The sequence below is a fragment of the Mesoplodon bidens genome (genome assembly GCF_964165515.1).
Source record: "Mesoplodon bidens genome assembly, chromosome: 19".
NCBI lineage: Eukaryota > Metazoa > Chordata > Mammalia > Artiodactyla > Ziphiidae > Mesoplodon > Mesoplodon bidens.
In genome coordinates, this window is record NC_138179.1 from 3,310,092 (window position 1) to 3,886,807 (window position 576,716).

Below are 576,716 nucleotides of genomic sequence, written 5' to 3' on the forward strand. Positions count from 1 at the left end.
TTCCCCATCTCTCTAAGTGATGGTATCACCCACCCAGTCCCCCAGAAATCACCTAATCTTTTATGTCCCAATCACCCCTCATCCAGTTGGCCACCTGGCCCTGCAGACTCTCCTTAGCCCCTTATCTATATATCTGTGTATCTGTCTATCCACTTACCTACCTATCTATTGTCTATGTATCTAATCCATCTATTTGATCCCTCTAACCTTTCTATCTATCCACCCATCTTTCTCCTCCAGTTCAGTCCCTCGATACTGACATCTGGGTTAATTCAATAACTCCTTCTGACTATGCTTCCCTTCTCCAGGCTGACCTAGCTGCAATCCATAGCTATGCTGCAACCAGGGTGATATTTTTGACAAAGCAAATCCGTTCATACCTCTCCTCTGTTTTAGAAAACTTCAAATATGCTTCTTGGCTTTCAGGGTGAAGTGCAACTCTTTACCTGGATGGAATGATCTGACTAACTCTTCCTTATCTCTGCCCTCCTCCCCCGCCCCGCCCCCAGTCACTTCTTCCTGTGGAATTCTTTGGTCTAGCTCCTTTGCGCTACGTAGCATTACCTCGGTGCCTGTCCTGTCTCTGGGCCTTTGCACATGCTGTTCTGCTGAGACTGCCCCTCCTTACCCCTTTTGCTCATGCCTGCTCATTTTGAAATCTCAGCTCTGCCATTATCCCTCCGGAGAGCTCCCCTGCATCACTTCGGCCATTGCTCCCCCCATGTGTCCTTCAAAATGCATGGCAGAAGGGTTCTTTGGTCACATAAATTTGGGGTGTTACCTCTCTCTGGAATTTATAATAAATATTAGAATATTAAAAGGTCTGAAAAAGATTACAGTAGAAAGACCTATTTCACTATCTTTAACCCAACATTCCCCAAAGTTACTTGAACATTTAACTTTTTTTCACAAACCCATTATCACCTTCTTTGGAAAAATCTGGCTTAATCTGATTTAGGAAGAACCTCCTTTGCTCCTGTAGTATCCCAGACGTTGCTGTATCATAGTACTTACCACATATGTCACTAAAATTGTAGAGTCATTTTCTAGAAGTTCTCTCATGTAAATGCCTTAGTGTGAAAAATCATCCCCGCGCTTTTGCCAGTGTTATATGTTCAACACCTGGGATACATTTTAAATATGTGGTATATGTTGATAAATACATTATTGGGCAAAATGGACCATCTATTTTATTGCTGTCAATAATTAACATATACTATTTGGATAGAGTGTGTAATAAAATTGTTTTACCAAGAGTCCCATATCCAACATAGAATATAATTCATAATATTATTGATATGCTTTCTGAGAGTGCCATGCTTATGCAAATTTCTTAATGCCCTTATCCTGAAGGTGAGAGACTATCTACCCTTGGACTGACATGTCAACTTGGCTTCAACCCAGACGTTTCTTTATTGTTTTGGGACTCGTATTTAGATCTGTTGCTGTTGCTTTGTGTTTTGTTGTTGAGAAGACCATGACTGTAGAATACATCAAGTGTATTTAACATGAAGAGAATGCTTATACTCCACATTTACCAGGAGGGTCCTGAGAACGTGGAGGTCTCCCCCATACCACTCAGTTGAGGGGTCCTTGCCTACCAGCCCATCCCCCAGGGAAAGATTCTTCCTTCACCTCTCACCACTGGCAGACACCCCTACTACTTAGGAGACCCCAACAGCCTCCATGCATATGGGCTGAGGACCCCTCCTATCTTAGGGTTCAGGAGATCTGGATGTGTGCAGACAAGTTAACAGTAGGGAGAGAACATGTACAAAGCGTTAAAGGTGACTCGCCAGTTTGAAGGTGGAAAAAACAACATAATCAGAAAAGGTAGCTCTCCCTGAGGGACACCTAAAAAAAGAAATCAAAAGAACTCTAAAAGAAAATAATATAAATTCCTAGGGAGACTAGAGAAGCTTTGCAAAGGAGCAATCTGTGAAAAAGAAAGAGTTCCTGGAACACAAAAACATTGCTGAAAACTGAATTTAGTATCTTGCAGCTCAGATGGAAGAATTATCACACAGAGGAAAAAAATCTCAAAGAAATAGAAATTATGAGTGGATAGTGAAAGCTCCACATGGAGGTTACATCCTATTGTTGGTAGAGGGTAAATAGGTTCAACCTTCTTGTAGAGTAATTTGGACTCTCCATTTAATATTAAGTGGCATATGCCCTATTATAAAGTACTGACAATTCTAAGAACTACCTTACAGTATAAGGGCACAAGGCAAAAACAAGAAGTTCAAAATGCTTTCTCATTGCAAGCTTATTGTAATAGCAAAAAATCACATGCAACCAAAGTGTTCATCAATATGGGATTGGTTAAATAAAGTAGGGCATGCACAGAAATAAATTTCTATTTAGCCACTAAAAAGATGAGGAGATATATGTATACTGACTCGGAATATATGTCCACAAAAATACTATGAAAAGAATAAAAGCATATTATACAGCATTATATAGCATGATCTTGTTTTCTTAAAAAATTGTAATGGTATTAGTGTGTATTAGTGTATATGTCTAAAGGTTTATGTATATATATTTGCTTTCATAAGCATAAAAAACAATTTGGAATGATACCCTCACATACTATAGACAGCATTACCTCTAGGAAATGAGGCTGGAGTGTTGGACAAGACATTCACTTCTTTATATACTTCAGAATAAATCTGTGAGGTTCTGAGCTCTTTTATTTAATTTTGGGGCTCTTTTGTATTTCCAAATTTTCTGAAATGAAAATTGCTTATTTAATTAAATTTTTTACTGTTTAAAAGCTAGAAAGAACTCAAAACACAAGAAGCCATGTATAACTAAACAAGGCAAGGCAATGAAAGGGTTTGCTGAGTTCTCAACAAAGGCACGGAGTCAAAACTTGGAAAAAAACAGCAGTGAAATTCCAATAGCATAAGAGAAACTATTGGAAATGTTTATAAAATTCTTAAAAAACTAGCAGCAAAAAAAAAAAAAATTAAAGCTACTGTTAGCAAAATTATCAACAATCATGGAAAGCCAATCAACTATGACTTTTTTTTTTGGGGGGGGCGGGCTGTGTTGGGTCTTCATTTCTGTGTGAGGGCTTTCTCCAGTTGTGGCAAGCGGGGGCCACTCCTCATTGCGGTGCGTGGGCCTCTCACCACTGCAAACTCTGCCGTTGTGGAGCACAGGCTCCAGACGCGCAGGCCTAGCAGTTGTGGCCCACGGGCCCAGCCGCTCCGCGGCACGTGGGATCCTCCCAGACCAGGGCTCGAACCCGCGTCCCCTGCATCGGCAGGCGAACTCTCAACCACTGCGCCACCAGGGAAGCCCCCAACTTTTAAAGAAGAGCATACTTTGGGTCAAATCAAGACCCAGAGTCAGAGACAAAAGAGTTTGAAGATGGCATGTTTTGTGACCATTTAAGGAACATTTTGATCCAAATGGAAAGTGCAATTCTTTGTAAGGTAATTTTTCAGTTTGGACGCAATAAAGACAATCATAACTATCGCATGTTAAGCACTTAGAATGGGCAAGGTCTCTGCCAAGTCCTTTGTATGCATTACTCCTCTGAAAAACACAGAAATCTTAGGAGAGCTGCAGGTGCTACTGTTATTCCTATGTTATAAACAAAGGCATTGAGCCACATAAAGGTTGATGTATATATGTGTGCTCTCATAAACCTAAAAAACATAAGGTTAAATAATTGGCTAGAGGTCACCCTGGAGGTCAGTGGAAGATCTGAGGCTGGACTCCTGGCCTCTGATACCATTGCCTTTACCTTCCGTGTGGCAGCCGTGGGCAGAGGTCCTGAAACTCTCAACAACAGCAACACATAAAGGACAAGTGATCAAAGTGAAAAGGATTCACTGTTCACCAATTATTATTATTATTATTATTATTATTATGCAGTAATTGTCATATTCTATCTTATATAAAACCTGCATTGGTTTTCTTAAATTAATTTCTCAGGTAATATTTTTGGAGGGAGAACTGTTTTTGGTTTTTTTTTAATTTTTATTGGAGTATAGTTGACTTACAATGTTGTGTTAGTTTCTGCTGTACAGCAAAGTGAATCAGCTATACATATACATATATCCGCTCTTTTTTAGATTATTTTCCCATATAGGTCATTACAGAATATTGAGTAGAGTTCCCTGTGCTATACATAGGTCTTTTTATTTATTTATTTTATATATAGTAGCATGTATATGTCAATCCTAATCTCCCAATTTATCTCTGCCCCCATTTCCCCCCTTCCCAGGTAATTTAAAAGATTATTAGTTCCCAGCACTCCTGGGACTGAGATAAAGAATAAGTATCCTACCATAGCAATAAGCACATAATTAAAATTAACATAAGATAGAATTAATTCAATATTTGGAATAAGAAAGCAGCATCCACTTCATCTCAAAACTTATAACTTGGACATGTGAGCAGTAGCTTACTGTGTATTATAGAGAGGAATAGCTATATAGGAGATTTGACTCCATGTGTTACATTATTCAAACAATTACAGTTGTACTGATGCAATTTTTTTACATGTCATAAAAGTTTTAAACAGCAGACAACTCAAGCTAAATATTTCAATCAGCAGAGAACATTCCAAAATTACTAAGTTGTCTATTTTTTAGTGAGTGTCAATTGTAGGTTACAGGTTGTAACCAGATGGTATCAGCCACAGGAACCAGGGTGAGAAATTGAGAGAGATGTGTGGTGCAGAGAAAATCCTTTGGTGGGACATTTTGGCCTAGAGATCAGTTGCTCCAGGACTGTCAGTTGACAGATTTCAGTGATCATCAGAGCACAGGAGATTGGATTTCTAACAAGGAGACCAGAGTTGATATCCAAAGGCTTTGGACAACGTCCATTCCTATGGACCTGGCAACTGAATCAGGGCCAAGTGCTACCATGACTTGAGGATGGTGACTTGCCAGCCTTGTATGCCCTCTGAGTGTGACTTGGGGTGCTGCGTGAGTGTGGTACAGGCAGAGGGCCAAGATGTGTCTCTTATCTCCCCAAGGTGGGAGCAGAGGCTAGGCTTCCATAGCTAAAGTAATCCAGGATTGGTATCAGAAGAACCCCATCCATGACCCCCTGAAGACTCCCACGAGGTGGAAGAATGGACTCTGTTGAAATGTGCAAATAAGGCAAATGGTGGTTTGGTCTCTCAGTTCTCAAAGGATCCAATTCCTCTTGCTCAGAGCCTGTGCCTTTGATGATGTCCCTTTGCCTGGTGTGTTCCACTCTCCCCATTTGCCTTCTTAACTCCTATCCTGGGGTCAGAATAACACCTCTCGAGGCATTCTGAGTAATAAGTGAATCAGTGCATGTGAAATCACTTAGGACAGTTTCTGATGCTTGAAGCACTCAGCAATCTTAGCTGTTATCATTAGTATGAATTTTTCTTCAGACATTATCCTAACACTTCCCCAATTAGACTTCCCTGATTTCTCTTTCTAGGTTGGATCCTCAAAGACCACCTTCCCTCCTCACTGAGCACCTTGTAAGGTTGCATTATATCATCACACAGTACTTCCAAGTGTATAGTTGTCTCTCCAGTCAGACAGACATTATCATGAGGGCAGGGGATGTATTAGGGCCTAGCACGGGGGCCTTCACATACCAGGCACTCAAGAAACATTTAACAAATGAGTTAATTATTAATTTTAAGGGCTCTCTTTCTCCTTTAAGAACTCAGGTTTTCTTTTTCTAATGTGGAAGAAAGCTTAGAAAAGCAAAGGTGAGTTTTTATGGTTTTTAATGATGTGTAAAACCTCACCGCCACAATGTTCTTAACGGCTTTATTTATTTTGTACCCGAAGAAAAATGATTGGTACCACCGCATTAGGTAGCTACATAAGGTAGTCTCAAGGGTGGCTCTGAATAGTTTTCAAAGTAGTCAATGATATTGCTGTGAAATTGTTGCCCAAATGAGGAGCTCTTATTCAGTGAATTCTTGAAGTGACGGACAGTCTTCTTTGTTCATACTTGTGTAGTTAAAGAAGCTGTTATATGCGGCAGTAGTACACACTTTTCTCAGTAGGTGAGAACGTTCTAAATTTGTTTCCCAGCAATAATTTGCTTAAAGGAGCTGAAGGGGTCGCAATTTCAGGGGAATTTTCGATACGCTTTTTGTTTGAGGGGCAAGAGCGGGGTGGGGGTGGGGTGGGGGAGTGTATGTCAGGGGGAGGTCAGAGGAGTGGTCCTAATTCCGTAGACTCAGTGACACATATGACATCTTGCTGAATCACACCATAGGATCCATCTAAAAGATTCAGCTCTATAAAAATGCACAGTGCGCCTACCTTGTGTAAAAACTCGAAGAATTATCTTTGTTCTTCCTGGGCCGAGCCGTTCAATAATTTAGCACTTTATCAATCTAGGAAGCCCATTCCCAACCATCTCCATGACTGTCAATGAGGAATTAGGTGGCTTACTAAAATATTGAGGGATTTTCCAATAGGGATTTGGATCTAATTCAAATTGCACTCAGCAGTTGGAGGAATGAAAATTTGAGGAAGGCCATCTGGGAGAGAAATTTGGGAAAATGGTACAATTTTGACTGCCAAGAATGGAGACACCTTACCTAAGCAAAACTCTCTCTGTAGCTACTTTCCTAGTTCCTATTCCATGGATTTATCATATCTTCTTAATTTGGTTTTCCAAATTGGCCTACTGATAATAATAATACCAGTAACAATACCAGGTAGCATTCACTGAGTCCTCACTATAGGCCAGCCTTACACTACTATTTTACATGTATTATCTTATTTAACCCCTACAACAATTCTTTAAACTAGCCATTATTGTTATTTCTCTCCATCCCAGAGCACTGAATCCATTTGTAAAAGTCACTATTACTAAAAATGGCAGAGTTTGGAAAAATATTGCTCACTGAAGTGACTAATCTGCCTCATCCAGATCCATGTGGGTGGTGTGACAAGATCATTTTGTCAGGCTGAGGACACCATGACTTTAGTGTTCAGTCTGGGAGATGACCGGGAACCATTTGAACTTCACAATGCAAATAGTTCATGTCAATCATGGGGACTTACCTGCCATCCCCAATTAAACCTACTACCCTGAAAAATACCCTTTTGGATATAACAACAATAGATTTACAAAATGGATTTGGAAGTGAATTGTCTGGTGGGATACCACACTGAAAAAATTGTCTGCACAATTCGCAAACTCCTTCCAAGCACGGGCACAGTCTAATTGTTCCTTTTTTCACTGCCATCTTGAATAAAGAGAAACTTGGCATTGATTTCAACACCCTCCCACCCCATACTCACCAGAAAACTTGGAAAATTTTTCTTGGAAAATAAAATTTGTCCACTTATCCCAATAAGCATGAATTGAGAAAATCATAATTTTTAGGAGAAGTTTCAGTTCATGGAACAGTGTCGGAACTGGGCCTTCAAGAACAAGGTGCAATGTCAGTATGAACCAGAAGCAAGAGGATGATGAGTCTGAGCCATTGGCCTATGCAACTAGACTCCATATCTCCTCTTGCCAGGAACAGACCTGGGAGACAAGGTGAACATCAAGTGATCTTGAAATTCAGGGATGTTCAGGGCAGGGAGCTGAGTGTGCAAGGAGATACCACAGTTGACTTACATGCTTTCTTTGTGGGTTACATCTCCCTGTTCCTCTGAGAAGAGTTCCCAATCAAAATGTTTTCATCTCTAAGCTTCTCATTATTTCAATCAGTGGCAGCACCTCTGAAGGCGATTCAATGACTTTTCACTTGTAATTGGTTACTGTACATTTTTTTTAACACACTTTTTTCTCTCTTTGTTTCAGAGGCTACCCTTTAAAGACAGGCATTTCTCTTGCAGCAAAATGTAAGTACATGTCCTCCTTGAAATGGTGTCTCTTTCTCAGCTCTAGTTCCTAAAACCTCCTAATCTTTAAGGCTCCCATCTCACATTGCTGCATTTTTCAAGTCTGGCTCAACAAATGCAGTTTGAATCTAATATTTCACACTCTTGATTTGTATGACATCATGGAACATTCTATAAACTGTTTGGGAAAGAGGTTGAACCTGATTGTGGTTGTGACTAGGTTGCCTCTAAAAAGCTAGAAAAAAGTAATGAGGAAAAATTTAGGCAATATTCTTTTAGACATTATGACAATGTGACAGCAAACCTTTGAATGTTCAGATTCTCTCAAAAAATGGCTGACTACTTTATTACTCTTTGCCCAGTCCATCCTTGGAATCACAGACTGTTTTACGTTTAACAATATGATAGTTATCTTAATAATTCCTTCCTGTGTGTACTGCATTATGGCCACTCTGTAAACCAGTGTTCTTTCTAGAATGAATCTCCTGAGTATTATGTTTCTTTACTCTTGGTACTCCCAGTGTCCCTACACAAATTACAAACCCCCTCTCTTCTAAAAGACCAAATAAAATTACACAAGATCCGAACTGGGAGTTCTGAGTATTTTAGAGTTTTGCCTCTGGGAATTAGGATGTGATTTTTTTTCTTTTTTAATAAAATGGGTATAAAGGGTTTAACCAGAAAATATGAACATTCCATCTGTCTCTGGAATAATTTGATTATGAAAATCTAAGAGCCAAGACATCTAATATTCCTTATCTTGCAACATATATCACAAATTCTTAAAACCAAACCCCACCACCACTCACATTAGATTCTATTACCCAAGTTCAAAAAACAGAGAATAAATGTGGGTTCAATATAAAGACTCTAGCTATTCAATAGTAGTTTAAATGGTAGTGAGTTTCTTGTCACCACAGATAAGTAAGTAGGAGATCAACAACCATAAGGTAGAAGGTTGATTCAGGTAAACCAAGGAGTGTCCATCAACTCCCAGCTCCTGATTCACACAGAATTTCTAGTGGAGGATGCATCTCAGCACTCACTGAAGCATTAATTAGACACTCTTGGACCTGAGAGAATCCAGAGGTCTCTCTTGAATTATACATATTATATGTGTTCTAATAAATTCTCTTTTGAATCATTCAGTCCCTGAGAAAATGATGTGTTCAGCTGAACTGTAAGAAAAACTTAGTCTTCACTGACTTGCCTGGATGATGTTTTTTGTTTGTTCTCTAGAATAAATTGATCCCACTGCTATTCCCCAAATATTCAAACATCAGCACAAGAAACATCACCCTTAAAATCATTTAAATTTTATGTCTAAGTATTATGCATTCACTGGAATTTGTAAAATGTCAAGCTCTGTATTATATTGCTGTGCTTTTTATTGCAGTATCAAGACACCTGCATGTTATGAATGACTTAAGCAACTTTTACCAATAAAGTCATGTTAGATTTTATGAGCAGTCTCCCTTTTCATGTGCTATCATGAGTATTTTATTTGTACAAACGTGAACTTTTGACTATATTCTCGCTTTTGAACATAGAATGCTGTTCAGGGGAGACCACTTGTGTTTCCTTCCCCACATATTCATATTTGGTAGCTCTTTGTCATATTGTGTCTGCCTATTTAGGTTTACAGTGCTTTTATTTTTTTTATTTTTTTTATTTTTTTGCGGTACGCGGGCCTCCCACTGCTGTGGCCTCTCCTGTTGCAGAGCACAGGCTCTGGACGCGCAGGCTCAGTGGCCATGGCTCACGGGCCCAGCCGCTCCGCGGCATGTGGGATCTTCCCGGACCGGGGCACGAACCCGAGTCCCCTGCATTGGCAGGCGGACTCTCAACCACTGCGCCACCAGGGAAGCCCCTACAGTGCTTTTAAATGATTTGATGTTAAATACTAAAAAATGGTTGGTATATGTTCATGGTGAAAATTAGATGAAGGGCAATTTAAGGCAGGATTTTAAGTAATTATATGCAAATACACAACTATGAACACATATATGACCATTAGCTCAAGATCTCTTGATCAAAATTTCAGTTGAAAACACCTTTTACCTCCCAGATTGGTGGTGGGTGGGGGGGAAGTCTAGTTATTCCACCTTAGGTCAATTTGTGATCATTTTATTTTTACATTTTTTTCTCAAGGACATACAAAGTGCTTGGTGACCTATTTTATTAGTAAATATCCTTAGTAAACTTGCACTAGAATTTTACACCATCCAGACAAGATACATCTACATACCTCTCCATGTCATCTCTGAGCAACTGGCACAAAGTTGGTCTGACCTGTGGAGTCATGGAAACGCATTCAAATCATCAGGCAACTGTGACTGGGGTTCATTTTGACAGCGAGACTCAATGGGCCCCTCTGGAGTTGGCCTTGTGTCCTAATGATGATTGTATTATACAATCAGTACAAACGGAGAACCACCCAATCAGCACCCTATTCAAACAAGGCTTCCATCCACAGTAGGTGGCAGGAGGCTTTGCAAGTAAAGGTCCTGGAAATGTGTACGTGCCAAGTAAAACGCCAGCCCCACTGATGGAGGACAGCCTTACCCAAGTCAGGAAGATGTGCCCCCTTGGAGAAAAAGGGCAGATGAGGGAAGGAACTCAGGTGTAAAAATCAGAAGGTGCCTGTCTGAGTCCCAGATCACTCCCGCAGAAGTGGTAGGATTTTGAGAATTTTAGTTAACCCCTCAGTTTCTAAGTATCTGTATTATGGGGGGTGGAGGGTGGAGTGGGAAGAAAAACACTTTCCTGCCTCCACCAATGGGTGGTTGTGATAAGAATATAATGTTTCAGAAAGATTTTGTCATCTAAAAATGCTTTCTATCTTCAAGAGATTCTTATTAGATTATTGGAGGCTTTCGCTGTTTTTGTGGGAGTCCCTGGGGACTCTGGAAGCAAACTTTGGGCCTTAAAATTGACACTACACAATAAAACAAAAAGAACCATATCCAAATATATCATGCCCCTGAAGAGACTTGCACCCACATTTTTTGTTTCTTTTCAATTACACATACTCTTTGGGACCACTGCCTCTGGTAGAAGAGAATTGTCTTCTGGGTGGTATGGGTGAAAAAGTTGCCAAACAAACCTGAATTATCCAAAGGCCTGTAAAATGCGCAATTGCTTTTTAAGAGGTCTGCTGATATTGTGTGTTCCTTTCGATTTTTGGCAGTAACGATTTTCTGCAATTTGTGGTTTTGCAATTTCTCTTTACGCAGACAACACTCTGGCTCTCATTCAATGCCCCACTGGTTGGGGGCAAGGAACGAGGAGAGAGAGAGATTCCCTGGGGCTCTGACCACTCCAGAAAAAGGAGGAAATGTTAATGAAATAAGTCAGAAAGAATGCTTGAGACTCGTGGAAGCTGGTTGGTTAGTGGAGAAGAAACAACTTTTAATAAATTGAATGGTGTGGTTGGGATTTTATCGAGGGTTTTCATCAGCTAAGCAAAGGTCTGTTCCCCTTAACTCTTCTTGACTCTCCACTGAGCTTTGTCTGGATTGCAATCTCAGTCTTTGTCTTTTTTTTCCCTGTATTCAACAAGCCTAGAACATTCCCTTCTACCGGATCCCTTTGGCCTCTTCTGGCCTTGATGGGATTCTCTTTAAATACTCTGTGTTTAGGTGTCCACTTGCCAATTACATTAACTTGGTTTGTGTAAATTACCTGAAGACCCGTGTGCCAGAATTTTTGCCCTTGTCTCTTTGCAGAGGCAGTGCATGCATATAGCATTTATCTAGGTGAGAGTAATTTGTTCTGTTTCTATTCATCACCTCTGAAAAGGCTTTGCTGACTTCTGTTTGCTTTTTTATGACTGCTAGGCACTGTGCTGAAGGATTTAAAGTTGCATCCAGCGTGAACCTTGCATTCCTTCTCTGTTCACTTCTGTATATCAAAAGAGCCCCTGTTCTCCATGGAGTAGATATCTTGGGGCTTATGCCCACAGTTCCTGGACTTTCTATGCCCAAAGGCAACTGCACAGGCCACTTATTTCTTCTCTTTTCATGACCTAAATGTCACTGTTTCTTTTGCTTATAGGAAGAATATAAAGATAATTGCTACTCTAAGTTCATTGTATAATTTTCATGTATTTGAGGAATATACGATCTTCCTGTGTGTGTCTTACAGGTTTAGGGAATTGTTTGTGTTATGTCATTATAAATCATGGGTTTTTAATTTTGGAAGATGCTTTCAACATGATGCTGTTCAACAGCAGCCCCCAAGTCATCCTCCTCACAACACCCTCTCTAGAGCCCTTTCTCTAGCCCATGGAAGCCCAATCCATTTTTTAATAGCTCAACACTGCCAGCTTTCTTTTGCTAACCTGAGATAACCTTCAGGTGGTTTGTGCTGGTTTTACTTTTGGAGCTGCTCAAGAGTTCACTCCTTCTTCCACATGACAACCCTCCAAATATTTTGGAATCTGATCCCCTATACTTTCTGAGTCTTCCTTGTCCAGGCTAAACATCCTCAGTTTCTTCAGTCATTCTTCATATGACTTGATTTAGTTACCCTTTTCCATGTGTCTCAGTCACATTTTTCAATGTTCCTCTTAAAATATTACAGCCTGAACTGAAAAGAATATTGCCAAGATGGTTGACCACTGCAGAGCTCCAAGGAATTAAAAAAACAAAAACAAAAAGCTCTCATTCTGGACATATTATTTCTATTACTATAACCTAAGAGCACATCACAAATTTCAATAGCACTTTAGTCCTGAGGTTAATCCTAAAACCTCTAGCTATGTTTTACAGAAGCTGCCATGAAAGCAGGTTTTTTTCTGCTGTATCTATGTATTTGATTTTGAATAAGCAAAGCTTTACATTATGGTGATGCTGATTAGTTTCAGAATATTAGTGGAAACTGTTAGGAGCTTTTTGAATTTGACTTTTTTTTATTCCTGTCCCAGTTTTGGGACATACTTGATTTGCTTCTTGAATTCATTCAAGAGATTGATTTGAAAAAAAAAAAAAAAAAAACAGTGAATATCTGGATTTTAAGCTCCTCAAACGAGGAATCATGTTTTATTCATCTTTGTCTCTCCTGTGACATTCTGTTCAACAACCAGAGGCTCAAGAAATGCTTTTATGAAATCAGTCAATAAAATCAGATACAGGCAGCTTTCCAACACCCTGACAGACAGCCATCTTTTGATTGATATCAGTGCCCTTAACAAGCCAAAGACAAGATGAATTTTACACTATTTTGCTCATGCTTGGTGATTTTGTAGCATTATAGTGTGACCCTCAGGACTAGGTTGCCTGGATTCTAATCTACATGCTTTGGAGCAAGTTTCTCCCCCTCTCTAGTTCTATTCCCTGATTCATAAAAATTATTTGTACCTGCCTCATTTGGTTGTTGTGATGATTAAGTGAATTAATCCATGTAAAGAATGTAGAACAGCTGCCAATAGTATAAAAATAATAATTAATATAGTAATAAATGTATTGTTTCTTTTGTTGTTCTCAAGATATGCTAGTGTAACTGCCCTATCCTAAGGTGAAAGAAAGCAAGTTTGGCCTAATTTGTTCATGGTGGACCCATACTAGCTCCAAATAATAATTATGGTATGAAAATGCCACGTGACCGAAATACAACTCAACTGCTGTGCTGTCACACAGCACGTTCACTGATGTTTGCTGAGCTCTTGTGCCTATAGCAAACCTATGGCTGTAACTGATGTATAAATGTAGTGTACAAATAAACTGTGGTTAATATCATTGCTGTTAGTGAGTAAGACAAAAGTGAAACAACAAAGATGTATGTCACAGACCCACCCATTCATCAATACTGTGAGCAACTTCTTTACTAAATTGGATAATAGTCTTTGAATACTATAGAATATTTCCCCGAGTTTCTGTATTATTCACAGTATGAGTTATAAACACAACACTTATGTTTGCTTTATCTGTGTTACTAACATTTTCTACATCACTTTCTTAAATCGAGACAACAAACAACACAATAAATCAAGCCTTGATTTGAGTATTTGTTGATTTCTTTGGTGTTGATACTTCTACCATGGCCAATTTTAACCAACCAACATGATGATTACTGAATTTGGAATTAAGAAAGGATGTGCAACACCATTATATGGTGTTTCTGTCATAAAGATACAATAGATGCAAATAACCACAGAAGTATAGGTAATAATAAAATGTCATAAAACAAATAGGAAGTGATGAGTTTTGAGTATTTGTTTCCCTTGTTTTTAATACAAGTTATTTCATTGCAAGTTTATATAATTCAATTTTTAAGAATGGCTGTGTTTAAAAATCAGCACATAGGGCTTCCCTGGTGATGCAGTGGTTGAGAGTCCGCCTGCCGATGCAGAGGACGCGGGTTCGTGCCCCGGTCTGGGAATATCCCACATGCCGTGGAGCAGCTGGGCCCGTGAGCCATGGCTACTGAGCCTGTGCGTCCCGAGCCTGTGCTCTGCAATGGGAGAGACCACAACAGGGAGAGGCCCGCGTACCACAAAAAAAAAAAAAAAAGAAAGAAAAAATCAGCTCACAAATTCCTGAAAAATCTAACTACTGCCCCTTGCAAACTGTCACAAGCCATCTCTAGTACAACTGGTCCTTCATGTTTAGATAGCAGTATGGGGGGTGGGGAGGAAATGGAAACATAGAGTTTTCAATAAAAGCAACTATCTTTTATTATTGATAGTACTAAAGGTTGGAAAACTATGGTACAAGGCCAAATGGCCATCATCAGAAAATCTACAAACAACAAATGCTGGAGAGGGTGTGGGGAAAAGGGAACCCTCTTGCACTGTTGGTGGGAATGTAAATTGATACAGCCACTATGGAGAACAGTATGGAGGTTCCTTAAAAAACTAAAAATAGAATTACCATATGACTCAGAAATCCCACTACTGGGCATATACCCAGAGGAAACCATAATTCAAAAAGACACATGCACACCAGTGTTCATTGCAGCACTATTTACAATAGCCAGGTCATGGAAGCAACCTAAATGCCCATCGACAGACAAATGGATAAAGAAGCTATGGTACATATATACAATGGAATATTACTCAGCCATAAAAAGGAACGAAATTGGTTCCTTTGTAGACACGTGGATGCATCTAGAGACTGCCATACAAAGTGAAGTAAGTCAGAAAGAGAAAAACAAATATTATATATTAATGCATATATCTGGAACCTAGAAAATGGTACAGATGAACCGGTTTGCAGAGCAGAAATTGAGACACAGAAGTAGAGAAAAAAACGTATGGACACCAAGGGGGGAAAGCAGAAGGGGTGGGGGTGGGGGTGTGATGAATTGGGAGATTGGGATTGACATGTATACACTGATGTGTACAAATGGATGACTAATAAGAACCTGCTGTATAAAAAAATAAATAAAATTAAATATAAAAAATAAAAAAGAAGAAAGAAAAAAAGAGAACCAGGGATGGTCTCTGCTTTCTTGGGCTTTGTGGTGTCTCCTACTTCTGTAGACCAGGTCCATCTTATTTTTCAGATGCATGTGGCCCAAAATGGCAGGCACAGATATCAAGGAGAGGACATTTTAGCTCTGTTTCCCACTTGGGAAATCCACATATAATCCAAACACCAAGATAGGAAACCCACATCCTTCAGGTCTTTGGTCCGTGTTATGCCACTGGCCAGCAAATGAATAGGATGCCTCGGTTGGAAACATCTCTGGTTCCATTAGCTGTGGATAATGGACTTTTTAAAAAATCAAGAATGTGTGTTGAAATTTATCAAGTATTTTTCTGAATCTAATGATACTATTTTATGGGTTTTTTCCCTTTAATCTATTTGTGTGATAGACTGTATTCATAGATTTTCTGATGTTGAATCTCACTGCATTCCTGGCACACCCTACTCAATAGTATCTTTGAAAATACATTGATAAGCAATTTGCAAATGTCTATTTAATTTTTTTCATTTAGGTTCACTTATGAGAATGCCCTACATATACAGTGACCCTTGAACTGCACAGGTTTGAACTGTGCAAGTCCACTTATAGGTGGATTTTTTTTCAATAAACATATTGAAAAATTCTTGGACATTTGCAACAACTTGAAAAAACTCGCAAACTCTGTAGCCTAGAAATTGCGAAAAAATTAAGAAAAAGTTAAGTATGTCCTGAATGCATAAAATATATGTAGATGTACATATGATATACAAAATATGTGTTAATCAACTGTTTATGTTATTGGTAAGGCTTCTTGTCAACAGTAGGCTATTAGTAGTTAAGTCTAGGGGAAGCCAAAAGTTATATGCGAGTTTTCTACTATGCAGGGGGTTGGCACCCCTAACCCCACATTGTTCAAGAATCAACTGTAGTTTTCTTTTTATGGAATTATATTCTCCTTTATGTTTGCCTAGCATTGAGTTTCTTTGTACTTTGAAAATTTTATGTATATCTTACTTTTTTTGAGACTTTCCTTCTATCCCTCCTTCCAACCCACTCTCCTCACACTTTATCTAAAAGCTTTGCTGTTGCCTCTACTCAGCCCCCCACCCAGGACTCCTGGTCCAACCAAATATTTAATAGGGGCTTATGTTCCTGCTCCATGGTGATATTGGGGATATCCAAGATCCAAGCCCCCAAGCTCAGTCACTTTATAAAGTTGAGTGTATATTCATCTACTTCCCTAGGTCACAACTGTATCCCAAGCAACAGTGGACAACAACCATTTTTTCCTCCTTTGTCAAGTTGAGAAAACTCACATTACCTCCTGGTATCATCAGTGAGCCCAGCTTTAGCTCCCCCACATGCAATTCCCAGTAAACTACAGGTACAGAGCTCCTAGCCCTTCCTGAGTTTAGTCCTTCTTTGTCCTGATTCCAGAGTGAAGCTCAGCTAGAGGGCTTCACCCCTCCACTTATTTCTTCATTTTCCTGTTTTATTTGTTATCTACAGAGTTATTGATTTTGTTTGTGAACAAGACTATATCTTTTTAATACTTTATTTACTTCATTGAGTCCCATAAACTTATATGGTTTTCTGGGGGAATGAATTGGGATAATTATGTGAAATTTTTTAAATACAAAGGATTATAGCAATAAAAGGAAACACTAGTATAAACCTGGTATGTGTTCTCTGCCTAGAAAACTCCCCTTTTCCTTTCTGCCTACCTAAATCTTAATCATTTTTCTCTGGATACTTATTCTAACTCATGTTTTGTCTTCCTTCAGTTTAACCTCATAAATATGCATTAAGTGCTGTAATATATCAAGCACTGTACTAGCACTGAGAATAGAGAAAGGAAGATAGGTGTGGTCCTTTTCTTCATGGAACTGTGTCTAGTGTGGGAAACTACTAAACAAAAATTTACAATACAGTATAATAATGACATTAAAGGTTTTGCATTTATCATTAGAGCATCCTATTTAACAATTGACTACATACTCATTTTTTACTATTCTATAATTTATACATGTGGAGTAATCATGTCTTCTGAGTTCTGAAAGACCCATGAAGATAGTGAATATATATCCTGTAGTGCTCTTATTTAAGTCCTTGATTTCACACACGGAACCAGGAATCATTGTGCACACAGGATTAAGTAGTCTTTATCCTGCAGTAGGGTTAAAGGCACCAAAGCACACAAAGAGGTGGTTTTAAGGTCAGCTATTATTGCTTTTTGTCAATGGCCATTACAGAAGTTATAGAACAATCTGTTGACACAGAGTGATCTTTAAAGTCTCAGCGTATGGCTTAGAATAAGACTATTTATTATTTTAGAGTTAATTTTAAAAAGAAACAGCAGATTATTGTGTCTCCATGTTAATTAAATTTTAAGGCTAAAATAAAGTAACTTTAAAGTGGATAAAGTAACTTTATTCCTGATTTATGAAGCATCTTGTCTTTTAAAAGGACAGAGACAGACCAAGAGAGAGGCTCAGCACTACATAAAAGACACTGTAAAAGCTAACTGCTCAGATCATGAATAGATACCAGTTTAAAGTACCTCTAAGAAACCCCTAGCATATACTCCAATATTTGGATCAAAATAAAAGATAATAAAATGACATCCACCAAATGACCATAACAAGGGACAGATAATACCAAGTACTGATGAGAATGCAGAACAACTGGCATTCTCATATACTGCTGGTAGATGAGACATTCGGTACAACCACTTTGGAAAACTGGCATTATCTCCTAAAGATAAACATAGGCATACCCTATAAATTAGTGATTCCATTCTGATGTATATACCCAACAGAAATGCATTGTGGTATATTCACACAGTGAAATACTATACCGCAATGAGAATTACAGTCTACAACTACATGCACCCACATGAATAAATCTCACAAACAATTCTGAATGAAAAAAGCCAAACAGTGGAAAGTACTCATGCAATTGATAAGCATTATGGACCCATTTGGGGAGTTTTTGCAACCAGACCTAATCCAAATTTGGTGGATGGTAACCAGTTGAACCTTTTCCATTTTATCTTTTTTCTACCAAATGCTTTCATTTCATCATCAGATGGGGCAGATTAAAGCTATTGGAAAGACTATAAGAGAGCAGAGTTTCTAACGTAAGAGGTCAGTGAGCTAGGATAAGACAGGAATGCCAGATATCCAGTGAATGAGGCCAAGTTCTTAGCCAGACACTTTGCAACAATGGGAATGAGGCAAACAAGAAGCAAAGCTTGAAAAAGGAGGCTGAAGGCCAATAAGAAAATCCAAATCAACTGGAATGGATCATACAGTGAATTAATGTCACCATTTGGACACTCAACCACACAAAGACAGGAATGAAAGAAGATCTCATTCTTGTGAGAAGGACCACACAGCGGCAAAATAGGAACACACCCTGACCTGAGACCAATATCAATATCATATACTGTAATTAAAATTACACTTTTAATCTCCAGTTACATTAAAGAGTATTGAATGTTATGTTTTTTATTAAAATTTAAAACCTATATAAGTAAAAGCAAAAATAAACAAATGGAACCTAATTAAATTTAAAAGCTTTTGCAAAGTAAAAGAAACCATCAATAAAATAAAAAGACAACCTATGGAATAAGAGAAAATAGTTGCAAATGATGCAACTGACAAGGGGTCAATATGGAAAAAACAAAAACTCTAAATCAAAAGCTACATGTACCCCAATGTTCATAGCAGCACTATTTACAATAGCCAAGGCATGGAAACAACCCAAGTGCCCATCAACAGATGACAGGCTTAGGAAGAAGTTATATATATATATATATGCACAAATATATATACAATGGAATATGACTCAGCCATAAAAAAGAATGGGATATTGTAATTTGCAACAACATGGATGGACCTAGACAACATTATACTTTGTGAAGTAAGTCAGACAAAGACAAATACTATATATTACAAATACTATGCAATATCACTATATGGAATCTAAAAAATAATACAAATGAATCTATATATAGAACAGAAAACAGATTCACAGACATAGAAAACAAACTTATGGTTATCAAAGGGGAAAGAGGGGGAGGGGGAGGGATAAATTAGGAGTGATTTAAAAGATAACAAACTACTATACATAAAATAGATAAGCAACAGGATTTACTGTATAGCACAGGGAATTATATTCAATATCTTGTAATAACTTATAATGGAATATAATCTGAAAAGAAACTGAATCTTTATGCTGTGCTTAGTATTGCAAATTAACTATACTTCAATTTTTTTTAAAACCCTATATAATTATTATTATTTTTTACATCTTTATTGGAGTATAATTGCTTTACAATGTTTAGTTTCTGTTATACAACAAAGTGAATCAGTTGTATGTATACATATATCCCCATATCGCCTCCCTCTTGAGCCTCCCTCCCACCCTCCCTATCCCACCCCTCTAGATGGTACAAAGCACCGAGCTGATCTCCCTGAGCTATGCAGCTGCTTCCCCCTAGCCATCCATTTTACATTTGATAGTGTATGTATGTCAGTGCTACTCTCTCATTTTGCCCCAGCTTCCCCTTCCCCTGCTGTATCCTCAAGTCCATTCTCTACATCTGCGTCTTTATTCCTGTCCTGCCACTAGGTTCATCCGTAATGTTTTATTAGATTCCATATACACACATTAGCATACTGTATTTGTTTTTCTCTCTGACTTACTCCACTCTGTATGACAGACTCTAGGTCCATCCACCTCACTACGAATATCTCAATTTCGCTTCTTTTTATGGCTGAGTAATATTCCATTGCCTATATGTGCCACATCTTCTTTATCCAGTCATCTGTCAGTGGGCATTTAGGTTGCTTCCATGTCCTGGCTATTGTAAACAGAGCTGCAATGAACATTGTGGTACATGTATCTTTTTGAATTATAGTTTTCTCAGGGTATATGCCGAGTAGTGGGATTGCTGGGTCATATGGTAGTTTTATTTTTAGTTTTTTAGGGAACCTCCATACTGTTCTCCATAGTGGCTGTATCAATCTACATTTCCACCAACAGTGCAGGAGAAAACCCTATATAATTATGTTTTATAATTCTGTGCTTTTGAATACATTTTCAGTTCAGTGAAACTTCACTGCACTGTGGTGAAGCCAGTTGGCCACAGAGTTCAGCCATAGACCATTATGAAATATCAGGGATGGGGTGGGCACTGTAGCTAAGAAAGCAGGACGAAGGACAAGATGCTGTTTGGAAGGAAGTTCTAAGTGGCACACAGGATCAGGTTGTGTGGCAGGAAGGGAGTGGTGACTTAAAATACTGTGTACACGATTGGCTTTCCTTCTCTACTTATAACCTATAAACTTCAACATATTAATTTTAAAATGTGTGTCAAGCATGTGCTAATTGTCAGGCACTGTGCTAGGTATGATAGGTGAAGATACGTGAGTAAAGACAGACTACCTGTGCTCCTGTTCATTCCAGTGGAGGCATCAAGGTGAAGATAGGGCAGAGTAACTCTAAGGGAACACCTTCTTATGCAACATTTTCCCCCAAACGAGGAGAAACTACCTTTAATCATTTTTCCTGGGTTGGTGTCTTTCTCAAAATTTCTCAGCCTCCTTCTCTGTGTGCATGGTACCCAAAGTCACATGCCCAGAGTAAACACTCTCAGTGACTCCAAGTTATGGCAACATGACAGTCCCCAAGCATTGGTCTTCAGGGCCCAGCAGCCTAAATGAAAAATGGAATTACTTAGCTCTGAGAGGCCTTCTCAAGAGAAAGCTGAATGAATGAGTGATGCTACCGCTCATTTTTACGTTTTTTGGATTCTAATACCTGAACTTAGATGCCCAGTCATTTCATAAATCCAGGCAACCCGCATGCAGCCATCAGGGAAGGGCTGAACGTCACTGGATCCAGAGACCCTAAGTGGAAGGGTTAGATCTGCAGTTCTAACAAGAGAGCTGACAGGGAGTGGAGAGCAAAGAGAGCAGGCTTCCTTGGAGTCCCAGCTTGGCCCGCTGAAGCTTGCCTCAACTCACCTCTCAGTAAAAGAGACAATTTAAGCCACTACTTTGCTTTGGGGAAGGTTTTATTTAGTGAAGGATCAGTCATATGGCCAACTTTTTGTTCCATCAAAACTTCAGTGTACTTCCTATAGTCTTAGTAATTAAGATTTTTCTAATTTCAATATGTGTTTTTCAAAAAAGGCTCTCAATAATATTGAGTATTTGAATTATCAAACATTTGCTGACTGCTTACTTATCTGTAGTCTTTTGAAATTTGCTAGGAATAGCTCCTAAAAACACTGTGTTTTAATTTCTAATATTCAGTGGTCCTTTCTTTTTTTGCCATCTGCAAATTTAACTGTATAAAATTCATCAAAAAGCAAAAGAAAGTAACCGTTAAATCATGTGAGAAATGTTGCCCACCTTCTTGCCCAAGGATCCTTTTCCAGTCACAAGAGTCACTGGGGTCCCAAGGCTGCCTGTTCCTCAGGTCTTTCACTTTATCCACTTTAATGACTCTCACAGAGTGAAGGTCTCACCGGGTGGAGAGCAATTCTAGTATTCAAAGATTTTTTTAAAACATCATGGCACCTGAACCCGAAAGAACCCTTTACTTGTTGCTCAACAGTGATCTTTCCTGCCACACTAGATGTTTGGATTTATTAAAAGATGGTTCCATAGTGTGTTATGGGTAATTTAATGCATTTTCACTGGTAATTTTGACAATTGGCAATTTTTACCTTACACGTCAACTTTAAAACCTAAATCCCACATCGTCTGTGACTCTAGTTTGATTCTTAAATTTTGTCTGTAACATTTTTAAGCTGATAGAAAACACTTAAAGTAACACTATTTTATCTGTAGACAAGAGAGATGATTTTATGTACAATGTTTTAAAGGAGGACACTATCAAGAGAAATGCAATTCTCTAAGGAAACTGGAGAATCCTACCTTTATTCTGAAATTTCAACACAGACTTGCAGGAGCTGTGCTAGTAATTGGTTTGTATAGTTTTGCTACAGCACTAAGTCATATTTTATGGATTGTTTTATAGGAGAGCTGTGTTGCAATTCATTAAAAGAGAAGACAGGCAGCATCAACCTACTAAAAGGTCAGAGAGAATAAAGCAGATGGGTCTCTTCCCCTGAATCAGGTTAAAATGGTCCTGCCTGTCAAGATAGCATTGCTTTGAAGAATATTCACCGCAAAAGAGGCATCTGTAATCAGTGTTGCTCCTTTCTCTTTCCCACACCACCACCACCACCACCTCTAATCAGATGAGGGAGAAAATCAGTAGTAGTTGAAAGGTGATTCCAAACTGCATTGGAAATATAACTTGGGATATAGGCTACCCAGACAGGCGTCCACTTCCTACCTCATTCATGGAATCATGGGCAGAGGCTTCAGTGAGGACTGAACTGAGAGACCTTTTATCTGCTCTGTCTTCAAGAAACGAACCTCAAAGAGACCTCAAAGTCCCTACAGAGACATAATAACACCAGTCAGTCCCTGATCCATCTCTGCAGTTCCAGTTAATGGCTGCAGCTCAAGTTACAAAGTTGCCTAGCTACATTTGTTGGACCCATTTGGTTTCCAACCTTTTCTCATTCTTTTCTTCACAAACCCTGTTTGTATTTTTTCCTTTGTGGGACTCATGCTTTGAAGAATTTGGCGTATTAAACAAAGAGTTAATTAATAATAAATGTTACAATTTTTATGAAACAAAATGGGAAATTGCCATTGATTTTACTGACATGTTCAACGTTACCACGTGAGTTATTATAATCCCCTAAAGAAACAAAGAAACTTTGCATTTTCAGTTTGACTTTTTAGAAATGTAGGCAGTTTTCTATTGACATATACATCACTAAAATGCTAAAGTCTAATAATACATGAAGGTCAAAGGGTAGTTATACACATTATAAGGGAGCATCTATTCAGAGACCTTAAGAAAGTCATAAAGTCCCTACTTACTTCTTGCCTTTTAGACACAAGCTTCAAGCATCAATTACTCATCCCACAGTACTGTTTAATTTTTTTCACTTGAGAACACACAGTTAACCACCTTGAGTCAATAGAACCAGGATAAAAGATCTATAGCTTTCTGTAGGTAGAACAGTTGCCTTCTTAAATCTATGCTTACCACTAGAATCATATCTATCACTTTTCCATTTTCCATTCATGTTTATAAAATAATAAGAGAGAATTCATAAACTACTCAGATAATCGAAAAATAAATGCTGCTTTGCAGTCAGTGATGGCACTGCTGCTAAAACTGTTTGGCAAGCAGCACCCTGTAAAGAAAACTTGACGTGGCTGTTTGGTAACGTGCAAGTCTGAATTTGGTAGAGGAAAGGAGATTTAGGGATTTTAATATATAATATACAAGAATTCATGTCATTTGAAAGTTAAACTTATAAAAGTTGAGAACCATAGGTATTGGAAGTAAGACATGGATTTCCCACTTTAATTTCATACCTTAGACTAACAACCCTAGATTAAAAAAAAAAAAAAACCTTTGAAGTAAATATTTCACCTTATATACTAGCTACATAATATCAATTATTATCATTTATTGAATTTTGATTATGTGCCATACAGTAAACTGGGCCTTTTATACACATGCTTTTTTCCTGATTACCTGACTTAATCTTATTAATAACACTGCAAAATGAGATTGTGTTAGCATTTTACTGAAGAAACTGAAGGTCAGCTATGAAGCATTCTGCCCAAGACCACATGTGCCTACAAAATGGCAGTCCTGGAATTAAAATCAAGTTATCTGGCTTTAAAAATCATGTTCTCTCTTCCTCACTTAATTGTCCTCTTCTTAAGATTGCTTATTAAGACTGAATAGAATTGTTCTATCCTCCTGCTTTTGAACGTGGCCTTGGTATGTTTTCTCTAAAGCTACATCTAGAAAACTTCTTAGAGAGTAGGTAGCAGGGTCCTGTTTGTTGCCTTTATCAAGAGTATAAAAAGCAGTATTCTGTTTTGACCACTGTCAATTCTGAAGAATTGGACAGAACAGGGCCCACCAATAGGATTTGTCTAAATGCCTTTGGATGTGACACGTTATGTCAGGAGAAAGTGATGTAATGTACCCAGTAGGCAGCAATCAGGAGAACTTCAGAAAGGGCAATTTAAAAGGCAACATTGCTGAAGGCCTGGGCTTTACGTCCCTTATCTCCTTAGCTCCTCCCCACACAGCCCCTGCAGAAGGCATCACGATCATCATCCCACAGATGGTCTCAGAGAAGTTGACAGGGTCATTCACTGGGTATTTGAACCAAGGTCTGTTTACCTTCAAAGGCTCACCACCCCCCCCACCCCCCCCGCAATGCAGAGCACAAGGCGCCCTGGTACACAACACCTATGACAGATGTATGTCCCTACTACCAAACATCTATTGTCATAAGTTCTCCAAGATTTGCTCAGCCACCCATTCATCAGTGTACAGCAACAGCCATTGTTTCCATTTATTGTTCACCTCTCTGTGCCAGCTACTTAACTAAGTTCCTTATATAAGTTACGTCTGGAGAAAAAAATGTTTGTTGAATGAATGTAAAATTTAACATGTCATTCAATAATCAGAACAATATTATTCTTAAGGCTTAGGTTACTATTTTCATGTAGGTGGAAGACAGAGATTTATCGAGACGATACAGTGAAAACAATCAGGAAGCTGGAATCCAGGCATCCATCAGGCCCCAAAGACCATGCTCTTCCCCTGAAAGACCCTACCTGAAGGTTATCACAGGTGGAGTGTCTTTAATTTTAGGTTCTGAGAATTAGACTTTATTACATTTGGCATGGAAATCTATGTAATACTTGTCAAGGTTTCCCCAGAAGCAGAGCCTGAGGCAAGGATAAAAGTACACGTGGTTTATTAGGAGGTGATCACAGGAAATATGGGTAAGAGAGAGGAAATGGGGCATAGAAGGGAAAGCTAAAAGGTGCATTATCAAGCAAGTTAATATGTGGACAGTTGGAACTTGATCTCACTGGGATACTAGGACTAAGGGAGACAGGGATGAGGAGCACACTGCCATTGGGAACAGCATGGAATGGAGCTGAAAACTCCACAGTCGTGACCAGTCTAGCCAGAACAACTCCAGTATCATTAGGCAAGTAAATCTCACCTGTAGCTAAGATCAACCTAACCTTTGAGATTTTCACAAGAAAAGGTTGTTGACAGACATAAGAATAGATTTGATGAATGGCCAGAATTTTCATGTTCATGCACAGAAAGTCTCAACACTGTAAAAATGTAAGTGATCTCCTAATCTGTAAAGGAAAAAGAAATTCAATCAGAATAGCAACAGGTTTATTAACAGAACTTGACAGATTGATTCTAAACTTCATATGGAAGCACAAAAGTGCTAGCATAGTCAAGACAATTCTGAAAAGGGACAAATGTTGGGCAAATCTGTCATGAACAGATAGCTAGACTTATAAAGTTGCAGTCATTCAGATAGTAAATACTGTCACAGTGTTAGACAAATAAATATTGCAGTAGGATAGAGATCCCAAAAATGGTAAGTAAAGGAGGAGGTTGTGAGCCTTCGGTGGGGAAGGTGGACTATTCAGTAAGGGCTGTGGGTCTGTTGGCTTTTCATGGGGAGATAAATTAGAATAGGGGTTTCACTCTTTTCCATATGAAAAGCCAATAGTCCCACAGCACTTACTGAGATTTAATCACCAGGGCAGCTTCCAGTGTTTCTGGATTTTTCTGCTGTACCATTGTTGGCATTTTTTTCCATGGGAAAAAAAAAGCTTCTGTGAAATAGTTTTACTATATGCATTTATTACAGTGGTTGAAACAAGGGTTAGGACATTGGACATCCCCTCAACAACCTTCTCTCTCCCCCAGTACCTCCATAGGCATAGAAGGCCTGTTTTCTCATAAAAAAATGGAGCAGAAAGGACAACATAACCTAAGGATCCTCCATCCTCTTTTTCCTTTGAAATTTTAAGGTTCAAAAAACTCAGTTTTGCTCTTGGTTTAGAATCCAAGCAGTGGTCTACAAGCCCTCTGCTATATTTTGCCTGCTTCAAAATGCAAGGCAAATAAGTCTCATCTTACATGTGAACTACAATCCACTGAAACAGTAGTTCAAATGCTCTTGAAGCCAAGTCCCAACTCATGAAAAAGAATGTCAGAGTTGATTAGTAATGTCTGCCTTGAGCACAATATTGGAAAGTGACAGTACGTTGGCCAAGAATTTACCATTCTTTCATTTAACATGTTTCTATCCAGAAATATAAACATAATTTTATGTCATTAATCTAAGGAGCTTGATATTATTTTTCAAATAAATCAATACCAATTTCTGCCCAAAGAGTATTTTTTCATAAAGCATCTGGTTGGAATATGCCACACAAATCAGATCTATACGTCATGTTACAGCTCTTCTAGAAGGAAAGGGGAAAGCATACCCTCAAGAGTTAAGTTATTTGGCTTCAGCAAACCAACATTTGATTAGAGAATATGATATGCAGCCCAGGGTTTCCCTTCTAAATACAATTATGTATGATCATGTATCTAAAATGGTATAGGCATCATCAATAATCACTTGAAACTTTATTACTTTTAAACAATTTGAACAATTTTTCCCATGCAGGAAAGTTGGAGGGCAAGCTAAACCTGACACATCATTTTATTTGTTGAAAGTATTTATATTTCACCTCTTTTCAAAAAAAAAAAATTGGAGCCACTTACAACAAGAGCCATATACAATCTTGTCAATAAAAAAAGACAGTCTTTTTAATGAAAAAAGATTGGTTATTTTTCTCCAAATAAAGCCAAACTGTGTTTACTCAATATTTTTAATTGGTCTCCTTTGATATGGGAGCCTTGCATAGCTTTGCAATGGTGTAAAATGATGTTTCAACTGTAATTTATAAGAGGTGCTCCTAAAAGCATTATCTGTGACTCAGGGAATAAAGTAATAAATGAAATCTTATGAAAGAATAGGTAGGTGATTTTTTTTTAATGAAGTCTCTGTTTCTAGGGTAGTTTTCATTCTAGTTAAGCCAGCATTTGACTTAGTTGCATTTATATTAGCACAGACTTTTGTTTGCAATTAGTAGAGAGTATATCTCTTGCTGCCCAAAAGGTTTTCTCTCTGATGTCCGAATTTTCAGATTAGGCAACCATCTCACAACTGCACAGTTTTCATTTTCACTTATTGTTCTGATGCTAAGGACCACCCACTTAACCTCATCTCATTTGTTGTAACTCCCACTCCAGATGAAGCGTGAAGGCTAACATGGAAATGCATGTTCTATCAGGAGAATTAAAAGAAAAAATAGCAACAATACTCCTAATTTCTGTATGAAGAGATCATGTGAGTCCATAGAAAAGTTTCCTGGTATATGAGCATTAAGAATCTAAATGTAGAAAAATAAAGCAAGGGGTGAGGAGAGCTCAAAACATGAATGCCAAGACACCCTATTCAGATGCTGGATTTGAGTTACAAATCTGTCTCTAAATCAGTGGTTTATATCTTTTTGTATTGAGTTATGGGTCCCTTTGAGGGACCCATAAAGGATGTGAAGCATTCCCTCAGAAACAAACAAACAAGAAAGAACCATTTATCAAAAAGTTACCAATAAAAATAACAGGTTTTTTAACACCATAAAGTTTTCCTAACAAGGTAATTTTAATTGTAATAACACTTATAAATAGATAGATGTTTAAATGCTAATTAGGAAAAATAACTGGAAATATATTTTTTACAAGTATCATCATAAATCTTTAGAACTAGTTCCCTACTTCTGGGGTTGGGGAGTGAGAGGATCAATGTACCACGAAGTTATAAGGGGACTAGGAATCCATATCCACATCAAGAATTATTTGTCTACTGAATAACTCTTGTATGGATGTAGCAATCTTTATGTATATAGGTGCTATTTTAATAAATGAAATAAAAATTACTCAAAAAGAAAAAAATCCAAAACTTGAGAAGCCTTTGGAGAATATATCCATTCATTCATCCCTCCATTTATTTACTCAAAAAATAATTAAATGTTTACCAATGCACCCAGGGATATTGAGAATGAATTTCAGGGATTTCCATTAGATCATAAACTCCTTGAGGGAAGGTACCAAGTTGGCTCAAGGCAATTAGCTGTCAGGTATTTCGCTGTGAATTTCATGCTCTGCATGGCTCCCAAGCTGGCTTCCACCTGTCATTCAGTACCTTTCTGGACTGATGATATATGCTCAGAGAATGTGAATTCCTTTATATATCCAGGGTTGTCACCACTGAGGGGGAATTTTATAATCATATATTTCCACTTCTTCACCTACAGATAGAGAAACAGAAGGCCCATGGGATAAAGTGGCTTCTCTAAAGTTACACAACTCACCAGTGATGGAACCAAGGCTGGAACTCTTGTTATTATGTTCTTTTCACTAAAGAAAAAATTAGGGCAGTAAATTTGCAAAATAATTATTTAAATGCATTCCTAGGCCAATTGCATGTATTTTTTTTCCTTGTTTACTTTCCTTCCACTTCTTGAAAGGTTTTATTTTTTTTTTATTTGAAATACATACAGTGTTAATAAGATAAAAATAACAACTGAGGGAATCTGGAGAAAGAGGAGGTGAGATAAATTAAGCGAAGTGAGAGGTTACTTTAGTAGGTGAAACGCACCCAATAAGGTTCCACACAGTTACTAAAAATGGGTCACCAATGAATGCTGTACTTCCTAGCAGCCAAGGAAGGAAGGAAACAAAATTCATTGTAGGTATCCGATAAAAACAACCAAAAATGATTCTGAAGAACCTAGGGGCGGGGCAGGAATAAAGACGCAGATGTTGAGAATGAACTTGAGGACACGGGGAGAGGGAAGGGTAAGCTGGGACGAAGTGAGAGAGTGGCATGGACTTATATATACTACCAACTGTAAAATAGATAGCTAGTGAGAAGCAGCCGCATAGCACAGGGAGGTCAGCTTGGTGCTTTGTGACCACCTAGAGGGGTGTGATAGGGAGGGTGGGAGGGAGATACGAGAGGGAGGAGATATGGGGATATATGTATACATATAGCTGATTCACTCTGTGATACAGCAGAAATTAACACACCATTGTAAAGCAATTATACTCCAATAAAGATGTTAAAAAAAACCCACTAAAATCTGAAAAGGCTACATACTCTGTTATTCCAACTATATGACATTCTGAAAAAGGCAAAACTACGGAGACAGTCAAAAGATCAAAAGTTGTCAGGAGTTGGGGAGGGGAAAAGGAATGAATAGTTGAAAAAGGAATGAATAGTTGGGGAGGGGAAAAGGGGATCTTTAGGGTGATGAAATGCTCTATGAGATTATAGTGATGGATATATGTGACTGTACATTTGTCCAAACCCATAGAATATGCAACACCAAGAATGAACCCTAATGTAAACCATGGACTTTGGGTGACTCTGATGTGTCAATGTAGGTTCACTGATGGTAACAAATGTACCCCTCTGGTGGAGGATGTTGGTAATGGGGGAGGCAATTCATGTAGGGCGGCAAGGAAGTGAATGGGATATCTCTGTGCCTTCCTCTCAATTTGTCTATAAACCTAAAATTGCTCTTAAAAAAGTAAAGTCTTTATGGAAAAAAACAAATATCGATTCTCAGGAGAAATACAATGGCTCCTGGCCTTGAAGCCTCAATTAAATTTCTCCTGTGGGTCCTCAGAAAATGCATTGCTGCTATGAATTCAATAGTAAATTTCAACAGGCTGGTTCCTAAGCAATTATTCACAGAGGCCAGGGGGATTGCAATGCCCAAGAGAGAGAAAGCATCTGGACAAGAGGCCGGAACACTGTGGTCCAGGCACACGGCTCACTGAGGGTCTGGCTTCATCCAGGAATAGCATTTAGACTACCTAGAGGAATAACAAACAGTTCACCTTCATTGAGCCCTTGCCATGTGCCCAGACTGTTCTGAGCATTTACATGTTATCTTCACATCTTCTGGGCAGGCCCTAGTGAATATTGTTGCTTAAATATTGTTGCTTAAGGACTGAGCAATGGAACTTTCAAGATTATAAAGGTCATATATTCTGTCAAGAACTTGGAGAATACATATTCAGTATTGCTCTAATTTTTTCTAATGCTGAATCAGTAGTCTTCTATGAAAATTAAAACATTTCACCAGAACATGTGCCAGAAAATGTTCAGAGGAATAAAGACAAATAAAATAAGTCTTTAGCATATTAGGATCCCTGAACCTTTGTCTTGTCCCCACCAGGAGAGCAGGTAATTGGGAATATATAGTATTTGAGGCACTCCAGTATATATGAGAGTGCAAGGTGTGAATGTTTTCACTATTTTTTTTTTCACGGTATGCAGGCCTCTCACTGTTGTGGCCTCTCCCGTTGCGGAGCACAGGCTCCAGACGCGCAGGCTCAGCGGCCATGGCTCACAGGCCCAGCCACTCCGCGGCATGTGGGATCCTCCCAGACCGGGGCACGAACCCGCGTCCCCTGCATCGGCAGGTGGACTCTCAACCACTGCGCCACCAGGGAAGTCCCTGTTTTCGCTAGTTTTAAGGTTATGGCTATGAGACCTTGTTACATGGCCAACAGGAGCCTGAGTGTCAAATTAGCAATTCCACTTTGGGGTATTCACCCGAATTAAAAAACACTAATTCAAAAGGTTATATGTACCCCTACTTTCACTGCCACATTATTTACAATAGCCAAGATATGGAAGTAACCTAAACATCCAGTGATAGATGAATGGATAAAGATATGGTATATATATACAATGGAATATTACTCAGCCATAAAAAAAGAAATCTTGCCATTTGCAATAACATGGATGGATCTAGAGGGTATTACGCTAAGTGAAATAAGTCAGACAGACAAAGACAAGTACCATATTATTTCACTTATATGTGGAATCTAAATTAAAAAAAGAAACAAAATGAAACAAAAACAGACTCACAGATGCAGAGAACAAACAGGTGGTTGCCATAGGGAAGGGAGGTGGAGGGACGGGTGAAATTGGTAAAGGGGATTAAAAGGTACAAACCTCCAGTTATATGATAAGTAAGTCACAGCAATGTAATATACAGCATAAGGAATACGGTCGATCATATTGTAACACTTTGCAAGGGGACAGATGGTGATAATCATTTCATAATGCATGCAAATGTCAAATCACTATATAGTAGAGCTGAAACTAATATAATAGTGTACATCAACTACATTTCAATTAAAAAAACACAGTTAGTGTTTTTATCCAATAACAGTTACAGCAAATCTGCTCTTACTACGTCGTCTGTGTGTACCCCGTTACGCACACAGGATGGTTAGTCGAGCTGTAACCAGCTCACACTGCCTCTCCACAGCCAGAACTTCCAGGTAATGCCTTTCCCATGGTTACATCTCCAGTATCTATTTTCCTCTGGACTGCATGAGGTCTGATGTCCCTAACACCCATGTGGGTCCTCATAAAGAAGATGACTCCTCCACAGCAGAGCTTCTCAGCATCCCCTGCACATCAGAATCATCAGAGGAGCTTTGAAAAAAACCCAACACCCAGGCTGGACCCCAGCACAGCTATCTCAGAGCCTCTAGGGGTAGAACCCTCCCAAGACAAAGATGGATATAAAAAGAGGACACACTAGGGCTTCCCTGGTGGCACAGTGGTTAAGAATCCACCTGCCAATGCAAGGGACACGCGTTCAAGCCCTGGTCAGGGAAGGTCCCACATGCTGCGGAACAACTAAGCCTGTGTGCCACAACTACTGAGCCTGTGCTCTATAGCCCGCGGGCCACAACTACCGAGTCCACGTGCCACAGCTACTGAAGCCTGTGTGCCTAGAGCCTGTGCTCTGCAACAAGAGAAGCCACTGTAGTGAGAAGCCCGCACACCATAATGAAGAGTAGCCCCCGCCCGCCACAACTAGAGAAATCCTGCGCACAGCAACAAAGACCCAACAGAGCCAAAAATAAATAAATTAAATTAAATTAATTTTAAAAAGAAGAGGACACAGAACTCGAGTCCCAGGTCCCTGGCATCCCGGAAGCGGGGAGAAGAGATGGTGAGGAAAGAGAGCAATCAAAGGGCTTGAGCCTCTGGCAGAAAGGAATCGACCCTGTGGCTCTGGCTGCAAATGTAAAGCAACTCCCAGACACAAAGGACCCTGCTCCTTCCCCACTTGCTGTGCACCCTGCCTCCTGACACCAGACCAGTCCTGCCTCTAATCCATGAGCACTAAGGCTTAAATGACTACAGTCCAGGAGGGCCAGGGAGAGGAAGAATGAACAGTGAAAGGCCATGAACAGGAAGGAATGAGGGTGGGGAAGAAAGGCGGCAGGGGAAGTAAGTCCTGGGTTCTAGCCTACCCTTGACCATGGCCATTTGATTCAGTGATTCTCTTTTGTGCCAGCCCTGCATTGATGGTGTTTTGGTGGAGACATCTGGTCACAACTGGTGGTTACGTTTGCACAATCCTTGAGCTTGGAACTATAGAATATACTGGAAAGAGCACTGGTGCCTTTGGGTACAGAGAGGGTGGAGGAGGTGGGAAGTAAGTCCAGCTTTTTTCAGGCTTCCTGCTTTTGAGTCACAGCACAGCTCCAAATGCCTGGAATGTAGGATTTAGCTCTCTCTGCCAATTCAATCCACCAAGTACAGACATTTGTCCCAGAAGAGGACATTCACCCCTTTAAGCTCCCTTTAAGCTCAGGCTGTGTGGAAGGGGATACTCCTTGTGAGAAACACACTTGTAAAAAGAAAAGTGCATTTCCATCCTTTCCTTGGTACCCCCAGAGAAGTCCAAATTAATTGTATAAATTTAGAAGTGGCTAATTTTTAATGGAAATTTAATCTGTATGTTACCCCAGTGAAAAAGTAGCCTGTTTACAAAGCAAGAAGGTCAGTGTGGTAACTGTAACCCAATCATGCTTTGTAAATGGTCAACTTTTCCCTGGACTATTGTATATCACACAGCTTTTACACAAGCTTGTTAAATTTTAGATATTCAAGACAATCGAGTCTAAGACGTTTGAGTGCCTTGGTTACATTTTGTCATTACTGGTTAAGGCTCCATCTTCTAATAACAGGAATTTATATAAGAACTGCAAATTTACTGTGGAGAAGAATTAGTAGATAATGACTCTGCCTAAAGAAAGAATGTGTCATGAGCTAAGACCTACCCAAAGAGTGGCTGTTTCCATTCTGAATCCCTTCATTGTCCAGCAGTGTAAACCACCAGTGCTAGCCTTATTCTGAGAATAGCCTGCTAGGAGTTAGAAAAGATTAATGAAAACATTTTCAAAAACTCAAGTCAAGCCATTTTACTGGGGAGTAGAGAAGTGTTGATATTAATCCATTATCCGTGAGCTTGGAAGGAAATCATTATTTGCAAACTACAAAATAAGGAAGATGTGATATTTCTCTTAGTCTCTCAAAATTTGAGTATTTTCCTCTTGGCAGACACAAGCCTTCCCTCCTCTAGTTCTCTCACCTTATGAAAGGAAGCTGGAATTCATCAGGTTTGTTTTTTCATTATTTGAGGCTGAGAACTTGGAGTAAAGAATGGGGGGGGGGTGTCATATTCTGAAGGTTTAAGGATGGTAGGCAGAAAATGAGCCCAGCTTCCCTTGACTGCTACCTGTCTAGTTTTCTTAAAAGGTAGTTTTAGGTCACTTGTAATAAGCAATTAATATAAACATTCAAGGTATTTAAGAATAATATGTAACACATATTAGTGACCAACTATGAACCAGACACACTATATATTGTATTTTAAAACTTTAATAACAACTCTACAGAGTGGTTACTTTTATCCCTATTTTACAGGTACAAAATTAAGCTCAGAGGCATAATTACCTGCCTAAGGCTACACATCTACAAAGTGATAAATTTGGAATTCAACCCTAATTCTAGCTCTTTTGCCAAATAATATTATCTTCCAAGATTATCAACAGTCACTGAAGTGAGTTCAGTCAGAAAGGGCCTTTGTAGTTATTTGTTTACTCATTTATTCATTCATTCATTCAAGTTAGGTCTGGATTACCTAACTGCATACTGACCAATGCCATAAGCTTTGAGGTCAAGTCCTAGGTCTGTCACTTGCTATCTTGGTGGCCTGGTCAACTCACTTAACCTTGGGTTCCTGATTTATGAATAGGAAATTGTGTTGGCACCAACTTCAAAGGGTTACTAGTAGATTAAATTAAATGATATCTTAAAGCCTTGGTTTGGTACCGGAAATAGTAAGCTCTCACTTAGCTTTGTGTTGATGGTGGTGGTGATGACGAGGAGGAGGATGCAGTGGTCCTGGGGGTAGAGATGTCATTTCTCTACTAGGAAAAGCTGGTACTTGAATCCTGGAGCCGATAAGGACCTTCAAGATTCATCTGTTCATTTGCCCTTGGTTGTAGATGGAGCTGTAAACAACAGGGCTGCATTACTGTCATGTGCTACACGACTGATTTTATTCAATGGCCCTTAAACATTAACAATCTCTCTCTTGCTCATGACTCTGGAAGAAGAGGGTCAATCCCACAGGCTCTGGGCCTGCAGACACCCCAGTGACACAGTGGGGAGCATTTTCCAACAATGTGTAAAACCCTCCACTTGGACTCTCAGCTTCTTTCCCAGAATGACGTGCTCTTCAGTTTACTCAGAGTCACCGACCCTCCAGGCCACAGCAAATGAGGACAAATCCCCTATTCAGGGGATTCCCTCCCCCCAACCTTCATTCAGATGTTTGGCACCATGGAAAGAGGCATAGCCATGGTTTCCTTTGGACAATTTAAGAAATTAATGTTAAAGGATGCGTCACCCTGGATCTAGAAAACAGGTCACCATCGGTTTTCTCCAGCAGCATTTGAAGCTCCAGGAGGGGATTTTGGAACCAAAGGGGAAACGTGCACTGGTTAGCTTACCTGTCTTGCCTCCCAGCACCCCTGCCTTCCAAGAGCACTTGTCAGCCTCTTGCCCTGTCCTTATTCAAATGTTACCCTGGAAACCTCGCTATAATTCCTCAACCTAAGATAAACGAAAATCTGAAACTACCCCCAGCTTCTGTAGCAGACTGTTAATGTTGTTACTAAAAGTCTCTGCTGGAAGTGTAGCATTTTAGCCAGAATAAGAAGTGTGGAGTAAAGGTTTACAGATTTAACCCTTCCTTGCCTCCACGTTCACTTGCACATGATGATTTTATTAAAATGATACAGTGTTTTTATTTGCCATGAAATCCCCATCTCACAGTTCTAATGGGATTCAGATGTCTTTACCTGATAGGTGAACTTTTAGGATCTTTCATGACCCACGGTGCAAACTAGAAATCATAATGCCCTACTATGGCTTAAAAATTGTATTTGAAATATCATACTAGGCTATAGATGTGAAAATAGTAAGAACATTAATAAATGATGGCTGTAGTGCTTTTTCTTCCCCCTCTAAATAGTCTCCATTTTGCTTTCACATTCATTGCCCCAGGATATGAGAGTTTTGTTCAGAGCTCCATGTCGGGAAGGTGCTGACCCCATCCAGGTGCTTTCTGTTGCAGAGCTGGGTGTGCACGGATCCTGCCCATCGCTGGGCAGGATTTGGAATAAAGAGTGGGTAGAGAAAGGACTTTAGAACGTATGCAAATTATCCAGTTCACTGCAGCTACCCTGGTCTCTTTATTCATAAAATTCCTTTGCCCTGATGAAATCCCCAAATTATTAGTGATATAGATTAACTGTACAGAGGAGTAGAAAGAACGTCAGCCATGATTTCTTGAGTGTCTATTACATCTAGACATCATTGCGTGGAGTGGCTTATGTAATCTTCACAACAGCTCTGTAGTTTAGGTACTATTATTATGCCTATTTTTGAGGGAAAGAAGATGTAGCAAGGTTAAGTAACAGACCTAAAATCACCAACCATTGAGTGGGGAAGTCAGTATTCAAACACATTTCACAAGTCCTCATTTTTAACCACTGTGTCGCAATTGGACTTCAGGAGTCAAAGCTTCTATGTCCTAGTTTTGTTACTAACTCTTGGACTTCTGTTTCCGCTTCTGTAAAATGAAACGGTTGGAGTAGGGGAGTGTTCCCAGTATAATTTATACCCTGAGATTCAGGGGAGGAAGACAAAAAGCGTTTAGAAAGACAATAAAGTCCATTGGCATACACTGTCATAGGGGAGAGAGAACAAGGGGACGGTAACAATTTGCCCCTCTAGTTTGTCAGTGAGCTTGATGACAAAGCTTCAATGACCTTAACTAGTCTTCAACTAGGACTAAAGAAGACTATATCCCGTGTGTTTCCCATTAATGTTCATGGAAACACATAAACCGTATCACGTTGATTCTCTCCTCTTTCTCAGCGTGCAATTCCATTTTCAGTCCCCTCTTACCAGGTATATTTAGCATCCAAAGGATTTGTTATCACACGCACGCACACACACTCCATTCAAATTACTTAAAGGAAGTAACTTACTCACGGATGCAATTTGGTTCATTACGCGCAATTATGATCATGCATCTGCCATTCAAGCAGAGCGCTGCCCTGGGTTTCATGTGAGGATAGCCAAAAATAGGTTTATCAAAACCACGGTGGCTTAAAAATTATCATACTAGGTTTAAACTTTGGGACAGTCAACTTTCCCAGTGTGACTTCCTGTTTTGCAGAAAAGGGCTTGATGAAATAATAATAAAAGAGTCTCGTACTCCTTTCTGTTTACCAAGTGGCTGCTCCAAACAACATTTTAATGATTTAAGTGTAAATGAATCAGAAGCATATGGATTAGATTTCCCTTAAAATGCACACGGATTTTTAAATGAGCGAGAGTGGAATGAAGAATTTCCCCAAGTTTAGTGCTCCTTGGAAATGGCTTTTCTAGTGTTATTAAAAATTGGTGGTGCGGGGGTGGTGGCTCACTTTGAACTACATTTGGCAAACAGGGCTGAGGCGGGGAAAAGCTTCCTAACATCTTTAAAAGGGGACCAGCCTTCTCCTTGGGCATTGACTAATTCATCCCAACCAGCATTCTTGATGAGTTAAGTGTAAATGAATCAGTAACATACGGATTGCATTTGAAATACACGTGGGATTAAAAAGTGAGGGAAAAAAGCACTTGGTAAAGTATGCCTGGGGTTTTGCCAAACCCATAATGCTTAAAAAAAAAAAAAAAAAAAGAAAGGTTTGAAACAATTGATGAATTCCTCCCAGGCCCTGCCATTCTCTCCAGGCGGAACGGATGCACGGCTGTTTGTGTGACTATTCCAGGCCCCTCCCTCTTAAACAACACTGAGGAACAGCCAGGGCCCAGCCTCACCTGCCTGGTGCCCAGGTTGCTCCCTAATTTTAAGCTTCCATCTTAAAGAGGATCACTTCCTAAGTGAGAGAGAAAGCTAACATACTCATAACCCTCTTGTGAGAGTAAGCAAATACACTACATTTGGCTATTCAGCCATTTGTTTTCCTAGATAAACATAAGAGGCAACTGAACAGAGGTGGGACTCTGTCCCTGATTGGGACCTGATCTTGTGTTTACTTTTCAGTTTCCTCACTTGGCATCCGAATAAAAAAAAGGGGTGATTTGGTGCTCCGTAGCTCACACGGAGCACCCCCTAGACCAGTGGCCCCTCACTTTTCACCTCCACGGACCTTGTTATCTTCCTTTCCTCTCCGAGTCCATATTTTCGAAGGATATACACCAGATGCAATTATTGAAAAACAATTTCCTCATTTTGTTATTAATCAGAAAGTGCTACCGTAAGAGAACCAACATAAACACATTGAGTTGATAGGATTTGAGTTAAAAAGGTTTTAGCTCTCCTTCTCAGTCGGCACCCAGTCAGTTCTATGACTCCAGTGGGTGTCTCTGACATATTGGGAATATCTCTGAGAAGCCCGTCTCTTCCTGCATGGGTCCCCGAAGGGCCAAAATCCTAGGGACTGAATCATTAGCCTAACAGGTGTGACAGGCATTTTAAGGTAGAGAGATTTCCAGAACAGCTCCAGTGGAATTCTGTAGGTAAGCCCTCTCAAGCATCCTGATATCCTTCCCAAATACAGAGCAGGTCCAAAGACTTGGTAGCTCTGAGAATCATCTCAGAGAAGAGGACTGGAGAGGTCACTCTCCCCAACACAGAGTTCCTGATTCCTCAGAGCCTCTCGCGTTCACTCTGGGGCATCCTGCTCCTCATTTGGAGCCCGAAGCCATCTGGCCGGCTCCATTTAGGACCTCTGCAGAGACTTCAATGGTTTCAATCCATCCGCAGTCACCCAAACCCCTATTTTATTTTCGAGAAAATTAAGAGTGTGTCGTCAGGGCTCGTTAGAGGGCTTAAAGGAAAATTGACTTTATTATTTCCCTGCTCTGTTTTTGAGGGTGGGGTGGGGGAGTGGACTGAGTGGGAGGGAGTGATTATGTGAAGAGCTATGTAAAAATTCAAAAGTTCATCTTGTCACGTCAGAGCTTTGGCAAACATATTCCTGCGTGTTTTTAGTGGAGTAAGTGGGAAGGCAGCTCCTTTCTAACACTTGAAAAGAAGCTTGCTCTCTGAATTGCTTCGACAGGCACAGTTCTGGCAAATGCCTCGGGAGACCCATCATCTTGAGACAGCTGTGGAAACAGTTTGACATTAATGAAAATGTGCAAATGAGGTAATAAACTAGGATGGAAGAACCATTTCAAAACAACCTGTGACCCTTTTTCTTTTCTTCCTGCCGCACCCACTCACGGAACACAGATGTTCAGACAAGTGTGCCACAATAGGCTTTTCGACGATGGAAAAAGGAGAGTGTCCGTCCCCTTTTGCCTGATGTCCTTTCCCGTGTCAAGCACTGGAGTTAAGGTGCTATTGTCACACGAGGCTGCTCTTTGTAATGAATTATGTCTGTGGCTCAAATGACTGAACCTCAGCAGAAGGAGAGTCCTGGGAGCACGCATATATGCTTAATTTTATTTCAGGAAAGCAAGCAAACCAGGGGCACTTAGGCCTTGCAGTGGGGCCCACTCAGAAACAAGACGGACAAGTTCACAGGCCATTGCCCAGGAGCCTCCGAAGGGCTGACATAAGATCGATTGGCCATCCTGGGCCATTTAGCAAACAGTTTACATAGGCAGCCTGGGTCCTGGATTTAAACTAAATGAAAACTATCGGGAGAATTCCCTATAAAGTGGACTTGATCTATATTAGGGAACAGGCTAATTATAGGGATTGGCATATATGGAATCAAAGCGAAACACTATATGGGACTAGAGAGTGGTGGTCTTTTATACCAGGGTGGTCTGAAACCGGGGTTTAATGTATGTACAATATACAAACATTTTTGACAGACCATTAACACCTATAATCTTGTAAATATTTGCAATTTTCTAGATCATAAATATAGCTGCATAAGCAGTTCTTTCAGAACATCATTTATACACCATTAAAGGTTAATTTACAAGTTAGTACCTTATAGAAAGAAGATATGCAGGCTTTATGCTAACTTTCTATAAAGGGAGACTGGTGTCTCCAAAAGCGATTTGTAACTCTCCTGTGGGTCTGACTGGGGGCCTATTCAAAGCACTATTTGAATTCTTTTCATCAGCTCATGTTCACAGCAAACTTAATCTTCTGTTTTGGGGGAAAAAAGAAACAGAGGGGAGAGAAAGATCTGAGGTCTTCAGGCTGTACTTCCAAGCATCCAACTGTTTATTTGAACAGTCTCTCTTGACACCATTCTCATTTGTCATTGTCCCTCTGATACCGGCTGTTGTACCTTAGCCTCCAGCCCAAAGGGCTTCCAACAGTTCTCAACTTAAAGACCCCTCAGAGGGACCAACCAACAGTGAAAGTCTGATCTCTGAGGCTACCATCATGTGACATTACATTCTGTGAAAGATCAAAAGGGCGTGGATAAGAGGAGGGAAAGTGTTTTGTGGGGGACTCTTTTCTCCCTCCAGTCGGGCAATACTGGAGTCTCACTGCAGGTGGTGATAGGGACCCAGGTTCCTATGGGAGCTGTCCACAGATTAGGGTGACGGGAAGACACTGGGGCTCACTGGGAAAAGAGCATCTTCTCTGTGAGAGGGTTGGTAAAAGTGGGTCAAATCCGTGAGGAGGAAGCCACAGAGTGAGGTCAAGTGACCACATCGGATTTGCGCTGTCTGTAAAGAAGCCGAACTGTGAAACGTATTCAGTATGTGGAGCCTCTTTTCCTCTGCAGAAGGATTCCATCAATATCATTGCCCTTTTCCTGAAATATGAACAGCTGCCTGCCTGCATGGCCCTGGCATTTTTCATGCATCGTCTGCCTCTTAGACCTCCCGCATGGAGAGACCTTCCTGGTGTTCAGGAGCTCGTTAGGACACCGGAAGCAAATTTCAAAAAGTTTGCAGTCTACATACACACGCCTCCCTTCTCTTTCTACTGATTTGGGGAAATTTCCCAAGTGTAACCAATCTCCCCTGTGCTCTTCTGACCCCTCAAAGTCAGCCCAGATCTCAGGACAGCAAAACAGCTCTCTCCACACTCGCCGTCCGTCCAAGTCATGTGGCAAATACAATACTGAACTGGGAGTCCAGAGGTGGGTTTTGTTTGTTTTTTGGCCACGCTGTGCAGCATATGGGATCTTAGTTCTCCCCAACCAGGGATCGAACCCACGCCCCCTGCACTGGAAGAGCAGAGTCTTAACCACTGGACTGCCAGGGAAGTCCCCAGAGGTTTAGATTCTAATATTGGCCTTGCCACTATCTGATCTTAGAGAAATGACAGTCTTCTGGCCTTCAGTTTTCTCATTTGTAAGTGACTCATCCATGACTCACAGTCTATCTTACATATTTCCTCTGGTTTGGAACCCATAAAACCTATTAATACTCTCCTCTCCCCTCTACAATGCCTTCGTATGGGGGAGTAAACAGCATTACCCTCTCCAAGCCCTCCCCCTACCCCTCTGGCCCCATCCTCACATCCTTTCTAGCATTTTCCTACAGGAGCCCATCTAAATCACAGCCACTGAGCAGCTTCCGTTGCTTCTTTCTCTGCCCACGTTTCCCTGTTTGTGCTAGTTTCGTATTATTAAAACTAAATAAACAAATGTTGATAAAGCTAGAGCTCATAGGTTTTGTGGGAATTAAAGATTCCCTGAAATTCTGAGAAGAAACCCAATATTTGAACAAGTGGTGCAATGTTTAATAAAATAAGAGTTTAGGGATTTGGGGAGCCTGAATAGGACCATCACAACCTGGAGGCCAAGTGTTGGACAAAGTGACCAAAGGGTACAGTATTTGATGGGAGGGACATACAAAAATGGATGCTGTAACTGTTAGGATCGTCAAGTTATTAGCTTTTCCCTGAAACAACCAGAGTGTAGAACGTTTACATCGGTGAACAGTGAAATTTGGTTTTCTTGACATTTTTCAACTGTGCTTTGAGTCATTTGTAAATTACACTTAATCTGAATGTTGGGGGGTCTCTTCCATTTGGAAATACAATCAATCATTTTGAACCCTGGGTTGTATACGGTTCCTTCAATTTTTGATTTGGGGCTTCAGAGCTAGGCTTCATTGTACCAGCACTATGTTAGGCCATTTACTATCTGAGAATTTTACCCACTTTTGAATCTAATTCTGTGGCCTCCAAGACACATCCTTGCTGAATCACCATGAGTCTGTATGCTGCTTCCACCTGAGCCCTTCTCTCTACTGTTCCTCCCCCTACGTTCAAAATGTTCCCGCCGTACACACCTTTCACTCAGAACCCTGTTCTCAGCTTTCTCCAGTAGCACTTCACTAAGGTAATAACCTACTCCATGCACATCGGTGATCTCCACCTGGTTAACTTGTTAACTCCTCCTCTTGTGAGAGTCCCTGAGCTGCCTACTCCCCGTGTGACTTGAGATCACTAAGTAACGAGTGAGGCTACAAGACCCTAGTTCACTGCAGATATTCCCACGAAGAGCTGTGACTTCACACTAAGTCTTTGGGTTTTGTTATATGTTAATAGAGGAAACAGCCATACGAAGGATGTTTCTGTGCCTTCTGTAAATTCGCTGTTGAAGACCTTCTAATATGTTATTCAGTGTCTCTTATATAAGAAGCCATATGATCAAGGATTTCTTAGGATTAAGTGTTAAAATGAAAAAGAATTCTTTGTCTCTCTCAAGTACCTATTTTACTTGCTTTTAGGAGGTAATTAGAGCCACAAAACTCAATTCGGGAAGGAGAGTCATCCCGGTTTCCCCTCCTGTCTGCCGTGGTTACCAAGAGGTTCAGGGCCTGGTCTTTCCCTCTGTTGTCACCACTTCCCTTATCCTACTTTCTGAATGAGCCCCACACGCTCCCTCCCCCCTCCTCTCCTCCATACTCCATCCTTGGTCTCTTAGCCATTTGTTCCATTCTTCTCTCCTCTGCATCTCCAGGGGTTTGTGGAAAGCAGAGAGGATAAAGTAATGTTACTTTGCCCTGGCAGTATGTTACTTTGCAGGGGTCTTCCGGGGAACACTGCCTTAATCCAAGACCCATCAAAGGATGTTCTTATGAGCAGCTCCTCCAGCCAAAGGAAAACAAAACAAAGAGTTCTCTGAACAAAAAAGTAGGAAATATATGCTCCAGCTGCCTCTTGGAGATTCCCAAAGAATATTAGGAGAGTTAAATCTAAAAAAGTCCTGAAGTAAAGAAAATAAATGTGTTTGAACACGCAGACTTTTTATATGTGGTATTCAGAAGAATATACTTTGAGAATGTCTGACTTGATCCAAATAGTGGATTCCAGTGTGGCTCTTTCAGGTATTGGGTCAGTATGAAGTGGAGGGGTGGCCTTTCCTGCTCCCCAGTTTGGACCAGAGGTAACTGCTCTCTCCTTCATGACTCATCACTCAACCCTAAATTACTTCTCCAGATGCTAACGCCATTCAAATATTCCTGGCTTCCACAAATGATCTGCTTATCTTCATCAACTCACACAGCTTCCCCAGCCAGTACTAACAGGCCTACAGAGCACCTTACCAATCATATTCGACGGTTTTTTGGTTTTTTCTTTCTTTTTTTAACATCTTTATTGGAGTATAATTGCTTTACAATAGTGTGTCAGTTTCTGCTTTATAACAAAGTGAATCAGTTATACATATACATATGTCCCCATATCTCCTCCCTGTTGCATCTCCCTCCCTCCCACCCTCCCTATCCCACCCCTCTAGGTGGTCACTAACCACCTAGCTGATCTCCCTGTGCTCTGTGGCTACTTCCCACTAGCTATCTAGTTTACATTAGGTAGTGTATATATGTCCATGCCTCTCTCTCACTTTGTCACAGCTTACCCTTCCCCCTCCCCATATCCTCAACTCCGTGCTCTAGTAGGTCTGTGTCTATTCCCGTCTTACCCCGAGGTACTTCATGACCTTTTTTTTTTCTTAGATTCCATATATATGTGTTAGCATACGGTATTTGTTTTTCTCTTTCTGACTTACTTCACTCTGTATCACATACTCTAGGTCCATCCACCTCACTACAAATAACTCAGTTTCGTCTCTTTTTATGGCTGAGTAATATTCCATTGCATATATGTGCCACATCTTCTTTATCCATTCATCTCTTGATGGCCACTTAGGTTGCTTCCATGTCTTGGCTATTGTAAATAGAGATGCAATGAACATTTTGGTACATGACTCTTTTTGAATTATGCTTTTCTCAGGGTATATGCCCAGTAGTGGGATTGCTGGGTCATATGGTAGTTCTATTTGTAGTTTTTTAAGGAACCTCCATACTGTTCTCCGTAGTGGCTGTATCAATTTACATTCCCACCAATAGTGCCAGAGTGTTCCCTTTTCTCCACACCCTCTCCAGCATTTATTGCTTCTACATTTTTTGTTTTTGTTTTTTTTTTTGTGTGCTATGCGGGCTTCTCACTGCTGTGGCCTCTCCCGTTGCAGAGCACAGGCTCCGGACGTGCAGGCTCAGCGGACATGGCTCACAGGCCTAGCCGCTCTGTGGCATGTGGGATCTTCCCAGACTGGGGCACGAACCCGTGTCCCCTGCATCGGCAGGCAGACTCTCAACCCCTGCGCCACCTGGGAAGCCCTGTTTCTACATTTTTTGATGATGGCCATTCTGACTGGTGTGAGATGATATCTCATTGTAGTTTTGATTTGCATTTCCCTAATGATTAATGATGTTGAGCATTCTTTCATCTGTTTGTTGGCAATCTGTATATCTTCTTTGGAGAAATGTCTATTTAGGTCTTCTGCCCAATTTTGGATTGCATTGTTTGTATTTTTGATATTGAGCTGCATGAGCTGCTTGTAAATTTTGGAGATTAATCCTTTAACAGTTGCTTCATTTGCAAATATTTTCTCCCATTCTGAGGGTTGTCTTTTCATTTTGTTTATACTTTCCTTTGCTGTGCAAAAGCTTTTAAGTTTCATTAGGTCCCATTTGTTTAGTTTTGTTTTGATTTCCATTCCTCTAGGAGGTGGGTCAAAAAGGATCTTGCTGTGATTTATGTCATAGAGTGTTCTGCCTATGATTTCCTCTGAGAGTTTGACAGTGTCTGGCCTTACATTTAGGTCTTTAATCCATTTTGAGTTGTATATGGTGTTAGGGAGTGTTCTAATTTCATTCTTTTACATGCAGCTGTCCATTTTACCCAGCACCACTTATTGAAGAGGCTGTCTTTTCTCCACTGTATATTCTTGCCTCCTTTATCAAAGATAAGGTGACCATATGTGTGTGGGTTTATCTCTGGATTTTCTATCCTGTTCCATTGGTCTATATTTCTGTTTTTGTGCCAGGACCACACTGTCTTGATTACTGTAGCTTTGTAGTATAGTCTGAAATCAGGGAGCCTGATTCCTCCAGCTCCGTTTTACTTTCTCAAGATTGCTTTGGCTATTCGGGATCTTTTGTGTTTCCATACAAATTGTAAAATTTTTTGTTCTAGTTCTGTGAAAAATGCCATTGGTAGTTTGATAGGCATTGTATTGAATCTGTAGATTGCTTTGGGTAGTAGAGTTGTTTTCACAATGTTGATTCTTCCAATCCAAGATCATGGTATATCTCTCCATCTGTTTGTATCATCTTTACTTTCTTTCATCAGTGTCTTATAATTTTCTGCATACAGGTGTTTTGTCTCTGTTGGTAGGTTTATTCCTAGATATTTTATTCTTTTTGTTGCAATGGTAAACGGGAGTGTTTTCTTAATTTCACTTTCAGATTTTTCATCATAAGTGTATAGGAGTGCTGGAGATTTCTGTGCGTTAATTTTGTATCCTGCTACTTTATCAACTCCATTGATTAGCTCTAGTAGTTTTCTGTTAGCATCTTTAGGATTCTGCTAGCAGCTTTAGTATATACATAGTATCATGTCATCTGCAAACAGTGACAGCTTTACTTCTTGTTTGCCCATTTGGATTCCTTTTATTTCTTTTTCTTCTCTGATTGCTGTGGCTAAAACTTCCAAAACTATGTTGAATAAGAGTGGTGAGAGTGGGCAACCTTGTCTTCTTCCTGATCTTAGTGGAAATGGTTTCAGTTTTTCACCATTGGGGACGATGTTGGCTGTGGGTTTGTCATATACGGCCTTTATTATGTTGAGGAAAGTTCCCTCTATGCCTACTTTCTGGAGGGTCTTTTTCACAAATCAGTGTTGAATTTTGTCAAAAGCTTTCTCTGCATCTATTGAGATGATCACATGGTTTTTTCTCCTTCAATTTGTTAATATGGTGTATCACATTGATTGATTTGCTTATATTGAAGAATCCTTGCATTCCTGGAATAAACCCCACTTGATCATGGTGTATGATCCTTTTAATGTGCTGTTGGATTCCGTTTGCTAGTATTTTGTTGAGGATTTTTGCATCTATGTTCATCAGTGATATTGGCCTGTAGTTTTCTTTCTTTGTGACATCTTTGTCTGGTTATGGTATCAGGGTGATGGTGGCCTCGTAGAATGAGTTTGGGAGTGTTCCTCCCTCTGCTATATTTTGGAAGAGTTTGAGAAGGATAGGTGTTACCTCTTCCCTAAATGTTTGATAGAATTCGCCTGTGAAGCCATCTGGTCCTGGGCTTTTGTTTGTTGGAAGACTTTTAATCACAGTTTCAATTACAGTGCTTGTGATTGGTCTGTTCATATTTTCTATTTCTTCCTGGTTCAGTCTCGGAAAGTTGTGCATTTCTAAGAATTTGTCCATTTTTTGCAGGTTGTCCATTTTATTGGCATATTGTTGCTTGTAGTAATCTTGCATGATCCTTTGTATTTCTGCAATGTCAGTTGTTACTTCTCCTTTTTCATTTCTAATTCTATTGATTTGAGTCTTCTCCCTTTTTTTCTTGATGAGTCTGCCTAATGGTTTATCAATTTTCTTTATTTTCTCAAAGAACCAGCTTTTAGTTTTATTGATCTTTGCTATCATTTCCTTCATTTCTTTTTCATTTATTTCTGATCTAATCTTTATGATTTCTTTCCTTCTGCTAACTTTGGGCTTTGTTTGTTCTTCTTTCTCAAGTTCTCTTAGGTGTAAGGTTAGGTTGTTTATTTGAGATGTTTCTTATTTCTTAAGGTAGGATTATATTGCTATAAACTTCTCACTTATAACTGCTTTTGCTGAATCCCATAGGTTTTGGGTCATGGTGTTTTCATTGTCATTTGTTTCTAGTACTTTCTGATTTCCTCTTTGATTTCTTCAGTGATCTCTTGGTTATTAAGTAGTGCATTGTTTAGCCTCCATATGTTTGTATTTTTTAAAGACGTTTTTCCTGTAATTGATATCTAGTCTCATAGTGTTGTGGTTGGAAAAGATACTTGATACGATTTCAATTTTCTTAAATTTACCAAGGCTTGCTTTGTGACCCAAGATATTATCTATTCTGGAGAATATTCCATGAGCACTTGAGAAGAATGTGTATTCTGTTGTTTTTGGATGGAATGTCCTATAAATATCAATTAAGTCCATCTTGTTTAATGTATCATTTAAAGCTTGTGTTTCCTTATTTATTTTCATTTTGGATGATCTATCCATTGGTGAAAGTAGGGTTTTAAAGTCCCCTACTATGATTGTGTTACTGTCGATTTCCTCTTTTATGGCTGTTAGTATTTGCCTTATGTATTGAGGTGCTCCTATGTTGGGTGCATGAATATTTACAATTGTTATATCTTCTTCTTGGATCGATCCCTTGATCACTATGTAGTGTTCTTCTTTGTCTCTTGTAATAGTCTTTATTTTGAAGTCTATTTTGTCTGATATGAGAATTGCTATTCCAGCTTTCTTTATTTTATTTTTGTGTGTGTGTGGTATGCGGGCCTCTCACTGTTGTGGCCTCTCCCGTTGCGGAGCACAGGCTACAGACGTGCAGGCTCAGCAGCCATGTCTCATGGGCCCAGCCTCTTCCAGACTGGGGCACGAACCCATGTCCCCTGCATCGGCAGGCAGACTCCTAACCACTGCGCCCCAAGGGAAGCCCTCCAGCTTTCTTTTGATTTCCATTTGCATGGAATATCGTTTTCCATCCCTTCACTTTCAGTCTGTATGTGTCCCTAGGTCTGAAGTGGGTGTCTTGTAGACAGCATATATACGGGTCTTGTTTTTGTATCCATTCAGCCAGTCTATGTCTTTTGGCTGGAGCCTTTAATCCAGTTACATTTAAGGTAATTATCGATATGTATGTTCCTATTACCATTTTCTTAATTGTTTTGGGTTTGTTATTATAGGTCTTTTCCTTCTCTTGTGTTTCCTGCCTAGAGAAGGTCCTTTAGGATTTGTTGTAAAGCTGGTTTGGTGGTGCTGAATTCTCTTAGTTTCTGCTTGTCTGTAAAGGTTTAAATTTCTCCATCAAATCTGAATGAGATCCTTGCTGGGTAGAGTAATCTTGGTGGTAGGTTTTTCTCCTTTATCACTTTAACTATGTCCTGCCAGTCCCTTCTGGCTTGCAGAGTTTCTGCTGAAAGGTTAGCTGTTAACCTTATGGGGATTCCCTTGTGTGTTTTTTGTTGTTTTTCCCTTGCTGCTTTTAATATTTTTTCTTCATATTTTTCTTTGATAGTTTGATTAATATATGTCTTGGCATGTTTCTTCTTGGATTTATCCTGTATGGGACTCTCTGTGCTTCCTGGACTTGATTAACTAGTTTCTTTCCCATATTAGGGAAGTTTTCAACTATAATCTTTTCAAATATTTTCTCAGTCCCTTTCTTTTTCTCTTCTTCTTCTGGAACCCCTATAATTCGAATGTTGGTGCGTTTAATGTTGTCCCAGAGGTCTCTGAGATTGTCCTCAGTTCTTTTCTTTCTTTTTTCTTTATTCTGCCTCTGCAGTATTTATTTCCACCATTTTATCTTCCAGGTCACTTATCTGTTTTTCTGCCTCAGTTATTCTGCTATTGATCCCTTGTAGAGAATTTTTAATTTAATTTATTGTGTTGTTCATCACTGTCTGTTTGCTCTTTATTTCTTTTAGGTCCTTTTTAAAAGTTTCTTGTATTTTCTCTATTCTATTTCCAAGATTTTGAATCTTTACTACAATTATTCTGAATTCTTTTTCAGGTAGACTGCCTCTTTCCTCTTCATTTTTTAGGTCTGGTAGGTTTTTGCCTTGTTCCTTCATCTGCTGTGTGTGTTTTTTGTTTGTTTGTTTGTTTGTTTTTGTCTTCTCATTTTGCTTAACTTACTGTGTTTGGGGTCTCCTTTTCACAGGCTGCATGTTAATAATTCCCATTGTTTTTGGTGTCTGCCTCCAGTGGCTAAGGTTGGTTCAGTGTGTTGTGTAGGCCTCCTGGTGGTGGAGACTAGTGCCTGTGTTCTGGTGGATGAGGCTGGATATTGTCTTTCTGGTAGGCAGGTCCACGTCTGTTAGTGTGTTTTGGGGTGTCTGTGGCCTTATTATGATTTTAGTCAGCGTCTTTGCTAATGGATGGGGTTGTGTTCCTGTCTTGCTAGTTGTTTATCATAGGGTGGCCAGCACTGTAGCTTGCTGGTCATTGAGTGAAGCTGGGTCTTGGTGTTGAGATGGAGATCTCTGGGAGGTTTTTGCCATTTGATATTACATGGAGCTGGGAGGTCTCTTGTGGACCAGTGTCCTGAACTTGGCTTTCTCACCTCAGAGGCACAGCCCTGATGCCTGGCTGGAGCACCAAGAGCCTTTCATCCACACGGCTCAGACTTTTGGGAGGTCCGAGGTCTTCTGCCAGCATTCAGTAGGTGTTCTGTAGGAACTGTTCCACATGTAGCTGTATTTCTGATGTATTTGTGGAGAGGAAGGTGATCTCCATGTATTACTCTTCCACCACCTTGAAGCTCTAAATTCTCAACTATTTCTAATAAAGGTGACAGAAACCCTTTTGCAGAAAAAGAGTGTTATTGGCTTAAGTAACTTGACTTAAGGCATGGCCGAGTCCAGGGACTTGAATTCAGTCATCATATCTTCTCCTTTCTCCTTCTCTTGGCTCCATTTCTGACTGTTCGTTGACATCACTTAAGTATCTCTCTCATGATGGGAAAAAAGGACGCTGACTACTCTCAGCATACATGCTATGAGCTAACAATGCAGAAGGAAGACAGACTCTCTCTGTCTGCTGTTCATATACCAAATAACGTGGAAGCCCTGTGGTTGGCCTTGTTGACAAAGTCACATGCCCATCCCTGTACCAAGAGATGAAATCAGAGTGTTGCCCTAGAGTGATTGCTCAGCATGGGTCATAGGCCCGCTTACTCAGGGAGGACTTAATGACAGAGAAAAATTGCAGGTTTACCACCTGAATACTGGCATATGTTTTGCTTGTTTTGGAGGCATGAATTATCGTATTTTGTTTTAAAATCTGTCTTTCTTAAGGAAAAAAAAACCCTTATTTCATTTTACTTACAATTACATCACTTTGCTCTCACTTGCAGTGCTTCAGTTTTTTTGGGTTTTTTTTTTTTATTATTATTACATCTTGTCTCCACAGCTCTTCCAGGACAAGAATCATGCTTCCTTTTTATTTTCTATTCCCCCCTCGTCTACCTGGTACTCTTCATTCTTTGACTCATTCTGTAAAATTGTATTGAATATCTTTTGCATTCCTAGGACTATGCTAAGCTCTGGAGATTTTTTTAGTTAAAAATATAGGATGTTCATAAAATGCTTTACAAATAACTGAACCTCATTCCTTACAACCTTCCCACTACTAAGAGTGGACCTTATTCTCTCAGCATAGGCATCATACCACTTTTAGTGAGATAACTATATGACCTTGGGTCAGTAATTTTCTCCTTTGGGCCTCAGATTCTTCAAGTGTGAAACAAAGAGATTAAGAAGATGCTCTCCGACCTCTAAAATTCTAGGTTTCTAATTCGTGGACATCCAGATACTATGGGTCAGAAGAGATGCTGTTCTTGAACTCGTCCCTAATTATCTCATTCCAACTTTGCTTACATCCTCGCCCCTCTCAGCGTAAGAGGTAAGAAGAAAACAAATTCACTTCACTGCTCCCTCTACCACATATCCCTTCCAGGTACGGTGACTGTACCATCTTAAAGCCATTCACAACCTTCTGGCACATTCTTTATAATTAGTCATTTTAAAGTGCTCTGCAAGTTTACCTGGCCCTCACCAACAACCTTGGAAGCACAGTAGATAAGGAGTTGTCCCGTTTTACAGATGAGAAAGCTAAGGTTGAAATATTTAACTACTGTCTTGCTCAAGGTCAAGGAGCTGGTAAGGGTTTCTGAATGGTGCCAAGACAGTGCCCTCTCTCAAGCCCATAAGTCTGCAGCACAGCCTAAAAGATAGAGTCAGTTCTTGCCATCAAAAGCCTGAATCTCATGAGAACAAAGTCTGTGAACTTCTTAGGATGTTTAAGTCAAAAGGGCTTTGGTGAAGCATGTTTTAACCCACAGCATAATAAGGCCTTTGGCAAGGAAACAAGGAATACCAGGAACATAGTGTCTGCAAGGAAAACGCAGCAGAATACCATATATATCAAGCAGCTCTCACGGTCTGGGGATGAAAGAAATTAGAGCAGGGGAAAACTTCACCATGTTTGGGGCCCTCCATTCTGTGAAGTTCTCATTCAGGTCCTTGCAAACTCAGCCATGCTTTCCCTCATTCTCCTAACCCCTTTCATTTTTAAACCAAAGTGCCTGCAAAAAGAAATCCAGTGCACATGTTTCTGATTCATTTACACTTAACTCATCAAGCTCTGTTTAGGAAGAGTATCTTGTGTCCCAAAATCTTTTGGAGTCTCTCCCTCACCCTCTTTTTAATAAGCCATTGAAAGTTTTTTTTACCAGCATGGCCATGCTTGAGTTGAGCACATGTAAACAAAGTAGGACACCGAAGAGCCTAGTGGGCATGCAGGTCCCAGTCTGCTTTGAGACCAAGAGAGACAACACTGGTTAGCAGAGTCTCCTGGGCTCCATAGCAATGGGACTCCACTAGGGGAGCCAGAAGAAGCTTGAGACATTGCAGTTTGCCCAGAGCCAAGCCCACGTAGTTGTCACCAGAACCAAAAAGAAGCAGACAGTGCTGCAGACTTGAGGTAAAGGGTTTACCCTGTCCTGCCCAGCTCCAGAGATCTGGAAGGGTAGAAAAACTCCAGAATATCCCAGAAGGAGATGGTTATCCCAAAGAAAGAGGGTTCTGCTCACAAGGCAGGCATCCCTCACCACCATCATCCCCTGCTAGGACCCCTGCAACAGTCCCCTGGCTAGGGCCTCTGTTTTCACTCTTGACCCCTTACAGACCAGATTCCACTCTGGCAGAATCCAGAATAATCATTTAAAACAGAAATCAGAGTTTGTCCCTCCTTGCTTTAGAAATTTCCAGTGGCTTCCTGGGGTACTTTGAATAAAATCCAAATTCCCTGCTGTGGCCAAAATATTCATCAGAAACACGCCCCAGCTGCCCCTCCAACCTCAGCCCCTTCTGCTCAACCCCACTCATTCCACTCCAGCCAAACAGCTTCTGTTCTCTGACTTGAATGTCTCAAACTCATTTGAACCTCAGGGGCTTTGCATTTGCATTTGCCTCAGCCGGAACTGCCCTTCCTTCAGATCATCATATGGCTGGCTCCACCGCATATTTGTTTCTTCATTTAGACATCTCCTTAATTCTGGCTCCAGTGGCACTTTCACCTTAACTTGCTCTTTAATGTTTAATTTTTTTTTTAGCACTTACCACCACCTGAAATTGCCTTAATTGGGTCTTTGTTTATATGATTATTTCTGTTGACTACCTCCAGAGTGGAAGCTCCAGGAGGTCGGGGACTACTCTTCCTTACTCACCTCTAAATCTCCATGCCTAGAATAGTACATGGAATGGGGTAGTATCTCAATAAATATTTATTGAGTGGATGAATGAATGAATTAATGTCCTTGACAACTACTTTAACTCAGAATCACATATAACCTCAAGAAGGAAGGGAGATGCCTTCCAGTCCTGAGCAGCAGGAGCAAGCAGATCTAGCAGAGCAGAGCCTCTGTCTTAGATGAGGTGGCATCAACCCATTGCCCCCAAGCATCTGTCCCTTAAGGCAAATTCTTAAAAGATGCAGCTAGAGCCAGGTAAACCACAGCCCACATCCCACCAGTGACATTCACTGGCCATGTGCTTTTGTGCAAGTCATTTACCCTCCCTGAGCCTGTTTCCTCTTTTGTAAAATAAGGATAAAAATATCTAACTCACAGAATGTTGTATTACATAAAATGAATAAAGTACCAAACACTGAATCTGCTATAAAAAGATTATTTAATAAATGGGAACTATCGTTACTGGAAAGAGTAGAGGTTCAAAAATCCTAATGATGAAGCAGAGAAACATGGCTTTGTTACAATATTAGGACATGTACTTGTCCACACTGGAGTGACCTGGGGAATGTCTCCACCCACCAGTTATATTTTTAACAAGCAGTTCAAGGAGGGAAATGCAAAAGGTGACTGGAATACCATGTAGAAGGGATCCTAATTCCACACTTCACCCCAACTGTGTGGGAAAATGTTCTTCAGTTTGTTTTCTTTAAATCCCTGCCAGGGAAAACTGATAGATGATGCCTGGATTGGGCCCCTGGTTCAAAAGCCCAAATATTTTTTCTAGAAATAGTTGTTAATGCACCTTAAGAGACTAAGTCATCACTTTGACACAAAAGACAGCAAATTCTAACTCCTACAGGACACGTTGCACGTGTCTGGAACTCTGAACTGCTCTGACAAGTACTTTGGGGTTTTCCTTCATTTTTTCTGTGTATATATGATCAATATAGATAAAATATTTTACATGACTAAATTCTTAGTATGTGTAATTTTCAGTATCCCTTGGTCATTTAACATAATAGCATGTTCATTTTTCCTTGTAATAAACAACTGTTTGTAAATATCTTTATTTAATGCAAATACAACATTCAGTTCTATGACTGGCTCATAATTTCTTAGCCATCCCCCTGGCTAAGAAACAACAGTTCAAAAACAGTTCAAGAGTTAGGCTTTTCAGGGGGACCTTAAAGATGGCGGAGGAGTAAGACCTGAAGATCACTTTCTTCACCACAAATACGTCAAAAATACATCTACATGTGGAATGCCTCCTACAGAACACCTAATGAACGCTGGCAGAAAACCTCAGACTTCCCAAAGTTTCAACCCTTCAACCCTTTACTCTGTGGTAAACTGCAAAAAGGTTTTGGCAAGGTGAGATTTCTGATGTGTGAACTGCTGATTTTCGACAGTGAACTCTATGCTGGAAATGAAGTGATACATTACTCTCTTTTTAATATTTCCAAGGAGGATTAAGAATAGGATATATAAGATCAAGATCCATGCCATATAGAAATAGAGTCAAGGATGGACACTCAAATTAAATAAATAAATCAAGCCTAAAGTTTGGCCGTGTGGCTAACAGGGTCTTGGTGCTCTGGCCAGGTAACAGGCTTGAGCCTCTGAGGTGGGAGAGCTGAGTTCAGGACATTGGACCAGCAGATAACTCCCAGCCTCACATAATATCAATCATCGAGAGCTCTCCCAGAGATCTGCATCTCAACGCTAAGACCCAGCTCCATCCACTCAACGACCAGCAAGCTCCAGTGCTGGACAACACCACGTGCCAGACAACTAGCAAGTCAGGAACACAACCCCACCCATTAGCAGAGAGGCTCCTAAAATCATACTAAGTTCACAGACACCCCAAAACACACCACCAGATGCAGTCCTGCCCACCAGAAAGGCAAGATCCAGCCTCATCCACCAGAACACAGGCACCAGTCCTCTCCACCAGGCAGCCTACACAACCCATTGAACCAACCTCGCCCACCGGGGGCCAACACCAAAAACAATGCAAACTACAAACATGCAACCTGTGCAAAGGAGACCCCAAACACAGTAAGTTAAGCAAAATGAGAAGACAGAGAAATACGCAGCAGATGAAGGAGAAAGGTAAAAACCCACCAGGCCAAACAAATGAAGAGGAATAGGCAGTCTACCTGAAAAAGAATTCAGAGTAATGATAGTAAAGATGATCCAAAATCTTGGAAATGGAAATACCACAAACGTTTAACAAGGACCTAGAAGCACTAAAGAGCAAATAAACAGTGATGAACAGCACAATAAATGAAATTAAGAATTCTCTGGAAGGAATCAATAGCAGAATAACTGAGGCAGAAGAATGGATAAGTGACCTGGAAGATAAAATACTGGAAATAATTCCTGCAGAGCAGAATAAAGAAAAAAGAATGAAAAGAATTAAGGACAGTCTCAGAGACTTCTGGGACAACATTAAAGGCACCAATATTTGAATTATAGGGGTCCCAGAAGAAGAAGAGAAAAAGAAAGGGACTGAGAAAATATTTGAAGAGATTATAGTTGAAAAATTCCCTAACATGGGAAAAGAAATAGTCAATCAAGTCCAGGAAGTGCAGAGAGTCCCATACAGGATAAATCCAAGGAGAAACAGGCCAAAACACATATTAATCAAACTATCAAAAACTAAATACAAAGAAAAAATATTAAAAGCAGCAAGGAAAGGCAACAATAACATACAAGGGAATCCCCATAAGGTTAACAGCTAACCTTTCAGCAGAAACTCTGTAAGCCAGAAGGGACTGGCAGGACATATTTAAACTGATGAAAGGGAAAAACCCATAACCAAGATTACTCTTCCCAGCAAGGATCTCATTCAGATTCAACGGAGAAATTACAACCTTTACAGACAAGCAAAAGCTAAGAGAATTCAGCACCACCAAATCAGCTTTACAACAAATGCTAAAGGACCTTCTCTAGGCAGGAAACACAAGAGAAGGAAAAGACCTACAATAACAAACCCAAAACAATTAAGAAAGTGGTAATAGGAACATACATATCGATAATTACCTTAAATGTAACTGGATTAAATGCTCCAACCAAAAGACATAGACTGGCTGAATGGATACAAAAACAAGACCCGTATATATGCTGTCTACAAGAGACCCACTTGAGACCTAGGGACACATACGGACTGAAAGTGAGGGCATGGAAAAACATATTCCATGCAAATGGAAATCAAAAGAAAGCTGGAGTAGCAATTCTCATACCAAACAAAATAGACATTAAAATAAAGACTATTAAAAGAGACAAAGAAGGACACTACATAATGATCAAGGGATCCGTTCAAGAAGAAGATATAACAATTGTAAATATTTAAGTACCCAACATGGGGACACCTCAGTACATAAGGCAAATGCTAACAGACATAAAAGGGGAAATCGACAGTAACACAATCATACTAGGGCACTTTAACACCCCATTTTCACCAATGCACAGATCATCTAAAATGAAAATAAATAAAGAAACACAAGCTTTAAGTGACACATTAAACAAAATGGACTTAACTGATATTTATAGGACATTCCATCCACAAACAAAAAAATACACTTTCTTCTCAAGTGCTCATGGAACATTCTCCTAGATAGATCATATCTGGGTCACAAATCAAGCCTTCATAATTTAAGAAACTTGAAAATATATCAATTATCTTTTCCGACCACAACATTATGAGACGCAATATCAATTACAGGGAAAAAACCTGTAAGAAATACAAACACATGGAGGCTAAACAATATGCTACTTAATAACCAGGAGATCACTGAGGAAATAAAAAAATACCTAGAAACAAATGACAATGAAAACACAACGACCCAAAACCTATGGGATGCAGCAAAAGCAGTTCTAAGAAGGAAGTTTAAGGCAATACAATCCTACCTCAAGAAACAAGAAAAATCTCAAATAAACACCCTAACCTTGCACCTAAAGCAATTAGAGAAAGAAGAACAAGAAAATCAAAAGAATAAGAAGAACGAAAGAAATCATAAAGATTAGATCAGAAATAAATGAAAAAGAAATGAAGGAAATGAGAGTAAAGATCAATAAAACTAAAAGTGGGTTCTTTGAGAAGATAAACAAAATTGATAAACCATTAGCCGGACTCATCAAGAAAAAACGGGAGAAGACTCAAATCAACAGACGTAGAAATGAAAAAGGAGAAGTAACAACTGACACTGTAGAAATACAAAGGACCATGAAAGATTACTACAAGCAACTATATGCCAATATAATGGACAACCTGCAAGAAATGCACAAATTCTTAGAAAAGCATAACCTTTTGACACTGAACCAGGAAGAAATAGAAAATAAACACAGACCAATCACAAGCACTGAAAATGAAACTATGATTTAAAAGAATATAGCAGAGGGAGGAACACTCCCAAACTCATTCTACGAGGCCACCATCACCCTAATACCAAAACCAGACAAAGATGTCACAAAGAAAGAAAACTACAGGCCAATATCACTGATGAACATAAATGCAAAAATCTGCAACAAAATACTAGCAAACAGAATCCAACAGCACATTAAAAGGATCATACACCATGATCAAGTGGGGTTTATTCCAGGAATGCAAGAATTCTTCAATATATGCAAATCAATCAACGCGAAACACCATATTAACAAATTGAAGGAGAAAAACCATATGATCTTCTCAATAGATGCAGAGAAAGCTTTTGACAAATTCAACACCGATTTACGATAAAAACCCTCCAGAAAGTAGGCATAGAGGGAACTTTCCTAAACATAATAAAGGCCATATATGACAAACACACAGCCAACATCATTCTCAGTAGTGAAAAACTGAAATCATTTCCACTAAGATCAGGAAGAAGACAAGGTTGCCCACTCTCACCACTATAATTCAACATAGTTTTGGAAGTGTTAGCCACAGCAAATCAGAGACGAAAAAGAAATAAAAGGAATCCAAATTGGAAAAGAAGAAGTAAAACTGTCACTGTTTTCAGATGACATGATACTATACATGGAGAATCCTAAAGATGCTACCCAGAAAACTAGTAGAGCTAATCAATGAATTTGGTAAAGTTGCAGGATACAAAATTAATGCACAGAAATCTCTTGCATTCCTATATACTAATGATGAAAAATCTGAAAGAGAAATTAAGGAAACACTCCCATTTACTGCTGCAACAAAAAGAATAAAATATCTAGGAATAAACCCACCTAAGGAGGCAAAAGACCGGTATGCAGAAACTATAAGACACTGATGAAAGAAAGTAAGGCTGATACAAACAGATAGAGAGATATACCATGTTCTTGGGTTGGAAGAATCAGCATTGTGAAAATGACTATACTACCCAAAGCAATCTACAGGTTCAATGCAATCCCTGTCAAACTACCAATGGCATTTTTCACAAAACTAGAACAAAAAATTTCACAATTTGTATGGAAACACAAAAGACCCTGAATAGCCAAAGCAATATTGAGAAAGAAAAACAGATCTAGAGGAATCAGGCTCTCTGACTTCAGACTATACTGCAAAGCTACAGTAATCAAGATAGTATGGTACAGGCACAAAAACAATATAGATCAATGGAATAGGATAGAAAGCCGAGAAATAAACCCATGCACATATGGTCACCTTATCTTTGATAAAGGAGGCATGAATATACAGTGGAGAAAAGACAGCCTCTTCAATAAGTGGTGCTAGGAAAACTGGACAGCTACATGTAAAAGTTTGAAATTATAACACACCCTAACACCATACACAAAAATAAACTCAAAATGGATTAAAGACCCAAAGGCCAAACACTATCAAACTCTTAGAGGAAAACATAGGCAGAACACTCTATGAGGTAAATCACAGCAATTTCCTTTTTGACCCACCTCCTATGGAAATGGAAATAAAAACAAAAATAAACAAATGGCACCTAGTGAAACTTAAAAGCTTTTGCGCAGCAAAGGAAACCATAAACAAAATGAAAAGACAACACTCAGAATGGGAGAAAATATTTGCAAATGAAGCAACTGACAAAGGATTAATTCCCAAAATATACAAGCAGCTCATGCAGCTCAATATCAAAAAAACAAAAAACCCAGTCCAAAAATGGGCAGAAGACCTAAATAGACATTTCTGCAAAGAAGATATACAGATTGCCAACAAACACATGAAAGGATGTTCAACATCACTAATCATTAGAGAAATGTAAATCAAAACTACAATTAGATATCATCTCACACCAGTCAGAATGGCCATCATCAAAAAATCTACAAGTAATGAATGCTGGAGAGGGTGTGGAGAAAAGGGAACCCTCTTGCACTGTTGGTGGGGATGTAAATTGATACAGCTACTATGGAGAACAGTATGCAGTTTCCTTAAAGAACTAAAAATTGAACTACCATATGACCCAGCAATCCCACTACTGGGCATATACCCTGAGAAAACCATAATTCAAAAAGAGACATGTACCACATTGTTCATTGCAGCACTATTTACAATAGCCAGGACATGGAAGCAACCTAAGTGTCCATCGACAGATGAATGGATAAAGAAGATGTGGCACAATATACAATGGAATATTACTCAGCCATAAAAAGAAATGAAACTGAGTTATTTGTAGTGAGGTGGATGGACCTAGGGTCTGTCATACAGAGTGAAGTAAGTCAGAAAGAGAAAAACAAATACCATATGATAACACATATATATGGACTCTAAAAAAAACAAAAACAAAAAAAAACCAAGTTCTGAAGAACCTAGGGGCAGGACAGGAATAAAGATACAGATGTAGAGAATGGACTTGAGGACACGGGGAGGGGTAAGGGTAAGCTGTGACGAAGTGAGAGAGTGGCATTGACATATATACACTACCTAATGTAAACTAGATAGCTAGTGGGAAGCAGCTGCACAGCACAGGGAGATCAGCTTGGTGCTTTGTGACCACCTAGAGGGGTGGGATAGGGAGGGTCAGAGGGAGACACAAGAAGGAGGGGATATAGGGATATATGTATGCGTTTAGCTGATTCACTTTGTTATACAGGAGCAACTAACACAACATTGTAATGCAATTATACTCCAATAATGATGTTAAAAATAAATAAATTAATTAATTAATTAATTTTAATTTAATAAAAAGAGACGTTTCCTTCCAATTTTTCACTATTTTTCGTAACGTGATACATAACTCTTGCCAGAATTTTATGTATCTTCCATAAGAGTGAGTGTGTCAGAAGTGAATTTCTGGATCAAAAACAACAGACATTTTAATGGATTTTTATAGTATTGTTAAATTGATTTCAAGAATATAATACAATTATATATTATAATCAGATCATCTCATTTTTGTTTACATATGTGATTAGTAGTTAGGCTGAATTTTTTCATGTTTGTGAGCTACAACACTAGATTGGTAAATGAAGAATATTACTAAGACCTAAAGAAATAAAAATGTATAGAAAAGAAAAAATAGAAGCATAAAAATAATTAAATTCCCAAAGTATAGCTTAGAATCTGAGAAAAATTAAAATAGGTAATTCTATGGTATAGTTAATATACATCAGAAACTTTGTTAATTGTTTACATTGAACTATGTTTTACCCTCATAACAAGTAAATAGTATGGTTAGGACATTTTCAACTATAAAGTATTATGTATAGTATTATGTATAAGGTACGAAGCAACTAAGTCATTTAACTGAAAGATCTGGAATACGTTTGCCTTCAGGTACAGCTTGATTCGAGGTCCCAGGTGGTATTTTTTTCTGTTTCTTGACTCTGACTTCCTCTATGTCTGCTTCATTCTCAGCAATGAATGGTTGCCCAAGAGCCTGGGGCAAAGTCTCATCCCATCTCACTGACTCTCACCAGACCACATTTCTATGGCTGTGTAATACAGTACCTTTATTGGCTAGATCTTTGTCTCATACAAGAGCATCCAAAGCACATGAACTGAGAATAGGGTAGAGGACAGAGCTGTAAAGGAAATTTGGGATCCTTTGACCAGGATAAGAGTAAAGGATGCTGAGCAGCAAGAGTAACTCTACTGTAGGCAGGTGCTCTTACTAACTACATTTTCACAGATAAGAAACAGGCTCAGAGAGCTTATTTGACTGCTCCAAGATCACACAGCTAATATGCTGCAGAGAGTGATCCAAATGCAGTCTCCATCTGTCTGACCCTAGCAGAAGCACTGAAGAGCTTGACGGGACCCCCAAATCTCTTATCCAAAGGTAACCTCACTGTAATCCCTTTTGAGGCTGACCGTTTGCTTGGGTTCTTCCCTCAGCTCTGGGTGTCTACATAAATGTATTCATTCAGGATGAAAGCATCCATTCATTCAGCTTGAGGAGGAGGCTTCCTCTCATTCTGTCTTCCAATTCAATGGATTCATGGTTAAGAACAGGGGAGTTGGAAGACAGGCAGACTTGGGTTCATATCTCATCTCTGAACAATGTACCTTGAGGATATCTAAGGTATCCTCACTTGCTAAGCTTCAGTTTCCTCATCTATAGGTGCAATAACTAATAGTCCCTACTTCAGAAGGTTGTTGTGAGAATTCAGTGAGCTAATACATGAAAGCTATTGAGATCCACATTTGCTCCTCATTGGTATCCAGTGATGATCAGTCATTAGGGGCCATGAAAGAGCATTGTCCCCACCTCCTCATGGGCTATAACCACCATGCCTACTCATCCTCAGGAATGGTTGCTTACAATTTCTAATCTAATATCAAATAGTAAGACAACTAAAGTAAGAATGATCATTCTTTCATAGCAGAGGATTTAACCCATTCCAAATTGGAATTTCTGCTGATTATTAAGGAGGTGAATGTTATGAGAGTTTATTCTTAACTCACAAAATTTTCACTCTCTTTATTCTTAATAGCTTATCTCTCCCCCTGAATTCTTTTTTATTCATTATTATATTTTGACATCTCATAGGCTATGTTTACATGCCTCAGATGAGGCAGGGGTTTTTTTGTTTGTTTGTTTTGTTTTTTGGCTGAGAGCCCCAGCTTCACTCCATTTTCCTTGATTTGTGGCAAGTTCACTTTCAAGGTTTATTTGAGGAAAAGGAGGCTTCTCAAAAAGAGTGCACTCTATGCACGTGGCAGTAATGTTTGTGGGTTACCCTTTGTCAGAGTTCTCCAGAGAAATATAACCAAAAGGATATAGTATATAGATATATAAAAATAGATATATTATGAAGGATTGGCTCACAGGATTATGGAGAATGAGAAGTCTCACAGTCTGCTGTCTGCAAGCTGGGGGCCAGGCAAGCTAGTGGTGTACTTCTTTCTAATCCAAACCCGAACGTCTGAAAACCATGGGAACCAGTGTCCTAGGTCGGGAGCAGACATACGTTCCAGCTAAAGCAAAGAGGAAGTCCACCCTTCCCCCTCCTTTTTGCTCTATTAGGGCCCTCCACAAATTGTATGATGCCCACCCACACTGGAGAGGGTGATCTTCTTTACTTGTTCTACTGATTCAAATGCTAATCTCTTCCAGAAACACCCTGACAGACACACTCAGAAATAATGTTTTACCCCCATCTGGGCATTCCTTAGCCCAGTCATGTTGACACATAAAATTAACAATCACACCTAAACTCCTAAAATCCCAAGTCTAGAAATGATATAGAATGTAGGAGCGATACAGTGCTCCAAACCACCAATTGGTGACTGCCTGGTAGGTCTGGTTTTTGTTTAAAGATTTATTTATAAATAATTGATTCTCTTCTTGAAATTCTCCAGGAACAAATCTAAATTCAGGAGTCAATTCCAAGATTTTTTATTCCTAAGATTCAAATGTTATATTTTTTACCTAATCCTGATTGTCATATACAATATTCAGTTGAGTATCATCATAAAATATTCAGTAAGAAAATAACTATTTGACTGAATATTAATAATTAAAGTAACTTTCATCTCATTCTTAAGCGATAACTAAACAAATCGTAGACAACTTTAATAATGAGAAGTATAGGAATTTACAGTTCCAAATTCTGCAAGTTTCACTTGCAAGATATCGATGTGCTTTTTTATTTAAGACCATTTCTTGTTCATTTACTGACCTACAGAATTATCCTGTAGTAGTGGAATAATGATGATGATGATAATGATATAATAATAATAGTAGTAGCTCTCATGTCTTGAGTGCCTACTATGTGCCAAGCACTGTCCTGGGTGCTGTATGTATATACATCTTCTCATGTAATCTTCACAGTAACTCTGAGAACTAAGTACTCATATCTCCATTTTAAAGAGAATGACATTAAAGTTAAAAAATTGTGTCCAAAGTCTCACGATAATAAGAACAGGACCAGAACCAAACCCAAATATGGCTAACTCCAAAGCCTATACTGCTTTAGAACTGAGATTGCAGTCCTTCAGAGTCTGAGGTTTAAAAAGTTGGCTCACCATCACAGAATCATATTTTAAGTCCAAATGGTCAATCCAAAGAAGTAACAGTGATTTGACTAAAGCCTGAAAGCTAGTGGTGTAGGTAAGTGTTTATGGAAGAGAATACTGAGTCATGTGATCTGTAGTGCATCTAATAACACGGGACAGTGGTGTCACTGTCAGTGGCATCCTCACACTTTTCAATATACCACTCTACCAATAAGAGCAAGGGATGATACCCACTCTGTGTCAGCATATCTGAAACGGGGCGGTTGAAAAACCCTTGCTCCCTTAAGGAAGTAACCATTGATCAAGCAGATATCAACTGGCTCTTTATTACCAACCAATGACTTTTTAAATTTTAATTTAATTTTTACTTTATATTGGAATATAGTTGATTTACTATAGTTGTGTTAGTTAGATGTACAGCAAAGTGGTTCAGTCATACATATACATATATCCATTCTTTTTTAGATTTTCTCACATAGGTTATTACAGAATATTGAGTAGAGTTCCCTGTGTTATACAGTGGGTCCTTGTTGTTTATCTATTTTATATATAGTAGTATGTATATGTTAATCCCAAACTCCTAATGTATCCCTCCCCCCTACCTTTCCCCTTTGGTAACCACAAATTTGTTTTCAAAGTCTGTGGGTCTGTTTCTGTTTTGTAAATAGTTCATTTGTGTCATATATTTAGATTCCACATATAAGTGATATCATATGATATTTGTCTTTCTCTGACTTACTTCAGTTTGTATGATCATCTCTAGGTCCATCCATGTTGCTGCCAATGGCATTATTTCATTCCTTTTTTATGGCTGGGTAGTATTCAATTGTATAAATGTACCACATCTTCTTTATTCATTCATCGTCAATGGACATTTAGGTTGCTTCCACGTCCTGACTATTGTAACTAGTGCTATAATGAACATGGGGGTGCATGTACCTTTTCGGATAAGGGAGCAAGGGTTTTTCAACTAAAAGCCACTGTGAATTACCCTCCACAGCAATATCGAAATGATCAAAGTAGCTTATATCTCATGCTGAAGCCTATCTCCTCTAAATGGTTCTTGGCCAGCTTCTCTAGCATTCTTAAATATAACGGCGGTGAAGTACAGTTCAGGTTCTGGCAGGACGGCTCCCAAGGAACCTTCCATTCCCTGCTGCCCTCCTCCCCCTCCCATAGTCACTCCCTCCCTCAATCGTCCCCTTGGATCTAAGTTTTCCAAAATCCCCAAATTAGGTATTAAATACAAGTTTACTCCATCATGATTTTCTCCTCTAATCTGGGAGATAAAAATAACAGAAAGACATGTCTGTAGTCTCATTTTATCCTCTACCGTCCCTAAAGTAAACTCGGAATGTCGCCCATCTCCTGCCTCCTCTTTCTTCTTTTGGCCCAGTCCAAACAGGATCGCTCTAAGGGTGGACCCCACATACAGCTCTAGCTTAGAAAAATTACTGTTGCTTTAGGAACATGCAGACTGGCTTTGAATAAGTTTCTGGCACATCACCCATATTTTTTTTTTAAAAAACTGATTCTATTTCAAAAACTAGAGAATAGGTTATTTATTGACAACAATAATTCTGAGAATTGATGACCAATAGGCAGCTTGAAGGACAGCTTGAAAGATGCCTTATGACAAAACACAAATAATGGTAAACAATTTAGATAAGCCCAATGTAGTTAGAAATTTTCCTAACTAAATAGGTACATTGGGGGACTTCCCTGGTGGCTCAGTGGTTAAGAATCCACCTGCCAATGCAGGGGACATTGGTTCGAGAGCTGGTCCGGGAAGATCCCACATGCCGCAGAGCAACTAAACCCATGCACCATAACTACTGAGCCTGTGCTGTAGAGCCCACGAGCCACAACTACTGAGCCCACACGCTACAGTTGCTGAAGCCTGTGCACCTAGAGCCCGTGCTCCGCAACAAGAGAAGCCACCACAATGAGACACCCACGCACCCCAAGGAAGAATAGCTCCCCACCCTCCCCATCCCGGCTCCCTGCAACTAGAGAAAGCCCTCGTGCAGCAACAAAGACCCAAAGCAGCTATAATAATAATAATAATAATAATAATAATAATAATAAAAGGTACATTGGAACAGTCTTCTTTTTCTCGAAACACCTTGAAATGAGAAAATTTGTGAAACTATGACATTTATTCTGAAAGATGTTCAACGTGAAGCTTAAAGGTGAAAGATCCACTTAGCATGCATTGTTTTAAAGCTTTGAAATGAAGAGTGTCTGATTGTTAAAATAAGAACTGTGGGACTTTTGTTAGAGACGATCTAATGTGGCCCTTAGTTTTTCTTCTTCCATAGGATAGTTCTGTTTAACACTCATTGACAGCCCTTTATGTGCTATACACTGTGCTAATGAGAGTTTACCAAGTAAGAAAAACGTTTCCTGCCCTCAAAGACCTTAAAAACCTTAAGTTGGAAAAAGCGGCACTATAAATTCGAATATACTCAATTAAAGAAGTAATAATTGTATAACACCAGTTTTTCTATTTATTGTCCTAAATTTCTATTTTCTGAACAGAAAGATATTGAATCCCACAGAGAGAGAAAATAAATGTGCATGCTGAGCAATGTTCTTTTTCTTATGATGTTTAAAAGCAATTTTCTTTAAATGAAATTTAAATAGAAATTGTTCATCTTGAAATTAGTAATATTATCAGATATTCTGTGTTTTTACCCAAGGAAGCATAAGACTTCAGCCTTCATCATGTTTCTCCAAATAGTCTTTTGTTTTTAGAGCTTGAAAATTGACAACACAAAGATAGCTATTGACTTGGCATCCAGGGGAAGAATAACACACCTGGTCCTAATGCCTGTGTTATTTCTTTCAATCTTCCCCCCTCGCCATTCCTTTTCTTTGTTACTTCCCTGAGGAAATAAATTCACATTTAGAATTTTGCTCAGTATGACACAAAGAGCTAGATAAGATTCTCTGCTGGCAAGAAAGTGGCAGCTATTTAGTCTTGTTCGGGAGCTGCGGTGTTGGTTGTTTTGTAAGGTTTACATAATTTTTTTTAAACAGCCATATGACATTGCGTGAAGAGCAGTGGGTTTAGAGTGAGTCAATTTGTAACTTTTTTGTAAATTTAGGCAACTCGCTTATAACTTCTGGACCTCAATTTCCACATCTATAACTTTGAGCACTAAACCAGTGGTCCCCGAAGTTTGCTACATATTAGAGTCACCAGGAGAGCTTTTAAAAATCCTGATGCCCAGTTTGCAAGTAGGACCAATTAAATCAGAATATCTCAGGGTGGGAGTCACATATATGTGGTTTAAAGATCCCCGGGTGATTCCAGTGTGCAACAAGGTTAAAGAACTACTGCAGAAAACTGCAATTTATCCAATGTCTTTCCCAGCTGTAGTATTCTAAATTCCATGGCTCTCTGAGCTTCAGTTTGCTCATCTCTATTATGAGGCTCAATCTATCAACAACTTTTCTATAGCTTCAATGCAACAACAATCAAAATCCCAGTGGGCTTTTTTGTGGAAGTTGACAAACTAATTCTAAAATTGTTATGGAAAAGCAAAGGATCTAGAATAGTCAAAGCAATTTTGCAAAAAAAAAGAACAAAGTTGAAGTTCTCAACATTATCAAAGTACGGCAATCCAGATATACAGTATTAGTATAAGGACAGACAAAGAGATCAATGGATGGTCCAACAATTTACCTTCACTTATACAATCAACTGATTTTCAACAAAGGTGCCAAAACCATTCAATCAGGAAAAGAAAATCTTTTCAATGAATAATACTGCAACAACCAGATAATAATTTGGGAAAAAATGAACCTCAATCCCTGCCTCATATCAAATACAAAAATTAATTTTACATGGATCACAGACATAATTGTACAAGCTAAAACTATAAAGCTTCTAAAAGAAAATATAAGATACAATATTTGTAAATTCCTAAACAGGACACTGAAAATACTAACCATAAAAAAAGATAAATTAAAAATTCAGAAGGCTGCATTAAAAAATATTAATAAGCAAGCCACAGCCTGGGAAAAAAATATTCACATTACATAGGACTTGTATTCAGAATATATAAAGAGCTCCTAAAACTCAATAGCAAAAAGAGACAATCCAATTTAAAAACGGCAAATTATGCAAATGAACACTTCACAAAAGATAGAAAAATAACCAGTAAGCACATAACAAAATGCTCAAACTCATTAGACACCAAGGAAATGCAAATAAAACTCACAATGAAGCTGAAATGAAAACTCCACACACACATTAGAGTGGCTAAAAAGACTGACAATGCCAAATGTTGGCAAGGATGTAGAGCAATTGGAACTCACATACATGGCATGTGGGAGAATAAAATGGTACAGCTACACTGGAAAACTGTTTGGCAATTGCTTGTAAGGTTAATCATATATGTCTCCTATGACCCAACAATTCCATTCCTAACTCTTTACCCAAGAGAAATGGAAACGCTTAGCCATACAAAAACTAGCACAAAAAATGTTCATAGAAGCCTTGTTCATAATAGCCCCAAACTGGAAATAACACAAATGTCCATCAATAGATGCATGAATAAATAAATTGTGGTATACTCATACTCAGCAATAAAAAGGAGGGAACTACTAATACAAACAACAGCATTGATGAATCTCAAAAACATGTGGAGTAAAAGAAGCCAGACACAAAAAAATACATACAATAAGACAAAAATGTATATAATGATAAAATCAGAACAATGATTGCCTCTGTGTGTGACGTGGGGAGGGTATGCAATAGACTAGAACTCTCTAGGGTGCTGGAAATGGTCTATCTTGATTGCAGTGTGGTAGTTACATGGGTGCATATGTTTGTCGAAACACTTGCTGAAACTATATACTTAAGATTGCATACTTAAGATCTGTATGTAAATTATACCTCACAAATTAACATTAAAAAAACACTTTTGTAAATTACAAAGTGTTATACAAGTGCTAGAAAGTGTTTTAGTTTTTAAAGTTCTCCAAGATGAGTCTGTGATGGTTAGAGTGTTGAACTGATGCTAAACAATCATATGGCAACGAGTATCCCATTTTCATTGGGATATTTGATGTGATTGGCTCAAATATGATGAGTTTGTTTCATAACTTAGAAAATGAATACAGTGTCTTCAAACCACCCTAGCTAACAATTTTGTAAAAAAGCTTGGTACCAAGAGTGATCTATGTATAAATATATAGAACCTTGAGCCTTGACAAAGTGTTGGCACATTCACTTTATGTATTGCAATTGCTGGTAATTTTAGAGAAGTGCCTTGAATTGAAACAGAAAAAAATAGAAGTTTAAGACAGAACACTAGAAATCTCATTCTGTAAACCAAATTCTATTAATAACTGCACAATATAAAAGTATGTGCATGAAGCTAAAAAGGTGAAAACTGATTTAATTATATTATTTTACAACAAAATCTCAACTAAATTTTTCAGATGGTCTCACACACAACACAAGGAGCCTCTCCTTAAGCACTTATGTAGGCTTAAAGGGGTATCTCCTGGTAGAGGGCAAGCTCTTTGTGGGCTTTGCTCACTATTAGTCCTGATATCTAAAGCATAGTAGGGGCCGAGTGCATTTTGTAGGCTGTGACTCAGTGAATGGATGCTGACCCCATGGTAATGGTTCATCTGAACCATTAAATGAAGGAACATGTTCCAAGTGTTAGCAGAGTACCTAGCACCTAGGTTGAACTTCAGCTCCTTTTCTCTTTCTCTTTACCCAGATTTTTCCCCCCTTCGGGGAGCTACTTCCTCTTATTAGATGACTAGATCTTATTCCTTTTAACCACCACAACCCAATTCCTTTCAAAAAGAGGAAATAATCTCATATTGTTTACAGCTGTCAAAAGACTGATGACGCTTTGACGATGTACCTATATTATGGTTTATATGTTTCCTCACCCAGCAATGGACTTTTAGACACTTCTGATTGAGGAACAAAATACCCTATACCCTGATATTTGATGAGTTCCCAGAGATATCTGGAAATTGTGTGTGTGTGTGTGTGTGTAATGGGCTCGAATGCATGTGCACGTGTTTGTGTATGAGGAAGATTGATTTGTAAAATTCCAGCAATGGATTTAACTGTTATAAATTCCATTCCTAGAAAACTAAAAAGTATTTAAAAATTTCCAATTATAGTCCACCTTTTAAAGTTGTCTTAGAAGGTACACCATCAAAAATACTCATAAGATCTTTCATTTTCCGTCTTTTTCTTCACAAATGAACACAGTCAATCTTCTTAAGTCTAAAAAGTATCTAATCAAGCTAATGATTTCCAATTTATCTTGATTGAATTTTGCTTGATCTAATAGAACAGGCCAGCATAGGGAAGCACATCTTAGAACGGAATGGGATGGATGCTGTTAGAGTACAAAGCCAGGTGCTTTGTGAGCAGTAATACCATCTTATGAAATTTTTGTTTCAGTTTTATATATGTGATGTGTATGTTTACTGGGTCACAATGTAAAAAGTGTCCCTTAATGTAAGTCATGGTCAAAGAGATTGAAAGCCACTACTCTATACAACAGCATAAAATGCCCAGGCAACAGTGGTGGTGAGAAAGTCCAAATGTGGTAAAAGAACAGGGGTTTAGGTACGTCAGTGTATGGAAGGGCAAGAGGGAATCTCCAGGCAAACTAAAGAGAGGCTTCATTTAGTACACTGAGACAAGCTTAGTGAGATGAGGAGAGGGGCAAGCAAACTCTCCTCTATTTCCCAGAAGAGGGACAACTGCCATAACTGTCAGAAAGAACCCAAGTTACCTGGAATGAGCTATGTAAAATATAAAGCACAGGTCAGGATTCTATTTATTCTGTGACTATATAAATATTACACTATTTTTTGATAGAAAGGAATCTTTCACTCCTTCAGTAAATCATCTCATGGAGAAATCTACAACTACGATGTCCTTATAATCTGTTCCCTTCTCACAAAATTTTAATTAAGCCATGCCAGTGTCATTTAGGGTGACAGCAGGGGTGTGGTTGGGGACTGTGTGTGGTCTTTCCCTTGCAGACAAATTCCTATTCTTTAAAGAGTATGAGGCAGAGACTGGACAGGCTGCTAAAGGCTTATGCCCTCAAGCTGCTGCACTGGAGGTGGCCTCCCACCCTCACTGCCATCCTGAGGGTCTTTAGGTCAGGAGCTACCAGCTCCGGAACCCAGTTCTGCTCCAAAACAGCCTCCCTCCAGAACTTCATTCTATCCCCTTTCTTATTTCCGTCTTTTCTACACATGTCCACCCCCACAAACACGTGCACACGCGCACACACACACACACACACACACACACTCCAGATGACTCATGCCTCTCTCCATCTTTATTCCACTTCTAGATAAAGAGTTTCTCAAAACAAAATAGTTGAAGTTCACACTCTTGGTTAAGAGAGGTCTCAGGGGGCTTCCCTGATGGTGCAGTGGTTGGGAGTCCGCCTGCCGATGCAGGGGACACGGGTTCCGGCCCTGGTCCGGGAGGATCCCATATGCCGCGGAGCAGCTGGGCCCGTGAGCCATGGCTGCTGAGCCTGTGCTCCGGAGCCCTGGAGCCGCGACTGCTGGGCCCGCGTGCCTAGAGCCCATGCTCCGCAATGGGAGAGGCCACGGCAGTGAGAGGCCCGTATGCCACAGTGAAGAGTAGCCCCTGCTTGCTGCAACTGGAGAGGGCCTGTGTGCAGCAATGAAGACCTAAAGCATCCAAAAATAAATAAATAAAATAAATTTTTTAAAAAAAAGAGAGAAAGGTCTCAGAGCTGGAGCAGTATAATGCTGATGTTTTTTCCTTCTTGTCTTTCTGTCATTAAGAACAAGCCTCCCTCTCCCTACCCAGGACTTGGATCCTGCCTCTACACCTGTCTTTGTGACGTCATGTCCTACGGCTACAAGCACAGACTTGCCTCTCCAGATCTCCAAACTTTTCTTCCTAAATTCCACCCCACCAGCCCAGCTAGTCAGCAAGCCGTTCAGGACTCTCACCATCTGCTTGGTGTCAGCCCAGTGTCTAAATCCCAGTTTACCTAGAACACCCTCATCTACATCTGTTGCCCCAGAGTAACACTTAGTAACACGTCCTTTCATTTTCAAAAGCATCCTAGTGTGAAAAGTCACCTGACACCGGCTTGGCCTGCTTGGTTAGCTCTCTTCCTGTGGGCTGCAGTGGCCCATCCCTTAGGTCTATGGTTCCAGGTTGGCCCAGACTCAACATCTCCTGTCTCCCAGCATCTTCTTGAATTCCAGAATGGAAAGCTCCCCTAGCAAAATGAACCTTAGATGTGATGTTATCTTGGAGTCTTTGTGACCCTGTTTCAATGTTTTCTTATATTAGGTATCTTTTACTGCTTAACAACCCACCCCAAATTAGTGACTTAAAACAATAATAATCATTTATTATCTCTTATGGTTTCTGTGGTTCAGGAATTCAGATGGGGCATACTGGGGCCAGCTTGTCTCTGCTCCAAGATGTCTGGGGCCTCAGCTGGAAGATTCTAAAGGTTGAGGCCTGCAATTATCTGAAGGCATATTCACTCACACACGGATGCTGCTCTCAGTCAAGGCCTGGTTGTGTTTGGTGCTGGGAACACTCAGACTTGGCCTTTCCACGTGACTAGGGCTTCCTCACTACACGGTGGCAGGTTTCCAAGGACAAGTACCTGAGCCAGGTGGAAGCTGATCTTCTTTATTGCCTTAGGCTCACTTCACATCAAGTCCCATAGCATCCCTCCACCATACTCCATTGACCAAGGAAGATATTAACCACTGCCAAGATTCAAGGGCAAAGGACATTCAACTCCCATGTCCTTCAGCAGGAGAAATGTAGTCACCTTGTAAAAAGATCATGTGGGATGAGATATATATACCCATGTTTGGAGAATAACAAGTCACTTCTTCCAAGCCCCCTACCAACCACAGGCAAAACATCATCATCCTTGTTAATGCCTTCTATCAAAATTTTCCAAGGATAAGTCCCTTGATATAATGACACGGAGTGAAAATTTTCTAATCAGAAATGCTGCTACAATCCCTCATAGTTGTGAGGTTTGTTACAGTTTCACAGATCTTTGCATCTGATCCTCACAACCCTGTGAGGACGATAAGACAGACCTCACCCTCCCCATTTTTTTAAGCAAGAAGGGAAACACAGCCAGGTGAATAGTTTACCCACAGTCACCGAGCTGAGACTGAGTGCAATCAGTCTGATATGGAATCAGGTTTCTTTCTGCCACCAACGGACCTCTGCCAATGGGAAAGCAGCGCAGCACTGGGGTCTGAGCCTAGGCTTTGGACCAAACAAGCCTGAATTTGAGTTCTGGTTCTACAGCTTGGTGGCTTTGGATAAAAAGCTTAACCTCCCTGAGTTTCCATTTCTCACCCTTAGAATGAAATCAATAAAACAGACCTTGTGTTTCATTCCTGCCATGGAATTCAATGATGTTCATAAAATGCCTAGTGCAGTGCCTAAGGCATCTTGGGCACCTAGACAGTAGCTAAGAGGTGCATTTTAATGATGATGTGTGATATAACAGGGGACACTACCTATTTAGAAGCTGCTCTTTAAGAAGTAAATGCTAATCCTGGCCAAACCAACAAAAAAAGGGAGATGCTCTACATCTGAGTATAGATGGGGAACCATCCTCACATCACCTCTGCAAGCTGGTCATCTTAGATCTTTCTCATAGAGAGATGCTGTTTGGTAGTTCGAAGAAGAAACCTCACAAAGGGCAGCCATTTCTCAAGCTCATCTAGGCAAACATTATTAAATGGGATACAGGCGGATAATTAGCTCTCCAGCTCAAAAGGCTGCTGGCAATATGGAGGATTCCTTGGTATGCAGAGCAGGCATCAGTGTTGCTCGTAGATGATCTTGGAGGTTGCCAACCCTGGATGTCTGGGGCGGAGTGCAAGGTCAGCACTACTGAGAGGCTCTCAGCAAGGTGCTCTCCTGTGTGATTTAAATGTCACTGTGCTGCATCCATTCCTGTGAAGGTGGATCCCCAGCCATTTAAAAGCCCTGCATTTTGCTCTTAGTGTTTCAAGAGAACAGACTGCTCTATTGGCGAAGACTACCATTGAATTTGTCATCAGTGAGTGGCAAGTGAAGAGGCTAAATTAGTCTGTGTTTACAGCATCTGAGACATACGTCATGAGGGGCGGGGAGTCTCACGTTAACGTCCCAGAAGATGCCTTGTTAGACCCGGAGAAAAAGGCATTTTGCTTCGAGTTCAGAAATAGTTCTTCTCTTTCTTCTGTCGTATTACCTGGGCCTGGCTCTGAGGACTTAATTCTGCTCCCAGGGCCAAAAGGACAGCAGCTTCACTCATAAGAAAGCCCACGGGATACTTAAAGTGTGCGAGCCAGTCCTCATCTCCTTACCGGGGTACAGTTCTCATTCATGTCAGCAGGAAGGCTGCCTACAGGGCAGGGCACCTCAACTGAGCTCTTTCTCTGCTTTGCTGGTTCTCAATCAAACTCGCCCTGTGGCTGCTTTAAGGGTTGATATCTTGGCATCAAAAAGCAGGGGGACAACTCCGTGTCTCCTGGCGCCTAGAGCCAGTTCTTTGGAGCAGCTCATCCCCTCCCTTGGGGATTGCTTTGGCATTCTCACTGCTTATAAGCGAAGCCCACACTGGCCCTGTTGTAACCTGTGGCACTCCTCACTCAGTAGCAAGAGGGAGTTCAAATGTCTTAAGTAACCCTCCAGGGTAACCAAAATGCTGAATTCCCCAAAGGAGTAACGGACCGTCTGCCATCATGCTGCTTAGAGTTGAACAGCACTCTGTGTTTTCCAAAGCTTCTTCTTACACTTAAAGGACCTGTGGTCTCCTGTGGTCTGGCAAACCCTGCAAGGGAGGCACAGCAGATGTAACTAGTCCATTTCACAGATGAGAAGACTGAGATTCAGGCAGTTGAATCATGCAGCTGGTGAGTTGTGGAACTGGGTCCTAACCTCCCAGCTGTTGCATCTTCCCCACAGTGGCTGAAGGTTTACTTCTCTTCCTTTCCCTCTTCTCTACTGCTTTCCCCCTTCCCGTTACCTCTCCCATCCCTCTCCCCCCACCTTTCCTCCTCCCTTTTTTCCTCCTTCCTCTCCCTCAATCTCTTTCTCTACGCTCTTTCCTCAACTCTCTTATTCCAACAAGGATTTCAGGCAGGATTGTGAACACTACAAAATTATAGCACCAACTTCACCATTAATCCAGCAATTTTAATAGGAACTTAAACAGCTCTCAAGGGAAATCTCTTTGCCGCTCTGTGACTCATTTTCTCCATCTATGAAATAAGGATGCTATGTGGATAATTATAAGATAACAGAATTAAAAGCCAGAGACGTGCCCAAAGAAATACTGCTGTAGGAGATACATACAACCTGTATCTCTTTAGGTAAAATTCATGTGGGCCTTGGTGTAGAAATTTCACTTTCTTTTCTAGAATATGGAATTATGTTTGATTAGAGCACTTGAGTTGCAGCCAAACCTGGAGCATTTTCACCACACCCCCCTTTCTACTTGAAGAGACACACAAACTAAATATTCCAAAGGTCCAGTGAAGAGTTGAGTCTACCTGGTGCTCTAAATAAGGATATCTTAGCGATTCAAAACAAAAGCATGCAATTTTTTATTCACAGTCTAACTTAGGCAGATGGTAACTTGTCTCATTAGTCACTGCACCGATGCCTCCTAATAGCCCCTCTCACCTCAATTTCTACTGATTTGCAGATGTTTGGAGGACTATCTGATATTGAAATGATTCTGAACAATGTCTTATCTCATTTCCTCCCCTCCTGTGAAAACTAATGACATGAAGACAAGCTTTCATGAGGGCCTGTCTCCAGCCTCTAGGCTGTGATGGCTGTAATTCTTGGAGAACATTGACTCACTCTGAGGATTTAAATACCTCCAATCTAATCTAGAGAGTCAAAGAAAGGTAATATCTCAAAACCATGCCCCTTGACTCTTAAAAGCAGTAGGTCCAGTTTGTAAACAAGAGTCTGGATCATTCCACCCTGACAAATGACCACAGCCTGGAGAACCCTGTTGAGACTGCAAATAATTCCTTAGGGGCAAAATGTCTGTAAGAGAATATCACTGGATCATTGAAAGTGTCTGTGTGTATTTTGGTCCTATTCCCATATCTCTTCAAAATCTGTTCTACATCTCCCTTAAATTGTTCATCTGATTTCCTTTCTGTAAAGGCCCTGGATGTGTTTTAACTCATTAATTGACTGAACATATGGGGTTTTCTATTTTGAATAGATTCACTCATAACATCAGAAGATTGGAAGGTACCTGCTGAAAGTGATGGGTGTTGTCCAGGTAGGGCAAATCAATCCAGGTCAAGACCATGTCAATGGACATGGGGTATCCTACTACATAGAACTGACCTTCTGATGCCCAGATGTATAATAGCCCAAAGCACATTTAGGGGCCTAATTGTACTGTTCCTGATTTTAGTCCAGCTAATTTAACCTTGGCTTCATTTAACTGGACTGACCAGAACACTGGACAGATGCCTATAACAGTGGCCTTGGGTAGTCTTCACTTCTTGCCCAATTTGGCCTATAGCCCTTTGCTGCAGGGCTTAGAACCTAATAACAGGACCAGCAGAAGACCTGGCCACCCAGCATGCTACTTGCTTTTCCCATGGGCCATCCAGAAATTCTCCAGGGCTCCTCTGAAACAAGGAAGGGCTGTGGCTTCTGACACTTGGTCCAGAGGCATCTGTTGAACTTCCATAGTCTGATCACCTATTTCTCTAAAGTATCTTCTTAGAGCCAGATACTTGCCTTGAAAAGTAATTAAGTGACCCCAATTTAACGCTCAATTTAATAAAGAATCAGGAGCTAATTAGCTTAAGAGATGGGTACTTAATTCACTAAGCTACATGAAATTTCCTTACAGTTTGTGACAAATTCTTTATCTTCTTTAGAGCTGCTGCCAGTATTTTGTTCTTCATTTCAGTAGAAGGCAAGAGAGCCAATCAGGTGGCATCTTAGAAGGAGTATGTTGCTGAGAATGTACGTTGCTACATAGTGGGCATCATTTGTACCTCCCTGGTTTTCTTTTTCATCACTGGCATGGAAATCATGCTACCTTCCAAAGAGGCAGAGGCTGAGTCAGATTCCTACTATAACAAAATAAGACTTGGCTTCCTGAGGAGTACAGTCGAACTGACTCACAGGCTGATCATCTAACAATCAGAAAAGGAAAAACAAACCAAATTTCAGTACTCTTGGTCCTGTACCATCTTAGGGCTGCCTTCCAGGGAACAGAGGTGATGTGATCAAAAGTAACCTGTGGTCTCCTCTTCATAGAGTGTGGCTCTGAGAACCTAAGGCCCATGTTTGGGGGAACAGACCTGCTCTAGCACAGCGTACCACATCCAGAAGACCTCTTGGGAGAAATGGAGTGTCCACTCTTCTTCTCTGTCTGCAGGGGTTCTCCAGGTGGTCTCAGGAGGATAAGGGTGCAGACAGCAGTATATGTTGTTCATCTTCTCTAGACCTTTCTTTTCTCTGTTACCAAATCAGACAGTTTCTCTGTTAGCATCTGTAACCATTTCTAGTTAACATCCATATTCCCTTAAGCAACTGGAAAGCCAACCAAATAAATGTAGAATGTCTAAGCAAAGCAGGGTTTGATTTAAAAATGAAACAAGACAAAACACTGCCATCTCACCTAGCTAACCCTAACATGTGAGAAAAGACCGCAGGATGAAGGCAGACTGCCTGGGCTGCTGAGTCAACAGTAAGAAAGAGCTTCTCATGCTGAAAAAGGCAACCAACAGCCCTATTAAAGTCATGCTTTTCTCACCTACCCACTATAACTTCCTTACTGCTGAAGCAGAATAACTATTCCCAGTGAAGCCTCACTCTTTGGCTTGAACATTCATTCATTTGTTCTGATAACAATTATTTATTTAGCATCCACTTATATTCCAGTGGTTTTCAATATCATGCATGCATCCATTCATTCAGAAATTACTTATTGTTGAACCCCTACTTATGGACCAAGTACTGTCTTTGGTACTAAATGTATGAGACAAGTTCATAATATGAAAAGTTTATAGTCTAGTTAGTAATTCATACTCTAGTCACTCGTCTAGTCACTCATCCATTTACTCATTCCTTTGATGGATATTTGCTGGAGACCGACTGTGTGCCAGGTACTGCATTAGGAACTGGGACAAACACATTCATCCTCATCTTATTCTCGACCTTCTTTTTAATGCATTGTATCACACATATGCCACCACCACCACCACTGCTAAGCACAGAAGCAAAAACATACCCAACGTTTTTGGGGGTTTTACATGTGCGTATTTGTGTGTGTGGTTATTTTAGGGGGAGAGGTGAGAGGGTTTCAGGTGGGTGGGCAGTGGTATCAAGTTACACAGGGCTTATGCAAGGAGACATTGGTTCCATTCAGGGTGGAATCTAAGAAGGCAGATAACGGATTCAGTACAGTACAAAGTGAACCTTTGAGCCGTGATTGCTGTGGAGCAATGGGATAAGCTGCCTCACAACGTGGCGAGCTTCCCACCCCAGTATGTGGTCAGAGGTCAGGTGATGATCTGCCAAGGACAGCACAGAAGAGATGCTGCTACCCAGGAGACTTCTGATCTCTGATCTAGAGTCTCTTTCCACTCTGAGATCTCAGTACCAAAACAATCTCCTGGGCACATTCTAAGTATTCAGTAAATACTTGTCAAATGAATGATTAAATAAGCGTTCAGCCACTTATCGGACCTTGAGTTCCCTGAAAATAAGAGCTGGGCCTTATTCATCCCTTGCAGTCCCAGGGCTCCAGCCCTCTCCAGGGCTCCACGGAACAGACTGCAGGCCTTTGTACTGGAGGACACCCAAGCTCCCTTTTCAAAATTCTAGGCAGAAACGTCGTCTGCTTGTGGTTTAGCTACCTGGCAGATTCTCTCACCAAGGGGAGCATCCTTTATAGGCATACTCAGTCATCTTTTCCTTAAACCCCAAGCTTTGTTTTCTTCCCAATTAGCAAATTGCTGGTCCACCTCCCCCACCATGAGGCCTTATGTACTCAGGGAACAAAAATTTGTTTTGCTATCAGCTAGAAAGGCAAAATAGCTATATAAAGAAACTGAATAACGCCTTCCCAAAGCAAACAGTAGAACTGGCTTCTGGGTTAGCTCTCTTTGGGGTTATCTGTGGCTGTTTCCCTCCCTCCGGTGGCACCCGTAATCATAAAGAGAATACATGATTGCCACTGGAAACCGAGTGATTGATCTACAGCACTGTGGCCAGACACCACTGCCTGAAGAGAGGCAAGAAGCAGGGGAAGCCAGAGCTGACTTCAAGATTCTTGGGCCACAGGCCACACCGTAATTCAGGTCATCTCACTTTGCCAAGGAAGTTTATCAAAGAAGAAAACAGACCGACATTTTCTGGCCCTCTGGTTTGCTCTCAGAATTTGAGGTTGGAAGTCAGCCTGGTTTCTCCATCCTGGGGAGAGATAGCAGAAATTTGAGAATTTTATTCTTTGATAGCACTGAATGTGTGGCCTGGTACAGCACTGTATATGCTGTTTTACTTTAGCAAAACAGCTCAAGACACAAAGAATTTCAAACTGGAGCAAGGACCTGACCTGCTTGTTCATGGCTGTGTCATTCAGGGACACCCAAATCTGGCAGAAATAGCTGAAGTTTTCTGCCACAGAACTCAACCCGTTAATTTAGATGAAAATATTACTGAGTGAACACTGATTCTAAACTCCCTCTACTCCAATATGCCAAGAAACTTCCGGAAGCAATGTACACAGGACAAGACCTGAGCTATCAGGAAGCTGGGGAACATTTCACAGGGCATTTTGACAGGCAAATCTGAGAAATCAATCACACTTTTAGCAAGGGAGCATGATCTTTCCAGCAGCAGGAGGAACATTCAGTTCCTAGGACAGCTACAGAAAATGAATAAGCTTGTTTGCAAACATCTCTAAAATTACATCAAGTAACAAAGGAGTCGATATCTTTTCCCATTATTGATGTAGAGGAGACAATCAAAAAACACTGGCCTTCTCTGGCTTTTATCTGTTAACGACCACCCTTGGGACTTCAAGTGTCACAGCTGTTCCTTGGGAAACCCCCTGTGTCATGACATGGAAGACTCAGTATGAAGTGGAGCCAATTCTCCAGGTGATCATGCTCCCCGGTCGAATACACCAATCCATCATTTCAGCAGACAGACAACGTGGCTTGGAATTCAAGAAAGAAAGGTAGTTTCCTTTAAAATATTGTGACACTAAAGCTATGGTGTGGATAAAGGGTGGCCCAATGCCCCCACAGACCACAGACCAAGGCATCGCCTCCAGGTCCCCCTGCCCATAAAAAAAAAATACAATAAACAGGCTTCCCTGGTAGCACAGTGGTTGAGAATCTGCCTGCCGATGCAGGGGACACGGGTTCGAGCCCTGGTCCGGGAAGATCCCACATGCCGCGGAGCAACTAGGCCCATGAGCCACAACTACTGAGCCTGCGCATCTGGAGCCTGTGCTCCGCAACAAGAGAGGCCACGATAGTGACAAGCCCGCGCACCATGATGAAGAGTGGCCCCCGCTTGCCACAACTAGAGAAAGCCCTCGCACGGAAATGAAGACCCAACTCAGCAAAAATAAATTAATTAATTAATAAACTCCTACCCCCAACATCTTCTTAAAAATAAATAAATAAATAAATAACACAATAAAATAAAATATTGTGGCAAACAATTCTTTCCCTGTAGGGTAAAGCTTTGGCACATCTTCTGCCCCTCTACTCAGATCAGCAATATCAGCATCACCGGGAACTTGTCAGAAAGGCAGATTCTTGGGTCCTTCCCAGATATCCTGACTCAGAAACTCTGGGGGAGGGGTCCAACAGTCTGTGGTTTCACAACCCTCCAGGTGATTCCAGCGCATGCTGATGTTTGAAAACCACCACTCTACATATTTATGTAACTGAGTATGTATAGGACTAAGTGTGTATATGTATGTGTGTATGTATACTTAGGGCCGCCATATATATACACACATATAATCATACATATATGTAAGTACCAAAATTATGGATTTTTTTAAAAATCAGTTTATTTTAATACAATAGTAACTTTTATTCACACCTCAGGCTAATTGATGTGGTTACTGAGTCCTTTGTAGACTGTCTTCACATGCTTCCTGTGGTCTGAGTGCCACAGAGAGTAAACCAATAACCCAGGAAATCAGAAGACTTTCTTTTGGCTGATTTAAAATAGGCTATTAGGAATCTGATCTACCATTTAAGGTTCTCTAAAAAAGCAAAACACTTGGCCTTCTTTGGCACTTAGATGAGTCTGGTGAACAGAAAATTAAACAAATATTAGATATCTTCTTAAAAGAAGCTGATCAGAACAGTGGTAAAGAACATGGGCTTTGGAGTCATATAGATTTGGGTTTAAGTCCACCTCCATCCCTGGCCAGCTGAGTGAAACTGGGCAAGTGGTTTAACCTCTCTGGTCCTCCATTTATTTCTTCATGGGTAAAATGGGAAGAATAATAATACTGAGCTCTTAGGGCTAATGTGAGAATTAAGTAGGATAATACACATCTGTAGCATGCTTGATAAATAACACCATTCAAACAACATTTGGTCTCATTGGTACTATTTTACTGAGTTCACCCACAGCAAGTAGTATCAAAGTGTCCAGAGATTCCTCACTGTGAAATGCAGCTTCATTGGATCTCCTTGGAATTCTTCGGGGACAGTGTGAGACCATCCGATGAACGCGGAAGAGAACGCTAGATTTTTGTGAAAGTCTGGGGAAAGGTAGGGTATGAGAAGCAAGGCGCAGGCATGGGGTGAGGGGAATTCGTTGGTAGGGTGGAGGCTACTGTGTGTCTTTGGCCTCTGAAGCTCTGTGGTGGCCACAGTTTTCCTTTCTCATTGTTAATGGCGTCTGGGCAGAGAGGAGCTTTGGAGCCAGACCTCTGAGGCTGTGTGTGGTGAGCCTGCATGGGCTGGCAGTCGCTAAGGGCGGAAACCACTGTTTGGGAGGTGCTGGCAGTGTGACTGTTTCTGGTGCTCATGGCTGAGGATGAGAAAAAGGCAGAAGGGCCAAAGTATTCCACACGGTGATTCTGTTCGTGGCGAGAGCCTGCTCACCAAGAGCGCCAAAGGTTTATTTGGAGCCATAAGCTTATCAAGAAACTTCTGGAACAAGATTTTTAGGTGGGTGCATGTCATAACATCGGCCTCCTAGACTTTTGTCTTGATTCTCTTTTTCTACATATTTCCAAAGAACCACTTGGCCCCCTTCAGAAGTCAGTGATAACTGCTTTGTGAGAGATGCAGCTTCTGGAGGCTTACAAAGTCCTTGCTACACAGCTAAAATGATTTATCAGAACCATGCCTATCGGGGATGTGATCATTACGATCCTCTAAAATGCAAAGTAACCGTTAAGTGTAAATGTTTCCTCTTATCTCACAGCCTTAGGTGTGTGTGCTTCTTTCTTAAGGCTTGAGGTACATCTTAGTGTTGTTTTCTTAAGTAGGACATCCTCCAATTAATGGGTATGGAAAAACAATAGGAGCAGGGTTAACAAATCATGTAATACTATGAAGGCATGAGAAAAGATATTTTCAAATAATTTTAATACTCGATGCAATGTGAAGTGAAAATAGCAAGAATGAAAGCCTTATAGAACAGTGGATCTCAGGGTATGGTCCCTGGACCAGAAGCAGCAGCAGTGCCTATAAACTTGACAAAAATGCACATTCCCAGGTCCCACCCACACCTGCTGAATCAGAGACTCAGGGAGTGAGCCCACAGCAGTGTGTTATCATAGCCAGGTGAATCTGATGTATGTTACAGTTTGAGAACCACCCATAGAGAGCATGAATCAATGTAACTATGTAAAATATATGCATATGGAAGAATACACACAAAAAAGATAAAGTGGTTCTCTCTGTCTGTGATAGGATTATGGATGATTTTTGCTTTTCTCTGTTTATCTTTTGTGGGTTTTATATATCCTACTTTTTCTAAAATGAGCACATATAGCTTTTATATTTAGAGAAAAAGTAGGAGTAAAGTTATCAGATATTTCTTTTACATGTATATGATGTCAACTCATACCATATTAACATTTTCTTGAAGACTTAACTATTCATGCACCTTCAGTGTTCTTCCATTTCTTATTCTTACAATTCAACCTCCTTATATTTTCTTTAATACATTTTCTCAGCCCTGCTGCCTTTTTACTGATTTTTCTCATCCTCAAGTCTTGAAGTCCCTGCTATTAATAAAATATAGCATTTTGGAGACTGTCAAAAGTCTGTATGCTTGGTTTATCACAAACAAATGAATAGTTGGTTTTTTTTAAGCATGATATTTCCTTTTGTATATATTTAGAGGTTAATATATTTTCATGCATTAGTAACAATTTTTAGCTTCTGCATATATTTTCATACACAATTTACATTTTGTTTGGATTGATTTTTTTTCTACTATATCAACTCAAAGCATTTTTAACAACTTGACCTTCTAATTTCAAGAGTTCATTTACAAGGTAAGTGGCTATTGTGGATTTGCACTTATAAAAGGGGGGTTAAGCTCTAAAATGAGCAAATAAGGTAAATATCACATACAGTCAAAAGTATTCCATCTCAGTAATAGACTGGTATTCCTCAAGCCCTGGAACAGACTTCACCTGAGTACTAGCTAACACGATTAGGGACCATGTTATGCAAAAATGTACACCTTTCATCTCTAGAATCACTGAGCACTGTGAGATGCTCACATCATGAGAGGTTCTCAGAGTTGGACCCAAATGAGAAAATAACAGACTGCTCCTCCTATCTTACACTCATTTTCTAGGAAATGGCAGATGAAATTGCCTGAGCTATTTAAATTATTTTGGAGAGTTTGTTTTCTTTTGTTTTGGCTGATGATACATAATTGCATTTGCCTAAGTAAAATGTACATTCAGTGTGATTTCCCTGCATTTCTGCAGTATCTCCTGTTGCGCCCTAGGCTTCCTCCTCTCATCCCCCTCGTGGATGTTCTTCAGGCAGAAATGACTCTGACCTCTCCCCTGGTATTCTGATGTTCCTCATCCTTCAAAATCTTTTGCAGAAACTTCTTCCTACACAAAGCCTTCCTAATCTCAGTAGAAGGTGATCCCTCCAGGCTCTGAACGTCTCTGGGGCATTCATCACTCTTTATTGTATTTGCACTTGAGTGTGGCTTAGCTTGGCCAGGAGACTCTAGGGTTCTTGAAGGCAGCATCCAAGTGTCTTTAACACCAATCTTGGTTTTGAATCCTCGATCTTCCCTTTCTAGTCAATCTTAAGTAAATTACTAAATCCCTCTCTACCTCCCTCCTCCTCTATAAAATGGAGATAGTCAACAATACCAACCTCTGAACGTTCAAGCGGGCATTAAATGAGATACTGCACAGTAATGGGCTGGCACAGTATCCAGAATATAGTAAACCCCAATAAATGTTAGCTGCTTTTATTTCTATTCTCCATTGTGATATCAATAGTACATTTTTGCTCCATAAGCATTTGCTTATTGGATATATGAATGAATGAATACTATCGTTAAGTTCATACTCCTCTGAATTCTCAATGCTCAATGGGGAGTTTATACTTGCCATTTGTCTATGAATCCATTATAGAGCTTAATGAACCAAAGATTCTCTTTTATTCTCAAGGCAGGTGTGGGGTACATATGGGTAAATTTTCTGTCTTGAAGAAGCTGCCCCCAAACATCTAGCTTATACCTCATCAAGCTCTGTGTTTTCATCCATGAAATGGGAATTAGAACGCTGGTCTGTGATTCTGCCTAGACACAAGAAGAACCCGAGGAGGACTAGGCCTTTAGGGAGAAATTTTATAAACAGAGACTGTTTGAGGTAATCTGAAGAATCAGAGCATGAGTGTGTAAATTAGCATATTTCAGTTAGAGAGCTTCCAATCACATGGGACTCTAAATGTCGCTCAATGAGGGCACAGGGCAAAACCAGCTGCTTTTTGGGTTTGTCAAGCATCTCAAGTTATTTCTCAGGAGCTGGGGTTTGGCAAAGCCTGAAACCCACATTGCCAAGTCCTTCTTTCCCCCTTAATTTTTAAGCCCATGTGTATTTTAAGGGAAATTTAATCCGTATGTTTCTGTTTCCTTTACACTTAACTCATAAAAATGGTTTGTCAGAGCAATTTGATGTCCCAAAAATCTTTGGAGCCTTTATAATGATATTTTTTAACCTTTCCTCCCTCCCTTAGACACAGGAAATTGCGTTTTTTAAAAGAAAATGAATCAAACTGCAAGTCTCAAGGTCAGTATTGATGGGTCAGACACACAAGCTCAAGGAACTGAGCATTTGCAAATATGGCATCTTCCACTGCTGCTCCTGCAGGGCTCTGGGGGTGAGAGAAAGATCAATTTCACATGCAGGCAGATGGCAGTCATTGGTGGTGTGTTGTGATAGGGTACTCAAATATTTGATTGTTTGCCCATCAAGCTGAGAGTCCCTCTCCCATCTGTACTTCTGTATTGAGAGATCTGCTCCTTAGAATTTGGGTCCCTCCACCTTTGTCAAACCCTGAAGTTCAGTATCAGAAGTTCACGCACAGAAGTAGTCTAAGAGAAGTGCGACCACTAATTCTAAAACACGGTAACTGTCTTCTAATCTAGTTTTCCACATCATCATCCCTAGAGAAAGAAAACAGGAGTCAGCATGCTTGTATTAATAGCCAGAGGAAGTGTTCCACAAAGTTTTGTAAAGATACCACTCCCCTAGAGTTAGTGAGTCTGCTGTCACAGGAAAGATTCACATAATCCCCAGACATCCATAGGCCAGGCAGAAATACGCCATGTATTGCTACATCTCAGCCATATGAGGGATTATCTGGGGTTGTTTGACCTGCATCAGATCCAGGTTCGTAACGATGCCACAACTTCTACCATCAGCTGGAGTTAAACTCCAGTCAGGCTTCTTTCTGGCAGCGTGTTCACTGCTGGATTGGATCAGGTCCTTCTGGAGGCTAAGGATCACAGAGTCTCACAGTGCATGGCATGTAATAGCTTAGGACAGATCAACCACAGTGGCTCAGTTTTTTGTTTTTGTTTTTTGACTTCTTTATTTTATTTATTTATTTTTGGCTGTGTTGGGTCTTCATTGCAGTGTGTGGGCTTTCTCTACTTGTGGCAAGTGGGGGCTAATCTTCGTTGCGGTACACGGGCTTCTCATTGCAGTGACTTCTCTTGTTATGGAGCACGGGGCTCTAGGTGCACGGGCTTCAGTAGTTGTGGCACGTGGGTTCAGTAGTTGTGGCTCGTGGGCTCTAGAACGCAGGCTCAGTAGCTGTAGCGCACAGGCTTACTTGCTCCACGGCATGTGGGATCTTCCTGGACCAGGGCTTGAACCCATGTCCCCTGCATTGGCAGGCGGATTCTTAACCACTGTGCCATCAGGGAAGCCCATGGTGGCTCAGTTTAATCCAAAATGCCCTAAAATCATATGGCTGGCTTATCCTATCCCACTTTCACTATATAGTATTAGAACTCTGTAACACAGTGGCCCAAGCTGAGACTCTGTTCCCTGTGGACCAAAAAGCCACATGGACATTCAACTCCCAAAACAAAGTTGCAAACAGGAAGTCCAATCAAAGAATGTCCTGGTGGCTCTGTCATTTTCAAATGTGGTTAAGCACAGAAGAGTTCAACTCATTGAATGATAAAGATTCTGAGCTTAGAGGTATTTCTCTCTATCACTAAGTTAGCTTCTGATACAGATGGAACAGTGAAATTCTGGACCTGGATGGCTGACTGAAGGGTAAAAGATGGGCAAGTCCAAGGAACATGAACACCAAACTAGTGTACTGACACTGCATGTTGCTTTTATTTTGGATCTTGGATAAGAACTGACATAAAGTGGCCAGTTTTGGAAATTCAATGAGTCCACGGGGCCTGGTGGGTATCAAGGTTTTACATGATTGATAAGGCTTAGGCAAGTGAGCTAGTCAGAAATCTACCATTCTTCAATAGTATAGGGAGTGGCAAACATATACAAATGTTCTTTATAAATTAACTACTTTGAGCAAGACTCTGGATCAAATGTTTATTTTACTTCACTGAATTCACATAACTTTATAAGCTAAGTATCATTATCCCCATTTTACAGATGAGGAAACTTGGGATCCTAAATTTACTTATTGGGGATATTAACTAACTTGTGCAAATTAGAAAATGAAAGTGCTGAAACTTAAAAACAAGTCAGTCAAACTCCAAAGCCCATGCTCCTTCTTTAAAACACCTTTGACTGAATACAAAAGTTAATAAATACACTAACAGCAAAAGATCTGAAAGAGAAATTGAAACAATCCCATTTACCAGCACATCAAAAAGAATAAAATACCTAGGAATAAACCTACCTAAGGAGGTAAAAGACCTGCACTCCAAAAACTGTAAGGTGCTGATGAAAGAAACCAAATGTTACACAAACAGGTGGGAAAATATACTGTGTTGTTGGACTGGAAGAATTGATATTGTCAAAATGACTATACTACCTAAGGCAGTCTACAGATTCAATGCAATCCCTATCAAATTACCAATGGTTTTTCACAGAACTACAACAAAAACCTTTTTAATTTATATGGAAACACAATAGACCTCACCCACATAGCCAAAACAATCTTGAGAGAGAAAAACAGAGCCGGAGGAATCAGGCTCTCTGACTTCAGACTATACTACAAAGCTACAGAAATCAAAACAGTATGGCACTGGCACAAAAGCAGAAATATAAATCAATGGAACAGGATAGAAAGCCCAGAAATAAACCCACTCACCTATGGTCAATCTACAACAAAGGAGGAAAGAATATACAATGGAGAAAAGACAGTCTCTTCAATAAGTGCTGCTGGGAAAACTGGACAGCTACATGTAAAAGAATGAAATTAGAACATTCTCTAACACCATAGATAAAAATAAACTCAAAATGAATTAAAGACCTGAATGAAAAACTGGATACTATAAAACTCCTAGAGGAAAACATAGGCAGAACACTCTTAGACATAAATCGCAGCAATATCTTTTTGGATGCATCTCCTAGAGTAATGGGATTAAAGCCAAAAATAAATAAGTGGGACCTACTTAACCTTAAAAGCTTTTGCACAGCAAAGGAAACCATAAACAAAACAAAAAGACAACCTACAGGATGAGAGAAAATATTTGCAAACAATGCAACCAACAAGGAATTAATATCCAAAATATAAAAAGAGCTCATACAACTCAATATCACAAAAAAAAACAATCAAAAAATGGGCAGAAGATCTAAATAGACATTTCTCGAAAGAAGACATACAGATGGCCAAAAGGCACATGAAAAGATGTTCAACATCACTAATTATTAGAGAAATGCAAATCAAAACTGCAATGAGTTATTACCTCACACCAGTCAGAATGGCCATCATCAAAATGTCTACAGATAATAAATACTGGAGAGAGTGTGGAGAAAAAGGAACCGTGCTATACTGTTGGTGGGAACGTAAATTAGTACAGCCACTATGGAGAACAGTGTGGAGGTTCCTTAAAAGACTAAAAATAGAGCTACCATATGATCCTGCAATCCCACTCCTGGGCATATATCCAAAGAAAACCATAATTCACAAAGATACATGCACCCCAATGTTCACTGCAGCACTATTTATAATAGCCAAGTCATAGAAGCAACATAAATGATGTCCATCAACAAATGAGTAAAGAAGATGTGGTATGTGTATGTGTGTGTGTGTGTGTGTGTGTGTGTGTGTATATATATATATATATATATATATATATATAATGGAATATTACTCAACCATAAAAAAGAATGAAATAATGCCATTTGCAGCAACACAGAGGGACCTAGGAATTATCATACTAAGGGAAGTAAGCCAGACAGAGAAAGACAAATATCATGATATTTCTTTTTTTTTTTTTTTTTTTTTTGCGGTATGTGGGCCTCTCACTGTTGTGGCCTCTCCCATTGCGGAGCACAGGCTCCGGACGCACAGGCCCAGCGGCCATGGCTCACGGGCCCAGCCGCTCCGCGGCATGTGGGATCTTCCCAGACCGGGGCACGAACCCGTTTCCCCTGCATCGGCAGGCGGACTCTCAACCACTGCGCCACCAGGGAAGCCCTCATGATATTTCTTATATGTGGGATCTAACAAAAATGATACAAATGAACTTATATACAAAACAGAAATAGACCCACAGACATAGAAAACAAACTTATGGTTACCAAAGGGGAAAGTTGGGGGATAAATTAGGAGTTTGGGATTAACATATACACACTACTATACTACTATAGATAACCATCAGGGGCCTACTTTATAGCACAGAGAACTATACTCAGTGTTTTGTAACAACCTATGAGGGAAAAGAATCTGAAAAAGTATGTACGTATATATTGATATGTATAACTGAATCACTTTGCTATACACCTGAAACTAACACAATATTGTAAATCAACTATAGTTGATTTTTTTAAGTTAATGATATTAATAGAAACCTATTTGAACATACAGAAATAGAGTACTGAGTTAGAGTCCCTCATAATTCTACCCCCTCCCAAGATAACCTTAATAGCATAGAGTATATATTTCTAGTTTTTCTATGTATATACTACCAAACCTAAAGACATACATATCCATTTTTTACACAAAAATTAGAACAATAATACATATCTACTAGGTTTTTTTTTTTTTTTTTTTTCAGTATGCGGGCCTCTCACTATTTTGGCCTCTCCCGTTGCGGAGCACAGGCTCTGGACACTCAGGCTCAGCGGCCATGGCTCACGGGCCCAGCCGCTCTGTGGCATGTGGTATCTTCCCGGACCGGGGCACGAACCCGTGTCCTCTGCATTGGCAGGCGGACTCTCAACCACTGCGCCACCAGGGAAGCCCTCTACCAGGTCTTTTTAAGAGCTACATGGTACTCCATTATAAATATGGTTTATTTAAATCTATCAAGTATTTTGATTCCAGTTTTTGGCAACTAGAAGCACTACTGCAATGAAATGTGCATTGTTTGTTTATATGTTATTGCACATTTATGGAATTGTAACTACAGAGTAATTTCCTAGAAATGAATTTGTTGGGTGAAATAATATACAACCTACTGTATATAGGTTGTGTTGTATACCTATTGTATACTCTGTCTACTATACAAGGCCACTTCCTTTGGCTTTCTTTGGCTTTATAATTCCTTTGATCTCTGAGTAAGTTGTTTTCCAGAGTGACTGTACCATTTTACATTCCTACAAGCAATATATGTGATCCATGTTCTTTGTATCCTTACCAGCATTTGGTTTTGTCAACTATTTTTTAATTTCAACCATTTTGATAAGTTTGTAATGATATCTCATTGTTGTTTTAATCTGCATTCCCCTAATGGCTAGTGATGTTGTATATAATTTCACGTGTTTATTGCTTATTGGAGATCTGTATATACTCTTTGTTGGCATGTCTCTTCATATCTTTTGCTCATTTTCTAATTGAAATGTTTGGTTTTTTAATCATTGAGTTTTGAGAATTCTTTATATATTCCAGAGATCAGGTCTATTATCAGACATGTGGTTTGAAAATATTTTTTCCCACCCTGCAGCTTGTCTTTTCATCCTCTTAACAGGATCTTTCACAAAGTAAAAGTTCATGTTGATGAAGTCCAGTTTATCAATTTTTCCTTTTATGGATTGTGCTTTTGGCATCAAGTCTAAGAACTCTTTGTCTAGTCCTAGATCCTGAAGACCTTCCCCTATATTTTTCTAGAAGTGGTATATTTTTTCATTTAAGTTCATGATCCATTTGGAGTTAATTTTTGCATAAGGTGTGAGGCTTAGCTTGAGTAAAATTGACATCTTTACTATGTTGAATCTTCTAACCTATGAACACATTATGTCTCTCCATTTATCAAGAGGTTTGATTTTCTTAAATCAATGTTCTGTAGTTATCAGCATAGAAATCTTGTACCTCTTTTGTTAGATTTACACCTAAGATTTCTTTTTTGGAGCAACTGTAAATGGTATTGTATTTTTTAATTCATGTCATATATTCATTGCTAATATACAGAAATACAATTGAGTTTTGCATGTTCATTTTGTATCCTGTGACCCTGTTGAATTTGCGTATTAGTTCTAGGAATCTTTTTGAAGATTCTTTGGGATTTTCTGTGCAATCATTTTGTCCACAAATAAGGACAGTTTTAGTTCTTTCTCATCTGTATGCCTCTCATTTCCTTTTCTTGCTTTACTACACTGCAAAATCTCCCATTACTATGATGACTAAAAGGAGTGAGAGTTGACTTACTTGGCTTACTCCTGATCATAGGGGGAAAGCATTCAGTCTTTCAGCGTTTGCTATAATGTTAGCAATAGATTCCTTGGGAGATGTTTTTAATCAAGCTGAGGATGCCTCCTCTATATCTATATTTTTCTAAGAAGTGTCATCATGAATGAGTGTTGAATTTTGTCTAATACATTTTCTGCATCAATTTATGTGATCATATGAATTTCCTTCTTTAGTCTCTTAATATGATGAATTACACTGATTGATTTTCAAATATTGAATCAGCCTTGCATGCCTTGAATAAATGCCAGTTGGTCATGGTGTTTAATTCTTTTTATACATTGCTTGATTCAAATGCTAATATTTGGTTAATGATTTTTGCATCAGCATTTATGAGGAATATTGTTATATGATTTTATTTTTTGGTACTGTCTTTGGTTTTATCAGGGTAATATTAGGTTCATAAAGTGAATTGGAGTGTGTTCTCTCCTTTTCTGTGTTCTGAAAGAGATTGTGTCAAATTGGCATTAATTCTTCTTTAATTATTTGGTAAAATTCTCCAGTGAAACTAGCTGGGACTGGAGATTTCAATTTGTGGTGTTTTTAAAATATGAACTTAACTTCCTTAGTAGGTAAAAGACTATTCAGATGATTTATATCAAATTGGCTGAACTGTGGTAGTCATTGTTTTTTAAGAAAGCAATCTATTTCATCTAAGGTGTCAAATTTATGTTTGTAGAATATTCATTGTATTTCCTTATTATCCTCTTAATATAAATAATGTTCCCCATTTAATTCTGATATTGATAATTTGTGTCTTCTCTTTTTCTATTTCAGTCTTAATAGAGGTATCAATTTATTTATATTATCAAAGAAGCATCTCTTTGTTTTATTGATTTTTCTCTAATGTTTTTCAATTTCACAGACTTATGCTTTTATCATTATTATCTCCTCACTTCTGCTTAGTTTATTTTGCTCTTCTTTCTCTAGAAATAGAAATTAAATTCAAAGATCATTGCACTGAACATGAGAACATTATTTTCATATGAAAAATGAACCACTTGTTAATGAGGAACCTAAGTTTAAAATTTTTTTCATAATTAAAAATACACTGATAGATGAATCATGAAGCCACTTTTAGTTTCTTATATGACCTCCATAAGTTGCAGGAAATACTAGAGGAAACATTACAATGTCATTGTATACAATTATGTACATTTAAAATTGAATTCAGACAAAATCAATTTGTATAAAGAATACATCTTTTCAGAAAATTTTTTCTGCAAGAATCATCACCTGTATATATACTAATATGTGTACTTCAAAATGAGTTATCAAAAATTTATCCAAGAGGGCACACAGCAGAAGCAAGAAGAATTACAATCCTGCAACCTGTGGAACGAAAACCACATTCACAGGAAGACAGACACAATGAAAATGCAGAGGACTATGTACCAGATAAAGGAACAAGAAAAAACCCCAGAGAAACAACTAAATGAAGTGGAGATAGGCAACCTTCCAGAAAAGTAATTCAGAATAATGTTAGTGAAGATGATCCAGGACCTCAGAAAAAGAATGCAGGCAAAGATTGAGAAGATGCAAGAAATGTTTAACAAAGACCTAGAAGAGGGGCTTCCCTGGTGGTGCAGTGGTTGGGGGTCCGCCTGCCGATGTGGGGGCAGTGGGTTCGTGCCCCAGTCTGGGAGGGTCCCGCATGCTGTGGAGCGGCTGGGCCCGTGAGCTGTGGCCGCTGGGGCTGCGGGTCCAGGGCCTGTGCTCCACGGTGGGAGAGGCTGCAGTAGTGAGAGGCCCACATGCCGGGAAAAAAAAAGAATTAAAAAAAAAAAAAGACCTAGAAGAATTAAAGAACAAACACCTAGAAGAATTAAAGAACAACAAACAGACATGAAAAATAAAATAACTAAAATGAACAATACACTAGAAGGAATCAATAGCAGAATAACTGAGGCAGGAAAAACAGATAAGTGACCTGGAGGACAGAATGGTGGAATTCACTGCCATGGAACATAATAAAGAAAAAAGAATGAAAAGAAATGAAGACAGCCTAAGAGACCTCTGGGATGACACTGAACACATCAAACATTCACATTATAGGGGTCCCAGAAGGAGAAGACAGAGACAAAGGACCTGAGAAAATATGAGAAAATATTATAGTCAAAAACTTTCCTCACATGGGAAAGGGAATAGCCACCCAAGTCCAAGAAGCTCAGAGAGCCCCAGGCAGGAGAAACACACTGAGACACATAGTAATCAAACTGACAAAATTAAAGACAAAGAAAAAGTATTAAAAGCAACAAGGGAAAAATGACAAATAACATACAAGGGAACTCCCATAAGGTTAACAGCTGACTTCTCAGCAGAAACTCTACAAGCCAGAAGGGAGTGGCACAATATATTTAAAGTGATGAAAGGGAATAACACATAACCAAGATTGCTCTATGCAACAAGGATCTCATTCAGATTTGATAGAGAAATCAAAAGCTTTACAGATGAGCAAAAGCTAAGAGAATCAGCACCACCAAATCAGCTCTACAACAAGTGCTAAAGGAACTTCTCTAAGTGGGAAACACAAGAGAAGAAACAGACTTACAAAAACAAGCCCAAAACAATTAAGAAAATGGTAACAGGAACATACATATCAATACTTACCATAAATGTGAATGGATTAAATGCTCCAACCAAAACACACAGGCTTGCTGAATGGATATAAAAACAAGACCAATATATATACTATCTACAAGAGACCCACTTCAGACCGAGGGACACATACAGACTGAAAGTGAGCGGATGGAAAAAGATATTCCATGTAAATAGAAATCAAAAGAAAGCTGGAGTATCAATACTCATATCAGATAAAATACACTTTAAAATAAAGAATGGTACAGGAGACAAGAAAGGACACTACATAATGATCAAGGGATCAATCCAAGAAAAAGATATAACAATTATAAATATATATGCGTCCAACATAGGAGAACCTCAAGACATAAGACAAATGCTAAGAGCTATAAAAGAAGAGACTGACAATAACACAAAAATGGTGGGGGACCTTAAAGCTCACTTAACACCAATGGACAGATCATCCAAACAGAAAATTAATAAGGAAACACAAGCTTTAAATGACACAATAGACCAGATAGAATTAATTGATATTTATAGGACATTCCATCCGAAAACAGCAGATTACACTTTCTTCTCAAGTGCACATGGAACATTATCCAGGATAGATCACATCTTGGTTCACAAATCAAGCCTTGGTAAATTTAAGAAAATTGAAATCATATCAAGCATCTTTTCTGACCACACTATGAGATTAGAAATAAATTACAGGGAAAATAATGTAAAAAACACAAACACATGGAGTCTAAACAATATTTTACTAAATAACCAAGAGATCACTAAAGAAATCAAAGAGGAAATCAAAAAATACCTAGAGACAGATGACAATGAAAACACGATGATCCAAAACATATGGGCTGCAGCAAAAGCAGTTCTAAGAGGTAAGTTTATAGCAATAAAATCCTACCTCAAGAAACAAGAAAAATCTCAAATAAACAATCTAACCTTACATCTAAAGGAACTACAGAAATAAGAAAAAACAAAACCCAAAGTTAGTAGAAGGAGAGAAATCATAAAGATCAGAGCAGAAATAAATGAAATAGAAACAAAGAAAACAATAGCAAAGATCAATAAAACTAAAAGCTAGTTCTTTGAGAAGATAAACAAAATTGATAAAGCTTTAGCCAGATTCATCCAGAAAAAGAGGGAGAGGACTCAAATCAATAAAATTAGAAATAATAAAGGAGAACTTACAATGGGCATCGCAGAAATACAAAACATCGTAAGAGACTACTACAAGCAACTCTATGCCAATAAAATGGACAACCTGAAAGAAATGGACAAATTCTTAGAAAGGTATAACCTTCCAAGACTAAAGAAAGAAATGGAAGAAATACAAAATATGAACAGACTAATCACAAGTAATAAAATTGAAACTTTGATTAAAAATCTTCCAACAAACAAAAGTCCAGGACCAGATGGCTTCACAGGTGAATTCTATCAAACATTTAGAGAAGAGCTAACACCCATCCTTCTCAAAATCTTCCAAAGAATTGCAGAGGAAGGACCACTCCCAACCTCATTCTACAAGGCCACCATCACCCTGATACCGAAACCAGACAAAGATACTATAAAAAAAAAATTACAGACCAATATCACTGATGAATATAGCTTAAAAAATCCTCAACAAAATACTAGCAAACACAATCCAACAACATGTTAAAAGGATCATACACCATGATCAAGTGGGATTTATCCCATGGATGCAAGGATTCTTCAATATATGCAAATCAATCAATGTGATACACCATATTAACAAACTGAAGATGAAAAACTATGTGATCAACTCAATAGATGCAGAAAAAGCTTTTGACAAAATTCAACATCGATTTATGATAAAAAAAAAAAACTCTCCAGAAAGTGGGCATAGAGGGAACCTAACTCATCATAATAAAGGCCGTATATGAAAAACCCACAGCAAACATCATTCTCAATGGTGAAAAACTGAAAATCTTTCTTCTAAGATCAGGAACAAGACAAGGATGTCCACTCTCACCACTCTTATTCAACATAGTTTTGGAAATCCTACCCATGGCAATCAGAGAAGAAAAAGAAATAAAAGGAATACAAATTGGAAAAGAAGAAGTAAAACCTTCACTGTTTGCAGATGACATGATACTATACATAGAGAATCCTAAAAATGCCACAAGAAAACTACTAGAGCTAATCAATGAATTTGGTAAAATTGCAGGATACAAAATTAATGAACAGAAATCTCTTGCATTCCTATATGCTAACAGTGAAAGATCAGAAAGAGAAATTAAGGAAACAATCCCATTCACCATTGCAACAAAAAGAATAAAATACCTAGGAATAAACCTACCTAAGGAGGTAAAAGACCTGTACTCAGAAATCTATAAGACACAGATGAAAGAAATCAAAGATGACACAAACAGACAGAGAGATGTACCATGTTCTTGGATGGGAAGAATCAATATTATGAAAATGACTATACTACCCAAAGCAATCTACAAATTCAATGCAATCCCTATGAAACTGCCAATGGCATTTTTTACAGAACTAGAACAAAAAAAAATCTTAAAGTGTGTATGGCAACACAAAAGACCCCAAATAGCCAAAGCATTCTTCATAGGAAAAAACGGATCTGGAGGAATCAGACACCTTGACTTCAGGCTATACTGCAAAGCTACAGTAATCAAGACAACATGGTACTGGCACAAATACAGAAATATAAATCAATGGACCAGGATAGAAAGCCCAGAGATAAACCCACACACCTATGGGCAACTAATCTATGACAAAGGAGGCAAGAATATATAATGGAGAAAAGACAGTCTCTTCAATAAGTGGTGCTAGGAAAACTGGGCAGCTACATGTAAAAGAATGAAATTAGAACACTCCCGAACACCATACACAAAAATAAACTCAAAATGGCTTAAAGACCTAAATGTAAGACTGGACACTATAAAACTCTTAGAAGAAAACATAGGAAGAACACTCTTTGACATAAATCACAGCAAGATCTTTTTTGATCCACGTTCTAGAGTAATGGAAATAAAAACAAAAATAAACAAATGGGACCGAATGAAACTTCAAAGCTTTTGCACCATAAAGGAAACCATAAACAAGACGAAAAGACAACCCTCAGAATGGGAGAAAATATTTGCAAATGAATCAATGGACAAAGGATTAATCTCCAAAATATATAAACAGCTCATGCAGCTCAATATTAAAAAAACAAACAACTCAATCCAAAAACGGGCAGAAGACCTAAATAGACATTTCTCCATCGAAGACATACAGATGGCCAAGAGGCACATGAAAAGCTGCTCAACATCACTAATTATTAGAGAAATGCAAATCAAAACTACTATGAGGTATCACCTCACACCAGTTAGAATGGGCATCATCAGAAAATCTACAAACAAGAAATGCTGGAGAGGGTTTGGAGTAAAGGGAACACTTTTGCACTGTTGGTGGGAATGTAAAGTGATACAGCCCTATGGAGAACAGTACGGAGGTTCCTTAAAAAACTAAAAATAGAATTACCATATGACCCAGCAATCCCACTACTGGGCATATACTCAGAGAAAACTGTAATTCAAGAAGACCCATGCACCCCAATGTTCATTGCAGCACTATTTACAACAGCCCGGTCATGGAAGCATCCTAAACGCTCAATGACAGACAAATGGATAAAGAAGTTGTGGTACATATATACAATGGAATATTACTCAGCCATAATATTACTCAGGAACGGAATTGGGTCATTTGTAGAGACGTGGATGGACGTAGAGACTGTCATACAGAGTGAAGTAAGTCAGAAAGAGAAAAACAAATATCATATATTAACGCATATAGGTGGAATCTAGAAAAATGGTACAGATGAACCAATTTATAAGGTAGAAATAGAGACACAGATGTAGAGAACAAACATATGGACACCAAGGGGGGAAAGTGGGGTGGGGTGGTGGTGGGATGAATTGGGAGAATGGGATTGATGTATATACACTAATATGTATAAAATAGATAACTAATAAGAACCTGCTGTATAAAAAAATAAAATTCCAAAAAAAATTCTAAACATAAAAAAATTATCCAAATATTATAACTTGTAAAATACTTTTAACGGGTCAGTAATAATTGCATCAGCAATAGATCCTCTCAAAATTAAAAAATATTTTTGAGATTCACTTATATTTTCAAGTAATATTCCTCAGAATGACTAAACAATTTGTTGATCTATTATCCTATTGATGACATTTGGTCTGTTTCCAGATTGGCTATTTTGACCAAAGCTACTATAAGTACTCTCATACAATTTTTTTTTGTAGATATTTATTTTCCTCTCTTTTGGGTAAAACCCAAGGTAGAATTGCAGTCATAAGGTATATTATATTTAACTTTATAAGAAACTGCCAAACAGTTCTCCAAAGTTATTATACCCTTTCATACTCCCTTTAACAATCTATGTGCATTCAGCCAGTTCTCACCATCCTCACTAACGTTTGATGTTAGCCATTGTAGTAGGTGTAAACTGGTATCTCATTGCGGTTTTATTTTGCAATTCTCTGTTGACTAATCAAGTTGAGAGCCCTTCCATGTGCTTAGTGGCCATTTGTATATCTTCTGCTGTGATGTGTCTATTCAAGCATTTTGCAGGGTAACTACTGTTAATTCCAGTTTATAGATAAGAAAATTGAGTCTCCCAAAGTCAAGTGGCTTGCCAAAGATTCACAGCTAAAAAGTAGCAAACTCAAAATCCTTTAGTCACATTTCCTTACTCTAGCTGGTATTTCATTTCCCAAGTACTGTACTTTTCAGCGGATCCCTGACCTCAGTTTCCCTCATCTGCAACAGTCTACAGTGCCTGAGGGTCTGTTAGACAAGGGTGTGGTAGAAGAAGGTATAGATGTGGGGAAAGGAAAGCAGTAATGATGTTACGTTAAATGAAAGCAACTGTGGTCCTTTTTCAAACAAAACTCTAAACCATTTCATTCTACCTCTGGGGTCCTTGTGTGATGCCTGATGCCATCTCAGAAAGGAATCTACTCTCAGTCTCAACTGCTCAGTGCTACCAAGCTCAAAATAAACTCTTCTTGTTCAAGGGCAAGTGCATTTCACTGGGCTACATGTAACTCTCTTCAGCCTATGTAGTCTTAATTTAATCAGTTAGAATATAGCCACAATTTCTCCCACCCATATGTTGCATTGCACTAAATTAATATTTGGTTGATGAAGTATAAATGCTCCTAAGTGCTTGATTTTCTCACTTATATATCTAGAGGAGATGGTGAATCTGTAGTGTGGTGTGTGTTAGTGTTTGTATGTGCATATGTGTTTTAATTTAAGAAGTAAATGCATTTTGGAGGTGGACTCTAAGGAAAATCCCTACTTTTCTTTGATGCTGAAGGTAAATTACTGAACGAGCAGTGAGAATGAATAACTAGCTTTGGTTGTGTTTGACATGCTGAGTTTAAGTGTTGAGGATCTGAGAAATAAGTGGAACTTTGTGACCTCCTTTTCAAACCAAGCAGAGACTATCCTAGCTAGATTGGCAGCGCAGATGGAAGATGCCTGTTGCAGTCCTTTTAATCCTCTCTGAGCAAAGTCTTGGATTTTCCCCCCAAATAATGAATGAAGTGAATAAGCCATTGAGCCTCTAATTCCATTCAGTGCCTTTGCTCTCTTGCGAGGTGCATCCGGTAGGTCTGACAATGCCATAGAAGAATTACATTGAGTATTTGGCGTATGTCGTCCTTGAAAAAGCTCTGCTGAGCAAACTTACAAAGTGGCCAGGGCACCCCATTTGGCCCCTCCTGTGTCTGCTCTCATGGGATTTCAGAGTCTGGGACAGAGTAAAGAAAGGGACGTGGGACAGAAGTCTGAAGAGAGAACTAGGCCAGGAATAAAAGGGCTGTGCCAACATCTGTAAAGGGAAGATGGGAATAATAGCAATGAAGCTAAGTTTTAACAGGATGAATCTATAAAGCCTTCTTTTAAAGTATTATGACAACTTCTTTAACTTTATTTTTATTTCTTCCTGCTTTTCTTTCTTCTTCAATTCGTTAAGTACTTCTTTGGTGCTGTGTGCTTTAGGTCAGATGCTACTGACATTTGCACAACAAACTTGATCTGGCATTTTTAGGAGAAAGGGAAAGAAGTTTTTCTCTTCTGCTGAGAGAAATTTTAATGGGTAAAGTGACATTTACGGTCCAGTGTTTAAGTGACAGTGTAGACTACCTTTATAATTGCTGGGTCCTGTCCCACAGCTATAGGCCTTCATTATTATGTTTGAATGAGCAAATACAATTAACGTCTTCACTTTTCCTTTACCTTCGTATTTTGAATCCTCAGCTCTTTGTGATTATTTACAAAGACTTATGTCTTCTCTACTAAGATTCTGATGTCGTGAAATTATGGAAATAAACCATTTGTCAAACTGGTGAGGTATTCCTTGTGGGGATAGGCAGGTAAGCCATCTGGTGAGGACTGGATCCCAGGCCATCCACACAGCTATCATCTAAGAAACTCTTGGGCTGCAAAGTAAGTGGAGAAAGCAACCTGGAAAAGATGGCAGGCCTCTTCAGAGATTTACTTATTTATCAGTTAACCGAGGATAAGAGGACCTGTTGTGAAATTTGGTCTTAGGCACTGAGAATTCAACTTAAATCTGGACATAAACTCTAAACAGAAATATTCCTGGAAGAGTTTATGAAAATCCATTTTTGGCTGGCACTCAGGAGAAAAAAATAAATGAGGGTGGGAGGAGGAGAGTTTTCTCTATGGCTTGACTGACCACCAAAACTACCCAGAGTATTACTCATGCAAATCACTCTTCACTGAGTGAAGACCTAAGGTAATCAAAGGATCAAATGCTCCCATGCAATATGGTAAGTGTATACAAAAGCATCAGTCCTACCAATAGAAGCATCTTGTTGACTTTATCCAAAGAAAACATGAATAGATATAGGGTTCTATTAATGAGGGAGGCACATCTGCATTATTTATTTTTTAAAAAAGAAAACATTCCTGATAAATAACACATGTGTTATAAGCAGATTTCAATGCACTCTAGGGAAAGAAAGCTCACCTATATTGGTTCTGAAGTATCAGATCATACAGTGGACCCTCCATACCTGTGGGTTCCACATCTGTGGATTCAACCAACCACCAATGAAAAATATTCAGGAAAAAAATTCCCAAAAGTTCCAAAAAAGCAAACAAATTTGTCATGAACCAGCAACTATTTACATAGCATTTACATTGTATTAGATATTATTAAATATCTAGAGATGATATAAGATATACAGGAGGATGTGCATAGGTTATATGCAAATAGTACACCATTTTTTATAAGGGACTGGAGCATGGAGGGGGCAGGAGGTTCCTGGAACCAATGCCCTGTGAACACAGAGAGACAACTGTATTTCCAGTACAAACCAAGAACAGCTGTTTAGAAATAAAGCAATTTGTCTTTGAGGCAGAGATACTCTTTTATGTGCTAAGTGCTCTTAGTAGCCTTTTAATATCATCGCATGCTAGAGCCAGAAGTGCCCTTCAAGATCTTCTAGTTTGACCCCTTCAACTAATAGAGGAGAAAGCTAAAAGTGTTCTTTTTTCAAAAAAAAAAAAAAGGTGGGGGGGCGAGAAAATCTTTCAGAAGATTCTAGTTGATGTCAAGACACTACATATCAACCTGCTCAGACACTTCTGCAGAAAGGGACAACTCAACATGCCTTCATCTTTGACTCATAAGAAAGGTGTAAATTCCAACCATGTCGTTGGCTTTCCTGCTGGACTGTGGCTGATTTTGAAGTTAACAGAGTTAAAGAAGCCCATTGTGAAGTGTTTGTTTGGAAGGTTAGAATCTAAACTTACACTCCCTTGTCATGGTTATTTTTTTTTTAAGAAGATGACAGATTGGAGTTGCAGGAGGAGAGAGAATCCACCCATACTAGGAATAAAAGGATGCTCTTTCTGGTTTGTTATTGTTACTGTTGTTTTCCATGTGCTTCTGGGGATATCAGGTCGAGTCTGGGAATGTGGTGGATAATATGACAACAATTTCCTTCCTGGGATGTCCCTGAATGGCCCGCACAGTCAACATGTAATCAGACAATCTACAGCTGCACTGTTGCTGCTGACAACTTCATTATGCCTGTGTTATTCAGCTGGGTAATTCATTTCCCAAGCATGGCTATATCTCCTGATATGCCTAATGAGTTGAATGTAATTTTGTAAGCTGTTGAAGATGAATGTCTACTCGTGTTTAGCTTTGTCCTAATATGGGAAACAATGATAGCCACCATTAGGAAACAGCATTGTAGCATTCTGCTTTTTAGTGCAGGTTGGGTCTCCAAACCACAAAGGCAGGAAACATTAGTGATTGGAATGATACACTAGATGTGGGTCACTTAATGTCCTTTGTAATGGCTTTTTTGCCTGCCTCTGCATTTAACCTTCCTATGGCCAGGGCATTCTACAAAATACAGTGGCCTTGCCAAGGATATAAAATTAGCTAATTAATGGTTCCAGGGATGTGGTGGGCTTTGGCAGTCGCTTACCAATGCTGTCCTGAAATGGAAGAACTAGAGGAGAAATAAGAAATGTGACCGATGTGTAGTATCCAACACCCAAGCTGCAATTTTTCTTTAAACTAGGAACAAAGTATAAAATGCATTCCTCTGAGTTCTCTTTAATTCAGTTGAATTAAACATATATGCATTGAATAACATCAATGATCATCAATGATGATGCACAGGGGCCCCATCCTTGAGCTGAGAGGCAAATCCAATGGTCAGTGAGGTCTGAGTCCTGCCCTCCTAGAGATCTCAATCCAGTAAAGAAAGGAGAGCCCCAAGTAACTCTAACAACGTTAGACTGTGCTGAGAGCACTAAAGCAGTTACAAATACCACAGTGAAACAAGAGAAAGACACTCCATTTGGGGAACATAAAAGAGAAAGTTAACATGCAGTCTCCAAAGCCTTCTACCTTCCAATCTGAATTCTTTTGAGAGATGCCGCTCTCCTGAGAATCTTACTTAAGTCAACTTCTTAGCTCTGAGAGTTAGGACTCTTCCTCTTATCTGATTTCTAAGTGCTTTTCAGTTGTCACTGATGATGATCAGTTCCAAGTATCCCAAAAGAAAATGGAGAAGTCAACATAAAGATAGTTCTAAGCATCTTTCAGCTTGCCCTTTTTTCTACCACCACACCTGTTTTCTTGACTTTATAAAAGTAAATCCTACTAGGCAGACTCTTATTGGCAGCTAGAAAATAGAGATAGATTCTGTGCTAATACTTTTAACTACATATTTTTTATATTAAGATTTTCTTTCCAAAAAAAAAAAAAAGGAGGAGGAGGAGAAAGAGAATACATAGGAGTAGGAAGAAGTGGAGGAAGAGTACTCCTAAAATTCAGAAGTCATTTATCCTTCAGTATTCTGGCTCATCAGCTTGACTACTTTGACATGCATATTGAACCCTTATAAAAGTCCTTATGGACTCCAGTTTCCATGCTTCCTGGTGAAGATTCATATGATTTGATGGGTAGGTGTATATGTACGTAAGGTTTTGAAACCATGTAGTCTGCCAGTTGCTTTATTGTCCTGATCTAAGCACACTCTTTCTCTGAATTATAAACACATCAACTATCAAACTCTAGGGCATTAACAGTTTCATTTTTTAATTATTTTAGGATTCTACACAACATTCTTAAAGTAAGTAAAGACACAAAAGTCTCTTTGATTTTGAGTTGCAAACAAAAGACCTCCCCAGAGAAATAGCCAGAATGAATGTTGTGAATGGAGAGGAGTCCCAGTGTCTCTGGGAGGGTTCATTGTCCTCCCCTACAGCCTCAGTACAGTCCAAATTTCACTCTACAGAGGCATGATCACGATCCGCTTAGCCACCCATGTACTGTAAATGCTCTTCTTTATGATAGAATGTAGATGGCCTTGGGGGTGGCTGCGAGGAGAAGTAACCTGTGCTAATTCCTCTTGGAGAGATTTAGGTGAATGCTGCCACCTATTGATAGGTGAAATATATGCCACAAATTCCTACTCTGACATGGTATTGTGCTAATTAATGTTTATCAGAGCAAATCTCATTACTCAGTTGGCCAAAACATTTTAACAGCCCTAAGTTCATAATTCTTCATGTATTTGTCATTAAAAAATAAGTACGTTATACTAATTTCAGACAACCCACAAACTCTATTTCTGGGAAGAGGCAAAGGAGTGAGGTAAAAATGTCATGAGTTTTGCAATCAGAGATCTGGGTTTGAGTCCCAGCTCAGCCCCTTAGTGCACACAAACACGTTAACTAATCTCTCTGAACCTTAGTTTCCTCATCAGTAAAAAGTGGATAATCCTCTTTGTGTGAGGATTCAGTGGTACTGCTGCATGACACACAGGAGGTATTTGATAAATGGCAGCATTTATTATTTTTTCACTGAGTTATTAAAAGTAACTATTTCTGATGCAATGATTGGTAATATGACAAACCACATCATGTTTCAGACTCTGGTGAACTCTTCTGCGTGGTTCAGTTATCCTTCGGCAATGCTACTTGTCTAGCATAGTATCTTTGACATTCAAAATTAGGACAGTGTGAACATAAATATTAGAACTTTAAGTGTGCCAATTGAGAAAATGAGGATAAATGAGCTTCATTACCAAACGTCTCCGGGCTGCCCTAGAGGATATATGGGGTTGAGCAGATAAAGAATTATGATAAAACTTTAGAGCTGCGTATAAATGGGGCTTTGTGACCTGCTGGATAAGGTTGAGACTTAGAGCCAGACCTAGGAGGTTCACATTCCTTCCTCTGCATGGTGTGGGGATCCCGGGCTCACACAGACAATAGGGGATTCATAGCTTGAGAATTCTAATGATGACTGAAAGGAGGGTGGCAGCCAGAACAAGAAGACTTTTCAGAAGCAGGACCCTGATTATCACATCGGTGCTACAGCCCAGCGAGAGGCTGCTGAGAGGCCGAATGAAGCCGTTCTTGGAAAGCTTTCAGTGAAGTGTTTGTAACCTCCTTAAGAGAATCCCATTTCTCAAAAATGCAACTCTGGAAAATCTCACATGATTAGTTCAGATAAACACCCTGTCATCAAATCATACTAGAAGTCATACGGACCATCTCTTTTTGAAGAGTCTTTTTGAATGTCATGAGTCTAAGTTTCCAAGACTTAGAGAAAAAAATCCAAAAGAGGGTTTCTCAGGATATTTGAGGACCTTTACTTTTAGTCTGAAAGGTCAACTGGCGCTTAAAACAAAATAATCAAGAAATACCATGCCTATGAACAGTCTGCACCTTTTGAAAAGGTCTGCTTGGGACTGAATAGCCAATGCCCTCCCCCACCCCTTTTTCTTTTTTCTTTGGGGCTTAGAAATTGAGAGGGAGGAGGAGGAAGAGTTTCACATTCATTACTAACAACTTCACACATAATAAGCATGTTCAGATACACCCTGGGGTGTTAGTTTTCTTTTCCTATTTTTTTGTCTCCTTTTTGGCAGCTTTTCCTATTTTTTTGTCTCCTTTTTAGCAGCTTTCGATAAGTAGCACATTTTAATTTTGAAAAAAGAATCAGAGCCGTTACTGAGCAGCCTCGCCCTAAGGAAGGTCAAGAGATTAGGGAGCGGAAGTAGGCTGGCCAAACTCTTTACCGACCACAGTAAGGGACTGCCGCTTTCTTCCCATAATTTAATTTTGGGACTCTGATGAAAAGGCACCCCCTTAAAAAAATCTTCGCTGAAAAAAAAGGAGTGAAAAATTGTTAGAAAATGGTCATCAGAAAGTGATCAATTTAAATGTGTCTTACAAACAAACCACATGGAACTAACCGCAGGGCAGACATGCGTTTGCAATGGACATTCTCAAAATATGGGCATGCTCTTGCAGGAGACAGTGGACATTAGTAGCTTCTGACGTTGGTGGATTTTGGCCTAATTTCACAAGTGTCCTGAAATTCTAAACGTTGCACTTCACAAATCAGAGAACAGTACAGTACTAAAAGGAATCTTTGAACTTAACTGGCCCAACTCCCAGTTTTCAAGTGGGAAAACTGAGACCTCGTGATAGAAAGTAACTTGCCCAAGGTCACACAGCTGGTGAGGAGAGCTCAAGGTCTCAAGCTCAAAGTCCCCATCCCAAACCAGGGTTCTTTCCACTGAGCTAAACAGCCCCAAGATGGGAAACTGCAAACCCTCACATTTAATCGGGAAATCTTCTTTCAAGGGAAATTCTACACCCTTCCCCTTGCAAATGGCCCTATGTGTTGCCAGAGGTAGTTCATCTGCCACAGCCTCTACTGACTTTTTCAGTTGCTGCTGAATGGCTTCTTCGAAGCAGTCTAGGCACATTCACCTGGCTCCAAGGATTCGGTCTCCAGCTCTCTTCTCTGTCTTCAAAAGGTGCTCACAGCACTACGTGAATGCCTAAATTATCTCTATGTTTGTGTACGGGGATCGATATCACTGTCATCTGCCATCATGCAAGTTGAAACTCAACTTCTTTCTCCATTTCACTTCCTCCACCTGACCTGCTGACAAATCCTTTAAGTTCTGCCTCCAAAGAGTGTCCCATGTTCATTTCCTAATCTACACACTCACAGACCCTCACTATCAATGTCCTCCTGCTTCCAGGTTCTTACCACTTCAGTTCATGGTCCATGATGGCTAAACTTAGAGGGATCTTTAATCAGCTGCACTGACATTCTCCTGCTCAAATCTCTGTCACCTATACGATAAAGCCCAAACTCTTTAATGCAGTGTTTGAGTGTTCTCCATTCTAGCCCCTGTCTACTTTTGGAACCTAAATTCCATTAGGTCCTCCCATCACCATTTACTCCAGCCCAACAGGACTACTTGTCAATCGCCAAATATTCTAGGAATTCTGTGCATTGTCTCCATTCCCTTCTCTTCTTTTCAACCTCCAGAGGTCTTCGTTCCTCCAGATCCAGTTTAAATGCAACCTTCTCTGTAAATCTTTCCTAAGCATCTCAGAAGGAAGTGATAATTCTTTTGTGCGCCCTTAGCACATTGCTCATACTTTTTTATGACACATTTACTTCTGCCCTGTATTATAATAAGTTTTACCTCTCTCACTAAATAGATCTCTTTTATCTTTCAAAAGATGTCTCATTCAACTTTGTACCCCTCCTCACCGTACTGTTTCATCCAATGCTTTGCATATAATAAGTGCTTTTCTCTTAATATTTATTGAGCATATACTATCTGCAAGACACTAGGCCAGGCGGTGTAAAGGCTGGAGGAAGAAAATTTGAAAAATAAGTAAAATGCAATCCCTCTCTTCAAAGGAACTTTAATCAGTGAGACATGTTCACGAATAACCTAAGCAAGTGAACTAACCGCGGGGGTGGAGCTGGGTGGAGGGGAAGTGCTGAGCATGGAACAAACATTCTCAATGTTCCAAATGAGAACACTGATATTATGATGTGGAGGGTGGGGTGATGGGGGAGGCCCAGAGGGAAAGAAAGGGCAAGCCTGCTTTTAAACGCCATCTCTGAGCTGTGGTCATTATTAGAGTCGTGTCTAGGTCTGGCTGATCCAACCCATCCTTCCCCCAATATCAAAGTAATCTTCCTAAAGCAAGACTCTGATCATTTAATTCCCTGTTCAGATGTCTGTTGTTGAATGAATCAGCATCAAATAATTGCAGGTTTATGTTAAGTGTTATGGAGAATACCAGTTTGTAGAAATGAGACAAACTCCAGGAAACAGCTGGAAAACAAAAAGCAAGAACATGCTGTGAAAGTGCTGAGGGGTATGGGACAAAGTAAATGTGTGATCAGTATGGGCTGAGATTAATCGAGAAGGAATAATCAGAGGAGACAAGCATCTAACAAGAAAAGTTAGATGTACTAAGTGAACTTTAGGGTTCCTTTCAATTCTCAGACCCCTGTTATTCTTTGAGATGGTTTATTCATCATTCAATAAATTCATGCTAAGCCCTTCAACAAAACACTCACTGAATATTTTTTGATCACCTTCTGTGTGCCAGGAACTCTGCTAGACACTGGAGATAAAGCAGTGAATAAAAGACTTTGCACTTAAACTCTTACAGTAAAATGGGGATGATTGATGTTAAACAAGTAAATGCAAGAAAACGTGATGGATATAATGATGGGAGGGTAAAAGGTCCTAGAGGACCACAGGGTGGGGACCCTAATAGCCCAGGGACTAGGAAAATATCCCTGAGAGATGATGTTTGAGTCAAGACTCTAAGGCCGTACATGCGTTAGCCAGACAAAAGGGACTGAGCATTCAGACAGAAGAAAATCATATGCAGAATTCTGGAGTTAAGAGACAGTATGGCATGTCCAAGGAACTGAAAGACATTCAAAAAGGCTACAGCATGGAAGGCAAGTAGGAAGGTGGTAAGAAATTAGGCTAGAGGGATAGGCAGAGCCAGATTATGGAGAATTTTGCTAAAGTATGTTTGGGAGTTTCTACTTATTGGCAGGCTTTTCATAACATTGAAGTATTTGGCCCAGTGTATCTAGCCTACTAAGTAATAATAAATGTCTGTTGAGGGGTGGATTAATAAATGAACGGATGAATGAATGGATCTCCTTTGCAATAGACACGGGCTCGTGAAATGACTCAGTCTTGAGCATTTGCTCCAGAAAGCAATGCCACTATTACAGGCGGCATCATCCCCTTAGGTTTGCATAGCAGATTAAACTAATGACCCCTGTGAGGCAGCCCCTAACCTTAGTAGAATTACTCAGAGTCACCTGGCTTACCCTAGCAGATGGAATTTAAGTCAATCTGCATTAAAGTCAAAGCTTTCCTAGAGATAAGGGTAAAGTTTTACCTGGCAATCATTTAGGCTTAAGCTGTGAAAGGGTAGCCTGACTCTTTCTTAATCCTTGATGAAAAAATAGCCTTCTCAACCTCAAGGGCATGCATATTCCCAAATTAGACTATTTCTAGCAATGCTTCCATGGACGAATAAATTCAATGAGAGAAAGAGAGAAAAAATGTTCCAGAGAGAGAATTTCCCTTTCGAATGAGAAAAGAAAAAGTAAAACAATTGTGGAAAACTTAACGGAACTCCCCCTTTGGACACCCAGGTTTTATGTCACTGAGCCTTACCTTGGATCCCGCCTCTAGAGGAGCCACTTGTTAGGGATGGGTAAGATGCTGTCTCTAGAAAGGGGGAGATTTTCAGGAATACAAGATACCATTCCAGGGATTCTAATGAATTACCAGGCCAAATATTAACACTCCACCCTCTGGTTTATAACCAAGAGACTTTCTCCTGATTTGCTACAGGGTCACATTCAACATAGGGGAGTTGATTCAGCTCCAGGTGTAAATCAGAGACCAGCATCCGTGCCTAGTAAAAGGGTCCAAAATTATTTCTGAAGCCATCACAGAAGCTAAGCTTTCATTTGGCAGAAAGAGAATCTGAATAGAGCTTTAGAAAGATTCTCAATGCTGTTGCTAGGGACGTGTGTGTATCTATGTGCGTATGTGTGTGCGTGCATGTGTGGTATTCCTATGTGCTCTCAATCAGCAATGCCTCCCTAAATTTAATAAGCAGCCTGTGAAGGTCATTTGCCATTGTATTTCAGAGAGAAACATGAAAAGTGCCTACATAAGTGGCTTTCTAGGAAATCCATTCTGTGTGTCTTATTAGTCATATAAAGCATAACGATGTGAAAGGAACCAGGTGCATCCAGATGAGGCTGGAATGGAAGCACTGGAATCTTTTTTCCTAAGACTGAGCTTTTTGGTGTCCTAAGTCCCAAGTCTACTGACTACTTTTTCTCAGAACCTGCTCAGGCAAAAACTCTAGCATTGGCTGAGCAGCCCCGACTGGATTGGGAGCTTTCTAAAGATGCCCCTAATTCCTGCTGGGAGCTTGTAAAGGATTGCACATGTGCCACAAGGTGAGAGGATGTGGCTGCCACCTGTGTGCTTCTGGTCCCAAGCAGCTGTGGGAGTAAGGGAGTGCCTGGCCCCAGGAGAGCCGTGGACCATTTGCAGTTACAGACTGCTGGATGGGCTCCTGGACGCCAGACGATATTTCTTCCCTGGCAGTTAACATAGTACAAAGCTAACTGGCTGCCTCGTTGCCCCTTTGCTCATCCATGAGTAACAATCCATTTCGATTCAGTCTTGTTTGCCATGTAGCTTGTTGTCCAGGCCAGCCTTTCCTGATGGACCTCACAGTTACAATAGGCTAAAGACGTAAGGAAGTCATGGCATCATTTTACTACATGCACAAGGGCTTGAGAAATCAAGCCTTCCCAGGGCTGCAGTCCTGAGAGTACACCTAGATTCTGAGCCAGGCTGTTTCCTTCCCCTATTGTCTCCCCGTGCATCATTTGCTCTTTTGTTTTGCATTAAGAGTAGCTTAGTGATCATGGACTTCAGCTCTTGCCTGTAGTGATCCTCCTCGCATTTTGTTCTTTACACAGAATAGGAAGGAGGTTTGCTTGCTTTGCACAGAGGCTGAGCCACAGGAGAAAGCAAAGCCAATGTGATTTATTGAATGAAATTACTGGACAATTACCAACAACTTGTTCCTCTGCTGCCTCAGACAACCTAAACTCGTAAGTCCAATTTATTGTTGTCTTTCTTCGTGTGAATGTGGGGCTTTCTTAGTTACCGATTATTTTTTAAATGTGTATGTGTTGCTGTGGTTTAAATGATTTTAAAAATCTGCATCTTCCAAAGTTGGCTGCAGGCAGTCCATGAAGAATGCACACAAGACATACTGAGTGGTTCCGCAATAGCACATACACGTTTATGTGGATAGGTAAGGATGGGGGTAGAGAAGCCCCATTTCTTTTTTTTTCTATTTTTATTTTTTTTTATTAGTTTCTGCTTTATAACAAAGTGAATCAGTCATACCCCATTTCTGATAATTGGTCATTTTGTTTGCAGCAAGCTTAAGGACATTTTGTGCTTGCATAACTGATTAGCATTAGCTATGAAAAATATATTATTCTTTTGTTGTGTAAGATCATTTTCCACTCGGGTTCCTGAGTGCCTACAAAATACTTGTTGGATCAGGTAAAGATGGATCCCATCATGCTAATAATCCTGAATACAAATCCAGTCATATTGCGGTCTTTAATCCAGTCTGCAGGGTGGACATCCAGAGAGGAATGCCAGCATTCCGTCCATCCTGGGTGGGCATGCTCATAAATAACATCATGATAGTGAGGTTAAGGATACCTGCCAAGGGGACACAATAGACATGCGTGCAAACCCTTGCTTGATCCACTGCCACTTTTACCCCCATGTTTCTTAAGTCCTTTACTCCATGAAGATATATGTTTGGGAGGATGCCCTAGGTTTGAAAGTGGGATATTTTGAGTTCCCTGTTACCCATGCTGGTTGTTGGCCCATCCAAGGCTGCTGGAAATACCATTGATAATCAAGGCTAAGTTTGCTTCTATGCTGGGCCCCCCAAATCCCTGTACTCTCATTTAATTTTCTCATTTCCTAAATAAGACGTAAGCCAGTTTCTGCAGAGGGGGAAAGTGAATGGAGAAAGCTGTTGCTTTTCTTACCGCCACCGCCACGTCTCCTTAGTCTTTTGTTTGCCTGGCTACTGCAAGACTTTATGGCAGCATCAATCCATCTCTGGTGGGCTCAGAGTCCACATAAATGTTATATAGAATTTAATGTCTTTGGTGCACTCTATCTGCAGTATATCATTGGCTATTCAGATGAAGTTGTGGCCTTGGGTGCTGACAAGGATGGATGATGTTGGAAGAGTGAGCAGCATGCTTCTTTAAATAAAAACCAAAGTTAAGAAATCTGAGAGATGGGTGGCGTTTTGCCTAGTAGAAAGTATCCCCAGGCCACTCAATCACAAGAGCAGGGTCATTCTCCCACATGATTTGGCTATTTCACAAATGATGGCATCCTAACAGAAAGGAGACAGCATTGCTTAGTGGTTAGAGATGTCAGGAAAGCAAGTCCCTTTTGCTGGTTCTGAGACTAAGTGTGTGTCTTTGAGAAATTCACTTAGTCTCCCTGAATCTCCATTCCTCCACTCCTTCCATTCCTGATTGTTTCAAAGAAGATATGCTAAGCTCGATGAATGTATCCATGAGATATTACTTAAATCTTTCTTGTTAAAGGATGTAATAGGTAATTAAGATCATTATTCATACACTTTAATGCAGAGATCATGCATCAGAAACACACAAATGAGATTTTATGTGGGGATGAGGTGATGCCTGCCCCCTCCCCCCATCTAATGGATATGGAGTAGTCTGAAGGAACCATGACTACCCTTCGGGAATTAGAAGGGGAGATTAGAGATGAAAATGTCATTTTTAAAAAAACTTAAAATTCTGGGCTTCCCTGGTGGCACAGTGGTTGAGAGTCCGCCTGCCGATGCAGGGGACACAGGTTCGTGCCCCAGTCCGGGAGGATCCCACATGCCGTGAAGCAGCTGGGCCCGTGAGCCATGGCTGCTGAGCCTGCGTGTCCGGAGCCTGTGCTCCGCAACACAAGAGGCCACAGTGGTGAGAGGCCCGCATACCGAAAAAAAAAAAAAAAAAAAAAACACTTAAAATTCAAATAAATAGGTCATGTAAATAATTTTTTTCATTATTGGTCAATAATAACTGATTTTCTATACCTAGGATGACAAGATACTGAAGGTCTTAAATGTTTGAAATAAACAAACGTGGAAATATTTGGGCGGAGTTAACTCAGGGATGAGAGAAACCCATGTATTGAATTTATGACAACTTTCAGATGTTCAAATTACCTCCATACCCATGTACATGGAATTAGCAGCTGTAAATATACTGTGATTTCGTTCTAGAAGGCTCATTTACAAAAAATATCACACACACAAAAAGTTCCATCTCTAGGATTGAGGTACCTGAAATTCTTTTATCAGGAATTCAGTTAAGTATTGCTGTCTTTTATTAAATACAGATATTTCTTAGGAGGAGTAATAAATTAAGCCACCAATACTTTATCATAAATGAATGTATTAAATGTTTTCCACCTCAGGGGAAACCCAAAGAATGCTGCACTAATATTATATTAATTATCCTGCTTTCTTTTGATGTCATACGTGTCTCCAAGAACTTCCCTCATAATTGTTATTTCACTCTTGATCAGAAAACTAAGTAGTCTTTAGGACAAGCCAAGTCCTTTTTGTGTGGAATGCTTGGCTTAGACAATATCATCTAGGTTTCTTCTAGGCCCTTGAGAGTCACACTGTGGAAAGCTGAACTTACCATCTTTCTCCTTTAAATCCACTCTTCTTCCTGTGTTCTTTTGTTTTGTTTTGTTTTTTAAATTATTGGTGGAACCATTATTTGGCTAGTTAGCCAAGCAAAGCTCATAGAAGTTACCTTATATTTCCTGATTCCTTTAGCCCTTCCACCCAATCACTAACAAAGCTTGGTCCATTGTACTTTCTTCATCTTTTTAATCTGTCCAGCCCTCTCCATCCCTATTGCCATATACTGTAGTTGAAGTCACCAGCTCTCACAGGGACTTCTTCAAGACCTTCAGACTTGGTTGTCACTTGTCACTGGTCCCACCAAAACCCTCTCCCTTTCAAATCACCCTCTGGATGCCTCCAGAGTAATTCTATACAAATGCAAATATCAGCTTTTTCTTGAAGTTCTCTAGCGATTCCCCGTTGTGAACAGGTTGAACTCTATGCTTCTTGGAATGGCAATGCCAAGTCCTTGAGAGCCTGGCCCTGCTACCTCTCCAGGCTCCTTTCCGAAGTTCCTGGCGTGGTGGATGAAATGTACCAGTGAACGTGTCAGAGCCCAGAAAAATACCATTAGGGCTCCTGTGGACGTTGACTTACCAGCAGCACCATGACAGTTCACATTTCCATGTCCCAATCTGAGCTATTCTACCTAGAGTGACTTTTTATTCCTCCTAAATTCCTGCTCGGGCATCACCTTCTCTAATCCATTTCCCTACACCCCGTTCTCCCATGACCACCTCCTCTTACCCACGAAGTTAATCAATTATCCCTTTTGCTACTTCTTTGCCTTAGGCATTTGAGAGCAGTGTCTAGAGGTTAATTTATCAGATATAGACCCATATTACCTGGGCTTGAATCCCAGATCTGCGCCTTAGAAGTGTCCCAATTTCTTCCTGTGTAAAGTGGGGATGATAATAGTCCTTACTTCACAGGGCTGTTGTGGGGTTCTGTGAACTGATATATATAAAGGCATTATTTTGAATAGTGCCTGGCTCACAGAAGGTGCCATAGAAGTAAAAGGTATTATTATTCCATAATTTCACATATCACACTATTTCATAGCCACATGCACTTGCATAACTGCCCTCCTTTTTAGCCTATGAGCCCCTTGGGATACAGGTAGGGTAATCGGCTTGTTTCAATTTGCCTAGGATTTTCCCAGTTTTAGAACTGTAAGTCCTGCAACCAGGGAAACCCCTCAGTCCCAGGCAAACCAGGAGAGCTGGTCACCCTATGAGGACCCTATCTTATTCACCTTTGAATCACCAGGGTCTATCACAGGATACATAGGTTACAGAGTAGACTATCCATAAGGGTTTACTGAACTATAGAACCAATATTAATTGCCTTTTCACTCTACCTCATAAAGATGCTGTTAAACTTCAAAAATCAGTCGTCTTCTTGCTGTGAAGTCACAGCTGACTTTTCAAAACTTGTCACTGAATAACTGAATATATTATCTTTTTAAATGCACAGGAACTAGAACGGGTGATTCCATCCTGTTATATATCATCAGTGTAATAGAATCGGCCACCCTTTAGCAATCGGAGACATAACTGTCATCTTAACAGCAGGGGAGAATGGGAGTGTCATACTTTCTTTTCTATCTGGTGACAGGCAGGTTGAAGTCTGAAGGTCCCTAGTTCACATCACAGCCTGAAGAACAACCTTGTCCCAGTCAGAAATGTTCCCTTCACTGAATGTATCTGTCTACCCAGTTGTCAAGAATGGCTAGAGCTCCTGTTTCTAATATGCTTTGTCTTACAACCACTCCTAATTCAAATTGGCTCAGATCATTTTTCACAGTAAAAATACAGTAAGAAAGCCCCACAACCAAGATCCTGTGAGACAGGGACTCTGGACATGCCAGAACTCATAATGAGGACAAGATCATGTCTTCAGAATCAAGGTCTAGGAAGAAGCTGACAGGCAGCCAGACCAAGACCCCTCAGGCAGAATAACAGCAGAGTTGCTAAGAGCATGAGCTTTGGAGTCAGAGTTCAAATGCTACCTCCTCCATTTACTGACTGTAGAATCTTGTACAAATTAATCACCTCTCTGGGCCTCAGTTTCCTTGTTTGTAAAATGAGGATGTAATAACAGTACTGGCTTTCTCATAGGATTGTTATTACATTTTGTCTCAGCCTGTGAAAACAAAGCCTGAGGCACAGTCAGTTGCAAATATTCTATTAGGTATTGGGAGATATAACCTCGGGGCATCAAGAGTGAAGGGAAAAAGGGAAATGAGTCAAGGAAGGAGGGAAAACAAATACAGATGGTTTGTAACTGAACTAGCCAAGGCATCCTAAGAGAACACATATGGCTGTTTGTTTGCCTGTGACTGCTTCCAAGAAGCCTTCAAAACAGTCCACAGGGAAGGAATGGAGAGGAAATTATCTGCTGGCTACTTCCAGCCTCCTGTCTCTCATTGGTCCAGCTTTTTCCATTTCCAGATAGTATGACCCAGTCCTTCAAGTTAGACATGAGTGAAGCTGAAGCCTCCTTCCATGGGTCTGGTTGGGTCAGAGCTGTTGCAGCTCTGTCACAGTAAGCATGATGGACCCACCCTTCACTTGAGACAGCTGGTGGCATTTAGAGACAGGGTGATGGCAACAGCCAAAGCTCTCTGTTTGAGCAAGAGGCCAAAGCCCAGGGAACAGGTAGTTTTGAAAGAAATCTGAAGAGACTCCACTCTCCACAGGTTATTCCCGCCATTCTGTACCTGGATTGATTAGGCTACGGTCACTCTTTCCTTACAGCTTGGCTCCAGGTATATTCACAGGGCCTCCAAAAGTGTAACTGAGATCAGTGTAACTGATATGTCAAAGAACAGAAGTCTTTAATTTTCATGAAGTTCAACTTATCAATTTATTTTATGGTTTGTGCTTTTTGTGCCTCCTCTAAGAAATCATTGTCTTATTCAAGTTCACAAAGACTTTCTCCTATGTTTTCTTCTAGAAGTTTTACAGTTTTAGCTTTTGCAGTTATTTCTACAATCTACTTCATTTTAAGTTAATTTTTACATATGATATGAAGTAGGAGTTGAGGTTCTTTTTTTTTTTTTCTGGCATATGTATATCCCATTGTTCCAGCACTATTTGTTGAAAAAATTCTTTTTCTCTATTGAATTACCTTGACACTTTTGTCAAAGATCAATTGATAATACATGTGCAGGCTATTTCTAGGCTCTCTACTCTGTTTCATTCACCTATATGTCTATCGTTATGCCACTGTCTTTATCTATATAGCTATCCTTACACCAGTACCGTGTCTTGATTATTGTAGCCTTATAAGTCTTGAAATCAGGTCATGTAAGCAACTTTGTTCTTTTTCAAAGTTGTTTTGACTATTTTAGATTCTTTCCATTTTCACACAGCTTGTCAACCAATTTCAAGAAAGAAAGAAAGAAAGAAAGAAAAGAAAGAAAGAAAGAAAGAAAGAAAGAAAGAAAGAAAGAAAGGAAGGAAGGAAGGAAGGAAGGAGGGAGGGAGGAAGAAAGGAAAGGGAGGGAGGGAGGGAGGGAGAGGAAGGGAAGGAGAAAGAGAGAGAGAAATAGAGAAAGAGAGAAAAAGAAAGAGAGAAAGAGAGAGAGAAAAAGAAAGAGAAAGAAAGAAAGGCTGCTAGAATTTTGATTGAGACTGAATTGAATCTACAGCTCAATTTGGAAGAATTGGCACCTTAACAATACTAATACTTCTGATCTGATCATGAAGAAGGTCTATCTATATTTATTTAGGTCTTCTTTAATTCACTCATTAATGTCATGTAGTTTTAAGTGTATAGGTCTTGCATATATTTTGCTGCATTTAGTTCTAAGTAGATTTTTGAGGATTTATTAGATTATTCTACAAAACTTTCATGTCATCTGCAAATGAAGACTGCCTTGCTTCTTTCTTTCCAATCTATATGCCTCTATCCTTCCTGTCTTACTTCACGGCAAGAACGCCTAGAACCCTAGAAAAGGTAGGATTGGACATTCTTGCATTGTTTCTGATCCTAGGAGGAAGCATTTTGTCTTTAATCACTAAATATAATGTTGACTACAGGTTTTTGCAGATTCTCTTTATCAGACTGAAGAAGTTCCCTATATTCCTGAAACAACTTTTAATCATAAATGGATATTGAATATTGTCAAATGCTACTTTATCTGCATTTATTAAGAGGACCATATGGTTTTTCCCCTTTATTCTGTTAATGTAATAAATTATGCTTGATTACACTAACTTGCTTTCCTGCAATAAACCATGCTTGATCATGATGTATTATCCTTTTTGTATATTGCTGAAGTTTATATGCTAACATTTTGTTGACATTTTTTGCCTCTATGTTCATGAGAGACATCGGGCAATAGCTTTCTTTTCTTGTAATGCCTTTTTTCTGGTTTCGGTGTCAGGGCTTCAAAAATGAACCCAAATTTTACAGAGGTTTATGTAGGATTGGTATAATTTCTTTCCTAAAGGTTTGACAGACCATAACATTTAACATGACTTTTATTAAAGATTTGGGGATAAAATAATTATTAGGATGCAAAAAAAAAATCATAAAACCAGAAATTAGCTTTCCCATAGAAAATCTCTGCCTGGTTAACTATCTCCTAAAGTCTAGTCCTGTATCCAAGTTGCAGAGATCAGCACACCTTCAATCTGTGTCCCCTTCTCTTTGTAACTCAGGTCTCCTAATCCTCTTTCATGGAAGAAGAATATATATATTTTCTTTCTTTAGAGCAAATCCCGAGTCTTATTAAAGTCTTATTATTACTAAAATAATACCTTAAACTTGATTAATAGTGGTACACCCATACAATGGAATACTCTTCAGCAATAAAAAGTGAAGAACTACTAATAGACATTACAATATGGATGACTCTCAAAATAATAAAACTGAGTTAAAGAAGCCAGGTAAAAATATAGATGGACAACAGGCACATGAAGAGATGCTCAGCATCGCTAATTATTAGAGAAATGCAAATCTAAACTACAGTAAAGTATCACCTCACACCAGTCAGAATGGCCATCATCAAAAAGTCTACAAATAATAAATGCTGGATAGGGTGTGGAGAAAAAGGAACCCTCCTACACTGTTGGTGGGAATGTAAACTGGTACACCCACTATGGAGAACAGTATGGAGGCTCCTTAAAAAACTAAAACTAGAGTTCACATATAATCCCACTCCTGGGCATATATCCAGAGAAAACCATAATCCAAAAAGATATACGCACCCCAATGTTCACAGCAGCATTATTTACAATAGCCAAGACATGGAAGCAACCTAAATGCCCATCAAAAGATGAATGGATAAAGATGTGATTTTTATATATATGTTTATACACACACACACACACACACACACACACACACACACACACACAGTGGAATATTACTCAACCATAAAAAAGAGTAAAATAATGCCATTTGCAGCAACATGGATGGACCCAGACATTATCATATTAAGTGAAGTAAGTCAGAGAAAGACAAATATCATATGATATCACTTATGGGGAATATTAAACAATCAGACAAATGAACTTATTTACAAAACAGAAATAGACTCACAGACATAGAAAACAAACTTATGGTTACCAAAGGGAAAAGGAGGGGGAGGGATAAATTAGGAGTTTGGGATTAACACATACACACTACTGTACAGTAAGTCCCCTACATGCAAACCTTCAAGTTGCAAACTTTCAAAGATGCAAACGTGCGTTAGTATGTCCAACCACGTAAGTTAGTTCATGTGTCTGGCGTACATTGTCATGTTCATGCATCCTCTACAAGCGGTTGTGCTTTTGTGTACTTTACTGTACAGTACTGTATAGAATACAGTAGTACAGTATATTTATTCCAAGCTAGATCTGCAAGAGGATCTTTGCTGTGCAACACAAGGAGCTTATTAATGAAGGCCTGATGGAGTTGGAGGCCCAGAGAAAGGACAAAGAGAGACAAGAGAAAGAAGAAATAACTGAAGAACCAAAGAGATTCACAATGCAGGAAATGGCAAGGGGATTTTCTTTACTTAAGAAGGCACTGTTCGGGCTTCCCTGGTGGCGCAGTGGTTGAGAGTCCGCCTGCCGATGCAGGGGACACGGGTTCGTGCCCCGGTCCGGGAAGATCCCACATGCTGGGGTGCAGCTGGGCCCATGAGCCATGGCTGCTGAGCCTGCGTGTCCAGAGCCTGTGCTCCACAACGGAAGAGGCCACAACAGTGAGAGGCCTGCATACCACCAAAAAAAAAAAAAGGCACTGTTAGTTTTTGAGGCACAGGACCCAAACGTAGAATGGTATACACAAAGGTTGCAGCAGCCGGTCAGAATGCAATCCAGTGCTACCGTATTATCTATGATGAGAAAAAAAGAGCTACTACCCAGACATCACTGGATCGTTTTTTCAAGAGGATAGATAGAATTGAATCCAGCAAGGAACCAGAACCTATGCCATCAACGTCAGGCGTAAGTGAAACTGCAGCTTACCCTCCATTCCCTATTGCTGATGATCCTTCAGCTCTACCACCTCCCACCTCCTCTCCCTCCTCCAGTCAGTAACTCTTCTTACCTGTTCACTCAATGCCAGCCACTGTATGCCAGCTCTTGAACGGTACTACTGTACCTTTCAAGGTACTGTACTGTAAGATCAAAAATGTTTTGTTTTTTGTGTTTCTTTTTTTATGTATTATTTGTGTGATAAGTATTATAAACCTACTACAGTACAGTACTATATAGCCGATTGTGTTAGTTGGGTATCTAGGCTAACCTTTTTGGACTTACAAACAAATTGGACTTATGAACGTGCTCTTGGAATGGAACTTGTTCGTATGTAGGGGACTTACTTGTATATAAAATAGATAAACAACGAGGACCTACTGTATAGCACAGGGAACTATATTCAATACCTTGTAATAACCTGTAACAGAAAAGAATCTGAAAAAAATATACATATTCTTATATATAACTGAATCACTTTGCTGTGCACCTGAAACTAACACAACATTGTAAATCAACTATACTTCAATTTAAAAAAAATTAAAACTAAAAACAAGAAATGCTACCATTAAAAAAAAAGTTGACCCTCGGGACTCCCCTAGTGGCACAGTGCTTAAGAATCCACCTGCCAGTGCAGGGGACATGGGTTCAATCCCTGGTCCAGGAAGATCCCACATGCTGTGGAGAAACTAAGCCTCTGCACCACAACTATTGAGCCTGTGCTCTAGAGCCCACAAGCCACAACTACTGAGCCCATGAGCCACAATTACTGAGCTGGCGCACCACAACTACTGAAGCCCAGGTGCCTAGAGCCCATGCTCCACAGCAAGAGAATCCACTGAAATGAGAAGCCCATGCACCGAAATGAAAGGTAGCCCCCACTTGCCCCAACTAGAGAAAGCCCATGCATGGCAACAAAGACCCAATGCAGCCCAAAATAAATGAGTTTATTTTTTAAAATTGACCCTCAAATAAAGAAGAAGAATCCAGGTTAAAAAAAAAAGTGAATGATGATGATTCCACTTGTATGAAATTCCATAAAATGAAACCTAATCTATAGTATCAAAAAGCAGACCAGTAGTTGCCTGGAAACAGCAGGCTTAAAATAAATAGATGTTCAAAAAATATTTATTGAACATCTGTTTATTTCAGGCACTCTGTTAAACAATTGGTATGTATTATCTCATTTAAAATTTTAATATCCCTTTAGACATGACTATTAACATTGAGATGGGACCACTGTTAAGATGAGGAAATTGAAACTAATATTTTGCTAAATATCATACAGCTAATTATATCTAATAAACTTATTTGAATAATTTTCTAATAAGTAGAAAAACCAAAACCTAAAAGTAGATAAGCCTTGTATCAAAGTCCTTACTTTTGATACGGTGCTTAAAACCACTTCCTTCTGGCCTCTATCATTTTCTGGTGAAAAACCAGCTGTAAATCATTTTCAGAATTCCTTGTACATAATGAGTTATTTCTTGCTTGTTGTTTTCAAGATTTTCTCTTTGTCTTTAGCTTTCGACAGTTTAATTATGATGTATCTAGGTGTGAATCTCTTTGACTTTATCCAACTAGGTGTTCACTGAGATTCTAGGATGTGTAGGTTAATGTTTTTCATCAATTTAGGGACGTTACTGGCCATTAGTTTTTCAATATGCTTTTTCCTCCTCCTTCTCCTTCTGGGATGCCTATTATATATATGTTGGTACATTTGATGGTGTCACACAGATCTCTAAGACTCTGGTTCTCTTCATTTTTTTTTTCCGTTTTGCTCCTAAAACTGATTTCAATTGACCTATCTTCAAGTCTGCTGATTCTTTCTTCTGCCTGCTCAAATCTGATGTTTAGCTCCTCCAGTCAATTTTTCATTTCAGTTATTGTACTTTTCAACTCCAGAATTTCTACTTGATTCTGGCTTTTTTTTAAAATAAATTCTACCTTTGTGTTGATATTCTCTATTTGGTGAGACATCATTCTCATAATTTCCTTTATTTCTTTGGACATGAATTCCTTTAGTTCTTTGAACATATTTAAGATATCCAATTTAAAGTCTTTGTCTAAGTGGAATATTACTCGGCCATAAAAAGGAACAAAAGTGGGTCATCTGTAGAGATATGGATGGACATAGAGACTGTCACACACAGTGAAGTAAGTCAGAAAGAGAAAAACAATTACCATATCTTAACACATATATGAGGAATCTAGAAAAATGGTACAGATGAACTGGTTTGCAAGGTAGAAATAGAGACACAGATGTAGAGAACAAATGTATGGACACCAAGGGGGTAAAGGGGGGAAATGGGATGAATTGGGAGATTGGGATTGATGTATATACACTAATCTGTATAAAATAACTAATGAGAACCTGCTGTACAGCACAGGGAACTCTACTTCACTTAGCTGTACAGTAGAAAGTAACTGAACATTGTAAAACAACTGTACCATAAATAAATAGATAGATAGATAGATATTAAAAAAAATAAAGTCTTTGTCTAATAAGCCCAACATTTGGACTTCTTCAAGGGCAATGTTAATATACTGCATTACTTCCCGTGAATGGAAAATACTTTTTTTTTTGTTTCTTTGCATGTCTCATATTTTTTTTCTCTTGAAAGCTAGGCATCTTAAATAATGTAATATGGCAACTCTAGAAATCAGATTATCCTCTAACTGAATTTGTAAAGTACAGAACTGTATCTGTAAAGTCTGTATTCTTGTCATATGTGGCCACTGAAGTCTTTGCTTGGTTAGCTTAGTGGTCTGCTAATGACTGAACACAAATCTCCTTAAGGCCTAGAAGTGATCTTGGCAAAGGGGTTCTGTGTATATGTTGGGGCACACCTTCAATACTCGTCAGGCAGTTGACAGCTCTGCCTTAGCCTGCACATCCTGCTTGCACAGAGCCTCAAAGTCAGACAGAGTTGAGAGCTTAGGACCTTCTCAGGCACTTTATGAGAATGCTCTCAGCCCTGGGCATGCCTGTGATCTGTTAGATCCCCAGGAATGTGTCACAACTTTTCAAAGTCCTCTACGGACATCTGATTTCTCAACTTCTCCTTTTAAGCCTTTTGGTTATCTACCGTTTGCTACCATTCTTATCCACCACCTCAGGCAGCTGTGATATTAAGCCATTGCTGATGTTTGTGTTCAACAGATGCCCCAGAGGAAAAGGTTATTTGCACTTGGTGAGCTCAGAGTCAAATAAATTAAAAAAAAAAAAAAAAAAAAAAAAGCCTTGTGAGTGAGTTCTTCCAGGGAACCACCAGAAGTGTCAAATAATGATGATTCTCTCAAAATGGGGTTTTAAAGATGCTCCATTACTATTCTGCACCATCCAGTGGCTGCCAGGCTACTGGTTTTTTACTATGAATGTAGGCTGTTTAGTCTTCAAGGCTACCACAGAGCTGAGGAATATGGGAATGAAGCAAGTTAAAAATGCCACAAAGCTTACTATTCTTACCAAATTCAGTTACTTTTCTTGAATAAACACTTCCTGGATTGCTTCAAACCTTTGGTTAATTTCCAGGACTCTGAAAAATTAATTCTGACAATTTTTGCTGATGTTCTCATTGCTTTTATGTAGAAGAGGATTTTCAGAGGTCCTTATTTTGCCATTCCCACTGTCATACTTTTCTTTTGTTTTTAATATTTCTGTGAAATGTTTAATGAGGTGTACCACTTGTAAATGGCAATGTAAAAATCTCAGTTGGAGAGTCTTATCTTTTATTAGGAAAAGTAAACCATCTGAATGTATTCTGCTCACATATTCAGTCTTAACCCTACTCTTTCATTTTACATTTCTATTTATTATGTTTCTCAATTTTGTTTCTTTTTATTTTTCAAGTATTTTTAGACATTTTTATTCCTCTCTTCCCTCTAACAGTCTGAGGCTCTACTTGATACTTCTGTTTTACGATAACTTACTGTAAACATACACACTAAAATATCTAAACAAATTTTTATCAAAATAAAAATGAAGTATAATAAATACATAAAATCAGATTCAAAACAATGTTTACAACAAGCAAAACTATTTAAATCATTACAGTGTACTTTGGTGTTTCTGGTTTGGGAAGAAGACTTGAAGTAACCTTACTAATTGCTGCTATGTACTGAGTGGCTACTATGCACCAAACAGGATGCATACCTTTTGTTAATTCATTTAATGTTCACAACTCTGTAATAAACATTTTTATATATTACACAGACTCAGGGAATTTTATTAAAGTGCCCAAAGTTATCCAGATTACAGATAACAATATCATGGCTCAAGCTTGGGTCTGCCAAGTTCCAGAGCCAAAGCTCCTCTGCTTTTCAAATGCTTTCCCCTTTCCATGGTAAAGATTTAAGGGCACAGTTAGCTGGGAGGGGTGTGCATGTTTATGAGAACAGATAATAGAAAGTTGTCTTGCTCAGTATCTCTCATCAGACAAAAGTTTAAATATAGAGAAGGAAAAGAAAATATAATGATAGATGAAATCTAGAAAAACAGAAACGTGCTGAAGGATGGCCTGGAAGAAAGGGACAGCTGGGGTAGTATGAGAAGGAACTCAAAGAGACAGAGAAAGTCAACCTATTTTGAGTGAAGGGAACAGATGGGAGATGAGCAAAGACAAAAGAGACCGTGTGGGTAGGTGTCATCAGTTGGAGGGCAAGTCACTGGAATTTGATCAATCGACAAGAATTTATTTACTGGACTCCGGGGCCCTGTGGGAGATACTAAAGAATGTAGAGTTATTTGGGGAACGATAATGACGTAGACAAGACAGATGGCTTAATGCTGAAGGAAGAGGCCAGAGACAGGAGGCAGAAGTAAATAAGTAAAGGCAATCCCCATGTAAGCTAGCTTGCATATCAATCTGGAATTTCTGTGGGAATGGTTAAGATATAGAGGAAGTGCTATGGCTGCTACTGAATTATAGGTAAAAGATTTGTAGGCAGAAAGAGGAAGATGCCAAATCACCTACTGCTTTTGTGTAAATTAAAAGATGATTAAAAATTAATGAGAATATACCCACATGTACATACACACTACAGACAGTGCTTTACATCCTCCTTCCAAATGTAAATGTGGCCGTTTAGCTAAGAATGGGTAGGGCCTGATGAACATGACTAATATTGAATAGGTCTGACCTCCTCAGAAGGCACCAGGAAGTCTGTGTTGGAGAAAATTACAAGCAAGACTTAAAAGGTGCCTAAAGACATTCAACAATGTAATGAAGATGGATCTCCATTTGTTAAAGTGCAAGTAAGTCAAGGTTAGTTGGTGCTAGTGGACATGGAACCCAGTTCAGAAGCATGAGAGGAAATGACCTTTCTGGGTAGACCCTTACTATATTATATGTAATAGACTCTCAAATGTGCGCTCATTTACCCTGAAGTATCTGCTGAGTATCTTCTATAATAAATATGATAGCTGCCAGAAGTCTGCCTACATTCTAAGCTATTTACATTCATTATCTCATCAAATCCTCACAACCATAGTATGTGGTTGTTGTTATTTTCTCTATTTTAAAAATTAGAAAAATGAGATGCAGACATGTTAAGTAACTTGCCCAAGATCCCATATTCAGTAGGTGGAAGAGGAGATTCATATCTTAATCTCTGTTATATTTCTTTTACCCTGCGACAGGCACATTTTAGGTACTGGAGATATAAAAAGTAATATTTAGCAGTCCTTGTTCTTGTGAAGCATATAGACTAGCTGGGAGACAGACAGCCAAACAAACAGTTGTAACGTGATAAAGCATTTACTGTAACAAGCATATACTGAGTGAATGAGTAAAGAAATACCCAAATTTGCCCGGGGGTGTCAGAAACGACTTGAGCATAGACTTTAAGGATCAACAATTGTTTCCTAGGGGATGAAGGCACAGATGGCATTTTAATACATACAGAGCAGTGTATACAAAGACCCAGAGGTAGCAAAGAGTTTGAACCACTTAGGAAACTCTAAGGAGATCAGAAAGACTGAAACCTAAAATGTAGAAGTGCAGTATCAGATGAAGCTGGAGAGGCAAGCACTTGTATGTAAAGCTAAAGAATATGGTTATATCCTGTAGGAGTTGGAGAATCACTCAGTCAGTCCTGTGAAGAGTTTGGCCAATAAAAGAGATTCTACATGATGTTATATCAGAGTCCATACAGCTATAAAAATTCAAGGACTGAAGATGTCCTAAGGGACATGGCTAAGTGGCAATGGCAGCATTACAAATGGAAGAGTCCACTGGAAATTGGAGGGCAGGTGGTGGGAAGGCAGCCGCATGCTCCAGAGACCTGGGCCCAATGCACCAGAGGCTGCACCAGGGGTGGAGACACCTTGCACAAAACTGCCTTAGCCAGTTATTTCATTCATACATTTGTTCCTCCCATACACACACCGCGAGGCAGCAATAGCCTTGGTAGCATCAATATTTCAATAGCAATACCCCACATAATGGTGGACAGCTTTTGAAATCCATAGCCAACCTCCTGGAAATTGACTTCAGGTATGACGTTGGTGAGGACCTGTTTATAGAGATTTGTGGAACAGCAGTCAAGTACTACTTGGAGAATGCCAGTAGTAAGTGTCCTGGAGGACGCTATCTGAAGTATCTGGGGTGAGCAAGGATGAGCCTATCGGTACAAGTTCCCCAAAGCTCTGGGCACTGCGGTAGTCCAACCAATCTCAGACAACAGGCACAGTTTAACACCTCTGAGAGAAGGGGGATCTTCAGGAAACAACCACACTCCTTTATACACCCAACAGAAGACAGCATCTAGAGTATACGTAGCAGAATTCCAATTATATGTAGCCAAGAATAATTGAGCAGACTCCTTGGGTTACAGAATTGAGATACTTCCTCCCAGTGGGACAGAGCTCGAACGATCTTTCGTAGAGGCTCAAGTCATGCATGTCGGTATGTGAGTGCCTATGTGTATGTAGTGACTGGGCGTTGTCATGTCACTCTCGCCGCCGATTAGCTACGTGGCCACGAACAAGCTGCTTGCCTTCCCTGGGTTTCAGCTTTCTCCTCTCTAGCATGAAAAAGCTGGATCTGGTGATCTCTAAGGTCCTTTCCAGCTATAATGTTTTATTAGGGTTCCAGATGGTTACCGGGGATGATAAAAACTTTTTTGTCAACTTATAATTATGTTGTGTAAATTATCACAACATTAGCTTTTTCTCCACTTAGGAATTGCCGTGTGAAAATGACCCAACAAATGCAGAATGTACATCTTTCTCAGTCAAAAAAACATAGCGCCCCATCATCTCCCAGTGCTGCCAAACGCCTGTACCGGAACCTCTCTGAGAAACTGAAAGGGAGCCACTCTTCGTTTGATGAAGCCTATTTCAGAACAAGAACTGACCGGCTGAGTCTCAGAAAGACCTCGGTGGTAATAAAACTCTTTATGCTCATCTCGGTTTGATTAGCGCAGTTGTGTTTGGATTGAAGGAGATACTACGATGATCCACGGTTACTTCAGAACCTGATGTTTGCAAGTTTATAGATGTTGAAAGTCGGGTAAGGTAGGAACTGCACATATATATGTTAGCCGAAGTTTAGGTGACTGTGAGATTTTCCCTTTCTTTTTCTTGACTTCTTTTCCTTTATTTTCCCTTAGTTTTACTTTCTCTAATAGACCAAAGAACCCACAAAATAGCAGCTTGACAAATATGGAGTTTGAGATTAAATAGGCTTTCTGAGAGATCCAGTGTTCATTCAAATCCAGTGTTCATTCAAATATTGAATGAACAATGAACAATATTTTATTTACTTATTTCTAATGTATACCCCATATGCTTTCCAAAGGCATTCAAGACAGAATCCAGGCAAAAAAAAAAAAAAAAAAAGCAAACGTATTATACAATGGTAAATAAATCAATAGCGATGGTGATTGTGGGGGACAGCAAGGGAGCAAGAAAAGGAAAAAGAAAGAAAGAAGGAAGGAGACGAGGGTGGGAGGGAGGAAGGAAGGAAAAAAACCAGAAAAAGAAAATAGTGGGGATGGAAAGAGAAATAGATATACCAAAAACCTAGGCAAATACAGTACCTAAAATTTGTCATTACATTTACCTCTGAGTTCCTAGTCAGAGCAGAAGGGGAAGGACAATTGGTAATAGCATTCCATTAGCTAATAACTGAAAGTATACCAAATGAATATCTTCCTGTTGCTAAGTCCTCTGGCCTCTATAAGATGTCATAGTGAATTATGTAATGGAGAATAAAGAGTAGTACTGGGGATGTTATAAACATTCTCACATAGCAGCTTCTTATACTGCCCCTCAGTAAAAGCTGAGGGCATAATATTAACATGCTCAGCAAGGGTATTTCTGCAGGGGGTAATGGCACCATTTGTTTGAGCTTAAAACAGAAATGAGCCCTAGCCTTTCCAGATAGAAGCATACTAGAGTTTGCCAACAAAAGCATGGCGAAGGAAATGACTTAAGAGTGAGAGCAAGCAGGGCACGTGAGAAATTAGACATACTAAGAATCACAAACAAATATACAACTGTGCTGTTTGGACAGGGCAGCATTTTAACTTTGCACTCATTTGTTTTCTAATTTGTTTTCTCATTTCAAACTTATCTTCTGGGAGGGCTTGGTTGTGGCTGAGTTACGGCCTAAGCATCGGAGGCTGTTCAGCTTAGCAGATTGTCCACAAAACACTTTTCAGTTCAGCAGACTGCCATGTAGCAAAGAGAGCTGCATATCAAACAGTTCTATCCCCTGGGTCCCCATTGTCAAAACAAGCATTTGCATAATAGCTTTGTGTTTTCCTCGAATTTCATTCATGTGTTACGCACTCAGCTAAGTCGACCTGTAGCCTTTGATACGGAGAATCGATTTTTGATGAGACTAATAATAAAACCCGCCAACCTAAATATGTGGTTACTGAAGACCTTCCACATTTTAATCAGGCAACCCCTATGCTAGCTCAGGACCATTGGTATTTCAATGTGTTTAAACACCTGGCAACTCTTGGAGAAGATACCAGCTAAATGTATGAATAGTATATGTGTTGCTCTTATCCCATGAGCTACAGAAATATGTATTTGAGAGAATTCTAAAGCTTTTCTCCTTTGCTTACTATTAATCCCCTGAAAGAGCTTTTCAAAGGAAAGATACTGTCTTTAGCTATTCTCTTCTATAGGCGATTTGTATCCTATGAATATGCAACTTTTGGCCCTCTCAGGCCCCAAAGCAATTGCCACCCATCCACTGAAACCCTCCCTGGACACCAACTCTTGAGACCCTCACCTGAGGTCTCAGAAATGCCAGGTATTCAGTGGCTGGGGCTCAGGGTTGAGAAAGTGTAGAGGTTAGTATAAAGGAGTCTAGGAGTTAGGAGTCAGCCTGCAGGAAGTGTGGACCTACTAGAGATTTGTAAATAAGGAAGGGACATGTAGCAGTGTAAATTTTAGAAAGACTACTCTTGTATCAATATGGAGTAGGGACGAAGGAGACTAAGACTAGCAACAGGTAGGTCACTGCCATGATCTGGTAACAGTCTGAGAAACAGTCAAAACACGGGGATGGAACGGGAGGGGATGAATTTGAGAAACAGAGAAAGTGTATTCCAAGCTAGTCATAATTTAAATTACCTGTGCTATGTTATCTATGCCAGTGTTTTCCAAACTACGTTCCGTAGAACCTTATTCCAGGACGGTTAAAACAAATATAATGAAAAATATGTTCTGTGAAAAAATATTTGAAACAGGTCATATTTCTCACCTATTAGAGAGTCGTAATTGCATGTTAAAATTACTAAAGGGCTTGAGAGGTCTTACAATAAAATAATGCAGTAACTTGGTTTAATCTAATGTTTACCAAATTCATTTGACCACATGCTACTTTCTTCATAGAACACCTTATAATGGCCTACTGAACAGTATCCCACAGAAGACTGGTTTGAGAAAAACTGATGTTTGCTCTTATCTGTAGACTGTATACTATATTGTCTCCATGCATCTAAATGTACAGATCTTTTCAGTGTTCATTAAAAAAGATGGAGGGAGGGTCCAATAGTGTTTACTTTGGAGACCATGGAATAAATAGCAGTTATACCACTTATAAGTGGGAATGCAGTCACTGAAGCAGTCCCTAAAATTCAAAACAGCTAGGCCATGAAGACAAGCTGGTCTATGAAATTGTGCTAACCTGCTTCATTCTTTTCCAGAACTTCCAGGGCAATGAAGCCATGTTTGAAGCAGTTGAACAGCAAGACATAGATGCTGTGCAGATCCTCCTGTATCAGTACAGCTCGGAAGAACTAGATCTCAACACACCTAACAGTGAGGGATTGACACCTCTGGATATTGCCATCATGACCAACAATGTGCCCATTGCTAGGATTCTTCTGAGAACAGGAGCCCAAGAAAGTCCACACTGTAAGTAAAGTCAAGAATAAAACATGTACTATTAAGGCCAGACCACAGCTTTATGCCACCGAAATAGCCATTGCTGGCCCTTAGAATGAATGGCTGACTAAGCATAGGCTCTGAAATCCTTTACATGTTTTCATGAACTTTCATGCAAACATTGTTTATCAGTCTAAGCATCAAGTTATGTTTTTAATAGAATACACAGAATGTTATTGAAAAGGAACCTCAAAGGAACTTCCTCTTAAGAATTGAATGCAAGTTTTAAGACATGTGAAATACCCCAAGTAAGGCTACAGCACAGGACATGCACATGGAAAAAAGAATGAGATAGAAAAGAGAATGAGTATGTATGTGTTAATGTCTTTCTGTCCACAGTCAATATGGTGGTTCCATTCACTCATTCACTCATTCAACAAACAATGAGGAAAGGGCATGTTCTAAGTACTAGGAATGCAGTGGTGAGCAAGATAAAAATCTCTATGCTCAAAGAGCTTACATACTAGGGGAGGAGATTTCCAACAATCAAGTAAATAGAGAAATTAATATATAAATTCAAATAGTAATAAATACTATGAAGAAAATAAAGTGAATGAATGGGTGGGGATTAATGGAGTGGGGACTGTTTTAATAGGGTTGGGCAAGAAAAGCCTCTCTAATGCAGTGACGTTTGAGCCTAGTCCTAGGCAATATCAAGGAATGAGCTATGAGAAGATATGGGGTCAAATTTTAGGCAGAGTGAATGGCAAACAGAAAGGTTCTGAGGCAGGTAGGAATGAGACTGCCATATCTGCAGAACAAGAAGGTCAGTGTGGCTAAAGCAAAATGAACATAGGGGAGAGTGATGGCTGAGGGAGAAGTCACAGGGACCAGATCGTACAGGAGCAGATGAACCGAGGTGAGAAGTTTCACTTTGATTTTAAGTGCGATGGGGAGACAGTGAAACCGTTTAAGCAGATGCAAGACATATTCTGGGGACTCCCCTGGCAGTCCAGTGGTTAGGACTCGGTGCTGTCACTGCTGGGGCCCAGGTTCCATCCTTGGTCAGGGAACGAAGACCCTGCAAGATGCGTGGCGTGGGAAAGAAAGAAGGAGGGAAGGAGGGAGGGCGGAAGACATATTCTGCTTTACATTTTAAAAGATCACTACAGCCGTCTGTGGAGAATACACAGTGGTTAGGGCAACTGTGAAATTGTGAAAAACAATTAGGAGGCTATTCTAATGGTCCAGGAGACAGATGCCAGTTGCTTGGACGAGCACCGTAGTGACATTGATGGTGAGCGGGGGTGGAATTCTGAATGTATTTTTTAACAGCTTTATTGAGATATAATTCACATGCCATACAATTCACTCACATATCGTGTACAATTCAATGGTTTTTAGTATATGCACAGACTTGTGCAACCATCACCACAGTCAATTTTAGACCATTTTCATCACCCCAAAAGAAACCCCATACCCTTCGGCTATCTCACCCCAACCTCCCCACTCCTCCCAGCCTTGGGCAACCACTAATCTTTCTGTTTCTACAGATTTGCCTCTTCTGGACATTTCATATAAACGGAATCACATCGCATGTGGTCTTTTGTGAATGGCTTCTTTCTGGACGTATTTTGGAGTAGAGCTGATAGTGCTTAGCTGCTCTAAGGTCACAGACCCTGCCCAGGAGTGGATGGGATAAAATCGTATAGCCCTTGCCCTGTGCCAGGCACTATTCTGAGCACTTTACATGTATTGACTCCTTTAATCCTCACACAACATTCTGAGGGAGGCACTCATATTCCCTTAGGTGCAAACTCTCTGACCCAATGACCACAATGGCTCTGAGCCACAGTTTTTATGTTTCCTAAAAGAAAAAAGTAAACTCATCAAATTGTTAGTTTCACTAACACTGATTCACTCACTTCCAAGTGGTGAGACCCAGAAGGCTGAAAGAGAAGCAAGCAAATATATAATTAGAGGTCACATCTCTGCTCCTAAATTTCATAAACCCCTGCCACCCAAAAACTAGGTACAGAGGCAGAACCTTGTATCATAAAACTCTTTATTTTAAAAATGCTAAACCCACCACAGCCATGTCAAAAAGAATGAGGACGTGGGTTCAGGAGCATTGGGGCTCTTCCATAAGAGCTCCATCATCAAAGTGCTGCTTCTTTTTAGTGGAATTGGAGGATTTGGAGGGATGGGCAAATAAGGATGGAAGAAATCAAAAAGGTTTATTTGCTGCCTTCCAATTTATGTTGCAATAATGTCTGTCCTAAAGATGCAGTGAGAGAGCGGTGGAGAGAGAATCAAGGGGTCTGAACATAGAGAATGCAGACTGAGCCCCATTCTATAGGAACAAGGAGACCATTCATCCAGATGTTGCCTGCACTGAGCTGGATGAAACATTAGTCTTACTTACCTGAGACGCTGCAAAGAATTTCTGCATTTTCCATGAAACCAGTAATACTCCCAATCTCCCCAATCCCCCTTGTACATAATTAAATCTCCATAAAATAACCCAAGTACTAAATATTTAGTTAAACCGAAAGCAAATTCATTCAAAAGATCCCTGGTTTTTCTCATTCCCTGTGGAATGATAACCCATTATCATCACAAACTTGTAAAGGACAGTGAGAGAAACCCAGGTTTTAGCTTCTAGGAAATATGACACCTAAGTCACCTTGGCCACCCAAAAAGTTAAAGAGATACGATCATGTATAGACTCCCACATGTGTAAAAACAGCAAAGGACTGTTGACTGAGAACCTATGAAATCTCCACATACATTATCTCCAGTTTTCACATTAGCCCTTCAGGATGATGTTATGAACTCCATCTTGAAGAAGAGGAATTCGTGATTCTGAGAGGTTAAGTGACTGACCAAAGGTCACACATCTAGCAAATGAATAGGGATGTCAAGGATTCAAGTCCAAGTGTGTGAGATACCATGCCTGGAATCCTGCTGTGCAAACTCACTGTCTTTCCAAATAACTAATAAAGAAGGCTGTGGCCACTGGGCCCCTGTACCTTTCCCTTTGTGCCTTTGCTAAAATCCTATGGTGTATTTCTTTGTGTTGTTCTGTGAGCTGAGATGCCATTCCTGTTGAAAAAAGGCAGGATAGAAGAACACAGTCTGTTTTCAGGGATTTTTAATTCACTTTATGTATCAAGTACCAGAGAAATCAAATTGCTTCTGTGCATGAGTATGAGCCAGCCCATGAGAGAAACCAGAGTCTCCCAGCTAGAACCAGATAAGCAAGCACCCACTGCCAACTGATCCCCAGAAGCTGCAGAGGCAGGTTAGAAGAATGAGGTCTTGAGTTCGTAGAGTATTTTACACATTTTGCAAAAATGCTTTTGCTTGCATCATCTCACTTGATCCTGACCACTGGCTTGTGAGGTGAGAGTTAGCTTCCTCGCTTTGATCAATGAGGAAACTGAAATATAGACAAATAATTCATCCAGTGCTCCAAAGCTCATAAGTGGTGGACCCATGATTTGAACCCAGATCCTCTGTGTTAAGTGTTTTGGTATTTGTGGAGAAGCATTAGCACACTCACTGTCACACTGTGGATGTTCACTTCCTTCCTTCCCTGACTCTCCATCTCTCCTCTTCTAATGCCTGTTAAATATCTCAGGATTTCTAATAGGGTAAATTTCCTGTCTTCCCTTCCCCTGTGTGTTCCCTTCTGAAAACAGCCCAATACTCCTTTCACTATGCCAACCAAAGATCCTGACATAACTCAGAAGAAAGTCCTCTGCAATTCTCTGCCTTTCCCAACAGGGATCACAAAGACACAGATACGTTTAGGGATTTACCTCCTAAACCACTGGTCAGGCATGTCTTCTGGGCTTTAGCCCCTGAAATCATAGAGCTATAGGAAGGTGTTCTGAATAAACATGGCTTGAAGTTCAACCATGTACATTTCCTTATTCATAAGGAAAGTTCCAGAAGTGGCCACCCAAATTTGCACACTGCCCCAAGTTTAAAGATACACAGAACCTCAGCCTGCTCATTACATGAATCTACTATCTTTATTCGGCAACTTTTTTCTGTTCCTCCCACCTTTACGTAAGCAGCACAAAGTAATATTCATTCCTTCTAGGAGAAAACATCAGCCATTGTTGAAGTAGAATCCCACATACATGGGCCGAGCTCAGGAAACAGGCCCAGAATCTGAAAGGACTAGCGCTAGGAAAGCTAATGTAAAAAGGTACTACAGGATACCTGGGGGCTATACTTTTGATTTTTTCATCCATTCAGTATCCCACTTCCCATAACTCATACTCAGTTGAACAACGGCTGAGAAAGACTTGCTCCATAAAAACCCCTCCCTTATTCTAACTCATATCCTGCCTCCACCCTCGAATCACACACTTCAACAGTCTCCAGGAAGAATATACCGAATCATCAGTGAGGTCCTTGTCTTTCTGAGGCTGCTATCTACTTGGCATCATTTTGGCTCTATAAACAGTAACCATAAAGAAACTAGTTCCTTTTGGATACCTACCATGTGCAAATCTGGTCACTCACATGGATGTTATCTCATCTTTTGACCCCAATACCTGGCACATATGTAGGTGCTGATAAATTTTCAGTTGAAATTTCAGTTGAATTTTAAGCCCTGCCTTATACTGCTGGGAACTGCAGGTATCGAATTTTAGCACACACACACACACACATACACATACACTATGTGTATAGTGCATGTGCACACATACATACGTGCACTTGCACACACAATTTATGAAGAAAACTTTGTCTTCAAGTAATTTACACTGTGGGGAACCTGTTGTTGTTGCCATTATTGTGTTTTCCAGGCACTGTTTTGAAATTTGGTTGCAGACATAGCCTGTTTTTATTTTTACACGGATTAATAATATGGCAGAACACTCATTTTTAGTTTTTCTGACCTTTCCTATAGCTGCAGTCTCCCTTCTCTCTAGACCCTCTCCTCTCTCTCTCTGCAATCCTTTGTGAACCCCTCTCTCTCACTTTCCCTTGGATACTGTGGAACTAGGAAATGTCTCCCAGAATTAGTTATGTTCAGTTACTTCATAAAATATGATCGCAGAGTAGCTGTCATTTGAGTGTGGTGCAGACACCAATGTTAACATTTTGGCAGACTGGTCAGGATGCACCACTATTTCTGCAGGAGTCAAGGGTCCGTGTTGGTGCTGGGACTGGTTCAGGGCACGTCTAAGAGGTGTGACTATAAACTAATGAGGCTGGCTTTATGTAAACAAACACGCCAGAAAGTCTACAATCCACTCGAATGTTATCCTTTAAGAGGGTCCACATGGGAGACCCCACACTTGCTCCAACAGTGCTGCCATTGCTCTAAACGCTTTTGGATTTGTCCTCAGAGCCAGTTTATGAGAAAATCTGACTCATTGCTTAGAGTCACATCTGATTTTTGTTCCAAAACAGCATTGCTTAGCGTCATCACCCTCCATGTTCACCAGTCGTGGTTTCCAATGATTTAGAGAGGTTTACTGAAATCAAATCCACCCTCAAAAGACAAAGATTTGCAACCATTAAGACTACGTAAAGAAAAAGCCTTAGGCGGGTTGCTAGAATGCGTCCCCAGATACTTTTATCTGCTTCATTAAAATAGGTGTAAAAATCCTCACCCTGACTTACAAACTTGCTCCTCCTCAAACCTCATCTCATACTGCTCCCCCCTCACCCGTGATACACCAGCCTCCATTCCAACACTCCTCACTATCTTATTAGAAGGCCTTTGGACTGCTATTCCCTATGCTGGAAATGATCAAGTGCTTTTAATCTTGATCATTACTGGGTCTAACTCCTTCTTAACATTTCACCTTAAATGTCACATCTTCAAGAGAGGCTTTCTTTGGCCAACAAATCCAAAGTCTAAAGTCACTTTCTAATCACATCACTTTATTTTAGTTTTCTGCATAGCGCTGAAATCACTGTATGATATTCTTCTCCGGGTTTTGATTTCCTTATGTTCTGTCTCCCCTGCGTTAGAATGTAAACTCCACAAGAGCAAAATTTGTCTCATTTGTCCCTGTATCCCCAGCACACAGAAGGCACTCAAAAAATGTGTGTTTAATTGAACTGAATAAATCCGAAGGTTACTTTCACTTGTTTTGAAGGGTGTGAATATATTACTAATTTTGAAGGGAATGATTTTACTAAATATCAAGTCAATTTATCTCTTTTTGTTTGTTTCCAAATAATTGTTTAGACATCAGGTGGCCATAGCCTAAGTTCCAGTCACTTGCTCTTCAAGAGCTGATAACTGTCCTTTCATTCTTTTATTTTTAATTTTTAAATATACGTGCAACACAGAATATATTCTCCTTGCCAAAAATTAAAACATATAAAGTTTAAAGATACCTTTGTTGGCCCACCCAACACATACATGTGCACATGCACACATGCACACACTCACTATCGAGGTTCCTGTCCCTCAATTCTGCCAACATAACCATTGCTATCCTCTAAAGGCATGATTGAGCCAGAGGATCCACTGCCAAGCTTACTCAGAGTGACTGCTGGTGAGACCTGTGTCCCTTCCTGCATGGGCCTCTCCATAGTGCTGTTCCTTAACATGGCAGTTGGCTTCCCCCAGAGCAAATGATTTAAGAAAGACAAAGAGACCAACCAAGATGGAAGCAACAGTCTCTTTTATAACCTAATATCAGAGGTGATACATTATCATTTTTGCTGCATCTTGTTATCTCGATGACCAACAAGGATCAGCCCTGCTACAGGGTGTGAAAAGTAGAAGACAGAGATCACTAGGGGCCCTCTTGAAGGCTGGCTACTCCACTACCTATCTAAGATTGTTGAGAATTAAATGTAATAGGTTTAAAACATTTCCCTGGCACATTGTAAATGGTCAAAAAATTGTTAGCCAATATAACTCGCAGAAACGATAGAAAACAAACCCAAGATTTGCTGGTAGAGAATTTAAATATTTTACCCATCTGTTGTATAGTGTTGTGAAAACACTGTCCAATATAGGCACTTTTTAAAGTTTGTAGGATTTTATGTTCTAAAACTATACTAACATAGACATATGACTGTTGGTACTTGAAATGTGTCCAGTCCAAATTAAAATGTGTTTTAATGTAAAACTTACACTGAATTTTAAAGACCTAAGTACCAAAAAATATATAAAATATCTAATTAATAATTTTATACTGATTGCATGTTGAAATGATAATGTTTGGATCTGTTAACTAAAATATATTATGCAAATTAATTTCACCTATTTCTTTTTGCTTTCTTAATGTCACTACTAGCCAATTTTAAGTGATGTGACTCACACTGTATTTCTATAGGACAGCATCGAAAAATCAGCAGAAGATACAGCTATCTTATTTCATATTTAAACTCCCTATGATGTCATTGGGTAATCTGCTTTGGATTTTCTAAATAATTTCTTCAAGTGTTTTGTGTGTTCGTTTCAGAGAAAATGTCCATTCGCCCCCCTGGAGTTGGGGAGACCTGGGCAGGAAGTCCCTTTCTATGTCAATGGCTCTGGCTTCTTAAAGAGCAACAATTACAACTTAAACTATATAATATGGACTTCGTGAATCCACATTCTGCTGAAAATAGCAGAGAAAAACATTCCAGAGCCCCATGTCCAGGGTGTAATGAGTTCTAGGAGAAGAAAGTTCACAGTAATTAAAATGAAACACTTAATCTCCAAATCACTAAAACCTTTTGGAAACCACACTCTCAAAGTCCTTGGGAAAACCTGAAAATAAGACAACAGGTTGAGGCCCAGATGAAACCAAAGTGAATTTTGAGCCCTGAACCTTATCAAGACAGGTAAACTGCAACTTATGCTTTGAGTTTTTGAATTAAAAAACATTCAATTATTAAAATACCTCCATATTATTTCTTTTGACATTCCTAGCTGAAAACAAGTCAGTTGTGAGGTTGTTAGGCGGTTGTCATTTATGATCAGCAAAGATAAATATTATTAACTGCTATTCTTGGTTGCCCAGAGGATATTGGCTTATAATCAAGGGTTATACCTAAGTGACCTTGTTTTCTCCTTTGAAATAACAGGGTTGAAATTGACATGACTTAATATATAATATATTTCTTGATGGTACCTAGAACAGAAAATTTTTATCTGGGGCAAGAGATTTTTTTTTTTTTTTTTGGATGGAAGAACACAGAGCTATTTTATAAAAACAAGTATTTGATTTATTTTTGTGTGCCTCTTAAAAATATAACACAGACTAATAGGTTTAATAATAATAATACAAACCTCTACTAATTGATAGTCTTCTATGTAAGATTATCACAGGGCCGCCTTGGTGAGCAGTGACTTCCCCTCATGAAGGAAATCATACAGGGCCAAAGGTACTATAGGAAGAGGCACTTAAGGCTGATTGTAAGGATCCTTCTAACACTGAGGTTAAATGATTGTCTTGGTGCCCCATATTTCTCATCAATGAAAACAAGGAAAATGCCAATAACAATAGAAAACTTGTTGCTACATTGCAAAATGTCATATCATTAGTAATGGGCAAAGGTATTTCTTTAAGCAAGTCAAATGAATTGCTCCCTAAAAGCCTCAGTTAAAAATTAAAATTAGTTTACATTTTACCCTCATTATATTTTTCAAGCTTTAAGCAATTATCAACTAGGCCCAAATTCACCAAGTGCAGGGCAAAGGCAAAATTAAGAAATGTAAGGATAGTAAGTAGTTGGCAATCAGTAGGTTAGATTCTTTTTTTTTTTAAGTTTTTTTTTTATGTGGACCATTTTTTAAAGTCTACTGAATTTGTTACAATATTGCTTCTGTTTTATGTTTTTGGTTTTTTGGCCATGAGGCATGTGGGATCTTAGCTCTCTGTCCAGGGATTGAACCCGCACCCCCTGCCTTGTAAGGCGAAGTCAACCACTGGACCGCCAGGGAAGTCCAACAGGTTAGATTCTGATGGTGAAGAAAATCCACTTGGTCTGATTATTATTTATCTGAGGATTTAAACAGTAGCCATAATTGTATTCTTTGAACACCAAGTTGCTGCCCCTCCCCCCACTCCCACCCTGTAGTTAATTAGCTGGGCAGGTCTTATAACAAATGCCCGCTCAGAAACACTGGGTGGTAGAAATGCTGTTGATAATTAAACACCACAATAGCACGGAGCCTATTTCAGGAGCCGCCAAGTGGTCTTGCCCCAGCCGGACAGCTCACCACACACTCACAGACCCTCTATTGTGCTGGCTATGGCTGTACAGAAGGATAGCTGCTTCACTGGAGAAGGGATCAACTGCAGTAAGAGTGAAAAGACCAAACCTTGCAAACAGATACAGGAGTTCTGGACTCAAAACATCCAGAGGGTAGAAGTGAAAAGAGAATGGACCCAAGAAAAAGGGAAGTGGATGGGCAGGAAAATTAATCATAAAATTGACATTAACCTTTCCCGTTTCTATATCCAAACAGCCAACCAAAATGAGTTCACCAATCGTGTGCCAAATAGATAGCAATTAGAAAACTGCAATACATAAAGAAAAGGTTAATTTGCGTTCCATTTAGGTTTAGAGGAAGTTCACTAAATTTAAGGTTTTTAAGGAAACCTTGGATCATCATCCCACCTCCCTGGGTATGTTTCTTTATCTTTAAAAATAAGGGGGTTGGGCTTCCCTGGTGGTGCAGTGGTTGGGAGTCCTCCTGCCGATGCAGGGGGCACGGGTTCGTGCCCCGGTCCAGGAGGATCCCACGTGCCGCAGAGCGGCTGGGCCCGTGAGCCATGGCCACTGGGCCTGCGCGTCCGGAGCCTGTGCTCCGCGGCGGGAGAGGCCACAACAGTGAGAGGCCCGCGTACTACAAAAAAATAATAATAATAATAAGGGGATTGAAAAGGTTCTCATTCTGGGGAAAAAATAAGAATGGGGCTCCCCAGACAATTTCCAAGGTGCCAAAAACTTAACCAACACATCATTAGTCAAGATAAAACTACAAATTCTAATATGATTATCATAGTTACTTGATTTTCCTTAAAACATTAACCCAGTTTGTTAGGTTTGATTATCTAATACTGAAGAGATGCTTCTATTGGCAGTTATATAGGTCATTGTTAATAGGGAGAAAAATGATTACATTAAGTCAGCTGATTTGGCAGTCAATAAAGAAAATCCTTCAAAAGAGAGTGTTTTATTAAACTATTTAAAAATCCATAGGATAAAAATAATAAAAGGTTTGCTTGGTGAAATGGTTTGAAACCATTGGCTCAGTTAGTGCCTCTCCAACTCGTGCATGGAATTACTTCTAACAGAAGCAATTGAGTAGGTATACTCCCAGGGGCATCTGGGAACTTAGCCTGGGGAAAAAAAGAGAGAGAGAGAGATCTATAAACTTTCTTTTTTTATCTTCATTTTTTAGCAAAATGTTCCATTCTTCTCCATAATAGAAGTGTTTGTTTTAACTTCCAAATAATTTGCTTTCATCAAAATCTGCATTGAAAATTTGATGCTCCAGAAAGACACACATATTTATTCTGAGGCTTCAGAGATGCCCACTGCACCCCATCAACACCACCACCATGCTATGCTGCATGTTAGGTATCTCACTTTGAGAAGCACAGGGATCTAAATGATCTTGGAAAACTTACTTGGCTATAAAATTCTGTATATCTTCCTTGTTATTCTACGAAGAGGTGAATGCTTTATCTTAAAGATACAGAATCCCTTTACCACTACAACTCAAATAGCATCAAGTCTACAGTCTAGAAGTAAAGGCAAAGTCTAGAAACAAAATGTTTTGTGCTAGGAAAAGCAGGAAAAATTTCCAGGGGGAGCCAAGCATAGCTCAAGAGAAGCTGTCCATCTGAAATGCCACCTGGAATTCACACCAGTAATAACTGTTGTGGATATAAAAATTAATAGGGGGGATTTCATAGTATTAGAAAAATTTATTTTTATAAATCATGTGTCTATCACCCAAGTGTTGACACATGCATGCAATTCAAACATCAGGCTTTCAATAAAAAGCTCACTGAATGACTTAGCAAAGACAATTCCCCCATTTTCTCCATAATTTGGAGTGGAAGCAGGAGGGGGCGAGAGTGTAGAGCGTGCAGTTACTGGGTCAATTAATCAACCTGAAAACTGTGACACAAACTCTGACGCCTAACCTATGTCTAAAAATACACAAATGTATACGAATTTGTTTTCAACTGTCAATGCCTATATTTAGGACCTTCCCAGCAAGGCTATAATGAGACTGTGTTTGAGGGCTTCAGTCACAGCAGACTCTAGCATTAATCTGAAGTTAGTTAAATTAACAGCATTTAGTACTGACTTGTCAATCTCACTGCTCCAGGAAATTGCACCTTGAGGCTGCTAATATTGCCAGTTTTTCCACAGGAGTATGCGCCCACGTGTGTGTATGTGTATTTCTTTTCTCCAGAACCTCTGTGTTCATACACCCTCATTGCTTCCCTACATCCACAGCACTTATATTATCATTTATTCTGGCCTCCTTTAGCCTTCCCAAGGGGTTCTGCGTAGTGTAGCTGCTCAGTGAAAGAGTTTTTTAGCTTTATATTTGTTTGTTTATTTTTCTGTCATGGCTCATGACTGAGGCTTTAAAAAAAAAGTGTGACAATATTTAGAGTACATGATTGACTGCTATAGCAACATGCATTAACCATGACAAATCTGCAGCAAAACACAGTCCTGAGTGTTCTAAACAGCAACTTTAAAAAGAAAGAAGAAAGAAAGAAAAAGAAAAAGACTCCACTAATTTTTCACTGACCTCATCTATAAATAAATTTAGACTGATGGTGAGCAGGGGCAATAATAAATTAGTATTCGTTTCCTATAATTAATGCAAACACGCCTATATAACCACCTAATTTCCATTTCAAAATACACCTAACAAATTTTCACTTGCATTATCTTCATCATATTTTCTCTCTGGATTAGAAGAATGAAATGGTTGGATTTCTTTCCCACCCACCAGGGGGAAATATTGTTTTGGTCGTACAGAATGTCAACCACATGTTGGTGACAGATCCGCAGAACTTGACTCTGATCTGTTTCAGTATTTGTATGATCCTCTACCACATGCCCACGCTAAGGCTGTCTTCTTTCTCTGTCACCAACCAGGAAGGGCTCCACTGAAGTGACCAAGTGACCACCTAGGCAGGCCCTCACATGCACGAGTGCCACGAGTAAACAGCCAGAAGCAGACTCCCAACCTGACATAAGAATTTGAAATGTTCTATCATTGACATGAACGTTCACTCACACAAGGGAAGGTTGGGTAAACAAGATGATGTGAATCAAATAAAGATTATCACACACTGAATAAAACCGAAATATCAAGCCTGGCAACCTATCTCTGCAACAGGAGCTAAGTATAACTTGCTCTCTTGGGCATGGGCATCTCCAGAAACCGTTCCTCCAATCAGACCACAAAGATCAAACTGATCAAAGATCAATGTCTGATCACACCCAAGTCACCCAACCATCAGGACTCACTAGCTCTACTGGGGCAGCGATAGTGGAACACTTTGTTAGCAATAAGTAAATTGATTAACAAGAACAAAATTACCACTAAGACACACATACAAAAATCTCTATGAGCTGGGAAGAATATATGAACAGAAGATTTGAATCAGGTTCTACAAAAACAAACAAACAAACACAAAACACCAAAAACGGGCTTCCCTGGTGGCGCAGTGGTTGAGAGTCCGCCTGCCGATGCAGGGGACACGGGTTCGTGCCCCGGTCCAGGAAGATCCCACATGCCGCGGAGCGCCTGGGCCCGTGAGCCATGGCCGCTGAGCCTGCGCGTCCGGAGCCTGTGCTCCACAACGGGAGAGGCCACAGCAGTGAGAGGCCCGCCTACTGCAAAAAACAAAACAAAACAAAACACCAAAAACAAAAAAAACCAAACATATTCTTCAGCAGAATGCAACTTGCCTCATGGACAACTTTTCTTAAGGCCTTCCTAGTCCTATAAAGCTTTTGCCCCTTAGTGTTTGTCCCTCTGAAGATCACGGAAACAAACGTGTGCAATGTGAAACAGAAGTGGGCCTCATACTAGTGGAATTGTAATTAACTCTGCTAGGCAGCTATTTGGGCCAGAGGGCAATGGGAATATCTTAAGCTGATAGGTGTACTATCAACTAGTTGTGTCACCAATTAGACCTTATCATAGTAAGATAGTTAATAATGAACATAGATTCCACTTTCCTGAGGCATTTTTTAAAACCCATAGTAGACTCTCAGATAACCTGCCAACGAAGTAGCATTTCCCCAGAAAGAAAAGGGAGTCACCCCATTTTTTTCCCTTCAGTTGTCAGCCTGGAAAGCCGAGCAATGCACCTCAACACGCTGGTGCAGGAAGCCCAGGAGAGAGTGAGTGAACTGTCTACTCAGGTGGAGAATGAAAGATTCAGCCTGGACAACACAGAGAAAGAGAAACAACTGAAAGCTTGGGAGTGGAGGTACCAACTCTACAGACGCATGAAAACAGGCTTTGAACATGCCAGTGAGTATAAGCAGAGGACTTGTACATTTAACTAGACTGAACCCTGGTTTGAGACAACCAGGCCTTCTTTTACTGATTTTTTGCAGCTCTACTGGGTCATGGATGGCCGTTGTCAGCCTATGTGGAGCAAGGGCTCTGGGAGGCTGTAAAAGGATCTTTTGTCTTGCTTGACTTTCGGGCTCCTGATAGGTTCTCTGACAACAGCCATGAGGCTTTAGTGCTGCTGGCTTCCCTCCACCATGTCACGCTCATCTAGCACTTTCCACCCGCTACACCCTAATGAGTAATGACTTGGATGGTCGGATGCCCTAAGTGCCTATATTTGGGGATGTGGAGGTGGAAAACCATTTGTTTGCCTATTTGTCCAGTTTCTGCTTCAAGCTCCAGTTTAAGTTGTTTTCAACTCTCTACTGTATACAGCTTATATAAACTGACCTTCGGTTAATACAGGCAACAGAGAAGGACAATCAACCCATGAATCACGCTTTTGTCTGCACTTCTGTTCTCTTTACCAGTTCTTCTTGTTAGTTTAAGAAAAGCCTCGTTTCTGGATAATACTCATTAGCACTGGAAGGTACTGCTTAGTGTCGCCCTTGATATAAAAATTCATATAAGATCTGAACACTTGTGAAACATTAAACTCTTATTCCAACAGGTGATCTTATTTATGCAACAAAAACTAAAAATTAGGCTTGAAAATTTAAACATAAGGGTAAGACAGGTTCATTAGGTTGGGAATTATCCGCCTCTGCTTTGTGATATAAATAAACACCAAAGGCAGGGAAATTCTTGTTTTCTGTAGTATTGTATACTAAATACCAAATCTAGGCCTAATCCTTTCTCTTGAAGCAAATAGCTTAGGTAACATTAATGAAAGGTTGCTTTTAACATTAACAATCTCTTTAGCAATGCTGATACACATTTTTTAAAAAAAGATATTCAGCAATTGTTTCAATAAATGTATTTACTATGGTACCTCATTCAGGACAGATTAATACTAGAATCAGTCACATTTTTAGGCTTGATGCCATTTTTAAAATTTTTTCTGAATTATAAAACATCTTCTGGGTGTTAAAAAGTACCTAGAGTGATCAGAAGTCCTTTAAAACCTGAGGTTAGTGGACATGACATTTGCCCATGAAGTCTTTCTTAGAAAAATAGTACCTGATGTAATTGGAAGCGGCCTGAGAGCAAGGCAAGTTAGCATTCCATACTGGCAAGGGCCCAGAACTGGGCATCTGAAGCCATAGGCTTCCATCCTAGCTATGGCTTCACTGTGTCCTTGAACCAGTAATTTGGCCTCTTTGGGCAGCAGTTTCCTCATCCTAAACGTGGGGATGCTGTTATTCGTTCTTTCTACCCAACAGGCTTGCAAAAAGCCTCCAACGAAGTGATTTACATGAAAGTACTTTATGAAATGTAACAGTCTCTATCTACAATGTCGGTTCCTGCTAACACCTTCTGGCCTCCTCTCCACTGGTCCAGGCCAATCTCCTATTGTGTTTCTGAGATAATTTGAGAAGGCTTAACTGGCATTATTTACCCCTTCAGAAGATGTTCTAACACTCAAATAAGACCACAATGGCAACGAATAAAGGCCATTGAGACTTCTAGTGAAAACGTTCAAAAGCAAAATCTATTAGGCTCTACAAACCAATGTTTCCATAGTGTGTGTTTCGGGTACCCTTTGAAGAGGCAGGAACATTGTTTGAACAGGATTTGCTACATTAAGATCCTTGTGCTTCTCCTTCTGTCCCAGGAGCCCCTGAGGTGCCAACCAATGCTTGTCTCATGGTAACCAGCAGCACATCGCTCACTGTCAGCTTTCATGAGCCTCTTAGTGTCAACGCAGCTGTAGTAACCAGATATAAAGGTACTGGATTCCAAATATTTCTGTGACTGCTCCTTCTTAAAAAACAATCCATTGTTTGGGGGTCAATTGTGCATTTTGTATGTTTGTTTTTCCTGCTGATGGTGTTTTTTCATCCTATTTACTTTTTGGAGTTGAAATATTTCCACAGGCAGTCAAACACAGAGCAATAAAGTGACTAAGAATAAGTCACAGACCCAATTAATATTAGTATTAATATTTCATTCTTGTTTGCAGGGGGCCTGCTCTGTGCATAGCATATGGTTCAGGACAGGACTGGGTAGGACACACTAAAGAATCAGCCTTGATTACAGGGCTTAGAGGCTGAGATATGGAACCTACTAAATAGGGGGCATCTAAATTAATAGCTGTAATAGCAGGTAACTAGGGTTGAGAACGAAAACAACAACAACATTGGAGGTCAGAAAAGAAAGAGGGGTGGTGAAATGACAGAATCAGAAAGGCCCCAGGGTAGCAGTGGCAATTGGGGCTGGTTTTCAAGGACAGCTGGGATGTGAAGCAGAAGATATTGAGAAGAAAGTGAACGCCAAGTGGAGAGAACAGTGAGCTCAGGTATAAAAGCAAAAACATGCCAGAACAAGTAGAAGAGAGTAAGGGAGCTTGCAGTGGCTCCAGGGGAGGGTTCGTGAGAAGAAGCAGTGAAATGTAATTAGAAAGTGAAACTGGGGTTAGGAAGAAGGAGTAGAATGAGGCTTGAAATCCAGATTAAGGAATTTAGACTTTATGTGAAGAGCTCTGCAGACCACTGAATAAGACAGGGACAAGATCAGAAGTCGACTTTTCAAAGATTTAAGTGCAAACACTGTGTAGGATGTATTGGAAGAGATATGGATTTAGAATAAGGAAATGAATTAGGAAGCTATTCAGGAGAGAGGTCACAACAGCCTGACGTGACTGCTATAGCAGCACTGGGAAAGGAGAGAGCCCACAGGAGAAAGATTTTATGGAGATGCTCTGATGATAACAGCCAAGGCTTACATAGTGCCTACTATGCACCAGGCACTCTTTAAAGCCTATATATGTATTAACTCTCTTTATTCTTCACAACAACCCTATAAGGTAGGTACTGTATGGTTCCCATTTTGCAGATGAGAAAACTGAAGCAATGAAATTAAGGACTTGCCTAAAGACTGGCAGCAGAGCCAGAAGTATCACATTATGCTGACTCTACATATGGAAATACCCTGAACGGTCCTAAAACCTGATAAGACTCTCCACACATATTCTAAGATGCCAGGCCATATTCCAAGAATTTCTGTGTTCAGGTCCCTACAACTCCCTTGGGCCACAAAAATGTCCAAGTAGTGTATGTGCTTCCTTCCTCCTTCTAGGGCCTGTTCCCAGGAGACACTCCTATGTCTACAAACATTAGTCTACCCACAACCTGTAGCTTTCTGAGTTACCTGGAATTTTCCAGATAACTCCACTCTGTTTGTAATGTCTTAGGTAAAACAGCACTGAATTGGTTATCACTTTGGGTTTTCTGTATTAAGGTAAGAGACGGCAGCCTGAGGCTACTAGCAACAGCAAATAAATGAAGCCACCAAGAATGGCTGCCCACAGCCATCCTTCAATACAATTCTGATACTTTCTCTTGGTTGCCAAGACTTTCTGAAATTCCGAGCAAGTGTTTGCAGGCAATATTAGACATGGGCATTTTCCTTTCTTTCTACCTCTCTCCAGGGCTTTGATAAAGGGTTTCATCCATGCTGCCCAACTTGACATTTTCTTACATTTGAGTAGTGGGCTATCAGGAGCTACGTTATCCAGACCATCAGGTATATAATACCTGACCATAATGCCAGCAAATTCTATCAACATTCACATATTACCACATATCATCTCAGGAGACTTGCATTTGGGGGAGGTTGAAATGAAAGGTCACAAATGGGTTTTGTTAGTGACTGGAGGGGCTTAATTAAGCATTATAAATAGAATTGTCTGTTGCATTATGGAGTCGGTTTCCCTCTGTTAATTTATAAGGTTATAAATTGAGTCCTTAACCTGACTGCTCTCAAGGGTTATTTAAATTTAAAACAGCAGCCAGACTACTGTACCTAGAGATAGCAGGACAGTTTTTAATTCAGGGTTGAAGTAATTATTTAATTATGAAAATATTAGCAAAATTACCCTGAGACAAGGCTATTTTGTTTGCATTAAAAGAGAAGAAGCAATTAAGAAATCCACAGAATGAAATGGCAGTTACCTAATCGGTTAGAGGGAAGGTTTAACCCTGCAGTATTTAGGGTTTGGCAAATACATCTCATACCGTTCTCCAGAACTTCCGGGTTCAGCAAAACCTCGAGCCTATTTTGACACCTGGATGTCTTCCCCCTTCACGCTTAAGCCAGTTTTTGAAAGAAAATCTGAATCCTTCTGGTTCTTCTTATTTACACTCAACTCATCAACATGTCGGGTTTTGTTTTGGTTTGGTTTGGGTTTTCTTTTTTCAAAAACAAGTTTGTTGATATCCAGAAATATTTTAAAGAGCATCTCTATACACACCGTCTTCAGGCCCCAAGGGCAATGCACCAGGCCAACTGCCATCACACTTTGGAGATTAAAGGTCTAAATTTCAGCTTAAAACCCAGAAAAGAGTTTTGAGTGAGACCCCCTGGACTTTTCTGCCTGCATCTTCCCGGAAAACAGAAAAATGAAGCTGAGAGAGCTACAGTCTGTTTCTAGGTGTTTCCTCCTTGGACTCAAAGAGTGCTTGCATCTCTTGGTCCCACCTCACCAGGTTTCATGGCTTACAGAGCAAAACTAGACTTATTTCAGATATATTGATGCTTTGGACAACTGTCAGAACTTCATTCCGCATTTTCTCCTCGCCGCCTTGGGTGACCTACCTGGAGCTCTCACTGGCAGAGGATATGTCATTTCCCAGTAGTCCCAAAGCAGAAAACATTTTCAAAAGTGATTTTACTGCTCTTTGCAGGGTTAGGGGTGGATAAGAAGGTATCCTTTAAACAGGTGCAGTGCAGCATCTATTTTCCATCTACAGGATGAATTATTTTCTAGCTTTTTGTCAAAAGCAGGCCTTGAAGTGGTCACACTTTGGAGTCTGCCTCTGACGTGATACTGCTGTAGTTGTTCCAGTGCACGTGGGCAGCACCCTGGTTTGGATGATGCCCTTTCCCACCTCTCTTCTCGTCTTGTTCCCTCACAGATTAGAAACTGCCCCCCTAATTCCTCCCTACAAAGGCTTTAATAGCAAATTATTAAAGCCTTTGTAGGTAAAAGTGGTGGGGAGGGATACATTAGGAGTTTGGGATTAACATACACATACTACTATTTATAAAACAGATAATCATACAAGGACCTACTGCATAGCAGAGGGAACTCAATATTCTGTAATAATCTAAATGGAAAAAGAATCTGAAAAAGAATAGATATAGGTATATGTATAACTGAATCAGTTTGCTGTACACCTGAAACCAATGCAACACTGTAAATCAGCTATACTCCGATGAAAAATAAAAATTTCAAACAAAAAGTCGCGATTTACCCTTCCCCCAAGGTCACATCCCTATCACCAAGTTAATCTCTCTTACGAGTTTAATGTATACCCTTACAAATCCTTTCTTGATGCACGTACACATACATGTATACACACACAGATGTATAGTTTGTGCGCTCTAATATAAATATCATACTACTTGTCTAGTTACATAGCTAGATTTTTTTTCAGTTCAACAATATACAAATGTCAGTGTGTTTGGATCTTCATTCTTTTAAATAGCTGTATAGTACTGCTATTCCATAGACAGAGATGCCATAATGTACTTAATCATTCTCCCACAGATGAACATAGGTGGTTTCAATTTTTTTCCTACTATATAATGTTACAATCCTAGTATGTGTCTCTTCCCTGTGAGAATATTTTTTTTCTGGGATTGTAAACTGGAAGTGGAAATGTTTATGTATTCACACTGTCTCACTGACCTGCCTATACTTATGCTAATGCCATATAATAACTTCATAGTATATTTTAACATCTGGTAGAGCAAGTCCCTCCCTGTGGTAATATGTTCCCTTCAAGATGAATTTTAGATTTGGCTTGTCAAGTTTAATTTTTTAAGTCTTATTGAGATACCATCATATTCCTAAATTAATTTGGAAAGACTTCCCATCCATGACATGTCTTCCTAATAAAGCTGAATTTTACATATTCAGGAAAGTTTAATAATTTTATTTATTTATTGGTCTTCTTTCCTGTAAAGTTTCATGCTGGATATATTTTACAGTTTTTGTGGCTAAATAACTCTCTTTTCAAGATATTCTCTAATGGGCTATTGTGGGACAGTAGAAGAGCTATTGTAATTTTAAAACAATCTTTAGTTGACTTCTTTACTGAGCTCTCTTAGTAACAGCCTTTTTCTTCCCAGTAGATTGTCCTGCACCTCATGAATATTTTTTGTCATTTCATCTTCAAGAAAGGATCATTTTGTCCCTTCCTATCTAATACTTTGCATTCTTTTTCAGATCTCACTTCATTAACCAGAATCAATGTGAATTCTAGTTCCCATTATATTATGTATAGTAACTGGGATAGTAGGTGTTCTCTCTTACCTGCTTTTGTCAACATGCATCTAATATTTTACTATTAAGTATGATGTCTACTGTAAAATTCTGGTAGATATCTTTTACCAAATTACAGAAGCTTCATTTGGATTATGATTATTGATAGAGTGTTGAACACAATTTTTAAATCTCCCCTGTGGTTAGAGACCCTTTAGAACCTCAAAAGTCATGTATTTGTGCCCTTTTTTTAGAATTGTTGATCATTTGTCTATTTTATTGGTTTGTTTGAAGAATTAACTTTTTTGATTCATAAAATGTGTTTCTTGCTTATTTTCCATTTTATTAATTTTTGGCTTTAGCTTTGCCAATTCCTATCGCTTTCCGTGGGTTTACTTTATTACTTCTTTCCTAATTTTAATTTTCTTTTGAAAACTTAATTTACTTCTTTATTTATTTTTGTTTCTAATTCATGGATTTTAAGGCTATAATTTTTCCCTTGATTACTGTTTTGTCCATACCCAAAAAGTTTAAAATGCATTGCTATAATGATCACTTATTTATAAATAATTTATAATTTGTTTCATTTCCACTTTAACCAAAGTTTTTATATGTTATCTTAAACTTCTAACTGACCATATTTTTTGCCATAGTTTTATTGTTAATTTCTAATTGTATTATATTACAATTTTTTAAAATTCTTAGCTGTGGCTAACCAATGAATCGTGGATATGTACATTACTTGGTGTTTGAAAAGAATGTGTAAACCCTATTGGGTATAAAGCGGGAATGTGTGTGTGTGTTATTGAAATCCCTGTTTTTTTCTGAAGTACTTGTCCCATTAATCTTTGATCTCTGAGAAGCTGCTTTATTTGTCTTGCTTAATGCTGTTTGCCTCCGTTTCTGTTTGTAATTAACATTGCTTTCTGTGCTTCCATTTGCCTCCTGTCTTTTCTATCTTTTTATTTTCATCCTTTCCATAACATTTGAAATACATTTGTCTCTGGTAAAAAGTATAGAGTTAAATTTATTTACTCTGAGAGTCTCTTTCTATACACTTTTAATTTTTTTGTCCAAAGTGATATATCCTTATAAGAATAGTATTAAAAAGAAAATTTGCACTGAAAGGCTTATTTGTCATGAAAAAGCAACCCTTATTTGCTCCATTATTACCATCCTTCTTCCCCTCAGAGCCAGCCGCTTTTTAACTCCTCTACTTCTCATAGTTACTTGTCTACTTTAATCAATAAGCTTCTATGGCTATGTTTTGATTTAGCAATTGCAGGTCTTATGTATGCAATTAGAATTATAACAGAAAATCATTTAACTCTCTCACAATACCACACACATCTACACTTTCTTATTCTCTCAGTGTAATTATATTTCTATTTTTAGTTAAGGCAACAATGCTTATCCTGAGTGTACGTTTTTGACATTGCAAACTCAAGTAGTATACTTTGATTATATTTCCTTTCCTATGCATTTTCCTCAAATTTCTAATTATAGTTTTTTCTTTCTTACCCTACTTACCATTATCTTATTCAAAGTTCATTTCAAGTTATCCTTTCAGGGTGGTACCTATTTTCCCAAGAGTAGTTTTTACTTTCCCTCTCAGAATACTCTCTGCTCATGTTCCACTGTATAATAATAATTCATTAGGCTTCCATTAGGGAAAGACTCATTAAAACCACAAAGAAATATTACTACATGCGTATCACAGTACCAAAAACTTTAGAATAGTGACAGCACCAAATGGCCAGAATGCAGAGATATCGGATCACCCCATACATTGCTGGTGGGAATGTAAACTAATACAGGCACTCTGAAAAACAGTGTGGCAATTTCTTAAAATACTAAACATGAAAATACCATACATCTTACCAATTGCACTACTGGGCATTTATTCTAGAAAAATGAAAATTTTGTGTTCATATAAAAACCTGTACACAAATGTTTACAGCAGCTTTATTTGTAATAGCCCCAAACTGGTAACAATTCCGATGTTCTTCAACAGGTGAATGGTTAAACAAACTGTGGCACCCTCATGCCATTGAATACTACTCAGCAATAAAGAGGAACAAAGTTATTGATATACTCAACATCCTGGATGAGTCTCCAGAGAATTATGCTGAGTAAAAAAGCCAATCCTCAAAAGCTACACAGTGTATTATTCCATTTATATAACACTTGAAATAACAAAATTATAAAAGTAAAGGACAGATTAGTGGTTGCTAGAAATTAAGGAGGAAATGAGGAGGAGAGAAATGGGTATGTATAGCTCACTTTTTTGTTTTCTAAATAATTGATATACTTTTATATACCTTGTTTATCTTTTAAGAGATTTGGAGAGAAAAAGGGTAGGCAGGCATGTGTCAGTTTGGCATCCTGATTCAATCTCCAAGTCAGTTCTCTTTCTTAGCCAGGCTGTATGTTCAGTAAACATGACCTAATACTAGCATTAGCCTAAGCCAACAACTTATGAAAGCATATCTGCTATTTCAAAAAATTATGTAAGCTAGGTAAGGACAAACATGAAACTGGGTTTTTATATCAGCTAGTGAAGGGTTATTCCTGACACTGATGTCTTCTTCCTGATGTATTTGGAAAAGCATAGATCCATAGAGTAATAAGGAGTTTTTGGAATGTTTTTCTCTAAGGTATGAGGAGTTCCTTGAAGGCAGAAATTTTGTCTTTTTCATTTTTCCCTTCACCTCCTACATTCCAGTGGCATTGGCCTTCTTTCTGATCTTAAACCATTTCCCCTGCTGCATGTTCTTTGCACGATGATCCCTTTGCCAAATACAATAATAGTAGGAGACTTAAACACCCCACGCATATCAATGGACAGATCTTCCAGACGGAAAATCAATCAGGCAACAGATATCTTAAGTGATGTAACAGAACAGTTAGACTTATGATATTTTCAGAACATTACACCCCAAAAAAACAGAATATACATTCTTTTCAAGTGCACACGGAATGTTCTCTAGGATTGACCACGTACTAGGACACAAAACACCTCCTCAACAAATTTAAGACGGTAGAAATGATTTCAAGGGTCTTTTCTGATCATAACAGCATGAAACTATAAATCAACCACAAAAAGAGAAATGAGAAACAAAGATTACATGGAGACTAAACAACATGCTACTAAAAAACCAATAGGTCAGTGATGAAATCAAAGGCAAATTAAAAATACCTTGAGACAAATGACAATGAAAACACAACCATACAAAATCTATGGGATGAAGCAAAAACAGTTCTTAGAGGAAAGTTCATAGTGATTCAGACCTTCCTCAACAAAACAAGAAAAATCTCAAACAAACAACCCAACCTACCACCTAAAAGAATTAGAAAAAGCAAAACTTAAAGTCAGCAGAAGGAAGGAAATCATAAAGATCAGAGAGGAAATAAATAAAATAGAGATTTAAAAAAATAGAAAAACAATCAATAAAATTAAGAGCTGGTTCTTTGAAAGGGTAAACATGATCAACAAACCTCTGGCCAGGTTCATCAAGAAAAGAGAGAGAACCCAAATAAGCAAAAAAAAAAGAAATGAAAGACGATAAATAACAACTGATACTGCAGAAATACAAAAAAACATAAGAGAATACTATGAACAATTATATGCCTACTAATTGAACAATCTAGAAGAAATGGACAAGCTTCTAGAAACATACAGTCCACCAAAACTGAATCAAGATGAAACAGAAAATTTGAACAGACCAATCACTAGAAGTGAAATAGAGTCTGTTTAAAAAAAAAAAAAAAAAAAAAACAACTCCCTGCAAACAAGTCTAGGACCAGATGGCTTCACTGGGGAATTCTACTAAACATACAAAGAACTTATACTGATCCTTCTCAAAGTCTTCCAAAAGATTGAAAAGGGGGGAACACCCCCAAAGTCATTCTATGAAGCCACTATCACCCTGATACCAAAACCAGAAAAAGGAAATACCAAAAAAGAAAATCACAGTCAATATCTTTGATGAATATAGATGCAAAAATCCTCAACAAAATATTAGCAAACTGAATCCAACAACACAATTAAAGATCATACACCACAGTCAAGTTGGATTCATCCCAGGGTTACAAGGATGGTTCCAAATACGCAAATCAATGTGATAAACCACACCAACAAAAGAAAAGACAAAAACCACATGATCATCTCAATAGATGCAGAAAAAGCATTTGATAAAATTCGACATTCATTCATGATAATAACTCTTCTCAAAGTGGGTAAAGAGGGAACACATCTCAACATAATAAAAGTTAATCATGACAAACCCACAGCCAACATAATACTCAATGGTGAAAAGCTGAAAGCTTTCCCACGAAAATCTGGAACAAGACAAGGATGCCCACTCTCACCACTTTTATTCAACATAATATTGGAAGTTCTAGCCACAGCAATCAGACAAGAAAAAGAAATAAAGGTTTCCAAATTGGAAGAGAAGAGGTAAAACTGTCATTATATGAAGATGATATGATATTATATAGAGAAAACCCTAAAGATTCCACACAAAAGCTACTAGAACTGATAAACGAATTCAGCAAGGTAGCAGGATACAAGATTAACATACAGAACTCTGTTGCATTTCTTTACATTAACAATGAAATAACAAAAGAGGGAGTAACATCACATAAAAATCACATTAAAAATACTTAGAAATAAACCTTACCAAGGTGAAAGACTTATATGCTGAGAAATATAAAACATTGGTAAAGCAATCTACAGACTTAATGCAATCCCTATCAAATTACCCATGACATTTTGCACAGAACTAGAACAAATAATCCTAAAATTTATATGGAACCATAAAGATCCAGAATTGCCAAAGCAATTCTGAGGAAGAAGAACAAAGCTGGAGGCGTAACCCTCCCAGACTTCAGATAATACTACAAAGCTATGGTATTCAAAACAGGATAGTACTGGCACAAGAACAGACATATGGATCAATGGAACTGAATAGAGAGCCCAGAAATAAACCCACACACTTAAGGTTAATTAATCTTTGACAAAGGAGGCAAAAATATACAATGGAGAAAACACAGTCTCTTCAGCAAGTGGTGTTGGGAAAGCTGGACAGCCACATGTAAATTAATGAAGTTAGAATACACCCACACACCATACACCTAAAAAAACTCAAAATGGCTTACAGACTTAAATATAAGACATGACACCATAAAACTCTGAGAAAACACAGGCAGAACATTCTCTGACATAAATCGTACCGATGTTTCCTTAGGTCAGTCTCCCAAGGCAATAGAAATAAAAGCAAAATAAACAAATGGGAACTAATCCAACTTATAATATTTTGCATGGCAAAGGAAACCCAAAACAAAATGAACGGACACCAAGAAGGGACACATAAACAGAGGAATGCAACAGCCTCTAGAAGCTGGAGAAACCAAGGAATGAACTCTCTCCTCCAGCCTCCAGTAGGCTCATAAAGATTAACAGCATAGAAGAAGAGGCCAGAGGAGATTGGTTCAAGATGGCGGAGCAGAAGGATGTGCACTCACTCCCTCTTGCGAGAGCACCAGAATCACAACTAAGTGCTGAACAATCATCGACAGGAAGACACTGGAATTCACCAAAAAAGATACCCCATGTGCAAAGACAAAGGAGAAGCCACAATGAGATGGTAGGAGGGGTGCAATCACTGTAAAATCAAATCCCATAACCGCTGGGTGGGCTACTCACAAACTGGAAAACAATTATGCCACAAAAGTGCACCCACTGGAGTGAAGGTTCTGAGCCCTACATCAGGCTTCCCAACCTGGGGGTCTGGCAACAGGAAGAGGAATTCCCAGAGAATCAGACTTTGAAGACTAGCAGGATTTCACTGTAGGATTTGACAGGACTGGGGGAAAGAGAGACTCCACTCTTGGAGGGCATACACAAAGTAGTGCACATACCAGGTACCGGAAAGGAGCAGTGACCCTGTAGGAGATGGAACCAACCTACCTGCTAGTGTGGGAGGGTCTCCTGCAGAGGTGGGGGTGGATGTGGCTCACTACGGGTACAAGGACACTGGGAGCAGAAGTTCTGGGAAGTACTCCTTGGCATGAGCCCTCCCAGAGTCCACCATTAGCCCCACCAAAGAGCCTGTAGGCTCCACTGCTGGGTCGCCTCAGGCCAAACAATCAACAGGGAAGGAACTCAGCCCCACCCATCAGCAGACAAGCAGATTAAAGTTTTACTCAGCTCTGTCCACCAGAGCAAAACACAGCTCTACCCACCACCAGTCCCTCCCATTAGGAAGCTTGCACAAGCCTCTCAGATGAGCCTCATCCACCAGAGGGCAGACAGCAGAAGCAAGAAGAACTACAACCCTGCAGCCTGTGGAACGAAAACCACATTCACAGAAAGATAGACAAGATGAAAAGGCAGAGGACTATGTTCCAAATGAAGGAACAAGATAAAACCCCAGAAAAAAAGCTAAATGAAGTGGAGATAGGCAACCTTCCAGAAAAAGAACTCAGACTAATGATAGTGAAGATGATCCAGGGCCTTGGAGAAAGAATGGAGGCAAAGATTGAGAAGATGCAAGAAATGTTTAACAAAGACCTAGAAGAATTAAAGACCAAACACCTAGAAGAATTAAAGAACAAACAAACAGAGATGAACAATACAAAAACTGAAATGAAAAATACCTTAGAAGGAATCAATAGCAGAATACTTGAGGCAGAAGAACGGATAAGTGACCTGGAAGACAGAATGGTGGAATTTACTGCCCCAGAACAGAATAAAGAAAAAAGAATGAAAAGAAATGAAGACAGCCTAAGAGACCTCTGGGACATTAAATGCACCAACATTTGCATTATAGGTATCCCAGAAGGAGAAGAGAGAGAGAAAGGACCTGAGAAAATATCTGAAAAGATTTTTGTCAAAAATTTCCCTCACATGGGAAAGGAAATAGCCACCCAAGTACAGGAAGTGCAGAGAGTCTCAAGAAGGATAAGCCCAAGGGGAAACACACCAAGACATTTAGTAATCAAACTGACAAAAATTAAAGATAAATTATTAAAAGCAACAGGGAAAAATGACAAATAACATACAAGGGAACTCACATAAGGTTAACAGCTGACTTCTCAGCAGAAACTCTACAAGCCAGAGGGAGTGGCATGATATATTTAAAGTGATGAAAGGGAAGAACCTACAACCAATATTGCTCTACCCAGCAAGGATCTCATTCAGATTCGATGGAAAAATCAAAAGCTTTACAGACAAGCAAAAGCTAAGAGAATTCAGCACCACCAAAACCACACAACAAATGCTAAATGAACTTCTCTAAGTGGGAAACACAAGAGAAGAAAAGGACCTACAAAAACAAACCCAAAACAATCAAGAAAATGGTAACAGGAACATACATATCAATAATTACCTTAAATGTGAATGGATTAAATGCTCCAAGCAAAAGACACAGACTCGCTGAATGGATAAAAAAAACAAGACCAATATATATGCTATCTACAAGAGACCCACTTCAGACCTAGGGACAATACAGACTGAAAGTGTGGGGATGGTAAAAGATATTCCATGCGAATGGAAATCAAAAGAAAGCTGGAGTAGCTATACTCATATCAGATAAAATGACTTTAAAATAAAGAATGTTACAAGAGACAAGGAAGGACAGTACATAATGATCAAGGGATCAATCCAAGAAGAAGGTATAACAATTATAAATATATATGCATCCAACATAGTAGCACCTCAATACATAAGGCAAAAGCTAACAGCTATAAAAGAGGAAATCGACAGTAACACAGTAATAGTGGGGGACTTTAACACCTCACTTACACCAATGTGCAGATCATCCAGACAGAAAATTAATAAGGAAACACAAGCCTTAAATGCCACAATAGACCAGATAGATTTAATTGATATTTGTAGGACATTCCATCCAAAAACAGCAGATTACACTTTCTTCTCAAGTGCACATGGAACGTTCTCCAGGACAGATCACATCTTGGGTCACAAATCAAGCCTCGGTAAATTTAAGAAAATTGAAATCATATCAAGCACTTTTTCCGACCACAATGCTTTGAGATTAGAAGTAAATTATAGGGAAAAAAACATTAAAAATACAAACACAGGGAGTCTAAACAATACTTTACAAAATAACCAAGAAATCAATGAAGAAATCAAAGAGGAAAACAAAAAATACCTAGAGACAAATGACAATGAAAACACGACGATCCAAAATGTATGGGATGCAGCAAAAGCTGTTCTAATAGGGAAGTTTACAGCAATACAATCCTATCTCAAGAAACAAGAAAAATCTCAAATAAACAATCTAACCTTACACCTAAAGGAACTAGAGAAAGAAGAACAAACAAAACCCAAAGTTAGTAGAAGGAAAGAAATCATCAAGATCAGAGCAGAAATAAATGAAATAGAAACAAAGAAAACAATAGCAAACATCAATAGCAAAGAACAATTGCATGGAATATCTTTTACCATCCACACACTCTCCGTCTGTATGTGTCCCTAGTTCTCTGAGAAGATAAATAAAATTGATTAACCTTTAGCCAGACTCATCAAGAAAAAGAGGGAGAGGACTCAAATCAATAAAATTAGAAATGAAAAAGGAAAAGTTACAATGGACACCACAGAAGTACAAAGCATCATAAGAGACTGCTACAAGCAACTCTATGCCAATAAAATGGACAACCTGGGGAAAAGGACAAATTCTTAGTAAGGTATAACCTTCCAAGACTGAACCAGGAATAGAAAATATGAACAGACCAATCACAAGTAATGAAATTGAAACTGTGATTTAAAATCTTCCAACAAACAAAATCCGGGACCAGATGGCTTCACAGGTGAATTATATCAAATATTTAGAGAAAAGCTAACACCCATCCTTCTCAAACTCTTCCAAAGAATTGCAGAGGAAGGAACACTCCCAACTTCATTCTTCAAGGCCATCATCACCCTGATACCAAAATCAGACAAAGATATTACAAAAAAAAGAAAATTACACACCAAAATCACTGATGAACATATATGCAAAAATCCTCAATGAAATACTAGCAAACAGAATCCAACAACACATTAAAAGGATCATACACCATTATCAAGTGGGCTTTACCTCAAGGATGCAAGGATTCTTCAATATATGCAAATCAATCAATGTGATACACCATATTAACAAACTGAAGAATAAAAACCATATGATCATCTCAATAGATGCAGAAAAGGCTTTTGACAAAATTCAATGCCCATTTATGATAAGAACTCTCCAGAAAGTGGGCATAGAGAGAACCTACCTCAACATAATAAACGCCACATATGACAAACCCACAGCAAACATCATTCTCAATGGTGAAAAACTGAAAGCATTTCCTCTAAGATCAGGAACAAAACAAGGATGTCCACTCTTACCACTATGATTCAACATAGTTTTGGAAGTCCGAGGCATGGCAATCAGAGAAGCAAAAGAAATAAAAGGAATACAAATTGGAAAAGAAGAAGTAAAACTGTCACTGTTTGCAGATGATATGATACTATACATAGATAATCCCAAAGATGACACCAGAAAACTGCTGGAGCTAATCAATGAACTTGGTAAAGTTGCAGGATACAAAATTAATGAACAGAAATCTCTTGCATTCCTATACACTAACAACGAAAGGTCAGAAAGAGAAATTAAGGAAACAATCCCCTTCACCACTGCAACAAAAAGGATAAAATACCTAGGAATAAACCAACCTAAGGAGGTAAAAGACCTGTACTCAGAAAACTTTAAGATGCTGATGAAAGAAATCAAAGATGACACAAACAGATGGAGAGATATACCATGTCCTTGGATTGGAAGAATCAATACTGTGAAAATGAGTAAACTACCTGAAGCAATCTACAGATGCAATGCAATCCCTATCAAATTGCTAATGGCATTTTTTACAGAACTAGAACAAAAAAAAATCTTATAATTTGTATGGACACAAAAGTCTCCGAATAGCCAAAGCAATCTTGAGGGAAAAAAACAGAGCTGGCGGAATCAGACTCCCTGACTTCAGACTATACTACAAAGCTATAATAATCAAGACAATATGGTACTGGCATAAAAACAGAAATATAGATCAATGGAACAGGATAGAAAGCCCAGAGATAAACCCATGCACCTATGGTCGACTAATCTATGACAAAGGAGGCAAGGAGATACAATGGAGAAAAGACAGTCTCTTCAATAATTGGTGCTGGAAAACTGGGCAGCTACATGCAAAAGAATGAAATTAGACAAGTCCCTAACACTATCCACAAAAATAAACTCAAAATGGCTTAAAGACCTAAATGTTAAGACTGGACATTATAAAACTCTTAGAGGAAAACACAGGAAGAACACTCTTTGACATAAATCAGAGCAAGATATTTTTTGACCCACCTTCTAGAGTAATGGAGATAAAAACAAAAATAAACAAATGGGACCTAATGAAACTTCACAGCAAAGGAAACTATAAACAAGACGAAAAGACAACCCTCAGACTGGGAGAAAATATTTGCAAATGAGTCAATGGACAAAGGATTAATCTCCAAAATATATAAATATTTATATATTTACATATATAAATATGTATATATTGTGCTCATGCAGCTCAATATTAAAAAAAAAAGCCAATCAAAAAATGGGCAGGGGCTTCCCTGGTGGCGCAGTGGTTGAGAGTCCGCCTGCCGATGCAGCGGACACGGGTTCGTGCCCCTATCCCGGAAGATCCCACATGCCGCGCAGCGGCTGGGCCCGCGAGCCATGGCCGCGGAGCCTGTGTGTCCGGAGCCTGTGCTCCGCAACGGGAGAGGCCACAGTAGTGAGAGGCCCGCGTACAGCAAAATAAAAAAAAAAAAAAAAAAAAAAAAAAAAAAAAAAAAAAATGGGCAGAGGGCTTCCCTGGTGGCGCAGTGGTTGAGAGTCCGCCTGCCGATGCAGGGGACACGGGTTCGTGCCCCGGTCTGGGAAGATCCCACATGCCGCGGAGCAGCTGGGCCCGTGAGCCATGGCTGTTGAGCCTGCGCATCCGGAGCCTGTGCTCCGCAACGGGAGAGGCCACAACAGTGAGAGGCCCATGTAACGCAAAAAAAAAAAAAAAAAAAAAATGGGCAGAAGACCTAAATAGACATTTCTCCATCGAAGGCATACAGATGGCTAAGAGGCACATGAAAAGCTGCTCAACATCACTAATTATTAGAGAAATGCAAATCAAAACTACAAGGAGGTATCATATCACACCTGTTAGAATGGGCAACATCAGAAAATCTACAAACAACAAATGCTGGAGAGGGTGTGGAGAAAAGGGAACCCTCTTGCACTGCTGGTGGGAATGTACATTGATACAGCCACTATGGAGAACAGTATGGAGGTTTCTTAAAAAACTAAAAACAGAAATACCATATGACACAGCAATCCCACTACTGGGCATATATATACCCAGAGAAAACCATAATTCAAAAAGACACATGCACCCCAATGTTCACTGCAGCACTATTTACAACAGCCCGGTCATGGAAGCAACCTAAATGCCCATCAATAGACAAATGGATAAAGAAGATGTGGTACATATATGCAATGGAATATTACTTAGCCATAAAAAGGAATGAAACTGGGTCATTTGTAGAGACATGGATGGACCTAGGGACTGTCACACAGAGTGAAGTAAATCATAAAGAGAAAAACCAATAATATTAACGCATATATGTGGAATCTAGAAAAATCGTACAGAGGAACCAGTTTGCAAGGCAGAAATAGAGACACAGATGCAGAGGACAAACGTATGGACACCAAGGGGGGAAAGCGGGGTAGGTGGGGTGTGCGATGAATTGAGAAATTGGGATTGACATATATACACTTATATGTATTAAATAGGTAGCTAATACTAACCTGCTGTATAAACAATAAAATAAAATTCAAAAAAAAAATGAACAGATAACCTATGGACTGGGAGAAAATACTTGCAAATGATGCAACCAACAAGGGATTAATATCCAAAATATACAAACAGCTCATACAACTCAATAACAAGCAAACAACCAAAAACTACCCAATCAAATAATGGGCAGAAGACCTAAATAGACATTTATCCAAAGAAGACATACAGATGGCCAACAGGCACATGAAAAGATGTTAAACATCACTAGTTATTACAGAAATGCAAATCTCATTGGTGTGAGCCCTCTCAGAGGCCGCCATTTTCTTAAGACCTGGCCCCACCCCTATTTGCACACTTTTTAATGATGGTCATTCTGATTGGTGTGAGACATACAAATAGGGGTGGGACCAGGTCTTAAGAAAATGGCGGCCTCTGAGAGGGCTCACACCAATGAGAACTTCCCAGGGCTGCCACTACCTGTGTCTCTGTCCATGCAATGGGCCACAGCTGCCCCCTGCCTCTGCAGGAGACCCTCCAATATTAGCAGATCATTTCCTCTCTGCTTTCTATGCTGCTGTCTTCCTTTGTGACTTGGGGAGTTTTTGTAGTGGTTTTAATTCTAGAAGGAAGAATGTTCCCACCAGGTAATATAACCATGATTCCACTGAACTGGAAGTTAAAGTTGCCACTCAAGAACGTCAAATTCCTCATGCCTCTGGAACAACAGGCAAAGGAGGGAATTATGGTGTTAGCTGGCATAATTGATCCTGACTGCCAAGTGGAAATTGGTCTACTATTCCAAAATGGAGAAGGATTATCTGGCATATGAACACTTCTGCTACTTGAAATAAGTCAAAAATTAAGTGAATGGCAGGACTCCACTTCCCATTAAAAAAAAAAAAAAACTAAAAAGAGGATGTCTTCTCTTTCCTTCTCCCTGGCTGTGGGAATGTTTTAAGTTTAGTCAACTGGATGCCCCCACCTAGGACTTGAAGCTTGACCTGGTGACACAAAGAACCTGAAACAGTTGGAGATTTTTATGGTGGTAGCAACAGAGCCAAGTGGTTTCCCATTCATACTGCTCCTGGGGCCTGACCTCGGCTGTGCTTTCAGCTGCCTGACCTCTTCACTCTTGCACATTTTTCATGTCTGGTGCTTCAGCTTTCTTGTCAATTTTGTGAGGTCCCAGAAATCCTTCCAATTAATTTCTTTTCTGCTTAAAAAAAAAGTGTACAAAAAACAAATGCTGGAGTGTGTGCAGAAAAGGGAACCCTCCTACACTGTTGGTGGGAATGTAAATTGGTGCAGCCACTATGGAAAACAGTATGGAGGTTCCTTAAAAAACTAAAAATCGAGTTGCCATATGATCCAGCAATCCCACTCCTGGGCATAAATCTGGAGAAAACTAATTCGAAAGTATACATACACCCCAATGTTCACAGGAGCACTATTTACAATAACCAAGACATGGAAGCAATCTAAATGTCCATCGACCCATCGACAGATGAATGGATAAAGAAGATGTTATATATACATACACACACACGTATATACATACAATGGAATATTACTCAACCATAAAAAAGAAATAATGCCATTTGCAGCAATACGGATGGTCCTAAAAATTATCATACGAAGTGAACTAAGTCAGAAAGAGAATGACAAATACCATATGATATCACTTACATGTGGAATCTAAAATATGACACAATGAACTTATTTATGAAACAGAAACAGACTCACAGACACAGAGATCAGACTTGTGGTTGCCAAGGGAGAGGGGCGTGGGGGAGGGATGGACTGGGAGTTTGGGTTTAGTAGATGCAAACTATTACGTTTAGAATAGGTCTAAATGTAGCAAGGTCCTACTGTACAGCACAGGGAACTCTATCCAATCTCCTGGGATAAACCATAATGGAAAAGAATATGAAAAAGAATATATATGTACATATATATATATAACTAAAACTGAATCACTTTGCTGTACACCAGAAACTAACAAAACATTGTAAATCAACTATACTTCAATTAAAAAAACAATGGGGCTTCCCTGGTGGCGCAGTGGTTCAGAGTCCGCCTGCTGATGCAGGGGACACGGGTTCGCGCCCCGGTCCGGGAAGATCCCACATGCCATGGAGTGGCCAGGCCCGTCATCCATGGCCGCTGAGCCTGCACGTCCGGAGCCTGTGCTCCGCAACGGGAGAGGCCACAACAGTGAAAGGCCCGCGTGCCGCAAAAAAAATTTTATAAATAAATAAATAAATAAATAAATAAACAATGATCCCTCTGCCTAGAACATTGCTCTCCCATTGTCTGCCTACTGATTGTTCATGGCTCTATTATAAGTAATTTCTTCAGGGAAGCATTTTCAAGTATTTAATATAAATCATGCCTATTATAAGTTCTACCATATCTTTCACCTTTTCTCCAAAGTAGTGGTCTCGGCTTGCAAATATCTTTACTTCTGTTATATATTTTTAAGCTTAAATAGGTTTCTTTACTATAGAACTTACTGGAGTCTTTAATATCTGATACATATGATAAATTGTTTCCCAAATTTAACTTGAGCATCATTGGATGTTTCATGGGAATAATGTTTCATGAAACCCTGAGAGTACTTAGAAGAGGAATTCTCAGACTAAGCCAAACAGTAGAGTCATTTAGGATCCATACCAGGGTCGATTCCAAGACCAATCAAGTCTGAGTCTTTGCAGGGTAGGAACCGAAGCATAGATATTTTTCAAGAGCTATGAGATGGCTCTAATATGCAGCTAGGTTGTTAATGCATGGTCATGTTTTTGATACCTATCCCTCCCTTCAGACTGTAAGCCTCATGTGAACAGGGACTTTTGTTTATCTCTGTGTTCCTAGAACTTGGCACAGGGCTCAACATTTTTATGGTGGGTAGTCAATTAATTCACTGTCGCAATGAACACAATAAACACAGTCCCCTTGATAATGGGGCTTAGAAGTTAGTGTAGAAAATTAAGCTCACTCACCTAAGAATTCAGTTCGCAGTATAAGGAAAATAGGGCCTCTCACTGACCAAAGTGTTGAGACTGGAGTTTTTAACTGGCTTTGTCCAACACCCTCTTGTATTGAGCCTCCCCCTCCATCCCTGTCCTTTATCAGCAGTTTACAGTTCTCTTCTCAGACCCCCTCCCCTTGCCTTCAGTTTCAGTCTTCTGTACCATGCTGGCTCCCCTAAGCTCGCTGTCTTCAACCCACTTGCCACTGGAAACTTTCTGCAAAGGTGATCACACTCTTGAGTACAGCAGCTTATTCCTCCCTCCTCCCCATCGCACACCCCTCTGGAACTCTGGAGCCACGAAGCCTCTTGGCGGAGAGGGAGGCCCACCGGGCAGCTCTTTATTGCCCTGCAACTGTGAATTTCTTCCCCACACTTCCTCCTGAGGAAAAGTCAGCCTGTCAGTCGAGATGTAACAGCGGAGCAGTGCGCTGTAACGTGCCAAGCCCCGCTTTCCCCGTCAGCCAGCCCCACCACCGCCTCATACCACCATACCCACCCCCCGGACTGAACAAACTGTATCACTTACCCCCTGGGAGCCTGGCAGTTGCTGAGCCCAGACGCCACAGGGGCTGGTGAGTTTCCAGTGGCCACAGAGGCAGGTCTCCACTCAAGGCACAGCTCTGTCCGTGACTGCCCAACTGGGCACACAGCTGGCACTACAGATGATGAGCCACTTTCCGAGCCACCTTCTCCCCACGGAGATTTTCTCTTGATTCCTTTTTGGCCAGAACCCTTTACAGCATTATAGTTTGTCAATAGCCCGCGACTGCTTTCTAGAATTTCTCTCCAGGAGAAAGTGTGTTTTTCTAAGAAATAGGTGTTCTAGCCTAAAGCCTAATTTCATGTGAGGGCTCAAAAATGAAACAAAAATAATCACCCTGAAGTCTGGAAACTGAGAGCCCTCTCCAGGTCGTGAAGAGTGCTTCCTTTTGGGAGGTGGGAGGCGGGGGTGGTCCTTTGTACAAATTTTCCAATTATAAAAATTATGTATGCTCCTTGTACCATCCAGGGTCCCAGCAGAAAACACACTCAGCTTGAATTTTGGAGAAAGGGATTATTTACAGAGGATTGATCAGGGCTCACAAATGAACAAGAGATAGCAAAGCATGCAGGACCAGCAACATTGGGAAGCTGTTATCACCCCTACTCCTGAAGGGGTAAGGGGAAAAGCTGGAGTGGGGACACCAGTCAGGAGTTGCTGTGAGAAAGGACACACCTACCACCAGATTGAGGCACTGGATGAGCCCAACTAGAAGCTGGGGGGCAAAAGGCCCTGGGGCATCTATCCACAAAGTTCAGCCCCCAGAGGAACACAGAGCAGCACAGTAAAGGTAAAAAGAAACTTCTGGGGTGAAAAGACGGTGGAAGGACAAAAGGAAAATCAAGCATAATAATTACAAAACATTGCAAAGGACAGAAATTTTAAACAAAAAAACAAACCACTCACCCTTAATCCTACATCCCAAAGAAATCTGCTCCTTGAAGGAATGTCCAGCATTTTTGACATATCCATTAAAACTGATATAACATATTTAATAATAATGGTGAACATTTGTCAAGCCACGTACCAGGCATTGGGTCAAGGCTCTACAAGCATTGCTTCTTCTAAACCTCATACAGCCCTACGGAATAGGTATAATTATCATCCTCTCCTCATGAATGGGGAACCTAAGGCAAAGAGAGGAACTTGGTGAAGGTCCTATGGCCACGCCAGAGTTCAACTGAACCTCAGTCATCGAGCCCAGAGCCTCTACTTTTTTTTTTTTTTTTTGCGGTACGCAGGCCTCTCACTATTGTGGCCTCTCCCGTTGCGGAGCACAGGCTCCGGACGCACAGGCTCAGCGGCCATGGCTCACGGGCCCAGCCGCTCCGCGGCATGTGGGATCTTCCCAGACCGGGGCACGAACCCGTGTCCCCTGCATTGGCAGGCGGACTCTCAACCACTGCGCCGCCAGGGAAGCCCTAGAGACTCTACTCTTAATGACTATACTGCACTGCCTTTTCCTCTTCACATCCCCATGTTACAACTTCTGCTTTGAAGCACTGTTTTAATCCATATTTACCATTATATGGAATATATCTCTATTTTCTTGATTGTTGGCTATTCAAGTTGCTTCCAACTATTTCACTATTATAAATGCTGCTTTCATGAACATCTCTGTATTTAGAGTCTTTCCTGCACTTTGGAATATTTCTTAAAAGGAGAGTTCTACTAATTTTTCCTCCATTTTTTTTTAAATTAAGCACTACAATTATTGGATGTATTTAAGACAAGGGTTTGCATATGTATAAAAATTCTCAAAACATCAAGTTATGTTCAAGTGCAGCCATGAAAGTTAGCAAACAAAAACACATCTACAAAAGAAATTTTGATTTTTCGAGATTAAAATCTAAGACAGTAATCATTCTTTAACCCTTTATACAAAGGGTAATTTTTCTCCATGTTAAAATCAGTCTTGATTTTTCTGTCACTTCTGCGTCACACAGTTGTAAATAGCTCAATGTGGATGTGGGAAATAATATTAAAACTCTCCTATTCTACCACTCTACCCCATCCCCAAAGAAAAGGAAAATAAAATTAAGAAAAGGGGGGAGGCATAATGAGTGAAGGAGCTCTCATTTACAAGAAAGAGCATCTAAATAAGTTGAGAATCCATCACCCCTGCCTAATCCCCCTGTCCCAGGTGGTAAATGGAAACACATCCATGAATGATGAGCACAGGGCACACAGGAAGTGCTGCACACACATGAACCAAATCTAAATAAATGGAGTTAAATCTCTTCTATTCTGATCAACCATTTCTACTTCTGATTAAGTCTGTGCTGAGGACTACACTGATGGAGTGAAACAATTGGTCAGGAGAACTTAGGTCAAAGTGTTGATTGCCAAAAAAGAGTTGTCCATTGACAAAGGAAGGGTTTAAGATATTCTACAAAGTGGTTTAAATTCTAAAAATGTGCCTTTGGCTTAGGGACATTCATCCGACCCTTAAGTACAATAATTGATATCCCACTCAAGGAAAATGAGATAAACTACATTCTAAAAACCACCTAGCCAGGAATTGCCTGGCAGTCCAGTGGTTAGGACTCTGCACTCTCACTGCTGAGGGCCTGGGTTTGATCCCTGGTTGGGGAACTAAAATCCCACAAGCCGTGTGACACAGCCAAAAAATAAATAAATAAAATAAAAACTACCTAGCCTTATTGGCAAGTGTTTGTCAAATCTTGATTTGCCTGTTCTCTACAGTGTGCTGATTACGGCATGGTATAACTTAAGTCAAAGTAACACAGTCTCCTGGGAGTCCATGATCCGTGAAGGATGGTGTCACTGCAAATTTTGGTAGCAGAGCACGAGTCTGCACTAAGAGGTCATTCATTATACAGTAGGAGGGGTACTAACCAAAAAGTCAGGAGGCTGCTGTTCTAGTCCTGGTTCTACTCCAACTAGCTAAGTGACATCCCTCGCTAAGTCATGTCTCCTCTTTCAGCCACAGTCCTCTCCTCTGAAGAAATGAGGGAATAAGATTAGCTCAGTGGTTTTCAAACCGATCCATGGAATCTTAGGTCTCCAGAGAGATGCCTCAGGACAACGTGGCAAGGCAGTTTTGGGGGTGGGGGGAACAGCAGGATGTTTTCCAGACTCTACAGTCTAAATAATTAAGTCTTCTTGTTATATTCTTTCCGAGCACCATGTAAGTTTCCCTTATAGTCTTTTCCCAGTTTGTAGTTACACCTTTATCCGTTTATTATTTGCTTGATAGCTGTTTCTATTACTAGACTATATTCTCCATGAAGGCAAGGACTATGCCTATTTTTAGTTCACCATTATCAACCCAATGACAAGCACAGTGCTTGGCAGGTGGTACATGATTATTTGTTGAATGAATGAATGAATTCACACCTATCATTTCTGGTCCTGGAGGCGCTTAAAAACATGGAGGTGATTCGTTTCAGTAAAGTACATACAATATTTTTGTCCTTCTCTTCATTAGTAAACCAAGAGAAAACGACTATCTCTGAGTTCTGACTTGACCCTGACTTCTTAGAAACTGTATGGCCTTGGGCACAGAGATCACAGCTTCTCTGAGCTTCAGTTTCCTCTTTTTATAAAATGACCAGGATAGTCTATGATCTCTCAGGTCTCCTGCTCTAACATTCTATGATTTTCATGATTTTGTCCCTTTTTCAATCCAAAGAAGTTTAGATAAAGCTGATGATCTTCCAGACTTAGAACTCTATAGCATAGAGTTAATCTATGGGAATGAACAACCTCTCTGGTGTAGAGAAATATTTAGGGAATATCTGAAATATTCTGAGAGGTGTACTATGAATTGGCAAAGACAGCACTAAGAGAAAAGTCATCACCCTTCCACCTACTAGCTTTGCTTGTGATCTTGGGAAAACAGTTCATCTCCTCTGGGCTTCAGTTTCTTCAGGTACAAAATAAGGACAGAGGTACCTGTCTCAGCTGCCCTGTGTGATGTTATAAGAATCAAAACAAACGAAATAATATAAGCAAAAACGCTTTGTAAATGATAGCATGCTATATATATGTAAGATGACGCTGTCATTATTCTTATTAGGTTAACATAAACGTCACGATATTAACCCATTATAAAGCCAAAATGATTGAACAATGAAATAGTGGAGCATAATAAGTCAATAGGTTAGAAGGGAAAATCCATTAGTAGTCCTAAATGCAGGAATTTAAAATAAGATAAAAGTGGTATCGCAAATCAGTGGGGAAAAGATGTACAATTCAATAAGAGGGCTATTGAATAGAAAAATAAAATGTAGTTGAATTAATGTCTCACAGTTTATTCCAGGATAAATTATAAAGAGATCAGAGAGTTCAATGTAAATAAAATATAATCATAAAAGTTTTAGAAGAAAACATGAGAGAAATCCTTTACAACTAAAATAGGAACAGCCTTTATAACCATGACTCAAAATCTAGAATAAATTCAACCTCATTAAAAAAATATCTTCAGCAGGAAGAACTTTGGCAACATAAAAAAGACAAAACTCCATACAATAGGCACAGGCTCATCTTTCTAACATATAGACAGCTTTTAAAGTCTATAAGAAAAAATGAGGGAAGGATAGTTCATAGAGAAACACAGATGGCTCCTAAGCATATAAAAAGAAGTTCAAGTTCTCTCATTATTAAAGAAATGGAATTTAAAACTGACCTGAGCTGTCACTTTTCACCTTTCCAAATGGCAAAAATCCAAAAGTTTTCATATAAACTGTTGATTAGGCTCTAATCTAATAGTCACTCTCATATAATGATGATGGAAGAAAAATTTTTATGACTCTTATAGAGGGCAGTTTGGCAATATCTATCAAAATTACAAATGCAAATAATTTTTAACCTAGCAATCTTTATTAGGGGTATTTATCCTACGATGCACTTAGAGATGTATAATATAAAATATGCACAAGATTATTCATATCATTGTTTGAAAGAGTAAATTACATCACATACAGTTGATAAGAGTAAAACACAGAATATCTATCAACAGAGAACTAGTTAAATAAATTACCATACAAACTAACTATAAAAAAAGCATGTGGAAATCATTATGTATTGTACGGAAAAATCTCTAAGAAAACTTAAGTTTACAAAAAGTTTAGAAGAATACATATAATATGCTATCTTTTGTGTAAAATGGGGGAGGGGGTGGGGATCTATATTCCTATTTGCTTGAGTATGCATGAAGAAACTCTGGAAGGATACATAAGACACTAAGAACAGTGTATACATATGAAGGGCAAGTCTGGAAACCGACAAGATGGCAGACCAGGAATTGAGGGAGACTTATCCCTGTATCACTGTTTATACCTTTTGGGTTTTGAACCACGTGGATCTATTCAAAACATTAAACTTAATTTAAAAAGTTAAAAGAAAACATAAAGTTCATGGGACACAGAGGAAAAAAGGTGAGGCAATGGAAAAAGACATAACAGACAAAAGATACCATGAAGTGGTAGCCTGTATGGAAAAAGTGAGGCGAGCTAGAGAGACACTTTTCTTCCCAGGTCCAGGAGTAGAAAATGCTCAAGAGTACACCTAGAGAAAGAGAACAAAAGTTTTCTATAGATTTCCAGTGTTTTTCCTGTATTTACAGTCATGAGAGAATAATACAGTAAGCCAGAGAAGGAAAATGATTTCAAATCTTTTAAGGGGAAAGAAAAAAATATCTGTTGCTATCATTTCTGTGACCATAGGCGGTGAAATCCATGGAGCAGGTTTCCATGTTATAAAATAACAAATTCTCCAAAGGAGTCTTTTGTAGTACTTATTTAAGCTACCAGGAAAGTGAAGAGTCTTAAATGACAAGAGTGCTTACATATTTAATTTTTGTGTAACATTAGAACCATAACAGTCTCTCTACTTAAGATGGGGAATATGTGACACATGCAGTTAATTTCCACATTAAATTACTGAATGAAAAATACACACATTATCCATTGTGACTCCAGGATTAGGTCAGGTCAAATTTTATTGCTTTTGGCCAAGGGCTTTTGTAAGACTTATAAGGCTAAGGGCAGGTACAGTGTTACCTTTGGTGTAAGTTATAGAGTTAGAATGAGGTTCTGAGTGGGCAAATACTTAGCATTTCAGAGGTAATTTCATGAAAGTCATCATGAGAGTAGCCCATCACTGTGTTGATTTAACGGGACCTTTGTAAGATCACGTGAGCTATGGTTTCTGAAACTGCCAAGGTTCATGTATCCACCTGATAATAAGTAATCAACCTCTTCTAGATTAATCTGTAATGGATGCTAATTTGAACTACCTCCAAGAAGTTTCTGGCATGAGACCAAATAAATATGGCAAGAGAAAAAAAGGGAAGGAAATGTGGACGATCCTCCAGCTCAGAGTTTCAAAAGTAAACATTTGATGGGCTCAAGGTGTCTAACAGTATCTACCTTCAAACCTGAATATGAACATGGAGTCTGGAAAGGGTTTAATTTTTCTATCCGAGTAAAGAAAATCTGTATATGATAAAAACAGTCTACCAAACAAGGCATACTGAACCAAGTGCTATCCCTTAGATTGGCTTATGAAGAAATGTAGTAGAAGTAGTAAGCACTAATAGTCGGAAATATGTATTGAGTTTTCAGTATGTGCCAAGCTAAATGTTTTCTATGTATTATCTCATTTAATCCTTTCAACAGTCTTAAGAGGTAGGATCTATTCTTCTCTTCAGTTTGTAGATGAGGGAAATTAAGAAGTTGCCCAAGTTGTACAGGTAGCAAGTGATAAAGTCAGGATATACATATTTCTCCAAAAGGCATATGCATAACATCACACTGGACCTCCATTTATGTTAAAACATATACAGGCTTTTATTGCTCTGTAGTGGGTCAGAGCTTACTGATGATCAATAGATTCTTTGTATCTGATTATGGCTTCTGAAACATAGGCTTGAAATAAGGGGATCTCAACCACTCCTAGCACAAACTGCCCAAGCATCAGAGGACTACAAGTAAGATAGAAAATAATTTAGAACACTTTGACAAATAATTTTAGGCTGTATTTTCTGTAGATCATTTCAACTCCATACATCCATATCAGAAATAAGTTAGACTGGAATAAGCTCAGAACCGTATTTTAACAAAATGTCTGGATGCTTTCTTCAGTGACTGCAATTACTACAACTATTTTCAATATGAACTTTCTAGAAAAGTATTTTACTAAGCTTAAATAGCTACATACTTAAATGCCTTGTATTGGTCAATTAGTTGGCCCATCATAATATTCTGGGTGTCTGTCTGAAAATTACCATAGGTGTTTACAGGAGTTTTATCTCCCTATGTACATTTGTTAACTATGTTTCCTCCATTTGTTTTCTTTGAGACATTCTGTTTAAACCTGGATTCCTATTATGAAGTAGCAGAGGTATAAATTGCTAGTGGATTAGGATAAAGACACCTGTGGCAATGATGGGCGCTTTTATGTGGACCTGCCAGGTATACTCTCTTGTATTATCTTAGTGGTGGAGGAAGACAGCAATCAGATTGTATTTGTCTCAATGTTAGTTCCTTATTTTAAAGATAAATATTTTCTTCAAATCTATAGAAAAAGTTAATGAATGCTATGACTTCCATAAGTAAAGATTATAAAACTCTTTTGAGAATGCCTAAAATTTTAGGTTTCTATGGGAAGAATTCATTTTACAGTCTCATTTACTTAAAAGCCTGTTCATAGTAGCATGTGAATAAATCCCTATAGCTAACAGTTCCATGAAGAGGAAAACTCTACAGAAGTTCATCAGCATCTCTTTCAAAGAGACTCAAATAGTCTTCATGACCTTGTTCGTCCTCCTTACAGCAAGTTATCCCCAGATAACTAAATCATGGCCTTAATACTCTTGTTATGCCTATTTTTTCCCTAAAACATGAGTTTAATAAAGGAAGAACAGGTACTATTTTTTAAACATAAGCAATCACAATTCCCTTCCTCATTCTTCTGAATTTGTTCCCAGTTCTTCTACTTGTTAGCTGTGTGACCTTGAGCAAGTACTTAACCCCTCTGGCCTCAGTTCCTTCCTAAAATAGGAAGGCAATGTTTCTGCCTTCCTATTTTAGGAAGTCATAAAGATGGATCCACAGTTATTTCAATAATATACAATTTAAAATAACTGAGAGCACAATAACTATTAAACAGAAGAAAAGCCGAGCCAGTTTTGAGAGTTGAAGCCCCAAAGGACATTTTCTTTGCCCTGAGGCATCTCCTTGTTATAACCAGGAACCTATTAGAATTCTCCAAAGTCCATGTTCTTTTCTTTCTCCAACAAGTTAGGTCTTAAGATAGTTTTGTCCACAAGGAGAAAGAATACTTCCTGTAGGCTTTACCTTTCCTACATGACTGTTTTCTTGAATCAGAATATACTTTGCTTTGTTAGTCAGGGAGAGGGAATATAATTTCTTGCAAATTCTACTTGAGTGGTTTTCACTTGAATAGTTTTAACTACCCAATAGAAATAGTTTGCCAAAGCTTCCCCATGATTTCCAAATAAAGGTATCATTTTAAATCATACCTACTTTTTTTTCTGATAATTTTATTCTTCCATATTTAAACAGTCCAATCTACCTAACATTGGGGTGGTATATTCTTTGTTATCTGGTAAGGAATTCATAAAGCTAAGGAATGTGTTTTTGTTGGTTGGATATTCTTTGAGATCAGCGGATAAAGGTTTGGACTTATGGATCTTTTGCTAAAATGGTCTGATCTAATTCTGGAAAATCAAAACCCAGTAAAAGTTAACAAAAGAATTGGGATTTTTTAAATGGTCTTAAGAGATGACCCTTTGTTTTAAAACATGAAGAGTAAAACAGAGTGGTAAAAAGGTATAAAATAAAAAATAAAAAGGTATAACTATAAAAACATATAAAAATCAATTTTAGAAAAGAGTTTTACTTAAAATGGTGGTGAGCTCCAAAACGCAAGAACAAAATAGTAAAATACTAAGAGCCACATAAGATATGTATGATAAATAATAAAAGAGAACCCCAGGATCCTGGAATTTAACAACCAAAGAAAAGCAGAGATCATTTGGTTCAACCTATTCTTTTTAAACTAAGGAAACTGAGACCCAGAGAGGTGAAGAGACTTGCTCAAGGTCACAAAAATATCTGGCAAAGCCAAAATAAGAATCCTAGATTCCTGCTCCCAATTCACTATTATTTCCCCTATAGCGTATCATTTCCCTAGTAAAAATCTCACCAGAAACCACAGAGAGGCCTGAAGCCTAGGCTTGGAACTTCAGGGGTTAATGCACCTAGCCCATAATCTGAGCAATTTGTAGAACTGAGGTGAGATTTCTTGAGTTTGCAGAAGTTGAGAATTCTCAACAAAGGGAGCTTGTTCAATTCTGATCTCCCTGGGATTAGAGCAACATGCTGAGAGTTCTTAGACACTTGCTACTTCTGCTGGCATCAGAGGTTCACAACTTAAGCCTCAGATTCTTGCATTTCTAACCAGGGTGGGATCATGGTAACCAAGACATCAGGTCAGAATCTCCAGAATCTCCAGTCGGTGCATGGGAGTAGCCCACTGGCCCTCCCTCTCCAGGACTATGAAAAAGAAACAAATTTAAGAGACTGACTTTGCTCTTCATGTGGTTTCTAAATATAACCAGCTTCAAATGGTGATGACATGGGTCCATACTCCTTAACCTGTAGACAATCTTTTCACAACCTGGCCCCAACAATCCCTTCCAGCTGCATCTCCCACCTCTTTCCATCTTGCATTCTACAGCTGAAACCACGGAGAAGCTCACCTTACCTTGGGCTCATCATACAATCTCATGCCTTCATGCCCTTGCACATGCTGTTCCCCCTGCATGGAATGCCCTTCCACCTTCTCTCAACATCTTGACTGAACAAATAGATAGCTGGATGGATGAATGAATGGATGGCAAATAAATGAGGGAAAGAATAAATATAATTTGAGAAGCACCAGAAAAACCTGCCATCTTAAAGCAGCTCCAGGTCCCATTCAAAAAATTAAAATAAGCCCCCACTATTTGAGTAGTCTCAGCTTCCCTACTGGATCACAACAGGGTTGTGATTTTCAGCTGTGAGGCATTTAGAAAATAGTTTAAATAATGATTATGATACTGAAGTTGGAGTCTTGAGTACAAAAGATGAGAAATTATACCTAAGGTGCATGTAATTGGGCACAACCCTGTATATATCAATGGGAGTGTAGCGTATATGGGAACCCGTGACCCATTATGTTTGCAGTAGAGGAAACAAGTTTGGAAACTCTGTAGTAGAAATAATGCCCTATGTTTTATCTTCTTATTCTTTCTTTTTTTTTTTTTTGGCTAGCTAATATTTTATTTTTTATTTTTATTTATTTTTTGGCCGTGCCACGCAGCATGTGGGATCTTAGTTCCCCAACCAGGTATCGAACCTGTGCCCCTTGCAGTGGAAGCGTGGAGTCTTAACCCCTGGACCACCAGGGAAGTCCCTGTTTTATCTTCTGATTTCCTATTTTAAAATAAAAACATTTGGGGGGAAAAAACAAATAATTAATCAAAATACATAAGTGAAAATAGTCTCAGGGCATGTCTTTATGCTATTAGCCACCATTCATACTTTGATGTAAAGTAATTTATTATTAGACGTGTCTTTTATTTTTTATTAGAAGTTTAACTTTCTTCTGGGACAGCTGGGTTCAGAATTTTGATAATGGGAGAAGGCAGGGTGGTAATTTGGAAGCTTGGCACAGTGGTGCAAGAGACTGGGCTTATTTAGAGGAACAGGATAACTCAGTGAGGAACATATAGACATTGTTCTGGATGAACAGGAGAGACCCAGAGAATGCAAGTTAGAAGGTCCCAAGGACAACTGTGAACTGTTCACAGTCTTCATCCTCTCCTTCCTTTGATGCACATTCAATGAATAGGGCACAATCCCAAGAAAACAGAACTCAGGCTCTAGAATACTGGTTCTAAACAACTTTGGTACCATTCTCCCTTAGAAAAGCTCATGGACACAATGGCTTTGCCTACCCAGGAAAAACACAGAACAAAACAAAACAAAAAACGCACTTATGTATATATACCCAGTATATTCTATCTACAATTTCTGGGCTTTCATAGACACTCTGAAGCCAAGACTTAGATTTCGTAGTGGTCCATTAACTTCAGGTTAAGGACCCCATGACTGGTTAATATTTGCAGACCGTTCCAAAGTTTGTCAAGTATTTTTCATATCATTATGTCATTTAACAACCCAATTCGCCAGGCACCCTGTCATCTTACTCATGAGAAAATAGAACATAAGCCTGGTTTTTCAGAGTATATCTTCTATTTCTATCTATATGGAACAACATTCAGAAGGAAAGTCAAGAACTGGTATCAGTGCTTGCCTCTGGGAATCAAGTTAAGGGAGAATTTAACTTTCTGTAGTGTTTGTATTATTTTCCATGTGTGATGTCACTTTTTTAAAAAAAGAAAGATATCAGATCTCCTACTTTCAAACCTGCATTTTATATCCCTTTCAATAGGTGAAATAATGGGTACACTTAGAAAAATCAGATATTTTCAATGTCTTCTGAAAATGAAACCTTTTAATACAATTTATATATCATTTTAAAATCACTTATCCCCTAACACTAGTCAGATAATTTACAGGTAAATAATACATTTTATTTATTTTTTTAACATCTTTATTGGAGTATAATTGCTTTACAGTGGTGTGTTAGTTTCTGCTGTATAACAAAGTGAATCAGCTATACGTATACATATATCCCCATATCCCTTCCCTCTTGCGTCTCCCTCCCTCCCACCCTCCCTATTCCACCCCTCTAGGTGGTCACAAACCACCGAGCTGATCTCCCTGCGCTATGAGGCTGCCTCCCACTAGCTATCTATTTCACGTTTGGTACTGAACCTAGGGGTAAGACGGGAATAAAGACACAGACCTACTAGAGAATGGACTTGAGGATATGCGGAGGGGGAAGGGTAAGCTGTGACAAAGTGAGAGAGTGGCATGGACATATATACAATAATACATTTTAAAAGTAGATTTCTTTGCAGCATGATGAGATTGTATCTTGCTAATATACGGCACTTATATTTGTAACAGTTAAATGTTTTCTTGGGTGTCCTTGGCTTTTTACTTGCAAATTAGTTTTCAGTAGAATTACTGGACTGTGGAATTTTATGCCAGATTTTTTTATACATATTTTACTTATTTTGGGGGCTAAAATAAGTAAAATTTCTCTTCTTCATTCTCCAGTTCCAGGCAGCGTTTAGCCACACCTCCCCCACTCCCACACACACACACATTTTTAAGTATTTCTTCTCTTTGTGTGCTACTAAAATTTTTAGGTAACTAAATAATCAATATCTAGAGTTTGTACATGTTTTTTAAAAATCAAAACCCTGAATCGTGAAATTCTTATTACTTTTCTATTTTGAGGCTTAAAGAAATAAAAAATGGTGGGACATTTGTAAACAAATAAGGATGATGAACACCTTGATGTGAGGCCTTACCATTCAAAATGATTCAAAATAAATTATTGAGTGGTGAGCCGGACACACTTAAATTCAGCTGTGATCCAACTCCAGTAGGTTTTTTAGTTTCTATTAAAAATGAAAGAATCTATTCCATAAAGCAGAAAGCCAAAGCAGTGTAATTATTTTTGGTTTCTGCCTGGACTTTCATTTACTGCTGAAGTTCAATGGCAGATCTGGTGATGCAAAGGTGAACTTCAAGAAGAGCCTTCCACCAGCTTTTCCACAATGAGAGAGACCATGTTTCAGGTCTAGAACTGCAGTTGTCCAGGTTCCCAAAGTCCTGCATTGCCTAGGAGGGTGAAAGCCACAGCGCATTTGTGCAGCAGCAGGCAGATGATGTGATTCCAGCATTTGTCAACACCATCCAACAATTACTCTGAGTAGATTCATCTTAGTGACTGAGTTGAAGTGAGGAAAAAAAAAATTGTGTAGAAAGGTCACTGTTCTCAGGCATGCCAGACCTTCGTGGGAAATCTAAGTTATCTGTGCACAATGTTGGTAGTGAATGAGCTGGGAAGACACCCCAAACATTATAAACCGTAAGCTCTACAGAAAACAAAGAGTTTGGGAGCCATATGTCACACAGACAAGTGGTTTGGTTTGTATAAGAACTGAAGTCAGATATTGTACAGCTGAGTTGTAATACCTGCACCTACTAGTTATCTGAAAGTGAATGAAACACACTTAAGAATTAACTCTCTTACTTGAAATGTAAGAATAAGAATTAACCCAGCAGAGCTGGTGAGATTTAAATGTCTCCCATTACCCTCCTTACACCAACACTGGTCATCAAGTTAAAATATGAACTGATCATGTCATTCCCCTGCTCATTAGCCTTCACTGGCTCCCATGAGGTAAAAAAAAAACCAACCCTCAGCATTGCAATCAAGGAATTTCACATATCAGCCCACCCCTCAGCCCCCACCTCCTGCTTTCCTCTGCTGCGAAGCATCCCTCCTCTACCTTATCATGCTCAACTCTTTCAACCCTCAGTTTCTCCCCCTGCAATGCCCTTCTCTGGGCAGTAAACTCCTACTCAATCTTCAAAACCAGACCAAACATTGCCTTTCTTTATTCCAGCCCCTCTTCCAACGTTGATGGTCCTTGGAACTTCAACAACACTTTATTCACCTGCAAGATCACATCTTACTATAATTGCCTATATCTTTATCCATCTGCCCATTGGTCTGTGAGTCCTAGGGCAAGGATGATGCCTCATTTTGTGTTTATATCCCCATCACCCAGCTCAGTGCCTTCCAATCTTAAAGATGCTCCAAAAAATTATGTACTCATATGTGGAAATGTGAACACACGAAGGTGTTTTTAAACTGGAAAGTGTCATTTAAATGTAGTAATTAGCATGATTAAAGGTGAAGAACCTGAGCAATAAGGAGAATTTGGTCCCAGAGTTTTGTACTTGAAAAAAATTTGTATCACAACCCTTCTTAATCTAGATGCCACATGTTTTTCCACGGTCCTGCAGAGGAATGGGTGGGTGCACCAGCAGGTAAACCCCTTGGAGTTACAAGGCATAACACACCCTACCCTTCATTGTGGGACACAGCTGGTCTATGGAACTGTACCTTCATCTGACAGCTAATTGAAGATTCAGAAGGAACATTTCTCAGACTTTCTCCAAATCAAAACTCACGAACCTGTGTAGCTCTATGATTTCCTCTCTACAGCTACTGTTTTCCTCACCTCTCAGTACATGCTGAAGTGTCACTTAACTATGAGGGAAAGAGGCACTGGATTTTGAGACCAGACACAGGTTCAAAATCTAACCCTCCCATTCATTCCCAGTGTGTGGCCTTGGACCGTGTACTCAGTCTTGCCGAGCCTGTGACCTCACTTCTAAAATGAGAAAAATGCGTAACAGGGTGGTTGTGAAAATCAAATGAGAAAAATGTGGAAGAAGGTATTGCAATCTAAACATGTTCTAGAACTGTGAATTGTTATTCCCATGGCGAGAAGTAGACTTAGCAGCCACAGTTTCCCCTTCTTTTGATACTTCTTCCCCCAGTTCTCCCTCCTGGATTCTTTGCAGAGGACCCACAGTACAGATATACATCTCACTGGGCTTGGGTCTGCTTTTGCAGAGAGGAGTATTTTCTCGAGCCCCTAGTAAGTCTGATCTACTTTCTTCTCCGCAAAGGAGAACTTCTGCAGGGGAAGTAACAGTTTCAGCAGCCCCTGTGGTAACAAAGCATTTCTTTGATCTCTTGCCACTATCTGAGTGTTGTTTTGAAAGCTACTTAAGGATGAAAGTATCCTCCCAAAAACCCACTGTCAAAGGAGATTTCAGCTCACCTCAAATTCAACCAACTCTTGAGGTTTTGCATGTGTAAAAATGAGATGGGGACCGCTACATAAGTACTGAACGAGCAAAGAGATGTCAATGTTTTTATTGCTGTTTGCAATTGAACTTTGAGTAAAGCTGAGACCAGTTACATACACCTGGAGAGACGGCATGGTTTCTGATATGACCACGATATTTGATTTGGGAATTTTTAAGTATACAGCATTGCTAATAGCTCTTAGTTTAAAAAAAAAAAAAAAAGGAGTTGAACTCCAGTATTCACTGTTTCCTATGAGAGCTTGAAATGCCAAATATTTGAGTTTACATAAAAACTTGGCTCACAAATGCCTCAGTGAATAGGAAAAGGTATCTCATGGTGGCTAACAAGAAGTCAGGCAATTTCCTCCTCCTCACAAAGGGCAAAGATCATGCCAGCCCTGAGCGGGTACCCCATCGCACATGGATCACAGCACTAGTAGTATCTTTCTGGTCTCCCTGACTAGAGCCTTGCCTCTCTCCAGTTTTTCTCCCACAAGCTATAACAGTGATCTTTCTAAAATGCAAATCTGATCATACGATGGCTTAATCTTTCAACAGCTCCAAAATGCCTTCAAAATAACGTTGACATTACTTTGTGGAATCCCGTCTCTGACTAAGGCCACACCCCCATCCCATTCACCTCCTCTGTTCCCCATAATCGCCCTGCCACTCCCTGACCACAGCACAGTTCTGTGCCTTTGCACACCCACAGACTTCTGCCTGGAGAGCCTTTAACCATTCTCTTCCCTTGGCAGACTTACACATCCTTCAAGAGTCTGCCAAGATCCAGCTTGTCCAGAAGGTTCTCCTTAATCACCCTCTCCCCCGACTGTTGACGGTGCCCCCACTCTAAGCCCGCCTCTATCACGGCACTTGTCTTATTGCATTATAACCTCATACTGACTTGTCTGTGTCCCCCATTGTCTTGAGGGCTGGGGTCAGGCTTGTTCATATTCACATCCTGAGCACTTTACATCATCTGGTGCCTAACAGGGCAACACTGAAAGTCTGATAAGTCAGTCAGCCACACAGCACTAAACTGAAAATTGAATTTGATTTCTTATCCCAAACATGCCAGCAATTAACTTGGTGTTGGACAAATAGATACAAAATTCAATAAACTCAACTATGTTTATTTATTGAAATCCGATTATGTATATATCCCTCCAGTAAGTCCACATAATTCTTTCTCTCACTGTCGATGGGTCAAGTACCTTACTATCAAGATTTAAATATCGCCACTGACTTTCCTGCCCTGCCTTGTTATCTTAGAATAGATAAAAGACTTTTCAAAATCTGGAGAGCTTCATCTTCCCACAAGTGAGTGACCTCTTTTTTTTTTTTTTTTTTTTTTGCGGTACACGGGCCTCTCACTGTTGTGGCCTCTCCTGTTGCGGAGCACAGGCTCCGGACGCGCAGGCCCAGCGGCCATGGCTCACGGGCCCAGCCGCTCCGTGGCATGTGGGATCTTCCCGGACTGGGGCACGAACCCGTGTCCCCTGCATCGGCAGGCAGACTCTCAACCACTGCGCCACCAGGGAAGCCCGAGTAACCTCTTTTGAATGCGCAAAATAGCAGTCTTGTTCTTCATTTTTAACTGTGAATGTGACAAAGTCTTCTTTATTAAATAAATTATTGCAATCATTCATTTAAGACATCTGTATTGGAAACCTACTAAGTGCCATTTGCTCCCATGGACCCAGATAAAAGGCATGGGTGGATCTGCCAGTTAAACAAATGAGCTGTAAAACACTCAACAAACATTTTAGGTCCAAGCTACTGATTCAAATATGTTTTGTGGGTGTTGAAGATATAGAGACTTCACATATAAGTAGAAATGTTGAAACCAAAGGCAACAAACAAAATAGAGATAACTACAGCATTACCTCCAAGAAGAGTAATTAGGCCCTTCAAATAGCTCCAGCTAGGATACACATCGTGCGCTGTGAAGTGTAACCTTTCAGAGGGATCTGAGGGAAAAAAATACATGTATGTTGCTTACAATATGAAGGGTTTTCTTTAATACCCCGAAGCCCATATGGGATTTCTGGACCCCAAGTAAAGAACCCCCATATCACCATATTGAGGTTTGTGCCCTCAACATCAGCTAGTCTGATCATCCACATAGAAGCAGCATCTGAGTCTGGGATTGGAGGACAGGGCTCTCTGTCTCCCTGAGAAGCTCTGAAAGGTTTATTCTTCCCTTGATGGGAAAATCTAAAGACTGAATTTTTCAGGATCAATAAGGGCACCTTGTTGAGTAATTTACAGTAGAACGTGAAGACAAATACCGAAGGGAAGAGCCCTAAATAGCACATTCCCCTTGGTGAGACACAGAGGGAAGAGGACTATGGTTAGCCACACCCAAGGTGGTCTCGCTCTTCCTTTGCTTTGCTTTCTTCCTTCTTCCTTCCCTTCCTTCCTTCCTTCCTCCCTTCCTGATCATCTCTCTCTTCCTTCCTTCCCTCCTTTCGTTCTTTTCCCTTCCTGTCTTCCTTTCCTTCTTTATTTCTATTCTCCCACAAATTCCTCTGGATCCTGGGGGACCGCTCCTGCTTTGGAGTTGGTTTGTTCCCAGGCCGTTCATCCTACCTCTGACCTCAGCTTAAGCATCTCTAGCCAGAGGAGAGAGAAACGGGTGAAGAAAGATATGGGCCTCATTCAGGACTGGGGAGGGACAGAGTTGGCTACTGGAGGAGGGTGAAGGGAGAATACCTGGCACTGGCGAGGTTACATACATAACACGGAACAGCCTTAAAATGTACGCCAGCAATTTACGAGTCTTCTGTGACTGTTCACACTTCTGCTGTTTTGTTTTCTTTAATCAGTACTTATCTTGGCCACCACAGCTACACGTAGCTGACACAAAATACAGAACACCTTCATGAGGCTCACAGTCCCTCAGCCTCAGTGCGGTCCCCTGCTCTGCTCAGTGGCCACCACTCACTGTCCTCGGTCCCCCCTGAAACCACAACAAGGAAACCACAGTACTGGAGACAACTCTGGCCCTTGGGGAAAGGAGGCAGAGGTGCCAACCAGGAGCCCCTGCCGCAGGTTCACTCAGTAGAAGTCAAATATTATGAATTCTGCAGACTCTTCACAGCTGGGGCTTTCTCTAGCTTAAAAGACCTCAACATGGCTGTTAGTCCATTTATCACTTTCTCCTCATATGGGCTTGAGAGGAAGACTAAAGAGACAGGGGTTCAAATCCAGACTCTGCACTGATAAGCTGTGTGGCCTTAAGCTAGTTATTTAAAAGCTTTGAATCTCAGTTTTCTCATTTGTAAAATGAGACAAGTATTATCTATGATATAGGATTGTTAAGAGGATTAAGTAAAATATTTAGAAGTAGATCAAAGTACCCCAATAAATATTAATAGATGTTTTCCCAGTATCCTCCAAAGATCACTAAGCACTAGCTTCATATAAACCATTATCTGGTTTTTTTTCGGGGGGGGGTTCGGTTTTTTTGCGATACGCGGGCCTCTCACTGTTGTGGCCTCTCCCGTTGCAGAGCACAGGCTCCACACGCGCAGGCTCAGAGACTATGGCTCACGGGCCCAGCCGCTCCGCGGCATGCGGGATCTTCCCGGACCGGGGCACGAACCCGTGTCCCCTGCATCGGCAGGCGGACTCAACCACTGTGCCACCAGGGAAGCCCCCCATTATCTGTTTCTAACTAATTCAGGATTTTCTTTTTACCTTTTATTTTTTGTAACATTTTACACATGCCGTATTTTAAAAGGCAATCTATATAACCTTTTGAAAACTAATTGGAGCTATTTTCATAGGAAAAACTGCCAACCACACCTTTTACCAATAGTTCTTTCCCATTATCAGAAAACACTGAGCCTAACTCAGCATCAACTAGAAATACCCTTTGTTGGGGCACTTGAGGCACCCATAGCTAACGTTCTGTGAGGAATATGCTGGGATTCATGGCCCCTCACTAAAATGTGCCCTCAAACAAAGCAGTATAGATATAAGGTGGAAAAGATGCTGTACACATTTTACTGTTTCTTGGGGTCCAGCTGACAACAAGTGTTTTCTCACTTTGACTCAGGAGGAAGAGGAAGTAAATGTCTGGCATTTTATTCAGTTAACAGCTATTTTTGGAACTATTATTACTCCACACAGGACACAATGTTGGCCACTGTAGGGGATGCAAAAATGAGTCAGACCCAGTGTCTTCCCTGAAGAAAACTAAGGGGAAGAAAAAAATTCTCATTTAACACAGATTTTTTGAATGCACATCCTCTTCGAGGCCTGGGGATACAGTGGGGGATAAAACAGACAAACTCATGAAGCTCATATTCCTTGAATAAACAAGTAAATTTAAATCAACAAGACAATTTCAGATAATGATAAGTACCAAAAATAAAGAAGGATGATGTATTAGACTGAGATGCAGATGAGCTTGGGAGAAATAACTCAGTAAGTTAGAGAAAAAGAAAGTGCAGATGAAGCAAAATGGGTAGAACAGTAGGATAGGGGATTCCAAAGAAGTAGGCAGGCGCCAGATCACGACTCCTTGTAGACTAGGGGTCTACATATAAAGGATCAGATAGTAAATATTTTAGGCTTTGCAGGCCATATGGTCTCTATTGCAACTGTTCAAATCTGCCATTGAGACAATATATAAAAGAATGACTGGGGTTGTGTTCCAATAAAATCTATTTATGGACACTGAAATATGAATTTCATATAATTTTCACAACTTACAATATATTTTGATGTTTTTTCAGTATAAAAACCATTCTTAGCTCATAGGCTATACAAAAACAGGTGGTAGGCTGGATCTGGCCCACAGGGTCTCAGGTTGCCAACCCCTGTTGTAGACTATGTTAAGGTGTTTGGATTTTATTGGAAGTGCACTTACAAGGTTCCAATGAAGGAAGGTATTGTGATATTATTTATGTTTTGAAGAGCCTGTTCTGGCTTCAGTAGACTGGGGGCAGGGGAAGTGGGTATGCACAGAGACAGAGAGACCTTCTAGTTCAGCTCTGAAACTGCCCTAGGAGTTCCAGTATGCAATGATGGTAGCTTGGATGAGGGTGATAATGATGGAGTTTAAAAAAATTAAAAGGAAACAGACTTGAAATATCCTGTGCAGGTAGAGTTGAAAATACATTGCATGAATCATTATAATACAAAATAGAGAGTATTAATGTCAGAAAAAATGACAGATGCAATTACTCTGGGGACTCAGGGAGAATGACTGGGGTTGGAGGAGCATGAGCCTTTCCTTCAAGTAGGTTTTGACAAGAGGAGATGGGAGAGGCATCAGGCTGGAAAGACCGCTTGTTTCCTAAGAGTTTGCATGGTGATGAGGGAAGAACTCTGGTCTGAGATGGACTTGACCTCTCGGAACCTCCTGTCCTCATCTGTAAAAATGGGCCATAATATTAAAGTGTAAGCTTCTTAAGGCCAGGGACCATGTCACTTGCCTCTCCATATCCCCACAACCTAGCTGGACAATAATCTAATATCAATTCAATAAATATTTATTGGCCTACTATATGCTATGGCATATGCTAGCTATCAGGAAATATATCTTCATAGGAATTGTCCTCAAAGAGTTTGTAAGATTGAAGCGATAACTGCACTAATAGGTAGTTACTGGGCTATAAAGGGACAGTGTTATATCTCTGAGATACATAACAGGGATGTTAATTTTATCTTCGGATCAGAGAAGGCTTATGTGCAGAAGTGACATTTATACTGATTCCTGAGGGAAAACGAGGGATAATTATGAAAGTCAGAAAGGAGAAAACATTTCCCGCAAAATAAACAGTGTGTGTGGAGAGGAAGCCTGACATGTTTGAGGATCTGAAAATCAGAGAGAGAAAGAGAACTTGTGGGTGCAATCAGTCTGAAGCTAGAAGGTGGAGAAGGCCCCTGTCACCCAGGGCCTTGCAGGTCAGGATACAGATTGAGGATTTTATCCCAGGCTCAATAAGAAGTTATAAGTGAGTTTGGGGTTCACAGAGACCTGGCTTTAATTCCCAGTTCTGCCACTTGTTAAATTGGTAGAATTGCTGAATGAATGACTTAGCCTATATTGCAGGAATAGTGTGAGAAAAAAATGACAAAATTATCTGTGAAAGAACCTGGTCGATTTTCATTAAGTGTTAGTTTTCTTTTCCTGGAACACAGGGCAAATGCAGGGAGTAGTGCAAAACAAGCCTCAGAAATTAGGTTAAATGCCCAGCAAAGAAGTCCTTATTTTGTAGATCAAGGGAGCAAAATAGAACTCTGAGCACTGTCCCTCACTCATCAATGTCCACATATAAGCCCATTCAATTTGACTCAAGTCAAACCCACTCTATTTGAGACTATACTCCATACTTCTACAAGAGAGTGGGGTGGGTGTCCAAAAATCAATATGGCATGAGTCCTTTCCTTAAGGAGTTTAATTAGTTAAGGTTATAAGGAGGAAAATGGGATGTTAAAAGTGGGTGTAGTAAATTTACAACAGCTAAGATTTGGAAACAAGCGTAAGTGCCCACGTAAGTCCTTCATGGATGAATGAATGAAGATGTGGTATACACACACACACACACACACACACACAATGGAATACTACTCAGCCATAAGAAAAGATGAAATCTTGCCATTTGCGACAACATGGATGGACTTTGAGGGTGTTATGCTAAGTGAAATAAGTCAGATGGAGAAAGACAAATATTGTATGATTTCACTCATATGTGGACTATAAAAAAATTTTAAATAAATGAACAAGACAAACTAAATAAAAACAAATGCATAGATATGGAGAAGAGAATAGTGGTTACCCAAAAGGAAGCGGGGGAAGTGGGGGGGAGTGGGGGAGAGTGAAACAGGTAAAGGAGTCAACTGTATGATGACAGATGGAAACTAAATTTTTGGTGGTGAGCACACTGTAGTGTGTACAGAGGTAGAAATATAATGTTATACACATGAAACCTATATCATGTTGTAAACCAATGTCACCTCAATATTTTTTTTAAATGGGTAGGAACATGACCCCCATCCCCAAAGCCAAGTGGAGTCACTTTCTCTGAATGAAAGTTGTCATCTGGCAAAAAAGTTGGAATGTTTTTGCTTTTGCCCCTGTGGCTGGTTATTTTAATTCCACGAGGATTCAACAGGATTCAGAAAGCTGCGAATTGATCACATATCTTGGACCTTGTGCGTGTAAATCAGACAGATCCTGCACTTCCCTACTTTGTATCCTTTAGAAAGTAAAATAGCTCGTCAGAGTTCTCTCCCTGCAGACAAAAGGGCATCACGCTGCTGGAAACAAAACAAAAACAAAAAATCTCAGCATCCCAGAAGCTTCCCAGAGCAGCTCTTACCCCATGGAACAGATTTCAGATGCTGCCTATTCTCAGAGAAGGAGTGTGGGGCGGCAGTCCCAGCCTCCAGATCGCTAATTGTCACTTGGTTTTGAGTCCCTGCAATCGTTCCACTTTATCCACTGCAGCCTTTTAAAAGCTTATACTTCTTTAATGAACAAAAATTATCTGGACAGTTTCTCTTAAAAAGTAATCTAAAACAAGTGAAAATTTACCTGGACATCTTATAACCCAAAGATATGGCAGTGTTCCAAAGAAAAAGGAAAAGTGAGTGGTTTGTCTGAATTAATAACCGATGTTCATATTTTCAGTCCACAGTGTCTTAAAAGTGCCCATTCATAAAACCCAGATAATCATGAAATAAAATATAATAATAATGTGTAATAATAAAATCTAATAAAGAATAAAATAATAAGGAAGCCCAGACAGTTCTGTTTAGGCATGGCGCTCTTTCGGGCCACCAGAAGCAGTGGACTGGGATGTTTGCCAAGCCTACTGGATGTTAGGTTTCTGTTGGCCAGCCCCCGACTCTGCCATCCTTGTTACAGTCAAGTCCACAGATGCCTGCCCTACAGGCTGTATGCTGTGCCAATTTCAAGGCCAGCCCTGGCTTGGGCAAGAAGAACTGATGCAGGGAGTCTGAGCACCTGTACTGCCCAGTGCCTGGCTCTTGGCCACTGAACAGACCTCTCAGATGGTGACTGCTTAGTAAATGAACTTTTGCCCCAGATTCCCTCACTGTGCCACTCCTGCCTCCTAAAGGGGCTTATGCACCTCATGTTCATCTCCTGGTAACAGAATGTTACCTAAGTTATACCTGAGAAATCTGCTCCCCTTGGACACTATAACCTGCTAGTCAGGATACATCCACCCTGAGTCTATATGAGCAACCACCTAGCATTTATCCAATGGCATGCTGGTAAATGTTGAACAACTGGATCTCTGGGGGAAAAAAGTACACACACATACACACACACACACACGTCTTCTATAAATTCTACTAACAGAAAGGATATGTAGCACACAATTTACAAATAATAATAACATATACCATACACTTTTTTATAAATTCCTCATAGCCTATCAATTCTCCCAAAATGCTTTTGTTTATTTTCATGCAATGAGTGTAGTTACCATGTAAATGTTTGTTGATATTTTCATTTACTTTAAGGAATTAAAACAAAAATGAAACAATACAGACTTATAACTTGACTCATCAATGACATTCTTTGTGGAATCAAGTTACAGTTTTCGAGTACTGGAAGAATATCTCCTCAGCTGTGTTGTGCTACTCGCAATGTAACGGCCACAGAAACTTCTAACTTTAATCTGAATTATTAACATTTTCTCCATCACTTTCTTAAGTCTAGACCAGTGGTCAACAAATTTCTCCTGCAAAGGGCCAGAGAGTAAATACATTAGGCTTTGTGGAATACATATGGTCTCTGTCACATATTCTTCGTGTGCGTGTGTGCATGTGCACACGCTTTTACAATCCTTTAAAAATGTAAAAGCCAGACCTCGGGTCAGAATTGGCTTTTGGAATTACAGTTTGCCAATACCTGGTTTAGATAGTCCACAAAATAAAAAATCAAGCCTTGGTTTTATAGCATTTGCTCACTGCTATGCTGCAAATATTCCCACCATGGCCAATTTCAAGCTACCAATGTGATGTCACTAAACAGATTGGGAAGATAAGTGCAGTAGTACAACATTATATGCTATTTCCACCCTACAGATAAAATAGGTATCAATAATCTCAAGAGCATAATTACTAGTAAAATTAAGTAAATTAGGGAGTCATGAGTTTTGAGTATTTACTGTCTTTTTCTTTAACATAACTTATTTAACTTTAAGTTTATACAATCTGATTTTTAATGATGGCTGTGTTTAACAACCAGCTGGCAAAATTCCTAAAATTTTAACAATCAGCTCTTGCGAGCCATATGGGTCAACTCCAGCACCCGCTAGGATTTATCCCATCTAAATGTGGATGGAGCCAATCTCTGGCTTTCTCCTTCTCCCACTTTGTGCTGCCTCTAAAAGCTGCCCTATTATGCCACCTAATCTTAGATGTGACATGATGAGGGGATTTTGCACTTTGTACTTTGTGATAAATCTGAGACCTTCCCAACTCCTAATTTAATGTTCTAGGAAAACCAGTAGGTGATAAACGCAAAGAAAAAAGTGATTTCTATATGATCTGGGGCTTGGGGATTACTTACACTTCCGATAACTCCACTAGTGCAGATCATTCAGACTTTCTCATCCCCAAATTGCAGAAATTACTGAAGGAATTTTTGTTTAAAGTCACCCCTGGTTAAGAGACCAAAAAAGTACAAAGATGAAGCTCCGTGAATCTCAATGAAGACATTAGGCTGGCAGCAGCTGGGTCTCTAGAAGACTGGTATTCTTTCAACAAACACTTCATGCCAAGCTTGGAAAAAGAGAAAGAACTCTCAGCAGTAGTAAGAATCACAAAAATTATAGTATCGTTTATTTAGAAAGCAAAGACGATCAAGAGAAAGAATAAATTCAGCCATAACAGGAGAGCCATTAGGAGATAAATAAAGAAGCAAATAGATCAGACTGTGAAGCTGACTTTTTTGTTGTTACTTGTAGTATTATGTACTTTTCAAAAACCTGAACATTTAGAATCTCTGCATCATGTCTGTATCTGTAGGTAGCTCTGTAATATGGCAGGCAAAACTAAGACAATACACAATGTACATAGGTAGGGGCATATTACTTTTGTAGATGGCAGAATCTGACAATAAATAAATGAATATAGCCTTCCAATTCCAACTGTGCTTTTAATCTTCTAGAAGTAGTAGGTGCAGGAAGGATTTACTAGTGTCCAAAAAAAAAAAAAAAAGCCTTTTGCCCTTAATTTAAATCATTGTTTTTCTAGGGAAATTTAATTTGGGAAAAAAAATGTTTTTCTAATTAACTGGAAGACTGTGTGCTATGCAAACAATAAAGATTCTTGTTTGAAAGTAATGCATGCCCCTACTCCTAGAACTACCAAGGGAATTTAAAATAAAAAATGCAAGCGGCTCCAACCTCGTATTTTGCCAGAGCTAAACAGAATTCCCAGATCCAGAGTTTTCACACGTCATTTCCCAATTTAAAACCCACAAGTGTTGAGTGGGTTCGTGCTTCAGCAAGACACATCTTCTCATCTCTAGGAATGACTGTATTTGATCTTTTTCTGGGTTTCTCGGCACATCCCTCTCTCCCTTTTTCTTCTTCTTGTGCTATGGTTGGCCTGAAAGGTTAGAAACTGCACAATTAAGATGGATCAGGGGAAGATTTCATAATGCTCTGGTGCTGGGCTGGGCAGTCGAGCCAAATTCCATTCATTAGCTAAGGCGCCGGGGTGAGTGTGGCCAGTAAAAATGCTGTTTTGGTTCCATAGAAGTGCTGATAGGGAACAGGAAATAAACTTTTATTTTTGGGGTCCTTAGAGGCAGTATGGACAAGTGAGGAGTCTGGGATGCTGGGAATCTGGAAGCCAGGAATTAATCTCCATCTTAACTACTTACTGGGCAGCTCAAGCAGCTTCCGTTCTCTTCTGACTGTATTTTTTCTAACACTGTTTTCTTATTCTTTGAGTACCAGCATCAGATTTCTGTCTACCTTAGTCTTCAAGCATTCCAAAGTCATGAATCAAGTATTCAATTCACGCAACATAAACTGAGCCACCTACACTGTGCTAGGTGCTGTGATGGATGCTTTGGAAATGGGTATTAATACAATTTGGTTCATGCTCTCAAAGAGCTTATAGACTAAAGAGGAGACAGATCTCTTACATACAAAACAATAAAGCAAGTGCAACGTAAGAGACATATTAAAATTACTACGGGAAAGCTGGCAAAGGAGCTTCCCTTGGAAAGCCAAGAAAAGCTATGGAAAGGAAGGATCCTTGAATCAGGGGTTTGAAAGAAGCGGGGGACGATTTTGAGGAAGGAGAGCATATGAAAAGAGAAAACAGCATAAGCAACAGGTCTGAGGTCGAGTGACCAGTGAGGCTCAAGCGAAAAGCTTGGGTAGGGCCTGGGCAGGAGGCAAGAGGATAACTTTTACAGTCTGTCCTCCTGGTGTGTGAAGACGATAAAACAACTCTAGACTCTGAGGCATTTGAGATTCGAGGGAGAACCTGGACAATAGCAGGTTTTAGATTTTTTTTTTAATCAACTGAATAGAAATTAGACATTGCTGCAATGTTATCCCTTTATGCCTCTCCTTTTGCATAGTCTTCACCTCTCAAAAAGCTGGCCTGAAGAGTGTTATAACTCTTCAGGGTTTGTGAATCACACAGTCCACACCATGAGGCTTGAAATTTACCTGCACTTTGACTAAGCTCTCTGCTTGTGCACCCTAACACTTCCAGTTATGAATTTTCTACTCTTCTCACTGATTCTGGGACATTCCTCCTCACATTATACACTTCAAATGACGAGGGGAAACCTTCTGGAGCTCTTTTTCTTCTTAAGCTTGGTCTGTGGTTTATATAGCTGCCATTGGGAAAATGGTGATGGTTCAGGGAGAAACTCTCTTGCCCAACTGCTCTACATTTCTAAAGCTTAGATAAAAATGAAATATTGGTGAAAATAACAGAACTTCACATTTAAAATATTCATAGCTATTTCATACAAATATAGTGAATCACAGTTTGAGCCAGAGCCAAAGTTTAAGAAATACTAACACCTAGGTTTTGTCTGGTACCTTTCTTACTAATGTGCAACTGCTATGAGCCACTGCATGATTGAACCCTGCTTCTATTTCCCAGACCTAAGTAGAAACAGTTGCCCTGATCTTCATCTTAAAACTGTAAGTCTTATATAGTTTTAAACTTCATATACATGGCTCCAACCCTTCAGGGATTTAGAGCAGACTTATAAGTGATTTTTCTCATGGCTTTAATATTAAGTCTTTAAACTACCTACACATAACTTTCCAGAGAGACCATGCTAAGTTACCTTCTTAGAATTCCCGGTTGGCTCTCAAAGTGATTCCGGCTCATTCTATTTCCAGAAGTGAGCAGAAGCTCCTTTCTTTATGTCAAGAGTCCATCGACCCAAGGAAGTACACAGAGGGGAAAAAACTATATAGGTTGCCCCAGAATAGACTGGCCATTCCAACATGGAGAATTTTTTTCCTTCCATGTAGATCTTCTCTTTCTCTAGACCCTTCCCCCTTTGAAACCTCGACATATTATAAGATCTAATTAGACTTAAATGCTTAAAACTTTCTATTAACTCCTAAAGAAGAACACACCTCCCTACAAACCTGCTTCTATTTGTTTTTTTTTTTATTGTTGTTGTTTTTCAAGAAGCCAGGCCCTCTTTTCCACCTGAAACATGCTTTATAGAACTATTCCAATAGAACATGACAGGGGCTTCCCTGGTGGCGCAGTGGTGGAGAGTCCGCCTGCCGATGCAGGGAACACAGGTTCGTGCCCCGGTCTGAGAGGATCCCGCATGCCACGGAGCGGCTGGGCCCGTGAGCCATGGCCGCTGAGCCTGCACGTCCGGAGCCTGTGCTCCGCAACGGGAGAGGCCACAGCAGTGAGAGGCCCACGTACCGCAAAAAAAAAAAAAAATAGAACATGACAGCTTTCATTCGAAAATAAATTGTTGTTTCTTCAGAAATTTTAAAGATTGCATTTTTGAGCAACTTTTCTTTAATCATTTCTCAAATAATCTGGTCTTGTTCCCACTAATCCCTAGCTCTTCTTTTGGGATGTTACCCTGAATCCTTAGCCTGAAATCAGAAGCTCTTGATCCTCAGTCTTGGGCTTGGGGCTTCACCACATCAGTGAACCATGCATGTCTCAATGGCAACCAAAGATATTTTTGTTTCTAGAATTTTCCTATATGCTTTGTTCTTTCTAGATGTCCTTGCACATGTGCTACTAATTTTCATTTTGTTTGTGATAATTCCCTCAATGACAGCTCTTTTTTCTTTAGCTTAAAATAATATGCAACACTATTCTCTGATTACAAACCCTCTCTAATTTGACCTTAAGAAACTTGGCTTTTTCAAAAGCTAGTAGCTCATAGGCATAATTAAACATCTGGGGAAAAAATTATACATACATACCTATATATATATAAAACACATATATTAAAATACATACATATATATGTTTTAGAATATGTATTTATAATAAGGTATAGGCTTGATTTGAGAGTAAACATACAACCTTAATCATTTGATTCTGATTAGATTTTACAATATGCCTAAGAGCTTCAAAGGACAAGAGTCTGGAGAAGGAGAAGATTCACATGGAAGAAAAATATCTCCATGTTGGAAAAGCAGTCTGTTCTGGATGTGTGTGTGTACATATGTATATGCATAGAATAAAACAAATATGTAGGTCTTTATTTGTACAATATTTAGTAAGCATTTTCTATGCACCAAGCATACAGATCCAAGTGTGGATCTAGAGAGGGAAAAAATGACTAACACTTTTCTTATTCTCAAATTTCTCACAATCTAACAAGAAAAAGAAGCATCATATATGTGTAATAAATCTTGTTTTTATATAAACTAAGGACTTTGGGAACACAGAAAAGATGTATTTAATCAATTATTCCTGAGGAATTTAGAGCATTAGTAGGGCTTTGACAAGCAAAGGTTGGAAGATGAACACAAGACAGAGGCATAAAAATGCACAGAATAATAAATAGATAACAAGGACTCTGCTTTGGGAAATGGCAGGACATACGGATAGTAGAGTAAGGCTGGGACTGGATTATGAAGGTCTTTGAATGCCTTGTTAGGGTTTCATTTTACTTTGGAAATCAACTGGACACTATGAAAAGATTTTATGAGGAGAAACTAAACAATTAGATCTGCATTTTAAAACTATAATTCGGGCTATAGTTAGAAGATTGTATATAAGGATAAGGAGAGAAACAGAAAAATCAATTAGAGTTTAGCAGTTAGGCCTACAAAAAATCAATTGCAGAGTTGATGCTCATGATTATAAGGGTCTGCTCTAGAATAGCTCCAGTGTGAGGGGGAGAGGGAAATTTATGGGAGACATTTAAAAATAGAACCTACCGGGTTTAGTAATCGACTGGTTGTGAGGAATTGGGGAAAAAGAAGAGGCAGGATGAACTGAGTTTTGGGGTTGGTTGACTGGATGTGTGGCAGTGCTAAATGAGCTAAAATTAAGAAAAACAGAGGAGAAACATATTTCGGTAAGGAAAAGTACTTAAGGGAGTACTTGCACTCAAGTGGAGTGGGGACACTCAGGTGGAAATTTACAGAAAGAAGTCAGAGCTCCAGAGAGAAGCTAAACCTAGAATTACAGTTTCAAGAGTCATTGTTGGAGCCATAAAAGTGGATAAGGTCACTACCTGGGACAAGCATGTGGAATGAAAAAGGAGCCAAACCCTCAAGGAACAACACATCAAAGGACAAAGAAAGGGAGGAACCAAGGAGAGCCTGAAAAGAGGGAATCAGGAGGTAGGAGCAGCAGAGGACAGGGTGCAACCGAAACCAAGGGGAAAGAAGGTTGCAAAAAACGGGGGAGGCCAAAGGGGCAGGATTTCCCAAGAAGCGGCTGTTGTGGATGATCAAAGCACTAGGAATTTTAGGAGAGCAATTTCAAGAGAGTGAGGATGGCAAGCTAGATTCCCAGGAGCATAATGAAGAGAAGCAGAGGATGCAGGGCCAGCAACTCTGAACAGAGGGATTGTGTGACTCTAGGGGAACAGCGGGATTTAGAGATGGTTTGGCTTAATTTTGAAGTATTTAAGTGTCATAGAGAATATAATTTAAATCTTAAGGCCTATAGCTTGTCATCATGAGGTTTAGAAATATGCAGGCCTTGTCTTCCATGTGACTGAAGCTCCTGCTTCGTTTAGGATTGCCTCAAATCCTGCCGTGTGTAAACGGTCACTTAAGACACTTTTTACTGATGATGTACAATTTCTCTCTCCTGACCACGGTTTTTACAACCAGTGGAAAATGTTATGAAAGACCATGTCTCACAGTAAAATGGGGTGTGACAATTTGGGTGTTAAGATTTAACTGTGAATGAACACCCACTTTGGGGACGTCAGGTGTGTGGGGAGCACCAAAGAGATCAGCCACAAATCCCAAATTCTCCCGCTGAAAAGAAGCCTAATGAAAAAGCCTGGAAGACAAAATCAGGGAGGAGAATGAAAGCCAGGGGAGCAGCATACGACACACTAAAGGAAGAGGGTGATTCCAGAAGGAAAAGGAGTCAAATTATGTGGAGGGAAATGAAAGGAGGCTTCTTCACTTGGGATAAGAATGCCCCTGGGAGCTTGAAGGAGCACTCTCGGCAAAATGGTGAAACAGAAACCAGATGTGGGGAACAAACAGAAGGTAATATCCTAATGAGCCCTTCACTTCTCACATGAAGTAAATAACTTATCTTCTACATACAAAGAACTTTTATATATAAGGTGCCTGCGCATGTGTGTCTATATACATATATACATACATACACATTAAGGTATATTATTCGCTGTTGAATGATTACTTTTTTCCCCGCCTTTGTTTTAAAAAACAATGGTGAACTTGGAAATTGACTTATGCCGAGGAGAATTGCTAGATGTGCCAATATAGGGAAAAGAGGGTAAACTTACTGTTTTTGAGAGAGACTATATGCTAGAGTTTCTATGATGCTTCTTGGTAGATGACTATTCTCTCTCTCTCTTTCTTTTTCTCTTTCCCTCCCTCCCTCCCCCTCTTCCCCCCTCCCCTTTCCATCCAGTGGAATGGAGCATGTCTAAAGACTTTTGTCCTTTGGCTGGAGAAATCATCATGGAAAACCTGCAGACCCTGAGATGCACAATCCCAGGACTTACAACGGTACCTACCAAATCCTCCTGTTAGACTTCCCGTTCCCCTACCCCTGATGTTTGTGCTGGGATATTCACAGCCAATGCCTACTTTGGAAGCAACAGCCAACGCCCAGTCCCCTGGCAACAACTGCCACTCGTTAGGCGTGATATGTCTGGTATCCATAATCTGAACCCCACAAAGGCGTGAGCAGACAGCATGAACCACTTTGTAAGCTGCCATGTTCTACGAGATCAGAAGAAGACTGGCCTCAGGCAAGCCTTGAAAGCTGCTGCTTTCTGGATCGCAGTCTAATCTTTGGGGAGGGATCAAAGGCTCTATGAGATCCAATTTTGACTCCCTGTCTGATGGTAAAAATAATAGCTTCATCTAACCCTCATCCCCACAGCCTCAGTTGAGCTCAGTCATCAATTGGAGTCACACAATTTCCTGAGAGAAACCCTTTCCCCTTGATTAAAAAAAAAAAAAAAATCTGCCCAAATGTGCTTTCACAAAAAAGAAACTGTATATGGTGGCACTACATTTCTCAGTAACCTGAACCAATTTAAACTGTGAATGAAAAACTGGAACAGACTGCGCTTCTCTGTTGAACCAGTCTAAACTTAAATGTTAATTATTTATAGAACTATAAACCATATAAGCATATGAAATGCAGAAAATAAAAACACCTAACCAATCAGTCCAGACTGGAACAAACCCTATATTTCCTCCAACAATTAAATGCAACAAAACTGGATCATCAAAATCTTTTTAACGGCAAAAGATTTTAAGTAAACTTAAGTTAAACCTGTACTTTTTTATCCTATTCAAATAATTAATATCTTAGGACCTTCATATGTGAGAGGTAGAAGGAGAATTTTCTTGTTGTTTTTCTAAAAGGTTAGTCAATTAAAACAGTTATCTGTAAAGCATAATCCTGAAGCCCAGAATTAAAAATCTGTGTTAGGTTGCACCTCTTCAAGTTTGAACCAGCTTATTCTAACAGAATTCTTGGTGGTTGGGTCACCATCACAGAATCTTACATTTTAGTCTTACTTACACGTCTACACCAGGGGCCAAAACAGTGGATTAGCAGAGCAAACAAACCCCTGAATGGGTGGCCCCTAGAGCTGCTACTGTTGTCATGTGATTCCCAACCCTATAGCTCACATGACGGAAGAGGGGCAGAGAGAACCCGAGGGAATTTCCGCTGCTTAGAAGAAAAAGTGATATGGTGATAAAAATGGAAAACTCTCCATAGAGAGTTCCTCTAATATTTGAACTAATGTTTTACAGGGATTAAGCTTTTCCAGTTCGTCATCCAATGAGAGCAACACAGATACTATCCTAATCACATAAAAGCCTAGAAGTAGATTTACACTTTACAGAATCTCCATATCCTTGAGGTACCTAGAAACCCATGTTTAATGTTATAAAAATCAAGTTGATAATATGGTAAGGCCATGACTATTAAATCCCTAGCAAAGGCTCTACAACGACTGCTATATTTTTTTAACTTCAAACACCACTTTACAAATTTTGCAAGCAATGCTTTAACAAGTGCTGACTTCTAAAATAACCCTTTGGGTTCATCAGAAAAAAAAATTCCTCAAAGCAAAAATATAAAAGCATAAAACATTTAAAAATATTATAAGCAAACAAAAAACAACTCCTTAATTTTTTTTTAATTGAAGTATAGTTTATTTATAATGTTAGATTAGTCTCAGGTGTAGAATGTAGTAATCCAATATTTTTATAGATTATACTCCATTTAAAGTTATTAGAAAATATTGGCTATATTCCCTGTATTATACATTATATCCTTGTATCTTATTTATTTTTTACCTGGTGGTTTGTACCTCTTAATTCTCTTCTACCATCTTGCCCCTCCCCTCTGGTAACCACTACTTTGTTCTCTACATCCGTGAGTCTGTTTCTTTTTTGTTACATTCCCTAGTTTGTTTTCCTTTTCAGACTCCACATATAAGCGATATCATACAGTATTTGTCTTTGTCTGACTTATTTCACTAAGCATAATAACCCTCCAGGCCCACCTATGTTGTTGCAAGTGGCAAAATTTCACCCTTTTTTATGGCTGAGTAATAATCCATTGTGTGTGTGTGTGTGTGTGTGTGTGTGTGTATAATCACATCTTCTTTATCCATTCATCTGTTAATGGACACTTAGTTTGCTTCCATACCTTGGTTATTGTAAATTATGCTGCTATGAACATTGGGGTGCATATATCTTTTCAAATTGGTGTTTTGTTTTCTTTGGATAAATACCCAGAAGTGGAATTGCTGGATCATATGGCAGTTCTATTCTTATGTTTTTGAGGAGCCTCCATACAGCCACAAATCCTTAATTCTTAATGTCATAAAACATTAAAGCATATAAACCATTGTTTTAATAATGGTTTTAAAACTGAAGTAGCATCAAAGAATTAATTTTTTAAATGTCTGAATAACTGAGAAAAGGATATCTATTGCAGCATTATTTATTTAGCATAAAATGTGGAAACAATCTAAATGTCCACTAATGAGGGATTGGTTAAATGAATGACTGTGTTTACCCAAAGTGAAGTACTATACAACTACTAAAAGAATGAAGCAGATCTTTAATTATTAATCTGAAAAGATGTTCATTACAACTTGTCGATCTTGTAAAGCAAGTTGATCAGCTAGAAAAAGGTGATAGTAGTTGCCGCTGGGGAGGAGAAAATAAGGAAAAAGAGGTGAGAGGGAGAAATGGCAGGTTTTGGTAAACCTTACAGAACTGTGACTTAAAAATTGGCGTATAATGGTTTGGGGAAGGTCAGGAAAAGCAACCATGATATTCCAATTTTGAAAAAAGAAAGCACAAAGAAACTAAGAGGGCACCCCAAATATGTTTAGTATCATGTAAAAACATAATAGTCAAGAAAAGCTAGAAGGCTAAAGTATGGGTAGTGGGATGAACAAGTTCATCAGACACAGAATAAAGCTTCTAGGGTAAAACTGACTAAATAAAATTCCCAATGCATCATTCTCTCTATTTCGATACTTTGCAGGGCCAACAGTATTTTGTTCAAGTCTCGGCTTATAACATGAAAGGATGGGGACCCGCTCAGACCACGACACCAGCATGTGCCTCTCCTTCTAGTAGGTGGTGGCTGTGAACTCTCTCAAGCCTGGCCAGACTCCAACTCCAATTCCATCCTCAGGATGCCATTGCCATTCCCTCTCCCCACTGCTTGGGACTAATAAGACCTCCTCAGAGTAGCATCTGGCCACATAATGAATGATTCCTCTGCAGAAATGTTCCCCTGGGAGGCAACTCAGTGGAATGAAAGAAGAGGGAATTTGGAACCAGCAAGACTGAATTTGATACCCATTATACCTTTTATTAGCTGTGTGGCTTTCAAAATTTACTGAAAGTCTCTGAGTCTCAATTCAACATCTGTAGAATGGGTCCGATCATACCCTTCACAGGGCTTTTGTGGAGATGTACTGAAATGGCACAGTAGGACTGGCTGGCCCAGAGTACATGCAGTCCATTTTAGACCTCACCTCCCCTTCCTCACCAAAAGTCTGGCAAATCTTACTTACATTCTGTCAGAAGAAAAGCTTTCTTATTAACAGGCACTCTGATACACTCTGCCACAAACAGAAATCTATAATATTTATAATGGTGGCTGAAAAACCCAGCAAAGCCCCTTCTAATTATTTTAAACTTAATAATTTATGTCTGGTGTATTTGGTAATTCTCTATTAACCAGAAAATTTAATTAACAAGAAGAACATCTCCAGACATACTACATGATAGATTTTTCTGCATAATGAACCTATTGTTCTGAATTATATTTTATTTTAGAAATCTTCACTAATGGGATCATTTAAAATGGTATCATACACTTCTTGTGAAAGTGCAAACTGCTCCATCCTTTGTGGAACACAATGTACCATATTATATCAGCTGCTATAAGAGCATTCATTTCTTTTTACCCTACAATTATACATCTAAGAATCTAACCTAAAGAAACAGATGCAGACACACAATCATGAACAAATATGTGCACTGCAGCAATATATTGGTATAGTGAAATATCATGTGTGGTGGGGAGAACAAATATCCAATATTAACTCTGTGGTTAAATAAAGTATGATATATATAGATCCATACTATAGAATAAAGTGCAACCCCTAAAAATGGTGTTTTAAGAAACGATTCATTGTATAGAAGAAATTCTTATAAGTTTTATGTAAACAAACATCATAATTTTTTTCACATAACATTTAAACTGTGAGTTTGACTTATAATTAGGTAGGTGTGTCTGCATATAACTATTAAAATTTAACAGCAGATATTTGGGTTATGAGATTATGGGCTCTTTAGTTTCCTACTTTATATATTTTTGTATTTTTCAAGTATTGCAATAACCCTTTGCCCAGGAAAAACCACGAATCAGGTGGTATATTATGGGCTTTCACATTCAGTGTCTCACTTAAACCTGACAACAGTCATTGTTCCCATCTTGTGGATAAGCATCATCATTATCATCTGTAACACTATCAACATCAGAGCTAACATTTATAAAACTCATTATATGCTGCATGTTAATCTAAGAACTTTACACAGATTAACTCAATCTTCATAACAAACCTATTGAGGTGATTTTTATTATTTTACTGATGAGGGAGCTATTAATGCTGAGGTACATACACATATACATACAGCCCAACAACAGAAAACTAGCAAGCACTGAAGCCAGGTCCAAACCCCATGTTCCTTGCTCCTAACCACTATGCTGTCCTCCTCCTCTATTAATAAGGAAATTAGGATTCAGAGAGCGTGTTGCCTTGCCTGGGGTCAACTTTGGTAACATGGCTGAGCCAGGATTCAAGTCTGAACTAGTGAAGACTCTGCGGTGGTAGCCAGTGCCCTGCTATCAGTCAGACAATCAGACCAAAAGCCAGCCAACCATTCCTGACCACTGCCTCTGGTGGATTCAGCTAGCTAAACCAGGCCATACAGAGCCTTGGACCACAAATCCCAGGGATCTCTAAGACGCCTAAGTCCCCTAGCATTTGATGATTTAACTATTCCAGTCTTACTTGGATATCTTTCTTACTGAAGACTTACCAGAAACACATACGGGGAATATTGGAAGATCAAGATACTTTGGGAACCCATCTCATTCTACGGGGGTAAAAAGAGTATGCATTTTTGGAGGTGGAGGGACAGAAGGGATAGAAAAGCAGAAAAAAAAAAAAAATTAGACCTGAAGGTGGGTCAGAGGGAAACCCACTCCAAACGCAGACCCCATGCAAATTCTGATCTGCATGATGAATTTACTTATAAACACCAGATGTCCCGGTTCTATAAACTTCAAATTCTATTCAGACACTCTCCCTCAGAGCCCCATTTGAAGAGCTCTCTCCAGAATGAAAAGAACAGTTGTCCAGGTCTGGGAAGAGTTACTTATTACTTGGTAATTAACGTAGCAAATGGCAACACTTTCTAAAAGAGCACATTTGATTAGTAGGGGTATCTGGCAAAGAACTGAAATCCAAACACGTCATTACAGTCACTGCAGACATGCCATGTCACTTGGAAAGAACAATATAAAAACACTCTGGTTCTATTTATAAACAGAGTATGACATTGTGATGTAACGTGTATCAGTATTCAGATATTTACTAGAAGACAATGTATTCTAACATGAGAGAATAATTGGAAATTTGGTAATATGTTCCAGTAAGCTATAAAACTTTTAAAAATATTTTTACAAAAGGCCTGAATGTGTTTTTATAGACTTATGTTATATGGTATGGTACATAATAAGAGAAAAGGACCCAGACAGGCTTGTCTGAGTTACGATCAGGAAAGCCCTGATATCACCAGTGAATGTAAGCTCTGAATTGCATTGCATTGCAGCTGAAGTGTCTCATTACCAGAACAGTGAACAGTATTATGTGGCATGATCTGCTCTTTTCCTACCACACTAAGTTTATTCCTGTCAGGCTCCTGATTTCTTAATATATTTTCAATTTTCTCCCTCATCCCTAAAGTCTCCTATTTTACGTAGTCATCAGAACCTTCCAAACATCTATGAGAAAGACTCATTCTTTCCAAAAACCTTGGCATCATGTCCAGTGCTCACTCGGGCTGCAATTTAGCATTAGCAATTTTCTAATGTATCATAAAGTCATCAGCTCAAGCTCACCTCTGATGTAATAGGCCTCAGCTGAAAGAGCCAGGTCCACCTCATCTCCCCCTGCATTGATGGCAGTATTAGCACTCATTAGAATGTATTAGCATGTTCAGGGCCATATAGTAATTCAGTCCCCCAGGAGTCTTACTCAAGCCAACAACATTGCTCATCTTATCTGAGTACTTCAGATACATTCATCCAACTAAGGAAATAAACTCATAATGGCCTTTGGGAATACATGAGAGCAATGTTTATTCTCACTGTGTCCAGATACCAGGGAAACTATAGATAGTCCAAGGGCCACTTGGAGTTCGTTCCCTCAAACATTTCCAAATTTCCCAGTAAAAGATCTTTCCTAGCCCATCCTACGTGAACACCATCATGCTTCTAGTCACAATGCCTCACCAACATTTAATGAGCATCTCCAATGTGCCCAGAATGGTGCTTTACTTACAGTATTTCTTTGAAACCACAAATAACCTAAAAAGAGACTCAAAAGCTCACTTTACAGAGAAAAAACCTGAAGCAAAGAGAAATTAAGTCACAGTTTCTGCCAACAAAGAACACAGTCCACAGAAAGCACCTATGCCAATTCCCTGTCTCCAGAGTTGACCACAACTAAGCCACACCACACAGACTCCAACCAAACTCTGACCCTCCTTCTCAAAAGAAAACAAAAACAAAAACATGTCCATGGTATAAAGAAGTGAGCACTATACGGAGGGTCATGAGACTATGTTATAGTCCTGGCTATGCCACCATCACCACCAAGCTGAAAATTTTAGAACTGGAATGGTTATCTCTGGGCCTCAGTCTTCTAAGAGGTAAAATGAAGACGGGTGCATGGGGGAAGGTGGGAAGGAGGAGGAATTAGAAAATCTCTGAGGCCTTCCTCTTCGAGGGGAATTACCTGCTAAGGTAAGAAATGATGTTTCCATACCCACCACTCAGGAAGCTAACTTTCCAACAATGAGTTCCCTTCTTTTTAAGTTATTATTTACATAAGGCTTTCCACGTAACACTGCACTGGAGAGCTAATACACCTCTCATCTAACCCTCACAAAAATCCTGCGAGATAGATACTATACTCCTTTTTCATGCTACAGAGTAGAGGCCCTGTCAGTGTAAGTAATTTGTTTTACAGACACTGAGCTAGGAATCAGAAGAACCAGGGCTCAGACCCAGGTTTATCTGACTCCAGAACCTGCATTCTTTCTAACTATGTTGAACTACTCGGCCTTGGATGGACCAATGTGGAATGCTTTTACCTAACTTTAACTGTCATGGCATCTGCTTAAGTTTCTAAACAAGGGAGACTCCATATTTTAAAATAACTCTAGGTGGAGGGAATTTGAAACTTGTTCAATTAGAATTTAAGCCTCAAATATACTTGTGAACTAACTGGCTTTTCTCGAGAAGAATGTCTAGCAATTTTAGAGAAAGCATTCCAACCAAGAAGCACTTAAAGTTGTTGCTTTTGAAAGATCCAGAAAGTAAAACCAGGGGAAAGAGAATAGGGATGGACTATGAAATGACTGACCTGCCGAAAAAAGTATCTAGAGTTGGAGACAGCAGAATTATAATCTTGACATTAGTCCCATACGGGTTATTACTCTTGATATCATTATAGCCAAATGGAATGAAAATAGAAGGGGGAGAAAAATCTCAGTGGGTATTGCAATTTAAATTTGCCATGTAAGCTAATACTGTATATTTAGAGACTGAGCAGACAGGGTGGTTGGTGGCTCCGAGTATGTGCAGGAGTTGCTGTGCCAGCTAACCAAAGCAGACATTCATTAGAGCAAAATGTAGATTTCCATTTCTTGGCATCTGACATGGGCTCTTTCCTTGGAAAGAAATGTCAATTTGGCCAAAAGTGTCAAACCTACAATAAAAGCATTGGGACCGTGGATTTCATCTAGTCTGCACATTCCCACCCCTTTCTTTCCTACTGTGGAAATCCAGTGGCGACTTGGGGTGCTGAGTGGAGAGGTGACAGGGGAACTGATTAGGACACAGACGCTGAAAAGGAGGGTAAGGAGCTGGGGGAGGGGAAATTGGACTCCCAAATTCTCTATTTTCTTTGGGCTTTCAATTACCATTTTCTCTTGCCTTAAAACTGCCCAACACAAGAAACCAACCGCAATTACTGTTTTGCACAGGGCCTGAAAAATGGCAGCTTCCAAACCCTTGGTAATGCCTGCTAGTCGTGCAAGTACTGGGTGCTCATCCACACAGTCTGTGGGTAGTAGGAGCAAAATTCAGCTCCCGAGGCAGTGCAGGGAAGAGACCTCCCCTACTTGAAAATTTTACTCTGTTTGTTTCTTTTGTTCAATAGACTGGAAAGACTATGACGACAGAGCGCCTAGACACAGGGGACAGCGTGAAGTTTTGGAAGGTCTGCTGCAGCAGGTCCGAGCCCTTCATCAGCATTATAGTTGCCGGGGTAAGGATAAAAATCTGTGCTGGGCCATCGGCTGAGGTCTCGGTGGCGCCGGTAATTTTAGCAGTTTCCTAACTGGGTCATACCTTCTCATTCATCAGGGAGGGAGAGAGATATTAATATTTGTACATCTGGAATCACTTTACAGCACTATCTTACTTTAACCCTTCAGAAGAGCCTTCCCTCTCCCTTCCTTCCCGTCCTCTGTCTTTTGCACCCTCACTCCACAGGAACAGTCTGAAAACAAGCACAGGAAAAACTGCAGCTGCCATTAGTTCCCTTCCCTTTATATCGTACCCTCACAAAACTTCTCAGTGTGCTGAGTCTTCGGGATATTCACCCTCAAACTTTTCACCTGCAACAAAAATTCTGTGAACATCCCTGAGGAAGCACAACCAATTGTAACAGCAACAATAATATTAAACTTTTGTGTACATTGATTATAAAATTTACATACAATTCACATCCAATATCTCTTCTTCATCCTCGTTTTTGGCAATTATCACTGAGGCTAAGTGACTTGACCAAGGTCACAATGCCAAGGAGAACAGAATCAAGACACCAACGTAGGTTTTCTGTCTCCAAGCCAGTCTTCCTGCCACACCTCGTTTTTGTCTCCCGCCCTTACATCAGGACAGGGCACTGGATTTTAATCTCCCCCTGAATTTTAATCTTCCCCTATACTACTGCTCAAGAGAAAGTAGAGCATAAGTTCTCTAGACCTAGCCAACAACACCCAGAAAATCTCTGAGAAGCTTTAAAAAGATTACTTTCTACTTGGGCTGTTCAAATGGGACAGGGTCAGGTTTCTGATCTGTGTAATGATTCGTGGAGCAGGCACTTAGTTTTATTTGGAGAATTAAAGTTCCATAAAGTTTTCATTTTCCATGCTCCTTCACCCATCACATCTCTAACTGCATTGTACTCTCTAGATTCAGGGCACTGCAGGACCAGCTAGGTTAATAATCTATGGTTGAAACTAAGAAATGCTAAATGAGTTTTGACTAGGTATAAAGAAATCATACTTAGCATTAGCAAAAAGTTGTTCCCAATTGCTGTATAGCTATGACAACAGAGCCCTTCAGAAATGCTGGCTATAGCTAGAAATGAGGGCAACTGTTTGCAAGAAAATAATGTTCTAATGAGTGGGTGGTTCATTAGGAGATGTAAATATGCATGGAAGAGGCTTAAGAAGGAAACCCAAGTGGGATTTCACTCCCAGATCTCTAGGAAAACTTTACCCAGACCAGGGACTTCAACATTCCACACCGACCAAAGTACACTCAGTCTTCAGTTATCCAGGGCCCATTTAACCAGGACAGGCATTATCTAGGCTCCTTTCTCTTCTGCCTCTCCATCATTTCCCTGCCCATTGGTTCCTGCATGGCAGGCAAAAATAATGACGCAATTGGACAGATTATTCTCTGCAATTCATAAGCCACTTTGTGTTTGGTCTTTATCAGAGGGGGAAAGCTAAAACTACTCATGAGAATGAGGGATTGTTTTTTATATTATCTGAGGATTTAGATGTTCTCCCCAATACTACTGGATTACATTCCAATAATCAAGAAATGATTGTCTAGACAGCCCAATTATTTCTATGGTTTCCATCCAAGTTTTATCATGTACCTATTTTCACCCCACAGGGATGTAAATATACACACAGTATCAAGAAAGATTTAAGTAAGGCATAAAGTAGAACTTCCCAAAAGGGAGGAATATTTTTATATTGAAATGTACTTTGGACATTTAAACAGTACCCAAAGTGTGTTCCACATAAGAGTGGTTCTATAAGATGCTCATCTGAAAAAGGGTCTCTAGTCAAGTATATTTGGAAATTGTTACATTATATATCCCTCTCTTGGAAATGTAAAATAGACATTAAAATATTATAGACTCTAATAAAAAGAAATTTTGAATTTGGTTAAGCAGGCATTTTCCAAACTTATCTGGCCACTGTAAAACATTTTTTACAGAATTAGTGTTCCAAGCCGCAAACTTTGGGGAACACTGACCTATAATATGCCAGGATAAAAGAAATGACCTTCCGAGATGATACAACATAAATCTCTCTAAATCTAAAAGGATAAATTAAGGATAATTAGGTACTACATACAGAAAACTACAAAATTGTTATTTAAAGTAAACTATATTGATACTACGTGGCTTACAAATTTTATAATTAGAAAAAACAATTATTTCAAACCCCAGTTCACCCACTTACTGTGTGTACTTAAGAAGAGCATTTAACTTCTCTGAGCTATAGCTTCCCTATCAGAAAAAAACCAGCATAATAATATATATCTTTCAGGACCGTTACAAGAATTAAATTAGATAATGTATTAAACTCATCTGGCATGAGTAGGCACTCTGCAAACTCTAGCTTATTGTTTTCATTGTTCTTCCAAATGAACAATGAGGTGCTCTCCAGCCTCAGCACTTTATATGTCCTAGAATTAAAGTATAATCATTGACTCCATTGTAATGAGCCTGGAGTACTCAATAAATACACAGCATATTCTAAATGCAGAACTAATAATAAAACATCCCTTCTCCTACCAAAGCCCTGCATGGGGGATACCAAAACCCACACTAATTTCTCTATTTTTGGCTAAAGAACTGGCCATAGCTAATTCGCATCTTTAGTACTGGGATGGAAATTCAATGGAGCTGTTGAGTGGCCTTTATTGTCCACAGGGTTGATGCCCTGACATACATAATGAATTATAAAGAAGTCAACTGTGTCCACTAAAGCAGTCCCCTACAGGAGTGAATTTCAATTATCATCCAATTTTTCAACTGGCAAACATTAATTGAAACACTGTCTCCTATGTGTTAGGTGCTAGACATACCAGTATGAATAACATAAGCTCTCTATGCTCCAAGCACTTAAAAGCTAAAGATCTGCTGCATTCAGAGTCCAGAAATCTAACCATTGCTCCAGAGCCCTGAACTAAGCAGAGACAGAATAGAAGCCACAGTGGTTCTTAGGAGAAAAGTGAGTTTAGACCTTGTATCAGTCAAGATAGGCTATATCATGCTGTAGTATCCAAATGACCCCCAAAATATTTATTTCTCCCACATGCTATAGGTCTACCACTGGTTGGCTGAGGGCTGCCTGTCTTTCTGTCTTGTCATGATCCTCTTTCTGGAAATATATTTCAGCACCCATGGGAGAAGGAAAAGAGACTCTTGAAGGTGTCATATGGACAAGACTTTATAATTACACTCAAAATTCATTGGTAAAACTGGTCACATGGCCCCAACCCAACCACAAGAGCTCCAAAGGTACAAGTGTATTGTACCATGTGCCCAAACTGGAGACCTGGAGTACTTGACATTTTCATGGGCCCCTTTCCCAACTGGTAGTAGCATTTCTCAGTTTTCTCTTCTTTTAGTCTAATTTTTTTAGTTTAGTTTTCATTTTTATTTAAGTTATATGTGACTATACTCTGAAGCCAGACTATGTGGGTTCAAATACAGGCTAGACATTTACAAATCTGCATGACCTTAAGCAAGTTGCCAGCTTCTCTATACCTCACTTTGCTCACTTGTAAAATGCAGATAAGAATTATATAAACCTGTCAGCCATCTGAGGACTGAATTACTTAAAATAAGTAAAGAACTACGAAGAACCTTATTATGAACGAAAAAACAATTTCTCCCATCCTCCATTTTCTATTCCCTAGAGGCTCAATTATTTTGATATTTTCTCCCTATCTCTAAATAACAGGCTTATATTGCTAATTCTTGATTTTTAAAAAAAATATACAAAGTAGAATTGGTCCTTCATTAAAATGATTTGTATGTTAAAAATATACATATATATATAGTTATTATCTCACTAAGGAAGACGATTATTTCTCTTTTTTATCCCTCCACCCTCTTATACGCACATGTAATTCCTACTCCCTCATCCTCCTAATATAGTCATTTTAATAAGATCAATATTTACTGTTAACATTATAATGACCATATAAATTTTATGATTATTTTCCTTTCCTGGATAACTTGTTCCCTCTGTAGATAATAATCAACTTTTATTATGTGCTTTTTTATTTTTCCATGTGGTTATAACAAATTAATCCCCAAGCTATTCTCCAGTTCTATCAATTTTCTCTCAATACAATCAGATACATAAGTATTGTTTCAAATGGCATCTTCTTAAAGAAACCTCTCATAGAGCCCTCTGACCTGCTCCAGTCTAGCCTGGTTACTGGCTGCCTCTATGTCTGTTACTTACTGGCACCCTAGGATCTCCTTTCACCACCACATTGAGGACTCTTCTTGCCACTCTCCAATACTGGATTTCTTCTTTTTTGTTTACCATCTCTTCCTTTTTCTGGGGTTTGTCTGCCATTGGTGGAGCCTTTCCTCTAGTAGCTTCCTGTCAGGATACTTGGGAGCTAATTTTTGGATACATTAAGTGTCTTAAGATGTATTTATTCTATTTAATATTTATCTAGGATAAATAAGAATAAGTATAGAAGTGGATAAGTATAGTATTCCCAATTGAAATAATTTTCCTTCATATTTTGAAGGTGTTGCTTCATTGCCTTCAAGCTTTCAGTGCTGAAAAGTCTGATACCATTCTGATTCCAGAAGTTTTATATGAAATCTACTTTTTCCTACCCTGGAAGGTTTTAGGTTTTCTTTTTACCTTCAGTATTCTAAAATTTCACTGTTATGTACCTTCATGTGGCTCTATTTTTGTCTGTTGTGCTGCACACTTGGCAAGCTCTTTCAATACAGAAACTTATAGCCTTCAAGTATGGGGTATTTTCTTTAATTATTTCTTTAATTATTTCTTCCCCTCCTTTTGCTCCGCTCTCTCCTATGAGAACTCTTCTTCAGATACTGAACCTCATGGACCAGCCCTTTAGGTATTTTTCCCCCCCTCCTACTTTCCATCCTCATGTCTCTTTGCTCCACTTTCTTGCAGATTTCCCCAACTTTATTTTCTATTTTGTTTTTCAGACTTTGATAACATACTTTTAATTTCCAATGTTCTCTATTGTTCTCTGAATATTTCTCTTACAGACCTTTATCTTTTTTACAAGGATGCAATGTCTTTGCTTGTCTCTCAGGCTATTAATGATAGGCTTTGTTGTGTTTTATGTTTTCTTTTCTCAACATGGTCTCCCCTCTAAATTGCTTGTGTTTGTTTTTGGCCTGTGTTTTTTCTGTTACATGCTTTTCAAACTGCCTAGTGATCCTTGGATGTGTACTCAGATTTAAGAGAAGAGAACTCAATTGCTGTTGGGAAGCTCTGAGCACATGGATAGGGCTCCTTGCTTATACAGATCACTGTAGGGTGATCTAGCATGGCCTTATCTTTAGGAAAGCAGTAAAGCCAATGTCAGAATCTTTAGGTGTACTCTTACACTAATCAGAGTCTCCAGAGATGCTTCTTCCAGTGTTCTGCCTGGAGAATATAAATTTGAGTACCACTGTTCCAAGAGTCCAGTGGGGATATATTCTGTATGGAAACTTTCATTTAATCCACCTGTTTTCAGTACATACCACTCCCTCCCTCCATTTTCAAACCATACACCGTATCTTTCACTCTAAAGATCTCTGTTTTTCTGCTTTCCAGAGAATATGCTACTAGCTTTCTTCTAGAGTGGGGAAAGGGTAGGAGAGGATATTTAGAAGTCTAGCTACTTTTTAAACAGATTTCAACAAAACTCCCTGATTTTAGCTCCACATTCACCACTCTTCCAGCAGTATATGGTGCCCATGGGTGAGTCAGGTTACTTCTCAGCTTTCTCAGGTCTGCTAAATCCATCTGTCCATCTGCTTTCTAGCTAGCAAAATTCACTTGCTTTTGTCTCCTTTGCCATCTCTTTGTCTTTACAGATTTATGTCACTTCCTCTTTTTTAAATCTCTTTACTCTGCTTTTAGTAAGATTTTGGGAGAGAGCAGTATGTGATAAATAAGTTCAATATGCTGCCTTTAATCAGAAGTCCCAGCAGCATTATTTTCAAGTAGACTATAACCAGTAAAATACATGTTCAAGTTAGAAAAAAATGCTTTTGCTTTGTTCTGCCAGGAATAACCATTACCAACACAAGCTTGAAACTGGCATGAATGCTTGTGTCAATCAGCTCATTCCCAACTGCTCCTATAGGATCATAGGCAGAGCCACACTGGGCCTCAGCCATGGGCCATTCGCCCATGATATGGACCATATTCTCATCCCCAGTAACATGTCTGTCAGGAGTTTGGTGATGACCCCAATAACCTCAGCTTCCCTTCATTAATTACATTTAAGATGAGAATTAAATCAGTGATCATCTAGTTCAGCTCTAGGGAGCACAGTATGCAAAGACTGCTACAGGAAATCTACTACTTTTATCAGTGAGAGCTCCAGTTGTAAATAAAAGAGCTAAACAGAAGCAACGGATGATGTGTTCATCACTGTAACCATAGAACCTAGCATATAGTAGCGTACCAATAAATATTTCAGTGAACAAATGTTTGTTTTTCTGGGTACTGCCTTTTTTATCTTGGACAATCCACTTAACCTCTCTGTCTCAGTTTCTTCTTCCGAATAACGAGGATAATCATACCTATGCCTACAACTATTTTTGTAAGCCAACATACACACTGGAAAAAAACTACCCCAGAATGCTAGCAGTGGTTCTACTAACATGGCAGGATGATATGTGTGGGATTTTGTTCTTTTTTTCTATGCTCCAGACTTCCTGCAATGTGCCTATATTAATTTTATAATGAAACAAAAATTTTAATGGAATATGCAGACTAACAAGAAGAGCTTTGCCAACATTGAGAAGTATGTGACTATTAAAAGGCAATAGGAGCTGGGGACAAAAGTTGATCGTGTTTCTTCATATCCCACCTCATAATGAATAAGGAGAATATAAACAAAACACCTAAGTGACTTCACCTGGAGTTATAAGTGTTACTCATTTCCAACATTTTTGAGGAGCTGTTCATTAATTAACTACTGGCATCTCAAGATACAAAAGCATCTTGATGGAATGAATGAGCTGAATCCCTACATGAAACTAAGTATAAGTGACACTGAGGGGACAGGAGACAGAAAGGCAAAAAGGTGGGAAGAAGGCACTGAGAGTGTTGTTCTTCCAGTGGAATTTACACTGTATTTTTTTTTCTGTGTTCCAGAAAGTTCAAAATTACAAACCACGGGCCGCAAGCAGTCAGTCTCTAGGAGCCTGAAACACCTATTCCATTCCTCAAACAAGTTTGTGAAGACCTTGAAACGGTGGGTCCTATGTAGTTTTTCCAGGAAGCCTGAGCTTCTCAGGAATCTGCTGTTTTTGGTTCTGAGAGGAAACTTGGTAGAAATTTCCTTTTTTTATGATTAAGAGAATACACAATTCACTTTTCTTCTGAAAATTTGGACAAGATAGCCAATAAATTTGTGGTATTTAAGAATATGCTCATAGGTATATTTTAAATTATCTTTTATCATGTCCAAAAATATTTTTTCCATGATCCAGGCTTGGAGGAGAAGATGATTGAGGACAATTTTTCTTTTTCTTTTTCTTTTTAGGGGACTCTACATAGCTGTTATATTTTATTACAAAGACAATATGTTAGTCACCAGTGAAGATCAAATACCGATTGCTGAAATAGATGACTCTCACACCAGTTCCATTACACAAGATTTTCTGTGGTTCACAAAGGTATCCTGAGTTCTAATTTTATTCTTCCCCACTTTGCACCAAGTCTGTGCATAAATCTCTGAAACTTTAGTTGAGGGGTTGAGGGGTCTCCAGTGATCAAAATATTGGGGTGGGAGTAAATTATCTCAAAGGTCTCTTTCAGCCCTGATTTGCCCTATGTCGTTAAAAATGCCAAAATAGTATCTACGCTACATTTTCAAAGCAAAGAAGCTTCCATCCTGTCAGACTGTGTCTCCACTATTCTGAGTTATGGGATCATTTGGCAGAGACTAAAATGTGAATCTGATTGTTTCATTAACATTCAGATCTTTTTCCAATTGGACAGAGATCAAAAAGTTGTTTTGCATGCATCTGAAAATGGACTGGAGAACAAACATGAAGGGTCAGGTTTCCTTCTCCCTACATTGCTTTGATGCCACAACCTAAATCATGTACTGGCTTGGGCAATGATATGACTTCGTGACTTCTTTTGCAGCTGTCTTGTATGTGGGAAGATATAAGGTGGTTGAGGAAAAGCACACCTATCTCCATGTCCTCATCCACAGTACTACAAACTCGGCAGAAGATGCTTGCAGCAACAGCCCAGTTACAGGTGAGGGGCCAGGTTTCAATCCAGACCTCCAAGGAAATTTTAGAAAAACATGTCAGTTCAGTTACCAATCCTACCTGGAAAGGATATATGAAGTCTTCTTGGACAGTTTGAGCTGCACACCTGCCTTTGTAGGGAACCTGTGCTTTTGGCAGTCTCCTGGAAGAGGAACAGGGGTCTAACCTGAAGAGTCTAAGTGTGAACAAGGAGTAAAGAGACTTGAATTCTGGATTTGATGTTAATAGGTCAACTCATTTCTCCTTTCTGGGTCTGAGTTTCATTACTTGCAAAATAAGAGTCTGACTAGCTCTCTTGAAGACCTCTTGATGCTCTGGCGTCCTGCGCATCTATGAGTATATGGAGATAAAGAAAGAGACCCCCAGATATTTTAAGGAGTTTCTTGGCTTGATGCTTATGGCATCAATGATGCAAGGCATTTGCATACATTTTTGATAATTAAAAAAAAAAAACTTCTTAAAAGCTTACCTTTAATTCTGAATTTAATCCTTCTGTACTATTAACCCAATCAGATCAGGTCCCCAAGCCCTGCAAGAATCTTTGTAGGTTACAGAGCCCCTCTTAGAAATGATATTGAATTCTAATCAGTCTCTTCTGGGTTTCCCTTTCACTGTTTTTTGTTTTTTTGTTTTGTTTTGTTTTGATATTATCTGAATTTGTGCTTCTTAGCACAGAAGAACATCTGCAACATAGAACTGGGGCCTTTAAGATATCGATGAGCCTTGATCAGTGATGGGTATCTACCTACAAAGCTGTCAGTTACATCAACCCCAGAAATACACATAACAGGAATCTACATAAGATGTGTTCAGCCAGGCCATACCAGCCGAAGCATAAAAATAGAGTCATAGGGCTTCCCTGGTGGCGCAGTGGTTGAGAATCTGCCTGCCAATGCAGGGGACACGGGTTCGAGCCCTGGTCTGGGAAGATCCCACATGCCGCGGAGCAGCTGGCCCCGTGAGCCACAATTACTGAGCCTGCGCGTCTGGAGCCTGTGCTCCGCAACAAGAGAGGATTTGATAGTGAGAGGCCCGCGCACCGCGATGAGGAGTGGCCCCCACTTGCCGCAACTAGAGAAAGCCCTCGCACAGAAATGAAGACCCAACACAGCCAAAAATAAATAAATAAATAAATAAAAATTAAAAAAAAAAAAAAATAGAGTCATAATAGCAAAAAAGATTTTCTGCAGTTCCATCCCCACCTGCAAGTACAAGAATTTCATTTCTTGACCCATGCAATAATTTGACTCCTTGCAATAATAATAATTATTGTCTTGCTATTATAATAAATTCTGAAAGGTAACCCTTAAACCTCCTGTTCTATACTCCACTGCATGGGCGGTATATTGCCTTTTGTCCTCAGTAAGATTTTAAAAAACCGTGCTCTCCATTTCAACCCACTCTTGATTACAGAATCTTCTCCTCAACTCAAGAAGTTCTTGGAGCTGGGCCATGATGACTGTGCTGAACTCCAAGGGCCTCTTCCTTTCATCACTGACCAGCTTGAGCTGGATCAAGCCACTATACCTCAAAAACACCTCTTTCTTTAGGATAAACTTCATTTCCAGTAGGCTCCTTGGTCCCTTAGTAAAGTTCTTTCCCAGGAGTCCGTAATGGACCCTCCCATTAGCCCACCATACAGCCCAGACGTGCTTAGATCACAGACTGAACAACTTTAGAATTTCAAACGGGGCTCTTTATTTTACGTTTATTAGAGGCTTCCTAGAACACCTTCATCTGATATCAGTAACATGAGAAGGGTTAGGCTGTCACAAGCCATTGCAGTTAAACACTGAGGGCCTAGAGGGAAGCCATGATGGTCAGTGTGCCCTACTCAACTATTACTTCCATTGCAACAGCTCTTGGATTTGGCGCCCCAAGGCACTGACACCCATCACTTTTCATAATGCATCAGCTCCCTTCTGAGGTCATTTTCCTCCTTGTCTAGCTTAGATTACTTAGCCCATCATGATCACTCCCTTGAAAATCCTCTAAATTTCTGGCCACTGTCTCCCTCCATATTATCTATTTGGAAAAAAATCCAAGCCTGGATGAATCCAACATGTCTACACTAGAGTAGCTGCACGCTGCTGCCGAAAAAGCATCACTGAAAAGGGGGGGTGAGGTATGACTGGTTTTATGTTAAATTCATGACTACAATTCTCACATGTAAGGTTACCTTGTGATCACATTCCATTTCTCTACTAAATTCACTTGCCCAAAGTACGAGGCAACTATTTAACACCTTCTCCATTCTACCACGTCTCTTCCCCTTCCCCACATTCTCCATGCCCACATCAGGTGACACGTTACTATATAACTCACTAAGAAAGGAAATGGGAAATAATTCTCTTCCCACTGCCAAATTGAAAAGCCTCCTTGCACCGATGCTACTCTCTCTTCCTCCACCCCCCATTCCAACAGATAAAGCCCCACTCCTCCTACCAAAGGCTCATCCCTCACATGTGCTCTGGATCTCAGTTCTTCACGCCCTCCTTCAACTACCAATCTCTCTTCTCTTCTTTAGAACCAAACTTCTTGAAAGAGTGGCCAACATTCTCCTTTTCCACTTACTTCCTCACTTCCCATTTAGTTCTAAGCTCTTTCCCTGACTTTTGCGACCACCATGCCTACCAGAATGCTCTCTCAGGCCACCAATAATCAGAGGCAGATGATGCTCATAAAGCTTGAGCTTTGGGGCCCCTCACCTGCATGATCCCCTGTGAGTGTGGGAGTCGTGGAGTGCTTAGGGAGGGGAAGTTGGGTTACAATCTTTGTGATAAACTGCCTAAAGAAACCCAGGAGGGAAAGGGGATCAGAAATTCCAAATGCTCCAGTATTTGGGGAGATTTTCTTTCTCAGTCTAAATATTCACTTTTATTTTTTTAAAAATTCACTTTTACACCTAACTTTCATTTTTGTAATTTTGTATTCTTTGTCTTAAAGAGGACCCCGAAACTGTGTGGTACAGGCCCCTACAAAACCTGGATCCATCCCTGCCAATGACTTCAGTTTCACTATATCCAACTGACACTTTAAAATCCTCTTTGCAACTGACATCTCAGCAGCATTTGATACACTTGGTCCTGCTCTCCTTTTCTAAACTGCCACGTCCCTTGGCTTCCATGACTCCACACTTTCCAGAGTTTTCCAACCTCCTGGCCTGTCTTTCTCAGTCTCCTCTGCTAGCCTAAATGCTGTTTCCTCTGCTTAGAATCCTCTTCTACTTCTTTGTCTCACTAATTCCTACATATCCTTCAGATCTCAGCTTCATTTTTATACTTCCTCAGGGAGCCTTTCTCTGATCTCCCAATTAAGTGAATCACTCACATAGCACCTTGCATTCTTCATTCAGAATGGTGATCATAATACCATTAGTTAATTATTTGTATCATTATCTGGTCACTGACCAACTTGGACTGTGAGTCCCTGAGCTCAGGGAATGTATCTGCCTTGGTTACCACTATATCCCCCATGTGTGGCGTGTGGCAGACCATCCATAAGTACTGGCTAGATAAATAAATGTATTTATCAGTCCAACCCCTGTACCCCTAAGATCACACTTGAGGGTACTTTATCTAACCAAAGGGAAAAGGGATCACAGCAGCGTACCTCATGCCACAGTTACCACCTGGAGAGCTCTCCAGCCCTGCACAGTGACCAGTGCCTTGTAGTACTTAACAGTTACCCCTTTCAGTGCCCATCAGAGGTCAGAGCACCACCTGCCTAAACAATAGGAGTCACTTTCATCTTTTTTTGTAATACCTATCGCCCAAACTCCTTGCTGACCTTTAAAATGAAAATGTCTAGAAATACTGAAGCCACTCTTTTCTTGGGGGGTGGGGGGGAAGGGTGGGGGGTGACAAGGCACAGAAAAAATTTTTCAGAAGAGGAAGAAACATAAATTTGGGGAGATTTATACTTAATATTTTAGGTCTCTTTACTAATCTAACATGTCTTACAATGTCCTGAGAAAAGTTAAAAGGCATTCTTAAATAGCTTGATTGGCATCAGCCATACATAAGTCCTATTGCTTTACCTATGGTATATCTCATTTTACTCTCCCCCCCTTTCCAGCATCACTACCACTGCTTCATTACTCCAGTTATGTCAAAAGCCTCCAAAGTCATCCTCCTGCTTCCAGTCTTAACACCCTCCAACCTATTCTCCACACTCCTGCTAGAGTAGCCAATAAAAGATGCTGACCATGTCATTCCCTGACTCATACTCTTTCAAGAGTGGCGCAGACATTTTATCATGGCACACAAAGGCCTTCCTTGCCATCTTTCTCCCTCTCCTCTGTTTCCATGGCACCCTGACTTACCTTCATCAAGTGCATACAAACCACTGTGCATCCTGCACCTTATTTTCCAGTTTCTGCTCTATAGGGAGGTTTTTTTTAATTAATTTTTATTAGAGTATAGCTGCTTTACCATGTTGTGTTAGTTTCTACTGTACAGCAAAGTGAACCAGCTATATGTATACATATACACCCTCTTATTTGGATTTCCTTCCCATTTAGGTCACCACAGAGCACTGAGTAGAGTTCCCTGAGCTATACAGTAGGATCTGATTAGTTATCTCTTTTATACATACGAAGGTTCTTTAATACATGATAATAAATAATAATCGTGAAACAACTTTCATTTATCTAACAGAGTAAGTGCCAGGCACTTTGCTAAGTACTTTCCAAACTATATCTCATTTTATCTTCACCACACCATAATGAGAAAGTACTATTATTGATATTCATTTAACACAGGATAAAACTGAGGCCTGGAAAGGGAAAATAACTTGCCCAAGGTTGCACAAATAGGAAGTAGCAGAGTCTGGATACAAACCCTGATCTATATAACTCCAAAGCCTGTATACTTTCCAATATTTCATCATCTTAGTGTGCATTCATTTGACAAAAAGCAGACAAAAATTTTAAATAGAACAAATTATATACATTATAGTTAAAAAAGAAAAGGTAAAAGTCTATTCTGTATCATTTGGAGCCTATCTAGGAGAAGTGGTCTTAAATTTTATTTGGAAGAAGGTAAAGTATGAATCACTATTACCCAGGCAGGAGAGAGAAGTATCTGCCAGCATTAGGATTAAAAAATAATAATAATAATAATAATAATAGAAAGCCTACAAGTGGCCAAGACCCCACATTGTTTTTCCTACTTTTAGGAAAATGGCAGAGGCCCCAAGAGGCAGAAGGGTATATTCCTCTTACACTGAGAGATGCCCCAACTACTTATCCTCAAAATACAGGAAGAACCTGAAACTAGATTCGGTTCTATTCAACTTTCCTCCTCCACAGACTTTATTTTTTTTCTGCAAACTCTTATTTTATTTTATTTTTATTGGAATATAGTTGATTTACAATGTTGTGTTAGTTTCAGATGTACAGCAAAGTGAATCAGTTATACATAGAGATATGTCCCTTCTTTTTTAGATTCTTCTCCCATATAGGTCATTAGAGAGTACTGAGTAGAGTTCCCTGTGCTATACAGTAGGTCCTTATTAGTTATCTGTTTTATAGATAGTAGTGTGTCTATGTCAATCCCAATCTCCCAATTCATCTCTCCTCCCCTTTCCCCCCTGGTAACCATAAGTTTGTTTTCTACATCTGTGACTCTATTTCTGTTTTGTAAATAAGTTCATTTGTACCATTTTTTTAGATTCCTCCTCTACTGCTTTTAGAAATGAGTGTTAGTGAGCTAAAGCCAGGTAACAACTCATGAATACTATGTTTCTTTCATTTTTCAAGGCAGGGGGAAAGGTTTCCCCAAAATTTTACTCTTCTTTTCCAGGCCTTCATATCTCTACACCAGACCTCCTTCGACTTCCCATGTCACCCCAAACTGAATAAAAGTCTCTAAGTATTGTGCATCTGTCTAGGGCGCTTATTGACAGCCCTGTGATTTGTTGTGGTTATAACCTAGAGGCATTCCTGTGAGCCATCAGATGGCTTTTATTTCTTTTTACCTTGTAGAATCCTCAGGGTTCCCAGATCTCCTAATCTTGATTGCATAGCATGACAGGTATTAACATGGTGTGATTTTCCTTTAGGCACTAAAGAACCCCAAATTTGCCCCCTTAGAACGTGGTTGCAACTTATTTTCACAAAGATATTCCTCTTTTAAATTGGGCTCTTCCCAGAGCTAGCTATCCAACCCAATTTGCTATCAATAAAGAATTTCAGGAAGACTTTTAGTGCTTCTTGTTTAGAGCATTAGTCAACATATCCAAAACTAACAGTGAATCACTGATAATAAACTCTGCCTAAATGAAATGACCATCTCATTCAATGTCCACTCACCCACTTTGATCCAAAGCAAATCAAATTTTCCAGTGTCCTAATGATGTTACTTCAGTCAACAAAAATTTCTTGAGCTATTACTATGTACCAGGCACTGTGCAAGGAACCCAGAGAAAGAGAGATAAAAAAAAAACATGATTTCATGACAAGTACATCAATACACAGGAAAGTCAGAGTCATGCTAAGATATAAGTTGGTACACGAAGCAGTAGGGGACAAAAAAGGAGATGATAAATTCTACCTATGAGAGTTGAGCAAGTCCTCCCAGAGAAGGTGAAACCTGGGCTGAGTGTTGAAAATGAGTAAGAATAAACCAGGGTGGAATTCCAGTTGGAGCACTAAAGAAAGCCCATACCCTGCCTACTTGTATCAAGCTTGAAAGTTTACAAAACACTTTCTCATACACTGCTTGACTTAATCCACCAATCATTCTATAAGGTAAGGATTAGCATAAGGGATGTCTGAGCTGTAAGGACTCTTAATTTTAGATGATGAAACTCAGGGCCAGAAAGAGTAAGTCATTTTTCAGAGGTCTAAGTGTTAATGAACAGCAGCCAGCCCTGAAACTCAACACCAGAATAACTAAAGGCTTAACAGCAGTAATGTGCTGGAGCCAACTTGTACTCACTTAGGAGAGCCAACAGTTAAGTATTCAGAGATTTTCAAAGCCTGTTGTCACAACCTTTGGTAGCTTAAAATAGGGTACTGTGGGAGTATTTACACCACAGAAATTGGCATATTATATATCAAGGCTTTTTTTTTTTTTTTGATGGCCAGTTTACCAGCATGCCATTGCTGATTGGCCAGTACTACTTTGCAGCAAACTGCTTTATATAAGACTGTAGTACTACACAGGGCTGGATTAAAAGCCTTACCCAATTACTTCTCTATGATTTAGAAGTTAATTGTTGGAAACGGATAATCTGACTGAGTAGTTAGGCCATTTTTAAAAACAGTAATCCTGCCAAATGAATTTTTATAATATGTCAAAAATTATTTATGAAATTTCTTATTTATGTGTTCTGTCCTTGAAAATTAAGAAAAAAAAAGACATAGTCCCTACCTATGAGGAACATTCCACTGTTTTTGTAAATGTGAATACTGATCAGCTGGCTCATTCATTTTTAGGTCATCCTTATCACTTTCACAAATTCCAGTTCTATTTTTGCACTCCTGCTAACAGGTTATCTTGTCAGCATTTATGTGAGCTCACAAAAATAACAGCCAGGAGCTCTGAGATGATTAATTATTTCAAAAAGCTATAGATATTCCAAGTAAAAGGGTATTTTTATCCTATTCATCCAGTGCTCTAAGTTAGAAATCTTCAAACCTTGCCTATTTGTAAAACTGCTTATTTTAATAACATCTACCTGGGCCCCTTCACACTTAACGTGGCATCCTTCTCTTCTCACCTTTCTAAAAGTATTGTCTACCTTGTTGACCTAGCTCACAAACAATTTTAACAAAATTTTAAATAAACAGAACTCTCTGAAATGCAGATAAGTCAAACCAGGCCAATCTCCCAATTAAAGTATCTTGAAGGGAATGTGCAGTTATTTGGGGACCTGTACAATGTGCTACATTGTCAATTCACTTCTTCCTTTTAAACAACCCCACTTCATACCAGCTTACTGTAGATCTCTTGAAAACTCCACAAGCAGCATAGCTGAAATATCAGGCATTTTTCTTTAAAACATCTGGGATTCTCTTCAAGTGCTGGTAACTGAGGTTTATGTGCTGGTGTGTCTATGTGGGTAAGAGATATTTACAGATATTAAATTTGCTTTAAAAAAACATAATTTTTGTGCCTCTTGCTATAATCTTTGCAGGCTTATGGTGAAGACATTTTCTTTGAGCTTCTGTTAAGTACACTTGTATGATACTACATATTCTATTATAGGTTTAAGTCTGCACAACAACAACCACCAAACAACAGCTTCTCAGAAATATCAGATAATTATTCAGTGACTTTTGTTGCAGTTATGTTGCTTTGTTTGCACATCATCTAAGCTACCAGAAATCTGTTTGTTTCTAGAGTTTACTTGGGACACACAATTTGGGAAGAGTTTACTATGAACCCATTAAAGACCGGCATGGAAACATCCTCATAGTCACCATCAGAGAGGTGGAGATGCTCTATTCATTTTTTAATGGCAAGTGGATGCAGATCTCAAAGCTGCAAAGCCAGAGGAAGTCTCTCTCAACACCTGAGGAGCCAACAGCCTTAGACATTTTACTGATAACCATCCAGGTATGTAGTCTTTTCAATTTTCCTAATAAAAGTTCCAAACACACTTATTGAGGCTCTAGTGAAATGTATCAAGAGCCATTTGCATATGCAGTAATGGAATGAAGAGGTCCAGAGACATGTCATTGTTTGTATTCCACCCATAGGAAAGATTCAAAAGCGTCAATCAGCTCGTCACTTCTACAACCCCCTTCCAAGGCCCTAAAAACTTCACATTCATAATTTTGTATTCTTTTCCTTAAGAAAAGCACAAAAAATTATATCAGCTTAAGGCCCGACCAAACTTGGATTTGCCCCTAGACACACAGCTAGAAAATGGCAGAGTTGAACTCACATCTTCTGATTGGAAGCAGGCTTCTTTCTGCTATATTATATCACATTTGGAAGCAGGAGTTAGGATTTTAATGAGTGAGGGATGGGAGGTGAAATAAAAGATGAGTCACCTGAGAACTAAATAGCCACCAAAATTCAAAAATAAGGCAGCTGAGGTCCAGTCTCTTAACCTGGATGGCGGAGCTAGGATACAAACCTGTATCTTGTGCTCCTGAGTCCAGCACTCTCTCCACGCCACCACACTGCCTCACATGTTCTTATGTGAACATGGGCTTCAGGGGCTTCTCTGGTGGCGCAGTGGTTGAGAGTCCGCCTGCAGATGCAGGGGACACGGGTTCGTGCCCCGGTCCGGGAAGATCCCACATGCCGCGGAGCGGCTGGGCCCGTGAGCCATGGCCGCTGAGCCTGCGCGTCCGGAGCCTGTGCTCCGCCACGGGAGAGGCCACAACAGTGAGAGGCCCATGTACCGCAAAAAAAAAAAAAAAAAAAAAAAAAAAAACATGGGCTTCAAGCTGTTTCTTTTTCCTTCTTTTAAACCCAGTGATGGGGATGAGTTCTATAGAGCTCTCCAGTTAGGTGGCAAAGCTAGGAGAAACAACTACCTTGAGGCCTACACAACCAATGGCATATATCGACAAGACAGCCAATCTGGAGTAATGGGGAAGAAAGGGCTCAATCTCAGACAAAGAAGCCAAACTCAAGTCTTGGCCCGGTAACCCCTCAGATCACCCTAAACAGCTAAGTAACCAGCCTGCTGACTTACTTTCGTTCTCCACTGAGCGGTGGCTAGTACAGTAATCTCACCTTTCTATTACTTGCTCTGGCCCAGACCAGGATAAAGTCCAGTGTAGCAAAGGCAAGCTAATTGGTCAAAGCCAATACCTCTGGATTTGATTTCATGGAATTTGGGTTCATATGAAATTTATAGAGGGTGAGGGTGTGTGTGTGTGTGTGTGTGTGTGTGTGTGTGTGTATGCGTGTGTGTAGGTGGGAGCAGGGAACACAGACACATTTGTGGTTCTCCTCTTCACCTTTTATAAGTAAGTGCTAAAAGAAACATTTTTAAAAATCATAATAAATTGAGCTTTTACAGGGTGACTAATACACTAATCCCCTATAGGGATAAATTGGAGTCTGGGCTACCTTTGCTCCTAGAAACACAGCACAGGCCCCAGCATGATATAATACCTGGTTTCTCCTAGACTTATTACATTAAAAATGTGTTACAGGTGCAGAAAAATTCCAATCTGGCAAAAAGTTGTTAGAGAAGGGAGACCAAAAATAGAGGCAAGATCAGGTTTCCACCCGGATCCCAGTGGAAAATGCACCCCCGCTGACTGGCACATTCCTGCCTGATGTCATTCCCACCCACCCCCGACTCTCCTTGTTTCTCCTTCTACTTTTTCTCTCTCCCCTCCTTTCCATACAGGTCTTACACTGGAGAGGAAATGGGGGAATAAAACTATTAGGGCGGTATTCAGTTACTACTAGACTTAACATTTAATTATGCCAGGAGGTAGCCCCACCAATTCAACATAGAGATAGGTCTTGGTGGTTGACCAAAGCAGGCTGGGTAATTCCCACAATTCCAGGCCACAAACCACTCTTTTTTCTCAGGGTCATAAGAGTGATGACCACCAGGCCTTCTGACTGGAAGCCTGAGCTTCTTTCTGCTACATCACACCACATTCTGAGGCACCACTTAGGACTCAGGCTGACTGGGTATGATTCCTGACTCCACCTTTTCTGGTTATGTGACTAGAACAAGTTACTTAATTTCTTACCTCCTGTATTTCTTTCTCTGCAAAACAACCTACTTCACTGGGTTCTAATGAAGAGTAAATGAGTTAAGTACATAAAGCATTAGAAGAGTAGCACAAAGTGAGTGCTCAATAAATGTTAGTTATTTTTATTATTTCTCTACTCAGAAAAATCCAACCAATGCTAGGCTCTCCCTCAGGGCACACCCAGTCCATCTCCTCCTCATCTGTACTCTCCCAGGAGACCCTAGGTACTGGCTCAGTCATTTCACTACTTCTACCTTTTCGTAAGGACTAAGGAAAAATTGTATAAAGACTAAATGATCCACAATGCAGTTTTCAAAACAGATAAGGGCTTTAACAAAATCTGGGCCCATAACTAATGTACTAATCCTTTAGGGCCCCAGGGAACCTCCAGGGTCTAACCCGCTCAAATTCCTGACCCTCTCAAGTCCCAGACCTTCATAACAGGCCTCTCTCATATATCTGGAAGGGAAAGAGAAATCCTTCCCACACTTGCCTGGGAAGGAAAAGAGAGTTATTACAGACAAGTTAGAATCCCCCTGAGCAAACTAACTGGCAATCAGAGTACAGTTGACCCTTGAACAAACAACATGGGGGTTAGGGGTGCTGACACCACCCCCCCAGTAGTAAATCCACATATAACTTTTGATCCCCCCAAAATTATAATGTGAAAAAGAAATTCATATTTATTTAGAGGTATAACAATTCATGCATTGATAATAAAGAAGCAGCACTATGACTGCTTTATGCAGTATGACTGCATAGTGCATTTTAGCAGTATGACTGCCTAGTGTAACTGATACAACTGCTTCACGGTAGCCTAGCCTATATATGCTTATGAATGGTCATAAAATTTTTACGGCATACAGTATTATAGTCACATTCATAATACAGTATTGGAAACATTGTTACTTTTTTTAAAAAACCACTTACCTGTGATGATAGGCTGATAGGCAGTTTCTCCAATTACAAGAGACAGGCATACTGTATGGTAATGTAATTCTTTGAAAGAAAAGGTATAAAACAGTAAGAAAACTAAAACATTATTAATTTTACATTAACTATTACTCACCTTTTGCCTATGTAAGGATAGGTTATCCACTTCAATACAAGTCTAGCACAATACAAGTGTGCACAATGTTCCACACATATATTTTTGTATATTTATTGAAATCCAGGTATAAGTGGACTCACACAGTACAAACCCATGTTGTTCAAAGGTCAACTGTGTTTCCAACAGAAAGGCCCTTCTCAGGTGCTGAGTTTCTCTGACCATAATCTTCAGGGGTCACTTCAATAACTGGAAACCTCCAGGTAAAGTTTTCTCTGAAGATTAATCTCTCACATTTGTACTACACTTTCAAGTTTATAACACTTTGTCACACCTATATCATTTGATCCTCATGAAAACCCAGTGAGGTTGAGTGGGAAATTTCTGTCCAATTCATAAATGAAGCTATGGATTTCAGGGAAGTAACCCACCAAGGTCCTATCAGCCAAAAAAGCAGCCTGTGGGACTAAGACACAAGTCTTCGGACTCCCAGCCTGGTGCCCTTCCCATTCTGCCATGCTGCTTTACACACCTTCCCTGTCCTTTTCTCTAGATCCTTTTTAAAAGTGTGATCCTAGGGCTTCCCTGGTGGCGCAGTGGTTGAGAGTCTGCCTGCCGATGCAGGGGACGCGGGTTCGTGCCCCAGTCCGGGAGGATCCCACATGCCGCGGAGCAGCTGGGCCCATGAGCCATGGCCGCTGAGCCTGCGTGTCCGGAGCCTGTGCTCCGCAATGGGAGAGGCCGCAACAGTGAGAGGCCCGCGTACCGCAAAAAAAAAAAAAAAAAAAAAGTGTGATCCTAGAGAAGTTGTGGTGAAGCTTGCTCTCCATCTCCCTCCCATCCCTGCTTTCCTTCCCTTGATCTCCTTAGGCATTTCTTGTTACCTACAAGGACCCAGCATCTTCTCACACCTGAGGTGCCCAGGACCTACTATCTCTTCTGCCCTTTTCTGCTTTTTCCCTGCACATGCCTGCTCTCTCTACCTCCAAGGAACCCCTAACGTGGGGATCAAAAACTACTGGAATCAGGAAGATTAATGGAAATGAGTCAACTGGGCTGGATATAAGAAGCAATTGGGGTCACACAAAAACTTGTTCACCAATGTTCATGGCAGAAGTATTCACAGTAGCCAAAGAGTAGACACAACCTACATGTCCAATAACTGATGAATGGATAAACAAAAGTGATGTATTCATATAATGGAATATTATTCAGCCATAAATGAAGTACTGATCCATGCTAATATGGATGAAAATATTATGCTAAGTGAAAAAAGCCAGACACAAAATGCTACACAATTAAATATCCAGTACAGGCAAAGCCATAGAGACAGAAAGTAGATGAGTGGTTCCAGGGGCAGGAAGAGGAGGGACTGGGGAATGACAGCTAACGAATGGGAGTTTTCTTTTTGGAATGTTGAAAATAATCTGAAATTAGATAGCGGTGATAGTTGCACAACCTTGTGACTATAGTAAAAACCACTGAATTTCACACCTTAAAAGAGTGAATGTTATGGCATGTGAGTTAAATGTCAATATAAAAAAAAGTGGAAGTAACAAAGACTATAGTAATCTGAAGAGCCCTTGTCTCATCTAAAGAACAGCCCTATTCAGCCTCAGCTAATTGCAGTGGAAGAAAGTGGTCCCAATGTTGAAATACTTTTCGATTTTTAAAGAGAAGTTGAAAGTCCAGAGTTTTGGATAAAATCTCTTTATTTTTAAAAGTTAGAAAATGATTCAGAAAATTTACATTCTTGGCAGCCTATATAATCTTGGGCCACAGGCCACCATTTTATGACCTCTGCTAACCCTGGACAATTCAGCTTCCATACCCTATCCAACAAAACAAAAGCCCTGTAGTTATTGGAAAAGCAACGACATATGGTTCCTCTAACAAGCTCTTAGGGTATCTGATCAATGAAGAGAAGAAGGGTATACCCTTCCTGGTCACTGCACCAACACAACATATTCTCTCCCAAAGGTTCAGCCCCAGACCCCCACTACCTCTGGGCCTCTCACTTCATAGTTAATAAACATTTTTTCAGCACCAGCTAGGTGCCAGGAACTCTTCTAGGTGCTATAGGAAAAACAAATGAATAACTCAAGGTCCTTTCTTTCAAGTTTAGTCAAGGGAGGGAGGCAGACTTGTACACAAATCAAGGTAATACAAGGCAGAATTAAACCAGAACCTGCTAGCGGCACAAACAGTGTACTATGAAAATACAGACAAAGCAAGTATTAATTCTACCTGGAAATATCAGGGAAGGCGCTGTAGAAGAGGTGACATTTGGCTGAGCCATGAAGGGTAAGTTAAGTTTACCAGGTGGAGAAAAAAAGAAAAAGAGAGAGAAAGACAGGGGGGAGGGAGAAGAAAGGAAGAGAGGAAAGAGGGGAGGAAGGAAGGAATTAATTAAATAGAGAATTAAATTAAATAGAGGGCATGGTACAAAAAATAAGGTAAAAGCTGGAAAAGTAGATCCCACTCTCCCTTGGGTCCACAATGGACCTTACACAACCTTTATCATACTGGGTGAAGAAAAACTTGCTCACATGTCTCTCTCACAAACTGAAATACAAGTTCCATGAAAAGAAGGATCATGTCCTATTCATCTTAATGTCACTAACATCCTAGCATAATGCCTGATACATAGTAAGTGCTCGATAAAAGTTGGTAGAATGAGTGAATTCATGAACCAACAAAGAATCAAAGAAGAGAGATTAGGCTATGTATGAGGAAGGAAAAAGCAATCCATTTTGGCTGGAGATAAGAGACACAAGAGGACTGCAGTGGAAGTAGAGACTAGAAATGCAGGTTAGAGGTCAAATCAGGCAATATATAAACCCACAGGCATTTGATTTGGCTTAGGAGGCCTTTCTAATGTACCTCAGATTATGTGAATAGGACAGCTTCTTTCTCTTCCCATGCATTTCTCAGGCTCCAAAAACATTCTGACTAATGAAGGGTAAATGACTATGTAAAGGCAGGAAAACACATAGTAGATGCTCAGTAATGGTCTTTAAAAAAATTGAATGAAAGAGTGAATGACTCCATCCCAGGATGGTGTTGTTTTTTACATAACCACAGTATGTTCCTAACTCACATTCTATTTGTGGTCAGTTCTGACCCCCACATGTTTTTTCTTATACTCATACCCATTCTATATTTGTACCCTTGGGTTTGGGTCTTTACAAGCACATTTTCTTATTACGTTTCAACCCTAATTATGACAGGCTTATTTTTCCAATGCATAAGGTCATTCAGAGCTTTATTACTATTTTCCAGAAAATCAAAACCACACCAAATTTGGGACCCACAAATTTGATACACACATTCTTCATTTCTTTGTCTGGAACATCAATAAACATGATGAACCGACTGGCTCTCAGGACCAGTCTCTACTGGGCCATCACTCAGTATGTCCTACTATTCCCAGACTATCCCCATCATCCACAAATCTTCAACCCTGATATTCAGCTTATTAAAGTCATGCGGTCAAGATTCTACTGATACTTTTCCCAGATTATCTAGTGAAACAGATTATACTGGAGACAACTCCCTGGTCTATGGATCTTGTTCTTTTGCTATTAGAAATTAAAGCTGTCTGTATGATTTGCCCATCACAAAACCATGCTGACTCCTTTTTAGTGTCTCAGGGTTTCCTAGGTGACTGCAAATTGATTGACTGATGGTTTGTTCTCATTTTTCCCAAAGATCTATAAGTTGGTGGTCTTTAATTACTAGCGTCATTCTGTGTTTCTCCCCTTCCTGTTTCAAAGATAGGCATATTTGCCCTTTTCCAGTCTTTAGGGACCTTTCCAGTTCTCCATCACTTCTCAGAAATAATGATCTGTGGGTTTGTGGCCACATCTGCTTGTACAGCAAGCACCCCTAGGGTGCATATCGTCAAATTCTGCTGATTAAATACTTGCATTTTTCCTTCTCTCATTAACTGTTTCTCTCTCTTTGATTACCTGCTCATTTCTCAAAACTTCACCTTGACTGAACTTCCTCTAGTCAACTAATTATCTGCGATCTGTTCTGAAGAGACAAGATGAAAAACTTCAGCCTTATCAATCTCCTTATACTAATAAGAATCCCCTCCTTCTTAACTGTGAAGTCAAATTTTTCTAGTCTATTTCTTTGCCAAATATCTTAAAAGTTATTTAGTCTTTGCTTTTCTATACATGCTAGTTATGTCTTCCTTCCAATTGTGACCATTCTTATTTTGTCCCTCTTCTGCTATTCTCATACATTCTGTTTTAGGGACAAGGCCTGATTTCCACATGTTGCAAACCTATTACATACAGAAACGGTACTGGACACTAAGGAGACAAAGCAATTAAAAAAAAAAAAAAAGCCCTGCCATTAATTTCATAGTCTAGTTCAAGAGAAGAACATAAAAGAAGAAAAATATAAGTTAAGTACTCCTTCCTCTGTATGCCTACATTGCCTCTATTATAAACTGGTTTTGGTATATTGTGATCATTCCTTTACTCATCTGTCTTTCTTGACCTCTTCAAAAGCAGGGATCATATAAGGTTCACCTGAAACCCCAATGTCTCCTATAGTACCTGGAACTCAATGTGTTTGATAAGGACAGGACAAAGGAGACAATACACAATAGCATATGTTAGATGTTAACGATGGTTAATTCTACAGAGGAGGGGTCATTTCTTCAGAGTATGCTGTCAAGGAAGACCTCATACCTTTCTGTTCCATACTGAATTCTATGTAAGTTGAAACTTTTTTTTTTCCTCTTCTCTTTTGCCTTCCCTACATTTAGTGGTAGAGTTGATTCCCTCTTTTTTACCCCCTTTGAAAACTAGGCTAAACTCTGGCCTATAGAAATCCTTCCCCTGTAATCAGTTCCCTGAGTCATCACTCCTACTCTGTTTCACCCCCTACATTGCCCAAATGTATAAAAAGTCTTACCTACTGATACACGGGAGAGGGAGTGTCTGTATTACCAAGTATTTATTACCTGAGTTCCTGCAGTCATAGAGAGAAGCAAAAGTCACAACCTTAAAAGTTCACTAGAAAACTGACCACCTAGAAAACAAAACTCCATTCAAACACCCCTCTGTGCTTAACTAGGTTGGCACTTCCTATTGCACCAACGTCATTCAGTCTCTGCTGCCTATGGAATATTGTGATGTGACAATAAGTGCAAATTCAGTGCAAATCTATTACAAGGTAAATTTTTAAATCTTGTGAAAGATACAGAATTTTGTGAAGCTGATGAAGATGACACGGAGACTAATCAAATCACATGCAAAGTTACTGACAATTGAGAATCTAGCAATGGTAGGCCAGTTAACAACTGAAGACCACACAATGAACAAGGATTTTATGAGAATGACCTGAATATCAAATTTTTGAATGCAAGAGAAAAAAATAGATGGAGCCTTCAAATACTCTTGCAAAAATTATTCTCTTCATGATCACATTGTGAAAGTCAAACATTAGGAACAGCATTTCAGCTATCATACAATTTAGTCTAAAATGTTAACCCAGGAATCAATACTTGATTCTCTCTTCATTCTCAGAATTAGTGATTATAACTCGTATGTTAATAAGATAAATAAATCTATTGCTATTGCTTGTTTGATTTTTCAAGATAACAGATCAATCAAATCCTTTTTTTTCTACTTACTATAAAAGTTTGATGCTTTTCCGGACACCAATTATCCTGAAATAATGAGGCTTCCTATACTGCTTTGTCCGTTTTTACACTTGCAATTTGGTTTCCCCCAGCTAAACAATAAACCTTTCAAGGACAGAAATTATGAATTCTATTTTTCTTTAGTATCTATCTGCCTCCACCACCACCAGACCATTCCCAATCACAACCCACACACCTATTCGTGGAACAGAAATCTGAGGAAAATAAGCATGCAGAATATATTAAAGGCTGAATGCCTGACTTGGGGGCGAATTCTCCTGAAGGTAAGACTGGCTGTACCACCAACACATTCTCAACATTCATGGTGGTATCCAAGGTTTCTCACTAATTACTTAGCTACAGCTCCTTTAATTCATGACATGGTGTACCTAAGAAATGAAAAGAGATTGCCTTTTAATGTGTTTTTTGTTTTGTTTTTCATCCTACAGGATATTCTCTCCTATCACAAAAGGAGTCATCAGCGTCTCTCTCCTGGATTATATCTGGGTTACCTAAAGCTATGTAGCTCTGTGGATCAAATTAAAGTTCTTGTTACCCAAAAGTGGCCTAACATTCTCTGCCATGTGAAGATCCGTGAGAACAATAACGTTTCCAAGTAAGTTGTGAGGAGTTTAGATTTTCCTCATGATGAAACAGTGGCTAAGTGATGGGTTTGATGTGCCAGAAGGAAACTGAAATGTTACTTTCAGTAACATTTGAAGTGAAGTTTCTGAGTGAAGAAACTGAGTGAAGTTTCTACGATGAGATGTCCTCAGGGCCAGCACATTGGGGCAAAGGCATAGCTCGGTTTTAACATTAGGATAAGGAGGGCTTGTAGTATAGACTGGTGGAAGGAGTGGGCCCATTTAAAGGGGACACTATCCTTTCACTTTCCTCTATGCAACCACTGACATTCAGGTTAATGAACAGATGCCCTTTTCTTTCAGCACTGCTATTTCCAATATCTTTTCTCCACAACCTAAAAAGTCACATTTAAAAAAATCACTTGTGTAAATGGGTTCTAGTAGAGTAACTGGTCTCCCCTTAACCTTAAAGGACCCTCCCTACCCTCACTCCCCCCACCCCAACCCCCTGGCCTAAGGACTTTGTATGTTTCCTACACTCTTTATGGTTCTCTAGGGAAGAAAAGAAGTAACAAGGCCTGACCTTCTGGAAATTGCTCTATGACTTGGCATTATGGTGAATTACTGTTAACTTTGGAAAAGTTGCCCAGTCTTGGTAATCTGACTCAGCTTTACCGCTGGCCCTCTAGTACACCTCTGAAGGTCTACTAAAATGAACTGAACTGTGTTCAACACAAAAAGAAAAGGGAAAGAACAGACAAGAAAAGAAAAAGAACTTGAAAAAGAGTTTGTCAAGCTTCAGTGTACAATTTAGATCCTTAGGCTCTAGCTGCACCTACAGATTTGCTTAACCAAAGGAGACTCTAATTTGGTCATTTAAAATTTGGTCCCTAAAGTGAGAAGAGCTTTTTAACAATGTTTATTAAATACTACTTGATGACAGTGAAGGAGATGATGATGATGATGGTCTCTTCAGAGAACTCACTAGCTGCCATATTCTCTTCCACTTACCAACTACACCTAGACTTAAGTCTGCCATCTGGTGGCCACTTCTACAATCAGCATTAGTTATCTCAGTCCTTCCCAAGAGGCTCATTTGTGGGTTGATTTTGCAATGGTTACTTTCATCCATTTTCTAGATTTGTGTCTTAAAGGTTTAGACTCTATCTTTTAGTGATTGTACCAACTAATTTCCATTTGCCAAGGATCCAAGTTTCATTTTTACAAAAGACTCCAGTAGCCTTCCCTCTTCCAGTTCCATCTCCCTCATCCTTAAAGACTAAACTGATTAGTGGTAGATGTTTCATGGTATTCTTCCTGGTAATTTATCTTCTAATTTGATTAAAGATAATATTTTAGCAATGTGGTCCTTTAGATTTTGTGCATACTCGCGCTAGTCAGAACCCCTCATTTAGTTCGGTATCAGTGACGGAAGAAAAGATATAGTTCCCAAGCAGGTTCGCAAAGATTTCAATTATTTGTGAGGCCAACAGTATGCCCAGATTGAAGCAGGATTTAATTTTCTTTTTTTTTTCCTCTTATTGAGACAAAGGGTAGATTTTTCCATAGTCTTTTCCAGTGTGGGAATTGAAATGAAACTGATATCATGAAAACAGAAACTTTTCTAAGAGGGTAGCTGGTTAAAAGAGAGTGTATTCTGATGAAAAGCTCATGTCACAATCAATTTCATTTTCTGGCTCCTAGCTTGGAGCCCCAGTGAGTATAACCCATCAGGGAGAGCCCTCAGAGGATTTTCACAAGGGTGGGAACATATGTTAGCACCTCCTCTCTTTCCATCCCAAAACAGGAGGGCTTTCCTTTCCTCTCTAGCCTGCTCCTGAGAGCACATTGCTGCTCCCTGCAGAGTTAGAAAATGTGCCAACTGAATGTTTAGAGATTTGTGCTAAAATACCTGTGGAAACAATGTTGCCCAAGAGGCATTTACCTTGATCTTTTCAAGATCCTTTTGAAGAGCAGCTTTTGGGAGACAAACCAGATGTGCCTTCCTCCCACCACCATTCTCTTCCCTTCCCTTCTGCAGGACATTTGGAAAAGTTCACTAGGAAGGATTGTAGAGCATGCAGAATAAAGACACAGATGACTGGTTTGAAAGGAGGATGGAAGCAGTGATGTGTGTCCCCTGGTTCCTTTTATTGGAATTGTCTGCTGTTCCTGTTTGTGATTCTCAAGCTTTTGGAAGGGGAAGGAAACCAAAATAGTACCCACGATCACAACAGGCCAGGGTTGAAACGTGCCATGCGGTTTCTTGCCTGAGTTGGACCAGAGTCCTGTGGTTACCCAACTGCTGAATTAACCAGCAGATGCCCCTGTGGTAAAATGTAGGGTCTTAGAACTTACAGGGGATCTTCAGGAAAAGAAAAATGAAGACAGGAAATTATTACAAAATATTTCAAAGCTCCAATCTCAAAAACTGATTCATTACAAATCAGACCTGCTGTTCTGAGGTGTATGTGGTTTGATAGGTGAAATAAGCTCAAATTAGAAAGAGTTCATTTTAAACTCCATTTGGGTGGCAAAAAAGTTCAAATTTCAAGAATTGCATCAAGTTTTAACCACCAAAACTTGGTTATTCAGGTTCTGGACATATGCAGTAAAAATGTTCTGAGCTGTGTTCTGAACTTTTGTTATATTTCTAATTTTAACTTGACTCAACATACAGAGAGGAGTGGGAATTGGTCCAAAAGCTTTCTGGCTCTGAATCTATGGAAAGTGTGGATCATACTTCTGACTGCCCCATGCAATTGTTCTTCTACGAGCTCCAGATGGCAGTGAAAGCTCTCCTTAAGCAGATCAATATACCTCTACACCAGGTACTACTCTTTACCGTTTTTATCTTCTTTTTATAGCTCATGGAAACTGCATTATGGGGTAAAACTCAAGAGGTAAAAAAATATATGTATACATATTTTGTTCATTTATTTACATTCCACTTTGCACATACATGCACATTTTCAATTTGATGCCTATAAGTGGACACAGACCGCACTTCTCTACCTTTTCTCTAGCTCCTCCATGTTGACGTCTTCCAAAGTTCCCAGAGCCCACTTCACTGTGGTTTGGTCAGACAAGGAAAAATAACTGGCTAACCCACCTTGAAAGACATCAAGTCTCAGCTTCAGGATAGCATGAAGCAAGGGGAATAAATAAATAAACAAATAAGTAAATAAATAAGGGTATGGTTAGATTTCCAAATAATTTACTTAAGAACAGAAGACTATTGGTAGTCTAAGTCTAGAGCAGTGGCCAAGGTTATGCCATGCTATCTTTCCACAAACAGAAAATTCAAAATCACTGTCAAAATCACTTGTCACACTGTCAAAATCACTTGTCTTGTCTAAATCAAGATGTGCAAATCTTACCTTCACCAATAAGCAACTTAAAAAAAAAAAAAACCCTGTAGGCACAGAAGAGTAAAAGTTTATTAGGTTCTGTCTAGTAAGCTAACATCATGTAGCATTAGGTTGGATTTTTTTTTTTTGGACCTACATTTACCATCTCTCCCCACTCAATACACACACACACACACACACACACACACACTACTATTCCTATACACACAGAAAATAAACCAAGTTTAGCCTGCAAACAGGAAGACTGTTAGTAGGAGTGACTGGCTCTCTTTAAATAACAGAAAGACAACTATGAATTGGCCTCTGACCCTTGGAGGCAAGAGTCTCTCCGAGAGTGTTCTTCCATTGGGGTACTGCTCTGATTACAAGTCAATATTGCAAGCCTAGTCCAAAACAGCCAACACTGATGAAGAATAAATTGCACAAGATGCTATAAAGACACTAGAGGAGCAACTGGATTATTCTGGGGGTGGCCATGTACTCAGGAGGAGGAAAAAAAACACCAGCTCAACTTGCAACAGTAGATACCATTAAAGGGTTTCTTGGGCTTAGAAAGTTTGAAGCAGCTCATATTTCACTGGTGACTCTTGGGCTACGTATACATATTGGGAGAAGGCTGCCTAACTGCCTAAGAGTACATACTTTTTTTTTTTTTTTTTGGATACTTGTAAAATTTTCTCAGTCCTTGGCCAGAAACTACATTTTCCCCCCTTAACCAACTTAAATTGAAACTAGTGGATTTTTAATTCAATCCATTTTTGTTGCTTCATGTAATTATATTCATCATTTTGAAAAGCCCACAGAATGCAATCATTTTCTGCTTTTATAAGAAGCATAAATGTTGTTTTCAGAGTTTATGTGGAACATTACTGCCTTAAATCTTGATTTTATATAGCATTATTAAATGGACTGAACCCTAATATTTATGTTGTATAAAAATTCCAAGCTTGAAGTTGTGTAATTTTGTTAGATGTTTTACGCCAGTTTGGTGTTGTTTATGTAAGTGCCATGTTGTAACTCTCCTATTTTTCCTCCGCGCGTGTCCCTCTGCAGGCAAGGAACTTCCGCCTCTACACACAGGAGGTGTTGGAAATGGGTCACAATGTGTCCTTTCTTCTCCTGCTCCCTGCCTCAGACGACGTCTGTACAGCCCCAGGACAGAATAATCCTTACACCCCACACTCAGGGTTTCTTAACCTCCCTCTTCAGATGTTTGAACTTGGTATAGTAGCTTGTTTCACCTAGAAATATTAACCCAGCCTCCTTATAATAAAATCACAAAGTTATATCTGTTCCCCCTTGTCCCAGTGGAGGGTCAATAAATCACATGACGGCTTTGGCAACAACCCTTCCTAGAACTGTGTACAAGTCTGAGAGAAAGCAAAGCTCCAAAACTATGTGCCTGAGCAATAATTACTGAAACCTAGCTAAGGCCCAATGGAGAGGAGGGACTTCTCAACAGAAAGTTCAGTTATCAGGCTGCAGTTCTTGCCTCCCCTTTGCTTTCCTAAAACATAAATACAAGAACTGATGTTCTCATGAAAAGCACTGTCCCTTCTCTTTCTTCCTCCCTTCTTTTTTCTTTTCTTTCTTTCTTCTCTCTTCCCCCCCTTCCCACCCCCTCTTTCCTCCAAAGGGGAAAAAAAATACTGAAATTAAAATGTAAAGTGTGTATCACTTTAAAGGGGAAAAAAGTCTATAAGTAGTGCTAATTTATGAAATAGACTCAATTTCTAGCAGACCGTTTGAGAAGTTGACAGGGTCTCCCAGGATGCAATATTGTGATTATAATGTGGGATTCTGAATGGTGGAAGATCTTGTCCTAACTTTCAAAAATGAATAGCCTGGGCCCCAGGTCCTCTATTTTTGCAGAGACCCCTGCTGCCCACTGAAAATGTGAACAGGGAAGCTTTGTCTCTTCCCCATGCTTCATTTTGTAACAGGCCAATAAGAGGCAATTAACAGGAGTTCCATCAGTTCAAATGGATTGCAGGATTTGTGGGAGGGTGACTGACTGGGTGGGTGGAATGGAGGCAGACTCTCTTTGGATTGCTCCCCAGCCACCAGATTTAGAAACAGACAAGGCAACTGCCTGATGTCTCATTCTGAGACCTGGGCATCTGAATCTGAATTTATCTCTTGAGGATAAATGGATAAAGTCTCCCAGTTTCCCTTGTTCCAAGCAGTTTACATGCCCAAAAGCTGATGAAGAGCAATTGCTATTTCCAGAGGAGGGAGAGTTATAAAGAGAAGTCTGAATCAGACTTGCAGACTGGGACTTGAGAGTACTGGGTCCTCTATTGTGTGGCACTGGCAACCATTTAACCTTCTTGTACCTTTTCTGTGTCAAATCATTAATAATATTGGCCGTATCACTCCCAAAATGCCTGAATGTGAATGTGACCATTTAATGAGTTCCCCATCCAGTGAACATTTTTAGTCTATGATATAACTGATCTATGATATATATGATATAGCTATTACAAAACACAGTTTGAGTCAAGGTATTTCAATTCAAGTCGCTACATGCACATTAGGTACGTACTGTGGAGATTAAGAGATGAGTTAGGACAAAGGCTCTGCCCTCAGGGGGCTTTTTAGTACAGTGGTAGGAGTAAAATAAGAACAAGAGTTAATTTCTAAATGATATATAATGTGCCAAAATCTTATGCATTAAGTGATATTGAAAGAAGAAATGAAAGTACATTTTCTCAAAGAAGGTATCAAAAAGCTGTCTTGGAGAAGGGATATTTGATACGGGTGTTAAAGAATGGACAGGATGCTAATAAACATGGATAATGAAAGCTTTTTTGTCAGAGGGAGCAGAATGAGCAAAGACGTAAGAATAGAAGAACTCAGAAAGAATCAGAAAAAGAACAAGTGGTCCAGTTTGGCTAGATCTGAGAAATGAACTGAGGAAATAGTAGACATAAAGCTGTATGGACAAGCCGTAGCCATACTGGGCAGTACTGTGAAGAGTCAGGCTGAGGAATCTGTTTAAGATGGATTGAAAGCAGGGTTGGGAAGATAGTTCAGAGGTTATTATAATAGTCCAGTGTTAAGGTAGACACAAAACAAAAAAAGGAAACAAACACAGATGTAAGAAACACCGGAAGTAATCGACAAGACTGGACAACTGTTTGAATGAGAAAAGGCAAAGTTTAGAGACTTCTAGAATAGCCCCATGGCTTTTAGTTTCAAAGACTGTGAGGATACTGCTGCCATTAATTAACCAGACATAAGGAAATCAGAGAAGAAAATGCTTTGGGGAAGAATATGATACTTTTAGCTCTGAATATCTTGAGTCTGTAGGTGCTAATTCAGCATCCAAGTAGACATATACAACTGGCAGTAAAAATGCAGGAGACAAAGTTGGGTACTAAACACAGAAATTTGGCCAATGTCTACTGATAACAGCTGAAGCCATGAAAATGAATGATTTCCCAGGGATAGATAAATGACAGAGAAAAGAACTAAAGAAAATACTTCATTGGAGAGCCAACTGGGAGTCCATTCTGTGTGAAATGGTCATTACTGTTCCACGATTACAGGCAAAAATACAGGAGATTCATTTCCCCATGCCTCAGTGGGGAATGGGAATGATCAATGATTTAGTCTCAGTCATAATAGTGACTTGACTTGACTCTCAAGACCCTGGAGGACCAAGCCCTGCAAGTATCCTCTCTATCTTGCTTTCTGGGAGGCTCACACACTATTCTTGGGCAACCACACTTTATCCTACTGCTGTTACTCTCTATTCTACAATTTCCTCTCTTCACTCATTTGTTCACTAACTCATCAATAAATATTTAAGTAACCTACTATGTGCCAGGCACCATTCCAGGTATTGAAGTATCAGCAATGAACAAACTCCTCATGGAGCTAATAACAGTCCAGTGGGGGAAACAAATGGTAAACTAATCAACAAACATTAATATTGTAAATGTCAGACAGTAGTGAGAGCTATGAAGAAAAATAAACCAGGATAAAGGACTGGAGTGAAGTGACAGGAACTACAGTTTTGTATAGGACGACCTGGGAAGCCCTCTCTGAAGAAGATACATTTGAGCAGAGATGCAAGATTTCCACGCAATGAAAACAGCAAGTGCAAAGGCCTTACAGTAAGAGTGTGCCTGGCTAAGAGATCAGTGTAGGTGGAATGCAGTAAGCAAGAGCAACAAAGATAGGAAATGACATCAGAAGGTCAGCAGTGGCCAGATCATGCACGGCTTCACAGATCATGATAAGGACTTTGGATTTTACTTAAAGTGTGTTGGAAATACAATGGAGATTTTTGAGTAGTAGAGTAACATACTAAAAGCTCTGCAGAATCTGGTAGTCCTCCCCACAAAAAAGTTAAAAGCTTAACTTTGCTTAACCCAACATTTTCCAAATTCATATGACAACGACTAGAACCATTTTTGGCATGGCACCTATTAAAAACCCACAGAAAACATACTTCAGGATATGATGCCCTAGAACAGTGCTTCTCAAACTTTAATGTACATAAGAAACACTTAGAGAGCTTGTTAAAATAGATTCTTGGAGTCCCACTCCAGAAAAGCTGAGTCAGTAGGGGCTGGAGAATTTGCATTTCTAGCAAGCTTTCAGCTGATACTGAAGCTGCCAATCCATGGACCACGCTTGAAGTAGTACTGCCTAGAACACAGAGAAAAAGACGTTTTAGGAATTTAGAAAACTAGGGTTGTAGTTAGCAAAGTAATAGAATCCAACAGTGTCTATCTCTTTGACCCGTATTACCTCTTCTTAATACTAAAAGCAGTATAAGACCATCAGGTACTATCCTTCACCTGTGAAAACCAGGCTGTAGATCAAAGCCTGGATTTCAACAGTTTGACTTTAAGATGTTTTTTCCTAGAGTAAAACATAACTTCTTACCCTACCAGTTCTCCGCTGTTACCATATCGTTGGTGACCCACTTGATTAATGAGGGCCATTGTAAGTTTCCATAAAAGACCACTTGATTGGGCTTCTTTCCACGGGCATACACAATCCTATTAGTCTCTTCTAGGGATCAGGAGGAAATATTGCCAGTATCAGGAAATTAACATACTCTAGTACTATGCTTATTGTACTTTAGCACCACCAGCAACAATTTTTTAAATACTACTGGGCCTGAGTAAGAACCACGATAAACCCTCTCTTATTTCCAAGCAATCAGAGCTTCCAAAGAGGCAGATTATCAGTTACTTCCTCCATCAGACATCAGCCTGCAAGCACTTAATAATACTGTCTATAGGAACTCCTAAGAGCTTGCTACAGTGGGCCTAGGCCCCTCAAAGAAAGACCTAAGCAATTTTTGCTTGTTTTTGTATAGGCAGGGACTTCTATATTCCATGACAGGTCCATAGTAAAAGGTCAATAGATACACTAAGCATTCCTGAGAAAGAGAATGTTGTTGAAAATTCAATCAGAACTCAGAAAATTGTAATAACAACATAAAAGTTCTAAGAAAACTTGAAAAGTGCAGATTATGGGAATATGCACCCTATAACAGAATAAAGTGTTATACTATATTTCAGTCTGACTTGTATAAATCATCCCTTATGCAACGAAAAGATTTGAGATTTGGCACACTGACCATGTTCCAGCCAGTGGCCCGAGTGAATCATAAATAACTTGCTAACCAGCTATGGAAAACTGTATCTGTGCCTATTCCAGCACAAACTAGATCTAGCAAGGACAAAATGATAAAGGAGCTTAGCCCTCTGTCTCCTGGAGCAAAGACTAGGCTGAGGAAGACCCATAGGATGTTCCTTCATAGGATTACTTGTTGGGGAAAGAGAGAGACCATCATACAGGAGGATGCTGTGAGACCTCTATGAGCAGGGTTGAGCTGAGGCAAAGTGGTACAATTGCAGACCCACTCCCCCTCCACAGCGTGAGAGCTGATACTCCCCGACCCTTTGGATAGGAGCAGGATAGCAATCCTCTGCAGTAATAAAGTATGTGCCTAGGGAACAACAAGGGTCACTATTTATGCTGTTCCCAGAAATGAAAGGAAAAGCCCTTAGAAACTCTGTCCAGTGATATGGTCTCTTGAGGATTTGCCTAGCCTACACTGAGGAGGTCACCCTGCCCTCACCCTGTGGGCAGTCACAATTGAGAGCAGGCCTATGAAGAAGAAAGTTGACTTTTATCAATTTCCTTGGCTCTATAATTCCAACTGACTTGACTAGCAAGATTAAGAAACTGGGGAATTTTTTAGAAACAGTTTGAAGCCTGGCATATATTTCATACTTCAGTGCTTGGCTGCATCCTTCATTCAGCAAATATTTACTGAGTTTCCACTGTATGCAAAGTACTGCGCTGGGGCTGGACATATAGACATTAATAGGACACAATCTGCCCACCAGAAGTCTAGAATCCAGTGGAGGACACAGACATCTACACCAATAGTCCCAATGCAATGAAACTCCTGCTGTAAAATGTAGGTTGTTGAATTTCAGAGGAAAGACACCTAATCCTTTCTTACAGAGATAATATTTGAGATAGACCCTGAAGTATAAATAAACATTCAGAAAAGGAAAGGAAAGGTAGAAAAGGAAAATCATTTTAAGCAGAAGGAATAGCATGCACGAAGGCTTGGAGACGTGGGAAAATGCAGCTCAATTTAAGTATTCTCTTAGTAGTTCACTGTGAAAGATGCTTAAGGCATCGGAGGAAGAGTGACAGAAGATACAACTAAAATTTAAAAAAGTAAAAATCACAAAGGGCTAGGCCATCCTAAAGCGGTTAGATTTTATCCTATAGGCAAAGAGGAGTCATTAAAAGATTTTAAGGAAAGGAATAATATGGTCTTACTAAGTTTTAGCAACGCTATGGATTGCAGGAAAACAAAAAAAGGACTGAGACTAGAGGCAATGAGACAGTTAAGAGACTGGCCCAGGTGGGCAATGATCAGAACTCAAACCAAGACTGCCACAGCCGGGGTACAGAAGAGAAGGCAGACGCAAGAGGAATTCAGAAAGCTAAAATCAATAGGACTTTGTGACTGATTTAATGTGGTTGAAGAGCAAGATGGAGGAGCCAGAGAGTCTGAATAGGGCGCTGAGATGGATAATGCCGCCATCTACCAGCACAGGAAATAAGAGGGGAGGAGCGGGCTTGGGGGGAGGGGAGAGATGATGAGTTAGTTCAGTCTGACAAATGATGAGTTTTGTTTGAGGTGCCTGTGGGATATCCAGGCATTGAGCCTAATGGAATCCAGGCCACAGGCTTATAAGCCATGGCACGGTCTCAACCCTCATTCCTAATGCCCATTTTTCATGAGTTAGGACACCGCTCCTGAATTCCAACAGCAACTCACTCACTACCAGGAATCTTTAGAGAGGCATCTTATGCCCAGGTTCCTTCTGACACCTTGGCAAAGAATCACGGAACTAAACTGACCCTAGGAGGTAATCTTGTTGGTTCCTTAGCTTCCAAACTAGGCGACGTGGCCCAGATTGATTAGGATTTTATTGAGTTGGAGATCTTTAGGAAGAATATTCTAATCTCAATCCCATTCTAATATCCTACCTACTAAATGCCTCATTCTTCCCAGGGGGACGTGGTAGGGATGTGAACGAAAATTTATTTTATATCTGATATGTGCCACATGCTATGCTGGGCACTTCACTGTTTATTATTATGTTGTTTTATCCTAGGTAGACATTATTACCCCTGTCTTAGATATGAGGAAACGGAGGCTCCCGCAGGTTATATGCCGATTATTATGAAGGTAGTAAGTAGCAGAACTATGACTCAAATCGTTTCATCTGATACCTAACCCTGAGTACTTTCCACTATACTCCTAATCTGACTTCCAGTGTTGGTGCCAACAGTTTTATACAGAAAAAAAGAGAGAGAAAACACCACAGAAAATCAGTCTTAGTTTGTAAATTAATAACAAATCATGTGGTCTGGGATAATGCATTTTTGTATCCTTATACCATTTTGCCTGTAAAATGCATGTGATTCACATTAGAAAAAAATTAGAAGCTTCCAGTCTATCCTCCCCTTCTCAGTGATGGCTACCAAATGTATCATTGCTAAACCACAAAAGACTATGTTAAAGTAACATTTGTTAAAGTAACATTAAAGGCTCTGGATAAAAACCACTAGAGCGGGAAAGTGAAGCCCTGTCCTTGTCGTTGAAAGGTCCTCATAGCTCACTGTGGTGAGTGGCACGGGTGGTGTGGGCACTGTGAGACCACCCACTGATCCAAGGCTCCGACCACAAGGAGACACAACAAGAGAAAGTTGTGGACACCCTGGCGTTCTAGAATTCAGATGGGACCGATAGTATTTCCTTTAAAGAAACTCTTCAGTGCCTCTCACTATCTTCCCAGTCATATTTTAGAAAGAAGGAAAAAAGCTGATTTTTTTTTTTTTACAACTTGGTTTGGAAAGGCAGACTGTGAGACACTTCACTCTCTTCACCCTCCAGCCAAGAGAGGACATCTGTCAAGTGCAAACAGGATATAATTCCTCCTTGAAAGGCATAAAGACACATTCAGGGAGCTACAAGGGTCAAGAGTAAGCTAAAAAGTAATGGTGACTCTTTCCTGCAGAGAGGCCAGTAAATATCACAGACCTGAAGTACACCTTTTGAAACAGGAAAAGCAAAAGCACCTTGAGAAAAGAGAATGGAGGGAAAGAGGAGACTTTGGAGGAAGGGTTTGCTCTCCTCAGATCAGGGTACACATTTTGTTGCTGTTGTTCATTCAGTCAATAAACATTAACTGAGCAGTTATAATGTTCCAGGTTTTGAGGAAATAAAGATTAACAGGAGACACGGTTCTTGCCCTCAAAGAAATCACAGTCTAATACCAAGGCAGTCAAGTAAACACATTATTACAGTAAAGCAGGATCAGTGTCCTGATACAGTTAGAAACAAGTGGTCTAGGGGCACAAAAGAGAGAAACTAACTCTGCCTGGAGGGAAAGAGGTGTCCATGAAGATTTCACTGAGGAGAAGATATTTAAACTAAATTTTCAAGTATCAGAAGAATCTGACCTGAAGGTATTGGTAAAAAAAAGGGTATTGGAGGAGAAGGAAATGGCATGTTCACAAGCATGGCAGCACAAAAGGGCCTGTAGTAGGTTCAGCCTGACCAAAGTGTAGGGTCAATGCAGGCAGAGGGTAGAGGGTGGTTGCATGACAAAAGATATGACTGAAGATAAATTAAAATCCTAGATCTCAAGGACCTTGCTTTATAGTGATGTTTGGATTTTATCCTGGGTCAAGACGGAGCTCTACAGAGGTCTGTAACCAGGGAAAAGCATGAAAAGTAGATCATCTGGGAAGAGGTCAATAGTTTGTCATTTAATGAGATCAGTTCTTCTGTCAGACAAGGAAGTGTGAGAGCAGAGAAGGTGAGAAGGAAGGATCTGACACCAGAGAGAAAAAAAAAAACCCAGAACCAAAGCTACTGGAATTCAGAAACACTGCCTTGAGATGGTGCACAGCTGGAATAAGGATGGGCCACTGGAGCCCTCACTCCATTCTTCTCTACCACTTCAATAGGAGGAAACACAAACAGAGCAGGTTACCCTTACACTCAACTGAGTTTCATCCTGAGAGAAAAATCAAGTAAGGAAGCAGGCAGTGGTAAGATGGGAATTGTAGGGTACGCAAAATCTCTCAATGTGCATTAAAGTAGGGCTCCCTCAGTAAGGTGTATAGATGACCAGATGCCCCATTTTGAGGTATGTGGTTTTAGTTTCCCTAAATGTCCAGGTCTAGGTCTCAGGAATCAGCAGCAAAGAGGCCCAAGGACAGTAGTTAGATGTTCTTCCTAGAATTCCTCACCAAAGAAGCCAAAATAAAAATGTTTCCATTCCACAGATTTGCTGAGTTATTACAGCCCTATTTCCAAAGCACAAAACACACTGATACAGGTCAGAGGCACACAGAGTAAGTGAGGTTCCTGGCGAGTGAGTCTCCAAACTCAGCAATGGCCAGGAAGAGACTGGTACTACACTAGTCTGAATTGGGATGCTTTCCTCATCTTACTGGAATCTGAAGTTATGGTATATGATCACAGCCAGTCAGAGAAGTATGAAAAATCGCATCACCTCAGGTTGCCTGCACCAGGCTGAGTCCCACACTCCTCTCTCCCTCCTCCATGATAGAGATGAAGATTAGACTGTTTCCTTTGGCCTCTGGCCCATTATCTTTTAAGAGAGGAAGGTGAAGACAAAAATGATCTATCGAGCATTAGCTCCATCATCCTTCCAGAGGAGCTGAGGAGTGGAGAGGCAGGAGAAGAAGCAAAACTCATCATACTAGGTCTTTACAGACATTTTCCAGCCAGACAAAAGACAAAACATACCCTGAGAAAAGCATGCCTTGTATCTTCTGGGACTTCTGGCCTTGGAAAGGAACATGCAAGATACATACTGGAAATCAGACATGGCAGTCAAAACTAGGTTTCAAATTGCTACTTGCTTTTTTTTTTTTCTTTCCTTTAAAGTGATAAGCAAACTTATTCTCCCAATAGTAGCCCAAGTTTAGGGGCTGAACATAAACTACAGCTTTAGCCGACTCCACTTCCCCATACCTTAACAGGACTTGGTAAACCTTAAAAGGGAATACTGTATGACTAAAGCCAGACAACTGGCCCCTTAAGAGCACATTTATAATTTATTTATGGCCTAATATTTTCCACTGATAGGATTAATAAATCATGTTTTCATTCAACTTGTTTCCTCTGAGGTATGAAATTCTCTATTTTGATACCAGATCTTAACATGTTTTATTTTGCTTGTCCATTTTCCAGTTCATTTTTGCAGCTACAGGGAGAAATTTATTAGTCTGTATTGCCGCCTTTCTGCTGTTGTGGAGCTGGATTCTCTGAATACCCAACAGTCCCTGAGGGAAGCAATCTCAGACAGTGAGGTTGCAGCTGCCAAACAAAGACACCAGCAAGTTTTAGATTTCATTCAGGTAACAGTTTGTTTCTTCTGAGGTAAGAGGGAGAAAGAAGGGACATGGTGGAGGGGATGAGAACCAAGCATAAGAAAGAACAGCAATCTGGGCTAATTTAAAGACAACCATGTGCAAACAGCCTGTTGATTTGGTTAAAATGCAGAGCTCAGGGAAATGTGAGTTTTTATACAAAGGCTTAAGAAAAAGCTACACATAAAACACTGCGTTAATAAGAGCTGTATCAGCCACTGTGGTAGGTAGCAGTAGTCTCCCATACTGGAGAGAAAAATCACTGCCAGAAGTGGAGATCAGAATATTATCCTTACCCAGTAGCCCACTGATAATTCCAACACAGAGAAAGACTGTATTAATTAATTCAATATCCCAGAGAAAAAGAGAAGAGAATGACCCACCAGTTTATGTTAACCCAAATTCAGCTGGACCTAAGATTTCTCATTCTTTGAACTTCTTTCTGGCAGAACTGACACTTTAATGTGTAGCTTACAGAGGTTAAAAAATGTGTTCCCTGTCCATGGTCTTTTCTGGAAAAGCCCTATGGTGACATCTTAGGGTCTTGAGAAAGGGGTACTGACTAGTCAACAAGAGAATTTGGATCTAGTCTGAAATTGCCCCTGAATCCCTTGGACAAATCTTACGATCTTTATGCCTGTAGTAACCCAATTCACAAAATGAATATACAGTAGTCCCCTCTTAACCTCAGGGGATACATCCCAAGACCCTCAGTGGATGCCTGAAACCGCAGATAGTATCTAACCCTATATATACTATTTTTTTCCTATACGTACATACCTATGCTAAAGTTTAATTTACACATTAGGCACTGTAAGAGATTAACAATAATAAAATAGAACAATTATACCAACCATATACCGTAATAAAAACTACGTGAATGTTCTCTCTCTCTCTCAAAATATCTTATTGTACAAATTTAATGCCTCTTCCGCCTTAACTAAGCACTTATCATGCACTGTGCCCATAACTTTTGCAGTTTGAGGTGCAACAGCAAAACTACGAAGAATTTCTTTTCCTTCAGTTTCACGGAATGAAGAGTCATTCTTACCACAGATCTTAGCAACTTCACCATATATATTTTTTTCTTTCCTTATTAAGTCAAGAACTTTCACCTTTTCACTTAAAGGAAGCACTTTGTGGCTTCTCTTTGTCATAACCAAATTGCCAGCATCACTACGTCTTGTGCTTTGGGGCCATTATTAAGTAAAATAAGGGTTACCTGAACACAAGAACTGCAATATGGCAACAATCTGATAACCAAGGTGGCTACTAAGTGACTAATGGGAGGGATACACTGGACAAAGGGGTGATTCACGTCCTGGGCAGGACGGCGCAGAATGACAGGAGATTTCATCACACTTCTCAGAACAGTGGCAAGTTAAAACATATGAATTATCTATTTCTGGAATTTTCCATTTAATATTCTCAGATCTTAGTTGACCAGTGGTTACCGAAACTGCAGAAAGCAAAACCATGGATAAGTGTGGACTTCTGTAATAGCAATAGCCCCATCATAAATATCACTTTGACATATAGTCAGGTCAATCTAATAAATATTTGTTGGACACCCAGGTGTCAGGCACTGTAAGGGAGATACAAAGTTGAATTACACATGGTCCCTGAACTTAAAGCGCTTAAAATCCATTAGGGTAGACAAGAAATGTGTATAAATACTATTTGTAAAATGAGTTAGGTGCCAAAAGAGTGGTACAAAAAAAAAAAAAAAAAAAGTTTTGTGCCAGCACAAAGAAGTAAAAATTTGCCTACATTTGTGGGTATAAAAAAGTTGCCATAGAGGATGTAACTGGTACCTGAGCTAGGCCTACAGGGATGGGTTAGTCTGTAGTGAGGAGAAACAGACTAAGAGGCAAAGAAAAAGAATAAACAGATAAGGCAGAGAGAGCAGAAAAATCCTATCTGGGGAATGATGAGTAGTCAAGATTAGCTGGGACATAGTGTGAGTAAAGGGCAGTAGTGAGAAATTAGGTAAAAATGAAAGTAGCAATGAGATCAGATCACACAAGGGCTTTATTAAAGGCCATGGTAAGATATTTGTACTTGATTCTGCAGGCAATAGGGAGCTGGCCAAAGTTTTGGAGAAAGTCAGTTATAGGTTCTCACAGATGTTTAGGATAGATTCAAGCAGGGGAGGATATTCCTCCCATTCTCATTGGTATGGCCACACTGGTTGTTTATAGTAAGTACTCATTCTCATTGGCTACTAAATAATTTACATATCATTCCCAGATTTAAGGAGAAGTAGACTAAAGGCAGGGAAACCAGATACGAAGCTATTGCAACCCTCCAGGCAAGTAGTGAGGACCTAAGATGAGGAAATGCTGTGAGCTTTGGGCAAATAAAGTTCTCTAAATCTCAATCTCCTCATCTGTAAAACAGGGATGGTGATAATAATAGTACTAGCTCTCAGTGTCACTGAGAGAATTCAACAAGGTAATGCATGTAAAGCATTCACTAAAGTGCCTGCACATAATAAGTATGCAATAAATTATACATTCATTCATTTATTAATTAATAAGAAGGGAAAATGCTTTAAAACATGATATGCAAGATTGTGGGTTTATTAAGTACTCAGGAAGAAGATATTGTAATATGCTTGCAAAGTGTGAGCAGACAAATCCTATCCTACTTCTCTCATCCCAAATGAGATATTTTAGGTGACCTCTTAGACTAAAAAAAACAAACCTTTCAAGAACTTACTTGCTTTCTTGACCTGAGAGTGTAGTATTTAAAAATTCAAAACATTTACATCACTTACTTTATTGCCAGTAAAAGTAGAACGTGGACAGGGGGAAGGGGGTGGGAAAAGGAAGAATGAAGCATGAGGAGAATATGAAAGACTGGCTTATCTTTTGAACCCAATGTAAGGAGTAGTGGAACAGAGTAAGAAGAATAATGACTAGAAGACAATTAGCATACATTTTTAGTCCTGAATCTTCTACTGATAAACCTTGGAGCACTGGACAATTCATTTGATCCAGGGGCCTCTATTTCCTCATATATAAAATAAAAGAATTGGACTAGATGCCTTCTTAAGCACCTAGTTGGCGCTAACATTTCATGACTTCTTTAACAACCATACATATTTTTAGAGAAGCACTTCTCTAATCATACATTAAGTTCTGTTTCTGCTTTATTCCACTTAAGGCTCCCCTGAATCCACTAGGTTCAAACACAAGAAAGCTGACTTTCTTCAGTCTGTCACAGTCTCAAGCTACTCCAAGAGTTTCCAGCTCCATTCTTACTTCCGGATGACTATCCTCACTCCTCCTTTTCACCTAGTCTAGGGCTCCACTGCCTTTTTCTCTTTCCCTTTCATCACACCATTAAGTGGAATGGATGAAGGCAGGCCAGGCCAGGAATTCTTTAAAGTTCTAGCCTGCTCTGGTCTCCCAAAGCGACCTCTACAGACTCTCCAGCCAGCCGGGTAAATGTAGACTTGGATAAAAGCCAATTCCCAAAGTGTTCAAAAAAGCACTTCTTGGCCAGGCTAAAACCAGACCCATCTCCTTGCACCCACAGCCTTCAGTGGACTGCCTTGCTCCATCCAACAGGGAAAACTTCACTGACCAGAGTTAATGCAATATCATCTCTCCCCTTATCTATACTGGGCTTCTCAATCTCTCTTGCTCAGAATGAAAACCAGCTGCAGCCATTCACCCACTGGCATTCACAGCTCAGCTCACCACACACCATAATCTGCAGAGGCAAGTGCCAGCTGTGAGAGCATTTGTATGATTCCAGATCTAAGACAGTGTTGAAGGCACTACACAAACCAAACATTGTAAACAGCAAGGGAGTCTATGTAAATACAGTAAGAAAAAGAAGCCAAGGAGTGCAGCCAGAAAGGGGAAGGGCTAAGCCAGGGGAGGTGTAGAAAATCACAGATAAGGTATACAGCCTTTATAGACAGCACATGCAGCAGAAATGTCAAAGTGTTGAGACTCGGCACTTGGCATATTCTGAGCTGCTAAAGCCTAAAGGGCAATTAGGCTATAATTTATATACTGTAATGCTTCAAATGCTCCTAAGCTGTAATAGAAACACAGCTCATTAAATATAGCCAATCTATCATCCCCTCAAGCACCTTGTAACTGTGCTGTGAGAAAACCAATCACCTTCACATTTAAATAAAAATATTATCTTGCCTGAGTACAGAGAAAGGGGTGTAATTTTGGGGATGAAAACCAACATTTTTAAAGGGCAGGGTGAGAAATGGATGCAAAACTTTTAACCAACAGACCTAGTAAGTTCATGGTCTTTCTTTTTAAAAAATGTGTCAGCAAGTCTTTAGAAGCTGAATTTGGACATTAAAATCAGGGGGATTATGTTGGCAGTTATTTTTAGATCAACGGTATAAGGTAAAAATGGGTGAAAATGGTACTTCTTTTAGAGCTACTTAGCTAAGCCCGTTAAACTCAGTCCATAGGCTTCCCTGTACCTATGTTTTTGATTTTTCTTCAGTTAATACCTCTTCACTTCATCACTGAGAAAAATTAAGAAATAACCATTGTTTCTACACATAATTTTTTAAATTTCTACACTAACTCTCACTATCCATCCTCAGCAATAAGGCTAAAGCAATCTATCCAAAGAGAACAAGTAGATTGTTAATAATTGTATTCATTTCCTAGGGCTGCTGTAATAAATTACCACAAACGGGGTAGCTTAAAACAACAGAAATTTATTCTCCCACAGTTCTGAAGCCCAGAAATCTAAAATCAAGCTGTTGGCAGGGTCACACTCTCTTTGGAGAGTGGGAGAATCTGTTCTCTGCTTCCTCCAGCTTCTGGTGGCTGTTGGCATTCCTTGACTTGTGGCCACCTCACTTCAATCTCTGCTTCTGTGGTTACACTGCCTCCTTCTCTTCTGTCTGCCACATCTCCCTCTGTCTCAGTCTCATAAGAATGTCTTTATGAGGACATTTGTCATTGGAATTAAGGCCCACCCAGATAATCCAGGATAAATTCCTCCTGTCAAAATCCTTAACTTAATCACATCTTTTGCCAACAAGGTAATATTTACCCTTTTATCATTTAAGGTAATACAAATTCCAGGGATTAGGACGTGGACATGTATTTCGGGAGGCCACATTCCGCCCACTACAATAACCATGACTGTCATTGTAACAACTGAAAACTTTGTAACAATGTACAGCTTACAAGGTGCACTCATCTACATCATCTTACTTAATCCTCATAATAACTCTGTTCGAGGGCAGAGACCTAAAGAATTAGATAACCATTCATTCATACCTTCATTCGCTGAATAATCATTTATTGAGTACCTATTCTTTGCACAGCCAAAAGTTAAAGGTACAAAAGCACAGTACCTGCCCTTGGCAGGACGTCTAAAAGTTGTCCATAGTCATGCAGTGCCTTAAACTTTGAGATGAGAGTATGCTGCATGAGGTAGGATCAATAAAAGCTAGCTAAGAAAGCAACAATCCCATTAAGAAAAATCTGTCCAAGTCTTCACTTGGACTTCCATTTTAGCTTTACCCCCTGAACTTCAGATTTCTCTCTTTGCATTGTTCAGAGCCTCCTCACCGGCCTGCTACTGCTGAACCTTCAGCCCAACTCACTGCCTTAACAAAGCCTGAAGCTCAGTTTCAGGCTTTCATTACAGAACATTACTAGAAAGCAAGGGAAAATGGCTGCCAGCGATGCAGCGCCGTTCACTGGCTCACTCAAGCTTGCCTGTCACTCCGAACACCACAGACTATCACGATTCCAGACTCTGTGTTTCTTGGGAGCACCAGGCTTGTGGATTCTTTAAAGACTATTCTTTAACTACACATTAAGGCCCTAAAAAGGAATTTTGAAAATAAAATAGAACATTGGATACTCCCTTCTACAATCAGAGAGACCTTAACCTTGTAGTATTCATACAATGAACGCCTTCTACCTGGAAACTGAGTGACACCAACTTTCCAAAGGTTCTTCAAAAATAAATCATAAAGTGTCAGAGCTGGAAGGGAACTTAGACATCATTCGGTACAACCTCTTCTTTTTACAGTTGAGTAAATGGGTCAGAAGTTAACGGCTTGCTCAAAGCACCCAGTGAAATTAGATGCAAAGCCTATCACAAGCTCCAGGGTCCCATGAAAAAAATGTCATTAACAACCTCCTTGGAGAGAGTCAGAGTAACTAGAAAGTTTATGGACAGTGTCTATTAAGATTTGCTTTGTGACCGACTGGAGGGGTGGGACAGGGAGGGTGGGAGGGAGGGAGACGCAAGAGGGAAGGGATATGGGAACAGATGTATATGTATAACTGATTCACTTTGATATAAAGCAGAAACTAATAAAACAAAGATTTGGAAGAATATCTGTCATCTACAGAGATAGACACAAAAATATGAATGACTTTTACAACTGAGTAACAACTATTATACTTTATAATGAAAATGTTAAAATCACTTTGGTAACCCAGAAATCAAACGGGCTACTGTAAAATTACAAGGATGTTTAAATTACTTAGGAAGAATATGCTGTTTAAGCTGTTTTGTACTTTAGAAGCACTTATATGTAAGAAAGTAAATTTAATATATGAAAGTTATTTCTATTAAAATAGGTCCAAGAATCTCTGCTTATTCCAGTAATGCTTTGTTCTTCTAGTTCACATAGAACTAAAACTACATTCCTTTCTTCACCTGTTCTGAAATTCAGACTTCATCATATACCTTCCCCATAATGTGCTAATGAGGAATATTTCATTACATGCTGAGAATTAATAACACTTCATATGTATGAGAAATGTACCCTGCAGTTTTACAAAGGACCTTCAAATGTATCATTTCACCCAGTCATCACAGCAGTCCTGTGGGGTATAAAAGGGGAGATGTCTTGTCCACATTTCACGAATAAGGCACCTGAGGCTGGAAAAGGTCAAGTGATTTGCCAAAGGTTGTTACAGAACCAGTAAGTTGTGGATCCCAGCTGGAATCCAGGTCTTCCACTATTTGCACTAAATGAAATAGTCTCTCAGGTAAAAACATGCAAGACACAAGAGATTATAAAGAAGAGGCGTTTTCTGGTTTAGCAAACCTATGTTGAAAATATTTTACCCTTGCTCAAAACCAATACTGTGGAAAATGTATCATCTTGGACTCTCAGGGAAACTTAAACCTTTTTTTTTTTAACCTGTTTGATAATTAACGTCTTTTACCATTTTATCCCAAAGCAAACAGATGAAGTTTGGCGTGAAATGAGGTGGATCATGGATGCTCTACATTACGCAAGATACAAACAACCAGTTTCTGGCTTATCCATCACTAAGCTGATAGACCCCTCAGAAGAGCAGAACCTAAAGAAGATCAATTCTACATCATCACATATAGACTGTCTTCCATCACCACCCCCATCCCCAGAGATGCACAGAAGAAAGGCAGTGAGTGGTAAGCAATAAGATCTAAAGTTCTATATTTCAGTCACCAGACTCTTGGTCCTGTCTCCACTGATGAGGTTCTTTTGTGCTAAGTCATTAGTTCCAGCAAGCAGTAGGAAATACTGCTCAGTGGTAATAGTCTAGAAGCACAGAGGAAACAAAATCAGAATGGGGAGGGGTAGGAAGCTAGGGCAATGACCTGAGATCACCTCCATTTAGGGGTGGGGAAGATTCAGTCCAGTTCTAGTCCAAGCTTCCAAGATAAAAAAGGAATGTAACCAAAACCAGGTAATAAAGAGAACTGGCCCAGCCTCCAGTAAGTAGGGAGGGACTGACAGGAATGAGGCAGGAAGTAGGTCCTAGCCTGGGTAAAGTTCATGGCAAACTTCCCACCCACATGGCACCAATATCCTGGGGTGAGAATTGGGAAAGAGAGAAACTGTGGATACACTAGAATCCTGAGCCTGAGGCCAAACAAGTAGACTGGTCTCATCATGGATACAACAATCAGTAGATAACTTACAGACAAGCTGGAGGAGAGGCCTAGCAAGTCACCTCCACTCTCGCGAATTAAGTTGGAGTTTACATAGCAAATACTAACTGAAAAAACATAGCTGAGTTAATACAAACTTCTACAAAACACCCTTATACTTATAAACAGAGAAAAAGTGTACTAGTCACAGACAATATAATGCTCTTACCTAGAACATGTTAAAATTAATGCCATTTTTCTAGTTGATTAAAATAATGGTACTCAAAGCATCTTTCCTGATTCTGTAGCTTATAAAAGCTCAAATTTTATAAGCTTTACAATGATAATAATTGATATTTTTAATAAACAGTTCTGAAATGTGAACTTGTCCCATAGGGGGCAGCATGGCGTAGCAGAAAGAGCTTGGGCTTAGAAATCAAAGAACTGGATTCAAATTCCAGCTTTTTTTTGCTAGCTATATGCGCTTGAACAGATTACTACATGGAAGGCTCAGTTTCTGCATATGTAAAATGAGAATAATAATATATATACCTTGAAAAGTTATTTGTGAATAAGATAATCTATGTCAAAGGTTCATGGCACATAGTAGACAATAAATTGTAAGTATAGTATTTAATATTATTCTTATTACAGAAAACTTCAGTGGGGACATGAACCTTTCCTATAAGTAAGGTTATGTACATTTTTAAAACATCAGTGTCTGAAAATCAAAACTTGGCTAGTGCAAGAACTTGGGGGACAGCTAATTTACATTACCAAAGGATTCTATGATTTAACAAATAATTCAACAAAATAATTAAGTAGATTTTTATAGATTCCCAGTGGGCTGGGGATACAAATAAAATACCATCCCTGCCAGAAGCTAATCTAACAGGGGAGACAGATACATTAACAAACAATTTCATACTAATTGCATATGTGCTATAATGAGGACACGCATAGGGTGCTACAGACTCTAATGAAGGTGTTAACCAGGAAATCATAAGATCAAAGAGAGCTTCCTGGAAGAGGTGACAAAGTCAAGTACTGAAAGATAAGTAGGAGTTGAGCTGAAAAAGAGGAAAGAGGAAAGCATTATAGGAAGAGGAAGCAGAATGTGCAACTGCGTTGTAGTTCAGGGAACAGCAAGCAGTCTGGCTGCACTCAGGATCTAAGGATATTGTCTTTTTTTTTTTCATTTAAAAAACATTTATTGGTTATCCACTATGTTCCAGGCACTCTTCAAGGTAACAGGGATATAATGATAAACAAAGCAAAGTCTGTGCTCCCACAGAGCTGACATGAAAATATAAACAAGATCATTTCAAATAGTGAATATTCCAATGCATAATACAAAACAGCAATCAAGGTGGGTAGGGAGAGTGCTGAATCCACTTGGATGATCAGCAGAGACCTATCTGTGAAGGTTACATTTGAACCAGCCACAAAAAAAAGGATCCAGTTATACAAAGATCTGGAGTTGGACTATTCCAAGCAACAGAACAGCAAAAGGCCCTGAGGTGGGTGAGGGGTGGAAAGAAAGCCAAAGTATTGTAGCAGAGTGAACAAAGGGGCTAATGGTAAGAGAGGGGGTACAGAGAAAGGCAAGGGCCGGATCAGGCAGGGCATGGTAAGAAGTTGGAATTTTATTCTACTTGTGATGGAAAGCCACTGAAAACTTTTAAGCAAGGATTGATATAATCTGAATTTTCTTTAGAATCCAATCCGTGTGTTGCTTGAAGAGACCAATGTTGGAAGCAGGAGATCAATTAGGAAGCTTATTAACAGAGGAGACAGTGCCTCGGGACATTATGATGCTATTTACCAAAAACAGGTTAGACAGGAGAAGAAACAAGCTTGAGCAAATGGGCATGTTGAATTTAGGTTAGCTTTGGTACATCCCATGCAAAAAGAAACATTCAAAAAAAAAAAAAAAAACCAGGATGTATGGGGTCTGAAGCTCAGAAAAGAGAACTGGACTTATAATATAGATTTAATAATTGTTGACATATGAATGATGAAGCTATGAAAATGCTTGCTATTTCCTAAAGAGAGCAGGTAGAGTAAGAGAGGAGACTATGGAAGGATCCCTGTGGAACAGAACAGCGAGCCTTCTTAAGCTAAGAAGTAACAACCAGAGGAAGAAGATAAAATCAAGAGAGTAGTGTCCCAGAAATTAAAACATATCAAATGATGGTAAAAGGTTAAATAAAACTGAAAAGCTTCTCTTTTTTTGGTTTTGTATGTTGTTTTCAACAAGGAAGTCATCAGTAACCTTGATGACAGCGGTTTATGAAGGAAAGGAGATAGAAACCAAATAGAAGTAGATCGGGGAGTACATGGGACCAGCAAGGATACACTCTGCAAAATCTTGGCTGTGAAAGAGAAGGGGGAGGGAGGGCAGTAGCTGCAGAGGTACAGGCTTGAAAGGGCATTTGTTAAAGGCAGGATAGATATACCCTCTGTTGTTCCCCAATTCACAGAATTCTACAAACAACTCTTCAATTCTACTTCCACTTCACAGCCCTTGTCCGCCCTCTCTACTCACAGAACTTCCCCAGTGTTTAATCTTCTCTTGGCCACAGGGTCCTAAGTGGGTCCCCCCTGGCTGTATGAGGGTGGCCTCTCCCGTGCCACATAAGTGCCAAATTCTCACGTTGGCCAGATGACGGGTTACACACACTCCCTGCTGGGAAGATCTGGCCAATTACACTCGGATTTTATTATTAACTTAAAATGTGAGCGATCATCATTCTGTTTCTTAAAATATAACTCTCTCTTGGGTCCATTTATTTCTCTGAAGCCAAGATTCCATGGGCTGTGAAACACGACGACGTGGAGGGCAAAAAATGAAAAATGGAACCCAGTGACAGGGGCACTTGATAACTGGGAGACACATTTAGCACTGCGTCCCCTCACAAAAGCAAAAGCATTTCAGAGCAATGAGGTCTGCTCCTGCACACTCTGTTCTCTCCACTAGTATGACGATTTTGAATTGTTTGGAAACCATTTATGAAGAGGGAAAAATCCAATTTAGAGGTATATCCCCATTGGCTGCTCACAGGGCAAAGTCTGCAACACAATTCCATTCTGTGTGAGTAGGGGTCACTTAACTTCTGAGAAGCCTGCTGGAAATACAAAGCCTATCACAAGCCTAGACTCTGGTACCAGCCCAAGATTCTGTTTTAAGGCTGTTGAGTACCTTGGATTTGTTTGTGTGTGTATGTGGCTGGACAAACAGGGTGGGAGAGCAGTGGAACTCTTTAACTTACTTCCCATTTCTGTGTGGTTTTCAAACACAAAGTAGAACTCCTCTGAGTCAATTAAAATTAAGCATCTCCCAAGGACCCAAGGAGGAAAGTTGGCTCCTAGAAAAGGCAGCGTAGGGCAGGGGTGGAATGATTGGTCCATCATGTGGGTATTTTCTCTCCCACTCCTTTTCTGTGGGTCTAGTAGTCACAGGCAGCAGCAATTTTTCTTTTCCGTTACCGCTATTTCTCCTAGTGACTGCATGGGTGAGGCAACAGGGGGGAGGGGGGCATTGTTTCCTTCAGATGCATGTGAAGATTATCCTGATCTTCCACATGTAAATCTTCCTGGTAAGCTTTTCCCAGGTGATGTTAAGGTTAAGAACACTATGGCATAAACTAAACGGATCAAAGAAAAAAAATATCAACAGGAATCTGAAGATTGGAAATTAGAAGGTGAACAAGCCCCTGAGGTCTACCCAAGGCCTGATGAGACGTTTATTAAAATTCTTTGTTTCTAAATTATTTAAATTCTATTCAAACACAGTAGAAACAGATTCAATGAAGCACACACACAAAAAGTAGCAATTTGGACAGTGATATATTAAAAATGTGAAGATAGATTTTTAGGGCACATACTACTCCTTATTCCTTTCTTTCCATCCTGCCATGCCCCCTGCCTTTAAGAGAAAAGCAATAGCTTTAAATCAATTATTCTTTCCTGCAATGTCATCTCCCCATAAAGCCCTCAAAATCCACATCAATTCTACACTGCTGTTGTTGGCCTGATCTACAGAGACCAGGAGTTGCAACACGCATTACAATGGCAAGAAAGCCAAACTTCCTAAGCCAGCACTAATACTATGGGCAGAACTTCCATCAAACAGCTCTTGGGTCAACCAGAGGGGAAATGCAAGGCTCTACCAGTGCTGGCCTGCCCAGTGGGCCCTCTAAGGGAAACTGAGGAGCACAACCAGGTTTATTAAAATAACAACTGGGCAAGGTGCCTACAGTGCTTAATGGAGCATATGGCCTGGATCTGGGGATGGAAGCTGCACTTTGCATTCTTTTCCAGGAAGGGAGGGAGTGGCAGTGGCCTAAATCCCTGGAAACTCTCCTCAGTGCCCTGGCTGGCATCCTGGAGATTTTCCCAGCTTGTTCTGGGAGGGGTATCCCACTCTAAGCAATTGGTTCCACTAAGTCCTATAATAAATAATACAACCACCATGGAAGTCAAATATTTAGATTCCCACTAGAGCAGTGTTTCCAAAGTGTAGGTCTTTGAACCTACAAGATAATATTTACCACTCCATACTCAAGCCCTTTTCCATCTCTTTCCTGAGTTACTACAGTTATAACTAGCTCTTCTCTTGATTTATCTCCTATCTCCCTTGCTCCTGGGAACTACAGTAAAGAATTCACATCATTTACAAATTCAGTGCTAAACCTAGGATGAGAAATACAATACTGGACTAACACAAGACACCCTTCAAGAAATTACTGTTCTCCTTTATTACCAACACCATTCTCACAGCAAAATCTTGAAGTTTTTCTGATTACTGGTTTGTACTTTAATGAATCACCTCTTGATATGCTTTCTAGTTATTCTCAATTTAAAAGTGGAAAGAGTACTTCCCTGGTGGTGCAGTGGTTAAGAACCCGCCTGCCAATGCAGGGGACACAGGTTCGAGCCCTGGTCCGGGAAGATCCCACATGCCACGGAGCAACTAAGCCCGTGCGCCACAACTACTGAGCCTGCGCTGTAGAGCCCACGTGCCACAACTACTGAAGCCCACGCGCCTAGAGCCCATGCTCCGCAACAAAGTGTAGCCCCCACTCGCCGCAACTAAAGAAAGCCCGCGCACAGCAACGAAGACCCAATGCAGCCAATAAATAAATAAATAAATAAATAAAGTTTTAAAAACTTGTTTAATAAAAAAAATAAATAAAAGTGGAAAGGATTTCAATAATATTAACACCTTCTGTTTGTAAGGCACTTAAAGTATTTTTAACAAATTTAATTCTCATAGCACCAATGGAAGATAGGTAACATAATTACCTACATGCTACAGATGAAGGGGCTAAGTTCAGAGGGGCTAAGTGATGTGCTCAAGATCATATACACAGTAAGGAACAAGACAGGACTTCAGCCCAGGTTTGTCTAGGTTTAAGATAATTGTTCTTTCTGCTACAACTGGGCTGACTCAAGTCAAGTACCACCAAATATAAAGCAAAATGAAAAAAATAAAGCAAAATGACTTAGGTGATTGTTTTCAGACATTTCTATGGCAGATTAAGTAAATTAGATCTTTTCAGGCTGCTTTCAGTATTGTTTTTAAGAGGCAATCTTTGCTCTGTAAACTCTCAGATTTCAACATTCATTTCAGTTTCAGTTCAACCCAGCATTCTTTACTGAGAGCCTTGTATGTACCAGATACAGCACAAGAGGCTAATAATACAGTGATGATTAATTCACACTCTAGTCCTCATGGTCTGTTCATATGTCCATGCTCAGATCAGATGATCTGGGAAATAGAGGATTTGCATGTCCCTTTGCTTGACTCCTTCCTTAGCCCATTCCTTCACTGACTGGCTTCTTCAACATTTACTAAGCAGAGATGAACAAGACATAGTGCATGCCCTCTAGAGTTCACAGTTAATGAGGGAGATAAAAATACAAGTGAATAATTTATAATAAACCTTGATAAAGGCAGTAACAGAGATATAAATAAAATGCTTTATGAGCCAAGAGGACTAAGCAACTAACTCCACCTGGGGAAATCAGCACAGGCTCTTCCTGAGAGACTGAGTCTTAAAATATGATGCTCCACTGAAATATTAGAATGCCAGCCCTTTAAAGCATACCTTCATATACTCCTTATTCCCCTACAACCAACAAATGCTCACTATTTGTACGCTGAGAGGTCAAAGTGCAAACCGTTCTTAGAGAGCATTTGACCTGATATGGGCTGGAAAGAGGGAAAAAGTGACACAAACTCCTCAGCAGTTGCTTCTAGATATATCATTTTTACTATCAGACTTCTAGTGGGTTAAATGGTGGCCACTAAAAAGACACGTTCATGTCCTAACCCTCAGAACCTGCAAATGTGACCTTAGGTGGAAAAAGAGTCTTCACAGATGTAATCCAGGGTCCTGAAATAAGATCATCCTGGATTACCCAGGTGAGCCCTAAACCCGACAACAAGTGTCCTTATAAGACACAGACGAGAGTTCATGTGAAGACAGAAGCCGAGATTGGTTGGAGTGATGCAGCCCAAGGAATGCCAACAGCCACCAGAAGCTGTAAGAGGCAAGAAAGTGTTCTCCCCTAGAGCCTCCAGAGGGAGTGCAACCCTGCTGACACCTTAATTTCAGACTTTCTCCGCTTCCAAAGCTGTGAGAGAATAAATTTCTGTTGTTTTAAGCCATGAGTGTGTGGTAATTTGTTACAATAGCCACAGGAAACTAATACAAGACCTAACGTGTTTCTCTAAGAGCTTAATATAGCTATGTGTGGGCGCCACGCAAAGTGAATCAGATGAACCAGGTCCCAGCCCTCAGAAGGCTTCCACAGAAAGCCACGGGAACTCTAAGGTAAATGGCAGTAGAGCAGGTCTTTGGAGTGAGACAAATCTGCGTGTAGGTTCCTATTCTGCCACTTATCAGCTTATATGAATTGGAAATTTTAATAAGCCTAGACTTCAGTATTCTTACCTGCAGAATGGGAACTGGTGTAAAAATTAAGTAAGATAAAGCACCTAGAGCACTTAGCATGATGGCTGGCCCACAGTAAGTACTAAGTAAATAGCTAGAATTGTTATTACCATCATGGATGCAAATGAATAGTACATATGGATATAGCTGAATAGACAACAGTGATCAGATAGAGAGGAAAGTTCAGCTAAAGTCAACTTTCAATTAATTGCATGGATCTTATTTCCAGCCCAGTTTCAAATCTTCAGTTAACCTCTCTTTTTTATGACCCCTATGGCACCTACCACTGCCATCATCAAAAACAGCCAACAGTTCTGACACCCTATTACTTGCAGTTCCCAATTTTTCCCACTAAAGATAGGGAAAAGTACTGTCTAAAATTTGTTTTAAGAATTTCAAAGTCATTCAGCCCAAGCCTTTATCCAGTTCTCTTTTTTTGTTTGTTTAAAGGATCTTTTTTTTTTTAGATGTTGGGGATAGGAGTTTATTAATTAATTTATTTATTTTTGCTGTGTTGGGTCTTCGTTTCTGTGCGAGGGCCTTCTCTAGTTGTGGCAAGCGGGGGCCGCTCTTCACCGCGGTACGCGGGCCTCTCACTATCGCGGCCTCTCTTGTTGCGGAGCACAGGCTCCAGACGCGCAGGCTCAGTAGCTGTAGCTCACGGGCCTAGTTGCTCCGCAGCATGTGGGATGTTCCCAGACCAGGGCTCGAACCTGTGTCCCCTGCATTAGCAGGCAGATTCTCAACCACCGCGCCACCAGGGAAGCCCCAGTTCTCTCCTTTTAACTTGAAAAGCTATGTCTGTCTTCTTCCCTAACCAGGAGTCCTTACATCTTTTTCACTGAAGACCAATGACAGCACTTGTGCTCCCAAGGGATCACCCCGCCTTGTTATTTCCATCAACGTACTACTCGTATCTTCAACAGTTCCCTTTCCAACAGTTCCTTCTTCTCTACCCACAAACATCTTCCCTCAACTTTGCTACCCTACCACATTCCCATTCCATCCCTCCAGGATGCTTTGGCCAACTGCTTAAGTTCAACCTGTCCCAAATTAAATGTACCATCTCTTCCACTGCCCAACCCTGTTGCAATTAAACTCCTCCAGTTTAATGCTACTCCTATCTCCCAGGCACCAAGGCCTGAAACCTATTAGTCATTTCAGGGCCTTTGCACTTCCTTCTCCAAGTTGTCTGGAAGACTGCTCTCTAAAATGTTCACATAGCTGGTTCCTTCTGATCATTGAGGTCTCATCTAGACTCCAGAGACTCCTCCCCTGGCTACCTTATTAAAAGAACCTCCCTTCCAAGTCACTCTCTAGCTGAAGTCCAGTTTCATTTTATTCATAGAACTTTACACTCTTTGAAATTAATCTTATGTATATTCTTATTGTCTAATCCTCCCTCTGTGAGCTGCTTGAAAGCAGAGACCATGTCTGTCTATCACAAAATAGGTGCTCAGTAAACATCTTCGAATAAATGACCTTCCTGGACTTCTCTTTTCTTCCACGTAACCACCACTCTTGCTCAGCCCCACAACCTAAAAAAGGTAAATATTTAAAGGAAACATAGCTTGGACAACAGCCTCCCAGCTGGCCTCCTTGCTGTTTCCTCCTGATCCAGTTCTTCTTACATCCTACCTGCTACATAATTATCCTAAATCACAGCTCTCATCTTGTCAATTACTTCTTCAAAATTCTCTGATAATTACCCACTGGTGACAAAATTAGGTACAAACTCCTTATCTAGGCATTCACTGCTCTCCTCTGGCTCCACCCTACCTTTTAAAAAAATTAAATAACCTCTTTTAACCATTTATTTAAAATAATTATAAGAACAGCAGGTTGCAAAGAAATGTACAGGAATTCCCATGTTCTCTTCCCCCAGCCTCTCCCCAGTGTTCACATCTTACACAGTTCTTATATCAATACAGTACCAAAACCAAGAACCTGGTATAATGCACAGTTTATCCAGATTTCACCAGTTATACACACACTTGTGCATGTGTGTATGTATGTGTGGGTGTGCACATGCACATAAGCACGCAGGCTCACTTGTATGTAATTTGTCAAGCTCTATGTAATTTGTCACATGTGCAGCCTTGGGTAATCACCACCATAGTCAAGATACTCAATTGTACCGTCACCACAAGACTTCCTCTGCCACCCCTTTATAGCCTTACCCACCACCCCTCCCCACATCCTTGCCCCTGGCTAGTACAAATCTGTACTCCATCTCTATAATTATTTCATGAATGTCACATAAATGGAATTCTTTATTTGTACTGATGAGTATTATTCCATTGTATGGATGTATCATGCATCCACTGAAGGATATTTGGGTAGTTTCCAGTTTGGAGCTAATACCAATAAAACTGCTATGAACATTCATATACAAGTTCCTGCATGAAAATAAACTTTATTTTTCTAGGATAAATTCCCAAGAGTGAAACTGCTGGCATCTTACTTTTGTAGCCTCATTTTCCCAAAATTCCATTCCTGTTCCCATATTATAGTCAAACAGAACTACTTGTATTGTTTCATTTTCCTCTCTGGTTTCTAAGCCTCTCATCAACATTTGCATATTTATTATTAAAAGCTGCCTCAAAACACTTTTTGAAAGTGAAGAAATAAATTAATATAGATAGAAATAGAGATGAATGAATGGAGAGAAAAAATAGAGATGATGGAGTACTTTATCAATCCTGTCCCAATAAAATGTGATCTCCTTCCTATAAACCTGCATCTTATTTGCTAAACTTCGTTTATAAAAGGTATGTTCTTCCACAGTCTCATAGATGCATATATGCCCCTGCCTCCATTAAAACAGTAAAATCCCTGAAGCAGATCCTTTGTTATTAATTTTATATTCAGTCAGCCACCAAACACAGTGTTTCTGTTAGAGCAGCAGCTGAAGCAAAACAAAATCTTCATTGTTGAATAAATGGATGAATTAAATATCTTTGCCCTAAGAGGGCTCTGGTCCAACCAGGAAACCAGGGTGTTATATTTGCATTTTAAAAGATAACTAATAATACAAGTCTATACAGGCTATGTGCCAAGGGATAATTGAAGGAAAAACTACTTCAGCAGTGCAGACAAGTGGGCAATCCTTTCTGGGACAGTTGGGGGATGCTTCCTAAGAAGGCTTTGTTTGAGGGGACCCTTGAACAGATGAGTAGAAACCCCCAAAATAAAAAAGGGAGTCCTTTTTGATAGCCATTATTTAAAGAACAACATAAGGGTTGATCTCATTCTTTGTAGCTGCTGGATAACATTCCATAGTATGGATGTGCCCAAATTTTTAAACCATTCTCCTAATAATAAACATTTAGGCTTGTATCAGTTAGGATTAAGTCTGGATCCTTGTTACAGAAAACCCAAATAAGGGTGTCATTAACACGAGATATTTTATTTCGCTCTTATGTGAAAGAAGCCCAGGGATAGACAATTCAGTGACAGTATGTGGACTCCATGGTCTTCAGATACCATGCCCCCTTTTTCAGCTCCACCATCCTAGCACATGGCTTCCTTTCCCAAGGTTGCCTTGTGAGCTCAGCCAACACATCTTGTTACAGGCATTTGGAAGGAAAGAGGAAAAACAAAATGCCCTATCTCCCAGCTAAGCCAGCTCCTCTAATGCAGCCTTCCAAAAGTTTCATACCATACTCTCAGTTCTATCTCACTGGCCAGAATTTAGTTATGTGACCGTGCCTAGCTGCAAAGGAAGCTGAAAAAAACGTGGTCTTTTACATGAATGCACTGCCGTCTCAGACAAAATTTAAGATTTTGTAACTAAAAAAGGATAATGGATATTGGGTAGCAGCCAGCAGCGAGAGAACAAAACTGAAATCTTGCCCTGCCAATGAGTAAGCAATGTCATCTTCTACAGTCAGGAAAAAGAAGAAAGGAAAAGAAACACTTCATACCCTGATCCTGAAATAAACAAACAAGCAAAAAATATATATATTACATCTGGTTCTAGTCCCTAAAATAGAAGAAACCTTAATCCCATTTGTGTAAATTACTGACTCCCTAACAAAATTTTTTTCCCTTAAGTTTACAGTATTCTTATGATAATCATACTGATTTTCCACCATGCACGACTAACTATAACCTTGTAACCCTGTGGGTTTTTACTTTAAATACCTGTTGTATTTTTTCATCAGCAAGCCAGCACTGAATTTGGTCTCCCTTGCAGAACTTTGCCAAGTAAAGTATTTTTCTTTTCTTAAACTATTTTTCTTTTCTTAATGCTTCTGTGTCTCTAAGTCTTCCTTTCACAGTAGTCTCAGCCACAAGATTATTTCTAGTTTTATAAATCATGTTACAGTGAACAATTTGTAAATGCCTCCATGTACACACAGTGACAATTTCTCAAACACAGATATCTGAAAAAGGACTTGCTGGGACAAATGATATGCACATTTTTAATATATTCTACCAAGCTGCTATCCAAAGAGCCAGACCAGTTTCTATTCCCACCACCATTATATGAGGGTTCCTGATTTCCCACACACCACCAATACAAGAGATTATCATTTTTATTTTCAGCAGATCTGATGGGCAAAAAAATGCCTTGGTTTTGCTTCAACTTGCATTTCCCAAATTACTACCTAATTCGTAATTATAGTCTACCTAGGTTGAATATCTTTATTATGCTTATTGGCCATTTGTATTAATTATTCTTTGAATTGTTGGTTATCTTCTACCTGTTTGGATTGTCTTCTTACTGATTTACAGGAGATCTATATATATCCTATATATTAATCTTTTGTTAAGCATATTATTACTATTTTCTTCCAATCTACCACTTACCTTTTTACTTTGTTTATGTGATCATTTGTTTTACAAAGTATTAAACTTTAATGTAGTCAAATTTATCAGTCACTTCTTTTCTGACTTCTGGGGTTTTGTCTTGCTAGAAAGACCTTCCTACCCAAAATTACAAACATACTGTCTTCTAATACTTGTAGAGTTTGCTTGTTATATTTAAACTACATGGAATTTATTTTTATATTTGAGATGAGGCAGGACTTTCTCTAATATTTTACTAAAGGGATAACCAATTGTTCTAACACTATATACTGAATAATCTATTCGCTCCCCTACTTTGAAATGCAAGCTTTACCACATGTTCAATTATCACACTGAATTAAGACTGTTCCTGGACTTTATATTTCTGTTCTACAGATCCATCTGTCCATCTGTACACCAATACTACAAAGTTTTAATTATCAAAGCTCTATAATATGTTTTGATACCTCATAAATCAGGCTCCTCCCTACTGTACCTTAAAAAAAAAGTTAGCTATTCTCACAAATTTTCTTTTCCAGATAAATTTAAAAATCAATTTTCTAAATTCCATTTAAAAACCCTATGGAGGGGACTTCCCTGGTGGCACAGTAGATAACACTCCGTGTTCCCAATGCAGGAGGCCCGGGTTCGATTCCTAGTCAGGGAACTAGATCCCACATGTATGCCACAACTAAGAGTTTGCATGCCACAACTAAGGATCCCACCTGCCACAACTAAGACCCCGTGCAACCAAATAAATACTAAAAAAAAAAAAAAAAAAAAAACACCTCCTATGGAGATTTTTGAATGGGATTGCCTCAAATTTAGAGATTTCTTGTTCTTTTTAAGAGAACGCTCATGTTTTCAAAATGAGCATATATTTACCAAGTACCTATTATGGACTGAGTTCTGTGGGAAATTCAAAGGATTTTAAGGCAGTCTTTGCCCTACAGAAATGTGCAAGCTGATTGGGAAAAAGATATAAACAACTAGTGCATTAAATGACAAATATACACAGAACTAACTTGTGGCTCAGTATGATTAGTGTAGATGCCCTTTGAGGCTGATTATCACCTCTGATTTTACTTATGTTTTCTTTTCTTTGGCCTTAATTTTTTTTCTTTTTAAACACCTGACAACGTGGTAAGTATTTATACATATAAACCTTTTTTTTTTTACAGTCACCCTAAGTAAGAAGTTCTACTGTCATCCCCATTTTGCAGATAAAAAAAAAAAAAAGAAAAAAACTGAAGCTCAAAGAAGTTAAGTAACTTTCCCAAGATCACAGAGCAATCTGGAGGACAATTAGGATTTGAAACCAGGTTTCCCTGACTTCCGCCACCATAGTGCCTCCTCTCCTTCCTTCCCCCTTTTAAGTTCCTGCTACTTTATCGAATGTAAAAATCATCTCTGAAATAAAACTAGGGAACAAACAAATGAATGACATCCAGCTTTGTTTCCTGTTTCATCCTCTCTCCACAAGCCCAGTGAACAGTAAAATCGGATGTGGGGAGGGAGGGCGTGTTCCCCTCCGCTGCTGCAAAGGGTGGTTGGTCCTGTCCGAGTTCCTCTCCTTCCTTTCCCTTTTAGCTAAGAACTTACAGGGCCCTACGCCGAATGAAAAAGCGCGGCCCCTTGTTCAAAACTTATTAAAATGTCAAGAAATGAGAGCAGACCACTAAACGAAGCGCCAGCCCTTCTAGGCACGGAGGAGGGATGGGGGAGGGCCTCAACCACAGGTCCCTCCTTGAGCCCCGGCTAGGAGTTTCTCTTGTTTCTAACAGCAGTCTCTGGCTTTGCAGATTCACAGCCCTGCTCTGACGAAGAAGGCTGCTCCGAAGTCTTCCTCCCCACTGACAGCGACTACGACTCCAGTGACGCCCTGAGCCCCCGAGACCTGGACCTGGTCTACCTGTCATCGCACGACATCGCCCAGCAGGCCCGAAGCGGCCTGAGCGGAAGCGCCCCCGACGTCCTGCAGGTGCACGACACGAAGCCTCCGTCGGGGCCGCGCCAGGACGCCCAGGGCCGCAGCCCGGGGCCCGAGGCCGACCTCTCGTGCACCGAGCTCCTGCACAGCCTGACCCTCACAGGCCCCGCGCCCAAGAACCACGCCGAAGTAGCACCGGGCGCGCGGCCGCCGCTAGGCTTCCTGGGAAAGCGGAAGCTGGCCAAGCCCCCGCACTACGGCGGCTTCAGCCGCCACTACCGTTGGCTGCGCATGCACGGCGAGACGCAGTCGCTGTCGCTGTCCGAGGGCGTGTACACGCAGCAGCTGTCCCGGGCCTGTGGCCTGGGCCAGGAGCCCGGGGAAGCTGAGAGGCTGGCACCTGCCCAAGAAGGGCCACGGGGCCTGGCTCTGGCCCACGCCGCCAGCTTCCCGGAGGAGCAGAAGGACAGCCTCCATGATCCACGGCCTGCGGTGCGCCGCATCTACGTGGAGCCCTACCCCGCGGCCCTGGTGGACGCCAAGCCTTGGGAAGCCTTGAGCCCGCCCGCCGGAGGCCCCTCGGGTCTGCCCAGCCTCACGGGCCCGGAGATGAGCCCAGGGGGCCCGACCCCCTCCCCTGTGTCGGAAATACTCAGCAGCATGCTTTAGGGAGGCCCACGACTGGCTGTCCACAGTTCCACTGTGCATCCCTGCATTTTCCATCACGCTACCCCCAGCCTGCCCCCACCCCACCGTGTCCCCACCCATTTTAAAATGGATTGAATGTTAAAAACCCAAAGGTTACAGGTTCAAGGTCCTCTTTTTTAGAGTTGGAGTGGAGGCGAGAGTTGCCAGTGTCATTCCCAGTTCAGCCTATAAAGGGCATAGAAAAGCTTTTGTGTCAACGTGGAGTCCTGGACACAACGGTTCAAACATGCCATCCTATTGGTGGCACCTGTGGCGGAGGTAGGGCAACCCAAAGAGCCACCCTCAATTCTGCAGCTGGCTATGTAATCTGACTCCTGAGCTTAGGCTCTTTCATGCATTTGTGATTGACAGGGAGGAGTTCTATAGATGAAAATAAGATTAGCATTGTTTTTCCCTCCATCCCAGACCTTTAGAAGAGTTTGGGGAAAGAAGCCCAGTTTGTGTCTCTAGGGAATAGGGTCAGTGAACTTGTCCTGGGTCCCCCATCAGCTAAACCAAGTCGTTCCAAAGTGCAGCGTTCTCAGCAGCTCACCAAATCCAATTTATCGGTCAGCACTGATCTAGTTAAGTAGGCCTTGGACAGGCCTTTTCTTCACTTAGTGTTGTGTTGAAACCTCCAGAAACAAACGTAGAGGAGGCTTCTCTTCTAGCTCTGTCTTGCAAAGATAGAATAGGGCGGGAAGCAGCCCTTCCTGTACACTCAGCTCCCATTCAAGCATGAAAATGGGCCGTGTATTATTCCAGGGTGCAAGGAGATGGCTGAGTTAAGTGAAAGCCTGGATTATACACAAGATAAGGGGAGGGAGAGAGACATGTGCAAAATTGTGTTTCCTTTCCAATCCTAAAATAAGTAAAGCCGTGGTGGGGGCTGTGTCTCTGAGAATGATAATGGATCTGCTGCAGATTCTTAGGTGACAGATTTGTAATCGAGCAAGAAAGTTCCTTTCAGAGGTGGCCAGGCAGGGATGGAGTTTTCTCAGGGACACAGGCACAGCTACTCTCCCCCACGTAACAGGTCATGGGACAGACCGTCCAGAGCTTCAGTTGCTGCCTTCCCCTTTTCAATCCACCCTTCCAAAGTCAGTTTTGCCCCTAGATCACTTGGCCCACTGGGCTCAGGGAAAATCTTTCCTTAGAAGGCCTTGCCAGTGGTTCCAAGGCTATGCTCAAAGACACCTGAAAATCTTGCTCCGGTCTCACTGCGTCCCACCTGGCTTTCTCACAAAGGAGAAACCAAATCAAAGAGCAACCACACTGCATATTCAGAGCAGGCATGAGCCTTCTCTCCTTTCCTGGAGCCAAGACCCATTCAGTTCACTGATATTCTAAATGGTCCTTTTCTGCTTCACAGGCATTTTGGTTAAATATTGCACTTTATGACCCTACCTCTGTCTTCACAGCTCTACCAGTCCTCCTCATGGGAGTTCACACAAAGTCCCCTGTTCACAATGTTATTCCGATTCCTTCCATTTTTAAAACATTTGATTTAAACATAAATAATTACCCGGGCGGAAAGGTACAGATTTGGCCCATGGCCTATGGTCATTAGAAAACTAAAGCCCAGAGCTCAGTCTTTATTTTTTTAAGAGATTTTATACTCGGTAACCGACCACCCTCCCCACCCCCCCGCCGCCCGCTGCCACTCCGGCCGAAGAATCTTGATCAGAATCACTGCAGCTCCTTTTCCGTGCCTGGGAGGATTTTAAAATGCAATTTTCTTCTGTTCTGAGTGAATTCTGTATGTATGGAGTGTTAGAACTAGAAGAGAACCTAAAATTAGTCTAAGTCCTTGCATTCACAGATGAAGCAGTTAAGGCCCAGAGAGATTAAGTGACTTACTCAAGGTCACAGAAGCTGGTTTAGTCTCAGAGTTTGGGTCAGAATCCAGAACCATTCCCTTTATAGCAGACTGTCCCAGTGGGAATTGGTACACATCTAGTCAACTTTTGATTTTCTATAGGCTGCTTACCTAGTTTACAGGTAATTCCAAATTCAAATCCTTCTCTCAACCTTTACCTAACAGATTTCCAATATCACAGAGCTCTCTGTTGCCAGAAATTACAAATTTCATGCACTAGATATCTAAGCTAATTAATTAATTATAATTAATTTAAAACCTAATCAGGAGAAATGCATTTAAAATTGCTTACCATACGACTCCCATTTTAAGATGAAAATAACAGAGTCATCTCCACTCAGTTTCTTACTTACTTCTAATTATAAGACAGGTTATATATATTGAATGAGTTTGTGAGATGAGCTGCTGAAATTGTCAAGGACTCAGAAACCAAGTGATTCCCTGATCATGACCTTTCTGGTGGCAAGGAAAGAAGTCTGTGACTAAATTAGATGGAAGACATTTGACAGGCTGCAAAAGCAAAGACTGACCCATCCTTCTGACCCTGCGTTTGGTCAGCACGTTTTGACACATTGGACCAAATAATAACCCATTAAGTAAAATGGTGTTAAATTCAAGCCCACTAATGTATATTAGGCACATGGGGTTATTTTTTCACCTTCTATGAGGAAAAGAGATGCGTGCCCATGAAATGAATAATGAACGTTAGATTTCAGTGGGCATACTTAATCAACTGGAAAATGCATTTTCCTAGCGATATTCCTATAGAAAGGTGGAATTGAGGAAAGCTATATCCTCAATAGTTCGCTATTTGTTCGAGAAGTTTCCCTCTACCCATACCTCCACTTTGCAACTTCTTGTGAGCATAGTTTAAATTAAAACATTCTTGTGAGAGAGGATTGTTTTCTCTAGATCACAGTCCTTTATTCATTTGTCCAGTCTTCTCATTATAGAGACTTTACACCATCTGAGGATTTTTTGTTTGTTTGTTTTGCTTTGTCTTATCGGCTTTGCTTTGTTTGTTTGGGATATGATGGACTTTCATTCTTTTTGAGTCCAACTGGGGAGCCTCTGGAGGAAACTTTCCTGTTTCAGGTCTTCTTTTCCACCGTGTTTCTGACATGCTTAATTCTCACCTGTATGAGCTCGTCATTTGTGAAACCCTCAAATATCATTGACTGAGGTCCTCCCGTATGTCCGTCTCTATTCCAAGTCCCACAGAGAACAAAAGAATCAAGTATGAAACAGATTCCGGGCCACAAGGAGCTCACATTCGGCTATGAGTGTAGCCGTCATCACCACACATTTTCTTGCCAATGTCGTAGAAGAGGCAGGAGCCTGTCGCCTCAGCCAGGCCAACATAGCGCATGTTGGGCTAGGCATCTTTGATTTTGCTCTTGCTATCTATTCATAAAAGAGGATAGCCTGGAAAATGCAATCCATCAATGTATATGCTCGGCCACCATTTACAAGGCCATCGCATCCTCTTCCTTCGCAAGGGTACTTGGGAGACCGTCATCAAAAACATTCACTCCAGGGAGTGGGTATTTTAAGAAGTGGTTACTTAAGGTAAGAACCATTCCATTTTAAGAACATTCACTAATGTTCAAAGCAATAATTCCACTGGAGAAAATGGTTGCATTTGATTTGAAAGTTGAATCCAGTTAGTAATAATATTCCTCCAGCCCCCATTCCTGAAGGATCCCAAAGCACTTTATGAAAAGCGCTGACTGAAGCCTGGTTGTGCTCCCCTAAAAAGACCTTGTCCGGGAGCCACCTGGCAAACACCTACCCCATCCTTGCCAGGAGATCATGCCAGACAAGTGGGAAAGACGACTGGCCTCTCACGCATTGTTATCCTGCCACATGAACGTGCACCCTGAGGAATGCTGAGTTCTTCCCTCAAAGACAACGATTTTAGACAAGTAGGCACACCAGAAAAGCCCAAGTCCCTGGCCCTCTTTTGTTCATCACGCTCCACCCATGATGCACTCCCTTTCTCTTGGAGAACCGTCAACTCAAGCTGTTAAGGGGTCTGCAGTGCACTTCAGTTCCCTAGTTATGTCAACAGCACACAGAATTCACTGGCTCTTTAAAATTGATACTTGTTGGAAACATGATGCCATTCTTCTATGGCTCTCTCAACTTTGCATGTAGCAGAGCTACAGCAGAGAATGTGCATCTCTTAATATTGTTTATTGAACTCTAACATACGAATTAGAGAGGGTAGTTATAGATTAACAAGAGAGCACTCTCAGCGAATTGAAACTGCTACATTGTCACTTTATAAAGTCTAAATATTTTTCCAGATGATTCAATTAAGCAAATATGAACTTTTTTCTTTTTTTACCTGTAAGGAAATTTGTAAAGGAGCTATTTGGAAAGCAATGATACCTCTTCACGGGTAGTAGAGTGAATAAGGAAAAAACCTGTTTCTTTGCTGGTCACCTTTCATAAGATGTTCAAACACATGGCTTATGACTGTTAAGCTAAACTTCAATGCGGCCTTACAAACAACAAGGGTAGTGTATTTGAAACTATGTTGTACAGCTTGGAAACTTATTCTAAGATCTTAATTCAGAGTTTTTCTGAAGTGTTGAACTTTGCCATTAGCAAAAAGTATTTTTAGAAAAATCCATTGACTGTTTTTGAAGCACTGATTATGCCATATTTCGGGTCTCTGGTTTTTCCACCACATCCGCACACAGTAGTTATATATTTTTTTAAATTATTTCTTCCATTTCCATTACTAATGAGTGTGTAAAATTGTTATTCAAAAGGACAGCTGGTTTTGCTTAAACAATCAGACAGGTGGACTGTGACAATATTCTGTTTGGATAAAGGAAGTAGGAGGTTGTTGTTGTTTGTTTTAAATGTTATCCTAGGGCCTTTCCTCTCCAGATATATACATTCTTTATTTTAGCAAAGCCAGTATGTAACTTAGTGGTAAATGTTAAGAAGGTATTAGTTAATACTCTTTGCTCCTCTTCCTTCATTCCATGACATGAAAGTCTGACTATGCTTTCACAGTAACCACCATCTAGTAGCTGATTTATAAAAGCCAAGACTGGCAAATTGTTGTGTTCAGTCACTCTGAGTTGCTGGTTGCTTCTTGCCCTGTGACAAAGCTGACATTTGGGGATTCTCACGTATATGGTCACAGCATCAGTTTAATGTTTGTGATGGAAAAAGAATTTAAAGAAGTGTGGGGTGGGGGAGTAGGGGTGTTTTATAGGAAAAGTAATTTCACTGACATTCTATCAGGCAGTGTTTAATTGCTTCCTGCCTAATGTGTACATAGTAATTTGGCTGATTATTGGTTGTTATTTGTTCAGAATTTATTGTATCTCATTGGTATGTATGCAACTGAGTGCATGTAAAAGTTTAGACTTCGGTATGTTATCTGCACAATTTTGTGTGCTTTAAACCTCTGTAAATGTACAGATGAATCATGTATGGTGTGTTAAATGTAACCTCCAATCTTGAAATGATAATATTTTGTAGTATGTACTTTTGCAGACTCTTTGAACATTTTAAACAGACATTGTAAATGACCAGTACCCTCAATCAAAAACAGCACTGGTAAAATGCATGCCTCTTGAGCCTACAAATTTATAAGAGGTCAGGGGTTAACAAGAATTTAGATAATTTTTCTAACAGCAAGTATTTTTGATAATTTCCTACATGCCTAATTGTATTTGAAAGAAAAATTGTCAACAGAAGAAATCTTACCTGTCAGAGGGAATGACTTTATTTCGTAGGCATTAAATGGTACTAATATATTTTACTTTATATCTAACCTGATGTTGTTGAAATCTAGTTCAAGGGTGAAGAAGTCAAACATTTTTTTGATTCTTCATAAGATCTTTTGTTGTTTAAAGGACAGTTTCCAAGCCCTCGCCTTCAGTGTGGAGAAATGTCAATTAAATAATAAACTAATAGAATTGTCAGTATTTGGCTTACCTGATGCTTTTTCTAAGTCTCAATGAAGACAATAATTTTTCAGTCTGAGTTTTTAAAATCTTCTCACTGAAACATTGAAAGAGTTACTATTGAAAGAGTTATCGGGCATTGTTTTGACAACTATTGGAAAGGTCTGACCAGTTGGCCCTCAACTGATCAATAGCATTTGAGTTATTTCTCTTGCATAATTGGTTAATGCCAAGTATTGAAAATACAGCAGCAGACTACCATGGCAAATACTCTCCCAAATTGCGCCCAGGAGTTCAGACGTCTTACCCTCTGCCCTTCTCCACTGCGTGCATGTTTAAAGGTCTTCAGTGCATTTCTGCATGTACTGTCCTTTCTCTATTTCTCTATGCCTTTATTTCCACACCCACAAAGCTCCTCCCTTAGCGCTACTCCCTCTGGCTGAGATTTGAGATTTCTTCTGTGTTTGAGAGTACTACAAAGAGATTACTTCAATCCCAGGAACTTGCACAAAGGTTCTCCTGAATTCCCAAGAAAAGGACATATGCTGCTTTGGACCATGTATTTGTCTTATGCTGTTTTACAGAATTCTTTTAAATACACACACACACAAACACACACACAAATTCAACTCTTTATTGGCATGTTTGTGGTGGGCTTTCCTGACAGCCTCAGAAGGCCGTTTTGTTGTCCTGACCAAATGTGCTGTTTTCCCTACGTAAATTGTCATCTTTCTAAGCAAACCATTACTTTCTTTTCCTAATTCTGTCTTTAAATAAAAGTTTACCTTCTTTTTCAAACCAAACAGATGGCATGGCTCTTTAATATCCCCTTTCTTCTATGAACACTCCTGGGGAGGTGTTGGGGGAGGGACAGATGGAATAAAAGCAGGCCTTTCAGATTCAAGGTCAGAAGTGTGCCTCCACTGGCTGGGGAGCCCTTTTGATAAGGTATGCCAAGCAATATGCAGTATTTCCATCTGCCAGCAAGAAATCATTCCTTCTTCCCTATAAAAGTTTTTGAAAATCATGTTAGGGAATTAGGTAAGCTTAAACCAGGAGTTTCTTATTGATTTACAGTGACTATCAGGCAGGGAAAAACACTCAGAAGGAAATTCTTTGGCCCGATATTATCTATCAAGTAAGTTAGATCTTTACAATGATGCCTTGGCTGTGAAAATGCCTTTCTTCTTCAGGTAGCATATGGCGTGCTCACCTTTGCATAAGTCTCCTTGTTTTGTCAATACTACTACGACTAACAATAGTAATAATAATCATAATCCTTGTTCTGTCATAATCCCTGCTCTGTCAATCATTGCATTGTTATTTTGCCACAGAAGGGACTGGCATTAGATACAGACTAAAGGAAGTTAGGCCCCAGCTGTACACTAGGCTAGATCAGATGCTCTAAGTCAAAAACAACTGCCTGTTTGTTTGTTTTTTTTCTATTATGGTTTATCACAGGATATTGAAAATAATTCCCTGTGCTATACAACAGAACCTGTTGTTTATCCATTCTATATATAATAGTTTGCATCTGCTAGTCCCAAACTCCCAGTCCATCCCTCCCCCACCACCCTCCCCCTTGGCAATTGCCTGTTTTTTGGTCAGCATCTCCCCAACACATTTCATAGCTCCTGTCAAAGACCTGTTAAATGGGTGATAAGCTGATGAAGAGATCACCAAAAATCAGCTTAATTCTCATAATTTGCTTAATTTCTCCACAAAGAAATGAACTCAAGGACCTTTCCAAATGCCTGTCAGCCTGAGGCTCTCTATGATGACTCAGAAGAAGCTCCACTCAGGCTGCCTTGAATGTATTTCTTTAGGATTTCCTGAAAAACTCCACCACCCACCCCACACACCATCACCAGAGTGCTTGGATTAAGGTCAGCCCCCTGAAGGAAGTAAACGGCCTGGGGAGAAAGGTACGCTTCCAGACAGCCCACCGTTAGATCTGAGTGCCCAGCATCATGTCCAGTGATTGGGCACCATGGAGATGGATATATGCAGGTCTCCCATCCCAGCTGCACCCTCTGAGCAAGCAGAAAACCTGCAAAAGTCTTGTCCCAGTGCCCAAAAGGCCACTTTTGCCCACACCGTTTTCTCCAACGAGCTTTTGAAAACTGCAATCTCCTATATGTGTATAAAATACTTTCACAAGCACCGCCCTATTTGAACTTGACAAACCGCCCTGTGAGGTGATCAGAGCAAGAATTTTGATCTCCGTTTTGCAAATAAGGAGCTTAAGCCTCAGTAAAGTGAAATCTAGGGTCCATGACTCCTGACTGTCCAGTATGCCACATGCCATTGAATTAGGTCTTATGAGAAAGGAAGGACAATGCCTGAATTGGCCACTGGAAGCTCTCTCTCTCTCTCTGGAAGGGACACTCTGCATAGACAGACACACAAGGGACATTATATACACACAGATAATGACCACAAATGAAGCTAAATCAGATAGCAAAGCATACAGACCCTTTCCCAGGAGGTCCATGTTCTAGCTCAGAGTCAGGCACTCTGTGACTACAAGCCAGACACTTTTCCTCTCTGAACTTACAGATGAAGATATCTATCAAACGTGTGGGATCTTTTTCAGCTTTGAAACTTCATGAATCAAAAATACTCACATTGAGGACATATCAGAGATGCGTCAGGATTCTTCTCAGAGCGTTTCTGTTTTGTTGATATTTTGGGGGCTGCCATTGCTCCCTGGGGGAGGGCAGGTGGTGGAAGATAAGTAGACATGACCTTGAGTCTCTTGTAGCTAAAGGAGAGTGGAGAAGGAAAATAACTGAGAGATCCATGCTCAGCATCCTTTTCCAATACCCCCCACCCCGCCTCACTCTGACCCCAGTCTCTCTCAGAAAACAGTTCCACCTATTTCAGTTCCCCTCTCCCTGGCCATCCAGACCATTGTGGAATCACAGTGGATGGGGTCTGGAATAGCCCTTGGACCTTCCCTGGCATCTTGACTTGGCATCCACGTCACCCACCAGCTGTTCTCTTAGATCCTGCCCAATCACTACCCTACCATCCCTTCCCTGGAGTGTCCTGGAAAGGGTCAAGGCATTGCACCACTCCGGGGGGCACTATTCTTAAGTGTGGAATGTACTCCGCTAGCCATTTCCCAGAATCCAGGAGTGAAGCAAGCATGCCCTTTGCCAGACAGCAAGCCTGCAGCAGGCATCTCCTTTGGGGTGGAAGAGAAGTGGGGGGACTGGCATGGGACAGAACACAGGCCCCCTTTATGTGGGATGTTTGTGCTACCACAGTGGGGCCTGCTTTGAGGCACGATGCTGGACACTCATTTGATTCTTTCAAGTCTGGGGCAACTTGAGCCTGAGCTTGGTCCTCACTTGGGCCATTTGGCTTGGCCAGAGCCAGGTGCCAGCCATTGTTCTCCCGCTGCGCTCAGCAAAGTCCGTGAAGTCAGGACAGCATCATTCCCTGACAAACATTCAGTACATTTCCTCGGGTCCCAGGAGGCCTGATATTGAAATGTTTTCCTCCCCATAGTTATATTTTCCTTGGTTGAAAAAGTTTTGTTTTGGAAGTTGCTACCCTGTCGAGGTAATGAGTCAGTTTGGGAGGCCGGTGCAGAGGGGAAAATGCACATCATTGGCAGAGGCCAGAAGGATGGGGGTGAGAGAAGACGGGAGATTCCGGGTGGGAGAAAGAGGTCCACACCCTTTGCCCCCTCCCACTCTTTCAGGAAGAACACAGCCCCTCCTTCCCAGCTAGGGACCTCTTCACTGGGGTGAGGGGACCAAGCCCTGCTGCTGCTGCCTTAGGGCTTATTCCTGGGAAAGGCTAGGTAGGCAGGGAAGGAACTAACAACGTTATGGGCCACCTTTTGAGTGCCATTGGATCATCTACTTTCTGCGAAAGTTGGTAGTGTTATCCACATTTTACAGATTGGGAAACTGAGGCTCAAAAACAGGGGAATCACGTGCCTGACATCACACAGCCAGCACGTGGCCGAGCTTAGAATTCAAGGAGCCCCATGCTGGTTCTGCCACATGGTCTCACGACGAGACTCATTCATTCCTACCCAGAAACGGACCCAAGTGACTCAGGGGAGGGACACGAAGACCCACCTAGAGAGACAACTGGGGAAGGACCGCTGGCAGAGGGAGAAGACGGGGCTTATGGACTTGAGCCACCCTCGCCTATCCCTGCCATCTTCTCCCCCCCTCAACTTTCCACCCCAGACATCTTTTTCACGTGGAGAGAACAGTCACAGAGATACAAAGACACACATAGATGCACCAACAGGCTCAGATCCCCCCCAACACACACACACACACACACACACACACAACACAAACACACCCGTCCACACAAGCACAGAAGCACACACATCTGGAGGTAAATCTCAGGATTCAAGGGCTGGCTCCATGCCAGCTCTGAGCCCCGAGTAGCCCACTGAGCAGCCCTGGTCTGCCTCATTTTGGGAGGTCAAATCAATGAAAGAGCCCTGGTAGTTTAAAAAAGAGAAAGGGAGAAAAAAAGAACACCAGCACCTCTCATGATGGGAGGTCAGAGCAAATGAAACCAGGAGGAGGGGTAGCTGTATGGGGGCTGGGGCGAGAGCATGGGGGTGGGGAGCCTGTGCTGGCAGCTGAATTCCTACCCTGGCCCAGCTCCAAAAGATTAAAATAGAGCTCTTAGAGTGTCCCCTCCACAGACCAGCCTGCCAGGGGCCAGACAATACGTGGGTTTGTGCTCCAGCTCAGGCCTCCAGAGAGGTGATGTTTTTACCCGGACAGCTAAAGGCACAGAGGCAGGTCTAAAGCAATTCCAAGGCTCCTTTGGCCCACAGGCCCAGAACAGGCCACAGCAGAGGGAGAGCTGCCGGCTGCTAGGACGCACACAGATCTGCTCTTTTCTCTTCTCACCCTAGGGCAGGCCGCTGGGCTCACACTTCTTCATTTTATCTGCCCCCAAAACACCCAACTGGCAGGGCTACGTGGGATGAAGTCTTAGCGAATTCGTTATACTTTAATTTGGAAAAAAAATCTCAGCCTGGCTGTAAACAGGCAGTTCTACTGATGAGGAATGGACAGGGCATCCCTTGGGGTTATCTGAAATATCAGATAAGTACAAACCCCTCATTTTCCCTACGCAGGGAACAGAGCTCTCCCAGAAGGAAGCCCCACTGGCCACTTGACGTTTCATCTGCTTCCTTGTAATTCTTAAGGATTTCAGGCAGCTGGGACTTAAGTCCGACATCTCAGACCACTTGCTAATACAGAGGACGAAGACAAGTATGCATCAGTTAAGCGCACAGGCTCTGGAGTTTGCCAGACGTGCGTTCTAATCCTGACTCTGCCACTTAGTAGCTTTTTGAATGTGGGCAAATTATTTAATCTTTCTGGGACTTGGGTTCTTTATCTCGAATAGCACCTACTAGTGATCATAAGGGTTAATTGAGAAAATACGTAAAATGTGGTCAAATCAATGCCTGGCATATATCTAGCAAAAATTAGCCAAAAACAACAACAAAAGATTCCCTCCCACTGGGTTTCTGGAAGACCCTCCCCCATAACTAGGATGAAAATATAATTTATCATCTAAACCAGAACACTTCTGATAGTGGGAATGGACACTAACTGGACTGACTCGGGGACACTGGCTTACCAGGGACCATCCCTGGAAAATTGGGACATATGATCCCCCTCCTATGACTTTCTAAAGGGTCCCTATATAACATTCCATTAAGATAATCCTTTGAAAATGGTCCTAAACTTTATTCTATATCATGAAGCCCATTGGAAGTAATAGCCCTTTATGGTATACTAGGATATTCACATATGAAATTTTAATTTAAAATATAATATTATTGTCTATTTAAAAATCATAAGGTTATAGATAAGTGATAAGAGATAAAGTGATAAGTCATATTTGGATGGAGGACTGAAAATTGATAAAATTCTACTGCTTTTTTAATTTTTTCTTTTCTGATATTTGAGAAAAGGAGCTCATTCAATTTTAATGGAATACCCCTTGTTCCAGTTCACAGAACATCAATATTCCATAAAAGCAAAGTTTGAGAACCTCAGCCTTAAAGAACCAAGAATAACCCCCAGGGAGTAAGGGATGGAGGGCAACTTCTGTGGTCATGACATATTTTCTTTTCTTTAAACAGTTTTAGCCATTCAAGAATAAAGGTCAACAGCAATCCCACTACTGGGGATAGACCCTGAGAAAACCATAATTCAAATAGAGTCATGTACCACAATGTTCATTGCAGGTCTATTTACAATAGCCAGGACATGGAAGCAACCTAAGTGTCCATCAACAGATGAATGGATAAAGAAGATGTGGCACATATATACAATGGAATATTACTCAGCCATAAAAAGGAACGAAATTGAGTTATTTGTAGTGAGGTGGACTGACCTAGAGTCTGTCATACAGAGTGAAGTAAGTCAGAAACAGAAAAACCAATACCGTATGCTAACACGTATATATGGAATCTAAAAACAAATGGTTCTGAAGAACCTAGGGGCAGGACAGTAATAAAGACACAGATGTAGAGAATGGACTTAAGGACATGGGGAGGGGGAAGGGTAAGCTGGGACGAAGTGAGAGAGTGGCATGGACATATATACACTCCCAAATGTAAAATAGATAGCTAGTGGGAAGCAGCCGCATAGCACAGCGAGATCAGCTCGGTGCTTTGTGACCACCTAGTGGGGTGGGATAGGGAGGGTGGGAGGGAGACACAAGAGGGAGGGGATATGGGGATATAAGTATATATATAGCTGATTCACTTTGTTATCCAGCAAAAACTAACACAACAATGTAAAGCAATTATACTCCAATAAAGATGTTAAAAAGAAAAAGGAATAAAGGTCAAGATGTAGGAGCCCTTGGTTCTTCACCAGGTGTATCTCTCCATAGGGCTGCTTGAGTGTCCTCCTGGCATGGTACCTGGCTTCCCCCAGAGCAAGTGATCCAGGAGAGAGAGCAAGGCTATCTAATGTGCCCAGGATTGAGGACAGTCCCAGACACATCACTGAGTTGGTTGCCTTAATGAAAGAAGAAAATACCTGAGAAGTCTACCTGGCTTCTTAGTCCAGGACTGTAACCTACAGCTTTAACCTATTAGAAAGAATCTTTACACCCAATATCAAAACCAGACAGATCTCCAAAAGAAAGTAATCCTGGGGCCTCCCTGGTGGCGCAGTGGTTGAGAGTCCGCCTGCCGATGCAGGGGATGCGGGTTCGTGCCCCGGTCTGGGAGGATCCCATATGCCGCGGAGCGGCTGGGCCCGTGGGCCATGGCCGCTGGGCCTGCGCGTCCGGAGCCTGTGCTCCTCAACGGGAGAGGCCACGGGAGTGAGAGGCCCGCATACCGCAAAAAGAAAAAAAAAAAAAAAAAAAAAAAGAAAGTAATCCTGGTCAGCCAGGTAAAGTCTGGGTCCTCAAATGCAGGAAATGTTAGAGCAGCTTTTTGTGTATGACTGTTTTGAAATACACTACTGATTGTAAGCTTCTGATATCTTCCACTCAACCCAGCCAGCCCCTCTCTAGTCTTTGGGTGCCATTGGGATTTGCCCTCCTGAGTTTCTGGAAGACTCTTAAGGTCCTTGTGGCCCCTTTCTGACTTTATGAGTTCATTGTGTGTTAAAAAGAAAGCATCTTCCCCTGGAGTGTTTTGATTGCATTAAATGCATTTAAATCACACGTGGAGGGCTGAATGGCTTACAGTGTGATCTCTCTTTTAATTCTCACAACCTGTAAGGTGGTCACTGTGATGATGCCCATTTTTCTTATGAAGATATCGACTCTAAGAGAATATAGCCAGTAAGTAGAGAACCAGGAAATGCAGATCCAGGTCTTCTGACTTTAAATCCTATGCTCTCTGTACTATATCACACTTCGGTATTTCACTCCATTTGTTTTATTTAATATGAAATGATGCTTAGATATGCTTACTCCTTGCATTTCAGCTAAGTCATTTAAACCGCAACAGACACACACATTTACACATACACTCACCAACACACATAGACCAACTTCAAAACTGGGTCCATATACCTTAGCCCACCCTGCACCCCGACTCAAACAGTGAGTAGATGCATTTTCCTGGATTTTCCTTCAGGCACATTGCCACTTTGAGAAATTGGCTACTGCATAAACAAAATAAAATAATGGCTTAGAGATTTGGTTGAAGGGAGAGAGGACAGTACATCGTTTATTATACCAATAACCAGCATAAAAGAATGTAAAACACGCTACCAAGTAAAACCAAAATCCCACCTTGGGAAATCTATCCAATAGAGATAAAAGCACCAGTAGATAAGAATATTTGTACAAGATGCCTATTGCAGCTTTGCTGGTTGTGACAAAACTAACTAGAGACAACCTGAGTGCCCACAAATACAAGAAGAGTTGGACAAATTATGCTGCATCTATAGTGCTATTATAATGAATAAGAGTCATTTATATTGACCTGTAAAGATCCATGATGGGTTGAGAAGGAAAAAAGAAAAGAAGGAGGGGAGGGAGGGGAGGGAGGGGAAGAGGGTAAAATGTATTTTAAGACCCAGCCTGCTGTAAGTAATTTTTTTAAATCCTATTAATGCATATGCATGTTGTGTGTGTGTGTATATATATATATATATATATATATATATATATATATATACATAGAAATAAATATGCAAAGAAACATAAATTGTAACTTCAGAGTTTGGACTAGCAGAGGGAATATTGACATTTTTGCACACTTCTGAATTATCTGACTCGGTAAAAAGAGCACATATTATTTCTACAATTTAAAACAATAATAATGCAGATCAAGATAAAAAATAAACTAAGACCAGAATTTTGCCAAGCCTGATTTGAGCAAAGAAAACTCAGATTCCTGCCCTTACATCTTTGGGTTTATCCAAATGCACTCTCTTAATTGGCCCCAGACACTGACATCTGTGTGGAATACATCCACTCCTCACTCTCTACATTGGTTTTCAAAATGGCCACCTCTGCTGCAAGTTAAGACTTCAGTTGAGGCCCACCTTCGCCACCTCCGCCTCTCCCTCCACCCACTCATACCCAAAAAAGACTTTGGTCCCCTGTGGAAAAGGCCAAGAATAAATGCTTTCCACCCCAATTATTCTCCCCACTCTTTTCTCCCTAAACTCCAGATGGTGAACTCTGGAAATGGGTGACTGTGGGAGGTGGTGGTGGAATCTCCCTTTCTAAAGTTATTTCCTGAGAGAGAGCCACATCTGTGGAGGATGGCTCGGACCTAACTGCCATTAGAACAAGTTAGTTATGGGTGGTTTGCCATTTTTGGAGTGCTGATTGCATGCAGAGCCCAGTGAGAAGGAGAGATAGGAAATCAGGAGCCCTGGTGGCACAGCAAGTATACACAGATGAAATCATGGTAGCCTGAAGAAGCAGTACTTAATCAATAACTTCTATGTACATTTTCGGAACACATAAGTCTAGGCAAGATAGCTTATACTAGTGATGGTCTCATAATTCAGAATGATCTTGATCAACAGATGTCATTTAGTAGGGATTAAAGTTCCATGTTTAGGTCAGAAAAATCCAAGAATGGTATGGGAGAATTGTAGCTGGGCAAAGGATTTTTTTAAAATTGATTTAGGCATTTCACTTAACAAACTCAAATTAAATAAAAGTATAAAAGTCTGCTAAAAAATAGTAAACGTTAATTGAATACCTGCTACATGTCAAACACTGTACTAAGCATGAGTTAATGAACTCTAACAATTACATAGTCTTCTGTATTCATATTTTGAATCTTATGCCCAATTCAAGGGACCATGTTTCAGCTTCATTGGCACATTACATGAGAACAGTAGGGGGATATATAGCAAGTCATGCATGGAATAGTTAAAAGAATTGAGGATATTTAGCCAGAGGTGTTAATATATGATAACTGCAGTCAGATATTCGAGGGCTACCATAATAATTTAAAAGACTTATATTCTATAATATCATTTAGGAGAATTACGACTGTAGTAGTTTAAAAATGTATCTACAAATTCTTCAGTACTCTTCCCTTCAAAAGGTGGAGCCTAAATTCCCTCATCTTGAATGTGGGCAGGACTTAGTGACTCCCTTCTAACTAATAGAATGTGACAGAAGTGACAATGTGTGACTTCCAAGAGTAGGTCATAAAAGGCATAGTGGATTCTGCCTTGCTCTCTCTCAGATCACTTGCTCTGGGGAAAGCCAGCTGCCATGCTATGAGGACACTCAAGCAGCACTATGGAGAGGTCTACCTGATGAGGAATTGAGGCCTTCTGCCAACAGCCACTGGAGTGAGCCACCTGGCAAGCAGACCTTCCAACCCCCAGGAGAAACTCAGTTGCCTGACCTCCTGACTGCAGTCTTGACTGCAACTTCATGAAATACTCTAAACCAGAGCCACACAGCTGAACTGCTCCTAAATTCTTGACCCTTAGAAACTCTGTGAGATAATCGATGTTTGTTGTCTTTAAGCTGCTAAATTTGGGAGGAATTTGTTATTCAGCGACAGATAACTAACATAACAACCAAGATGGATCTGGCAAGGAGACCAATTTAATTTTAACAGAAAAAAATTCCAATATCACACTTGTCTAATAGTGTAATGAATGGTAACACCTGAAGTTGAAGCAGTGAGTTCCCTATGTTCAGCCAGGAGGACCACCACCTCTCAGGGATACTGTAAAGGTGATGTCTACACTGGGTGCCTGAGTATGAGCTTAGAACCCAGATTCTTCATTTTTCATCTTTATCCTTCATATTCCAACCAGCCACCATTGGTTTCCAGACCTTCACTCCTCTCTCTGGCTACGGAAGTAAGGTCACCTTCATACTATGGCAAGGCAACTCTAGGAAGATTTTCCTCTGGGTCTTAGTTTGGATCCAAATTGGCTTGTCCCCACCAGGAAGATGCCATTGCTTTGTTTTTGCAATACCATCTCTGCCGTGATTTAGAGACCCATCAAATGGAAACTGGATTTAAGACATCACTGGCCCAGGATTGCACCAAGAGCACAGTAATCTGTAATCAAAGCCCAAGTTGCCACAGTCAACATTCCCCCTGCTGCTATTGATAATTTGTACCGTATTGACTAGGTTACTTAACATTTGCAAATAGGATTCTGCAGCGGCTGGACGTCAAATACATGGAATAGATCTTCATCAGCCTGGAGCCTGGAGCCCACCCTCTCTGCCCACGCTTCAGCCACCAGAATGTCGGGCAGCCCAAGCTGTCCTTACCACCCACGTACCCAGCTCACTGCCGTGCTCCTGCTCAGGACAGAGACCTCAGCCACATCATGCATGCAGCTCCTGGGGGGATGGAGAGGAGAGGATCAATGGGGACAGGGGAGTCTACAGAACAAGCCCAAGGCAGGTGAAACATGCTCAGGACCCTGAAGGATCCAATTAAGCCCAATTCACTGGGATCCAGTTTTCCTACCAAATTCCTGAGGAAACCAAACTGAATAATGTGTGGCTTATTCAGAAACACACATCCCTGTGTTGTTGGCCGAGGCAAGGGCAGTGTGGCAGGGGGCTTAGGCAAGGGGTGCAGGTGCACCGAAATGAAAACAACAGGCTAAAACAACAAGCTCCTGCCTATAAAGAACAGCCCCGTGTTTTGCCGGATTCCTGGGTCGGAGCGTGCGTGCATATATATATATATATATATATATATATATATATACGTGGACTCTTGTGTGCATGTGCAGCTGGGCCTGGGGGTGGGGCGTGGGGCGCCTTCCAAGGCGGGAGCAGGAACGTGTCTACATATTTTAAATGGCAACTGCAGTGAAATCCATCAGAGGTGCTCTAACATACGTCTGGCACTGCCTTGTGCCAGCTCCTACAATAACTTCAGAATCTCCTCCCTCATTTCATAAACATTTTATATACCTTTTTAAGTGGGAATATTTTTGCTCATTTGGCAAGAGAGTGCCTTTATGCTGTTCAATCAGCCTGATTTGTGCCTTACGTGCTTCTTCAGGGCTGGGAAGCAGGAGGACTGATGGTTGCTGAAAGGTGGGGTCGGGGGTCGGTGGGTTGAGATGGGGAGAGAGTCTAGGGAAAGGGCGGAGGAAGACGATTCTATGAAAAAGAAACTTTCATCATTGCCTTGCTTTGGGTCCGTTCCACACCTTTCCATGGAAAACCTGTTTAACCTGCTTTAAATACACACACACATATACACGCACACACACACACACACGTAGCAATTGGAAGTTATGAGTGAGGGCTGTGTTGCTTTTCTGTTCAACCTCCACTCCTGCAGACCTGAACAATTCAATCTCTCTTTCGCCAGCTTACCTGTGGCATGTGGGTCCTGCCTGACTTGAATAAATGGCTGTTTATGGATGATAGCGTCTGGCCCGCCCCTGATGAGGTCACCTTGTTATGTTAAATATTTCTACCTCCTGGTGGAGAAACTGAAGCTGACTGCTCTCAAGACCACCTCTGCCTAGCACAGAGAACATAGCACCCAAGGCAGGACCTACATCTTTGAAAGGCCAGTTAGACCCCTCTGTGAACTTGAAGGACTCCTTTCAGGCCCCAGGAGCAAAGGATCATGACTTTGGCCTAATAATGCCAAAATTCATACTACATATGGAGAACCTATTTGTAGAGGGCTCTGAAACACCTTGTCTGCTTCCATTCTCACTACAACCCTGGCAAAGGTGTTATTGTTGCTTTGATCTCCATTCTACAGATGAACAAACTGAGGCTTGAGCTTGCCCAAGGCCTCACCCGAACGAAGTAAGGAGAAGAGACAGGATTTGAACTCAGGTCTATCTGGCTTCCACATTTAGGATCATCCCACCATAGATTCTGGGGAAAACAACCTGGAAGAATGAAAAGAATCAGAAATGCTGTGTGGTCCAATGATTCAACCTCCCTATGTGTCAGTTTCCTCATCCATATAAAGTGGGAAATGACCACCCTTACTAGGACTGTCATGGGTCAGCAGAGATCTTACAGATGATTTGCAAATATATTGAGTAACTCATGGCCAGTTTGTTGACTAAAAGAATGAACCAGTGAATCCATACATAGATAAACATTTCTTCAAATGAATCCCACTGTTACTTAGAGGAGGAATCCACTGCTGGCTCCTGGGTTCCTGAACAGAAATGGCAGATATGGAGCTAGAAATCTACAGTTTCCCAGATGAATCAAAGAGCTGAAGCCCTCTCCTCCGCAACCTAACTCCAAAAAAGACATGTTTTTCCAATGTTCTTTCAGTAGATACCCTGGGATGTGGAAGAACATGTGAAAAAAATAAATGGATTCATTTTTTAATGAGGTCGGAAAGGCATACCACACATTTTGGATCTCCAAGGTGTCTGCTTCCCTCCAGCTATCCACGGTTTTCAGCTGGGTCCTGAAATGGAGTTCAGGACACCCAGACAAGTAATTCTAACTAGCAGTGCCAGGAAAATGTTAGAGTTAAAAAAAATAAAGCAGAGATTCATTTATTTTTTAAATATATACATATCTTCCTGGAACGTCCCTCACAACAAAGAACTCTGGACAATTCTGCCTTCGCCTGACCAGAATCAGCCATCTCAGAGCAGATCTATTCCTGTCTTGCTTACCCCAACCTTACAAGCATGAGCCCCTCCCCCCCAACCTCGTTTCTCCTCTTGACGCGGATTTTCTAGAGCTCACTCCCCTGTGGGATGCACTGGTTCTCTTCCGAAGACGGTGGGGACGTTCTGCTGTGATGACGCCGTTGTGGTAATAAGCAAAGCCTCCAGAGCTATTGGGTCTGAAATTCTCGCCAGCCCTGGCCTTTAGACGGCCAGTTCCCCAGATGGGGCAGCCATAGTCCGCTGCCTCCTGCCTTGAGAACCAGCCTGGGGGTCGCAGAAGGAGACCCCAGAGAGCCATAGGGTTAACCAGCCAGCCATAAACATTACCTCCTCTGTTGATCTTCAAAGGCTCTGGGGAAGAAAACAAACCACATAAATCTTTATCAGGCCTCCTTAGAACTGCCCTGGGAGGTGGCTCCTAGAAGAGCTGGGTGGTGACTCTGTACAGAGGACAAAAAATTATTTCAGTCAGTGGTGCTGAGTCAGAGATGGATCGCTTTTATTTTTCTTTTCTCCTCTTTTCTTTTCCTCCCGACTCCTCCTATTGGAATGACTTCCTTTTGTTATTCACCAGCCAGGAGCTCCATAGTGAGAATCCTTGATCTTCTTCCTGCTTCATGGTTTCCAACCTAAATAATTCCCTGATAATTCAAAAGAAAGGAGAGACTTTGGAACAAGTGCTACCATGTTTAGAAACCAAGGACATGGTGACCATGTCTGTTTTAAAGGTTGACCGGGTAACTGGCCTAGCTACTGTGAATGAGGTTACAGAGTAGGAAGTATGAGTTTCACCCCGTGTTGAAATCTTTCAATAAATACACCTTTGCATCCAGGAGAAACTCTCCAAACCCATTCCAAACTCCTGCCACACATACATGGCAATGTGGCTTGTACTTAAGTGCACAGGATCTAAATCCTACTTGTGACGCTCTCCATGGAAACTCGGGCAAGTCATTCATCCTCTCCAGGCCTCATCTCCTCACTGTAAGTGTCAAAGTAGGTGACACTTATGAGCCACCTAGTAACTCCAACTTAGCATGTTACTGAGTTCTTGTGTGTCTTATTAAACACATCATTCCCACCATAACTGTCCGAGGTTTTACAGACCCCATTCTACATATGAGGAAACTGAGTCTTGGAGAAGTTAAGTAACTCATCCGAGGTCACGCAAACACAGGGATAATAGCGCTTACCTCATAGACAGATGAGGAGTGGATGAGATAATGTCTGCAACGTGCTTTGCATGACTCCTGACACCTTGTGAGGTCTCATTCAGAGTCCACTCTCCTCTAGAAATGTTCCCTGACCCCCTGACTTTCTCCCTCCCCCACTCCACACACATCTCTACCAGATCTCTGCTCCCAGGCCCTTGTTGGTCTCCTAGCCCCAGGAGCTCCTCAGAGGTAAAGATGTATCTCACGTCTGTAGTGCCAGCAAGTGCCTGGCACATAGTAGGGGCAGAGAGAGAGTCAAAACAATGAATGAATGAATGTTTATGAACAAATGCCCAGTTAGTAGAAAGTTTCTGAAAAAAAATAGTCAAAATAAATATTACTAGTAAAATGACTTGTTCTAAAGATGGTTAAAGATCTAAAATTTCCTGGAGGAGATTGTGTGCTAGTGGAAAAATGTACAAAAGGGAATGAGGAGCGAAGTCATCCTGTTTTTTTTAAACACCAGCTTTCACTGTAGTTTAAGAGCCTCACAGACTTCTCCAAAATGCTTATGAATCATAGGAAGAGGACCCAAGAGTCCTGAGTCCCAGCCACTCTGACTAACTTCAGCAAACATCCTCTAGCCCCACGGAAGGGGGACCTGCAAGGAAACCACACCCGTATCCACCTGTACACACACGCACACACGTGCACACAAAGACACACATGCCCGATCAACAAATCAAACTCTCAGCATTGACTGAGCACCTACTCCATACAGCACCCCTTACAAAACTCAGAAAGAAACTCGTAAACTATCCTGAAGGCCCCAGGACACAGTGGAAAGAATGGACAGTCTAGCTGCTGAACTGGGGCTGTGGGAAGTGAGGTTGGCAAAAAGTTTATTATCTGGACATGTGCCAGGGGCATTCCCAAGGATATGTGTGTAATTTGAAGTACATTTGACCCTTGAACAACATGGGTTTGAACTGCACGGGCCCACTTATATGCAGATTTCTTTCAATAGTAAATACTATGGTACAGCACAACTGTGATTGGTTGAATTTGTGTTGCGTGTAGAACTGTGACCACGTAGGGCTGACTATAAGTTAGATGCAGATTTTCAACCACATGGAGGGTCTTCACCCTTAACTACACATTGTTCAAGGGTTAACTGTATATTCGTTCATTCAACAAATGCTCATTGAGCCCCTATTATGTGGTGGGCACTATTCTAGATGATGAGGCTGAAACGGTGACCAAGCGTACCTTCTAGTCATAGAAATGTAAAAATTATAAATTTGCTTGGAAATAGCAACAAAATACAAAACGAACTACAGAAAGTTAAGCTTGACACAATGCTTCCCACTTACTGGGGACACACATAAAGGTGGGCATCTACAGAGGGAAAGGGGCGGTGGCTTCGGCAGAATCTCCAGGAGTTGGGGTGGAGGGCGGGGTCTTGTGTGGTTCTGAAAAGGCAGAAGGAGTTGCAAGGAAGTTAGGGCCCTTACCCGATACCCCTCAATTCACAGCCCAGGGATGTTCCCACGAGTAAAATCCCCTCCTCCTTCACATCCTGAACCACATCAACAGGATATAGTCGGGGACAGTCCATCAGCCCTGAAACCAGAGTGTGTGTGAACCCAAAGCAGGCACTCCCTCCTGACAGGACGCTCACTCACCTCCCTGGATTATTATGTGACCAGGAGCCAGAGTGTAAAAATCCCTAAGTATCAGAATTTACTATTGTTGTTGTGATTGCCAGAGCCTTCAAGCTCACCCCTTCCTCAGTCTCTCTCCAGCCCTGCCTATCTTCTGCCTCAAGGCTTCGGATAGATAAGGGCAGTTGACACTCTTTACTATGGGACAACATAAGGCACTGTCCACACATTATCTCACTTAATCCTCTCAGCACCCTGAGAGGCCCCTATGCCCAGTGACTGGCACAAGATCCCACAACTGGGAAATGGCCGAGTTGGCCTTTGATTCCAAGAGTCCAAGCGCTTAACCACTAGGCCATACTGGCCCCCCAGGCTCCTGAAAGTACTGCCTGGCCCATGGGCCCCCCTCAACTCCAGAACCTCTGCCAGCCCCAGTGACGGCCAGCTGTATCAAGTCCGAGCGCTCACTCTGGTTGACCAGATCTCCCTATCAGCACCTGCCACACCACTCTCCCTCCTTCTGGTGTGCTTTGCCATGTGATTTCCCACCCTGAGCACCCTTTCTTCAGCCCTCTCTCTGTTCAAATTTCCAAGGCCTACCTACAAGTCATTTCCTTTCTCTGCCGAAGACCTTTCTTAAGCCTCTCCATGCCTCCCTGATCTCCGTCTTCTCTGAATGTCTAGCTCACATTTACAGTCAGCATTGCCCAATTTAGCATCTACCTGTGCTCAGCTCAACAAGCCTTTTTGGAGCCCCTTCTAGGTGCCAGGCACAGCATGCAGACACTGAAATAGAAAGATCCTCAAGGATCCTATCATCTCTCAGGGGATGACAAGTCAGCATGCACCCAAGGCAACACAGTGGCAGGTCCACTGGAGAGGTCCTTGAGGTTTCACTTGTGTTTGTTCCGCGTCATCAGCTAAGCGCATGTCAAACAGAATAAGGCAGTGCAAGATGGGGATTAAGAGTGTTGGTTGGGGGCCCAGAATGCTGGGGCACAGACCGTCAACAGAGTGACTTTAGGTAAGGTACTAAACTTCTCTGAGCCTCGGCTTCCTCATCTGTAAAAATGAGGATGGAAATAGTATCTCTCCACTCTGGTGGGGGATATTGAGAATGGGGGAGGCTATGTATGTGTGATAATAGGGGGTACATGGATATCTCTGTACCTTCTTCTCAATTTTACTGTGAACCAAAAACTATTCTGAAAGTCACAAAGAAAGAGAAAGAAAGGAAAGAAGGAAAGAGAAAGAGAGAAGGAAAGAAAGAAAAAGAAAGAAAGAAAGAAAGAAAGAAAGAAAGAAAGAAAGAGAGGAAGGAAGGGAGGGAGGGAGGGAGGGAGGGAGGGAGGGAGAGAGGGAGGGAGGGTGGATCTACCTCATGGGCTTGTTGTGAGGATTAAATGAATTCGTGGATATAAAGCTTCCCCTCATCTCTGTGCCTCGTACATAATAAGTGCTCAATAAATGTCTGCTTTTATCAGCATTAATATCATTACCCAGGCAAAGGGAAATTCCTCAGCCCCACTGTTGTTTGTTGTCTTCTTTGGCTTTTTTGGTATAGGGGACTTCTTTGCCATCCTATCTACATACTGTTTTTAGACTATATCATCTGAAGCCCCAACAGAATTTTCTAGCTGGTAGCTGACTGGGGCTCTTATGCATTTTAATGTATGAGTTGCTGCTTTCCTGCCCTCCCACATTTTAACAGATTGCTATTGTTTTCCTGTCTGTGGAAGGAAAAGGGGAGTGCAATTTTCCAAGTAAAATCAATGCATAAAGCAAGGAGCTCGGCTTCTCCTTCCCACAGACACAGCCCTGCCAGCTGCTGCCTGTCCCTCTTTCACACAGGCAGCCCTTCCAGTTTATGCCTCCCAGCGGGATGGTAATTTTCAGCTCAGGCCAAAAGGCTTTGTTTAAATGTGGCGCTTATGTGGTAATAGAGCGTATTGCAGGGCTTGTTTTCTCTGAGGGTCAATGTTGAATTTAGTCTCCAAATAAACAAGTCTATCTTCTTCCATCCTCTCAAAGTTGTGGGTGGGATTGAAAAAGGTGGAAGAGACAAGAGGCTGAGGAAGAGAGAAGGAAAAGAGGAGACAGGAGAGAGTCCAGGAGAGCTCAGAGAAGGAGGAGAAGAATAGGCACCAATGTCCTCCACAGACAAGACCTCCTGTCTGCCAGAACGATTTCTAAAATAACAAGTGCAACTATTTCCTGAGAGTCAGCTGTGTGCCAACCTGTGTGCTCAGTATGTTAGCAACACGATCACATTTCGTTTTCATAAAAAGCCCTCTGGTGTATATATATGATTGTGCCCATTTTACAGATGGGGACACTGAGACTCAGAGAGGCGAATTAACTTGCCTTAAATTGCACAGCCAGTGAGATGGTCAAGCTGAGATGGGACCCCAAGTCTCTTTGAGTGCACCGACCAGACTCTGTCTACTATCCCACAGGACAGCAACTAAGGGCTGTTCAGTAACAGGGTTGATGAGGGGAGAACTGTGTGATCATATATTCCAAACCAATAACTGACATGGAGCTTTTGTGATATGAATTGTAACAAAGCCATGTAACACCTGATATTGGATCCGCCTCAGAATATGTAAAATAAGTAGTTGCCCTAAGAGAGGAGGAGGCTGAGGAGGGAGGCCACAGGACAGGCAGGAGATGGTGAGATGTGTCATTTAGGAGGTGTCTTGGGGGTGTATTATCCACTAGAGAGTGAAAGGAGGGAGGACTGGGGAGACAGAGAAGCAAATAGTGACTTTCTAGAAGTGGGCCTAGAACTCATGGAATGCTGCACAAAGGGATCAGAGGAAGCCTTGAGTCTTGTTGTGTTTTGGACAGAGGCAAAGGTGCATCCCAGGAGCTTTACAGCAATAGATTATCACAGCCACCATCTAAGTGTCCCCAAGCAGTTGTGTTGGACTCTTAGCACAGAGGGGTCTGCAGATTTTCCAGCACTCCTATTAGAAATTTTAAAGGGTTTATGTTTTCTTTCCAAGAACCTAGCTCAAAACCACTTCTCTGCCAGAAGGGCTCTCCAGGAATCCTTGCCTGTGAATATCCTTCTTACCCAGTTATTTTATGGCATGAATATCCCCATCCTGAAACAAATTGAACTGGGGAAAATTGGAAGTCGGGACCATCTCTCTAGTCTGTCTCCAGAGAGACGTGGGACATAGTGACCTCAGACAAAGTTAGACAATATGGACACTATGCCTCCTCAACCAGAATTTTGTAAGGACTTAAAAACCAGTCCTTGGGGCTTCCCTGGTGGCGCAGTGGTTGAGAGTCCGCCTGCTGACGCAGGGAACACGGGTTCGTGCCCCGGTCTGGGAGGATCCCACATGCCGCGGAGAGGCTGGGCCCGTGGGCCATGGCCACTGAGCCTGCACCTCTGGAGCCTGTGCTCCACAACGGGAGAGGCCACAACAGTGAGAGGCCCGCGTACCGCAAAAAAAAAAAAAAAAAAAAAAACAGTCCTTTACGGGGAGACGGAAGGGTAAGGTGGGACGAAGTGAGAGTGGCATGGACATATATACACGACCAAATGTAAAATAGATGGCTAGTGGGAAGCAGCTGCATCGCAAGGGAGATCAGCTCGGTGCTTTGTGACCACCTAGAGGGGTGGGATGGGGGGGTGGGATAGGGAGGGTGGGAGGGAGACGCAAGAGGGAGGATATACGGGGATATATGTATATGTGTAGCTGATTCACTTTGTTATACAGCAGAAACTAACACACCATTGTAAAGCAATTATACTCCAATAAAGACGTTAAAACAAGAAACAAAAAAACCCAGTCCTTTGACAGTTCAAGCCATTGACATTCCTTTGGGTTTGTTGATGTATTATTTATGTTCTTGCTCATCCCATGGAAGTAGCAAAATAAGAAATAAATACCAGCTCACAAGAAGAATAATGGCTGATGATTTGGTGTGTGAGCATCCAAGGAATCATGATGCACGCTTAAGGAGTCAAAAGTCAAATCTTATTTAAAGCACCACACTACACATTAATATGACGGACCAGAATAACTCTGAGGGAGCCATTATGGACCATTACGAAAATAACATTCATTTGTAAAATGAGGAACATACCAAGATGCAACTTGTTCCAGTTCTTTCAGCTAAATTACACATTAAGCAAGCAGACTTCCTCTTCCAACATTTTGAAATGGTTTAATATGCACTCAGGCTGACCAGGGCATGGATTTTCTAAGACTGCCCCAAAGGTAAAGCCTGGAAAAATGCAGACTGATTGCCAGGGAGACATTCAGCCCTGCTGGGGTGTTGATCAGGTGGGCGTGATTGTGCTTTGGAACTTCTCCTGGGGGACAGGACTGACACCAAGAAGCAGCTATGAATCCCAGCTGGCTTCATCCAAGACCTTATTGGCTTCTCACCTCCAGTGGTTTATTGGTGAGAACTTAGGGATGAAGTGTAGTGGACGTTTGTTATTTTTGCCTTTGGAGCATTCATTCATACCTTTTTCTGGTAATGGTTCCCTAAATTTCCCTTGGGAGCCATCCCTTCCCTATTCTTGGTCCCTGCAGTAATAGCTAAGAATGATAACAAATGTGCATTAAGCTCTCACCGTGTGCCAGGCACTGGTCTAAGCATTTTACATACGTTAACTCATTTAATCCTTATACAAAGGGGGGCTATTATTATCCCCATTTCAGAGATGTGTCAGCTAATACAGAGACAAATATGTACTTTTCACTTAAGTGGCAGAAGCAAGATATACAAATCCAAGCTGTCTGCATCCAGTGCCGTGGTCCTAACCATGAGTGATTAGAGCTGACGTCTACTCCAGTTCCAGGGGTAGGACCATGAACTAGATCTGGCCAATGCAAGCACTGTATAGATTCCCCTCCAGAGGTGATTGATTTAGAGAGCCATGTATTAGCCATGCTAGGCCAATCTTGTCCAATCAAGGCAAACCCAAGGAGCTCTGCTTGAAAACTAGAAATAGTTTCTTGAAATAGTGTTTGTTTCCTCTGACCATGAACCTGAGACAGGAAAGCCTTGAATGTCTGGGAACCATCATGTCGGGAGAACCTAACAATGAAGCCGATGCAGATAAGATCAAAGAGAAGTTCTTGATAATAGCGCTTGAACCCCTGAAGTTGTTATATGCCCTGACTTTTTCTATGAGCCAATCGTCTTTTTACTTAAGCCAGTTTGACTGGAGTTTTCTGATATTTGCAACATAAATAGTCCTATTTAATACAGAAATCAAATGTTAAAACTTTACAGTTGACAAGATTTTTGGTATACCTTACTTCAACATTACATTCTTTTACTCATCTGTTCAATCAATCAGTAAACCTTTACTGTTCATCTAATTATAGTCACTGACGTAAGTCAAAGGGATCCCTTCCCCCTCTTCTAGATATAGTTAATTCCCATAATTTTGTGCCTATCATCCTTGTAGCACTAACCTTTAATTACTGTCTTTGTTTAGGTGTAACTTAGAAAAATATAAACTCCTCTGAATTAGAGATTTATTTATCCTGGGATCCCAGATGTCCACCTGGGTCCCTGGCACACACTCATTTGTTCCTTTAACAATACTTATTAAATGCCTTTCGTGCCTTAGTTACCTTGCTGGTATAACATCCTCGGTTGTACATAACAAAAAGCAACTCTAGCTAACTTACCTAGAAATGAAATTTCTGGAGGGGTATCAAGTAGCCCAGAGGATCACTAGCAAGTTTGGAGAACCAACTTGTAAGATGGACAGGCAGCCAAAGCACAGCCAAAGTTGTACCCAGAAGAGTCAGTTAGGGTGTCCAAGCTGCCACCACTGGACAGAAGATGCTACTACTAGGGCCACTAGAATGAATCCTAAGCCCATTCTGCTTCTCTGCCTTCCTAGCTCCAGATTCAAACACCCAAGCAGAAGCATCCAGTTAGCTGAGCTCGGGGCACATGCTGTGAGATACAGAGGCTATTGACGTTCCAGCTCTCTTTCTCGGAGATAAAACCTGCCTCCCCAGAAACTCACACCATGGGGGGTTCCCCAAACATTTCTTAGTGTCCACGAAGTGACAATGGTCCACTGCAAACGGTGAGCCAACAAGATGAAACAAACAAACAAAGGTCAACCTGGTCTTTGCCCTCATAAAGTTTATAGGCTATTAAGGAAGAGGTCATTAATTAAACAATAAGGCAAGAAACCCACAGCCACAGCTGTGATGACTACAATGAAAGAGAGGAATCATATGCTGTAAGGAATATAATGCTCTATAAAGCGTGTTTCAGTTATCCGTTGCTATGTGACAAGCAACCCCCAAACCTGATGGCTTAACACAAATATTTACTTTTGCCTCTCATGGTTCTGTGGACTGACTGGGCTCAGCTAGGTAGCTCTGACTTGGGGTCTTTCATACAGTTGTAGGCAGATGGCAGCTGGAGGTGGACTCATGTGAAGACTCAACTGGGCTGGACATCCAAGATGGCTTTTTCACATGATTGTCAGCTGATGCCGGCTTTCAGCTGGGCATTAGCTGGGCTTTTGACAAGAGCACCTGTCTATAGCCTCTCCACGTGGCCTGGGCTTCTCACAGCATGGCAGCTGGATTCTGAGAGGGAGTAGTATCCCTCCTAGAGCAAGTATTCCCAGAGGCCCAGGTGGAAGATGCAATGGTCCTTATGACCTAGACTCGGAAACTGCACAGTGTTACCTCTGCCACATCCCACTAATCAAAAAAAATGGGTCACAGGGCCAGAGTAGATTCAAAGAGAGAGGACTACAAAATGCATGAATGCTACAAGGTGTGAGTCTTTGGGGGCCATCTTTGGAGACTAGCTCCCACAAAGAGTGTATAGCAGAAGAACTTGGCCTAGTATGAGGAGTCAGGAAAGGTTTCCAAGGAAGTCTTATAGATGAGGAGGGATTCACATGGTAAAGACAAGAAGTATGTTCTAGGCTTAGGACATAGCATGTGCAAAGGTCCTGTGACAGTAAGAAGAATGGCACATGCAAGTACATAAAGAAAGCAAGTATGGCTGAAGTTCAGAGACTAAGGCAGGATGTGGGTCAGGATAAGATGGGAGGGGTCGGGTGGGAACCAGTTCCAGAAACCCTTCTACAGGCTATGTTATATACTTTGGTCTTTATGTTCAGAGCAATGGGCATATTTTAAAGTGGCACTCGGAAAATATTTCTAGATTATATGAATGAGGGAATGACTTCATTCAATCATTACACAGATAGCTACTGAACATTGACACTGGGCAGGAATAATAAATGCTTTGAATAAAATTAACTTGATAGAAGTGATTGGAGCAAAGGATGTCTGGCTTCTTTAGAGCAGGTCATTAGAGATGGCCTCTCTGAGCATTTGACATTTAAACTGAGACATGCATGATGAGAAGGCACCAGTCATGACAAATTATGCAGGAAAAACATTCTCAGGAGAGGAACACAGCAAATGCAAAGGCCCTGTGGTAGAAGTGAGCTTGGTGTGCTCTAGTAACAAAAAACAAGAGCCAGTATGTCTGGAGCACTACCACCCTTGTAAGGAAGAATTCAAAACTGGCTCTCTAAAAATGGCAAGGCCACCAGCAACGATTTCATATCAGGACAGCGTATCACCAGGTCTGCGGCTTCAGTGACTCCGGAATGTCTCTTTCTGCTAGAATGTTTGGAATGCTCTTTCTCTTCTGGCCTGGCCCTGCCTGTCCTCAGCTATGAGACTCATCTTTCATCATGTACTTGCAAAGCTCAACAACCCCCAAGGAAGCAATTTGGCAGAATGTTCAAAGAACCTTAAAGATGTTCATGCCCTTTGATTCAGTGATTCCCCATCTAGGGATCTAGCCAAAGGAAATAATCATAAATATGGAAGAAGACTATTACACGAAGAAACTCATCCCAGCATGATTTATAATAATGAAAAATGCTAGTAAATCAAATATTCAACCATAAGGGAAAGATTAAGTAAATTAATGTACATCTCCTAGATGTGGGCATTAAAAACCGTGCTCCTGAAGGACCGAAGTAACATCAGGAAGTGCTTGTGTTATAATGGTGAGATTAAAAAGCAGGATACAAAGTAGTATATACGTGATTTCTACAACTATGTTAAAAATTACATGCAAGAAAAATACTGACAGTAATCATTTCTTTAAGGGGAGATTGTAAGTGATTTATTTTTCTTCTTTTCCATAATCCTTCTACTTCCTGTAATGAGCATTATTACTTTTAGGATGGAAAATAGATTTTATCTCCTTAAGAGAACAAAGAAGCAATGGCTCTCCACTACCTTTAGGATCACAGACAAACACCTTAGCGGATATTCAATCTGGCCACAAATTACAGTTTCTTTTTAAAAATTATATAATTTGGGGGGCTTCCCTGGCGGCGCAATGGTTGAGAGTCTGCCTGCCGATGCAGGGGACATGGGTTCGTGCCCCGGTCCGGGAGGATCCCACGTGCCGCAGAGCGGCTGGGCCCGTGAGCCATGGCCGCTGAGCCTGTGCTCCGCAATGGGAGAGGCCACAACAGTGAGAGGACCACGCGCCGCAAAAAAAATAAATAAATAAACAAATTATATCATTTTTTTGTCTCCCAAGATTTTTTTTCTTACCAGAATTTGATATCCCAGCTAAAACATGTTTGCCTTCTCCCCACAGATGACAATCCTTTTTGGTAGTAGACATTTGGGCATACTACCTTCTTCCTACCCGGGGCTTAAGGAAGGCAAGGAGGGAGAGAGGAACACCTCTCCGTCTACTCGCATCTGGTTAAGTCCTACACATCTTTCAGCCCCACCTTGAGCCACTCATTCTCCAGAAAGCCTTTCCTAACTAAGCTGGCCTCACTGGCCTCCCCTTTCTAATGTAAGGGTCTATAGCATTTCCATGTCTGTCTATACAGTTCACCTGCAGGCTCAACATGCCTGGTCTCACACTGCTCGTCAGAGTCTTTGTCCCCCATACGACTCATCAGCTCCTCAGAGTTTTCTTGCCCTCCTGTAAGTACCGCTCCATCTTGACCCCTAACACAGAAACATCTTGCTCATCTCATGAGGGTCAATCAGCTTTCCATAAGGGGATAAACGAGTGACTGCCTTTGAACAAGTCTGACAGACAAAACAGCATCTTTGGGAAATTTCCCTACACACCTAGCTCTGGCCCACCTCTCGATGGGGACGTCTTCCTCTGGCAGAACACCCCTCCTTCACTCAACCCTGTTCTCCTCCTTCATCCACCACCTACCCTGACCATCTCCAGCTCCAAAGGATTCCAAACCAGGGCAAGAGCTGTCAGAGGGAAGTCTGCACATAAACCCCACACACAAATCAGCTTACCCAAGAAAGGACCCTTTTGTTTGCTTCCCCACGGGCCCCCATAAATTATGAGCCCCAGGGCTTCCCTGGTGGTGCAGTGGTTGAAAGTCTGCCTGCCGATGCAGGGAACACGGGTTCGTGCCCTGGTCTGGGAAGATCCCACATGCTGCGGAGCGGCTGGGCCCGCGAGCCATGGCCGCTGAGCCTGCGCATCCGGAGCCTGTGCTCCGCAACGGGAGAGGCCACAACAGTGAGAGGCCCGCGTACCGAAAAAAAAAAAAAATTATGGGCCACAGTCTTTCTTTTTTTAAATGAACCTAAGTTCAGGGGAGAGAAGTCGTAGCTCAGCTCACCAAAGTGCTCTCTGTGGAAGCAGATGTCCCCTGGTTTTGAGCACATCCGTACCTCAGGGCATGTGTCTCTGTTTTGGTAAACCTCTCATCTCCCTGCACAAGCACAGAGATGCCCAACTCTGCTCTGTACTCCCACAGGGCACACCTTGGAGGGTCCCTCTCACCGTGTTGGTAGTTATTCCTTTGCTTGCATTGGTGAGCTCCCTGAAGGGCCAAGCTGAGTCTTCCCTGCCTTTATTCACTCAGCACCAAGAACAGTACCCAGCACACAGAGGCTCCAAATTGTGTGTTTGTGGAGGGAGTGAATGAATGAATTACAAAGGCCTCAGAAAGCTCAGAAGAGCCAAATATGGACTTCCAGGAAAAAAATGACTGGTTTACGCCCTGTATTAGTTTCCTAGGGCCGACATAACAAATTACCACCAACTTGGTGGCTTAAGACAATAGAAATGTGTTCTTTCACAGTTCTGGAAGCTGGAAATGTAAAATCAAGGGGTTGACAGGGCCGTGCTCCCTCCAAAGGCTCTAAAGGAGAATCCTCCCTCGCCGCTTCCAGTTCCTGGTGGCTCCAGTCCTTCCTTAGTGTGCGGCTGCGTTCATCTAATCTCTGCCTCCATCTTCTTACGGCCTTCTTCTCGTCTCTGTGCGTCTCTTCCTGGTGTGTCTCTTATAAGGACCCTTGTCATTGGATTTAGGGCCCACTCGGATAATCCAGAATGATCTTGAGATTCTTAACCAAATTACATATGCAAAGACCCTTTCTCCAAATGAGGTCACGTTCACGGGTTCTGGGCATTAGGACACGTACTGTATATATCTTTTGTGCCATTCAATCCAGCAAATGCTCTTCTGTATGGTAGAGACATATTGCCATCCACCCTAAAACCTAGTATAGAGTCAATTTTTAAAAGGGGGTGGATGGCTATTCTGCCACTACCCACATCTAGGACATTTAATTAATGCCTGCTAGCAAAACGTGGCTGGGAAAAGTTTCTCCCAAGCGGTTTCTCCCATCTCTTGGGAACTTTTCTCCTAGCACTAAAGATTGACGCTGCTGGGATCACACACATTCTATCCCTCCATCAGATCCCTGCTAACATAAAATACTGAAACAGCCATTTGCAGAGAGGATATTTTTTTTTTTACACAGACATCTTGGTATACTAACTACACCAAAGGGTTTAATCCATGTTTGCTGTACTGAGTCATATCAATTTAACTCAATTCCAGAAAACTCGGATAATGGACCTAAATTTTCTGAGTAAAATGTTCCCTCTCCTGGGCAAACCTTAGAGCTGTCACCTAGGGAATCCTAAGTTTTTCTTGAAGCCAGATAACATCTGTGTCCACCTTCCTAAATGTGGCTGGTCCCTCAGGTTAACAGGCTCACGATCAACAGCACAGTCAAAACCAAACCTCATTTGAATTGTTGTTGACCTGGACTCAGTGAGGCGATTTTCAGCCCACATTTGTTTGTTGAGAGAGAGAAGGACAGACGTAGTGTTATATGATTCCTTATAAATGGCACAGTTTGGGGGCAAGCTTTCCAATGAGCAACACACGTGTGGAACCCAAGGACCTAGGCACCCACAAGGCTTGTGTGTCACTTGCAGTTGTGTCAGCAGTGGGCACTGGGGCTCAGCTTGACACGCTCTGCGAATGCAGCTATTTTGGCAGCTTGAATCCCGGTGTTGGAGACGACACAACAAACTCAAGTTAACCCTAGTTGCCTCCTTGGGCTCTGTTCTTTGGGAAGGAGTCAGCCAGGCAGACAGCTGCCACTTCAAATTCCACTCCCGGGAACAATGCACTTTATTTTTGGAAAGAGGATAAAACAAAGGAGAAGAGAGCAGTGCCGACAAATATACATTTGCTTTTCTATTTATGCAAAGCCCCTGCCCCATCATCACCTCAGTTACCAGTTGTTTAGAGCAGCCGTAGAATATATAGACTTGTAAATAGTCACTGGCCTGCATCCCTGCAGAAAGTAATACAGGCCAGCTTCCAGGATGGTACATCCCACTGCTGTAAAGAGCTACGTAAATAACAAGATTATTTCCATGACAGACTGTTGGCCCACATGGTTGTGATTAATGCTCCTATACGACAAATACTCTCTCTAGATCCTTTCTATGTAAGAGTCACTCTCTACAGCAGTGGTATTCTAATTATGGGCTCTTCGTTATACAAGAGAAAAGGGAAGGGAAAGAAAAACTGCCCTCTCATGCTGTTGCCATCACTTTCTGTCTCTATACTCACTACTTTCCATACAATTTCAAACATCATCTTAATCATGCTCGCTAAGGCATGATCCCACATGAAAAGCCCACTGGTGGGAAAAATAGAAAGGAGAGAGACAGAGACAGACAGACAAACAGACAGACAGAGACACAGAGAGAGAGACTGAGAGAGAGGAAGGAAGGCAGGAAGGAAGGAAGGATGGGGGGGGCGGTGGAGGAGGAAGGCAGGCAACAAAGCCAAAGAAAAATTTTAAAACAGCTTCATAGGAGCAAGGACTATGTTTGCTTTGCTTACCACTGCATACCCATAACCTAGCACAACCTAGTAGCCCTGGTACATAGTAAGTCCTTAATTAAGTATCTAATGAATAATTAGAATAAGTGCAAATTTTGTCTAATCATTGAATGGAGCTTAGTTCAAAACGATCTGTATAGGGCTTCCCTGGTGGCGCAGTGGTTGAGAGTCCACCTGCCAATGCAGGGGACGCGGGTTCGTGCCCCGGTCCAGGAAGGTCCCACATGCCGCGGAGCGGCTGGGCCCGTGAGCCATGGCCACTGAGCCTGCGCGTCCGGAGCCTGTGCTCCGCAGTGGGAGAGGCCACAACAGTGAGAGGCCCGCGTACCAAAAAAAAAAAAAAAAAAAAGATCTGTATAATAGTTTCCTCCTTCTGCTGTTTGTCACTTAATTTGTTCCCTTTAGAGAAAGGATTGAAGATTGATATTTAAGGAACCCTACTACTATGCACCAAGTATGTTGATTTGACATGTCATGCAAAGCTACACAATGATCCTAACTATTTGATAAATGCTACATATATGCTGAAAGAGGTTAAGTAACTTGCCCATGTAAGACAGCTAATAAGTGGAGGAATGGGAATCTAAACACAGGCCTGGTTGACTACAGAGCCAAGAAAATGTAACTATATCCTGCTGCTTCTCAGGAGATTATCAAAGTATATCAGCTGCATCCTTAGCATCAGCTTCTAAGATGGGACTGTGATTTACTAGGTCTCATTAGAACTGAATTTGACTGCGATAAACCCATTGGCTACGTGGAGGAATTTTTCACAGTGAGATCTTAGTTGTAATGCATAATGCTAAGAGGCAGTATGGTAAAAAAAATACTAGCCCGATTTGATTTACTCTCTGTGAGATTTCTAAAGAAGGGTTGCCTGAGAAATTAGAATCACTCATATGTGGAATATAAAAAACAAACAAACAAAACCCAAAGTAAATGAACAAACCAAAACAAAACAAACATGTAGATACAGAGAACAGAGTAGTGGTCACCAGAGGGGAAAGGGTAGGGGGAGTGCGAAATGAGTAAAGAGGATTTCTGTGATGACAGATGGAAACTAAACTTTTGGTGGTGAGCACACTGTAGTGTATACAGACGTAGAAATATAACGTTACATACATGAAACTTACATAATGTTATAAACCAATGTTAACTCAATAAAAAAATAAAATTTAAAAAAGAAATTAGAATCACTTACATATCAATTATTTATTGATTATATTTCATTCCAGCTTGTGAGCAACAGCAAGAAGGGACCACATCTGTTCTGCTCACTGTTGTAAACCTAGGACCCAGAACTATACAGTGGCACTCCATATTTAATGAATGAAAGTGAGGGTAATGGACTTCCCATTGGGTTGACTTCTGCATCCCTGGGCTGGGGCTCCAGGCAGGCTGGGATGATATGTGTGAAACTGGGACTCTGGGGAATCCAAAGCATGGTCCTGTGAAGCAGCTGGAGAAAATGAATTCAGACTATGGAGAATCATTCTCTCCCACTCAGTTATATTTCACAGTCCTCCCACACGAAAGGCCCCAAATCAAATGGAAAGTAGCATTTACTCAAAATTCAAGCCTTTTTTAGTTGCCGCCCAGCATCCTCCAATTTCCCAAACACTGCGTATAGTGAATCCTATCAGCAGCGGGCTGTGAAAAGAACCTTGACCTTCTGTAAGGACTGAGTCTTCAGAGCTTTGGGACCCTGAGTCAAACCTCTCAGAAGTGGAGAGAAGCAGAAAGAACCCAGGCTTTCTTTGGGGGCATGGCCTATTGAGACTGAAAGAAGCTTAAATATCCTTCTCAACTGTCACCTGAAAAATCGGACCTCAAGTCACCTACCTCATTAGTAGGAAAGCCCAGACTTGAACTCAGGTCCTCTGACAGCCTCTAATTCAAAATTATTTTATCACCCACCCACCCAGGTAGCTGTATAGTAGAGGCCCAGCACAACATGAAGAGGGGAACAGAGAGCACAGGGTCACTGTCCTCATGAACTATAAGGTCACTGGGGTTCTTATCTAAGTAAAGAACAAAGAGGGCTTCCCTGGTGGCGCAGTGGTTGAGAGTCCGCCTGCCGATGCAGGGGACACGGGTTCGTGCCCCGGTCCGGGAGGATCCCACATGCCGCGGAGTGGCTGGGCCCGTGAGCCAGGGCCGCTGAGCCTGCGCGTCCGGAGCCTGTGAGAGGCCCGCGTATCGAAAAAAAAAAAAAAAGAACAAAGAGAAGCAACACGTCTCTGGCCCCTGAGGGAACCTGTGTGTCAGGCCACGGAGGGCAGAGAAGGGAATGTCTTGGGTGCTGTCGAGCCAGGCAAAGTGGAGCTCTGGAAGGACATAAAAGGTACTTGCTAGTTCTACAACTTCTGGCAAGTTACTTAGCCGCCCTGAGGCTCAGTTTCGCCATCCGTAAAATGTGGACAGTACCAATCTTATAGGGTTATTGTCATCGTTTAATGAAATAATGAATGCAGAACATCTAGCAGAATTCTTGGCATGTAGGGGAGACTTGATCAACATTATATCCATCCCTCCTCCATCAGTCTAGGAAACAGGAAGAGTGGATTAGTTTATATGAAAATGACTGGGATATGGCAGGTGTATAATAACATTATTTCATTCACCATGACTGCGGTACAGAACCAAAATAAGACTTTTTTAAATTTTTATTTATTTATTTATTTTTGGCTGCGTTTGGTCTTTGTTGCTGCGCACGGGCTTTCTCTAGTTGCGCGAGCAGGGGCTACTCTTTGTTGCTGTGCTCAGGCTTCTCATTGTGGTGGCTTCTCTTGTTGCAGAGCATGGGCTCTAGGTCCACGACTTCAGTAGTTGTGGCGTGCAGGCTCAGTAGTTGTGGCACACGGGCATAGTTGCTCTGCAGCATGTAGGATCTTCCCACGCCAGGGCTCGAACCCGTGTCCCCTGCAGTGGCAGGTGGATTCTTAACCACTGCTCCACCAGGGAAGTCCCAAAACAAGACTTTTAAAATGTTATATCTTCAGCAAAGAAGTTATGGTTCTCTCCTAAGGGAAACCGGCATGCCAATTACCCCAGGAGAAAAGAAAGCTTTAGGAAGTGTACATGAAGTCATATGAAACCCACCCAGCCCTCCAAGTTGATTAGACCACAACCGGACTTCTAAACAAAGGTCCCCCGTCCAGCACCAATTACGCATGGACTGTCATAAAAGAAGACCTGGGCCAACCAGATTTTTTTCTCTCTCTAAAAGTTGAACTGAGAGATACTAGGAGAATAAAGCACTTAGCAGCAGAAGACGAAAGATCATGAGACAGAAATAAAGCAGTGAGACCACGATGCATCATAAACAAGGTGAAGCTATGAGAGTCAGAAACTAGGAAGTCAAGAAAATACAAAGGCCAGAGGTTGAGGAAATCAGGCTGCAGGAAGAGGAAAACAGCCATGAAGAAGACATGAGTCATGAAAACGATGGAACACAGCAGTCACGATCCATACACTCTTGAGGCCAACATTCCTGGAACCACCCAGGATTCCAAATGACTTCACAATTCCGCTTTCAGTCTCTGTGTGGCCCAGATTCTGCTGGACTTCTTTTTTTTTTTTTTTCCTTAACATCTTTATTGGAGTATAATTGCTTTACTATGGTGTGTTAGTTTCTGCTTTATAACAAAGTGAATCAGCTATATATATATATATATATATATATATATATATATATATATATATATATACATATATCCCCATATCCCCTCTCTCTTGCATCTCTCTCCCACCCTCCCTATCTAGGTGGTCACAAAGCACCGAGCTGACCTCACTGTGTTATGCAGCTGCTTCCCACTAGCTATCTATTTTACATTTGGTAGTGTATATATGTCCGTGCCACTCTGCTGGAGTTCTTGATCCTCCCAAGGCCAACTGAATAGCTTTCCCTGAGTTCCCACACACATGTAACCTTATGACGAACTTATGAATAATTTGAATGAATCTCTGTTTTTTCACCCAAACAAGTCTGATTACATCAACCTACTTGGCTGTATTTAACATATAGCCTGAATTTCCTGGGATCAGTCCAATTTCTTGAATTTGCCCTAATTCTTGAAAGGGGATTTATTACAACTATAAAAGAAATAAGATTTAACTTTCACACTCGTTTATGACTTTTTCTGCAAATAAATTCACAAATAAGAATGGTGTTGGATTTAGTAAATATGGTCATCTTAATGATGTGCCAGGCAACTGACCAGGCTCTGCGGGATAAGGAAGTGGTGAGGGAGGGCACAGAGCTAGGTAAGACTCACTCCTTCCACTCAAGAGTGATTTCAGTTGAGTTATTTCAACAGAACCCTACCCAAAAATCCTAAAGCAGGATGAGTAATTAAGCTCCACAAGAGTAGATATCATGTTTGCCACATTCATTGTGTATCACCAATACCTGGCACCAAGCCTGGAACTTAAACAGCACTTTAAAAATCTTAGCTGAAAAAAAGAAAAGAAGGAAGAGAGGGAGGCAGGGAGGGAGGGAGGGAGGGAGGAAGAGAGGGAAGGGAAGAAGGGAAGAGGGCAGAAGCCATGAACGTGCTCCTCAGATCTCCTGCTCCCAAGTGCATAATTAACTGACGGGTCCAGCTGCTGACCTCTGAGTGTGCACCAAGACCATGCACCCCACCACTGCTCTCAGCCAAAGAGTAAGCATGGCCAGGATACTAAGGCCACAGTTCCTGTGGAATGCAGGACCCCTTTGATGTGGACTTTGGCTCAAGGACTCCCCATTGACCTGGCTGAATCATTTTTAGAACTGCAGTGCCATCTAAGACTCTATCTATCCAACGTTTCTTCCTTTCTCCACAGGTGTCAGACTTGCCTCATGGTCTAATGGCTCTCCCAGCCTCCTTTGGCCCCCTCCCCTTTTTTCCTCACCATCATCTTAGCGTCTATATCTCAGAGAACCTAACCAATGTAGGGAGGGAAAATCTAAGAGAGGGAGGGTATTGAGCATGGCTAAGTTTGGAACTAGCCCATATCAAAAGTTCTTGACCTTGGAATTATGAGACTGGTTTTTCAGTTCTGTCCCAGGGCTACAGCTAAAGTTAAAACGACCTGCTTGACACACACACCCAGATCCACCCTCTGCCTTGCTCTGTGCCCAGGGAGACTGACTTCTATGGCTTGTGTCCTCGGGGCTCTTTCACTGGCTGGCTTCAGGTTGGGTTTGGCCATTGAAAGGAGACTGGAGGTCAGGGAGAGAGGGTGAGCAGGCTACTTCTTCAGTGCTCCTCCCTGCTTCAGCACTGTGTTTCTGCCAGTAACTTCATTCCCCTCATGACTACCAAGGGACTTCTACCAAGTGACTGCCTTTCTGTTGTTCCAGCTGAGATTTCAGCCAGTGTTTGATAGAAGAGAGAGTTTAGCTTATTGTTGGATTGACTTCATTACGCATCAGTTATTGGCCTTTCCTTGTCCATCTTTTGCCCTGTAACTTCATAGTCTCCTCCCACAATGATTCTGGTCTTGGCCATGTGGTTTGCTTTGGCCAATGGGAAAGAAGAATTGTAAAAAAAACAAACACTTGAATGTTTCTACTTCATCTTGCTTCTTTGCTATTACCATGAAACTGTGATAGCCTCGCAACATGATTGGGTCACCCTGCTGGAGGATTATTTTAAAAGTCCAGGCTTCCAGCCCAGGCTTCCTATACCAGCCTAGAGCCCACCAACCCCCAAACATATGAAAATGCTTAGGCAAGATCGGAGGAGTCACCTAACGGACCCACAGCTCATGAAGAACATGAGTGAGCCCAGCTGAGACCACAAAAACCATCTGGTAAAGCCTAGATTCATGAGCAACAATAAATATTTATTCTTCTTTTTTTTTTAAATTTATTTTTGGCTGCGTTGGATCTTCGTTCCTGCGCGCAGGCTCTTCTCTAGTCGCAGTGAGCAGGGGCTACTCTTCATTGTGGTGCGTGGGCTTCTCACTGTGGTGGCTTCTCTTGTTGCAGAGCACGGGATCTAGGTGCACGAGCTTCAGTAGTTGTGGCACACAGGCTCAGTAGTTGTGGCTCGCAGGCTCTAGAGCGCAGGCTCACTAGTTGTGGCGCACGGGCTTAGTTGCTCCGCGGCTTGTGGAATCTTCCAGGACCAGGGCTCGAACCTGTGTCCCGTGCATTGACAGGCAGCTTCTTAACCACTGTGCCACCAGGCAAGCCCAATTTATTCTTTTAAGCCACTGTGCTTTGGGGTAGCTTTTTACACAGCATCATTGTGACAGTAGGTAAAAGATACAGTGTCTTCCCTGAGGAAACCATGATCCAAAGAGAGTCACGTACCACAATGTGCACTGCAGCTCTATTCACAACAGCCCGGGGCTGGAAACAACCCAAGTGTCCATCATCGGATGAATGGGTACAGAAGACGTGGCACATAGATACAATGGAATATTACTCAGCCACAGAAAGAAACGAAACTGAGCTATTTGTAATGAGGTGGGTAGACCTAGAGTTTGTCATACAGAGTGAAGTAAGTCAGAAAGAGAAAGACAAATACCGTATGCTGACACATATATATGGAATTTAAGGGAAAAAAATGTCATGAAGAACCTAGGGGTAAAACAGGCATAAAGACACAGACCGACTTGAAAATGGACTTGAGGATATGGGGAGGGGGAAGGGTAAGCTGTGACAAAACGAGAGAGAGGCATGGACATATATACTGTACCAAACGTAAGGTAGATAGGTAGTGGGAAGCAGCCGCAGAGCACAGGGAGATCAGCTCGGTGCTTTGTGACCGCCTGGAGGGGTGGGATAGGGAGGGTGGGAGGGAGGGAGACGCAAGAGGGAAGGGATGTGGGAACAGATGTATATGTATGACTGATTCACTTTGTTATAAAGCAGAAACTAATAATAAAAATAAATAAATAAATAAAAATTTTAAAAAAAGAAAATAGCAGTAAAAAAAAAAAAAAAAGATACAGTGTCTTAATTTATTTTCACTTCAGGGATGAAGTAAAGCCTGCCCAGCCAGACTTGCTTTGGGGGAGGAAGAAAGGGAACCTGGGGAAGGAGGAGTTGGCAAGGACTCCTTGTAGAGGACAAGTTGACTATCCCTCAAGGAAGGACCAGCATCCAAGGAACTGGTCTTGAGTGACTTCCTTGGCCCAAACCAGATCTAAGTCAAATGTTAGAGGCCTAAGAAAGTCACTCTGGAGGGAGGAAATAAGAATGCAACTTTAAGGCTGTAGGACAGAGAAGCACTGAAGGCCAAATTCCAAGTGAGGCTGGAATTCCATCAATTTTAGAGAATTCCATCAATGCAAGAGCAAGATCCAGAGGACTGGGGACTGATAAGAAAAGATGGAGTGGGTCCACTAACTGAGGACTTTAAAAAAAAATCTCTGCAGATGGTCAGCACCATGAGGTGGAAGCCAAGCCCTGGGATTGAGAAAACTGGGCAAAATTGGACCCAGAGAAAGATCAGATCAGATCCAGCCTTAGGCATGAGTAATTTGAACGGTCTTATCTGCCTGTGAATCAGAGCAGATGTGGAGTTTTGCTGGTGATGCCCTCTCCACCAGAAACAGCAGTCACAATCTATAAGCACTACTGGGTGGCATATTCAGGGAGAAAAATCAGGCTAAGAAGGCAGTCATCACTAAAAGTCGAGAGAGACTACATAGGCATCTGGCTGAAAAGGCATGTGTTCAAGGTTCTCTATTGCTTCATAGCACACAACCGCCAAATGCAGTGTCTTAAAACAACACAAATTTATTTTATCTCACAGATTATATCTCAGGAATCTGGGCAAGGCACAACGGGCTGGTCATTCTGTTCCATGTAATGTCAACAAAGGAAGCTCAGTGGTATTCCACTGGTAGACAGAAGACAGCTTCGCTCCCACATCTAACACCTGTGCAGGAATATCTGGAAGGCTAGGCTGGGCATAGCAGTAGCAGGGTAATCAAGCATCTAATATGACGGCTCGGGGCTCCCACAGAGAGTATCCTGAGAGGTCTAGCCCAAGGCTTCAAGGCTTCGTATGATCTAGCTTTCCAGAAGCAAAGAATTTGCAGCCACCTTTAACCTACCTCACCATGATGTAAACAAATGGTCTCCAAAGTTGGCTTTAACATTCCAGAAGGCACACACAACGATCCCCAGGACTGGAAAAGAATGTTAGCATTTCAACGCATATTTGTTTTCTCTTAAGAATGAATGAATTAAGCTTTATGACTATTTAATATCTAGGTTGGCATTGCAGTCTTCTTTGCTCCGTATGTCGCAGGTCACAGCACAAACAGCACTGAGGGTTGAGCAGGATTCCCCCAAGATAGAGGCTGACAGTGAAGGTATCCTCATTTGTTTGCTTGATTTCAGAGCATCTCTGTGTATTACAGTCCACACGTGCCTGGTTAAGTAGACTAATGTTTTCTGTTACTGCTATAGGCTGAACGTTTGTGTCCTCCAGATTCATATGTTGAAATCCTAAACCCCAGTGTGATGGTTTTTGGAGGTAGGACATTTGGGAGGTGATTAGGCCATGAGGGCAGAATTGGGGCCCTTATATAAGGGGCCCCAGAGGGTTGCCTCTCCCTTCTGTCACATGAGGACACAGCAAAATGTCAGCAGTCTGCAACCAGGATGAGAACCTTCACCAAAAGCTGACCATGCTGCCGCCCTGATCTCAGACTTCCAGCTTCCAGAACTGTGTGAAATAACTTCTATTGTTTATGAGTTACCCAGTCTGTGTAGTGTTTCGTTATAGCAGCCTGACTGGACTGTGACAATTATCTAATTTTATCCAAACTCATCTTCACAAAATGGACAAATGGCTTAAAAGAATTCTTGCAAAGAAAGCGAATGGAGGACAATACTGAGAGCGACAGTAGAAGTGACCAGTGAGAAATGGGAAGTGACACTCTCCCTTTTCCTACGTCTAGTAGGAGCTCTCCATCCGTTGCATCATCAAATACGATAAGAAAATTGTCAAAAAATCAAATTATTAAGAAGGCTTTTCACAAAATGAGTGGCTATAAATCTACCTTCATTTACAATTAACCTTACCCCAAAGGCATTTTGGTTAATGTGTATTTAGCTAGTACAGTTAGCAAGACAATTAAAACACTGCTAATTTGATTTTTATTCTTTTAAATTTCCTACTTCTGAACATACTCTTAGTTGCATATTATATTTGCACAGCAGCTACATATATGTGTGTGTGTGTGTGTATAAAATTTATAAATATCTAAGTAAATATCACAAATATTGTCAGTGTCTCATCAAAACCATTTTACTGGTAAGGGGCATGATCAAAAATATTTGAAAACCACGGATAGAAAGAGCAGGCCGATAGCAAAGTCAGTAGCCAAAAGGAATGGAGTAAATGTGGGGGAGGAATGCAGAGTGAACAGGTGAATTGCGACAGGCCTGGAAAGATCATCTCCTGAGAAGCATAGCGGAAGCTCTTGTGAACGTCTGTAGCTCCTGACTGGTCATCAGTTAGGCCCCATCACCTCACCACCTGGTCATGTGTTACCATGGTTTCTGTGCTGGTCTCATCCCCAGTCCATTCAGCCCAAACCCCGGAATAAGAGCTCCAGGCCAGGGATTAGCTACTGCTCATTCCCATCCCACCGGCATCCCCTGCAGCTTACGTGCTACCTGTGCTGCCTCGTCTGGGAAGTCTGTCCTGATCTCCTTTGGCTCCTGGGTTAGCGGGCTTCCTCCATGTTCCCAGAGCCGCGGGTCTTCCATCCTAGCATTGGACTCTAATCCTAGCTCTGTATTGTATCCCACTGCATCATCGTTGCCACACATTGTTTGTTTTTCCAACTAAACTGTGAGCTCCTTGAGGGCAGAGATTTCACCTTATTCATTTTAATAGCCACAACCTTGGCCCAGGCAGACGTGGCACGTAGTGGACATTCAATAACTGTATGTGGAATAAATGAATGGGAATGAACAGACGTGGGACTGACGCGCGGTTTTCATAAAATGATTGCCACGATTCCTTCCCTGGACTCTCTCTGCTCCCCCTCAGAAACACACTCTATCTGTCCAAGGCTGAGCCACAGGCCACTTTGTTTTAGACAAGGCTACTTTAATAACAACTCAAACGAGTTTAGGATTAAAAAAGAAGGGACAAGGAGACTATATGGATCCATTTAACCAGGAAATCGAAGGATGAACCTGGCTCCAAGCCCACCTAGATCCAGGAATTCAAGGGTGATACTTGGAATCTTCTTTCTCACTCTCTTGCCCATCATTTGATACTGACACTTGCCGTGTGTGATCTCATTCTCACGTATTCTACACATCGGTCTTTCCTAAAGTGTAAAGAAGATGCCCAGCAGCCATCTTCAATTCATATGCCTTTAGCTCCCTCACCTAAAAGGCAAGCGACCTTCTTCTCCAGATCCAAAGTCCCAGGGAGAAAGAAAAAAAAGTCCCAGACAAGGATCCTGGTGGTTCTAGCTTATGTCAAATGTCCACTCCTGCCAGAAAAATGGAGTTCTGTGATTGGCAGATCAAGACTATGCCCCACCCCTGCATCCAGGGGCATGAGAGGCTGTGATTGGCTGTCCCACCGACTCCCACGATTGGGAACTGGGAACAATATCTTAAAGGAGGAGGTGGGGGATTGCTGGACAGACAGAAAAAAAATAACAGATGTCTTCTCCAAAGCTCTCTGGAAAGTGGCCTGCATAAGAATCCCCATTGCTCCCTGGAAAATTCAGGCCCAGTCTTTGAGCTAAGGGGGAAAAAATCCTTGTGACAAATCACTCTCTCCCTCTGCCTGCCCATAGCCCTCTTCAAAGGAGATTCTGTTTCTCTCTTATTCATGTCCCTACCAAAATGACGCTGGGTGGCCAAACTTTCAAACCCCCCTCAGAGCCTGCAGCCAGACCCTGACAAGCAAGCCCAGGTCCCACCCTCAGCCCAAGAAGCCTCTTAGCACAGGGCCTCAGTTAGCTACAGGCTGTGTTGTGCCAGCCCCAGTCAGACCCAGGCCCGGGGGCCACTCTGAAGGCCAGCGGCACGCTGCTCTGGGAGCTACCTCCTGCCAAAGTATTATCGTCAGCCCTCTGTTCCCAAGTGCTTCGAGGCTGAAGACTGGTCTCAGCCTGGCTTTGATGGCCGGGCTCCGGGCCTGGCTGGGGGCTGCGGATCAACGGCACTTTGTCAGCCCGGCAGGCACACCTTCGAGAAGCTGAAGTGCACACTGAACGGAGGCGTCTGCAGAGCTAGGCCCTCTGTGTGTTTGGGTAAAGAAATATGCAGCTTGAGCTGTGGTCATCGCTGCCTGAGCCGCTGAGCTGCAATCAACATCAACACCACAAGGACACAATATTTTCTCCCGATTTACAACACGTTCATTTATTTTGGAATTTCTGTGCCAGCTGAGGCTACAGGGTGGTGACAGTGGAAAACTTGTCCTGGGGCCAAGCAAAAGAGAGAGTTGCAACTGAGCTCCTGTTCTGAAAAAGGGTGCTCGAAAGCAGCATAAAGCAAGCAAGGCTAAGAGGGTGACCTTCACCAGACAGCAGCCCACGGGGCAGGGGTGGGGGGAGGGACACGACTCATTTGGAGGTCTACTCTCGCTCCCAGCATGGCGCTCTGCAGACGGGCAACTGGAACCAAGGGTTCCTGAGAAATTACTGATACCCTTGGGTCTTGCATTATACAATAGGATCCTCTTTCTGTCTCTCAAAGTTCCCTAGGGAGTCAGAGATCATGGGCTTTTGAAGGCAAGCCCCTACCCTCCAAAAGCTGGCTTTCGTATAAAATACCATAGGGAAGTGCAAATGATGGGATTTGGAGTAAGAAAGACTTGCGTTTGAATTGTTCATACAGCTACTTACTGAATGTCTTTCGGCAGATGCTTTGCTTCTTTTAGCTTCAGTTTCCACATCTGTTTTTAAATGGACACCATAATATCTAACCAGCAAAGTTGCCATGGGAAATAGGGTAATTGATGGAAGTACACAGCACAATGCCCAACTCTTTCTGGGCACTCAGCACATGACAGTTCTGACCCCTTTGTCTTTCTGGTTTTTATTGGCTCATTTGGATGCCTCCCGCTCAGCTTTATAGTGTACCTGTAAAACCAACCAGGATGTTCCCCGGATGGAAAGACTGTTTGTTGGGGGACTGAGAACTTCCCCAGATTGGTGGATGGTCCAAGAAAGGAGGCCACGGTGAACGGGATGGATCCCACTGTAACATGCGATGACCAGTTCCCCCAACAAAGAGGCCCTAGGAGGGGCCCACTCCAGTTATTATCACAAGAGTCTACAACAGAATGGTCACTATGTCCCAGGCACAGGTAGGCACCTACGACTGATATCTGGGGCTAGCTTCCAGAGACAGCCTGCCTCGCCAAGGAACTAACAGGCTCCTTGACTCAAGGCAAAGAGGAAGGGCACCCCAAGAGCACCATTCTCATCCTACTGAGAGAAAACTGAAAAGTGCCTGCCAAGGAGAAGTGATGACTCAAGGTTTCATAGCTAGTAACAAGCAGGGCAGGGATTTAGAACCAAGTCTGGTTCACTTTGAGTCTGGTTATCTTCCTGTAAAACAATGAATTTTAGCAAGGGTGATCCTCATTATTCACGGTCGTTATGTTCTATAAAGACACCTGAATATTGAAGACCGAACCCCAGCTCCTAGGGGAAATGCACAGTGAGATTCCTGAGAGCCTCTTTTCTGTCAATCAGTCAAGGCATTTACATGTGTTTCTGTTTAAATACATTTTATTTCATATGTATTGTTGACTCCTTAGTCCTGAACCACACCCAACAGCTCTATAACTCAGAACCAAACGAGGCTTATTTAATAAACGTTATTTTTTTTCTGTACGGCACATCACAGCCTTCTTGCACTTAGGAACATGAAATAGCACTTCAGCACTATGCTTGGGGGCCATTTTAAACAGCAAAATCACCAACAAAAGGCAAGGTGCAAAACGTGGCACTAAACAGACCATGGAAAGGATACACGATGAGAGCTGAAAAAGAAGGCAAAGTATCATCTTGTTCAACCTCCGCTAAAACGTGCACAGCAGGCAACTCAATCTTTTGCTGCTATGTATGCCCACAAATGACTGCAAAAGTGCCGTAAGTATTGATTTGGGCGTTACAAATAGATTTTAGCAAGTAGGTGAATTTGCAAATACAGAATCTGCATATACTGAGGATCAGCTGTAATTTATCATCCACACCAAGACACTTTTATGAGTGAAAAGAGTTGCTACTACCAATTATACCAGGACAACTGATGTAAACTGGAACTGTCCCAAGCAAATCAGGATGTATGCTAACCCTAATTTTGGCCTTTGAGACCCCTTTGAGAATCTGATGAAAGCCACGGGCAGACACATTTTTTGCACGCAATCCCAAGGAACTCACAGGCCCCAGGGTTCCTCAGGTTACACATCCAGCCCTAAAGAGCGATTAAAAACCATAAGACACAAACCATAGTATGGTAAAAGTATGCCTAAAACTTGAGGCTAAAATAATGATGGGATGAGCTCAAGTAGAGGAAGCCTCCTCTGGGACCCTAGGCATTCATAGACAAAGTCACTATTGATATACACTTGTCTACCAGGGCCTCTGCCTCACTGTCGTAGATACAGATTCATTCCAAATTTGAATTCACACACCATAAAGCTGGGCGGGGAAAGGAATGGGGAATCCCGAAAGCTTGACATGGGTGTGCTCAAAGCCTTCCCTTACCCATTATCCCTGTGCCAAATGCCCCATCCTCAGCACTCACGCAGAGGGCCAGGCATGGACAAGGTCCGCAGCAGAAGAGGGACCAGCCAGGAAATCGTTTGGACTCACTTAGTAGAGAAACAAAGAAAGTCCCCCCACCCCCATAGCCTGGGACCGGGAACTAAGGACCACCAGAAGGTTAACTGACACCCATACTTCACCTCCACAGAGGAAAAGAAGGGAACCATGGCCACTGGTGGAGCCATAGACAGCTCTGAAAATCTGCAATTCCAATGGGATGGTTTGAATCCCCGTTGGTTGATGGGGTCTGGGAGCCACTACCTTTAATCCCCGCATCACACTCCTGCCCCCCGTTGCTCACCTCCTCTCTTGGAAGAGCACAGCTGCCCAGATGTGTGTTTCCCGTTAACTCCACCGGCTCTAGTCTGGAATAAAGGAGACATTTTCATGCCAAATTTAAAACGACATGGAAATGTGTATTGTGTTGGGAGAATTGGCCTTTTGAAAGGGGTATGAAAACTAGGGAAACAGATTTCATCACCCTGCCTGCAGACAGGTCATCAAAGCATCCCCTTCCTGTGAAGTGGGATGCTCTTTCCCCTTTACAGACTGTGTTAGCATCTCCATTATGTACCCCCGGGGGTGGGATAAAGCACGGTGCAAAGGCTCAGATCTTTAAACTGCCTTAAGTGCCCATTAAGCACATTAGTAACATCCACCATCGTGAGTCTTACCAATATAATTTCCAACTTCAAGCCAGGCGTGAAAAAAAAAGGGAAATGAGCTGAGTTTATCAACCAAGCAGACCACCTTAAATTAGAAGAGATTACGGGGTGATGGGGAAAGGAGAGTTAGCTGAGAGGATTTCAGAACACTCCTGACCATTAGTTGGCTACTTATTTCCTCTCCCCCACATCTATGTCATGGGAGGCAATGGGCTGAGCCAATCTGACCTTAAGAGGTTGTGATTTTCTTGTTGATTTTTTTTTCATTGAAGTATAGTTGACTTACAATGTTGTGTTAGTTTCCGGTGTACAGCAAGGTGACTCAGTTATACATACAAATACATTCTTTTCCAGATTCTTTTCCCTTAGCGATTATTACAAAATATTGAGTATAGTTCCCCATACTATACAGTAGGTTCTTATTGGTTATCTGTTTTATATATAGTAGTGTGTATATGTTAACCCCAAACTCCTTATTTATCCCTCATCCCTTTTCCCCTTTGGTAACCATAAATTTTGTTCGCAATGTCTGTGGATCTATTTCTGATTTTGTAAATACGTTCACTTGTATCTTTTTTTTTTTAGATTCCACATATAATTGATATCATATGACACTTGTCTTTGGCTTACTTCACTTAGTATGATAATCTCTAGGTCCATCCATGTTGCTGCAAATGATATTATTTCATTCTTTTTTTAATAAATTTTTTTATTTTTATTTATTTTTTTGGCTGCTTTGGGTCTTTGTTGATGTGCGCCAGCTTCCTCTAGTTGTGGCTAGCAGGGGCTACTCTTCGTTGCGGTGCGCAGGCTTCTCATTGCAGTGGCTTCTCTTGTTGCAGAGCACAGGCTCTAGGTATGTAGGTTTCAGTAGTTGTGGCACGCAGGCTCACTGGTTGTGGCTCGCAGGCTCTAGATGCAGGCTCAGTAGTTGTGGCACACGAGCTTAGTTGCTCCCCGGCATGTGGGATCTTCCCGGACCGGGGCTTGAATCCGTGTCCCCTGAATTGGCAGACAGATTCTTAACCACTGTGCCACCAGGGAAGCCCTTATTTCATTCTTTTCTATGGCTGAGTAATATATATATATATATATATATATATATATATATATATATATATATATATCTCACATCTTCTTTATCCATTCAGCTGTCAATGGACATTTAATCAGTGATGCTAATGTCGAAATTCAGCCTCAAAGGGCAGGGTCCCTGTGCTACAAGTAGCCATATAGGGATCAATTTTAAAAAGAAAGGGAATGATTTGAGAAATGGGTCTTGGGTTTGTGTCCGTGCTGTAGCTGCCTGCTCTAATCTGTGTGTGTTGGGGGGGCAGGGGTGGTGTCAGGGGAAGGAGGTTTTAAAACTAATCAAAGACACCACTTCCTGAAGGATTGGGTTACAGGCAATTCACATGTCTGAACTCACCTCCTCTTCACAACTCTCCAAAATGAGTGTTACTGTGTCCATTTCACAGATGAGAAAACTGAAGCTTAGAGAGGTCAAGCAGTTTATCCTGGGGCCCACAGCTCTATGTGGACAAGCTGGAATGGAAACTAAGATCTTTTGGACTCAGAAAGATGTGCTCTTAACCTATCCTCTATTCTGTCTGATCTGATCTAAGAAAGTGCATGTGTGAGAAGGAGGGAGGGAAGCTGGAGAGAGACCGGTTTATTCACCACCTTGGAACAGAAGAAATTTTAGAAAAGCCTGACCCACAGGCCCAGGGCAGGAGGCCTTGGGCCTTAGAGCTGTGTGGGGTCAGAGGGCCCTAGCTGGCGGCCTCCTTCTCCTCTCCTCTTGTGGCCCAAGCCACAGGACAGTCTGCCTGTCTCCTCCCTTGCCTTCCTCATTAGCTGGGATTGGGACCAATTTGTGGATGCCTTTGGTGCCCTAAAGCAGTGTTTGAGTCATCTTCCCTGATGCTAAAGGAAAAAGAAAGGAGGAGATAGATAGCCATCCCCCAGGAGACTGGCGACATGGGGAGAGAGGAGCAGTGATGGATGGAGGCCAGAAAGGAGAGGCCAGCATCCAGAGGTCATTCTTAGTCTGGCTGTCTTTAACCTAATTCTTCCCCAGGGACCTGCTCCCCCGTGAGGTCATCTCCCACCACAGGCTTCAAAAAGAGGCTCACTCGGGGATTGGCCTTCACTCTTTTGAGACTTGTTAACTTAAGGGCCCCATACCCTTCTAGCTCCCTGGTCTTCCTAAGGCTCCAAGGAAAGAATCCAGGTAGAACTCAGTAGGATTAGGGCCTAGGTGAAGAGGCTAGGTCTTCTCACACCAACCCAGGTGATGGGTTTTATTTGCTTCCAAACTTGACAGGTGCCCACGGGCCTCTGAAGCTGGAATAGGAGTCAGATCAGGAAAGCATGATGGAATTAGTCTTCGGGATTCTGCCTGGTGCAGAAACGGAGCTCCACCACTTCTAGCTGTGGGACTTCGGGGACACTACCTCACCTCTCTGAGACACAGTCTCATGACATCTTATAAGAATGGACGTAAAGTAAATGGTAAGAGGCATTTGTAAGCTGGAACACACCAAAATGTTTGTTGTTGTTGTCATTAACATTCAACTAAAATGATGTGCAGGGTAATGGATCTAAAACGCCTCACCATGTTGGGTCATAAACACTGGAATAGCACCCTGCACCATCTAAACCTCACAAGAGTTCTGAGACAGTTACTATCCTTTCTTTTCTTTTTTTTTTTAATTTTTATTGGAGTATAGTTGATTTACAATGTTGTGTTAGTTTCTGCTGTACAACAAAGAGAATCAGTTATAGATATACATATACCCCCTCTTTTTTAGATTCTTTTCCCATATAGGTTATTATAGAGTACTGAGTAGAGTTCCCTGTGCTATACAGTGGGTCCTTATTAGTTATCTATAGATATATATATAGCAGTGTGTGTATGTCAATCCCAATCTCCCAATTTATGTCCCCCCCTTCCCCCTTGGTAACCATAAGTTTGTTTTCTACATCTGTGACTCTATTTCTGTTTTGTAAATAAGTTCATCTGTACCATTTTTTTTAGATTCCACATATAAGCAGTATCGTACAATATTTGTCCTTGTCTGACTTACTTCACTCAGTATGACACTCTCTGGGTCCATCTGTGTTGCTGCAAATGGCATTATTTTATTCTTTTTAATGGCTGAGTAATATTCCATTGTAAATATGTATCACATCTTCTTTATCCATTCATCTGTTGATGGACCTTAGGTTGCTTCCATGTCCTCCTGGCTATTGTAAATAGTGCTGCAATGAACATTGGGGTCCATGTATCTTTTCGAATTATGGTTTTCTCTGTTTATATGCCCAGGAGTGGGATTGCTGTATCATATGGTAGCTCTATTTTTAGTTTTTTAAGGAAACTCCATACTGTTTTCCATAGTGTCTACACCAATTTACATTCCCACCAACAGTGTAGGAGGGTTCCCTTTCCTTCATACCATCTCCAGCATTTGTTATTTGGAGACTTTTTGATGATGGCCATTCTGACTGGTGTGAGGTGATACCTCATTGTAGTTTTGATCTGCATTTCTCTAATAATTAGTCATGTTGAGCATCTTTTCGTGTGCTAGTATTCTCTTTTTTCTACAGATGAGGAAACAGACTGAGGTACGTTAAGCACTTTGTCTAATACCATATAACGAAGTTCATGGCAAAGTTGGGACTGGAACACAATTATGTCTGGCTGCAATGATACATAATTATTATGCCAAAAAAACACAAAAAAGTGGGGGAGGAAATGGGTAATCAATGTGAACTGTGCCCTGAAGGGAGGGTTCAGACATAAAGCGCAGAGGAAGCAAAATGGGCGCCATTGACTGTGCATCTCCCATAAGTCAGGTACAGTGGTAGGCAATGGCATGCATCAATCCATTAAATCAGAGAGCAAAATGAAAGGGGCCAGCATGTGGTCTCCAACTCAAGGTCAAAGATGAAACTCATACTGGGGTTATAAGTGTGAGTACTATTCATGCTCCAGATGTTTTAAGCTCCTACTGTGTGCTAAGTCCAGCAAACATAAAAATCAACCTAACGGTCTTGGCAGTTACACACCATTCTGTTAACCTCTCCTCAGCTGTATCACAAAGCATCCCCAGAAACAACTCATTACTCAGCACATTCCTCAAAATTTCCTCTGAAGCCCCAAGAAACACGGTTTAAAAACTCAACCCAAGATCTAGAAGAATCCAGAGCACTCACATACCAGGGCTTCAGTCTGTTGGCATTTAATATCTTTATCCAAGCCACTCTCATATCTGGACTGAAGCAGTTGTCTTCCCCATCAGAGAACCATTGAATCTGCAGTTATCAAAATGACACACCTTTTACAAAACACTTTCTCATACTCCACCGGAGCATGTTAAATTCACAGCAATCCCATGAAGTTTGAAGAGTATATCATGTGCTCCCACTTGGCACGTTGGGGAACTGGAGTTCTTGGAACTCTAGATAGTGACCTGCCCCAGGTGATACAGGTAGTAAGTGGCAAAGACCAGGTGGGAGCCAATCTTCGAATCCCTCCTTCTCAGTCTAGTGCTCTTTCTCCTGAAGCAAGCTCCTTGTCGAAGGCCTTTTTCTGATGTATCATTTTTGAAGCATCTCCTTAAGGGTGATCTCCTACATCACCAGGTATAACATCATCATCTCAGCTCCATTTTGGCTGGGCATGGTTGTTTAAGGGAGACTTAACAAGAGCTGAATTCTTAGGACAGTCGGGGTTTGCCTTCCTCCCTCACTGGTAGGTCTGTCACTGGTCAGCTCTTACACTTAGCTTCATAAAGAACAAAAAATGTCCACTGTAATACGGGTGGTTCAAAGGCTCTCTTCTGGTTGGCGTACGAATTGAAACATTTTTTAAGGAAAATTGGCAGTATCAAAATCATAAACGTACATACCCTCAAAGCCAACAATTCACCTCCAGGAACCTATCCGAAAGAAGTTTTCACGTGAGTGAGCAGAGGGCATGCATCAAAGCTGTTCCACTGTGACTTTGCCTATAAAAACCAAAAACTGAAGAAAACCAAAATCCTCCCCGTTAGTACAACCTTTTTTTTAATCATGGTATGTCCATGCTGTGGAAGAGCATGCAGCCATTAAAAATAATGAGCTACTCTGCTTGTAGTGTCATGGATGTATATTCATGTTGTTAAATAAATAAAGCAAGTTGAAAATAACATGAATAATAGGATCAAACACTTCTGTTTCGAAAACAAACAAAAGCGGGGAAAAAAACTCAGATCGAGGCCCACCCCTTGGGCTTCAGATAGACGCCCAGGCTGTCCTGGGCCTATGATTTCAGGGAGGGGGAGGCAAGGAGAGAGCTGCGAGGTGCTGCCCTGGACTGCTCTTTTCTGAACATCATTAAAATTTGATTTTGAAGTTTCTGCTCTTAATGATATCCTAAGAGGCCTATGAAAGATACCAACGGTGCAGATTACAAAATTAAAAGTATGATTAGGGCTTCCCTGGTGGCGCACTGGTTGAGAGTCCGCCTGCCGATGCAGGGGACGCAGGTTCGTGCCCCGGTCCGGGAGGATCCCACGTGCCGCGGAGCGGCTGGGCCTGTGAGCCATGGCCGCTGAGCCTGTGCGTCCGGAGCCTGTGCTCCGCAACGGGAGAGGCCGCAACAGTGAGAGGCCCGCGTACCACAAAAAAAAAAAAAAAAAAAAAATTATGATTATCCTGCCCCGCTGACTGAATTGCCCCAGCTGTGTACCCTCCACTTGTATGTATGAGTTTATATAATATACTGTACAACTATTATACATACATACCACAGGGGGAGAATATATACCATCAAACTATTAACACTGGCCCCTCTAGGGAGGGATGCAGGACACTTCCATGATTTTACTTTTTATACTTCTCATTATTTTATTGTTCACAAGGCATTATTTTGTAATTTTTAATTTTAAAAATGTAAAGGTAAAAACCATTCATTTAGGCCTAATAGAAGAAAATAAGAAAAAACAAACAAAATGGATGGCCTCTCACCATCCAAACCTCACCAGAGCAAATCCCAATTACATAGCAATACAGCATAGCAATGCCTTACAAAGCAGATTAGCAGGGAGCAGGGTGGGGAATTAGTCTGTTTTGTTGACAGTCCAGGACAGTGCCTGGCTCATATTAGGCATTCTATTAAAAAATTACTGAATGTGGAATGAACAGAGAAGAACTCAGGATATACACAGAAAGGCAACTTCACTTGATTTAAGCAATTGAGATTAGGAGGCCAAACTGTGACCAAATACCAATACTTGTGAGTGCAGCTAAGACTAGTCTGTAATTAGTATATCAAGTGTTTGCCTACCTGTAACCACTCCTAAATTGCTTTTACACATTTACTCATCAAATATCTATTAAAGCCCCTAAGGGGCTTCAATCAAGCAGTGCAAGTGGACCTATAAATTCAGTGTTTGAAAATGTTGCTTGTTAGCAGACATAGTCCTGGGCAGGGTTGTAATCCTGGTTCTGACTTCACCCACCATAACTCACTGTGTGACCTTCTCTGGCCTCTCATCTTCCTGAGCTGTCAAAATGGCAAGGCTTGAGCTAGATATTGTCTCAAAATACATAATCTCATTATGCTCCTGAGAATAGATTCTCAGAAATCCGGGAGCTCTGGACACTAGCTCCAGACACGAACAACTAAATGTCACTCTTATGTCCCTTCAGCTCAAAACTGCTGATCCTAAGCATGTGGAACTGTGTCCTTGCAGTATCACCAGTGTCCTAAGACAGCAAGTCCCCCTTTCCAGGGGTTTCGAAGCTCAGCCCCAACCAAATGAACACCGATCCCAAGTTAAGTTTTCCTGGAGATTCATGGGGGCCCTGTGCAAGGCGAGTACATTATAAGGGTCAAGAGCACAGTCTTTAGACTAAGATCTGGTTCCAACCCCGGCTTCCCCACTTACCAGAAGGATGACCTTGAATGAGTTACTGAATCTCTCTCAGCCTCAGTCTCTTCTTACATAAAACAGGTAAAATAATAGCACCTACCTCGCACTCAGTGCCTGGCAAGTCCTTAACACAATGCCAGGAGCAGGGTAGAGGTTGTAGAAATGGTAGTTCTTAATGAGTGAGTGAGGATGAAGTGAAAAGGATTGTAGTTACAGGATGGGAGATGTGAGGTCCAGCAAAGCAAAGGTGACTTTGGGAGCATCCTCTCAGGAACCGCGGTTACTGTTTCCTCCGTGGGTTGGGGGCCAGGGGAGGGTAGGATGCCTGTGAAGGATTGATGGAGCTCTAGCTTCCCCAGGCTGACTGTTCCTCTGATTATGGTGTATTTCTCTCTTGTGCCCACCCTGGTGCACAGCACCCCCTCGAACCCATTCCCTGGAACTGGTGTGTTGCAACAGTGAATCAAGATCAATACCACCGTTGTTACCAACCCCTATCTGCATAAGACAGTCTCAGAGCTCCCAAGCCCCAAACCAAAGCCTGACTGTTCCTTCGGGAAGGTCACTCCCGAGTAGACCAAAAGAAGACTATTTTCCAATAGTTTTATAACCTTGGGGGACTGGGCTGATGACGGAAAGTGTGCAAAGGCATTATGACAGAGTCACCAACTCTAAATTCTGGGATCCCCAAAGCGCAAATTAGCTGCTAACTGGTGCAGTGGCTCCACCCACCCATCCGTCTACCCTCACAGTTTCATGCTGCATCTAATTCAGCCTGCAAAGGAACGTGTTTCTTGGGACCCAGGCTGGTTGGGAGAGTTTGTAAAGACAAGATCCTTTCACTTTGTGTTTGTTTTCATTTTCCCAAGTGGCTCAGTTCTAACATGAAAAGTGCAATAAACGGGGAGTATCAGTGTTCGCTGAAAATATCCCTTCAGAAGTGAAGATATCTCCAAACAGCCAGTTGTAGTTTGAGAGGCTCACCCTTCTCAAAACTGCAGCTGCCACCAAAAATACATTGGCAATCTCTCTCCTCTCTCCCTCCCCCTCTCTCTCTTCCTTCTTCTTCCAGCTCTCCCTCTGTCTTGCCATTTAGCTTTAATTGCCCTGTCAGCTCTAAAGGCTGCTAATTGACGCCTTTTATTCTGCATTAAAACTCCTCGGGAAGAAAGGAGCTCACGGCCCCCCCGAGCTGCGCGATCCGGCCGATTTGGCACGCCTGTCTCCCAGTGTATGGAGCTGGGTGCTGCCGCGCTAGGGGCAGGCGTTGGGGAGTCGCGGAGGCGGGGAGGGGGCTGGGCAGGGGTTGGAGCGTCTATTTTTAGTGAGGGTTTTATAGAGTGGATCCCTGTGGCTTGGCTCCACACTGAAATATTGTCCTCGTCTCAATGACATAAACACAGGGCAACTTGGAGATCTTGGCGCCAGCCCTGGCCGGAGCCTGTGAATGGGCAGAAAGGTGGGATGGGACCAAGCGAGAACGCGGCTGTAATTACAACTAAATCCTCCCCCCGCCCCCACCCCGGGCTCTGCGGCTCCCTTAATACCGCAAAAAGCCTCTGCTTTTGTGTAGGGAAGAGGAACCGAAGTTACTCAAAGGTCTACCAAGAGGCAGCTAATGGCATATGGCTTGGGGAAGCTTAGGTTAAAAAGAAGGTGTTCGAGAATGAATTAAACAGCCATCGCCATCGGTGAAAAGCAGGCAAAGTATGGAAGGCTCCGTTGGCTCCTGCAGTCGATCCAGGGCGTCGCTGTCTCCGCAGATCATCGAGCATCGAGACCCGGCCCTGGTCCACTGAGACACTGGAACTGATAAATTGGAACCAATTAGCACAAGGTCTCAGTATGATCCTTTGGAATGTCCCAGACTGGGCTGGACGAAGCTGTCGCTCCGGACTGCCTCAGACGTGGAGCCACACTTTCCAAAGCCTATTTAAACATAGCCTTGCTCCCCTCCAAATGTAATCCCGACCCTCATTTTTATCCTTGGAAGCTTTGGGGAGGAAGGGAGTGGGGGCAGGTGGGATTTTTCATAGCCCCCTCCCCCACTCCCACGGCCCCGTAAATAAATAAAAGATTACACCAAATTCCACTTGAAGTTGTCAGTCCCGGAATGGAACTTTTATCCCATTATGAATTTCATGGCTGAGACGGTTCAGACTTTGAATGTGGCCGACACCTCCATTGAAAGGCCCTAATTGCAGTTGCAGGAATTGAGTGCAGACACCACACTGTACACACCACCGCATTCCTCCGAAGAAAGAACATCCTATGAGAGCAGCCCCCGGCCTCCCCTCAAGGCAGCAGAACTGTCAAGGTTTCACTTAAACTTTAAACCAAAGTTGCCCTATCTAAGGGCCAGGTGCTAATTTGGGATTCTGAGGTCGGGCAGATTTGCCTTGGCTGACAGGGCTGTTACTATACCCAGGGGGCTAGCAGCAGTCACGCTTCAGCCTCAGAGACAACCAGGAAGGCAGTCTTTCAATCCATAGGGACCCCTGAAGGACTGCTTTTATTTTCAGATGAACTTCCTCTGAGCCTGAGTGTCCAGAGTTGCTGGCCTACCTGAGTCAGGAAGGCTGCCTGCTGGGAGTGCCCAGGGGAGGGGGCTCTTCCCTTCACCCTGTGTCCAGTGTCCCCTGATGGGGACCAAGCCAAAGAAGGGTGGCATGGGACAGGGAACTGTGAAGCTGTTCTCCTCCTCCCTCCTTGCTGGGCACCAAGGATGTGTGTGTGTGTGTGTGTCTGTGTGTGTGTGACAAAATGCACATAATGTAAAATTCACCATTTGAGCCATTTGTAAATGGCATTAAATAGCATAAGTACATTTCCATTGTGTGCCACCATCACCGTCATCCACCTCCAGAACATTTTTCCTCTTCCCAAACTGAAACTCTGTACACATTAAACTTTAACTCCCCCCCCTCCCCCTCCCCTTTGGCAACCACCATTCTACTTTCTGTCTCTATGAATTTGATTACTCTAGGCACCTCATATAAGTGGAATCACACAGTGTTTGTCCTTCTGTGACTGACATTTCATTTAGCATAATGTCCTAAGGTTCATCCATGTTGTAGCATATGTCAGAATTTCCTTCCTTTTAAAGGGTGAATAATATTCCATTGTACGTATACACCACGTTTTGCTTTTCCATTCATCTGTTGATGAACACTTGGATTATTTCCACCTTTAGGTTATTGTGAATAATGCTGCTATGAACATGGGTGTATATGGGTTGCAGTCCCTGCTTTCAGTTCTTTGGGATATATACTCAGAGAAGAAATTGCTGGATCTTATGGTAATTCTATTTTTAATTTTTTTTTTTTTTTTTTTTTTTGCGGTATGCGGGCCTCTCACTGTTGTGGCCTCTCCCGTTGCGGAGCACAGGCTCCGGATGCGCAGGCCCAGCGGCCATGGCTCACGGGCCCAGCCGCTCCGCGGCATATGGGATCCTCCCAGACCGGGGCACGAACCCGTATCCCCTGCATCGGCAGGCGGACTCTCAACCACTGCGCCACCAGGGAGGCCCTATTTTTAATTTTTTAAGGAACTGCAATACTGGTTTCTATAGCAGCTGCGTCATTTTACGTTCCCACGAGCAGTTCACAAGGGTTCCAGTTTCTCCACATCCATGTCAACACTTCTTTTCATTATGCGTATATACATATAATAGCCATCCTAATGGGTATGAAGTGATATCTCATTGTGGTTTGGGACGCCAGAGATTTGTGTCTGTTTTGTGTTTGCTTTGATAGCTCTCTTTCTCTTTCTAAAGAAATATAAATACACACAAATACCCACCAAGTGCGTCACCCTCCTTCTCTCTCTCCCCAAAGATAACCACTGTCTCCAAGTTGGTGTGTATAATTCCCATTCATTATAAGATTTACCACATATATTTGCATCCATTAATAATTTATACTACTATTTTGTAAGTCACCTTGAATTCCATTTTTGTGTCTCTCTTCACCACCACTTTCCATATTTACTAGTTGTATAAGGAACACCAGAATCAGAATCCTAGATGAAACAAAAAAAAGGGCCATCAAGAAGAGACCACATGCTTTGAGGTTGGGCAGAGTTCAACCACAGCTATGCCACTTTCTACTTGGGTGACCTTGGTCAAGTCACTTGACTTCCCTGAGTTTTAGTGTCCTCGCTTATAAACTGAGATGTTTTGAGGACTAAATGATATAACAAATATAATGCACCGTACCAGGCACACAGCAAGAACTCAGAAACTGGTAAGAAAGCAGAAGAGAAGAAAGAGGTTAACATCCATTTTCTTGTGGAGCTGTGCCTCTGCCCTGCTGTTACTCACGCAGAGGGCCCACTGACTGCTCTTGCCCACATCTTCATGCTGCCACAGGGTAGGACAGACCGTGTGCAGAAGTATAAGGTTCACCCTTTACAGAAACGTGGATTTAAGGTGTGGGAGTGAGGGTCCCCCTCCTCCCCCTCTTCCCCTCACCCAGAGAGCAATGGAGACTGGAGGAAAGTGAGCAAGGAGGGAGGGAAGCCTGAACCGTTCTGCCAAGTCACCCTACTTGGGGGAGGACATTCAGCTCAGGCCCTGAGCCTGGCTACAGAAACTGTAATCCAATACCTTAATCCATTTCTTCTTCAAAGCGTTGCCCTGTGTGCCAGGTGGACAGAACCCGAGTGATGCCGAGCTGCCCCTGAGAAACTTTTGCACTGGGCTGTGTCATTCAGGCTGGGAAAAGTATACCCAGAGGGGCGCCTTTGACCTGGTTATCTGGACAGTTGTGGCTATGGAATGACAGCTTCGAGGACCTAAAGGATGTTTAGGGAATTGCACCTCGTCAGTGTTGACAGTGAACCTAGCCATTGATCCAGCCACCCCCAGCGAGTGCTAACTGAGCCAGATGGTGTGCAAAGCTCTTTGGCTACACAAAGAAGAATCAGACACCAAGGGGAGCCTAGTCTTCAGAGAGATTCGTGATCTTCGAACCTTTTGGAACGCCTCTGAACCCACCTCTCTAAGAAGACAGCAGGGACTTGGAGCAGTAGAGGCAGAAGGGAGAGAATAGTTCCCAGAAGGACTGGGTTCTGGGGTCTCAGGGGTGGGGGTGGGGGACTCCACCATCTTCCTTCCCAAGGGCATGGACTGAGTTGAGCCTGACATGTCACAGCAGCTGTGCCTCCCCAGAATGAGCTGGGATCACATCACTCAACTACTCCCGACCCCCAGCCCAAGCTGCAGCTTCCTGGGATAGAGCCAACCTCTCCTCACCCCCTCCCCTGCCCTGACTCGCTTCTGCTGCCAAAGACAGCAGACCTCAAGATACTGAGCTGCTAATTTGTGAGGATTCAGGCTGCTGAAGGTGTTGGTACAACAATCAGGCTGTCTCCAGTTCAGCATGGGCGAGTCATTGGTGTATACCAGTTAAATAATAAAGCAGCTATTTGGGTCCACTTGGTCTTTTTATTTTCCAGATACCTATGAGGGACCTAGTTTATAAGAAAAGATCAAACAGGGAATTCCCTGGTGGCCCAGTGGTTAGGACTCGGTGCTTTCACTGCCAAGCCAGGGGTCAATCCCTGATCGGGGAACTAAGATCCTGCAAGCTGAGCAGTGCAGCTGAATAAATAAATAAATAAATAAATAAAATCAAACACAAGCCATTGCTGTCTGGATTTGTTGCATTAATTAAGACATGAGGGACTTCCCTGGTGGTGCAGTGGTTAGGAATCCACCTACCAATGCAGGGGACACGGGTTTGATCCCTGGTCCAGGAAGATCCCACATGCCGCGGAGCAACTAAGCCCGTGCGCCACAGCTACTGAAGCCCGCGCGCTCTAGAGCCCATGCTCCACAACAAGAGACACCACCGCAATGAGAAGCCCACCCACTGCAATGAAGAGTAGCCCCCGCTCGCTGCAACTAGAGAAAGCCCACGCACAGCAACGAAGACCCAAAGCAGCCAAAAATACAATTTTTTAAAATAATAAAAAATAAAAGTAAAATAAATACAAACTACATTAAAAAAAAAAAAGAGAGCTTCCCTGGTGGCGCAGTGGTTGGGAGTCCGCCTGCCGATGCAGGGGACATGGGTTCGTGCCCCGGTCCGGGAAGATCCCACGTGCCGCAGAGCGGCTGGGCCCGTGAGCCATGGCCGCCGAGCCTGCGCGTCCGGAGCCTGTGCTCCGCGATGGGAGAGGCCACAACAGTGAGAGGCCCGCGTACCGCAAAAAAAAAAAAAAAAAAAAAAAGACATGGACATAGTTTTCCCCACCATGGTTTCCCTCCAACCACTACCAGGATCCATTGTTGTCCCCAAAAGAAATTAAGCAGCTCAGGGAGTCATTGACTCACTAGGCATCTACTGTACATCAAACACAACGCTAGGCACCAGGATTAGAGAGATAAACTCCCATAAAGAGCTTGCAGACTAGTGGTCAAGACAGACAACTGCCTAGAATGCCATCTGGTAATCCATAACCTAGAAGAAGGTCCAGATGGCATAGGAGCTGAGAGGAGGGACCTCATTCTGCACAGAAAGAACCGAGAATGGAGGAGGCAACGCTTAAGCAGAATCTTAAAAATGATTTTGCAAATGAGGGAGATAGTAGGCAGAGCAGGCTATGTGTAGAGACCTCCAAGGAGTCCTCTAAACAGAAGGTAGATCAGGGTCAGAATGGAAAAGGCATCCGGTGTCGTAACGTTATCTTGAGAGTCACCAAGAGAATCCTTAGAGGTTGTTGAACGATTGTAAATAATTCCATTTCTATATACGAGTTATTTTAGCCTGTTTCTCCTTCAAGAATGCCAAGACTTTGGGAGAAATGAGAGGGGCACTTGGGTGCACTTCCGTAGAAAACTTCTTGCCTTGGGTGGGCCAGTGCTATCTGCAAGCCCTCCTTCTCTGTGGGAACTTAGGGGAGCTTTGGTGAGAGATGAGGGCCTCGCCTAGGACCCTAATAGCTGTGAGATGAAGAAGAGTTGCTATCAGGGACAAGTCAGAGACCTCACCAACCCCCCACCCCACAATCCGTCGTCACGGCCCTGTGGTCCCTAGAAGAGGACAAGTGCCCCAAAGCTTGCCTAGCTGTCAAAATATTTAGAAGAAGCATATTGAAATCACACATGGAACAATAGGACTACCTCAGAAGTAAACGTTCGTGCTGTTGAGGCAGCCTAAGCCATAAACATTTAGTCTCGAATGTAGCTGCCTCTCTTTCTGGGCTGGGGGCTTGAAAGAAAAGCAGAGTTCTATAAAATGTGATCTGCCAGGATTTTCTTACCCCCGTGGCATGATAATTACGATGCCTCTTATTACATTTAAAGGCTCATCTGTGGTGACTCAAATCCTCCAGGATGTGAGGAAGGCAGCTTTGCATTTGTCTCAATGTATTTTGCCGAACTGCTGCAGTAATTCACTTTTGAAACACAGCAAAGTGAAAATGAGGTTTGAACCGCAACCTTGCCTCATTACCAGCCCGCCCCCTCCCTGCCACCTCCAGGCACTTCAAGGGCCCTTCTCCCAGCATTTTAGGGATTATCTTTGCGAGTTTAATCAAGCTTTACGTTAACTAGTTAACATGGTTAAGCCTTTGTGTGAGGAAAGAAATGCTTGTCTGAAACTGTAGTGTACTGGAATCATTTTGTAGGGAGGAGACCCAGAGGCCCAAACATTGGACTCGGCTCTAAACTTATCCACCTCTCTACCATGGATGGGAAAAAACTTTTTTAATTTATATGTTTATAACTAATTTATAAAACTAAGTTTTTTCTAAAAATCCTATACATAGTGAATGGTACCTTTGAAAAGTCTTGTGTTGAAACACGAGTATATCCGCCAACCACGCTGGTGAAAGACTAGCCACTGTCTTATTTACTTTTATTTGTATTTTAATTAATATGTTTGCTTACGATCTTAATTATGCCGAAGAAAAGTTTGGAAAATCATTGAGGTATGTGGGAGACACCTGATGGGTTAGAGGGAAGGTAGGAACCCCTTTTAGAAAATTACGAAGGTTGTTTTTATAACTTTGAAGCCTCTCTTTCAATTCTATAGGTATATTTTGTGAATTACAATAATGAAATGCCATCATTTTCTTTTCTTAATTGAGGTCATTTTTCAATGAAGCTGGGTAAAGACCCTAAGGTGAAACCTTAGATATAAGAAAAATAAAAGCAGTTGGGGGCTTCAGAGACATTGTTTGTCTTGAAAGTGATGTGAGGAAGCTTGATCAAAAGCCTTGTTTTACTACAGTCATGCTCCATTATGGAGGGTGGGACTGTGGGGGGGGTGGGGGAGGGGAGGATGAAATGAGCCCTCGCTCCAACTTGACCAGGTTGTCAAAAGTCACTGGCCAGAGTAAATCTCCCTAGCCTGCTGGTATCGACGACCTCTGAAGTAAGCCAGATGTGGATCGGACCAAGGGACCAGTAACGGACCAACACAGATGGATGCCTTAGGAAGGCCCCATTGCGCCTGCAGCTCTGAGCTAAGAATCCTCTCCCTACCTCCTTAGATAATCCTGGAGTCAAAGAACATGGCCTTCGGCAGCTCCCTCACCTCTCTGGGCCTCAATTTCCCTATCTATAAAATGGGGATTTAATTGCCCCTACTCCAGAAGCTCTTGTAAGATGTAGATAAGAAAATGTTTGTAAGGCAGATGGTAAATTCCTGGCACATGTTAAACTTATAGCCCTGTTTCTAAGACTGGCAATTGAGAGAGAAAGCCTCTTATTTAGTCACTTGGGGACCCTGTCCTCCAAACCCTCAACTGAGGTGACTTACTTCCAGTACCCAGCCCCCGCCCCAAACTCATTCCAGACTTTCCAGACTGTAGGGTTTAGATCAAGCGTGAGATTGGGCTTTGGTGCATTTTAGTTTTGTTTTGTTTTTCAGCCCAGTGGTGGGTTTTGACGTGGATATCACTTTATTTTGAAAGCAATCTGATTTCTCTGTAGACGCCCGTGACGGGAGATTAAAGTGTCATGAAACAGTGCCTATCACATACTTACATGCATGCGTACAAACACTCACCCCTGCGCACAAAAGCTCCTCAAATGGGTTTCTCCCTCGCCTCACCATTGCACATGAGCGCTGAACCATTTAACTAAACCTGAAACAAAGATCATCCAATAATACGAGTCAGCCCTGCCCGGCAGCCTGGTGCTGGCTTCAAAACTCTTTTCAACACGTAGAACTCTAAATGCCATTTCCAGCTTTACTCATGCCTGATAGTTACTTTGGGGCAAGTTGTTGCCACTAAATTCACTGATTTTAATCTTTCATTGACTTTTTCCTAAATACAAAAATGTTTTATGACTGCTCTCTCTCTTTTTAAACAGATTTACATACAAATAACGTAAAGTAAGGTTCTCTCCCCTCCTCACCCCACCAACTTACCCAATTCTTTACAGGTAATCATTACAATGAATGATTTATAAGCATATTTTTAGGGATTTTCCCCTACACATAAAATAATCCCTGCATAGAGATTAAAAGCCAGCGTTCTAGGGCTGAACAGCCTCGACTTCAATCAGAATAAAGTTTTGTTTTTGTTTTTTAATAGGGGCTGTCTTAAAATATTTAGGACCTATAATCATCATATTCATATGGTTTCCAAAGTTTCTTTCATATATTTCTAAACTCAAGTATAAATTCAAATTGGATTTGAAACTGCTTAAGACCCTTGATGGCTCACTATATAAACCCCTCGTCTTCCAGCCTTTAGTCCTCAAGCCCCAGCACTTAGCACTGCCAACTTGTCACAGCATTTGGATGGTGTTCCCCTCCCCCCACTGCCCCAAATATCATCCAGCCACTGTCCCCTCCTCACTAGACTGTGCCCTCCCATTTGTCATTGGACATTGCATTTCCTAAGGAGTTTTTTTGGATCCTCCATCCCACCCCAACATTTCTGTGCTTTGTCGTGGCAGTTGACATCCTGACTTGTAATCTTGGGTTTATTTTTCTTTTTTCCCCCCCTCCAACAGTCTTTGAGAGTGTCCGGAAACAGCGTACATGCCTGGTGAATAGGTGGAGGAATAAGACCGACGGATGACAGTAGGTGGTCATGGAGAGTCATTCCAAGTCGGCACCAATACTTGGTTGGTGAGGAGACAGAGTTGGGGGCTAGGAAAAAATTCAGAGACGTGAGACTGTTGTATTAGGTGGATTCAGTAGCCAGAGCCTGCGAACACCCCACCCAACTCAAATAGGGGAGGTTTTCACTTTATTTTTCACTCCATTGAGTTCCTGTCTCCTTGTTATCTTGAGTCTTGGAGGGGATAAGGGAGGCTAGACCATATTATCTCAATAAACATCTATCTCAGGCAGCAGGATGAGAGGATGTGGGGGAAATGGGAGCCTAAGTTGAGATGGGTGCTTGTGTGTTTGACGGGGCGGGGGGAGGCTGTGTGTAAATTCCTCATGGTAGGTGGCTAAGGGGGACTGTCTCCAGGAGCCCTTCCAGCCTGGGTGGCAAAGGCGGGGGTGTGCATGGGAGTGCACCCGGGTCTGTTTGTATGCCCCATTGCTGTATGTGTTGTGGTAGGGGAGGTATGCTCATCAGCAGATGCATCAGTGTCTGTAAAGTGTGCACCCATGTGAATCCATAAGGGTGAATGGTGGCAAGTGGGAAGCAAGTCCTAGAACAATAGGAGTTTTAGTTTCTCTTACTGATGACAGCTGCCTTTTCATAGAACAGCCCCTCCATCACTTTGGAGAATCCTTTCCTGCTACATGCTGTAGCAGTAGCATTCCATTCACTTTCCTTTTGAAATATTGGGTCACATATGGTAAAAGTCCACAATGCAGAACCAAGTTGGGTTTGATTTTTACTTATTTTTTTTTAAGATTTTTTGATGTGGACCTTTTTTTTTTAAGTCTTTACTGAATTTGTGACAATACTGCTTCGGTTTTATGTTTTGGTTTTTTTGGCCACGAGGTACTGGGATCTTAGCTCCCCGACCAGGGATTGAACCCGCACCCCCTGCATTGGAAAGGGGAGTCTTCCACTGGACCCCCAGGGAAGTCCCTTGATTTTTAAATGTATGTATTTACGTATGTATGTGTTTAAAGAGGGAGTGTGTGTGTGTGTGTGTGTGTGTGTGTGCTCGCGTGTGCACCCGCACACGAGTGAATGGAGAGAAATGATAAAAAGATTTCCTTTCCAGATGAGAACCTCGAGCCCAGAGAGACCCAGACCCCAGACCAGGAAAGGCAACATCAAGCCAGGAGAGCTGAAGGCCGAGGCCGAGGCAGCGCGTGCTGGCAACGCCGCAAGGGCAGAAGATGGGCCCCCCAGCGTTGCCTCCACCCACCCCCAGGCCCCCCACACCAGGGCAGGCTAAACATGAGGAGGCTTCTGTCTCCAGGGCTGGAAGAGAGGCGCCCTCGTTAAAACTCAGATAAACAGTTTATCAGGAGATGAATGAGCCACCGGGCTCCAGAGTCGCTCCCGTTCCCCAGCGTGGAGCCGGGCGGGCGGGGCGGGGGCCGCGGGCGGAGAGGGAACCAGACTGGGGAAGGGAAGGGGCTGTCAGGGCTGGAGCAAAGCGCTTGCCTCCTCTGGCCTGTAGCTTTGTCTCTATCCCGGGAAATGTATTTCCCATTTGTTTACCCATTTCCCCACCCCAGCCCACGATTTAGAGTCATCTCCCTCCCATTCTCCCCTCTTTCTCGCCTTCTATTCCCGCTTCCTATGCTGGTTAGAACTTCACTCTTATAACTGGAATCCCATCACCAAAAAAATCACACTCAAAAACTCAGACCCTATGGTGAAACTGCACTGGCCTCCACCCTGGCTGTGAGTCCTGAACTGGCCAGGCTTCCCACAGCCTCCCGCAGGCTATGGGGAGCCCACCACCCTCCAGTCCTAGAAGCCTCCACTGTCCCATTCCTTCCGCAGTCAGGAGAGGAAAGCGACAAGCCTTGTGGCTGACTTTTCCTCACTTTGCTAAGTTGGGTCAAGTCCAAAAATGCCATTTTGGATCTCATTGAGAGGAAGTCCATCAAATTCGACATTTATGGGACCCAAGAGACAGTCAGAATCAGAGGGTGACACAATTTTCATGTGCCTGGGATGATCCGGGGCCTCAGAGATGGCCACTGTCATGTTTTCTCCTTTGTGGTGCCTCGTGCTCCCTTGACCTCTCTGTGTCACGGGGCCCCAGAGAGGTAAAGTGACTCACCCGAGGTCACACAGCTGCTAGGTTTCGGGTTTTCCAAAGTCAAGCCCCATGTCCTTTGCACATCACCCAAAGCTGCCTCAGGTCTATGCTTCCAGGGCCAAAAAAACAAGATTGTTGAATTGTTCTGAGAATCAGCTGAAAATAAGAAAAGATGCATAAGGTCCTCTTGCCTTCACCTGGAGTTGCCGAAGCCATGGTTCAAAAGGCTGCTTCCGTTTCCCTTGACAGAGTACCTTGCAGGGACGGAATCCTGGGATGCAGGTAACCAAGAATGGACCTAGAGTCACTTCGTCCACTAGACTCTTCCCACATAGGCTGCCAAGGCCCGAGCCCCTGGCCAATCCCCACTGACATCCAACTGCTCCCCTCCTCACCCCACCCCCTGGGAGGACCTGATCAGAGAGCTGAGCTGATCACCATCCCTCCTTTGGCCCATCTCCCGCCCCACCCGCCCCACAGCTTCCTTTGGAATAAATACACCCTCTTTGTCCCGCTTGTCAAGCTCCCTCTTCAAGAGAGTGGCAGAAGCACTGAAAGGGGTTGCCTGTTGAGTGTCCCCCAAGACATTTCAGTCCCCCTCCCCTAAACTCCTGAAGACCAGCAGCCACGGAGAATAGCTCAATTACACATGCTGAGCAGACAGAAAGCAGGCCCAAAGGTGTTGGAGGTGATTCCAACAGGCATCGCAACCCCTTCGAGCCCCTCTGGCTCAAATCAAAGACGGTGGGCCAATGGAGGGTGATGGAGCTCCTGGAAGAACTAACACGTGTTGAAAGTCTATTGTCCACTATATACTCTGCCCTGGGTGCTGTGCTAAGCACAGCATCCTTTATCTCCCACGTATAACACAGTTCTGAGGGGTGTGTGTTAGCCCCGTTTTACAGATGAGGAAATGAAAGTTTGGAGTTAAGATGCCTATGTTGAGAGGGTAGCCCAGCTGGTGAGTGGCAGGACCAGAATTCCAACCAAGATGCACCTGGTCCAAAGGTTGTCTTTGTGTTGAGCCTCCCCGTTTAAGACGTTTACTCCCCCAGTCCCCACACCCCAGATCTTTTGGCTGTTCCCTGATATGGTGTGCTTCCCCTCTTTATGCAGACTCAAATATCCTCCTCTCCCTACTCAGATAAATATATCCTTTTTCTTCATCAAGCCCAGCTAAATCTCAGTTCTACCATTAAGGTATTAGTACTGCTTAGTCTCTGACAAACAGCATTCCCAGAGATTCACACAGTACCTAAGTGTGTGAGCTACCCTAGTGTGGCAGGGAGTGGGGGACTGACTGCAGGCTCCCCAAGAGGGGCATTTCAGAACCCCACAGTGAAGAAGAGTAAGTGTGGTTTGAGCAGAGTATAGCTTATATTATACTTGTTTTGGCTTTTTTGGGTCACCATAATGTACTATAAAATTTCAAACATTCAAAGGATAGCATGAAGTTGTAACATTTACCAAAAATGGTTGTGAAACACTGGTCTATGCTATTAGGGGAATTTATAGATTTTTTTTTACACACCCTTTTAATGTTTTCTTCATACACTTGTCATATTCCCTTTAACTGAACTGCAATGTCTTGGATGGTAGCAATCGATTGTGACTTCTTTCTCCTTTGCATTTCCCCCCTCCCATGGTGTTCACCCAGCGGACACTCTACAAACAGGTCACCCAATCTACTGTCTAACGTGGTTTGTTTTCATTCTACTCCGCCTAAATAAAGGACTGAAGGATCTGGTTTTCAAACAAAACTAGGTGATTTGAAGGAAAGGAGAGGAGATTGATGGAATAGAAAACAGCACAAGAGAATGTCACTCAGTGGAACCCACCACCTCAGGAGAGGTGGGCTAGAATTTAGCCTTTTGAACTCTTTACTGAAAAATTATTCTCTTAGTTAATTCACAGCAGTGGCAGAACTGCTCTGGAACATTTAATCTTCCTAAGAAAATAAACCAGTGCCAAGCCCCCTAAAGCATACCAAAAAGAAAGGAGTACTGTTTAAGAGCCTACTGTGTGCTGGGGTCTAGTCCCACATTATTTCAGAATCAGTGCAATTCAAACAACCAATTGGTTGTTCTTATCTCCCATATTCATTAAAGCAAGACTTTCTTGTAGGCATTACCTTAGTTGTCTAATTCTAGATATTGTCTAGACTCGAAAGTTTAAGAAAAGGTTTTCAGCTGAAACTGGCCATCTCTCTCAATTGCTGGCGTTTTGCAGAAAGACTGTGCCATGAAACAAAGTGTGTTTGCTTCCTTAGACAGATGATAAATTTCTGTGTGTGTTGGGTGGGGGGTGGGGTGGGAGAGCACAGGTTGTAAGGAAAAACCAGATCTTTGGGGAAAGAAACTAGAGTGATTTAGGCTGTCACAACGAGACCTCCTAACTCCACTCTGTGGAACGCTGTGAATGCTTGAGTCATCCACACCAAGTCTCTCTTCCCCAGCTTTTTCCAGACTCCAATCACATCCACCACAGAGGAAACTGAGTTTGAGTTTTGAAGCTTGGATTCAGCTCCTCATCCACAGGAAAATTAACCGTAAGTGTCAATTCAACATCCATCTACCATCGAAAGCAAAGTGCTTCTGGAAGAGAAAGCATCATGAAGGTTTATTTAGAATCACAGAAAGGTGGAACTGGAGGAGTGACGTAGTTACGTCACTCATGCAGAAAGTAAGGTGTGTGGTGCTACAAAAGTGACTTGGCCGAGGTTGACGTAGTGTTATCTGGACGGACCCCTGCCAGGTCTCAGGTCCCCTACTGCCCGTTCATCTTTGAAGAGCCAGAACAGACCCGTCAGCGCGCACGCACCCACACGCACACAAGTACGTACGCACGCACGCAAGTACCTACACACACATACACAGTGACACGGACACAAGAGCAGAAACTGAGCTGGACAGACTGGACAGCAGACAAACCCACCTCGCGGGGCCGCCCCGCCAGCGCAGGGTGCAGGGCTTGCTGCGGGCCAGCAGAGGGCGCGCCGCCCCCAGGGAGCCGAGCGGCAGCTACGCGGAGCCAGGCCGGCTAGGGGAGCCGCAGGCAAGGCGGACGCGCCCCTGCAGCTCGGCCACTCCGGGTGCAAGACCTGGCCTAGGAGGAGGAGGAGGAGGGTGAGGAGGGTGAGGAGCGGACCCCCCTTGTGGGCCCGTGTAACAGCTTCCTAGGAATTACATCACGCTGCGCAACGCTGCGGCTCCCGGACTCCTCCGGGGCAGAGTGTGTGTGTGTGTGTGTGTGTGTGTGTGTGTGTGTGTGCGCGTGTGTGTCTGTGTCTGTGTGCGCGCGCGCTGGGGGGAGGGGCAGGGGACTTAGACCGAGCCTGGGAGAGAGGAAGGCGAGACGCGCCCGGGGAAAAAGCTCCATGCACATGGAGAAATTCCTTGCACCGAACTGCACCAAGAAACGAGCCTCCAGCACCTCCCCGCAGCTCCCTTACCGGTGCAGAGTACCCAGCTAGTGAGAATCCTCCCAGGCCCACCTCGAGCACCCCCCAAAACCGGCCCTGCACCCTCCAGCCCGGCTCCAGCGCCGCCGCGAGCTTTCCCCAGGACTGGCCCTGGCGGGGCGCCTAGAGCCCCAGGAGAAAGGAGGGGGGCGGTGCATTTTGCAGGAGGAGGAGAAGGGGGGTGGGTGGTGGGGGAGAGAGAAAATTGCGCGGAGACCTGCCAAGCGCCACCGCCGCCGCCACCGCCGCTGCCGCCGCCGCCGCCGCCGCCGCCTGTGAGCTCCGGCGGGCAGCCGGACTGTCGGCTTCCCGGGGCATCTGGGTCCGGCGGGGCACAGCCCGGGCGCTGCCGAAGCCGCCGCCGCCGCCTCCGCGGCGAGTGCAGGCGGCTTCCCCCGGAGCCTGTGCGGCTCCGGCTCCTCGGGGGTGGAGAAGTGGGGGGTGGGGTTGTTGTTTGGGGGGAAGAAGGGGGAGGGGGCAACGCCGAGAGAGTCAGTGGTTTCCATGGTGATGGAGCTGAAAGTGCAGGAAATTTAAAGGCTTGGACCCTGCGAGACAGACAAACCGGTGCCAACGTGCGCGGACGCCGCCGCCGCCGCCGCCGCTGGAGTCCGCCGGGCAGAGACGGCCGCGGAGCCCCGAGCAGGCGGAGGGAAGTGCCCCTAGGACCGGCTCGGCCCGCGGCGCTGCACAGAGCGGCCGGACGACGAGCAGCTAGAGGAGGAGGCGGGGAGAGCGGCCAGTCCACGCGCCCTGCGCCGCCGCCAGCCCGGGAAGGCAGCGAGCAGCCGGCGCCCCCAGCGCCCGCGGTTGCCCTGGAGTAATTTCGGATGCCCCGCCGCGGCCGCCTTCCCGAGTAGACCTGGGAGAGGAGTTGCGGCCAACTTGTGTGCGTTTTTTCCGCCCCGGTGGGAGCCGGCGCCGCGCGAAGGGCTCTGCCGGCGACTCATGCTGCCGGCCCTGCGCCTGCCCAGCCTCGGGTGAGCCGCCTCCGGAGAGACGGGGGAGCGCGGCGGCGCCGCGGGCTCGGCGTGCTCTCCTCCGGGGACGCGGGACGAAGCAGCAGCCCCGGGCGCGCGCCGGAGGCATGGAGCGCTGCCCCAGCCTGGGGGTCACCCTCTACGCCCTGGTGGTGGTCCTGGGGCTGCGGGCGGCACCGGCCGGCGGCCAGCACTATCTCCACATCCGCCCGGCGCCCAGCGACAACCTGCCCCTGGTGGACCTCATCGAACACCCGGACCCTATCTTTGACCCCAAGGAGAAGGATCTGAACGAGACGCTGCTGCGCTCGCTGCTCGGGGGCCACTACGACCCGGGCTTCATGGCCACCTCTCCCCCCGAGGACCGGCCCGGCGGGGGCGGGGTGGCGGCCGGGGGCGCCGAGGACCTGGCGGAGCTGGACCAGCTGCTGCGGCAGCGGCCGTCGGGGGCCATGCCGAGCGAGATCAAAGGGCTGGAGTTCTCCGAGGGCTTGGCCCCGGGCAAGAAGCAGCGCCTGAGCAAGAAGCTGCGGAGGAAGTTACAGATGTGGCTGTGGTCGCAGACCTTTTGCCCGGTGCTGTACGCCTGGAACGACCTGGGCAGCCGCTTCTGGCCGCGCTACGTGAAGGTGGGCAGCTGCTTCAGCAAGCGCTCGTGCTCCGTGCCAGAGGGCATGGTGTGCAAGCCGTCCAAGTCCGTGCACCTCACGGTGCTGCGGTGGCGCTGTCAGCGGCGCGGGGGCCAGCGCTGCGGCTGGATTCCCATCCAGTACCCCATCATTTCCGAGTGCAAGTGCTCATGCTAGAACTCAGGGCCCCCTGCCCGCAGCCGGACACTTGATCGATCCCCACCGACGCCCCCCGCACAGTCTCCAACCAGTTCCACCACCCTCTCGCGAGGGGATTCAATGAACTTTTTTTTTTTTTTTCCGGCTACAGAGACCTAGCTTTCTGGTTCATGTAATGCACTGTTTAACTGTGTAGGAATGTATATGTGTATGTATATACGGTCCCAGTTTTAATTTACTTATTAAAAGGTCAGTATTATACGTTAAAAGTTACCGGCTTCTACTGTATTTTTAAAATTTTTTTAAGCAAAAGGAAAAAAAAAGAACAGAGAAAAGAGAGACTTATTCTGGTTGTTGCTAATAATGTTAACCTGCTATTTATATTCCAGTGCCCTTCGCATGGCGAAGCAGGGGGGAAATGTTATTTTTTCTTAAAGTACAAAGAGAGGGGAGAACTTTTGTAGAAGGACTTTTAAAAAGCTATTTTCCATTCTTCGGAAAGTGTTTTGGTTTTCCTTGGACCTCGAAGAAGCTATAGAGTTCAATGTTATTTTACAGTTATTGTAAATATAGAGAACAAATGGAATGACTAATCATTGTAAATTAAGAGTATCTGCTATTTATTCTTTATAATATCCCGTGTAGTAAATGAGAAAGAAGTGCAGAGCAGGATTAAAGAAAACCACTAAAATCGACTGCGCTCGACACTGCGATTCTCTGTGTTGGTGATTGATGGGGGGGGGGGGTGAGGGGTGGGAGGGGAGGGTTGGGGGTGCCGCTGTGCTTACTATGCCTGTTGGGAGAAGGGGCTCATCCCGTCTTCTGGTGTGATGGAAGTGACCGCTCAGTTTTTCTTGGGGGGGGGGAGCTATTCTCAAACTCCTCACTTGAGCATCACGTGGCCTCCGCCCAGTCTCCCAGCTTTTTCTCCCTGTGTCACCAAAGCTCGGGCCCATCGTGACCTCGACACCCAGCCGGCCCCCTGGAGCTGACCCCAGGCTGGGCCGAGGGGCGGGAGGGAGGGTGGGCGGCCGCTTTGTCCTGCCTGACAGGCCCTTCACAATGGGGACACGTGTCTTTCACACCTACCCTGGGGGCGGAGTGCCGCTGAAACTTGACCCCCGAGGAATGGGGGGGGGGAGATCAGAGCGCGCCCACCCAGATCCCGACACCCCTCCCGCCTCGCACCCCCCCCACCTCAATATCCAGCCCGCGTTAACCCTTTGCACTCCCGGAAGCTGTGGTGGTGCTAGCTGAGGTTGGAATCAACGCAACCTCAGGGATCCTGCAGGTCTGAGCCCCCGAAATCCCAGGCCCTCAGCCAGAATTGCTGGTGATGGCTGGGAGATTTGACACTCACCTCCCCCCTCCCCTGGGACCTAAGGAGGACTCAGAGGGTCAGGGTTTCAGAGGAGTCCGAATTTGGGTGAAAAATGCCACCACTGGGATCTGCAGTTGGGAAGCGGGTGTGCCCCCCTCTCTAGACACTTACTCCACTTGGGGGTGGGGGAGGGAGGAGAAATCAGAATCTGGATCTTTGAGCTTTGGGTTACATAGGGGCAACAGACGTGTTACCCCTTAAAGGGATGTGCGAGACCTCGCCCCCACCCCACCCCTTAAAAAGCCCGCTCCTCGGGGCCAGCTCTTGACTCGCGTGCGTCCCTCCGCCTCAGTCCGCGGTGGCGCCCATCCGCGCAGCTCCACGTGGGCCGGCTTCCTGACACTGCTCAGCGCTCCTTTTATTTATCTTGGACTCCAAAGTCGCTCTCCTTTGCTCCCTCCCCACCCCCCTGCCACCTCCCCGCGCCTCCCTCCCGGCGTCCCTCCCACCCCGAGTCCGGAGTCCCGGGGAATCTATGCTAATTATTTCAAACCTGCGCTGGGTCCCCGGCGCAGTCTCAATGCCCCCGGCCCCGCCCGCCCTGTCCCTCCAGCCGGGCGCTTTCTTCCCTCCCGACGCAGCCTCGGTGGCTCCTCATTTCAATAGCCTGGCTCGGGAGCCGGAGCCCCCTCCCCGGCGCTGCCTCCGTCGGCCGTGGGACAGACGTTAGGGTATTCATTAACTGAGAGCCGCGGAGTAACGGCATTATTCCCCCCAGAGAGGGCACCCTGCCCCCGCGACTATCTGAGGCTTCATTGTAAAAGGATTAAAAGTTAAAGACCTCCATCTTATGATTCTTTCATTTAATCTTCCTGGCGCCTGGGAGACATGCTCGATGGATGATGGCTTTTAAAATATTCCTAATGTCGCGGCTACCTTAAGACTCCGAGCCGGGCAAACAAACGTAATTTATTTCCAGAAGAAAGGGGATATTGAGATGTTTAAGTTTATGAACCGCCGTCCCCATGTATATTTGTTAAGTTCTGACAAATACCCAAATAACGTTAAAATCAGCCATTCATCACTTATGAATTTATGCAAAACTTTCTGTGCCGCGGGCCAATATTTTTTTAGCCAGAGTTTCACTTGCGAGGGGCGGAGGGGGTGGGGCGAGGGGAAGGGGAGGGGGCTTACGGGGGGTGGGGGGAGCCGAAAGCAAGAATTTTCATGCCTGGTAAACACGCGAATTATGCGAAGAGAGTTATTCCCAGCTGGGCGGGCAGCCAAAACTCGGAGAGCGCGCCGAGGCCAGCGCCCCCCACCCCCATGTTGGCAGTGTCACTGGATTACAATGCGAGGTCTTCCCCTCCGCGACGCCCCCTCCTCCCTCCGCCCGCTGGCCCGCCCGCCCGCCCCTCCTCCCCACCCCTGCCCACTTGGAAAACCCGCTCGCAGCCGGCGAGCTTCTCGGCTTTCAGAGCGGGAGCCCGCGGGAGCTAGGAGGACCCGGGCTGCGGACGTGACCGGCAATAGACAGACCACCGGACAGACAGCCTCAAAGGGCCGTTCCGGACACGGAGGGAAGACCCAGCAGGACCCAGCCAGTCCCACAAGAGAGCGAAGGAGGTGCCGGCTCCTGGAACGTTGTGACTAATGCACAGCCGGTTACATCTCCATTATTATTAATGCTGGTAATACTAATAATATAGCATCAACGCGGAAAGGAGTAAAGAGCTCTGGGCAGAGAGGCAAGAAAACTGCCCTCTGCGGTCACCTAGTGCCCATCTCCTGTAAGGAGGAAAATTGATCTTGGTGTCTTCTGAGGCTTTGACAGCCTGTGTCTATGAACTTAGGCAGCTGCTGAGGGATCACGCGTCCCCCGAATGGAGATTTATAACCATTACTGATACAGACACATCAACTTTTTCAAAATCCTGGAGGAGAAAGGCACGGTTTCCCAGCACCCCAGCCCTCCTGCCCTGATTGCAGGAATTCACTCATCAACCCTCTATTTTCAACTCTTCCCTTTTTTTTCCTTCCTCCTGCCCTTCCAGCATCCTGACACTTGATGCACAAGCATACTGAGGCCAAATGTCCACAGAAAGCCAGCCCCCTTAGGGGAGGACCCTCTGGCCCCCAGAGTCTGGGAATGGGATCTGGTTCCCTGTTGAGATGGAGAAGGCCAGGGGTCCATTATCAGTCTTGCTTCTGAGACTCCTGGGAAAGGGGGTTGAAGTTTGGTGGCAGCTGCAAGAGGAAGCTGGCTGTGTATTAAGAGCTCTTGGCTGTGCTGGATGGGGACGACCGGGGGAGGGCCCAGCCCATACTGGTATTTTGAAGGGGTGATTCATCCTTTTTCTTTAATGCTCTTGGAATGTCAGAGCTGGAGGGGAGCTTAGATTCCAATGACCACCGCTCAATTTACGGATGAGAAGACTGAGACCTCAGTGGGGACTTGCTGAAGATTACACAGATTAATATAGTTGGGGGTAGCTAGGTGGTCTCCATTGTGCCTCTTCACTGTTCTCTTTTTCTTTGTTTGTTTTTTTCCCAATATTTATTTATTGGCCGGGGTGGGGGGAGGGGGGTTGAAGGAAAGTTCTCTCCCAAACTGACATAATTGTAACTGATCATCAGGAAGCTGATCAACCATTCTGTTGCATCTATTCAGCAAGCAATTATTAATGGCTTGCAATGTGCCAAGCGCTGAGCGCATTTATCCACATTCTCATCCAAAGTCTCGAGTTCCCAAATAAGGAAACTGGAGCTCAGAGAGTTTAAGCGTTTCACCCAAAGCCACACAGTAAGTGACACGGTTATGGCTCAAAATCTGAGCTTATGCTAAAGCCTATGTTTCTTCTAAATACCCTTCCCCCCTTCACCCACAGGTACACCTGGCTTGGGAGACACCACGTGCCACAATACGTGCTGTCCAGTCTCAACTCAAGCTCTGTAGGGATTCATGCCTGGGAAGCCACACAGAACATTTTTGGGCACCCTGTTATGTGCCAGGGCCTCTCTCCCTCACCCCCTCCCCAAACACAAGGAGCTTACAATGCAGTAGAGGAGGTAAGGAATGAAGAAGAAGGTGAGTGCTGAAAGAGGAGTTAAACAAACCAGCAGACAAACCTGGGCCAGAAAGAGGAGGGCTCCCTGCTGGCCTGGGAAGCCAGAGGAGGCATCTGACTCACATCTCTAAGGACAAATTGACTGTGGACCTACTGAGGTGGGTTTATGGGAGGAAAGGGCATTTAGGTGGAGAAAGCAGTCTGTATAAGCAAAGACATGATGTTGGAAATGTATTTGCGTGTTTGGGACACAGCTCGAGCAAACTTTAGTGTAGGATGGATCCACACCAAGTGAGAGTGGGCAATAAGGTCTGAAAAGCAGGCTGAAGACGAATTATGGAGGACCTCGAACGCCAGTTAAGGGCACAAAACGTTATTGCTCAGGCAATAGGGAGCCATGAAGAGCTCTCGAAGAGGACAGGGACACCATTAGTGCACTACTGCAAAGGAATTATTTATTCATTCAACAGAAAGTTTTTGAGCACTGTTCTGGTTATTACTGGTATGCAACGAGCTACACCAAAACTAACAATCTTCAAATAACCATTTTACTTTGCTCATGATTCTGTGGGTCAGGAATCTGGGAAAGGCTCAGATGGGCAGTTCATCTCTGATACTCATGGGGTTCGCTGAGTGCTGGAGATCCACTCCCAAAATGGCTTCTAGCCCCTCGCTGTCAGCTGGGAGCTCTGCTGACCTGTTGACTAGCGTTCCTACAAGTGGCTTCTCCATGTGGCTTGGGTCTTCTCACAGCCTGGTGGCTTCAGAACAGTTGGACTTCCTACATGGCAGCCCATGACTCTAAGAGAAGGCATTCCAAGAGATTGAGATGGAAGCTGCAAGACTTCTTATGAAATTGCCTCAGAAGTCCCATGACCTTGTTTCTGCTGTAGTCTGTTGGTTAAGCAAGTGTCTAAGACCAGCCCAGATTCAAAGGGAAGGGAATTAGACATCACCCCTCAATGGAAGCAATAGCAAAGAATCAGGGGCCATCTTTAATCTACCACAATCACTTTCTATAGGCTAGGCTCTGTCTTGTATGCCCCAGACACAAAAATAAAAAAGTACAGTCATTTTCAATATAAGTTTGGTGCCAGCGTCCAGGATGGATTGGAAATGGGATAACGGCTCCTGGGAAATTCATTAAGGAGGAAATTGCTGAGGTCCAGAAAGAATCAATAAGAGCTGAACCTGAGAAACATCAAAGCCAATTAACACAAAGCTCATTTGCCAGAAGCCTGAAGAGGACTTGGTGACTGATTGGATGTGGGGACTGAGAGAGACGTCAGAAAGACCCCTGATGTTTCAGGCCTGCAAGGGGCCATGCACAGAAGAGGAATCTAAGATGGAAGAGCTTCCTCCTACCCCCACCTCTCCCCTACACACACACAGGGAGGTTCTAGGCTCGTCCAGAAGAGAGAGGAACCTGAGAAGCCTGGAGAATATTTCAGTCTATAATCAAGATGAGTGAGTGAATGGATAAATGAATGAATGGTAGAGACAGGGCAAAAGAAAGAGGGCAAGGGATAAACAAGCGCGGCTTGGAAGCAGTAGGATTTTTCCCAGCAGACAGAAGTGTCCTGATAAAGCCAAATGTATTTGCATTTGACCGTGATATGAAGAAAGGAGCACAGGCAAACCTGGGAGAGGCCAAGGGGCAAGGAAGGTGCTGGCACTCCTTGAGTGATGCTACCAGCCGGTGTTTCATGTTGATTAATTCATCCTCATTGTGAAATGAGGAGCATTATTGCCATTATACAGATGAGGAAATCGAGGCTCAGAGAGGTTAAATAACTGGCCCAAGGACACACATCCGGTGAGTGGAAGCTCAAATCCAGGACTGTGTGATTTCAAAGGGGCATCATGTCTCCTCCGTTAGGGCTTCCTTGGCTGGAATGAATCATCCCCTTTCTCTCCATCACACTTAGCCCTCAGCGCTGCACTTCCTTGAGGAAGGGGGTTCTTAACCTGTGGTGCTTAGAAGATGGGTGTCCAGGTTGGAAAGCAGGTCAGGTCTCTCTATCCGTGCTCTCTTGGCTCTCAGGACTTTTTCTTCATAGGATGTGTCACAGTCTGTAGTTCGTATTTATTTATTTTTTTAAAATGCTTTTCCCAGTATCTTTCTTTCTTTCTTCTTTTTTTTTTTTTTTTTTTTAGATGTCGGGGGTAGGAGTTCATTAATTTATTTATTTATGTTTGCTGTGTTGGGTCTTCGTTTCTGTGCGAGGGCTTTCTCTAGTTGTGGCAAGCGGGGGCCACTCTTCATCACGGTGCGCGGGCCTCTCACTATCGCAGCCTCTCTTGTGGCAGAGCACAGGCTCCAGACGCACAGGCTCAGTAGTTGTGGCTCACGAGCCTAGTTGCTCCGCGGCATGTGGGATCCTCCCAGACCAGGGCTCGAACCCGTGTCCCCTGCATTAGCAGGCAGATTCTCCACCACTGCGCCACCAGGGAAGCCCTGTAGTTCGTATTTACAATTTGCAGTTACTTATATGCGTACGTTTTTTTCTGGGAGGAAAGTCTGTCGTTTTCATCAGATTCTAAGGTCAGTAACACAAACGTTAAATCCTGTCCCAGTCCATGAGATTTTTAAGTGACAGAATTGTTTATTGTAACTCATGTGTCTAGTCTCCACAGCATCCAGTACAGTGCCTGTCCTGGTAAGTGTTCAGTAAATCCTAGGTAAAGTGCAGTGAACTGACTTGGGGTCCACAGGGAGCCATTGTAGTTTCCTGAGGAAGGGATGAAGTGGGAAGATGCTTCTGGCTTAGGTTTGTGTAAAAGAAGATTAGAAAGGTAAAACTGCAGGCTGGAAGACCACATAAGAGACTGCTACTGTCTATCTTTGGAGGACAGTGTGATCAGGGGGGAAGGGAGGGAAAAGGACAAACCTGAGATGTTCTAAAGGAAAATGGAACTTGGATCCAGCCTGCCTCTTTGTATAAAAGAATAATTTGTTGGAGCTGAGAAGAAGCTCTCCCCTTTAAATGGCACAAGCCCCCTCTCCTCTGCCACAGTCCTCACCTTTCCCTGCGGCATGCTTCACCCATTATATTCCCTGCCAGAACCACTGTAGGCGTTATGCATTTGAGGCTCCTGGATTCCATAGAAGTAGCAGACTGAAAGTCAAAAGCAAGTTTTGAGTCTTTGAAATAAGAAAAAAAGGAAGTCCCTAAAGGAAATCAGCTACAGAATTTGGGAAAAGGATTCAGATTTCAAGGATAGATAGAATTACAACATATAAAGTGAGATGGCCTTAAATTTCACTCCTTCATTTGACTGAAGAAACTAAGGCTTGTCAACTCAAGGTCAATGGACTTGTTTCAGGTCCAGTTACTTTGGAATAGAACTAGCGCCAGAAGCAAAATCTCCATATTTCCAGTTCAACCCTCCCTTTAGAGTTGTTCTAAGTATAAACAGTGTTCGAATTTTAAAAGCACTTCATGTCCATAATTTCATGTGCAATGAGACGTGAACACCCCCAAGGGCAGGAACTAGGTCTGTCTGAATGTCCCCAGAGCCTAGTCCCTGACCAGTAGCAGCGCTTCACAAATATCGCCTGGAAGGATCAATGTGCATAGGCTTGTTTTACTGATAGGAAGGCTGAAGCTCACAGAGGTTGAGGAAAGGACAGATGCTCACAGAGCCCCTTCCAGATGGTGGCAGCAGGAGTAGCTGGTGCCATCGGTAATGGGACATCCAGCTGCTGCTATTTCTCCCTGGTTGGGATTGGGCTCAGGAAACCAACCACACATCTGCAGACTGCGCAGTAGGTCTGTGGCATAAGGGTAAGGCAGATAAGGTGGTCTGCAGCTGCCAAGTCAAACAGGCCCTGCAGCGACTGGTTTTGGCAACCTCTTCCCAGCCCAGGTTGTAAAGGATTCCCGACTGGTGTTCAGTTTATTCAATTAAGGGAAAAAAATTAGTCAAGCAAGGGAAATAGTTCTTCCCCCATTTTACAGATGTGGCAATGTGGGGAAAACAGGAAGCTTAAGTGATTCACCCTACATTGCACAGCTAGCTGGTGGTGGAGCCAAGATCCAAACAGCACTCAGCTCTCTGCTGGGCTGCTGGGAGAAGCAGAGGGGGTTAGTGCTCTCTGAGTTCATAATCCCAGCCAGTCTCCCTGATTCTATGCTCGCCCCAGCTCCAATCCATTCTCCACGCTGTTGCCCAAGTGACCTTAAGACACACATGTGGTCTTGTCACTCCCCTGCTTAAAACTTCTCAATGGCTTCCCATCACTCTGAGGATAAAGGCCAGAATCCTTACCCGACTGAGGCCCCTCTCCCCCTGCCTCTGTGTTCCAGCCACCCAGTGTTGCATGTGTGTTCACTCAGACACTGAGCTCGCTGCTGCTTCAGGGCCTTTGCACATGCTAAACCTTCAGGCTGGTATGCCTTCTCTGCCACCAGGACCCCTAAATGCCACCCTGTCCTTTAGATCCCATTCCTACGGAGCGCAGGTCAGATCCCACTATCTGTGCTCTCTCAGCTCTCAGGGCTTTTTCTTCATAGGATATGTCACAACTTGTATTAGTATTTACGTCTGCAGGTATTCGCATGCTCCGTCTGTTCCAGTAGAGTGTCATCTCCCGCCATGGTATTCCTGGCACTGGTGCAGTTTGGGGCCCATGCAAACTCTCTCTCTCTCTCTCTCTCTCTCTCTCTCTCTCTCTCTCTCTCTCTCACTCTCTCTCTCTCTCTCTCTCTCTCTATATATATATATATATATATATCTCTGGGACTCTGAGGATACTAGGAGTTCAAAGTTCAGCTCCAGTTAAATAGTGATCCAAGGAAAATTTAAGAATGTGCCCCAGTGTTTGATACAGAGCAGAGAGCCAGGGCGACTCCCAGGCTACTGATGCCCAAGGTCCCTGCTCACTGGAGTATGTGGGGAAGGATAGCTAAGTTGCCAGATAGACTCTTTTAGCAAATCAAGGACGCTCCCAGTAAAAGGGAATCCACCCCCCAAACAATGTCTTTCCCAACAGGAGCTAGATAGCATTGAGTGATTCCATGGAGAAAATTCTAAGACTCTTCAGGCATGGGTGGAAGAGTCGCCTTTCCCCATATCTGAAATCCTTCAAAATGGGAGAGATTACCTTATCTGCTGGACAGTTAAAACTTGATCTTTCCCTGCCCAAGGAATAATAAAGTTAGACAATGACTCACTCAGACCTAATGCTTTACAGTTTAAAACCACTTTCACGGGGCTTCCCTGGTGGCGCAGTGGTTGGGAGTCTGCCTGCCGATGCAGGGGACACGGGTTCGGGCCCTGGTCTGGGAGGATCCCACATGCCGCGGAGCAACTGGGCCCGTGAGCCACAATTACTGAGCCTGCGCGTCTGGAGCCCGTGCTCCGCAACAAGAGAGGCCGCGATGGAGGCCGGCGCACCACGATGAGGAGTGGCTCCCGCTTGCCGCAACTCGGGGAAGCCCTCGCGCAGAAACGAAGACCCAGCACAGCCCAAAAAACTAAATATTTAAAACCACTTTCACATCCATTATCTCTTTCAAAGGGCACAGGGGGGCACAGCCGGAATCTTCAGCTGTACAATAACGTGCCCTGGTGGCACAAACCTTTCTACCAGAGAAAGGAGTTGGATATGGCGGTGGAGGGGGACTCTTGGACTTGGGAGTGAGACGAGCCTGGGTTTGAAGCTTGGTCTATGGCTATTAGCTTGACCTCCCTGAGATTTCGTTTCCACATGTCTAAAATGGGCATAATGACATGTACCTTACCAGGTTGTTAGGGTGTTCTAGTGTGTTCCATACGTGTAGCTCCATGTGGGGTGTAGGAGCCCAGCTAATGGTGGTCTCCTTCCTGCTCCCCAATTCCAGGGCCTGTGCAGTGCCCCTCCGAGTCAGGACAAAAGCTGAATGCCCTATCACCCAGAGCCAGTGACAAGCTACTTGCCCAGGTCTTCATTTCTGCAAGGTCCACACCTGGGGAAAAGAATCCAATGGATTCTTGTTTCTCTCTGCTGATGAAAAGGCTGTATGTTTATGGCCAGTTGCTTTTCCTGTTATTGTTTAAATTATAAGCCAAAGAGTAGATGAGGAGGAAACCAGTGACCAAAGGCAAAGCTGAGAGAAAAGGTTAAATCAGAATGAAGGGCAGTTGGGAAACCAGGGAATTTGTTTCACAGGAACAGAGAGAGGAATTCAGCCCAGGTAAATTAGCCCCAATTTGTTTTAATTCTAGAAATTCCTCATTTCTAGTTATTGGCGGGAATCACCCAGAAGTGACTTGCTCCCAGAAACAGTTTTGACTGGTGTCACTCTCACCTCATTTCAGGGACGGAGACAATCATACCCAGGTAGGGCCAAGGCCCCCAGAAGGGTCAGCATGTAATATCAGGGAATGGAGAGCTTCAAAGAGCATCTGTCTACCTGTGACCACCACTGTGGAAATGAGGAAGCTGAGGCCCAGAGAGGTGAAGTGACCTGGTCAAGGTCAAACCTCAAGTTAGAGACCAAGACAAATGGAGAAATGCTGACGCAAGTGCAGGGCTGCTGGGAACTAAGCCGTGGACTCCAGTGCCTCTCACCCCAAGGTTGGACAGCTTCCCCAAAGGCCATATTCCAAGGCTCGTTGCCCAGGGGCCTGGGCTCTGCTGTGTCTTCCTTCTTCCCTTAGAAAGCAAGCACCACAGGTAGGCCCTGGGCTGTGGCTCCCGCCCACTGGGACCCCCGGGGACATGTTCAGTGTGATTCCTCTTTCTGGCTGGACCCTTGGACATGGATGCCCCCAGAGTTCTGGTCAACTCTCCTCTTCTCCTTTCATAGAACTGCCTGAGGAGAAACCCTGGGCTTCCCACAGTGGGAGCTACCACACCTGGATGGCCAACACCCAGATCTCTGCCCTGGGCCAGACTTCTCTCCTAAGCTCCATCCCTGCAGAGCCAACTGCCTTCCGGACCTCACCACATCAACTACAGGTTCCAAGCTGAATCCTAACATTATTCCTAAACCTTCTAATCGGTTTTCAGTTTTCTCATTCCTGAGTAATGGCCCCACCATTCACCCACGTATGTGGTCAAAAAAACACAAAAAACTCTGGTCTACCTCTTGTGAGCATCCTCTCCTCACTAACAAAGTATCCGCCAACACCTCTTGAATTACCTCTCTGTCCATCCTCTCATCCTCATCCTCACCATGAGTTATATATAGCTCAGGCCCTTGTCATCTCTTGTCTTTGCCTTTCAATACCCTAATAGTCAATTTCTCCACCTCCAGCCTTGTCCCATCTTCAACATTGCCACTTGCATTGCCATTTCCCTAGCACACAATCCAAACTTCCAGGGTCTCCCCTTTAGCCATAGAACCATGGTTAACTTCCTTAGCATGGCTCCCAAGGTCCTTTACAGTCTATACCCCAATTTGCCTTCCACTATCATCTTCCATTTTCTGTTGTACCCTAACCCCAACAACCAGCCACGCCAACTTGTTCATGGCTGCCTGAACTTGTCAGCCCTTTGACACTTTTCTTACTCCATCTGCTCTACCTGAAATGGTCCCGCCCCACCCTTGCCCCATCACCCCAAAGAGGATTCCACCTAGGAAAGACCTACTCATACTTCAGGGCACAGCCCACACGGTACCTCCTCAGTCCTCGGCCAGGATGGAATTGTCAAGCCATACTTTGCCCTCCCACAGTGCTGATGATTAATAATAATCATAAATAGGTATTAACTGCACATATGTGACAGACACTGTCCTAGGTACTTTATGTGCATTATATCATTTAAACTCCAACAGAGATCCTAAGTGATATATTACTACTGACAGGTTCAGAGACATTTGGTGAGTTACCCACGGACTCTTAATTAGGTAGTGGCAAAACCATGACTCAAAACTAGGATTCAGGGCTTCCCTGGTGGCGCAGTGGTTGAGAGTCCGCCTGCCGATGCAGGGGACACGGGTTCGTGCCCCGGTCTGGGAGGATCCCCCATGCCATGGAGCAGCTGGGCCCGTGAGCCATGGCCGCTGGGCCTGTGCGTCCGGAGCCTGTGCTCCGCAACGGGAGAGACCACAACAGTGAGAGGCCCACATACCGCAAAAAAATTAAAAATAAAATAAATAAATAAATAAATTTTTAAAAAACTAGGATCCAAACTCCAAAACCTATGCTCTTTCCAATCTTGCATACTGCATCTCACCACATTAGTCCAGCACTTATAAGTTGGGATGAACCCACATGTGGCTACCTCCGGATTTCGAAGCCCTTTGAGGGCAGCTGCTGTATTTGACTCTAATTTCCAACTATGTTATCCGAAATAGTGCTTGACACATACTAACCATTTGATAAACCTAGGGTGAATGAGTAACTGAGTAACTGGATATGAGAAGGGCTTCCAGTTTTTTCTTTTTAAGTCAAATCCAAACAGAATGTGTTGGTTTGTTTAACGAACATCGGTTAATTCCAAATTCAACTTAAGGAGATCTTTTGAAGACATAGGTAATGTGGGGTTGTTAAAAGTAGAGACTTTGAAAAAAAAAAAAAAAAAAGTAGAGACTTTGAAGTTGAACCTAAGCTGTTTACCCCATCCCAGCTGTGTGACTGATAATATTAATGCCTTTGTAAGCTCTAAAACCCTGAGCAAACACAAGTTGCTGTTATTAATATGTGCTTCTCCAAAGAGCACTCAGCCTGTCCCCACCCAGAGAAGGAAAGCAGGGAGAGATAACCCCAGAGATCACTGGTGTCTCACTGGAAAGGCCTGTGAACACCAGGTAGGGATACTCTTGTGTAAATGCTGCTGTCTTGTAAGGAGAAGGTTTGACAAAAGATGGAGCAGTGAGGAACTGCAGCCTATTTAAACCAGGAGCAACTTGAGGCCAGAGTCATAGAAGACCAGTGCGGAAGGGACATTAGAGCAAAGTGACTGTCATTGTTCCAGCCCTCTCACATTAGAGGTGGGGAAACCAAGGCCCAGAGAGGTGCAGAGACTTGCCCAAAGTAACCAAGCTGGTTAGCTCTGGAGCTGGGACTAGAACCTACTGACACCCATGATATGCCAGATTACCATCCTCCCAAGATTCAAATCACTTTTCAAAAACACTCAAGGTGATAATCTTTTTTCTGTGTTCCTGAATGAAGCATTTAGTTAATAGTTAGACCTATTAGCCCACAATGTCAGAGAGACACTCCTCAAGTCTCCAAAGCCCTGAGAGCTGTGTGGGAGGGATGGAGGTGCTGAAGGGACAGTGCCTGGGATGTTTCCAGGATGAGCTCCTTCCTCCCTGCCAGGTACAGTCTGGCTCTCCAAGACCAGCCACTGCCACTCCTCTGAATGTTTCCAAAGGCACGACCCTCTCCAGGCTGGGAAAATCAGCCCAGCATCTGAGTCAGGTGAATGTGATGAGCAGGTAGAGGTCAAGTTTTAGAGCGAGAGAGATCTGGATTGGCAACCCGCTCGGAGAACACAGCTCTAATCCTGTCAGTCCTTCTCCGACCCCGACAGGAGCAAAACGATGGTAATGTTATTGCTCCATTCCTGGTAGGTGCTGTGCAGTCACAATGAATTGAAAACTTTTTCCTTTCCCACTGCTTGTCCTTGAGAAAAATCAGTGCCAGCAGCGGTCATTTATTGGGCACTTACCACGCCCTGCACTAAGCATCCTCATCCCTAAGTTAGGAGCTGGTACTACTGCTTACAGACGAGAGTACTGGGACACACAGCAGCAGTGGAAGGTTACACAGTGAGGAAAAGGCAGATCTGGGATTCACTCAGACGTCCTGACTTCACAGCCTACATCATTAACCTCCTTAACTCCCCCCATCTGTACAATAGGAGTAACAAAATCTACCCTGCAGGGGTATAGCAAGGATGAAAGCAAGTAAGAAATGTAGGAGCCTGGCACCAGGCCTGCCATACGTGGGCACTTCAGAAGAGCATTCTATAGGATTGAGGCAAATGGCAAGGAACGAGAAGAAGAAAGACAGGAACCAAGATTCTGGGGCCCGTTCTGACCATGTAGCATCATGTTGGGGTCACCTCCTATAGTGAATGGAAATGTTAATCCACCTTGGACGATTTCAGTCCAGTCGTTAAAATGTCAGGCCTCCTCTAAAATGACCACCTTCCCTTTTTCTCTAGCCCTCCTGCAGGGGTGTGCAAGCACTCACATGCACACACCCAGACATATACATACACGCGTACTGTGGCTTTTGTTTTTCTTCTGCTTCTTTTGCTTCCTTGCGTTTGGTATCCATGACAACACACCCCAGCAGCAATGAGGAGGTGGCATAGTTGCTGTTTCTCCCATCCCCTTGTCTTGCTGATCAAGACTGAGCAAGATCATTCTTGATCCCTCATTCGGAGGGCTGGGCTAACCTCACCCAAAAGGCCATGGGACAGTTTCCCAAGGGAGGAGGCAAAGGGGAAGAGGTTAGAGAACCTCCACTTTAAAAACAAACAAATAAAACAACCCTCTGTCTAGGATGGAGAGAGTGAAAGAGCCCAAGCCTCTGGCTGGGCCAGACAAGCCTTCCCCAGGCATGGGCACTGGAGAGGCTAACTGGGGTCTTCAGCCCCTGTGGTATGTTATGACTAAGGGCGGCTAGCTATTTTTCCAGGCTTTTTGGCTGGTGAGTTCCCCGGATGGAAAATTTGAGCCCAGTCCTTGTAAGTCTGGAATCGCAGAATGCATACCTTGCACCAGCAATCAGATGCTGAACCTCGCAGCTCTCGCGATACCCTATCATGTGAGACAGGTCACTAAGAGCCATTCTCTACAGTTACCCTGCACGAGAGGGTCCACACACCACATCACACACAGCATCCCACTCCATCTTCCCATCAACCCAAGGTAGGCCTTTTATTACCACCAATTTTTCAGACTAGGAAACTGAGTCTCTAAGAAAACACCAATCAGTTGTTCACAACCTCTTCGTCTGATGTGAAGTCTGATTTCTTGGCCATCATGCTACAACTGATCCTGACCCCAAGCCACCATTTAGATACTACCCCATATTACAGTGGGGTAATATTGTGCCTGTGGAATTGATGTGGCAACCATATCATTTAGAATTTGAAGGGATCTTGAAGATTAGATCCATTTCACAGTGGAGGAAATTAAACTTTTTATCAGGTCTACACATGGTAGTTATATAATATATATCTACTGAGGTCCAAAGAGGGGAAATGATATGCTCAAGACCACACAGCTAATAAGAGGATAGGATTAAAACTTCTATCTTAAATCTTAGTACGGTCTAATTCAACATACTTTTGCTACGTACCTGCTAAGCCAGGTGCTAGAGCTATAGAGATGGAGCAGGAATGGTTTCTGACCTTGAGGTGGGCAAGTGTTGCTGTTTGAGCTCTTGGTCCAGCCCAGGAGCTTCAACAAGTCAAAGGATGAGTACGAGTGAGTCAAGCAAAAAGAGAAGAGGCATTGCTGGCAGGGGGAATGACATGACCACAGGCATGGGGATCTGAAATAGCTTGGTATGAACTGGGAACTCTATACAGTTCAGGGTGAACTCTATACAGTACAGTTCACATAGAGTGTGCCTGGGAATGACGGGGCAGTTAAAACTCTGGTGGAAGTCAGGGGCCATGCAGTGGAGGGCCTTGGAGTCCACATTCAGGAATTTGGACTCTCTCCAAGGCCACTGGGAGCCAATGAAGGGTTCATGTGAAGGGGACTCTCATGTGAAATCATGGAAGGGTCCACTGGAAGCCACTGAAGAGTTCTGTATATCATGTAGAGGGTAGATCAGAAGAAGAGCTCGATTAGTAAAACTTGGCAATGTCTGGACTTGAGATTGAGTAGTCTTTTGTCATAGAAAGATGAGGGATGGAGAGGAGAGAGTTGATGCAAGAACTTCTTGGGAGGTAAAATTGACAGGTCTTGGTGATTGATTGGCTATGGAGAGTCAAGGGGAGAGGGGAAGAGTCAAGGATAACCTCAGTGTCCTTTCCATTACATAACCTTGACTACTGTCTGGAGTGTTCCCAGCCCAAGCACAAGGTGCCTAAATATCTAACATCATCCTGAGGTTGCTTGGAGACCAGACTCAGAACAAACAGAAAGAACAGTTTTGAACCAGTCAAAGGGCTGTGTCTAATGTGATTCTGCCACTGATAGGCAGAGTGCCTTCAGGATTCTTATTTAATTTGGGGGTTTTGGTTCCTACATCTGAGGTGGAGAGCTGGGTTGGGCCATCTCTCCAGTGTCTTCCAGCCCTATCTACCTTCCTGATGCAATTGTCATAAAAGTCAAATTCATTCATTCATTCATTCTTACTGCAATATCCATTAGCATTATTCATGTGCCTAGCCTTTTTCTAGCAGCTCTGGAAGTCCAAAGATGAATAAGAGTCAACACCAGCTGTCATGGAATGAGGATGGGAAGATACAGATAAATAACAGGCAATTACAACATGAGTGATGGGATCAGAAAACACTCAGAAAGGCTCTTCACCCAAGTTGGGAGTAGAATGGGTCAGGAACTATTTCCCTGAAAACTAGATACCTGAACTGATGTTGAAGGATAAGTAGTTAGTCTGGCAAAGAGAGGGGAGAAATATTCCAGGCAGCAGTAACAACATTGTACAAAGGCCAGAAAGTAAGAGAGTGCATGGTCAACTCAGGGAATTGAAAATAATAGCCATGCGTGGAAGTGTGTCGTAGATAGCCAAGTGCTATATCATCATCATCAGCAGCAGCAGCAGCAGCAGCAGCATGTTTATAAGGCAGGACCTGGTGAAGCACATCACAAGCAGGATTCACTACTCTTTTCGAAGGACCAAGTTGTACCTCTCCCCTCTGGACTGTGCTGCTGATACGGAGAAACACCTTTACTCTCCAATTCTTTTTACTATTCTCCATGACTCTTCCCTAAGAAAAGAGTGTCAGAGATATTATACAATGCAGTTTCATCATTCATTATGTCTTTAGAGTCTCCAATAATCCTGTGTTGGCAAAAAAAAAAATTGTTATTCCCATCTTACACACAGAAGTTGAGTGACTCAAATGATAGTGGAGAAACCCGGACTTGCCCCATATCTCTGGCTCCTGGTCACCCTCTCTTTTCCAGAACCCACATAGACCTTCTGGTTGCACAGAACACAGAACCACACCCATCATTCTCACAGACTTTCATGGTAGACTGCACTTCCCAAAGTCAGTTATCCCCTTTCATTGATTACCTTGGAGGTGGGTCTACTTCTTAAATCTCTTTAGTTAAGCCATCTCCAAATCACTTTGGCTGGAAGATAGGATCAGTTTATGTCTGGGAAGGTTTCCTGTAGACAGCAAATCTTATCCATAATGGGCAGATTTCCTATGTTTAATCAAGGAAGGTGATACTTCCTGTCTCTGGGGTTCTGGCTTTTTAACCTTTTGCATAAGCCAATGCTTGCTTAGAATTTGGAATCCAACTTATTTGAAGTCCTAATCCACACATTGAGGTGACTGAGGAGACCTGGAGCTGGAAGACCAGGGTGAGAGCCTTCCTTGGCTGTCCCTTTTCTGCCTTGTGACCCAGGAGCAAATCACTCTACCACGGGCATGCCTGGGGTCCACACAAAACCTTGGTTTAAATCTCAGTACTGCTTATGATTGGTTCTATAGCCATGTGCAAGTTATATAGTTCCTCATCCAAAAAAATGGGGTCAATCCTTTATACCCCTCAAGATAATGGGATGCTGGAATATAAGAGCTGCTTAGCTGTTATTTGTTAAATAAATGGGGGAATTTAAAACAGTTCCCTTCACCCTTCTCTCCCTCCCAGGCTCACTTTCTCATCCATGGAAGGGAGATAAAAATCTCTCCCCTGTATACCTCATTGGGCATCTGAGCAAATTCCATGCAGTCATGTTTGCAAAAGTTCTTGCGAACTTTAAGAGTCTATGACAATCTGAGGTATAATTTACTCTATCTAAGGAACTATGCAAAACTCTTTACATATGTATTTATCATTCTATGAGTGTCCTACAGGGTGGATATCATCATCATTTCCAGTTCCCAGATAAGGAAACCAGAGCCCAGGAGGTTAAGTGCCTTTCCCAGGTTCACAAGATAGTATGCACTGGAGCAGAGATTAGAATCCAGGTTGGTCTGACTCCAAAACTAGTTGAGCCGCTGATCCCATTGAGTCCAGGGGTTACAATCGTAGTCTCTGGAGCCAGGCTACCTGCAGTCCCATTTGAGGTCTACCACTGATTAATGATGCGTCGCTGGGGGAGAGTTATCTTCTCTCTGCCTCAGTTTCCTCATTTGTGAAAAGAACGTATTGATAGTATCTAACTCTTGGGCATAAGACCCTTCAGCTCATTTACTTCTAGTTTCTTCAACTCAAAAATGAGAAAATAACAGTAACTGTACTGTGCCAGGCTGGAGGCAAAGCGACCTTAGTTACTGACGACCTTACTGACTAAATCTTAATTCTAAGCTCTAAGATCTTGGCTGTCCTCTACTTGAGACTTATGTCTCACCTCCTCTGTGGAGCCTTCCAAGATCATTCAGGGGCTGTATTTAGAGTCCTCAACATGCACTGGGCCAACAGTTAACACTTGTTTGTACGTCACTGAATAAATTTATTTAAATGTCTTTTATGCCTTAACTGATACTGTGAAATTCACATCTTTCTAGAATCTAATAATAATAACTATCATTTCCTGAGTAGCTCCCATATGCCTGAAACTGGGCATTTAACCCTATGACGTGAGCTTTATCATTCCTATTATATAGAAGAGAAAACTGAGGCTGACGGAGGTTAGTTTGCCCATGGGCACACAGCTGTTTGTACGGAAGACCCTAGAAACGTTTGTAGAATGAATGAATGAATGAGTGGTGTGTCCCCCAAAACACTAATGATTTGGTGAACAAAGCTCTTATCATATGTTCTAACCACCCAGCATCTAGACTAGACATAATTGCATAATGATGTCAGACTCCGACTTGAACAGAGGAAAGGCCAAGAGGTCCGGTGAGTTTTCCGAGGCTTCCATCCTGTGGACATGTATCGTGAGTGACACAGTGGGGAGCACACTGGGCCAAGTGTGAGTCTTGCCATCTGCAAATATCGGGCGCTCACAGTTCTGTGGGTTAGCCAAGCGGCCGCCTAAATTTTCATCTCTTTAGGGACATTCGATTCTTGGGTGATTCAAAGAGCCAGAGCAGAAATTTATTTGCAGGTTGAAATCTTACCACTATGGTTCCTATTTGTCATGAAAATTGGATTCTCAAAGGCCAATCCCTCTTGATATCACTGAGTTCCAATAAGCCACCCTTTCAAAAATAAGATAAAACCCTCAGAGTGCAATGACGCTTCTCACACTCTCCGCAAATCTTTTGCTTTCTCTGACACTTGGCACCCAAAGGTGACACCAAGCAAGTGAGGAGGAAGGGTGAAGGGGTGGGCGCGGAGACTGGGGCGTGAAAGGAAGTCAGCGTTCTCATTTCATCCAGGTGTTCCACAAACATTTAACGGAGGTCTACCTGGTGAGGTGGAAACCATTGTTCCTATTTTCGGGAAGAGGAAACGGCAGCTCAAAGAGACCTGTCAAGATGATTAAGATATGGTCCCTACGCTCAAAGAGACCCCAGTTCAATAGAGGTGACAGACATGGAGGCCATGACCTATGACCCCAAAAGAGTGGCTACGAAGTACTCAAGGTGTGTGGAGGAGAGCGCAGTTAAGAAGGAAGGCCTCCCTTTGGGAAGTATTTGTAAATGCAGTGAAGTCAAGCCTAGCAGTGACATTTGACAATGACATTTGACTTTGTTTCATGAGAATATCATATGCATCCTGATTCCTTCCCCAAGTATGTGAGAGAGGTCCAGCACTTGGAGGTTTAGCTGTGTGATTTTAGACAAGTGACTTCATATATATATATATATATATATATATATTAAGATATACCTTTTTTTTTTTTAAGAAGATGTTGGGGGTAGGAGTTTATTAATTAATTTATTTATTTTTGCTGTGTTGGGTCTTCGTTTCTGTGTGAGGGCTTTCTCTAGTTGTGGCAAGCGGGGGCCACTCTTCATCGAGGTGCGCGGGTCTCTCACTCTCACGGCCTCTCTTGCTGCAGAGCACAGGCTCCAGATGTGCAGGCTCAGTTGTTGTGGCTTGTGGGCTCAGTAGTTGTGGCTCACGGGCCCAGTTGCTCCGCGGCATGTGGGATCTTCCCAGACCAGGGCTCGAACCCGTGTTCCCTGCATTAGCAGGCAGATTCTCAACCACTGCGCCACCAGGGAAGCCCCATGACTTCATATTTTTAAGCCCTAGTTTCTTTCTCAGCAGAATAGGAATATGATCATCCTAATCCTCTTTAGGATTATTATCATTATTGTTGTTATTTCCCTAGCTACATCCTTGGATTGTTGTGAGGTCTCATGGTGTGACATGCATTCCCATGCACTGAATCCGCTGCCAACTCCTGTTCGTGTGTGGAAAATTATATTTTTGTTGTTTCTGTCAAAGGCCTGTCCCTGTATTCCTGAGGGACCAGATACTCTACTGATTCCTCAGTAAAGCAAATCTTGTCCCAAAGGTGGACCACCCCCCAAAGGATCTCCTTTTCCCTCACATGCCTCGGAGAAGCAGGGCAATTCCACAAGAATTTTCCAAACTCGACACTCTCAACATTCTGGGTCACACAGTTCTTTGCTGTGGGAGCCGCCCTGTGCCTTGTAGGGTACCTGGCAGCACTCCTGACCTCCAACTCCTAGGTGCCAGTACCCAGCCCGTGGCTGTAGTCATCAAAATGCCTCTAGGCATTGCCAAATGTCCACGGGGCTGGGGGGCAAAATGTCCCGTGTTTAGAATCACCTGTGCCACCACCCCGCTAGGAGGTATGCCAGGCAGGGGTTTCTGCTTCCCTGTCACACGTGAGAAAGCACCTGAGACCCAGAACAGGAACGAGCCCATCCAAGCTCACCAAGGAATCTAAGAGCCAAGAGTCCGATTTCACTTCCCGGAACACCTCACGTGTGGAGCCGCGGTGCCTTGCACGGCGCGTGCACAGAAGACAGACTCTCCTGGTTCTCGCTCCTGCCTGGACCCTCCACACGCCTCACCGCTGCTGCCGAGCCTGCAGGAATGCCTGCTCCTCTCCCCCTCCCTCTGCCCTGCCCTCGCCCCTCCATTTGTATCGTGAGGGTGGTGGCCCACTGAGTGCCGGGAGAGGCACGGGGCCGTCGTTGCAGGAAGGGTGACAAGACGACAGTGAGGATAAAGCCCAGCCTTAGCCCTGCCCCAAACTTCAAACTTCAGGGGGATGTGCTGTCACCAAGAAGCAAACATTAAAAAAACACAAACAAACAAACCACCCTCCTCCAACGAGATTCCTCCGTTGCCATGTAAGGGGAGGCGTTGGCCAGCTCTGCGCAACCTGGGAGAGTTGGGGCTGCGGGAGCAGCACAGAGGAGGGTATTCTGGCTCACTCCCTTGGCCCCACCCCCGGCCCTCCCACTCCCCCTGCATCCCTCTTGGAAGGGCCCCTAGAATGCACCAAAATAACCCCTCCCTCCTCCTGCACCTCCCCCTTTGCCTCGGCTGGCTGTGCCCCCCTGCAGAAGGCCGGCATGCAGCCTGGTGCACGGGTTAGGGGTGTGTAACATTTTGTCTGAATAGGCCCCTATGTTCCCGTAATTTATAGTGGTAAGTAATCTTATTTGCAAAGCAAGCCCTTACAGTTATAAAAAACAAGTTAATTGACTTGCATAAAAATCAAACATGTAAAAGTTTTCCATCTTAACACAAACAGCACACTGAGCCCGTTTGTACAATAGCTATGATGCAGGGCGGCCCGCGTCTGGACTACCTGGGACCCGGCCTCTTTCATAACCCAAAATGGAATCTTAAACCCTGACAAGGCCACATACCGATGGGAGTTACTGAATTTAGAGTCAGTCACTCAACTAATTATACGACGTTTTATTTTTTTCCTTGTGTCAATAAACAAACTTGGGTCTGACTTCTGACACTGAGTCCTAGAAGCCAATTAAGAGGCGTTCCCAATATATTACAGGGTCTACAAACAAGGATGGCTTTTCTTGGAAAAGTGAACATCATGTTTCTTTTAATGAGTGTGAAAATATATGAGTTTCTTAATCACTGGCAACTTCGATAGAGAGTCTGAGACAGGGAAATCACTGACTCCCAGCTCAGGAATGAACAGGGGCCAGATTCTTGACGGGGGTTTTTACGATGGGATCCTCTGGTGAGGGAGTGCTGGGAAGACAGCATTCAAGAAATGCTACATTTAGTTGTGACATGACAAGTTGGTGGTGGAGTGGGCTCCATCACCCCGAGAGAAGCAGGGAAAGGAGCCTGTGGTCAGGATCTTCTGCAGAAAGTAGGGACCCCCAGCTTGGGGGAGTGGAGGAAAAATCATAAACCCACAGAGATGTACATTACAAAGGGCTGCCATGGTACCACCCCGATTATCCCCAGTCTCTGCAGATAAGGGGAAAGGGGAGGGAAACTAATATTTATTAAGCACTCATCACGTACTGGGTGCCTTTGCTTTCTGTATTCTATTTAGCCCTCCAAAGAACCCTGCCAGGAAGATATAATTGCTCCTATTTTACCGATGAGAATACTGAAGCCCGGACAAGTGACTTGGAGTGACTTGGCTAAGGTCACACAGCAAGTTGATGGCAGAGCGAAGTCAGTTCTCATTCCAATCAGTCATCTGACTAGCCCACTGCTCTGATGGGATGGGAACAGTCAAGGGTGGGGCCTTCCGGAATCCAGGATCAGACATGGTGTGAGTGAGTGTCCACCCTTTCTGGAAAATGGCTCCACCTACCCACTCAGCGATATCTACACAGGCTAGAAAAGCAACAGGAAGGAGTTTGATGTGTATACCTCCATAAGCAGAGGTGTTCACGGAGAAGGGCACCCCATTCAGCCGGATGGTGGGGGGGGGAGGGCATATGGTCAGGAAATACTCCTAAGAGTAAGTGACCCTTCATCGGTGACTTAAGATACCTCAGTATTTGTGAGATGGACAAGTGGGGAAAGAACACCCAGGAAGATGCACCAGCACGAGCAGAGGCATGAAGTTGCTAGAAGAGAGCGAGCATGGCCCGTGGCGTCTGGATACTGCTGGGGCCGCCAGCTCCGGGGGTTGGGAGGACGCACAGGATAGCCCACTGCGGGGGCAGGGGAGCAGGTGGGGAGGACGTTGCGGGACACTATTCCCTGAACCAGACGGAGCGGGTCATGCCTTGGGCTGGGAAAGACCGTGGACAGTAATCAAACCTGAACTGAGAAGACGGAGGGGCACCTGGTACCAGGGTTCAGGTCCAGTGCTCTGAAGCAACACAGTGAGGGGTTCAGAGCAGGGGCTCTGGAGCCACAGCCCGCCTGGGTCTCAGCGCTTCTCCTTGCCTCAGTTTCTCTACCATAAAACAGGGTAATGGGAGTATCTGCTTCTTAGAACAGCACCCGGCATATCACGAGGCCTGGTAAATGTGAGATGCTGAAGACCGTCATTTGGGCCCCTCCACCTTAGAGGCCATCACCTTGAACAAGTCGCCTAACCTCCCAACAATATGAATTTGTGGGCTCTTGGCACACAGTAGGTGCTCAGCAGGTGGACGCCATCACTGCTGTTAACGCTGCTCCCTCATTGTCACTATCTCTGGGACAGCCAGTGACCTCCTGCCTTCCCCAGCGAGGAGCTAGTCGCAGCCACCATCCCCTCGCCGCGACCTGTCCAGGCAGGCTGCCATGCCACCCAGGCAGGCAACACAACTGGACTTGCCACCTACACAGAGCGTGCACCAGGGGCGCGGGGCCCGCCAGCTAAACAGGGCTCCCTTCTGGCCGGCAGGGCTGCCCCTCCACTCTGCATGTGCCCTGCGCCAAGTGGAGCTCCTGTTATTTATGTTTGGAAAATGCATTCAGGGCAGTTCCCAGAAGCACTTACAGAGCTCTTATTTAATTGCTGCTTTATAAACTCACTGCTCCAAAGAGTGAGGGACTGGTGGCCCGGCCTCGCACCTGGAGCGGCCTCGCTGCAAATACTTTTCTCAGAACGGCCTGGGAGCCCAACTCCCAGGAGCCCCAGCCCTGTGTGGCTCTGGCCTGCAGCCAGCTCCGGAGGGCCCTGTGGGCCTCGTCACCCTAATCCCCAGCTTGGGGATGGCAGCAGCTGCCGGGCTGATCACACACACACACACACACACACACACACAAAGACCCTTCATCAGCTCAGGACCAAGAGTTTGGGGGGGATGTGTAGGCTAGGAGAGGCCCTGCTGTTCCCCATTCCCTCTCCCCTTGTCACCAACCTGCAAAAGCCCAACCGTGAGGACGTCCCAGGTCCCAGATATGGACAGCAGGGATGCAGCCCAGGTCCTGCTGAGCCCATCTCTCATCGGCCTCACTATCTCCCATCGGGGTCAGGCAGGCCTGAGCTTGCACCCCCAGCTCCCTCGATCTCGGGGCAAGTTTTCTAACCTCACAGAGCCTCATTTTCCTCGCTTGTAAAGTGTGGCTTATGGATCCCATTTGTCAGCATCATTGAGAAAATGAAATGAAATTATGACTGTGCCTCTCCTGGAGTGTAGAAGTAGCAGATAAATAAATGGTATTTATTGGATTTCTGCAGCCACAGAAATAAAGGATGAAGTGTCTTCAGTGAGGTCCCCCTAGATTCATCAAGTCTAAACTTCCCATCCAGAAGGATTTCTTCTGTTTGTGCAGTCACTTTACACAGCACCATACTATAGTGCTCTGTGGGTGCCAAAAAGCATTTTATAAGCCTTCTCTCAAATGACCTTCACTACTGTCCACCAGCATTTGGACTGTGGAGCCTCATCTCATAGACAAGGCTCATTGCAGAATGTAGGCAGGATGACCAATTCATTAATCAGCTTCTGTCTCCAAGCCTTGCTCCCTTTCCTGCGCACCACACCTACTCTGCCCCCCGTTAGCCCCAGCCCCATCTGTGCCTCCAAGATGGCTCCCAATGACCCTGCCCGCCTGCACCCACAACCCTGTAGAGCCCCCTCCCACATGAGGAGGGCAGAGCTGCATAACCGCTAGGGCACTGTGGGAACAACGGCTGGGCAAGGTCATGGTAGACACTGCTGCTCCCACATTGCTCTCTTGGCTTACTCCCCGTGGGGGAAGCAAGTTGCATGTCACGAAGACACTCAAGCCACCCTATGGAGAGGATCTTGTGGTGACAAACTGGGGCCTTCTGCCAACCAGGTGAGTTCAACATCTCAGAATCAGGTGGTCCAGCCCCACTCAAGCCCCACGCATCCATCCCAGCTGCAACCTCAGGAGCGATCCGGAGCTAAAACCACCCCCAAATTCTGACCCATGGAAACTGTGAGATAATAAATACTTGCTCCTTTGACACAGAAAACAAACATGGTTACCAAAGGGGGAAGGGGGGGCGGGGGATAAACTGGGAATTGGGGATCAACAGAAAACACTACCATATATAAAATAGATATACAGGACCAACTGTATAGCACAGTGAGCTAGATTCAATATCTTTTCTTATGACGGAAAAGAATCTGAAAAAGAATATATCTATATCTATCTATCTATATATATATATATATATACACAGATACACAAAACTGAATCACTTTGCTGTACACTTGGAACCTTGTAAATCAACTATACCTCAATTAAAAAAAAATACTTGCTGCTTTAAGCTACTAACTTCGGGGGTAATTTGTTATGCGGCATTAGATAACTAATGCATCTCACCGCTCCCAGAGCCGTACCTTCACTCCTACCTTCCCTGCCTACTTCCATCCTACACAACACACCCACTTATTTAGACTAGACTAAGAGAGTAGTCGTTATGTGTATTTGTTCCTTTTGTTGGATGCTTTTATTCTACTATTTATCTGCAGTGTATGTGTGTATGTGTGCATATGCGTGTGCACTCCCCAGATACAGGCCACTCTACCAGTATTGTGTGTGTGCAGCCTTCTCAAACAAAGAGCTTAATAACCAAGCTTTTCAAAAAATAGGTGGTTAGTGCATATTTTAACATTTCAAGAGCAAGACTTCCTGGCTTTCTGGTTCTCTTTTCACCTCCCCTCCCTGTGTCCTTAGCTCAGACCTGCATGACCTCCCACCTGGACCAGGTAACAGCCTCCTCGCTAGTTTCCCGGCCTCCAGCCGTGCCTCTCTTTGTTTCCTCCACCTTACCATCATGCAAACACCATCTCATTTTTAAAAAAAAATACCATCTGCTTACAAACCCTTTTGCTGTATTTCCATCACCCCACAGGAGAAAGCCAGTCTCCACGGCAACGCCTTCTGAGACCCTCCCTGATCGACCTCACTTGCCGTTCCTCCCCAGAAAATTGTTGGTAGGTTCCTGACATTCCTTTTTTTTTTTTTTTTTTTTTAGCTATTATTATTTTTAATTATTGTCTTAGTCCAGGCTGTTACAATAAATACAATAGACTGGGTGAAATAAATAACAGAAATTTACATGTCACAATTTCAGAGGCTGGGGGTCTCAGATCAGGGTGCCAGCACGGTCAGGCTCTGGTGAGAGCAGTCTCCCTGGCTTCCAGATGACCACCTCCTTGTCGTATGCTCACATGAGAGAGAGAGTCCCTGACATTCTTGTCTCTGTGCCTTGGCACTGACTTGCCTTCTGTCTGGAAGCCCTTCCCTGCCTTGTCCACTTCTATTCATCCTTCAGAGCCCAGTTCAGTCGCTGCTTTCCAGAAGTCTTCCTCCATGTCTCCAGGCTGAGCTATGTCCCCTCTGTATTCCTGGCTGTATCACTCTGATAGCACTGAGCACGTTGCCAGAATTATACATCCATCTGTCTCCCCTGCTAGGCTGGAGACCCCTAGAGTTCCATTCATTTTTGTTTCCTTGGCATCTACTTCAAGGACTTGGCACATAATAGCTAGTCAATGAAAATGTATGGAGTCAGAAAGTTTTTGTGGGCAGGGGGCAATCTTCATTCTGTGAGCTGGCATACATGAAACTTGACGGCATAGTGTTAAGCATGGCATGCCGTAAATGTTACGGTTGGTGCCTTTTTTCCCCTTTTCCCTACATGCAGAGGGACAGGCCTTGTTAGTTTACCTGTGGCCCCTCAGCTTCTTCAAGTACTCCCAGGAATTCACAGGATGGTCTGAATTTTCACTCAAATTAAACTCTCCCTGAACTCTGTGGGCTATTTTTTTTTTTTTTTTTTTTTTAATGTACACGGGCCCCTCACTGTTGTGGCCTCTCCCGTTGCGGAGCACAGGCTCCGGACACGCAGGCTCAGCAGCCATGGCTCACGGGCCCAGCCGCTCCGAGGCATGTGGGATCTTCCCAGACCGGGGCACGAACCCGCGTCCCCTGCATCGGCAGGCGGACTCTCAACCACTGCACCACCAGGGAAGCCCTATCTCTGTGGGCTATTGATCCCTTCATAGCCTCCATCCCTGCCAGGTCTCCTGGAATCTTTGTGTTTTTCTTTTGTAAACCCTACTAGTGGGTTTCATAAGTTCAGAAAACATTTATCTTTTCTACCTTCAGTTCACAGAATCTCACAAAATTCATTCATTCCTTCACTAGCTTACTATTAGCATGGGAGTTAGAGCATGCGCTCTGGAGCCTAGCTGCCTAGTTTATATCCTGGCACGCTCTGAGACCAGGCATGTGGCTTCTCTATGCCCTTAGTTGCCATATCTGTAAAGTGGGGCTATAACACTGTCTATGCCACAAGGTCGCTGTGAAGATTCTGAGATACTATGGATACACAGCAAGGGCTCAAACGATATTAGTGTTTATTCATTCAACAAACATTTCTTTAGTACCTGTGCAGGCCAGGCCCTGTTAGAGGCAGGGGGGATGGAACCTTGCACGCTGGAGTTCACAGATCAGTGAGGGAGACAGGGAAAGATGCATGTAATCACCAGTAATGCCAGGTAAGTGTTCCAGTGGAGGGAGACAGCCCTGGAGCAGTTTACTGGGAATAAAGAGGAAGGGGTAAAGGTCTTTGCTAATGAGAGAGTTGAAAATGCATCAGTGAAGAAATGTCAGTTCATCAGGGACATGGGGAGGGACCCCTGGGCAAAGGGACCAGCGTGGGTCAAGGGTAAAGGGTGAGACAGTGAGCGGCATGTTTGGGAGGGTCAGTAGTTCATAGGGACTGAAACACCAGGAAGGTGCTATTAGCCCCGTGTTCCAGATGAAGTAACTGACTATGGAGTGTTCGTGGGGCACACAAATACGTGAAGTGGAGAGATGGCTGCACACAGCCTGCAGAATCAGAGGGCTCTAGGGGGCAAGCCACTCACACCGCAGGCAACCAGGAGAAATGGAAGCATTTGCAGGCCTGCCACCCTTATATCTGCATCTCAGAAAGCTCACGCCAAAGGGGACCAGCTTGGTGGCTACTGTAGCAGTCCAGGCAGGATGAGATGAACTAACAAGGGAGAAGAGGGGACAAATGCAAAAGACATTTAGAGCCGAAGTTGGTACGCTTTGTCTATAAAAGGCCAGATAATAAATATTTCAGAGTTTGTGGGCCATGCCATCTGTCACAACTACCACAGTTGCAAAAGCAGCCATAGACAATCTGCAAATGAGCATGGCTGTGGTCCAATAAACTTTATTACAAACGGAGGTTGCAGACCAGATGTGAGCCATAGGCCAAGCGTGCCAACTCCTGATCTAGAAGGTGGATGGACAGGAGTTGACAGGCAGAATTGCAGGGAGGAGGAGGATTTCCAAACTCGCAGATGGTCATGAGGTCCAGCACTCTGCCCCTTTGCCAAGGTGGCGGAGCACTATTCCACCTCAAGTTATTTGTTTCCAACACATAAAGATCAAGATTCCACAAGCTCCTGTGAATCCAAGAAGTGGCCCCCACCGCTGGCACCTCCTGACGCCCCATAGCACTTGCACGATCCTGCACTGATCTTTGGAGAGATTGGAGAGCAAGGATGAAATACTGACCCGTGGGAAAGCCCTTCAGAGTGCCTGGCTCCCCACTGCCAGCCCAGACCCACCTCAGGCCTGTAGGAAAAGCGAGAGCGACCACTGCCAGTGGAATTCCCCAGCAGCAAGGCAAAGGACTGGCCCGGAAGGCAGCACACGCGCTTCAGCCAGCCCGTCTGGATCTAGTCAGTCAACGGACTGCTGGAAAATGGCACATGAATCTAATCGGAGAAACCGTAAATACCAAGAAAGCCGGCTATGTTTTAAAATCCCACAGATAATTCTAATGTGAACTGTCTACCATTGTATCCTTCTGTACTGTTGATGGGAATATGAATTGGTGCCAAACTTTCAAAGGGAGCTTTGGTTACAGCTTTCAAGAATGTAAAATACCCCTTTACCCAGCATTTCTACTTCTAGGAATCTATCGCCCAGAAATACTTGCAAGTACCTATGCCCTAGGTTATCTATTTCATAGCATTTGCTGTGTTATGGACTGAATGTTTGTGTTTGTGTCCCCTTAAATTCATTTGTTGAAACCCAAACCCCCAATGTGTTAGCATTTGAAGGTAGGACCTTCAGCAGGTGATTAGGTTTATATGAGGTCATGAGGGTGGGGTTCTCGTGATGGGATTAGTGCCCTGATAAAAGAAGGAAGAGACAAGAGGGTCTTGCTCTCTCTATGAGCACACACTGAGAAAAGCCATGTGAGCACCCAGGGAGATGGCTGTCTACCACCAGGAAGACAGCCCTCACCAAGAACCAAACGTGCCAGCACCTTGATCTTGGACTTCCCAGCCTCCAGAACTGAGGAAGCAAATTTTTGTTTAAGCCTCCAGTCTATGGTACTATGCTACAGGAGCCCAAACTGACTAAGACACATCATGATAGCAAAATTAAAATGTAAATGTTCATCAGTAGGGCAATGGCTCAACTATGGTTCATTCATAGCACAGAATACTACACAGCTGTTAAAAATTTGAACTAAATTTATAGGAATGGACACAAATGGATCCTAATTCATTGTTGAGTTAAAAAAAAAAGCCACAGTAAAATAGTCTATTTCAGTTTTGTTTGTGGTGTTTTTTTCACTTTTTTTTTTTTTTTTTTTTTTTGGCCACACCACACAGCATGGGGATCTTCCCCAACCAGGGATCGAACCTGTGCCCCCTGCAATGGAAGTGTGGAGTCAACCACTGGACCACCAGGGAAGTTCCAGTTTTCTTTAATTAACCATATAAAGACCCACATAAATATATGCAGTACATAGCAGGGCCAGGACGAGAGGGGATTCAAGCAAAGTGTATAGGGAGCAAAATGTAAGGAGGCACCCCTCCCACCCCCAGGCTCATGGACATATCCACGCTGCACCTGCACAAACCTGAGAGTGAGCACTGTCTTACCTTTTGCATCCTAGGCACTTCCTTGCCTCACCCTAGTCCCAACCTGTCTGCATAGAAAACTGTTTTTGGCTCATACACAGGTTACCTTTGGAGAGAAGAATTGAGGGGATGGCAGAAAGAAGTCTTCATTTTTGACTTTATACCCTTTTGGAGTGTCCAGTTCTTTTTTCTATAGAAACACATGAATTATTGAGTCATTAGCAAAGCAGAATTTCCTTTTAAAAATCTTCCATCAATGTATCCCATTAATAAATATAGATTTGCATACACTGAATGTTCTTTAAAATGTATATCTGTATATTATCCTAATAATAGCTACCTTTATTAAGTGCAAATATGCATTTATATACTTATATATTCAATATTTTCACTAATATTGGATTGGATCACCACAGCCGCGTGTAACAGCAGCTTAACCAAATAGGAGTGTCTTTTCCCCGTGTTGCAAGAAGTCTGGTGGCTTGTCATGTAATTTTGGTGCCAGTTAGCATCAAAAACCATAGCTCAAAAAAAATCACTGATCCTAGAGAAAGGGCAGGCAAAGAGCTGCAGAGGTAAAACAGAAACATACAACACCTGAGTTTGAGCCCCAGCTCTGCTTCAGAGCAGTCATTTAAAAAAACAAGCCCAGGTATATTTCTACATCACTCCTCAGTATTTTCATCTGCATAATGGGAATTATAACATCTACCTCAAAGGTTTGCTGAAAAGATGAAAAGATGCAATGAAATGATAACAAGTGCAATTACCTAGCACAGGTAAGCTCTCTTCAGAAGTTAGTTTTCTCTTTTCTTGAGACTTCCTGAGACTTCATCAAAAGGTCTTGTAAATCAAATCGCATTTCTTCATCAATGTGCGTGGTCGTCTCAGAGCAGGTCTTCTTTTATTTCTCATGGGTTATCAATTGGCAGAAACCCTCAACATTATGGTTTTGCCAGCCCAAGAATATGGCAGACTGGATCAAGACCGGATTTCTATAAGAGGATCCAGATGTCAAGCTTTGAAAAACGAAGACTACCATGAACACCTTTGGATTATCTGATGCTTCAACCTGATTATTATTTGGGGAGAGTCCACCTGACCTCTCTCATCATTTATTTTATAAGTATACGTCAAGAGTCTCCGTTAGCAGAGATCCTGAAGGAAGAAGGGCACCCAAGCAGACCTGTAAACGGAAGAGTGTGTCTGGGGCCATGGGAGTGGTTTGTCTGGAGCATAGGGTTCAGCTAAGTCTGGGGTCTGTTTCGCAGATGACTTGTGTGTAGAGTGCAGTTCTAGGTGTCAATGAAAAAAACCAATAACCCATAGCCTGGGCTCTGCAGGCTTTGGGTCTTTTGAAGGAGAGATTTGTGATGTGTGAGCAGAGATATAAATGCATTTGTTTGCTATCCCTATACTGAGAGGGGAATTAGGTAGGAAGTCAATATATTGTGGCTGGAATGAGATGGAGAGGAGCGGAGGCAGCAACCAAGGCAGGAGAGCAGCTCCGATCGTTTCGTGGATGATGATGGAAGCCTTAGTGCACGTTGGCGGTTAGATGGTACTCCGCCTCTGTGCCATGTGCTATTGTTGATAGCATCCTGATTGTATTTTGAGGAGTTACCTTTCCCTCTTGGAAACAGCTGAGCTTCCCAACACTTGCTATGAATGGGCACAAGCTTGCTGAGTTGTTGAGGCCCCAGGCCCGTTCGGGAAATGAGTAGTGTCCAGCAGTGACTTACAGCCTAGAGCAGCCTCATCCTTTCACCGCGTTATGTCTTGCAAATACTTTTCGTGTGTGTTGGAGTGTGAAAAAAGTTGAAAACCAATGCAACTGAGCCTTGAGGGACTGTTAATGAAGGTGTCCTGTCCTCCTCTGGTTCCTCCCTGGAACATGATTCACAAGCAGAGTGTCCGGGACTGAAAATAGTAGAACATTCTTTCCAGTGAGAGCACTGTCTCTTCCAAACCTGGTTTTCAACCTTTTCTCTTATAAGCTCCCCTAACTTCCTCCAAGCCGAGGAATCTGTTGCTATAGCAGCCAAGGAATGCTCACCCATGCCATGGTTGCTGAGTGGGAAGGTGTGTGTTTGTGTGTATGCATGTGCGTCTGTATGGAATTGTGTTTTGTGTAACTGGAGTGCCCAAATACCCTGCTGTCCCTGTGAAAGCTGAGGCCTCTCACTCTCATTCTCATTCTGCACCCCCAGTTCCTAAACTCTCCCCCACTGTCCGTTCGGGTCAGAGGACTGGGTGAGAAGCGGCAGCAAACCCTGACCCGACCCTCAGAGATGAGCTGGCGATTGCAGGCTGGCTGCTGAGCGCCCAAGGAAAAGAGAGGGAAACAGGAATACATTTCTGCATCCTGGGGGCTAAGCTACACGCCAGTACAAATCCCACGCGAAGGTCTTAAGCGGGTCTGGCCTTTGGGGTAAGAGGGGCCGTTTTTCACCGGAGGGCCCTCTGCTCTTGGCTCCGCGGTGGGAGGTCAGGAAGGGGTTCCCACCCATCCTTGGAGAGGCCACTCGGCTCCAGAGCAACCAGGGACGGGCCCAGCCAGGGTGTTATATGGAGATGAGCAATATAGCTGGTATTTACTACTGAAAACACATAAGGGCAAATATTTGGCTAAGTGTTTATTTGCTAGTGGAACTTTTTAAATGGTTGAATGGAGACCCAGTGTCAGCATGGGGCGTTTGATTTAAAACAAACTGGGTAAGTGTTTCTCCACAGCTGTGAACTTGGAGAGTTTCTGGTTCTTCGGCTCTGGAATGCTCAGTGGGCTCTGTCGCTTGACAGCAGACAGCGGGCAGGGAGCCCCAGACGGGCGGCTCTTCCTGTCCCAGGAAAAGGGCAACCAGGAAGAGCAACCAGGAAGGCCAGGGCCCCAGTCCTCTCAGCAGAACTGGGTCCCACCGCTCTTCGGGCACAGTGAGGAGTCTGGGGTGACAGAGAGACATTCTGGCCACCTCTGGGTGTGATCTGTAACGGAGGCTTAATCTCCTCATCAGGAAGCCATTTTGTGAGAATGGCTCCGAGCATCGCTCTGCTGATGACTGTCCGCAGATCTATCTTTCTTCCTTACTTTTTCCCTTCCTTGTTTTTTCTCTCTCCAAGTGAAGTTTCGTGCTTATGAAATGTATGTCTCTTGCTATTTACTCTGAACAGCGGGGGGCGGGGAAGCGTGGGACTTTGCTTTACTAAAGGGTCCCTAGGGCACACAACTTCTGTCCCACACACACACAAAAAAAACCCAGCATCTTCTGAGTTCCTCCTCTGTGCCTCACTCCATCCTGGGCTCTTCCTCCATCCCCCACCTCGGTTCATCTTACCGCGTAGGAGATTTGTCATCCCCATTTTACAGATGGGTAAACTGAGGCTCAAAGATGTGCCATGTTTTGCCTGAAGCCACATAGATGGGAGGTGGCAGAACAAGATGTAAGCCTAGATGTGTCCACCTCTATAAGTTCACACTTTTTCACTCCTTCCTCTTGTATTCACTCTCTTTACCCTGTGGCCATCATGCTGGACGTCCCAGAACAAGGAATAAAGGGCCATGAAAGCTGGGGGAGAAGACCAGCAGGAACATAATCCACTTCTCCAAACCTGTGGTTCTTAGGAGGGATGGTCATCCTTAGCTTGGGAAGAGAAGACCCCCCTCCTGAGTGGCTGGCTCCCTCTACAGCAGGCCACACAGCATGCTGGATGGACAAAATCAGGAGTCAGGCTGCTGTTGTTGCCAACTCCTCAAATTCATTCTGCTCAAGGAAATGGGTAATCAGGGATGAGAAACCTTAGACCCTCAGAAATGTGTCCTGTTACCCCCTGGAAACATCCCTCCCTACATCCCATATTCTCACTGTGCTTCAGAGGCCACAGATATAGGTGCAAATCCTGCTAGGCACATGACTAGGAACAATTATGTACACTCTCTGAGCCTCAGTGGCCCCGTCTGTGAGATGGGGATAATCATGCCTCCACACAGCATGACTGAGCATCAAATAGGAGGACATCTACCAAGAACTGGCCGGCACTATATGTCATCCCCAAAAGGATTACATTCCCCCTCACCCCAACATACACTTCCACTGAATTCTGTAAGGAATCCCTGATTCCTGAAAGAGGAAAAATCCCACATCTCTGGCCTAAAGCAGCTCCCCACCCTCACCCAACTGATTGAATAGTCAAAGCCTGTCCCTTACCCTCTCAACTCTGCAAACTGCTAGCAAACAAGACTGCTCATGATAGGCGGCCCTGGAGTTTGGCCAGCTTCCTGAGGGTGAGAAAAAATATCACACTAAATCTCCAGAAGGCAGTCCCCAGAGAGAAACTGTTCCCACCATGGGGACCCCTGCCTTGTGCTGCGGGTCTGACTTGAGCCCCATGGGTCGGGATGAAGGATGCTGATTCTGCGGATGTCATCTCCTCACCACAGGCCTTATAGGTGCCAAGCAGGCATCATCGGCCCTCATCTCTCAGAAGGGAAATTGAGGCTCCGAAAAAGTAAACAGCTGATCCAAGTTCACACAACCATTTGGGACAAATTCTCTACCCTTCCAAGGCTGGGGCTCGCCCACATTTCAAAGAGGGGGAGTTTGAGAAAGCACACTGGATATTACAAAATAACATTATACATAGAAAAAAGAAAAATAGGTTTTTCAAAAGTTATACAAATTACTAAAGTCAGACAAATGTTCAGCTGGGCATGAGTAAAAAGAAAATTAAGAAATAATCCCTTAGATTGAGGGTAAGCAATCCAACCGGAATTATGGAAAAACCACTCTCCTTTCTTATGAAGAGGAAGCTTCCCCTCCTCTTTTCTTCTCTTCTCTCTCTACCTCCTCACACACCACTCAAACAAGAAGTGGGGTGGGAGCGGGGGCGGGGTGTGTGAATAAAAGCCTGTAATGGCAATGATGACCCATTTATATTTCTCCTGCCACTCGTCTCTTATTTGAGCATCACACTGCACTTCTGTATAGTATTGTAGGTTTTATTTTCCATATGAAGAAGAAACAGAGAAAGAAGGTAATTTCCCCAGGGTCACACAGCAACTTAGCATCAGAAAGAAGATACTAGCCCAGGTGATCTTTAACACTCAAAGCCCGTGCTCCTGTGGAGTTGTAATTTTCCCACCCATTCGGCTGCCTATCCTTGAACCTCCCAATGGGACCCTGGCCAGACTTTGACCCCAGACCTTCCGAATCTCCTACATTCTTAGCAGAAGGACATATTCAGCAGCGCAGATACAATGGTTTTATATATGTATATGTGTTATATGCACACATAGATAATACACAGTTAAGTAATCTTACATCACATACATACACCTACATGGATGTGTTTTATATACATGTATGTGTATAAAAGACAACTCTGGGCTTCCCTGGTGGCGCAGTGGTTGAGAGTCCACCTGCCAATGCAGGGGACACGGGTTCGTGCCCCGGTCTGGGAAGATCCCACATGCCGCGGAGCGGCTGGGCCCGTGAGCCATGGCCGCTGAGTCTGCGCGTCCGGAGCCTGTGCTCCACAACAGGAGAGGCCACAACAGTGAGAGGCCCACGTACCGCAAAAAAAAAAAAAAAAAAAAAAAAAAAAAAGACAACTCTTTTGAAACCCATGAGAGGAGAAGAAGGAGGCAAAAAGAACAGTGGGTGTGTAAAGGAGGAGGGATAGCGTGTGAAGGAGGGAGAGAAGGAGAAGGAGACAGAAAAGCCAGAGGAATCAAAAGAGGAAGAGAAGGTGGGTGAGTGAAAGGATCACTAGGAGAGGAAACAGAGAAAACACAGAGGAAGACATCTCTCCCTGGCAGAATGAATAGCCGTTAACTTGCCGGCAATTCTCAGGATGCTCCTTGGGCTCAGGAAGTGCGGGTTCAGCCAGGGAGGCTCCTCGGAGCCTGCTTTGTCTCAGCCGTCACACTCTGAGACCCTCACCTGCCAGAGTGACGTGGGAAGGGTGGGCAGGCCTGAGGCAGATGGAAGGAGGGGCGTGTCAGGTCCAGCCTGGGGGATGCTGGGCAATTCCCTGCTCCTCCCCTCCGTGCTGAAGCTGATGAGGGTTCCCTCCACCCCAGATACCTGGGGGCCCACAGGCAGGCGTTCGTGCATCCCCAGGTCCTCCCTGGGACCGGGCCTAAGGTCAGTCTTCCCTTCCCCCTTGTGTGCCTGGAGTTGCAGATGGCAACCTCGCTGTGCCTCGGTTTCCTCATCTGTAGATTGGCACAGTGAGAATACCCACATCATCAGCAGTCGTGAGGAGGAAATGAACGTGCAGACCTGCCTGGGTCCCGAGTCATCTCAACAGCTCGTAGCCCTGGCTGTTCTTGCTGTTCTCTCGGGTGAACCACCCTCTCTGGTTCCCACAGCTAAGGCTTCTATTAAGGAGCAAGGCTCCTGGACTGTCAATCCGAGGGCTGACTATGCACTGAACACATGGTGTCTTAAATCCAGGGAGGCCAAGAGTGAGTGTTTGGGGAATGACGATGGGGGAGAGAGATTGTATTCACTCAGATGACATTTAATGCACACCTACTACGTGTACAGTCCCATGCCTGGGCTTGGCAGTGCAATTACAGCCAAGAGAAGCACTCAATAGTCCTTCCCAAATTTTTCCTCTTTCTTCTTTTTGAAAAATTGTTTACGTATCTGTCTGTCTCTCTAGATGAAGTGTCAGCTTCCTGGGGATGGGGTCTCTGCCTTCTTACTTCCTACAGTGTTCGGCACAGAGTAGATGCTTAATAAATATCTGGGAAATAAGCCAACGATGAAACAATGAGAGTCCCAAGGAAGGGCCTCCTAGTGGAGATGTGGAGGCCCCCACCTCCCGTCACCATCAGAGGCTGTGAGCAGCATCTTAGTCAAGTCGAAAGAACTGGAAATTTGGAGGCAGTGAGACTAGAACTGCTCTTTCTGTGTCACCGTGTGACCTATGACAAGCGGCTCAGAGAATCTGAGTTTGTTTCCTCAACTTTCAAAGGAAGATATGCCCCCTACCTCCTTGAGTTGTTGGAGGGATAAAACGCAAGAATTAAATGGCGGTCCTTGGCCCACAGGACCTCTCCAGCCCTCGGCTTCTCTGTGCCTTTTCCCTGGACAACAGGACACAGCGCAACCACTTTGCCTTCTCTACTTAGCAACAAACTCCTCAAGATCAAAAGACCCAAGGAATAACTAGATTCATCATACAAGAAATACACCCACTCAGAATTCTGCACGAATGCTTTGGGAGTATATTACTTTAGGTCAGTGACATTTTCATAAAATACTAATAGTATTGTTGCGGTTGTTCTACATACGCCACTGTATCTCAGTTAATCTTTATATCAGCTCTAAAGAGCAGGTGTCCATAGCCCCATTTCACAGATGAGGAAATGGAGCTCTCAAGCTCCCACCCGAATGTGCATGGCCCACAGGGAAGGAGCCAGGATTTGAACATCGCTCCGTGGATCTCTCTGATTCTAAAGTATATATTCTCTCTCCTCCACCCCATGGCCTCTGTCCATAAATGTTGAAATAGCTCTTCATTCTCATCAGAAGCTTCAGTCAGAGGATGAGGGAATGGAAGCAGGGAATTGGGGTGGGGGGGGGATGTGGAGGGAAGGAGGCTGAGAGCCCTTTTCCATTCTGAAATGAGTTAAAAAACATTCCAATTCCAGTTTTCACTGTCTATTGCATCCTAAGAACACAAAGACCTCAGCCAAACCCCTAACTGTTTAAAGAGGAACAGAGCTCCAGATTAAATTAGTATCCACATTCAAACAGTAGCTGCCATGGGGCAACTGCCAAGTTGTCTCTACCCTCACGAGAAAGGGAAGAAAGCAAATACTAGCCAGGACCTTCGATCTGGAGCACAGAAACCAGATCCCAACGTGGTAGCGCCATGCGGGGGAGACTCAGCACAATCAAATCTTTTCATGTTTCCACTCAAGTGTGCCCCTTTCTCACCAGACGCCCGCCTAACAGCTCCCTTCCAGTGACAATGAATTGGTACCGAAGTGATCCGGACTGTTTTGACATCGAGCATCAATTCCACAACCTCGGTTTTCATCCACAAATCAATTCTTCTGGCTCATTACAGGGCCAGAGTGAGTTTTCCCATCAGAAGGGGAACTTTCATTCACTCTGCCTTTCATTCGCCCAGGAAGGAAAGACAAAGAGAAGAAAGCAGGAGTGAGCGATGCTTGAGTTCTTAGACACGTTTCCTCCCTGGGACGGAACCCAGAGAGCTGCATGTCACTGAGCCAAGCATGCAGAGTTCCAGGAGGAGAGTTCGGGCTTCCTGAGAGCAGCCCAATAGGTCTACGTCGTCTCCAGCTAAGAGGACGCGAGAGGTGTCCCCACAAAGGCTTTAGCCTGGCAAGGAGAGGGGAGAGGCAGGGTTGCAGGAGGTGAAATCAAGCCACCAGTAACAGGAGGTGGAGAAAAAGTGACGCTAGATCCCCAGTCCTCCTGCAATGAGACCATCTGCCCCAGACACCGTGTGCAGCCCCTTGGAAAGCGCACCTACTGTGCACCGGGGCTCCTCCCCCAGGCCTTCTGTGCGCAGTCGATGCAACAGAGAACCGCTGCCCATTTATTCCCGAGCTGTGACCCCTTTAAGGACCCCTGGGAAAGATGACTGTGGCCACAGTGCCAAGGAAAGCTGCTCTCCTGAGAAACCATTTTTTAAAATACACAACACGAATCTTATAAAGGATGTTTTCTGCTTTACTTTGGCCAAGCAGAAGCTCAGAGACGAATTTAGTAACCAATTTTAATAATTGTGCAAGACTCCATGCCGTGCAGGTTTGTGGACTAACATTGCCCTAGCTTCATATTTTTGTTCAACTCTTATTTCTTTGTGTCGTGATTTCTTTAATGGACTGCATCTCTTTTAGGGAGCTGTCTCATATCCTTTCTGGAAAGAAAAGAAGCATATGGGAGCTAATCAATCAGACATTAAATTAATAAAGAAAATGCAACATTTAGTTGCATCTTCACAAAAGCCTGTTGGGAGAGTGATCTTGGTCCTAATATTGGGGATGAGGAAATTCCAGACACAGAGAGCTTAAGTAACTTACCCAAAGTCACACAGCTAGTGAGGGACTTAGCTAGGAAGCTAACCAGAGTCATCCTGACTTTAAAGTTTAAAGCTTAAAGTTTAACGTTTAAGGCTCGTTCTCTTTCCACTGCCTGGTGCTGCCAGATGTTCCCCTACCTCTAAAAAGCTTCCCGTGGCCTACTGATCCAGGAGGTCTCAAGGTCTCAAGACCTTCCAGAGTCCAAGAGGAGAGCCATAGAACTAGCCACTGCTCCCATCTTCTCCCCTTTCACCCACGATAGGATGAGAGGACACAGGTGCAAGCTCCACGTCTTCATCCCCAGCCCAAGCCTGGCCGGTCCTAAGACAGCATGTTAAGGGCTTGGCGCCTTCACTCCGGAGCCGCGTGTGCCGGGAGGAACGCCTTGCGCATGTGGTTCTGATTTGCATGCATCCACCCCCCCCACCATCACCACCCCCGGTCTCCACAGAACCCTTCCATTCCAAGTCCGAGAAGCCGTGGGAGCCTTGTTGTTTTTTTTTTGTGTTTTTTTTTCTTTTTTTAACACAATCCTCTCCCCCATCCCCCTTGCTCTCTCTGACAGCTTTTCTCTTTGAATCAGAGAACTAGACTCTGCCAAGTGAAAATGTAACTCAAACCTCAAAGGGCTCAACGGCGCTAGAAACTCGCAAGGCACAATCGCCCCCGAGATGCTGCTCTGCAGACCGACTCCCGCCGGGCGGGGCGGGGCTCCCGAGCGGCCCGGGGCGAGCGCTGCTGGGGGTCCGGGTATTTTTAGCTGATAATGTGTCTGGATGCCCTTGGGCCTGGCCCCCGAAAGAGAGATGGGGGTGATTTCTCCTCTTTGTGGGTGAGGAAGGAGGCTCTGAGAGTCCAGAAGACCCTTTCATTTCGTTGGTGCCCACTGTGTGCCCAGTGCCTCCCAGCCCGCATCTCCCTCCCTCTCTGCTCTCACTGCCACCCAGGGAGGCGGGCGGGAGATGGGCACCCTGCCGCCCTATGACATAGGAAAACGGCTTGTAAGAGGAGAGGCCGGAACTCTAACTCAGGACCAAAGTCACCACGCCACGGACATAGGTTGCAAGGGAGAGGTGCCTCGAGGTGCTGGCAGGGAAATGGGTATATGCACTTGAATCCAGCCAACTCCTCCCTGAGCCCATCAACAAGCGAATGATTGGCCAAGCAGAGCCTGTTGTCTGCAGACTTGCAGGGGAGGAGTTGAGTGATGCGGGCAGGTGGGCATATTTAGAAATGCCTTTCTCAGGGAGGCAAGTCCTGAGCCGGACAGGGAAGGAGGGAGCAGTGGCAGCTGGAGGCTGGCTTCTGCACTGAGCCGTGTTTGACCTTGGGTCCCCTTCCCTGGGTCCCACCTCCCCACCAAGACCAACTCTCTAGTTTGCCCTCACAGTGCAAGCTGAAACTATTGAGCCCCATGTTCAAAAATTATTTTTCATAAGACAGACACAGGAGAGCATTAAACCAAGCACAGGGCCCTGTGCATCTGCTCAGGTCACGTGCCCATAAAGCCAGCCCTCAAGGCCCCCTTTCTGAACCCACTCAGAGGAGTGGGAGTCTCAGTAGCCCAAACGTGGCCCAGCAAGAATCATCACCAGTGTCTCCTCGTTCCTCACCCAGGCCTCTCTCCGAATATGCCATCACACTGACAGCTACCACCCCCAATCTGATCTCAAGCAGACTTAATGAATACCTGTTGATTTAATTCCAATGAAAAAAGAAGTGATACTCATTCACAACCACGTGTAAATAACCAGCACCAGTTTAAACTGTGACCTTCCCACAGAGATTTTCATTTTCACAGGATCAAAGCCTTAAGCTCAAGAAACACACTTCACTTGGTGGCCTTCCAGGCATCAAAGAGTAGATGGGGAGGGGTACTGGGGACGGAAAGCAGAAGGTGTTTACCTGCCCCACCTATGGGTCAGGCCAATCCCACAGGAGTGATGCATAGAGAGACTTGGTGCTGGATTTCAGGGACCCTTTTATCCTCTCACAGTGGTTCAGACAAGCAGTTAATTTTTATCACACAGGGTTTACTGGGGCAACTGACCACTGCACTCTTCCTCACAGCCAAAGATCTCACTATAGGAGACTGGGCGCACCACAACTTTGTCCCAGTCTGTATCCCAAACTCATGATGGAGTCAGTTCTTCCCCCAAACAGAACCTGAAGAAGAAAAGGAGGAAGGAAGAGAAAATAGGACGAAGAGGACAGATGGGAGGGAAGGAGAAAAAGAAAAACATTTATTTTGTTTTTGATTGATTGTAAGCTTTATGAGAATAAGGACCACAGCTGTCTTGTTGCCCCAGAGCCTAAGGCAACCAAGCCAACCAGTACAGTGCCTGATAAACTGTAGGTGCTCAATTCACACTATGGATGGATGGATAGATTGGTAGAGGGATGGACAGCGGGTAGCTGGATGTATGGTTATATATGTAGGTGGCTGGATGTGTAGATGGGTGGGTGAATGGTGGATGGAGGGATGAACTGATGGAGAGTGGATAGGTGGATGGATAGAAGGTTGGTGAACAGCTGGACTGGTGGATGGGTTAACGGATGGGCAGGTGAGTAAGTGGTGGGAGGGTGGGTGAAATGCTAGGCTCTGTGGTAGATGCTTTTGTGTTTATGCCTTTTGATTTTCCAAGTGCTGCCTTGAATCCCCTGTGAACAAAGTGGAGGTTTAAACAAGCAAACGATCTCTCATCAGCTCTGTGAGTTAAATATTATGCAGCATCACCTCTCCTCTAGCTAGGAAGGGGCCAGTCAGGATCGCAATCTCAGTCTGCCGAATTTGACCCAAAGCTCTCTCCACAGCACCGGCATGCTGAAGAGACTGAGCATTTATCCAGGGGCCACCGGTAGCATTGCCTGCTTAATTTCAACCCTGAGCCTCTGGGCCCCATCCCCTGCTCCCACCTTAAAGAGACAGGCAAATGCAACTTCTTTTCTAATATTTCCTAATTCACTCAGGCTCCTTGACACATCGCATGTTTCTTTTTTGGAATATTCCAACCAACACCTCCTGTCCTTCAGAGATGAACTGACCATTCTGGGTCAGGCAGGGCATGAAGTCCCTTTGACACAAAACCGAATCACATGAGAGCAACATCCCAGTGAGCTGTCAGCCTAGCTCTTCGTCTTGACATCCCCCCACCCAGCTTCACCCATCCTTTACTTCAGCTCTTGAGGGTAGTCACTCTTTAGAGGTCAGGGAACCCTAAGAGGATTTGCTGAAAGCTATATATTTTAGTCCACGCCCCCAATGTACATAAACACAAAACTAGACATACACAGAACCCCTTTGAAGAACCCGTGATCTCATTCACTGGGTTGTAGAATTTGCTGTTTTGTGTATGTCATCTCTTCACAGTCCAGGTATCTAGTATGTGAATGATCCGGATGGTTGATTCTGCTCCCATTTCTCTTTATCATTGTCAAATAATTAAACGATAAGGTGTGCGTCGGGACTCTCCAGAGTTACGTAAACCTTGATTCTGTCCTCTGAGAGTGCAGTAGGCAGCATCTAAGATGGTTCCCAAGGGTCCCTGCCTCCTAGAACTCATTCCCTAGACTAATTTCCTTCTCTTTTTTTAAAATTAATTTTATTGAAATACAGTTCATTGACAATGTTGTGTTAACTCCTACTGTACAGCAAAGTGATTCAGTTATACATATATATATATGTTTATCACAGGATATTGAATATAGTTCCCTGTGCTATATGGTTTATCACAGGATATTGAATATAGTTTATCAATTATGGTTTATCACAGGATATTGAATATAGTTCCCTGTGCTATACAGCCAGACCTTGTTGTTTATCCATCCTGTATATAATAGTTTGCATATGTTAATCCCAAACTCCAAATCCTTCCCTTCTCCACCCCCCTGCCTCTTGGCAACCACAAGTCTGTTCTCTGTGTCTGTGAGTCTGTTTCTGTTTTGTAGATAGGTTCATTTGTGTCATATTTTAGATTCCACATATAAGTGATTTCACATGGTATTTGTCTTTCTCTTTCTGACTTACTTCACTTAATGTGATAATCTCTAGGTCCATCCTTGTTGCGACAAATGACATTATTTCATTCTTTTTTATGGCTGAGTAGTATTTCATAATTTCCCCCTCTTGAATGTGGGCTGGACCTAGTAACTTTCTTCAGCAGGTAGGATCCGGATATCGCTTCTAAGATTAGGTTACAAAAGATCCTGGCTTCCATCTTGTTGGCCCTCTTCAACTCTTTTGCTTGCTTGCTCTTATGGAGGCCAGCTGCCATATTATAAACTGCCTTATGGAGAAGGGTAGCCTCTGGCTATCAGCCAGTGAGGAACTGAGGCCCTCAGTCCAACAGCCTGTGAGGAGCTGAATCCTGCCAGCAGCCTCCTGAGTGAGACTGGAAGCAGACCCTTCCCCTGTCGAGCCTTGAGTTGATAGTGGCCCCAGCTGTAGCCCCAGCATCAGAGGTTCTGGGCCGGAAGACTCAGCTAGGCCACGCCCAGATGCCTGCTCCACAGAAACTGTGAGATAATGAATGTGTGTTGCTGTGAACATTAAGTTTAGGGATCATGTATTACATCCACATGGATAACAAATGTGGTTATCTGACGTCCTACTGAACAGCTGCTCTGTGACAATGATTCTAAGGGAAAAGAGATGATGAATAAGATCCATTCCACGCCCTCTAGATACTCTCAATCTGTGAGTCAGCTAGTAAAGCAGATCATTATAAGTCATCTAAATAAGTATTATAAGACTTCCCTGGTGGTGCAGTGGTTAAGAATCTGCCTGCCAATGCAGGGGACACGGGTTCAAGCCCTGGTTCGGGAAGATCCCACATGCCGCGGAGCAACTAAGCCCGTGCGCCACAACTACTGAGCCTGCGCTCTAGAGCCTGTAAACCACAACTACTGAGCCCATGTGCCACAGCTATTGAAGTGCGTGCGCCTAGAGCCTGTGCTCCCCAACAAAGAGAAGCCATCTCAATGAGAAGCCTGTGCACCACAATGAGGTGTAGCCCCTGCTCGCTGCAATAGAGAAAGCCAGCGTGCAGCAACGAAGACCCAGTGCAGCCAAAAATAAATAAATTAAATTAATAAATATATTTTTTAATAAAATAAATAAATAAATATTATAATAAAGTTATGATCATAGAGTAACCAAACAATAAAAATCCACTGGCCAAGGCAAGTCACATGGCCAAACTCAAAGTTAAGGGGGTGTGGAGGGGATACACCCCACCCCCATTAGTGGGAGAAACAGCAAAGTCACAGGACAAAGGATACACATACAGGAGGGGATAAGGAATTAGGGCCAAAAATGTAATCTACTGCCATGAAAAGACATCGATGAAATGTAAATGCATATCACTGATTGAAAGAAGCCAATCTGAGAAGGGTATATACTGTACGATTCCAACACTGTGACATCCTGAAAAGGCAAAACTAAGGAGACATTTAAAAGATCAGTGGTTGCCAAGGGTTATGAAAGAGGAAGGGATGAATAGGTGGAACACAGAGGATTTTTAGGGCAGTGAAACTACTCTGTATGAGATATAATGACGGATACATGTCATTACACATTTCAACCAAACCCATGGAATGTACACCAAGAGTGAGCCTTAATGCAAACTATGGACTCTGGGTGATGATGGTGGGTCAGTGCAGGTTCATCAGTTGTAAAAAACACACCACACTCTGGTGAGGGTGTTGAGAATGAGGGAGGCTGTGCACGTGTCGGGGCAGTGGGTATATAGAAAATCTCTGTACCTTTTGTTCAATTTTGCTGTGAACCTTAAAGTGCTCCCAAAAGTAAAGTCTATTTAAAAATGCAACCTACTACCTACTATAAAGGGCTATGGCAGTTTAGAAAAAAGATAAATTTAGTAGAGACATAAAAAGGACACTGGGAGGAAACATATCAAACGCTGACACTAGATGTTGGCAGATGGCACATGATTCTTATTTCCCTCTTTGTATCCTTTCCAGCTCCAAATATTCTACAATGAGCATGTTTACATTTCAAGTAAGAGAAAATGTTACCAAAAAAATATGAGACAGGCTCTTGGAGCCTGAAGGGAGGAGAAATTATTTTTGACTGAGAGAGCTGAGGAAGTACCTGAAGGCAGGTGACATGGAGCTGGCTCTTAAGGGCAAAACGTACTCCAACAGAGAAGGAACGTGAAAGAGCTTTGGATCCAGAAAACAGAAGCAGCCCACTAGACGCAGAGGAGGACTTGCCTTAAAGCTACTGTGACAGTAAGTGCACCTTAAGGGGCCGGCTGTGCAGCCAGGCCAGGTACGCTGATGCTCAAGTGATGAGCAGAGGTGAACTCAGCTTGTGGAGGAAGGAGTTGGGGAAACAAGGGGCAAAATCTAAGGGGTCTAAGACGTTAGTGATCGAAGGGACTTTCACAGCAGTCCCTTCATCGTATTTGAGGTCATTTTTGACCTAAAGAAACCCCAGCAGTTTCATATAGTTCAACCTAGTACCGAGAGGGGGCCTGAGCCCAAAGAGTGATTTTCCCACCATCACAGAGACCGGGAGTGACAAAGCCAGGACACATCCACTGTGTTTCAAGAGCAAAGAAGGGACTGACACAGGAAGTTCAGGCATCCTCTGTGAGGACCTCGGATAAGGGCGGGCTTGAGGAGGAGCAGTGAGATCTTCAGAGATGCCAACCTGGGAGGTTTTGACCACGTGTACGCTGCCAGGCTCACACTTAAGAAAGTACTGAATATTAGCTCCCATCATCATTCAAGCAGATGTGTCCGATCTGTCTTTAAAGAGAGACGTGAAGTGAGCAGTGTTGGAAGACCCTCCTGGGCAGAGACAGCATCTCGTCCCCCTCTGTAGTGTCTAAAGGTCCTGGCACAATTCTAGGCACATGGTCATGTACAGTAATGTTTGCCGGATCCAGTGCACAATGTCTCTGCACTTCCACCCTCCCGGGCCATGAGCCTTCAGCCCTTTGTCTCCTACTCTCCCAGGGTCAGAAGACGTCTCCCCGGCCTTGTTCTGTAACTTTTATTTTCCGTTAAAGAGCTTTGGGTGGCAGGGGGTGCGACAGAGGGGAACAGGGGTGGGAGCTGGGTAGCCATCAAGGGGCCCTGAAGCTCAGAGGTGGCTCCACTGAACCACTTTTCGTACTGCATTTAGAAAACACAGGTCTTTAGAAGAAAAAAAGGGGCAAATCCATCCCTATGCAGGGGGGATTTGGGAGCAAGCATTAGCCTCCTAAGAGGGTTCACAAGGTTATACTTAGTCTCTCTCTCACACACACACACACTCACACACATACAGGCACAAACACACACACACACACTCATTTTGTATCAAGCACCAGGTCGAGTAGGTCAGAAAGGAATGGCACCATTGTTCCCTGTTTACGCCTGTTCTTCAAGAGACTGCCCCAGAATGTCACTTCTCTACCCTTCCCCTACCTGAAAATGAGATTAGAACTTGCCCTTGATTTTGCCCCAGGACCAGTCCAGCTCAGAATGCTCACAGCGGGGCTATTCAGTGCGCACTAATCATTTCTTCCTATCTCCCCATGAGATTAGAATACTGTGGGCTCTGGCTCCTGGTACAGCCTGACTGTGTTAGGCCCCAACGCTCCCCGGCCACTGTGAAATACCCTGGAAAAAACAGGTCCTGGAAGAAAAGATCTCCTTAAGACCTGCAGCCTCAAACTCCTCTTTCACCAAAGGTTTCGGCGGAGGTGGGGGCAGGGCTCATAGGGCCTGAGTCAACCCGTGGAAACAGGAGGGTCTGCACATTTCAAGAGGCCTCTGCCCTAACAGAGGCTTCTAGTGGGGGAAATCCAAGGAGGACCATGAAAATTCCTCCTCCCCCTTGGTAGGTCCCCAGGCTAAGAACCCAACAATGCCCCAGTCCTGGAGCCTCCATTCCCAACTCTCCAAGCCTCTCCTGAAGACCACCTTCTCAGTTTCTCCTCCTGATGACCCAGGAAGAGGAGACTGCCCACCTTCGTTCCCTCCAGCCAAGCTTCAGGCTTGGGACCCACTTGCCTCTCTCTCTTCCCAGCTCTTGTTTCCACCAAACAGAGCTACTCCTGAATGGCGCCTGTAGCACTAAAGCCTCAGAGGAGAGGCTGCTTCTCTGACTCTTTCCAGTTGTCAGAGAGGCCAGCTAAGAATAACCACACCCGAAATAGCACTTGGGATGATTTCGGTGTGGCTCAGCCCAGAGGCAGGTGGATGGACCAGATGACCTTTGGGTGTTCCTTCTACTCCTTGGATACCTCATTCATTAACAAAAATCTACTGAACACCTACTATGTACCAGGCACTAGGTTAGGGACTGGGGATGCAGTGATGACTAAGATGCATGGCCCCTGTCCTCATGGAGGTCTGAGCTTGATGAGAAAATCACAGCCCTCCTCTGCCCCCACCACCTCTCCTGCCCCAGTTGGGGTCAGTAAGTTTTGCTTCTGTGCCATGGCACTGTGTTCAGGCCTCTGCCTAGCTTGGTACATACTGTATTATAATTACCATGTCTTCAGTTGTTTCCTTACTAGATTCTGAATTCAGGAAACAAGAATCACTTCTCTGTCCCCAGAACTTAGCACACTGTCTGGCCCATTGTAGGTGCAGAATCAAGATTTGAACAAGTGGATGAATGGATGGATGGATGGATGGATGGATGGATGGATGGATGGATGGAGATAGATTGATGGATCAAGTCCTTTCCTTTATGGAGATGTTGACTAATAGGAACTTTCTTCCATCTGCTTCTTTCTTTGGACCCCAATTGGTTTGGCTGCACTATATCAACCTGGGCCATACTAAAATTAAACAGAAGACATCTTAAGTGAACATCTGAGGGAGAATAAGGCTGGCAAATATATGACACACATGCTGATGCTTCTTGCTCCCACGCAGCTGGTCTCTTTCCTACTATGTCCAGACGTGCCCTCAGTCCTTCTCAACACAGTTCCTAGGACATTGCAGCCAACTACTGGAGATGTTAGGTAAGTTGGAGCTTATTTACCGTCTATGAACTCGACGATCAAGCTTGGCAAGGAGAAGCAGGGGTTAGGTTCTGACAGATCGTTGAGATCAAACGATTAGGTATGAAGCTTCACAAAGTCATGATGAACAGGCTGTCCTATTGTGGCTAAAACCAAGCAGTACTTTAAAATGCATTAACGTTTTCATTCAGGTACTAGTTAATGATTTTGTTCTATATAATGATTGATGAATTATTTACTCATCTCCACAAGAAACCCCCAAATTCTCCAGTGCCGCAGGGAATCCCAGAATTTCCAAAGCCCCCACTTAGAGAGGGGGTCAAACTCTAATTATGTCACTGTCTCACCCAGAACCTGCAATTCTCTCCGTCACCAGCATGATAAACCTCCAGCTCCTTAGGAGAACATTCCAGATCCTGCATAAAAAACTAAGGTGCAGCCACAGTGGACTCTGACAACATGCCACCTCCCACTACTGGAACTTTTACTCTCTCCTTCCCTAGGAATGCTTATTCCCCCATCTCCACCTAGTGTAAACCTGCCCATTCTTGTGAAAACGTGGAAAAAAACTTCTAAGTAATGATTCTTTTTTTTTTTTTTTTCTTTTTTCGGTACGCGGGCCTCTCACTGTTGTGGCCTCTGCCGTTGCGGAGCACAGGCTCCGGACGCGCAGGCTCAGCGGCCATGGCTCACGGGCCCAGCCGCTCCGCGGCATGTGGGATCCTCCCGGACCGGGGCACGAACCCGTGTCCCCTGCATCGGCAGGCAGACTCTCAACCACTGCGCCACCAGGGAAGCCCTAATGATTCATTTTTTAACAATGTGTGTATGCTTACTACGATAACATACGATATCAGCTGTAACAACACGTGCTATGGAGAAGCTGTACCCAAGGAACAAGGCTGGCAAGAAATGCAGCAAAATGCCAACAAACGTTATATTGGTGGCATGGAACTGTGAGTGGTACTTCTTCTGTTTTCTAAACGGTTTCTGATGTAGTTCTGTGGTTTTTATAATGAGATTATTACAGTTAGCCAACATCTACTCTAGGATTGGAATTAAGTCACTTTTAAACTTTATACCTCAAACACAGCCCGGTTTAAATGTTATCACCTCCAAGATGCCTTCCCTGACTACTCCCTCCCACTGTCCCCATAAGACTCTGTATTTTCTCTTCTGTGTCCCCTAGATTTTCATGACTGTCTCTGTCAGAGGAGGTACCAGGGTCTACACTGAGTCATAGATGATCTATACACAGGCCTGTCCAGCTTTATGATAGGATATTATTTTTGAATCAGTAAATGAAAGAATGGTCATGTTTTCAGCCTACACTGGTTAGAATGTATAATATTATAATATGATATAAATTATTACATTCTCATTACAACTTTCAATTTTTTAGGTGACACCTCTCAATTGCCTCCGCCCACCCCCAAATGATTTCAAATCCCAGACTCTCATTGGCGAGACCACAATGTAGCGGCCTTCAGGGTAGGAACTGTCCAGATCATTAACACAAACGTTGGCCTTTAAAACAAGTAAAATCAACCCCTTAGGTAATTAATTGGCAGGAAATATGAAAACCAATTCTTGGTTGCAAGCCGTACGCTTATCTGTGGGATTTAAGCATTCAGCCAGTTGGATGAAGTATTAATTGTGCCAGTGCTACTGACAACAGTAAGAGAACAGGCCTTCACTCCCAGTCGAGACTGTGCAGAATCACCCACCAGACTCACACAGGTACAGCATAATCGGTGGAGGGTTATTTGTTTGAACTTGCAAGATGGATTTCTTAAATGTTTGAGCTAGTGCTAGAAGAGTTTTCAAAGTACCTGCATACTCATCTTAAACACACACATTATTAAGGGATTTTATTTGACATTGAACAATTTTGTATATTAATATTCCCATCTTTCCCCTAAATGGCCTAATCCATCTAAATCCATAGCATCAACAGACATTACACAAAAAGAACAAGATGTTGCCAGATCCACTGTGGCCTGGCACTGAATTTGCGTGAGCCGAGATGATTCGGGCAGATTTATATCCTGTTATTTCCTGAACTCGGAGCAAAACTCACAGGTTCAAGACTTTGAAAGCATTTGTCTGAGCAATCTCACTTCACCACTTTGAAGGGGATGGTGTTTCTGCCATCTATCTACTCGAGCAGTGATGCCTTCATGCATCTCTCTCTCTAGCTGGATATGTGAACCCCAGGGTGAATCCCAAGGCCTATGGCCACTGGGGAGAGGGCATCTACTTAATCCTCCTTCCCCTGGAAAACTTTCTTTTACCTCTTCCCTGGGTTCCCTTGATATGGAAAGCTACTTGCAGAGGGTGTAGGGGGCACTTCAGATCCTGAAATTATTACTTTGTTCTTCTTACTGGCAAATGACATAAAGGGTTGGGCTACAATAGTGGTTTTTAATCATTTTTTGAGTCACACACTTCTTCAAGAAGCTGATGAAAGCTAGGCATTCTCTCCCTAGAGAAAATCAGGTATGTGCATACACACAAAATTTTGCTCGCAAAGATAGGCAGTTCACGTGGTGAATTACTCATGCATGGGTTTCCCAAGGGTCTATAAACCCCAGTTTAAGTATCTCTGATCTAAATAACAACCACTTGCCTTTCCCTTTGATTTACAGAGCATTTTCAAACCTTTCTCTTGTTAGACAACTTAGTAAGGTAGGTACCTATTTCACTCCCATATAAAATTGTCACCCTGGCTAAGAAATATATTTTGAGTTTCTGCTTGCAAATCTTAATTTTCACCTCCTCCTGATGGGAAACTGCACTTTGAAAATTCAAATGCTGTTTGTTATATTTTTGTACTAATTTGTTAACACTGATTCCCTTTTTTCCCTATAAACATGGAAAGATCACGGACTGAATTCAGAAAATCCGGGCTAGAATCTAGATCCTGCCTCCTCTAGATGTTACTCACCTCGGCTCCTTTGTCTGAGGAACGGGCATGACAAAGTCTATCTCCCACGGGTCCGGAGGATTTCATGAGTCATGCCAGGAGTCTCGTCTGAGCTACACCCCCCAGCGGGACATGTCAATGTCTCCGAACACATTCAGGGGACCTATTGTTTCCATAATACAAACTACAAAGAGTCAAACCCACAAAATCTTCTAGACAGGTGGCGCTAAGCGGGAGATAGAGTGAGAACGTGCCGCAGGTAGCCGGAGTTTTTTTAAAAGGTTTCTTAACTGCTGAGATAACCGTGATTCAAAGTGTCTGTCCTGATGTTCTTTTCCCAGCCGTGTACCTTTGAATGGAAAGCTATGAGACCGAAGAAACCCAGTTGCTTCATCAGATATCTTGTTATTAATAAACAAAAGTATGAGTGGTATCACACGCTAAGCCTGAACCCAGCCAGAAAGCAGGCCTCTTGCCACCTGGAGGAAACCACTAGACCACCATGTAGACAGCGCCCGACACCTTTGCTCAAAATAGCTGCCCCATCCTTGCTCACTGCAGCCCCACCTTCCACCCAGATGAGCAACTGGCCGCTGTTGTCAGGGTTCGAATGGCAAGTTGGCAGAGCAGGCAGCATGAGCTCCTCCGGGCAGCGCTGTCCCCAGACACAGAGGGAGCAGGCAAGGCCACAGTTAGCCTGTACAGCATGGTTGTGTGACTTAGGATAAGACGCCCCCTCTGGGAGGGCTGATGAGAAAAGTTGCCTCCCCTAGGCTGGCCCTGCCCTGTGGGCACAAGACGAGGCCATCGGAAGAAAGGCTGGGTTTCACCCCTTGCTCTTCCCCACACCTGGTGTTTTTGATCAGTCAATAGACATAGTAACTCTGGAGCAAGCCTCCCCTCGGGTCTCACTCAGTCCTTCTCATGGAGGCCTGAGAGCATAGAAGGCAGCCACCACAAACAGCCGGGAAGGCAGACGGCTGGCCTGGGATCAGATGTCACCCACCCTGCTCTCCAGCACTGCTATCACTGACTGTCAGTCATTTGATTAACACATATTCAGTGAGTCCATTCTATATGGCAGCTACATGAGGTGCATCACATGGGCTTCCACTGACTTCTTAGAAAATCTCTGCAAGACAGCAATTATTATTCCCATTTAATACAGAAGGAATCTGAAGCTCAGAAAGGTAAGCTTTTTGCTCCATGTCACACAGCTAGTGAATTGCAGGGCTAGGGTGCAAGTTCACTTGTATCTGACTCCAAAGTCTCAGTGGGCCCATCCAATGCCTTAGGGCAGTGGCTGTCAAATCTGGCTGTATGTCAGGATCACCCTGGGAGCTTTTAAATCATACCAGTACCCAGGCCTCGCCCCAGAGATTTAGATTTAATTGGTTCAGGGTGGGGTCAAGCACCAGGGTTTTTGTTGTTGCTGTTGTTTTAATCTTCCCTGGTGCTTCTAATCTGTACCCAGGATTAAGAGCCACAGATTTTGGTGAATTACTCATCCTAGTCAAACTCAGCCCATTTCCACCCAAATATCTGAAGAGACAAGATAGTCAACCAGGGAGTGAGACTTGATATGGCATCAGAAAAGATTCCCATTTCTAAAATGTAGCTCCACTCCCTGCCACTCCTTTGGACCTTGAACTGTTCCAGGGTCCCCCCCAACTTTTTTTTTTTTTTTTTTTTTTTTTTGCAGTACGCGGGCCTCTCACTGTTGTGGCCTCTCCCATTGCGGAGCACAGGCTCCGGACGCGCAGGCTCAGTGGCCATGGCTCACGGGCCCAGCCGCTCCGCGGCATGTGGGATCCCCCCGGACCGGGGCACGAACCCGTGTCCCCTGCATCGGCAGGCGGACTCTCAACCACTGCGCCACCAGGGAAGTCCCAAGGGGTCCCCCCTTTTTAACATTAAATAATAGTTGTTATCCTGATGCAGCTTAGTGGAGACTAGTTGTTAACCAACTAATACCAAGAATGGGGTATTGGGAGAAAACAAAATTATGGTTACCAAAGGGGAAAGGGGGTGGGGGGAGGGATAAACTAGGAGGTTGGGATTAATATAGACACACTACTATATATAAAATAGATAACCAACAAGGACTTACTATATAGCACAGGGAATTATACTCAGTATTTTGTAATAATTTATAATGGACGAGAATCTGAAGAAGAGAATCAGATATACATATCTGAACCACTGTGCTGTACACCTGAAACTAATGTAATATTGTAAATCAACTATACTTCAATTAAGAAAAAAAAAAGAATGGGATATTGGGAAGAAGACTGGTGGGGTGGGAAAACCCAGAAATCAGGAAGCTCATGGTAGAGGAGATAGGCTATGTAAAAATCATATTAATAATAATCATAATAAATAATAATAATAGCTAACCTATACGGAGTGCTTACTACATTCCTGCTCCTGTTCTAAGCACTTTTCAAGTATTAACTCAACCACCCTATCAAGGTGGGTGTATCTACCTTCCCTATTTTACAAATGAGGAAACCGAGGCATACAGAGGCTATTAAATAACTTGACCAAGGTTACCTAGACAGATAGCTGGACTCCACAGTAAGTGCCCTTAATTTTGTCCACTCGAGTTTTCCTCAAGACTAGGTCTGACTGTGGCTTCCTTGTCGTGCTCAGAATCGAGTCTCTTAGGGTCCTTTGAGGACCACTTCAGCCTCCTTTATGTGCAGCTGCTTAGCTCTCCCATGTTCACCAGTTTCCTCTGGCCTGCTTAGCCCAGTGTAGCCAAGGCACATTAGCAGGGCGGGGTTAGGGAAAGAGCCCTAGCCTAACGGTCATAAAGTCCGGGGTCTCACTACAGGGCTGCTACTAAGTGTTTGCAAATCCAGGTCAAGTTACGTTCCTCTCTGGGCTTAAGTTTCCTTCTTTTAAAGTGAAGGCTTTAAATTGAATCATCTATAAAGGCTCTGAGAAGTCATGCAATGAAGAAACCAGCTTCACCAGCATTTCCTGAATTCATAGGACCACTGTGGTAGGTTGCATTATTGCTCCCAGTTCTTCACTGTATCCACACTCTGTTGTGACTTTGCAATTCCTACCACTAGTGGTAGAATATATTTATTTCTCTGCTTCAGTTACATTGATCTTGGCCATGTGACTTGGTCTGGCCAATGAGATGTTAATGGACATGATAGAGGAAAAGGCTTAAAATATGCTTAGGCAGGTAAGCTGGCCCTCTTGTTCTTCCATCATCACGAGAAAACCATGCCCTTGATAGCTGCCTGATCCCTGAAGAATAAGAGACTCACGGAACAGAGGCACCGCCAGCTACCCCACAGGCCTCTAAGCAAAACTAAAAATCAAAATAAATCATAACCAATATTATTATTAGTGACTGTGTTTGGGGTTGATTTGTTACTCAGCATTAGTGCAGTAATAACTGACTGATACAACTACCAAACCATTCTTTAGTTAACATCTATTAAATGTCTAACTGAATGCTCCAAGGAACATGTTTGAAAAAGTGCTTCTCTAGGGACATCTGAGGCCAGCCTTTTTTTCTCAATGTGGCTTTCTTAGTTTTACTGAACAGAGGGCTCATTTTTTGCTTAGTGTTTAACACAGGTGTCATATATTCCGGTACAGAGTATCAATATAAACTTTTTGAATGCAAACCCTCTAGACAGTTGTTTTTCCATCCTCAATGCCTAGCACAGAGCCTGGCACACTGTAAGTGCTTAGTAAGTGTTGGCTAAGGGAAAGAATGGAGGTGAGGACCTTGTCATCATCATAACTGTCTGGGCCATGTTTGTGGACAAGACGATCTCTAAGTAGCCTTCCATCTTCAACATCTTGGAGTTAAGCGGCCAACACCCCTCCTTCAGTAAACCATCTGTGGGGACTGGGAGCCAGTGCCGTACCCCGTGCCTTCCTCCCCATGTCCACTCTTGATTTCTGGCCTCTTTTCCTCTATCAGTTCAGCCACCATTTTCTGTGCTCTTATTAAGTGTTGGCTATTGTGGGTGTTACAAAGATGGACATGTCACATGGTCTCCACTGGAGGAGCTCAGAGCTGCTGCCAGTCTAATTGATGCTAAGATTTGAGGCTCCAAGTTCAAAGACAGAGATATACAAGGGAGGGTCAGTCACCCAAGGTTTCCAAGCAAGAGGTGGCATGGCCAACCTCAAACCCAAGGCCTCTGAGGCACTGTTTACTGCTCTCTCCCCCAGAGTACAGATCATCAACCATCTTGCCTTCAATGCAAATCTAAGCAAGTCAGTTCGTTACAGCACTGAACTTCTAACTAATTAAGCATCCCCCCACCCGCCTTCCTCCCAGGCAACTCTGAAAGCTCCTCAAGGAAATTTGGGGATTTCCTAGAGGGGGGCTAGGCTCCTGTCACTTAAGCAATATCCTTTCACACCCTCTAGTGGTTATAGGGCATCCTGACATCCTGGAGGAGCGCGGTAACTCCCCTGGGCCTACCTATAAAGTGAACCTGTTACGCATAGTACAGTCCTCCGGGAAAGCGATCTGGCAATAAGTATCAAAAGCCATAAACACAGTCCTACCCTTTAACCCAGTAATTCCACTTCTGGGAGTCTATTCCAAGGTGATAATCCAAAAATGGGGGAAGTCTTTTAGCACAATGATGTTCATTGCCTCATTGTTTATAATATCTAAAATTAATCAATGTCCTAAATGAAAAAAAATAGGGAAATGATTAAGCAAATTATGATTTATCCACACAAAAGAGTAAGTATTGTGAGGTCACTTAAAATGATGGAAAGTGGCATGGTAAAATAGCAGGAATATGAATACTGAAATCAGAGGGATCAATCTAGTCTCCATTAGCTGGTAATTTTTGACAAGTTGCTTAAGCTCTCTGAGCCTCAGTTTCTCAATCTCTAAAATGGAGCAAACAACAACCACCTTGCAAATTGGGAAGATTACATGAAAAACTGTGTGTAGAGCCCCTGACACCACATCTGGCACATAGCAGAATATGCAATAAATGGAGTTATTATTATTACTAAGATTTGAAATTATGTTACAGCAAGGAAAATGCATCTGAAATTATGGTAAGAAAGAAAAAAAGATACAACACAAAATTTTATGTTTACTATCATTGCAATTACTCCCAAAAAAGAAAAAAGATACATAAGGAGAATATTTTTGAAAGATATACATCACATTGTGACAATGTTTCTTTATCCTTTCTTTTTTTTTCAGCAAACATTTCTGCAGTCGGACGTGCTCAGAACCAAGTATGCCTTAGAGATCTAAAGATTAAAGAAAGCATCCTGAGGAGTTCATAGTCCACTAGGTGAGACAGGCAACGCAAGCAAGAGGAAAGGGGGCCCGTGGGAGGGGGAGGACTCAGGAGAGTTTACCTGGGAGAAGCAGTACCTGAGCTGCCCCTTGAAAACGGGAACACTTTTTCCTAGCCTTCCAAGAGCGGTGACATCTTACTTGGGGTGTGTAATTTCATGACACTCACCCAACTTCACTCTAAGTAATGTATTCGGAGGTGATTGAGGAGGAGAGTTGAGAGGTCAGTGGAGTCCAGGGGCACTGGCTTTTACTGCACCCCACACCCAGCCTAACCCTGCAGAACCCCCAGCCCTTCCCCCACAGGCAAGTGCCCAGCCTAAAAGAGGCATCGCAGGCTTCCCTGGTGGCGCAGTGGTTGAGAGTCCGCCTGCCGATGCAGGGGACACGGGTTCGTGCCCTGGTCCGGGAAGATCCCACATGCCGCGGAGCGGCTGGGCCCATGAGCCATGGCCGCTGAGGCTGTGCGTCTGGAGCCTGTGCTCCACAACGGCAGAGGCCACAACAGTGAGAGGCCCGCGTACCGCAAAAAAAAAAAAAAAGAGGCATCGCTGGTGGTGTTCAAATCAGTACCACGTGAGTGAGCTGAAGCCATTTCTTTTCTCTCACTGTATCAGCTACTTCAAATTTTACAGAGAGAATCACAAGTGTCAGCCAAAGTTTTGCATATTTAGCAAGGTTTTACTCCCCTGGCTGTCCTAGCAATAAGGAAAGAGGCCTGCAAACCTCTTCAACTCTACCCTGAATATAATAGATACAATCAGTAGTTATAAGGTCTCTAGCCTAGAAGGTACTGGGGTCATGAAGCCAGAAAACTCTCCCTGGCTCTCACCCATGAAGGAGATGGTTGAAACTTCAGCCTCATCCAAAGTCCCACTCTGGGCCAACAAGTGAGGTTAGAGGGCTCTCACAGATGGCTCTCGTTTTCTTCTATTCCCACTTGAACTCCAGGTTTCCAGGTCGTACAGGTAGGGCCTGGATGATGTGGGGCTCAGAGAATTCTGATATCATTGTAACTGCCAGTCTCATGCCCCCACCCCCAACCACCAAATCTTATCTGATCACCTCAGAGAAGTAGCTCTCTGTTGCGGTTACCACTGCTGTATAACAAATCTCCCCAAGCTGACTGGTATAAAAAACCTAATCATTTTCTTTTACCCACGGATTCTCTCAGTCAGAAATGCAAAATGGGCACAGTGGGATAGCTGACTCTTCCCCAAGGCGTCTAGGACCTCAGCTGGGAAGACTCATGCTGGACCTGACTGGAAGGCTGTGTGGGGGCTGTATCTTTTTAGCCCAATTACATTTTATGCCAAGTCACAAGACAGAGCTATTTTGAGCCACTGCTTCCATGAAGAGTGAGCCATTCTTATTTTCTTCCCTCTTCTTACAGCTCCCATCCCCAGAAGATTCTGGAACTTGTTCTGAGGGAACCAAGCCAAAAGCCTGAGTATCACTAGCTCTCCCTGAACTGGTCCTGAGAATGGTCCACACATCAAGTTAGGACATCCTCTCCCACCAGACTGCTCTCCTCTTTCTCCACATCCAATAAAACATTTTAGGAGGACAAGATGACCTTTTTTTAATCAATAGCCAAGAAGACTCAGTCCAAGGGCTAGTTGTCGGTCCCAAAATGTTCAGTCACATAAGCCTTTCTTATCAAGGCAAAACAAAACACCCTAGTAAGTTCTTCTGGTCAACCCCCTGATGGATGCCAGGTATACAGGGGTTGGCTGAAGCTTAGGCCTGCACAATACGGGTTAAGTGAGAAGAGAAAATCTCGGAGGATGTGGTGACATAAGGCCCTAAAGGTGGCTTTGGTATATACCACTCTGGAATCCCAAATTGGAAAGGAGCTGTTTGACACATACAAGTAGGCCTCATTCTAAGAAAACTCGGTTGGCAATAATCCAAGGCTTAACAACAAATTTAAAAAATACAAGAGCACTTCCTCACTTTCTATCAAAGATGATGCTTTTATTAAAGGAACTTCCTTGATGGATTTAAGTGCTGGTTTATAGATTGGCAGCAACTAAGAGGCACAAAAATATAAAACGAAAGACTGGGCCCACAGCCAGTCAAAGACCATCACAAATCAAGACAAACTTCTGAAGCTGTAACATCCAGCACTGGAAATGGGATTTGCTTTTCACACATATACACACACACTTGAAGTGACACCCCAGGAATCCAGTCAAGTACTCCTATGACGTGGACCCGAGGCTGCATTCCATGCTTGAGGAGTAACATGAACTAATGCACAGAGACAACAAAACAAGGATGGCATGTTTATGGGATGTGGAGGAGACAGACATGACTGGAGAAGAGGGCGTGTGTCAGGAAGCAGAAGGAAATAAAACTGGCTGGGTAGGGTGGGGCCATTTTAGCAGGTTTGAAAGCTAAGCTGAGGCATTTGAACTTGAATTGTTAGACAGTAGAAAGCCCCTGAAGGTTTTTTCCTCCAAGAGTGACACGATCAGAGAGGAGTTTTAGGAATACTCATCTGGTAGGGGTGTCTGAAGATGGAGTGGACACACGGACAGCAGCAAGGGGGGTGTCACAGTCATGAAACTGTTAAGGTAAGAGGGCCCGAACCAGAGTGGGGCAGGAGGACCTGATGGGCTGTTTCCATAAGAAAGACATCTGCTAAAGGAAAATGGCACATGTATTCATCAGGGCCCAGATTTTACTGCAAGTAAAATCTTTGGAACTGTTCTTTGGAACAGTGATACTTCTAAACTCTTTCTTCAGAATCATCTCTTCTTGGATTTAAGTCCCTCTTCAACTCTTTCCAGCTTCAAAACATTCATGTTGGGCTTCCCTGGTGACGCAGTGGTTGAGAGTCTGCCTGCTGATGCAGGGGACACGGGTTCGTGCCCCGGTCCAGGAGGATCCCGCATGCCGCGGAGCGGCTGGGCCCGTGAGCCATGGCCACTGAGCCTGCGCGTCCGGAGCCTGTGCTCCGCAACGGGAGAGGCCACAACAGTGAGAGGCCCGCATACCGCAAAAAAAAAAAAAATTCATGTTATCAGGGTAGGGAGTGGAGTGGGCTCAACCCAAGTCTGTTCAAGGTATAATCAAAGATTAAAAGGAACTAGTAACTTTTTAAGCAAACCTATGTATCCTTAAGCATCCAAAAGCAGTCATCTTTCAAACTCGGACCCTAAGGAGGCCATGTTCCAATGACACATCAAATAATCAAGTCCCATACTTCCCTGGGGACTGCCTTCAGAGTCTGCTCTCTAACCCTTTTAAACTCTATGATATCTTCTTTTGACAATATAATTAATTTTTCAAAAGAATAGCTACAGCTCAGTCTGGTAGGGAATGAGATGACCACTCAAGCTGGGTAATGGCTTTTTGGGTTAGAACAAACAGACAAAACAGGTGAGGCTTTGGGGGAGTGTATTGAGATGTGGGAGTGTTTTCTTATTATCTTTTGGATGTCTGTCATCTATAGTGATGTCCCATTCTGCATTCACAGTATTGGTGCCTTTGCTCAGTTTGTCTTGACCAATATTGCCAGTTTGTCTTACTTTGAAGTCTTTTCAAAAATCTAACATGGAGGTACAGGGGCCAAAGATAAAAGAAAAACTGCAGTTGATTTCCTTGTGTAATTTGTAAGTTGACTGAGAGGGAAATTTCCAGAGAAATGTTGCAAAAAAGGTTTTGAGTAAACGTAGTAGCTCAATTTGGCTAACATTAGGTAAAGACTCTCTGGAAATATCTGTCATTCTTTTAATCAACAGGACTGGAATGCAGGTGAAGATTAACAAGAGGATCCCTGCCTTCGAGAAATCCACGAGCAACGGAACAGCCTCCTATGTTGGCTACTTTTACAGAGATAACGTTGATTGTTTTCTAATTTCATATTTTTCATTTTCTCCCTTTGCGACAGAGACATTAAAATCTTACTAAACAACCATTTGCTCTCCCCCATTTCCCAGATTCCCTTGCAGTTAGATTCAAGCCACGTGACTAGTTCTGACCAATGGGATGTGACAGGAAATGACGTATGTCATTTCCAAACCTAGTGATCGAAGTCCAGGTGTGGCCCTCCAGCTTTCTCTTTCTAGGCTTCAGTGATCACGGAAGCTATACAATGGCATGAAAGGAACCTCCTGGACCCTGAGTCACCAGCCGGGAAAGAAGTACCCTGAAGATTCACTCGACTCACATTGGGAAGTGGGGGGGATGGGAGATAAATCTTGGTAGTATTAAGCCACTGAGGTTGGGGGCTTTGTTTGTTACCACCACTGAGCTTTCTTGCCTAAAATTCTAAATAACAGCAGAGGATGGCAACATGGTATAGTGGGAAAATCAGGGGTTTAGAGTGGCTCCAACCTGGGAGAAGTTAGTCACAGGCTTAGAGGCTGCTCATCAGAGTCATTTGCAATCTACAGATCTCAGAAGAGACCAATCCTCTTCTTCCTGAGAGAACAGACTTACTGCTCCTGGAGATGGGGAAAGAGAATCCATGGCCTCCCTCGGACTCTCCCAGTGGCCAGTTTGACCGCAGACTGCCCAAGTTTTTGTACAATAGAAAGAGTGTACCCTCCATCCCATCTGCTCCGTCACATCCAGAAAGGACTTCCAAGAAAATAAATTATACTTTTTCTTCCTTTAAAAAACAATGGCTAAATAACCTGTGGCACATCCAGACAAAGGAATATTATTCAGCGCTAAAAAGAAATGAGCTGTCAAGCCATGAAAAAACATGGAAGAAACCCAAATGCATATTACTAAGTGAAAGAAGCCAATCTGAAAACACTACGTACTGTATGATTCCAACTATATGACATTCTGGAAAAGGTAAAAATATGGAGACAGTAAAAAGAGCAGTGGTTCCCAGGGGTGGGGTGTTGGGGAGAAAGATGAATACATACAGCAAAAAGGAGTTTTAGGGCAGTGAACATACTCTGTATGACATTATAACAATGGGTTTGAACAGATGTCATTTTACATTTGTCCAAAAGCATAGAATGCATTGCACAACAGTCAACAGTAAACACTAAGATAAACTATGGACTTTTAGTGATTGCATTGTATCACTGTAAGTTCATCCTTGGTGAAAAATGTACCACTCCGGTGAGTGATGTTGATCATGGGGGATCAGAGGGGAGGCTATGCGTGTGTGTGGGCAGAGGGTATATGGCAAATCTCTATACCTTCCTCTCAGTTTTGTTGTAAACCTAAAACTGCCTTAAAAATATTTATTTCTTAAAAAAGATATAATAGATGACTATTTGGTTATAAAACCAAACCAGAGTCAAAGGGAAAGTCCCTTGTAACCTTTTCCCATTGATTGTATTCTACCTACCCAGAGTGACCACACTGAATCATACTTCCAGGCTACTCTATGCATTTACGTACTTATAAAGGAATACAGTTTTGCTTTGGGTTTTTGGTCTATTCTTGGTCTTAACACATGAATGAGCCAAATAGCAGGTATTGTTCTGCCCTGGTTTTGGTTGGTTTTGTTTGTTTGTTTGTTTTGGGGGGTTCATTTTTTCAAGTCATTTTACTTTTCTTTTTTTGACATTTTTCTTTTTTAACTTTTCACTTTTGACTTTTGATATTTTTCAACACGTTTGGCCAACTTAATACCTTTTCATTGCTACATAATTCTCCTGTAGTATGAAGACATTTCATAATATCAGCATAATTTATATAATCATATGGGATGTTCTGCAGCTGTAGTGAACATGCTTGAATGGCCTCTGTGCACACAGGCCAGCCTTTCTCTGGGATGGGTACCTGGGAGGGAACTAACTGGGTCGAAGCGCACACATATCTTTAGTTTTAACAGACACTGCCAAATTGCTTTCCAAAGTAGTCACACCCACATATATTTGCACCAGTAGTACATAAGTGTCTCTCATTTCTTCACTTTTTTTCCTGATAATGAGTGTGGGTGACTTATAGATAGAAGCATCTTAAGCTGATAAACATGCATATTTACTGTTTATGAGGTCACCACATGCAATTAATTACCTGATTGCAGACAGGAATGGACCTCCACACTGGCCAGCAGCTTTCACCATCGTGCACGTTAGCCTGTAGGCCCTGACCACCTGGAAAGACCTCTTTCAAAATTGACAGAGGAGCTTTTTGTTCCTTTTAGTGAACAGTGGTCTCAGCTCTACCCTGCATTTCTGAGAGTCCTGCTGCCCAGAGGTGTTGAAGTGAAACAGCGGTGCCACGGGACCTGGAGGGAGAGTGGAGCCCCCAGCTCAGGGCCACCCAAACATGCCGCAATCAGATAAGCAGGATGGACTGCAATATTTTTAAAAATCAAAATTAATGAAAAATCCCATGATGAACAGAATATCAAAATTTCAAATAAAGACAAGAGCAGTATTACTGATTTTTCCATTTGCCTCAGGCTTCATTCATGTTTCCTACAGCACAGAGCAGTAGTCACTTGTCATTTTAAGCAGATCTGGGAGACACACACACACACACACACACACACACACACACACACCCTGTAAAAATCCTTGCCTGTGTGACTTTGGGAAATTTGCTGAACCTCTCTCAGACTCAGTTTTATCATTTGTGAGCTGTCAAGGGTTAAAAGAAATAAAATATGTAAAATGGTGGGTTTTCAATAAACATCTACCACCACCTGTACTAGTACTAGTACTAGTGTTATTATTAGGCACCAAGACAATCTTGCTGGTTGCTGCTTCTGCTCTCATCCTTGAGCCTGGTTTTGTCTCTTACCTGTTTCCTGGTGACCAAGTGACCCCTGTGTAGACTCCAGATCGCTAGTAGGAAGAGTGAACCTTCCTGGGCACTTACTTTGAACTATGTCCTGGGATGGGCACTTTCATGCATTATGTCAGTTAATCTGCACAATAATTCTTTGAGATACATTGATGAGAATACTGAAGCTCAGAGAGGTTAAGTGACTTGCCCGAGGTCACAGAGCAAGCCAGTGCCTGAACTGGGCTTTGGGCCCAGGTCTCTTTATAGACAAATATATGGTCCAATGTTTACAGCCCTCTGAATGGTGTCAGTAGGATAAAGATGAAGGAGGCTCCTACTTCTGAAGACAGATCCCGAGGGCAAAGGCTCCCTCAAATACCCTGCCTGACCATCATCCAAACTAAAAATAGCAAGTTTTGTTCCGGACTCAGCCCAGATCTATTGCCTTCAGAGGGGTGTTGGTTTCTCTTGTCCAAGCCCCAGAACCCCCATGATTCCCTCCTGAAGGCAGGTACCCACTGCCCCACCCTTTCTCCACCACCTCCCACCCTCCCAGCTCCCCGCACCACTCGCCCCGACCCAGACGACACCCAGGTAGACGATAACACGACATGATTCTGTTTACCCGCATCCTAGCCTGCTTCTAGGTCAGTCACACCTTTCTGCCCAGGCTCTGCAGGCTGGTATGCACACAAAAGGGGTGGGGGTGGTCCAGCCATGCACAGTGATGGTTTTCAGAAGTGCTTCGGCTCCTGCACTTAGAGCTTCTGGAGACCTCTGCGGGCTCAGGAGCCACTCTGCTTTGCTGGGTCCAGGGGGTAAAGACCACCCAACTGCACCAGGCCAGGCCCAGTGGCAAGCTGGTTCTTGGGGAGGTGGGGGTGGGGAAGGGACGAGGCTCCCTTCCCAGAAGGTCACACCATTGTCGGATGCCCTCCCTGGAATCTGGCCCTGCCTTTCCGTCTGTCCTTCTCCCAGTTTAACTTCCTGAACGGTGCCTGCCATCACCGGGAGAATCTCGGCTGGCTGTCTCCATGAATTCACAAATCACCTTCCTGTCATCACTTGGCAAGGGGAGGGGGGCATAAGGAGGGGCGGGAATCAATAACCCCATTTTGCGTCACCCACCCCCTCCTCGTCCCCCTCGCCACCCAGGGCCAGCAGCCTTAGCGGGCTAAGTTCACACAACATGTCATTTGTCCAACCTGCCAGAAGATCTTAGCATTGATATGCCCTCTAGTGGATTTTAAAAAACAACAGGGGGCACACACAGGCAGAGTCACAACCACAGCAAACAGTGATCAGTTAACTCTGGCTGTATCCACAAGGCCCCAGTTGCCAAAGCGATGCCATCCAGGGAAGCCAGTCGCCCGGCCAAGCAAAGCTTCTGCACTGATCAGCAACCTGGGTGTTTGGGGCAAGCATTGCCATTAACAAGAAGCACTTCCCCAGGAACCGATGCTATTGGCCCAGATGGAAGTGGTGTCCCTCCAGGCCACACCCCACGCCTTCTCTGCCTGGAGAGCCTGTAAAACTCAAGACTCACTCCAGTATCTCCTTTGCTTCAGTGCCTCTCCTGGCCACCCCCAGCCCTTTCCCAGTAGAAATGCCCCTGCTTTATGCTCAGCCTTTCCTCCTGCCCCGTGTTGCCCAGTAATGGCTTCCAGCAGTTTCTATATCTACGGGTGAGTGCCCTCTTCTTGTCTATCTCAGCGTTTCTTACCCTCGCCACCACTGACATCTGGGTCCAGATAATTCTTTGTTGCAGGGAGCACCCTGTGCACTGTGGGTTGTTCAGCACATCCCTGACCTCTACCCACTAGATGTTAGTAGCACCCTTCCATTTGTGACAACCAAAACCAAAACATCTTCAGACATTGCCAAATGTCTCTGGAGGGGAGGAGGGGAGAGAGAGGCAAAATCACCTCCAGTTGAGACTCACTGGTCTATCAATTGAACGTTTTGTGGATCTGGGGTAGGATCTGAGTGTGCTGGAAGCCCTCCTCCCCACCTATGTGATCAGGGATTCGTCATTCCTGTCTTAGAAGGCCAGGCCATTTAGCCTCCATAGTGTCCTACGAAAGTGTACCTTCCCAGGCAGGCTCAGACCCTGAGCTGCAGCATTCCACCTGCAGGCAACATAAGGCCAGGCATGCAGCATGTGAGGCTGGGGGGTAGGAGGGGGGACTGGGCAGAAAGAAGGCTGCTAGAGAGGATGGGCGGAGAGGCAGGGGCTGCTGGGGCTGGATGCCATGCACTGTGTCAGACACTGCCCCCTCTTACGTTTTATTTCATCCTTAGAGGGTCCCCATAATAAAGACCTTCCTACGCACCAGGCATGTGGCTGAGCTTTCTACACAGACTAGCCCTGAGGGAGAACGTGCAGTCTCATTTTACAGATGAGAAGAGTCAGGGCATGGGGAAGGTCAGTCACTGGCCCGAGGAGCCCACGCCAAGGTCCCTCGTACCCTACGATTCCAGCCACGTGTCACCAGAGCACTAAATGCAATGGGGCGGGGGCGGGGGGTTGTTCCCACAGGTGTGAACTCAAGCGAGTCCTCAGCCTAATTTCAGAATACGCTTCAGGGCTGACCCAACTGGGGCGTTGTGCTCAAGCGGCCTAGATTCCTTATTTCTCTATTACCCAATTACATAGTAAATGCTCTGTGGCTGTTTCTTCCACACAGATCCCAGCAGCCCTGGGAGACCGTCACACCCTGGAGGGCAGGGACTCCCTCGTTTCTCTGGCATGTCCTCGGAACACCAGCTCCTGGCTCTTCCATGGAGCCTGGCAGACTGGCCTGGAGACCAAGGAGAAGGCAGGAGGCCCATCCCCACCACCACCACCACCACCCCCGTCCTCCTCTCCCCCGGGGTGCTGGCTCTGTTAGCCAGGGCCCAGCAGGCTGCAAGGTGTGGGGAACCCAGCACTGGGCCAGACAGCACGGGGCCTGGGTGTGGTCCTCAGTCTGCGGAGAGGCCTTGGCCAGCACATTCCCCTTTCTGGAGCTCCGCTGCCCCATCCACCCAAAAACCAGGCCCGGCCCTCCTAGCTCCCTCAGAGATGTGCAGAGGAAACACTTACTCGGGGCCGCTTTTCTCCACCGGTCATTGAAACAGAAGTCAGCAGCCACAGCAGAGCTCCCGAGAGACCCCCACCAGCAAGGGGGGCCAGGGTTGCCCGTAGTCTTTGGATGTTAACCTTCTTCCTGCTGGAACCTTGGCCAAAAACAGGTGGGAAGAGGAAACAGCTCTGAGCAGGCCCAAAGGGGAAGGCTTTCCATCTCTCTAGCACTCCTTCCCCGCATCCGAGAAACCTCACACAGGCCATGACTGATCATCCAGGGTGGCTCCAGTAAAAGTATACCAATTTCCAATGAAGAGGAGTCAGACATGGCTGTGAGGTTTCTGACCTTCCAACCTCCATCTTGGCTTCACATCCCACCGCCTCTACTGGCCCCAGGAATGTGAGCATCAGGGGTTGAGGGCCAAAAGGCCACACAGAGAAGGGAGGTGGGGAGTGGGGGAGGCTTCCTCCAGGTGTGTCCAGGTGAGGGATGCCAAGGCAGCCCCAGGTTCTGGGGTTGGAAAGGGACAGAGGTGGCTCACTCTTCTCTCCTGTGCAGACTTTGACAACCAGGCCATCCATACTGGGTGAGCAGGGCCTGGGCCAGGCCCAGTGGAAAAGCTGCAAGAGAAACCAGGTACATCCATTACTTTGCAGACAGATATGGTGAGGCGTTCAGGCCCTTCCAGTCAGAGACAAAGGCCCTGGAGCACTGTATCTTCTCCTTCTTGAACGACCCCACCCACCCAGATGGGGCGCCAGCTGTGGGTACCTCAAGTCACACCTGATGCCCAGCCAGGCTATGGGATCACGATGGCTTGAACCTAGGTTCCTCAACCTAACACATTCAGGTGGATACAGATCCCCCATATGACCTTGGGCATGTTATTTAACCTCTTTTGGTCTCCCCTGTAAAAATCCTATCTATCACATAGCTGTTTAGAGAATTCAGTGAGGTAGTATATGTAAAATGTACGGCAGCCAGCGCAGGGCTAAGACACTCTTTCTCCCAGCTCCATCCAGACCAGATAAAGTCTGAGTAAAGAGGTGGGGGGAGGGAGCTGGAGGTGCAGGGAGCCCCCAACATCACAGCATAATATCCCAGAGGGAGAAAAATGGTAACTCTAGGAAATGAGGTACGACTTATCAAAAGTAGGTGAAATTCACCACTCTTTTGATGCTGTGCTGGTTAAAATCACAGATCCCCACTCAAGAGAGCATATGAAAATAATGGAAAACTGTGAGATAATAAGTGCCAGCCCACGGCAAGAGCTATCCTCACAAAGCCAGATCATCTCAGCCCACCCCACGCCCTGATCTTTTCTTTCCTTTTTTGCCTACATCCTGGCAAGACACGGGTTTGTTTGAATAAGGCCTGAGCTCTGGGAAATGTGGAGGTGATTCCCATTGTCCTAACTCTGCCAAGGAAGCAAACACAGAAGCCATTTCCCTCTAGCTCCCACCTTCCACACACAGAAGCCTAACCTGGGTTCAGGGGACTTGCTGACAAAGGAATCAGGCTGTGGCAAAGAAAGAATTTAAGCCAACACTGAAACACACACATACCACACACACGGCATAGAGCATTTTTACCACCTGGCTTTCTGCTCCCAGAACTGCCGTGGCCTGTGCCATCTGGACAGTGAGGAGAGAGTGTCCAGGAAAGGCTATTCCTGGTCGGGAGATCCTGAGAATCACTCTGTAAGGTGATCCTGGCCCTCAGCCTCTAGTAGCAGGAGGCAAGCCATTTCAAGATGAGACAACATGGTCAGGGGACTAGTCAAGGCCATTTAGACAGCACGTCCCAGCCCCTACTAAGTGCATGGGCTATGGGGGTTGCCCACATGACCAAGGCATCAGACCCTGCCTGTCAGGAACCTCCACTCCAGCGAAAAACACCTAGAGTTCAAACTTACTATTCTCAGCAAAAACAAAGAAGGCAGGCAGGCAAGGATCTTCAAGGCTAGGAGACCCAGCAGGCCCTCCCAGCCCTGATCTGTGTATAACTGTGTCTTTCTCCACATAATCAAGGTAGACACCAGGATACATCTCACAGTCACTTTTTTTATTTTACTTTCCCTTGTTTTTTTCAATGAATAGCTCAAGCGCCCAATGCCTCAACAACAAGGGTCTAGTATCCCTTTCTTGAGACCCCAGCCCCAACTTTTCTGAGAACTTTGGGAATTTACTCAGCCCAGAGGACCCAGTCCCCATCTAAATCTTCCAGCAGAGGAGCCCTAGACTTTGGCCAGTTCACTGTCACTGTTAGCTCCCTCTGCCCCATGGTGTGATCACTGAGGATGGGTCCATGGTTAGTGGGATGTCTTTGCTGGTCCAGGCCCCTGTCGGCATGATCTCCAAGACAATCCTTTACAAGTCACACTCCCTCCCCAGCCCGCCTTGCCGAGAGCCAACCACTCACTGTGTCAGGGAAGCTGGGTCACTGCCAGCCACAAGCTCTGGGGATGGGCCCTCCCCGAGGACCCTGAAGCCACGTGGTGGCCCAAGGCCCCAGGACAGACTGTTTGTTTTCTTAGAATAATTTTGTTTAGAGAGTTTGTCACTTCTCTGGACACTGGAACCACTTTACTTTGAACTTAGGGGAACAGGGGATGGCATGACTATCTTTTCGCTTCTCAGAAGGTCGTGCGTGTGTTAGGAAATTGATCTCTCTTTTCCCAGCAATCTGATCTGCAAAAAGACCCCGGGTCTTTTTATCCCCTCGTCCCAGAACAATGGGTGTCCACTCGCTAATATTTGTATAGATGGGGGGAAGGGACTTGCATGTGCCTGTCCCCTGATGGGCTGGGTGATGGGCTGAGCCAAGGTGATTTGTAGAACCCAGGGGTAGATTAGGGCGGGGCTGGCATAACTTCTCAACATCCCCACCTCCACTTTAACTGGATTGCACAACAGGGTTATAAAATGTCACGATTTTTGATGCCCCTAATTCCATAGACCACCCCACCCCTTACCTCTAGCTAACTCCCCCAACCCTGCCCTTAATCCACCCTAGTATCTCCAGATCACTTCTTTTTAAAAAAATGAATTCCACTTCCCCCATTGTCCTGGAAGAAGTGGTCCAACCCCTCACCAACTCCCTCAGCAATTGTGTCAGCTTGCTACTAGGGCAGCCATAACAAAGAACCAGAGTCTGGGAAGCTTAAACCACAGAAATCTGTTTCCTGACAGTCTTAGAGGCTACAGGTATACAAGGGGACATGAGATCAAGGTGTTGTCAAGGTTGGTTTCCCCGAGGCCTCTCTTCTTGGCTTGTAGATTGCCATCTTCTCCCAGTGTCTTTCCTCTCTGTGTGTCTGTGTCCTCATATCGGTCCTACTGGATTAGGATCCACACATATGACCTCATCTTACCTTAATTGCCTGTTTAGGGTCCCTATCTACAAATGCAGTCACATTCTAAGGTACTAGGGGTCAGGACTTCAACTGAAGGGGGGCATAACTCTGTCCCTAACAGCAACGTATCCAAACCTCACTGGAGTGAAAATCTGGGCAGGCAGGGATATGTACCTGGTATTGATACATGGCAGGGGCTCAATAACTATTATTTGAATGAATGAATGAATGAATTCACCTCCTGGGGAACCTACTACTTTGTACCCTGTAGTGTGGTGATTTCTGGGCTTAACTCACCTCCACCACGTGGAAGATGCTTTCATGCCAGGCTCTTGTGTGCTGCATCTCAATAGCCCTCACAGACCCTGGGACTGGGCCTTGGTCAGGTGCACTAGGACACGTTGAGAAACTGGGCTCCCCTTGGCTCCTTTGCTAGCTCCTGGATATCTGTCTCTGAGCCACTCACGCAATCCCTCCAGGCCTCGGCTTCCCTTCTGTGAAACTGGCCCAACGCCAGGCTCACAGGGCCCTTCAGAGGTCTGACTGAGATCATCGCGTGAATGTCTCTTTGTAAACTCTAAAGTGCTTTTACAAACGTTAGCTGTCATTCTCAGGTATTTTGTAGCAGGTGGTTTCCCCAGTCACAGCGGCTGCTTAATAAATTACCCCAACACTTAATGTCTTAAAACAATAATGACATTTATTTTGCTTACGAACCTGTAGCTGGTCAGGACTCGGGAGGGGTCGTTCATCTCTGCTCCACTCGGTGTCCACTGGGGCAGTACCAAGGCTGGCAACTGAAAGCGTATGAAGACTTGCTCCCTCACTCATAGCCCTGGCATCTGGTGCTGGCTGCCAGCTAAGACCTCAGTGGGGCCGTCAGCCACAACATCCCCGCATGGCCTCTCATGTGGCCTAAGCTTCCGTGCAGTGTGGTGCTAGGACTACCAAGTTGGAGCATCCCAAGACAGCCAGTCAGAGCCACACTGCCTTTTATGACCCAGGCTCGTAACACCTCTTCCTCTGTAGTCTATTAATTAAGCACTTGCAAAGGCTCAGGGGTAGGGGAAATAGACTCTGCCTTTTTTTTTTTTTTTTTTTTTTTTTTTTTTTTGCGGTACGCGGGCCTCTCACTGCTGTGGCCTCTCCCGTTGCGGAGCACAGGCTCCGGACGCGCAGGCTCAGCGGCCATGGCTCACGGGCCCAGCCGCTCCGCGGCATGCGGGATCCTCCCGGACCGGGGCACGAACCTGTGTCCTCTGCATCGGCAGGCGGACTCTCAACCACTGCGTCACCAAGGAAGCCCTAGACTCTGCCTTTTGATGAGAAGTTCAGTGTTCTGGAAGAATACATGGGCTTGAAACTACTGCTAAGGCCATTTGGGGAGCATACCATCTATCACAGTACTTGATACATTTTTTGAACGAATGAACATTTCCTTACGGCCTTACAGCATCAGCCAAGGCTCCATGGCACAACCTCGTGCTGTAGATCTTTCCTGACTTGCTTCCTCAGTTAAAACTTACGCATCCCCTTCTCAGACTATCAGAACCCGACCCTTTTCAAGAGAAGAGTAGGGGTAATAGATGAACAGAGAAACCAGTTCCTGACACTGGCTTAGCTAGCAAATGCCTGTTAGGTTATAGAAGGCTATCCCTCTTCTACAGCTAACACATCCAGAAGGCCCACTCCTGGGAACCTCAGAGAGAGAAGTGGACCAGATGTGGGGCCTGGGGCAGGTAGCTGTGTGGGTGACTAGCAAGCCTATCACTGCTTCAGCCTGGACACTCACCCGGCCTATGCAGAGGTGAAATCTTTTTCCCCATGCCATCCACTCCTCCCTACACGCTGTCCCCGCCATTTTCCTCTGCTCAACATTCAGTGATGGGTTAGCCCCCCAAGCTAAGAAGGGTAACTCTCTGGTCTGAATCAGTGCATTATGGACCTGGTATCATTAGCCCACATTTCCTCATCCTGCCACAGTTCCAGAGACTGGTCAGGGGGACCTGGGCAATTCTGAGGAGTCCCCAAAGGCCATTGAATGGCCAGATGCTCAGTAAGTAATGGGTTCACTGCAGGAAGCATCCAAAGAACATTAACCACCTTGCCCTAAACCATGTTGTTTTCCACATGTCTCTTCTGATTCATCTTTGAATTTGTTCTCTGACTCATTGGGTCTACGTTGTCCTTAATTGCATCAGGCAACGATGATGAAATATCAGCCTCTTTATTTTTTCATTATGTTCCTGCTGGTCAGGAGGTTCCCGCTTGGACCACGGAGCTCCAGGGGCAGCGCTAGAAGAGCCTCTCTCTGTTACCTCTCTCTCTCTCACGCTTACACACACACACACACACGCACACACACACATGCACATACACACATGCACATACACACACACATACATACAAACATACACACAAACACACATGCACATACACACACATATACACACATGTACAAACACACATGCACACAAATACACACAGACACACAAATACATAGACACACGTAAACACATATATACACAAATACACACACACACAGACACTCAAACATACATGCACACGTGCACACACACAAACACACATGCACGCACACACTCTGGTGACTTCTCGTGGCCTCAGGATAAAGCCCAAACTGCTTACCTGACTTACGAAGGGCTCTGAGGCCGACCTGCCTGGTGTCCAGCTTCATCTCTGGCCACTGTCCCTTTCATATCAAGACAGACTGAGCTTCCTTCAGGTCCTAAAAGGCTCCATGTTCTCTCTTACACGGCCCTCCTTGACATTATTCCTCCACCCAGAACATCCTTCCCCTTCCTCCTCAGCCTGCAGGTCTCAGTTTAGAAAGCACTTCCCAGGGCAGCCTTCCCTGACTCTCGGGGGAGGTTAGTCATCGTCCCATGTTCTTTTCGCTCCCTGCAAGTCCCTCTCTCACCTCTCCGCTGTTCCTGTGATCACGTGATTAACAGCTGCCTGCTCACTCCCCAACTGGAAGCTCCTTGAGGGCAGGCCTCACCAGGCTTGCTCCCCATGGCATGCCCAGGGCACGGCATCATGCTTGGCACACAGATGCAAGCACGGGTCAGTGAGGCTAAGGGAGGGATGCCCCCCCCCACGCGGAGGTGGCAGGGGGAGTGACTTCTCTCTCCAGCTCTGAACACCACCAGTACAGTGAAGGCTAAGTAACATCTGACAATGTCCCTGGTGCTGCTAGGGACAGAGGAGACCAGACAGGGCAAACGAGGGCAAAGAAGGAGGAGGATGGAGAGGAAAAGTGAAGCAGGGAAAGGGGTGTGTGCAGGGCACCCTGCTTCTTAAACTGGGCTGCGTGTGGCCCCAAGGTACACCAGCATGCCAGGAGGAATTAAAGCCACAGAATAAACAGGGCACATCTTGGAGGGTCAATTTTACTTGCTGGTATGTCATTTAAAAATTGTTTTTATGTTAAAAGGATTTACTATGGAGTCAGATGAAACCCCCACTAATTGTTTTTTAAAGTTGGTTATTTTTCTTTCTTTTTATTTTACATTTTTATTTATTTATTTATTTTTGGCTGTGTTGGGTCTTCGTTGCTGTGCGCGGGCTTTCTCTAGTTGTGACGAGCGGGGGCTACTCTTCGTTGCGGTGCACAGGCTTCTCTTTGTTGAGGAGCACGGGCTCTAGGCGCTCGGGCTTCAGTAGTTGTGGAGTGTGGGCTCAGTAGTTGTGGCTCGCGGGCTCCAGAGTGCAGGCCCAGTTGTTGTGGCGCACAGGCTTAGTTGCTCCACAGCATGTGGGATCTTCCCAGACCAGGGCTCAAACCCGTGTCCCCTGCATTGGCAGGCGGATTCTTAACCGCTGCGCCACGAGGGAAGTCCCCCCACACTAATTTTTAAGGAAATGAATGAGACTTCAGAGACATTGCTTGGGCTTGTGGTGAGATCTTTGCCCTTAACACTGTCCCCACCTCCCTCCAGGTAGAGCCCACGTTTCAAGCTCTTGTCTTCTGGTTCTGTGGTTGAAAAGTCTGAGACACCTGAGATGAGGCCTGGGCTTCCTTACAACATGGTGCCTGGATTCCATGAAAGAGCATCCCCAGAGAGGCAGGTAGAGCCATACGGCCTTTTGTGGCCTGGCCTCATGGCCTCACTTCCTCTGTACTCCATTGATGAGGAATCTCTAAGGCCCTTTGCAAGGACACATGAGAGCAAGACATTGGCAAAAAAAGAGAATCAGGAGAGACCAGTCTATTTTCAGATCTTCTGTCATGTTTCTTGACAACCCTAGGGCCTCAGTGCAATTTAATGACCATTTGTTTTGTGACAGGCTCCTGCCCAGCCTCAACTTTGCCAAGATGCTGGCGGCTAACGTGTATGTATCCTAAAGCTGACACATACACTCACCAGGGGCTCCTCGATTCCCACCATTTTACAGATGAGGACAAACTGCAGTTTAGAGAAGTTAAGTAACTGGCTCCAAGTTACACAGTGGCTAAGTGGGGGTATTTACTAACACAGGAACTCAGTCCCAGAAAATGACTCAGGACCTGTACTCTCTGCCTCCAGACCCTGCTGCCTGGGAACTCCGGGGCACTTGTTGAATGTCTCCTCTATACTCAACCACTTGGGGCTTTCACCCCCACTGCCATGACAACTTGCTCCATCAAACTGCCAGCAAAACTCACCTTTGCCTCCAAGCTCTGAGAGAGTTTTGTAGCCCTTTGGCTAAGTGGGTAATGATGCACGCTTCCCTTTCCCTTGTGGTCACTGCTAATCACACTCACATTCAGGAATGGCACGACCCAGGTGAGAAAGGAAAAGTAGAAACTCACTTCCTCCTCCAGATGGTGACATGTTTCCTACAGAAGGTTCATGGGGTACTGAAGGCTGCATCAGGAACAGAAATGTACTCTTCCTCCTGTATCCACAGGCAGGTAGCTCTCCCTAATCAATCAATCTCTCTCCTTCTTGGTCTCTCTCTCTCTCCCGACTGTTACAGGTGACTCCCCCCATCTGCCTGGTGGACCAGAATAAGTCACAACTGGAAAACCAGGGGCCTAAACCAGGTCTTGGCCACTACTGACATTGAAGCAGATAATCCTTGGTTGTGGGGGCCTGTCCTGTGCATTGAGGATGTTTAGCAGCATCCTTGGCCTCACACACTGAGGCCGGTAGCATCCCTACCCTCACCTCCTGCAAGTCCTGACAGTCAAAAATGTCTCCAGGACTTCCCTGGTGGCGCAGTGGTTGACAGTCCGCCTGCCGATGCAGGGGACGCGGGTTCGTGCCCCGGTCCGGGAAGATCCCACATGCCGCGGAGCGGCTGGGCCCGTGAGCCATGGCCGCTGAGCCTGCACGTCCGGAGCCTGTGCTCCACAACGGGAGAGGCCACAACAGTGAGAGGCCCGCGTACCGCAAAAAAAAAAAAAAAAAAAAAAAAAAAAGTCTCCAAAAGTTGCCAAATGTTCCCTAGAGGACAAGATCAGCTTCAGTTAAGAACCACTGGTCTAAACAAACAGGCCACTTACACCAAGGAGCTCTTGAGGAAAGGCAAGTGTTCATGAATATTTATCGTTGGTAATGGTGAGCTTTCTTACCCTTGCATAGGATTGAGCACTTACAAAGCCTTCCCCTTCTCTCCTCATGTGCCTTTCCTTCATTGTGTGTATCACAGTTTCTAACTAGCAGAAGCTGTCAGTGTCTCCATCAATATCCCCCAGTCTTGGAACATCATTCTGACTGTGTGTACGGCATAGAATTTAATTACCCCACTCACCGCACCTCTCCCCAACAGCTCTCGACCAATGACTGACAGGAGTTTGCATATAAATACCCCAGCTCCCTTGCCCCTTGGGCAGGATAATTCTGGGGCTTGTGTTTTACAGTTTCCCCAAATTTCCCCCATGGGATTAAGATCTAGCCAGCCATAATGGCAGCCAGCTCGCTATTGTTTCCCTGGCACCTAACCACGCCTGGCACTTGGTGGACACAATATTTCTTGGACATCAGATGAATGAATCCAATCTGAGAGGCTCTTGCCAGTGAGGGCAACAAGCTACCTCAGGCCCAGAGAGGGGAAGTGACTTGCTCAAGGCCACACAGCAAGTCACTGTCCGAGCTCGAAGTAGAATCCAGCTCACCTGGGTCTTTACACTACTGGGCACTGCTTCCTGGCCAGCATGGCCGGGAGACAGGAGCCAGAGGTAGGAGCTTCCAACTCTATGGGTGAGTCAGGGCATAAAACTAACCAACTCCTCTTCAGTCTTCAGGATGCAGCTCAGCAGCTCCTGCACTGGAAAGCCCTCTCTGACCCACTCCAGCAGGTTGGTCACTCCCTCTTTGTGTCCCCAACCACTGCTACGTGGATCACTGTCATAGCAGCTGCTGCAGGACATCGAATCTCTTTGCTCATATGACTCCCTATTTGAACTTTGAGCTCCTTAAGATCAAGCAACCACATGTCTGGGGCTGTTCCCTTATCTGCCTCTCCACTGTGTAGCATAGGGTCTGAGTAGGCACTCAATATAATGTCTGTAGAATTACTATGCAATTATCGCCCTAGATTGTGCAGTATAATTTCTAAGGGCAACCAGAATTCCAGGACACTCGGTGTCTTTCCAAACCAATCTTCACTTCTGAAATCATTTAGTTGCAGAGAACCTTTGGAGGTGCTGCAAAAGAGAGATGGAGGAAACCGAAAAATAATATTTGCCAACCTTTGTGGAGCATTTTTTGCATACTAGGTACCTTCGTGCGTTATCGCACTTACTGCTTAGATCAGCCCTTTGAGGAGGACATTGTTATCAGCCCCGATTTATGATTGAAGGAACCGAGGCTTAGAGAGATGAATGAATATTGCTCAAGCTCATTCAGCAACAAGAGGTGATGCCGGGATAGTGACCAGACAGCCTGACTTTGGAGCCGGTGCTCTCAGCATTCCTGTCTATCCTCGAGAAATTCACGAGAGATTCGGCAAATAAAATGCAAATGTGTGAAAGTCCTTGCTTATTCTTTGACATCACAGCCTCATTCTCAGGCCTGTGAGTCTGGACCGGGTAGAGACCACATCTTCCTCATCTTTGTTTCCTTCACCTCCAGCGTTGTGCCTAGCATACAGCAGATGCTAAATAAATGCTGGACGATGATGTGGATGAACCCCTCCAGCCCAAGATGTGAGATATGCAGTCAGACCAGGTGAGCGCTGCACGTGATGGCTGGCAGGCAGCATGTGGGTCAGGAAAGGCCCTGAGGGGGCGTGTCCACACATGTCTGCCGCCCCTGCTCATCACAGCCAGAGCACTTTCAGTCGTGACACAGGTCAGCCCTTACTTCCTCCATGAAGGCTTCCTGACTGACTCCACCTTGTCCCTTTCACTCTGCAGAAGAAAACACTTCTGGCCCCTCTGCAGTTCTGTGCGCAGTGTATGGGAGCACGTACTGTGTGTTCATTCCTTCATTCCCATGTTCATTCCTTCAGCAGAAGCCCAAGACTAGACCAACCTTAGAGATGGGAAAGATGCAACGGTTAAGGTCTTTCTGTTGACACTCCCAATGGAGAAGGCAGCAAAACATTTACCCCGTTCCTACCCAAAGACACCTGTGAATCAGGTTTTTTAGTTAATCTGGCACCCAGGGGGTTAGGTCCTGGTGTTGTCTTTCAAGAACCGGAATGGTTTGGGGGCTTGCTTAACAGAGAAGTACCTCTGAGAATCTTCAGAGGAAGCAGACAAGTCCTATCCCATCAGGACGTTTGGGTTTTCAACATTGGGCTAATTGCTACATGCATGATACTCAGCACAATTTTCTAGGCAGGCCACCTCTCCATGCCTGAACCCTTCTGCTGCTGGGGCTTTCTCACCCTGGGCCACCCCCTTGGTTGGGACGTACTGCAGCTGGCGCATAAGCATACTTAGATTGAGCAGCGTCCTTGTCTACTTTCCCCACACAGCCCTCATCTCACTTGAATGTGAAGGTGAATTCTTTAGAATCAGGCACTGATTTTAATAATCTTTATATCCCTGGCACATAACACAGTGTCAGCATAGCAGATGCTCAATAAATGATCAACGAATTAAATTACAATTACTCAGCTAAATCAGAGCCAAGGTAGTAGAACGTGCTTTCCCTTGCATGTGTAGAGACAGGGATTTATTGAATTGGGCACTGGGTAGGGTACCGGGTTATAAAAGTGAATAGGAGCTACACAGACCCTGCCTTTGCAGAGTTAACAGTTTGGTGGGAATGTTGGACAAGTGAGCAGATAAGTATATAAGACAGAGCAGAAGCATCCAGCCCAACCAGGGAGGTGGAAACATGGAATGGAGCATTTATTCCACCTTTAGGATTTACTGTGCCTTTGTTGTTTACTAGTCAAGGGGCAAGTCACCTCGACTTAGTCACTCTCTCCCTTGGTCTCCACCCTCGTCAATAGCATCCAATTGCAGTTGGACCATCTGAGGGTAGAGATGAAGCCAGGAAATGCAGCTCTTGCTCACCAGAATGAAACAGGCTCAGCCAATGACCAACATAGGACCTAACACCCAGGAAGGTTTGTTTGGAGAATTAATCTAGGGCTCAACCCCACAAGCGTGGCTGGGATAAGGCCCCAGACTAGTGGGCTGTCTGTGCCCCGGCTGGTGCCTAAGATGTGCCGTTTGTGTTTTGCTCACACACTTGATGGGAGGGTCAAGCATGGGGAGAAAGTCAACCTGCATTTTCAGTGACAAGCTGTGTGCCTAGCTCAAAACTGTGTCAGATCACAGGAAACCACCATCGGCCTGGCCAAGCTCTGCTCTTATCTCCAGGGGGCACCTTGCTTTGAAGATGCCCTGGAGGCTAGCAGAGGCCCTGCCCAGGCAACAGCAAGCCAGCACGTTGGCTGGGCAGTGGGGTACAAAGAAAGAGCTGAAAACAAGCAAATGGCACCCTCCTCAGTTTGAGAGCTTGGCAGGAGGCCTGGGTGAGGCACCCAAGCCACATGGACTGAGCTGCAGCGTCCAAAACCCAAACGGTGTGTTTCGGGGCGTGGGGGGTGTCAGCCTCCTCTCAGGTCCTTCTTGTCACCCCTACATCACCTCTAGCTCTGAACTAAAAACGCCTCTGACCCGGGACAAACCTGAACCTGACCCCACACCACACACACCCCCTCGGACCCCTGGCTGCCTTCTCCTTGTTAAAAAATAAACCCCCAGTGAGAGTTCCACGTGCTGCTGGTGTGAGCGCCAGCAAGGCCCCCCTAAATCATCGCCGGCCTCCCCATTTCAAAGCGGAGCTGGAGGAGTGCCGGTGATTTCTGGGTGCCACGCAGATCACTCCCAAGCTCTGATCTATGGATTGTTTTGATTTCCTCCTTTGAACTCTTCCCATCCCGCTCCAGCGGCAGACAGAGATACTGAATTAAGCGACAGACACGTTGGAGACAATGAGCGCCGCGGGCCCCCTCCCTCCCCCCTGCTCCCCTCCCCTCTCCTCCCCGAAATTTGCAGACATCTGCTAGCTGGAGCCCGGCGCTGGAGCCATAAAGAAGAGCTGGCAGGAGAGTGATGTACGGCCCTGGGCCCTCCCTGGTGACTGGCGTTAACCTCCAAGGGAGAGGCGCTCACCCCGTTTCCGACAGAGCCCTTTGTTTTACACCACTCAGCAGAGGTGCCTCGGCCCAGGCTGAAGATTCAACCAAATTCTAATGAATGATGCTCAGCAGCGCTCTGGCCCTAATTAGAACAAGTCGCACAGACATATTGTCTCCCGGGTTTCCTCTCCCATTTCTCGCCCTCTCTCTCTCTGCTCACGACACATGGGCCCCATTAAACATTCTCGTATTTAATGTGGTTCCCTTAAATTACTTCTCAAGTTTTCGAGTTCCATTTAGAATTGGATTTTACTCTTTGGACTGTGGTTTTGATTTGGGGCTTTGTACATCTCGTCACCGCTCTTTTTCTCCACCTAGTGGAGACGGTGGACACCACTGAGCAGAAGTACATCCTGCCAGAGGACAGACAGCAGAGCCCCCGCCAATCAGGACCGCTAACCAGGACCACTAACCAGGACCCTCGACTCACCTGAGACTTCTTTTGCACTTTTCTTGGAAGAAAAAGAACTTAACCCAAACACACACTGATGTCCATTTTATGACACTCAGCCCAATCACCCCATCCCCATCACAATAAAAGGGGGTGAGGACTTTCTAGGTATATCATAACTTATCCTGAAAAGAAGAGGGAAAAACACCTTCCTTGGTCTGTCCTGGGGGTCCGTACAGAAAGAGCCAGATTTGAATTCGCTTCGGATGATCACGCTTCAGTTTCTGCAAATTCCCTTTCTGCAGAAAAGGAGTTTCCTCCCGTGCCAAAGCCAGAGAGAGGATTTACACTTGTGATACAAGTCGACAACAAGCACAGAAGTCGAAAGCATATCTCGGCGGTTCAGTGAGCTGAAATTCCATCTTCCTGGGGCCTTTGTATGAGTAAATGTTACCCTGGGGGTCTGGATATAAAAGCACAAGTTATACACACCCGCACCCAAGATAGGGATCTATAGGGAGAGGGCTGAGAGGCTTCCAGGGAAGATACCATCAACCACAGCAGCGGGGCGTGTGTGAGGACAGACCCCACGCCCCGCATGTGTTCTCAAGCAGCAACTTGGAGTCTGGATTAGGAACATTCTGGGTGAAACCCTTGAATTGGAAGGGCTTTGAGGCCCTCTGGTCCCCCATCACCCCATTCCAGAAGCCCTCTAACGCTCGCCTGCCGGTGTTCACGTCGCGCTCGACTGCCCAGGGGCGGCCCATGGTGTCTGACAGATGCTCCAAGGCTTGTCATGGAGTGAGGTATCCATCTGTGTGACCTCCAGAAAGGCACTCAACTTCTCTAAAACTGTACTCATTGGACAAAAATTAACCAGGGAATGTTCTAGGCACTGGAGAATACATCAGCATACAATTTCTTAATCATTTCAAACAGTTACCTTATCTATGACATGGAAACAATGCCCCACCTCACAAATGAGCTCATGCTTTTGAAACTCATAAGTGATCATGATTTCTCTTGACTACACTGATCAGAAAAGTGTTCTCTGTATGGATGTACATTGGCTTTTCCGTATCTTCTCTCTTTGGTTTTAGTCCTATCTCAGAGAATGGACCAACTCCTTCCTCGATGACATGCATCCCTCTCCCAAGTCCTCTTGTGTTTGCTTCTCCAGGCAGAATCTTTTCCTATCCTTCAACCTCTCCTCACATCAGATGATTTCTGGAACTTTCTCCATCTTAGCACGTCTCCGAGTACACTCCAGTTTGTCCATGCCCTTCTCAAAATCTAGTGCCCCCAAACCGACCATGATACCCCAGGTGTCATCTAACCAAGAGTATAATGAGACGGCTCCCCCCCGAAGAGGCCTGGATTTCCATTCTTCTGTCTCATGTTATGTTGACTGCTAGTAATTACATCACACTGTTGGCTTATTCTGAGCTGGTGGTCATTTAGAAGCCTCAGATATTTTTCACATGATTTCCTGCCAAGGCAATCTCTCCCACTCCATGTATTTGCCATTTGTTTTTTGCACGTAAAAGCCAGACTTTACACGTAGGCCTGTTAAACTGTGTCTTACTGGTTTTGACCCAGCATTCCAACCTGTCAGGGCCACTCTGGGTCCTCATTCTCTTCCCTCTGGTATTAACTCTCCCCCCGGATTTGTGGCATCGACACCTTTGATCAGTATGCCTCCTGAGATTTCATCTAGTGATAAATCAGACAGGATCAAGGAGAGAGCCCTTGGCACTCGGCAAGAAACCTCTCTGAAGGTTGACAGCCACTGTCCCGAGTGGAACATGGCCCCTCTAAGCAGTGAAGAGATGGCGCTTGAGCAGGGCTCCATACACACCCATCCATGGGACTGCCTTTGACTCCCCCTTTGCTGCCCCACCTGCTTCTGTCTTCTTGTTCCTCCCTCCTGAAACCTGCCTCTTGGTCTGCATCCACCTCTCTAGGTCTTCTTGATGACACTCCTTTTCAATTCTGCCCCGTCCTATATCCACGTGATCCTCTCAGCTTCACCCAATCTCTCTGGGCAATAGGCCCAGGGTTTGTTGGACCTTCTCCTGCCCATCCCAGGGCTTTCTCACCCAGAGTGTCAGACTCTCAGCCTCAGCCAAGCTCAGGCCAATGTGTGACGTCTCTCCACCACCCCAACCGAGTTCAGCACGTGGGCAGTGACATCCATCCAATAGTCAACACTTTGGCTTTAGCTGGTGAGCCAGCTGCAAATACATAAAACCACTACTCTCATCCAACCCACATTTCACCATCTTAGCCACAAGGAAACCATGAGAGGAACTGTTAACCCTAAGCTGAAATCAAGACCTGCAATGTTTAGGGCATACACCTGATGCACACACATAGTAACCTTATCAAGAGAGGAAATGAGGTTAGTTTGGAATAACTTGTGCTCAGTGAAGTCATTTTGCTTTCGACTGACCACCACATTCCTTCCTAAATGCTCACCCACCATCTGCTTCTTAATCTATTCTGTTGTCAAGGATCTACCTCAAATTCACTTGTCTGGAGTTTCCAGAAACAATCTTTATTCTCCTTTACGAAAATCAGAATAATCTCTGCCCAGTTCCCGATTCTGGCACCACCTTCTATTCTCCACAATTATTTAAAATTTACTGACAGTGGCTCCCCAATCCCACCGGAAAGTTCTTTCCACACCTCGGGATGTGAGTCATTGGGTCAGATACTTGGGCCCATTTGAATCCTGCTTCTTGCCCCCATCTTATCTAATCTCTTCATCTCCCTTGAGCTCTGAGCCAGTCAGAACGCCTTGGGCTGCAGGGAGCAGAAAATCCACGTTCAACTAGCTTAAGCAATAAGGAAAATTGATTACCTCATAAACTGGGAAGTGCTAGGTAGAGGGACTTCAGGATTGGTTACTTCAATTACATCTTCAAGGATACCTCTCTACCCTTCTACTCTGCCATCCTCAGGTTGTCAATTCAGTTCCCTCATGGTCAAAAGACGGTTTTTGCATTTCTAATAATCTCATGCAAACACAACAATGGCCAGCAGTAAAAGAAGGACTGTTGGTTCCATACTTTTTTTTTTTTTTTTTTTTTTTGCGGTACGCAGGCCTCTCACTGTTGTGGCCTCTCCCGTTGCGGAGCACAGGCTCCGGACGCGCAGGCTCAGCGGCTATGACTCACGGGCCCAGCCGCTCCGTGGCATGTGGGATCCTCCCAGACCGGGGCACGAACCCGCGTCCCCTGCATCGGCAGGCGGACTCTCAACCACTGCGCCACCAGGGAAGCCCTCCATACACATTTTAGAAGCAAGGACACTGTTTCAGAAGCCTTGACAGAGCAGTCCTCACACCTCATTGATCAGAAGTAAGTCTCTTGCCTATCCTCAAACCAATCAGTGATGAGGAGCATGGAACCACACAACTGTCTTGGACAACTCAGAACTTATCCCTCAGACGTGGTGAAGGGGTGTTAACACTTAAAAAGTCAGCCATCTACCAACAAGGAGGGAGGAAGTAATCACTGAGTGGGCTATCACTGTCTCTCCATGGACGTCAAACCTCTACATATTGTTTGTTCTTCTCTTTCTAGTTTGACATCCTTAATAGAAAATTTATATTTTCAACTTCTATTTGATATTCTCTGCCTTCTTATCTAACATTATTTTCTTTTGCCCAAGCAATGGGTCTACACTTGCACTGTTTTTCTTTCACTAAACACAGCCCAAACAAAGACTTTGTATTGTCCTCAGAATGTCTCCCTCTTTAAATATGAGTTTATTCTGAGCCTTAGCCTCGCCGTCACTATTCCCACAAACCCACTCTACTTTTTGGCTCTCATCCTCAGGGTCCTGGGGTTGTATGTCTTTTTAAAGTCGGAGTTCACCCTAGAGCAAGTTGCACAGCCCCAGGGTGGCTTTAGTCACTCCCCCTTTTGCTCCTCATTGGGATCAGCTCTGACTGTAATGTTATAATGTCTTTTCTAGGAACATTCTATCTTCCTTTATGAAGTCATCAGCTACTGGACCAGACTTCTCTCTGAATGTTCAAAACGCGTTATGATGGACATCACTATGTTGTCCCAGGGGCCCTATTTCCTTTGTGGAACTGATCCTCACCCACCATCCTCAACCCAACCTCCATTGCTGGGAGAAACACTGACCCAGGCTGGGTCAGCCATAGTATGTGCTCCATCTTGCAATGGTGATGGGTCCCAAGAAGAGCATGAGACCCAGCAAGGCCAATAAAAGAGCTGACCTGCATTGAAAAATAGAGAGTGAGAGAGATAAAGAGCACTTTTCCATCGGGGTTATAAATCTGAAATTATAGGCAACTGCCTTCCCACCCATCTGCAGAGGCCAATACACAGACCAAGGGAGAGACAAGAGAGATCAGAGTAGCCCTAACTGTCTTGTTTGAGCTCCTGACTACAGCAATGCCTGAAGCCAGTCACTCATGGGCTTCCTAGTCACAAGGGCCAATCTACTCTCTTTTTTTGATTGCCAGTGAAAGTGCCCTGCTTAATACATATGTTTGCCCTCCTAATGTCTGGGACACATGTTTGTGGCCAACACCCTCTTCGTCACCCTCACAACCTCCAAGATTACAACATCTCTTTCTTCCAAGGTTCGCATAATTTTCATAGGAAGAGCAAGGTCATCCCTCAATGTGCAAAATGCCAAGAGATAGCATTCTTCCTTGTCTCCTTTGTCTTTTCAGAGAAGATGTTATTTGCTCTGCACAGTGAAAAGACTTTTGCCAAACACTGGGCTTTTAGGATAATGAGACCTCCACCCGTAGCAGATGACTTGCAAGTTGGAAGTCCTCATGATTTCTTTGCCTGTATCTGTGCCGGCGATCAGAACTTTTTTAAAAAACCATCTGTATTTTCTGTGTTAGGGAACCGTTGACCGAACCTGCCCTCCTAGGCCAGGCACGATAATAACCACTTGCGTGAGTTGTCTCGCAACAAGACGTCCTGGTAAGGAACAGGACTGCTGCCGAAAACTAACCAGAAGAATTCGGGAGGGGCCAAAAGGAGGAAGGAGTTACCAGTCCATATGCCCTACCAACCTCCCCAAATCCTTCTCGTTAGAATCCATCTTGGCTGAGAGATGCCACCAGGAAGGACCCTGAGTCAGACCAAATATAGGCCAAGCAAGATGATTGGCCAGAGACAAGCCGGAAACTAATCTCATTACCATAAAACCTGAGACTGAGCCATGTGGCCGAGCAGTTCTCCTGGTTTCCCTTACCCTGCTGCTCTCCAGCGGGGCACCCCTTCCCTGTGCCTCCTCGGACAATTCCTTTCCCGGTGTTAGAGCCCCTCTCGAGCCGTGGAAGGGGTCCCGCTTCCTGCAACACAAGGAATCACACGTTCATAAGACCTCAGACTCTGCAGACTTCTTGGGTCTGGATTCTCACTCCATTCTGTATCTGGGTAGCCTTGGACAATTTGCTTTACCTTTCTGATCACTGGTTTCCCCATCCATAATGTGGGGACTGTAGTGAAAATTTTTACGATTTTTATGACTAGAGTGAAAATTAAATGAGAGATTGCACGTAAAATGCTTTGATGATACCTACCAATAGAAGAAAGCAAAAAACATTAGCAGAAATAATTATCATTTTCGTATTTCATTACCCAAGTTTTCTACCCTGTTCACCCTCAGGTAAATTAATTTTCACACTCCTTGTTTGCACTGGGTAACTCCTCCCTGCCTTTGTAAGAACTCTCTCTCTTTTAAACCAGTTGCATCCTCCCATTGTTGGACAAGCACCATCCCAACAGGTGTCCAACTCTCTGAAATCATATTTGCCTCTTTCTGTTACATGTCAAGTTCGCCTTGTTTCTCTACTCCATGTGCTGGTGCCCAGACCCCTGAGCATCTCTGCTTCCCTGTTTTCACCTCTGTTTCCTGTTACCTTTGCCTGTGAGGCTGGCTCTGAGCTTTTGCTCAGTTTATGGACCATCTTGCCCTTCTGTTGGCATTTCCCCTTGCCGCATCACATAACCAAAGTTTAAAGCCAAGTACTTATCCTTGGTATCCAAAAAAACAGTCACACAAGTGGAGAAACAACTCCAAATGAACATGGAGCATCTTTCCTTCATCTACCTTGATATGATGCTTTACCTTGGCTTCTCTCTACTTTCTACTCTCTTCCCAGCTTTCCCCCATGTGCCCCAAATTCTTGCTTCTAACCAACATACAAAAGTTTTAGCTGATTCTTTTTTTTCCTTGACTCATACTATATTATTTCTACAGGGTCTTACCTTCAATCCCAAACTGCTTATGTAGACATTTTCCTGAATAAAACAATTTCTTTCTTAAGAAGACTTCTGGTTCAAGACAAAAGAATTTTTTCATTCACTTGTATAATTTACAGCATTTTATCTGAGACTTTTTTCTCCCTCAGTTTCAAGTATTTTGATCAGATAGGCAAGTCTCCTTCACATATATTCTTTTTGGTTTTTATGACCAGCATTCCAAACCCAGATCATCCTTCTGTTATCTTAAGCCATGGGCTCAGGTACCAAATCCTGTTTTATTTTACTATCTGTAAAGGGCCCTGATTCCTTCTAGTTGAAAACCCTAATCTCAGGAGAGAAAAGAAGATGAGGGACACAGAGATGGATATGCCTCCTATATCTTCAAGTAATTCAGTTTCTTATCTACAGTATCAAAAATCCCAATAGTTTGGTGGCCCAGACATCTACTCATCCCATCAGTGATTTTCAGGGAACTCAGTAAGAGTAGGTAGTGACAGTGGTTCTGATGGTTGTTGGCAGGTTCTTCATCACACCTGACACCCAGTTCCTACACAGAATACTTTCTGATTAAGTCATGTGAGCTCTACTCATAGAAAATGCCATGTCATGTCTTAGGGGAACAGTGCTCATCACTGTGATGCATCTGTCTCTCCTTGGAAGAGTGAGTACACCCCTTCCACTTGCTTATACCTGTTAGTGTGCCAGTGGGTGAGTTTTGAGTTGGGAATTTTTCAGAACATCTAGAATTACCCCCTTTGATGCTATACCTGGTTTAAAAGGCCCTTGTAAAGAGGCAATCTGAAGCTGAACTGAGAGTGTAATCAGATTTCACCATGGTACATAGTAATATTTGGGCCAAGATCCAAAACACAGCACCAGTGGTGGGCCACAGCGTCACTAATAGGTGTATTCATTCACAGGGAGTACTTCAGATCATTCCAGAGAGACACAGTGGGGTTTGGAAAGAAATCGGAAATCTTAAGTCTGGAGGAGGAGGATCCAAGGATTGGGCACGGGTGCAGGGGCTCCAGCTGGGGCAGCCCAGAGAGTCTTATCGAACTCTTTGGTATTGCCAGAATGGATTCTTATTGGCTAACCACAGATGTCAAGTCTTCTGTACCCAGAGGATGTACCCCAGAGCCCGTATCAGCTGAGGGACCATGGGCCTATGGAGAGCATTTCCAGGACAGTTTCTACTTCTCTTTCTCCCCTAAGTCACCTTATTATATCCTCTTAGGTCTTGACCTTTTTGCAAAGTCCCAGCTTGAGCCTAAGCTATGTCTGTAGCTAGAGACTAAGATATGACTCTAGGATGTTCTGGAGTCTCACCAGAAGTTTATTTATTCGCACAAACAGTTGAGGGGGACTCCTAAGAAATGCCTCACCCTAAGAGAACAGAGAGCGGGGCAGAGGGTCACAGCCTAAACAAATCCTCTTACTCAGGGGAAAGGTGGTTCTGACAGCATAGCATCTGCTTCTGTGCTTTGTCTCCTGGCCAGCCTCCCTCACAGTCTCATGCCCAGATCCTAGAAAATGAGTCACTATGACTAAAAATAAGAAGAATTAAGGTTGCTGAAATTCTGTATCAAATCAAGGCTACTACCATAAAGCATAACAAAAATAGACCTCCCTTTCCTTATCATAGTGCAACGCACAGCAGTAGTATGCCACCCATAGAGATGATTCAATGGAGGCATACAGTAGTCAACGTCAAGATGGTTCCTAATGATCCCGCGTCTCTTGGTATTCACACTTTTGAATAGTCCCCTCCCATACGGTATCAGGGTTGGTCTGCGTGACAAATGGAATATGGCAGAAGTTATGGCACATCACTTCCAAGGCTAAAAACCACTGAAGCGTCCTCCTTGTTCTCTCTCTAAATCACTCGCTCTGGGGGAAGCCAGGTGCCATGCTATACGGACACTTTTGAAGCGCTGTAGAAGAGCCCATGTGGTGAGAAGCTGAGACCTGCAAACGAGAGTCATGTGAATGAACCATCTTGGAAGTGATTCCTCCAGCCCTGACCTGAGAGACTGCAACGTCACGAAATACCCTGAGCCAGATCCATCCAGCTAAGCCATTTCTGGATTCCTGGTCCTCAGTAACTGGTGGGATTAAAACATTGTTTTAAACTGTGAAGTTTTGGGGTAACTTGTTACACAGCGATTGATAACTACCACAGATTTTGGTACTAGAAGTGAGGTACTGTCATAATAAATATCTAAAAATGTAGGAGAGGTTTTAGAATTAAGCAGAAGGTGGAAAGATTTTGAGGAGAATGCTAGTGAAAGCTTGAAGTGCTTTGACAAATCTGTTTGCAGATGCATGATGACCTTTGAAGAGTCTGCAGATGAGGGCATAAAAGAGACTGAGAAAAATCTTATTGGAAAGTGGAGAGGAAAAGGGATCCTTCTTATATACTGGTAGAAAGTTTAGCAACACTGTCACCTGCAGTTATGCAGGAAAAAAAAACGTACCTAATGAAGTGGGTCTACCTAAGGAAATTTCTAAGTTATGTGTTAAAGATGATACCTGGGTTCTTCCTGTTGCTTAAAATAAAATGTGAAAGGAGACGGATAGGTTAAAAAAAAAAAAAAAAAAGGACTGTTAAGCATGAAGGAGCCAGAACTTGATAGCACTGAAACTTTTCAACCTCCCAAGATGGCAAACAATGCTAAAATTAAGAAATGTCTTCCACACAGTGATTAATTCCAGGGCCCTGCAAGGGAAACATGTAGAAGATGGAGCCAAGGGTGTGACTGTAAGTCCTTTACTGAGACCTCAGAAAGCCTCCAAGGTAATAGCTCAGAAAGCTGTTCAGTCAGAAGAGAAATCCCTCTAAAAAATTTAAGCATGTGCTCACAGATACTCTCAATAAACAAGAGAGTCTCTAAGAGGCTTAAGAATATTGTCCCTCAGCCACTTCCGCATAAGCCCACTGACTTATCTCAAAGAGATTTCTGGGTGTAGCCTTTTTCTACTGTAATAAACCCACTATTGTTCACAGGAGACTCACAAAGTTTTTTTTAAAAATTATATTTGCAAAAACACAGCCAATTTGGACTGAAAGGAACAGAACAGTACAAAATGAAAATGATCTTTAAACCGCTCCTCACAAATTCTGGCAGGAAACAGGCTGAGAAAACTATACATCTGCAAACAAGACTACATATCATGGAAAAGTAAGGATGACTCAGAGTTAGAACCAAGACACTAGAGGGCAGGGCAAAGAGCCATGAAGAATTACTCCCAGTCAAGAGTAAAACCAACACATGTCCAGCTATATTTCAGACTTGCCATGGACCAGAGTTCTTTTTGCCTTCCATTTTTGAACAAAAACGTCTATGGTGGTTATCCTATGCCTGTCCCATCATTATATGTTGGGTGTGTGAATGCACAGGTCTTTGTATTTGAGAGGAACTATATTTAAGACGTTGAATTTAAGGAATTGCACCTGAGAAACCTCATCAGCTCCTTATTTAGATGACAAAAATTCCAGAATTCAGACTGATGCTCTGATGGAATGATACCTTGGAGGCCTCGGGTGGGAGTGAGTCTATTTTGCATGGGAGAAGAATATAAACAGGTCATGAACAGTGGGTTGACTGGTTTTTAAATGTCCACAGATTTTTGTATACTCTTCCCTTCAATAACTGAAAATAAATTTCCCTCCCCTTGGGTGTGAGCTAGACTTAGTGACTCAGTTGTAATGAATAGAATGAAGCGGACGTGAGGGTGTACAACTTTAAATACTAGGTCGTGAAAGGCACCACAGCTTCCTGCTTGCTCATTCCCCTTTAGATTCTTTGCTCTGAGGGAAGCCAGATTCTGTGTCATGAAGACACTCAGGCAACCTGTGGAGATGCCCACGTGATAAGGAACTAAGGCCTCCTGCCAACCCCCATGTGAGCGGGCAATTCTGGAAGCACATACTCCAGCCCTAGTCCAGCCTGCACCTCCTCTTGATATCCTGACTGCAACTTCATGAGAGACCCTGGGCCAGAATTCCCCAGCTAAGTCACTCCTGAATTCCTCACCTGCAGAAACTGTGAGATAATAAAGTACGGGTACAGCCCCTCATCTTCCACCCTGCAGACCTACACTGGACATGTAGTATGAGAGAGAAATAAATTTTTATTGTTGTCACGTGCCTGTTGGCCATCTGTATGTCTTCTTTGGAAAAATGTCTACGCATGCCTTCTGCCCATTTTACTCAAGTTCTTTGTTTTTTTGATATGGAGTTGTATGAGCTGTTTGTATATTTTGGACATTACCCCCTTATCAGTCATATCATATGCAAATGTTTTCCCCCATTCAGTAGGTTTTCTTTTCATTTTGTCAATGGTTGTCTTTGCCGTGCAAAAGCTTTTAAGTTTAATCAGGTCCCATTTGTTTATTTTTGCTTTTGTTTCCTTTGCCTTACGAGAGAGATCCAAAAATTATCGCTATGACTTATGTCAAAGAGTGTTCTGCCTATGTTTTCTTCTAGGAGTTTTATGGTTTCCAGTCTTACATTTCGGTCTTTAATCCATTTGGAATTTCTTTTTGTATATGGTGTGAGAAAATGTTCTAATTTTATTCTTTTGCATGTAGCTGTCCAAATATTTATTGTTTTAAACAACTGATATTTGAAGATTGCTTGTAACAGCAGCCTAACCTAGTCTTGGCTAACTGAAACACTAGACTTTACCTCATGTTAAAGCACAAAGAAAGCCCATATTCAGAAAACTACTGCAAAGTACCTATATTCCACAGGTGTCTCAGTAAGGTAATAATGATTCTTGGCTCTCTGCTGGAAATTTTCTCCACGGCTTGGATCTCCCATGCTCATGGAAAAGTCTGCTTAATGAGAATAAGGCCATTCATTCCCAAGTTGAGTGGTTCTCAAATTTTAGTGGGCATAAGACTTCCTGGGGAGTTTGATATTAAACAGTCCTGGGTCCCACCCCCAGAAAGCCAGCTTTGGGAGGTCTGGAGAGAGGTTTAGGAATTGGCCATTTTAACAAGAGCACCAGGAGATTCTGATGCAATTGGTCTTCAGACCACACTTTGAAAAACTCTGGGCAAGTACATAGTAGACAACCTGCTGAGGGACAGTAGCTATCAATAAGGCAAAGTCGAGGCAACACAGCCTAGTGGTTAAGAGCATGGGTGTTGCAATCGAACAGAATTGGGTGAGAATTCAAGCTCTGCCGCTCATTATCTGTGTGACCCTGGGCAAGTTACTGCCTTTCTCTGTGCCTCCATTGCCACATCCATACGGTGGGGATCCATGATGAACTTCCTTAGGATTATTGTGAGGATTCAATTAAATTGCATATTTAAGTTACTTGGAGTGGTACCTGACACATCATAAACGCTCACCAAATAGGAGATGTCATTAGATGCAGCGTAGCTCCGTAGACAGAACACGAAGTGAGGAGTTAGAGAGGGCCAGCCTCAAGCTCCACCACACGAGGATTAACTAAGACCAAGGCGTGTGACCTGCCCGGCGCCCAATCCTTACTGTCCACTCTCTCTCCCAATGACGCTGTTGCAGTTCATACATACAGGTTCCACCTAACAGACTCCCGGGTTTCCAGGTTTGCAAACCATATGGGAACACACAGCATTCATAATATTCTGTTCCTGATCTCATGTATAGGTCTGTGCCATTGTTACATTAAATACCATTGCCAAGGCATACTATAGCACTTTCGGGACAGAAGGGATCCTAGAGGCCATCTAGTCTAACACCTCCCTACACCCATTTCACAGAAGAGAACACTGAGATCCTGAAAGATTAACACATGTGAGAAAACTCCCATCTCGTGAGTGGCCATGTCAAGCCTCGAGCCCTGTTCTCTGAAGTCCTAGCCTTCTGCTATTTCCTTCCTAGCAGTAGAGTACTGTACTTGGTGTTTGTCCATGCATTTGAGGAAAAAAAAAAAAAAAACAGGAATTGAGAAAGGGATCGCTTTCATTAGCACAGAGGAGGCATGGGCTGTGGTGGGAGGTAAGGGGTAAGGAAGTTCCAGGCCACTGTCTGTGCCAGGCTCCAAGTTCCAGATGCTCTTTGTCTTGGGGCCCATCCACACAACATTCGCCACTGCAGCCTTGGTTGGAGAACATACCCCGCTTGTGGGCTAACATCTTAGGGGCTGGGAGAGAGGTGGAAACCTCATGGATAAAGACTGGGTTCTGTGCCTCAATCCACTGGGGATTCATGGGGAAACTAACTGGAAAGACAGGATGGTGTAATGGAAAGCTCATTGGACTGAGATTCCGTTCATTTCTCAATTCTGCTACTGATTTGCTGTGTGACCTTGAGCCTCTCCCTTAACCTCTCTGTGGCTCAGCTTCCTCAGTTATATTAAAAATAATAACAGGGCTTCCCTGGTGGCACAGTGGTTGAGAGTCTGCCTGCCGATGCAGGGGACACGGGTTCGTGCCCCGGTCCGGGAGGATCCCACATGCCACGGAGCGGCTGGGCCCGTGAGCCATGGCTGCTGGGCCTGTGCGTCCGGAGCCTGTGCTCTGCAACGGGAGAGGCCACCACAGTGAGAGGCCCGCGTACAGCAAAAAATAATAATAATAATAACAATTGTAATAACTACCTAGTCAATGTTAGAAGAAACCTCAAAGAGAGTCTAATCTAACCTCCTATTTGATTTATAAGAAGCTCACAAATTCATGTGTGCAAGATCCTAGACACACGTGAGATAATAGTGAAAGGTGGTTCGTACATCCTGGGGTCTAAGGATAGAGTTAAATGAAAATGGCCAACCACACACTGTTTCCTAGGGTCCAGAGGCTGGAGATACTGTAGTAGCATCCATCTCGGGGTCAATGGGATTCTTGAAGACAGAGGGAAAATGCTCTCAATTCCTGTGTCAAGAGAATTACATCAACAGATGCCCTGGATAGAGAAACCCAGAATGCAGAATGGGAGAAAGCCCATTCGGGGGAGGGGCCCAGAGGGCCCTGGGAGCTGACCCTGCACACCTCCAGGGAGAGGCCAGGAGGAAGCCGTGTCCAGGGCGAGAGCATGTGGAGGAAGAAAAGGCAGACTAGTAGGCTCTGGAGTCCCAAACATCCAGAACCCATAGTCGAGCAGGGCACCGGGCTCCAAAGAGCGGAGCTCTTCCGTGGGCTGAGCGGAAGATGGTGGGGAGCTTTGTTTTGTTTTTGGATTTTGTCAAATCAAAAGAATTTGGGAAATGATGGAAATGGTTATGCTGAAACTCAGACTCTGCCAGGTCGGCATAGCCCTGTTTATAAGTAATTCAATCTGAGGCTGGGAGGAGCTGCAGGTGTGCACGCCCACACAGACTCACACACCTGTGCGCACACACGTACCTTCCGCACAGGCTGGCGGCAGTGGGAGGCCCGATCCTCGTGTTGATTCCTGAGACAGTGGCCAGCACACGGGCTCCTGGCCAGTATTCGCTCATCCATTCACTCCAGTGTTTACTGAGTACTTACAATGCGTCAGGCGTGTGATAAGCTCTGGGGATAACGTGGGGAGCCCAGCAGAGGTGGTCCCTCCCTCCGCAGTGCTTACATTCCAGCAGCTACATCACTGATGGGAATGCAGATCACACACCCTCTTGTCCCAAGCCTAAGCAGAGAAGCAGGGTGGAGGTGTGATTAGGGAAGAGATTGCTGGAGGAGAGCAAGGAGCTACTCGGCAGATGCCATCCATGCTTCCTGCCTCTGTCATCACTCAGGTAGTAGTCAGGGACTCCCTGATCTTGGGGATGGGAAATACCTACAGGTCTAAACCAGTCATGACCATCTCATTACCCTTGGCCTCAGCTTATAGACGTGTGACCCAGTTCTGGCTAACGAAGTGCAAGAAGTCTCCTGGGAAGGCTTCCTTTTTCCCAGATAAAAAGACAAAGCCCTCCTGCCCTTCCCCTTTCTTCCTGGGACATGACCAAATGCCTGGAGGTATAGACACCATTGTAAAATCCTAAGGCAACATGTCAACAAGCTAAGATGACAGGACGAAAAGAACGTGAGCAGTTGGCATCGCCCCAGAGTTGAACCGCCTTCCTCAGGACACTCATCAGGTGAGAACAAACAAGAAACAAACAGCAAAAGAAAAAAAAAAAAGTCCTATTTGTTGAAGATGCTTGTAATTGGGTTTTGTGTCACTAGCAGCTGAAGGCATTCCAGAAAGGTCCTAGAGAAGATGTTATCAGTATCATCATGGGAAAGCCCTGGTGTGGATCCCAGTCCTGGGAAGGTCATTGTAAAGAGCCAGAGCCAGGGAGTGAGGAACCAACTAACTTCTCACTTAAACAAAGTGGCTCCTGGGCAGCCTGTACACTGTCATGTGCTGGGAGTTACGTACATGGGGACAGCCTTTCCTCCCTGGAAGGGCTTCAGCACCAAAACTCCTTTCTGAAGACTTACCAGATCATTCCAACACTAATTTCTTGCCCATTAATGTAAGTTGGTACTCTAATAGCATTTGGAGGAGCCATGAAGGTAAGATTTAAAATCCAGTGTGTGTGTGTGCGTGCGTGTGTGCGTGTGCGTGTGTGTGTGTGTGTGTGTGTGTGTGAGAGAGAGAGAGAGAGAATGTATGAGAAGGCAGTTCCTATTTAAAAGCTGCCATTACTTCACGTCTAGTAAGAGGGGCATTCAACTGCCTGGGCTGGAATCTAACTACTCCCTAAGCATGTGACATTAAGTTACATAACCTACATGTGCCTCACTTTTCTCATCTGTATAGTGGGGGTTATTATAATAGCCTCTACTTCATAAGCCTTTAATTCATTCATTCAAAACTCTTAAAACAAGTACCTAGCACAGAATAAATCCTTGAGCGATATTAGCTAATACTGTTAATAATTTCACTGATTCTGAGACGTACATGATTTCACAGTTTTAGCATCTCTGAAATCATGATGTGCCTTTCAGAGGATGGCGTATCACAGATAATTGGAAGCATCATTTTTTTTCTTTCTTGATGTTGCATTGACTAATGATTTATTTTACAATCTATAGCATCTTATATTCAAAGATATGTGAAATTATTATTGGAGCAGATCTCCTCGTGGTGAAAAGGACCACTTGAGTAGTCCCATAGGCACGAGATATATGAAACAAGAACGCACCTCATTGTCACCGAGGAAGGCGTTTTGGAAGCATGTCGAAGGCCACTCTGCCTGATTACCCCTTGCTTGTGGAACTCAAAGTCTTCTAGTGCAGTGATGGACAGATAAGAACAGGGGACAAGCGGATCCAGACGGAGGATGATGCTTTCTTGGATTCAGGGTTATCCAACTATCTGAAGAATTGAGATTGTTCAGTGAGGTCACCTGAGCAGAAAGAACAGAAGGATCTCCCAAGTTGGAGCTCTCCAGTGGGAGGGGACAGGAGGGCTGTTACCCCAACCAGAGCCAGAGCTGAGACCGGCACAGGAGGACAAGTTTCTCCTGCATCTTATGTGGCTCAGGGCGGTCTGGCCCTCCAGCAGCCTCTGGGTGTCATGCCTGCATCTAATAGAACCCCCAGCAAGGCTGGGTCTGATACAAAGAAGCACTTGGGGAACTGCAGCTTACCTTGGGACAGTGGACACTAGGAAGGAGGGAAGGCATTCCTCTGATGGGGAAACAAGGGCTACCGTCAGTTTCCACCTAAATAACAAGAGAAAGATGGCCTTATTTTTAACTTAAGCAGGTAAAGCAAGTCCTATGAGTGAAATTATTATGGATAACATGACATTATTATTAGCAGGAGCCAGCATATCAAGTGCCTACTATATGAGAAGCACTGGTCTATGCACAATGTATACACACACAGCTAGCGTAGAGTACATGTGATCATGTGATTCATTTGACAGATGAGAAAATGAGACCAGAGAGGTCAATTCACTCTTCCACAATCACACAGCTGGCGTGTAGCAGAGCTCAGGTTCAAACTCAGCTTGGCTGACTCCAGAGCCTGAGTCAACCATGATCGGTGATAGAAGGTGGAGTTCCTTCTAACGGCAGCGTTCCAGCTGGTTCCTGACTGCACAGTTTGCTGGGTGGGTGTGGCTTCTCCGCTTCCTGCAGAGACTCCATCACTCCGACTCAGTAAGCTTTGTCAGGGGTTGGCTGTGGATGCAGTCCTGCCTCGGCACTCCTCTCCCAGTGCTCCTCCTGGTCAGCTCTGGCTGTCGTAACAAAATACCACAGACTGGTGGCTTCAACAACAGAAATGTATTTTCTCACCCTTCTGGAGGCTGGGAAGTCCAAAACCAAGTTGCCAGCGGGGCTGGGTTTCTAGTGAGAACTCTCTTCCTGGCCTGCAGATGGCTACCTTCTCCGTGCGTCCTCACACGACAGGCAGAGAGAGAGAGAGAGAGAGGGCGGGGAAGAGACAGAGAGAAGAGAGATCTCTCTCTTCCTCTTCTTATAACACCACAGTTCTGTCAGATTAAGGCCCCACCCTTATGACCTCATATGACCTTAATTACCTCCTAAAGACCCTATCTCCAATTATGGTCACACTGCAGGGTTAGGGCCTCCACAACATGAATGGGGCAGGGGCACGAGTCAGTCCATAGGAAGCAGTTACATTATTCTCGTATTCTTTTTGTTCTTTAACTGAAGTGTAGTTGATTTACAATGCTGTGTTAGCTTCAGGTGTACAGCAAAGTAATTCTTTTTTTTTTTTAAAGAAGATGTTGGGGGTAGGAGTTTATTAATTAATTTATTTATTTTTGCTGTGTTGCGTCTTCGTTTCTGTGCAAGGGCTTTCTCTAGTTGCGGAGGGTGGGGGCCACTCTTCATCACGGTGCGCAGGCTTCTCACTATCGCGGCCTCTCTTGTTGCGGAGCACAGGCTCCAGACGCGCAGGCTCAGTAGTTGTGGCTCATGAGCCTAGTTGCTCCGCGGCATGTGGGATCTTCCCGGACCGGGGCACGAACCCGTGTCCCCTGCATAGGCAGGCAGACTCTCAACCACTGTGCCACCAGGGAAGCCCCTTTATACAATTTTTAAAGGTTACTTTCCATTGACAGTTACTACAAAACATCGGCTATATTCCCCGTGTTGTACAATACATCCTTGAGTCTATCTTACAGTCAGTAGTCTGTACCTCCCACTCCTACACTCCTATAGGCCACCCCCCTCCCCACTGGTAACCACTAGTTTGTTCTCTGTATCTGTGAATCTGCTTCATTTTTGTTATATTCACTAGTTTATCTTATTTTTTTAGACATATAAGTGATATCATACAGTATTTGTCTTTCTCTTCCAAGACCCCGGAATCTTAGATCTGAGAAGAATCTTTGAGGAAATCAAGTCCAAACTCCTCATTTTACAAACGAGTGCATATGACGCTGAGATATTAGGGGACTTGCCCAGAGCCACATAACGAATTAATGGCAGAGCTGAGATTAGAACCAGGTCTTCTGATTCCAGTGGTGTAGTGGCATATGTTGCTGGGCTTTAAAGGAATGATGATGGTGATGGCGATGTTTGGAGCCCCTACTACGTGATAGGCATTGTATAATTCACTTTACATACCCCATCTTATTAATCTTCACAATAGCCCAGTATAATGGGTATGACTGTTCACTAATACAAATGAGGAAACTGAGGCTCAGAGGTGAGGTACCTTACTCAAGCACACACAGCTAGTTGGTGGGGGGGCGGCAGAGTTTAAATCCAAGATTGGATCCAAAGTCCATGTTCTTTTGGTTTCACTGTGTTCTACTTCCATTGAGCAAGTGGGCACCCTCGTGGGGCCCAGGGAGGTAGCTCTATGGCTATGAGCCAAGGTTTGGAACCAAGTCAAGGTCATGGACACTCAGGATCAGCCCAGAAGACCAAAGGGCTGCCAGGGGTGACAAAATGAAGAAATGAGAGGAAAGAGAGAAACTGGAGACAAACCTTGATGGCTTCCCAACGCTGCCATCGTCTGGCTCAGGGAGCTCCAAGTCCGTTTGTTTTCCCTAGGGCGTCAGGACTAGTCTTTTCCTTTACCTTCAAGCTTGACATCCCTTTATAGGTAAACCAGCCTTGCAGACAAGCACAAACCGTGCCAGTCAACCCTCCCCTCAGGCTGCAAAGGAAATGAACTTGGCATTCTATGGTCCTCACCTGGCACGCATCTCCACACAGCCCCGAGGGGACTGGGCCAAGGCTGGGTGTCAGGCTGGTGGGCTATTGTCTGGAGCCTTGAGACGGGGGAAAGGAAGCCGGCTCGCAGGAGAAAGGTGAGCGGCTGGCCCCGGCCCAAGAATGACAGGGGCCCCTGGTTCCCGCTGCCCAGCCCTGCTGCCCTGGCGGGGAACAATGCGAGGCACTGTCAGGAAGTGACACTAAAATGCCATTCCCCTTATACCTCCTTCAGCCTCTGGCAAAAGGAGGTTCCCGGAGGGAATATTTTTAGTTTGACAAATGAAAGCCTGGGACCGAGGACAGGAGGGATTAAGGGAGCTCTTCTCTGACACTCCTGGAGACGGGGAGATGATGAGTCAGATACAGAGGGCTTAGGCACGACTTCTCAAGACATTCCTCAAGCATGAGCACAAGCCAGCCGCACGGATTCCTCCCGCCTCGCCAGCCGGCTTCGGGAGCGGGGGAGGGGGCCCGGAGCCGCTGCTCTCCGGTCCTGTCTTCCCTTCCCAGCGGCACATTGTTGGACAGCAGCTTCTTCGGGGAATCAAAGCGGCCGCCTGTGCTGCGTTCCCGACCAGGAGTCAGGAGGCGTGGGTTCGAGTCCAGCCCTCCCTACTTGCTGGCTGTGGCTCTTAGGTGTCCTCACTCTCCCTCGAAGCTTCAGTTTCCTCATGTGTAGACCGAGAGTACGGTAAGGCCTCAGAATGACGATGATGAGGCTGTACCTCTGAAAACGGCGTTGAGAATGCAAGCGCTCTGGACACTTGATTTTCCTGTCTGACTCCCAGCACCCCGTGTACAGGTGAGCTGGAAATCTCACATCAGAATAACAAAACCAAGATTTAACCCTCTCAGCACCTCAGTGAAGTAGATCTCATCACCCCTCTTTCATAGACAAGGAACCTGAGGCCCGGAAAGGGACGTGGCTTGCCCGAGGTCACAGAGCTAACAAATCGTAGGTTGGCATCACCCTGACTCTGAAGCCCACGTCCTGAATCCCTGCGCCGGTGACTCCCTGGCTGGGCCTGTATCTGGCGGGAGCACGTCTCTTATCAGAAGCCACAAGTGACAGGAAGATCAAGACAGTGCTCAGGGCCAGGCGCCAATCGGGGAGCCAGAAGGGGAGGAACGGGCTGCCAGCCAGGGGAGAAGGGGGCAGACGGAGACCGGAGCCCAGGGGCAGGGCTCAGACTCGAGCACAAGTCGGAGGAGCCGGGGAAGCGTCCCAGGCCAGAACCTGGGCCCTTGGCAGCATCGGCAGGAGGCTGGCGCTCCTGGCAATGCGGTGGCCTCCGGGGGGGGGCGGGGGGTGCACTTAAAAGTCAGAATCTGCTCCTTTGGTTGGAAGAGAGAATGTGGCAGGCATCAGTCTGTAGACAGATCGTCTTAATTCCCACTTTCCAAGCAGCTGGGTTGGGTGGGTGCTCCCAGGATTTCAGCGCCAAGTCACTAAGTGAATTCGATTCCAAATACATAAAGCTGTGCCGAGCAGCCCACCCTAAGCCACCCCCGTGGCCCACCTATTTGATTTTCATTGACCCACAATTGAATTTCAGAATAAATAGGAAAAGCCCATCATAAATGAGTGCTTCTTCTCAAAAATGCTGATAGTAACGATTTCATTGCTAAGATTAGTGCTTTTTTCACTCATTAGCATCCTCCTCTTACGTAAGTGATCTAAGTCCAGAGAATTCACTTTTTATCCTTCATGGAACTTGATTCAGCTATTTTGTTTTAAACGGAAAACAAAGGGTGGTTATTTTCTTCTTTAATTTGTCCTCAGGAAGAAAGGAAGGAGGAAGGGAGGGAGGGAAGGCGGGGACTACCACTCACACCACAAACTCCACTCTCCGTGAACTCATGGGAAGAGTGCCCCCCTACCGCCACCACCAAGATAAGGTCCAAGAGACTTGTCACGGCACCATTCCTGGGGCCCAGGGTGACGTGAATATGGGACAGATCGTGTCTTCATTTTTGCACCAGCCACTAAAAATGCCCAGAGCTAATTCTGCATCTTTCTGTCAAGCCATGGGACCTTGAGCAAGTCATTTAAACTCTGTGAGCCTCAATTTCTTCATCTGTAAAACGGGATTAAGTGCCACCTTGCTTCAAATGGCAGTTGTGGAAATAAAACAAAAGAGATATAGAGGTTTATATGATTATATATTATTTATTGAGCACCTATTATGTGCCAGGCACATGCTATATATATATGTGTGTGCTTGAGTTTTTTGCGGGAGGGAGGTGTAACCCACCTCAACATCCTGCAGCAGAAGAGGTCAAGAAAGTTTAACAAGGACACTACTGAGATGGGGATTCTGACTTGTCCTTCCCAGACTCTGCAGCAGGCTGACCTGCATTTCAGTCAAGCTTCTTTGACTTCGGGGTCAAATATTAGGAATGCAATGGCTGCATGTGGTAGGAGTGGGTGTTATAAGGACAACAGGGCAGGGTGGGGGGTGGGAAGGGCTCTTATTTGTGTTGTGAGACTCTGACCTCATGGGAACTGGCAGTGGGAAACCATTATAAAGCCCGGGCACTGTCTTCCTTTGACAGCCATGCCCGTTTGTCTCCCATGGGCATGTCGTTTCCCAGGGCCCCAGCCCATCCTGCGTGTGCTGTTCCCCTGCTCTCAGCTGGTCTACCCTCTCCTGCAGTTCTGTATGCCTCTTCTCCATCTGGTAGCTTCTGCTTCCAGAAGGCCAAGTGCTTGACATGTGGGGACACTCTGACATTTTCCAATTAGTTTCCTCCTGTGGTCTCAGACTGCAATTATTCTTTGCCCACAGGCTCTAGAGTTAGAAAAACTGGAACCTGAAACCCGGTCCTACCACTGACCAGCTGCTCTATTTTGAGCAAGGAGCCTCTTGGACCCTCAGATTCCTTTTCTGTAAATGGTGGTCCTAAGAGCACCAACTTCATTGGGTTGTGATGTAGAGTAAATAAGATAATTAGAACAGAGCCTAACACATAATAAGCACTCAGACCCACAGTTGTTATTATTGCTACCGCTGTTATTACTATTGAGTTGGATGGAATTGGCTCAGGTCCCATTTCTTTCACTTATGAAAGTTTCTTAACTCTCCAAGCCTCAGTTTCTGCCAAGGCGCTTCCCTCCCAGGGCTGGCGTAGGAGCCAGCATGCCGGGGGCGTAGAGATCTCAGCAAGACTTGCTTGTTCTCCTTCTCTCCCTCACCCTTTATGGGTGTTCCTTGAGCTTTTCCCTAGGAAGCCAGTCTCCACCCTCTTCCATACCCCTTAAAGATCATACAGATGGTTCAGCCCTTAGGGTCTAGATCCAATCACTGGCTAAAAGCTCATCCCTGAGAAGCCATACAGTGGTAAGGCAGACTGGACTCTTGGAGGCCAGCTAACCTCATGGGGGAGACTGAGGCCCAAAGAAAAGAGGCGAAAGGGCTTCCCTGGTGGCGCAGTGGTTGAGAGTCCGCCTGCCGATGCAGGGGACACGGGTTCGTGCCCCGGTCCGGGAGGATCCCACATGCCGCGGAGCGGCTGGGCCCGTGAGCCATGGCCACTGAGCCTGCGCGTCCGGAGCCTGTGCTCCGCAACGGGAGAGGCCACAACAGTGAGAGGCCCGCATATCGAAAAAAAATATTAAAAAAAAGAGGCGAAAGACCCAAGTGAAAGAGTGACCAACCCAGAAACAAGACCCTGTCTTTCCTGATGTCCAGTCCAGTGCTCAGGCCACACTTTATTCGCCCTCAGTTTGGGGGGTTCCCTTCCTCCTAGTCATCAAGCACACACACGCCTGTGCTCCCAGAATCATCTGTGTGAAAAATGAATGGCAAGGGCCTTGAGGCAGACTGGAGGGGAAAGGACGGCACGCCCAGAGCCAGGGGGAGAGCGGGAACCAGCAGGCCCCAGCGTGGCCCCCGGCAGAGCCAAGCCCTGGCTCAGCCATAATAAGACTGACTCGGGAGGCACTGGAGAAGGGAGCCTCCGAGCCATGACATCATGTGAATGGCGGCGTCTGTGGGCCTTAAAAGTGAAAGGGGGTTAGGTCAGTGTTCTGAGGCTGGGCTGGGGGGCCTTGAGGGCCCCAAAGCAGACCACCTGCCCTGCCTGAGAAATGTTTGCCAGAGCGTCTACATGGGAAATGAATCTTCAAATTTGATGTTATTAAAAAGTGTCAGCTCTGAGTTCACTACGGATCCTCTGTATAAAGTCGATAACGAATGAGAACCTACTGTATAGCACAGGGAGCTCTACTCAGTGCTCTGTGCTGACCTAAATGGGAAGCAAATCCAAAACAGAGGGGAGATATATGTGTATATACATATAGTTGACTCACTTTGCTGTACAGTGGAAACTAACACAACATTGGAAAGCAACTATACTCCAATAAAAATTTTAAAAATAATAATAATAAAGTAGGGACTTCCCTGGCGGCTCAGTGGTGAAGACTCCACGCTCCCAATGCAGGGGGCCTGGGCTCGATCCCTGCTCAGGGGACTAGATCCCACATGCATGCTGCAACTAGGAGTTCACATGCCACAACTAAGGAACCCGCAAGCCGCAACTAAGGAGCCTGCCTGCTGCAATTAAGACCCGGCACAACCAAAAGAATAAATAAATAAATATATTTTTTAAAAAAACAGTGCTGAAATAAAATAAAAACTACCAGTTCTGATTTCAAAGGCTGACAAGCTTGCCTCTGAGCCCACACCGACCCAGGCCCAGCCAACCCCACCAAGACAAGTAACCCATGACATCAGAGCCAGCCCTGGGCAAAGAGTCTGGTGAATTAGCACTATCTAATGAGGAGGAGGATGGAGTTACAACCTCACCAACTGGGGAGAATTGGGGAATCCTTCTTGGCTTAGCTCACGTTCCCAATGGCTTGTCAAAATGCACATGCCTAGAAATACTGGGTCTTGACAGCCAACCTCTTGACTTCTGTATCAGAATGGGATCCAAGCGCCACAGAAGAGGCCAGTGGCTCCCAAGGGGAAGACCAGTGGGCTCCCAGCCACCACCATCATCCCCTCTGTCTCTGTCTCTGTCACTACCCTGCTATTCTGGTTCAGGCCATATCACCTCCTAATTGTATTAAGGTATTGTTATGTCCTCCAGCTGTGTTCCCTCCAATCCAGGGGTCCCCCAACTTGGGCTGAACAACTAGATGCTGCCCGGGTCCCATCCCATCTTATTTACTTGGTCAGGAGCAGAACCTTGACATTGGTTTTTTTTAAACCACCCCTCCCTCCCTCCCAGGAAACACAGATGAGCAGGCAGGATGGAGAGTCCATGCCTCAGACCATTCTTTTCACTGCATCCCGGCTGTTCTCTCCAGAACCCAGATCTGCTGCCATCTCCGAGGGAAGATATCACCCCCTTCCCTTAGGGTACAAGCTCCTTCACCAGCCCACCCAGGCCTCCCTCTCTTCGGCTGGAGCTCAGCTTATTCATAAGGGACCTTACTGTAGTTGTGGCTCGGGGGCTAGTTGCTCTGCAGCATGTGGGATCTTCCTGGACTAGGGCTCGAACCCGTGTCCCCTGCATTGGCAGGCAGATTCTTAAACACTGTCAGGCCTCCCTCTCTTGCTTCATCTTCTTTTACTATCCCTTACACTCTCTTCACTGGCACAGATCTTCATGTTCTAAATAAACCACCTCTTTCGAATTTCCAGTTCAGACCATTCCCTTTGCCTGGAATGCCTAGCTCAACCTGAATGCCTCCTACCCATACGTGGACATTTTCCTCTTAACCTTTAAAGCCCAACATCAATGTCACCCCTCCTGGGAAGACTCTCCTTATGCCCACACAGTATTAATTGCTTCCTGATGACAGTTGAAGCTGATGCTTCGATAGTGCTAACCACAGGGTAGGCACCATACATTATCATGGTTTTTTACACAGCCTAATTCATTTCATCTTCCCCCCAGCCTTTCAAAGTGGGTATTACTATCACCCACATTTTACAGATGAGAAAGCAGAGACAGGGAGACAGGAAGTAACTCACCCAAGATCACATGAGAGGGCATGAACCCTGGCTGTCTGGCCCAGATCCACTGTGCTGGAGACCACCTTTCCCTTCCTTCTCTTTCTCCACTTACTGGCCCATCTCACCCACTTAACACTGAGCTCCTTGAGTGCAGGAACTGGGTCTTATTACTATAAGTGTTGTAGTACTAGGAGTATTATTGTTATTATTATGGGTGTTATTAGTAGATTAGTATATTGATAGAAATAGTTAATAATGGCTCTCATGTATGGAGTATTCTCTCTATGGTTTGATTTTTCATACATTATCTTCTCCACAATTCAACAACCACATTGAGATGTGTGTCATCTTCACCTTGTAGATAAATCATCTGATTTATCCATGGGGCTCTGTGAGGTTAAAGTCCAAGGTCACCCTCTTGCCTCCACCTCCCCAGTACATAGTCAAGATACAGTCACGACTCAGGGACCTGTTGAATTAAACTGAGTGTCTCATTTGCAGGGCTCAACCTTTGATTCTAAGATTACAGCTTACTACTAATGACCCTCAGCTACTAGGTCCCTACTACATGCCAGGAATGGTCCTGGGAGCTCCACAGGCACCAATTCATTCATCCTCCATACCCCAGGAGGCAGGACCCATTGTTTGCCCCATTTTTTAGATGCCGCAGGGGAGACTCAGAGAGGTTGTGTGCATGCCCAAGGTCACACAGCTGGTAAGTAGCAGGGGCAGTAGGAGTCAAGGCTGGCTCAAAGGGCTGTACTCCAAGCCCTCTCCTCCAAGCCTTCTTCTAGCCCCCTCTTGGGAACAGAAGCCCTGGAGACAGATGACTGAGCAGGGAGGGCAGGGAGGGTAGGGAGGTGGGAGGAGCTGGGAGGCGCATTCCATCCGACACAATTTCCTTAGATATTTCAGCAGATTCCTTAGTCCCTGTAGGACCAGATTGTCTCTAAAGCAAATGATGAAACGAACCGTCCAGTTGCTCCCAGTGACATCTCATCTCTGCTCCTTCCGGGCCCCTGCGCGGGCCCCTGTGCATTCCTGGTGACGTCACCCAGCTGTGCGCCCTCATCTCCCGGAGGAAGCTCTGTCACAGTCGGGAAGCGGGAGGGCTGGGCGGGGCTGCGGAGGGGATGACACGGAGACAGGCCCCTCTCGGCGCCTGAAGGAATGCGTCCCCGGCTCAGCCCCACAGCCCAGTTTGGGGAGGGTCCCCGAGCAGGGTCACTTCCCCACGATCAGAAGGTGGACGCCGAGGCCTGAAATGCCCAGCCTAGAGATGAAAAATAATCCAACAGAATAAATAAATCACCAAAGAGAGCAGCAGCCACCGTCTGCCAAGAAATTCAATCCTAAATGTGGAGAGAGTTGGTAGGGGGTGGGGGCCTGAGGACAGGGGGGACTGAGGTTCTGAAAAGATTTAATTGGTGATAGGGCCCAAAGAATATGTAAATAGTCTCTTGGTTTCTATCCTTTTAGGAGAAACAGATGCCAAGGACTCCAAGCTGAGTTTTCATATGAAAATCACTCAGACCCCGAGAATGCCATTTAAAATGTATATAATTCGATTGTTATCTCCTAGGGGGGTGGGCTCCCTGTTTGAGGTTTTCTTTTACATCAGTCCCCCACCCCCATTGTAAGACCCATTTTCTGTACCCCCCTTCCCCGTCCCCTTCCCCGTCCCCTCCTCCAAGGCCCTAGGTTAGATGCCTGAGACAGATGAGGACAGGACCTCGGAGTTCCATGGGGGGCCGGGGGGGGGGGGGGGACGGGGAGGGTGTCCTGCCCCCCCAGGGTCTCAAAAGCCCACGGCTAAACCTTTAACACAAAGATTATCTAAGCAAGGTTAACAATTTCCAAGCCCAGCCTCTGCTAAGGACCATCCAGTGACAAGGAACTGGTCCTCTCTTTCTCCGTAGGCAACCAATCATATTAGTTTGGACAATACTGATTCCTAGAATGTTGCCCCACATGTTGAACTAAATTTTGTCTCTCAGAATTAAAGTCTTTTACTCCTGCTTCTTGGCACTATAAAAAACACGCTTTCCTTTCCAAGCCCTTCTAGAAACTCTCCAGATTTTGAACTCTGAAAAATAAAAGAGAAGTTGGAGAGTCTCATGGAAGGATTTTGGGGGGAGGAGAATTCAGGACACTTGTGTCCCAGGCCCAGTTTTACTCCCTGACTTTAAGGGCCTAGCTTTCCTCATCTGTAAAATGGGAAGATTGATGCCTGCCCTTTACCTTTAGAATGAGGAGAAAATGAGAAAGGCGGGGCGGGGGGGATCGTGTATTTTGAAGGCGAGACAAACCTGTAAAAGTGAGTCATAATTAAAAACACCAAATGAAGCCATAGAAGTGAAGGGGCTGGGAAGGTTTTCCTCCTCGGCACATTGAGAGGGGTGAACTTGTGATCTCCAAAGTCCCTTCCAGCTCAGATGTGCAAGAAGTTTCCTGAGGAGGAGCGCAGGATGGGAGTTTTCTAGCCCTGTGCAAACCAGCAAACGCCGGCCCGTTTGTCTCTGACCCGAGTGGCTCCTGTGAGCAGATATATGTTTAGAAGAATAGAGAGGACGTGGTAGGGCAGCAGGAGAAAGTGAGAAAGGGAGGCTCTTCTATTTATTTAACCATCGAGCAAGTATGTATCGCACTCTCAGTGCGTGGACCCCATCGAACAGAGATGCAAGAGAATGTCCCCAACAGGGAAGACTTCACCAACAACCCACAAGGTTCTACACAGTGTGGGAGGTTGAATAATGCCCTCCACAAGATGTCCACAGCCTAATCCCCCAAACCTGTGACTTTGCTACTTTACATGGCAAAAGGGACTTTGTGGATGTGATTAAGTTCGTAATCTGTTGTCCTGGATTATCCACGTGGGCCCAATGGGATCACAGGGAACCTTATAAGAGAGAGGCAGGAGGTCAGGGCCAGAGAAGAAGATGTGATGATGAAAGCAGAGGTTGGAGTGGTGTGACGCCATGAGGCAAAGAAGGTGGACAGCCTCTAGAAGCTGGAAAAGGCAAGGAAATGGATTATCCCCTAGACCCTCCAGAAGGTGCACAGTCCAGCCAACCCATTTTGGACTTCTGACCTCCAGAACTGTAAGAAAATAAACCTGTGTTGTTTTAAGCTACTAAGTTCGCAGTGATTCATTAGAGAAGCAAAAGAAAACTAATAAACATTGTTCCCGGAGAAAGCTTCTACGTTGATTCCTATACAATTATTTTTATCTGTATTACAATAACTGGATCACGTTAAGATACACACACACACACACACACACACACACACATGTACAAACACATCTTCTCCAAACTCAATCCCACCTCAAGGAATTGTACATGCTACTCCCTCTGCCAGGAATGCTCTCCCCCTAAGTCTTTACATAGCTCCCTCCTTCTCAGCTTTGTTATCTCTGCTCAAGTTTCATTTCCTCAGAGGCTCCTTCCCTGGCTGCCCTTTCTAAAATAGTGTCATGCCAGAGAAAGACAAATATCATATGATATCTCTTATATGTGGAATCTAAAAGAAAAAAAGACACAAATGAACTTATGTCCAAAACAGAAAGAGACTCACAGACACAGAAAACAAAATTATGGTTACCAAAGGGGAAAAGGGGGTGGTGGGGAGGGATAAATTAGGAGGCTGGGATCAACATATGCATACTACTAGGTATAAAATAGATAACCAGGGCTTCCCTGGTGGCGCAGTGGTTGAGAGTCCGCCTGCCGATGCAGGGGACAAGGGTTCGTGCCCCGGTCCTGGAAGACCCCACATGCCACGGAGCGGCTGGGCCTGTGAGCCATGGCCGCTGAGCCTGCGCGTCCAGAGCCTGTGCTCCCCAGCGGGAGAGGCCACAACAGTGAGAGGCCCGCGTACAGCAAAAAAAAAAAAAAAAAAAAAGATAACCAACAAGGATCTACTGTATAGCACAGGGAACTATATTCAATATTATGTAATAATCTATAAGGGAAAAGAATCTGAAAGAGAATTTATATGTATCTATATATTTACACATATATATAACTGAATCGCAGTGCTGTATACCTGAAACTTACATGATATTGTAAGTCAACTATACTTCAATAAAAAAAAGTTTTTTAAATAGTGTCTTGCGTCCCACCACCAGTCCCGCTGATGTTCCAGTGTTTTTCAAACTGCAGGCTGCAATCCACTGGTGGATCATAAGGTCAGTCTTAGTGGCTTATAACCAGTGTTTTTTGTTTGTTTGTTTGTTTGTTTTTGCAGTACACGGACCTCTCACTGTTGTGGCCTCTCCCGTTGCGGAGCACAGGCTCCGGACGCGCAGGCTCAGCGGCCATGGCTCACGGGCCCAGCCACTCCGCGGCACGTGCGATCTTCCCGGACTGGGGCACGAACCCGTGTCCCCTGCATCGGCAGGCGGACTCTCAACCACTGCGCCACCAGGGAAGCCCTAACCAGTGTATTTTTAAACTGTAATAGAAAAGAAGAGGAAGTATGAGAGCACATCATGTGTAGTAAAGGCTCACTTTACCGTCACAACCCTTTTGTTCTGTTCTGTGTATGTTTGTACATTTATTGGGCTGCACTGTAAAATCACTTACTATGCATCAAAAATTTTGATCTAATACACCACCCTGAGGAATTTTCTCCAGAGTTGTTATCACCATCTGTAATTCTCTTATATATGTATCTGTGCTCCATCTCCTCTCCGGGAATGTAATCTCCATAAGGTAAAGACTTGACTGTATTTTTCTTTGCTGTGTCCCTGGCATCTAGAAGAGCCTGTTAGCCCATAGGCATTCAACAAAGATTTGTTGAAGGAGTGAACAAATGAATTGAGCCCATGATTTCATGAATATTATTGTTGAGAACAGGAGTAACAGTTTTCAAAAGTAAGTTCATTTAAAAGACCATGTTATGTAAATAGGAATACAAGTGGTACTACTGAAGCAAAAGTCATGAAGATGATGCTGAAATACTAAATTTGGGGACATAAAATAATAGACTTATTCCCTGCTCTTGAGGGGCCTCCAAGCTAGCTGGGACGACGTGCTATAGAAGGGCCAAAGAACAGATGGATCTCACCCCAGAATTTAGGGATCACGTCCACCTCCTCTGGTTCCACCCTCGAGAATGCCGCAGCCTGGAGTGCAGAAGTGACTTCTCCCAGGCCAGTAGGATGGCCTGGATGAAGGCTTTGGGCATGTTGGTTTCCTTTCAATCCAACCACACTTGGGCCCCCGAGTCTGAAACTCCAGGACGAGAAGCTTCACCGCAAACTCTAGTCCCACCTTCCCAACCACCCACTCCCATCCTGTGCTGTTTTTCCGTCCAGGAAGATGGACGCTGCACTGTGCAATGGAAAGATACCCAGCTTGGAAGACAGACAAAAATGGCTTCTGATGGACCTGTGTCCTGCTTATTAACCAGGAGATGAGCAAGCTTCTTAACCTCTCAGAGCCTCACTTTCCTTATCTGTAAAATGTGGAAATAAAGTAACAACTCTGTAAAGTGCCCAGAAGAAAGTAGATTCCCTTCCCCTCTCTCCCAAGGGATCTATGCGTTATCATTGTGGTTCAGCTTCTAACAAATGCCAACAAAAGGTGAGCACTATTCAGATGTCATCAGTGACAGGCTGCCAGGGGGTCCCATTCTCAAGTGCCAGCTCCAAGCGATCCAGGACAGGTGTCCCAGCAAGAGGACTTTGTTCTCTGAGGTGGAGGGCACTCGTGGCAGGGGGGTGAGACACTTGGGCAGTGTCAGGGCATGAACAAAGGTCTTGGTGATGGTGAGAAACCCCTTCCAGTACCAGCGTCCCTTCTCCCCATCCTTTTGCCACTAAGTTATAGTCTAGTCGGGACCACATGATGACATTCATGGGCTGTAGTCATTTTTGCTTTTGTAAACCTCTTCCTCCATCAACCAAATATTTAAAGCCTTATTTTACCACTACACTGGTGTACAGATGAATATATGAATATTGTATAATAAAACATTTTATTCAACCTAAAAGCTCTTTTTTTCTGGTTTTAAAAGAAATGAAAACATGTTCAAGGGCTCCCAACAATATTATATGCCCTGTGCTCACCATGCCAAAGCATAAATCAGCCCTAAATTCAGCCTCTCATGACTCACCTTTAATGACGGGAACTCGCTGCTTCCACAGAGGACACAGGCCACCTTGGTTAACTCTGGCTTACAAGAAAGTTCCTATTTATAATGAGTAAAAACTTGCGTCCCTTAAGCTTCCATTCTCCTTGGCCCCAACCTTAGCTGTTGGAGCTACAGAGAACAGGAGAACTCATACTGTCCCTGTAGGCATATGGCTGTCCCTAGTGGGTTGAATGGTGGTCCCCAAAAGACACTTCCACCTCCTGGAACACGTGAATTCTACCATAGTTGAGGAAAGGGTCTCTGCAGATGTAATGAAGTTAAAGATCTCCGGATGACATCATCTCGGATTATCCAAGTGGACCCCAAATCCAATCACAAGTGTCCTTATAAGAAACACACAAAGGAGAGACATGGAGAAGAGTAGGTCATGTGAAGACAGAGGCAGAGAACGGAGCTCGGCTGTCTCAAGCCAAAGAACGCCGGGAGCCATTAACTGCTGGAAGGGACAACGAAAGATTCTCCCCTAGAGCCTCTGGAGTGCAGCCCTGCTGACACCTTGATTTCAGACTTCTGGCCTCCAGAACAGTGTGGGAGAATAGACTGCTGTTTTCAGCCACTTCGTTTGTGGTAATTTGTACGGCAGCTACTGGAAACTAATACACCGTCCATTCCATGATGCCTCCGTGCCCTCAGCCACCCTGGGCTCTTACTCATGGAGTAGTAAAAAGAATAAGGCCTTTCAAGTCTGGATTCTGATTCTGACTCTGCCAGTTGGCACTGGAGTAAACTGGGCACTCTGTTAACGCATCTGTAAAATGGGGCCACAAATATCTACTTTATAGGGTGGTTGTAAGGGTCAAAATAATAACCAGAAAATGTTTAGCTCCTGCTTAACAACAGAGGGAATAATCAATTCCTGCTGGGCTCCAGCGAGGACCACAGAGCCCAGCACAGGCCTCTCTTTTGCTCAGATCCTGAAGCAGATTGGTCCCCTCACTTGTGGAGAAGACAGGATGCCTGGAGTTCTGAGGAGGAGGAGCCAGCCCCATGGGGAGTGAGAACCCCAGAAATATTCCTAACTAGGAGGTGACATTCGTCTTGGTCTAAGGGCCTGGAGCATCCAGCTCAGTTCTCACACTTTGAAGAAATTTGGGGTCCACTTTCTTCTGGAAGACCAAGAAAACATTGAATTCTTTTCAGATATTTTCTATTTGATTATTTGGAAAAGAACATGGGGAAATGGATGGAGGAGGACAAAGCACATCTTTATGAATAGGAGGAAGTCCCAGCAGAAAGTTCAGGTCCACTAGGAGGCCATGGGATGGGCACGATTTTGGGAAGGGAATTTTTTTTTTTTTTTTTTTTTTTTTGCGGTACACGGACCTCTCACTGTTGTGGTCCCTCCCGTTGCGGAGCACAGGCGCCTGACGCGCAGGCTCAGCGGCCATGGCTCACAAGCCCAGCTGCTCCGTGGCATGTGGGATCTTCCTGGACCGGGGCATGAACCCGTGTCCCCTGCATCGGCAGGCGGACTCTCAACCACTGCGCCACCAGGGAAGCCCGAAGCAACTTTTTTGAGGCACCAGAGAAGGGTATAAAGAGCAAGGAGCTGCAGGGAATCCAGGGGGCTGGAGAAAGGAGTGAGGATTATCGGTTTGGGCGAAAGACGTTGGAAGGGTAAGGATTCAAGAGTCACAAGAGATGGGAAATGTAAAGGATACAAAACAGGCAGCCAAATGTTTCAGATTTTAATGGCACCCTGAAACACTTGGCTCAAGTCTGATATTTTCCAGGCCTGCCCCACAGCAGGGCCTCCCCTGCTAAGTACCTCCTCAGGGTAGGAGGCAGGAGGGGCACCTAACAGAGCATGGATGTGTCAGGGCAACCTGGGCCCGTAAGTGGAAGAGGCAGGTTTAAATCTAGGTACTTGACTCTGGAGCCCGTACTCTGAACCATGAACCTGTGTGTTCCCGTCTCAGCTACAAAATGAAGACAGTGATACCTTTCTCACAGGCTGTTTTATATCCTAGACCGTTCACAGAAGCTTCATCATGGCCAATGTGACTGTTTCTGGGCCAGGTTCTCGTCGGGCTCCCAAGACATTGATGGCTGAGCAATCATTTCGTTAATGAGGTATTAATATTCTTGTTCTGATAAATGGTATGTGCCTCCCCTGTATCTCCCCTTGTCCTATGCAGCCTTGTTCTTCATTGAATTTATTTCTGTGTATGCAATTATAACTTTCAATATAGAGTGACACGTGTCTCCTTGAACAATGAGGAAAATCAAAAGAAGAGCTGACTTGTACGTTCAGAAACAAGAGGGCGCAAATGGTGTTTTCCAGAGGTTACAAGAGTTATCCCATAACCTTAAGGTGAGCTTGCTGTTTCCAGCAAGAGAATCCACTGAGATGGGGAAAGGGCAGTAAGCAGCATCACTTCTCAAGAAAGAAATGGGGCAGTGCTCTGTGGTGGTGCAGAGATGCCCACATCCCCAGAAGTTTCCCTGGCAAATCCTGGTTCTTTACAGCTTGGCCCAGGGGCCTGACACTGCACAGAACTTTCCCGGACAATCTATCTCAAGCCATGCCAGTAAAATGATGGAAGCTGAATGGTTCCTGTGCAACTCACAGGTCAGGACTCGATCCCTCTGGTCCCCGGGAATCTGAAGATTTGGAATCAAACAGATCTGGTTTCAAATCCTGGCTCTTTGATTTATAACTTTGGGAACTTCAACCACTCAAATTCTCTGAGGCTCCGGTGAATGGAGATGGCAACTTTGCTGGGTAGTTTTGGGGCCCAGATGAGGTGACTTATGGAAACAAAGTTTAGGCAAATGGCAGAATTCAAGGACTGATAGGTCTCATTACAACAGCAGAAGCTTTTTCCTTGAGAACTTTAGCACTCCCCCGAAGGCCAACACTGTAAGGCTATATGTTGGGCCAACAGCACCACCTGGTGGTCGGTTCTAAGAGCTGTCAAACCTGGCCTCTCTCTTTGGACTTTCTCAACTTGGACAGAGACCTGCTCACATCACAAACAAAGACTTGCCTTCAAACAGGAGCCTGGTTAACAGAGGCCTATAGTCAGGAAGGGAACATATCTGTTTATAATTCTTCCCGGAGGGAAGAAAAACGGGGCATAGTCAAGAAGGCAGACACTGGGTTCAGTCCACCTTGTAAAACAAGGCAGGCAAGACACTGCACTTTTCGGAGTCTCTGTACCCTTCGTCTGTATAACGAAAACAATAGGTATCAAAACTGAAATTAATATAGACCCAGTGACTGACATCTAGTAGACACTCAAGGCAATTCTTAATATTTAGGAAGCAACTGCATGTGTCTGATCCCCTAAACCTGTACCTGGTCTTTGGGCAAGTGGGATATGTGGAAACCTTCTTGGAGGTTTCCAAGAAGAGACAGCCAGCAGCAGCAAGCCCTCTCCTGGGCCATATTCTGCTCTCCACTTGCGTTTTCACCTCCCCACCTCCAGGGGGCACTACCTCAAAGCCTGACCTGCTTGAGAAGCACCCTCCAGAAGCTGGGCTTCTTGGAGACTGGAGAAGGAAGATCGTTCATTAGTTCATTCACTCATTTAACAAGTGCCGAGAGAAAAAGAAAAGTGCTGAGTATTGGCGATACAAAGATTATTCTGGCATGGCTCCTGGCTCCAAGGAACTTGCTTTCTAACTGGGGAGGCAGGCAGAAGAATAAAGAAATACTTAAGTGCAAAGGACCAGATACTGTGACAGAGGTATGTACTGTTTAGGAAGGTAACACAGAGAGAAAGTGTCTGGACCTAGAGGAGTTGGATGGATTCAACAGTTACCCACTAAGTGCCAAGCACACAGTGAGGACTTAGGGATGCAAGGTTGGATAAATCTCAGCCCTCACCCGAAAGAGGTTGTGATGGACAGGGGTCAGTGAAGGATGCGGAGAGGCCGTGACATGTAGTTTGGGACTGCAGGGTGTGGGTCCAGGGAACTTGAAGCAAAGGAACTGCCTGAGCAAAGAAAGGCTTAAACGTGGGACAGAACAGGATCAGCTGGTGGCTCCTCCACCCCCACCTACTGCATCCGCCTCTGAGCTACTTTCCCTGCTGTGGGATTCAGGAAGTGCATACATCAGGTTTCATTGGATGCCATTTTTTTTTTTTTTTTTTTTTTTTTTTTGCGGTATGTGGGCCTCTCATTGTCGTGGCCTCTCCCGTTGCGAAGCACAGGCTCCGGACGCGCAGGCTCAGCAGCCATGGCCCACGGGCCGAGCCGCTCCGCGGCATGTGGGATCTTCCCAGACCGGGGCACGAACCCGTGTCCCCTGCATCGGCAGGCCGACTCTCAACCACTGCGCCACCAGGGAAGCCCCGGATGCCATTTTTAAAGTTTGCTTATCGTCCACTCTGGTCCCTTCTCCAAAGGTCCCAGGTAGGCAAGCATTATACCATATCACCCAGAACATCCCAGCAAGCCCCCTCCCCACTTGCTCTGCATTAGCACTGAGGATCCTCTCCAAGGCGACCTGCCCAGCAGTGGCCTGGCCCACCTTCCCTGGTGTCTTGAAGCCGTGGGCCTCTCCCTACTGCCAACTTGCCTGAGGCTCCAGGGTCCCTCTGTCCGACCAACTGGCGGAGGCTGGTTGGGAGGTACCACAGGGATGCTGCAGGTCAGGGAGGGCAACGCCTTCAGGCTCCGAGTTCCCCTGCCCTCCAGTCCCAAGAGCCGTAAGTGGAACCCACCACCCAGACAGCCCCATTCCCTGAGTGCCCGCTGTGTTCACTCACCCTTCAGTGGCGGCCGAGCAGGGCAACAACAAGCTTGGGGCTGGAGCACACATCTAGTTCTGCCACTTCCCAGCTGGGCGGCTTTAGACAAGTTCCTTAAACTCTCTGGGCCATTATTTCTTTATTGCTAAAGTGGAGAATAGTACCTACCTCATGGGGCTGCTGTGAGGATTAAATAAAAGAAGACAGCAAGGTGCTTAAAAGAAGGCCTGACACATAGTAAGAGCTCATTACCTATTAGCTCTTATTCAACAATAACTATGTGCTGAGCTTCGACTTGGTGGCAGGGTTGGAGCTGCAGCCGTGGACCAGGCAGACCTGGTCCTGGCCTTGCAGTGTATACAGTCCACTGGGGAGACAAACTGTTAATCCTGAGGAAAGACATAAATAATTATATAATCACCAACTGTGATGAGTGCTCTGAAGAAAATGGGTAGTATGAATGGAGAGAAGAAAAGAAATAGGAGGAGGCATTGGAATGAGATTGGGGGTGGTGACATTTCAGCTGAGACCCAAAGGATGTGCGGGAATGAGGTGATGAGCTGAGAACCGCGAGGCAAGGCTCCGAGGTGACCAAGGGCGCTGTGCCCGCAGGAACTGGAAGGAGAGGCCCAGGGTGGCTGCAGTGCAGTGAGCACGAGGGCAAGGCTCTGCACTGAGGCTGGAGAGCAAGCAGAAGCCAGCGCCTGCTGGGCGCCATGGGCCAGGCAAGGAACTGAGCCTTTTGCCGTGTCGGTGGGAAGCCAGGTGTTTTCGGTGTGGGTATATTGTTCAGACATTGTTTAATTGACATTTTCAGAAGATGACTCTACTGGGCATATACCCTGAGAAAGCCATAATTCAAAAAGAGTCATGTACCAAAATGTTCATTGCAGCTGTATTTACAATAGCCAGGACATGGAAGCAACCTAAGTGTCCATCGACAGATGAATGGATAAAGAAGATGTGGCACATATATACAATGGAATACTTCTCAGCCATAAAAAGAAACGAAATTGAGTTATTTGTAGAGAGGTGGATGGACCTAGAGTCTGTCATAGAGAGTGAAGTAAGTCAGAAAGAGAAAGACAAATACCATATGCTAACACATATATATGGAATCTAAGAAAAAAAATGTCATGAAGAACCTAGGGGTAAGATGGGAATATAGACACAGACATAGAGAATGGACTTGAGGATATGGGGAGGGGGAAGTGTAAGCTGTGACAAAGTGAAAGAGTGGCATGGACATATATACACTACCAAACGTAAAATAGATAGATAGTGGGAAGCAACCACATAGCACAGGGAGATCAGCTCGGTGCTTTGTGACCACCTAGAGGGGTGGGATAGGGAGGGTGGGAGGGAGGGAGACGCAAGAGGGAAGAGATATGGGAACATATGTATATGTATAACTGACTCACTTTGTTATAAAGCAGAAACTAACGCACCACTGTAAAGCAATTATACTCCAATAAAGATGTTTTTAAAAAAAAGATGACTCTGCTGATAACCTTAAGAGTAGAACTGAGGACATCAGAAAGGAAGTGATTACAAATTGGAAAGGGGCTGGGGCTAGTGTGGGGACATCAGAGATACCCCCACAAATGTCATCAACAGGACTTGGTGATGGAATGGATGTGGGAGGTGAGGGAGAGGAAGGGTGAGGATGACATTTAACTGAGATGGGAAGAGACTGAGGAAGGAACAGATGTTAATAAGCAGCAAAATAAAGAGTCCTCTTTGGCAATGTCACGCAGGCAGTTCCTGATGGAAATCTAGAATTCCAGAGAAATATACACTCAGGAGCTATACGCTTGGGAGTGAGAACATAGAGTTGTCATATCAAGTCATGAGGATGAATAAACCACTTGGGGAGATATTTAGAGGGAGAAGAGATGAGGGCTTAGGGCCAGGGACCCCAAAACTTAGAAGACAAGTAGAGAAACAAGAGCTAGCCAGAGACTGAGAAGGAGCAGCCCAAGAGATAGGAGGAAAACCAGGAGAAACTAATGCTTTAAAAAGGAAAAAGTGGGTCTTCCCTGGTGGCGCAGTGGTTGAGAGTCCGCCTGCCGATGCAGGGGACACGGGTTCGTGCCCCGGTCCGGGAAGATCCCACATGCCGCGGAGCGGCTGGGCCCGTGAGCCATGGCCGCTGAGCCTGTGCGTCCGGAGCCTGTGCTCCGCAACGGGAGAGGCCACAACAGTGAGAGGCCCGCGTACCGCAAAAAAAAAAAAAAAAAAGGAAAAAGTGGTCCACAGGGTCTATAGCTACTTCAGTACTAAATAAGATGAAGACAGAGGAGCCATTGTGTATGGCATCATGGCCGTCATTGGTGACCTCGGCAAGGGCAGCCTCATGGAGTAGTGAGGTAGCTGCCATATTGGACCGGGTGAGTTCAGCGGCAGCATGTGTGGGCAGTTCTTTCTATCAGCTTAAATCTGGGATGGGTGGGGTGGGGACTAAAAGGAGGGCAGTAGCTGGAGCAGAATGGGTGGTGGGGTCAAGGGATTTTTCTGGAGCGTGGGCCGCACCACACAGCTTGTGGGATCTTAGTTCCCCAGCCATGGATTGAACCTGTGCCCTCGTCAGTGAAAGCTCCAAGTCCTAACCACTGGATGGCCAGGGAATTCCCAAGGGATGGGGGTTTTTTTGTTGTTATTTTGGGGGATTTTAATTTTTTTTTTTTTTGGCTGTGTTAGGTCTTCATTGCTGCACAGGCTTTCTCTAGTTGTGGTGAGCGGGGGTTTTTGTTGCAGTGTGTGGGCTTCTCCTTGCAGTGGCTTCTCTTGTTGTGGAGCCTGGTGCGCAGGCTCAGTAGTTGTGGTGCGTGGGCTCAGTAGTTGTGGCACATGGGCTCAGTAATTGTGGCATGGGGGCTTAGTTGCTCCACTGCATGTGGGATCTTCCCGGACCAGGGATCAAACCCATGTTCCCTGCATTGGCAGGTGGAATCTTATGCACTATGCCACCAGGGAAGTCCCTTCAAGGGATGTTTTTTTATCCCTTTAAAAAATTGAAAAAATTGAGCAGCTGTGAGAGCACTGATTGGAATGATCCAGTAGGGAGAGCAAAAGGACAATACAGTCAAGAGAGAGGATAAAGATAGAGACAGGGCTTTGATAGGTGAAAGGGGACTAGGGTCCAGAGCATCTGTGGGAGGATGAGCCTTTAAGGCCAAGGAGAAGATGGGGACAGATGGGGGAGGGTGTGTAAATTGAACTGTAGGGGAGTGAAGACAAAGCTCTGCAAGGCCCTTCCACATTCAATCCAGAGCACAAATCCTGGGATGTTGGTTTTATTGCCCCCACTGCAGTAATGAGGGGGATGAAACCCAGGAAAGTTAAGTCACTTGGCCCAGCATCCTGTTCTTGGGCTGCCAAGCCAGATTCATACTCTAATTTGTCCAACTCGAAGACTGTTCTCTTCAACCTGTCATGCTGAAAAGCTCACAAAACAACCCTCATTACAGAGGGAGTACTCAGTAACTGTTAGTTGAAGTGTTGGTTGTAAGCATCAGTTGACCACCCACACAGCTTTTCTGATTTGAATCTCTTAGTAGCAGCAGAGCATGGAGCCCTGGAGAGCAGGAGGGGTTGATAAAGAGGGGGATGCTTAGAAGGGAGAAGGTAGACCTAAGATGAAATGGGGGTGGAAGGGCAGGTAGGAAAGAAAAAGGAAGAAAGATCGGTGTAACTCCACTTTGACGCAGTTTCCCACATATGGCTCTTAGAGCTCGCCTGTCTCATCCCTGCTACATCCATGAGTGTGCCCCCATGTCTTCGGTCCAGATACCACACACCAGAATATGGATGAACTGGAGTTTTCTGGATTCTTGGCTTGCTGGATGTCATGGATTGGGGGTCCCCAACAAAGAGGTTGAGGCTCTAAGTTCTAGATCAAGTCCTAGCTCCATCACTTACTAGCTACACAGTTGTCAACAAGTCATTTTACCTCTAAGACTGTGAAATATTTATTGATGTGCTTTCCTCTGGTATTTCCTGTTTCTAGTTCTCTTGTCCCATTAGGCAACTGGACTCCGCAGCATCTATTTCTTTGAGGAAGGAAACCTACATCAGAAACAAAGAAACAGCTTTTGAGTTTCAAACATAGATAGACCCTGGGGGCTTCTCAGGACACAGCAATTATGTGATAAATCAGAATTAGGTCGCTTGATCCAAGATTCATTAAAAGACCCCTCATATAAAGAAGTAATGGTGTGCACCTTACACTGGTCAGAATGGCCATCATTAAAAAGTCTACAAACAGGGCTTCCCTGGTGGCGAGTGGTTGAGAGTCCGCCTGCCAATGCAGGGGACACGGGTTCGTGCCCCGGTCTGGGAAGATCCCACATGCCGCGGAGCAGCTGGGCCCGTGAGCCATGGCCACTGAGCCTGTGCATCCGGAGCCTGTGCTCCACAACGGGAGAGGCCACAACAGTGAGAGGCCCACATAACGGAAAAAAAAAAAAAAAGTCTACAAACAGTAAATGCTGGAGAGGGTGTGGAGGAAAGGGAACCCTCCTACACTGTTGGTGGGAATGTAAATTGGTGCAGCCACTATGGAGAACAGCATGGAGGTTCCTCAAAAAACTAAAAATAGAGTTGCCATATGATCCAAGAATCCCACTCCTGGGCATATGCTCAGACAAAACTATAATTCAAAAAGATACATGCACCCCCATGTTCATGGCAGCATTATTCATAATAGCCAAGATGTGGAAGCAACCTAAATGTCCATCGGCAGATGAATGGATAAAGAAGATGTGGTACATATATACAATGAAATACTACTCAGCCATAAAAAAGAATGAAATAATGCCATTTGCAGCAACATGGACACAGCTAGAGATTATCATACTAAGTGAAGCAAGTTGGAAAGAGACATACAATATGATATCACTTATATGTGGAATTTAAAATATGGCACAAATGAACCTATCTCTGAAGCAGAAACAGACTCACTGACATAGAGAAGAGACTTGTGGTTGCCAAGGAGGGGAAGCAGATATGGACTGGGAGTTTGGGGTTGGTAGATGCAAAGTATTACATATAGAATGGATGGACAACAAGGTCCTACTGTATAACACAGGGAACTATATTCAATGTCCTGGGAGAACCATAATGGAAAAGAATATTGAAAAGAATGTATATATATGTATAACTGAGTCACTTTGCTGTACAGCAGAGATTAATACAACACTGTAAATAGACTATACTTCAATTAAAAAAAATTACAAGGAAAAAAAGAGGTAATGGTGTGACAAGACAGGCTAGTTGTTTAGCAAGCCCATTCCCCTTGTTCCTGGGCATGCAGGTAGGCTACATCTGCCAGGCACCTCTGCAGGTAAGCAGAGCCAGGTAACTGCGTCCTAGCACACAGCATGTGATCAGCCGCGATACAGAAGACTTCCGGGCCTCTCCCAGAAACACCTACCAAGCTCAGTTTTCCGACGCTCCTGCCCTGTCCCCCGGCCTGAGGCCAGCACGCCAGCAACTTTGGAAGTCACGTGTTGAGGATGACAGGGTTGCGGATGGAAGGGGCCAGGAGAGCCACCTACTGATGAGGAACATCCATTTTAGGTTTCATGATAAAGAAGCTTTTACAGTGTTTGAACTATCGTACCTTTGTGGAACCAGCATCTAATACTGCCTCATCAACACGACTGCAGAAGAAGCTAATGATGAACCAGCTTGGTTTGGGGGTTGGGGTGGGGAAATAAGAGGCTCTTTCTATCCAGGTGTGCGGGATCTGGGGCGAGAAGAGACCTGTGCCTCGTTTCCTAAATGGAACCATGGAGGAGGTGGTGGCAAACCCACGGCGGAGTGACTGTGCGGCGTGTCCAGAAAAGGAGGATCCAACAGAGCCTCGATGGGCTGGAAATCACCAGAGTCCAAGGAAGCAGGGGAGTCCTCGCTGTGTCGCTGAGAAAGGCCCAGACGTCAGCTGGGAAACAGCCAGGTCTCTTGCAATTGAGCATAAGGAGTGGCAGACACAAGGGTGACCACAGTGACCAAGAGCCAGAGAGAACAAGGGCCGTCTCAGTGGAGACCTGCAAAGACCCGTCTGCCCCTCGGAACCGAGACAAAACCCCAAGAGAAATGCCACAGAGCAAGGCAAGGCCCACAGGGAACAGAATCGACCAAGGCTTAAATTGTGTCCTTCCAACACAATGGGAGCTTGAAATAGAAATGTGCACATCTGAGTTTGTGGACTGAGATTTTTACTTGCTGCTTCTCCAATAATGGCATTGAAAACGCCGTCCTGCCTTCCTCAGAGAGCTATGAGAACCAAAATCTAATAACGTTCCTCATAGAGAACTGTCCGCTGCCCCGAAGTGCAACTTATCTCTGTTGTCATCGTCGTCTTCATCATTTAGCTTCAGGCAAAGTTGATGGGGAAAGATCCTCCAGCATCCACTCGGGGAGCTCTTTGCAGGAAAGCCCATGCTTTTCTGGCAGCCCCAGGGAAAGAGAGGAGCATCCCCTCCATGGCCGAGGTCCGAAACCCCAGCCCTCTGGGTCCCCAACACATAGGCCCTAAACATGAAGAAATGGCTCCTTCTCTGTCCCTTGACCCTCATCCCCTCGTTCAAGCAAAAGGAGTCCTGTTTCCTAGAGGCCCGTCGGTGGCAAAGGCGCTCACTGCACAGCAGATGACAAGTGAGAGGGAGGCTTTTGATGAAAGGAGAGAACTCAGGAATGCAGAAGAGTGTCATCACCTTCCCCAGGTGACACAGTTGAGCCCAGGCTGCCTGGAGCCCATGCCCTCCGGTTGTCCCCACGTAGGGACAAGATGACCTTCTCCTCGGAGGAAGCGCCACCCACTCCCCACAGCCACTTACATCCTCCCCTATGCTCGGCCTCTAATGGAGACATTGCTTTATGGACACTAACAAATATTATTTCCCATCCAGAATAATAGCTAATAATAATTAGCATATTTAGTGAGCATTCACCAGGTGGCAGGCACTGTACTAAACATTTTACTACCCTATTTCATGTCCCTCTCACAAAAATTATTATTTTCATTTCAAAGATGAAGCACTTAAGGCTAAAGGGTCTCAGTAAACTCTCCTAGGTCACAAAGCTTGACTGTGACAAAGTCAGAATTCAAATCTAAGACCCTCTGAATTCAGAGGCCAGGCTCTTACGCATCAAGGTAGACAGCATCCTGTTTACTGTTTATGACATCATAGGCATCTGTGTTCCACACGTGTAGGTAAGCTGATGCTTTGAAAATGGAAATGTGTCATTATAAGTGATCTCAGGCCATCTTCACTTTGCTTAGTACCATTTTAACTGAACTTCATGGATATCAGAACTGTGTCCTCACCTTTGCAAATCTCAGGGGCCAGGGATCCATGCATTATCCTCATTGCCCTTATCAGTGTATCAGACTGCAACAATGATGGGTAACAAACCTCCCCAAACTCAGTGCATTTGTTTCTGTCACTCTAGGGTCTATGAGTCGGCTGGGGCAGCTCTGTGTCAGGCTGTAGCTCAGCTATGCTTGGCTCCAGGCTCAGGGATGTGTGCAGGCCTGTCCATAGGGCCACACATTTTCTTGAACCAGCAGCTACTGCGGCATGCTTTTCTCATGGCAGATCTTAGGGGCACAAGAAACCAAATTGTGCAAGCATGTTTAAAACCTCTGAACACTTCTTTTTTTTTTTTTTTTTTTTTTTTTTTTTTTTGCGGTACACGTGCCTCTCACTATTGTGGCCTCTCCTGTTGCGGAGCACAGGCTCCGGATGCACAGGCTCAGCGGCCATGGCTCACGGGCCCAGCCGCTCCGCGGCATGTTGGATCCTCCCGGACTGGGTCACGAACCCGTGTCCCCTGCATCGGCAGGCGGACTCTCAACCACTGCGCCACCAGGGAAGCCCTGAACACTTCTTTAGTATTTCAAGTCAGATGGCCAAGCCAACATGAGTGTAGTGAGGAAGCGACCTACACCCACAGTGGGAGGGCACTACAAAGTCACGTCGCAAAGAGTGGGGATGTACAACCTCTTTCCAGGGGGTGAAATTTAAGACCCACAGCCCGTTGGCCACTATCAGCATCTATATCGTCATTACCAGCAGGCATCTGCCTTGGTTAAAAGAACAAGCTGGGGGCTTCCCTGGTGGCGCAGTGGTTGAGAGTCCGCCTGCCGATGCAGGGGACACGGGTTCGTGCCCCTATCCCGGAAGATCCCACATGCCGCGGAGCGGCTGGGCCCGCGAGCCATGGCCGCGGAGCCTGTGTGTCCGGAGCCTGTGCTCCGCAACGGGAGAGGCCACAGCAGTGAGAGGCCCGCGTACAGCAAAAAAAAAAAAAAAAAAAAAAAAAAGAACAAGCTGGCAGAGAGCAGTCCTGAGGTCCTCTGGAACCCTGCATGGGGCTCATCAGCCCAGCAGATTGCTGGTGGCCTCCTCTTCTCTTCTGCCGTTTCCTACCTCCCGGTGGCATTTTGGCTCTTCCTCGTACACCTGCGCCCACCTCTAAACTCTCCCTGTTTCCACGGCTCTGACTTTTGCAAAGACAGTCAGGTTCTTGGCAAAATCCAACTGAGCCAAGATAGAGCTGAAACAAAAATCAAAACTCATTATAATGAATAAAATCCCTCAACTTTGCAGCCACTTCCTGACTTGAACCTGACATCTCCCTGAAGTACACAGGGCTGGGAATGTTATCCAGGTTCCCACTGCACAGATGAGGAAACTGAGGCTCAGAGAAGTTATGCAATTTGCTAAACAGTCTCCTGGTAGCGTAACAGTGGCCCGGCTGGAACTTGAACCCAGGTCTTCTCTCTCCGGGCCCTGGTAATGGGAGGGAGGGAAAATAATCAAGCCCAGATCTTGAAAACGGCTCAACCTTGGGAAAGACAGACTCGGTTGGAAAAAATGTCTGGGGGAAAGGTGTGTCCCGCACAGATTCCCTGCACACACTTCCCTCCGGAAGCTTGGTCTGCACAGCCAGACACACAGCCCGGCTGGTAGCGGCCCTCCATTTGGACGTGGCCAGAGACATCCAGGCCACAAGAATTCAGTGTCCTTCTGAGTGCCTGGGAGAGCAGATTTTTCATCTTAATTCTAGGAACTGTATGAGTTTATTCATACCCATCCCTGAGCACCAAGGAGACATGGTTTTCTCTGTGTCCAGGGATTTTTCCTCCAGCCACCCTCCCCCCTCCAATCCCTCCGCCCACCCATTCCTACCCCCACCTTCTCCAGGCTGGAAGATGATCTCCCGATTTGACTGGTTTTTCAAATGGGATGAGAAATGTAAACAATATCCATTCTGCGGTCTTTTTAGCTACAAAGTGGTGTTGCTGTGTTTTGGAGATGGTAGTAAAGGAAGGACTTTTTTTTTTCACTTAATGAATTGGCTGACATTACGATGTCAGAAGGACTGGAGCCAAAGGTGTTTTGCTAAAGGGAGTCTCCCCACAGCCCCCTCTCCAGACGACCCGGCACCCCTGGAGCCCATAGTACTCGGGACTGTTCACGCTGTTTACACACCCAGCTCCCCTGACTGCCTCTTTGTGGGAAGTTGTTTACATGAATTTATTTTGGGAAAATTCCATTAGACGGGACCAGGATTTCTTCACAAATCATTGCCTCTCACTTGTGTCTTGATCAAATCTGGGCAGGCCACTCTCTTCAGAACCCTGACTCTCTGTGCTTCTATTAGGGGGTTGCAGGGGTGGGGGAGGGGAGGGAGACGAGGGGGAGGAAACATGAAAGATAATGAAGTGGCCGGCCAGGGAGGGGCTTAGAAAAAAAAGAGGTCTGTCTGGTGGGATCCGAAGCAACAGCACTGGGAGAACAAGGGGCTCCCCACTGGCTTGGGGCCTGCAGATGCACAAAGGCAGTTTTCCAGAGTGTAGATACACACAGATTTGCTCATCTAGTGCCCTGGGCTAAGGTGCTAGGACACACACAGACAAATTGATGATGCTCCCTGACCTCAAGAAGCCCAAAAGTTAAAGAAAGAGAGAGCAACAGAAACAAACAATTCAATGGAATGGTCTTGGGGTCTTTGTGGGGTCTCCACACCCTTGTCCCACTGGCCCTCAGTCAGTTATTGAGCACATTGATTCCTTCTGTGAACTCACGCTTGCTATTCTCTGTTGAAGGAGAAGCCCAAGTATTAGATGCACCCACTTGGTCCCCGTTGGTTTGACCATACATTGGCATCACATGTGTACAGGCCAAACAGTTGCTTCCTTAGTGTCAGAGCAACCCCTCCCTATTCCCCGAAGACTTACTGGGTACCTACTAGGTGCCAGGCCTCATGGATTCAGAGATGTTGAGACACCATCTTTGCTCTGCAGCAGCTCAGCCTGGGCCCGGTGAAGAGGGGAAGGGAATGGGGACCACAGAGAAGCCGCCAAGTGGACACTTGCTCTCGGGTAAAGGGAGCTGGCTGTGGTTCCTGGTGCACTCCAAGGAGAGGTGAAAGGAAGCAGGGAGCTCTGGTAGTAACTCAGCACCATTCATGGGTGCAGGTACCCGAGGCCATCATGTGCCCAGCAAGCCTGGCTTCCTCCCCAGAGACACTTCTGACCTTGCAGACCGGTGAAGCTCATGGTCGCAAAGCTCACTGAGCAACCCTGGGCGGGTCTGCTTCTCCGATGGGCGTCTTCATCTCTAAGAGGAACAGGCTGCACCATGAGTTTTGCACATACATTGGCCATGGAAAACCTTGTGGATACAAACTCTTGGGCAGTGCTAAAGGCTCACACACATACCAGGCACAGGTCTAAGTGTTTCACATGAATCAATTCACTTAATTCTCACAGCAACCCTATAAGTTGGGTACTTACTAGAGATAAGCAGACTTACAAAATACGAAGTGATTTGCTTGAAAATGCAGTATATGAACCAGATAAAAGTACAGTTCCTTTTGTTGATGACAGGATAGATCTGCTTGGTCCCTACAGGTCTGACTGTAGACTTTCAGGGTTGGAAATAAGAAGACTCTCCTTTGCAGACCCCCATCCATCCCCCCTAGGACCTTGAAAGCCACCAGCGGGGTCCTATGAGTGGAGAGGCAATGGGGCAGGGTAGAGGGAGCCTTCATTCCAGAGTCTGATCTCAGTTCCCATCCCAATTCTGTCTCTCACTGACTCAGCGAGTTGCTTCAGCAAATTCCTTAAACTTTCCAGACCTTGCTTCCCTCACAGGGTTGCATGAACACTAAATGAGACCGTGGATTCAAAGCACCCAGTGCAGCAGCTATGGTAGATATTCAAAAATACAGCAACTGTTGTTCTCACCCAAATGGTTACAAGGGGCAGGCAGTATGTTGTAATGCGAGACGTGATGCCATTGTGGGCCATTCCTTGAGCGCCAGACTGGCTATATTTCGGGGATGGAGACTATCAGAGGGGCTGACCTTAGTTTACTTTACATCCCGCACTGCTCTCAGCCCATTTCCATGCATATTGCAAGTGCTGCTGGATGAATGAATGATTTCGTGGATGGATGGGTGATGGATGGAGGATGGAGGGATGGATGGATGGATGGACGGATGGACGGGTGATGGATGGTCCAAAATGGTCAGTTCTCTATAAAAGTCCCACCACACCCCCGTACGGGTCTCATTTCAACACCTCAGGAAGCACTGCAGCCTTTGCCTCCTCTTTACATTTCCACAACCTGTGGCCCATCTTGCCAGGTATCTCCTGTGGCCCCTCTGCTCAGCCAGCCCCTTCACAGTAATGCATTGTTCCACTATCTGGTAGTTCTTGACTCTGGTTTTGCCTCGGAACAGTGTCTTTTGGAGCCACACTCCACAGCCCATGGGCCAACTCCATCCCAGTTCTCAGTGGTCCCCCCGCCACCACCCCAGCCTGTGCACAATGCTTTCAGGTTGTTGGGGAGGAGGTGATATGCAGGCATTCATTCCCTGGAGCCCCAGTCCCTGGAGACCTGGGCTGGAACAGTGGCTCCTGTGTATCTTGGCATTCCATGGCCAGACTCCAGCCATGCACTGAGGTTGTTTCATGCACAGCCTTCAGTGCTCTGTGCTCCGCCTGCTCAGGGCCAGGAGCAAGCCCAGCCTGAGACTCTGTCGCCCTCCCTTGGTAGTGGCTAGAGGTGAAGAGAGAGCCCAGCCTCCAGCAGAGTACAGGAGCCACAGCCTGCTCCAGCTTCCTGGGGGGCCCATAGCAGCCCTCCAGGTGCAATCAATCCAGCTGCAGCTGGCTTCCCCAAGGTCAGGGTGGCCAGCCCAGCACACTCATGCACCACCAACACCATCACAGGTCCTGCTCTCACCATTACCAGTCCCACAAAAATTACCCAATGATACCTTGGAGAACCTGACCCTTCCCCTCACAGATGCAGTGATACCAAGAAAACCTCAGGCCCAGGTTCACAGGAGATAATGCATGTCATCTTCCTAGTTTCATACCTCGTGGGGAAGGTAGAAAGGTTGACATGACTCCTCTCCCAAGCCTGGCGAAGATGATGAGGCTGTGTATAGGATGTGGGGTATCAACCGGCCTGTGTCTTTTTTTTTACATCCAACCCTCAATTTCAGGAAGGAAAGGCCCACATTTCAGCAGGGCTCCTGGTGGTTGGATGCTAATTAGCAATTATAGATTCAGTAGGAGGGGACCAGCTCTCCACCTGCCTGAAGGTCAGGTCATGCAGACTGACACTGAGGACAGGCACAGCTGGCGGGGGAGGGCAGCTTGTGAGCAGCCGGTTCCCCACAGAGTGTGGGAAGTTATGTCCAGAGGCTGATGGGGTCTGTCACTTGCGGCTCACTTTACCCTTCAGCTACTGGCCTCTCTGCCCAGAGCCCTTCACCTGGGGAACCCGTGCCCCCTCTCAATACTGCCCTCTCCTGGACCCCACCTCTGGCTATTGGTTCCAGAGAAGAGAGTGCATTTTATGGGGCAGACGTGGAGGTAAAGGTCCCGCTCTGGAAGCACGTCCATCAAGTGTGGCCTGGAGCCCATCTCTGTGATAAGCACACCAGGCCCCTGCTCCTGCAAAGACATCAATACCACGCCCTTTACCTCCCCAGCAAGATCCTCCTCACCCAGCGCCATCTTAGAGAGGAACAAGGAGGGGATGCTCTGGTGGTCCAGTGGTTAGGACTCTGCACTTCCACTGCAGAGGGCACGGGTTTGAAGATCCCTGGCTGGGGAACTAAGATCCCACGTGCCACGCAGTGGCCAAAAAAAAAAAAAGGAAAAGGAGGGATGAGGCATCCTGAAAGATGCATCAGGCACCTGAATAACTCAAGCTAAAGGTTAGTTCCCAGAGAGACCGTTAGCTACTAAGGTCACCTGACTGACTGAATCGAAATTTAAGAGGTGTTTTTCCTTTCCACCTTCCTGAAGAAGAGAAAGCTCGTAAGGAAAACAAAATCCATCATGGAGAATTGTCTTTGAACTTTGATTTCACTGCATATGGGACTAAAGTGTGAGGAAACTTATACCCCCCCCCACTGAAAACACACAAGCAGCAACCCCAGAGGGTGGATGGGAGGGTTCGAGACGTTGATGCAGGCCCAGCACTTCTCCTGGCTTGGAGTAAGTGTTCAATAAATACCAGCAATTATTATTATTTTTATCAAAATTTAGTTTATAATTACTGTGCTTCAAACATCATAGAGATTAAAAGAGACTTTCTCAGGGCTCTGATTTATCTCTCTCAAGCAGGACTCAGTGTTGCAGAGACCTGGCTTGACATCCACAGGCCACTCAATGCATTGTCACTAAACTCCATGGCTGAGGCCAGAGTCCCTGACACGAGCAGAGGAGGGTTTTCGGCCGGCAGGCCCAGGCTCCAAGAGTCATGGGAGATGGGCGGGTACAGAGGAGGACAGGCGTGGTGCACGCGAGGGTGCCTACTCCCATTCATGACTGCTGACCCTGCCCAGGTCCCTGGGACGGGAGTTTGGGCTTTGCCCCAGGCCAGGCTTACCGAGAATGAGACTATTAGCAGAGAACCTCGGCCCCCCAGAGGAAGGAAGGCAGAGGCTTTAAGCCTTCAGCCAGGACAAGAGAGGAGGTCACCAGGTGTCCACCACCTCCACCAAAGAGCCGGGCTCCAGGATGCTGGCAATGTCCTGTTCTTGGTCCAGGTGCTGCTTTTCAAAGGTGTGATCACCTTGTGAAAAATTTTCAGGCTGTATGTTTGGTGTGTGTGCAGTTTTCTGCACTTTGATTACAAGTTTATTTTTTTAAGTTACCAAAAAGAAATCAAATGTCCTCCCCCCGCACCCTCTGGGTTCTTCACAGCCCCTGTCTTGCTGGGCGGGGAGCATCCTGGCAGCTGTTGCTATAAATTGTCCAGTTTAATCCAAGTCAGTGAGAGATTGGGTCAGGCCAGGAATGGCCCTCATGGGATATTTCATTCTTTCACCATAAAACTCAGAGTCTGACCTCCATTCGTTCTTTCATTCATCTAACAACTTTATGTTCGCCACACATTCACACTCAGCATCCCCTAAACCGGATGCCTCACACCTATCCCGAAACCTGTCTGACCCCCTCTGTATCACCATTTATCCAGAGACAGACTCTAGAAGCTGTGCTGATGCCTCTAGTTCCCCGCAGTCGAGATTTACAACAACTAATCAGTTACACTGCAAATTCTGCTCTGGAAAATTTGCCAGGCTCCACGCCTTCCTTTCTACCACACAGCCGGTCTCTGGCCTATATCTGCCTCCTCTGGCACCTGGGCCATGACAGCAGCCTCCTACCTATTGCTGTCTGCGGCCTCCACACCCTCCAGGCCAACCTCCTATGCACTCATCAGAGACAATGTCCTTCATCACCAAAGAGTCATTCATTACCAAAGACTTCTGATGCCTCCCTACTGCCTACGGGAAAAGCTTCAGCTTCGCCAGCAAGACCCTCCACGACCCAGACTCACCCCCGGTGGCCTCCCTGCCTTCACCCCACCGACTGCAGGGGACCACTCTCCACTCCCTGTGTTTACCTGGCACATTTTTACTGCCATGACTCTGCTCACATTATTATCCAATCCCAAATTCTCTCTCCACTTCCCAGTCCTTTGATGTTTCCCTCAGTCTCCAGGGCTCTGCTCGCAAGTGACCTCCTCTGAGAAGTCTTCCCTAATCCCCTGATCAGACTTCATCGCCTCTTCACTTGGCTGCCTATACTTTAGTACCACTCTGCCTCATCTTGTTGGGATCATTATCAGAAAAACCAATTGGCTCTCCCATCAAAATGTTTCCAGAATCTGGACATTTCCCATCACCTCCAATGCCGCACCTCGTGCAAAGCACCACATCTCTTGCTGGAATTCTTGCACCCGTCTCCTAACTCTTCTTCCCGCTTCCATTCTGGCCTCCTCCCAGCAAGGTCTGTTTCTTACAGAGTGATGCTCTTAATATACCTCAGGCTATACTACTCTTTGGCTCAAAGCCTTCCTCAGAATAAAGTCTAAAGTCTCCACCATGGCCTGGAAGGTTCTGCAGGATGGGCCCAACCACCTCTTTGCAAGGTCCTGTTATTTTTTTCAACTATGTAAAAATGTAAAAACCATGCTGGGCTCGTGGGCTGTAGAATAGCAGGTGGCAAGCCAGATCTGGCCGTAGGCTGTAGTTTGCCTACCCCCATCTTCGAAGATGAATTGGCCTCCTCCAGGTGAAAATGGAGGAATGGGTTAGGGATGAGAGTCAAAGTGACCCTGCAGAATTAACAGCCTTTGCAAAGTCTTCAAAACACATAAAGATATTGTCTATTTGGTGAATGGAAAGAGGTTTGGTATGAGAGTGGGGACTGGGGTCTGGGGTCTGGATTGAAAGTGGAGAGGTCAGTGGCGTCAGATGAGGAAGGGCTTTTCAAATTACAAAATTCACATAAGCTTTGAATCGTGTAAGGACATGATCGGGTTTGTAGTTTAGGACCATAACTCAGGAATGAAGAGAGATGGGGGATGAGCAGGATGGCTGAGAGATAGTGGCCTTTGTGCAGGCAGGATTGTTCTGGATCCTGCTCATACGCCTGCAAAAGCTGATTGCTAAATATTCAAGAATTTTTGTAAGCCAACTGTTGAACACGTTCTTTATTTTTAAATTAGATTTTATACGATTACAATGAAATAAATTACCTTTAAAGCAAAAGTAGTCAGTACTCAAAACCTCATCACTTTCTCACTGTTTTTTTTTCTCACTGTTTTATGACCTTGTACTATTATCTTTGCTCTTGAGATTATTTACACCTGTGCATCCATACCGTGGGAAATGCTACGTTAATGACACGCTACTGAGCATCTCTGCCCAGCGCTACACTCCGTGACCTCACACGGGTAGCTTAAAAGTGGCCCTTGGTGGGAACATTTACACCACAGAAATGGACAGAAGCCACAAATCATGGCTCCCCCGCCCCTCCCGCCCCACCCAGAGAATCAGTTGTTAAACTTTTACCAGCACCCCACTGAGCGTGGGGGAAGGAAATGGGCCAGGTCTAGGGGGTGGTGACGGCATAAGGAGGAAAGGGGGTGGGGTGGGGCGGGGGAATGGCTGGAATAGAATCACCCCAACCAGGTAGCTTTGGCGAGATGAGGGAGAGTGACAACGAAGAAACGCCTCCAAACCAGAGAATCATCTCTTGGTAAAGAAGCAGCGCTTGGAACCCAAGGCTTGGTCCCTCACTTAGTCTGCGTGCCTCTCCCCAAAGTCCTGGGTCGGCAACCCCAGGGGGAGCCCCGTGCAGCTGGAGGAAGCAAGCGCTCGCCTAAGATCACTTGAGCGGGTCGGCCCAGCCCCCAGCTCCCCGCCCCTGCGCCGCAGGTCCGCGCCTGTGTGTTTACATCTCGTGTATAGCTGCGTGCAGAGCTATTTGGGCGCCCACAGCGCTCGGCGAGCGAGCCTGGGTACATTTATAACCACACAGCCATGTGTGGACAGCCCTACATATAGATCTCACCTACATCATCTCACACGTCCCCGCGGTGCCTGGGGCCTGCTTCCTGACCTCACGTCGGGGGGCCGGGCCGCCACGGGGACCGCGCTCTCCCAGCCAAAGGCTCGCAGCTCACCTCCCACAGCCAGCGCCTGCCGCCCTCCCAGGGACCTGGGGGGCCGGGCCTTCCTGGTAAAGCGCTGTGGAGAGGCGAGCTAGAAACATGCCACAGGCTGACCCGCATATGGAAATGAGGCTCGTGGTTGGGCCTGGCGCCCTGCCACAGGCCTGTGGCCTCGCTGCGCCGAGTATCTTTAGCATGAAATTCACTGACATCGGCCCTCCGCTGCCCCCTCCGTCCCTCCTCCGCTGCCCCCTCCGTCCCTCCTCCGCTGCCCCCTCCGTCCCTCCTCCGCTGCCCCCCTGCGTCCCTCCTCCGCTGCCCCCCTCCGTCCCTCCTCCGCTGCCCCCCTGCGTCCCTCCTCCGCTGCCCGGTCTCACCCCGCGTTTGCGCTGTCTCATTCACGGCCGAGGACTTAGCCTCGAGCCTGCACGAGGGGCCTGGCTCCATCGCCCGCCCGCATCTGACAATAATCGTGACACTGTCATCGCTATTCCGACTCCTGGACTAGGCGCTTCCTTCCCGTGATCTCGCTGAGTCTGCACGGAAGCAGCGGACAGATGTAGGCTGACGAGCTCAAGGGCAGCACAGGTGTCTGGGGCTCCGGGCACACAAGGAGTCGCAGAGCCGCACGCATCAGGCCGGAAGGGCCAGTGTGCACGGAGGAGAGAAGATAAAGCCAGGCCGAGGGCAGTGATGGCACAAGTGGGAGAAGGGGGTGGTTGGCATAGGATGGGAATCAACGGGTGGCGCTGCAGAGGTGAGGGAGAAACTATGGAAAGATGTGAGGGCTCCAAACCAAAGGCAAACAGAGGAAGGGTGACTGATAAAGCGGCCAGTCAGTCCTTTTCCAAGTGAGGGGGGCAGAGGCCGTTCGGGAGGCCGTGAGGAGGAAGACAGACCCTGCCCTCGCAGGCTGCGGACGTGCCAGGCTCACGTCCCTAAGGGCCCTGGAAGCCCTCCTTGAAGACACGGGCCAGACGGGAGCATCCCGAGACCACCATTCAAGAATGCCAAGCCCTCATTTCTTCACTGAATTTTTAGGCCAGCCCTGGGCTGGGGTCCAACCACCATGGGGAGAGGGTGGGGGAAGGAGACAGTGAGACTTCTCTTGTTCTCAATGACCGGGGGCCTACGGAAGCTCCTCTAGTCTCTGTTTCCTCTGAGACCCTGACACAGGCTGGGGTTAATCCTGCACTGGGGCCGCGCTCATCTCCCACCTTCACCAGGCACATCGCTGTCTTCCGCAGACTTGTCCGCCAAAGCGCCTTCCTCCCTCCCTCCCGATCTCCTTCCTTCCCCTTTTCTCCCCCATCCCCTCTTCCTGTGCCCTTTCGCTACCATTCGAACAGCCAGACTGTCCTTTCTTTTTTTTTTTTTTTTTGCGGTAGGCGGGCCTCTCACTGTTGTGGCCTCTCCCCCTGCAGAGCACAGGCTCCGGATGCGCAGGCTCAGCAGCCATGGCTCACGGGCCTAGCCGCTCTGCGGCATGTGGGATCTTCCCAGACCGGGGCACGAACCTGTGTCCCCTGCATCGGCAGGCGGACTCTCAACCACTGCGCCACCAGGGAAGCCCTGTCCTTTCTTGAGTTGAGCCACTCTCAGCCTCCCTTGTAGCTTCCACACATTTGCTCCCTCTTCTGCACTCCGGGGCCATGCAGAATACCCGGATGAGGAACCGAACATGAGGCTGCTCCTGGGGACGCCAATGATGACGGCTAGTATGATTCAGTTCTTATTTTGTACTAAGAACTTGGCAGCCATTACTTCATTTATGAGGATAGCAACCTCACAGAATGGGTTCTTTGACTATCCCAACTTCAGATACTGAGAAACTGAGACTTGGAGGCATTCAGTAACTTGTCCCACATTTCACAGCCAACAGGTGGCACAATTAGGATTTGATTCGTAATCTGATTCAAAAGCCAGTTCTCTTAACCACTGGGATGCATTCCTTTCTCTCTGTCTTCCATTTGCAGACCTCCAAATACTAAAGGGTTCTCCACGTCTACACGGGGCAAGGTGCTTCGGCTTTGTGGCCATAGGCCTGCCAAGCATCCCGACACTCAGTCTGGTTCCCCGTGCTACAGTGAGGCCACATCTTCCTGCCCTGGACTTCCCAGTGGAGGTCTTTTTCCACATGCCCATCAACCTCCTCAAAGATCATGTCACCCAGCTCCCTGCTTTGAGAAAGAAGGCATTAGCCCTGCCTATCGGGCTTCCGTGTCTCAGAGACCTGAGAGATTCGACAACAAAGCAGAGAGAACGGAATCAGCTGTGCAGAGTAACGATCAGGTACCACGCCCGTGCCTCCGTGATGTCACTTGCAGTCCCCACCCCTCCTACTGCTCCGTGAACACGTCTCCCCTCGTCCTGTGCCGCAGGTCCTTGCTGCTTCACTCAGGTTAGACATGTCCTCTGTCTGCTGCTCCCCTGCCTCCGCCCATAGTAAACCCGGCTCAAATACGAGCCCAAACCCTGCCCGTTGTCACCGCAGTAAACAGCCTGGATGCGAAGCCCGCCTCCCTCACGCCCCAGAAGATTAATAAATCAGATTCAGACGCCTATTGTTCTGGACACAGTCAGAACCAATTGGAGGATTTTAAATCTCTCAGCACAGAGCAGCTGGCTGGCTATGAGAGGCCCCACTATGTCTCTGGGAAAACTTTGCCAGGGATGGAATAAGAAAGGAAAAAAGGATCAAATAATCAATAGTTACCACGAGCTCTTGGCCTTCCCCACACAGTATCCTTCAGGAGGCAGGTCCCCAACTTTATCTTGATTCTCACTTCATGAGGAGAGGGGGAGGGGCAGAAGGGGGCAGATCTGCTGAACCCAGGGTTAGGCCTCAGATGGGTGGGGTCGCTCCCCACCCACCTCCTAACCTCACCGATGCCTAATTCCATCTGCAAATGTTTGAATGTTTCAAAAGTGAGCACTCACAGCCTGAAGCCACAGCGTGAATTCTAGTTTATTATCCCAGAATTCCCAAGAAGAATTCATAGAAATCGTTGTATCTTAGACTAATTACCACTCACAACCCCCGCCCCCTAGGCATTGGTCTTGGGTTTTTTTCTTGTTTTGTTTTTTTTAATCCCTTACTCTCATGGGAGACATAGTGTGCCTGCCACTGCCGCCTGAGTGGCTGCTAGCAGTTTCCCGAGCTGTTTATGTGGAAAATCATAAAAATATTTGGTGGCCAAAAAAAGAGAGGGGAAATGCTTTGGTGGTCTGATGCAACAGAAATGCTTTTTTGAAAAAAAAAATAAAACCTGGCTGTCTTATTCTAATCCAAAAGCATGCATAAATGCCGTACTGATTGAAAGTACTCGGTGGAAGGCACATTGTTCTCGGAGACTTGCCTGCACCCCATCCCCTCAAAGCAGACAAAAGCACTGTTGGCAGCTGGCAGAGCGTAAGTCACTTATAACCCAGCCACAGGGTTTGGGAAGAGCTGTAAGCAGAAATTCTTGTGGGCTGTACTCTACCCTGGGTCTGGTATTATGCTCCTGCCCTGGTGGCCTAATTCTCTTGGCTAAAAGAGGAACCAATGCTGATGGTGATGGTGGTGATGATGGCAGAGGTGGTGATGGTGGTGACGATGGTGGTGGTGGTGGTGGTGATGGTGGTGATGATGGTGGTGATGGTGGTGATGATGGTGGTGGTGGTGGTGGTGGTGGTGATGGTGGTGATGATGGTGATGGAGGTGGTAGTGGTGATGGTGGTGATGATGGTGATGGAGGTGGTAGTGGTGATGGTGGTGATGATGGTGATGGAGGTGGTAGTGGTGATGGTGGTGATGATGGTGATGGTGGTGGTGGTCATGGTGGTGATGGTGGTGGTGATGGTGATGGTGGTGGTGGTGATGATGGTGATGGTGGTGGTGGTCATGGTGGTGATGGTGGTGGTGGTGATGATGGATGGTATAGTGGTGATGGTGGTGGTGGTGATGATGGTGATGGTGGTGATGGTGGTGGTGGTGGTGATGGTGGTGATGGTGTTGATTATGCTGACGGGGGTGGTGGTGATGGTGTTGATTATGGTGATGGGGGTGGTGGTGATGGTGTTGATTATGGTGATGGGGTGGTGGTGACGATGGTGATGGTGGTGATGTTGGTGATGATGGTGGTGGTGGTGATGGTGATGGTGGTGGTGGTGGTGGTGATGGTGTTGATGTTGGTGATGATGGTGTTGATGATGGTGATGGGGTGGTGGTGATGATGGTGGTGGTGGTGGTGATGGTGATGATGATGGTGATGGTGGTGGTGGTGATGTTGGTGATGATGGTGGTGGTGGTGATGGTGATGATGGATGGTATGGTGGTGATGGTAGTGGTGGTGATGATGGTGGTGGTGGTGATGGTGGTGATGGTGTTGATGGTGATGGAGGGGTGGTGATGGTGGTGATGATGGTGATGGTGGTGATGGTGATGATGGTGGTGGTGGTGATGGTGGTGATGATGGTGATGGTGGTGATGTTGGTGATGATGGTGGTGGTGATGGTGATGATGGATGGTAGTGGTGGTGATGATGGTGGTGATGGTGGTGATGATGGTGGTGGTGGTGGTGGTGGTGGTGATGGTGGTGATGATGGTGATGGAGGTGGTAGTGGTGATGGTGGTGATGATGGTGATGGAGGTGGTAGAGGTGATGGTGGTGATGATGGTGATGGAGGTGGTAGTGGTGATGGTGGTGATGATGGTGATGGTGGTGGTGGTCATGGTGGTGATGGTGGTGGTGATGGTGATGGTGGTGGTGGTGATGATGGTGATGGTGGTGGTGGTCATGGTGGTCATGGTGGTGGTGGTGATGATGGATGGTATAGTGGTGATGGTGGTGGTGGTGATGATGGTGATGGTGGTGATGGTGGTGGTGGTGGTGATGGTGGTGATGGTGTTGATTATGCTGACGGGGGTGGTGGTGATGGTGTTGATTATGGTGATGGGGGTGGTGGTGATGGTGTTGATTATGGTGATGGGGTGGTGGTGATGATGGTGATGGTGGTGATGTTGGTGATGATGGTGGTGGTGGTGATGGTGATGGTGGTGGTGGTGGTGGTGATGGTGTTGATGTTCGTGATGATGGTGATGGTGGTGGTGATGGTGATGATGGTGGTGATGATGGTGATGGGGTGGTGGTGATGATGGTGGTGGTGGTGGTGATGGTGATGATGATGGTGATGGTGGTGGTGGTGATGTTGGTGATGGTGATGGTGGTGGTGGTGGTGATGGTGGTGGTGGTGGTGATGGCGGTGGTGGTGGTGACAGTGATGGTGGTGGTGGTTGTGACAGTGATGCTGTCTGTTACTGCTGCAGCTGATGCTGATCAAAGAACATTTGTGCTGCATTTCACAGTCACAAACCTTTGATGCTGGTAGTGATTCCCAGAGGGAGGTGGGGTAGGAATCATTAGCACATCACACCTCCTCTCTTTCATAGAGGAGGAACATAAAGCCCAGAGAGACAGTGTCTTGCCCAATTTGTCAGTGGCAAAGCTAAGATTCAAATCCTGCAGATAAGCTTTTTTATCACATTGCTTCAGACTACAACAGCGCTGCCCAGTAGAAAGATCATCATGTCACATAGCTCAAAATTTCCCAGTGGCCACATTTTTTTAAAAGTAAAAAGAAACAGATGAAATTGATTTTAATATAGGCAGGCTTCATTTTATTGCATTTCACTTTATTGCACTTTGTACATATTGCATATTTTACAAATTGAAGGTCTGTGGCTACCCTGCATTGAACAAGTCCATCAGTGCCATTTTTCAACAGTGTTTGCTCACTTCGTGTCTCAGGTCACATTTTGGTAATTCTCACAATATTTCAAACTTTTTCACTATTATTATATTTTTTATGGTGATCTGTGATCAGTGATCTTTGATGTTACTACTGTAATTGTTTTGGGGCACCATGAACAGCACCCAGATAAGATGACGAACTTAATCGATAAAAGTTATGTGTGTTCTGACTGCTCCACTGACCCATGTCTCTCTCCCTCTCCTTAGACCTCCCTATTCCCTGAGACACAACAATATTGAAATTAGGCCAATTAATAACCCCACAATGGCCTCTAAGTGTTCAAGTGAAAGGAAGAGTCACACATCTCTCATTTAAAATCAAAAGCTATAAAGGCTTATGTTTAGTGAGAAAGGCAAGTTGAAAGCCAAGATAGGCCAAAAGCTAGACCTCTTGCACTAAACAGTTAGCCAAGTTGTGAATGCAAAGGAAAAGTTCTTGAAGAAAATTAAAAGTGCTATTCCAGTAAACACATGAATGATAAGAAAGCAAAACAACTGTATTGCTGATACGGAAAAAGTTTTAGTGGTCTGGAGAGAAGATCAAACCAGCCACAACATTTCCTTAAGCCAAAGCCTAATCCAGAGCAAGGCCCTAACTCTCTTCAATTCTGTGCAGTCTGAGAGAGGTGAGGAAAATACAGAAAAGTTTGAAGCTAGCAGAGGATTGTTCATGAGGTTTAAGGAAAGAAGCTATCTTCATAACATTAAAGTGCAAGGTGAAGAAGCCAGTGCTGATGTAGAAGCTGCAGCAAGTTATCCAGAAGATTTAGCTAAGATCATTAATGAAGGTGGCTATGCTAAACAACAGATTTTCCATGTAAATGAAACAACCTTTGATTAGAATAAGATACCATCGAGGACTTTTATAGCTAGAGAGGAGAAGTCAGTGCCTGGCTTCAAAGCTTCAAAGGACAGGCTGATTCTTGTTAGTGGGTAATGCAAGCTGGTGACTATACGTTAAAGCCAATGCTCATTTACCATTCTGAAAGTCCTAGGGCCCTAAAAATTATGTTAAATCTATTCTGCCTGTGTTCTATAAATGGAATAACAAAGCTTGGATGACAGCACATCTGTTTACAACATGGGTTACTGAATATTTTAAGCCCACTGTTGAGACCTACTGTTCCGGGAAAAAAATAAAAAAGATTTCTTTCAAAATATTACTGCTCACTAACAATGCACCTTGTCATCCAAAAGTTCTGATGAGGATGAACAATGAGACTAATGTTGTTTTCATGCTTGCTAACACAGCATCCACACCGGTATGAGGTGACACCTCGTTGTAGTTTTGATTTGCATTTCTCTAATGATTAGTGATGTTGAGCATCCTTTCATGTGTTTGTTGGCAACCTGTATATCTTCTTTGGAGAAATGTCTATTTAGGTCTTCTGCCCATTTTTGGATTGGGTTTTTTGTTTTTGTTTTTGATATTGAGCCGCATGGGCTGCTTGTATATTTTGGAGATTAATCCTTTGTCCATTGATTCATTTGCAAATATTTTCTCCCATTCTGAGGGTTGTCTTTTCATCTTGTTTATGGTTTCCTTTGCTGTGAAAAAATTTTAAGTTTCATTGGTCCCATTTGTTTATTTTTGTTTTTATTTCCCTTTCTCTAGGAGGTGGGTCAAAAAGGATCTTGCTGTGATTTATGTCATAGAGTGTAATTGAGTGGCCTTACATTTAGGTCTTTAATCCATTTTGAGTTTATTTTTGTGTATGGTGTTAGGGAGTGTTCTAATTTCATTCTTTTACATGTAGCTGTCCAGTGTTCCCAGCACCACTTATTGAAAAGACTGTCTTTTCTCCATTGTATATCCTTGCCTCCTTTATCAAAGATAAGATGACCATATGTGCATGGGTTTATCTCGGGGCTTTCTATCCTGTTCCATTGATGTATATTTCTGTTTTTGTGCCGGTACCATACTGTCTTGATTACTGTAGCTTTGTAGTATAGTCTGAAGTCAGGGAGCCTGATTCCTCCATCTCCGTTTTTTGTTCTCAAGATTGCTTTGGCTATTCGGGGTCTTTTGTATTTCCATACAAATTGTGAAATTTTTTGTTCTAGCTCTGTGAAAAATGCCATTGGTAGTTTGATAGGGATTGCATTGAATCTGTAGATTGCTTTGGGTAGTAGAGTCATTTTCACAATGTTGATTCTTCCAGTACAAGAACATGGTATATCTCTCCATCTGTTTGTAACGTATTTAATTTCTTTCATCAGTGTCTTATAGTTTTCTGCATACAGGTCTTTTGTCTCCCTAGGTAGGTTTATTCCTACGTATTTTATTCTTTTTGTTGCAATGGTAAATGGGAGAGTTTCCTTAATTTCTCTTTCAGATTTTTCATCATTACTCTATAGGAATACAAGAGATTTCTGATTAATCATGTATCCTGCTACTTTACCAAATTCATTGATTAGCTCTATTAGTTTTCTGGTATCCTCTTTAGAATTCTCTATGCACAGTATCATGTCATCTACAAACAGTGACAGTTTTACTTCTTCTCTTCTGGTTTGGATTCCTTTTATTTCTTTTTCTTCTGTGATTGCCATGGCTAAAACTGAAGTAATCAAAGAGGAAATCAAAAAATACCTAGAAACAAATGACAATGAAAACACGATGACCTAAAACCTATTGGATGCAACAAAGCAGTTCTAAGGGGAAAGTTTATAGCAATACAATCCTACCTCAAGAAACAAGAAAAATCTCAAATAAACAACCTAACCTTACACCTAAAGCAATTAGAGAAAGAAAAACAAAAAAAAACCCAAAGTTAGCAGAAGAAAAGAAATCAAAAGGTCAGATCAGAAATAAATGAAAAAGAAATGAAGGAAACAATAGCAAAGATCAGTAATATTAAAAGCTGGTTTCTTGAGAAGATAAACAAAATTGATAAACCATTAGTCAGACTCATCAAGAAAAAAAGGGAGATGACTCAAATCAACAGAATTAGAAATGAAGAAGGAGAAGTAACAACTGACACCGCAGAAATATAAAGGATCATGAGAGATTACTACAAGCAACTATATGCAATAAAATGGACAACCTGGAAGAAATGGACAAATGCTTAGAAATGCACAACCTGCCGACACTGAACCAAGAAGAAATAGAAAATATGAACAGACCAATCAGAAGCACTGAAATTGAAACTGTGATTAAAAATCTTCCAACAGGGCTTCCCTGGTTGCACAGTGGTTAAGAATCTGCCTGCCAATGCAGGGAACACGGGTTTGATCCCTGGTCCAAGAAGATCCCACATGCTGCAGAGCAACTAAGCCCATGCACCACAACTACTGAGCTCACATGCCACAGCTACTGAGGCTGTGAGCCACAACTACTGAGCCTGCATGCTGCAACTACCAAAGCCTGCGTGCCTAGAGCCCGTGCTCTGCAACAAGAAAAGCCACCGCAATGAGAAGCCTGCACACAGCAATGAAGAGTAGCCCCTGCTCGCCTCACAGCAACGAAGCCCCAACGCAGCCAAAAAGAATAATCTTCCAACAAACAAGAGCTCAGGACCAGATGGCTTCACAGGTGAATTCTATCAAACATTTAGAGAAAAGCTAACACCTATCCTCTCAAACTCTTCCAAAATGTAGCAGAGGGAGGAACACTCCCAAACTCATTCTATGAGGCCACCATCACCCTGATACCAAAATCAGACAAAGATGTCACAAAAAAAAGAAAACTACAGGTCAATATCACTGATGAACGTAGATGCAAAAATCCTCAACAAAATACTAGCAAACAGAATCCAACAACACATTAAAAGGATCACACACCATGATCAAGTGGGGTTTATCCCAGGAATGCAAGGATTCTTCAATATACACAAATCAATCAATGTGACAAACCATATTAACAAATTGAAGGATAAAAACCATATGATAATCTCAATAGAGGCAGAGAAAGCTTTTGACAAAATTCAACACCCATTTATGATAAAAACTCTCCAGAAAGTAGGCTTAGAAGGAACTTACCTCAATATAATAAAGGCCATATATGACAAACCCACAGCCAACATCGTTCTCAATGGTGAAAAACTGAAACCATTTCCTCTAAGATCAGGAACAAGACAACGTTGCCCACTCTCACCACTATTATTCAGCATAGTTTTGGAAGTGTACATTGTCTTTTTAGACATAATGCTTTTGCACACTTAATAGATTATAGTATAGTGTAAACATAACTTTTACATGCACTGGGAAACCAAAAACTTCATGTGACTTGCTTTTTTGCAATATTAGTTTTATTGCAGTGGTCTGGAACTGAACCCACAATATCTCTGAGGTATGCCTGTACTTTATGTAACCCAACATATCCAAAATATTATCATTTCAACATATAATCAAGGTAAAAATTATTAATGGGATATTTTACATTCTTTGTTTTCACACTAAGTACTAGAAATCCGGTGTGTATTTTGTACTTGGAGCACATTCTCATTTCACTGTGGCTAGTGGCTACGTTATTGGCCAGCAAAAGTCTAGAAGGATCCAACAATGGCTTTGACACTGAGTGTGGTATTGAGAGAATCTCAGACAAAAGGAAGCATGATTGCTGCTTGACTCATCTTTATTCCTGAAGAGGAAAAACTCTCATCTCAAGTTGAGCTCCCCAAAGTCAGGCAGGCAAGGTGCAAAAATTATTGCAGTTCACAAACTGTATTTTTCTTTTTCTTATCCTCCCCCTCTTCTTTCTTTCCTTCTTCTTGAGCAACAGCTGCTAAAACATCTAATCCAGATAGTAACACTGAATGATTTTCAACTCATCTACAAGCAGTCACATGGTCCCTGCCTTCTGAAGGTTTTCTGACCTCCACCTGAATTACACATGGTGCCGCACCAAGCACAGTGCAAAAACAATGACCCCTCCGACAACACTGGGCACTCATCTTTATGCTTCCAGCGGGGAGATATGTATGGAGGAGAAAAAAGAAGGAAGGAGAGAGAAATGGAAGAAGGGAGGGACGAAAGAGTACAGGGTCGAATAGTGGCCACCAAAATTCACGTTCATCTGGAATCGCATAATATGAACTTATTTGGGGAAAAAAAGTTCTTTTCATATGTAATTAGTTAAGATGAGGTCATACTGGATTAGGGTAGACACTAATTCAATGACTGCTATCCTTAAAAGAAAAGGGAAATTTGGATGTAGACAGAGAAGACACAAGAAAGAACATCATGTGAATACAGGGGTAGAGATTGAGTGATGCATCTACAAGCCAAAAAACACCAAGGATTGCTGGAGACCACCATAAGCTAGGAGAGAAGCATGGACCAGATTCTCCCTCTAAGCATCCAGAAGGAACCTACCCTGACAACACCTTGATTTTGGACTTCTCACCTCCAGAACTATTAGAGAATACATTTCTGTTGTTTTAAGCCATCCAGCTTGTGGTAATTTGCTATGGCAGCCCTACAAAACTAATACAGAAAGGGAAGGCCAAGCCAGACATGCTCTCTTGTGAAAATCAGTAACGAACAAAATATAGGATCAAAAAGAACTTGCAGTTGAGAAAATCAGCCCCCCTCCCCCTCCCCCCTCTCTGATCACCCATTCTGGTCATTACACCTGAGTCCCAGGTTTGCTGTGAAGAGATTAAGCCTTAAAATGAGGGGTTCAAGAATTTCAAACATTGTCTGCTAAAAGAGAAATTCACTACTCTACATGTCTGCTGAGGACAGAATGAAAACCAGAGACTAAAAGACAGAGGAAAACAAATTCCAGCTCCACCTGTAGAAATCTTAAACAAGCAGAAGTGATCCATGGCAAGTGGGCTACCTCACATGATGAACTGATCCAGGAGGTATTAAAAAGAGGCTATGGGGATTTTATCTTTCTGATATCAACAAAAGAATTCCTGGTGGGATAGGAGAATAAACTGGATGATCACAGGACCCTTTTCCATTGAAGTGGACACTGCATAGATAAGGTTCTGGGTCTGCTGGGCCCCAACTTCCAGGAGACATGACCCATTCCCCATAACACATGGCCCTGCCCCTAGCATTGGCTGATCAGATTCTCAAGTATTTTGACAAATACGGAGACTCTAATCAGAGAGATGCGGGGGCTAAGGCAGGAACTTGCTTGGATAACTTGGGACCACAGCAAGTCATGGCCACGTGCAGGTTAAATTTATGCAGGAGCAGGAAATATGAGTAGACAGGAAAAACCAACAGGAAGGGAAAAAGAAGAAAGAAGCAGACTTCTGGTGTTTCTACTTACTTATTTCTTCATGTCAAACTACTGCAAACTTTGGTGGCTCAAAATGACAACCATTTTATTATATAGCATGAATTTGTGGATTAGAAATTCAGGCAGAGCTCAGCTGGGTGATTCTTCTGTTCTGCCTGATACAGGCAGAAGTCGCTGTGCGGTAACCTACTATAGCACTTGGGCTGGTGTAGGCGTATCAGAGATGGTTTCACTCCTGTGTCTGGCACCTTGGCAGGGACAGCTGGAAGCCAGGCTCAGCTGGGGCTATAAACCAGAGTGCCTACCTGTGGTCTCTCCAGCATGGCGTTTCAGAGTCATTAAACTTCTTACAAGAGAGTCAGGTCTCCTCTAGTGAGTGTTTCAGTGAACAAGCCAGAAGCTGTGTGGCCTTTTAGGACCCAGCCTTAAAGTCACATAGCAACATTTCTGTCATACTCTATTGGTTGAAGCAGTCATAAGCCCACCCAGGCTCAAGGGGCAGGGATATAGACCCACCACTCTATGGGAGGTGGGGGGGGGAGTCAAAGAATTTGTGACCATGGTTTAAAACCACCACCCCAGAGAGGGAAGAGATGGGAGGAGTTGCTTTCCAGTTTACAATTCTCATGAGATAGCCTAATCCTTATCAATAAACCCTCTTTTTACATGGTTCACTTGAGTAGGGTTCTAGGCCTTGCAACCAAAATTGTTCCGTTTTGAGCTGAATTTTGTCCCTCAAAAGAATATTTTTTTATAAATTTATTTATTTATTTGTGACTGCATTGGGACTTCATTGCTGGGTGCGGGCTTTCTCTAGTTGCGGCGAGTGGGGGCTATTCTTCATTGTGTTGTGCGGGCTTCTCATTGCGATGGCTTCTCTTGTTGCAGAGCACGGGCTCTAGGCAAGCGGGCTCAGTCGTTGTGGCACACAGGCTTAGTTTCTCTGCAGCATGTGGGATCTTTCTGAACCAGGGCGCAAACCCATGTCCCCTGCATTGGCAGGTCGATTCTTAACCACTGCGCCATCAGGGAAGTCCCTGTCCCTCAAAATTGAATGTTGAAGTCCTAACCCCTAGTACCTCAGAATATGACTGTATTTGGAGGTAAGGTCTTTAAAAAGAGGAGACTACGTTAAAATGAGGTCTTTAAAATGGGTCCTAATCCAACGTGACTTGTCTCTTTATAAGAAGAGATTAGGACACAGAAACACACAGAGGAAAGACCACGGGGAAACACAGGGAGAAGATGGCCGTCTACAAGCCAGAGAGAGATGAGGCTTCAGAAGAAACTGACCCTTCCAACACAATGTTCTTGAACTTCTAGCCTCCAGAACTGGGAAAAAATAAATTTCTATTTTATAAACCCTCCAATCTGTGGTATTTTATTAGGGCTGCCTGAGCAAACTCATACTAGCCCTGACTCATCAAATATGCCCAATGTAGGTATGTTGGTGCTAATATGAGCAACGGAGAGTCTGGGCCTGCAAGCTTACTGGTTAGAGCAGGATGGCCCCAGTCCAGGCAGCTCCAGTGCACAGCGAGGGCACAAAGCGCACCGGGAGCCCAGGTCACTGCCTGCCCGGTGTGCATCCACTGGAATCAGGAGATACAGAACCGGTGACTTATTTCTCCCATCTCCCCTCCTGGCAAAGAAAAGCATTGACTGTCACCCTTTACAAGAGCAGCAGCATGCTTTTCTTCTGAAAGAGAAACACTATCTTGGTTCATCTTTCTTATGAATACAGACATGTGAATGTGACTTCACGTGTGCACACACGCTTGTACACACACCCCCAAGCACGCACACACACACACACACATCCACACACTCTACCCTTCTTGTTCCCTCTCTAACACACTTTCTTTTCTATCCCATGCAATAACCCAAGAGTCAGGAAACCTGGGTTTGGTCTCAGCTCTACTAAACTTCCCTTAATTTTCCCAGTTTTCCGCCTGCTCAGCTTTAAATGAAAGATGATTTCTAAGATGGCTTTTAGCACTAAAGGCTTATGGGTCCATAATCTCAGTACAGTGAAGAAGCACTTGCCTAGTGTTAGGGCAACGTCTTTCCTGCTGCTGATTAGCCAGAGCATCTCAGGTCACCTCTCCCAGCCTCAATTTCCCCCACCATGAATTGTACCTAATGGTCTCCAGGCTCACCTCTGACATCCCGGGACCCAGGACGGCTCTTTTTCCTATAAATTCACTTTCCAGACTTCATTTTTTCTTGCTCTTCCTGACTTGAACAAAAAAGTCTCCTCCTTGCTGTCCTGAGCCCCCCATCTCTCCTTGCTGCTTCGATCTCCCCACCACCCAAGCCCTCCTCCACACTGGTTCACTGAGTGCTCCCAGCTCCCACCCTTCCCTCTCCATCCCAAGTTGCACCCACCATGGGGAGACCCACCTACCACCCTGACCTCAACCCAGCGGCCACTCCAGTGCCCACCCCTGCAGTCCCACCATCAACATCTCATCCCCGGCCATGGCAGACTCCTTCCTCTTGTTCATTCACTCCTACGATGCCCACTTTGTTTGTTTGTTTGTTTGTTTGCGGTAGGCGGGCCTCTCACTGCTGTGGCCTCTCCCGCTGCGGAGCACAGGCTCCGGACGCGCAAGCTCAGCGGCCACGGCTCACGGGCCCAGCCGCTCCGCGGCATGTGGGATCTTCCCGGACCGGGGCACGAACCCGCGTCCCCTGTATCGGCAGGCGGATTCTCAACCACTGCGCCACCAGGGAAGCCTGATGCCCACTTTTGATTCTCATTAAGACCTCTCCCTCCCGCGCTGATTTCCATCCCTTCCTACCTGAGGCCATGAGTCCTTGTTTAACCCACTCTCTGGCTGTCACGGCCAACCCCTCGCCACCTTGCTCCTCAGTCACACTGAACCCAGAAAGCCTCACAGCTTTGTAGCGGAGCCTCCATCCCCAGCTCTGGACACCAGAATTCCACTAGAGGAAACCTCCACCTGCACGGGCAGGCGCCGAAGGAAAGGCCACAGCAGAGATCAACCATCGCTCCACTTCTCCCCACCGGCCCTTCTCTGATCCTCCATGGTGCTTCCCAAACCTCTCCCAGGCCCCTGCAGCCCCCGGCCTGGGAAGCTGACCTCGCCTCCTACTTTGTAGAAAAAATAGAGGCCGTCAGGAAAGGACGCCCTCGCCTTCCTGCCGCCCCACCTACAGGCTTTGTACATGTGCGCTGCCTTTCCTGCAGGATGGAAGGGGCGCTCGCCACCTGTTCAGGACTAATCCCACCCCGCATGCCAAGATTCTACCCACCCCCACCTCCCTAAGTCCCTGTCCCACCAAGAAGCGCCCCGTCTCTCGGTGTGTCCTTTCTCCCGCAGTGGGCACTTCGGGCTCAGCACAAACGCTTGATTAGGACTCTCCTTTCTGGAAAAAAAAGAAAGTGTTCAACTTTGCCCTTGCCTTTAGTAGCAACGTATTTCCCCCCTACTGTCCTGGCTGAGAAACCTGAAAGCAGGCTTGTCCATAATTTCTTATTTTTCACTCATGCATTTTAAAAGTGAAAATCTTTTAGGGTTTTTCTTTCTGTTAATAAAAGTGTATATGCTCACTGTTTATTTATAGAAGAGTCAAATCATGCAGGAACATTTAAAAACCAATGTGGAAATCTCTTCTGCCAGGGAGGACTAGGTGTAGTCTGTTGCTGCACCCACCGCTCCACCCCCAGCCAGAGCTGGGCAGACAAAGACAGCGGATGTTGTGGCTTCTGGGGTCATTCAGAAGCTGGAAGCACAGTGGCTCTTTCCAGCAGGAGCAAAAGCCATGAAGGAGAAAGAGTTGCTTGCAGAGACGAGACTCCAGGCAGAGAGAGGGGAAGAGCTACTCCAGCTTCTCTCCAACCCCGCCCACCGACCTCCTGCCAGGGCCTCCCGTCGGTGGAGCCCAGCTGGAAACCAGGTGTCACAGGAGCCCTGCAAACACAGCCTGCAAGGGTGGCCACTCCTGGACGCAGAGCAGGGGAGAGGTGCAGAGTGGATAACAAGGCAAGCATAGGTACTACTTTTATCTTCCTTTACACGTGGAGAAACAAGGCGCAGAAAACTGAAGCAACGTGCCCCATATCACAGAACAAGTAAGTAGAGAGGTGGAGATTTGAACCCACAGACAGCCCGGACCTGAAACCCCCAATCGTAACTGGCAGTGCTCTAGCACCTTCCCTAGAGCCTCTGGTCTAGCAGCTTGTGGCTTCCTCTGGCTTCTCTGTCTTCCATCCCATATCTTTTTTTATTTCTGTCTGGCACAGACAGTGTTGCTGGCACATACACAGGGCTTTGGGGTCAGACAGACAAATTCCATTCCAGCTCCACTAGTGATTAGCTGGGTAAAGTTACCTAATCTATTCAGTTGACACATGTTTATTCAGCACTGACTATATGCCAGTCCCAAGGGACTTGACCCCTTCAAGCATCTGTTTTCTCATCTGGACAATGGGCGTGATGGTATACACGGGTCAAGCAGATGCAGTGAGGCAACCGAGGGTCTGCTATATTATTATTACATTGGCTCCCCCAAAATGCTGATTTTCCCACTCCTCCCTCTTTCCCACCTTCTTGTCCCTGTCAAAGCTTTTCGGTCTTCCTTGCCTGTATCATTGTTCATCTTGGCTGGTGGCTCATGGAACAGATGTTACTGGCCCCATTGGAGTGAAGGCCCCAGAACAGCAACACCCCCAAGTCACTTGCTGCCCCCCCCAGGACAGACCTGCATTTCCCAGAGCCTCAGTGTCCCCATCTGGAAAGTGGGTGGGGGGAGTAGGACCCAGCCATCTCCCAGGTTGTCCACCAGGAAGAGAGAGAAAGGGTCGGGGGGCAGAGTAGCAAGAGGAAAACCCTTTGCAAATGTGAAAAGTGTTTAGTACCACGAGCATCGACCGCAACGGTGTCAGGCAGCAGGACTTGGTGTCGGTTCAAACACAGGGGATCCCCATGCAGGTCCCGCCAAGTCCATCCTGCTTGGCCTCCTCTCTGGGGTGGTGGATTTGGGAAGACTCGCGTTCAGATCCTCCCTCTGCCGCTCACAAGCCCTGTGGCCTTGGCAAGACCTGTTATCCTGGGCCTCAGGCTCCTTCTCTGCGAAATGGGCAAAGAGGCCCTTGGCAGCATCCACTCCGGGGGCTGCAGGGGGCAGGAGGCACACTCGGTAGGGAGATGTGAAGAGACCTTAGTGAAGGAAGAAGGAAGGAAGCTGCTACCTCTCCTGGGGCTGAGGCCCAGGGTAAGAGCTGGAGACACAGAAGGGGTCCCCACTGGGAGCCACTGAGGGACACTGAGCTGGAGCAGGGAGGGGAGGGGAGGAAATACCGCAGCCTCTCTCTTCCCGGCCTCTGATGTCCTGCTAGTATCTCAAACAAGCCCAGGCAATGCTGCCTGTAGGAGCCCAGCCTCCCAGGCCTAGAGAGAAGGGCAAAGAGAGGATCCGGAGGGGAAGCGGTCATCACACCCTCAGCAGCATCATGGTTCCGCTGGAAGAAACAAAGGGCTGGGGAACGCCGGGCACACCTCCCGCCCGTAGTCAGCACCCCCTGCTCACCTGCTCACCAGTTCTTCTGGCGTGAACACTGCCCCCTGCTCTGTTCTTTGGTCCCTCCTTCGTCCATACCAGGGGAAGACCTGGTTGTCCCCTGTCCTCTTAGGGAGGAATTAATTGATAAAAATGACAACTTTCAGCCCCATTCTGATGACCAAATTTCACCTCAGGTCTCACATCACAGGGGTGTGGCAAAGCACCAAACCTCCCTGACTTCACCAAAGCTCTAGAATCCTTGGCTATGACCTCCCAAAGGGGGGCAGTCAGGGCTTCCATCTTTAATGTACTCTTTGCCCCTCGGGGTCAAGCAATCAAGGAAATGAATCAAATCAACTGAGTCCAGATTGATTCTACTCACATACCCCGTATAGCTTAGTGGTTTGGTTAAACACATTCCCTTTGAAGCCTGCCAACCCCAGGCAACCTGGTGGACTTCTCTGAGCCTCACTTTCTGCATTGCAAAAATAATCACGCTGCCCAGCTGTGGGTTGCTGTGGGAATAGAAGGAAAGGACTGGGCACAGAGAAGCCTTCCATAACCTCTTCTGCCCCAGGTCAACCCTGTGGTGCAGGTGTGGCAGATACACAAACAGGATCGTAATAACCAGGAAGGAATTTCTCATGGACCCACACCAGTGAGTTCATCTCAAATCCAGGTCTGCCTTTGCCCAAAGACAGTGGCCCTCCATGTCCCCTGCCTGTCCAAACCGGCCCTCCCAGTTGACTTGTCCCCATCAGGGAATAGTCACTATATTTTGAAGAAGCCAAAAACATTTTCTTTCTGCTTGGTTTGAGAACGCGTTCTGTGGCTTTATTTTTCCAGTAATTATTTCTTTCTTGTTACAGGCAGATGGGAACCTAGGTGTGCAGATGTAGGCTTCCAGGGATCTCAGCTGTGGAGACAGTGCTGAAAGGCGGAGGGTGGCAGGAGGGAAGAGTTCGCTGTGTCTCTGGAGCATCCACGCGAGGAAATGGAGACGCTGACCACATCTCGTTCTTTGGACTTTTCTTTCACTGAAACTACCACCATTGGGTATTGGAGTCGGGACCCCGGCAACCTCAGCCTTATTCCTGACCACCACCACCCCCAAAGCCTGGAGCAGCTCATTCCTCCAGATCCTGCCCTCCAAATCTAGAAAACGGGTTTTTTCCACTCTTGCAAGGCTATGGGATGAGTTCAAGTCATTCAGAAAGCTGGGACCCAGGAAGTCAAAGTTAGAGGTTGGTTCAGAAATGAACTTTGGAGTCTTGGCTTTGAGTCCTGACCTGAACTTTGCTCTGCATGACCTTGGGCAAATTACTTCATCCTCTGGCCCTCATTTTCCTCATCTGTGAAGTGGGGGTGATAATGCATACCTCCAGGTGTCCTGAGGAGCATGCAGTGAGGTTACGCCTAGAAGGCCCCCACACAGGGCTGGAAGTGCTCAGCAAGTGGGAGGGGTGTTGAGGGAACAAGATGCATCAGGGCAAAAGCCACCCTCTCCTGCCACGCAGGCCAGGGGTGCCCAAGAGCAGCCTCCTGGGTTCTTTAGGCCAAGACAAGGCTCCTATCTGCAGGCCTCGGGCCTCCCTGCCCCTCCCAACCTGTTGTCCCCTCTTACTCAAAAGAAAAGCCAAGAGAAGAGAAGGGAAGAGAAAGGAAGGAAAGAAGAAGAAGAGAGAAGAGAAGAGAAGAGAAGAGAAGAAAAGAAAAGAAAAGAAGCATCCTTCCTCTGGAGACCTTCATCCTGAAACTAGCTGGGGAATGCTAGAGACAGTCACTCCACGCTCAGTATGTTGAACCACTTTCTGGGCTTAAAAAAATATATTATTGTTTACCTAACGGTTCTTCTGTGAGAAATGGGTGTCTGTTCCTTTAAACAGAACACAGCGCTGCAGACAGAGCGGCTCCGGGGTTGTTTGCAGCCAGAGGAGGGGGAGACAGAGGACATCCTGTTGTTGAGTAGAAACAACAGAGACAGACAGACAGACAGGGAGGAAAGGTCAGCACCGACCCTAGCAGACGAATCCAGCTCATTTTTTTCAATATTTTCTTTCAAAAAGAAAATATTCACTTTCTTTTTTTTTTTTTTTGGCTTACATTTGCCAGTCTAACCCCAGATCCTACTGGCTTACTTAAGACAAGGGAGCCTTCTCCAAGCGGAGTGGCATATCAAGATAAAAGAGGTACTGACAGTCTCAGGTCCTTGAACTTTGTGCAGAAGGTAGCATGTTGCAAGCTTTTCCTAAATTCAGGACTTGGGAATAGGAATCAGGAAAAACATATGCCATTTGCTGAATGGTGGTGCCTATCATATATTACCTCCAATCTTCCCAAGAGCCCTGCCAGGGAGGTTTATGCATCGCCATTTTACAGATGTGGAAACTGAGGCTCAGGCAGATGAGCCAAATCAGACTGTGTGACTCTCCTGCTTACATTTAGAAGGTGGCTCCCAAGATCCTGCAGGATCTGGTCCCTGCCTACTCCTCCCGCCCCATCTCCTCACCCTCATCCTTGCTCACCATGCTCTGTCACACCTTCAAAACTCTCTCAGTTCCTCTTACACTGTGCTACCCTAAGTGAGAGCCACAGCCTCAGACCAGCAGCCGCAGCACCTGGGAGCTGGCTGGAAATTCAGGAGTTCAGCCCCATCCTAGAATCTGCCTTTTTAATAATACCCCCAGGTGCACATTAAAGTGTGAGAAGCACCACTACTGCACATCTAGTTTTTTCGACCTCAGGACCTTTGCACATGCTGCTCCCGCTGTGTAAAACAATCCTCTTTCATCTTGGCCTGACTTGGCCCTACTCACCCTGAGCTCATATGTCACTTCCTCAGGAAGGGCTCCCTTGACCCTCCAATAACGTTATTCTCCCTTAAAAGTCCACTTCTTCTCTTTTATAGCACTTTTTGCAGTGTAATTACTTATTGAATGTCTGTCTCTGTGAAGGCTGAGGCCATGTCTCACTGGCTTACCAGGAACATGGTAGGAGCTGCACAAACATATGTTGAATGAATAAACATGGTGCTATTTCTGGTGCTGCAAGGAGAAAGGTTCACAGACAGACCCACTGCTTGGGTCATTGGGGCTCTTGAGGCATTTTCATTCAGTTTCAGCAAATATTTACTAGGCGCTATTATGTATCCATAGCTGGGGTCATATGTGTAAGGAGGCTACTTGTGACAAAGTGGATCCCTGAATTCAGAACAGTGATTCTGTTGTCCTGTTTAGGGCACAAGGTCAGGGGCTGAATAAAACTAAGCCAAGAAATGTACATTCCTGGTGGTAACAACAAAGAACCCTCAGAAGAAGGGATAAGAACTTAACCTTTCCTGGGCCCCACTTCTGGGCCAGGCACCTACACAGCTTGTAAACGTCATATATATATATGGTATATCGTTGTATATATGTATATATACACACAAAGTGTAAAGGACTAGAATTAGCCAAGATAATTGTGAAGAAGACAAGGAGAAAAGATTCATGCTTTCACATATCAAGACATATTATAAATTTACAGTAATTAAATCCATGTGGTTTTGGTACAGAGACTGACAAATAGACCTATAGAACAAAACAGAGAGTCCAGAAAGAGACCTACACATAAATGGAAACTACCTACATGCAGTGATGCCATTATCCATCTATGAGGAGAAGCTGGGTTGCTCAGTAACTGGTGCTAGGCCAACTAGCTACTCACATGGAAAAATTAAAGTGAGATTTCTCACCCACTCTACAAACAAATAAAATCCAGATGGATTAAAGACTAGATTTTTTTAAAGCTTTATATTTGTTTTAGAGAAAATAGAGGAGAGTATCTTTATAATATTGGCATATGGAAAGATCCTTAAAGCAGGATGGAAAAATAATAAGCCAAAAAGAAAACAATTAATTCATTTGACTGAAGTAAAATGTAAAAGTTCTGTACAACAAATAACACCATAAACAAAGTTAGAGGGCAAGTCACAGAATAGGTGTTCCATTCACATGACTGGTACCCAGAATATATCATATCAGTCGACAAATCACGAAGAAATTAAACAAGCAAGGAAGGCAGGAAGGAAGGAAAGGAGGGAGGGAGGGAGGGAGGGAGAATGAAAGAGAAAGAAAGAAAAAAAGAAAAGGGCAAAGAACGTGAATTGTGATTTCCAAAACGAAAAGCCCAAGTGAGCAATAAGCATACAAAAATATGGTCAATGACCCTAATGATCAAGGAAACGCAAATTAAAACAGTGAGTCACTCAACAGCTCACAAAAAGTAACACATCTGGGGCTTCCCTGGTGGCGCAGTGGTTGAGAGTCCGCCTGCCAATGCAGGGGACACGGGTTTGTGCCCCGGTGTAGGAAGATCCCACATGCCGCGGAGCGGCTAGGCCCGTGAGCCATGGCCGCTGAGCCTGCGCGTCCGGAGCCTGTGCTCCGCAACGGGAGAGACCACAACAGTGAGAGGCCCGCGTACCACCCCCCCCAAAAAAAAAAAGTAACACATCTGTCTACAGAGTGTTGATGAAGACGTGGGGAGATATTGATACACCCACCACTGGTGCTGGGATGACTTGACACAACCAGTTTGGAAAGCAATTTATTCATATTCAGTAAAACTGAAGGTGTCTCAATGGCAATTTCACTTCTCGAAGGTAGGAACCTTCAAGAAACTCTTACATATAAGCATGAGCATTTATATGTAAAAGTATTCATTGTGGCATTGTTTAATAACAAAAACTAAAAGGAACTGAACTTTTTAAGAATAGGAGAATGGATAAACAAATCATAGTGTTTATTTTAAATGGAATGGTACACGAGGAGAGGAGAGTCACAGGTGGAAAGGAAAGAAATGCATGGGGCTTACATGTCATTCTAACCCAGAAGCCAGCCCACGATCTTCCTTAGCACCAACCTGACTCTTCTAAAGCGGTTAAACCCTCATCTCCATCAGATCTTTGGTTGCAGGTAACAAACATTGACTCTGATTAAGTAAAAGGAAGAAGGAATGTTTTGGAAGGATACTGGGCCCAGAGACTCCATGGAGGAGCATGGAGCTAGGTAGGAACCAGGCACCTCTGGGACCTCAGTGTCAGAGCATGTGGACCATTCCTCTAGAGCAAGCTTTCTCAACCTGGACACTACAGACATTGACAGCTTCCTAATTCCTTGCTCTTGGGGGCTGTCCTGTACAATGGAGGATGTTTAGCAGCCTCCCTGACCTCTCTACCCACTAGGTATTAGTAGCAGCACTCCACTTGTGAAAATCAAAATGTCTCCAGACATTGTCATATGTCCCCTGGAGGGCGAAAACCACCGATGGCGGTGAAGCTCTGACTTTGGTCCCATGAGCAGCAGCATCGCCTGGAACTTAGTAGAAATGCAAATTCTCGGGTCTTATCCTAGACCTTTTTTTTTTTTTTTTTTTAGCGGTACGCGGGCCTCTCACTGTTGTGGCCTCTCCCATTGTGGAGCACAGGCTCTGGACGCTCAGGCTCAGCGGCCAGGGCGCACAGGCCCAGCCGCTCCGCGGCATGTGGGATCTTCCCGGACTGGAGCACGAACCCGTGTCCCTTGCATTGGCAGGCGGACTCTCAACCACTGTGCCACCAGGGAAGTCCCCCTAGACCTTCTGAATCAGGTACTCTGAGGGTAGGCCCAGCCTGTTTTAACAAGTCTTCTGGGCGATTCTGAGAACTGCTTTGCCAGGCTTGGTCTTGGAAAGACCCAGCTACAACTTCCCTCCGTCCCTGTGTGTAACCTCTCAAGACTCAGATACTGGAATCATGTATCTCACTGGTCTAGATTAAATCACATGCCCTTCTCAGGCAAGGAGAAGCAGCTTCACATAGACCTACATTGAATAGAGAAGGAGACAGTCCCCCAAAATCAGGGATGGAGGCCACTGTTTCCAGTAGGTGGAGAGAAGGGATTCTGGGCTGGGGCTCCTCCACTCACCAGATATTTAGTGATTTCCTCCTGATCCCTGAGTGCTTCGTAGGAGTCTTTACTATCACTGACGGTGCTGTTGAACTCCAGGTTGGCCTCTGATGGTCCCAGGAGACTATTAGGAAACACCATGAGCCAGAACGTCCACTGTGGGAAGCCCCACACTCACTCTCTAGTTCTACTCCCTCCCAGCTGCATAACCTTCGGCTCCTGAGCCTCAGTTTCCTCATCAGCAAATGGGGATAATAATCCTTACCTCAGTGGACTGTTGTGAGGTTCAAATAAAATAATGTTAAGATGCACTATAAATATTTCTTATTATAGGAAAGGCACAGATTTCCAGCAGTGGACAGGGTGGGTAGCCTGGGGAGGCAGTGGATTGCAAAGTCGTTTTTCCAGCATTTTGATAATAATCGAACGGCCTGCTCCATGCCAGATCCCCCCATCTCTGGTTAAAACATCCGTCACGTCAGACACTAGCCACATCAGCCGCTAGTGTCTCAGCAGCTATATCGTGATACCTTGTGTTTACACGGTGTGTCAGAGCTTGCAGAGTGTTTTCTGATCTATCATCTCATTGGATTGGATCCTTACAATATCCCTGGGAGGAAAAGGGAACAGCATCCAAATACCCATTTCATAGGCAAGGAAGTTGAGGGTCAGCATGAAGAAAATTTGGCAAAGATCACAGGACCAAGCTCTAGTAGAACTGGAACCAAATGTCAGCCTTCTGAGAAAGGGAGATTTCGCTGCCCTGTACTGTGATACCCAGGAAGGACACCTCATTGTGGTGAAACAATTTAGGGAAGCTTCATGAAGCAGAAGCCTATGCGTGTGCAAAGCTTACTAAGAACAGGTGAGTTCACTCATAGTCCCTTTCCTGCACTTGGAATGTCCTGATCTCGAGTGGGTAGCTGGAGACCCTCTGGTGCGTTCTGCTTGGCAGCTCACTGTTTTTGAAGGTTCTCTACCAATCACCACTCAAACACACCTAAGCACAGCCTATGTCATCTCTCCATGTGTTGTCACACATGCAAGACTCCAGGTCCTGGGAAGGAGCATCGAATCGGCTGAGCCTAGGAAGGGCACCTGTGCCTGGGCTGCCAGGGGCAGGAAAAACGAGGGGTTCCGCAATGGGAAACGGATCCGCCGTCCCACAGCACCCTGTATGATCAAACACTATACAAAGGGAGGCTGACGTGGGGAGAGGGGGCCAAAGTCCAGCCCACATCTACTCCCCAAGCCATGTGTCCTGGCCAGGGCTAGTTAAGCAGAGCTTGGACTGTATTCCAGTCTCCAGCTGCCCTATCAGCTGAGCATCTTGTGCAGTCTACAACCCACACTAGTGTACATGGCAGCTCCGCTTCTCAGGAAAACACAGAAGACTTGGCCACAACAGGCTCCATTCCCACATGGCAGCAACTGGCGGGAGCCAAGTCATAGAAGCTGCCCTCCCTGGATGGGCACGCACTCCCCATATCCCCACAGCCCCTAGCTGGCCTGCTTCACTTGTTTGTGTCACCTGCCTGGCCCCCAAGGTATTTGAGTTTATGACCCCTGTCTTAAAGAATACATTTTTTACATTGGTTTATCTAGGTAATAGTTTCACAGTCTATTTCTGAATGGCATTTTTTCTTTCCCACCCAACCCCCTTTCCCAGCACTCCTGGTTAATCTATTTATTTTTACTCTACTTCCTCCTAAAAATACATACAATACAAGATTTTTTTTAAAAGTCAGACTCATGGTAATCTCTGGAATGTGGGAAGAAGCACTTTTACCACAAAGTTATATTAAGAAGTTTAATTATCATAAAATTACTGTATAACAAATATATCAAACATTAAGTATGTACACTGTACATACACACTGAGAATTCCTGGGCAGCCTCAGTCTATAAACCCATTCACCTCACCTACAAGCTCAACAGACTCTTTTTCCTTTCCTTTGACCAGCATGGGAGACCCATGCTTCTGGACAGGGCCCACCACTCACGCTGAGTTCTCAAGGCCGTTGGGAGAACTTTCTCAACTCCTTCCAAGGATGCTATCATTTCTGTTTTCTGTTGGCAAAGCCCTACTCCCAAGTTGCTAGGCACTTATTCGTTCACTTCCCATATTTCAGGAAGCCATGGGGCTCCAAGTTGATATTGTGGGTTGTCTCAGTCAGCTACTGCTGTATAACAAACACAAATATCACAGTGGCATACAACAGGAAGTATTTCTCACCCTATGCCTGAGGGTCACTGGGGGTGGGTGGCTTTGCTTCAGGCTACAGGTCTTCGGGTCACCCAGGGCAGCTCTGCATAACTGTTATCCTCCTGGGTCCGTGGCATGTTTTTCTCGTGGCCACTGCAGGAGCAAGACAGCAAGCACCTCAACAGCACAAGCACCTTTCAAGCCCCTGCTCATGTCATATCCAGTAATCGTCATTTGCTAAAACAAATAAAATGATGAAGCTCAAAGCAAGGGCAGGAAAGTATACTTGCCCCACGGAGATGGACAGAAAGGGGAGAGAGCAAATATTTACAGACAATGCCCTCCTTGTGCCCTTTTGGTCACAAATATTCATTCCTTTCCCACACGCAAAATACACTCACTCCGTCCCGAAGACACTCCAAAAATCTTATCCAATTCTGACACTGAGCTGGAAATCAAGAAACTCATGATCTACATCAGATCTCACTGAGGCTCTTCTTGATCCACAGACCTGAAAATGGAAACGACAAGTTGTTTTTCCCATATACACCTAACATACAATGGCAAAACAGGGTCAGAATCACTGCAAAAACATTCCCATTTGAACAGGGAGTAACCTGGGAGTAAGGAATGTCCCTTGATTTGACCCCTGTCCTATGCCCTCAGACTAGCTCCCCAGCCCTCTCTTCCCCGAGGCCCCTAGCTCTGCCCTTGGGAGGTCCTCCCTGTCCATCAGCCTGGGCCACTGATGAGGTGTTCGTTGGGGAAGATGTCCCTCTTAATGGTGAGCAGCTCTCCAGTTGGCATCCTGCCTGAAGAAAGGTAGGGACCGAGAAATGTACTCACATCTCCAGCTGCCTCATTTTCTTTTAGATCAGTCTGGTAGCAGTTTTGACAGTAAGCTTTCTCAAAACCTTTTATGTATTCTGTGAATTTTATTCTAGTCAACTCTAAGCACCAAAAGCTATATCCATAATTCTTTTGGAGTCTCTCTCTCTCTCTCTCTCTCTCCCCTCTCTCTCTCTGTATCTCTCTTCACACACGCACACACACACTTTTAATTTTTCCAGGAGTCTTTTTTTTTCTAGCTGAAAGGCTGCACCCGACGCTCCCCTCACGCAGAAAAGCTGCAGCTTAGTGGAGGAGACGGAGGAGCAGGTGGAGAGCACGTTCCACTTGTGTGTAAGTTCAGACACGTGCTTAAGGGAGGTGCAGAAATCTCTTTATAATATCTGTTATCTCTGTAGCATCCCTTCTACTTCTAGAAGGGACTGACTGGACCATGTCAACTCCTGTGGCTCATGCCTGATACCATGTAAATGGGCTTCCCTGGCATATATCTTCCATTCATTTCAATGCCCCCCTTTGTCCCAGGCCACCCTACATAAAGTTGTAACCCTTCCACTCCCGCCTTATTTGTCTCCCCATGATATAGTTCATGTATTTTTTGCTACTGTTTATTGTCTGTCCACCTTCAACAGAATGTAAGTTCCGTAAGGACAGAGAACTTTTTCAGGGTTATTCGCTGTGTTTCCAGTGCCTGGAAAAGTCTCTAGAATGGAATACGTTCCTAATAAATGGAATGATAAGTGGATTGATGGATGGATGATGGATGGATGGAAGAAGGAATAAATGAACGAATGTATAAGCAAGTCCTGAATCTTCCACTTGAAAGGGACCTCATACTTGGGGCCACACCCAGGCTCCAGCCCTGCTGAAAGACAAAACATTGCCTTATCTTTCTGGTTCTGACTTGCCTTCTCTCCTTTATGATTCTGCCCAATGCTGCAGGACTTCTTCTAATTCCCTCAGTCAACAACTTATTAAGAAGCCTCCCAGATACCCACCCCCAAGTTGTCTGAATGTCTCCTGGATTCCCGTGGACTTGAAGGCAAATCTTCAACAAATAGTAGAGGATGGTTAAAACTCAGGCAGATGAACCAAAATCAGAGTCAGAATCAAAAAGCTTAAACTAAGGAAAACTAGTGCAATTGAGCAAAAAGTTTCACTGAGCTTCCTGGTGGCCAAGGCATAAAGGAAAAGATGATGAGGTGCACCATTAAAAGACGTATGCTAGTTTGTTAGGCAAGACCACCTTTTTTCCTGGGCACCATCAAGTATGGTAAGCAGGGTAAAATTCAGAAAGAGAAAACTTCCCACAGTGAAGGCAACTTCCTGCAGACCTGCGAACTCAACAATGACCTTGAAATTAAAAAGGAGGCACTCATGTGAACTTCAAGAAAGGGCATCATAGCCTAAGGACAGCATCCTGTTTCCTGGAAGAGAGAGGAAGTCAGAGTGGGGAAAAAAGAAGGAGTTTAAAGCACCTTCCAAGAGAGAGAAACTCAAGATTTATCCAACTGTATTTTATTTTGTTTTTCAAGCTGCAAAAAGCTGAGGAGAACCACAAATTATTTAGCTCCCATAACTGGAGAGCAGGTAGAAGATGTATCATTTCACTAGCTCCCTGACTTGCTAATTCGCTGGCTCACTATCTGTACTGTGGTGACCTTGGGGGTGTTATTTGGTCTGAGAGCTGAGGGCTGATGTAGACGTTTATTTTTTGAGGGTGTCGGAGAGCCCAGATCCCTGGTGCTCCCACTCGAGGCTTAGGGGAGAGCATGTCCGAGAGGCTGTAGTGTCCCCTCTGATTTGGAGAGTCAGGGTGTGTGACGAAGAGGGAGAGTTATTATGTTAATAATAGAAAGTATTAAAGAGACAACCTATTTTTTGTTGAAATTCCCTTTTACCATATGGAGCGGGATTCGGTTCCCGGGACAACCAGTGACCAAACTCATTGCTTACTCATGGCTTTGTAAAACAGTGTTGACCCCTCCAGTCCCACAGTTTACATTATTACGCTTCATTCTAGAAGCCAGGCTTCCCAGCTCCAGGGCCTGCTTTGTCGGGAGAGGACAGGGAGGTGCAGACAACGTATTTATAGCATAGCCCTCCTTAGGAATTCCAGGAAAGTGAGCTGACCTTTCCATTCAGAGGACCTTGACCTCCACACTACCCTCCTCCGTTTGGCTCTGTTGGGCTTGAGACAGAGGAGGGCCTCAGAGAATCGTGGACAGGAGAGTTTATTGGATCCCAAAGCACCTTGGAACGGATGCCACCGATACAAGAGGCCGTTTTGTCTCCTCTGCCCGGGTCCTGCCTGGGTCATGGCTGAGTGCCGAAGCCAAAATTTGGTCAAACTTTTTCCCGGCTTCCCAGCTGGGGCTCCCCTGTCCTGGGTTTCTGGCATCTTCTCTACTTACTAAATGTGCTTCGTGATCTCAGATAGAGAGGGAGGGAGAGAACCCACTGCTAAACAGAGAAGCAACTAAAAACCCCAAATGCCAACATGTCCAGTCGGGTACACGGTCATGCACTGTCTTACTCATTCATTAATATCTCCATTCACAAGTATCTATCGCCGGTCAGCTACCTGCAGCGGCAGGTCTAGGGGAAGGAGAACCGGCAGTGGTCAGCCTGGTTAGAGAGGGGGAAGGGCCTTCAGTCGGCGAGGGTGCCGTGGAGCATAGCCTGAGGGCAGCGGGGGTATATCCGAAAGAGGGGCCTGGAGAACGAGATGGCGCCAGTAGGTTAATAAAGCAATGAAAGAACGAAGTTAAGAACACTCTCAGGGGCTTCCCTGGTGGCGCAGTGGTTGGGAGTCCGCCTGCCAATGCAGGGGACGCGGGTTCGAGCCCCGGTCCGGGAGGATCCCACATGCCGCGGAGCGGCTGGGCCCGTGAGCCATGGCCGCTGAGCCTGCGCGTCCGGAGCCTGTGCTCCGCAACGGGAGAGGCCACAACAGTGAGAGGCCCACGTACCGGAAAAAAAAAAAAAAAAAAAAGAAGACTCTCAGCACTGGACCCCGAGGAGGGTTAAGGATTAGAATATAGCACAGCGAGCCTCATCTAAACCTCGCCTCAGAGACCATCCGCAGGACGCTGGGGAACTCAGGCAGCCTCCCTGCTGCGGGGCAGGCATCCTTGGTGAGCAAGGGAATCATCAAAGGCTCCATCCAGCAGCAGGAGCACTCCAGCCATTAGACAGTGGAAGACAGATGTCCTCTGAAATGTGCCTTTAAAGACAGCTCATTTACCTTCACGGGCCCCAGGAAAGCCCAAAAGAGGTGCCATCCAGGAAACCCAGACCCTTTCAGATCAACACGGTCTAATGCAGCATAAGAACCGTACGTCAGACCAAGAAACGACTTCCTGACTGTAAGGGCCTATTGAACCGTGAAAGAGGACTCCTAGAGAGACTGTGAAATCGCCTTCTCTCGAAGTTTTTAGATTCTTGTTTCTTTGGGGCAGTGGATTGCGGGCCAACCCAGGGGCAGGCAGAGAGATGTGATGAATTCTCAAGTCCCTTCATCTCATCCCAGGAAGCCCTTTCCAATCTAAGAACTGAGGTTTCTCCTGCCTTTCTGGGTGGATAGTTGAGTCCAGAAAGCAGATCGGGACAGCAACTGTTGTATTCTGCCTACATTGCTCTAAAGTAGTTGGGGGTGACAGGTTTAGGATGAAGCCTTCACATTTTACTTTTTTATTTTATTTTTCAGAGAGAGGTCAACTGGGTAGCAGGCTCCAGATTTTCAAATACTGAATAAGAAATACTCTTAGCCTGAAAGCCATTTTACTATTTTAAATATGTGGGGTTTCTCCAGTACAGCTGTAGGATGTAAAATAAAATCCATTCCTCTCCAGTCCCTGGGCAACTCTAAAGTATCAAATGGTAAACCAGTATGGTGGTAGGTGGGGAGTGGAGGGTGGGAAGCGGGGGAAATGGGAGGTGGGGGGCGGGGAGTGGTGGGTGTGGGGGGCGAAAAGTGGGGCAGGGAGTACATTTTCTCTATGTTGTGGAAGAGTTTCTAAAACAGTAGATGTGAACCCTCAGAGCCCATGGAGAGCTACAGATTTTTTATCAGCATCTGATAGCTTTGGAAATGCCCCCAAAATTTGAATACAAGCTCCCCAAGTGACATGGTCAGACTCAAACAGCTCTCCTGGCGACTGGACACTGACATTCTCTGGTTGGAGAAAGAGAAGGAGGGGCGGGGTTAGGAGGTCATCCTTCCATCTGGGCTGTTTTGGATTTGTGATGTTTCTCCAGGAAAATTCATATTGGATTTGCAAAGCGCTACAATTGCCACGCCAGGCAGATGCCACAGCCAATCTGGTTAAATGAATTCGTGTATGTAATGACTAGGTACTGGGCACATCACTCCATGAGCTATGGGGTTGGTGCTGGGCTTCTGATGATGGCAGCAAGTGGCCCCGATCTTACCTGACCTCCTCTCCCTGCTGTATCCCGATCCTTGGTGCTTTAGAGAGCACAGAACTATTCACTCATTCATTCATTCAACTGATCATTCAATGCATCCAGTAAATATTCACTGTGCTCCTCTCAAGAGCTAAAAATGTAGCCATGAATAAGACGACCCACCGCCCTGCTCCCATGGGCCTCACATCCTAGTGACGGGAGACTCACAAGCAAAGAAACAACCATAGCTAGCTAGATAGACAGACAGACAGCTAGATAGATGCATACATACATAGATAGGTAGATATAGAAAGAGAGAGAACTTTTATATTTATTATAAATAGATTAAAATGTATATATGTATATATGTGTGTGTATGTGCATATATAGATAGATAGATAGATAGGTAGGTAGATAGATAGAGATAGATACAAATGGTGACAAGTGCTATGCAGCCAACCAGGCAATGGAGTGACTGGCATGGGGCCCCAACATTAGCTCAGGTGGGTGGGAAAGTCCTCTCTGTGACACTTAACCTGAAACTTTTGTGCCAAGGAGCCAGCCAGCCCCATGAAGATCAGAGGAGGCTGCTCCAGGCAGAGGGCGTGGCAGGTACCAAAGCTGTGGGGGTGGGAAGGAGCTTGATGTGTTCAGGGAGCAGGAAGAAGGGCAGCATGGGGCTTCCCTGGTGGCACAGTGGTTGGGAGTCCGCCTGCCGATGCAGGGGACACGGGTTTGTGCCCCGGTCCGGGGAGATCCCACATGCCGTGGAGCGGCTGGGCCCGTGAGCCATGGCCGCTGAGCCTGCGCGTCCAGAGTCTGTGCTCCGCAACGGGAGAGGCCACGACAGTGAGAGGCCCGCGTACCGCAAAAAAAAAAAAAAAAGAAAAGATAAAGAATAGAGTGGAGACTGGTCCCTGTGCCTGTGACAGTCTTCTCCATGTTTGTTCCGTGTGTCACATGTCACAGCTCACATGTGGGCAGCACAGGCCTACAGGACACTTTGTTGGGGAGAGGCAGGTTGGGGAAAAAGCAAGAGCTACAGGAGGTGGTAAAAGAGAGCCCAGACGTCTGTGTTAGCCAGCACTGGCCTCAGGCTCAGACTGTCCCTTACAAGATTTGTGACCTTGGGAATGTCATTTAACCTTCCTGAGCCTCAATCTCTTCATCTATGAAGTGGATATAGTGTGGGGATAGTGTGAGATGGTACATCTGGAGGGCACAGCATCTGGTGTGTAGAAGGGGCCCCGTTACACATTCATTGTTCTATGCTTATCATATAGCTCGGGCCTGTTGTGCTGGAGAGAACACCCAGGCACAAACCTCACAAATGCTTCATGCTTGTTCACACACGCACCAAACATTTACTGAGCACCTACTCTGTGACAGGCACCGCGCCCATCACTGGGAACACCGCGGGGGGCAAAGCAACATATGTTTGGGCTCAGAGCACAAGATGGGCCACTATGGCCGTAATCACACTGAGAAGTCCACAGATGTGACTGCAGAAAGCACAGGGCAGGTCACAGTGGGGTTTTTGTTGTTTTTGTTGTTGTTGTTTTTGCGGTACGCGGGCCTCTCACTGTTGTGGCCTCTCCCGCTGCGGAGCACAGGCTCCGGACGCGCAGGCTCAGCGGCCATGGCTCACGGGCCCAGCCACTCCGCGGCATGTGGGATCTTCCCGGACCGGGGCACGAACCCGTGTCCCCTGCATCGGCAGGCGGACTCCCAACCACTGCGCCACCGGGGAAGCCCAGTCACAGTGTTTTGAGAGACCATCAGGAAGAGGGAGGTCTGGCTGGTGAGGTCAGCGCAGGCCTCGCAGAGAAAGTCAAGCTTGGGAAGCAATGTGAACCATGAGCTGGGGGTAACCAGGCAATTGATAAGAGCAAAGAACAGTGTTCCAGCAGAAGGAACAGCAGGTGCCAAGGTCCTGGGACGGCAGAGCATGGTGGGTGTGAGTGACCAAAATGAAGCTGAAGTGGCCACAGAGGGGAGGGGCCCATCAGTAGAGGAGGGTGGAGATGGAGGTAGGGGCCGGACCACAGAGGGCCATGTGCAAAGATAAGGGGTCTGGGTTTTATCCTGAAAATAATAGGACATTTAAGCAGGGGTGCTTGGAACATAAACATGTCATTCTCTCAAATGTATTAATTTATTCAACAAACATTTACCAGGCACCTTGTATGTATATAACACTGTTCCAGGCACCATGAGGATAGGGAAGATGCCCTGGGCACTAAGGCTCTAATAGAACAGTGGAACAAACGGGTATGTTAGCAACGGTTTATTGTAGAAGAGCCCTGGACTGTATATTGAAGACAGGGGTTCAAGTCCCAGCTCCGCTGTTTACTGAATAACCCAGAGTTCCTTGAAGACAGTAACTAGGTTTGATTATCTTTGGGTCCCCAGCACCTGGCACACAGGAGGGTGGGTAAACTTAGAATAATCACATCACTGTAGATAATATCAATAAGGCCTTACATTTGTTTAGTGCTTTATTGTCTTTAAAGCATTCTCACATACTGGATCTTATTTTATTCTCACACCATCCTTGTGAGGTAGATTCAGAACCACTACATAATTTGTGAGGCCAAGTGCATATGAAAATATGGGCCTCTTTGTTCAAAAATTAATAAGAATGTCATGACAGCGGTAGCAGAGCATTAAACCAAAGTCAAGACCACTGTAAAGATGGGGTCCTGTGTTACTGCACAAGGTGCACGTCCATGAAGCCAGTCCTGGGTAAATTCTATTTTATTCATTTTACAGGTGAGGAAACTGAGGCACAAGGGAAAGTGACTCTGTCAATGTCGCTCACCTGGTACCCAAAAGAGTAAGCCTCAAAAGAAACCCAGGCCTTCTGCTTCCAGGTCCAGGATGCTTCCTGGTAAAATAGGGCTGACTCACTTCTGCTCTGGGTTGCAGCCCTGCTCTGGGCTGTGTTCCTGGCAGGGTAGTTCTAAGCATTGTTTGAAAAGTGATGTAGACAGCAAAGTGGATTGCAATGGTTCATGATGTTGCATGAAACCCTTCAACAGGTCCCATTGCTCTCAGGAAAAAGGCCAAAGGTGGAGTCTCTTTGCAGTCTGATCCCTGATTAAAATTCTCCAGCTGCACCACCCACCCCTGCTCCCTCATTCAAACTGTGCTTCCCAGCCACACGCACCTTCCTGCAACTTCCCCGCTGGACCTTTTGCTCCCTCTGACTTCCAGGCCTTTGCTTGTACTACCCCCTCTGCCCCAGATGCTGTGTTAGGAAGGGTGAGTTCAAGGTGGCCAACTAATGAAGGGAGCAGGGCAGGATAAGAAAAGGCATCTAGGGCAGATGACTAGTCTGTCTGCGTCCTTGGAAAAACTATCCATCCATCCATCCATCCATCCTTCCCTCCTTCCTTTCGTCCTTCCATTCATCCTTCCATCCATCCAACAAATATTCACTGAGCTCTGTGTGCTATACACCAGGTATTAAGCTAGGCACTGGGCATCCAGAGATGAATAAGCCACACCTCCCACCCTCAAGAAGCTCACAGTCCAATGGAAAGACAAACAAGTGTTACCCACAGTGCAAAACCCATTTCATAACCTACGTGAATCCAGACTCCTTCCCATAATTTATGCAAATTCTTACTTTCTTCTTCCTGATCCTGTCTCCATTCTTGTTCATACGTGTCACCCCAGTATGGCCTTGAGACAGTTGGCACAAAGCCCTCAGCCCCTTTCCTATTTTTCCGTAAGAAATACAATTCCAGTGATGATCTTATGGACTTGATGACTTTATTATATAAGGACGTGAAGAGTTATGGTACAGGATTATGTCTTACACTCTACAGCCTTCCACCACCTTGCTGGTTTGCCACCCATAATCCTCCACTTCCCCAAAGCCCAGCGATTAGCATGGACCCCTCCCCACTGCACAGCCCCCTGGGAGTATCGTCCAGTCCTCGCTCCCTACCCTGACACATCCCCCAAGGACAGCTGGCTCCCCGGAACCTGGTGAAGATAATGTGCTCGAATTCACAGAAAGGGACCACGACAATACAGAGAGTGGTGAGCGCTACAACGGGGCAAGCTCAGGGTGACCGTACAAGGTGTTACAAAAGACGGCTGGGTCCTGGGAAAGACTCCTGGATGAAGAGGCAGATCGGAAGAGAGAGAAGATTCCAAACAGAACAAACGACAAGGACAGGAAGCCAGAGAGGGCTGGTGATTTAGGGTCCAGAAAAGTGGTTCCGCAGGGCTACAGGATCAGGTGTGAGGGCCAAGGTGACACTGGAGAGGCAGGCAGGCAGGGCAAGGCCGTGAGGCGTCGGGGGCAGAGCTGAGGACCATGGACTTGAAGCTCTAGCTGCAGAGCCGCTGCTGAGAGACCTGAAGCTGAGAAGTGATAAGATGATAAGAGAATTCAGAAAAAGTATAGGGGCTGAGATATATGGGGTCACTCCACCCCAACCTCGAGGCTATGGGGGCCTCAGGCGCAGGGCCAACGTCATTACAAGGCAGCAGTCTGCCCACCCGCCCCACTGGGGAGTAGGTATGAGACCAGACTGAGCCACTCCTGGGGACAAGGTCTTGTGATAAAGACGGGCAGCAGAGCCCCAGGGTGGCTGTCCTTGTGTCCCTGGTGGGGGTGGGGTGAGGGTAGTGGCCTCACACCCACTCTGTTCTGCAACAAGTCCTCTTGGGGATCTGTTATCAGAGCAAAAACAAAGTCTGCAAGATTCATGGACTGTCAGGACCTGAGAGAAGGATTCAAACTAATTTTCAAATGTCTTCAGGTCAGCAAAACCTCAAATGCACTTTTTCCAGAGCTCTTTCCTATCTCCACACGCCCACCACCACCCCATCACTGCTTCATTCTAAAAGCCGCATGGATTTCAAGGGAAATGGAATCAGCGTGGTCCTGGTTCCTTCACACTTGAATCCTCAAACGGGCTGTTTTGTAAGAGACCGAGTACTTCCAAGACACCTTTGCAGACTCCCTGAGCATCTTGTTTTGAATCAGGAAATTGGATTTTGCCAGAACTTTATGTTCAAGTTCAATATTAATGTCAGAACCCATGAAATGTGAGTGGGTTCTAAATTTGGAAAAACATATTCTTCAATCTCTCCTCAAATCATTCCTTCAGCTACTGGCTTTGGAGGCAAGTTCTCTGTACTGTGTGGCTGTCCAATGCTGGCTCTGAATGATACACTCAGGCTTCGAACACACGAGGTGGTCACTCAGCTGATCAACAGATCAATAACCTGCTTTGGAAGAGCATGCTGAGGGAATCCAATATCTAGCCAGCTTCCTTTCCTGGCAAAGCTGCTGGGTTGAGTCTTGTTTCCGTGCAGGACATCTGCCCTGACTTGAACTTTGACTCCCTACCACTGTCCTTCCTGAATTATTTACACTGAGAACATAGCGCCTAAAAAGATTTATTTTAAAAAAAAAGAAAAAAAAAGAGCCGAGTGTCATTTTTAGAAACGCGAGACACACAACACATCCTACTCTGAGTAGATTTCTTTGACGGCTTATGATGTTGCCTGAATGGTAAATATACCCTCAGACTCCGAGTAAATAGTCCATGGCATGTAACTTGGGATAAAAGAGGAAATTTTACACAACGTGGCCACAGACGCCTTGTCATTTCCCAGAAAATTAGAGGGTCTTCCAGTGACCCTGTAAATTTATCACACGAGTATTCTTCCACGACTTCAGGAACAGATGGGGCCTGTTTTGATAATGTTTTCCAATCCCCATAGATAACACGGAGTGGGGCAGGGAGGGGAAGGCGGGGAGGGAAGAGGAGGGGGAGGGCGGGACGGCCTGCCGTTGCCCCCAGAACTGGAAACCAGCGCTCAGGCAGGCAGCCGGGCGTTCTGTGCCTCTGGTCACTTGAAAGATACTTTGTTAGCACCGAGCATTTCGTTTTTGAAGGGATCTGGGGGAACTCATTCCTGTACCTGGTAGCGCTTCACTAAAGCACTGAGGTGGGAAAGGATTGGCCGAAAGAGAGACTCAGATGCAGAGGAGGAGCTAGGATCAAAGACGGGCTGCAAGGGGTCTTGAAAGGCACCCCTCTGCCTCCAGAGAGGATCACAGGGGTTCTGAAATCAGAGGGAGATTTCATGACTCCTAAACAACCAATTTCCTGAATCTCAGTGGAGATGGAGAAATACAATCAATATCTTCCAGGTAGCAATTGTACATTCAGTTTAAAGAGCAGATTCCACCACTAATAATAATAGCTAATATTGACTGAGGGATTCCCAGGTGCCAGGCACTGGGCTGATCCGCCAGGTTAATGCATCTAATCCTCGCCACCCTGAATGTGAAAGGAGGAAAATGAGGTGCAAGGAGGTCACAGACCTGCGCAGAGTCTGCGGCTGGTCAGGGCAGGGCTGGGAGGAGTCCCCAGGAGATGCAGGGTGAGGCTGTGCAAGTCGCTGGTCTCTCCACAACCTGGATTCCTCACCTGTAAAGTGGAGCTGACCACAGAAATATGACACGTCTTTTCGTTTCTTTTTTTTTTTCTTTTCTCTCTCTCTCTCTTTTTTTTTTTTTTTAACCAGGCCCGCATGCTTTTAAACCACAGTTTCTTTCAGGGTCTCATTTCCAACTTCATCACTCGTTTGTCCATTCAGCACATGTGATTGAGCAATCACTAGTTATGTTACCGCCATCCAGACTTCCAATCGGGAACTCTGTAATTAGCCCACCCACTGCCTTTTCACAGTGGGCTTTCCCATCATTATTGTGCCTTTAACAAGCATCTCTTTATGCCATTGTCTGTTTTACAAAAAATAACTATATCTGTCTTGTGCTTTACTGTTCACAAAATCCTGTCCCATAGACTTACTTACTCGTATGCGATCTTTATGACAACCTAGCAGAGAAAAGAGAAACTGATATGATATTTATTATTACTGTCATTTTCCTATTTTACACACAGTGAAAGCACAGCCCAAGCATTCCAAGTGAATGCTGGAGCCAGGATTCAAACTCAGATCTCACGATGCCTACCCTGAACCCTTTCTGCATAAACACGGCCCACCATCTGGGGGCTCACGCCCCTTCCCCGCAGTGGGCCACGTTGGTAAAGGACAGCCACACAGAGCACAGCAGAGCTTGGTGGTTACACACATGGACTCTTGAGCCAGATAGCCTGGGTTCTAAATCCTGCCCCTGCCACATACTAGTTGATGATCTTGGGCAAATGCCTCCATCTCCTCATGGGTTAAAAAGGGGATAATAAGAGTACCTTCCCTCATAGGATTGTTGTGAAGATCAATATATATTAATTATGATTGATATAATATATATCATATATAATATTAATGTTTATTATGTTACAAATTAATTATAATCTAGAATACTGATTAGTATATTAATAGAAGGCTCTTAGGACAGTGTCTCACACTTAAATGCCATCTAATTGTTCATTGTTTTAACGTAATTATGGAGGCATCTGAAAGCAAACAGAGACTGGGAAGGGAAGGGCAGAATAGAGCAAAGAGCTCTAGCTGGGGATCCAGGAGGAGGAAAACTAACTGGAACTGACAGTCAGGAGATGGGGTTCTACTCTCCACTCTGCCACGTACAATCTGTGCAACTGGGAACAAATCCGTCACTCTCCACCTCTTTGGTTTCCTCGTCTGTCTGATGGGAGGGGGTTAAACCACTTTGGGTATGGGAGACTTGACAAAGACTCACTGACTCCCTCATCTGACCCAAAGCCTCTGGCAACTGATGAGTACACCAGCCAACCCACTTTGATTAAGACCAGTGAGTGAAGACAATCAGTTAGTTTCCCTTAGAATCAGTCTGACGAACTCATCTCAGTTTGCCTGGGACTTTCTCGGTTCTCAAACTGAAAGTCCCACATCCCAGACACATAATCCCAGCAAAAGCAGGACAACCAATCACACTAGTTAGGTCAGCCCCTTAAAAAATTCTGTAATCTCATCCATCATTCTCGAAACTTTGCCACTCATGTTATCACCTTCAGATATTGTGCCATAACTGTGTTCCAACTGTGAACTTACTCAAATACACTTATTTCAAAAGAATAATTTACATCATTACTGCAGCAATCAGGATAGGCCAGGTTAACTGAGGTGACAAATAACCCCACAAAGCAGAGAGCTGGAAATATGCAGGAATAGCACTACAACTGTGAAAGCATCGTGGGCCATAAAGAGAAGGGAAAATAAAAATCAATGAAAATAAAGCGAATGACACTAGCTAGTAGAGCTGACTAAAGCTTCTGTCTGGTCCCAGGTACCTGCTCACTCTTTGCTAAAAGGAAAGATTAGTAAGAATTTAAAACATCCTGGGATTTTTCTCCGTTCCATAAACAGGATTGAAAATGAAGTAAATTTATCACTCTGTGATTTTATCTTATTTAATGTCATGTCCATCTACCATCTAAAATCATCTCCCATGTCACCAGTGGAGGACATCAAATACACTGGGAAAGACAGAATCAGAGAGAGCATAAAGGTGAGAGGGCAAGGGCTGGGTCATTCATTTAAATGTTCAAATCTTCGAGAGGCACCCTTCCCTCCAAAGCAACTTTTACCACTAGTTAAGAGCAAGTCAGACAGGCTACAAGCTGAGAGGGGACCCCTCTCTAGCCCTTCCTTTATCAGGAATCCCAGTTTGCCTAGGGCAAGTACCGCAAGCGACAGAAGGAGCACTCAAGAGAGGTCCTTGTTGCAACAAGGTCAGGTGGGAAGAATTTCAGCAAAGCAAAGCAGCAGCAACGGACCCATGACTTTTAAATCCCAACAAGGTTTAGGCAAGTCCCCAAAACAGATTAAGAAATGACTGTAAATTCTCATCATGTGGTTGAAAGGACCTATGTCACTGCTACTTCCTCCAAAGCCATAATAGTACCAAAAATGGTTTGCCACCTAAGATTGGTTACCAAGACAAATGCCAGATCGTGCTGTGGGAGAGCCCAGCCCTGCTATCTGTAGTCTCCCCTTCTCCACTCCTCCAATTCCATGAGCACCGTTCACTTTCTCCATTCCAGCACTGACATGCTTACTTGGCTGGGCCACCTCATCCACTTTGTGGCTTTAAATGCCACCTATGATGGCCAATGACACCCAATCTTTAACACCAGCCCACCTATCTGCTGCACTTCAGACTCCAGACCCTACCCAATAGCCCCCACTTCAACGTCTCTCCAGGACCTCAGACTCGACGTGTCCAAGCTGAACCTACAGTCTGTTCTGCCCCAAGCCCACTTCTCCTCCACCATCCACTCCTTTGCTCAAACGCAAAACCTAGGAGTCTTCTGTGATTCCTCTTTCTCCTTTGTCACCCCAAATCCAGTCCTATTAATTTTATCACCTACATGTTTGTAGAATTGATCTTCTCCATCCCACCCCTCCCACCCCACTGCAGGCCACCCACCCACATCTCTCCCCCAGCCAAATAGGGAATCTCCTAATTGGTCTCCCAAGATCACCTTTGCTTCTCTCTAATCCTCGCCAATCCACAACACAGCTATACGCAACTTTTTAAATGTAAATCTTATCACCTTATGTTTCTTGTTTAAATACTTCAACTGTACCCTATTACCCTTGTAATAGAAACCGTGGCCTGAAATCCATTTCACGGGCCTTCACTAATCAAGGTCATTTTAAGGCTTGCAAAGTCCTCCAAGCATCACATAGCCTAGACAATAAGATGTTTGCCAGAGTTGTTTTCTAGGAACTTGGAGTCAGCTGCTCTAGTTGGAGCTGAGCTGGTTAAGACTGGATAGGACCACCAACCCTTCACCTGGGCATGCACGAGTATCTACACTGAGTGACCTTTTGACATCAGAGGCCAGAAAACTCCACCCTCGGAACATGCAGATGCCAGTAACCTAGTTATGCCTGCGCAGGACCACATTTATAACACGTTCTTCCAATCACCTTTCCCCATGCTCCCCATGCCTTAGAGTACCCTGCTTCTTTATTCATTAACCCAGAAATACCCTGGGCCTCTTGCCTTCAGAGAGGTGGATTTGAGATTTGCTCCATCATCTCCTCGCTTGGCTGCCTGGCAAATAAACCCTCCCTTTGCTGCAAACCTCAGAGTCCCAGCATTTGGCAAGCCAGCCAGGAGGTAAGACAAGATAGACATTTTGTCTGTGGTTTGTCGGCCTCTTGCTGGTATTGAGAACCTGTGGATGAGTCCAAGCAGCTGCCTGGTCCATCTGTTCCAGGGACCATCCCTTGGATTTCCTGGTGAGATGCCACCAACCTTTGGTGCTTAGTTTTGTTTTGCAGCAAAGAGACACTTTTGGGGTTTCAGGGTTTTGAGGTTCAGAAGACTTTTTTGGGAGAGTAATTTTGCTAAAGAAATCACCTATGCCTACATTGTCTTTGCAATCCTGGCCAAACGGCAGGTTGGAGGCCCACCTGGCAGGATTTTGGCAGGCAATATGAAAAGTTACCAATACTGAGGCACTCCATACCTGAGTTAAAGGCCCAGGGCTCTAGTTCTGGTTTTGTTTGTGTTGGTCTCATTTGTCTGTGTCTGATTGTCTTAATTGTAAAGAATTGGCTATTGGGGATTGAGCTTCTTGGTGACTAGAGCAAGGACTCTTAGAAAGATTTCATTGCTGCTCCACCTGGAAGCAAAACCCCTTCAATATGGGATATGTTAATCCAATTCCCTCTTGCAGCCCTCTAGGCTGTATTCTTTTAATTGGATAACTTTCAAATTATGAATCCATGGTAAAGAAAAAGATTTTTTTTTGTAACACTATGTGGTCACAATATCCTTTAGACTCAGGAGCAAGGTGACCTGAAAATGGGTCCTTAAATTACCATATAATTCTGCAACTAGATTTATTTTATAAATGGGAAGAAAAATTGGATGTAATATCCTATGTACAGTCTTATGTTACTGTATCAAAATAAACCTGTGCAAAGAAGATGTAACCTTGGACTTCCATGGTGGTGCAGTGGTTAGGAATCTGCCAGCCAATGCAGGGGACACGGGTTTGAGCCCTGGTCTGGGAAGATCACACATGCTGTGGAGCAACTAAGCCCGTGCACCACAACTACTGAGTCTGCGGTCTAGAGCCCACAAGCCACAACAACTGAAGCCCGCGCTCCTAGAGCCCGTGCTCCACAACAAGAGAAGCCACCACAGTGAGAAGCCCATGCACCACAATGAAGAGTAGCCCCTGCTCACCGCAACTAGAGAAAGCCCACGTGGAGCAACAAAGACCAAATGCAGCCCAAAAATAATTAATTAATTAATTTTTTAAAAAGGAAGATGTAACCTTATAGTCCAACAGAAAAGGAAGGCAAAGAAATTTGTTTTGCTTGACTCTAATGAAAAGGAGGACAACTTTCTCAACTTGCTGTTGATTCAGCTGAACACTCTGACTGCTCCTCCTCCACCCACATACAATGGTGTTGCTGCTCTTTCGTTGCCAGCACCTGAGCCACAGCCTCAGGCCTGGCCACCTCAGTCTCTGAGGGTCAAGAAATAAGAATGGTCTCCCCCTCTTATACCCACTAGGCACTCAATTTGGCCAGGGAGCTACCCTGCTCTAGTTGGAGCTGAGCTCGTTAAGACTGGATAGGACCACCAACACTTCACCTGGGCATGCACGAGTATCTACACTGAGTGACCTTTTGACATCAGAGGCCTGAAAACTCCACCCTCGGAACATGCAGATGCCAGTAACCTAGTTATGCAGGGGGCAGGCAAGTCCCCATTAGGGTTGAAAATGCTGAGACTGGGCAGTTGATGGGGTTGAGAAAAGGGAGTGGACTCAGATCAACTTCCAATTAATTTAACTGGAAGAGCAATATGCCGTCTTATAGAGATGATCCAAAGAGAATGGAAAATCTTTTCATCGATTTTTTTTGCAACCCACACCCCAACCTTGACAGATGTTCAAAATTTATTAAATACCCTCTTCACTTCAGAAGAACATATAACAGTGCTGGATAAAGCTATGGAGGAGGTAGATCGGCTTCACACAGTACCTGGCAAGCTGGTACGGGAGGCAGCAAGGGTAGCTGTACCAGCAGTGGATCCTAACTGGGATGTGAATGCTAGGGATAGGCTAAAAGTTGAACATTACTAAGAGTGCATTCTTGCAGGATTGTGAAGAGGGACACCAAAACAAAGAAGCCTTAATAGAGTACAGGAGTTAAAACAGAAACCAAATGAGGATCCTTTGGAATTTCTAGAAAGGGTCTTTAAAGCCCATAGGCAGTTTACAGATATAGACCTATGGCCCCAGAGAATTTAAAGATAGTTAATATGACTTACTGGTCAGAGTGCCCCCAATATACAGAAGAAACTGCAAAAGGTAGAAGTGTTACTGAATTAAGTGGTATGGACCCTGCTTGGGCCCTAGTCCCGCCAAGGTCCTCTGCCTTGGCTGGGAAGGTTCTTTTTCCATTCATGTTCATGCAACCGAAAACAAAACTGAAGCTGAGATGGAAGCAGCACAAGCTTTATGCAGTGGCCAGAGAATGGTGACACAGGAACTTAGTTCACAAATCAACTTCTCCCCTTAAGTGAGAGGGATTTGCTTTTAAGGAGTAAGAGCAGTGGGAGGAGTGAGGTTAATGATGGGGAGGCATAAGCATTGGTTTTCTGGGAGAGAGGCAGGGCTTTCCTGGGAGTGGGGTGTCACCCCTTTACGGTCTGTGACTTCCAGTCATGGCCACTAGTAGGTGTGTCATTCATTATGCTAATGTAGTAAAATCAGCGTAGAATGAGACTCAGGGTCTGTTGGAGATCAGATTCGTTGCCATCTTGGTTTCAGCTGGGTCTATCTGGTTTTTGTTTTTCTCTTCCTATAGCTTCCTTTCTTCGTGTCTAGACTTTGTACCTTAAAGATATGTTAGTTCCTGTTCAAGGGAGGGGGTCGATGGGTTTTGAGCAAGGGTCTGGTAGCAACCCTGGTAACAGAAGGGAGTTTAGCGATGCCTATGTCTCAAGTTGTTGAAATTGCCTTTAAAGTTTTTAATGGCAGAGACCAGGTTCAGGAGAAAAGGGAACAACAGAGAATGAAACAGGCCACTCTGCTGGCTGCTGTCCTAACACAGGGAAGAGAAGGGCCAAACTGAAGACCTCAACAAGGGACTCAGCAAAAGGGTTACCTCTGCACCTGGACAAATGGACACAAAGTACCACCAGAACAGGCTTGTGCATTACGGACTCTATTGTTCCAATCCTGAAAAGAATAGCCTGCAACCATTCCAGGAGAATACACCAAAGAAGGAAACTCTTAAAGGAGGAAACAGTGAACCTCTAGGCTGAAATCTTGGAAGATTAAACATCCACAGACCAGATCCATCCTTGCTGGACTGGACCTTATGAGGAACGCAGTGAGATATGGAAACCATGCTGCAGAAGAAAAACTGCAACCAAGGTCATCCAAACCTTGGCTCTTTGGACCCCCGACATTGACTTCTCTGAGTGGGCAGGGGAATGCCTAAGAGATCTCAAGATCCTTTTCAGAAGGAAGCTGTGAGGAAGAAATTAAGGTGATCGTCTTTGTCTGCAATACGGTCAGTGGTGACCTTGGTAAGGTTAAACTCTTCAGAAGGCAATTTAAATCACTTGTTACATTACCAGAATGACTGTTCTCTTCTAGTTATGCCTTCTCAGTCCTCAAGCCCTTGTTAGGTCTATGCCCCTTATCAGCAGGAAGTAGCCAGAGAAATTGTTGCCTCTCTTTCTCAAGGTTGAGGAATAATCAAGGGGGGGCCGAAACCGTGGCTTAAATCCATTTCACCTGCCTTCACTAATCAAGGTCATTTTAAGACTTGTATGTCCTCCAAAATGCACATAACCTAAACAATAAGATGTTTGCCAAAGTTGCTTTCCAGGAACTTGGAGTCAGTCGCATCTAGTTTGAGCTGAGCTGGTTAAGGCTGGATAGGACCACCGACCACTCAACTGGGCATGTGTGAGTATCCACTCAGTGACCTTTTGACATCAGAGGCCTGAAAACTCCACCCTCAGAACATGCAGAGCCCTGTAGCCTAGATATACCTGCACAGAACCACATTATTACACCTTCTTCCAATCCTTCCCCCACGCTCCCCATGCCTTAGAGCACCCTGCTTCTTTATGTGTTATCCCATAAATACCCTGAGCCCCTTGCCTTTACGGTGGTGGGTTTGAGATTTGTTCTCTCATCTCCTCACTTGGCTGCCTTGCAAATAAACCCTCTTTGCTGCAAGCCTCAGTGTCTCCGCTCGCTGTCCGTTGGGCAAAAAGAAGCTGGCTGGATAGCAATGAATCCTCAAGTCCTTAAGGCACCACGTGCTCTGCCCTCCTACATGTGCAGGCTCACCTCCACACATGCTCCCTGACCTGGGAGCCTCTTCACTCCAGCCCCACACTCTTCCTCCACCTTCTCCTCAATGCCAGGGTGTTGAACAAGCTAGGAACAGGCCCTCTCTCTGCCTAGCACATTCCTCACAACTCAGCTTAGCACTCCTCTGGGAAACCTTCCTGATCCCCAGGCCAAAGTAGGGCCGCCTCACCCCCATATAAACCCCAGAGCACCCTGGCCTCCTCCTTCCCAGCGCTCAACATAGCAGCATTTCCTGTCCATTAGCTGTTGCCCATTAGGCTGCCTGTTCCTTGGAGACAGGGACCCACTGGTATCCCCACACCTAGTACCGTGCCCAAGGGTATAGCAAGTGCTCCATAGATATTTGGAGACTGAGTGATAACAATGAGAGTCACTCCCCAGTGGTGTGGGTCCCCACCCACATGCCTCTCTGTGCCCTTTCTGAAGTAGACTTAATAGCATGCATTCTAGTCTTAGAGAACATGGGATCTGGTGACACCACTGGGAACACTGACAAAAATGTGTCTGTGGTGGGTTCACCCAGCCCTCAGGAAGGGCTAAGGATGGAGTCATGCTGCATCACGCACAGGAAGAGCCTGAGCTGGTGCTGCCGGCACGGGGTGTCCTAAGCCTTTGGTCTTGGCTTTCTCTTCCTAGAGTATTTATATCCATCCGGAGAAGCCGGCTGGCTTCATTAATTGTGAACGTATGTCCACCCAAAGCAGCCATAAGCTGAATGTATTGAATACCAGACCTTATATGGGCATCCCCTGTTGATTTATATGTTAATATGTGACATGAAGGGGAGGGCTAAGGCGGAGACCAAGTGTTCGCCTTCCCCTGTGAGCTCAAAGGCGCAAGTTTGTTGGTGTATTGTTTGTTTTTAATGGAGTGACTACCTTTCCTATGAAAAAAGGGCACTGTAAGGCCCACAGACATTTGATGACCAGTATAGGGACAAGCATACCGTTGAGAAGTGGCAGCAAAACGTGCAGATTCTGTGTCCGTGTCTCAAATGAGGACAACTAACGTGCAGTAGATGTTAGTACCCAGCACCCTCAACACAAATACACCCACTCATTCCATCCCCACAATAGCTCTATGCGGCGGGTGCTACTGTTATGCGCTTTTTGCGAATGGGGAAAGCAAGGCCCAGAGAGGTTAAGGGATGGGCCCTGTTAGCAAGTGGCCGAGCTGGAATCTGGATCCAGGCAGTGTGGCTCCAGAGTCCTGAGTAGTCAGGACCCATGGGGATCCATTCAGCCTAAACCAAAGCCAAACCCAGGGACCCGCTTCCAGAGGACTCCAGCCCCTGCCCTGATTGGTCTTTTCTCTCTTGAGGGCTATAGAGAAGCTGCAAGCACAGCCCTGGCTTCAAGGAGTGCACGTCTCTGTAATAGAACAAGTTAGCTGGTGTGAAGTGCCATGCCAGGGATCCAGGGGCCAGGGAGTGGGCCATCCCAGTAAGCAGAGGTCTTGAAGTACCGATCACCAGGTACATCCCTGCTCTGCGGTTACCAGGCTCCATGGCGGTGGGCAAGTCGGTGGCTTCCTCTTGCGAGGCTCAACTTCCAAATCTGTAAAATGGGAATGCTGATGATAACAACATGCTAGTTCCTGCCTCCCAGGGATGGTATAAGGATTGTATGAGAGAAAACGTGCAAAGCATTTAGGACAGGGAATGTCTTCAATAAACATTGGTCCTATTCTTTCTAGCTGGGGGGTTCAGGACATCACCAGTTATTCATTCACAAACATATATCAAGCACCTACTAACAATGTACCAGGCACCACGCCAGGTGCTAGGCACACAAAGAAGGAGATGGCAGCCAGGCCTTCAAAGAGCACATTGTTCAGAGAGGCTGTGATATGGTTCTACACAAGGGACAGTGGGGGAGGGGGACACAAGGCTGGTGGGAGCCTTGGGTTCTTGCAGGGGAATCAAGAAGGTGCCACGGAGGAGGGCGACAAGGATGCAGGAAATGGGGCGAGGTTGTTTCCTACATTTGCAAGAGCACCAGTAAGGGGGCAGCTTCACAGCATCCAACAGTGGGGTCAGTGGGCTTGAGGAGGGGGGTCACCATCACACAGGGACTGGGTTCCAGGCAGGCAGCTCTGATGTGGTGAAGTCTACATCCACGTCCTGAAGTCTTCTTTATCTCCAGACTCAGCCCGAGACAAAGAAATAACTAAACATTGAAGCAGGAATCTAAGTTTGGGTTTTTTTTGTTGTTTGTTTTGGTGCCCAGTTATTTGCCTGTTAGCCAGCCCCGGGATAAGACACAATTTATGTCTCACCAAAGAGGCACCAAAAAGGGAAGGAGAGAGAGACAGAGAGAGAGCAGATTATGCAGAGTTTTGTTGTTTTTTTTTTTCCTTCACAGTGTCTCCTCACTAGAATCCTGCCGCGCTGTCCCCGGGGAGCGGTTCACCCTCCAGAAAATATGACACTTTATTTCCTGCCCTTGTTTGTTAACACACCCCATTACCATCCATCTCAGTTTCAAGTAACTGCCAGCCGGCATTAACGCCCTCCTCCTCGCCGAGGCAGAAAATAGAAAAGGAAGAATTCAGCAGATTTTCCCCCATGGCACCCTCGGAGGCACCAAGATAACCAGAGCAGAAACCACAATTGGATTCTTATTCCTTCAGCCCAGGAATGCGAAGGACGGGACGGTTTAACCACCTCCTGCATTTTCCTGCAAAGAGAGCCTTGTTATTTCGGTTGTCTGGGCTCCTTTCTCTGCTACGGAGAAAGATACATTAATTAATTAATTTTTTTTTTTTTTTTTTTAACGTTAGGCAGGAGATGGTACAAACTGTCAGGAACTGTCAGTGGGCGCCTGCCCGTCAGGTAAGCGGCCTGCGGCGGAGACACACTGACCCCTAGTGGCCGGTCCTGCCCTCGCAGCCCCCGCCGCCCCGCCCTTGCCCTGGGCTGGATAAAACCGCTCTTTCCTCCCGGCAGCAATGTGTGGGCTGCGGGGTGGCCAGTGTTGTGTGCCCACCGCCTGCCCCAGCGCAGGCACAGACAGACACACACGGACACATACACACACCATGTCCAATTTCTTCTCTCCTTTTCCAATTCCATAGAGCATACATTTCCTAAGAACCTTCACAGTGCAGGCTCTGGGTTACAGATAAGGCCTGTTTCTGTTTCTCTGGTCCTGAGCGGTTGCTGGAAAGGCAGACAGGGCCCCAGCAGGACGCAGGGCCGGGAGGGAGGAAGGGAGCCGGCTTTGTGGAGGGGCTGCCTTGTGCCAGGCACTGTGCATATATTATCCCACTGGAGCCTCACAGTAGCCCCAATGGACAGATTTGGAAACTGAGGCTCTGGCTGTCCAGTGGCTTGCCCATGTCTGTTTTACTGATTTTATTTATTTTAATAAGCAAATATTTACATAACACTTACCCGCCAGGCATTCATCTAGTGCTTTATCTATATTACAATTAACTAGATTGAATCTTTATCACGATCCTATGAAGTAAGTACTAGTATCTCCATTTCACAGATGAGGAAACTGAGGCACAGAGAGGTTAAGTTACTAATGAGTGGTGGATCTGGATTCAGCCCCACAGTCCAGCTTCAGAGCGCTCTCGACCGTGGCGGGGCTCCATGTACCCTGGATACTGGTAAGGAGGAGACCAGGACTCCAAATCCAAGCTCTTCCCCTGACCTCCTTTATCCCCTGAGGATAAAGTGCTGCAGCCATGCAGGAGAGCGTGCAGTGCTTCTAACTGCTGCAGCAGGAAGAAGCCTGGTAGAGGAGGTGGCATGGAAGCTCCATGAAGTCACAGACCATGCCATTTACCTGCAGAGCCCCAGGCCTGGCCCATGGTGGGGAGGGGTGCTCAATAAAAGCTCAGCTGGACTGGACCTTGAAAGAAGGTTCAAAGACCTTGAAGGAAGTTTCAAGGAAGGTAGGAGGGAGGCTACGAGGGCTGCATGAACCACAATGCTGAGGTAGAAAAGCACAGGTCATGTTTCCGTTACCAACCCCACAAAAAGGTATTTTCAAAACCGCCCGTGCTCTTTTGGGCCAATACAAAGGGATTAGCTAGACTGCAATTGAGCACCTCCTGCTGCACATACCTGTGATTAATATCATCTAAAGTGTGTGTGTCCCTCCCCCCCTCTGAATTTTATCTCATTTGAGCTTCACAGCAGGCCCATGAGATAAATATAACCAGCCTCACATTTAACATGAGAAAACGGAGGGCTTTTCCAAGTGGGCTAAGTAACTTGTCCCCAGTGTCCCAGCTAATACATAGAGACCTGGACACCTAGGCTTCCTGACTCCAAAACTCATGCCCCCTCATGCTGTCACCATCAGCCAGGACCCCCATGCAAGGAAAGCCCAGCGCCCACCCTGGCAGCCCCGTCCTTCTCTCATGCAGTTTTTTGAACTGGCCAGCTTGTTCCCGTCTTGCCCCAGCCGTTCCCTCAGCCTGAAATGCTCTTCCTGTACATGGATCTTCCCGCAGTTGGCTCCTTCCTGTCATTCCGGTGTCAGCTCAAGTGTCACCTCCTCTGAAAAGCCTTCCTTGTCCACCCGACCTAAAATAGCCTTCCAGTCACTCTCTATTGCATCAGTGTTTTGTCTCCTTCCCAGCAGTCATTCATCTCTGATAATTTCGAGTTTAGTTACTATCGTTAGTCTCATCTCATGTGTAATACGGGCTATCAATTACATGGCACAAACCTACCGTGTGCCAGCAAGGTTTCAAGAACTCTGCACACAGTAGGTCATTTACTCTTCACACTATCCTTTACAGTAGGTTCTATTATTATCCCCATTTTACAGAAGAGGAAACTGAGGCAGGAGAGGTTCAGTAACTTGTCCAAGATTCCACCTCTAGTAAACACTGCTCTTAGCCACTACAAAGACATCAGCCCTTCAATAACAAAAAGACAAGGGAATTCCCTGGTGGTTCAGTGGTTAGGACTCTGCACTTTTATGCTTTCACTGCTGTGGCCCAGGGTTCAGTCCCTGGTTGGGGAACTAAGATCCTGCAACCCCCGTGGCACAGCCAAAAACAACAACGACAACAACAAAAAGACAAGCAATTGAATTTTTTAAATGACTAAAGGACTTAAATAGATATTTCTCCAAAGAAAATACACAAATGGCCAATAAGCATATGAACAGATGCTTCATTAGTCATTAGGGAAATGCAAATCAAAACCATAGTAAGATACCTCTGCACACCTACTAGGAAGGCTATAATAAAACAGAAGATAACAAGTGTTGGCAAAGATGTGGAGAAACTGGAACCCCCATACATTGCTAGTGGGAATGTAAAGTGGTGCAGCCACTATAGTAAACAGTTTGGTGGCTCCTCAAAAAGGTAATCATAGAATTATCATATCACCCTGCAATTCTACTTTTAAGTATACACCCAAAGAAATTGAAAACAGAGACTCAAACAAAAATTTGTACACAAATGTTCATAGCAGCACTATTCACAATAGCTGAAAAGTGAAAACGGCCAAAATGGTCCATCAAGTGATGAATGGGTGAACAAAATGTGGTGTACCCATCCAATGGAATATTATTCAGCCACAAAAAGGCATGAAGTGCTGACATAAGCTACAACATGGATGACTTTTAGAAACATATACTAAGTGAAAAATGACAGACACAAAAGGCCACATATAGCATCATTCAATTTACGTGAAATGTCCAGAATAGGTAAATTCATAGAGTCAGAGAGCAGACTGGTGGTTGCTAGGGGATGATGAGAGGGACAAACAGGGAATGACTGCCTCGTGGTCGTCGCGTCTCATTTTGGGGTGATAAAATGTTCTGGAACGAGACAGTGATGACGGTTGCACAACATTGTGAATGTACTAAATGCCATTAAATTGTATACTTTATAATGGTTAAAATGGTGGTTTATATTAATATATGTATGAATTAAAAATTTTTTTTTAAATTCAACCTTGTCTGTCTTGTTCATTTCTGGGTCCCCAGGGCTTAGAACAGTGCACGACACACAGTAGGTACTCAGAACATATTTGTTGGAGAAATGAATAAAGAGGACCAGAGCCCAGGCCTCCCAGCTCTCAGTCTTGGGTTCTTCCCATAGCATCAGGAAGCTCTAACTCAGTGGTTCTCAACCTCTCGGGTCACAGAATCACCTGGAGGGCTCACTAAAACCAGACTGCAGGGCCCCAAGCCCTCGGGGTCTGAGAGTTTGCATATCTGACAAGTTCCCTACTGGCCTCAACATACCTCAATGTAATAAAGGCCATATATGACAAACCTACAGCTAACATTATACTCAATGGTGAAAAGCTGAAAGCATTTCCTCTAAGATCAGGAACAACGTAAGAAGGTCCACTCTCGACACTTTTATCCAACACAGTTTTGGAAGTCCTAGCTACAGCAGTCAGAGAAGAAGGAATCCAAACTGGAAAAGAAGTTAAACTGTCACTGTTTGCAGATGACATGATACTATACATAGAAAATCCTAAAGATGCTACCAGAAAACTACTAGAGCTCATCAATGAATTTGGTAAAGTTTCAGGTTACAAAATTAATACACAGAAATCTGTTGCATTTAGGGCCACACTTTGAGAACAACTTCTCTCTGCTGCCCATTAAACCACCAAAGAGAAGAGAAGAGGAACCTTGACATGACCAAGAGAGAGGAAAGGCAGGGCCAACATCTAATTAAAAGAGAAACAGAGAGATTTAAACTACCTAAACTGAACCACACAAAAAATGTTGGCAGTTTTTTTTTTTTTTTTTTTTTTTTGGCTGTGTTGGGTCTTCACTGCTGCGCACGGGCTTTCTCCAGTTGCGGCGAGTGGGGGCTACTCTTCGTTGCGGTGCACGGGCTTCTCATTGGGTGGCTTCTCTTGATGCAGAGCACGGGCTCTAGAGCATGGGGCTTTCAGTAGATGCAGCATGTGGGCTCAGTAGTTGTGGCTCGTGGGCTCTAGAGCACAGGCTCAGTAGTTGTGGTGCACGGGCTTAGTTGCTCCGCAGCACGTGGGATCTTCCCGGACCAGGGCTCAAGCCCGTGTGCCCTGCATTGGCAGGCAGATTCTTAACCATTGCGCCACCAGGGAAGCCCTGTTGTCAGTGTTAATCAGTTGAAAAATCTCTGAGGCAGAGACTTGTTTTCTATCAGGTTAGTTTACAGGTTTGGTGCAGAGGGTAACGGGACCAGAGGAGACTTACTGCTTACCACCTCTTCTCAGACACTCTCCACTCACTCCTCACTGGCCACACTGGCTTTCAGGAAGCTCCTACAACAAAGGGGCTCCTTCCCCACGTGAGGGCCTTTGCACCTGCTGCTGCCCCTGCCTGCAACAACTCTGGCCCTTACCCTTCCCTCCCTTTCTTCCCCACCTCCATCTCCTTTGTCCAGCTAATTACTTCACAATCATTGAAGGTTCTCCCTCTAGGAAATCTTCCCTGACAAGCTGTACTAGCTCAGGAATTTAAGGATGGTTTAACATTAGAAAAATCTATTATTATCACATTAAAATTGTTACAAATAATATGGGGTTTTTTTTTTTTTTTTGGCCATGCCACTTGGCTTGCAGGATCTCAGTTCCCTGCACAAGGGGTTGAACCCAGGCCACAGCAGTGAAAGCCTGGAACCCTAACCACTAGGTCACCAACGAACTCACAGTATATTTATTTCAATTAATGCAAAAGAGCATTCAAAAAATTAAATACCCCTTTATAATTTTTTTTCAAACTAAGAACGGACGGGAACTTCCCTAGCCCAAAAATAGCTTTCTACCAAAAGGCTACAGCAATCATATTTATTCCCTTTAAAGATAGGTATGAGGCAAGAAGACACTATTATGACCTCTGTTCAACACTGTTCTTGAAGTCCTAGGTACAGTGATAAGACAGGAAAAACTAATAAGGGTTATGCTTCTTGTAAAAGAAGAAACAGTATTGTCATGGACAATAAGATTTTCTACATAGAAAATGCGATGGAACCTACAATATGGGAGGGACATTTGTTTCCTGTTTCTTCATGGTGGTAGCTCCATTAGAATAACACCCTTGGCCTCCATTTGCTCCCTCACCCACCCCAGAAGAGTAATTTATCAAGTTTGGAGAAGGAACTGAGTCTGCACAGCCCAGTACCCTCCTTTCTACTCACTTGGGGAACCAGCCTGCCCATAGGAACCTCTCACCCTCTGCTCGTGTACTCCATGGGATTTACAACGGCAGGGCCTGCAGTTTTCCAGCTCTGTCTGCAACTGGGTACATTTAATTATGAAATTGAGACTGTGTAACTCAGATTGGGACTTGAACCCACGTTCTTTTAACTGAAATCACACACCTGGTCTCAGGACTTAATGAAGCTCAGGTTTTTGTTTTTTCGCAGTACGCGGGCCTCTCACTGTTGTGGCCTCTCCCGTTGTGGAGCACAGGCTCCGGACGTGCAGGCTCAGCGGCCATGGCTCACGGGCCCAGCCGCTCCGCGGCATGTGGGATCCTCCCGGACTGGGGCACGAACCCGCGTCCCCTGCATCGGCAGGCGGACTCTCAACCACTGCGCCACCAGGGAAGCCCGAAGCTCAGGTTCTTGATGTCTCATGGCAGAAAGAGTTCAGTGAGAGACAAAGTGATAGGTAAGAAGTGGATTTATTTAGAGAGAAACACACTTCCCAGACAGAGTACAGGCCATCTCAGAAGGCGAGAGCAGTCCCAGGGTTTGGGGTTGTCAGTTTTTATAGGGGTGGGTAATTTCATAGGCTAATGACTGGGAGGAGTATTCCAGCTATTTTGGGGAACGGACGGAGGTGTCCAGGAATTGGACCAACGCCCACTTTTTGATCTCTGATGGTTGGCCTCAGAACTGTCATGGCGCTGGTCGGTGTGTCACTTAGCATACGCTAATGTGTTACGTATAAGGAGGCTTGAGCGTATAATGAGGCTCAAGGTCTGCTGGAAGTCAAATCTTCCACCATCTTGGACCTATTTGGTTCTAATCAGTTTATGTCATGTCCTCGGGCTGTGTCCTTCTTTTAAATGTTGTGCCCTGCCCCCTTCCCTCCTGTTTCAGAATGGGGTATTAAAGAGCCTATTGTAGCCACAGATTTAACCCATATTTTGCAAAGAACCTTATGAGTAATAAAGGTGATGGCTTGTACCTCTGTCCATCTGACTCCTGTATTTACTTCTCAATTTGTTCTAAACTTGGGAGAGGAGCAAATGTCATACATAGTAACCCTCTCAAAACCCCAAAGTATTAGAATTAATGAGAGATATCAGAAAGGTAGCTGGACACAATCAATATATAAAAATCAATATTATTCCTATACACAGAGGAATAACCAACTAGAATATGTAATTTTTAAATTTATTTATTTTTTATTTATTTTTTGGCTGTGCTGCATGGCAGCTTGCAAGATCTTAGTTCCCCGACCAGGGATTGAACCTGCACCCTCAGCAGTGAAAGTGCAGAGTCTTAACCACTGGACTGCCAGGGAATTCCCTAGAAAATGTAATTTTAAGAAAATTCCAGGACCTCCCTGGTGGCACAGTGGTTAAGAATCCGCCTGCCAATGCAGGGGACACGGGTTCAATCCCTGGTCCTGGAAGATCCCACATGCCACGGAGCAACTAAGCCTGTGCCCCACAACTACTGAAGCTCACACACTCTAAGGTCCGCGTGCTGCAACTACTGAAGCCCGCACACCTAAAGCCCACTCTCCGCAACAAGAGAAGCCACTGCAATGAGAAGCCCGCACACCGCAACTAAGAGTAGCCCCTGCTTGCCACAACTAGAGAAAGCCCGTACGCAGCACTGAAGACGCAACGCAGCCAAAAATAAATAAATAAATAGAAAATTCCAATTATAATTTTAAGAGTCCTGCAAGGTCTCCAGGAATAATGCTCACAGAACACAATCTTTAGAAAGAAAATTATAAAATTGTAACAATGGATGCTAAAAAATGGCCTAAATAAATGGAGAGATAGACCTTGTTCAGAGATAGGAAGTTTCAATAATGTAAAGATGGCAACTGTTTCTCAGGTAGGGAGACAGCCCTTCTGTATTCTGGATTCCCCCAACCACTCTCTGCCTCTTCTCTAAATAAGAAGTTTTAAAATATAAGTAGAGTGAGAATTTATCTTGATTGATAAAATAATGCCCAACCATTTTCTTAAGTAGTAATGGCTACTTTTATGGAGTGCTACTCAATAAAGGAATAATCACAACATTTTTAACTAAGTATTATTATTATTATTATTCCCATTTTACAGATAAGGGAGTTCAGGCCCAGAGAGGTTAATCAATTTGCCCAAGGGCATACAGCTAGTCAGTTGGTGGAGCCAGGATTGGAATGCCGTCTGGCTCCAAGCCTGTTTTCTGCTGCTGTCAAGTTTGTCCTGAGGTGCCCTCACTCACTCACCTTCCATCTGAGAAGCTGCTGTGAGGTGGGGAGGTGACATTGGAGTGAGCTCACTGTGAACGCAGAGCTCTAGCCCCTTTGTGGCCTCTGGGAAGTGTGCACCAGGTAAAGTAAGCACAGCCGGCATGTGTGTCCAGGGGAGGAGGTTGAAAATCAGGGTCTATCTGATAGAAGAAGAATGCCCTCTGATCATAAAAGGAGTGTTTGCCCCTGAGATGTGAGCTGTGCCCAAGTTTCCTAGAAACTCAAGGAGGCCCCTCCTTCTCTGCTGGGATGTGAGACCCTGGCTCCCTGTGGGTCTGCTTTATTTTTAATTCTGCTTCATTCCTGCTCTTCTTTGGAACCTATCAGTGTCATTACCTTGCATCCTGTCCCCCACACACATGAAGCTCCTACTTCTTGGAAAACACCCTGAGACACAGGTGGTGTGGCGGCCTGAGCAGGACGGTTCGGTCTGCCACTACGCCCCATACAAGTCCCTGTATTAAATTTCAGAGTCCATGGAATGGGTCTGGCACTCAAACAATGCCCCTGCTAGATGGGAGGTGCAATAGTGTCCCATTAAAGTCACATCCTGAGCACTCAAGGAGCTCAGGTGAGAAAACGACTTAACCACTTAAGGCAGATGGATTGCAGGTTTAAGGGCAGAGGTGCAGAATGGTTGGGGGGACCAGAGTAGTGAGGGGCTTCCTAGGGTCAGATTCCAGCTCTGGTAGCCCGTGGTAGGCAGAATAACACCTCCCCTAAAGATGTTCACATCTTCATCCCTGGAACCTGTAAATGTGTTACCTTGAGTGGCAATGGGGAATCAAGGTTACTAATCAACTAACCTTAAGATAGGAAGGCTGTCCTGGGTTATCTGAATGGGCCCAATGTAATCACAAAGGTCCTTAAAAGTGGGAGAGGAAGGCAGGAGAGCTGGTCAGAATGATATGGTGTGAGAAGAACTCAACCCATTATTACTGGCCTTGGAAACGGAGGAAAGAAGACACAAGATGAGAGAGGCAGGCAGCCTCTAGAAGCTGGAAAAGGCAAAGAAACAGATTCACCCTGAGAGCCTGCAGAGAGGCTGACACTCCGACTTTAGCCCCATGAGACTCAGGTTGGACTTCTGACCTCCAGAATGTAAGATAATAAACGTGTGTTGTTTTAAGTTTCTGGTCATTCGTTACAGCCGAGGTAGAAAACTAATACACTACCTAAATTCTGTAAACCTCAGTTTTCTCATCTATGAAGTGGGAAGAATAACCACAGCTACTGCACAGAGTAGGTGTTGTCGACTGAAGAAAAATGCACTGCTTAAATATTTTAAGTTTTATTCAGGGAACTTACTGAGGACTATTGCCTGGGAGACAGCCTCGCAGATAGCTCTGAGAACTGCTCTGAAGAGGTGAGGGAGGAGCCTTATACACAGGAGGGTTTTTTGGGGTTTTTTTTTTTTTTGCGGTACGCGGGCCTCTCACTGTTGTGGCCTCTCCCGTTGCGGAGCACAGGCTCCGGACGCGCAGGCTCAGCGGCCATGGCTCACGGGCCCAGCCGCTCCGCGGCATGTGGGATCCTCCCGGACCGGGGCACGAACCCGTGTCCCCTGAATCGGCAGGCGGACTCTCAACCACTGCGCCACCGGGGAAGCCCTACACAGGATTTTTTGCTGGGAAACAAAAATAAAGCAAACACACAGGTAGCTGAACTGAAAGATTACTGCTAATCACAAAAAACCAGACATCTCAAGTTAATGATTTTAGTGCTTTTCGATGTTTGGGAAGTTGCAAGTCTGGGCTCATTGAAAGTATTCCTTAGATATGCATCTTCACTATCTAGGGTCAGTATCCTGTTTTTTCTCCATCCTGAATTCCCCTCAGGACGAACTCACGGTCCAAGGGCAGTTCAGTGGCTGATGGCTTGATGGCCGGCAACATTCACGGTTTACTGAAACGGCAGGCAACAATTTTTTGTCCACAGTGTGATGATCAAATGAGGCGCTGTATGTAAAAATCTTAGTGCAGGATTCAGCCCATAATAGAGATAAAATAAATGTTAGTATCATCATTGTTGAGAAGCTCAGTAACTTTCTCGTGGACAAGCCCTCCCGGCTCCCCTGGCACAGACCCTCCTCTGTAGCCCAGGGCGGACGAGAATCTCTCCTTATCCTTTTTGAGGATGTCATTACATTCTCCCTAGGATCACCTGGTCCACTTTCCCTTGCCCTCCCAATTTCTGCTTTTGTTGGTCTTTGGTAGTCCATTCTCTGATTCTGGGGTTTGTAGACAGGTGAGGAGCACTAGGATGCAGAAGCTGCAACCCACTTTCCATAAGAAGTGTCCCCTTGGCTAGAGGACCAGGGTGTAGAGCTGGTACTAAGTTACGGCTCTATTTCCAGAGCGGCCTTAGGTAAAGAATCTCTTTACCAAAAGAGATGGCTCTTCTGAAAAACTGCTGGGTGTTTGTATTTTTATCCATTCACCTATTCAAAGAACAGTAAATTTTCTGATCCTGGAGTCACAAAGATAAACAAGGAAGAAAAACCTCTGCTTCTCTTCTTGTAGGAGAGGAAAGGAGACACCATGGAAAGCAGGCTTAACACCAGTGTTTATTAGAGCAGAAAAGGAGAGAGAAAAACAAAAAAAGCAATGACCAAAATCCCAGCCACCCCAAGGAGTGTGCTTCACTTAGCTGAACAAGGCTTCCCCGCGAACCCCTCTCCTGTTCTGGAGGCCCAGCTCCACCGGCCCCAGGAAAGATCTTCCCTCTGCTCACCCGTCCACCGTGGTAGGAAGGCCATTGCTGGGCAGGGACGGGGGCCTAGAGTTTAAGCGACTGGTTTTAATGAGTTGTGCAGGTTAGTCAGATGAAGCAGCATAAATATCTGCCATCAAGCCCCAAGGCAACCTTTGCTGTGCCCACAATTCACAAAGCCTGAAGACGTCCATTCCACAGCTGAAAAAAGAAACGAAAGGAGCCTCATCTTGTTTCAATAGTATCCGGGCCGCTGTTTATCAAAATGCTTGCTGGAAAAGAACAAGAAAATAATGTTAATGTGACGATGATGTTGATAAAAAAGAAGAAGGGAGTTGGGGGGGGGGGAAGAGAAGAGGGAGAGGAGGGGAAGGGGGGAGGAGGAGGAAACAGCTATCAAGCTGCCATTTCCGGAGCACTTCCTAGCATGTGCCAGGGCAGCGCTGTTTTCCATGCACTGACTTTTTTGATGCTCAGAACGGCTTTATGAGGGAGGAACTCTTCCATGTTACAGGTGAGGAAACCAAGACAGAAGTTAGGAAACTTTTCCGAAATGGAGTCACAATCTGAATGCTATCTGACTCCAAGTTCCAAGTCGACCCATCCCTCCGGCCACTACGTCCTGGTTTTCCTGGTCAAAATGGATGTTGCCTGGAGCGAGGCCTCCGTGGAATCCTCTGTTTGGCAGGAGCAACCCCCGCCCCACCACCACCAGCGTCCCGGAAGCCTCTCCCCTCACCTGGCCTGCACCATGGTGACAAGTGCCTCTGCTCATGGAGCCAGTCACTGTGCTCCAGGCTCTGTAGATATCATCACTACCCCAGTTTACAGATATAGAAATGGAGACTCAGAGAGGTTAGGTGACTTGTCCAAAGTCACAGAGCAGGAACACAGAGCACCAAACCCAAGTCCACCCAACTCCAGAGTCTGAGCTCTTAAGTACTCCGCAGTGCTGTGTTCTGAAAGAAGCCAAGAGCGGGCTTCTGGTGCTGGAGGAAAAAGGTCCCTGGTGCCAGGGGTGGGAGAACGTCTGACCTAGAACAGGGATCCAGAGGCAGTGGGGACCAGAGCAGGATGTCAACCCAGCCCCTAGCCCTCAAAAGCAGAACTCCTGTTCCATTCCTAGGAGATGCTCCTCTCATTGTCTGTTAAAGCCCCTCACGAGGACCGTGCCCGCCCCCATCCCCAACACACACCCAGGTTCCAGCAGTACCGCCCGCGGAAAGCTTGCAGGATTTGGAGTTGTCAGAAGACAGACATACCAACTACTGCCCAGCATGACTTAGTAGCTTAATCACGCTCAGTTAGGTCCCCTATAAAACAGAGTTAAAACACACGCCCTGCAATGACACAGGAGTGTTAAGAGGATCAAATGAGAGATTTTGTGCGATAGCACCCTGAAAATTATAAAGAGCAATCCTCTAAAGGGAGTGTTCCTGTGTCAATTCACAGCAGCACAAAATAAACAACAAGGAAACAAGATTTCTCTTAACAACAAATGATCGAGTACCCAGTTATATCCTGTCCCGCTTAATACATACAAATTACAGAGGAGAAATGAAACTCACTAGGCTTAACCTCTGAAGGGATTTTGCTATGTAATCTAGCAAGAATTGGAAAGGGGACGAGGAGATGGACACACACTGTGAGCGAAGCAGCAAACAGCCTCTCGCAGGAACAAAGGTGCAGAGGTGGGCTGTGCTGGGAATGCTGAACCACGCAGGTCAGGGGGACTGAAAGGGCCAAGCCAGAGGAAGAGGGAAGACGGGACACAGGCTGGGCAGAGTCCCAGTCTGGAAGGCTGTGGGGAGGCAGTAAAGAAGCTGCTGATCCTGGTGACAACGGTGACGCCTGTGATGGATGTCACCAGTCAAGCCCATGGATGCTGACCCCACCTGGAGAGACCCAAGTCTCAACAAGCCATGTCTCTCCCGATTTGTATCCCAGAGGGACCCTTTCTGGATGGCAAATAGGGTCACATCCTTCCGGTACTTGGGATCTCTTGGTGACTCAGCAGGAGTCAGGCCCCCGTGCACGTCCCCAGTGGTCCTCTCAACCTGGCTCCCACCGACCTCTTGCCTTGCTCTTCCCGTTCTCCAACCCATAACCTGCTCACCCGCTGGTTCCCCTAACACCATGCTCTCGAAGGCCCCCAAGCCATGCCTGCACTGCCCACCGCCGTCTCCCTGAAACAGAAGGCCTGGGAGAAGGAACGTACCGGGGGCTGGTCCCGACCTGCTTACACAGGATGGACCAGGTTCCTGTCGCAGTGTGGCTTGCAGTGGGGGTTCAGCCAGTGCTCCAGGAACTGCTCCTCAGCACGGTGTTCCAGGCGGAGCAGATAGTGCATGTACTCCTGTCAAAACAAACCCACAACGAAGAGGAGCTTTTATTCACGGTTGATGGTCGAGCTGCCCATGTGCAGGGTACAGCTGTGGTTGAGGGCAGCACAAACCGCCACCAACCCTAAGTGCTGAGAGGGTGTGTATCCATGGGAACTCATAGACACTGCTGATGGAGAGTTACATGGAACAACCACTTTGGAAAACAACCGGTTGCCTGCAATCCAGAAATTTCACTCTTGTTTACATCCTCGAGCAATGATTCTCAAATTTCATCAGGCATCAGAATCACCCAGAAGACTTGTTAAAACCTGCAGATTGCTGGGGCCCCACCTTCAGAGTTTCTGATTCAGTGAGTCTGGGTTAGGGCTCCAGAATCTGCATTTCTAGCAAGTTCCCAGCTGCGAATGTTGCTGGTCACTTTGAGAACAAGAGCAGATACGAATGTTCACAGCAGCAATAAATTTGTAGTAGCAAAATTCTGGAAACATCTGGAAACATGTTAAATCTCCATTGACAGGAGGATGGATAAATAGATTATGGTAGGGTCACAACACAGAATATTATACAGCAATGAAAAAAGTTAATTATAGCTACATACAACAACATAGATGAGTCTTAGAAATGGCATAATGAGTGGAAAGAGAAAGTCCAAGAAGACAGTGTTTATAGTGTGACAACATTTTAATAAAGCTCAAAACATGCATAACTAATATATTTATTTAGTTATTTATTTATGGCAGCAGACATTTGTGATAAAATCATCTTTTTTAAAAGGCAAGGAATAACTGTGAGAAAGCTGGAGTTGCTATACTATTATCAAACAGAATAAACTTTAAAACCAAAAAAAAGTTACGAGGGATAAAGGGGCATTTTGTAAACACAGCCTGGCAGTTCCTTAAGATGCTAAACAGAGTAAACATTTGACCCCGCAACTGTGTATACGAGAAGTGAAAGCGTATGTTCACCCAGAAACGTGTACGCAGCTGTTCACAGCAGCATTATTCATCACAGCCAAAAAGTGCAGACAACCCAAATGTCCATCAGCAGATGAATGGATAAATAGAATGGAATGTATCCCCATACAAGGGGAATACTACAGGGCCATTGCGAGGAATGATGCATGCTACAACCCGGATGAACCTCGAAAACGTTATGTTACATGAAAAAGGCCCGTCACAAAGGACCACATGTTGTATGATTCCATGTCTATGACATGTAACTGGCTCTAGGTGTGGGTGTGTCCACAACAGACAGCAGCTGACTGTCCGGTGCTGCCCATCTCTGTGACCAGCCTCTCCATCGACTCAGGAACCCGAGCCAGACGTGGACCATCGTGTCTCCCTCAGACTCATCCTGAGACTGAGCGTGAGGACTCTGAGCCTATCTCCAGAAGCGTTCTCAGATGACTCCCTCCACCTCTGCCACTTCTGCAGGCCGGGTCTCCACCGTTGCCACCCAGGCTGTCCCAGCTTCCTCACCCCTCCATCCGTCACTCTACCTCCCGTTCCACCCACCCCACGTCCCACATCCCCCCACATCCCACATCCCCCCACGTCCCACATCCCCCCACGTCCCACATCCCCCCACGTCCCACATCCCCCCACGTCCCACATCCCCCCACCATTTCTGCTCCAATCTAACAGGGTGATCTGCCCAAATGCAGCCCTGAAAGGGCCACAGCTCTGCAGAGGCCTTCGCCAGCACTGCCTTCCTGCAAGGAGGGAAAAGGTGATGACCAACTACCCCTTGGGCTTGGTCTGTGGCTCTGGATAATGCCACTGTAACCAGCAAGGGAGGACACCTCCTCGTGGGATGTACCACCTCCCGCCATTCTTCACAACAGCAGAGAGGGCCCCCTCCTGCCCTGGTCCATGGTTGTCACTGACAACACAGCTTTGATGGTCTCCGAGCTTCTCTAGAACCACAATTTCTCCTTCAGATGGTTCACCAAAAGGAAATTTAATGAAGGAACCATTCACAGCCATGTAAACAGGGTTAAGGGAACCACCAAAGCACATTCCAGTACCCAGGGACTAGCAATAGAGAAAAGTCCCATGGCCATGCCTAGACCTGCAGGGCCCAGGGCAAGGGCTCAGCCTCTGTAAAGCAGGCAAAGAGCAGGAGACAAATACCCCATCCTCTCTCTCCTCTCGCCCTCCATCTCCTGCCAAGCCCACGCAGAAGCCAGCCCGCCAGGGATCCAGGCGATGCAGTTTCTAGGGGTCCACCTCTGGAGCTGGGCAGAGCCGGGGGGGGGGATGGATGCGGGACAGGGTGGAGAAAACCAGCAGCTGTACCAGGATGATGGCATATGAGGGGTGTGCTGTTGCCCTTAGAAGCAAGTAAAGAGCGTAAATGATAGCTGTGACTGATGTTTGCTGCAAAGGAGCCGGCTTCTTGGGCTGTGCATCCGTTGATCATGGACCACTGAACACACTGATCCCGCTGGAGGAGGGGCGACTGTTCCTTGGCATGCAGTTATTGTCTCTCCCCCTCCTCTCCCTCAGTTTGGTCTTGCTCTGCCCTCGATCAACAGGAGTGTCACTTCCAGGTTCAGGGTAAACCTTCTCTTCCCAACGTGGCTTGATCTTCAACAAAGCCAGTTCAGGCTGTGAGTTTTCTGAGTATTGTTTCTCATTGCATTATCCCATATAAATGATACACCAGAAAAATGATAAGTCAATAGGATGCTTGTTAAATAAGAGTGAAGTGTTACTTCCCTTGTCTTAATCACTTACAAATTCTCTTCTTTCCCTCCATACCTTGCCTCTCCATCCCCTGATGCAAACAGAGAAGTGGTCCATGGGCACTGCCCAGACCACCAGCAGTAGTTCTCCACGCGTCTGGCCGTGACCCCACATGGCTGGTAAAGCAGAGTTCCAGCCTGCTCCTGGGCTCCCTCCTCTTCCCCACTCTCCACCCCCACGAGCCAAGCAACCCCTAAATCCCGTGGATGCTCTTGGATCCCATCTCCCCACCCCCATTGCCCCTGCCCAGTCTCAGTCCCCACCCTCCTGCTAGATCCCTGCCACTGCATCTGGAGGGTTCTCCCTGTCTCTCGTCTTACCTCCTTCCTCTACATTCCACCCCAGAGCCAGGGTGGGGTTTTTTTTCCTTTTTTCTTTTTAATAGACTTTATTTTTCAGAGCACTTTTAGGTTCACAGCAAAATGGAGCAGAAAGTACAGCAATTTCCCCTATACCCCCCGCCCCCACAAACACACAATCTCCCCCATTATCAACATCTTGCCCCAGAGTGGTGCAATTGTTACAAGAGATGAACCTATGTTGGCACAGCGTCATCACCCGAAGTCTACAGTTTACATTGGGGTCACTCTTGGTGTTGCATATTCTATGGGTTTGGACAAATGCATAATGTATCCATCATTATAGTATCATACGGAATAGTTTCACTGCCTTACGATCCTCTGTGCTCTATTTACCCCTTCCTCTCCTCTAACCCTTGCAATGACTGATCTTTTTACTGTCTCCATAGGTTTGCCTTTTCCAGAATATCATATCATTGGAATTATACTGTATGTAGCCTTTTCAGATTAGTTTCTTTCACTTAGTAATATGCATGGAAGTTTCTTCCACGTCTTTTCATGGATTGATAGCTCATTTCTTTTTAGTGCTAAATAATATTCCACTGTCTGGATGCACCACAGTTTATCTATCCATTTACCTACTGAAGGGCATCTTGGTTGCTTCCAAGTTTGGGCAATAATGAATAAAGCTGCTATAAACATCTGTGTGCAGGTTGTTGTGTTGAACGTAAGTTTTCAACTCATTTGGGTAAATACTAAGGAGCATGATTGCCGGGTCATATGGTAAGAGGACGCTTAGTTTTGTAAGAAATTGTCAGGCTCTCTTTGAAAGTGGCTGTACCATTTTGCATTCCCACTAGCAGTGAATGAGAGTTCCTGTTGCTCCACATCCTCGCCAGTATTTGATCATGTCAGTGTTCCGGATTTGGGCCATTCCAATAGGTGTGTAGTGGTATCTCATTGCTGTTTTAATTTGCATTTCCCTGATGACATATGATATGGAGCATCTTTTCATATGCTTGTTTGTGATCTGTGTTCTTCTTTGGTGAAGTATCTGTTCCGGTCTTTTGCCAGGGTAGGTTTTTAAAACATGAAAATGGCTTTATTGTTTTTTTTATCACAACAGTGATACATCTGTCTTGAAATTATGTAACAATAAAAAGTTACAAAGAAGAGAGTGAAAAATCCTTGTTTGTTTTGTTTGTCTATCTCTTTATCCTGTTGCAAAGTGACATTTTTTTAAATCTACCCATGTTGTTTCCTCACTTAAAATACTTGAATGGCTTCCACTGGGCTCACGAGAAATTCCAGTTCCGTAAGTGCTTTGCGGGGCTCCGGATGACCCACACTCACCCATTTCCTCTTCTCCCACCACCAACCCTTTGCACTCCGTCTTTCCCTGGATTGGCTACACGTGCTCTGCTCGCTAATCTCATGCTATTTCCTCTGCCTGGACACCCCTGTGCCTTCTCTTTTTCCTGTCTCACTCCTATCTGACTTTTCAGCCCTCAGCTTAGATGCTTCTTCCTCCAGGCAGCCTTCTCGGATTCCCTGTGACCCCATAGCTCTCTGGACTTCTCCTGGCATAGCCCTGGTTATTCTGTTTAGCAGTGACCACGCTCTGACGGTAGGGGCTTAATTGGGCCACATCAGATTTTTTAGTGGAGGTGCCATGTGTCTTGGCTCACATATTGGCATGTGAACTTTATGTTTCCCCCCAGAAGAGATAAAAATGGCTTTTAATTTGTAGGATGTATGTTGTCGATATTGCCCTGAAATAAGCCTTGGTGCTGAGATTATGGGATGGGAATCATTGCAAAGTGTGCATGGAACAGTCCACATAAACACATATGGGTAATCCAAAGCTGCAGGCCATTAATCAGAGAAGTGGCATTTCACCTTGGGCGAGAGTAGTCACATGTGGTAATATAAGATTAATGTATAGATATAAAAATCCTAAATCATGAAAACCCTCCTATGGCATTAATGAAGCTTTAACAGACGGTCCAGTCTAGAACTTTGAGTTTTTAAGTTTCAAGAAAAACCCCTAGGAAGTCTATATCCTATTATAAATATAACTTTTTTTTTTCAATTTAATGACTGTGCAAAGGAATGAATTATGAGCTGTCCAATTTTCCTGAAATGTTTTTTCTTTCCCCCAGGACTCATGCAGTTTAAAATTGTTTTGATTATCGTTGTTTTCATTTAACTCATCAAAATGCACCCTGTGTCCTGGGCGTGGAGTCTCCGGGGCAGCTGGGGAAGGGTTGGATGCTGGGAGGGCTCCTTATGGGATCCAACAAGGATTCCCCAGCAGCTTGCTGGACACGTTTGTTGTGAGTCTGGGGCTGAACTCTGCCCTGTCTTCCCTGTCTGAGGAATCTTTGGCCAGAAGAACAGTCAGGAATAGTCAGGAAGGCAGTGTGGAGGCTTGTAAGTAAGGAACAAAGACTTCTCAGCATACAGCTTTGCTTATTCAACTGTTCCGTGTAAGCCGCTCGCTGAAGGAAACCCACGTTGCCATCTTCTTGCTGCCTGTTGGCCAGAGCGGTGTGGTGGAGAGGCTAAGAGGTTTGCGTCTGGGTCTGGATCAGGGTCTGGTTCCAATCAAAACCCTGCCAATACTATTGCTTTACCTCTCCAGCCTCAGTTTGTCCATCTGCAGTGTGGGGATGGCCCTAGCACTTATCTCACTGGGTTGCCAGGATTAAATGAAATGATACAAATAAAGCTCTGTGCCAAACGTGTAGTCTCCATTTTCACTTCTAAACCCATTCTCTCCCCTCCTTCACCTGGCCTTTTGCACTAAGAGACTGACCTAGATGCACTGCAACCACAGAGTCTTTTGTCCTGGGGTTTCCGGTTGGTTTGGCGTATAGGTGACGCCAGCAGTGGACTAGAGGTAGGAGGGCAGAGGTGAGGGTGCGTATTCCCCTGCAACCTCCCCGAGGAGTCTCGGCAGGTTGGCTGCGTCCCTCCCCTGAAGACCCAGCTCCTAGGGGGCTGCCGTTCCGGGTCTGGGAACCACACTCTTCCCTTCCGCCCTCATGCCTCAGGAGTCTTAGCCCTGCATCCTTTATCATTTCTTGTTGGTTCACCTTCATCTTGCCACACCTTTGTAAAAAGTCTCTTTATTAAGCCCTCCTCAGTTCATTTTGGTTACTATTAGATATGGATGGTGTGAGCATGCCTGGAGGTTGTAGATGGCGCATCTCTCCCAGGAACTGGTCCACAGGAAACTTTCAATAACTGTTTGTTGAATGAAAAAAAAAGCTGTGGTCCTCAAAGCATGGTCTGTGCTCCCCTCGGGGGTCCATGATGTCAAAACTATTTTTCGAGTAATACTCAGACATTTGCCTTCTCACTGTGTGCATTGCTGGGTAAAACTGACGCCTCGGCAGGAGTCAAGGCAGTAGCACCCAACTGTCCTAGTGGTCGACATATCCTTCATCACACAGTCGCAGTTAAAATAAATACACATAAAACATTCTCAAAATGCCAGTTTCACTGAAGCATGCCCTGGTGAAGCTGTAGAAAATGACCAACAGGAAGCATGCAGGCAGCACTTTTGCTGCACGACAAAGTACAATGATTTTCTCAAGGAAAAGCACCTGGGGGACTGTTGGTGTCAAGAGTTGAACTAGGTGTGTTTTATGCGTGTGTTTGGCAGACATCTTCCCAAAAGTGAATGAAGTGAGCTTATCACTTCCAAGAAAACTGACACTGCTTGTTATAAAATGATAAAATTTGAGCTTTCAAGGGGAAATTAGAACTCTGGAAAACTTATATTTGTGATCATGAACCTGACAGCTTCCCAATAGTTAAAGACTTTTCCAATGAGATTGGTGGTGATAAGAAAGAATGTCACCACTGATATACAGCATTTATACACCACTTATAATTATATGCTCATTGGCATCCTTATTCATTTAATCCCTGTCCATCTCAGCCAAATACCCAACTGGCTTTTTTTTTTTTGCGGTACGCGGGCCTCTCACTGTTGTGGCCTTTCCCATTGCGGAGCACAGCAGCCATGGCTCACGGGCCCAAGCTCAGCAGCCATGGCTCACGGGCCCAGCCGCTCCAAGGCATGTGGGATCTTCCCGGACCGGGGCCCGAACCCATGTCCCCTGCATCGGCAGGCGGACTCTCAAGCACTGCGCCACCAGGGAAGCCCCACAACTGGCTTTTTTTTTTTTTGCGCTACGCAGGCCTCTCACTGTTGTGGCCTCTCCCGTTGCGGAGCACAGGCTCCAGACGCGCAGGCTCAGTGGCCATGGCTTATGAGCCCAGCCGCTCCGCGGTATGTGGGATCTTCCCAGACCGGGGCCCGAACCCGTGTCCCCTGCATCGGCAGGTGGACTCTCAACCACTGCACCACCAGGGAAGCCCCCAACTGGCTTTTTGATGAGAGTGTCCAAGGAATACCTAGTATACGGTTTAGGGCTTGGCACATAGTAGGGCCTCAATAAAACTCACAGGAGAAATGTACAAGCAAGTGATGAATAAATGAAATGACTCTTCTTTCTCCATAATCTTACTAAATCCTCCTTGGGAGGCTCCTGGGCACCTGTGTCAATCTGCTCATTATAATGGCTCAGGCCAAATGTACATAAAAAGCATCAAAGAGTAGTATGTATTTCACACCCCTAAATAGAGGCTGAAATCACTGTTGAAGAAAAACAACCAAAACAGACACACACATAGAGAGAGAAAGAAACAAGCCCTGGTTTCCATGACATTTCACTATTTATTTAAAATGTTAGGGAAATGAATACGCCACAAAGGCCTAAAAGCGATCATTAGTCAAAGATGAAAAGCCAAACTGCAAATCTGCTGAAAACCACAACTTCAACAATTGTGTTGGCTAAGTTAGAAACGACCCAGCGTTAATGATCATCTCAAATGTTCCTGGATCAAGAAAGAGGGGCTAGATGAAACCTAAGTGCTTTTTTTAGATTTTCCTTGTTTCAAGGGAAAAAATTAAAGCAAAACAAAAACTAGTATCTGCATTTCGTGTCCAATGCCAACTGGAATGAGTTAAGTAAATAAGTTCTCAAGATTTAGAGCAGAAATTGGAGGGGGTCCTTTATGATGGCACAGGAGAGGTGTGAGAATGAAATTAAATACCCACTGGAACCTGATCCAAGCTGAGAATCATAAAGTAGACAGTTACTCTATCAAGGTGGGACCTCTTTCCAAGAAGGCAAAATCCTTCCCGTGACATGTGCATGAAAGTAAAGGTCCATCGACATTTGGAAGAATTATGTTGCTCATCAGTAAAAGCAAGATAATCATACAGGCAGAAGGGTGGCTCAGAACTTAACTGCTCTGGGCCACTTAGAAGGCTCAGCCCTAAAAGAAGGCAAACCAGTGATGTGCACAATTTGTATCTCAGTCGCTCTGAACTGGTCTTGGAGATCGCAGGGAACAAAAGGGTAATGGAGTTACTACATACATTTGTCAAGGGGCTAAATATGAAAGCATATTTTACAAAGACTATGTACAATAAAGCTAATATGATTTATACTTGCCCCACAAGAACATTCCTTAAAGGAACACAGGCCAAAATGGAAAGCATATTCCCAGGGCACACAAGTGCTTACGAATACAATCACAAAGGACGTAATTTTAGCTCGGATGTCATCTTTTTTTAGAGAATTTCCATGGTTCACCCCAGCAGTTGGCAATAATTTTTTCCCTAAAATTTGGGACGACTAAGAGAAATTTAATGAATTTAAGTGAGGCAATAGAAGATTTCTTTGAAATAACCTCCAGGTTCTATGGTAGAGTAATGTCCTACAAAATTTCTCCCCTGGATGGAAGCAAAGAAAGGAATGGAAACAAGTATAATGAGCATTTAGTAAATGTCAAATTCTGTGCTTGGTGCTGGGGACCCAGAAGTGAAACAAACAGTCCATCTGCTCAAGCAGTTTAGAGCAGTCTAGTAGGAGAGAGAGATTTTTTTTTTAAGTCAGAAATAGCAATTTTGTGCTGTGAGTGCTAGGCCAGAGAGATGCTCTAATTCATGGTGGGAGGGTAGGGGCATCAGGAAGGCCTCTCAAAACAGGCATCATTTCAGGTGAATCTCTACAAATGAGTAAGAGTTAACCAGGTAGACAAGAGCAGAAGAAACAAGTACAAAGGCAGGTGCTGTCAGAGAACTTCAAACACACCATCATTCCAGACAACCTGCTTCTTCTCCTAGGTTTCTAATGCCAATGAGTGGCACCAAGGTGTCCACACAGACACCCACACGTCCCTAGTCCTCCGTAACTGCATCCACTCTGCCCCAGAAATGGCCAACTCATATCCAACTTAAGATATCATATCATGCTCCCATTATCTTTACCTTAAAACCTCTACTGGAACATTCTCTTGGATGACAAGATATAACTTATTTTTAAAAACTTTTAGAAAGCAATGTGGTAATATATACTAAAAGGTTTAAAATACTGTATTCATATCCTTGGATCCGATAATTTATTTTCTGGGAACATATCCTTAGCAAATAATTCAAAATATTAAAAGCACTTTAAGCACAAAAGTTTAGAGTGTTGCTTATAACAGAAAAAAATAGTGGGAAAGGGAACCTTCCTACATGGTAAGTTGGAATGTAAATTGGTACAACCACTATGGAGAACAGTATGGAGGTTCCTTAAAAAACTAAAAATAGGGCTTCCCTGGTGGCACAGTGGTTGAGAATCTGCCTGCTGATGCAGGGGACACGGGTTCGTGCCCCGGTCCGGGAGGATCCCACATGCCGTGGAGCGGCTGGGCCCGTGAGCCATGGCCGCTGAGCCTACGCGTCCGGAGCCTGTGCTCTGCAACGGGAGAGGCCACAACAGTGAGAGGCCCGCATACCGCAAAAAAAAAAAAAAACTAAAAGTATAGCTACCATATGACCCAGCAATCCCACTCCTGGGCATATTTCTGGTGAAAACCATAATTCGAAAAAATACATGCACCCCAATGTTCATTGCAGCACTATTTACAATAGCCAAGAAATGGAAGCAACCTAAGTGTCCATCGACAGAGGAATGGATAAAGATGTGGTACATATATACGATGGAATATTACTCTGCCATAAAAAAAGAATGAAATAATGTCATTTGCAGCAACATGGATGGACCTAGAGATTATCATACTAAGTGAAGTAAGTCAAAGACAAATATTATATGATATCACTTATATGTGGAATCTCATAAGATGATACAAATGAATTTATTTACAAAACAGAAACAGACTCACAGACTTTGAAAACAAACTTATGGTTACCAAAGGGGAAAGGCGGGGGGAAGGATAAATTAGGAGTTTGGAATTAACATATACACACTACTATATATAAAATAGAGAACCAACAAGGACCTACTGTAGAGCACAGGGAACTCTACTCTTCTGTAATAACTTATATGGGAAAAGAATCTGAAAAAGAATGGATATATGTATAACTGAATCACTTCGCTGTACACCTGAAACTAACACAACATTGTAAATCAAATATACCCCAACATAAAATAAAAATTAAATTAAAAACAAAAATAGTGGGGGCTTCCCTGGTGGCGCAGTGGTTGAGAGTCTGCCTGCCGATGCAGGGGACACGGGTTCGTGCCCCGGTCCGGGAAGATCCCACATGCTGCGGAGTGGCTGGGCCCGTGAGCCATGGCCGTTGAGCCTGCGCATCCGGAGCCTGTGCTCCACAACGGGAGAGGCCACAACAGTGAGAGGCCCGCGTACCGCAAAAAAAAAAAAAAATAGTGAAAATGATCTAAGGAACAAAAGAGGGTAATTCACTATCATTATGGTTATAAAGAGTTTCTAATAATATGAGGAAATGTGTATGTTATAATATTAAGAGAAAAACCAGGATATAAAATTGTAGAGTGTGATTATACTTTTTAAAAATACACACAAAAAGACTCAAAAGAAATACATCAAAAATGGTAATGCTGTCTTTGGGGAGAGGGAGTAAGACTACAGCTGATTTTTTTTTTCTTCTTTTGACCCTTTCTTGGTTTCCAAGTTTTGTATAATAAATATGAATGGCTTAGATTTTTATTTGTAATTATACAAGTAACACATGAACATATTGTTAGTTTAAAATTTAAACATCAAATATAAAGTTCCCTAGATCAGTACCTGCAATCTTAACCTCCTGAATGAGATGACACAATTAAGAGTCAACCGATCATATTTCTAGACCTTTTTCTAGAAATTTACATACATATAGATGTACCTATATATAGTATTGTTTTGTCAGTGAGTCCTAGGAGGGCAGGACCAACTCAGGGGAGACAGAAAAAGTGACATTGAGAATGAAGAGGAGGGTACCAGGCATAAATAATGGAGAATAGCTCTGCAGGCAAAGGGAATCATTTGTGAAAAGATGCTGAGACCAGGGAGAGGATGGTTTATTTTGAAAAACAGTGAGAAGTTCCAGGTGGTTGGAGCATAAACGGCCTTGGATGAGTGGCAGGAAATGGGACACAATGGTGGCTTAGGGCTGGTCTGTCTCCCAGGCCAAGATACTTGGCCCTTACCTTATAAGCAGTGAGGAGCCAAAGAGGTTTTTGTTTTGTTATATTTTACAAAGTGTTTATTCAGCTGCTGCTTTGTAAAACACAAGAAGAATGAGAGCCAGTGTCATCACTCAGGCACTGTGCTTTGCATGCTTCCCCTCACAATAAGTCTCTGAGGTAGCTTTGATGATCATATCCCATTTTATAGATAAGAAAACCGAGAGAGTTTAAGCAACCTGGCCGGGATGTGATACCCAGTAAGTGGTGAGCTGGGATTCAGGCTCAACACCCTGCTGCCCGACTCTTAAACCCCGTCCTGTGTTGTGTTTGGTGAGAGCTACACATACATTTATTAAAAATAAAAAACTGAATGTCCTGAATTGAATAATGTCCCCCAAAATTTCATGTCCACCTGAATCCTGTGAATGTGGTCTTATTTGGAAACAAGGTCATACTGGAGTAGGGCAGGCCCTAAATCCAAACACTAGCATCCTCAGAAGAAGGAAATTTGGACACAGGGACACACAGGGAAGGAGGCCATGTAAAGACAGATGCAGAGATTGGAGTAATGTAGCTACAAGCCAAGAAATCCCAAAGATTGCCAGCAACCACCAGAAGCTAGGAGAGAAGCATGGGACAGATTCTCCCTCCAAGCTCCCAGTAGGAATCAACCTTGCCAGCTCCTTGATTTCAAACTTCTAGCCTCCCAAACTGTGAGAGAATACATTTCTATTGTTGGACCTCCTTGGTGGTCCAGTAGTTAAGACTCTGCACTTCCACTGAAGCGGGTGCAGCTTCGATCCCTGGTGGGGAAACTAAGATCCCACACACTGCCCAGCACGACCATTAAAAATTAATTAATTAATTAATTAATTAATAGATTGATAAATAAATAGATTTCTATTGTTTCAAACAATCCAGTTTGTGGTACTTTGTCATGGCAGCCTTAAGAAACTAATATACTAAGTAATAGCAAAAAGCATGAAAACAAAAAGTATAAATTTGCCCCAAATTTTATCATGGAGAAAATAATGTCATTATTGTTTGGCAACATGTCTCCATATACATATTCAGATAGAAGAGTAGATAGGATTTCTTTCCATTCTGAAAGGTGTACACACAAAACTTTCATAATATCAAGTGATGACAAGCGTACAGGGATCTAGGCATTCTTATACACACTACTGGTGGGAGTTGGTAAGTCAGTCTGGCAATTTGGCAGTACCCATTTCAACTGGAAGTACGTAAACCCTCTGACTCAGAAATTTCATTTCTTATCACTGAACTCGGCAAAACACACATGTGTACAAGGATCTTCATCATTGGAAATAAGTAAAATGGCCATCGTTCCAGGAAGGGCTAAATAAATAAGTTGTAATATGTCTCAGTCCATTCGGGCTGCTATAACCTGCACACCACAAACTGGGCAGCTTATAAACAGCAGAAATTTATTTCTCACAGCTCAGGAGGTGGAAGTCCAAGATCAGGGTACCAGTACGGGTGGGTGAGGGCTCTCCTTCAGGTCACAGACTTCTCGTTATATCTTCACGTGGCTGGTGGGACTACGGAGCTTTGGGGGGCCTCTTTTATAAGGGTGCTAATCCCATTTACAATCCACGAGAGCAGAGCCCTCATGACCTAAGTACCTCCCAAAGGCCCCATCCCTTAATACCATCACTTGCGAGTTAAGATTTCAACATATGAATTTGGGGTCTGGGGGGACACAAACATTCAGACCACAGCATCATACATTTACCCTATGCTTCCATTTAAAATGAGCTAGAGCAAGACGTATTATTGAGTGAAAAAAAGCAAGTTACAGAATAAACGCAACACTGCTTTCCACACAGCCTGAACTACATCAGTGAAGGGACAAGCGAGCCTGACACACTCAAGGCGCAATGCGGAGGCCAGCGTGGCCCGAACGGCGGCGGGGGTGCGGGGCAGGGATGAGATGCAGGTAGAGGCCAAGGAGCGAGCAGAGGGAGTGGACAGACCTCTAGGGCCTCGTCGGCCACTACAGGACCATGGAGTTTTGTGGAGTAAGGCAGGAGGTCACTGGAAGGTTCTGAGCAGGAGAAAGATGGGAGCCGGTTTACGTTTTTAAGAACTGACTCTTGCTGCTCTGCTGAGAACAGATGCAGAGGGATCTAGAGAGGAAGAGGAAGGCAGGGTAAGAAAGTATTGCTCAGTCCACTCTAGGGGCTCGGCTGGTGGCAGGGGAGGGTGAGAAGTGGTCAGATTCTGGATTTGGGGCCCATGCAACTAGGAGGAGGTGGCCCCCCTTACCCCACCGTGGAAGGCAAGGGCAGGGCTGGTGTAAGGCAACAATCTGGAATTCCTCTTGAGGCTGTTAAGTCCGAGGTGCTGGTTAAATGTTCCAGTGCAAACAGCCAAGTGGACAGTTGTGTGAGGGAGCTCACAGACAGAGTCCAGGCTAGAGATAGGAGTGTGTGGCCATCAGCATAGAGGTGATATTTAAGCTCGGGGACTAGAAAAGGCAGACAGCAGAGCCCTGGGATGCTCTGCCATTTAAAGGACTGTCAAGGGCTAAGAACCTAGCAAAGGAAACTGAGCAGCAAAAACCACAAAGCAGGAGGAGAAACCAGGAGCCAGGGGTCCTGGAAAACAGGAATCACATGAGCAGAGTGCCCAGAGGAAGGAAGAGCGATCCTTGTGTCAAAACAAAACAAGCGCAGGCTGGTTCCCAGCCCCCAGGACGCCGGGAGCACAGGCTAAGAGCCACTTCTCTAGGACAGCACTTCTTAAACTTAAATGTGCACCTCGGTCACCCAGCCTTGTGGCCCAGGTCCGCCTTCAGGTGTGGGGAGGAGCCTGAGGCTCTGGGCTCCCAAGTGAAGCCCAGCGGCCGGGCTGGGGACCACTTTTTGAGTTGCAAGAGTTCAGCCCTAATCCCTGAAAATCAACAGAAGCACAGTCATGACTGAGGACACATTCCAGGGAAAGAACAGGATTCTTTTTTCTAGCTTCTTCCCTCTAACCACAAGCCCAGTCCTTCTTTTCACACAGCCCTGTCTTCATCAGATTCTCAGACTGTTTTTCCTCCATTAGGATCTTGAGGCTTTGTTACAAGCTCTTCTGACATGATGTCTTCACAAACTGAAGTCCTAAGTCCTAGAGTAGTAAATGAATTCAGCTGAAACCCAGATGTCTCCAGATGGGGTGTCCCCACATGAATCCCAGGCTCCCTGGAGTGCCCATCCCACTGCTGTGACATCTAGAACCCAGCTCCCCCAAATCTCTGAAGATCTGGGACTCGTGTTTCTCCACCACTGCAGCGTCCAGATCTGAGCGATTACCTCCCTCTTTCATTAGCCCCCTTCAGCACACACCTGCCATGTGTCATTCCTCCAAAGAACCACTAACACAAGGTTGCTGTGCATAGCAGACTTTTCCTACGGTTTGGAGGCTTCAGAGGGTAATCACAGCACAGAGCTGAGAACAAGTTCTAACTCAATGTCAAGGCATTGCCATAAAATAAATGTGCTAGCTACTTCCTGCCACAGGGAATCTGTCAGGTCTGGGCCCTCTCTACCTCCCCACCTGCCCCCTCTCTCTGACCCGTGTTCACATCCCCCAGCTCTGGGCCTTTCATCCTCTTCCTCCCCGGCTGCCTCCATGCACTCAGAACCCCTCCTGTTTTCTTCCCCGGAGCCGGGTATCCTCTTCCTCTCTCCCCCCATCCTCACTGAGGCCCTACCTTTCTCCATCAACGGTACCAGCAAGGTGTTCCCACTCCTCTGGGGTGGAAGCCAGCCCTCCCCACAATGCAGGGCACACCAGTGATCTTTTCAATGCGTTATCCACCACACAGTCAAAAAAGAACGGTTGTTGCCATGAATAGGCAGGATACAAGCTGTCAAAACGGTCCAGCCCCTTGCATGTGTGGGCACAGCTTGTCTGAACCTGTTTCCGAAACACACATCATCCCACAGAAGCCAACATCTGCCAATACTAAAGCCAAGTGTCAAGAATATAACATTCTTTTATAGATACTCCTGAGGAGAGACTACTGCAAATCTTCATATGTGCTTTCATTTTGAATTCTTAATACCTCCCCAAAGCACCATCCATATACTCTCGTCAATGGCCTCTCCCCTCTCTGAAAGGGTTTTCTTCCGCTCAGTCCCTCAGAGGGGAGAAGCGAAATGAAATAACCCACCCGGTCATATCTCGGTAATTTTGAGTTAGTGGTGAGCACGTGAGTCTCAAAGCTTAGCTCCCGAGGGCACACGCATTCCCAGAGATCACTACCTCTGCTCATCCGTCCCAGCCCACCTGTCTGTCTCCAGGCTGCCATGGGAAGGAGGTACAATAACATGTCCAAAAATGTAATCTCCCACGTCCCATGTATCATGGTAACTGAAGGCCAGCGTTCAAGAGGCTGTGTCCTGAGCCTCTAAACGGCTCCCGCACGCCAGCCCTAATCACATCATTCCCCAATTTCAAATCCCTTGGTGGCTCCCACTGAGCACAGAACGGAAGTCCACTCCACCATGACAGCCAGGTCCTTCCAACCTGGCCCCGAGAGGACCTTCTGTGCCCATCATCCATCATCCCATAAATCCCAGACAATCAAGTGAAGGTCAAAAGAGAGGAAACTGGAATCCAGAGCTTCTGAAAAGATTATCCTGCAAGGCCTTTTCCAAAACACACATGCACACACAGAATCATACACACACCCATATACAAATGCTCACATACACACACACACACACCCCCTCACACATGTACAGTCATACACACATACATATCCTCACACACACACCCTCACATACATATATATCCTCATACATGCACAGTCATACACAAACCTTCACACGTACTCACACACACTCACACATACACGCAATATGTACCATCCTGAACACACAGGACGGTGTGTCCATCTCTCGCAAAGGGATATGTAAGCAGATGGTTTGCACAAAGAAGAAGGAGAGTAGAAGGCGGTCTCGGCAAGAGGTAAGGAGCAGGGAAGGGTGGTTCCCTTGGCCAGAAGTCCCACCTCACGGCCTCCTGGTGACCTGCTGACAAACGTGGGGTCACTGCGTCCAACGCTTCATTCAGCAGTGATGCAGGCTGGGATGGCTGTGACATCTGTCAGCCGCTCAGATAAAAGGGGTGAATCGAAACAGGGTCCTACTGTACAGCACAGGGAACTACATTCAATATCCTGTGATAAACCATCATGGAAAAGAATAGGAAAAAGAATATATATATATATATATATATGAGTTATATATATGTAAATGAGTCACTTTGCTGTACAGCAGCAATTAACACAACATTGTAAATCAACTGTACTTCAATACAAAATACTGTAATGTTTTTTAAAGGGGGTGAATTGCTTCTTTTTCTATAACAGGTGATTCGTATTATTCATCTTGCTCTCAGTAAATCCCTTAAAAGGAAAAGTCAACAACAAGCCACAAGGGGGAACCAGGTCAGACAAGTGCAGGAGGCCGGGCGCACGGCAGCAGGAGGCGGGGAGGCCCTGGTGTTTGAGAAAGACGCCCACATAAGCCCCTCCAGGGCCTCCAGATAAACCCCTCTGGCCCTCACCAAGTCCACAGCCGGCTGCCAGGGCTCTTCCTCCCAGTTGCTGACTGGCACCAAGAACCTGGTCGTCCTGAAGCTCTATCCAGACCCTCATATTCTGTATGAGACCTGGGATGAACCTTCTAGTCAGACTCTGGGCCAAACTCTGCATTTTACAGAGAAAACTGGGTTTTCTCTGTAAGGAAAAGAAAGGAAAGGACTCATCCTCATTCTAAAGCCCGAAGTCCACAACCAGTTTGTGCAGAACACCGCCTGGAATCACACTGAGGGGGAACTCTCTTCCCACCTCGCCCACCGCCGCACTGCCTGCAAACGCCGCATCCTTCAAGCCTCCCTCAGCTCGGTGGTGCCTCCTCCAAGAAGCCTGACCAGCCTCTCTCCTCCTTCCGGTTGGAGCTTGAAGGCCCTCTCCTCAGACCCCGTGTGCCAGACAACCTTGTTAGAGAACTGGAAACAGGCTGGAACGCTCTGGCTCGTCCGTCACCACGCAGTGGACAGAAGCATCTCAAACGAACAAAGAGCGTCTAGTCTACGCCCTCAGTGCCTGGTGCTCGGCGGGGCACGGTCGAGGTTAAGTAGGATTAAGTGCCCATCGTGGTCAGCAAGGAGTACTCTCTGACCGACCACCTGACCCTCTCACTCTGTCTCTCTGACCTGCATCTGAACAACTATCCCATCTACTCTCCAGACCCTCACTTCAACACTCAGCTAAATGCATTCCCAACCGGACCACGGGAGCTGCTGTTACCCATGGCGGGTCTCCCCCAGAAGGCTTGGCCCACTGGTTCTCAGCTTCGGTTGCACATTGATGCCACCTAGGGGGCTCTCACCCCCCTCCCCAATGCCTAGGCCACACCGCGGGGCACCCCTCTGTGAGGGGGACCGAGGCATCAGATTTTTAACCTCCCCATTTGGTTCCAGCATGTGGCCAAGGTTAAGAAACATGCTCCTAAGAAAAATGTGATTCCAGAAACTATGTGTTGGTTCAGCCAGTACTGCGTGTGGGTGGATGTATGACAGTGCGAGAGACACACAGAGTGACACGCGCAGTAAAAGAGAAAGAGGCTGTCCATCATCAGAGACAGTGTTCCTCACCCCCGGCACCATTACATTTCAGGACAGATCATTTTTGTTGTGGGAGCTGCCCTGTGCATTGTAGGATGTTTAGCAGCATCCCTGGCCTTAACCCATTAGATGCCAATAGCAAACCCTCCTCCTACCAGTTGTGACAACCAAAAATGTCTCCAGACATTGCCAGATGTCCCTGGGGTGGGGGAGCAAAATCACCCCTGGATGAGAACTACAGGTATAGACTAGCCGCCAAATAACTTATTGCATATTTATGTTCACATTTCAACTGTAGGTCACACAGGCATTTTTCCAAACTTGACTGAGTGGCTAAGGATTCTGGACACAGGTCAGTGTCTTTGTGATGGACATACAGGACTGTACCATACACTGGATGGGTGGGAAATGGTGGGTGAGTCTAGAGAGAATCACAGAAACTAGATCAGGCAGGTTCGAGGCAGCTAAGATGAGTCAGTGGTGGTCAAGCCTATAAAAGATGACCAAAACCAACAAAACCCAAAAAGCCAGATATTCAGTAAAGTAGCAATGCCAGAGGCAAGCAGAGGATTGTCACAGATGAAGGCAGGTGATGACCAGGAGCCGGGAAGAGGGAAATGGTCAGAGAAGGAGCTCTTGGAAGTTCTGGGCAGCGAAGGACCACACCAAGCAGCGTTTGGGGATAAAGTGTAGCTGGCATGGGGGGAGGAAGGAAGCTGGGGGCGGAAGCGGAGCCGTAGGAGCCGTAACACCCACACCCACGTGCTGCCTGATGCCTAAACCACCTCCAGTCCCTGCCCAGGCCGCCCTTCCACAACCAGAGCTCAGGGCAGCCAGGGCCAGATGCTAGCAGAGAAAACACCCAGCCAGCTCTGGAGCTGAGCAGAGCCTGTCTCCTGAGCACCTGGAGGGGCCTTGCTGCTTCAGAGCCACTTGAACCAGCCTCCCACAGCCTCCAGGGCCCCTGAGGAAGAGCCTCTGGAACGGCCCCTCCAGACATCGCCCCAAAAGAGCAAAGAGCCAGTTGGAGCTCCCCAGGAACCCTCGGGCCAGGCATCCTGCTCACCACTGGCTCCCTCACCATCCACCCCGCCCCTTCCCAACCCTCATCCCCCGTGCTGGAGGCTTGGTTTCCCTCAATATCCTCTCACATTCCTTCTCATCCTCTCGGGATCCTCTGTCTCTGCCCACCTCTGAGCCCTGGTGTGCTCAGACTTCAATCCTGGGCCTCTTCTAAATGCATCTCAAGCCATCTGTCTAAAACCCGACTGTGCACTCCCCCATTCGAGACATGCTTTGATTGTCCTCTACTGAACCCAAGGTCAAGTCCAACGTACACGAAGCCTTGCTGCTCTTGCGCCGGCCCACCTCCCAGACCCCTTCCACCTGTGTGTGGAGATTCCAGCCACCTCTGACTTCTACCAAGGAGAACAAAGCCACGTCCACCCTTAACAGCCTGAATCGCTTGCTCGTTTCTAAGCCATTCTGTGAAACAGTGATTTGCTGATTCTTCTGTGTCTGCCACCAACTCTGAGCAGAAACCCAGGCGACTATCTGCAGCCTCGGCCCCACCCCGTCCCTGGTACTTAATACTCAAGGGAGTTGTTACTGCTTGCTGAGTACTATTTTAAGTGCCTTACTATGAATTACTTTATTTTATTCTCATAAAGTAGTTGTTTCATGCTCTTATAATAATAATGTTATAGAAATATAAGTAATAATATTGTTTACCCCCTTTTCATAGCCGAGAGTACTGAGGTACAGAAATGTGAGGAGACTTCGTCAAAGTTATATAGTTTGAAAATGGGGAGATTCAAACCGGGACAGTCTGCCCACAGCCAGTACTCTTCACCACTGTGCGGCCCGGCATCATACTGAGAGCCTCGTACATGAACTAATCCAACTACCCACATGATTCTGCAGGGAGCAAAGGCCAGTGCTGCTGCACATCCTCTGGGCCTCCACACGCAGATGCAATGAACAGAGGGTGAGCATGCGGCCCGGCCGATGTGGGCACAGGAGGGAGACCAGCCTTGACCACAGACACGGCTTCACAGACATGCTGACTCTGCCTGGGTCCCTGCTACTTACCTTCTCACCTGAGTGGGGCAAAAATACCAGGAGCGTCAGCACTTCCGTCATGGGAGGGAGAGACAAGCCAGGCCCGAAGTGGCCTGAGGCCAGGGTGGCAGGGTCTAGGAGCACCCACCACAAGTCACGGAATGAAGGCAGCGGAGGGTACTCCGGTTCAGAAAGACTAGGCGGATGCCACAAACCTACAGGGCAGAGCTGAGGCCAAAGACCCAAATCAGAGGCACAAGGCGAGGGTGGAACCTGGTAGCAGCAGGGGCAGAGATTCTGCCTACCCAGACAGAGCACCGCTAGCCGGGGATGCTGGTCCAGCTTGCCCGGCACCCAAGGGAAGAGGGAGAAGATGGGGTTGGCACCAGCCTCAGGGCACAGCTCCCTATAGCATCCCGTTCAGGGGAGCCACCCAGCCGCCCACGCGGGGTTCTGGACTCCCACCATCGGCCCCACTGTTTCCACTTTAAATACTGTTCGAACAGTAGGGGAGCAGACCTGGCACCTCCGGAGAAGAAAAGGCGTGAATAAGACGGTGAGATCACCTGACACCTGGGACTCCACAGAACCTCCATCTAGCACCCACGCTACGCTGGGACCAGCACCTCATCTGGTTTCATCATGAACAAGCATTCAAATGACCTCCCTCCCCCTTCAAACAGCCAGAGCCCGGAACTCACCCTCATGGGCTCATCAGGGAACCCGGGTTTGCTCGGCGGCCTGTCCTGGCGCCGGGATCTCAGGACCTGTTTGGCCTGCTTTTCGGTCAGAATCGGGGAGGCCCCTGAAAAAGTCAGGAAGGGACCTTAGGCACTCTCAGACACACGCATCCATGCTCCATCTCACCATCCAAGGCGAAGCATTTGCAAGTCCCATTTGGGTCAACGCACAAAAGTTCTTTCAAAGGGACCTGTCCCAAAGGACGTGGCATTCCAGAGGGCTCAGAGGGGAATTTTTAATTGTTTCTAATATGGTTAACTCAGAGTAAAAGCTGCACAACTGAAGCATATTTACCTGCTGCCGACACGGCTCACTCCTCTAAAAGTGGCTGTTAATTTAATGAACATGTTTCTTTTAACATATTTTCTTCAGTTCGCTGGTCAGTGTGTTTATTGTCCCTCAGGGTTGCTTTGGTGGGATTCTTTTAAATCCTCAATACACTAAATCAAGTTTAAGTTGTTATTAGAAAATTCCCCCATGACAATAAGATTATATTAAACTTGATAAGCACCCACGATCCCTCAAAGAAAATATTATAATTAAAGTAAGTCAAGTTTTGATAATCACACACAAATTCTAAAAGATACTATTATAATAAAAGTATATCAAGGGAATTCTCTGGCGGTCCAGTGATTAGGACGCCTGCTTTCACTGCAGTGGGCCTGAGTTCAATCCCTAGTCGGGGAACTAAAATCCCACAAGCCATGTGGCGTAGCCAAAAAAAAAAAAAAAAGGAAAAAAGAAAGTATATCAAATTCTGATGATCTCAGATAAACTCTAAAAGACGGTATCCTTGAAGATTTATCAGCATTGTTGAGAATTAGTGTTCAATATGTTTAAAGATTAAAAAAATAATTTATCCCTAATTATACCAATTCCGGGAGCCTGCTCTTAGGAAGAAAAAAAAAAGAAGAAGCATTGAATTATTATACATTACATATTATTTGAAATTTTGAAAAAATACTTTAAAAATATAAAATAGACTTATTCCAGTTTATCTCGTCAGCACAGAAATCGGTTTCGGGAGTTAATGCTCACCTGAGAAGAAGCTCAGTAAGGTGAGAGACAGCACAAGCACAAATAACCTCTTCATCCTGCCTTGATCCCTCTCTCCGCCTGTTGCAGAATGAATCCCCCCGTCAAAGAGCCAGCCTACTTGAAGAAAGCCACATCCGGCCCAAAGGCTGTTTATGCTTTGACTAACAGCACTCACAGCATGATGCTAAACGCATCTGACGCTAAATTTTCAGTATGATCACGAAAATATTTTCCTCTGAATTCCTATAAATTTTCATCCTGCGGAAGGAAATTATCCCTCTGTCATAAAACTTCTGGAGCTTGAATTTGACAAAGCAACACATGACAACCATTTCATTTAAATAGATATGTCTATATATACATCATGGAGTAGTCTGTGTTTATCTGTAGCTTCAGTTTATGCTCCTACTGTTTCATTGAGAATTAATCACCTCTCACATTTACATATTTTATGACATTTTTCCAAAACCCATTCACCAATCCATTTTGACCTCCCCAGTAATTTCAGAAATTAGCAGGGAAATTAGCAAGGAGCCTAATGAGGGGAAAAATTTTTTTTCAGCTGACCTTGAAGCCAGATAGACCAGGGTTCATCCCAGGCTTCCCCTCTTTCTAGCAACGTAACCTTCGGTCAATCACTTATCCTTTCTGAACTTGTTTCCTCTCCTGTACAAAGGAAATAACAGTACCTACCACGTGGGGTGTGATTAAGGATGAGGGATAAGGGATGAGATGCATGGCTCATCTTCATTTTACAAGTAAGAAAGGGGCTTCAGAGAGGTGAAATGATGTCCAAGTTCACACATTTTGCTCAAGTCGAGCCAAATTCTTCTGTTTTTAAAGCCTGGCGCTCTTCCCATTATGCCCCAAAAGGGCCTTGTGCAATAAGTCAGTAATACTGTAAGCAGCCTTACTTCACACTTAAGTTTATTTTTATAAAGATAATAAATCTTAATAAGCTGAAGTCTTTTTAAATTCAAATCACCAATATATATTACATAAATTATTAAATATATTATAAAAATACGTGTGGAAGGTATGTGGCATTTATTGGGATAAAATTCTCAGTTCAGAGAAATGATCCGATGTTTCTGTAGTTACTTTGCCAGCTCAGAAGAAAACAACCCCCCATCGGTGGTTGCCCAAGTTTATGCTAATGTTGTGTAACTGATACTAAACTTCAGTGTTCTGACCATTCTGCTGGCGTAAAAATAGTCTGAACCGACTGTTATCAGGGAAAAGAAGTCATGCATTGTTAGCAGAGTTGCCTCATATGTTAATTTGCTCAAAATTAGATGTTTGGTTTTATGTACTCTGTTGCTATTGACATCCTTCTGTTCTCATACAGTTTTCAATAACTGAGGAATTTTAGGAGCACTATTTTAGGAATATACATTTGTCACACGAAGCATCTTGGTTTTTTATGTGCATTGTCAAGTTTTTTATTCCTTTTATTCTTTGTGGTTGGAACAAACACTAACTGCACTGTTTTGTTATATCAAATAAACATCTTCTATGGACCAGAAAAAAAAATTTATACCTAGCTAGAAATTTATAATGTATCCAATGTAAATTCAGTATAAAAGTATTTTTTTAATTTGGTAACTGTTGTCTATATCAGCACTGTCCAATAAAATCATAATGTGAGTCATGGATGCAAGCCACATAAGTTAAATTTTTCTAGTAGCCACATTTTTTAATAGTAAAAAAACAGGTAAAATTTTTTAAATTATATTTTATTTAACACGAAATACGCAAAATATTATTGTTTCAACATGTAATCAAGACAAAGTACTAATCAGATGTTTTACATTCTTTTCTTTTGTACAAGTCTTTAAAACCTGGTGTGTATTTTATACTTGCACATTTCAAGTGCTCAGTCACCACATGTGGCTAGCGGCTACCACACTGAACAGTGTAGGTCCAGATTCTTCCATCTCTCTTGCCACTACCAGAGTCTAGGCTACTGCTACTTCTCACCCAGCCTCCTGCACCAGGCTCCCAAATGGTCTCCCAGCTTCCCTCCCTGTTTGCTGCAATCCATTCTCCATGCAGCAGTAATGATGGTCTTCTTAAAACAGAAATACAAAACATAAATTGGACCTCATCACTTCCCTGCTTACGAATCTCTATCTTCCCACGGGGTTCAGAACAGAATCAGAATCCCGACCGTGCACTACAGGACCCTGCGTTATCTGGGGCTGTGGTTCTTTCCAACCCCACTCCAAGCGCACCCCTCCAGCTCATGCCCATCCAGCTACACTTCGTTACTTTCCATTTAACAAGCTCTTTCCCACCCAGGATCTTTGCACATGCTCTTCCTCCCTCTTTTAATGACTGGATTCTTCTCAGTCTTCAGGTTTCAGTTTGTACTTTCTCCTGCTCAAGCAAGCCTGTCTTTACCAGCATACTTAACGAAGGTTCCCTGCCACCCCACCACCACGACTCTCTGTCTCACAGCAGTTCCCGTAATGGGTAAATGTTGTCTTTGTTTACTTTTTAAAATCTGTCTCCTCCACTGGACCGCAAGCTCTAGGTAAGCTTATGTTACTTTTTTTTTTAATATTGTTTCTAATATTCTCCATTTATTTATTTATTTATTTATTTATTTATTTATTTATTTATTTATTTTCGGCTGTGTTGGGTCTTTGTTGCTGCGCGCAGGCTTTCTCTAGTTGTGGCGAGCTGGGGCTACTCTCCGTTGCGGTGCGCAGGTTTCTCATTGTGGTGGCTTCTCTTGTTGTGGAGCACAGTCTCTAGGCGCAGGGGCTTCAGTAGTTGTGGCTCGCGGGCCCTTAGAGCACAGGCTCAGTAGGTGTGGCACACGGGCTTAGGTGCTCCGTGGCATGTAGGATCTTCCCAGACCAGGGATTGAATCCGTGTCCCCTGCATTGGCAGGCGGATTCTTAACCACTGTGCCACCAGGGAAATCCCGTGTTACTTTTCTAATTTAAAAAAAAAAAGAGAGAGAGAGAAAGAAAAGGGAACCTTGGGTGGACAGGAGAAGTGAGACTTGAGAAAGCCTGTACCCACCCTGGGATGCTGATTCAAGGTCTCAGGTGGAGAGGGCCCCTCAGGTGTGATACTGGCAGGGTCATTCAAATGCCTTTCAGGTGGGCTCTGGAGATATCATCTCAAAAGGGGGAACTATAGAAAAACTGAAAGAGCAAGGTAACCTGATTGTGAGTGTCACTCTGGTGGGGAGAATTCTCTTCTACCTGCCTATGCTCCTTTCTAGGGAAAGTGTCAGCCAGATCAATTAGGTGAGTCAACAGGGCTCACAGTAGAAGACACAATTCCCCAAAAATCCACAAGGTGGCAGAGTAGAGAGAAGAACCTGGGACAACAAAGGTCAGGGGAAAGACACTTCAGGCCACCGACATTCACCATTCCAGAAGTTGCCAAGAACACCAGGGAATCCACTGGAGGTGGAGAGAGGTGGCACTGCAGTGCCTCAGACTATTCTCCTAGGATTTTCATTGATCTGAAGGTCCCCATCAGATACTGAGCCATGGGAAAGCTACACTACCAATTTGACAACATTTAAGAATATATAAAGGAAGAGTGCTACCACCCATATCACAGCACCCTGACATAACTGATATTTTCATTCATGTGGGTTTCCCATCTCTTTTGAAAAGGAATTCTTAAATGTTTAAAGATCAGTGATAAAGCCGACACCATCAAGTTCTCAACACCATCACACTGCATACTCTTTCAATAGGATAAGACAGTGATTTCAAATTCTGTGAGCTAAAGAAACTTCAGAAACAAAAGAACGTCTTTTTTTTTTTCCTATAGAAAGCTGCTGAATCTGTCTCAAGAGAATTATAATGTGTCCACATTCTTTAGGCCCAGAGCCAATAAAATAAATTCTAACATTCCTTTTTGCAGTTGTTTTCTTTTTTATTATTAGTTTTTTTGGCTCCCTTTCCCACTAGACTATAAACTCTATATTTTTACCATGTACATATAATTGTTGTATACTATTCATAACAGTACCTCCATAAATCTCATGTGTACCTACCCACACGTTAATTTACAGGCACACTGTGTGGGCAGATGTTAGGTTTGGGTTAGGCAGATTGAATTATTAGCACCAGCTCTTCACCATCACCACTGCACTCTATGCTCTTCACCATATGACTGTGCAGTCCTGCCCCTTAACTTTGGGCCCAACCACGTGACTTGCTCTGGACAATGGGATGGTAGCAGACATGACACAAACAGAGGCAGGAAATGTGTTTGCAGAGTTAGGTGTACCCTCTTGCATTCTGCAGCCATTGCTACAAAAAGAGCTTCCCCCTGACAGCTGCCATCCTTCAAGCTGGGTCTCAGAATTAACTCACATGGAAAGTGTCTGCATAGATGTACAGCCTCCGGCAGACCCACCCAGCCCAGCCCAGCCTCACTCAGCTGACCTCCAGCTACCAACACCTGTAGCAGAGCCTCCCATTAACCTGCAGACCCTTAAGACTAAATGATTATTTCAAGTCACTGAGCTAGGAGCACTTTGTTACACAGCACTACTCTGACAACAGATAACTGATGCAGGGGGTATAATGGGATGGTCAGCGTGTCCAAATCTGGGCGCTTTTGGGTCCAAGTTAATAATAGGGTCCTGCCAGATGCTTCATTCAAAAGTGAATGAATATCTGCTGTGTGGGCTGCATGATATAATGGTCCAGATTGTGGGCTGCAGAGTTATCAATAGAGCTGGGCTTGAATCCTGGCTCTGAAACTTATTATCTGTGTCACACTGAAGCTGTGTGACATTGGGCACATTTCTTTACTATCCAAGTCACTGTTTACTCACTATTAAAAAAGAATAATAATTATAATAAAACTTAATCTTAAGGTGTTTTGAGACTTAAAAGAGAAAGTGTATGTAAAGTACTTGACAGGTATAGTAACTAATACCTGGAAACTATTGTTATTACTGTTTTATTATTATTCCTCCTTCTCTGTGAAATCACTCTTCTGTATATTTGCATACCCTCCCCATTCTCAGACACATGATAGAAAGCCTGTAAAAAAAACTTTTAATGACCAAATGATATCAAGATTAACCAAACACATCTTAAGATAATTTTATATACTGTTGAAATAAAAATACATCTTTATTAGAAAATAAAATATGGCCCCTTGTAAGTGTGAGTTGCTTTCCCCTGTTCTGTCTCCACACCCCACGCCCTGAGTTTCCTTTCACGTGTCCTCAGTCCTGGTACACAAACACACACCTTCCTCTTTGGAGCAGCAATACAATGGTAAGACGGTTTAGCCTTGGACAGGGCCCTTTCCGGCTTGCTGCATGCTTCCCCGAGCAGGCTAGAATTTCCGCTCTGGGCCAGGACATTGGCCTCAACTTACATCTGCCCAGCAGGTAAGGATGGCCAAGGTCTCACCAGGTCCCTGACAGCTATTGCCAGGCTTCTCTCCAGCCTAAACAGGAATGACCACGGCATTGGCAAAGGTGTAGGAATGTAAGATGGTACAAATAAACACATGAGGGATGAAGCATGGACTGAATAACTCGTGAAACCACCTCTAAGGTTACTGTTATATTTCATTGAGGAAAATGGCTAAGCCTGTAACTGGAAGAGAAAAGCTCCAATTCTTCTGGAGAAAAAAATACTGAAATATATGTTGTTTTTCTCTGTGGGATTTCAGCTGGGATGACAAGCTTGAGGGATTAAGAGATACTCTAACAGCGGTTCTCAAATCTTAAGGTGCCTAAGAGTCACCGGGAGGATCATCAGACATCTGAGAAAGCCTCTGACCCGGAAGATGAAGACAAAAGAAACTACAGGAAAAAGCAACTTGAGGCAATCACACATCAGGCAAGGAGAGGAAGGAAAAAATAACTAACAGTATCCTCCAAGAGATGAGAGAAAAATTTTGCTCCCATTCATGAAGCATGAATAGGATGCTGTAAAAACGTAAGACTCAGAAAACAATTCAACAAAAAAGTTCTTAGAAATTAAAAACTCAATAAAAAGATTCAAAAATGAAGCTATGAAAATCTTTTAGAATATTAGAGCAAAAATGAGAGATTCAAAAAAAACTGAGAAAGAAATGTTTAAACAGAGGACTTTTTTTTTTTTTTTTTTTTTTTGCGTTACGCGGGCCTCTCACTGCTGAGACCTCTCCCGTTGCGGAGCACAGGCTCCGGACGCGCAGCCTCAGCGGCCACTGCTCACGGGCCCAACCGTTCCACGGCATGTGGGATCTTCCCGGACCGGGACACGAACCCGCGTCCCCTGCATCGTCAGGCGGACTCCCAACCACTGCGCCACCAGGGAAGCCCTAAACAGAGGACATTTACCCAAAGGATTTGTAAACTTATGTCCACACAAAAACCTGCACACAGATGTCTCTAGGAGCTTTACTCATAATTGCCAAAACTTGGAAGCTACCAAGATGTCCTTCAGAGGTAAATGGCTAAATAAACTGTGGTCCATCCAGACAACGGAATATTATTCAGCACAAAAAGAAATGAGCTATCAAACCATGAAAAGACACGGAGGAAACTTAAGTGCACATTCCTAAGTGAAAACAGCCAATCTGAAAAGGCTACACACAGTATGAGTCCAATGATATGACATCCTGGAAAAGGTAAACCTATGGAGACAGTAAAAGGATCAGTGGTTACCAGGGGTGAGGGTCTGGGGAGAAAGGGATCAGCAGAACCCAGATGATCTGTGGGCACTTCAGAGACTGAAGCTGGGGTGCAGTGAGCCATTACAAACAGGGCTAATAAATCCTTCTTGTTAGGCATGTTTCAACAGTCCTGGCACTCTGGGAGAGCTGGGGCTCTTCGCACAGTGCTTGGCACATAGTAAGCCCTCAGCTTTCTGTTTAATAAGTAACTAGCGGGAGCGCAGGTGACAGCTACCAATTTTTTATTTGGATTGTCCTGTTCTATCAGTACATAACACTCTCAAAACTGCCAGTTTTCTCCCTTACAACTTTCAAAACTGCGCCAGCTCCCACCTCCACCAGTGAGGCTGGAAGTCACAGAAAAGGTTTATGCTGTGTAAATCGTTCATGCTAGGACTCTCGCTGATTACAGACGCAGAAGGCTCAACCAGCCATCCTCTCTAACGCCCCCACCTAATGATTACTCCGCCCGCTGTTCTCCCTAAGCCGAGCCCACGGGGGCCGCCCTTCCCATCAAGCTCCGCCCCCTCCCCAAGGCCCTGCCGCCCCAGGCCTCTCGGCCTCCCGGTCGCACCTCATGCTCAGTCCAGCCGCCGAACTCTAGCCGCAGGCCCCGCTCTCGCCCGCGGCTCCAGTGGACCCGGGCAGCTCCAGTAGCGTCCGCACGCCCCCGCAGGCTTCCTGGCAGCGCGAGGGTGGGAAGAAGGCCCGAAGCCCGGCCCCCGGAGCCGCGCCACCGCCCCAGGCTAGGTAGGGCCGGAGAGGCGGGCGGGGCCGGGGCCCTGGCCCCGAGGCCTCGCGAGAGGGGCGGGGCTGCGCGGTGGGCGGGGGCGGGCCTGAGGGAGGCCGCGCGGGCCCAGGAGTAGCAGGACGCGTGTGTTTGCTAGCGTGGGCTAACGGTTACGGGCGCTAGCCGGCTCCGTGCGGCCCACGCGCGCCGTCGCGCCCGAACAGTGGGCGCCGCGCCGGCCTCTCCGTGGGGGCAGCCTGTACATTGTGATTGCGCCTTTCCCCGTGCCGGGCGAGGTGAGGAGGCGGTGGCCGGGCCCGAGGAGGAGGGAGGGGACGGAGCGTGACAGCCCTGGGCGCCGCCCCCTCGGCGCCGCAGGTCCGCGGCCGGGCGACCCGGAGGCACTGGGGTCGGGCCGCGGGGAAGATGGCGCGCGTGCCCCTCCTTGGAGAGAGCAGAGCCACCTGGGCCGACGGCGCTTTGGGGATCCCCTAAAAGGTAGGAAGGAGGGCGGGACGGGGACAGCGAGCCCGAGGTGGACCCGCCCGTGTCTCTCCTAGTTAGAAATAGTCCTTGGGGAAGATGGAAGGGGAGAAGCGGCCGGCGCCCTACGAGGGCCTGTTTGCGGACTGGCACCTGGTCCTGTGGACGCTGTGCTCGGTGCTGCTGCCCGTGGTCATCACCTTCTGGTGCAGCCTCCAGCGGTCGCGCCGGCAGCTGCACCGCAGGGACATCTTCCGCAAGAGCAAGCATGGGTGGCGCGACACGGACCTGTTCAGCCATCCCACCTACTGCAGCGTGTGCGCGCAGCACATCCTGCAGGGCGCCTTCTGCGACTGCTGCGGGCTGCGCGTGGACGAGGGCTGCCTCAAGAAGGCCGACAAGCGCTTCCACTGCAAGGAGATCATGCTCAAGAATGACAGCAAGGCCCTGGACGCCATGCACCACCACTGGATCCGGGGCAACGTGCCCCTGTGCAGTTACTGTGTGGTTTGCAAGCAGCAATGCGGCAGTCACCCCAAGCTCTGCGATTACAGGTACGGCCTTTGTGGGTACTGATTGTCCCACAATGCTTGGAAGGAGTCGGGATTTCAAAGAGTGGGCGTAGCAGCCTGCTTTGATCTCCACAAATGGCCTCAACTGCCCACTTAGAGGACACAAGTTAATAAATAGCCCTGGTATTATATACAGTGAGGCAGCTTTGCAATAGTCACTTGCCTCGTTGATTCATCTAGCCTACACTCCTTAGCCACCTTGCCCTTTTGGGTAATAAAACTTGGCTCTTAACTTTCATCCAGAGGTCTCTAAGTGCCACATATTTTATGGCCACTGTATGTTATATTTTAGCTTTTGTTTCTATTGTTTAGCTCCATTTTGCATGAGGAAAAATGAAGTATGAACAAATTAACTTTTCCCTAGAGTCTCAAAACTGATTCATCCTGGGTGTTTGTTATGAATGTACAATGAAAACAAGAGGCATTCCAGGGGAGCACTTTACGTATCTTTTCTAATCTGTATTCGGTGCTATAGTGAAATACACTCCAAAAGAACACTCCTTTTGCCAGATGGTCTTTCAGGACCTGTAGCATCTTAGACAAGTGACTTTGATTAATCCAAGGATATTTTAATAGCTTTTAAACACACACTGGACAACACATTTGTGTTCTTAAGTATTGTTTGCAAATAGGTGAAGATGTCCTTTGCTCATGTTAGAGGTCGGCAATGAAAGGGGATGCTGCTTTGCAGATTATCTGTTCTAACTCATGTTACATTTGAGAGGATTTGATAGTTCGGAGACATTGACTCAGTGGTAAAGTAGAACCGGCACCCCGGATTTCTAACCCCCAGTACAGGGGCAGGAATACTAATCCCTAGCCTCTTCTCTGCCTGGACATCTTCATTGCGATGGGTGTTGTTTCTGACAAGTTGAAAGGTCCCTAAACATGTTTAAGAACAGAAATAGAAAGCTGGCATGAGATAGCAAGTTACTGTTGTGATTATATTTTGTCTGTTTTATTTAAAAATCCTCTTTTAAATTAGCATGAGCATTGTTATATCAACAATTACTTTTACATCTTACTTTAAATAATTTTATCCTTCAGGTGTAGACTTTAAAAGTTACCCAAATATATACTTCAAACAACTACAGAGATTTATAACCATTTTTACTTGATATCTTTCAAATTTAGATGTCTTTTGGGCATCGCTGAGAGCTAGGTTACCAGTGTCTTTTAAAAAATGTCATAATTGTCTCCCTAGTTAAGCTTCAGTCTTGGAGAATTGGGATTAGATGGAAAGAAGGCATGAATTGAATATTGTTTTATTTCCTTCCCTTCTTTGTGCCTGTGCAGAATTCGATTAAAATGGCTTCTATAAATATCTTAACTGCATTTCATATACTCCTTAACAAATAATCATAATGCTCTGATTCTCCAACCAAATGATCTTTCTAGAAATGCATATGTGATTGGGGTTTCTTCTCTGTTTAAAACCCTTCAATTACTCCCATCACTTAAAGTGATGGTCTTTCAGTGTTAACTCCAAGTGTTTAACGTGCTATACAAGGTCCTCGTGCTCTCTGGACCCTGCCTGCCCGTCTAGTCTTATCTACCACCATCTGCATTAAACTTTATGCACCAGCAACCCGTCTAGTCTTATCTACCACCATCTGCATTAAACTTTATGCACCAGCAACATCAAGCTGGTTGTGGTTTCCTTTAAATACCCTTTTCATACTACCCTCTTTTTCCTCAAGGCTCAAGTATCCTTCTCCTGGCTCGCTTCTAGGCATCCTTTAAAGATTTTTTTTTTTCACTTTACTTTATTTGGCTGCGCCGTGTCTTAGTTGCAGCATGCGGGATCTTTTAGTTGCGGCATGCAGGATCTAGTTCCCTGACCAGGGGTCGAACCCTGGCCCCCTGCATTGGGAGTGCAGAGTCTTAACCACTGGACCACCAGGGAAGTCCCTCTAGGCATCCTAATGACTCATCTTGTGCCCTTTACTCCAGGAACACTTCCCTAATCTAGGCAACCTAATGACTCTAGGCGTCCTAATGACTCATCTTGTGCCCTTTACTCCAAGAACACTTCCCTAATCTACTCACCCCTGCCCCCAATTTTTCCTTCTTAATGATGACATCACATCCTTATCTCAGTAGTTCTCAGAGTAAGGTCCCCAGACGAGCAGCATCAGTATCACTTGGAAACTTGTTACAAATGCAAATTCTAACACAGATTTAGATTTAGCACACAAAATTAAAATAAAATATTTGTATTTAATACAAAATAAAATGTTTGCAATATTTGAGACATACTTAGACCATAAATTATTTGTTGTTTATCTGTAATTCACATTTAACTGAGCATCTTCTATTTTTCCTGGCAGTGTTAGCCCCAGCCCAGACACACTGAATCAGAAACTTGGGCTGGCAACCAACAGTCTTTGCCTAACAGGCCCTGCAGATAATTCTAAAGTTTAAGAACCGCTGCTATATTTATGTACTTCTTAAACATGAGCCTCTGTCCTTAAGTTTGTGTTCCCTCCTTTGAGCACAGTGAACATGGCAGTGAGTGACAGGTCTCCTTTTCTGCCTTAGCTTGTTCTTACTGGTTACTGAGCAGTCTGTTCCCAGCATGCTGGAACTCCTCACCCATGATAAAAATGGTTCCTGTATAATTTAGGAAGTGTTTATTTTTCCCAGGAGAAGAGAGCACAGTGTCCTGAAGTAGTATGTATTTTGCAATATTCTGATTTATTTTAGCAGATAATTTTATGCAGGATTACAGTCTGCTGTGACCTTCTGTAGGAATGAGATATTTTGGAAAAAGGAACAGAATAAATATATACAACCTTTAAACCCAGACCAGACTGTCCCTCTCTGGATTTTATCCAGCCCTGGGGAGGGCTCCTTCTGTGTCTGCATCACATTCTTGGGAAGTCTAAGAGTTCAAGTGAACTATGAAGACTGTTCAACAAGGTAGCATTTTGAAGGGGCCATATGACAGGCGGTCACTGATTTTAAAGGCTACGAGAATAAGTGACAAAGGACTTCTAATTTATACTCACTGTCATTATTTAGTTTTCACATATTAAGCGTATATTGTGTGCCAGGCACTGCGCTGGATCCTGTTTTCCCTGTAGGCTTCTTTCTTTTCTGTGTTTTCCTGCCTCTACCACGGCAGAGTATGTCTGCACCTAGTGTCATCTTATCACTGCTCCCCACACTTCTTTTGTCTCTTCTAACCTCTCTTCTGCCGAAAATAGGAAATTAAGTTCTATTTTTAAGTATTCGTTATGTTTATTGAATAAACCTTTGTTCCTTATAGTGTTCTGTCTCTCATTAAGAAAACTTTTTGGTTTATATTGTATTTTTACTTATAAAAACCTTTATAAAACACTTTTTTATTTATAAAAAAACTTTAATTTATAAGGCCTTTTCTTCATTACACCCCCCTCCACACACACACACACACACACACACACACACACACACACGCAGTGATTAATAAAACAAGCTTCTGACTCTTGGAAGGTAATTACATTGGCAGCTTTACTCTAGGCTTTGGTCTTAAACTTTATGATTCTGGGTTCTAATGTTTATTCATTTCATTAATTATCTGAAACAATGAAAGGATACCACATTATCTTCTGGAGCAGAGGTGAGCATCCTTTTTCTGTAAGGAGCCAAAACTAAGTATTTCAGGCTTTGCAGACCATGTGGTCTGCTATAATTACTTCACTCTACCGTCCATCATAGTACAAAACTAGCAACAGACAGTACATAAATGAATAGCGTAGCTATATTCCAATAAAACCTATTCACAAAATTAGGAGGCAGATGTATTTGTAGTTTGCCAGCCCCATTCTAGTGTGAATTTCATAGATGACCATCTCAGCTTCATATATAATTCTGTTGCCTCTTCCAGCATACTAAAGAAGAGAGCTATTGTGAACAGGTAACTTTAGAGAAAACTTTTTTTTAATAAAACAGTCATACTCCTGCACAAGAATGGCACATAGGGTAATGTTCTGTGTCTTCATAAGGATAAGTTACATAATTATGTTTACTTGTCAAAACTCAGCAGATGTACATATTTGTACATTTCATCATATATAAATTTTTTTTTTTTTTTTTTTTTTTTTTTTTTTTTTGTGGTACGCAGGCCTCTCACTGTTGTGGTCTTTCCCGTTGCGGAGCACAGGCTCCAGACGTGCAGGCTCAGCGGCCATGGCTCACGGGCCCAGCCGCTCCGCCGCATGTGGGACCTTCCCGGACCAGGGCACGAACCCACATCCCCTGCATCGGCAGGCGGACTCTCAACCACTGCGCCACCAGGGAAGCCCCATCATATATAAATTTTACATTGAAAGAAAAAAACCTATAAACAAATACTGAACTCAAGGTAATGATATGCCTGCTTGCCGAGGTGTTTAGGAGATATTCTAATGTCTGTGATTTATTTTTAATGCACCAAAAATAAGATAGATTAATGGATAGATAGAAATGAAACAGAACAATTACAGTTAATATATTAATGCTGGAATATAGGTGGTGGGCTTACCTGTGTTCCTGTAAAAAAAATTTTTTTAATGCAAAAACACTTAAAAAAGCAAGGAACTAATAAGGACCTACTGTATAGCACAGGGAACTCTACTCAGTACTACTCTGTAATGGCCTATATGGGAAAAGAATCTTAAAAAGTATGGATATATGTATAACTGATTCACTTTGCTGTACACCTGAAACTAACACAACATTGTAAACTATACTCCAATAAAAATTAAATATATGTGTGTGTGTGTGTGTGTGTGTGTGTGTGTGTGTGTGTGTGTGTGTATATAAAAGCAAGGAGACTGTCATTTTTTTTGGGAAATACTTGCTGCAGTATTGAAAGGTGAAATCTCATAATGTCCATAATTTACTTTCAAATGATTCAGCAAAATATGAGTTTATTTTGAAAGAGAGAAAGAAAATGTGGAAGAAAATGTTACTTAAGAATCAGAGTTAAGGGTTGGTTTAAGGGTATTCATTTTGCTATTCTTTTGACTTCTGTGTAGGTTTAAAATTTTTCAAAATAAAAAGTTGGGGAAAGAATAAAGATCATAAACAATCAAAGACATGACTGCTAAAACTAAAGTATCAAGATATTATTAGTAATGTCTTATTTTCCCATCAGGTTTGAAATCTAGGTCAAATAAAATACCAATTACAAAATATGTAACGAGAACAGGTCTCGATTTTGATTGTGGTATTTCTCAGGAAAAATATAAAGCTGAATAAGGAGTAAGTATTTTGGCTTTACTTTTACAGAGCAAAGGCTGATAATAGCCATCACCTTGGTTAAAAGAGTCTTTTCTGGGGCTTCCCTGGTGGCGGAGTGGTTGAGAGTCTACCTGCCGACGCGGGGTACACGGGTTCGTGCCCCGGTCCGGGATGAACGGCTAGGCCCGTGAGCCATGGCCGCCGAGCCTGCGCGTCCGGAGCCTGTGCTCCGCAACGGGAGAGGCCACAACAGTGAGAGGCCCGCATACTGCAAAAAAAGAGTCTTTTCTGAAATTTATAAGAACTTACTAAATGATAAAGGTGTCACAAATCAGTGCGATAGAAAAGATTACTTTATAAATCGTGCTAGGACAAGTGCTCTTTGAGGAAATAAAAGTTGACTCTTCATATCACACTCTATACCAAAATAAACTCCAGATGGATTGAAGCAGGAGTTCTTAGTTCATAGATAGATAAGGTTCCAGGAAGCCTGACACTTTGATGAGATTCTCAGTGGAATCTGTAGCCCCAGAAGGTTAAGAAGCACTGAATTAAAGGCATAAATATGAAAACTGAAGTGTGAGGGGGGAATAGCTATAGGCGAATATCTAATTTGGAAAGGTAAAGGACTTCAGAGCATGAAAGCATTTAAATAAGCCACAAAGGGAAATACAGATCTGTCTAGCAAAAAAATAAACTAAAGTACATTAAAAGGTAAATATAAGAGAAAAGTGAAATGTTTGCAATAACTATGACAGAAAAGTTGATATCCTACATAAATAAATATGATATATCCATGTGATATAATATTAATACATTCTTAACAAGCCATGTTTTTTAAAAAATACTTAATGGCATAGGACAGGATTCATGATACAATTTCCAAAGAAAAGTACTGTCCAGATATATATATATATAAATACATCATATCCCTAACCTGAAAAATAAACATGTAGGGACTATAAAACTGAGAATAAATACATCAAAAAGTTAAGAGTAACTATCTCTGGATGACTTTTATGTCTTTCTGTATTCTCTAAATTCTAAAGCATAAGGCAATATCATCTAAAATACAGTTTTAAAAATTTATACAGGTAGTTCATGAATACATACTGGTGTTTAGAAACTTAAGCAATACAAAAGAACATAGGGTACAGAGAGAATGTTCTTCTCATCCCTCGGTCCCATTTTTCTTCCCAGAGGAAACCACTGTGAAATAATTCAGTGGGTTTCCTTTCAGGTTATTTTCAGTAATAATATACTAGTTTAATTAAAATAATAATAATAATAATAATAATATACTAGTTTAAAGTTAACAGTAGAGCAGTAGGTGGAGGTGGTATACTTTGGCTGCATGAGCAGTCTATCATCGTTTCTCAAGCTTAGGTTGAAAGCAAGTGTTAACAGGGTTATCATGCAAGTTAATTTACAGTTTTCCCTTTAACAGATCCTGCAGATAATTGTAATTTCAGCAGTAAATAGGATTCTTGAGTTAATAGCAGTAATTACTTGATAAAACTGAACATCCAGCTGAAAAAAAACTTTAAAATAGAGGTCCAAGAGAGTTGACCTTGGGGTGAAAGAGTTTTTATCCTCTTTTTTAAATGTATTTATTTAATTATAACCATTGTTTTCTGTTGACCTGTTTTTGTCTGTACAGTCAGATTTGCCTTATCTGTGAGTGGATTAAATACTTAGTAGATTAATAATAGAAACCCAGGGCCTTTGCCAGCACTATTCTCTGCTTGTTTCATGCATGCATTCAAACGTAGAGGCAAATTTGAACATAAATATCTGTCTGTACTTCAGGTGCGAACATATAGATCAGTTTCATATTAACTGCCAATAAGAAGTTGACTCTTTTATTATATTTGCTAAAGTGTTCACAGATGGTTATAAGTCAGGAGGTTTTCAGACTGGACCCTGAGGAACTCTTTTAAGGACCCAGGCCAGTGGGGCATTTAAGCTGAAGGCCTTCAGGCCTCAGGAACCTATTCCAGCCAAAGCACAAATTGATGGTACACAAAACCATTGTTCTAGACCAGCTTTGTTTATGTGGGTTATATCTACCACGTTGTAAATTGAAACTGAGAAATTGTTTAAATATTCATTTTAAAAATAACAGTAATGGTAACAAAATATTTTTGTGACAATTTAGTGAGAAGGTTGGCATCGCTTTACTTTTTTGGTACATTTCTCTGGTGCGTAAGTCAGCTAGCACCTCCTATCTGCTTCTGCATTCAGTCTGTTGATTTAGCACACATCATATAGCTTCCGGAAAACTCCACTCTATACTTTGGATAGAATGAAGGTGAAATAACATATTGTTATTAACATGATTTTAACCTCAGAGACACCCTGAAAGGATCTTCCCCAGACCGCACTTTAAGAACCACTGTTAGATTAAACAGTCAAGTATGCTCAAAGTTTATTGTTCTAGGGACTTCCCTGGTGGTCCAGTGGTTAGGACTCTGCACTTCTACTGCAGGGGGCACGGTTTTGATCCCTGGTCAGGGAACTAAGATCCCACATGCCACATGCCCCCCCCCCCAAAAAAAGGGGCATTAAAAAAAAAAGTTTATTGCTCTATTTTCACTGTGCAGATACAATTGTAAATTTTTAATTTGCCAGATTTTTTCATTGGTGATGAAATGACTATTTCAGTTTTTTTTGACAAAAATGGCTGGTTTGCAGATGAGTAAGGTTGTGGTTTAAAGTTAATTATTGTCTTTGTTTTTTTCTCCCCTCAGGTGCATTTGGTGTCAGAAAACAGTACATGATGACTGTATGAAAAATAGCTTAAAGAATGAACAGTGTGATTTTGGAGAATTCAAAAACCTCATCATTCCACCAAGTTATTTAACCTCCATTAATCAGATGCGTAAAGACAAAAAAACAGATTATGCAATGGTAATCAGAGTTTACTTTTCCTTATGTAACTGACTTCCAAAAAGTTACTTATGTCAGTGTATGAAACACAACTGTGTGTGTGAGAAGAATCATTATGGTAAGCCATAATACCCTACCCACTTTCTAAAGATGTGCCACAAATTTTGGCACTTGAGTTCTTTCAGGTCTAAAAGGAAATTGGAATATGTTATATTAGTGGTTCCTAAATCACTGAGTCCAAATCACTTGAGGAGCTTTTTAAAAATACAGACTTCTGAGCCCACCTCCATCACCATGTTTGATTTAGTAGATCTAGGGTAAGTCCCAGGAATCTGTATTTTTTTAGAGTCCTCAGATGAGTCTGATGAACAGCTGGATTTGGGATTCATGATTATTGTCAGTGAAAAGAAAACAGATTTTCCTCACACGTTGTTCTAAAAGAATTTTTTCGTTTGGAACCTCACGTAGGGTGCCTGGAGATAAGTTTATGTTGCACGTTAGATGCTCCCACAGATAATGGTGAGCATTAAAGCTGTTGACAATACTTGGCAGTATGTATGTGTATGATAATTGGTACAAACATCTTTCAGTCTTCATGTAGCTCTGAAGGAAAAACTGTAAAATCTGCATTTATTTCCTACTTGAATGTCCCAAAGTAGTTAAACTATTTCATTCTAAAACTAAATTGTGTTTTTTCCAAGTTCGGATTTTATATCTTAAATGTCATCTTTGTCAATATTCCTGCAAAAGAAAGAGGGCTGTTAAAATTTGAAAACATGTTTAATGTTGTTGTGATACTTTTTTTTTAAATGGACAACCCTTATGTATCTGAATTCAGTCTGAGATCATAGGGGATGGGAATCATTCAGTAAAACCGTGGAACATCTTCATTAATGTTATATCCTCAAGGAGAAGGGGAGAGGAAAGAAGTGGCTAGATTGGAGAAACATTAATTTCATTTGACTTTGGGCTTTGTACAGTTCTGGATTCTTGAATCTATTTCTGAATACCCCATTAAAAAAAAAGCTTGAAAATTAGAATTCATCCAGAAAAGGACAGCGTTAAGAGAGCAGAGAAAATCAGTGTCCATTCTATGAAGGGTTGAAACGTGTTGCCTGGGAGACAAGACTAATAAACGATATAATGCTTCAGGTGTTTGAACACAACAGTTGTATGGAAGAACAAATGAAATTATTCCTTGCCTCAGGAATCAAAAGTAGAGCAATGAAAGTTATTGAAAGACAGATTTTTAACTCAATTTAAGTCAGAACTTTCTAATAATTTGATTTAGCAGTGGAATGGGCCGCCTTGTTAGTGAGTTCCTTCTTACATGAGTATCCAAGTATATACTGGAAGACTTATCTAGAATAATGTAGAAGAGAATTATATATTAAGCAGAAATTAGTTCATTTCTAAGGAACTTTTCCATTCTTAGAATTCTTTGATTTTTATATTGTATCGATTGGGATAGTTGTTGTTCTCTCAGCAAATGTACAGCACGGTTGTTACTAAGAAATGAAAAACTTATTGCTCACCATCTTTGAGATATTAAGGTCTTTTCACTCACATTAATTTTTTTAGCTAGCGCCTAAGCATGGACAGCAGTGGACTCCATTAATAATCCTGGCCAACTCTCGTAGTGGAACTAATATGGGAGAAGGACTGCTGGGAGAATTCAGGATCCTCCTAAATCCCGTACAGGTAACCAAAGAGAAAACCTTCCTTTCTGTATTAATCTTTTCATTTTTAGTTTTACATTTTCCCTAAATTGTAATGGTTGTTAATGCTTGAAACCGGTAATCATCTGATTGTAGGGAAGAATAATAATTATGAAAGTACTGAGCCATTCAAATATGTGGAGAAAGAGGGGTTCTCATGGTGGGGATGTAAAATGCTGCAGCAACTTTAGAAAACACTTGGACAATTTCTTAAAAAGTCAAACAGGGACTTCCCTGGTGGTCCAGTGGCTAAGGCTCCATGCTCCCAGTCAGGGGGCCCAGGTTCGATCCCTGGTCAGGGAACTAGGTCCCACATGCCACAGCTGAAAGATCCCACACACCGCAACTCAAGATCCAACAACGCCGCAATGAAGATCCTGCATGTGGCAACGAAGGTCCCGCGTGCCACAGCTAAGACCCAGCGCGGCCAAATAAATAAATAGATATTTCTTTAAAACAAAAAAGTCAAACATAAATTTACCGTACCCCCTAGAACTTCTAGGAATCTACCCAAGGGAAACAAAAACATATATCCCACAAACACTTTTATGCAAATGTTCATAGCAGCATTATTCATAATAGCCAAAAAGTGAAAATATCCCACTGTCCATCAGTCGGTGGCTGGATAAAACAAAATGTGATATACCCATATGAATGGAATATTCAGTGATAAAAAGGAACTACTGATACATACGTACATACTACAGTAAATGAACCTCAAAAACATGCTGAGCGCAAGAAGCCCAGTGCAGGGGACCCATATTGTGTGATTCCATTTATATGACATGTTCAGAAAGGGTAAATCTATAGAAACAGAGTAAAACAGTGATTGCTGGGAATTGGGAGTAATCGCACACCGACATTTTTAAATGTACGAATAAAAGACTCAGACCATTAAGACTGAGCTGACATTCTAGCAGCTTCTATTTTGAAAAACTAAACAACTCATTGTGCAACAATCATAAATGCAATGACTTTTCTTTCTACTTTGTAAGTTTCCCTTTCAACATTGCACAACTTAAGGAAATATAAAAATAATCTTAAAAGGAAAGAGAAAGGGGAGTTCCCTGGCTGTCCAGTGGTTAGAACTTGGCACTTTCACTGCTGTGGCCTGGGGTTCAATCCCTGTTCAGGGAACTAAGATCCTGCAAGTCACGTGGTGGAGCCAAAATAAATAAATGAATAAAATTTTAAAATAAAAGGAGGGGCTTGGGCTTCCCTGGTGGCGCAGTGGTTGAGAGTCCGCCTGCCGATGCAGGGGACACGGGTTCGTGCCCCGGTCCGGGAAGATCCCACATGCCGCGGGGCGGCTAGGCCCGTGAGCCGTGGCTGCTGAGCCTGCGCGTCCGGAGCCTGTGCTCCGCAACGGGAGAGGCCACGGCAGTGAGAGGCCCGCGTACCGCAAAAAAAAAAAAAAAAAAAGGAGGGGCTTCCCTGGTGGCACAGTGGTTGAGAGTCCGCCTGCCGATGCAGGGGACACGGGTTCGTGCTCCGGTCCCGGAAGATCCCACGTGCCGCGGAGTGGCTGGGCCCGTGAGCCATGGCCGCTGAGCCTGCGCGTCCGGAGCCTGTGCTCCGCAACGGGAGAGGCCACAACAATGAGAGGCCCGCGTACCGGAAAAAAAAAAAAAAGAAAAGAAAAAAAGAAAAATCACCTGCATTATCTCCACACAAATACATCAGTTGTTTTCATTCGTCCATGTTCTTTCCATGAATTGTCTGTGCATTTACATATTAGCATTTCTGTAACAATAATCTAGGTGCAAGTTTACGTTCTGTTTTCTTTACCTAAAAGTATATTTTTCTGTGTTGCAACATAGTCCTCATAATTATGTATGAAATGACTAAGAAATCATCAAATGGATATATCCATATTTATCCAGTCTCCTGCTGTTGGAGGTCAAGTTTCTCTCTAAGGTTGTGCAATTATAAATAATGCCACACTAAATATCTTTACACACAGGGCATTTTCGTCTTTTGAAATATTTTCCTAGATCATTTACAGAATTATAGGTATCAAGGATCCTTTCACCTTTATGTCATTTTATGCATATTGCAGAATTGTTTTCCAGAAATTGGTACTAACTTGCAGTAGTAATGGAGTTTTTAAATCCAGTATAAAATATGAAGCACTAGTTAAAGGTGAACTTAGCACAGCCTGGTTTTATGTGAACAGCAAAGAGGCAGTACTGTATAGTGGATAAACTACAGGATTGAATTTGTATGTCAGCACCTAATTATCAGAGGAAGCATAGGCAAGTCATTTAACCTTCCTGTGCCTCCATTTCCTGGTCAGTAGAATGAGGTTTACTCGTGCTTTGTAGGGTCAGCATTGGGATGATCCACAGTGAATATAGTCTGGCATAGTGCCTGGCATATTGTGAAAGATAAACGCATCGTAGCCAGTATTGTTATTTAAGCATATCTATGTACTCATCTAGAAGGAAATTATCCTCACAGATGGATGACAGTGTTGGATAAAATAATTTTTTCCTTTTCTTTCGCGTCTAGGTTTTTGATGTTACTAAAACTCCCCCTGTCAAAGCCCTGCAACTTTGTACTCTTCTTCCCTGTTATTCAGCTCGAGTCCTTGTTTGTGGAGGGGATGGGACTGTGGGCTGGGTCCTGGATGCAGTTGATGAAATGAAGATTAAGGTATCCACCTTTAAGACCTACTTGCCTTTCACAGAAGCACTTCTAAGATAACTATACAGTATTTGTGCTTATATTTTTTATTATGCAGATGAGTATTAGAAGACATTGCCAATTTTAAATATTGTTATTGAGCAGTTATTATTATGTTTGTATCTTTATTGCCTTGGCTTTAAATTTTACCAAATACTATTACCCTACAAATAGTCTGAAGAGAAAAATCAAAAATATATCTTCTATGTTGTAGGGACAAGAGAAATACATTCCACAAGTTGCGGTCTTGCCTCTGGGAACAGGCAACGATCTATCTAATACCTTGGGTTGGGGTGCGGGCTATGCGGGAGAAATCCCAGTCGCACAAGTCTTAAGAAACGTGATGGAAGCAGATGGAGGTAAACTAGATAGGTAAGTTATACTTCCCCCAAAAGTAGATTTCTTGAGCTTTGGGAATATTGTTTGGATTATAAATGAAGACTTGTATAGTTATAAAGTTAAATGTAATTTAAATGTAAAAAGCTATGTTAGTTGTACTTATACATGGATACTGATGTTTTATTTTGCTGCTGTGTATTTTGTTGTTACGTAAGGACTGAAGTCATAAATTAGGCTGAGTACTCATTTCAAAACTTACATACTCACTTAAATGTGCTTATTTCTCCAAATGCTATTTTAATAGAAGAACCTCATCTACCAGGCATCCAGAGTTGATTGGTAATAGTTATAGTTAATTGGCAGTTAATTTGGTAATAATTACTGATTCTTTTTTTAACTTCTGTTTTTTAGATGGAAAGTTCAAGTAACAAATAAAGGATACTACAACTTAAGAAAACTCAAGGTATGTTTTTAGGGCTGCAGTTTCGAGTGGTCTCAACAAGCATGATGGAGTGCTTCCATTGTGGTGCTGTG

The 576,716-nt window shown here is 43.6% G+C and overlaps 4 protein-coding genes and 1 long non-coding RNA gene across 7 annotated transcripts in view; 3 read left to right on the forward strand and 2 right to left on the reverse strand.

Moving 5' to 3' along the window:
• Positions 1 to 7,791: 7,791 nt before the first annotated feature.
• ANKFN1 (ankyrin repeat and fibronectin type III domain containing 1) lies at positions 7,792 to 266,679 on the forward strand (the record flags this gene model as incomplete). Of its 2 annotated transcripts, XM_081218672.1 has the most annotated exons (17): positions 125,689 to 125,889; positions 128,674 to 128,884; positions 142,164 to 142,358; positions 144,118 to 144,231; positions 195,149 to 195,246; positions 198,266 to 198,356; positions 203,748 to 203,855; positions 211,003 to 211,102; positions 211,394 to 211,526; positions 212,002 to 212,118; positions 220,481 to 220,696; positions 229,973 to 230,139; positions 232,788 to 232,938; positions 234,532 to 234,700; positions 244,265 to 244,431; positions 251,649 to 251,862; positions 265,883 to 266,679. In XM_081218672.1, exons 1-17 carry the CDS (start codon positions 125,704 to 125,706, stop codon positions 266,677 to 266,679), a joined length of 3,234 nt encoding a protein of 1,077 aa, XP_081074798.1. In that variant the 5' UTR covers positions 125,689 to 125,703. The 2 variants fall into 2 exon arrangements, with proteins under 2 accessions (XP_081074799.1, XP_081074798.1); XM_081218673.1 differs by lacking the exons at positions 244,265 to 244,431; positions 251,649 to 251,862; positions 265,883 to 266,679 and adding exons at positions 7,792 to 7,826; positions 109,242 to 109,376 and having other exon boundaries at positions 125,688 to 125,889; positions 234,532 to 234,723.
• A 56,854-nt stretch (positions 266,680 to 323,533) lies between these two features.
• Positions 323,534 to 334,794, reverse strand: LOC308607088. Its single transcript, XR_014013947.1, has 5 exons — positions 334,639 to 334,794; positions 332,472 to 332,578; positions 331,484 to 331,562; positions 326,407 to 326,486; positions 323,534 to 324,261 (listed from the first exon to the last, which is right to left on the reverse strand). It is a non-coding gene; the product is annotated as an uncharacterized lncRNA (long non-coding RNA).
• A 3,761-nt stretch (positions 334,795 to 338,555) lies between these two features.
• NOG (noggin) lies at positions 338,556 to 340,540 on the forward strand. The gene has a single exon (XM_081219572.1). The coding sequence runs from the start codon at positions 339,165 to 339,167 to the stop codon at positions 339,861 to 339,863; it is 699 nt and encodes a 232-aa protein (XP_081075698.1). The 5' UTR covers positions 338,556 to 339,164; the 3' UTR covers positions 339,864 to 340,540.
• A 189,798-nt stretch (positions 340,541 to 530,338) lies between these two features.
• On the reverse strand, positions 530,339 to 562,838 carry LOC308607870 (uncharacterized protein C17orf67 homolog). Of its 2 annotated transcripts, none has more exons than XM_081220225.1 (5): positions 562,133 to 562,838; positions 554,899 to 554,976; positions 553,821 to 553,924; positions 532,722 to 532,859; positions 530,339 to 530,704 (listed from the first exon to the last, which is right to left on the reverse strand). In XM_081220225.1, the coding sequence occupies exons 2-4, from the start codon at positions 554,951 to 554,953 to the stop codon at positions 532,743 to 532,745; spliced, it is 276 nt and encodes a 91-aa protein (XP_081076351.1). In that variant the 5' UTR covers positions 554,954 to 554,976; positions 562,133 to 562,838; the 3' UTR covers positions 530,339 to 530,704; positions 532,722 to 532,742. The 2 variants fall into 2 exon arrangements, with proteins under 2 accessions (XP_081076351.1, XP_081076350.1); XM_081220224.1 differs by having other exon boundaries at positions 530,339 to 530,775; positions 562,133 to 562,833.
• The window catches only part of DGKE (diacylglycerol kinase epsilon), a gene marked incomplete at its 3' end in the record, with an annotated part of 20,130 nt that continues 5,654 nt past the window's right edge, over positions 562,241 to 576,716 (forward strand). Inside the window, exons 1-7 of the mRNA XM_081219828.1 lie at positions 562,241 to 562,308; positions 562,849 to 563,325; positions 571,302 to 571,461; positions 573,022 to 573,141; positions 575,670 to 575,813; positions 576,058 to 576,215; positions 576,594 to 576,645. Coding sequence (XP_081075954.1) covers positions 562,871 to 563,325; positions 571,302 to 571,461; positions 573,022 to 573,141; positions 575,670 to 575,813; positions 576,058 to 576,215; positions 576,594 to 576,645 — 1,089 coding nt within the window. The 5' untranslated portion in view covers positions 562,241 to 562,308; positions 562,849 to 562,870. The remainder of the gene's footprint in view (positions 562,309 to 562,848; positions 563,326 to 571,301; positions 571,462 to 573,021; positions 573,142 to 575,669; positions 575,814 to 576,057; positions 576,216 to 576,593; positions 576,646 to 576,716) is intronic.

Bases quoted from the DNA above. Each gene is read 5' to 3' on its own strand.
- NOG (XM_081219572.1), top strand. From the start codon at position 339,165: ATGGAGCGCTGCCCCAGCCTGGGGGTCACCCTCTACGCCCTGGTGGTG.
- LOC308607870 (XM_081220225.1), bottom strand. From the start codon at position 554,953: ATGAAGAGGTTATTTGTGCTTGTGCTGTCTCTCACCTTACTGAGCTTC. The intron at 553,925-554,898 runs GTGAGCATTAAC...TGACTTTTTCAG, and splicing joins CTTACTGAGCTTCTTCTCAG to GGGCCTCCCCGATTCTGACC. The intron at 532,860-553,820 runs GTGAGTTCCGGG...TTGTTTTGACAG, and splicing joins TCCCTGATGAGCCCATGAGG to GAGTACATGCACTATCTGCT.